The following is a 576,716-nucleotide window of genomic DNA, read 5'->3' as shown; positions in this document are numbered from 1 at the left end:
ACAGAGCTAAATACAGCTGGTAATACATACCTGTAAGCTGTTTCTAAGTCATTGATTTTGCCCAAGGCTGAAATCTTTACAGAATAAGATTGCCAGGTCTTTTCTCCTGCAGAGCTGCTGGTGGGTTCAAAGTAATGCCCAAACCAAATATTGTTATATATTAAACCAACAGGAGTGCTCAGTTAGACAGCTGAGAGGAAAGGTGTATTTGACAAGGTTTCTCTTTAAGAATATTTTAAACTTCTCAAGTAAACATGACACTCTTACTATAAATAAATGTGCTGAGAATTAACTCTAGCTCAATGGTTCTCAACCTTCCTAATGCCATGACCCTTTAATATTTTCTCATGTTGTAGTGACCCAACCATAAAATTTTCATTGCTACTTCATAACTAATTTTGCTGGTTATGAAGTAGACAACCCTGTGAAAGGGTCCCGAAGGGGTCACAACCCACAGGTTGAGAACCGCTGCTCTAGCTAGTCTGAAGACTAGCTAGGAATTCATTTTGTAAAACCATTTTTCCCTTAGCCTGATATACCTCATGTTCTCTAGGCAGGAGTATAAGACTTAGGAATTCCAATTCCAATATAAATGATAGAAAGCAGGTATATGATCTGGCCACCAAATTCTTAGCTCAATGATCATTCATAAGCTATTTCAGTTTGAGTCCCAGATGAGAACCTAATTTTCCTTTCACACTGACCTTAAGATACAAAAGCTCCCCTCTCCTCACTGCATCCAGCTTCCCTTCCAGAGGAGCTGCCAGGTCTCTGGGTGGCACTTGGGTTTCTCCTCTCCAGCTGACTAAACCTTTTTTCTGTACCATTATTTTTTTCCTACTAATAAAGGCAGTTTTCTAAAAAAAAAAAAAAGACAGAAAAGCTATTTAAGTTGTATAGCATTTTGAAAGGAGCCCTGGTGACCGGGATAAGCATTGGACTACAAGTTTGGATTTTCAAACCCACCCGATTAGTAGTTTCAACTGAACACAAATTTCATGATGTGAAATATAAATCCCACCTAATTTACAATTTAAAAAATCTAAAAATATATAAAGTACACTCTATTATATGACCCTGCCCACGCCCCAAAAAGACTGTTTTAGAAACTCTAAGGCAGGGGTCCTCAAACTTTTTAAACAGGGGACTAGTCCACTGTTCCTCAGACCCGTTGGAGGGCCGGACTATAGTTAAAAAAAACTGAGCAAATTCCTATGCACACTGCACATCTCTTATTTTGAAGTAAAAAAACAAAGGCAGCAAAAAACACCCGGCAGGCCAGATGAATGTCCTCGGCGGGCCGTATGTGGCCTGCAGGCCATAGTTTGAGGACGCCTGCTCGAAGGAGTTCTATTCTGCCTGATAGAGTTGGTGAGTCAGGACTAGATGGTAGTGGGGTTCTGATAGCATTTTGACTTTAATATTAACACAAAAGTAAAAAAAAAAAGGTGATCATGCTTGGTTTTATTTATAGGAAACAAAGAAAACATACATTAGTAGTTTCAAATGTATTTTATTTCTTCAATAATGCCATATGTTAATGCATGTGGTGCTTTTACTTGAATCACTTTAAAAGTTGATTTTGAAACAATTATTACACCACCAGCTGATTTAATTTCTATTCTCTCCATTCCTTTGGGGTAACTCTGCCAACAGGGGACAGGTTCCATTCAATTCCAATTTGTGTTGCTGTCTGTAAGAATGAAAATGCTGTCAGTTATGCATGCTTAAAACATAATCTACTGTCCCTGTAAGTGTACTTATTACATGACAATGGTATTCTACTCTACAGACTGATAACATACAAACTCACCTGGAATATAGTGCCTTCCATGTAGTCCAAACTTAATAGCGATCCTGATTTATTTAACAGAGCAGTACTGCTCAAAACAAGGTTTCACAAAGTTTATGGGGAAAAAATGGAACATTCCCACAAACTTTCTAACTTCCAAAAATAATGAAAAAGTTTTTGTACATCTACTGTCCAGTATAGTAACCACCAGCCACAGAACACTTGAAATATGGCTAATACGACTGAGGAACCGAGTTAATTTTATTTAACCTAATTCTAATTTATATCACACATTTCTACACCACTTCCTCAAAACATTGATTCCGTCAGCAACAACTATGAAAAGAATTGTCAGAGACCCTATTGTAATATCCCTTCACTATTAAGAAGCACTTCTTCCAAAAGCCCTTTAAAGACAACACCTGTTTATAATTATGTACATTTCATTTCAGAAAGATGTAAACAAAGATGGGAAAGACCTATCAAAGTTTATTTAGTCGAATTTATATATTTACTATAAGTAACTTGAGAATTCCTACGTCTAACAAGTACAGCGACTAGCAATTTGTGTGGTATATGAATTGTAGATAAAACTCTAAATTTTTTTTAAAAAACGAAAACATCAAAAGCAAATTATATCTCATTTATCCAGAATACTGTATTCAGTTTCTCAGTGTAAAATTTTAGGCAGAAATATTGCCTACATGAAGTGTGTCCAATAAGGGTGGCCAAGAGAGTAAAAACCCCGAAAGTCATAAAACAATCAATTTCCTAACACCAAGCAGCTGTTATATGGAAATGGAATCAGAATTTTTGTGATTCAATGGAATGGTGAGTAGAATATAAAGAGACAGATTTTAAGAAAACACAAGATCCTATTTATAGCTACATTATATGGAAAGGGCTGCTTTGTGATCCAGTGAGAAACTTGTTATTGGAAATGTTACGAAATGAACGATGAATTTTCCGGAAGAAATTGGTGCATTTAGGCAGGTAATTAGAGAATCTCTAACAATTTCTCTGAAATATAAATGCATGGTGCTATATTAAAATATTAATGAATGGTCCAAACAACTAAAAACATGCAAAATAAAAATTACCGGCGAAAATTACTTACGTATGTCCATACAGCAATACAGAAAGTGGCTCCACCAGCTAAAATAGCATTGCCATATTTGTCATGGAAATCAGGTGCCCGTTTCTGGTGGCTATGCCTTGCCATTGCTTGCTGAATGCTTCGCACTTAAAACAAAATACAGAAGCACATCTATTATCAGAATCAAGAAAGCAGAGCTAAAAGCGAAGTAGTATACTTTGAAACACATAAAAAAATAAGATGAAAGTGATAAACCAAATATAAAATGTGCTAACTCTACCATCTAGGTGGTAAATAAATGGGTGTTCACCATGTATTTCTTTCATGTTTCTATATTGGGGGAAAACAAAGCAATAGTGATATAACATTTACTTTAAATTAGTATTTGTACAGCCTTTGTAACTTTCATTAACTTGAATAGTTATGTCTTAAATTTTCACTAGTTTACTCAAAAGTGCTCAACAACTCTATTCTTATGAGAAAAAATAAACCCAAAATGAACTTCAAACTTAAGCACACTAAATATTTATGATCTTAAAAAAATTTTAAAGGCAGTATTTACTTAAATTACAAATGAATAAAGCATCATGCTTTAAAAAAAGAGTATAAAGAAGTATGCAAGATGTAGATATAAGAGGCAGGCCACGTTCCTCAGGAAACTTCTCGTGTAAATGAATTAGATAATGTAGATGCAAATCACTCTTACACAAAAAATTTTATCTAGCAACACTGAATGGCAGGCAGGTATGATTTAGTTGTGCAGATATCAGAAAGAGGTATCTGAATAAAGGCAGAGACACCCAGTGCCACCAATTAAGTTCGGTAGATGAATAAGATGTATAAACATGTCAAGCGGATTTAAACTAAAAAGAATTGTGATGGGTTCTCAATACTGGGCCCCTCTTTCTGGTAGACAAGGGGTAAAGGTATTGAGCAGAATGACAAGATTACAACTTTATTTGTACTGTTATTCTAGTGAAAAGATAAAGGATTATGCTCAGTCTCTTGTGAAATACATATGAAAGCATGCTAGAGGTACAGTGAGGCGGTCCACTCTCTACTAGTCCTTTAAGAACAATGGCCTCTATAGACTACAGAAGCAGCAGGAGCCCAAAATCCACCTGCAGAGTCCCTATTTGGATCACGCCTCTGGCAGATCCCTTCTGGCCAGTCAAGGGACATGGGAAGCTTTAATACCAGACAAGCTATGATTGTAAACTTGATTATGGTGGATGGAACTACAGTATAAAATGATACCTCGTTTGTTGAATTCCCTCTTGACCCATCCTGAATTTGCTCTAGGTTTAAATATTCCTCATTTGTTCCAAGATAGAAATTTTCTCTCTGACTTATCTTAATATAGTTGGTGGTCTTTTCTTTATCCGCACCCCACCCCCCGTTTTGTTTTTTGTTTCTTCTGTTTCCCAGTTTATGGAGCACAGTAAGAGCGGATGCACAGACAATGACTAATGTAATAGCTCATGGGGATTGGGTGTGGGGAAGGGATGAATACAGGAGGGGAGGGTGCACTAGAACAGATTGTGATGATGTATACACAACTCTTTAAAAGCAACTTAACTGTGGATGTATATGGGCATTTCAAATCAATAAAACTATTGGGGAAACTATGTGACACAAAGGGTTGAGGGTTATGGTTTCTTCTCATGAAGGCTTTATACTGCTTTTTGTTTTCAATTTCAGTGATACCCAGGAAGAGCATCAACCTTGGGAGAAAAATGAGTCTTTCTACTCCCATAAAGATCAGTTTCGGAAACCCACAGCTGCAGTCCTACCCTGTCCTACAGGGTCATCTTAAATCAAAATAGACTCCACGGCAAGTGAATTTGAGAGAAGATAAGCAACTCTGCAAACATTTCGCAATAAATTCTATACTAAAATGGTTTAAACGCCCGTGCTGAATTTTACCTTTAAAAAGACATTCTAAACAACAGAATCCTTTCCTCAGGTATGCTAAAGGAGCTCTTGTGAGCGCTGATTGAAACCTAGGAAGCACCCGGAAGGAGCAAGATGTTTGCTCCCTTAAAAGCCCTTTGGGCCAGTTATCCTCGGAATAACCGGGGTGGGGTCACTACGAGTTGGAATCCACTTGCAAGGTGTGTTGTTTGTTGTTCACAAAAAAGTCAGTTTCGGAGCCGTTTGCTCAAAATGAAAGCAATAATAAAAATGCAGCGTTTGGAACACGAGAAACAAGCCAGTGACTATTGGGTCTTTTCAAAGGCACTTAAATGTGAAGAACACATTCTGGTAATACCCTTAAGGTTTTTAAGAGGGAGGCGGGGCGGAAGACTAAAGTCATTAACTGCTCAATGTGTCACCTTGACTACTAAAAAGGACCACTCACGTGGTAAGAATTGCTCAAGGTCACCTTCGGTGCAAATCATAAATATTAACGGATTTCTCTCTCTCTCTCTCTCTCTCTAATCCAGTACATTCTCAATGAACAATGCTGATCCCAAGTATTCCTGGACTTGCCTATATGACGATTTCTTTAAATGGCCGTGACTGCTCTCTGGGCATCTATTATTCGGTTAATCACCCACAAATAACCTTAAAAGCTGCAGCACTACCAATCACGTTGTCTGCAAGAAATCAGGTGAAAAGCTTTATTTCATTTCCATGTGTGATGGCTACAAAATTTGGAGAGGCAGTTCTATGTGGGGTTAGGAGGAGTAAATGCACCGCTATCGCTGAAGTTCCGGGGATCTCTAAGGAACCAGAAATATGCACCAAGAATATCCTCTTCGATCGTACGTAGGGCTAAGCTCTGCCTCACTCTGGTAACTGAGAGCTGAGAACCTAAGGGGAAACGGCGTTCGGCGGCCAATGCCTGTGTTGGGTCCTCACGAGCATCGAGTCCAGGCCGACTCACAGCGACCCTGTAGGCCCTAGCGGTGGGTTCGGGGTGGAAATTCAGGCTGAAGGACTTCGTATTTTAGAATTAGAAAGCTAGAATGCTGGGGGAGGCAAAGGGCACAATTCCAAGGGCGAATGGATATAAGGCTCCTGGAAAGCATTCGTTTACTCACTTTGAAGACGGCTTAGTGCGTTTTTGGCCAAGGGAAACATCGCGAAGAAGTTCACAGAACTGCGGCAACTGCAGCGGCTGGCTCTGGAGAACCCGCGTCCGGTACCCTTGCAGAGAGGTCAGAAAAACAAAATGGCCGCGAAAAGGCGTCATCAATGAGATTTGACAAGATCTCGCGATAACTTAAAAAACCCTGAACTTGTCCTTCTCTTTGCGGCAAGGAGACAACGAACAGGCTTCTGGGAAATGTAGTTTCCGACTTTGTAACTGCCACGTGGTGGTGTTTAATAAATAGTGAGAGAACCTCTTGAAGATGGATTTGGAACAGGGTGGCGCTGTGGGTTTGGCATTAGGGCGCCAACTTCAAGGTTCGCAGTTCAAACCCACCAGCAGCTCATGGAAAATGACTATCCTCCAGTAAAGATTTAGTCTCAGAAACCCTTTGTGAGTTGGAATCTACTTGGTGGCAGAAATGAGCTGCAACACCTTAACTTCAATTCAGCGGAGTAGTCTAAAGCACCAATTTCAAGATAGTGTTAAAGTTCCAGAGGTTTGGTTATTTTTGTTTGTTTTTTTTTGCTCCACATGTAAAACTGTCTTTAGGTTTTATATACTAACCGTGGGTGGCAGTGGGCGATGCTTTGGGCTGCTTACAATTTGAAACCACCAGCTGCTCTGAGGGAGAAAGATGAGGCTTTCTGCTTAATTGCAGTCTTGGAAACCCATAGCGGCAATTCTACTCTGTCCTGTAGGATCGCTATGATAAGGTTTATTTGGACGCGAAAACAGAATGAAAGACCCAATTAACGGAGTTTTAGAAGCAGGCTTTATTGAGAAGCTTGCAGGCGGGTTCAGCAACTCAAGGTATTGAGCTCTTGAAGCTGCGCCTGGGAAAAAAAATCCTGGCGGTGTTTTTATGCCCACTGCAGGGAGGATCAAAGCTGGGGAGGATCTGCGCACACAGGTGCTTCAGCAGGGAAGAGGTCGTTAATCTTAGCTATATGTCAGGGACGGTGGAGTGACCATATCTTCAGAAAACATTCTAGCTTTGGGGCGAACTGGTTCCCAGATTTTGGGGTTGAGCAGGGGAGAGGAAGTCCGTTAGGGGTCAGTCTTGAGAGCTAAGATGGAGGTGCAGGTGGAGTCTGTTGTGCCAAGACCGGTCAGCTATCAGTCAGAATCAATATGAGGGCTGTGAGTTTTGAGTTCAGGTGTCTTTTTCTAGCGATGTGTCTTTCCTGATAATAGGTCCAAAGTAAGCTAGCAGAAGTTTCACAGCCTTCACTTCTAAGTCAATCAACTCAAGGGCAGCGAGTGTGGATTTTTGGTTTAAAGAGCAGTTAAAACCCAGCAGCCCCTCTGGAGGAAAACGCGGAGGCTGTCTGAGCCCTTAAAGACATTCTTGGAAGGCCTGTAGAGGGCCACTCATAATGAACTCCATGGAAGAGGGTCTGGGGCTTTTGCAATGATTGGCAGTGAACCCACCTGGAGGATCCTTTAAAGCGAGGCCTAGAGATCTGGACACAAAAGGTCACAACCTTGAAAATTCTATGGCGCACAGCCCTACTCTGACTCATACAAGGTCACCATTAGTTAGAATCCCTCAATGGTGCAAATGGTTAGCATGCTTGGCTACTATCTGAAGGAATGGAGGTCTAGAGGCTCCTTGAAAGAAAGGCCTACAAACTTCAGGCACTGAAAAGCCTAGGAGCACAGTTCCATCCATGGTGGTGTCTCCATACGCTGAAATGGACTCAATGGCATCTTTTTTTTTCAGTTTTACTGAATGCTAATGGCTTAAATTTGTATTTTGAAATAATTTTTAATTTACTGAAAAGCTGCAAGAGTAGTAAAAAGAACTCCACTAATATGTCGATAAATATGTGGTACAGTGAACATAGCAAATTGTTGATTGCACCATCTTGTGGATTGGTGTTCACAATACAATTCTTTCCATTTTTCTATATGTTTTAATGTTTCCATAAATAGTAAAATATTGAGAGGGAAGAATCCCTGTATATTCTTTACCCAGGAACACTAATTGGAACTATTTAGTTACATTTGTTCCCCTCTCTCTCTAAGTCAGAAAGTATTACTACTAGGATTCCAGTCATACATGTCTCAGCTCATTCCAAACAAGATACATGGAAACATGCCTCTGCAATCAATGGTTGACTACAGGCATGTTTCTCTCAGAAATATTTACACTCATGCACTTAGTCTCTTTAGGGGGCCGCAAAAAAAGATACTCTTGGGTGTGGTGGAAAAAGTGATATGAGGTCAGGGCTAATACAAAATCTTCAACAAAACTCAAGTGGACATCCTCCAAAATCACTGAAACTTTGCAACAAATTTCCAGGAATGCTGTACCACAGTTTGGGTGTTTTTTTTTTAAACAAACAAATATTGTGCACTGGCTAAAGGTTGGCAAAGCACATCAGTCTCACATTCAACAAATCATACACCCTTGATTCTTACTGATTGCGATCTCATAACAAATTTTAGATGTACCAGGTATTTTAAGGAGACCTTGTTGGGAAGACCTCAGCAATGAACTTATGGCAGAGACATAAGCTACGAGGGTTATGGTGATTTTTTTTAATTCCAAAAGTATAATCTATTTTTAAAAATTCATTTTATTGGGCACTTACAACTCTTATCACATTCCCTAAATTAATTGTATCAGGCATATTTGTACATACATTGCCAGTATCATGTTCTAAATATTTACTTTCTATTTCAGCCCTTGGTATCAGCTCTTTTCCCTCCCTCCACCCTCCTACACTTGTGACCCCTTGATAAGTTATATTTTCATATATGACAGCTATCTCCCTTCACCCATGTGTCTTTTGTTCATTCCTGTGGGGGGGGGTGTTATGCATCAATCATTGTAATTAGTTCCCCCTTCTTCCCCTCCTCCACCCACCCTCCCCCTACCCTTCTGGTATCGCTACTCCAATTTCTGTTCTTGAGGGGTTTATATGGAATCCATGTGTCCTGAGCTCTTATCTGTACCAGTGTACATGCTCTGGTCTAGCCAGAACTGAAAGGCAGGACTGGGCTCATGACAGTGGTGGGTGAGGAAGCCTCAAAGAGCCAGAGGAACAGTGTATGTTTCATCAGAGCTATACTGCGCCCAGGTTAACTCATCCCTTCCTTGTGACCCTTCTGTGAGGGGATGTTAAATTGTCTACAGATGGGTTTTGGGTCTCTGCTCCAATCCTCCCTTGTTCTCAACAATATGCTTTGTTTGGGGTCTTCTGATGCCTGTTATCTGATTCCATCGACACCTCATGATTGCACAGGCTGGTGTGCTTCTTCCATGTGGGTTTGTTACTTCTTGTGTCTACTTGTTTAATTTCAAGCCTTTAAGACCCCAAACCCTATATCTTTTGGTAGCTGGGCACCATCTGCTTTCTTCACCACTTTTGCTTATGCACCCATTTGTTTTCAGCAATCATACTGGGAGGGTGAGCATCACAGAATGTCAAGGTGTTAGAACAAAGTGTTCTTGCACTGAGGGAGGGCTTGAGCTGAGTTCCAAACTGTCCACTTCCTCAATGTATTGCTATATAAATATATTTACATGGCCAATACCCATATTTTTATGAATTAATGTATTTATATATGTACACACCTATGCTTATAACTCTATTCATAGCTTTGCTACCTAGCTCTTTCCTGTTTCCTTTCCCTTTCTCCTGCCCACCCATCACGCTTGCCCTCTTCTGCCTTTAGTAATTCCTTCTCAGTTAGATTGCTGTTGCTCCAACAATTCCCTGGTTGTTCCCGGCTATGGCATTGTTTGCTTACCGCTCCTTTCCCCTGCTTCCTCCTCCCCACAATTCCCTCCAGAACCGTTGGTCCTATTGCTTTCTCCTCTGGCTTGCTTCCTATGCTTATCTTATATAGGTAGGCAAAACAACAATAACAGAGACAAAACAAAAGATTGAATTAAAAGCTAAAAAAACAAAAGAAAAAACTAGCAACACCCCCCTCCTCCCAAAAAAGCATACATAATTCCAGTTCTGTTGCGCTGACCTTTATGACTATCTCCCCACCAGTCCTAGGGGCTTACAGTAATTACCCCTCCTGGCCTGAAGTCTGTTTTGTGGGTTCCTCAGGGGCTTTGTGGCTTTCCTTTGCTCCAGTTGATGATCTGTTATGTTCCATTCTGGTTCGCCCTGCTGTGGGGGTGGTCAGACCAGATTCACTCCCTACAAAAATATAATCTTGATAGATTTTCTTGAAAGACACAGTGAGATCACCAGATCTTATTGGAAAAAAGTTTTAAAACTTCATTGATAAGAAATAGGCCAGGACATTTATGGAGGTCTAGACAAAGACATGTACATGCAAATATATATAGGAGGATGGGGAAATAGATCTATGTGTCTATATTTATAGGTCAAGTATTAAGGTGGCGGAAGGATCTTGGGCCTCTACTCAAATACTCCCTCAAAGCATGAATACTTTCTTTTATTAAATTGGAACTCTATGATGCTCACTCTCCCGACACAATGGCTGGAGCCAAAGTGGGTGAACAAGTAAATGTGGTGAAGAAAGCTGATGGTGCCCGGCTATCAAAAGAGATAGTGACTGGGGTCTTAAAGGCTTGAAGGTAAACAAGCGGCCATCTAGCTCAGAAGCAACAAAGTCCACATGGAAGAACACACCAGCCTGTGTGACGAGTGGTCTCGAAGGAATCAGGCATCAAAGAACAAAAAAATCATATCATTGACTGCATACCTCCATGATAGGATCACTGAAGACAAATGGGTGCATAAGCAAATGTGGTGAAGAAAGCTGATGGTGCCCGGCTATCAAAAGAGATAGTGTCTGGGGTCTTAAAAGCTTGAAGGTGAACAAGCAGCCATCTAGCTCAGAAGCAAAAAAACCCACATGGAAGAAGCACACCGGCCAGTGCGATCACGAGGTGCCAAAGGGACCAGGTAAAAGGCATCATGCAAAAAAAAAGATATATGTGTGTATATGTATATATGTGTGTGTGTGTATATATATATATATATATATATATACCATATTGAATAAAGGGGGAAGTGCAGAGTGGAGACCCAAGGCCCAAGTGTCGGCCAATGGAGTTCCCCTCATAGAGGGGTTTAGGAGAGGAGATGGGTTAATTAGGGAGTGAGGTAGTACCGATGAAGAACACAGCTTTCCCCCAGATCCTAGATGCTTCCTCCCCCCAACTACCATGATCCGAATTCTACCTTGCAGGGCTGGATAGGGCAGAGGTTACACACTGGTACATATGAGGGTTGGAGGCACAGGGAATCCAGGGTGGATGATACCTTCAGGACCAAGGGTGTGAGGGAAGATGCTGGGAGAGTCTAGGGTGAGTGGCTTGGAAAGGGGGAACTGATTACAAGGATCCACATGTGACCTCCTCCCTGGGGGAGGGACGGCGGAGAAGGGGGGGGAAGGGAGACTCCGGATAGGGCAAGATATGACAAAATAACGATGTATAAATTACAAAGGGCACATGAGGGAGGAGGGAGCAGGGAGGAAGGGGGAAAAAAAAAGAGGACCTGATGCAAAGGGCTTAAGTGGAGAGCAAATGCTTTGAGAATGATTGGGGCAGGGAATGTATGGATGTGCTTTATACAATTGATGTATGTATATGTATGGATTGTGATAAGAGTTGTATGAGTCCCTAATAAAATGTAAAAAAAGAAAAGAGGAGAAAAAAAAAGAAAATGATTAGGGCAAAGAATGTACAGATGTGCTTTATACAATTGATGTATGTATATGTATGGACTGTGATAAGAGTTGTATGAGCCCCTAATAAATTGTTTAAAAAAAAAAAGAAATAGGCCAGGAAAGCTGTACAGAGGGTTGAGGATCTTCCCCCTTCCCCCATCAGCACAGTATACCTGCATACTCTTCCAGGATAAGAATTTTGTTGAGAAACCTTACCCCATTCATCCTACCTACAGCCTTGTCCTTGCTCTTTCAGACTTCTTTTTGCTCATAAAAATCAAAGAGCATTTCAAAGGGCATAATCCCTCAAGAGCATTTCAAAGGAGCACGATCCTTCAAGAATGCCAACATTATTGTTCTCAAAGAGCGCAAACATCTTTGAGGAAGGGTTAGAGATGGAAACAATGCCTTCAGAAGTCTATAGACCTCGGTGGATGCTGAGAAACAAAATATACACATTTTGATATTTTTGTTTAATAAAGGTTTCTCGGGGAGGGAGAGAGGGGGGGGAAAGGAAAATGAGCTGATTCCAGGAACCCAAGTGGAAGGCGATTTTGAAAATGATGAGGGCAACGAATGTATAAGGGTGCTTTACTCAACTGGTGTATGTATGTATTGTGATAAGAGTTGTATGAGCCCCAAAATGATTTATGAAATAAAAAATAAAAGGTTTCTATGATTTTTGTAACATTTTAAATTTACTTTTGTATATGTGTGTGTGAGTGTGTGTGTGTGCAGCTGTTTCTTCAAATTTTTTGAGGCATGCTCCATCAACAGGTGAACGTCCCTAAAGTGTTGCCCCATCCACCTCATTCCGATTTACTCTTTAGAGGCGACAGCTCATCATCCTTCGTCATATTTTGAGTGCCTACCAACCTGAGGGGCTCTTCTAGCATTATAACGATGTTCCATCACTATTCAGAAAGTTTTCCATGGCCAATCCCTCAAAAGTGAACCACTTATTCCTTCTTAGTCTGGAAGCTCTGCTGAAGCACATTCACCATGGGTGAGCCTGCTGGTATTTGAAATGCCAGTGGCATTATAGCAATAGGCAAGCCACCACTGTACAACAAGCTGACAGATGCATGTGCAGAGTTCATGGGATATAGATATGTATTTCAAAGAAATTGTGTGGGCTAGGCAGTCCCAGATCCATGGGTCATGTAGCAGGCTGCTGGTTCATGGGGTTGTGGGAGCTGACAAATCCAAAATTTGCAGGGAAGGAGCAGGTTACAGGCTTTTCACATCCCAAGAACTGGGCATCAGATGGAATGAGTGCAGGAGAGAATAAGAGAAAGAGCGAGAGCGAGAGAGAGAGACTTTTTGAGAATATATTTCATTGTACACGACTGCCCATTGTTTATGACCTGCCACTTTTGTCATGAGACCAGAAGTACTGGATAATGCCCACCTACCATTACTGAATATTTTGATCGAGAATTCTGTAGAAGAAACCTGACCTTAAGGGGAAAAATGAAAAATAAAATTTCAAATTCATAGTTTCTTGACTCTGGAGCCATGAAGGTTAGATAGGCACCTGAAACTATTGTTAGATTAATTTTAAACTTTAAACTACAAATATCCCCTGAAGTCTTTGTAAAACCAAACAATAGCTTAGTTTAACCAGCAAAGACTACCTGCCTTAGGCATTGTTCTCTTTTAAGCTCTAGCTACATTTTATTTATATAACAAAGTATCTTTTTATCTCTTGAATATATTATCTGGTAAAGTCATCCCAATGAGTTCCAGAGATGCTAGTTAAGGGATCCGTTGCTGACCAGACGCTCAGCAATTGGAACCCGCTAGCAGTTCCATTTCGAACTGCATGGTCAGCAGTTCGAAACTACCAGCAGCTATTGGGAGAAAGACTGGGCTTTCTATTCCTGTGGACAGATTCCGAAATCCACAGCGGGTCGCCATGAGTCAGCAATAACTGGATGGCAGTGAGATCTGGGTAGTTCCACTATGTAAAGCTCACAGCCATGGGAACTCTATGGGTGCTTCTACTCTGTCCTACAACACTGCTGAGTCAGAACTAGCAAACATCCCTGGGGGTAGCTGTCACGTCATCAATTTTGTGAACCAAGTTGGTTGGGGCCGTTTAAGCATGTCCGATTATTTCCACCTGTGGAACCTCAACATTGTCAATTTTGAACACGTCATCAAGTGGAGTGGTAGAAAAGGTATGGTGAAGGGTCCAACGTGCTAGGATCAGGCTCTTGATATCTTCGGGCTGGGTAGGGGTGGGTGATCCAATGCTCCACGAGGACTGTGTGTAGCCATTAGGAGGAGCTGCTTTAAAATCCATTCTTCCACTGGACAGGGGCGCGACTCGCCCCAGCCCGCCCCCCTCCCACCCCGGCCTCCTTGCAGGACACCATAGGGCCCCATTGGTGCCACACAGCTTAATCTACTTCTCGCTGGCCTTTTAAAATAATTTTTGGAGTTTTCTTTTGTTCAGTCCACCTGGCATTTCTGGGATACACAAGAAATTCGAGCTCTAAAAATTCTCCGAGTTATACTTAGTTTTGTTTTCCTACTTTTGCATTATTTTTCATTGTTAAGTATGTTAGCAGCAAAATGAGCTATCACTTATCAATAACTTAGCTCACATTCACTCACTGCCACACAGTCGATTCCGACTCACAACGACCCTACAGAACAGAACAAAATCGCCCCTGTGAGTTTCTAAGACTGAAACTCTTTGCAGGCGTAAAAAGCCTCATTTGTTTTCCCCATTGACCGGCTGGCGGTTTCGAACTGCTTTCGACCAAGCGTAACCCACTACGCCCGAGGGCTCCTCGCACAACTTAGCTAGGTCCCATTTTTTCTAGAATCTTCATCGAAACGGGGCTTTCGAGGACTTTTGAAGGCGTCTGGGCGGAGGGGATGGAACAGTGGGGGAACACTTTTTTTACTAACCTCAAGCAAAATCGCCCGCCGCAAACGCGCGCCACCTCACAGCGACGCAAGCGCGTTGGACGAGCTCATAAGGTCCACGTAACGGAGAGGGTGGGCCACTAGTCTAAGCCGCCAATGAAAAACCTCCAGATTTGCCTATTTCTATTGGCTAAGCGCGACCAATGAGCAGGGCGCCGTCTTTGAGCGGGCGGCGCGGCCGGCGCGCTCTGACGTCATCGAGGGGCAGCGAGGCCGGCTGCTTGGACCAATGGGGACCGGCGGGGGCAGGCTCGCCGCTCCCACGCCCCGGCCTCGCCTCAGCTCGGGGAAAGTTTCGCTTCTCGGTGGGAGAGCTGCAAACATGGCAGCGCGTTGGTGGTGCGGGTCTCTCCTGGCGACCGCGGCCTTGGCGCTGGTGCTCCTTTCCGTGCTTCCCTCGGCTGCGGCCCAGAGAAAGAAGGAGGTGAGGACGCTGTTGGCTGCAACGCGGGCTTTCGCCGCGAGCGAGGAGTTTGAGGGGCGCGCTCTCGCCTTCCGGTTTCCGAATGCGCCGGCTGCGTGCCTCGCATGACTTCAGTTCCGCCGTTTTCGGAGTTGGGTTCGCGGGGGGAGAAGCTCCTTGTGTTGTGGGGACGTAGAGTCTGAGACTGGTGATGGATAGTTGACAGCTGGCTTCTATCGGCCCTATGAGTTGGTGGAGCTACGAGTTTTGACACGTCTTTGGATGTCTGGTGCATGGTGTGGGTTGAGTTCGCCTTTAAGCCCTGAGTGTGCAATAGCTTGCTGAGCATTGACGTCCACGAGCTATTGTTTTTTGTAGCATCTTTACTTGAAGAGTGTAAGAATTAGACTGAAAACTGAAACTGGGCCAGGTTTATTACATTTCCCAAATAATTGTTTAAAAGTAACTTATCGGGCTTTTAACCCATCAGAAGTCTCACTAGAAGTAGCAGGCTTGTCACAAGTGAACAAAACGATGATCCCTCCTCGTGGAATCTTAAAGGCTTTACTCACCCTTAAGCAATCCAAGAAGAGGCATTTTCACATTATGGTTTGAAACATTTGTTATTTAGAGCCATCTTAAAACTTTAACAGAGTATTAGTATTGCCACTTTTCTAATTTTATAGATTAAGAAAACAGTCTTAAACTTGCAAAATTACCCACTGGAGAACAAATACTAAGATCCTACTTTTGCCAGTCTAATGCTGCTTTTGGCACACAACACAAGTGCATGCAGTTTTAAAAATAAATACTAGTTAAAAAATCTCAGATTGGCAAAAAGTAAGTTGTAAAAATAGACAATGATCAAAGGTATGGTGGAGCAGGCTCATCATGCACTGTGAAACTCGAAATTGATGTGCTCTTTGAGGACGTTCAAAGCCACTGAAGCATCTCTGGTGGTGCAGCAGTAAAGTGTTCCACTGTAGGAAGATCGACGTTTGATTCTGCAGAGCCTACAACCTTGAAAGCACGATGGGATATATCTACTTACTTGGCCTTAAAGGGTTATTGAGAGTGCAATAGATGCTATGGCATCAGATTTGGTTAGTTTGCCAAGCATTCTTACATGGAAAGCAAGATAGAGAACTACGGTACATAATTTTATTTTCTAGTCCTGTTTTACGGGAACCCTAGTGGTGTGGATATGTGTTGGGCTGCTAACCAAAAGGTCAGCAGTTTGAAAGTACCAGCTGTTCTATGGGAGAAATACCAGGCTTTCTACTCCGGTGAAGAGTTAAACTCTGGGAAACCCTAAAGGGACTGTCAGAATCGATGGCAGTGAGGTGAGTGCCTTGTATGTTTGTGTTTTTTTTAAGACAGTATAAATGCAGATATATGTTTAAGGAAAGATCCTAGTTGTACAGTGGTTAAGTGTTCAGATGCTAGCCAAAAGGTTTACTCCCCCCAGCCACTTTTCAAGTAGAAAGATTTGACAGTCAGCTTTCATAAAGATAACAACCTTAGAAATTCTATGGAGCACTTATACGTTGCCCTATAGGATCACTGAGTCAGAATTGACTCCAAAGCAGTGGTTCTCAACCTTCCTAATGCTGCGACCCTTTAATACACTTGCTCATGTTTTGGTGACCCCCCAACCATAAAATTATTTTCGTTGCTACTTCATAATTGTCATTTTGCTACTGGTATGAATCTGGTGATCTCTGTGAAAGGGTTGATTGACCCACAAAGGGGTCTCGACCCACAGGTTGAGAACCACTGAATTACCCACAGGCTGAGGTAGCTATGAGTCATCACTGACTCCACAGCAGTGAGTGGGAATCTGCAACGGGTGTGTTTAAGGTGAAGTCCAGTTCACTTAGTGAGTTTTCCACTTAAGATCATTTTGATGTGGCCAGTATGCTGTATTTACTTGAGAGAAAAAGATCTGTAAAGTCCAGGTAGCCTATAGGACCTAGCTCACCCAAGGGCTGGCAAGAAACTCAGTTAAACATGCATGACTAGCCATATAGTACCAGGTAGGTTCTCTCCCTTGGGGGAACCATAAAAGCGATATCAAGTGTTTTCTCCAAGGGCTAGCTGCCCTCCCTGCAACCCCAACAGGGGCCCTACTGATTTACCTACCTTTTTTTATATGTATAATCTCTTGCTTTCAAGCCTCCCTATGCGCAGGATCTTCTGCTGTGTCTTCTTTCTGTGAACGTTCTCACTCTTCAATTTTTAGTTCATACATTACCTTGTTCCTCTGTTCAGCCTTTCCTGACCCTCTACTCTACCTGCATGAATTGAGTTGATTTCCACACCTCATATTGCATAATTTTTGTGCTTCCAGTCTTCTCCCATAAACTACGAGCATCTTGACTGCAGAAATGGATTTTTATTAAAATTTCCTCTCCACTCAATAGTGCTGTTTAAAAAAGTCCTCAATAAACATCTGTTCTGTCTCACACAACAATCTACTTTTCCAGCTACGTTCTGTAATTCATTGCAGTGCCACAAAGAACTCACAGACAGTGCTCATGATTAATGGAGTTCACTGTGGCGATTAACAGGCTACAGTTCAGGTAAGAAATGCTCAGGGTTTAGTTGCTCAATGTGGACATGTGAAAAAGTTCTTTTAAAACGACTAAAGAATGCCTAGTGGGCATGCCATTCCATTGTCAGTCTCAACCCCAGAGCACTCCGCTCCAGTTCAAGTGGGTCAGCAAACCCAGCGTCCTGAATTAAGTGCCCAGTGGTACTCTACTTCACAAGCCAGACTCCTGCCCCAAAGCAATCAGCTTTATTTGCTCTGTGGGCGAGGAAGTAGTTCTGTTGCTGCTCTTCTGTCACTTTTCAGGTGTCCAAGTTGTCTAGATCAAGAAAGTTCAATGTGTAGGAATCTCAGGGTCCAGAAGACATGCTCCACTCCTAGCTTTTGCTGGTGGTAATGAGATCCCCCCTCTTCCATCTTTTTAGATTGCTCGTTTTATACCCAACAGTTTGGCAAGCCCAGTGAATCCTGTTAAGAACCACTCACAACTGAATTCTAGCAGTACCTTCTTTCCACCTTCTCTTGTCCAGATTCACCAGGAAAAGATCTTTTGATAGGAATTACAAAGATTATGACTAGAAGAGCCACATCAAATACTTCGCAAACTTGCTCAGGTTTTACACGCTAAAATTGGCTTTTATTATCAGTAAACGGGATTAATATAGGGCACTACATTTTTTTGTTTGTTTTCCACACACCTTTCCTGATTTTAAACCATGCAATATTCCCTTGATCTATTCACGCAACCGCCTTTTGATTCACATACAAGTTCTGCATGAGCACAATCAAATGTTCTGGAATTCCCATTCCTCTCCAGGTCATCTATCATAGATGAGTGAGTGCTTCCAAGTTTTCCTCAGCTTGTTGAGACATTTTAGTTGGTATTTGTGGTAGTTACATAATTTCATGTCAACTTGATAAGTATAAGGGTGGAGTCTAGCCTGTTAATCCGGTCACAGCCTGATGATACCTCAGTGTGGGCCCAGCATTCTCATGAGGACTCTGGATACTTTCTCTTTCGACCGGGAACAGGACACACTCTCTATCCAGTCAACCTGGACTAACACAGTATTCCATCAATTCCTGAAGCCAGTGTTTTCAGTGCAACTTGCACTTTTTCCTTCAGTATCATCGGTTCTTGCTCATATGCTACCTCCTGCAATGATGGAATGCCCACCAGTTCTTTTGGTACAGTGACTATATTTTCAATCATCTTTAGATACTTCCTGCATCATTCAATATTTTCTCCATAAAATCTTTCAGTATTGAAACTCGAGGCTGGATTTAAAAAAAATTATTAATTTTATTGGCGGGGTCCCTTACAAATCTATTTTATCCTGCTATTTTTAAAATTCTTTTTGAAAAACAGTTTTATTGGCTATTCATATACATTTCATATAATTCAGTAGTTTAACCACATCAAGAAGACTTGTACATTGAGTACCACAATCAAGAACATTTTCTTCTTCCTGGTACTCATTGTTATTAGTGTTTCTTTTTTAAAAAAATCGTTTTATTGGGAGCGCTTTCACTTCGTATAACAATCCATGCATCAATTATATCAGTCACATTTATACATATGTTGCCATCATCATTTCCAAAGCATTTTTGTTCTACTTGAGCCCGTGGTATCAGCTCCTCTTTTTTTCCCCATCCTCAACAACCATCGTGAACTCTTGATAATTTATGAATTATTTTTATATCTTATGTGATATTTTATTTTCATATTTCTCACTTCACCCATGTTTCTGTTGTTCGTCCCCCCTGGAGGACGGGGTGTACTTTGATCATTGTGATGGGTTCCCCCTTTCCCCCCACCTTCCCCCTACCCTCATGGTATTACGCCTGTCAATATTGGTCCTGAGGGTTTCACCTATCCTGGATTCTGTGTGTCGAGAGAGCTCTTATCTGTAGCAGTGTACGTACTCCGGTCTAGCCAGATTTGTAAGGTAGAACTGGGGTCATGATTGTCTGGGGTTGGGGGTGGGAGGGGGGAGTATTAAAGAACTAGAGGAATGTGTGTGTTGTTGGTGCTATACCGCACTCTGGTTAGCTCGTACAAATCTTATAACAATCCATCATTCAATTGTTTCAAGCACACTATACCTGTGTTGCTATCAATATTTCCAAAACGTTTTCTTTCTACTTGAGCCCTTGGTATAAGCTCCTCTGAGGCCTGAGTTTTTTCTTGATTTCTTCCCGTTAAAGACATGCTGAGAATGTCCTTCCCTTTTGGTTTTCTAATTCTAGGTCTTTGCACATTTCATTATAATATTTGACTTTGTCTTCTCGAGCTGCGCTTTGAAAGTTTCTATTAAGCTCTTTGACCTTATGATTTCTTCCATTTTCTTTAGCTATTTTAAGATTAGGAGCAAGTTTCATAGTCTCTTCTGACATCCACTTTGATCTTTTACTTCCTGTCTTTTTAGCGACCTTTTGCTTTCTGCATGCATGATGTTCTTCATGTCCTCCCTCAGCTCATAAGGTCTTCTGTTATTAGTTTCAGCGCATCAAATCTGTCCTTGAGATGTTTTCAAGATTCAGGTGGGATAGACTCACGATAGTATTTTGGCTCTTTTGGACTTGGTTTCATTTTCTTCAGCTTCACCCTGAAATTACAAACATATAGTTGGTTATCTGTTTCACAGTCAGCCCCTGGACTGGTATTAGCTGCTGATATTGATGTGCTGATATTGTCCTCTCTTCTCACAGATGTAATCAATTTGATTTCTTTGAATTCCATCTGGAGAAGTCCATGGGCATCGTCACCTTTTTGTATTGTTGAAAAATGGTAACTAGGCATTGGATTTGCAAAATTCTGCCATAAGATCTCCAGCTTAATTTCTATCATCAAGTCCATGTTTTCTAATTACTGTTCCTTCCTCTTTGTTTCCAACCTTTTTTCCAATGGGAAATAATTATAAATACATCTTGATTGCATATTTGACCAATTTCCAACTGAAGATGTAGGTAGGCTTCTTCGAAGTCTCCATCAGTAGCTTTTTGCGGTTGGTGCGTAAATTTGTATAATAGTTGTAAGCCATTCATATATATTTTTAAACCTGGTTTATAATCTAAAGTAGATTTGACTTTAAATGATAAAATAATGTCTTTACACAAAATCTGAATATTTTTAAAAGATACCGCTCCTAAATGAATCTGATTAAAAGCCACTACAGTTTCTCATAGGCGTTTCGTGTTGAATGGAGGATTACCCTGCTTATTTGATTATACTTGTGACCACGCTTTCACTAGAACGTGGACTTATTTACTGAACTTATTGAATCCTCTTGTCAGGCACTTTGGTCTACAGGCATGACCAATAACCACTATCATAATCTTGCAGAGTTAGGTAGGAACCTCATTTGAAAGATGAGAAACTGACACAGGAAGAAGGAAGTTTGGGCTTAGTCAAAACATGGTAACTAAGAAACTGAGCTGAGAATCCAGCCCTAGTCTGATGCTAAAGCCTGTACTCTGCACGAAACCACAAAGGTCGGTTTTACACTAGCTGTTTTGTGTGTTTTTTTTTCCAATCCAATGCTTGATGCTTTGGGGTTTTTTTTAAGGTACTGTTTTTTGTGTGTTGCTGTTTGTTGTTGAAGTGTGCATAGCAATATATACATCAGTGCTACAATTTCTACATGTATAATTCAGTGACATGGATCACATTATGCAATTTGTACAATTCTCACTCTCTTTGTATGAGTTATTCCTCCACTATTAACATAAACCCACTGATCCTAAGTTTCGTCTCTAAACTTGCAGGAGTTTCTGCCATGAATGGTGAGTTTTCTCTTCCTCCTTATCACGCACTGCCATTGAGTGAGTCCCTGCTGACTCATACGTAGCCCCCGTGGATTTCTGAGGCTGTAGCTGTGGATGGGAGCACAAAGCCCACTCTCTTCTGTGGAGCTGCTGATGATAGTGAACTGCTGATTATGCGGATCACGGCCCAACTTGTAACCACTACACCATAGTAGAAGGGAAGTTACTTGTCCTTTGGTGAGACTTTGTCTCACACACGTTGGCCATGCTGTCAGGAGAGAACCAGTCCCCAGAGAAGGACATCATGCTTGGTAATGCACAGGGTTAGTTAGTGAAAAAGAAGACCCACGACAAGATGGATTGATCCGATGGCTGTAACAATGGGCTCAAGCAAAAGAATGGCGCAGGACTGGGCATGTGCTTCAATCCAACCCCCCGACCGTTAGCAGTTCCTCAAAGTCTCATTTTCCGTATCAGTAGAATGTGGGAAACATACCCATTTCTTTGGCTTTTGTGGCAATCACACGAGATGGAGGTCTGTAGAAGACAGTAGGTGAGTATTAGAAAATCAGATCATGCTCCTCTGCAAAGTTGACAAGTTTTTGAACTTTCTGGTAACTAAAAAAAAATTCAACTTTTTTCATTGTTCCTTAGAATATATACCAATTGCTGTTCTTTGTTGAGAATATACACAGGAACACACACACCAGATCACGTTTGTACATGTACAATTGAGCAAAATTGATCGCATTACTCAGCTTGTACAACCTTTCTCATCCTTAGCTGAGCTGTTCCTTTGCCATTAACATAAACTCACTGGTCCCTAATGTTCTAGTTAATCTTTTGAGTTACTGTTATAATTTTAATCCCATGTTCATTTTAAAAGAGCATAATCCTCAAGGTTGTCATTTGGTTTTAAGAAGACTTCAAGGTATGCTTTTGGTTTGAGGTTTAAAGATGATCTCAGGGCAAAAGTTTCAGGAATTCATCCATTCTTCATGGCTCTAGAAACACTAGAGTCCATAAGAATTTGAAATTCTGTCATACATTTTCTTCCTTTTATTCAAGATTCTGTAGAGTCCTTGATCAAAATGTTCAGTAATGGTAGTAAGGCAACATCGAGTTCTTCTAGTACCTTGGCAAAGGAGCCACGTAAACCATTTCCTCCTAACTCCTGACTCTCTGCAATGCGTTGAATTATTTAATGCATTTTTTTTCTATTTATAACCTTTGTTACCCCCACCAAAGCGACCTTTGTTTTCCTGACGGGTCTGGGTGAAAATGTAGGGTAAGCTACTGATTGGGATAAACAAGCTGAAGGAGTAAACAACGGTTCCAGGGGGACATGGGAGGCGGGTGGTGGTGGAAAGGAAGTGGGTGTTAACAAACCCAGGGATAAGGGAACAAAAGTGATCCAAAATCAGTGGCAAGGAAGGTGTAGGAGGCCTGGTAGAGCTTGTTCAAGGGCAATGTAACCGAGAGGAATTACTGAAACCCAAATGAAGGCTGAATATGACAGTGGGACAAGAGGAAAGTAAAAGAACATAGAGGGAAGAACTAGGCAAAGGGCATTTATAGAGGTATAAATACAGGCATGTGCGTCTGTAAATATATTTATATAGGACTATGGGGAAATAGATCTATGTGCATATATTCACAGGTTTAGTACTAAGGTAGCAGATGGACATTGGACCTCCACTCAAGCACTCCCTCAATGCAAGAACACTTTCTTCTATTAAACTTGCATTCCATGATGCTCACCTTCCCGACACGATCGCTGAAGACAAATGGGTGCGTAAGGTAATGTAGTGAAGAAAGCTGATGATGCCCAGTTATCAAAAGATATAGCATCTGGGGTCTTAAAGGCTTGAAGATAAACAAGCAGCCATGTAGCTGAGAAGCAACAATGCTCACATGTAAGAAACACACCAGCCTGTGTGATCACGAAATGTCAAAGGGATCAGGTATCAGGCATCAAAGAACAAAAAAATCATATTGTGAATGAGGGGAAGTGCAGAGTGGTGACCTAAAGCCCATCTGTAGGCAAGTGGACATCCCCTTACGGAAGGGTCGCATGGAGGAGACGAGCCAGTCAGGGTGCAGTGTAGCAAGGATGAAACATACAGCTTTCCTCTAGTTCCTAAATGCTCCCTCTGCCTGTTCCCTCCTCCACCCCCATCCCACCTCACCCCCACTATCATGATCCCAATTCTACCTTGCAAATCTGGCTAGACCAGAGGATGTACATGGTACAGATAGCAACTGGAAACATAGGGAATCCAGGGCGGATGATCGCTTCAGGACCAGTGGTGAGAGTGGCGATGTCTGGAGGATGGAGGGAAGGTGGGCGAGAAAGGGGGAACCGATCACAAGGATCTACATATAACACCCTTCCGGGGGGATGGACAGCAGAAAAGTCGGTCAAGGGAGATGTCTGACAGTGTAAGACATGACAAAATAATAATTTATAAATTATCAAGGGGTGGGGAGGGAAGGGAAAATGAGCTGATACTAACGGCTGAAGTAGAAAGCAAATGTTTTCAGAATGATAATGGCAACAAATGTAAAAATGGGCTTGACACAATTGATGGATGTATGGATTGTGATAGAGTTGTACGAGCCCTAATAAAATGATTACAAGAATAAAATAAAGATCTTGGTGATAAAAAGCAATAATTCTGGGGAAAAAAACACGACACCGATTGGATTATGTGATTTACCTATCAGTTATTGCTAACAGAGTTAATTGTTATTGACATTCTGCTGGATAGAAAAGAAGCCATCTCAGGAGAGGATGTTTTGCTAACAGCAAGAGAGAAAAGCCAGAAGTAGAACACTTCCTATGACCCCCACGATTTCTGCACATTGAACCTCCTTGATCCAGGAGACAGCTTTAACCCTAGAGGAGTGGCAGAAGAGCCAGTAGCAGAAACAGCTGAACCAAGAGAGAGTGGTGGACTTCCTAACCCATAGAGCAGATACAGTGCAGTTCTTGGGACAGGAGCCTGGCCTTTGGAGTGTGATGCCTCTGGACACTTAATTGGGGAAACTGAGTTTGCTGGCCCACAAAGCTAGAACTGAGCCTTCAGGTTGAGAGTTATGATGGAGTGGCATGCCCTCAAAGAGCTTTGTAATATTGTTCAAGTCAGGCAGAGGCCAGGCTAAGTGTTTGAGAGTCAGAGAGAAGCCTGTATGGTAAAGAGATTATCCTGTCTGAACAACTGTATCCTGAGCATTTGTCACCTCAATTGTAACCTGTTCGCTTCCTTAATAAACTTCTTAATAGTGAGCATCATCTGTAAGGTTTGTGTAGCCAGAATTTTTGCTTAATAGGTATAGTTTTTCGGGTGATTAAAAATTTTTAAATAGTTGTAATAGTTGTGCAACATTATGAATATTATTATCCCTGAATTATAAGTTTGAAATAGTTAAAATTGTCAAATTTACATTATATTCCTCCCCAAAAAAACCCTCAAAATGAATTAAGTGTAGACTAATAGTTCTGAAACTTTAGTGTTTATGAAGAATCACTTGGGGTTGCATGCTCAAATCCATATTCTTGGGCTACCCAAGACTTACTGAATCTTATTTATTTGGGGGTGAAACCTAGAAGTCTGCATTTTACAACATGTTTTTATAAATCATTTTTTGGGGCTCTTGTAGCTCTTATAACATTCCATACATCAACTGTATGAAGCACATGTGTACATATGTTACCATCAGAAGTCTGCATTTGTAACGACCTACTTTAGATCACAGTCTGAGGACAGATCTAGAAAATTTACTTTCCATCACACCAAGAGTTGCTGTAGAAACTTTTGGTTTAATTTCTTTACTACTAAATCTTTATTTTGTATTGTGTCCTGATCTGTAATGCTTTAAAATGCATGATAAACGTATAAAAACTTAAATCATGCTTTGAAAAATGTATTCTCAAGTAGGGGCACAGGTGCTACTCGGCAGAAGCCACAGATGCTGCTCGACATCCTACACTGCATAAGACAGCTCCCCACCACTAAGAATGACCTGGCCCAACATATAAGTAAAGGTCACTGTTTATCAACTCGAGTTCACAAGGACCATGAATTATTGGAATCCCAGCACGATGTCTTACTAACTTGGAGAATTTGAGCAAGTGACTTAACATTCCCGATGCTGCTTACTCAGCCATGAAAGGGAATCGTGTCTGAGGGTTGAACTAAATCACCGTGCTTCGTGAAGAGAGAAGTTGCTGCCTTGCGTGGGCTGGGCGTTTTCAGTACCGGTATTATGTCTGTGAGTATTGCTGCTATTTTTCTATAAAACCATTCTGTATGAGGGGCAGCAAGACAGAAGGCCCTCAAGGAGATGGATTGCCATTGTGGCTGCAACATTCGGCTCAAGCACAGGAACAATTGCGAGGATGGTGCTTGACTGGGCAGTGTTTTGTTCTGTTGCGTATAAGGTCACTCTGCGTGTCACAAATGACTCAATGGCACCTAACAACAACAGCAACATTCTACATCGGCTTCCTTTAAAATAGATGGCAGGAATAGCCTACCCCCCCCCCAAACCCCGTTGGCACTGATTGATTTTGACTCATAGCACCCTCTATAGGACTTCCTAACTGTAAATCCTTACCGGGGCAGACAGTCTCCTCCCTCTCCCATGATGTGGCTGGTAGGTCTGACTCCATTGCCTAACCCACCATACCACCAGGACTCCGCTGAAAGAGTGAATCCTTATCAATGAGGATTATAACATCCTGGCAACGATCGTGTACAGTTTTTCAAATTGTGGTTAGGGTCAAAGTTTACAGAGCAAAGTAATTTTCCATTGCGCAATCCCCACCCCACCCCACCCCCAATTTTGTTTTGTGGCATTAGTTGTAATGTATTCTGTTGTACCGCAGTCTTCCTACTTCCTCCCTGGGTTCCCTGTATCCATTTGTCCTTCTGCCCTGCCCCCTTGCAGACTTCTAGGCTTTGTTTGGGGGCAAATGCTGTCCTTTTGGTCTCCTGGTTAAATACCCTGAGGACCTCCCCCCTCCGGAGTATTACTGCTCACTTCAAAGCCTTTCTGTTTCAGCAGTTCCAAACCCTTGGGTGCTCCACTGGAGGAAGATGGGCTTTCTACTGCCGCCCGTTTCAGAAACTCCAGGGAAGTTGTTTGGAAGAAGGGTGGTTCCCAGGAGCGGTCCCAGTTCCATGTTTGAAGGGGACTAAGGGTCACAGCCTCTGGCAGACCAGTAAATGTGGGCTTTTATGATCCTGAATTTTGTTTTGTGTTTTTCTTTCATTCTGCCCAGGACCTTCTGTGCTCCATTTCAGCGTGGTAATCAAGCACCATCTAATTCTTAAGGTCTCTGGGTAGTGAAAGCCATGATTGATATGGTCTGTAACTACTATTAATGCTTTCTTTGAGTCTTGGATTTTGTTCATTCTCCTTTATTCTAAGGGGGAGACACCAACAAGTTGCATTTTAGTAGCTGCTGACCAGCTTTTGCGATCCTCCTTGGGACTCACTCACCACAGTAGACTGTGGGACATGTTTGTGGTGAACTATAGTTTCCAGTTGGCTTAGATGTCGCCTGAGACTGTGTTCCTAAGCCACCAAACCCAGATATTCATTCCATCAAGGTGTTTGCTTATTGCTGAGAAGTTTGCATAACTTTTCACTTGTATGCCCTACCATGTACATGGACATAAGCACACAAATTTGTATGTGCTATAAATACCATGGTGAGTTTACAAAGTATTGCTACAAAACACAGAAACCTTATTAAGCAGAAGTATCAAAACACAAAGCTGTTGTTTCTCAACATACCTTCCATGTAGGTCTCTAGACTTCTAAGGGAGGTGTTTCTCTCTCACCAACCTTTCCCCGAAGCATTATGGGCTCTTAGATTGACACCACATCCAAATGGCCGCGTTGGCATCTGTGGTAGTTTGATAATCTCCTTTCAGCTTACAAAGGGGTAGAGTCTCACTTGTCAATCAGGCCACAGCCAGTGAGACCTCCATGCGGGGATGGCCTTCTCCTGAGGGTCCTGGGAACTACTGCCTTTCCCCCTGGAGGCAGGAGACCACTCTCTGCTTGCCTTCCTGCTGACAAGCTACAGGAAGACCCTTGATGGAACCAGAGCCCTGGAGCTGGAGGAGCCACGTGGAGAGATGCTTCCACCGCCACTGGATCCCCCAAACTCTCTACCCACTGGCCTGTGATCTTCCTGCACTCAGTGTCATTGCATGTGTTGCATGAGTCTGAAGAGGAACTTACAGATTGTATTGGACATAGGGGCTAATCATCGGACTTAGGGACTTGATCGGTACTGGGCTGGGGTGTTTTCTTAATATATAATTGTTCTGTTATATAAAGCTCTTTTTTACCCTTGAATTTATTTTATCATTTTTTAATCATTTACCATTCCATACATCAACTTATCAAGCATATTTGTACACATGTTGCCATTATCATTTTCTAAACATTTACTTTCTATTTGAGCCCTTGGTATCTGCTCCTTTTTGCCTCCCTCCCCCCTCCCCCCATGACCCCTTGATAAATTATAAATGCTTGACTTGCTGTCATGACAACCGTTTCCCGACCCTGCTTGGTCACAGTGGGGAAGGTGTTGGCTGCCTGAGCAACGTTTGTGAGTCAGCGCTGGCTGCGCTAGAGGTGGGTGCTCAGCCGGGGACTCCCGGGAGGCAGGCTTCAGAACAGCTGCCGGGGAGGCGCCAGGAACCGCGGCGGCGCGGAACCCAGTTGGATCCTAATGTTGAAATCAAGGTAGACGCGTAAAGCAAATTTAAAATCCAGTTTCTTGTATTTCAGTACTATGTCATAACAGTCAGATAATTTTCCACTTGTTCAACAAGATGGAGCATTGGGATTCCAACGATGAAAGAAACGGTGACCAGGCTTCAGCACAGCACAGAAGTCATGTGGAGAGGCTAGATCGCGAAGAAGCCTTCTATCAATTTGTAAATAACCTGAGCCACGACAATTACAGACTCATGAGGGATCACAACTTGCTGGGCATCCCAGGCGAAAGCTCAGCAGAAGAGCTGCTGCGAAGACTACAACTGCTTGAGGAGGGACCGCCGCCGCCCGACTCAGTTGGAAGTAGGGGTGGAGACTCTTCCGATGACGAATCCATCAGTGCCTCTACCATAGAATGGCTGAACTCCATCAGCCTACCTGGAAACCGAGCACGAAGTGGGCAAAGAGGAAACCAGGCCCGGAGAGCAGTGCGCAGGACCAGTCCCAACAGGGATCACTTTGGATACTGGTTAGAGCGCAATGTTCACCGTAATAACGGGAGCCGGAATCCAGAAAATGCAAACGAGCCATCTTCCAGACGCACTCGTCGGGGAAACATGGAAAACAACAGCCAGCGGCAAGTGGAAGATCCACGGCCTGCATCGACATCTGCAGGGCCGTCCAGAATGGCACGACGTGCAGCTGAAGCATTCGCCGGAGAGGGCCCACCTGCTAGAAGTCACACAAGAGCCAGGCGCAGAAGCCCTCGTCACCGGACACCCAGCTCAAGAGCGGAAAGGAGTCGGTCCCCTCTGCACCCAATGGGAGTAAGTCCACCGAGATCATCTCATCGTCGTATGTCATCTCAAACTGCTGAACATCCTTTAGTAAATGAGACTCAAGGACAGTCTAGGGCGCGTCATCACATGACATTGAGACATCAAATAGCTGGGCCTGAGTTGCTGAGCAGGGGTCTTTTTGACGGCTCTGGGACACGAAATGCACCTCAAGGACCAGCTCCGGCCACCACTGTCCATCGTGCATCTACAGGACCGGGACAGAGACCACCTACTGTTGTCCTAGATCGTCAAGTAAGAAATGTTCGTCCAGGCGAGGACCTCCAAACAGACAGCATAGCTAGCAGAACCCGATCGAGGTCACGGACTCTAAACGACACTGTCCCTTCCGAAAGGGAAAGAGGAGGGCTTAGGCGCATGTTTTCTCGTTCTCAACGAGCGGATGGGAGAACCATCAGAATTCATGTTCATAGAAGTTTAAATCCTGGCTTAGGTGAAACTCCGTCTCTTGCCATCGACGCCGTTTTAATACAGGTACTAACAGCTTTGGGTGAGCAAAGCTACTTTATTGTGTCCAATGATTCCGAGCCTGGGGGCGCAATCCTAATAGGAACTTTGGAAAGAGCAGACTCTCGGGTTGGGAGAGAGCTATCCGGTGGTCGTGGTCATTCTGACTTACCTGCCAATTTAAGTCCTGCTTTCAGTTTTCCTGGCGAACTTTCAGAAACGAGCTCGGAGGTGTTTGAGGGCAACAGCGAAGGAAGCTCGACATCAGGTGCCAGGCGAGAGGGCCGATGGCGGGCCCCCATAACATTTGATGAAAGTGCCTCCCTGACCTTGCCTGAGCTGGCACAGATTTTCTTTTTAAACGAGCTGGATGAAGATGAGCAGCCTAGAGGTCTCTCCAGGGAGCAAATTGACGACCTTGAGATGAGAACTTTTCAAGAAAGCGATGCGTTAAAGACCTGCAGTATTTGCATGGCAGAGTACGCACAAGGCAACAAGCTACGTAAACTACCTTGCTCCCATGAGTACCACGTTCACTGCATCGACCGCTGGTTAACTGAGAATTCCACCTGCCCTGTGTGCCGGAGTGCCATCTTAACTTATGGTAACAGAGAAAGTGCAGTGTAATTAAGACCCGAACTCAGCTGTATACCTGGTGTAGCGATGGGCAGACAAATCATCTATTTTATGTCCACGTTTTCAGTGACGCGTAAATATAAAGGACCAACCAGAATTGACTCATTCCTCGCTGAATGGATTATTGTCTTCAACTTGTCTTGCAAAATAAAATAAAAATATTTGAAAAGCAAAAAATTCTTTTTATATATATTTTGCACATACCCTGCCATCATCATTTTCAAAGCATTCTCTTCTCACTTTAGCCCCTGATATCAGCTCCCCATTTCTTCCCCCTCCCTCCCCCACCCGCCCTCCCTCAAGAACCCTTGAGAAGTTATAGATTGTTTTCCTTATCTTACATCATCCTCTGTCGCCCCTTACCCACTTTTCCATTATTCGTCCCCCTGGGATGGGGTTTTAGATTGATCCTTGTGATCGATTCCCCCCTTCTCCCTACACCCTCCTCTAATCCTCCTGGTATCTCTACTCTCCTTGTTGGCCCTGAGGGGTTTAACTATCCTGGATTCCGTGTGTTGCGGGCTCTTTTCTGTAGCAGTGTGCATGCTCTGGGCTAATCGGATTTGCAAGGTAGAATTGAGGGCATGTTAGTGGGATGAAGGAAGCACCAACGGGCTTGAGGAAAGTTATATGTTTCAAAGGTGCTTTGCTGTACCTGACTGACTCATCTCTTCTCTGGGACCCCTCTGTGAGGGGATGTCCAATTGTCTACAGATGAGCTCTTTCTTATACACATATGAGTGTCTATGAATTTGTTTCTCTAGTCAACCCAGACTAACAGCATCTCTCAGGAACACAATTGTTGTTCCTCTTGAATGTTCTTCAGGTTTGGGGAACAGGAATAAGTCTGAAGGGGACAAGGAGATGATTGTTTGGTGGATAGGGTAAGATTTCCCAACAAAATTCTCATGAAAGAGCCCTTGCTGCCATGGAAGAATGCGCAGGTTCATTGGCGCAGCTGTCCTAGTCTGTATCTCATTAGTGCACTTTTCAGTTTTCTGAAATCTAATAAGCCCCTGTGATTATTAAGAAAATCTGTTGATTACCCATTGGAATCTCCAAAATGGTTGCCATATACCCTTCAGAGTGGACAGTTCTGCCTTGAATTTAACTGACATAGACCCAACAAATCCTTGGGGAGCCACTATTTTAAATAGACCCTTTTTCTTTAAGGGATCCTAAATGAGATTAAGACTGTTGTATTCCTGAGAGCACTTTCCCGCAGCCATCTATCTATGGCGTTCAGAGACCTGTTTAAACATGTTTTGTTTGGAATAAACCCATATACGAGTCTGTATTAACTAGAACCCTAGTAGTGATGTTTATTCTCTGTGCTCTGTGGAATCTCCGTGTCCTTGTGGGTGTGGTCACGATGTTCCATAGCAGACATGTTTGCTTCTATATCCATGTGTAGAGTATTGTTTGTCATTTGTTCATGTAATTTTATTGTCAAAGTAAAAAACTAGCCTTACTGTAATCTGTTTTCAGTTCCTTTTCACGAAAATAAATTTGCGAAGGAACCTAAGTGACTTTGCATAAAACAGTCTTTTGAGGTGATAATCTCATTTTATAACCGCTTTAAAAAATGTAGAGTTCCTTTGAATTACTTTCTTCTTGATAAATTCTTTGGGTATGGAAAAGTAAAAAAATATAGTCTTTTTTATCCATTAATGAATGAGAATATTATTATCTTGCATTGACCTTTTTGTAAACATCTATTGAAGACTTTGATTATCATTATTTTAATAGTAGAACTATTTTTTTCTTTTTAAAATCATTTTATTGAGGGCTCGTACAACTCTTTTCACAGTCCAGACATACATCCATTGTGTCAAGCACATTTGTACATTTGTTGCCATCATCATTCTCAAAACGTTTTCTTTCTACTTGAGCCCTTGGAATCAGCTCCTCATTTTTTCCCTCCCACTCCTCCCTCCCTCATGAGTCCTTGATAATTTATAAATTGTTTTTTTCTTTTGTGCCTTACACTGACCAATGTCTCCCTTGGTTTTCTAAGTCTAGGTCCCTGCACAATTTGTTTGTTGATCTATCTATCTATTTATTTATTTATACAATATTTTCACATGGGAAGGATTCCAGAAGAACTGCTATGCCGACCGTGAGGTTAACTGCCCAATGCTTAACCACTATGTCACCAAGGCGCGGACATATCAAACCACATCAACCTCGTTGTCTTTGAGTTTATTCCAGTCCATAGCAGCCTTCCTAGGACCTTACACTCAAAACCCTCACGGCCATCAAGGTGATGCCAACTCCTAGTCACCTGATGTCCTGTGTCGTCTCTAGGACTATCATCTTTACGGAAGCCAACGGCCATGTTTTTCTCCCTTGGGACAGCTTGTGGGTTTCAACCACGGACCTTTACACCACTAGAGCTTTGGTAGAGTAAAAACACTATGTAAATGCCTGCTATAGCTTTACTTTTTTTCTTTCTCTCAAATAGTCCCCAAATAGAATGTATAGGCCTAGTAAGTAAACTAGGCAAATCATTCTTAATTTTGCTAGTATTAGTATCTGTCAAATGTAATGAAAACTTAATGAAATGTTTGCTTCAAACATATAATGACTGTTTTAAAAATGGAGCCAATATTATTCTTTCCTGAGACAATTAAGACTGTATCAAATAGTACAGATTCGTTGTTCAAATAAAATGAATATGAGTGATCTGCCTATCTTTGACTTAAATCCAATAACCCCTGCTTTTGATGGTTGTTAGGTATCACGGAACCTGTTCCAACTCATAGGTAACCCCATGTGGAAGAGAACATAATCCGCTCCGGTCCCGTGCCATCCTCACCACTGTTATGTTTGAGCCCACTGTTGCAGCTACTGTGTCATCTTGAGTGCCTGCCAATTTGGGAGGATCATCTCTGGCACTATATCAGACACTGTTCTGCTGCTGTTCATAATGTGTTCAGTGGCTAATCCCTCAGAATTGGACCACCTCTTCCTTCTTCGTAGTTCTTTGAAAGTTCTCCTGGGACCTGTTGTGTTAGACAGGTTTCTTTAGAGAAATAAACCAGAATGCTAATGACCTTTATGTATTTGTACAGATGGATGTATAACATAAGAAATAAACATTAAATTATAAAGTACTACAAATGGCTCAATGCAACTCACTGAGACAGTTGTGAGACACTGGCAGTCCCTCAAGTCTTGATGGCTGCCAGGTAGTCCTCGGTAGGCTATCTTCACACAGGCAGTAAAGAGCAAGTTAGGTCACCAACAGTCAGCCAGATGACAGGATCTGACAGTCCCCAGCTGAAGAGATGTAAATTCCAATGGTGTGGCAAAACCGGTTTTGAAGGAACCTTAAGTTACAGCGGGTTAGGTGTCCCATAGGTAGTGTAGCTTGCAAATTGAAGCAAAGAACAAGCAAGGGAGCCACACACTGATCTGATGATCAAAGAGCAAGACACAGAAAAGGCGAGGCTCAGAGCCATTTATCTCTCCGCCTTTCAATTAATCCCACATGTGTTTATCAGCCAGGTTGGCACAATATACTAACTATCTCAATCCACCCCATGCCAATTTGGCACGTGTACACAATTCTTTAGCCATATATAATTTCCAGACATTAATGAAATCACACTTATACTTATCAAACATCTATCATACATATAAATGAAAACACACTGAGTCCAATTGCATGTGATATACAGGAGCAAAGGAAAGATATGCAATAAGCACATATAAAGAAAATACACTGACAGTTAACAAACCTCACTTTTTCAATTGATCATGTGATCGTAACTGATAGGTAGAACCACCTTCTACTACACATTCTGTATTACCTTTGCCCTCAGCAAGCATCTCAGCTGGCTGTGGTTTTTTGCCTGTTGGGGTGACTCAGACCTCTATCCTGAGGGGTCTGGGTCATTATAAGTCCTGTCAGGATTGGGCTACTATAATTTACCATTTACTTTAATCACAGTGCATCCTAGCACGAAGGGTCTGCCTATGGGATCTCCTGGATTCCAGAAATACTCTTCTTTACCTCCATTTTGTAGCACCAGTCCAATTTCTCCTTGGTAACGGGGATCAGTCACACCACTCAGTATAGTGACACTCTTCCTGACCTGTTGATCCAAAGGCATGAGAAGCCCAAAGTGGCCAGGGGAAATTCTCAGCTGCCAGTTCAGTGGAATCTATGCTGTGTTTCTGGGTGGGAGAGTTCCTTTCTTCGGGACCAGGATCTTCAGGCCTGAGGAGCACATGGTTGCTGGGACTGGAAGCAAAAATACTGCAAGTAGATCACTAGAAGTAATAGTGAGTGGTGCCACTCCAGCTTCTACCCTTGGTTCTTGGACCCATGAATTCTGGCTATTGGAGACACAGCACCATATATTGGCCGCTGGTTTAGAGCGTATACAGCTTCCTGGAGAACATTGCCCCAGCCCCGCAAGTTGTTACCACCTAGTTGGCGCCATAATTGTGTCTTTAGGAGCCCATTCTATCGTTCTATCAAGCCGGCAGCTTCAGGATGATGAGGAACATGATACGACCAGTGGATTCCATGGGCATGGGCCCATTGCCGCACTGCATTTGCTGTGAAGTGAGTTCCTTGATCGGAAGCAATGCTATGTGGGATGCCATGCCGGTGGATGAGGTATTCTGCAAGTCCACGAATAGTAGTTTTGGCAGAAGCATTGCATGCAGGGAAGGCAAAACCATATCCAGAGTAGGTGTCTATTCCAGTAAGAACAAAACGCGGTCCCCTCCATGATGGAAGTGGTCCTATGTAATCAACCTGCCACCAAGTTGCTGGTTAGTCTCCCCAAGGAATAGTCCCATATCTTGGACTTAATGTTGGTTTCTGCTGCTGACGGATGGGGCACTCAGCAGTGGCAGTGGCCAAGTCAGTCTTGGTGAGTGGAAGCCCATGTTGATTTGCCCATGCATAACCTCCATCCCTGCCACCGTGTCCACTTGGTTCATGTGCCCATTGGGTGATAACAGGAGTGGCAGGGGAAAGAGGAGGACCAGTCTCCACAGTGTGTGTTATCTTATCCACTTGATTGTTAAAGTCGTCCTCTCCAGAGACAACCCTTTGGTGAGCATTTGTGTGAGATACATTTACCTTTACTTTCTTGGCCCATTCACAGAAGTCTATCAACATCCCTCTTCCCCACACCTCCTTGTCACCAATTTTCCAATCATGTTCCTTCCAATTCCCTGACCAAGCCATTAGCCACAGCCCTTAAATCAGTATATAGTCTCACATCTGGCCATTTTTCTTGATAGACAAAAGGAACGGCCAGGTGCACTGCTCGAAATTCTGCTAATCGGGAAGATTTTCCTCGACCACTGTCCTTTAGGGAGATCCCAGAAAGGGGCTGTAGTGCTGCTGCTGCTGTCCACTTACGAGTGGCACCTGCATATTGTGCAGAGCCATCTGTAAACCAAGCAAACAGCAAGGCAGTTCACCAGCAGTCAGCCAGATTACAGGGTCCAACAGTCCCCAGTTCAAGAGATGTAAATTCCAACTGTGTGGTGAAGCAGGTCTTGAAGGAACCTCAATTACAGCGACACAGTCCATGGGTTAGGTGTCCCACAGGTAGTGTAGCTGGTAAATTGAGGCACAGAACAAGCAAGGCAGCCTCACACTGGTCCAATGATCAAAGAGCAAGAGACAGAAAAGGCGAGGCTCGCAGAGCCATTTATCTCTCTGCCCTTCAATTAATCCCACATGTATTTATCGGCCAGGTTGGCCCAATAAACTAACTACCTCACCTGTTTAGTTAACCTTGCTAGTATTTTATTTTATTAAAAATATTTAATAAATCATTTTATTGGGGAGTTCTTATAACTCATATCAATACATACATCAATTGTATCAATCACATTTGTACATATGTTACCATCATCTTTTCCAAAACTTTCTTTCTACTTGAGCTCTTGGTATCAGCTCCTCTTTTTTCCCCATCCCTCCCCCACTCCCACCCACGTGAACCCTTGATTAATTTATAAATTATTTTCATATTTTACACTGTCTGCTGTCTCCCTTACGTTTTAGATGTTCATCCTCCACTCGTCCGTATTCATCTACTGCTGCCGGCACTCCTGTTTTGGAGCTTTGGGATGGTTTCAATGTATAGAATTATGTTGTCTGCAAATAGCAATAGTTTCACCTTTTCCTCCCCTAGACAAATGCCTCTATATTGTTAGTTAGGATCTTCAATACAATGTTGAGTATAAGTGCGGACAAGGGACATCCTTGTCCGCTTTCAGTGGGATTGTTTTCATCTTTTATTGACTATGACGTTGGCTATTTGTTTTTCATAGTTTGTAGTAACTTGAGGAATTCCCCTCCCATTCCTATTTTCTTGAGTGTCTTAATTAGTAATGGGTGTTGGATGTTGTCACGTGCTTTTTCTACATCTATTGATATTATCATGTGGTTCTTTTCCATTTTCTCCATGTGATGGATGATGTTAGTGGACTTTCAGATGTTGAACCAGCCCTGCATCCCTGGAATGAATCCTGTCTGGTCATGATGGATGATTTGTTTAATATACTTTTGTATTCCATTGGCCAAAATTTTGTTAAGGATTTTTGCATCAATGTTCTGTAGAGATATAGGTCTGTAGTTTCCTATCCTTGTGGGATCCTTGCCCAATTTGGGTATCAGTGTTATATTAGGGTCATAGAATGAATTTGGGAGTTTGCTGCCTTTTTCTACATTCTGGAATAGTTTGTGTAGGATCGTTGTCAGCTCTTCCCTTAATGCTTGGTAGAATTCTCCTGTGAAGCCGTCTGGCCCAGATGTTGGTTTTTTTGTGTGTGTGTGTGGGTAGCTTCTTGATAACCACATTTATTTCTTCTATTGCTATGGGTCTGTTGAGGTTCTTGACTTCTATTTGGGATACTCTATGGAGGGATTGTTTTTTGTTTTTTTTTTTCGTAGTTGCTGCTGCCGCCTGCCGGTCCTGTAGCTTCGACCAGAGGGATTGTTTTTACAAGTATTTGTCCATGTCTTCCAGGTTGTTGAATTCATTGGAATACAGGTTTTCATAGTAGTTTATAATTTTTTATAGTAGTTTATAATTATTCTTTTAATCTCATTAGGGTCCATTGTCATTTTCCCTGATTCCTCCCGCAGCCTGACTATTGATGTTTAATCCTTCCTATCCTTGGTTAGGTTTGCCAGTGGTCTAGCAATTCTGCTAATCTTTTCCATGAACCAACTTTTTGTTGCACTGATTTTGTTGTATTGTTCTCTTTTCTTTTCACTCCTTTATCTCCACCCTGATTTTTTATGATTTCTTTTCTTTTGCTATTGGGGGGGGGTTGTTCTGTTGACTCTGCTCTAGTTGCTGAAATTTTTGTGGTAGCATGACAGTCATGAGTCTCTTGTGACTGATAGCATTAAGCGCTATCAACTAACCTCTGATAACTGTTTTTGCTGGGTCCCATAAGTTTTGGTATGTTGTATTCTATTCTTATTAGTTTCTAAAAACTTATCAATATTCTCTCAAATTCTAAACACTAATATTCTCTCAAATTTGGGCCAGCACCCACTCATTCCATAGAAGATCGTTATTTATCTTCCAATTGTTTGTCCTTATTTTTTTAATCGTCCTTTTGTTTATCTCCAGCTTTATGGCATGGTGGTCTGAGAGCTACATGTGAGTGATCTCTATGTGTGTGAATTTACTCAGGCTCAACTTGTGCCCCAGCATGTGGTCTATTTTTGAATAAGAGCCATTTGCAGTTGAAAAGAAGGTAAATTTTGGGGGGGTATTTGGGTGGAGAGCTCTATAAATGTCTATCAGGTCAAGTTGCCTAATTGTGATGTTTAGTTCTGTAGCTTCCTTGTTGAGCTTCTTGCCAGATCACCTATCTTTTCCTGATAGTGGTGTGTTAAAGTCACCTACTATGATTGTTGAGTCTGATTTCTGTTTTCATTTTTTTGAAGAATGTGTTTGACAAACTTCACAGGTCTCTCAGTAGGCATGTGTATATTATGCTCACTGGGTCCTTATCTACTGATCCTTTTAGCATTATATAGTGACCATCTTTATCTCTCTTGTTATGATTTGCACCTTGAGATCGATTTTGTCCTAGATTAGGATGGCAACCCCTGCTTTTTTGTTTGGTTGCCCTTTGCTTGGTATATTTTTCACCAGACTTTTATTCTTAGCCTATTTTCGTCTCTTGCAGGCAGCAGATTGCTGGCTTGTTTTCTGAACCCATTTGCAAGCCTTTGTCTTTTAATGGGCTGTTGGCATTCAGAGTTATTCCCACCAACTGTGGATCGTTGTCATCCTGTACCTTTTGTGTTATGTTCCTATCTTCCCACATAGCATTGTGCTGAGTGTATATGGGGGGGCTTCATTCTTGCTTTCTTTTTGCGGTTGAAGCAGTGTTATCTTGGTGGTTGTTTTCAGAACGTTGACTTCCAGGTGGGGTTGTGCTATGTGGTAGTCTCCTGTACTTGGCTAATGTTGATCTTCTGGCCACAGTGAGTCAGCAAGGATTTTTTGCAGGGTTGGGTATCTTATAACGTATTCTTAGAGTTTTTTCCTTGTCAGATGTTTCAGTCTGGGTATACTAGAGAAACGAATTCATGGACAAACATGTGTTTAAGAAAGAGATTTATATACAAAAGTAATTAAACACTGAGAAAACATCCCAGCCCAGTCCAGATTACATCCATAAGTCCGATATTAGCCCATATGTCACAAAACATATGCAATGATGCCGAATGTAGAAGATCACAGGCCAGTGGGTGGAAAGTCTTTGGATCCAGTGGCATTGCAAACATCTCAGTGCTGGCAGGGGTCTCTGCAATAGGGTGGGTCCATGTGTCTTGTCAGCTGCTATGTCTCCCAGGGAGTGTCTGAAAAATAATTGTCTCCCACCTCCAAGGAGGAAGTACCAGATTTCCCAGAATCCTCAAAAGAAGGCCATGCCCACACAGAGGTCTCATTGGCTATCGCCAGATTGACAGGCTATACTCCACCCTTACACTCTTAATCCTCAAATTGACACCACATTAGGTGACCACCACATCAGGGAAGACTCTTACCTCTCCATCTATTTTGATAGACAGTTGGGGCGGGGGTGTTGGTGGATTCTTGGATTGGTATTGGTCTCGTTCAAGTTTTGGAAGATGTTAACTCCACTCTCTCCTCCTCTTCATGGTGTCCGTGTCCACTGATAGGTCTGAGCATATTCTTACCTGAGTACCATTGTATGTGGTTGCCTTTTTTTTCTCTAGCTGCTCTTATAAGTTTTTGCCTTTCCTCAAAGTCTTTTGCTTTCTGTGTTTTGCTTTTATTACCTTGCCCCTTAACTCTTGTATTTCCCTTTAGTGTGTGGATTTCATCTCCTCAATTGTTGTATCCTCATTCTGTATTGCTTCCCTAATATCCTGTATGACTCTAAGAAGCATTCTGTGGATATCTTTTAAAAATCATTTTATTGAGAGCTCATGCAATGCTTATTATAATCCATACATCGATTGCATCAGGCATATTTGTACAGATGTTACTATCATTCTTTTCTAGACCATTACTTTCTATTGAGCCCTTGGGATCAGCCCCTCTTTTTTTCCCCTTGTGGATATCTTTTTGTGGCAGATCAACTTCTGCGTCTTCTAAGTGTAATTACATTTAGGACTACCTCCAATGTTGCATTTTGTTTCCCTTGTTTTCTTGTCTAGGGTGTTGAGGTAGGTTGCAGTTTGCATATCGTTTTCTGGCACTTGGTGCCATATTCCCAAAAGACATGGGGACCCTGAGCTTTTTCTCTGTGGGCTTAGTCAGAGTATTTGGGGGCCTGTCTGTGGCCTACTACTATGTTTGGGTATTGGACTGCTGTATAAGGGAGGTGCCGTGGCACTTTGGTGGCTGGCAGCAGCGGGAGTGCTCAGAAGATGGCCTATGTCCAGGGACTGTGGGTATGACTCTGGACCAGGCTAGGGCATGCCTACCATGTGTCTGCGTTACAGGTCTGGACTGGATGGACACTACTGGACAGGGTTGCGCTGCGGAGGGGCCACGAATCTGGACCAGAAGCAGTGGGTTTTCAGAGATACCAGGGGTAATCCGTGGGGTCAGTCACTGCCCGCAAGAAAGTCTCAGAGTTGGGAGTGGGCAGAGAAGCTGTGCAGTTGTGGCGTTACCACATGTAGGGCCTGGGAGGCAGAAGGGACCTGGTGGAGAAGCTGTAGGGCCAACTTTGGGACTGGAGGTGGCCCAGCAGAAAAGCTAGTCTAGGACAGACTCACCAGAGGACCATGGTATCCGGGTCAGCCCTACGGAACAATCTGCAGAGGACGTTGATGGGTTCTGACTGCGACTAAAGGGCCGTGGTTGGACTCCGTGTATTTATTGTGCAGATACCTGATGGGCTCTGGCCACAGTGGCATGGGCCATGGTTGGTAGGTAAGTCAAACCCCGGTGCAGGCGCATGAGCTACGTGTGGGCAATGGGTAGGGGTGGGGGTTCCAACTGCTGCGGGCACAGCCACAGGCTGGCAGTGTGTGTGGGAGCTGTTCCATGTGGGGCTTACCTTGGGCAGGCTGGTGGCGGGGCACCACGGGGGGAGGGGCGGGGAAGGGTGCTGCTTGCAGCGGTGAGTGTTATGGGTAGACTTTGGGCAGAGCCTACGGTCTCCAGAGTGTAGCTAACTGTGAGGGAGGGTCACCTCCCTGGCTTAAGGAGCTCCCTGGATTGCTACAGGAGTTAGTTCACGCACCTAAATCCCCCACTCAGTCTCCTAATGGGTGAATTTACTGATCACCACAGAGCTCTCCATGCAGGCTGCTTACCTGGGCGCATTCTTGCCTAAAGTGCGACCCTGCTAGTATTTTAAATATTCCAGCATAATAGCAACATGCAAGTGGACACAATATGAAAAGCTGGCACAGAAGTGGTGGAATCTTGATGATTAATCATAACTAATGCTGTTAAAGATGAATTAGTCCTTTGAAGTTATCTTGTTCACCAGTTGCCCCTTATTCTATATGTACCTGCTCATTTACATTCTTCTATTGACCCTTTACCTATTTCCTTAATACTTTTTTACTGTTCCATAATTCTTGATATTTGTTATACACGTCTTTTGAGAGTGCATTATTTTGTCACAGCCTCAAAGCTAATTGGTATGATTTCTTTTAGTTTGAAGTTACTGAGATTTGAGTGAAAGTTTATGAAACAAATTAATTTCTATTCAACAATGTATACACCTTCTGTCTCATGATATTGTTTACAATCCCCACAATGTAGCAGTCATTCCCCCTCCCCCCACTTTCTGTGTTCTATTTCTATTTGTTCTCCTTTCCCAACTCTTCCCACGGGCTGAGCTTTGTTTCTGGACAAACACTATCTTTCTTCACTGTTCATAGGCATGTACTCTTAAATTGAAGTGTTTTCATAATTCAGGCATATTTTAAAAGCAAATCACAGAAATGTACATTTCACTTTAAGAACCTGTGTAACTCTCCCCTTGAAGGAAAGAAATTTTATTTCTGAATTATATATTTACAGACTTTACTTGCATATAAGTATTTATATGTGCAATCATATCTTCCTTATATTGCTAGAATGTTTAAGTGAATCTATTTCTGACTGCATCCATTAAATCAGAATTCAGTGTACTGTATAATCCATATTGTGTCCGTCTTCTCTCTAGTAGCTAATACTAAGGAGAAGGAAAGAGAAGTCAATGTGTTCTAGACTAATATATATGTGCTAGAATACAAGTAAAAAGTACGATCAACACCCAGGAAATGGTGACTTTTTTTCCTTCATCCTTTTAGTTTGTAAGAAAACCATTTAGGGTTGCTCATTTATAACCTATTAGAATATATTCTTTGAGAATTTTGCTGAAATGTCTAAAGATAGAAGGTATTTGTAACAGCTTTTTTATGAGTTTTTTTTAGTTAGATATTTTAAAAAGCATTTTATTTGGACATAATTCAGACATCATGCGATTCAGTAGCTTAGTCACACCAAGAAGTATTGTACAATCTCTACCACACTCGGTTTTGAAACATTTTCTTCCTTCTTGTATTCCTTGCTATTAGCTCCCCATTGCCTCCCAACATCCACTGTCCAAATCCTCCCCCCCCAACCGAAACCCTTAACTGAGTTATTATTTCTATAGACTCATCCATCCTGGGTTTCATATGCCAAAAACCAGAAAAATACATAACAGAGTCAAGAAGGCTACCAACAATAACAAAATACAACAGAGATAAACTCCACTTTGAAAGGAGACAGAAAATATTAAAAACTAGAACAAACTCAAAGTGTGTCAAAGGGAGACCAAATGATAAGCTTTTAACCATTTAAATAATTTTTCATTTTAATCTATAATCTTCTCTATAATACTCTGTCTAATCACTGGGTTATTCCCATCCCTCCTTAATTATGGTCAGAGGAAAATCACCGGAGGCCTGTTCTAAGTGGAGAGCCTGCAAATGTATTTTGGGTTTCCACTGTCATCTGTGGCCTTCTGCAAACCAGAGTTGCACAACTTAAGCTCGGATACTATTCCCCCCTTCAGATTTGGTTGGTATAACTTGTAATCCTTGGGTCATAGATGTTGGTGTGCTTTTTCCACATGGGCTTAGTTGACATCACATTTAGATGGCTGTTTGTTTGAAAACAAACCTTAACGACCCTAGATACTATTTGTTCTGATAGCTGACACCATCTAGTTTCTTCACTTTCTGTAGCACCCATATCTTCTATGTTTCCTTTATGAGGGTATGTGTCAAGCAGGGATATGTCATAAGAACTAATTGTTTTTAGATTGGCACTAGGATTAAGTGCAAGCCCCAAATCCATTCCTACATCTACTCACATAAACAGTTACAGTCTCAGAAATTCACAGGGGCAGGTCTACTCTGGCCTATAGGGTCTCTATGAGTCAGTGCTAACTCAATGACAGTGTTTTTTAATTTTCATTTCTACTTATGGACAAATAATATTTCACTGTACTATCTTTTTATACTATCTTTTATTTATTCATATGTTGAAGAACACTTGGGTTGTGTTTACCATTTTAGCATTTGTGAATAATGCTGTAGTTTATATACGCTGGTTTATAAGTATCTGTGTTCTTGCTTTCAATTCCTTTATGATTATGAAGAGACTTCAAAAAGTTCATGGGAAAATGGAGTTTAAAGGTAAAGGAATTTTTCCACAAAAATTTTAAAGTTCCCCCCTGCAAAAAAAAAATTTTTTTAAGCCCCTTGGTCTCCTAGGTCTAGAAATGTTGAATCATATGGTATCTTTTTTGTTTAACCCAGGATTGATGAAGATACAGAGACAGCAAGAAGAATACAGATTTTTTTTGTTGTTGGGAGACAGGTAAAAGGGAGAAAGAAGAGAATGTTTTGAAACTGGCAGAAATTGTACAGTACTGCTTGATGTGATTGAACTATAAATTTGAGAAAAAAGTAATGAAATATTATATAAGAAATATTATATAAAACTAATGTATTAGATTAACTCAGGATACTTTGGAATCATTGTCAAATGAAAGGCCTTATGATATTATTTTACTTATTAGTAAAAAGTCACATCAAAAGTATAATAGCTGATAAAATCTCATTTTGGCAAAATAAAATTTTAATAACAATTATCAGCCTAATTAGTAAATTTTAATTTTAAGTATCTGATATATCCAATGTATCTCCGGTTGTTAATCTTGTTTTTAAGTTACCTATTTAAAAGGACTGTTAAATGCTAAGGAAATATATTAACAGCATGTTCCCTCATGTCTTTTCTTTTTAGATGGTTTTATCGGAAAAGGTTAGTCAGCTAATGGAATGGACCAATAAGAGACCAGTAATAAGAATGAATGGAGACAAGTTCCGTCGCCTTGTTAAAGCCCCACCAAGAAACTACTCCGTTATTGTCATGTTCACTGCTCTCCAACTTCATAGACAGTGTGTTGTATGCAAGTATGAACTTTTAAGTACTCTTTATAATTTAACAACTCATAAGATCTTAACCATTTCTAAATCACATATGCACCAAATCAGTTCAGCTGGGTAAATAAATAATTACCGTATATACTCGTGTAGAAGCTGAGGTTTTCAGCCCCCCCCCCCTTTTTTGCAGTTTTTGTGGTAAAATTAGGTGCCTTGGCTGATATTCGGGTTGACTTGTACTCAAGTATATGTGGTATTATGCGTACTTTATTCAGGACATCCATAGTAACACATAAATACTGGTTCTCTTTTTTAAACTTCCAAATTTTAATTATTTATTTTTTAAGTCATTTTATTGGGGGCTTTTATATCTCTTATAACATTCCATACATCAATTTTATCAAGCATATTTGTGCATATGTTGCCATCATCATTTCCAAAACATTTTCTACTTGATCTCTTGGTATAAGCTCCTCAATACTGGTTCTCTTTTATGGTTAATTTTGATTGTCTATTTGTTGTATTCTGTTAAGTTAATTACCACTGAAAATGATCCTATATGACACACTGAAATGTCTCAAATGATTTCCTATGCTGCAAATCTCAGGGCTTTGAACTGATTCAAACCAGTTCAGCCATGGCCAATGAAGTGAAAGTGGAACTGATTCAAATTTTAAAAATTGGAGTGAAGCAGAATCAATACTACAGTAGAAAACATTATAGGTTGAAGCCCTAGAAGAGGCATAATGAGTGATCCCCCTCAAGAAGCTTGGATTATTGGAAGATAAGAATATTGCTAGAACTGTGGAGAGTGTCACGCAGTCAAAGCACACTATTAAAGCTGTCATTTTGAGTGGCTCACAGTAGTTTCTGACTACTGATCAGGAGATTTGGTTGCTAAGCAATATGAACATTACCCTTGTTTTCTAAGGAGTTTCTGTCAGAGCATTAACCTGTCATTTTTGTCCTTCTGGATGTTATTCCAGTTCACGCAGATTTTTAAAATTCCAGTTTCTTTCAATTTCACTTTGTCAGACGTGACTGAATGAGGAAGACCAGTCTGAAGCCCTGATAAATCTTTACAGGAGCAGGTTGCCATGTATGTTCTCCCATGGGGCTACAGGTGGGTTTGAATTGCCCACTTTTAGTGAGGGTAACAAAAAGTGTGGATGATGTATGGTGATGCTCACCATCTTATAAATTCATAACCAATTGCATTGAAGTAGTATTTTATTTTTTCTAAATGTTGTTCAACTTCATACTCTTGTTTTATTACAACATTCCAGAAGTTAGGTAAAGCAAACAGTCCCCAATTTTTATGAAGACACCGACTCCAAAAATTCAACTGGTATACAAGCAAGTAGCCATCTAAGTGAGATGTCAAGTAAGTCCACAGGGAAGAAGCACACCAACATCTGTCACCAAAGGATTATAAATCATACAATCCAAAGCTGAAGGAGGGAATAGTATCAGAACCTAAACTGTGAGAATCTGGTTTGCAGAAGGCTAGGAATGACAGTGAGAGCCCAAGAAAGATTTGTGGGATCGACATAGGAAATTAGTTTCTTATGATTCCACTCTATCCATAATAGTGGATGAGAAGAAACTGGTTAGCAAACAGTGCATTGGACGGGTGACTTTGGAAGATCAAAAGGATAAACCTGACTTGAACGGTTAAAACCTTGTCAGTTATTCTCCCTTCTGATGCACATTGGGCCTGATCTGGTTTCAACATTTTCTGTATTTTGGGGTTTTTTTTTGTTTGTTCATATTAAGGTTTATTTCAGATGTATTTTGTCATTGGGGTGAACTTCTTGAATTATTGTTGTTTTTCAGTGTATGAAAACCAGGATTGGTGAACCTATAGAGATAGCAAGTACAATAGGATTTCTTGGGTATATAGGGTGAGGGGTTGGAGGGTAAAAGGAATCTGATACAAAGGAATTCAAGAAGGAAGATAATGTTTTGAAATGGATTGTGGTAGCAATTGTACAATAATGTTTAATGTGATTGAACTATGGAACAATTTATCTACATTAGCTCCCAATAAAGTGGTATACTTATAACTAAAACTACTAATGGGAAAATGGTGACTCATCTAAATTTAGTTTATAAGAGAACTGGGTTTACTTGGGGCTTTTTTACTAAAAGGTGTGTAACTTAGAGATCTTCCTTATTATAAATCATTTTAGAGTGAGTGTAACCTTAGAAATACAGAATAATCTCACAAATTTTAATAAAGCTATAGTATATTGGCTTTATATTATTGTTTCTGAATGGTCTTAGGAATAAAGATGGGTCCTTCAGCAAAGATACCATGGATAATTCAAAATTAGAGTTATTCAAAATATTTTTTCCTTTTAAAATATGTTTTACGTGTTTTTAGATCGGTATATATGATCTGAGATTTCATTTTAAATGAAATAACAAAGCTATCAAAGCTATCCTGTAAAGAATTACATTAACAAGAACTTAGAGACGCCAAATTCTGACAGCCTGCTCCATATGAAAGAACACATTTTCCTTTCAAAATAGATTGTGTGCTATCCTAAGCCTTGGTAACTTTTCGTAATGGATTTTCTCCTTGGAGGCAGGGGATGATAGCTAAATTAAGGTGTTTGGTTCTAAAGTGTTTGTTTGTGGGGGAGGGAATCTAAGGAAAATGATAATTAACTGTGAACAAACTAAAAATCTAGAATTACTCCCCATTTGGGCAATTAACTAGCAATCATGAGTGTATCACAATGTTAAGGGATATGCACAAAGTCCTTAACAATTTCATCTTAAATGCAAAGGGTGCCCAGCTATCAGAAAAAATAAAGTCTGGTATCTTAAAGGCTTATCTTAAAACAAGCAGCTATCTAAGTGAGTTGTCAGTTGAATCCACAAGATACAGCACACCAGCCTGTGTTATATAAGGATTATAAGTAATAAAATCCAAGACTGAAGGAGGGAACTGTATTAGAGGTTACATCTTGAGCACCTAGTTTGCAGAAGGCTATTCGATGACAGTGGAAGTCTAAAATCCATTTGCAGGGTGTGGATTAAGCCTCTGCTGAATCCCCTCTGACCATTGACCCGAGTTGTGAATTGCCTTGCTATCAAGAGTGCAGTGTAAGGTGGATGAATGCAGATGTAGTTAGGTTAAAATTTAATACCTTATCATTTTCTCTCCCTTTTGACTCATTTTAAATTTTGGTTTTTAATAGTTTCTGCTTTCTTTTCAATTGAGGTTTTGCTATTTTATTTTGTTGGGTTTTTTTATGTTTTCCTTTGTATGAAATCCAGGAACGGTAAAACTGTAGAGACAAACTGGGATTACCCTTACAGACGGGCTGCGGGGAGGAGATGAGCCAGTCAAGGTGCAGTGTAGCAATGATGAAACATACAGTTTTCCTCTAGTTCTTGAAAGCTTCCTCCCCCCCCGCCACTGTCATGATCCCAATTCTACCTTACAAATCCGGTAGAACCAGAGGATGTACACTGGTACAGAGAGGAACTGGAAACACAGGGAAGCCAGGACAGATGAACCCTTCAGGACCAGTGGTAAGAGTGGCACTAGCAGGAGGGTAGAGGGAAGAGGAGTAGAAAGGGCGAACAGATTTCAAGGATCTACATATAACCTCCTCCCTGGGGGACAGACAGCAGATAAGTGAGTGAAGGGAGATATCAGACGGTGTGAGATATGACAAAATAATAATAATGTATAAATTATCAAGGGCTCATGGAGGAGGGAGTGAGAAGGGAGGGGAAAAATGAGCTGATACCAAGGGCTCAGGTAGAAAGTAAATGTTTTGGGAATGATGCGGGAAACAAATGTACAAAGGTGCTTGACACAATGGATGGATGTATGAATTGTGATAAGAGTTGTACGAGCCTCCAATAAAATGATTTTAAAAAAGAGTTGTATGAGCCCCCAATAAAATGATTTAAAAAAGAAAGAAACTGGGATTAATAGTTTCTTAGGGTTAAGGCAGGGAAGTTCGGTGGGGCAGGGAATCTGGAACTAAATATAATGAGTACAAAAAAGAAGAAAATATTCTAAAATTAATTGTGGTGATGATTGCATAATTGTTACTATGATTAAGCCATGATTTGTATGATATGTAAATTATACTTGTACAAAGTGGTTAAATGCAAATGCATATCATTCTCTTTTTTGGAATATCATTCTTACTAACCTGATACCCTCATGGCATCTTATTCTACAAGAAAAAAATTTTTAAAAGATAAGATTTTCTAAATGCATTCAACAACTGAAAATTAAGTAAAATTAATGTGTATAATACAGTATACAAGGGAGCTTCAAAAACTTTGTGGAAATATTGAATTAAAAAATGTATAACTTATCAAAGGTTCATGAGAAGGGCAGGCTGGGAAGGAGCGAGAAGAAATGGGGAGCTGATATCAGGGCTCAAGTGGGAAGAGAATGCTTTTTAAATGATGATGGTGGCATATGTGCAAATGTGCTTGACACACTGGAGGAATGTATGGATTATGATAAGAGATGTAAGAGCCTCTAATAAAGGTATTTTTTTAAATTACAGAATGTTTTTCTGTAGTTTTGGGGCCTTCTCGTATTTAGTCTTGTTGATATGAAAAGTATAAGAGGGAGGTCCTTTATCATCTGGGAAGGGAAATTAGTTGTGTACATGAAAATTTATCTAGCACTATATGGGAATTTATGCATAATAAATTCTATAAAATTGCTGGAAGGCCATATACCAGGAATGGTTAAGATTGGCTTAATGGAAGAGATAAGACGTGTGCTAAGCCTACGCAAGCTACATCAGATTTACACTGAAGCAAGTTATTCGGGTTTGAAGCAATGTGGAATGAATGTAAGGGTACAGAGACAGTAGTAAACAAAGTGCTGGAATTAAGATATCCTGTGTGAGATTAACTGGTGGTACTGCTAAATAAAAGGAGCCAGCCCTGGTGGTGTATTGGTTACCAGTTGGCTGCAATATGCTTGGTCGGAAGTTCAAAACTACCAGCAAATCCACAGGAGAAAGGCTGAGTTTTCTGCTCCCATAAACAGTCTCCAAACCCACAGGAGTACTCTCTGTGAGTTAGCATTGACTCGATGGCAGTGAGTCTGGTTTTTTGGGTTGCTAGATAAAAGCTAGATGTGTTATTTAGAGCTAGATGGGTTTTTTTTTTCTAGATGGTTTTTAAAAACTAGAACTTAATAGCTATTGAAAAGATTTGGAGATTTTATTCTGAAGGTAATAGTAAAGCAACAATGATTTCTGAGATAAAGATTTTGGGGAAAGTATTCCTTATGAAAACTGATACTCAAGATAAGCCCTCTACTAATCTTGCCTTATTAAGAAAACAAAGATAGCCCATTCCCAAATGGGATTTCTCACTACGGAAATAGAAGTTAGGATTTACAACTCACAGTTTAAGGGTGACATAATTCAATCCATAACAATGGACAACAGACATGAAATATGAAGTGGTGTCAGGTAATTACAGTTGACCATTAACAACACAGGTTTGAGCTGCACAGACCCACTGATATGCCGGCTGGTTTTTTTCTGTTTCTGTTTTTATGAGCTCAGACTTTACACATTTCCATGTAAATGTTGATAGGTCAGCTGTAGTACTATGTAGTGAAATCCCCAACACTTGAACTAGGATTTCTCTTATGACAAAAAATGGCAGAATTTTCCAAGTTTATCTTAACCCTTTCAGGAGAACCTGATATGCTTGTCAATTTTAAAAATACATTTTCCTCTATTGGAAAAACTCTGCTCTTCTTAGCTTGCATCTGTTAGCTTGTTTTTAAATTTTATTAACTTCACAAATCTGATTGTTTCCAGGCAAGCTGATGAAGAATTCCAGATTCTAGCAAACTCGTGGCGATACTCCAGTGCATTTACCAACAAGATATTTTTTGCTATGGTGGATTTTGATGAAGGTTCTGATGTATTTCAGATGGTAAGAGCTTTGGTTCATTTTATTAGTAGGAACAGGTAAAATTTGGACAAAGTGGGATGAATTTTATGTTAAATGATCACAAAATGTCATTTGTAAGGCTAAACAGTCTCTAACCATGAAATGTAGTAATTAATGATGGTGTACTGGAATATGAAAATTGGGTAATATCTAGCTATCTAGTAGTTTTTGAAATCACAGCATGACTCCTACAATTATGCCACCTGTGTTAGTATGGGTAGACTATGAAAACAAATCCATAGAAACTCATGTGTATAGAGAGAGTTTTATATAAAGGGTACTTTAAGAAAGCATCCCAACCTAGCCCAGTCCAAGCCCATAAATCCGATAATAGTCCATATGTCCGATACCAATCTATAAAGTCCTCTTCAGACTCACGAAACACGTGCAATGACACCAAATGTAGGATGATCACAGGCCAGTGGGTAGAAAGTTGTTGGATCCAGTGGCATTGTAAGCATCTCAGCGCTGGCAGGGGTCTTTATGTAGCTTCTCTGGCTTCAGCGGTCTGGTTATATCAGGATAGGCCCATGTGACTTCTCCAGCTCCCAGGGCACTACAGTGGTTCCATGTGTCTTGTCAGCTGCAATGTCTCCCAGAGAGTGAGCAGAGAGGGTGTGTCTCCCATCTCCACAGAGGAAAAATCAGCAGTTCCCAGAATTCTAAGGAGAAGGTCATGCTTACACAGAGGTCCCATTGGCTATCTCCGGATTGACAGATTTAGACTCCACCTCTACATTCTTAATCCTCAAATTGACACCAGATTAGGTAACTACCACACCACCCTTCTGTGGTTACTTTGAAATACTTAACAGAATTGGGTACCCTTGCCTCTTGTCTTAATGGAAAAACTTCTGGTTCAAAAACAGATCCTTTTACTATGACTTAGATCCCATACTTACCTGCTTTATTGTTTATGATATCTCTCGCTATATGTAGATATATAAATTGGGTGAAAGAGTATAGAGCAAATCAGTTTTACATTCAACAATTTATACACATTTTGTTTCATGTCATTGATTGCAATCCCTTAAATATAACATCACTTATCCCACTTCTTGTATTTCCTGTTTCCCATCTTCCTTCTTTCTGAACTTTTCCTTGGGCTAATATTGCCCTTTTGATCTCAAGTGGCTGCTTATTTTGAGATGCAGTTGTTCCACATATAGACCTGTCTATTGTTTGGCTGAAAATTAAGCCACAGGGATGTGTTCAATTACAGACCTTAAGGGTCATAATCTCGGGGTTCCAACAATTTCACTCCATAAGCCTGATCTCTTTTATGGTTTTCAGTTTTGTTCCACATTTTCTCCCACTCTATCCAGGACATTCTAATGTCCCTTTTAGGCACCATCTAGTTCTGCTAATTTCAGAGTGGGGGAAACTGAGGTTCTCGTGGTCCATTAGACTGGCTGTTTCCCTATGTCTTTGATATTTATCTCTCTTTGCTCAAGAGAGGCAGAAACCAATACTTTCAACTTATCTCAAAGTTCACAGGTTTTAAGACGCCAGTTGTAACTCATCAAAGTAGAGTGTAGAACATTGACTTTGTGGACATGTTTTGCCTATTGACTTTGCTGCCCCTTGAGACTCTAATCCTGAACTGTCAAGCCTAGCAACTCATTCTCTCAAGGTATTTGGTTATGTCTAAGAAGTTTCCATAACTTTGTTCCTATATGCGCTACTATATTCATGGCTAGACTTGCAGCATGTTGTCAGGTGCCGAGTTGGCTCTGATCCTGTGTACACCAGAGTGAAGCACTGCCTGGTGCTGTGCCCTTCTCACTAATATTGTCGGTCTTACATCGAAGGTTGTAGTCACAAGGCTGCTCTTTGGAGCATTGTTAATTGAAAAAAAGAGGAGAGAAACCGTTCAAAGTCTACCAATAGCATAACTTCTTAAATTATGAGAGTGAGGTTGATCTGCATCTACTAAATAGATCTCTCAAACATGGTTGAATGTTAGAAAGCAAAGTGCAAACTAATATAGGTAATATGCAATTCACATTTTTAAAAAGACTCAAAGCAATTTTACATGTTTTTTCCTTGGTGCATAAACATATATATGGCTACAGTCTGGAAATGACTACCAGAATGGAATAAGATTGGTTTCTATAAGTCTATAATGCATTTTTTGAAATTTTACAAAGATTGTGTTAGTCTGGGTTGACTCGAGAAACAAATTCATAGACACTCTGGTGTACAAGAAAGAGTTTTATATAAAGAGTAATTGTATCTTAAGAAAATATCTCAGCCCACTGCTTGTCACTGAAGCATACCATGGGTGTCGTGATGGATAGAGAAATGTGATGTCTATCAGAAAACACTTATAAATCCTTTTAAATTGATGCTTTCTACATAGGGCTGCCATTTTGTGTTGGCTTTTGCTATGATTTTAGAGCAGTATCATCCTCATAGTCCCCTAGATCAGTGGTTCTCAACCTATGGGCCGCGACCCCTTTGGTGGAGAGGTCAAACGACCCATTCACAGGGGTCACCCAGTTCATAACAGTAGCAAAATTACAGTTTATGAAGTAACTACGAAAATAACTTTATGGTTGTGGGGGTCACCACAACATGAGGAACTGTATGAAAGGGTCACGTCATTAAGAAGGTTGAGAACCACTGCCCTAGATGGAGGATGTTCTCAATTTGGAGTGTGTGTTAATTACATGAAAAATTCTTATAAACTTATCCTTTTATGTAATCTCTGAACATCTGAAAATATTTCCACATTGGGGACACGGATTAAAATGCAGGTCTCTTAGCTAGGAGCTAATATTTAGGCAATAAAGGTAGTGGTACCGATCACAGGTACAGTGGGTTTGAACTCCACCTCAAACTCTGCCATCGAGTAGACTTTGATTTATAGCCCCTGTGGATTTCTATGTATCTAACTCTTTGGGGGACTAGAAAGTCTCACCTTTCTCCCGCATACTTAATCTTAAGAACTCCACAAATAGGAGAACTGAAAGAGCCCATGAGAAAGTAGAAACCTCCTGTGTCTCCTGAAGAGTAGCTAACTGGCGCTTTCAAGCTGCGGGCCTTGCAGTTTGCAGCGCAGTGTGGGACTACCACGGCACCAGGACTCCTGCCACTGAGGCAAGTCACTTAACCTGTTCTACTTCATCTGTGAAATGCCAAAATGCCAAATCGTGTTTGCAGTTCGGATTATTCTTTAGATAATTTACATTTTCATGAACTGTTCTTTATTCAGCTAAACATGAATTCAGCTCCCACTTTCATCAACTTTCCTGCAAAAGGGAAACCCAAACGAGGTGATACATATGAGTTGCAGGTGCGGGGTTTTTCAGCTGAGCAGATTGCCCGGTGGATAGCTGACAGAACTGATGTCAATGTAAGTCTCCTTATTTTGTTAAGAGGTATTTTGCCAATATACCTTTTGGAGGGCCTAATATTGTCCTCATTTCCCTGTGGTGGTAATAATTTGGCTATCCCTACACAAGAAGCATTTAACAGAATTATCCTGATGAAAGAATGAGACATCCTGCAGCATTACCCTATTGGATGTAGCACTAAAATCACCTTTTTAAGCCCATTGATTATCTAGTTGAACTTGACAAAGCCTTCCTAATCTAAAAAGTCACATGATTTATATGTTGTGGCTGAATATTACACCCATTACATTCCATTTTAGAATAAAATACAAACTTTTTTTATTAAGATGGGATTGAAATATACAATTTTTCCTCAAATTAACTGTACCAAGTTACACTGCTTTCATTTCAAATTATTTTGGCCCATATAATTAATGGATACATTTTATATTTTTAAAAGTTTTTCTCTTCTTAATACTTAGATCAGAGTAATTCGACCCCCAAATTATGCTGGTCCCCTAATGTTGGGATTGCTTTTGGCTGTTATTGGTGGACTTGTGTATCTGCGAAGAAGCAATATGGAATTTCTCTTTAACAAAACTGGATGGGCTTTTGCAGCTTTGGTGAGTGAATTTCGGAAGAAGAATTTAGTTAAACCCTTAATGTTGTATTTGCTCATAGGTTTTCATTTATATGACAAGTTGCATTACCTGAGGGAATGGAGTTTACGGTATATATTTTCATTTTCTGCCATGAAGTCAGCTTATTCTCCTTATTATGTCATTACAGTGGCTAGAACTGAGAAGAACTGATTTATACCATCTTGTTCTGTCTACATTTCATGGCTGTCAGCTCCCTGGAAACCTGTAGTTCTTTTGAAAATATTCTTCTAAAATGTCTTTTCAGTGTTCAATTTTAAAATTTGTGTTACCTTTTTGATAATTTTAAAGTAATGTTTTCTTTCTGAAGTAAATAGTATTGAATTGTGATCCTTGTGGGAAAACATACGCCTTAAAAAAGGCGGCCCTAAAAATACAGAAAAAAGAAAAGCATAACTTATCTTAAAATAATTTTCCGGGAAAAAATAATAACTTTCAGGGGGGCAAGGACCAAAAAAGAGGAGCTGATACCAAGGCTCAATAGAAAGTAAATGTTTAGAAAATAATGATGGCAACATATGTATAAATATGCTTGATACAATTGATGTATGGATTGTTTTAAGAGCTCCAAGCGGCCCCAATAAAATGGTCTTCTAATTAAAAACAATAATTTTCTTCATCATATATTCCCAGAACAAATATATTTTTCATACCAAGTAATCTACCAGGCAGTAACGTCTAAAGTAACTGTGTTATATGAATATTTTATTATTTTTGTTTCCTAGTGTTTCGTGCTTGCTATGACATCTGGTCAAATGTGGAATCATATAAGAGGACCACCATATGCTCATAAAAATCCACACACTGGACACGTGGTAAGGAAAGGCCGGGGTTTCCTCCTAGTATAGACTGAGGGTAACTGTAATTATCGTTACCCTTTGAGTAAAGTGCCAGCCGAGAGAGGAATTAGATGTGTCTTTGACTTTTTAATCTTTCAGTTGTTAACAAACTTCAATTGCTGGAAACACCATGGTGTGCTCTTAAAAATGGGAAGTTTCTGATCCCCTTTGGTGAGTCCTTTTGACTAAGCTGGCTAAGAATGAAAGTCAGCATTCATCTACTAGAATAATTAAGTACTTGAGCATCCACTACTCTTGCAGATACTGTGCTAGGTATTAGACGTGGTCCATGTCTTCTACGGAGTCTACGTTATATACGTCATGCTCTTGTACACTTAAATAGTTGTTTTCAGTTACTGTGTTGGTATACATAGTATAGCTATAGTGAAAATTAAATAATACACAAATAGCTTTTATACTAACTAAAATTATTTACTGATGAAAACCAGAGACCTAAAACATGTTGCATGCATCAGGTGAATTAGTAGTTGTATAGATTTTAAAATAGCTCATTTTAGTGTTAGAATGCCAAAATTTTATATATTGAAATATTCCATTTTACTTAAAGATTCCATTTTGTCTTTTTTTTCCTCCCAGAATTATATCCATGGAAGCAGCCAAGCCCAGTTTGTAGCTGAAACACATATTGTTCTTCTGTTTAGTATCCTCTTTATAATCCTTGGGTTGCATTATAATTTGTCTTTTTTCTCACATTCTAGTATTCTCGGTAAAGTATTTGTTTGGAGTTCCTGTCTTCTTAAGGCAGGTCATAATAACCTTTGGAAATCATTTTATTGTGTCATCTGTCTTAGTGCAATCAGTAAAGGCCACCAGGAATAACCCTGCCATCTGGTAAAGTCAGGTGTATTGTTCTAAGGGAGAGTGCACATAAAGGAATTTGCAGGAGTTGTGGTGTAAAGGAAGAGATAGGTAGAGGAATTTGAGCAAGGGTGGAGTTTAGGTAAAGCCTAAATGAAGTAATGTTTACATAGACCAAAATGCAAAGCTTGGCTGAGTATAAAGGGATCAATATTAGGTCTGGACTCTACATTGGAGCTGGGGTTTCTTTTCTTTGGAAACCACAAAGTCAAGATAAATATTTAGTCTTCTGAAACTGTTCCTTGGTTGTAAATTGCAGTTATACTTGTTTCTAAGTGAATTCACTGCTCTAGGCAAGAATGGAATATCTCATATTCCTAGTGGCATAATTTCAAACAGTCTTTTGATTGGAGAAAACAGTGTTACTCAGTGAGTATAAAAGCAGTAGCTACTAAAAAAAATGTGGCTCATTGTAACATTTTACAGTTACAGCTGGCTTCATACCAGGGGGCTTCAAAAGAAGTTTGTGGGAAATGGAATTAAAAGATAATGAGACTTCCCATCAACTTTTAAGGGCCCCTGATATGTGTGTTACTCTATCCTTTTCCATGGCAGCGCAGCTTTTTACTTTCATAAACCAAGCTACTGTTTACTTTCTCACATCTTGCTCTTTCTGTAAGCTGCCAGGATCAATTAGAGTGACATCAGATAGGTAAGAGTCTAAATTTCATAGTATTGCTGATCATAGTTTACCTACCTGAATATACTAGGATAAGAAAAAACATCGCTTCTAGAGTACCAGTTCAAATATGTACAGGTTTCTTCAAAACATGTTTAAACATGTCTTTGCAACCAGGGAGTGGCTGCAGACAAGTTCTCTCTGTCATTCAGTTGTCATGAGTCTTCTTACAGTGCCTGCAAAAACAAGGTCCAATCAAATCAGTGACTTCTGCTGGGATCTTTTTAGCCAGTTAAATTCAAGGGAACAAGGGTTCAGATCAGACGGTTCTGGTGATTGTTTTACAGAATTCCAAAGAGAGTATACTTCATAGATTTTCTTGAAGGATGCAGGACAATAACCAGCAGACTTACTTGCAAGAAAAATGAAAAGTGTGTTGTTAGTAAAGAAAAAGGCCAGGAAAAACAAAAAAAGAAAAAGAAAGAAAAGGCCAGGAAAATCGCACTAAAGAATTTTTTTTAATGCACCTGCTTATTCCCTGAGGGTAACAAGAGCTGTCTTATAAGAATTTTGTCAGATAGCTTCGCCTCATCTACCTTATAGCCATAATCTTTCCCCTTTGGGCTTACTTCCCCTTCACCCCCAAACCGGAAAGGGTTCAAATGAAACAAAATGTGTAGCCTATTTTGACCTGCTGTACATAGACGAGTACAGAATTCTTTGAGGAAACATTAGAAAGATGGAAACACTGCCTTCAGGATGTACAGACCAAAATAGAAGAAATGTCAAGAAATAGAAGCTTCACATTGCTATTGCTATTGCTATTGCACTAAGCCAGGGGGATAGCTTCCTTACCAAATTCAGGAACCCAGTCCAGCCCTCACTTTCCCACTATTCCCACTGCACCATTCTTGTTGCCAGCTGTTCATGCAACACATATTCTTTCTGACCCATAGCTGCCACTCAGCACATAAGGGGCATGGGTGTCATCTTTCAGACCAGCCACCCATGTAACCAGACCCTCATCACTCAGAAGGACACTTTCAGACTCCAACACATGCTGGCTCTCACTGCCTCTGTGAAAGTTTCACAGTCTCGCAGAGAATATACTCTTGTGGCTTCAGCTTTATTACAACCAAAAACGATACAAATCAAGGGACACAGAGGGTAAGGTTTGAAGGAGGGTTTAGCATAGAGATGCCATGTCCCAAAGAGGGATGGGCTACTCTCTCCCGTGCATGGTCCCAAATCAGAAATTTCCCCTGAGCCTGTGGATTCAGAATTCTTATCAGCTCCCTTACATGGCCATGATAGATTACATACTTTGTGGGACTTAATGTAATTTGTGGATTACATCCAATGTGTCAGCATTGGATCCCCAGGTGCTAGCTCTTGGTTTGATCAGCCAGCATTAGGTGCTGACATAGCTTAGAAAGAACTGAGAACAAAGGCTGCAATGCTTTTTGCCAGGTGTTTTCACACTGTGCAGTTAAGAGGGAGGCTTCCAAAAGTCATGGAAAAATTCAATCAAAAGATAATGGAATTTGTCTACAAACTATTTGAAGCCCCCTATTGTATTGGAAACGATTGTAGTACCAGCTAATAGCTTGGGGTGAATTGATTTGCTCTGCTTTCTGACCTCATCAACTAGGTGATTGGGATATCTGATTCTATTATATTGAAAATGGATTGTACTAATTCAAATAAGCCAAGAATTTTGAAAGTGATTGCAATTGTTACGTAAATTCGTTTAGGAAACTGATAACAGCAGTATATATTCATTAAATAAAATTTAGAAAATATTCCGTTTTGTTGTTAGATGCTTCCAACTCATTGTGGCCTTACGTACAACAGAGTGACACCCCGCCTGGTTCTACGTCATCCTCACAATTGGTCTTATGTTGTAACCCAGTAATCCATCTTGTCGGAGGCCTTCCTTTTTTTCACTGCTCTTCCATTCCACCAAGTGCAATGTTCTCCAGGAACTTGTCTCTCTTGACAACGTGTCCAAAGTACATGCAATGAAGTCCCTAACCTTGCCGAGCATTTTGGCTTCTTCCAAAACAACTGTTTGTTCTTTTGGCAGTCTGTGGTACTTTTCAATATTCTTCACCAGCATCACAATTCAGATGCATCATTTCTTAGTTGGTCTTCCTTATTCAATGTTCTACCTTCATATGCACATGAAAATACCAAAGCTTAGGTCGAGTGTACCCTAATCCTCAAAGTAACATTCTTACCCTCCAGCACTTTCCCACATCCTCTTTTGAATCTAGCCTGATGTTTTTGGGAGATATGCATCAAATTTTTTCTTGCATGTGATACCAATGATATTGTTCTATAATTTGTGCATTGTAGCTTGTTACCTTTCTTTGGAGTGGGCACAAATACGAATCTCTTCCAGTCAGTTCGCCAAGTAGCTGTCTACCTGTTTCTTGGCATAGAGGAGTGAGTGCTTCCAGTGCTTCATTGGCTTGTGGAAACATTTCAAGTGATATCCCAGCAATTCCTGGAGCCTTGTTTTTGGCTAATGTTTTCAATGCAGGTTGAACTTCTTCCTTCAGTACCATTGATTCTTGCTTATGTGCTACCTCTTGAAGTGGTTGAGTGTCAACTCGTTCTTTTGTACAGGGAATCCTGTGTAGCCTTTCCATTTTCTTTGGATGCTTCCTACATTGTTCAATATTTTGCTCATAGAATCTTTCAATATTATAACTCAGGGCTTAAATTTTTTCTTGAGTTCTTTCAGTTTAAGATATGCTTAGCGTGTTCTCCCGGTTTGTGTTTCTTTCTTTTTAAAATCATTTTATTGGAGGTTTGTACGGCTCTTATCACATCCATGCATTGTGTCAAGCACATTTGTACATATGTTGCCATCATCATTTTCAAAACATTCTCTTTCTACTTAAGCCCTTGGTATCAGCTCCTCATTTTTCCCTCCCATCCTTCCCTCATGAACCCTTGATAATTTATAAATTGTTTTTTTTTTATGTCTTACACTGACCAATGTCTCCCATGGTTTTCTAAGTCTAGGTCTCTGCATGCTTTTTTTTACAATATTTCACTTTGGAAAGATTCCAGAACTGCTACACCGTGCAGCTCCAGGCTGTCCAAGTGCCTGTTTACTGCCCCCTAATCCCATGATCCAGCCACCATGATAAGTGCCAGCCATTCTAGGTCACTCATCTGGTCGGAACCATACCCTTCCAGGCCTTTCCGGTCACCCGCCCCCCGTGTAACTAGAAAGGCCTTAGTCACGCAGTTTGGAGAACTGGTTCAGAGCAGAACTATGCATCAGAAACCATCAGGGTAGCAGTTGTTGGTATTGATTTGGGTACCACCAACTCTCGCGTGGTCATTATGGAAGATAAACAAGCAAAGAAAATGCTGATGGGGCCAGAACCACACCTTCAGTCGTGTCCTTCACAGCAGAGAGTGGCAGGCCCGCCAAGTGTCAAGCTATCACCAACTCAAACAACACATTCTATCCCACCAAGCATCTCATTGCTTGCTGATAGGATGACTCAGAAGTACAGAAAGATATTAAAAATCTTCCCTTCAAAATTGTCTTTGCCTCCAGTGGTGATGTCTGGGTTGAAGCCCGTGGAGAAACCTGTTCTCCAAGTCTGATTGGAGCATTTGGGTTGATGAAGATAAAGGAACTGCAGAACGTTACTTGGGGCATGGAGCCAAGAATCCTGCGATCATAGTCCCAGCTTCATAAAGTGACTCTCAGAGACAGTCCACTAAGGATGTTGGCCAAATATCTGTATTAAATGTACTTTGGACAATTAATGAACCCACAGCTGCCTACAGCTAGACAGTCTAGATTAAAGTCAGAAGAGAAAATCATTACTGTGTATAATTTTGGTGCTAGAACTTTGGACATCTCTATCTTGGAAATTCAGAAAGGAGGATGTGAGGTAAAATCTGCCAGTGGAGAAACTTTCTTAGGTGGAAAAGACTTTGACCAGGCCTTCCTACAACACATTGTAAAGGAATTCAAGAGACAGGAATTGATATCACCAAAGACAACATGGTCCTTCAGAGTGTGAGATGCTGCCAGGAGGGTTAAGCGTGAGCTGCCCTCATCTACACAGAATGACATCAAGTTGCCATATTTGACAATGGATACTTCTGGACCCAAGCATTTGAACAGGAAGCTAATTCAGGCTCAACTTGAGGGAATTGTCACCGACCTAATCAGGAAGACTATCACACCATGCCAAAAGACCATGCAAGATGCAGAAGTCAGCAAGAGCGATATGGAAGTGTTTCTTGTTGGTGGCATGAGGAGGACGCCCAGGATTCAACAAACCACACAGAATCATTTTGGCCAAGCCCAAAGTAAAGCTGTTAATCCTGAAGAGGCCATTGGACCTGCCACTCAGGGTGCTGTGTTGGCTGGTGATGTCACAGATGTGCTGCTACTAGATGTGAATCCCCTGTCTCTGGATCTTGAGACTCTTGGAGGTATCTACCAAACTTATTAACAGGAACACTATATTCAAACCAAAAAGAGCCATGTGTTGTCTACAGCTACTTAGGCAGGCTCAGATGGAGATTAAAGGGCCAGAGTGAGAGAGGTGACTGGAGGTAACAGATTTCTTGGACAGTTCACTTTGATTGGAATTCCCCAGTTCCTCGCATAGTCCCTCAGATTGAAGTTATATTTGACATTGATGTCAATGGGATTGTACATATTTCTGCAAAAGATAAGAGCAGAGGACATGAGCAAAAGATCATGACCCAATCTTCTGGTAGATTAATTAAAGATGATGTTGAAAATATGATTAAAAGTCCAGAGAAGTATTTTGAGGAAGACTGACAAAAGACTAAATGATTTGAAGCAATTACTAGGGCAGAAGGAATCATTCATGACACAGAAATAAATTAAAATAGAAGAATTCAAAGACCAATTGCATGCTAATGAGTACAACAAGCTAAAAGCCGAGATTTCCTAAATGAGGCAGTTCCTGTCTCCAAAAGACCGGGAAACGGCACAAACCACAAGGCAGGCAGCATCCTCTCTTCAGCAGGTGTCTTTGAAATGACATACAAGAAGATGGCATCTGAGCAAGAAGGCTCTGGAAGTTCTGACAATGGGGAACCAAAGGAAGACCAGAAGGAGGAGAAACAGTGAACATAGTAAACTTTGGAGCAGAAAAGAAAACATCATGAGTGGGAGTGAAGGGCAAACTTCTGTCTTACTTTGTTTTTGCCGTCTTCTAGGTAGCATTTCCTTGATAAGTAAATTTAGTGTTCATTAGCTTATGATTATTTAATGAGTGATAGATTCCATCAGTACACAGTTCGCAATGTTCTATCCCTAGCCTATCATTTTTCAGTTGCACGTAAAAATGGAGAAGCGTATAAAGACTTAAACATTGAAAAAAAAGTTTTCATTTTGTCTTCTCGAAAATGTCTGTTCAGCTCTTTGACTTCATCATTTCTTCCATAGCTATTAAACACTTAAAAGCAAGTTTCAGCGTCTCTCTGACATCCACTTTACTGCTTTCTTTTTCTCTGTCTTTTTAATGGTCTTTGCTTTCTTGATATGCAATGTTCTTGATGTATTCATACAGCATATTAGGTAATTGGTGTTCAGTGCATTAAATCTGTTTTTGAGATATTCTTTAAACTTAAGTAGAAAGTGTTACAGCTCTTTTACAATTTGTCTAGCAGGTTTTCTGGTTTTCCCGGACCCCCCCCCCCAAAAAAAAAAGACTTAAGTAGAATAGACTCAGGGTTGTACTTTGTCTCTCCTGGACTTATTTTCATTTTTTTCAACTTTAACCTGAACTCACATGTGAGCAATTGATGGTCTATTTCACAGTTGTTCCCTGGCCTGGTTTTAACTGCTGATCTTGAGCTTCTCCATTGTCTCTTCATATTGATAGATGCTGTCCATTTTATTTCTGTGTATTCCATCTGGACTAGTCCACATAAATAAGCCTCCCTTTGTGTTAATAAAAAAGGTATTTGTGAAGAAGTCATTGGTCATGCAAAATTCTATCATGTAATCTCCAGTTTCATTTCTGTTAGCAAGTCTATGTTTTCCAACTACTGTTCCTTCTTTTTTGTTTCCAACTTTTGCATTCCAATAGGCAATAATTATCCATGAATGTTGATTGCATTTTTGTTCAATTTCAGACTGAATACATTGTTTAAATTCTTCAATTTCTTCATCGCTAGCTTTAATGATTGATGCATAAATGTGAATAATAGTTATAGTGACTGGATTTCCTTATATGTGAGTAGATATTATCCTTTCACAGACAGTATTGTATTTCAAGATAAATCTTGAAATGCCCTTTTTAGTGGTGAATGCAACAATATTCTTCTTATATCTGTCATTCCTGGCAAATTAAACCATTAGATTTTCTGATTCAAAATGGCCAATACGGAGAAGTTACATTAATGGAAATGGAACTAGAATGGAAGTAATGAGAACATTGACCCAGTGTAGAAAATGGAACCAATGTCATTGAACGATATGTATAGATATTGTTAAATGGGAACTTAATTTTCTCTGTGAACTCTTACCACAAGGAAATGGAAACAATATCCTTTTTTTCAAAGTCATTTTATTGGAATCAAATACAGATATATCATTCCATAGTTCAGTCACGTCAGTATTGTACAATTGCTAACATCAGTTTCTGAACATCTTCCTTCTTGAGCTCCTTGATATCAGCTCCACTTTATCCCTCCCTTCCCCCACTGTAACTCCCCCCAGAACCCTTATCCCTCCCCTCCCCCATAGTAATCCCCACCACCACCAAACCTTTATTCTACTTGCAATCTCTATAAGTTCATCAATCTTGGGTTTCTGATACTGAAAAACATGAAAACACATAACAAAAGTTCAAGAGGTCTACCCATAATGTCAGAATACCTCAGATATCACAACACACAGAATCCAGGAGTAGGAATGGTAATGCCATAAGGGTAGGGGGAAGCAGGGGAGAGGAAAGGAGAAAGGGGTAACCGATCACAATGATCGACACATAACCACAAACCCGTCTACAGGGGAAGAACAACAGAAAATATGGGGGAAAGGAGACAGCACTTGGTGTGAGATGAAAATAATAACAATGTACAATCTACCGGGGTGTTATGAGAGTGGGGGGGAACTAAGAAGAAAGAGCTGGTACCGAGTGCTCAATAGAAAGTAAATGTTAGAAGAGAATGAGGGCAACATGTACATATGTACAAATATGCCTGATTCAATTGATGTATGGATTGTGATATGAGTTGTATAAGCCTCCAATAAAATGATTTCTTAAGAAAAATACGTCAGATAAACCCCAATATGAAAAGACACTCCACACACACACACAGAAAATATTGAAAACCAGATCAGGCCCAATGTGTGTCAGAGGGGGAGATCAAGTGACAAGGTTTTAACTGTTCAAGCCAGGTTTATCATTTTGATCTCCTATACTCATCTCTCCAATAACCTACACTGGTCCAATATCCCTCTCTCAACAGTGTTTTAAAAATTAGTACCTGGAACTGATCAATTACAATATTAACAGAAGATCCTTATGTTCCAGGGAACTTATCAAAAAGACGCTGTATCATAAATTAACAGGGACGTCTCTAAAGGGAGCCAAAGGCAAATAAAAATCATACTCCTCCCCTCACAGAAGGGTCACAAGGAAAAGACGAGCCAGTCAGGTTATAGTATAGCACTGATGAAACATACAACTTTCCTCTAGTTCTTTAATGTTTCCTCCCCCACTATCATGACCCCAATTCTACCTTACAAATCTGGCTAGACCAGAGCATGTACTCTGGAACAGATAAGAGCTCACAACACAGGGACTCCAGGACAGATAAACTCCTCATGACCAATAATGAGAGTAGCAATACCAGGGGTGTAAAGAGAAGGTAGGGGGAGAAAAGGGGAGCCGATCACAATGATCAACATATAAACCCCTCTTAGGGGGGAGGACAACAGAAAAGTAGGTGATGGGAGACAGTGACTGATATAAGACACGAAAAAATAGTAAGAATTTATACATTATCACGGGTTCATGAGGGAGGAGGGGAGGGGGGAATTAACAGATATGAAGGGCTCAAGTAGAAAGAAAATGTTTTGAAAATGATGGTAACATATATACAGATGTGCTCGACACAATGCATGGATTGTGATAAGAGCTATTTTTAAAGTAACAGCTGTAAAAGCCCCCAATAAAGTGATTAAAAGAAAAAAATCATAGATCCAACAATGGATAATTGGCTCACAGTAAACCTTAGCTCCAAACTAAGAACATTTAATTTTTACAACATGACCATGCTCAATACTCGCCCTCATGAAGGAAACACAGAAGATACTGGTATTATAGCAAAGTGTGAGGAAGGAATTAGATGGTGCCCAGCCATCAGTTAGAATAGCATCTGAGATCTTAAAGGCTTGTTTCCAAAACAAACAGCCATCTAAGTGAGATTTCAATTAAGTCCACATGGAAGAAGCACACCACCATCCATAACCCAAGGATTGTAAATTATATAACCCCAAATGAATAATGGAATCATAGCAGAGCCTAAATTGTGAAATTCTGGTTTGCAGATGGCTCAGGATGACAGTGGAAGTTCAAGATAATGTTTGCCAAATTTACACCAGAAATTTAATTTTTATATAATGTATATCACAATTCTATTCTCATATTTCTCAATATTACAAGGAATGTCTTCTAGGAAATAGAATTAATTTGCTTCCAAATTTCCAAGATTAAAATTGTAAACAAAGGGTCTTTCTGTTATTCGTAGTGTATGTCACATTTTTTTCCAACAGGGTTTTTCTGTTGGGAATATATGAGAAGGGCTTCCAGTAGTTTAGGAAAACTGGGATTGTAATGTAATTTTCCATGAGCTCTGTGATTTCCTTGCATAAATGCACTGTTCTCTGTGATAAGTCTCAGTCCTTATTTATCTTTTTTTAATGGTGGAAATAGGAAAAAATTATATATTTTACAACAATAAAATAAAAACTTAAGTAATTTAAACATTTGTCATTGAAATTCAATTTAAATACTCAACTCTCCATTTCACTGGCGAGCATAATATAACATGTCTTCTAATGTGTATCACTTCTAATCCAATTGAAAATTTTTTTTATAAAATTTAAAATATTTTATTTTGAAGTTTTCTATTAATATTTAGCAACTTTTCTGCTTTTTTTCTTATTTATATTTTCCTATTAATATTTTTCAACAGTTTTATTAGCATATAATTCACATATCATACAATTCAATAGTTCAATCACATTCTTAGTCTTTTTATTGCTAAATCAGTAGTTAAGGAAATTATGCCTCATTGTTTGAATCTTCTTTGGATAATAAAGTAATTTGTATACTTTTTTCTCCTTTTTATAATTGTAAAGTGTTACCCTTTTCATGTTTAATTTATTTCTACTAGCTCTCTTAATAGCCTGGATTTTTATGTTCATGTCTCAGGAAACATTTAATCATGATAATAGAATCACATTTTTATTTCATTGTTTGTATCTCCTACTAGAGTATAAACTTGTTCAAAGAATTTCTACAGTATTCAATTTTGTAATCGAACATATGATAGTCCTTGACATAGTATGCGGTATTAGTCAATGTTAATGAGTCTATCAGGTACACAAGGAAATATCTCATTGCTCTCAACAGCTGAGACCTTGGTCGTATATATCGAGATAGAAAGCTCCGTCAAAGCAAAAGCCTATGTAAGCTGTAACATACCAGCTGTTCGTTTCCAAAGCAGACTTCCTTTAGAAGTGATCAGTCTTTCCATGTATGTGAATATAAAGAATCTCAGTAAACTGGGGGGTGGGGGGAAAGAACTACCACATCAATTGCTAGAGAAGACAACTTGGCTGAGCAAGTAAAGTAAAAACATGGAATGGATATCACCTCTAAAAGGGTTTTGAAGAGGACAATGAAGGAATGAATAGTCAGTCAAAATTACAGAACTAGTTATAAATTCAGCCCCTGCTAGAACAATGATTTTTTTTTCCCTTCTGCTTGATTATACCCACATATGGTTGAATACCTGTGGAGCCCTGGTGGTGTGGTAATCAGACATTGGGCTGCTAACTGCAAGGTCCACAGTTAGAAACCATGAGTTTCTCAGAGAGACAAAGTTCTGGAATGTTAAAGTTTCTGAACCTAACAAGGGACAGTTCTACACTGTCCTACAGGGTTGCTATGAGTTGGCATTGGCTCGATAGCCATGAGTTTGAGTTTTTTGTAATTGTTGAATACAATATATGTGTGTGTGTGCATATTAATTGGAAAATTTTTAACTGTTGGTAATATTCACCAATCTGTAGGGTGAATCTTCTGCAACAAAGTCTTTTTGTTTTCTTACTTCAATTGAATAATTTTAGTATTCAGTCATGACACATGTTCCCTATTTGTACTTATGGACCTGTTAAGCTAGAGTCTGTAGGTGGTTAAAAGAGTTAAGGTATTCCATTACTAACTGAAAAGTTGATGGTTTGAAGTACTTTGGAAGAAAGGCCTGGCTATCAACTTCTGAAAAATAAGCTATTAAAACCCCTCTGGAACATAGTTAACCTCTTAATATGAGTTAGAATCAATGGACACAAATGTAATTGTATTATTAAGCTAGATAAAAGGGGGGTTATGACACAGGCCTTTCTTTATTAAAATACAACAATGGAATAAAATACAACAAAATTATTTTCCTAATGAAAGTAATTTACTAGTGGAGGTAGTGAGGAATTTCAGGGTGCAATTGGCATTTTACTACTTGGGTATGGATACAAAGATATTTCTAATAATTTGTTAAACTATGTTTATATTTGATGTGCTTTCTGTGTTATACTTTACTATTATAATATTTTAATAAGATTAGTTGCTCAAGAAAAAAATTAGTTGCTAATAGCTAAATGTGTATATTTCAAATATTTTAATAAAGGGATGGTTGAAATACTATTTAAAGCATATACTTAATGTTTTTTATTGAGGATTCTTACAGTTCTTATCACAATTCGTACATATATCCATTGTGTCAAGCACATTTGTGCATATGTTGTCATTTTCAAAACATTTTCCTTCTACTTGAACCCTTGGTATCAGCTCATTTTCCCTTCCTCACCCACCCTCCCTCCCTCATGAACCCTTGATAATTTATCATTTTTTTCATGTCTTACACTGACCACCATCTCCATCCACCCACTTTTCTGTTGTCCATTCCTCGGGGAGGGGATTATATGTCGATCATTATGATTGGTTGCCCCCTCTCTCCCGCCACTTTCCCCTTACCCTCCTGGTATCACTACTCTCATTATTGGTCCTGAGGGGTTTATCTCTCCTGGATTCCCTGTGTTTCCAGCTCCTATCTGTTTCATGTACATGCTCTGGTCTAGCCAGATTTGTAAGATAGAATTGGGGTCATGATAATGGGGGGTGGGGAACATTAAAGAACTAGAGGGAAGTTATGTGTTTCATTAGTGCTATACTGCACCCTGGCTGGCTCATCTCTTCCTTGTGACCCTTCTGAAAGGAGATGTCCAATTGACTGCAGATGGGCTTTGAGTCTCTACTCCAGCCTTCCCCTCATTCACAATTGATATGACTCTTTGTTCTGGGTCTTTAATGCCTCCTGGTCCATCGATACCTCATGATCACACAGGCTGGTGTGCTGCTTCCATGTGGGCTTTGTTGCTTCTCAGCTAGATGGCCACTGGTTTATCTTCTAGCCTTTAAGACCCCAGACGCTGTATCTTTTGATAGCCGGGCACCATCAGCTTTCTTCACCACATTTGCTTATGGACTCATTTGTCTTCAGCGATCATGTCGGGAAGGTGAGCATCACAGAATGCTAGGTTATTAAAACTAAATGTTATTGTGTTGAAGGAGTACTTGAGTGGAGGCCCAATGTCTGTCTGCTGCCTTAATACTTAACAAATATATGTACACAGATCTATTTCCCCATTATATATAAATGTATTTACATATGTATATGCCTGTATTTAGACCTCTATAAATGTCCTTTGCCTCCTAGTTCTTTGCTCTATTTCCTTTTACTCTCTTCTTGTTCTGCTATCTTGTTCAGCCTTGTTCGGTAAATCCTCTCAGCTACATTGCCCACAGGCATCCTATGCCCTCACATCATCAGTTTTAGACCACTTGTTCCCTTGTCCCTGAGTTTGTTGGCCAACCCCCTTCCCTTCCCCACCTCTTCCTCTCATGTCCCCCCCAAGCCATCCAGCCTGTTGTTTTCGCCTCCGGATTATTTATCCTGCCTATCTAGATAGACAAGAAGAGACAATAATAAGCACAAAAACAAGGCAAAGCAAAATATAACAACAAAAGAAAACAAAAAGCAAAACAGCAACCAAAAAAAAAAAACCAACAGCAAGAAAAGTCTATAAATAGTTCCAGATCAAAAAAAAAATAGTTCCAGATCTTTCTGTTGACCTTTCCAGTTGAGTCTGATGGGGTGCCTCATCCTGGCCCCAAAGTCTATTTTTAGTATTACTTTGCTCCCCTTACTGTCCTGTTGCACATCCTTAGTGTTTCGCCCCAGTGTGGTGGGGGCAGATCAGGCACAATTCCCACACTGTGTCTCCAGTGTTGTCCCCCATAGCGCTATGGGTCAGTGAGGGATGCCATGTCTCGTGGTGGGGCCAGCCCTATGGTCCTCTGTGCATTCGCTGCTCGGAGCAAGAATATTGTCCTCGGGGCTTGGTGGGCCATGATGTGTTCTACTCTCTCTCCTTCCCCCTTGATTTACTCCTCTGTGACTTAGTGTTTTTAAATATGTATAGTGTCAGAGTGATAGTTAAGAGAATGTCTAGGAAAGTTATTCCAAAATCAAATTTCAGGAAATGCTTCTATTTTGCCTGTAAATTAAATAGGACATTTGTTTCAAAATATCAATTTTTATTTGTAAAAATAAAATAACTTTTCATTCTTTTGTTATTTTACTTTTGTAGTTAAAAATATTATACTGTATAGATATAAGATTGCTTATAGAGTACGTTATGCTTTCTTAAATTAAGAGCTAAAGGTTTATTTTCTTCCTATAAGACTAGGGCTATGGTATGTCTTTTGTGCCTGTATGAATTTCTCCTTAAGCAATTATCTAAGATGGTGGAGTCACCTTAGGGATGGTGCTTTTATGTGAAGCAGCTACTTCTGACATGGATATTGGGAAGCGAAAGAGTAAGTCACATCATTTTTTAAAATTTAACAATTCCATCGTCTTAATTATTTTCTCCACCCTTATGTTACTTTAATTCTTTACTACTTAGAAGTAATATATGCTCACTTTAGAAAATCTGGAAAAAGCAGGAATATGGAACAATTTAGAAGGGAGATTCCCTCCTTACTTGGCTACTGAAAATCATAATTTTAGCAGTATATTTTCTTCTATTGAACTATATACATAAAATGTTGAACATTATCCACCCATTTTATAATGGGAACATTTTCCTAAGATAATATTATTTTCTTGTACTTAATTTTAAAATGATACTATAGTTATATTGTAATTTACTTAACCATTATGATTTTTACGCATGTTGTTTTTGTGATTTTCATTCTAATCAGTGCTGCTCAAGTGACTACATGGTACAGAAAACTTTGTCAGCAGTTTGTATTTCCTTGGAATAGATACGTAGAAGTAAAATGCTGTACCTGTGTCCTGGGCATGAGTATTTTCAGTTCTCAGTTTTTTAAACTAGATGTCAAATTCATTCTACCATAATTATTAAAAAGTTTTACTTTTACCAGTGGAACTTAAGAAAGATTGTTTCATTTTAACTTTGTCAGCATTAGATAAATTCATTTATATACATATGCATGTGTGTTATGAATTAAATAAACAGGAAGTGTATATGTGGTGTACTGCTACTTTTATTTTTAATATTTAATAACCATTTTATTGGCACTTCTTACACATATCATACAATTCAATAGTTCAATCATCTCAAGAAGAGTTGTACAATCTTACCACAGTCAATTTTAGAACTACTTCTTCTTCCCTGTACTCATTGCTTTTAGTGTAATTATTTTTTAATTAAAAAATAATAATTTTGGGAGAGGGGCATGAGAAGAAAAAAAAATAATTTTGTTGGGGGCTTGTACAGCTCTTATCACAATCCATACATACATCCATTGTGTCAAGTACTTTTGTACATTTGTTTCCCTCATCATTCTCAAAACATTTGCTTTCTGCTTGAGCCCTTGATATCAGCTCCTCATTTTGCCCCTCCCTCCCCACTCCCCTGTCCCTCATCAACCCTTGATATTTTATAAATTATTATTATTTTGTCATATCGTACACTGTCCAACATTTCCCTTCACCCACTTTTCTGTTGTCCATCCTCCAGGGAGGAGATTATATGTAGATCTTTGTAATCTGTTCCCCCTTTCTTCCCCACCTTCCCTCCAACCTCCCGGTGTTGCCATTCTCACCACTGGTCCTGAAGGGATCATCTATCCTGGATTCCCTGTGTTTCCGGTTCCTATCTGTACCAGTGGTTGTACTACTTTTTATTAGTAGTAAAACAATATTTTCCTAAATACCTGTTAGGTATTTATGTTTTTCCTTCTGTCGATGATCTTTTTCTATATGTCTGTGAAAATCCTATCCTATTCCTATTGTTTTGCATGAGCCAATGAATGCTATCAAAATTAATCTACTTAAATAAAGGGTGAGATTTACTTTATCTTCTAGGACATAGATGTAAGACAATTTAGGAGATACTTATTTTACTGGATTGAAATAAATTTTTACTGATTAGAAAAAAGTTAAAATTTCAATTTTTAAACCAGTCAATATATATCTTTTCATTGCTTGATTAAAAAACAGCAACAAAAAATAAAATAGAAAACAAAACAAAAAATCTAGCAACAACAGCAAAAAAAACTTCAACAACAAATTGCATTTGTGTAGTATTATTGAGAGAAGGCCATATTAAGTGAAAGTGTGAGAGTCAGACCTCAATAGGACTGTCTTGTTTTTAGCTGGTCTCTTAAGTTCTCTGGCTTGAACATGATACAGTCTTACTACTATTTTATCATTTGTTTTCGTGGAAAATATTTTAATTTTCCTCTCTGACAGGTTTCTGCCTTAACAGTTTTCTGCTTTTTGTCTGTTTTACCATTGGTATACTACTGGCATGAATTTAAACAGAAAATGGTTTACAATCTGTATTAAGAGCCTGGGAAGTAAGTACAATTTGATTCTCTTCCAAGGCTCTAGCTTAATGAAATAATCACTAATAATAATAATAGACATTTCTTTAGGACATATGTGCCCCAAACTGCTTAAAGTACTTTTAGATATACTGTTATATATAAAAAGTAGGATATAACTACACAAGGGGTCTTCAGAAAATTCATGGAAAAATGGGATTAAAAGATAATAGAATTTCTTCACAACATTTGAAGCCCCCCTATGTATATGAAGATATTTTTAAAAATATTGTTACTGAAGTTCCAGTTCAGACATGTACAGGTTTGTAATACATGATGTATTTAAACATGTCTCTGCAATCAGGGAATGGTCACAGGTAAGTTCTGTAAATAATGTCTTAGTCTCTTTAGGGTATCATGAAAATAACGATTCCTAGGTCAAAATATCAAACTTTTATAAAAACTTGAGTGAACATCTTCCCAAATCATTGAAACTTTGCAACAAGTGTAAAGAAATGCTTCCCCCATAAAATATTTTCTGTACATTTTTACACTGACATTTTTGCACACATTTTGATCATGTGTTAATACTCAGAAAAAATATTATATTGGCCCTTGATTGCTAATTAAAAGTTGGTGGTTCAAACCTACCCAGTGTCTTAGAAGAAAGGCCTGCCATTCTGCTTCCAAAAAAATTACAGCCTTGAAAACACTATGGTGTTCTATTCTATAAGTACACACATGGTGTTATCATGATTCAGAACTGGCGACTGGTTTCCCTAAGTTTACCAAAATAAAAAGGTTCTAATGTAGACCCATGAGTATGTTTCATTGTAGCTCCCATTACTGTAGCACACCTGATATGTCATATCCCTACCTTGTAGGCACTCTGATGGCACAATGGTTAAGTGCCCGGCGGCTAACAGAAAGATTAGATATTCAGACCCACTAGTTACTCCTTAGAAGAAAGATAGCCCGTCTGCTTTCATAAACATTTCTAGATTCCACAAGTTAGGATCTATTCAGTTGTAATGAGTTTGGGGATTTTTAATGCTGCCTATGAGCCCTGGTGGTGTAGTGACTACACATTGGTCTGCTACCCACAAGGTCAGCAGCTTAAAACCATCAGCTGCTCTGCAGGAGAAAGATGCAGCTTTCTACTCCCCTAAAGAGTTATGGTCTAGAAATCCACGGGCATTTCTGCGCTGTCCCATAGGAGCTCTATGAGTCAAAATCTACTCCATAGCTGTGAGTGAGTGGATCTTAGTTCGTGGACTTGCACAGCTTCGGGTCAAGGGAATTCTTAGTGGAGTGTTGTAGGGTCAGCATCTGGAGCTCAGATTGTTAGAGGCTTATTTTCCATCATCTTGCTTGGATCCACAATCGGTGCTCATTGAATCAGCAGTTGCCATTGGACGATGCACTCATTGCATTGGACAAATCCGCATGAGTTTTGACGACTGGGGTGTACCTGACCCAAGTCGTGGTACTTTCAATCACCTCCTGTACACGTGACAGTTGGACTCTGAATAAGGAAGACTGAAAAAGAATTGATTCAGTTGAATTATGGTGCTGGTGAAGAATATTGAAAGTACCACGAACCGCCAAAAGAACAAACAGAATTTGCCTTCGACAAAATACAGCCAGAATGCTCCTTAGAGACTTTGCCTCGTGGACTTCGGACATGTTGTCAGGAGAGACCAGGCCCTGGAAAAGGACATTATGGAAGACCTCTGACAAGATGGAGTGACATAGTGGTTGCATCGATGGGCTCAAACATAAGAATAATTGTGAAGCTGGCATAGTACCAGGAAGTGTTTTTTTCTGTTGTAAATAGGGTCGCTGTGGGCTGGAAGTGATTGGATGGCACCTAACAACAGCAACATGTTCGACCAGATCATCTGGAATTAGTAGAGAGAGTTATGAATTTGAGGCTAGGAATCACTGTTCTTATTCCAATGCGAAGTTCATGTTGAATGAGCTTGTCATACAAGGAAATGTTACCTGTGCATGAATAAAGTGCTTTAAAATGAGGCTATCCAAATGATATCAGCTATCAATAATGAAATAAGCTACTAATAAAGATTTAAAAGAAATCAAATAGCTTAATATTTTGATTAGTCATTTTCTTGTCAGTAGTAAAAGGCATCTAACACTAAATTCTTGAGTGAGATGGCTTTAAAGAAATTTATTCTTTATACAATTTAATTGCATGTGGATTATGTAAATGGACCCACTCTTACTACATTGTGATGGAGAAAATTAAAGGGGAAGCCACCTTCTGAAGATTGAAGAATGTGGGCTGAGATGTTACGAAGTTGAGATTTATCCATAAATTAGATCTCTTGCTTTTCCCTCTTGAAATGTAGACTAAGATCTGTATTTTGGGACACATGCTCATTTTACTTTCCTTTTTGTTCTGCAGTAATGTGTGTGGCTGGCATTGGACTTGTTGTATTGTTCTTCAGTTGGATGCTCTCTATTTTCAGATCTAAATATCATGGATATCCATATAGGTATGAGTCTTGATTTTACTCTATATATTGATTACCTACATTGAAAATTATTGGAGTTGTTTTAGTATATTGTCAATTATGCTTTACCTCCAAGTTATCCTAGTTTCTGGAGCAGAAAATTATACCTTACTTTAAAGTAGATAAGTTACTTATATAAATTAACATGATTATAAAATTAAGGACAATAGTATGTGCTTTCTTTTTTTTAGTATGTGATTTCTTAGGAACATCTCTTGGAATTATTCTGACTATATAAATTAGTCTAGAATTCTATATAATGTGACTTAAACATTTTAAAGTAGTTTTATTGACATATATTTCTCATATCATAAAACTTAATCAGTCAACTATATTAAGAAGAGTTGTGTGATCATCCCACATTTTCAGGACCTGTTCTCATATTCATTGTGAGAACATTTTGTACCATATGTATTGATCAATGCACAACATAAATTAGTTTGTTTGCCTTGCAAATATGTACTTTTTTTTCCTTGTGTATGCGTGCTTTAAATAGTACTAACTGGAACAGGAAGATCATCTTCCCATTTCTTTTACTTATTTAATCATTAGGGTCCACCCAATTGTTAGTTGGTTTCTCTATTCCATAGAGTTTTAACTTGAAGTTATGTCTATTTTCATTTTTCCAAAGACTGCCTAGTCTTGGTGTTTCTTGCTTTCTGTAATTGATAATCAGAGATGCACCAAAGCACTCTTTGGTAAAATCAGCATACTACATACTACATACTTATTAGAAATATAGTCCACATTTCTTTCGCAGACTAATAGATTGATATATGTTTTTGTTTCAGCTTTCTGATGAATTAAAAAGGATTCCAGAGATATGTAGACACTGGAGTAACACCAGGAATTGGAACATGAAAAATGTGTGCTTATTTGAGAGGAATAACTTGCGCATTTTGTATTACTTTTTTCCCCCAAGTGATTTAAAATAGTTTATCATTTAACCAAAGATGTGTAGTGCCTTAATAAGCAATTTCCTTTCAAAATCATGAAGTATTTGGGATACAGTTCTCTTATTCTTAACCTTCCTAGTAAACTTTATGGAGTATTTAATTTAGGGAATTAAATATGAAAATTTTAAAACTACTTCATTTTAAATTAGAAGACTCAAAACTGCTTTAGCTAGCTTTTGATCATTTGATTTTATATTTTCTTATCTAAAGGCAACAGAAAAATACTGACCACGTGTTCCCCCATCTGTCTGTTGCAGATAACTGCAACAGGAATTCATTCTTAACTTTTCTATCTTTGCATGTATGTGTATACTTTGCACATATTTTCTTTGAAGCAGAAAAACGATGTGTGTTGTGTGGACTCCTGAAAATGGAATGCCATTCTTCAGAGTGTACTCTGAGCTTTTGAAAATACAGGAGGCTAGCAGTCCTCCTCTTAACTTCCCTACTTAAAATACAGGGCTAGCTCGGCTTCTTGGCAACTATAGACCTTAAAATATTTCTAAATATAAGATTACGATTTCTCATGAATGTGATGTTAACAACTACCCTGTGTTTGGAAAGATTCATTCCCCCTCTTTTACTTAAAGTGGCCCATCTCTTAATATACAGTTCAGTGATAAAATCAATGTGACTTGCACAAGGTGTAAAAATGTTTCTGAAAGTTGTCACTAATTTTATTTGTACCTAAGAGAAAAATGGGCTTCCATATAACTCAGCTAATGAAGTTGAATTCGGTATTACAAGTAACAGCAAATTTCATTAGCTTTGGGGTTTAAGAAGACTTAGCATGGGAAAAAATAATCATGAGATAATGAGTTTTGCCTGTGTATAGAAATTAAGTTTTTCCTGAAAGCTATTTCTGTTTTTGCTATTACTTTAGTCTTTATTCCCTTTCTTTATGTGGAGAAACAAATGAAGCAAATGAAGGGGTTTTTTTTCTGTCAGTAGAGTTAATATATGTGCTAACAAATTTCTGTGAAGAATGTAAGTTGATGGTTATCATTAGATATAACTATTAGCTCCCCCATAGTTATTAAAAGTAACATGAAATGCCACTATTACAGAAATATGAGAATTGTGATGGCTAAAAATAATTTGTAAAGAAATCAAACACGTGTCACATTTAAAAACACTGTCGTTGCTTTTGCTGATTCACCATCTAATAACCCTAGTGTGTTGTAATAGTCTTAATAGAGATTTGCAAAAACAGATGGGCAGATTTGTCTGTTTGTTGTTGTTAGTAGTTTTGGTAGCTGAGGGATATAATTGATCTTTTAATTTAAAGTAGCCACTCTTTGTTAATTACTGCTCTGTAAATTATATGATTCTGGATTTCTTTTATTGCTCTTTTTGTACTTGTCTCATGCCAAATAAATGTATGCTGAGATTCGTATGGTTGAGACTTGTATGAAATGCCCTTTTACAGATTGACCAGGGAACTATTACTGCCATTAGTCTATAGCTCCAGATAATTAGCCATGAACACTGAAAGAAGGAAATATATATATATATATATATATATATAAACTTTGGAAGGCAGCTGTGCCAACTACGATACCACCAATGCTTTGGCTATATATATATATATATATATATATGTGTGTGTGTGTATATATATATATTATTTAGGGAGGGGGCTTTTTTATCTTTTAGACGAGCAAGGTGCTTTGGTGGCACAGTGGTTAAATGCTTGGCTGCTGACCATGAAAAGTCTGCAGTTTGAAACCACCACCAATGGCTTCATGGTGATTTAATCCCATCAAGATTACAGCCTAGGAAACCCTATGGGGCATTTCTACTTTGTCCTATTGGATCTCTATAAATCATAATTGACTTGACGATACACAGCAACATCTTTAAGAGCACATTCTACTACAAGGATAAAAGTAGCGATCTGGCTAAAATTTACAGAAACAGATTTGCTGGACTGAAAATAGTGTTACTTTTATAGAAATCTTGAAATTCGCTTTCATCTGAAGTGCCTTAAGTAGACTTAATTTACTCTCCTAGTAATTATTTAAATGTCATTTGTTATACTATTCAAAATGGCACACTGTAGTGGCAAAGATAACCAAATGTCTGCCTGTTTGCTTTTCTTGACCATTTCAATAAACTTTTATAATCAGAATTCTGAGTTGTTGATTAATGCCTAGAGAGTGGGGATTTGCCTTTTCTTTTTTATTGTTATAAGAGCATATATAACAAGTATATGTCAATTCAACATTTCCCATATATAATTTAATTATATGAATTACATTATAATCGTGTTATAAAATCATCATCCTGAATACTGTCAAATTTTCCATCTGAAGTGATGAATTTAAAACACTAAACTAGAATAGTAAAATTTGAGTGTTCCACTTTCAAATTATAATTGAATTTTTGGCTTTTTTTTCAGCCAGTTTTCCTGTGTAGATTGAAATACATTATCCAGGACTCAACACATAGTTGTTCATTAATATTGTCTGTCATCCATTAGATTAGTCAAAAACAGCCAAGTAGGATGTTTTCAATGGTTGATCTAGTTGTGACCCAGTCACGGAATACTCCTTAGTTAAGTGAGCCCTATTGATCATTTCCTACTTAGATAATTCTCTTATGGTCCTAAGTAATTTATTTGAAATAATCACCCAGTTAGATTATCAAGTTAAATGAGACTGAACAACAGTACATATGCAAATATGAAGAAGAAACACTGGGAAGGAAGTAAAGAGATCTGACTTGTAGTCCTTGTTCTAGTACTGTCTAACTTTTTGACCAAGGACAAATCGCTCTAAGCTCTATGGACCTATTTCATTATCCTCAGGTGAGATCACGTTGTTAGATGCCATTAAGTTGGCTCCAACCTGTAACAACCCTGGGTACAACAGAACAAAACCTTGCACAGTCCTGCACCATCCTCACAACTGTTTATCTTTTTTGCCACTCTTCCACTTTACCAAACACAATGTCCTTTTCCAGGGACTGGTCTCTCCTGACAATATGTCCTAAGTGTGAAAGACAGTCTTTCCATCTGTGCCTCTAAGGCCTTACTCGGGTCTTCTTCCAATATAGATGTCCAATTAGCAGACGTGTCACCACGTCTACACAAACTTTTCCAGAATATAGAAAGAGACAGCAAACTCCCAAACTTATTGTACAAGGCCAGCATAACCCTGATGTTAAAACAAGACAAAGACCCCACAAAGATAGAAAACTACAAACCAATATCCCTCATGAACATAGATGTAAAAATTTTCAACAAAATCCTGGCCAATAGAACTCAACAACATATCAAAAATACATCAGAACCAAGTGGGATTTCTACCAAGCATGTAAGGATGGTTCAAAATTCAAAAAACAATTCATTGTAATCCACCTCATACCATATTGATGGATGCAGAAAAAGCATTTGACCATTGTCAAATCCAACATCCATTCCTAATAAAAGCACTCAATAAAATAGGAATAGGAAGGCAATTCTCCAACATAATAGAGCCCATATATGAAAAACCAACGGCTAATATTACATTCAGAGGGGAAAAGTTGAAAACATTTCCATTGAACACAGGAAACAGAGAAAGATGCCCCTTATTCAACATTGTGCTGGAAGTTCTGCCAGACAAGAAAATAAGGAAATATAATTGGGTAAAGAAGAAATGAAACTCATGCTACTTGCAGATGATAGGATTTTATAGAGAGCCCCAAGGTCTCCACAATAGAATTGTTGGAAACTGTTGAGGGATTCAGTAAAGTAGCAGGATACGCTATTTATAAGCAGAAATAAAACTAGTGATGAGAGATCTGAAAAAGACACCAAGAAAATTACCATTCACAATAGCCACATAAAAGAGGAAATACCTAGGAATAAACCTAACCAAAGAAACAAAAGACCTGTGCAAAGAAAAATACAGAACATTAATACAAGAAGCCTGAAGAGACCTATACAAATGGAAAAATATTCCATGTCCAAGGACGAGGACAATATTGTGAAAATGTCAATACTACCTAAAGCAATCTACAAATTCAACCCAATCCCAACATCATTCTTTAAAGAAATGGAAAGATGAATTACCAACTTCGTATGGAAAGGGAAGCCCAGAATAAGCAAAGAACTTCTCAAAAAGAAGAACAATGTAGGTGGCCCTGCATTTCCTGACCTCAAATCCTACACCAGCACAGTTTTTAAAATAGCCTGGTACTGGTATAATGATAGATACATAGACCATTGGAACAGAACAGGAAAACCCAGAAATAAAAGCATCTGCTTATAGACAATTGATTTTCAACAAAGGACCAAGAAACATTAAATGGGAAGGGGATGCCCTCTTCAACAAATGGTGCTGGAAAAACTGGACAGCCATCTGCAGAAGAATGAAAGAGGACCCATACCTCACTCCATGCACAGAATCATTAACCAAAATTGGGACAAATCAAAGGGCCCTAGTTCAGGGCATCCACAGGCTACCAGACATAACAAAGGAAGCACACGCAGTGGAAGACAAAATAGATAAATTGGTCCTATGAAAAATAAAATGATTGATGAACCTATAGAGACAGCAAGTAGAATGAAGGTTATTGTGAGGAGGGGCTTATAGTGGTGGTGATGGGGTGAATGGGAGATGATGTCAATGAGTCCATGTAGAAAAATGGAAACTGATAGCAATTGTACAATTCTGCTGGACATGTGTGTTAGTCCAGGTAGACTAGAGAAACAAATTCATGGACACTCATATGTATAAGAGCTTTATATGACCAATTGAATATTGAGAAAACATCCCAGTCCAGATTAAGTCCATAAATCCAATATTAGCCCTTATGTCAGATACTAATCTATAAATTCCTCTTCAGACTCACAAAACATGCAATGACTCCAAATGCTGGAAGATCACAGACCAGTGGGTGGGAAGTCTTGTGGATCCAGTAGTGTAAGCATTTCAGCACTGTGACTTCTCCCGGTCCAGGGCTCTCGCTGCCATCAGCATAGCCCCATGTGTCTTGTCAGAACAGTCAGTCTCAGGGAGTGGACCGTGTGTCCCACCCCCAACGAGCTATTTATCTCCTTAGTGCCTCCAAGTGATGTCATCAAGCTCCCACTAGATTGACAGGTTAAACTCCACCCCTTTACTCTTAATCGTCAAATTGACAACAGATTATGTATCTGCCACAACATGATTGAACTACGCAATGATCTGATATTTGTATCAAATCCCAATTAAAAGAAAACAAGGCTCTGGGAACTGGTAATATTAAAATGTTCCAACAATTTGGAAAATATTAATAAATAAAACATTGTGTACATCAAAAGAGTAAAATGAGAGCCCACAGATTGGGAAGAGATAGTTAGCAATGACATGATGGACTGATTACTAAGATCTACAAAATATTGCAACCCCACAACAAGAAAAAAAAAAACTTCTAAAAAGGTGGGCAAAGGACCTGAATAGATAATTCACAGAGATGACACCTGATTGGCTAACGAGCACATTCAAAATGCTCTCACCTTCCATCTGGGAAATGCATATCAAAAAAGCGATGAGATAACGTCTAACACCCAATTGTTTAAAAAAAATAACGTGCTGTAAAGGGTGTGGGAAACTGAAACTAAATGCTGATGGGTTTGTAAAATATGTACAACTATTGTGAAAAGTGGTATGGTCATTCCTAAAACAGCAGGCAATAGACCATGTGACCCAGCAATACCATTGCTGGGCATATACTTCAAATAATAGATCATGAACAGACTTATGGTCTCCCGTGTTCATTGCAGCACAGTTCATAATGGAAAGAAGTGGGAAACAGCCCAAATTCCCATCAGAAGAAAGGATTTTTTTTAAAAAAACTTTGGTATATACACACAATGGAATTCTATGCATCCCTATGAAAGAGTGATGAAACCATGAAACACCTCATGGTATGTTGAGATCTGGAAACCATTATGCTGAGTGAAGTTGGTTGGTCAAATACTGTATGAGTCCACTGATGTAGGAATGGACACCTGGATGGGAGCAGACAGGCTTTCAGGCCAGGGTGGCCAGCCAAATGAGTGGAGAGCCTGATTGGTGCCTATGAATCATGAGCCATCATCTATCTGTATATCTTGAAGGTCACTTTGTTGGAGAGGTCCTCGTGTCAGCTGAGATCAGATTTTTGAGAGAGGAAGAGGGGAGGATGGCTGTTTATGGCTGCCGTGCAAATATGTGACGAGGTCCCCTCGAACTGGTAGACATTCCTACCAGAGTGATGAAGGATACTGATGGAAAAATGCCATCAGGAAGGAGGAAAGGGATCACACACATCTTGGAGAAGACATGTGCATGTCTGTTGGTGGAAAAGCCTCCACAATCGAACAGGTCCAAGGGTCAGTTGTGTAAAATTAAAGAGACATCAGACAAGGTAAAGCATGTGAATGCTCACCTCTGGGACCACCGTGAGTTTAGGAGCCAGGTCCGCACAGGTGCATGTGTAACAGGAAGAGGTTGTACAATAGGCATACACGTGACAGGAAGGCATGCACATAACAAGATAGATGGGCTCTAGAGTAAAGATGGCAGCCTAATCTTGGTCATCCCTGATTTGGCTTGACCTTCGGTGGCTTTGGGCTATCCTTCAGGGGAACCACCATTAACATTAGAAGGGAGTGGGCACTACTTAGGATGGGACAGACAATAGGGTCTGATTGCTCTAGATGGCTGATAACCTTCAGGCAGATAACCTTTAAGCAGTTGACCTCCAAGTGTATAGTCAGCACCTTAGGTTTGGCATATATTGTGGGGAGACAACCTTGGGAATGACTTCTGTTTCCCACGAAGACCAACTTCTTAGGAGGAGGAAAAATTATTTAAGGACCCTAAGGGAGAGTATGCCTGGTACTATGCTCCGAATATGCCACATTGATCCAAGTTTCTGTACAACCCCTGGAGACCCAGGGCATGTACCATAGAATACTGGAACATTGAACCCTGGATCTTCAAGGCGCACAACTCGCTCCAAAGGCCATATCAGAGACATGCAATGTGGAAACCCCATTAGGTGAACTAGGCTCTACCTCAAACACACCTGTAACCCAAGGACTTAAGACCAAAATCACATGGTGTGTGAAGATACAGAAGACAGGCATACCAAGAGTATTTAACTGGGATGTGAGGGCGATCTGGCTGCGACATCTGTCACCCCATTGATCGCCAGGGTTGATTCGGCTGTTCTGGCTGGCTAGGCAGGTGTCCCCTTCCTCCCTCACCGCTCCATGTGCACCCATCCCGAAGCTGCATGTTCGGTTGAAGAGGACGACCTTCCCCGATAGAAGGAAGACCGTCCTTCGGTCAAGGGTATACTAGTAGCTGCACTCCCCTGCTAGAACCTCCAAACAAGTCTCAAGAGTATTTAACTGTCAGTAGGTGGACTAACATTTACGTACTGCTTCAATGCCCTACTTGCTGTATTAAGATACATATTTTTCTGGCAAACATGTGTGACATTGCCAGTGAATATTATTGTAAGTTTTGCCTGACCACTAACTCCAATTATTTGTGTAAATAATGTCCAGTCACGTAAGGATTTATTCTTTACTCGTCACTAATCCGTGTATTGAAATTTGTAGTTAGCCTACAGTCTCTTTTTCTCACCAGTGTTTTAAAATGATTAGCATAAGCTAAATTAATGACTCTATAAACAGTTTTTTATTTTTTATGCTTCATGGAGAGGATCAATAATATTCTCTACCATAAAGTAACTCTGTTACTGTAAGCTGTCTCTAAGGTGAACCAGAGGCATATAGAAAACATAGATTCAGGAATGGATTTGGGGCTTGCATTTAATCCTAGTTCCAATCTAAGATCAAGTAGTTCTTGCAACATGGCTTTTCTCATGGCCCTCATGGGTGCTATAGCAAAATATGGGGAAGAAACTCAAAGGTGCCTGACTATCAGAAAGAATAGCATCTGGGGTCTTAAAGGCTTGTTTTCAAATAAGCACCCAACTCTGTGAGGTCAACTAAACCCACACAAAACAAGCATGCTAACATCTGTGATCCAAGAATTGTAAATTATATAATCAAAATCTGAGGAGGGAATAGTATCAGAGCTTAAATTGTGAGAATCTGGTGTGCAGAAGGCTTTGCATGACAGTGGAAGCCCAAAATAAATTTACATTATCTACACAGGGAATACGCTTCTCGTGATTTCCCTCTAACTATAATTAAGGGATGGGAATAACCTGGTTATCATACAGAGAGTACTGAAGAGATGATTATAGTAGATAAAATGATATAAATCTGGCTTGAGTGGTTAAAATCTTGTTATTTGATTTCCCTTTTGACATACTTTGTGCTTGATCTGATTTTTTTATTTTTTTCATATTGGGGTTTCTGTTGAATTTTATCATTATTGGTAGCCTTATTGACTCTAATGTAATGTATTGTCCTTTGTTTTTTGGTATATGTAACCCAGGATGGATGGATCTACAGAGACAATAACTAGAATAAGGGTTCCTGGGGGGAGGTATGGCATGGGAACTGGGATGGTAGCGGCAAACTGTTATCAAGGAGTACAAAAAGGAAGAAAATGTTTTGAAACTAATTGTGGTATGGATTGTTCAACAATCCTTGATATGATTGAATTGTGGAATCCTACGATGTCTGGATTAGATACTAATAAAATGGTTTGAATGGACAAAATAAAAACAAACTTTATTTTTTTAAAAAATCAGGAACAAACTTTATCGTCGAGCAAATGCTAATTATCCAAACATGTTCAACATGATTGTGAAATGAGGTTATCAATGTCAAACACGGTATTTTCTTCACTTGCTTCTATTCATGTCTTCATGACCAATTCATTTTTTTCTTCATGACCAATTCATTTTTTTCTTCATGACCAATGCATTTTTTTCTTCATGACCAATGCATTTTTTTCTTCCAGAAAAGTTGAAGCAATGAAGAATTCTTAAATACCACGGTTAAAAGACTTGAAAGTTCATAGGATGTAATTTTTCGTTCTACCTGTAGTTGTAGTCCTAGTGGTTTTTTCATAACTGTTCTGTTGGGGAAATTTTTGATGACTTTTATTTTTAATTAAAAGATCATTTTCTTGGGGGTTCTTACAGCTCATATAACAAACCATACATGAATTGTACCAAGCCTATTTTTACATATGTTACCATCATTATTTTTGAAACATTTACTTTCTATTGAGCCCTTGGTATCAGCTCCTCTTTTTACCCTCCCCCTCCCCTTGTGACCCCTTAATAAATTATAAATTATTTTTATTTTCATATCTTACACCGACCTCTGTCTGCCTTCCCCCATGGTGGGCGGTGTTATGTGTCAATTATTGCGATTGGTTCCTTCTTCCTCCCCTCCTCTCCCCATCTTCCCCTTACCCTATTGGTATCACTACTCCCATTCCTGTTTCTGAATTCCATGTGTCCTAAGCTCTTAGCTCTTATCTGTACCTGTGCACATGCTCCCTCCCATCTAGCCCACAATGAAAGGCAGGACTGGGGTCATGATAGTAGGGGGTGAGGAAGCCTCAAAAAACTAGAGGAATATTGTGTGTTTCATTGGTGCTGTACTGGGCCTTAGATGACTCATCCCTTCCTTGTGACCATTCTGTGAGGGGATGTCCCATTGTCTACAGATGGACTTTGGGTCTCTGCTCTGACCCCACCATGTTCTCAACAATATGGTTTTGTTTGTTTATTTGGGTCTTCTGATGCCTGTTACCCAATCCTGTCAACACCTCATGATCATACAGGCTGGTGTGCTTCCTCCATGTGGGCTTGTTGCTTCCCAGCTACATGGCCGCTTGTTTGCCTTCAAGCTTTTAAGACCCCAGACACTATATCTTTTCATAGCCGGGCACCATCTGCTTTCTTCACCACATTTGCTTATGCATCCATTTTGTCTTCAGCAATTGTGCCAGGAGGGTAAGCATCACAGAATGCCAGGTTGTTAGAACAAGGTGTTCTTGCATTGGGAGAGGCATGAGCAGAGGCCCGAAATCCATCTCAGTGTATTGCCATATAAATATGTATACATAGGCCAATACCTCTATTTTTATGAATTAACATATTTACATATGTACTATGCTTATACCTCTATCCATAGCTTTCCCTCCTAAATCTTTTCTGTTTCCTTTCACCTTCCTCCTGCCCCACCATCATGCTCACCCTTCTTCCTCCTCTTAGTAATTCTCAGCTAGATTGCTGTTGCTCCAACACACCAGGATCTCTATGTCCTCCTTGTTGTTGATTTTAATTCCCTAGTTTTTCCCCTGTCTATTGCATTGCTTGCTCACCACTCTCTCCCTCCCCACAAGTCCCTGTGGAACCACTGGTCCTGTTGCTTTCTCCTAGAGTTTGCTTCCCATACCTATCTTAGATAAGTAGGCAAACCAACAGTAACAGAGACCAAACAAAAAGAAAAGAAAAGATGGAATAAAAGATGGGGAAAAGATAATAATAACTAGCAAAATAAAGAGCATGCATAATTCCAGGTCAGCCCGCAGACCTTTAAGTGTATTTGGGGGGCTCCTCAGGGGCTTCTGTTTCCATTGCCGATCTCTTATGTTCCCTTCTTGGTTCGCCCCACTGTGGGGGGTTCAGACCGGACTAACTCTCCGCCATGTGTCCCCAGTATTGTCCTCTGTCGTGGTCTGCTCCAGTGAGGGGACATCATGTCTTGAGCTGTTGTCCGCCCTACAGTCCCCTCTGTGCCTTAGCAGCTCCGTGCAGGTATCTTGTACTCCGGGTTCGGTGTGTAGATATGGGGTCTAGATCATCCCTCTCTTTTTTCATTTTGGTCTGCTTCTGTGTGGGTGTGGCATGCCCTCTCTCCAACCTGTCGGTTTAGTTTTGTCCTCTGTCACACATACTTCTAGGGATAGGGTCAGTTTGGCTCTGATTGGGGCTGGCCCTGTAGCCTAATCTTTTTATGCATTTCTTCACGTGGTTACGCTGCCCTCAAGGTTTGGTGCGCAGTGGGGTCTCCATGCACACTCCCTTCTGTGGAGACATAACCAATACTCTCCCCCTGTGTGGGTTAGCGCCCTGCTCCCCCAGTACCATTGTCTCCCCCTTTTCTTTTCCTTTTCCCCCTTTTCTCCCTCTTCCTTTCCCCCTTCCCCCTTCTTTATGTTGAAATAACATATACCTCCTTGGGTTTGGTCTGTCCCCCACCCGACTGCCTGTACCTCAACCCATATAGTGTAAGATAGCTGACTTTTCTTCTATACCTACTGTGCTGGTTATACTAACCTCGGGGGACTCAGGTTGTACTTGTCCTTTTGTGATTGGCTGACTTGGTATAATTTCCTCCAACTCTTCCCAAGAAACAATCTGCTTCATTTAATCATTTGATGATCTTTATACACCTTCAAAACTCAGACTTTGTTGTATCTTGGAAAGTCAGGCCAAGGTGCCCCAGGAACTCTGCAGCCGATGCTACTGTGCCCTCCTTGCACCATAGCCATGCTGAAAAGTGAAATAATAATTTTAGAAAGGATACACAAAATAAACCAATCAGTTCTTCATTTTTGCTGCTGAAGGAAGTCCAAAAGAAGTAGAAAATGTTACTGAAACTTATTGTGAGGAAAGGAATTCCTAGGTAGTGGAAGTGGTTAGCTTGCTTGACTGCTAATGAACCCAAAAGCTGAACTTTCGAGCCTTTCAAGTCTACCCAGAGGTATCTTGTTAAAAGACTTAGCAATCAACTTCTGAGAAATCACCCACTGAAGACCCAAATGGAACCCAGATTTACTCTGAAATGGACTTGATGGCAATGCTTCCGGGTTTGCTATTTACAGCAAATTCCCCCGTGGATTAGGTCACATTCAGAGATGCCAATTATTCCCTGAATGTGACTATACTCTGATTGCTTCCTGTCATATAGATCCCTGGAAAGAAGTTACTCATGAGAGAACCATTCCCTAAATGGCATGTTAAAGGAAATGGGAGGCATTTCAGTTGTCTCCCTTTTATCTGAGAAAATTTCATTTAGATAAAGAGGAGGAAAAGCTTTTCTTTAACTTTCAGAAAGGAGGCACGGTATGACCCTTCAGAACTTCATGTCCCTGTAGCTGAGTTCTCAGTTTTTCCTACCGACAGTGTTTGTGTTTGGTCTTTAGTATTGAGTTCTGAAAACATGACTACAGCTGGATAGAGTATGATTCGTGGTGGAAATTAGGAATTGTCTTCAGACTCCATTGGGTAACAATTTAAGGACATTCAGACAAACTTCCTGAAAAATCGGTGATGGTTAATATGTTCTAATGAGTGCTGCGTAAATAATGACTTCCAGCTGTAAAAAAGAAACAGAAAACTTAAGATGAGTTGGGGGGGGAAAGTTGCATATTCCCAATAGCCAGGCTTAGGGGGTCATCCATTCCTTTTGACCTTGCCAGTTTATAATGCCTGGCGATGACTCTGGGGATAACAGATGCAGATAAAGAATCTGGGTCTAACTTTATTTTTAGGATCTCAAATGTTGTGCATTCTCCCCCAAGAAACACCGCTTGAAAAGGGTAATGTCTTTTGAGATGTTTTTCTGACCTACTTTGGCTTTCGTCCATGGTGACCGCTGTCACTTTGTCTGGTAATTGGCCAGTCCTCCACTAAACAAACGGAGGGAAGATGGTGCAGTCGGCAAGCCCGTGGATGGCTATTAATTTGAGTGAAATGGTGGTCCCCAAAAGGGAGAAGAAAAATCAAGGAGCAGGTAAAGGGTAAACTATTGTGGGCTTTGATAGTAATTTAAACTGTTGAATACAAAATGGACCTGAAATGTAAACCCCCCTCTAATTAAAAAATTATTTAAAAAGAATGAGAGAAAATTCTCCTTAAAGACAGGGGTATTGTCTTACTAATCTTTGTTCATTTTCTAACACGCTTGTTTAGTAGATGCTCAGTGTATTTTCATTGATTGAATGGAGGGGGGGATTCTCCCTGTCAAGTTGCTTGTTGTCCGGTGGAGAGGATAAACGTGTAAACCCATACTAATGGAATAACACTATTATAGTGTGAGTATAGAGAAGAATCTAATCACATTTTTGGAACTGAATGAGAAAGAAGGGGAAAGATCTCTTGCAGGAATTGAATATTTGGAGGAAAGGGATTTCACTAGATAAGATAATTTTTAAAGTACTGAAAAAGTATTTTTTTTCTGGTATAGTATTGCCATTTAAGGACTTAACAAAATCAAGTCCAAGTCATTTACCCAAAGAATTCATGGTATTTGAACATTTCTTATTTATTTTTAATTTTGGGGGGAGTATTTGAAAATTTCCGTGAACAAAGCTGCGCGAGTTTAAAGATACTTTTACCACTCTTAGCCTCTCCTGTTGTTGTTTTTTAATTAATTTATTTTCAATCATTTTACTTGGGGCTCATACAACTCTTTTTTAAAATCATTGTATTAGGGGCTCATACAATTCTTATCACAATCCATACATACATCAATTGTGAAAAGCACATTTGTACATTCATTGCCCTCATCATTCTCAAAACATTTGCTCTCCATTTATGTCCCTGGCTTCAGCTCCTCATTTTCCCCCTCCCTCCCTGCTCTCCCCACCCTCCTGAACCCTTGATAATTTATAAATTATTATTTTGTCATATCTTGCATTGTCCGACATCATCTGCCTTAACCCACTTTCCTGTTGTCCGTCCCCCAGGGAGGAGGTTATATGTAGATGCTTGTAATCAGTTCCATTTTCCATGGAATGAAATATTTTAATCAAGTCACTGCTCTAAAGCCATCTCTCAAGGACGCTGCATTTTCTGTGGCAGCACAGTGCACAAGACTGAAGCTTATGGTCTCCAGAGTACCTGTCTACAGGCCCTGTGATTGCCTTCACCGTGGACTGAGGGCCCAAATCCAAGCAAGTGGCTCACTCTCTATTTTTCTGCTCTGGATTTTCTGAATTTTTTTTAATTTAATAAATCTTTTTATTGGGGCTCATACAACTCTTATCACAGTCCATACATACATCAATTGAGCAAAGCACCCTTATACATGCGTTGCCCTCGTCATTCTCAAAATTTGCCTTCCACTTGGGTTCCTGGAATCAGCTCGGTTTCCTTTTTTCCCTCCCCCTCCCTCTCTGCTCCTCCCTTCCCCCTGCACCCTTAATAGTTTATAAATAATTATTTTATCTTATCTTACACTTCCCGGCGTCTCCCCTCACCCACATTCCCATTGCCCATCTCCCAGAGAGGTTACACATAGATCCCCAAGATCGGATCTCCCTTTCTACACCCCCTTCCCTCCCGGTGTGGCCACTCCCACCGCTGGTCCTGAGGGGTTCATCGGTCCTAGATTCCCTGTGTTTCCAGATCCATACTGCACCACTGTGCATCCTCTGATCTAACCAGGTGCGCAGGGTAGAATTGGGATCATGATAATTGGGAGGGGAGGAAGCATTCAAGAACCAGAGGAAGGTTTTGAGTTTCATTGTTGCTACACTGAACCCTGAGTGACTCATCTCCTCCCCACTACCCCTCTACAAGGGATGTCCATCTGTCTACAGATGGGCATTGGGTCCCCATCACACACTCCCCCTCATTCACGGTGATGTGATTCTCCCCCACCCCCCGCCTTTGTTGTTTGAGACCTGGTCCCCTTTGCCCTTCACGATCACACATGTTGGTGTGCTGCTTCCATGTGGGCTTTGCTGCTTCTGGGCTAGATGGCCACTTGTTTACTTTCAAGCCTTTAAGTCCCCCGACGCTATATCTCTCAATAGCCAGGCACCATCAGCCTTCTTCACCACACTTGCTTATGCACACATTCATCTTCAGCGTTTATGTGAGGAAGGTGATCACACAATGATGGTTTTTGTTCCTTGGTGTCTGCTACCTGGTCCGTTCAACACCTTGTATTTGCTTAGGCTGTGTGTTTCTTCTCTGTGGGCTTTGTTGCTTCTGATCTAGATGGCCGCTTGTTTGCCTTCAAGCCTTTAAGACCCCAGACGCTATATCTTTTTGATAGCTGGGCACCATCAGCTTTCTTCACCACGTTTGCTTATACACACGTCTGTCTTCAGTGATCATGTCGGGAAGGTGGGTATCATGGAATGACCGTGTAGCTGGGCAAGGTGCTACTGTATTGAGGAAGTGTGCGTGAGGAGGCCCAATGTCCACCTGCTACCCTACTACTGAACCTACAAATATATGCACATAGGTCTATTTCCCCCATAATCATAAATATATTTACATATGTACATGTTGTATTTAGGCTTCTCTGTATGCCCTTTGCCTCCTACTCCTTTCCTCTATTTCCTTATGCTTTCCTCCTGTCCCACTACCATGTTCAGCCTTCATTCTGGTTTCAGTAATTCCTCTCAGTTACCTTGCTCTTGGTCACTCCCTACCAGTCCTCCTATCCCCTTCCTCCACTGGTTTGAACCACTCGTTGTTCCCTTGTCTCTGTGTTGGCCAACACCTCCCTTCCCCTACCTCTCACGCTCTCATATCCCTCCGGGACCATTGGTCCCGTTATTTTCTTCTCTCATTGTTTGTCCAGCCTATCTTATCTAGGTGGACCTGCTGATATAGTAATATGTGCATACAAATGCAGATGGCTTTGACAGCACCCAAGGGGCACATAAGAACATGGCTTTGACAGCAGCAACACCTACACGCTGATAGGCAAAAAAAACCACTAGCATGCAAAATTTACAAGGTAAAAAAAGAAAAGACAACTATTGTTAGTAGTTCAAGGTCTGTTGGCCTTTAGCAGTGTTTTCTGGATGAGTCTTGTGGGGTGCCACGTCCTGGCCCCAAAGTCCACCTTCAGCATTCCCTGGGAACCTGCCGCTCCATTCCCTTGCTGTTCCGCTGCACTCGCCCAGTGCTTTGCCTCTGTGTGGTGGGATCAGATCAGATTCAATTCCCACACTATGTCTCCGGTGCTGTCCCTTGCAGAGCCATGGATCAGTGAGGGGCGTCATGTCTCATAGTAGGCTGACCATGTGGACCTCTCTGTGGACTGGCTGCTCTAATTGGGGTCATCATCCTCAAGGCCTGGTGGACCAGGATGTGCTCCACTCTCTCCTCCTCCCCCTTCATCTGCTCTCGTGTGCTCTGATCAGATATGTCCCTCTCCCTGAGCTGCAGATTCAATGCCTTCCTTTGAAATAAATTCTTCTGGGGGGAGGCATTCACTTAGTATTTGGTACTGGGGTCAACCCCCCAGACCTTTCAGTATGAAAGTCTTTATCTCCCTTTCCCCATCCCGTTTATAACAGTGAGCTCATATATTTGCCTTTTTGTGATTGGCTAATTTCACTCAGCAGGCCCATCCATGTCATGATGTGCTTCATACTTTCATAGTTATTTTTTACTGTTGCATAGTATTGTTTGTGTTTGTGTGTACAAAAGTTTCTTTATCAATGCAAGAACATTTTGTTCTACTAACACAGCACTCTGTGGTGTTCACCTTCCCTGACATGATGACTGAAGACAAAATGGGTGCACAAGCAAACGTGGTGAAGAAAGCTGATGGTGCCTGGCTATCAAAAGATATACCATCTGGGTTTTTAAAGGCTTGAAGATAAGCAGGCTACCATCTAGCTCAGAAGCAACAAAGCCCACATGGAAGAAGCACACCAACCTCTGTGATCACGAGGTTTCGATGGGATCAGGTATCAGGCATCAAAGATCCAAAACAAAACAAACAAAAAGCATATCAATAGGAATGAGGGGGAAACGAAAGTGGAAACCCAGAGCAGAGTGGAGACCCAAAGTCAATCAGTTGTGTCAACTTGACACCCCCCTGTCAGGATGGCCACAAGGAAGAGAAGAGGCAGTCATGGTGCCAGTATAGCATCAATAAAACACACAACCCTCCTCTAGTTCTTTAATGCTTCCTCCCCCCTCCACTACCCTGACCCCAATTTTATCTTACCAATCTGACTAGACCAGAACATGTATACTGGTACAGATAAGAACATGGGGAATCCAGAACACATAAAACCCTCAGGACCAATAAGAGGAGCAGTAAAACTAGGAGGGTAAGTGTAGGGGGGTGCAGTAAGGGGGAAGCGATCACAATGATTGACATAGGGCCCCCATCCCAGAGGGACGGACAGCAGAAAAGTGGGTGAGACAGCAGTCAGTGTAAAACATGAAAAAAAGAATAATTTACCAATTATCAGGGGGAAATAGGGAGGGAGTGAGGGTGGAGGAGGGAAGGGGAAAAAGGAGGAGCTGATGCCAGGGGCTCAAGTAGAAAGAAAATATTTTGAAAAAGATGATGACAACATATGTAAAGATGTGTTTGACAAAATGGATATATGTATGGATTGTGATAATAGCTGTTAAGAGCCCCCAATAAAATAAAATAATTTTTAAGTTTCTTTTTCCATTCTTCTACTGATAAGCTTTTAGGTTGTTTCTATCTTCTTGCTATTATGAACAATGCTGAGATGAACATGGATGTGAATATATCTGTTTGTGTTGTGATTCTTACTTCTTTAGGTCATGTACCCCACAGAGGGATCGCTAGATCATGTGGAATTTTTATTCCCTGTTTGTCGAAGTAGTGCCACCTTGCTTCCCACGGTGGTTGTACGTATTACAAGGCCACTAGCAGTGTATGAGGGTTTCAATCTCTCTGATGCCTATCTAATGTTTGTTATATTCTATTTTCTTGAGGTTGACTGTCATTGTCTGTGTGGTATTTCCCAGATGGCTAGTGACTGTGACCATTTTTTCATATGTTTGTTGGCCATTTGGATGTTTTCTTTAGTGAATTGTCTGTCCTGTGCCCACTTCTTAATTGGATTATGCATCTTTTTCCTACTGAAATGCTGCAATTTGCAATCCAGTATAGATAAACCCTTCAGGACCAATATTGAGAGGCATGATACCAGGAGGTTAAGGGGAAGGTGACGGGGAGAAAGAGGGAACCGATCACAATGGTCTACATATAACCCCCTTCCTAGGGGAGAAATACCAGAAAAGTGGGTAAAGGTAAACATTGGTCAGTGTAGGACATGAAAAATAATAATTTATAAATTATCAACGGTTCATGCAGAAGGGAGGTTGGGGGAGGGAGGGGTAAAAAAAATGTGAAGCTGATACCAAAGGCTCAAATAGAAAGAAAACGTTTTGAAAATGCTAATGGCGACAAAATAATAATAATTTATAAATTATCAAGGGTTCATGAGGGAGGGGGGAGCAGGGAGGGAGGGGGGAAATGAGCTGATACCAAGGGCTCAAGTAGAAAGCAAATGTTTTGAGAAGGATGATGGCAACAAATGTACAAATGTGGTTGACACAATGGATGGATGTATGGATTGTGATAACTGTCGTACGAACCCCCAACAAAATGATTTTTAAAAATGTTACAATTTGCTATAGATTTTAGAAATTAACCACTTGTCCATAGTGTCACTTTCAAATATTTTTTCCCCACTCCATGGGTTCTATTTTTGCTCTTTTGATTATTTTTTTAATTACTGGGACATAATCCAGAAATAAAGTGATTCAATAGTTCAGTCATATCAAGAAGTGTTGTACAATCGCTACCAAAATCACTTTCAAAACATTTTCTTCCTTTTTATACTGCTTGCTAGATAGCTTACCCATTAACCCCACCTCCTCCACCATACACCCCCCCAGGAACCCTTAATCTTGTTATCTCTAAAGATTCATCCATCCTGTGTTTCATATACTGAAAAACAGAAAAAAAGATGAAGTATTTTGATGCATGTGTCTTATTTTTAATAAGTCATCTATTTTTTCATCTTTTGTGTGTTTCTGTCGTTATATTTGATAGTGTGTCTATGGCCTTTAATTGGGTGCTTAAGTTAGTCCTTATTTTTTTCTTTTTAAAAAATTTTTTTTTATTTTAACAATTTATTGGGGCTGATACAATTCTTTTCACAGTTCATACATATACATACATCAATTGTATAAAGCACATCTGTACAGTCTTTGCCCTAATCATTTTTTTTCCTCTTTTCTTCTTTTACATTTTATTAGGGACTCATACAACTCTTACCACAATCCATACATATACATACATCAATTGTATAAAGCACATCCATACATTCCCTGCCCCAATCATTCTCAAGGCATTTGCTCTCCACTTAAGCCCCTTGCATCAGGTCCTCTTTTTTTTCCCCCTCCCTCCCCATTCCCCCCTCCCTCATGTGCCCTTGGTAATTTATACATCGTTATTTTGTCATATCTTGCCCTATCCGGAGTCTCCCTTCCCCCCCAGTCCTTATTTTTTTCATTGATGATCTTTAGAAAAATGTTTTCTTGGGACATAAGCCATGTATCATACAATTCAACAGTTCATTCATATCAAGAAAAGTTATATAATCACTACCATAATCAATTTTAGAACATTTTCTTCTTACGTGTATTCTTTGTTAGTAACTCCCATTTCCCCCAACTTTCCCTGCCGTGCTTCCAAGAACCATTAATCCAGTAAATGTCTTTATAGATTCATCCATCTTGGATTTTATATACTGAAAAAATACAAAAACTCTGACAACAATAACAAATTAAAATAGAGAAAAACCTCATTAGAAAAAAAGCAGAAAATATTAACAACTAGAATAATTTAAAATGGGTAAAAAGGGAGAGCAAATAATAAGGTATTAAATTTTACCTAACTACAGCTATCATAATCCACTTTTCAATGCACTTTGCATGATAGCAAGACTATTCACATTCCTGGTCTTTACTTAGACGGGCTCCATTGGAGACTTTATCCCTTCACTTTTTTTAACTGTTAAAAACTTTTAAATTGATCAAAAGAAGGATTTTAGTCATTCTAACCTTGCATCATTTTAATCATTAATGATCTTTATAGCTCTGGGATTTACATTTAAGTCTTCGGTCCACCTTGTTTATTTATTTTTTTAATTTAATTTTTAAAAATCATTTTATTAGGGGCTCGTACAATTCTTATCACAATCCATACATCCATCCATTGTGTCAGGAACATATGTAAATTTGTTGCCATCATCATTCTCAAAACATTTGCCTTCTGCTTAAGCCCTTAATATCTGCTGCTCATTTTCCCCCTCCCTCCCGACCTTGTTTATTTTTAAGCAAGGGGTGAGGTATGCATCTTGTTTCATTCTTCTACGGATGGAAATCCTATATTGCCAGCACCATTTGTGGAAGAGACTATCCCTTTCCCATTTAGTGTTTTTTTAAATTTAAATCATTTTATTGTGGGCTCTTACAACTCTTATCACAATCTATATATACATCCGTTGCATCAAGCACATTTGTACATTTGTTGCCCGCATCATTCTCAAAACATTTGCTTTCCACTTGAGCCCTTGATATCAGCTCCTCATTTTTCCCTCTCACTCCCCTCTCCCTCCTCCCTCATGAACCCTTGATAATTTATAAATTATTATTATTTTCCCATTTAATGCTTTTTTGGGGGGGCCTTTGTTGAAGATCAGATATCTATATGTAGAGAGATTTATTTCTGGGCTTTCTCATTATAACTAACTTTTGAAAGATAAAGGAAAAAAAATAAACTTAAAAGCAACCAGAGAAAAAGTGAATTATCACACTCGGTGGAGCTTTTGTAGTATGCATTTTCTCTGCTATGTGAGCATCAACCAACTCACGCTGCTTGTGCACCCAATGGCATCACCTGGGAAGGTTCTCTGGTCACAGTGATTTTTTTTTTTTTTTGTAAAATCCGTTTCAGTTGAACCTCGTTTGTATTGGTGGCTGATTTAAGAGAACAGCATGCAGCTGTGAAATTTTGTTTCCTGCTCAGGAAAAATGCCACAGAAACTGTTGTGATGGAGAACACAGCTTACAAGTACAGTGCTATGAGGAAAACACAAGTGTATGATTGGTTTTCTCATTTCCAAAAAGGTGAAATGTTTATTGATGGCAAACCTCATTCAGGACATCCAACAATTTCCTTGGTGGATGAAAATGTCAACAAAATTCATATATTTGTGCTCAAAGACCAATGACAGACCACTGAAGAGATGGCGAAGTTATCTGGACTACCTTGGAGGTTGGTTCAGGGAATTTTAGCACAAGATTTGGGTTGCTGTGAAATTTGTGCCTTGGGTTCTGACTGACCAGCAAATAAGAACATAGAGTAGAGTGGAAACATGTTGTGCTTTGGGAGAACAGGTCTGAAGTGACCCAGGGTCATTCCTGGTGAGGAGATATGGTGCTATTCTTTAAAAAAAAATTTTATTGGGGGGCTCTTACATCTCTTATCACAATCCATACATTCATCCATTGTGTCAAGTACATTTGTACATATGTTGCCATCGACATGGTGTTATTCTTAAAACCCCAAAAGCCAAACATCAATCAAGCCAGTGGAAGACACCATCATCATCTCACCCCCAAAAAGGCTCATTAAGTGAAACTAGAGATCAAAATAATGTTCATTTTTTTTTTGAATGTGAGAGGAATAGTGCATCTGGAGTCTGACCACCATAGAGCAAAAAGAGAGGTTGGCGGGCCATGCAGAGCCATTTATCTCTTTGCCCTCCAATCAAACTGCGACCTGATTAATCCCACATGTTTTTCTATTGGCCAGGTTGGCACAATAAACATATCTATCACAGTGTGTCATATAGAAAACAAATTGCAAAACTGCAAAAATATTCCTTCATTATAACAATGCAAATTCACCAAATGCCAATTAAAAGGAAGAAATTGGTAGTGTGTGTACGTGTTACCCAACTATATGCTTTCTATAAGAGAATCACCTTATATTCAGAGAGAAATAAGTTGAAAGTGAAAGATGGAAAGAGATATTCCATGCAAATAACCCAAAAGGAGTTAAAGTGCTTATTTTAAAACCAAACAAAATGATATTTATGTTAAAATTTTTTACTATAAGAGACAAAGATGGACATGTATCTTGATAAAAGGTCAACCCATTCAGAAGATATAACAATTATAAACAAATATAAAACTAACAACAGGACTACAATTATATAAAACAATAATTGACTTAACTGTAGGAAGAAAGAGAAAGTTCTATAGTAATAGTTGCATACTTCAAAAACCTAAGTTTGATAATAGATATAACAACTAGATAGAAGACAAAGAAGGAAACAGAGAACTTAATGTTATAAATCAGCAGACATGTACAAAATATGCAACCCAACAGTATCAGACGAAATTCTTCTCAAATGCCTATGGTGCATTTCATTATAATAGGAATATATCTTTGATCACAAAACAAGTGGTAGCAAATTTCAAAAGATTTAAAGTATACTAAATGTCTTCTCTGACCACATAGAATGAAAATAAATATCAATAAGAGAAATATATGAAAATTAAACATAAGGTTCAATAGCAACCAGTGGGTCAAAGAAGAAACCTCAAAGGAATTTATAAAATACTTAGTAATGAAATGGAAACAAAGCAATAAGGTACCATATGGCAATGCTCAGTGAAATTATGACTGCAAATTCCTGTGCTAAAAAGATCTCAAATTAATAACCCAACTTTACATCTTAAAGAACTAGAAAAAGGAAATCCGCTTTCTGCCTGTGGACGCCGCGGAGGCAGCATCATTTGGGCTTTCTCTCCTCGCCGCCGTCATGTCCAAGTCCGAGTCTCCTAAAGAGCCCGAACAGCTGCGGAAACTCTTCATCGGAGGATTGAGCTTTGAAACCACAGATGAGAGTCTGCGGAGCCATTTTGAGCAATGGGGGGACCCTTACGGACTGTGTGGTGATGAGAGATCCAAACACCAAGCGCTCCAGGGGCTTTGGGTTTGTCACCTACTCCACTGTGGAGGAGGTGGACGCAGCCATGAATGCACGGCCACACAAGGTAGATGGCAGAGTCGTGGAACCAAAGAGGGCTGTCTCGCGAGAAGACTCGCAAAGACCAGGCGCCCATTTAACGGTGAAAAATATCTTTGTTGGAGGCATCAAGGAGGACACTGAAGAGCACCACCTACGAGATTATTTTGAGCAATATGGGAAAATTGAAGTGATAGAAATCATGACGGATCGAGGCAGTGGCAAGAAGAGAGGCTTTGCTTTTGTGACTTTTGAGGACCACGACTCTGTAGATAAGATTGTCATTCAGAAATACCACACTGTGAATGGCCACAACTGTGAAGTTCGAAAAGCCCTGTCGAAGCAAGAAATGGCCAGTGCCTCCTCCAGCCAACGAGGTCGAAGCGGTTCTGGAAACTTCGGTGGTGGCCGAGGTGGTGGTTTTGGTCGGAATGACAACTTTGGTCGGGGCGGAAACTTCAGTGGACGTGGTGGCTTTGGTGGCAGCCGCGGTGGTGGTGGATATGGCGGCAGTGGGGATGGTTATAATGGATTTGGTAATGATGGAAGCAACTTTGGAGGTGGCGGAAGCTACAATGATTTTGGCAACTACAACAATCAATCTTCCAATTTTGGACCAATGAAGGGAGGCAACTTTGGAGGCAGAAACTCTGGCCCTTACGGTGGTGGTGGAGGTCAATACTTTGCCAAACCACGAAACCAAGGTGGCTATGGTGGCTCAAACAGTAGCAGTAGTTATGGCAGTGGCAGAAGATTTTAAATGACTACCAGGAAACAAAGCTCAGCAGGAGAGGAGAGCCAGAGAAGTGACAGGGAAGCTACAGGTTACAGCAGATTTGTGAACTCAGCCAAGCACAGTGGTGGCAGGGCCTAGCTGCCACAAAGAAGACATGTTTTAGACAGTCCTCATGTGTATGGGCAAAAGAACTCGAGGACTGGATTTGTGACATTGTGTAACACGTTATTTTAGTTTCTGTTCTGTGGAAAGTGTAAAGCATTCCAACAAGGGGTTTTAATGTAGTTTTTCTTTCTTTTACACCCATGCTGTTGATTGCTAAATGTAATAGTCTGATCATGACGCTAAATAAATGTCTTTAAAAAAAAAAAAAGGAAATCCAACATAGCCCACAGCAACTAGGACAAAGGTGATAAAGAATTGACTGTAGTGTTATAGGTTAGAGCATCAGTTCCCAAACATATTTGGCCTATTGTTAGACACCACTGAATTGTGTCCGACTCATAGCAACCCTGTGCACAACAGAACAAAGTGCTATACACTCGTGTGCCATTCTCACAATTGTTATGTCTCAGTCCGCTGTTGCAGCCACTGTGTCAATTCTACTGCCCCCTTTACAGGAAAAAATTTTTTAATTAAAAACTTTTGTACTTAGCTTATAATCCAGAATAAAGTGTAGGCACTGCTTTTGCAGCCCCCTTTGATCATTACCACAACCCCAGGGAATGACATTGCCACTTTGGGAAACACTGAGATAAGGAATAAATAAACACAGAGAAAATTAACAAAACCAGATTTGTAAGGTAGAATTGGGATCATGATAGTAGAGGAGGAGGAAGCATTTAGGAACTAGAGGAAAGTTGTATGTTTCATTTTTGCTACATTGCTCCCTGACTGGCTTGTCTCCTCCCTGAGACCCTTCTGTAAGGGGATGTCCAGTAGCTTACAAATGGGCTTTGGGTCTTCACTCCACACATCCCCCTTCATTCACAATGATATGATTTTTTATTGTGATGATGTCTGATACCTGATTCCTTCGAAACCTTGTGATTGCACAGACTAGTGTGCTTCTGCCATGTGGGCTTTGTTGCTTCTGAGTTAGATGGCCGCTTGTTTACCTTCAAGCCTTTAAGACCCCGGACACTATATCTTTTGATAGCCGGGCACCATCAGTTTTCTTCGCCACATTTGCTTATGCACCCATTTGTCTTCTGCAATCATGTCAGGGAGGTGAGCACACAATGATATGATTTTTTTGTTCTTTGATGCCCGATGTGATCCCAATTCTACCTTACAAATCTGGCTAGGCCAGAGGATGTGCACTGGTACAGATAGGAACTAGAAACGCAGAAAATCGAGGCCAGATGATCCCTTCAGGACCAGTGGTGTGAGTGATGATACTGGGAGGGTGGAGGGAGGGTGGGTTGAAAAGGGGAAACTGATTACAAGGATCTACATGTGACCTCCTCCCTGGAGGACAGACAACAGAAAAGTGGGTGAAAGGAGATGTCAGACAGGGCAAGATATGACAAAATAATAATTTATAAATTATCAAGGGTTCATGAGGGAGTGGGGAGAGGGGAGGGAGAGGAAAAATGGGGAGCTGATGCCAGGGGCTTAGGTGGAGAGCAAATGTTTTGAGAATGATGAAAGCAATGAATGTACAAATGTGCTTTACATAATTGATGTATGTATGGATTGTGATAAGAGTTGTCTGAGCCCCTAATAAAACAATTAAAAATAAAAGGAGAGAAAAAAAGAAAGAAAATTAACAAAACCAAAAGATGTTGTTGTTAGGCGCCAGCGAGTTGATTCTGACCAATTGCAACCCTATGCACAACAGAACAAATCACTGCCCAGCAATACCAGGAGGGTGGAGGGAAGGTGGGGTGTAAAGGGGAACTGATTACAAGGATCTACATATAACCTCCTCCCTGGGGGACGAACAACAGAAAAGTGGGTGAAGGGAGACGTTGGACAGTGCAAGATATGACAAAATAATAATTTATAAATTATCAAGGGTTCATAAAATAGCAGGGAGGGAGGGGGGAAATGAGGAGGTGATGCCAGGGGCTTAGGTGGAAAGCAAATATTTTGAGAATGATGAGAGCACTGAATGTACAAATGTGCTTTACACAATTGATGTATGTATGGATTGTGATAAGAGTTGTGTGAGCCCCTAATAAAATGGTTTTTAAAAATTAAAAAAAACACTGCCCAGTACTGCACCATCCTCAAAATATTTCCTATGCTTCAGCCCATTGTTGCAGCTATTTGTCAATCCATCTATTGAGGGGGTCTTCTTCTTTTTCGCTGCCATTTTACTTTAAAAAAATTGAACAGTCATACTGGCACATAACCCCTTTACTTTACCACGTATGATGTCCTTCTCCAGGGACTGCTCTCTCCTCACTATGTGTCCAAAGTATGTAAGATGAAGTCTCACCATCCTTGCCTCTAAGGAACATTCTGGCCTCACTTTTATGAAGATAGATCAATTTTTTTCCTTTTAGCAGTCCATGGTCCTTTGAACATTATTCTATAGTACCACAGTTCAAATGCACCAATTCCTCTATGATCTTCCTTATTCAATGGCCAACTTTCACATGCATATGAGGCAATAGAAAATACCAGCAGAGAATACCATTTAATTTTCTTTTTAAAAAAAATCATGTTAAAAAAAATCATGTTATTGGGTGGGGGCTAGGATAGCTCTTATCACAATCCATACATCCATTCATTGTGTCAAGCACATTTGTACATATGTTGCCATCAACATTTTCAAAACATTTTCTTTCTACTTGAGCCCTTGGTATCAGTTCATTTCCCCCGTTCCTTACCCTCTCTCCCTCATGAATCCTTAATAATTTATATATGTTTTTTCATGTCTACACCGAGCGCTGTCTCCCTTCACCCACTTTTCTTTGTCCCCCTGGAAGGGGGTTACATGTCGATCATTGTGATCAATTTCCCCTTTCTCTCCCCACATTCCCCTTACCCTCCTGATATCACTACTCTTATTATTGGTCCTGAGGGTTCATCGGTCCTGAATTCCCTCATTGTGAGCTCTTATCTGTACCAGTGTACAAGCTCTGGTTTAGCCAAATTTGAAAGGTAGAATTGGGGTCATGATGGTGCGGGGGAGCAGGAGCATTAAAGAATTAGAGGAAAATTGTGTTTCATTGGTGCTATCCTGCACTCTGACTGGCTTGTCACTATTTCATTTTCTTATGCATAGTTTCAAAATATTTTCAATAGCCTCATATGCATGTGAAAATTGGACATTGAATATGGAAGATCATAGAAGAATTGATGCCTTTGAATTGTGGTGTTGGAGAAGAATATTGAATGTACCATGGACTGCCAAAAGGACAACCCAATCTGTATTCGAAGAAGTAAGAACAGAGTGCCCTTTAGAGGCAAGGATGGCAAGACCTTGTCTTAAATACTTTGGACATGTAATCAGGAGAGACCAGCACCTAGAGAAGGACATTGTGTTTTGTAAAATAGAGAAGCAGTGAAAAATGGAAAGGCCCTGAAAGAGATGGATTGACACAGTGGCTGCATCAATGGGCTCAGGCATAGGCACAATTGTGTAGATGACACAAGACCATGCAGTGTTTCATTTTTGTTGTTCATTGGGTTGCTATGGGTCAGAGCTGACTCAGTGACACAACAACAACAATATGAGGCTACTGAAAATATCATGGCTTGGATCGGGCACACCTTTGTCGCTATGGGTCAGAGCTGATTCAATGGCACCTAACAACAACAACATGAGGCGATTGAAAATATCATGGCTTGGATCAAGCACACCATAGTCCTCAAAGTAACATCCTTGCTTTTCAATACTGTAAAAAAGGTCTTGTGCATCAGATTTACCAATGCAATGTGTCTTTTGATCTCTTGATTTCTGCTTCCATGAGCACTGATTGTGGATCCAAACAAGACAAAAATCTTGAGAACTTCAATCTTTTCTCCATTTGTCACTGTTTCCTATTGGTCCTGTTGTGAGCATTTTGGTTTTCTTTACATTGGGTTGTAATTCATACTGAAGGTTACAATCCTTGATCTTCATCAGCAAGTGCTTCAATTTCTTCTCACTTTCTGCAAGAAAGATGGTGTCATCTGCAAATCATAGGTTATTAATAAGCCTTCCTCCTATCCTGATGCCACAGTCTTCTTCAGATAATCTAGCTTTTCTGATTATTAGCTCAGTTTGCAGATTGAATAAGTATGGTAAGAGGATACAACCCTGACACACACTTTCCTGATTTTAAATCATGCAGTATCTCTTTTTCTGTTTAAACAACTGCCTCTTGACCCATGTACAAGTTCTGCATCAACACAATAAAGAGTTCTGGAATTTTCATTCTTCTCAATGTTGTCCATAGTTTGTTATGGTCTATACAGGTGAAAATCTTGACATAGACAGTGAAACAGAAGTAAATATATTTCTGGTGTTCTCTGCTTTGAGCCAAGATCCAGCTGACTTCAGTAACAATATCCCTTGTTCCACATCTTCTTCAGAATTTGGCCTGAACCTCTGTCATTTCTCTGTCAATATACTGTTGCCACAGTGGTTGAATGATTGACAGCAAAATTTTACTGGCATGTGATATCAATGATATTGTTCTATAATTTGAGCTTTCTATTAGGTCACTGTTCTTTGGAATGGGTACAAATATGGATCTTTTCCAATCAGTTGGCCGAGTAGCTTATCTTCCACACTTCCCAAGTGCTTCCAGTGTTTCATCAGCTTCTTGAAACATTTGTATTCCATCAATTCATGGAGCCTTGTTTTTGACTAATGCTTTTAATGCAACTTTAACTTCTTCCTTTAGCACCATAGATTCTCTCATGTGCTACCTCCTCAACAGGTGAATGTGGACTAGATCCTTTTGTTAAGACTGTATTCTGCCCATCTTTTTGTTGTTGATTCCTGCATTTCCAATATTTTACACATTGAATCTTTCAAGATGGCAACTTTAGGCTTGAGTTTTTTCTTGAGTTCTTTCAGTTTAAAATATGATAACAGTGTTCTTCCCTGTTGGTTTTAACTCTAGGACTTTGCACATTTCATTCTAATACTTTTATTTCTCTTGGTGGGGTGCCCTTAGTGGGGTGCCTCAGCTCTTTAACTTCACCATCTCTTCCATTTGCCTTAGCTACCGTACGGTTAAGAGCAGGTTCCCGAGTCTCTTCTGACATCCATTTTGATCCTTTCTTTCTATCCTGTCTTTTTAATGACCTTTTGCTTTCTTCATGAATGATGTTCTGGTGTCCTCCCACAGCTCATCGGGTCTTCTGTCATTAGTGTTCAATGCAGAAAATCTGTTGTTGAGATGGTCTCAAAATTCAGGTGAGATAGACTTGAGATCATACTTTGGCTCTTGTGGACTTGTTTTAATTTTCCTCAGCTTCAACCTGAACTTACATATAAGCAATTAATGACGTATTCCACAATCAGCCCTGACCTGGTTTCAGCTGCTGATATTGAGCTTCTCCATAGTCTTTCCCCACAGATGTAGTTAATTTGATTTCCGTGTATTACATATGGGGAAGTCCAGGTGTATAGTCTCTGTGTTGTTCACAAAAGGTATTTGCTATAAACAAGTTATTGGTCTTGCAAAATTCTTTTTTTTTCTAATTGTTTTATAGTCTTGAAAAATTCTATCATGTGAGCTCCAGCTTCATTTCTATCACCAAGTTCATATTTACCAAATACTGTTTAGAAAATACTGTTTCCAAATACTGTCCTTCCTCTTTGTTTCATACTTTTGCTTTCCCATCACCCATAATTATCAATGCATCTTGATTGCACATCTGATTAATTTCTGACTGAAAATGTAGACTCTTCCATTTCTTCATCAATAGCTTTTGAGATTTAGGCATAATTTTGAATAATAGTTGCATTGACTGGATTTCCTTCAAGGCAAATAGAGATAATCATATCGCAGGCAGCATTGTACTTCAGAACAGATCTTGAAATGTCTTTTTTGATAATGACTACAATGCCGTTCGTCTTGACTGCGTCGTTCCCACTTTAGTAAACCAGATGATTTTCTGATTCAAAAGGATCAACACCAGTCCATTTCAGCACACTCTGCCTAAGATATAGATTTTTATTCATTTCTTTTTTTTTCCGAGTAAGAATGTAACTATATTTTCTTACAGATAATTCTAACATTGATTCAACACTTTTTCAAATTTACAAGATAAAACAAGGCTTAGAACTGGATCACTTGGCCCTTTCTCTTCTTATCACCTCCCAGTTCAAAATGCTTGCATCTTTTAATGGCCAGCATCCTCTTGGACCTGCAGTTAGGCTCCACGCATTCAAGCCTCAGCACGATCTTCTTTGTGGTTTTAGCCTTCTTCCGGAAAATTGGCTTTGTCTGCCCACTATAGCCACTCTGCTTCCGATCCTAGCGCCTCTTTCCTTGCACGTACAGGGAATCCTTGCCCTTCTTATACTGGGTCACTTTGTGAGGTTGATGCTTGCCGCGCTTCTTACTGAAAGTTCTTCGGGTTTTGGGTACATTGACCATCTTTGCAGAGATATGGTCTTAAGCCGTGTAAAAAGGAACCCGAGAGCCTGCGATGCTCGCCTCACGCCGCTGGTGCCTAACCGGAAAGGGGAGATTTTTATTCATTTCATTTCAGTTTTGAAACTTCCAGTTTTACCTAGATCCATACTTCACACATTCCAAGTTCCAATTTTTGTTAGGTTTTTGCCACCGTTTCTTCTTAACCTGTGTTGTGCCCCATCAGCAAGATCTGAAAGGCTCAGCTCCCACAGGCTTTACTCCGTGTCATTATGGTAGACTCTCCTTTGAGAAAGCAGCTCCTCATCAGTCACATTGCTAGTGCCGTCCAGCCCAAGGGGTCCATTCTGTGTCACTACATCTAACAATGTTCTGCTTCCATTCATTAGGCCCTCCGTATTTGACAACCTATGGATTCTATGCATAAGGCTTTCAGCAGCTCCTTCCTCCTAAATGTGTAGTTGATTCCTTCTTCGTAATCTGTTCTTAGTCTGGAAGCTCCGCTGAAATCTGTTCATTTTGGGTGACCCTGCTGGCATTTGAGATACCAGTGACAGAGCTTTGAGCATGCACACAAGCCACTATAGTAGGCAAACTGACAGACAAGTGGTGGAACCAAAAGGTACTTCTATAAAAACGTTAACAAAATGAATAATTCTCAATTGACGAAGGACAAGAGATAAGATTCACATTACTAAACTCAGAAATGAAAGTGGACACATTGTTACCCATGTGTAGTGATAATGCAACATACAACTTTCCTCTAGTTCTTTTTTTTTTTTTAGGTCCTCTAGTTCTTAAATGCTTCTTCTCCTCCACTATCATGATCCCAATTCGACCTTACAAATCGGGCTAGACCAGAGGATGTACACTGGTACAGATAGGAACTGGAAACACAGGGAATCCTTCAAGACCAGTGGTGAGAGTGGCGATACCAGGAGGGTGGAGGGAAGGAGGGGTAGAAAGGGAAAACTGATTACAAGGATCTATATATAGCCCCCTTCCTGGGAGATGGGCAACAGAAAAGTGGGTGAAGGGAGACATCAGACAGTGTAAGACATGACAAAATAATAATAATTTATAAATTATCAAGAGTTTGTGAGAGAGGGGGAGCGGGGAGGGAGGGGGAAATGAGGAGCTGATACCAAGGGCTCAAGTATAAAGCAAATGTTTTGAGAATGATATGATGATGGCAACAAATGTACAAATGTGCTTGACACAATGGAGATATGTATGGATTGTGATAAGAGTTGTACGAGCCCCCAGTAAAATGATTTTTTGTAAAGAAAGAAGATACTACGGGGAAGCTAGTAACAGGGAGAACAAGAAAGAAGAAAATGTTCTGAAAATTGTTTGTAATAATGATTGTATAACTCTTCTATTTGATATGAGTGAACTATTTAATTGTATACTTGGATTATTTCCCAATAAAACTGGCTCTGACCAATGGCAACCCTATGCACAACAAAGGAAATGTTATCTATACTTGTGCAATTTTCATGAGTGTTGGCATATTTGATTCCCTTGTTGCAACTCTTAATTCACCTGTGTTATACTGAGTTTTCTTGAGAAGCAAAAACATTAATGTGTGTATGTGTATGAAATTTATATCAAGAAAGTGACTCACACAGTTGTGGAAGCAGGTACATTCAAGTCAGTTCAAGTATGTGGGTCTGATGTTACACTGGCCATTTTTTTCTGACTCAAATATCTGTGGGAGGCTGGCGAACCCTGAAGCAGGAAGACGGCAGTCTGCTGGAGACAGAGGCATGGCGGAATGGTTGGAAGATAAAAAAGCATGGTTGATGGCGCTGATTCAGGATTTACAGCAGCGAGAAGAAACAAGCCTTCTCACAGAATCTGCTTGAATAGAAGTAGGTCACATCGCCAAGGAAACTACTTTCAATTCTATTGGGTCTGGGATCTGATTATGGGGTAGCACGCCACCCTAATCTTCCCACAACGGCTGGACTGCTCACAACAGATTTTATCATGGAGTTGATTGTATTAGATCACATCATGGAGAAGGCTTCAACTGCCAAACTACTGAGAATCCTGGTTCAGCCAAGCTTACACAAAATCTATCATGCCATCTCATTAAGAGTTTTCCCTTGTTCTCATTAGTTCTACTTCCGTAAACATGTTGTCTTTTTCTAGTATGTAATTTCTTTTTAATTATGATGTAATTTCTAAGGAACATTCTGTTTGTATATTTCCTACAACGGATTTATTCAGCACATTCAATATTCTTTTCAACACCATAGTTTGAATAAACCAATTCCTCTCTATCCTTCTTTTTCATTATCCAAATATTGAATGTATATATGGTGATTGAAACCATCAGCGCTTCTAAGAAGAAATAAAAATTATAAACAGACCCAACCATAACAAATAGAGATTAAGTAGTCATAAACCTCCTAGCAAAGAAATGTATAAACAAAATGACTTCTCTACTGAGTAATATTCAGTAGCAAAAAAGAACAGTGTTGTGATACATGCTACACTATACACGATACCATGCATAAACGGTGGAAACGTTATGCTAAGTGAAAAAGACTCAACCCAAAAGATCATATATTGTATGACTCAATTTCTATCGGCTATACCCTAGAGAGATACTGAAACCTAAGGCCATCAATCAATTCTGACTCATAGTGACCCTATGAAAAGTTTTCACGGCTGTATGCCATCACAGAAGCAGATAGCCTCATCTTTTTCCCATGGAGAAAGTGGTGGGTTTGAACCAACTACTTTGTGAATAGTATTCCAACACTTACTCATTAGCACCACCCAGGACTCCAGCGGAGACATACAAAATAGATAAATCCATATATAGAGAAAGCAGATTAGTGGGTACCAGAGTCTGGAACTAGGAGAAATGCAGAGTGGCTGTTTAAAGTATCTTGAGGTGATGAAAATGTTTTGTAATATGTAGAGGTGGTGGTTGAATAATATTGTGAATGTACTAAATGACACTGAAATGTATGCTTAAAACAGCTCATTGCATGTTCTACCTTTTCACCTCAATTTAAAAAAAATTACCAAGACAACTTTGCAGAAAAAGAACAAAGATGGAAGACTTATGTAGATCAAGGGCAATTATAAAGTGGTAATAATTAAAATTGTGGTATTGGCATAAATCAATTATCTGTATAATGGCCCAAGATTATAAGGAGTGGAAATAATTGGTCCACTATAGCGAGGTTAGACATATACTCTTCCTGACCCTGCAATTTTAAAGTTTCTGACAGAAATGGAGTATTATTGGTCTCCTATGGTCACTGTAAGTCGGCATCGACTTGATGGTAGAGAGTTTGGGGTTTATGTCTTCCTCTAAGTGGGCTAAGTATTGGGCTGCGAACTTCCAAGGCTGGTAGTTTAAACTCACCAGTCAGTTCACAAGAGAAAGATGAGACTGTCCACTTGATGCTTACAGCCTGGAAAACCCGAAAGAGCAGTTCTAGTCTTTTGTACAGGGTCATTACGAGTCTGCTCCAACTTGATAGCAGTGAGCTCATTTTTCGGTTTGATGTCTTCCTCTACTCAGTCAGCCCATTCTCCTTTTTCCATTTCTTATTATCTAAAGATAGGAGTAGGTTAATATCATTTTTGTGGTGGGTCTGCCATACTCCTTTTGACTTTCAGTTCTGTTAGCCTGGTTACTAACAATTTCCCCTATGTGCAGGGCTAGCAAATATACTGCAGTTACTTTTTACCTTTTTGTTTGGAGTGGATTAAAGAATAATGAGTCCGCTAAGTCATTATGAAATGATTTTAAGGCAAAAATACAGCAAGCTTAGCCAAGGAATTGGAATTGGGGGTGGGGGGGGGAGTACTCGTTAAAGTAATATCAATCGAAGGTGTATGTTGCAATAACTGCATCTTGGATCCATAATTACTGACAGAAAGTAAGCCTGTCGTTGCTACAGCAGAGAAAAACATATTTCTCCCATCATTGTGTTGTATTGTTATATTGTCATTGTAGAAAATTCTGAAAAAGAAACAAAACAAAAACAAAGGAAGATTAAAAAGCAAGACCATCCTCTCTAGGTGTGTATGTTGAAAGTCACTCAGGCAGCGGGCTCCTCTTATCAGCTGCGATCAAATTGTCAAGGGAGGGGCAGGTGATGCTAACCACTTAGTGGCTGCCATGCAAAGTTATGAAGAGGTCACCCCGGTCATCCCTAACAGAGGAATGAGGGATACTGATGGGAAAGCCAAGTCAGGAGAGGGGAAAGAGAGCAGACACGTCTGGGAAAAGATGAGTACATGTCTGTAGAAAAAAAGAGGAGTACCAACTTCCAAATGGGAATAAAAAAAATAATGACAAACAGTGCTTTTAAGGACCCTAAGGGGGATTGTGTCTGGTAGTATGCACCTAATAAACTACATTGGTCCAAGTTTCTGTGTACAAACTGGGGACCCAGGTCAATTGCCATAGACTGGGGCATTGAATCCTGTTAATATGCTCCAAAGTCCACACCAGAGGAATCTGATATGGAAACTCCACTAAGTGAACTGGACTCTACCTCAATCACACCTGTAACCAGAGGACTTAAGACTGAAATTACGTCGTGTGTGAAGAAGCAGCAGACGGCTAAACCAAAAGTATTGACTGGTATTGTCTGGCAGGCAGACCAGCATTGACTCAGTACATCAATGCCCTAATTGCTGGCAGACCTGTGATTGACATTGTCAGGGACTATTATTGTAAATTTTGCTTGATAATCAACTCCCATTGTTTGTGTAAATAGCATCCAGCCACATAAGGATTTATTCCGCACTAGTGAAAAATTTAGGTATTGTGACATGTAGTTAGCCTACACTTGTTCAGTTTCCCTCTTTCAACAGTGTTGTAAAAATTAGTACCTGGGCTAAACAATGACACCATTAACAGAAGGTCCTTATGCGCCTGGGAGATGATCTATATAAGATGCTCTACCATAAATTAGCAATAAGATGTCTAAGGGTAGCTGGAGGCAGATAAAAATCGTAGATGCAGGAACCGATTTTGGACTCGCACTAAGTCCTAGCTCCAATCTAAGGACAATTAGTTCCTATAACATGGTACTGCCTGATACTTGCCCTCACTTATGAAGGAAACACAGAAGATATGGGTGCCCCAGCAAAGTGTGGAGAAGAAATTAGATAGTACCTGGCTATCAGACAGAATAGCATCTGGAATCTAAACGGCTTATTTCCAAACAAGCAGCCATCTAATTGAGATTTCAACTAAGTCCACATGGAAGAAGCACACCAACATCCGTGACCCAAGAATTATAAATTATATAATCAAAAACTGAAGGACAGAATAGTATCAGAGCGAGTGGCCTTGTTCTCTGCCTTTCTCTGTGCAAGACGCCGCCGACACCTCCCGGTGCCTGCCAGCCTTGGGCCCGCTGCCTCCCGAAGAGAGATCACCATGCCTTCAATTAAGTTGCAGAGTTCTGATGGAGAGATATTTGATGTCGATGTGGAAATCGCCAAGCAATCTGTGACCATCAAAACCATGTTGGAAGATTTGGGAATGGATGATGAAGGAGATGATGATCCAGTTCCTTTACCAAATGTTAATGCCGCAATATTAAAAAAGGTCATTCAGAGGTGCACCCATCCTGAGGATGATGAGAACAAAGAGAAAAGAACAGATGATGTCCCAGTTTGGGACCAAGAATTCCTGAAAGTTGACCAGGGAACACTTTTGGAACTTATTCTGGCTGCAAACTACTTAGACATTAACGGTTTGCTTGACGTTACATGCAAGACCGTTGCCAATATGATCAAGGGGAAAACTGAGGAGATTCGCAAGACCTTCAATATCAAAAAACGACTTAACTGAAGAGGAGGAAGCCCAGGTGTGCAAAGAGAACTAGTGGTGTGAAGAGAAGTGCCTGACACTGTAACACTACTTCTTACAGTGCTACAGTAGAAGATGTGATCTTTGGACTCTTGAGAAGCCGATGGCTAAAGTGGGAACAAAAGCTTTTCTTGAAGGGTGTGTGTTGGGGAACATGGACAGCCCTTTTTCTTTGGATTCAGGCTATGTACAGTGAAGAAGTTGGAAAAAAAACAATAAAATTAAATAAAAATTGTAAAAAAAAAAAAAGAATAGTATCAGAGCTTAAACTGTGAGACTCTGGTGTGCAGAAGGCTATGAATGACAGTGAGAGCCCAAGACACATTTGTGAGATCTACACAGGAACTAAGCCTCTGGTGATTTCCTACTCATAATTGAGGGATGGGAATAAGCTGATTCTAACATATTATTGGAGAGATGACTATAGGAGATCAAAATGATAAACCTGATTTGAATGGTTAAAACCTTATCAATTGATCCCGCTCTGATACACTTTGGGCCTGATATGGCTTTCTTTTCTTTTTAAATCATTTTATTGGGGGCTCTTACAGCTCTTATCACAATCCATACATACATCCATTGTGTCAAGCACATATGTTGCCATCATCATTTTCAAAACATTTTCTTTCTACTGGAGCCATCCAGTTTTCAATATTTTCTATGTGATTTTTTTTTCATATTGGGATTTATCTCTGATGTATTTTGTCATCGTGGGTAGCCTCCTTGAATCCCTGTTAGGTTTTTGTCTGATCTTCAGTAATTGAAACCCAGGATTGATGAACTTATATAGAAAACAACCAAAATAAAGGTTCCTGGTGTGTATGGTGGGCAAGGTCGGTGGAGCAAAGGGGAGCTGATATCAAGGAGTTGAAGAAAGAAGAAAATGTTTTGAAACTGATTGTAGTAACAATTATATCGTATTGCTTGATGTGATTGAACTATGGAATGGTATAATATCTGTAAATGCTCCCAATAAGATGGTTTTAGGGAAAAATATTAAAAAGCAGGAAGAAAATCATTCACCTACTGACAACTAAATTATCATTTTGAAATGTATCCTTCAAGCCTTTTTAATAATAATATTATATTTTCTTTTAAATTCATTGAAAAACTAATACTTTATAACAGTGCTTTCCAAAGTAGGTGATACCACCCCTGTATCTGTACATCATGCCATATCTGTATACCTAGAGCTATCTAAAATATTTTATATTATGAAGCTATATAATATTCTGCTGTAATAGCACCGACAAAACACAACACTCATAATTCCCCTGTTTCCTGAATGCTTCCTCCCTCAACTACCAAGACCCAGCTCTACCTTGCAAATCCAGCTAGACCAGAGTACACACTTTGGTACAGATAAGAGTTCTCAACACATGGGATTCAGGACAGATAAACCCCCCAGGAACAGGAGTGGGAGTAGTGATATCATGGGCTAGGGTGGTGGTGGAGGGAAAGTGGGGAGAAAGAGGAACCCATCATAAGGTTGGATATATAGCACCCCCCCAGGGGGATGATAACAGAAATGTGGGTGAAGGTGTTAGGTCTCTCTCTCCGGGATAGATTTCAGCCTCAGTCCTTGGCTCCGCACAAGAAAAATTTCACGCCGAAGCCGGGCTCGTGATCCAAGTGAATTTAATGAGAGTTAAGAGAAGTTTCAGGTTTTACGCGGCACCTATAGGATTCCTTTGACCATGCAGCCTGGCAGAGACTGCCCCAGGTCACGCAAGGATCTCTCTCCTCCGACGAAGATGACCAGACCACCCCTCTCCCTTCCGGTCCCTGCCTTTTCAAGGGTTCCCGGGGGAGGCGTGGTGAACGACCCCAGGTCGATCCCATTGGCTGAATTGCAATCACCTGGCCCAGGTGGGCTGCTCCAGGTGTAATGCCCATCCGAGCCCACCGGCGGGAAAATCCAGCTTTGTCCTATGCGGGCTCTCCTGGGCATGCGTAAATGGACTTCCCAATTCCCTAGGCTAAGCTGCCTAACAAAGGGACAACAGACAGTGTAAGATATGAAATAACAATAATGGTATATAATTGATCAAGGATTCATGAGATGGGAGTGCAGGGGAGGGAGAGAGGGGAAACAAGGGAAGCTGATATCAAGGTGCTCAAGTAGAAAGAAAATGTTTTGGAAGTGTTGATGGCAGCATATGTACAAGTGTGCTCAATAAAGTTGAATGATGGATTGTTATAAGGTTTATAAGCGCCCCCCAATAAAATTATTAATTTTTTGTTTACATTTAAAATTATTTTATTGAAGGTTCATAAAACTCTTTTCACAATCGATACATACATCAATTGTGTAAAGCACATTTGTACATTCATTGCCCTCATCATTCTCAAAACATTTGCTCTCCACTTAAGCCCTTGGCATCAGCTCCTCATTTCTCTACCTCTCTCCCTGCTCCCCCCTCCCTCATGAACCCTTGATAATTTATAACTTATTATTTTTCTTATCTTACACTGTCTGACATCTCACTTCACCCACTTTTCTGTTGTCCATCTCCCAGGGAGGAGGTTATATGCAGATCCCTGTAATCGGTTCCCCCTTTCCACCCCACCCTCCCTCCACCCTCCTGGTATCGCCAGTCTCACCACTGGTCCTGAAGGGATCATCTGCCCTGGATTCCCTGTTTTCACTTTCTGTGTGTACCAGCGTATATCCTCTGGTCTAGTCAGATTTATAAGGTAGAATTGAGATCATGATAGTTGGGGGTGGGGTAAGCATTTAGGAACTAGCAGAAAGTTGTATGTTTCATCGTTGCTACACTGCACCCTGACTGGATCATCTCCTCCCCGAGACTCTTCTGTAAGGGGATGTCCAATTGACTACAGATAGGCTTTGTGTCCCCACTCCCCTTCATTCACAATGATATGATTTTTTGTTCTTCGATGCCTGATACCTGATCCTTTGACACCTCATGATCACACAGGCAGGTGTGCTTCTTCCACCTTCCACGTGGTCTTTGTTGCTTCTGAGCTAGATGACTGCTTGTTTACCTTCAATCCTTTAAGACCCCAGATGCTATATCTTTTGATAGCCGGGCTCCATCAAAATTCTTCACCACATTTGCTTATGCACCCATTTGTCTTCAGTGGTTTTATTGGGGGGGTGAGCACACAATGATATGATTTTTTCTTCTTTGATGCCTGATAACTGATCCCTTTGGCACCTTGTGATCACACAGGTTGGTGTGTTCTTCCATGTGGGCTTTGTTGCTTCTGAGTTAGATGGCTGCTTGTTTACCTTCAAGTCTTTAAGACCCTAGATGCTATATCTTTTGACAGCCAGGCTCCATCAGCTTTCTTCACCACATTTTTTATGCACCCGCTTTGTCTTCAGCGAAGGTAAGCATCATGTAATACTGGTTTAAGAGAAGAAAGTATTCTTGCATTGAGGGAGTACTTGAGTGGAAGCCCAATGTCCATCTGCTACCTTAATACTAAAGCTATAAATATATGCACATAGATCTATTTCCCCATCCTCACATATAAATATATTTACATATGTACATGCCTTTTTATAGACCTCTATAAATGCCCTTTGCCTCCTAGCTCTTTCCTATATTTCCTTTTACTTTCCTCTTGTCCCACTATCACACTCAGCCTTCATTTGGGTTTCAGTAATTCCTCTTGGTTACATTACCCTTGATCACGCCCTACCAGGCCTCTTACACACTCTTCACCATCGATTTGGATCACTTGTTGTTCCCTTGTCCCTGGGTTTGTTAACACCACTTCCTCTCCCCCACCTCCCCCTAGCCCATGTACCCCGGAACTGTCGGTCCCATTATTTTCTCCTCCAGATTGATCATCCAGCCTATTTTATTTAAACGTATCTGCAGAAATAATAACATGCACAAAAACAAGACAGAGCAAAGCCAAGCAACAAAACAACAACAACAAAGAAAAACCTGTAGTTAGTTCAATGACTGTTTGTTGGCCTTTAGGAGTGTTTTCCAGTCGAGTCTCATGGGGTGTCAAGCCCAGGCCCCAAAGTCTATTTTTGGTATTCCCTGGGGAGTTCATTGCTTCCTTCCCCTTGCTGTTCTATTGCATGCCCTTAGTGTTTTGCCTCAGTGTGGTGAGATCAGATCGGGTGCAATTCCCCCACTGTGTCTCCAGTGTTGTCCCCTGTAGGGCTATGGGTCAGTGAGGGATGTCATGTCTCATAGTGGGGCCGGCCATATGGTCTTCTTTGTGGATTGGAAGCTTTGAGTGGGAATATCGTCCTCAAGCCTTGATGGGCCAGGTTGTGCTCCATTCTCTCTTCCTCCCCTTTTATTTTCTCCCGTGTGCTCTGATCAGACATGTCCCTCTCCCTGAGCTGCAGCTTCAGTGCTGTCCTCTGAAATAAATTCTTCTGTGGGGAGGGGCAGTGGTCCACATAGTTAGGATTAGAGCTGGCCCTTCAGACCTCTCCACTGGTTCCCTACTTCATTCCAGCAGGTTGCATTCACATCTTGGAGCACCAGGTCTCTCTTTCCCTGTGGAGATATAAAGAGTACCCTCCCCTTGAGTGGGGTTAGTGCCCTGTTCCCCTGCTACCCTTTTTGTTTTCCTTTTCCCACCCTCCTTTTTAGTTGGCAACCATATGTATTCCTGGAGTTGGTCTGGCCCCTGCTATACTACCTGGTCCTCACCCCAGGAATGTTTGTAAACAGTAGCTTTTTCCCTATGTTATTAATTTTTTTAAAGACAAAAAATCTAATAATAATATTCTGCTGTAGGATGCAACATAATTTATTTAAATGGTGCCATATTTAAGACAATCACTTGGCCAACTTATTGGAAAGACTAATATTTGTACCCATTTCAAAGAAAGGTGACCCAAAAAATGCACAAACTATAGAACAAAATCATTAATATCACATGCAAGTAAAATTTTGCTGAAGATCATCAGAGGTTCAGGTCGGATTCAGAAGAGGATGTGGAACAAGCACTATCATTGCTGATGTCAGATGGATCTTGTCTGAAAACAGAGAATATCTGAAAGATATTTACTTCTATTTTATTCACTATGCCAAGGTACCTGACTCTATAGACCATAACAAACTCTGGATACCCTTTAGAAAAAGGGGAATCCACCATTATTTGTCAGCTGATGGCTACTAGGATGGACAGGAGAAACAGCATGAGATCCAGGAAACAGATGAAAGATCTAAGTCCAGTAGAAGGCAAAGAGCCAAAGAGAATTAGATTCGGCTTGGTCTCACTCTCATACAAAAGCCAAATCCCCAAGGAGATGCCACCAGGCTGCAACCCTATTGATAGGTTTGGCTCAGCTCCTACATTTACCCAGGAATGTCTAGGTGACATAATTCCTAACCATCACAGATCACCCCGTGCCAACACGACACCTTTACATAACTCGTTAGTCATATATAATCACCAAAGACAATAATAAAAATCACACTTGCTCCTAATGTGATACAACTAACATATATAACTGAAGACACACTAACCCCATTTCATCTTATATTTTTACAAGTGAACAAAACAAAAATATTTGGTGCATGCAGAACAAATGGGAATTACTCATAACACAGTTCCCATTTCTGCAGCTGGTCATAGCTGGTATTTAGAACTACCTTCTTCAACTCTCCATTGTATATATCCTTTGCCCTCATTAAATACCTTGGCTGGTTGTAGGATTTTTTTTCCTGGTGTGGTGATACATATCTTCATTCTTGAAGACTTTGGGCTATTAGTAATCATGTCAGAACTGAGGTGCTATAGTTTACCATAGACTTCAATCACAGTACATTGTAGTACTAAGGCACAACCTGAGGACTCCACAATCTAGACATATTCTTCTGTACCTCCATTATGTAACATTAATTCCATTTCCCCTGGGACAGGATCAATCACACCACTCAGTACAAGAATACCCTTCTTGGCCTGCTGATCTAGAGCGGTGGTTTTCAACCTTCCTAATGCTGCAACCCTTTAATACAGTTCCTCATGTTGTGGTGACCCCTCAACCATTAAATTATCTTTGTTGCTACTTCATAACTGTAATTTTGCTACTGTTATGAATCAGGTGACCTCTGTGAAAAGGTTGTTTGACACCCAAAGAGATCACGACCCACAGGTTGAGAACTGCTGGTCTAGAGGCTTGAGGAGTCTAAGCCTGGATTTAGTGCTTTGTCTCCATGTGGGAGTATTCCCTGCTTTGGAACTAAGATCTCCAGACAGAAGCGCAGAGACAGGAAGCAAAAATTGTAAAGAGTGGGTCATAGGAGTGAGTGGTGCCACTCCCATTTTCACTCTTTGGTTGCTATGAATCCTGGCTATTGGAGAAATAGCACCATATATATATATTTAAAAATCATTTATTGGGGGTTCATACAACACTTATCATAATCCATACATCCATCCATTTTGTCCAGCACATTTGCATATTTGTTGCCATCATCATTCTCAAAACATCTGCTTTCCACTTGAGCCCCTAGCATCAGTTCCTCATTTTTTCCCTTCCCTCCCCATTCCCCTCCTCCCTCATGAACTCTTGGTAATTTACAAGTCATAAATATTTTGTCATATTTTACACTGTCCAACGTCTTCCTTCACCCACTGGTGTATGACCTCCAGAGAGAAGGTTATATGTAGATCCTTGTAATCGGTCCCCCCTTTCTACCCCACCTTTGCTCCACCCTCCCAGTATCACCACTCTCACCACTGGTCCTGAGGGGTTCATCTGTCCTGTATTCCCTGTGTTTCCAGTTCCCATCTGTACCAGTGTACATCCTCTGGTCCAGGTTGATTTGTAAGGTAGAATTGGGATCAGGATAGTTGCAAGGGAGGAAGCATTTAAGAACTAGAGGAAAGTTGTATGTTTCATTGTTGCTACACTGCACCCAGACCAGCTCGTCTCCCCCCACGACCCTTCTGTAAGAGGATGTCCAGTTGCCCACAAATGGCCTTTGGGTCCTCACTCTGCACTCCCACTCATTCACAATGATGTGATTTTTGTTCCTTGATGCTTGATACCTGATCCCTTCCACACCTCATGATCACACAGGCAGGTGTGCTTCTTCTATGTGGGCTTTGATGCTTCTATGCTAGATGGCCATTTGTTTACCTTCATGCCTTTAAGACCCCAGATGCTATATCTTTTGATAGCCGAGTTCCATCTGCTTTCTTCACCACACTTGCTTATGCCCCCATTTGTCCTCAGCTATCATATCGGGAAGGAGAGCACACAATGATATGGTGTTTTTCCTTTGATGCCTGAAACCTGATCCCTTCAAGACCTTGTCATCACACAGGCTGGTGTCCTTCCTTGTGGGCTTGGTTGCTTCTCAGGTAAATGGTTGCTTGTTTATCTTCAAGCCTTTAAGACCCCAGACGCTCTATCTCTTAATAGCTGGTCTGCCAGCAGACTGCATGGGGAAAGCCAAGTCAGTGAAAGGGTAATCATCTCTTAATAGCTCTATCTCTTAATAGTTGGGCACCCTCAGGGCTGGCGGCTGTCTCCACCTGGCTACTCCAGCACCACATTTGCTTATGTACCCATTTGTCTTCAGTGATCGTATCAGGAAGGTGAACATCATGGAATGCCAATTTAATAGAACAAAGTGTTCTTGAATTAAGGGAGTACTTGAGTGGAGGTCCAATGTCCATCTGCTACCTGAGTACTACACCTACAAACATATGCACATAGATCTATTTCCCCATCGTCATAAATAACTATATTTACATATGTACATGCCTGTATTTAGACCTCTATAAATGGCCTTTACTTCCTAGTCTTTTCTCTATTTCCTTTTACTTTTCTCCTGTCCCACTATCAAGCTCAGCTTTCATTTGGGTTTCAGCATTTCCTCTCAATTTCATTACCCTTGCTCAAGCCCTACCTGGCCTCCTACACCCTCCTCGCCACCGATTTTGGACCACTTGTTATTCCCCTGTCCCTGAGTTTGTTAACACCACTTCCTACCTGCCCACTCCCCTCTCTTCCTTGTCCCCCCGGAACAGTCAGCCCAGTTGTTTTCTCCTCCGGATTGTTTATCCAGGTACGCTGCCTTCTTGATTTACCCCATTTTGGGGGGCTCAGATGATGCTGCTTCCCCACCATGTGGCCCTAGAAATGTCCCCTGTTGCAGTCTGCTCCAGTAAGGGGACAGCGTGATATGTGCTGTTGTCATTTGCCCAGTCCCCTCTGTGTCCCATTAGCTCCCGGCAGGGACATCATCCTCTGAGCATCTTGTGCCAGCGTGGGGCCCAGTCTGACTCTAGTTCTCTTCCTCCAGGCCTGACTCCATGCTGGTGTGGCATGCTGGTCCCTCTCCCCAACCTGCTCTCCGCCACACGAAGGGGTCAGTTTGCCTCTGGTTGGGACAATAGCGCCATATTCTGACGCTGGTTTAGAGAATATATAGCCTCCTCGAGAGCATTGGCCCAGCCATGTAAGTTGTGCTGCAACTATGTCTTTAGAACTCCTTCCCATAGTTCTTTCAAGCCAGTTCGTTCAGGATTATGGAGAACATGGTAAGTCCAGGGCCTCCATGAGCAAATGCCTATTGCCGCACTTCATTTGCCATAAAGTAAGTTCCTTGATCTGAGATGATGCTGTTTGAGATACCATGTTAGTGGATAAGACATTCTGCAAGTCCATGAATGGTCGTTTTGGCAGAAGCACTGCGAGCAGGGAAGTCTGTATCCAGAGTAAGTGCCTATATTCCAGTAAGAACAAAACACTGCCCTCTCTGTGAAGGAAGAGGTCCTTTGTAATCAACCTGCCATCAGGTTTCTGGTTGTTCCTCATGAGGAATGATCCCATATCTTGGAGTCAGTGTTGGTCTCTGCTGTTGGCAGATTGGGTACTGAGTAGTGGAGGAAGCCAAGTCAATCTTTGTGAGTGGAAGTCCACGTTGTTGAGTCTATGCATAACCTCTGTGTTAGACAGGGTTCTATAGAGAGAGACAAAACCAGGACACTTATGATTTTAGATAGATAGATAGAGCACGAAGGAATATAGCAGTTAATTAGTCCACCCAGCAGTACACAGGGCTCCATTCAACTCACTTCCATGAAACATTAATATACTGGAAGTCCTTCAACTCACAGGGCTCACAGGGCTGCTGAGTCCAAGGTTAAGGAAGCAGACAATAGAGTTATCAACAGTTCAAAACCACCAGCATCTCTGCGGGATAAACACTAGGCTTTCTATTCCTGTAAACAGTTACACTCTTGGAAACCAACAGGGGGTCACTATGAGTCAGCATTGACTCTATGGCAGCAAGAAAAAATTACAGGCTCTGAAACTCATAGGAGCAGTTCTACCCTGTCTTATAGGGTTGAGTTGGAATTGACTTGATGGGAATGAGTTTGATTTTGGGTCGGAAGCTCTCAGTTTCATCTGTTTCCTTTAATAGTTGGTCTATTGCAAGAAGTACCAACCAACCTGCTTTGCTATAGTTTTCATCCTCACAAAATTGTGAAAGCTATCAAACATATGATCACCCAGAATCTCACTTCTCACCAACACTTCATCTGTTGGTGGTGCTAGTTTGGGTATTAGCTTTACCACTTCATGCCAGGAATTAACAGTACCTACTTTACTAGTAGTGACAGACTTATTCATACTTGCAATAGAAATGGAGTTTTCAGTGCCTTTAGGCCTAAGAGACCTGAAAACCAATTTAGAACATGGATCGTTATGATTTTGTTTCTCTGGAACCACACCCAGTACCACATATGTTAGGTTAGGTTTTCTAGAGAAGGAAACCAGTGACATTTGTATGTGTTGTACATAGAAAAATATTTATTTCAAGAAATGGCTTACACAGTCATAGAAATTGGTAAGTCCAGTCCAGTTCAAGTTAGGCTCCTCCTAACTAGTAGAAGCTGACAAACAGGAAGCATATAATGAAACAGACAATAGAGGGTACAGGCTGCCATATGGATGCAGAAGTAATATGAATCCGAAGTTGGCCAAAGGCATCCACCATTAGTCGTCCACTGACAGCTCCCGGGACAGGAAGGTAACACAACAAGAAATCCAAGAATCAGACACAAGATCCAGCTCCAGCAGAAGGCAAGGGTTAAAGAGAATTTGACTCTGCTCATTCTCTTTTATACAAAAGACCACACCCCCAAGGAGGTGTCAATAGGCTGCAACCCTATTCATAAATTGGGCTCCACCCACTACCTTTACCCAGAAGGGTATAGTTCACATAATCCCTAAGCATCACAGATGTCAGACTTCATTTCAAATATTTTAGACATGTTTTCAAGAGAGAAGGGTTGCTGGAGAAGGATATCATGCTTCTTAAATCAGAGGGGCAGGAAAGAAGAAGACCCTTGACTATATGGATTGATACAGTGACTGAAAAAGTGGGCTCAGACATAAGAACAATTGTGGGGATGGCACAGGACAAGGTAGGTTCGCTATGAGTCAAAACTGATTTGACCACACCTATCAATAAGAACACTGAGTTACATCTATGCTTTTAAAACCATTTTTACAATGTGAATAGTCTGGTAGACATAACATTTCTGCACACGAAGAATGCAAAGACCTAGAGTTAGAAAACCAAAAAGGAAAAATATGCTCAGTGTACCTTAAATGAACAAAACTCAAGAAAAATTCAAGCCTTGAGTAACAATTCTGAAAGATTCTATTGGCAAAATATTGAATGATGCAGGAATTGTCGAAAGAAGATGGAAAGAATACACACAGAGTTACTGTACCGAAAAGAACTAATTGATATTCCAGCATTTCAGGAGTTACCCTATAAATAAGAACTAATGGTAATGGGGAGGGGGGAAATGAGGAGGAAAATGTTTTAAAAATGATAATGGCAACATATATACAAATGTGCTTGACACAATGGGTGGATGTATGGATTGTGGTAAGAGCTGTAAGAACCCGCAATAAAATGATTGAAAAAGAAGAAGAAGAACCAATGGTATTGAAGGCAGTAGTTCAAACCACATTGAATGCACTAGTCAAGAACAAGACTCCGGGAATTGGTGGATGTGTTATCCCAGGTTGACTAGAGAAACAAATTAATAGACACTCATATGTGTATAAGAAAGAGCTTTATATCACAGAGCAATTGTGTAGTAAGAAAACATCCCATCCAGTCCAGTTCAAGTCCATAAGTCCGATATTAAGCCCATATGTCCGATACCAGTCTATAAATTCCTCTTCAGACTCACGCAAGACATGCAAAGATGCCGAATGCAGGAAGATCACAGGCCAGTGGGTGGAAAGGCTTGTGGATCCAGTGGCGGTGGGAGTATCAGCACTGGCGTGGGGCTCTATGTGGCTCCTCCAGCTCCAGGGCTCTGGTTGCATCAAGGGTCTTCATGTGGCTTGTCAGTAGGAAGAAGAAGCAGAAAGTGTGTCCCGCCTCCAGGGAGGAAGACAGGAGCTCCCAGAATCCTCAGGAGAAGGCCAGGCTCACATAGAGGCCTCATTGTCCATGACCTGATTGATGGGCTAGACTCTACCTCTTCACAAGTTGACAGGAGAGTATGTAATTGCCACAGTGGAATATCATTTGAAATGTTTCAACCAACTGATGAAGCACTGGAAGCACTCACTCATGTAGGGCAGGAAATTTGGAAGACTGATACTTGTGCAACTGACTGGAAGAGATCCATATTTTTACCCATTCCAAACAAAGGTGACCCAACAGAACGCTCAAATTATATAACAGTATCATTAACGTCACATGCAAGTAAAATTGTGCTGAATATCATCAAACGATGGTTGCAGTAGTGCATTGACAGGGTTCAGGCTGAATTCAGAAGAAGATGTGGAACAAGAGATATCATTGCTGATATCCTATGGATGTTGACTGAAAGCAGAGAACACCAGAAAGATGTTTATTTGTTTTTTTAATTGACTATGCAAAACCATTGGATTGTATGGATTATAACAGTATTATGGAGCCTTGAGTAGAATGGTAATTCCAGAACATTTCATCATGCTTGTTATGGACCTGTACATGAATCAAGAGGAGATATTGCATGATTTAAAATCAGGAAAGGTGTGCATCAGGGTTCTATCCTGTCATCAAATTTATTCAATCTGTATGCTGAGCAAATCATCAGAGAGGCTGGATTATATAAAGAAAATGCAGCATCAGGATTGGAAGAAGGTTTCATAACAACCCGCAGTATGCAGATGACACACCTTGTTTGCTGAACATGAGGAAGCTTGAAGCACTTCCTGATGCGGAGCAGGGATTGCAGCCTTCAGTGTGGATTACAACTCAATGTGAATCAGACCAAAATCTTCACAACTAATCAATAGTTAACATCATGATAAATGAGGAAAAATTGAAGTTTTAAGGATTTTGTTTTGTGATTTGGATCCACATTTAATGTCCATGGAAACAGCAGTCAAGAGATCAAAAGACATGTTGCAATTGGAAAATCTGCTGCAAATGACCTTTTTTAGAGTATTGAAAAGCAAGGATGGTACTTTCAGGATTAAGGTGCATCTGATCCAAGCCATGGTATTTCCTTCCTTCCTTCCTTCCTTCCTTCCTTCCTTCCTTCCTTCCTTCCTTCCTTCCTTCCTTCCTTCCTTTCTTTCCTTTCTTTTTCTCTTAGCAGTTATCAGTTTATAGCAGAACTTTTATTACAAATGATTAAATCAGTCCATAATGCTCAAACTCTATCAAGCACCAATTCACATCTCTACCACAGAGCAGAGTTGGCATTCAGCAGTGAGTAGAAGCGTTATATTTCAATCTTCTGATCACATTACAATGGGACCAGGCAAAGCTAATATGTCATTTCCCACTTTGTCCAACTGTGCCTTTCATGTACCTCACTCACTCTTCTCAGTGGAGACAAAGGTTTCAGTTTCATATTGGAAATGCAGGAAGTTGAAAGAGATAAAATACAATGTAAATACATGTCTTAATTCAACTCTTAGGTATTTTTTTAAAGGGGGAAGTTTTATTAGTTGTTTGCAGGGAAGGAAGGTATAGGGTTAAGAGTCAAATTATTAACAAGACTAGTAGGTATGCACAGCATATTGTAGCTATGGGAAAACTCTTTCATATGATATTTTCAAATCAATCACAAGCCGTGGAATTTTCCACAGTCCTATATGCATGTGAACATTGGACATTTATTAAGAATGAGAGAAGAATAATCGATGTGTTTGCATTGTGGTGCCGGTGAAGAATATTGAAAGTACCATGGACTAACGACTTTGTCATACATCCTTTGGACACGTTGTCAGGAGACACCAGTCCCTGGAGAAAGACATCATGCTCGGTCAAGTAGTGGGGCAGTGAGAAAGAGGAAGGCTCTCTGTTGGATCGATGGAAGCAATGACTGAAACAATGAGCTCAAGCAAAGGAACACTTGTGAGGATTGCACAAGAGCGTACAGTGCTTTGTTCTGTTGTGATAGGGTCGCTGTGGGTCAGAACTGATTGGATGGCACCTAACACAACAACAGCAACACGCAGTCTCCCATTGCTCTCTAGTCTATTCTGACTCATAACAACCCTATAGGGCAAGGCAGAATTTCCCCATAGAGTTTCCAAGGCTGTACATCCTTAGGAACCCCGATTGCTACATCTATCTCCCACAAAAGCGAGACCACTGACTTTCCGGTTAGTTGCTGAGGGCTTAAACACTATGCCAGCAGGCCTCCTATGAAGTGCATATGTGGGATAAATTTCCAGAAGGTAAGTGAGTAGGTTAAAGGATATATACATTCACATTTTAGAGATAGGGCTAAATAATTAAGATTTTGATATGAAATAGTCAATAGTGGCAAAAATGTTTTTTTCCTCTGTTTATTTTCTCACCAGTTTTATTGGCACATAATTTACATATCATACAGTTCAATCGTCAGTCGTATCAAGGAGAATTGAACTGACCGTTCAATCATCAGTCATATCAAGGAGAATTGTACCATCCTCACCATATCAAGTTATTTATTTATTTTGCCATATCAGCTTTAGAGCATCCCCCCAGCCATGGCTAAATTGGCTTTAAAGTGAGTTGTGCACTCAAAATTGCACATTTTAGTGCAATTTTTAGGGCTCCCACCCCCCAGGGTTTTGCATTCTTTTTTTCAACCATTTTTGGCGAGTAATTTACATATCATATAATTCAATAGTTCCAACATTGAATTATATCATGGTGAATTGTACAATCACTCCCACACCAATTTTAGAGCTTCCTCCCTCTCCCATGATTATATTGCCTTTACGATGATTTATGCAATCATAATCCTTTCTAGTGCTCCCTGCCCCTCCTGTCTTCATTAGTTACTCCCCAAATCCCTTTTCCTTCCCGATCTCCACCCCCACCCCACCTTATCCCCTTGTACATGTAATTATCATTATGCATTCACTCTTCCTGTGTTTCACAGCTGGGAGACTCAACCGAAAGCAATAGAAAACAAAATTGTGCTTCGGTGGTAAGGGTGAAAACATAATAGTAGACAGACAAAAAAATACTAATAATGCATAAGAAGGGGTTAAAAAAAAGCCAACAACAATTTAAAAAAAGCCAGGGAAGAAATTTCTGTCATGGAGCCCGTAAGAGATACATGCTCCCAGAACAAGTTCAGGTTGCATCTATAGCATGGTCAACTGGCCAAGTGTTGAGTTCCATCCAGCATAATCAAGATTGCAATGGTCTCTGCCTAATAGTACGGCTGATTGAGATTCTTGCCTGAGACTACAGTGGATCTGCCAGTGGTTCAGTCTGACCAGACATTTTATAGATGGGTTTTGGGTTCTCACCGTCCCCCATAGGTGTTCATAATTTTTGTTTTGATGTTTTTCTCCTCACCATATTTGAGTTTTGTATTTGTCATCTTTGGATCGCACAAGTTGGTGTGCTTCTTCTATTGGCCTTAGTTGACTCCTCATTTAGATGGCTGCTTCTTTGCATATAAGCTTGTACTATTTCTGATCAATAGCCAGTCACCATCTCTTTCTTCACCACACTTTGCTGTAGCACCCTTATCTTCAGTGATCATTTCATGAAGGTGAGTATCGAGGGAGCCCATAATGCACGAACTAATCTTAAATTGGGGCTAGGATTAAAAATGATGAGAGTATCTATTTTCTTACTTGATTTGCTTTCTTAAATGTAATTTATCTTCTTTTTGTTACAAAGAGAATAATTAAATTCATAAATTGCACATTTGTAGTTAAGAGTCCTTAAAATGGTTCTGTGGAAAATTGAAGAAAAATGTGAATGACATGTGTACACCAGTGACTTTTTTTCCCTAAAATACAATGGAAGGACACTAAAAAAAATAATGTATTAAAAGTGATACTCTTTTAATAAAAGTGAGTGGATACTTGGATAGACACACAAGCTTACTGGTCAGATAGCAATTTCCAAAGACTGGCTCTTAGCTTAGGTCTGCAACTGAGCTGACCTCTATACCTTAATTTTCAACCCAAACCATAAGCATGTCTATAAGGGGAATAAAACCCTAAAGAGGTATCCACACCCTAGAATAATTAACCTTTTGAGAGCAAAAGGGCAGCATTTACATAAGTTCAAAGTTCCTGAAAAGTTAGTTAAGAAGCAAGAATGGAGGGGGAGCGGGAGGGAGGGGAAAAACAAAAGAGGAACTGATGCAAAGGGCTTAAGTGGAGAGCAAATGCTTTGAGAGTGATTAGGGCCAAGAATGTACAGATGTGCTTTATACAATTGATGTATGTATATGTATGGATTGTGATAAGAGTTGTATGAGCCCCTAATAAAATTTTTTTTAAAAGCAAGAATGGAAACAGGAAACACAGAAAAAAAAGTGGAATAAGTGATGTTACATTATGGAGATTGCAAAATGGGTATAAGTTGTTGAATGGAAAATCGATCAGCTCTATAAACCTTCACCCAATTCACAATAAAATGTTTTAAAAAAATAAAACAATACTATATATATATCATTATTTTGTATATACATGATCTATTCTCTAAACTCCCTGCCATTGAGTCAATACTGACTCATAGTGACCCCCTGAGACAGTAACTGTTTAAGGGAGTAGAAAGCTCAGTCTTTCTCCAGAATGGCTGTTGGTGCTTTTGAACCGATGACCACGCAGATCCCAGCCCAATGCAAAGCCACTGCATAACCAGGGTTCCTTAGTCAAGCACAAAAGGACAAATATAATATGAGAACCCTACTGTACAAAGTCAAGAAAAGGCTTTCAAACAAAAAGAAACGTTTCTTTGATAGTTACCAGGTGTAGGAGGTAAAGGAGGGTAACTTTTTGGCTAGAGGGTAGACAATTGGTTACTTAGGTGAAGGGGGGGGCAATATGCAATAATCAGGAGGTTAGGGGAAAATGCTGGAGGCTGGGGAGGCACTGGGAGGTTAGCAAGAGTTAAAGGCAACAGAGGTAAATACTTTTACATAAACAGTCTTTCAATAACAGTAATGGCGTAGATGCATGGATCGAACAGTTGTTGGAGAGTGGGGATATACTTATGAATATAGATTTGACAGTAGAAAAAATAGGTTGTATAAAAATAATGAAGATATATAAATTAGTAACCATTGGTGTTTTAGAAAGATGTTAATCCTAATTATTTCTATAATTAAAATTCTAATTTGTATTAATATAATGGACTGCTTCCCCCATAGTGAAGTCTGTTTGATAGTATGTGTATTTGTGTGCCAAACCTCCTCTGCAATGAGGTGGAAGCAGATCTACAACGGTAGGTTTGTAGAGCTATCCATTACTCCAGAATGGAGAAATGGCTGTGTGTGTGTACATAGGATCTAAAGGGCAGTTTTCTTTCAATACTGGAAGACTTGTACATAGATCTCAATTTAGTTTTGTCATGTGTGTATATATATATGTGTATGTGCATATATGATGATATATATATAAATAAAATGATGGGGTACTGAATAGTAGATGAAGCATGCAGAAAAAGAAAAGAATTGGATTAACTTGCTATATAAGAATACAGGAAGGAAAATATTTATATAGGATTTTCATATTGATTAGTGGTTAAGAGTAAGCTATCTGGAGTCATGATCCTCGTGTATATATACCCCACTTATGTGGGATTTTGTGCCTTGGTTTCTTCATCTAAAAAATGTTGGTAATAACAGTGGCTCAAATGGTGTAAAGATTGCATGAGATAATCTCGATAAGGATAGCTATAATGGTGGATTTACAGTAGACCGTCGATAAATGTAGGCTGTTTTGTCAATATGTCAACGAAAAGATGGACCAGAAGAGCCTTTTTGAATAAAGTCAAATTACGCCACTAGCACTTTCAGGTCATTAGGGATTGAATTAGACCCCCAGCCAAAAGGTGGAGGGGATCAAATGACGTCGACCGCCTTAGCAACAGGCCCCCAAAGTAGGTGAATTTCCGTAGCCAATCAGATTGTGCGCTGTGGCCGAGGGAGCCAATGGACGGCAGAAAAGGGAAGCGGTAGGACGCGCCAATTCTCTAGCCGGAGCCTCGGCCCAACAAAATGGCGGCGGCGGCGGCGTCGCTTTGTTTCCGCGGATCCTGCTGCGGTGGCAGTCGGGGTGGCCTTTAAGCCGTGCGGAGGCTCCATCACGAGCTGCAGTGACGAATCAGGCTGGTGCACTTCGACGGGACCCAGGCGCCCGGGAGCGCAGAGCGGCGCCCGACGGGGCTCCGAAGCCCACTAGGCACGGGAGCGAAAACATGACCGCTGAGCCCATGAGGTAAAACGCAGCCCCGTCGCACCCGCCCGCGGCAGCCTGGGCCGGGCGCTCTCGGACTCGGGCTTGTGAGGCTGCCCTGGCGGGCGGGTCGGCCCCGGTGCGGTGCAGCGGAAAGAGCGCTCCTGTTCGCTGTAGGTGTGAAGGTGCTCGGGCTTCTCCGGGAACGTTCCATCCCCGGGGGGCGGCGGTGCGGGTGCGGGTGCCGCGGGTGCGGGTGGGGGTGGGGCGCGGCGCGGCGCGGCCCGGGATGCGGTGCTTTTCCTCCGTCTCCTAACCGGGGCAGCTTGCCGGGCGTCCTCTGCTTGCTCTGAGACGGCTGTGGGATCGAGGCAGTCCTTGCTAACCTGTCATTCTTCTGAATCTTTGGGCCTACAGATTGCCTGGGAAGCATTAGGGTGGGAAGCGGGGGAGGGGCGGACGGGAAGGATGTGAGATCCTGGGACTTATTAGTGGCGATTGTACTATTGGGAGACGGGAAGGAACGGACGGAGCCTGGCGGGATCTCCCCCCACTCCCATTGCGACCTCTGGGGACGAGCCTTTGGGGGTGGGTGGGGTAGAGGTGGAGGTGAGTGGGTGTTGCCAGGTATTTACGTTTCTATTCTCCTGATCTTGAAAGAATCCTATGGATTTAAGTGTAGACTATGGAATTCTAATGCAAAGGTTTGCTTCCAGCGCACCCCTTGCTTATTACTTTTTGGGGAAGTCTACCTTTCATAGGTGCTAGGACAGATCTCAGATGGTTCCTTTATTAGGAAAGTTCCTAGTAGAAGTAACTAGACCCTATTTTTGTTTGCTTGTTTAGTCCCGAAGGAAGGGGTGGGGGCACGTTTCTCAGGATGTTTGGAAGTACGATTTATGGCCTGGAACATTTATGAGGCTGAGGATTTTTCTCATGCCTCTGATTTGCCTTTTGACAGTACCCAAAAATATGGGCACGTTATATGAATTGTAACTTACCCAGGTAGTTGGCCTGTTTCACAAGCAGTTTGGCGTTTGACTTTTCGACTAGTGAGGTGAATTAAGTGATTAAGCTACTCTTAAATGTATCTTTGGTGCCTAGCGGTGAAATAAAGTTGCAGGGAACCAGGATCAATTGTCAGACAAAATATGCCTTTGAGTAACTATTAGGATAGCATATGTTTTCAGAGTATTCTAGTTGGACTGTAGAATTTGGGAGCTAGCCAGTGATAACTTGTTTCCCACAGTAAGAAGTAGTAGGCGACAAATAGACGATGTTTCCATCCTTTTGAGAAAAATATACTTTATAATTTTTAGATTATAGATTTCTGGCTGGGTAAAAATTGTGACCTTGATTTCAGGATTTATGTTAATTGGCTCAAGTACAGCAAACCTTTCTTTATGGGACTTTGGGGACCATAGGGGCTACTCAGTGAAAGTTGTTGGCCGGATATTGTCAGGCTCATGTTCGTAACCTTTCAGTTAAATGGCATCTCTAGATATTATGCAGCTTTGCTCTGTCTTAGGAAATGTACATTTAAAACTGTAGGTTAAACATTGATTTGCTCTCTTTCTGTAAGGTGAACAAATGATGGATGCACAGAGTTTCAGAATAGAGTTATTCATTTTATTCCACGGGCAATTTTTCTTCCTGGTCTTGGATTTTTGTAGAGCTTGTGATGATTATCATGTTAGCTGACCCCACGTGTACAGAGAGTGGCATTGCTTCACAGTGTTCCGTGCTGTGGGAGACCTTTGAAAAGCGGGTTGCAGGCCTGCCTTTTGAGGTATTGTCAAGTGGGTTCAAGCCTCCCAACCTCTTGAGGGCTTAATTGCTTGGGCCACCTGGGGCTGCCTGTAATAATCATAGTAACTGAAACTGAGTGCTTATTCTCCTTTGTTCATGTAATCGTGATTAATTTTCACAATTATGTGGGTTCCTTAAAACCCACACGCACTGCTTTTAACTCCATTCCTACTCATGGCGACCCTGTGTATAGGGTTTCCGAAGCTCTGCAAATCTTTATGGGAGCAGATAGCCTCGTCCTCTTGCAGAGCAGCTGGTAGGTTTGAATCACCGATTTTGTCGTTGGCAACCCATCATTTACTTGACAGTGCCATCAGGGCTCTTACCCTTTTGGATAGATACTTGTCATTCCCCCCCCCCCATTTTATTGAGGAGGAAACAGATCAAAGAGTATGACCAAAGTTAGCTGGAATTGAACTTAAAGTCTTTGCCTCAGAGCTTGTTCTCAATCACAAGGCTTTGATGCCTCCTTAAACAGCTGGGTCTAGGCTGATTGTGATCATTTTAATTTAGCTCAAGTGTTAATGTGGAAGAAATACATACTAGTTGCTATGGACATTATTATTATATAATTTTAGTTTACTTAGTGGTACCAGATTTCCCCCATATTAGATCTTTCCTTAGAACTATTGAAAGTAGGAATGAAGATTCGTTCTAATTTTTACTGGCACTTAGGAAAAAGAAATAATCTAGGATTCTTTGGTGGAAAAATGGCTAAGCGACTAGAAGGAGGAAAATACCAATGATCTGCCTAAATATTTTAAATAATTGAGAGTTGATTATTCAGTATCTTAATCTTCATATGTTATTGTTTTTTTTAACATTTGTTGTTGCTTTTAAATAAGATTGGTTGGTTTCTTTAGATCTTTGGTATTAGAAAAGATGAGGCTCTGACAATTGGTAAACTTAGCTTTATTTTCATATAAAGAGCTTAGTATTGGGAAATTTGATGGGACTTGTTATTCTAACTCAGATGACATCTTGATATGACAACAGTATAACCTTTAAAGAGGCAGTTGTTTAAATTCTAAGGAAAGATTATTTTCCTGAAAAAAGAAACTAAACCCACTGCCAGAGTTGATTCTAACTCATAGTGACCCTAAAGGAAAAATAGAATGAAAAGATACTGGGATTTTTTTCTGAGTACCCAGTTTGCAGAATGCTATGGATGACTGAAAATTTAACATCCTTTTAGCCCATTTTAAATTTCTTCTAGTTTTTATTATTCTTTCTTTTGGTTTGAGGTTGGTCCTGTTTTATTATTGTTCTTGGGCTTTTCTTTTTGTATGATTTTCTTTATATGAAAACAGTATAGGTAAATCTGTAGAGACAGTAATTAGATTAATAGTTTCTTAGAGGAGGTTGTGGGAAAATGAGGAGTTAATGAGTACAAAAATAAAGCAAATGTTCGCTTTTATTTGAATGTAACTTAGGATAGCTAGAGTAGAAGTGCTCCCGAGGGTCTCCGAGGCTGTAAATCTTTTTTTATTCATTTTATTAGGGGCTCATACAACTCTTATCACAATCCATGCGTAGATCAATTGTGTAAAGCACATTTGTACATTCATTGCCCTTATCATTAAAAAATCAGTTATGATGCAGTCCTGCTCATGAAGAGACCACTGTAGATGTGGGTTCTATAGCAAAGTGGGTGAAGAAAGTGGGTGGTGCCTGGCTATAAGGCAGAATAGTGCCTGGGTCTTCAAAGCTTGTCTTGAAACAAATAGTCATCTAAGTGAAGTGACAGCCAAAGTCTACATGGAAACAAGCACACCAGCTTGTGTGATTCAAAGTCTGTAAACAATAGAATCTACTATCAGAAGAGGGAATTGATTAGTGTCTAAGCACAGTTTGCAGAAGGGTATGATGACAGTTTAAGCCTGAAATCCATGTTCAGAGTCCCTACTCGGATTAAGCCTCCATTGAATTCTCTCGGACCAGTGACTAGCAATGTGTATAGTGTGCTTTCAGACAGAATGCATCAGAAAGGGAATTGATGCAGATATATTTAGGTTAATTTTAACATTATCATTTGTTTTCCCTTCTGATCTATTTTTCATTTTCTGCTTTCTTCTGGAATGAGGTTTTTCTGTATTTTATGGTGCTATTTCTGTTGGGTTGTTTTTGCTTTTCATATGATTTTCTTTATATGAAATCCAGAATAGGTAAATCTACAGGCTGTAACTATTTTCTTAGGGTTATGGCAGCAAAAATTGGGGGCAAATGGGAAGCTAATAATGAGTACAAAAATTAAAATGTTCTAAAATTGTTTGTGGCGATAACTGCACAACTCTTTAATAAATTCAAACCAGGGAAAATCCATGAGAAGCAAATTGAAAAACTATGCACGAAACCAAGAGACCTACATCTTAAAAATAAACCATACTCATACATAGGAAGACTTGTGTGAAAATGTCAATACTACCCAATAGGTAGATATAGATATCTATGTAATCGCATTTCAAATTCCTACAGCATTGGTAGATGGGAGATTTTACATAGAGAAAGGCCCTGGATAAGTAAAGCATTATTGAAGAAAAACAACAAAATAAAAGGCTTCACACTACCTGATCTCAGAACCTACTGCACAGCCACAGTAGCCGAAGCAGCCTGGTTCAATGACAGACATTGTGGAACAGAATTGTGAATCCAGGTGTAAATACACCCACCTACAGAGAGCTGATTTTCAACAAAGGGTCAAAGTTCATTAAATAGAGAAGAGACAGTCTTTTTAACGAATTGAGCTAGCAATATTGGTTATCTATCTGTAGAAAAGTGAAATAGGACCCATACCTCACACAGTACATAAAAACAAGAGATTTTAAAAAAAACAACTCACTGTCATCAAGACAATGCCTCCTCATTGCAGTGATCCAAGGAAATGACATATACTTCCGTTTTTTTCCCAGAGGTCATTAGACCACTATCCCCTGAAGCTACTTGTACCCTTGCTGGGATGCTGCTGTGTTTGGCTTTAAAACTACTTAATTGCCTTACTTACCACATTCCAGAGTTGGAACATACTGATTGAGCTTAAAAGGAATTTTTACTGCAGGGGAAAGGGCTCTTAAATTTTCTTCTGTAAATATATATTTTAAAAATATTTTAAGTATATATTCATAATTTTATTGGCATATGCTTCATATATCTATAATTTAATCATTCAGCCATATTCAGAAGAGTTATAAAAATCATTACCACAATTTCAGAACATTTTTTTCCTCCTCTGTCATGTCCCTAGGTAATTCTTAATTGAGTTAGTCTATAGATTTACTTAACCCTGGATTTCATATAGAGAAAATTATACAAAACGGAACAGGAATCATGCAAACAAAGTACCTGACCACAATGACTAGACAAAACATAGAAAACCTTCAATAAAAAGAAAGCAGAAAATAGTCAAAATGGAAACAACTTTAAAATGGGTCAAAAGGGAGATCAGATGATAAGGTGTCATATTGTGACCTAACCACAGCTGCCATAATATCAAGGCTGTTCACATGTTTGAACTGGGCTCAGAAGGGGTTCACCAGAACCTTAATCCACCCGGGGCTGTGTTGGCTTCTTTCTTGATTTCTTTGTCACATATGTACTGTGCCTGATTGCTGCTTCTGTTGCCTTGTGGTCGTTATTAGTGGTGTGTGTGACCTGCAGTGTGTGACCTGTGGGGTAGTTGTGTCTGTCAGTGGGTGTGAGACCATTAATAGGGGGCTGAAAAGCTGTTCAGAGAGGGCAAAAAAAGGGAAAACGAAAATAGGGCTGTATGAAAGGACAGAGAGTTAGTAAAACAAGGAAAACTGGAGAGAGAAGAGAAAAAGGAACAAAAATGGAAAAGGAAGGAAAGAAAAGAGAAAGACAAAGCGGGCATGGGGGGGGGTCTGCTGGGGCGGGGTTGTGTGTGATGGGAAGTACATAAGGGGAACAAAGCTGGAAGTAGCGCTGCCTGTGTTGAGATGTGCTGGACTGGCAAGTACAGGTGGAGAGAGGGGTGGGGCAAGGGGCACGCTGAGGACGAAAGGGAAACCCCCCCCAGTGCTGCTTAAAAAGGGAGGTGCCGTCAGCAATCCCAGTGAAGGGCGAGAGTGGGTGCAGGGCCTGTGGCAGCAGTGGGGGTGGTGTAGGGGGATTTCTCAGAGCGCAGTGGGTGGTCGGTGACCTCATGCTGAATAGCCAGGGAGAGCGCTATCCACATAGGTCCACTAGTGGCTGTAGAGGTCGAAACTGTAGCCTGGGAGGGTGGAGGGATTAGGAGTGGGAAAGAGTTGTTCTATGATGGTGGACAGTGGGAGGTGAAGTGCTCCATGGTGGCTTCTTTATGGGAGTAGAAGTTTTCTACTATGGAGCATCTGGTGGTTTCAAACTTCTGACCTTGTTCAACTCAGCCCAGTGTGCAAGTAACCACTACACCACCAGAGTTCCCTTGGCACTGGGTGAAGGAAATGGAACAAAATGTGACTTGGATGGGGCATGCATGCATGCTATCTGTGGCTGGTCTTGTGGCAAGGCTTATGGGAGAAGGTAGGAAGTAGGAGGACAAAAACCAAGGAGGGCTTCTTCACTGAGCAGCCTGCTTGGTCTGTTATCTCTGCAGGGCCTTCCACGGCTGTAGAGAAGAGGGGAGGGAGTGCCTTTTCTGAAATGCCCTTTGTTGGTGTAGACTAAGAATCTGATTTCTGGATCTTGATCTGTATCCTATTAGTTCCCAGTAGCTTTCTTGTGAAATCTTAGGGATTTTACTTATACAGGATCATACAATTTGTGACTAGGGATAGTTGTACTTCTTTACTAATTTGAATGCCCCCTATTTCCATTTCTAACCTTATTGTTTTAACTAGGACTTCCAATACAATGTTGAACAAGTGTGGTGAAATAGGGCATTTAAGTCTGATACTTGGTCTCTAGGGGATACTTTCATGCTCTTTCTCTTGAGAATTATATTGGCTGTTTTGTCTAAAAGCCCTTCTCATGTTGAGAAAGTTCCTTTCTGTACCTATTTTGCTGAGATTTAAAAAATCTGGAATGGGCATTGGATTTTATCTAATGCGTTTTCTGTACCAATTGAGATTATCATGTAATTATTTTGTTTAAATTTTGTATTGGATAAGGTATATTGATTTTCTACTGTTGAATTATTCTTATATATCTGGTATGAATTCTTTTGTGTTGTATAGTTTTTTGATATGCTGGGTATAGCTATAGACTAGGATTTTGTTGAGATGTTGCATTTATATTCTTCAGGGATATTGGTTTGTAATTTCCTTTCTTGTAACTTTGCTTGAATTTGTTAATCAGGGTTTTGCTAGCTTCATAGAATGAATTAGAGTATTTCTTGCATTTATGTATTCTGAAATAGTTTGAGTAGTAATTGTCTTCTCTGAATGTTTGGTGGGATTCTTCAGAGAAGTCATCTGGGCCAGGACTCTTTTTCCTATTGGAAGCTTTTATGGTTTTTAACCTCTTAACATTTCTTTTGCTATGGATCTATTAAAATTTTCGAATTTGATGGACTATGATGTTTTGTTTTTGGTTAGTTTGGTCAGTCTATCGTCAATTGTATTGATATTTTCTCTTTTATATATTGATCTTTTCAAAGAACCTACTTCTGGTCTTGTTGATCTCTATTTTGTTGTGTTTCATTTTATTTATTGTGTAATCTCTATTAACATTCTTCCGGTGAATGTGACTTTTGCTCAAAATCTCTATTTGTTCAAGTTGTAGGGTAAATGGTTTGACTTTGCTCTTTTTTGGTTGTTGTTGAGTGAATTGCTGTAAAATGCCCTCGGAGTATTGCTTTTGCTGTGTCACAAAAGTTTTGGTGTGTCATGTTTTTATTTTCATTGAATTGTATGAATTTAAAACACACAACTTGGATTCATTCTGTTAGTACTTTTTAAACAAGCTGTCACTCAGTTTCCATGTATTTAATTTTTCCCTTGTGCTTCCTCTTACTGATTTCTATGATTAGAGAGTTGTGATCAAAGCAGATGCTTTGTATTATTTCTATGTTCTGCCTTTTCTTGAGGCTTGTTTTGTGACCTAAAATGTGGTGTGTTTTGGAGAATGAACCATGTATGTTAGAAAATAGTATATACTTTGCTGCTGTTGGGTCGAATGTTTTGTATATGAGATCAAGTTGATTGATTTTATCATTACCTACTCTTGTTTCTTGTTGACTTTGCTGAAAGTGGTCTGATATGGGGGAGGGTGTTCTGCTAGATGTTAGACCTCAGGTGCCACCTGGCTGTAGGGAGTAAGAGGCCCTACTGATCTGCATGTCCTTGATGTAGGTACCTAAGTGTAGCTGATAGTGCCTATGGTTCATGAACACGTGGTACTGGTGACTGCAATGAGGAATAGGTACTGTTGTTCTATGGATCAGTGGGTCCCTGGCACAAGTCGCTAAGGGGCAAGTGTCATAGATGCCCGTGCCCCTGGCTTGGGGGCTTGGAGTGGGGCGGTGATGGGTGCTTTTGGACTCCGATAATGTGCAGAGGAGGGATATATTAAGGAATCCAGAGGGGGCCACTGTTGGTCTGCGGGTCATGAGCATGGGATTTGGGTGGGTGAGGTAAGTGCAATAAACTTTCAAAGGGTGGGAAGGGAAGCACTCTTTCCTGGCTCTGTAGGTGCTTACAGACTTGGTCTTGCTTGGTGCACCAGTTATGGGGGCTCTGGAGGGGAATGTTTTGTCTTTATATGGCTGCACAGTTGGCACCTTGGGGGTCTGTAATTCTCCATGTCCATCATTTTTGTATAGTCTGTTGTTAATACTTGGCCCTTATTATGATTCTGTAGTCTTCCTTTGAATGCTCAGTGTTCCAACTTCAAAATCCGATACTGCTAGGAACTACCTACATTCTATGGGTGAGGAGACAGCGATTGTGACCTCCCGATGTGTCAGTGGGCACTCAGTAAAGGCTGGGCACAGGGCAAATAGTGGCTTGGGCTTTAGGTAACCATACAGGCCAACTTCAGCTACCTCCAGACCAGTGACAGCACCCCTTCTCCAGCTGACTGGGTGTCTGCCTGTACAAACTCTGGGCCTTCCTACTTCCTGGAAACAGAGGTCCTGTGGATACCTCTGCATTTCTTTTTTTTACCTCTGCATTTCTAAGGAGCCTAACACCCACCATGTGAAGAAGTATCCAGGGTGGGGAGCAAGATGGACAAGCCAGGCCAGCTGTTTTGTCTCCTACCCTGGTCCAATCCACTTGCTTTGTGTTTGGGCGTTTGTTTTGAGAGGCTTATAGTACCATCTGGTAGCAAAAAACACATCTGGTGTGTTTTTTAAAGTGAGATTGAAATGATATCTCTTCTTGTGATTGATTTCAGTCAACATAATGTCTTTAAGCTTTATTCACATTGAAGCATGTATCAAGACTTGAATTTTCATTCTTTTACTCTCCCCGGTCTTGAATTTTCTTATTGAGTAGTATTTCATTGTTTGTAAAGGTAGTCCTAGACTTTGACCTATTTAAATTATAAGGAACTGCTCTTAGTCCATAAGAGTATCTGGTACATTGCATCATTCTGGGAGAAAGTTATAGAAAAACCCATTAAGGGAATTTCTAAGTTATGAACACCCTCCTATCTTATCAGAATATTTTGATGGAAAATCATTCATATAGAAAGAATTAAAAATTTAGAAATTGATATTGGCTATCTAGAGGATCTCATAGATCACAAACATAAGGAATTTGCATATTAGAATTTAATGGATTTTGAGGAGGAAAGAAAGGCTGAGAAAAATATGAGGAAGGGGAGATGGTATAAAAAATTTACAGGGAAAGGATTAGCTGAAGCTTAGTTGCTTGAAAACATGAAAAGTCGATCATTTTCCTCAAGTTGATAGGCACATTTAGGATGCAATGAAATAAATGGGAAAAATGGACCAAGCAGACTTTTTATTAGAAATACCATTCCTTAAGAATATGCCAGTATCTTCACAAGTTACCATAACTGACAAGATACAGATGTTGTCTAACTCTTCAACATCAGAGTAAATTTTTATGATTCCTGTATTTTATGCATGTATATATGTATTAAAATATATCTGTAAACCTATATGTGATGTTTCCAAGTCCCCAAACTCAAACCAGTCCAAACTTACTGCCATGGAGTCAGAGCTGACTCATAGGGACCCTGTGGATTTCTGAGATTGTAACTGTTTAGGGAAGTAGAAAGGTCAGTCTAAGCTCTGAGGAGCTGCTGATGGTTTTGAACTGCTGAGCATGCGGATCACAGCCCACTGATTAATCACTACATGGCCAGGGTTCCAAATATAACTAAAGATAGTAATAATAAAAAGCAATATTATAAACACTTCAAAAGAAGGAAATTAGGTGTTCAATTTATGACACAACTGACAACAGCCATCAGAAAAGGACAACATTGTAAATTGGGCACTACCTTAATATACCATATTTTGTTTATCTGATGATCAATATTTAGATTATTTCCACTTTTGGTTGTGAATAGTGCTATAATGACTCTCTGACTCTGCATTTAAATCTTTTGGCTATATATCTAGGAGTGAAATTTCATGGCTATACAGTATTTTTATTTTTATTTTAAAAATTATTTTACTGGGGGCTCTTAACAGCTCTTACCACAATTCATAATCCATCCATTGTATCAAGCACATTTGTACATTTGTTGCCACCATCATTCTCAAAAAATATTCTTTCTACTCGAGCCTTTGATATCAGCTCATACTCCCCTCCCTCCCTCACGAACCCTTGATAATTTATAAATTATTATTCTTTAATGTGTTACACTGACTAATGTCTCCCTTAATCCACTTTTCTGTTGGCAGTCCTCCAGGGAGGGAGCTATATGTAGATCATTGTGATCAGTTCCCCCACCTTTCCCCTTACCTGTGTTTCCAGCTCTTATCTGGACCAGTGTACATGTTCTGGTCTAGCCGGATATGTAAGGTAAAATTGGGATCATGATAGTGGGGGTAGGGGGAGGAGGCATTAAAGAACTAGAGGAAAGTTGTATGTTTCATGGGTGCTCTATTACACCCTCACTGACTTATCTCCTCCCCATGACCCTTCTGTAAGGGGATGTCCAGTTGTCTACAGATGGGCTTTGAGTCTCCACTCCACACTCCCCCTCATTCAAAATATGATTTTTTGTTCTTTGATGCCTGATACCTAATCCTATCAACACCTTGGGATCACAAAAGCTGGTGTGCTTCTCCATGTGGTCTTTGCTGCTTCTCAGCTAGATGGCCACTTGCTTATCTTCAAGCCTAAAACCCCAGACGCTATATCTTTTGATATCCAGGCACCATCAGCTTTCTTCACCACATTTGCTTATGCACCCGCTTTGTCTTCAGCGATTGTGTCAGGAGGTGAGCATCGTGGAATGCCAGGTTAACAGAATTAAGTGTTCTTGCATTGAGGGAGTACTTCAGTAGAGGTCCCAATGTGCATCTGCAACCTTAATATGAAATATGTTTTTACGTACAAAGATCTGTTTCCCCATCATATATAAGTATATTTACATATATACATGCCTGTATTTAGACCTCTATAAATGCCCTTTGCCTCCTAGGTCTTTCCTCTATTTCCTTTTACTTTCCTCTACTCCCACTATTATGCTCAGCCTTCATTTGGGTTTCAGTAATTCTTCTCGGTTACATTGCCCTTGATCAAGCCCTACCAGGCCTCCTACACACTCCTCACCATCATGGATTCCCCTTGTTCATGGATTCCCCTCTTATGTATCTCTTTATATTCTTAAGTTTTGGGATAAATGTTTTATTATTTATTTTGGTAAGTGCTTTTTAAAGCCTACTGTGAGCCAAGACATTATTTGTAGAAGAATTTCCTAGCTTTTACACTTGATATTTTAGGTTGGATATTTCTTTGTGGCAGGCTGTCCTCTACTCATTGGATGTCAGTACCATCTCCAAACTCAAATTTTAACAATCTAAAATGTCTCCAGGCATTGCCAGATGTTCTAAAATGGTGGGGTGGAGCATTATAGCCTTTCAAAAAATATTGTAAATTGTATGACAGTTTACAGAACAAATCAGTTTCCCATTCAACAATTCATACACATTTTGTTTCATACTGTTGATTGTAATTCACACAATGTAGCCACTCTTATCCCACTCCCTTCTTGTGATTCCTACTTATCCCACGTCTTTCTGTCTCCATGCTTCCCTCTTCCTAACTGTTGTTCTGCCTTTTGGACTTTGTCCTTAGGCAAATGCAATCTATCTGATCTCAAATAGTTAATTATTTTAAAGAATGTATACATTATCTAGAGTTATTGTTCACATTATCAAACCAAATTCATTGCCATGGAGCCATACCAACTCATATCTACTGTATAGGACAGGGTAGAATTACCCCTGGAGTTTCTGAGACTAATTATTTAAAAAAAATTTAATTTCTTTTTTATTTATCATTTTATTGGGAGCTGTTACAAATATCATAACATTTCACATCAAGCAGTATTGTACGATTACTACCACAATCAGTTTGAAAACATTTTCTTCTTGAACCTCCTTGATATCAGCTCCCCTTTACCCTACCCCTTAGGGCATCTATCTATCTATCTATCTATCTATCTATCTATCTATCTATCTATCTATCTTAGTTTAATTTGCCATATCTTACATAATCCAATATATCCATTCACATACAATTCTGTTGTTCAATTCCATCGAGTGGGGTTATACAGTCATCAATGCTATCAGCTCCCTATTGCCCTCCTCCCTCCCTTTCTATACCCTCAGGGAACTATTTCTGTTACTATTCCTGAAATGTTATCTGTCTTGATTTTAATGTACCAAAGGATCTTAAATATATAAATTAACATACAGAAATCTAACATGATTAATGAGGTAAAACAAAAAGCATAGTAGTAAGTGGAGGAAATATTGAACAACCAGATGATGGTTATGTGGTTCATCAGTATTATGCCATCCTCTGTAATTATCATCCCTTGTGTATGGCCCTTCTGAGAGGAGCTGTCCAATTTTCTTACCAGTGGGTTTTGGGTGTCTACTACATCCACGCCCCTTCCCCTCGATTTAGTTGCTTGTTTTGAACTTCTGATACTTGTTCCCATTGACACCTCATGATCACACTAGCTGGTATGATTTTCCATGTGGGCTTTCTTCCTTCCTTGCTAGATGGCCGCTTGTTTGACTAAAAGTCTATAAGACTCCAGATGCTATATCTTTTAGTAGCCGGGCACCATCAGCTTTCTTCACCACATTTGCTTATGTACCGATTTTGCCTTCAGTGATCATGTCACGGAGCTGAGTATCATACAATGCCACATTGATAACAAACTGTTCTTGTATTCAGGTACAATTTAAGTAGAGGTTCAAAGTCCATATGCTTCCTTGTTGCATTTGCTCATATATACATTTCTAAACAAAGACATATATTTATTTATATACATACATACATTTTTCCTTCTTTCCTCTTTTTCCCCCTCCTGCCCTGCCTACTATTATGTTCCCCTAACATTGACCTCTCATTGATTCTTCTTTCATACAATTTGATTGATGAAGCACAACCAGAAAGGCTTCCCACTCCTCACCATCAATTTTTGAACACTTACTATTTCTTGTAACCGTTATTGTTGGCTCACCGCTCACCTCTCCCTGCCGCATCCCCCCTCCCTAGGAATTATCTGTCCAGTCGTTGTCTCTGTAAGATTGCCTATCTTGCCTCTCTTGTATAGATAAACACACAGGCAACATACAGATAGTCACAAATCTAACAGGGATCCTGACATTGAGCAGATGGTTATCTCCCTGTTAAATAGAGAGAAGTTCATCTTGTAAACCATCAGTCCAGTTCACATTTCTTTCAGGGTTACATGTCCTGGGTCCTGCTTACCTAACAGCACATACCCCTTTTAGTCTTCAGCATGTGTCTGAAAGGCGTGTATCTTAAAAGTCCTCATTGTTATTCCTGCAGTCATGAGATGGAGTGGTCTAGTGGCCCCCTTCCCCATTACACCTTTAGACTTTCAGTGTGGCCCCCTTGTGAGTAACCCCCAACCAGTTCAGATTGGGTGCCAAGTGCTGCCCCCCAAGTCAGATGTCTACAATTGGGATTCCTCGGGGACTTCGTGGCTTCGCTCCAGTCACTGGTCTGTTGCACTCCCCTCTTGGTTTGCCCCCATTTGGGCAGGTCAGACCGGCTGCTCTCTGAACTGTATCTTCAGGGCTGTCCTCTTTAGTGCTATCATTTAGGGGTAGGACTGCATGTCCCGAGCTGAGGCTGGCCCTGGGAGACTGCAGCTCTTTAAAGGAGTAGAAAACCTTTCTCCCGAGGTGTGCCTGATGGCTTTGAGCTGCTGATCTTGTGGATCCCTGCACAACATGTAAGGACTGTGTTAACAGGGCTCCTTGTTCATTTTATAAATCTAGCTATTGTTTGGCTGAAAATTGAGCCACAGAGTAGAACCATTCCTTAGTGTTTCTGAGAGACTGTAAATCTTTATCTGTGTAGTCATCCTTCTCTGTAGGACCAGCTAGTGGGTTTGAACTACTAACCTTGCTGCTAACAGCCTAATGCTTATCCTGCAATGCCACAAGGTCCCCCTGCCCCTCTTGACAGCCATTTTTGGAGCACCACTGTTCTTTTTTAAAAATCATTTTATTGGGGGCTCTTACAGCTCATAACATTTCATACATCAATTGTTTCAAGCATATTTGTACAGCACCACTGTTCTACATGGTACACAGTCACCCATAAGCATAAAAGACTGAGTGTAGTCGTAGAGTAACTGTTTAGCTATAGTTACAGAGATACAAGTTAAGAGATGAGGGAGAACAGCAAAATTGTCATAGAGAATTCACAGAAAGGATTTAGTGAAGTAGGAGATGATGGATTTTAGTTTGGTGTGATAATAACAATGTAATACATTGGTGATTAAAGAGGGGAAATGTTCTATGGTGGAAAGGCAATGTCTAGAGACATTCATTGGTAGAAGCGCTCTCAAGTACCATAGGAACAGAAAGACGTTAAGTAGATAGGAAAGGTTGCAGAGTTCGTAAGGAGGCTAAAACGGTGAGTTAAGGGCTGATTTCACTATAGGATTTAAAAAATTCATTTTTTGTTCATATTTAAATTTAGGTTTACCTCTGTCTGTCTGAATGATCCAGACATAGACTGAAATACAAAAAGCAAACAAATTCTCACCTTCCTCTGTGCTATGATTTTTCAGAAACTGTGGTAATATCATACCTAGCAAAATGTTTACTATTTCACCAGTAGTGAAAGGAGTGCATCGGTGTCTTGTTTATCAATCTTTTAAAAAATCATTTTATTGGGGGCTCATACAGCTCTTATCACCATCCATCCACCCACCCACCCATCCATCCATCCATCCATCCAGCACATTTGTACATTTGTTGCCATCATTGTCAAAACATTTTCTTTTTATTTGAGCCCTTGGTATCAGCCCCTCATTTTTTATTTCCTGTTTTCATTCCACTTTTTCTTCTAGTCCTTGTGAACTTTGTCCTTGGGCAAGTTTTAAGCTGTGTTTATCTCATTAGTGTTATTGTTCCACGTATAGACCTGTGTGTTGTTTCACTGAAAAGTCAGCCGTGGGGTGAGTACTTTTCCAGACCTAAAGAGTGATTAAGGGCCACATTCTCAAGGGTTCCAATAATCTCTGATGCCAGTTTCTGATCTTCTTTGTGACTTTGAGTTTTGTTTCATATTTTTTACCCACTCTCTCCACGACCATCTAACGTGATCCTTTTCAGAGCAGTTGGTAGTGGTAGCAGGGCATCCTCTATTTTTTGTGGTCTCAGGGTCATAGAGACTGATATATGTGTGGTCCATTAGTCCATTGGACGAATTCGATGGTTCAGGAGTTTTTTTTTTTTGGGAGGTTTTGAGTACTGGTAAGTTACTTTTCACTTCTTATGAGTCTACAAAAACTTTCTATTTTCTCTTGAATTAATTGTGAAAGTTATGTGCATTCAAGAATTTGTCTATTCTAGTTTGTCCAGTGTGTTGCCATATAATTGTTCACTATATTCTGTTGTTATGGATTAATTTAATGTTCTTCCAAAGTAGGTGTTATAAATCCTAACCTTTATGCCTATAGTTATAATCCCATTGGGAACCGGTTGCTTTGGTTGTGTTACTAAAACCCGATTTAGCATAGGGTTATCTTCTGAGATATAAAAGAGATTCAGTAAGGGAGCTGAGAAGTGATATGGTTAACATAAATGTGGAGGTACATGGAGCCTTTTAAACAACCAGGAAGCAGAACTTAAGGAGAAATGGACCTTCCTCCAGAGCCTACAGAGAGAAAGTCTTCTCTTAGAGCTAGCATTCTGAATTTGAACATCTGGTCTTCTGAACTGTGAGAAAATTTATGTTTGTAAAAGCTATCCATTTTTGATTGTTTCTATTTGAACAGTATTGGCTAACTGTGGCATCTTTAATAGTTATCTTTATTTCTCTTGGGTTAATTATGTTGCTTTTGTGATATTAAGTGCCGTTGAGCTGATTTTTGACTCAGGATGGCCCTATGGATGCGGAATGGGAGAGTGCCGTGGCTTGCACAGTCCTCACGGTCCTTTGCTGTTTTTGACCTTGTTGTTACAGTCATTGTGTCAGTCCATCTTAAGGACCTTCCTCTTTTTCGCTGACCGTTTACACTACCAAGCATGATGTCATTCCTGATAATATGCCTAACACATGTGAAATGAAGTCTTGTCATCGTTGCTTTTAAGGAGGATTCTGGCTGTAATTTTCCAAAACAGATTTGCTTGTCTATTAGTCCAGAGTACACTCAATTTTCTTCACCATCATCATGATTGAAAGGCATTACTTCTTAAATTTTCCTTATTTTCATTGTTTAGCTTTCACATACACATGGGGTGAATAAAAATAGCATGCCTATGTCAGGCACACACACCCTAGTCCTCAAAGTCACGTCTTTGCTTTTTAATATATCTTATGCAGCGAATTTGGTCAATATCACATGTCATTTGATTTCTCTACTGCTGATTTCACAAGTGTTAATTGTGAATCAAATTAAAATGAAGTCCTGAAAAACTTCAATCTTTTCTCTTTTTATCATGATGTGCCTTTTTTATGTTGTTTATTGATCCAGTTGTGAGAATTTTGTTAATGGCTAGTTGTAATATCCCATTTTTCACATAATTTGGTTATTTGCATCTGTTTTATTTTTATTTAGTTCAGCGAAAAGGTTGTCAAATTTATATGTGTATTAAAAACAGAAGAAATCCCCCCCTCTGTTTTTCTGTTTTTAATTTTATTTATTTCTATTCTGCTGCTTATTACCTCCTTTTCTTTTGGTAAGTTTAAGCTTTATTTGTTCTTCTAGTTCTGAGAGTTGTTGAGTTAGGCTGTTAATTTGTGATCTTTCTTTTTTTTGTTTTATGTAGGTAATTATTGCTATAAGTGTCCCTCTGAGTACTGCCTTCGCTGCATCCCACAAGTTTTGGTATGTTGTGCTTTCATTTTCATTTGAATCTTTGCAATTTGTAATTTCTCTTTTAATTTCTTCCTTGATCACTTTTAGTAGTTAACAGTATGTTTTAAAATTTCCATATGTTTGGATATTTTCTGTTTTTTTAATGTTACTGATTTAGCTTCACGTTGTTGTGGTTAGAGAAAAACTTTGTATGATTTCAGTATTTTAAAATTTATCAAGACTTTGCTTTGTGACCTGACATGTGGTCTATCCTAGAGAATAAACCGTAAGCACTATTTTAGAATGTGTATTGTGTTGTTGCTAGCTGCAAGGTCAACTGTCTGTTCTCATAAAGATTTTCAAGCCTTGGAAACCCAATATCAGTCAATAAGAGTCAGAATCGACTTGATGATTGCAGTTATATAGTAACTGCCAAACTGTTTCCACAGTGGATACATTATTTTATGATTTCACCAGTAATGGATTCACATTACATTTTCTTCAGACCTTCTCAACGTTCTATTTTAAAAAATCATAACTATCCTTTTTGTTTTTATTGTTATCAAGTTGCCAAACAGATCAGTGTTACCCATAAGGTTTTTATTGGTTGGTTTTCAGAAGTAGATTGCCAGTAATTTCTTCGAAGTCTGTCTTATGATAGGAGTCAAATACAATTTCATTATTCTTTTGATTTGTGTTTTCTTAAAGACAAATGATGCTGTATGTCTTTTATTGTTGGCCATTTGTGAATCTTTTTTGCCCATTGTTTTCCACTGGATTTATTTTCCTTTTGTTTTAGGAGTTTTTTGCTTTTAAGTTAAAGTCTTTATCACATGCGTAGGTGTACTAATTTTTTCTCCCAATCTACAGGTTTTGCTTCACTTTGTAATTAGAAGGCCTTCCATGGTCAAATATTTTAACTTTAAGTCCAACTTGATTTTTCTTTAGTGCTCATGGTTTGGTGTCATATATAAGAATAGTTATTAGACTAGGTTCTAGAGTATTACTTGCTTTCCCCTCAGCGTTTTATGATTCTACCATCATGAAAAAATTCAAGTCTTAAGTTGCAATATTGAGAGATACTATGGACAAAATATTGAACAATGCAGGAAATAACAAAAGAAGATGGAAAGAATACACAAGAGTCACTGTACCCAAAATAACTAGTTGATATTCCACCATTTCAGGAGATAGTATGTGAGCAAGAACCAAAGGTGCTAAAGGAAAAAGTTCAAGCTGTGCTGAAGGCATTAATCAAAAACAAGGCTCTAGGAATTGATGGAATACTAACTGAAATGTTTCAACAAGCAGATGAATCACTTGTCTATGCTAGGAAATTTGGAAGACAGCTACTTGACCAGCTTACTGGAAGAGACCCATATTTGTACTCATTTCAAAGAAAGTGACCCAATAGAAAGCTCAAATTGTAGAACAATATCATTAATATTACATGCAAGTAAAATTTTGCTGAAGATCCTCCAACTACAGTTGCAACAGTGTATTGATTGGTAGCTACCAGAGTTTCAGGCTGGATTCAGAAGAGGACGTAAAACAAAAGATATCGTTGCTGATGTCAGATGAATCTTGACTAAAAGCAGAGAATACCAGAAATATGTTTACTTTTGTTTGATGGAATGTGCAGAAAAGATTGTGTGGATAACCTTGACTATGAATAACTGAGAAGTAGGGAAATTTCAGAATACTTCATCATGCTCGTAATGAACTAGTAGATGAATCAAGAGGTAGTTGTGTGAACAGAACAAGGGAATAATAGTGTATGGTTTAACATCAGGGAAGGTGTGCACCAGGGTTGTATCGTCTCACCATACTTAGTCTGTATGCTGAGCAAATTATCTGCGAAGCTGGCTTATATGAAAAAGAATGTGGCATCAGGATTGGAGGAAGACTTATTAACAACCTGTGATACGCAGATGGCACAACCTTACTTGTTCAAAGTGAAGCATTTGCTGGTGAAGATCAAGGATTATAACCTTCAGTATAGATTACAACTCAATGTGAAGAAGACCAAAATCCTCACAACTGGACCATCAGGATAAATGAAAAGATTGAAGTTGCGATGAATTTTGTCTTACTTGAATTAGCAATCAGTATTCATGGCAGTAGCAGTCAAGAGATCAAAAGTGGGTTTCATTAGGCAAATATGCTGCATGAGACCTTTAAGAGTCTTGAAAAGCAAGGAGGTACGTTGAGGACTAAGATGCGCCTGACCCAAGCCATGGTGTTTTCAGTTGTCTCATGCACGTGAAAGTTGTACATTGAATAAGGAAGACCAAAGAAGAATTGATGAATTTGAATTGTGGTGCTGGCATAGAATATGCAAAGTACCATGGACTGCTAGAAGGACAATCTATCTTGGAAAAGTATGGCCAGAGCGCTCCTTAGAGGCAAGGATGGCAAGACTCTATCTTACGTACTTTAGACCATTTTATCAGGAGAGATCAATCCTTAGAGAAGGATGTCATGCTTGGTAAACTAGAAGATCCGCGAAAGAGGGAAGGCTCTCAATAAGATTGATTAGCATAGTGGCTGGTAGTACTGAGCTCAGACATAGAAAAAAATTGTGAGCATGGCACAGGACCATACAGTGTTTTGTTCTGTTGTGCATTGGATTACTATGGGTCGGAACCTACTTGATGCAACTTAACAAAAGCTTAATATTTAAGCCATTGATCCATTTTGAGTTTAATAAATATATTGTATGAAATATGGGTCTGCCTTCATAATTTTACATGTGGAAATCCAACATGTGGTTCATTTAAGAACCTATTCTTTATTGAATGGACTTAGCACCCTTGTCAAAATCAGTGGACTATTATTTTTGAGTCCTCAGTTTTGTTTCACATATACCAGTAGTACCAGACTGTTTTAATTATTGTTAACTTTTTAAAATTAAAAGATTGCTTTATTGGGGGTTCTTACAGCTCTTTTAACAATCTGCACATCTATTATATCAAGCATATTTGTACATATGTTGCCATCATTATTTTTAAACATTTGCTTTCTATTTGAGCCCTTGTTATCCTTCCTCCCTCCTTGTTAACTTTAGTTATGTTTTAAATTGAAAAATGTAGCTCCTCTTTCTTTGCTACTACTTTTTCAAGATTTTTGGCTTTTTAGAGCCTTATTGAATTCATATCTATTTAATGTTTTTCTTTTCCATTTCAGCACAAAAACGTCCATTATAATTTTGATTGGGATTATATTGGATTTATAGATAGTTTTGAGTAACACTAGTAACATTTTAGTAATGTTAAATCTTCCAGTTTATGAACATGAGATGCCTTTCTGTTTATTTAAATCATTTTGAAATTTGTTACACATATATATTTTTAAAACTTTATTTTGCATTAGGTGGGGGCTTACATTTTAGATCATTTTGGGTTTTGTTTGCTTTTTAAAGTTTTTTTTTCTTTTTAAAGTTTTATTAGCACTTCATCTATGTCATACAATTCAATAATCCAATCATATCAAGAAAGTTGAACAATTCTCACCACAATCAATTCTAGAACATTTCTTCTTATATGTACTCATGTAATCATTTTTTAAAATTGTGGCAAAAATATACACAACAAAACAGTTCTCCAATTCCACAACTTCTACATGTTTAATTCAGTACTATTGATTATACTTTTTTGCTGTACAACCATTATTGATATCCTTTTCTAAATTAGCTCATCACCGCTAACAAAAACTCAACGCCCTCTAAGCAACCATTCTTCCTCCTTCTCCCATGGTAACCATTGGTCAAGTTTGGTTTCTTTTTTTTTTTTTAGTAGTTTCCTTGATATACAAGGGGTAACACCCCCATCCCCAAATGGTTAAAAAAAATGGTACACATTTTTTCCCACTAGGCAAGTGTCAAGCAACTCACTCTGATTGAGTGCACCCAGTGGTGCCACCTGGGAGGTTTCTCTGGTCACAGTGAATTTTTTTGTAACAGCAGTTTCGCTTGAACCTTGTTTTTTGTGATGGCCGATTTAAGAGAACAGCATGCAGCTGTGAAATTTTGGTTCCTGCTTGGAAAAATTGTCATGGAAACTGTTGTGATATTGAACACAGCTTACAAGGACAGTGCTATGGGGAAAAACTAGTGTTACGAGTGGTTTTCTCATTTCAAATAGATGAAATGTCAGTTAATGACAAACCTTGTTCTGGATGTCTGTCAACTTCCCATATGAATCAAAGTGTCATACTGTTACTCAAACTTTCTATTTAGAGGTTCTGAAAAGATTGTGTAACAGTGTGCGACAAAAAAGTGCAGATGGGGAATAGGCTTTGCCACCCCGACAATGCACATGACTAAGCAGCCATCTCAGTGCGCCAGCTTTTGGCGAAAGCAGCATGCTTCTCTTGCTCCACACACTTAGGCGTCTAACCTCACTCTGGGTGACTTCTTTTTGTTCCCTGGAATGAAGAGAGATAGGAAAAGACAGTGACTTGGTAACATAGAAGAGGTGAAGAAAAAAACGAGGGAGGTGCTGTAAGTCATCTAAACAGATGAGTTTGAAAAATATTTCCAAGACTGGAATCGCAGATTTGACACATGTATTACCTTTTGAGTAGCAGCTGAGTGCTTAAGCATTGCATTGGAATTAGTTTTAAATTTCCTTTTTGAGACTTTTTTCATTCTTGGCGTTTAGTAATAAAATGGATTTATATATATTGGTGCTATAGCATGCAACTGTGCTGAATTTGGTTTTTATCTCCAGTAACTTCTGTGTGGAAGTTTTGGTAAGTTTCTCTATACTGAATCATGTCATCTGTTAACTAGAGAAGTTTAAACATTCCTCATTTAGATTATAGATATGTAAGTGTGTGTGTGTGTATATATATATATATAATTTTTTTTCTTTTTCCTTAGTTCACTGGCTTGAACTTCCCTGACCCTGTTGAATAGCACTTTTGAAAGTTGGTTTATTCATCTTGTTCCTGAAAGATAATCTTTCACCATTGAGTTTGATGTTAGCTATTGCTTTTTTATAAATGCTCTTTATCATGTTCAATATTTTATTTTTTATTCCTTATTTATTAGATATTTAAAAATTGTTTAAAAATATAGCACAATATTTGGCAAATTAATATTTTCACTTACACAATTTAATGGCATCATTACATTTTTCATGTTTTGCAACCATCACCAGTATCTTACAAAAATTTTCCATAACTACTGCAAGCTTCAGTGTTATTATCATGAAAGTGTATTGGGTTTCGTGAAATGCTTTTTCAAAATCAAGTGAGATGATTATCTCTCTTTTTTCCTTTCTACTAATGATGTGTATTATATTGAGTGCTTATGTTTAGCTGTCCTTTCACTTCTGTTTATAATCCTAATACTATTATGGCTTCTAGTATTTTGTTCAGCAATTTTTGCATTTATATTTATAAAGGATATTGAGCTGTAATTTTTTCTCTTAAAATTTATTGAACTTTCAATGAAAGTTTTCATAGCAAATTAGTCTCATTTAATAATTTCTGCACATATACATCATTACAATTGGTTACATCTTCCACATTGCATCAATAATTTCAATCAATCACAATATTCTGATTGTTCCATTTCTATTATTGCTTTCCTGGCCTTGACCTTGTGAACTTTGTTTAAAAGTAAATTTTGATTGGTTTCAAAGAGATTATTGTATTTGTTTGTTTTTTAATATAATACAGCTGGTTTTATTAGTTAACCTATTATATAGTTGAAAGATTACCAAGGGGAGTAGTTTTAGTTCAAAGTTCTAAGAATATGTTAAACTTAAAAGCTATTAAAAGCATTAAAATATTGGTTTCTCAGGGTTTTGGTGGGTTCTGTAAGGCTTTTTCTAAAACAGATTTAAAAGTTTGTTCTATATTTTTTGCCCAACTATCCCGGAGCATCTATTATTGACCTTGATCAGGTTTATCTGTCATGATAGCGAGACAGCCTCTAGCTCAGCTATTCTCAACCTTCCTAATGTTGCAACCATTTAATGTGGTTGTTCCTCATGCTGTGGTGACCCCCAACCATAACATTATTTTCATTGCTACTTCATCACTGTCATTTTGCTACTTTTATGAATCAGGCGACCCCTGTGAAAGGGGTTATGATCCTCAGGTTGAGAACCGCTGATCTAGTTCTTCTGTTCATTGTATATGTGAGGCCATAGTTCTTTTAGGCTATCTGGCCCTGTAAATGGGTTTCTTCTTTCAGTCTTTTTATTTTCTTTTCTCATTAGCTCCAGGTGAGACAAAAAGTTTTTGTACCTTAGCTGGCTGGCTGGCCACAAGCTTTTAAAACCACAGATGGTACTTAACCAAACTAGGATATAGATATATGGCACTTAGTACCAGTTGAATGAAATCCCATGAACCTATGGTCCTAAGCCTTCAGATCCTGTGAGGTATCTGTGATTTATGTTCCCATGTGATATATATATATATACACACACATACACACATATACATATATATAAACACATATATACATATATATAAGAACTTACGTGCAGTAGTCTCAAACATGTAGATCGATATGCCTACAGATACACTCGTAAATGCTGGTGTATGTGCACGTTTATCAAAATGTAGCATGAGGACTAGAGGAAGCCTTATTAACAACTTGGGATAAGCAGATGACACATCCTTTGCTTGCTGAAAGTGAGGATGACTTACAGCCCTTGCTGATGAAGATCCAGGATTGCAGCTTTCAATATGGATTAAACTCAATGTATAGGAAACCAAAATCCTCATAACTGGACCAATAGGTACTATCATGTTAAAAGGAGACAAGATTGAAATTATCGAGGATTTTATCTCCTTGGGACCACAATCAGTGCTTATGGGATCAGCCATCAAGAAATTAAACGATGTATTGCATTGGGTGATCTGCATAAGACCTGCAGAAGTGTTGAAGTTGCCTTTGAGATGTTATTTTGAGGATTGAGGTGTACCTGACCCAAGCCATGGTATTTGCAATTTCCTCTTATTCGTGTGAAAGATGCAGATTTAATAAAGGAAACTGAAAAGGATTGATGCAATTGAACCATGGTACTAGTGAAGAGTATTGAAAGTACCATTGAATGCCAAAAGAACAAATATGTCTTGTACTTATTGGTATAAGTGTAGCCAGAATGCCCTTTAGAAGTGAGGGTGGTGAGACGAAGTCTAGTTTGAATATGTTATCAGGAGAGATCGGTTCCTGGAAAAGGACATCATATCATGCTTGGTAAAGTAGAAGGTGAATAAGATCTCTTGTTTCTTCTTGAGTCAATTTTTGGCAGTTTGTTTCATTTTATATAGCTACATAATATTTTGGCATAACATTGCTATAGTATTTTCTTATACTTTATTTCATTTTTGTATTACTGGTTGTCAAGTTCCACATTCATCCCCATTTTCACTTAGGTTGCCTGCTCTCTAATTTTCTTTGTCAGTGTAACTAAATATTTGTCAGTTTTATGAATTCTTTCAAGGAATCTATTTTTTTTCTTTGATTCTCTTTGTGGCTTTTGTTTTCTCTATTTGATTATATTTGGTGTAATCTATTAAATATTCTTTCTTTTACCTTTGGAGATTGTAGATTTTCAGGAGTTAAAAAGGTAGGTTGTTGATTTGAGATAACTGCTATTATTTTAATTGTTTTACTATATGAATTATCTTCTGAGTTCTGACTTAATTATGTTCCATAAATTTTGTGATGTTGTGCTTTAGTTTTCATTGACTTTACTAATATTTTGTTTTCGCTCTTCATTTTCTTTGTTCTAATAGTTATTGTTTAATTTCCACATAACAGCATACTTTTTCTTTTTTTAGTTTGATTCACTTGTAGTAAAAGATAATTAGTGTAAGTTCTCCTTTTATAAAGAGCAAATCCAAAAAAAGAGCAAATCCAGACATCATATCATTCCATAGTCCAATCACATCAAGCATTATTGTGCAATTTCTACCACAATCAGTTCCAAAACATTTGCTTCCTTCTTAAACTCCTTGATATCAATTCTACCTCCCCCCATCCCCCAAGAACCCTTATTCTAGTTGTTTTCTCTCTAGGTTTATTAAGGGGGTATGGGGGAGGGAGGGAGGGAGGGGAAATGAGCTGATGCTAGGGGCTCTAGTAGAAAGAAAATGTTTTGTAAAAGATGATGACAACATATGTACAGACGTGTTTGACAAAATGGATATATGTATGGATTGTGATAAGAGCTGTAAGAGCTCTTATCACAAAGTAAAAAAAAAAATCTTGGTTGATACTTCTTTTCTTTCAGCATTTTATATGTATCATCCCAATGTCTTCTCTCCTAAGTGGTGTCTGAGGAGAAAGATTTACTGATGTTTAATCTGTAAACTAAAAATTTCATTTGCATGTATAATTTATTGACCGAGTAAATGCATAGAATTGTGCAACCATCAGCACAATCTATTCTTAGAGTCTCTTGTCACTGCAAAAACATCTCTCATGCCCATTAACCATCACATTTAAAATCTGAACCCTAGGCCCAAACAACCATTAGTCCCATTTTATGAATCCATGGCTTTGCCTTTTCTGGATATTTCATTTAATAGTAATCATATACTTTTTGCCCTTTATTTCCAACTTCTTTCACTTAGCCTACTATTTTGAAGGTTCATCCATCTATGCATGCATTAGGACTTCATTCTTATTTCCAAATAATAGTCTCTCTCTCTCTCTCTCTCTCTCTCTCTCTCTTTAAATATATATATATCACATTTGCTTATCTACTTATCTATTCATTGTTTGATAGAAATTTGCTTTGTTTTTGCTTTTATGAGTAATATAGTTCTAAAAATTCAGTCTTTGTGTTTACTATTTATCAGTTTGTTGTGTTTTGATGGCTTGTGTTTTGCTGTGACTTTCGAAACTATGTTACTGGTATTTACAGTATCAGCAGGCGAACAGGTTTGAGCAGAGCTTCCAGAGCAGACTATAAATAAGGAATAGGCTTTCTACATCAGAGCTCTGAAAACTTTATGGATAGTAGAACATTATCAGATACTGGAAAACCTCATGAATAGCAGTGGAACAATGTCAGATCTAGTGCCAGAAGATGAATCCATCTGGTCAGAAGGCATTCAAAATATGACTGAGGAAGAGCTGCCCTCAAAGTAGAGCTGACAAAAAAAAAGTAGAGCTGACCATTTCAGGAGGGTGGCATATGATCAAGAAGCGATGCTACTATAGGAAGAAATCCAAGCTGCATTGAAGATATTAGCAAAAAACAAGTCTCCAGATAATGGAAGAACATTAATTAAAATATTTAAACTGATGAAGTACTCACCTACGCCAAGAAATATGGAGGAAAGCTATGTGGTCAGCCTACTGAAAGAGATCCATATTTGTACTCATGTAAAGAAAGGTGACCCAACTGAATGGGGAAATTATTGAATAATATCACTCATATTACATTTCAAGTAAACTTTTGTCACTGATCATCTACCAGTGACTGTAGCAGTAAATTGACAGGGAGCTGCCACAAATTCAGGCCAGATATAGAAGGGGATGTGGAATAAAGGGTATCATTGTTTATGCCAAATGGTTCTTGGCTCAAAGCAGAGAATACCAGAAAGATGTTTACTTGTGTGTGTGGGGGTGGGGTGGGGTGGGGGTGCATACATGTGTGTGCGTGTGTGTGCTTTACTATGCAAAGGCATTCGATTGTGTCGATCATTAACAGACTATGGAAATCCTTGAGAAGAATGGGAATTCCAGAGCAATTATTTGTGGTTATGTGGACCTTGTATGTGGAACCAAGAGGCAGTTGTGTGATGCGAACAAGGACATACTGCGTGGTTAAAATCAAGAAAGACGTGCATCAGGGTTGTATCTCCTCGTCATACTTACTCACTCTGTATGAATAGCAAATTATCAGAGAAGATAAACAGTGTGAAGAAGATTGTGGCATCAGGATTGGAGAAAGGATTATTAACCCAGGATATGTAGATGGCACAATCTTGTTTGCTGAAGGTGAGAAGGATTTCAAGTACTTACTGATGAAGATAAAAAATTGCAGCCCTCAGTATGGATTATAACAATATAAAGAAAACCAAAATCCTTACAGCAGGTTACATGATAACTGGAGAAACGATTGAAGTTGTCAAGGATTTCATCTTGCTTGAGTCCACAGTCAGTGCTCATGAAAGCAGCAGTCACGAGATCATTGCATTGGTAAATCTGCACAAGACCTCTTTAAAGTGTTGAAGAGCAAAATGCTACTCTGAGGACTGATGTGCTCCTATCCAAGCCATGATATTTTCAGATGCATCATACGAGTGTGAAAGTTGGATATTGACTAAGGAAACCCGAAGAGGGATTGATTCATTTGAACTATGGTATTGGCGAAGAATATTGAAAGTATCCTGGGCTACCAGAGGAACAAACAAATCTGTCATCATTTTCAAAGCATTCTCTTCCCACTTGAATCCCTGATATCAGCTTCCCATTTCTTCCCCTGCCCTCTACCACAAACCCTTGGTAAATTATAGATTACTTTTTCCATATCTTGACATTATCCTCCGCTGCTCCTCACCCACTTTTCTGTTATTCATCCCCCTGGGAGGGGGTTCTGGTTGATCCTTGTGATAGATTCTCCCCCACCCCAGCTCTCCCCTAATCCTCCTGATATCTCTACTCTCCTTGTTGGCCCTGAGGGGTTTATTCTGGTTTCCCTGTGTTTTGGGCTCTTATCTGTAGCAGTGTGCATGCTCTTTTCTAATCCGATGTGTAAGGTAGAGTTGAGGTCATGATAATGGGGTGAAGGAAGCACCAAAGAGCTAGAGGAAAGTTGTGTGTTTTATTGGTGCTATACTGCACCCTGACTGATTCATCTCTTCCCTGTGACCTCTTTGTGAGGGGATGTCCAATCAAATGGTGTTTCTTATAAATTATTCAGAGCTTGTAGTTTAAATTCAAGAAATAGATCCATTTGCACTTGTTATTTTCTACTTTGGGGGAGAGGGAATTGTAGAAAATAGATTTGTTGCCAATTCTGTAGAACACAATTGCAACAGTTTGAGCTCTAGTCTCATGTGGAATATGGGAGTGCATTATATAATTGACAGGTTTGAGTTCAAAGACAATTCTCGGGTTTTGATCTTTGGTAAGTTACCCAACAGCCAAGTTCATTTCATCATCAATGCAATGGAAACATTAATACCTAAACGAAAATCTTTATGAGAATACTTAGCATGGTATAAATCCTTAACAAAAATCAAATTGTCCTTTCCTCTTTTAAAAATAATTATGGATACATTTCATGAAAAGAGCTATGCATAGCTGTGATGCCCACTTCAAGAGGTCTAGAAGTTTCTGTATAAATATTTCCCCTTTTTTCACACTTCTTCCCCAGGCTATCTTAGCACCTGTACCATTGAGTTTACTATATTCTAAGTTAATTACTATAAGCTAAGTAAATTATATATTTCTAAAGATAGTTTAATTGATTAATGTATCCTTTATCCCTGGCATAGTTAAGTTTATTGTCCGTGTAAAAGTAATAAGGACCATTTTACACCTTTATTAGCACTTGTCAAAATTCCATTTTGTCACTTTGTTTTAAAATTTTTGTTGAGCTACATACAATTAAACAGTTCAGTCATATTAAGAAGGGTCTATACAGTCATCAGCACAATCAAGTCTGGACCATTTTCTTCCTTCTTGTACCTATTGGCGTTGAATTCAATTCCCATTTCCTATACGCTTCCCTTGTGTGCCCCCCAGGTACAGTTACTGTCTTCATAAATTCTGACTTCCCTGTTCAGAAAAATATATGAAACAAGGGCAAAGAACAGGGGAAAACAAGAGGACCCAGAAACAATGGTCATATAAAAGATTGAAAGACCTCAATCTAAGACCAAGCAAATTATATTAAAAATTTAGGGTAAATTGAAAGTGAGAAAAAAAAAGAAAGTGAGTCCAAGGGGAGATCTAATGGCAAGCTGTTGCATTCCAGTTTCATTGTGGTTGCTGAGAACCTCGTTACAATGCTTTTTGTCTGATTTAGGGCTGTCCGTATTCCTAGTCTGTGGTCAGTGGGGATTCACTGGGGACTAACCCACGTAGGGACCCTGCATATGGATTTTAGGCTTCATCTATCAACCTTATTCCATAAAACATATTTATAATTTAGGCACTGATAACAATTTTTTCCACCAGGTTTGGCTCTTATAATCATTGAATAGTTTATAATCATTGAATCACACATGCTAGTCTGCTTCTTCTGTGTTGACTTAACTGACTGCTTGTTTTGAAACAGTTTGCTGCTTTTGTTTCAGATTTTATCTAATTCAGTTTTTATTGATTAAAGAAATATTTAATTTTTATCTGTGAGGTTTGCTTTTCAAAGTTCCCTGAAAATTGAGTAGTGGGCTCAAAGTACGTAATTTCTCTAATGGCTAGTGTTCACTCATTGCCATTGAATCTACTCCAATTCATAGTGACCGTATCGGACCAGGGTAGAATTGTCCCTGTGAGTTTCCGAGACTATAACTTTTTACAGGAGTAGAAAGTCTCATCTTACTCCTAAGGAGCAGGGGCTGGTGGTTTGGAACTGCTGACCTTGTAGTTATCAGCTCAGGACATAAACATTGTGAATCAAGTACTCTCAAGTCCTTCCCTATGCATAGCAACCCCATATGGTAGAGTATAACTGCACTATATATAGAGTTTTTCTTGGCTATAATCTTTATGCATGTAGATCACTAGGTCTTTTAGTGCATATCAACTGAACGGATTCAATAAAGTTGTGCTGAAGAATATGTTCTGACAAGAACAGTGCACCTGCTCATATTTTGAGGGTAACAAGGGTTGCCTAAAAGAATTTCCTTGAGAGGCTACCCCACCCACCCTACATCTCTAATCTTGTTTCTTTATACGTTTTACAACCTTAACACACAGCTTTCCTGACTTTAAACCAGGAAGTATTCCTTTGTTCTGTTAACACAACTACCTCTTGATCATGTTCTAGGTCATTATGACTATGATAAAGTTTCCTTGAATTCACATTCTTCTCAAGGTTATCCATAGTTTGTTATGATCCACACAATCAGATGCCTTTGTGTAGTCAATAAAACATAAGTCAACAGTTTTCTGATATTCTCTACTTTCAGCCAAGATCAGTCTGAAAGCAGCAATGGCATCCCTTGTATTAAATCTTCTTCTGAATTCAGTTGAACCTCTGGCAGCTCCCTGTCAGTGTACTGCTGTACCCATGTTCGGACGATCTTCAGCAAAATTTTAATTCCATATGATATCAGTGACAATGTCTTGCTTATATTCATGGGTTTTTCATGAGCTGACATTGTTTTGAAGCTATCGCTAGGGCTTTCAGTGAGTAATCCTCAAGGGTATAGTCTTTTCCTACGTGTCTATTCTTAGTTGGGAAAGTTTGCTGAAACCTGTTCACCTTGGGTGAACCTACTGGTATTGAAATACTAGTGACATAGCTTCCAGCACCACAGCAGACAAGTGTTAGAGACACACAAGTTCAAATACCACTTCTGGAAGGATATTAGACTAGAGGGAGGATATGTTAAGATGCAATAGCTACTGTAATACTGTATAACCTTTTGCATAGCTTTTTGCCACTGTACATTTAATTGTTTGCAGGTTTTCTGTTGGAAGTAATTCATAGATCCATATGTCTTGCGACTATTTAGAATTTTTTTGGTAGATGCAAAGAAAGAGACTTGAGATTAAATACTCTTGAAGTTTTTGTCAAATTGTTTTTTTAAAACCTTGTAGTGTACCTGATTATATGCAAGGGTGTCCATTTCATGATGACTTGGTCTACCATGAATAATCATTTCCCTAACATACTTGATTAGATTAAGAAATGGTTTTTGACAGCTTTTAATAATTTGTTGTAGTTTCTTACTTATTTTACTTGCTTTTTAAGTGAAAGTGTTCCTAATTTTTTCTAAAGTTTCTGTAACGGTTCCAGAACAAAGTAATTTATTTGTTGTGGTCAGCATAAATAGATTTATTTGCTAACCAAAATCTAATTAAACCAACCTTTTAAAAGTTTCATGTAAAATGTTTCTTTGTGGTAGAGATAATTGAAAAGAGTAATAAAAATAGAAGTAAGATGATTTGTTGATTGAACTGAGCTTGATCATTCCTCTTTATATATAAATCATTTTATTGGGGGCTTTTACAGTCCTTACAACAATCCATGCATCAATTGTATCAAGCACATTTATACACAATGCTGCCTTCATCATTTTCAAAACATCTTTCTACTTGATCCCTTGGTATCAGTTCTTTTTTTCCCTCCTTCATCTTCCCACCCCTGTGAAGCCTTGATAACTTATAAATTATTTTCATATCTTACACCATCAGATGACTCTCTTCACCCACATTTCTGTTGTTCATCCTCCTGGGGGGGTGGTATAGGTCGATTATTGTGATCGGTTCCCCCATTCTCCTCCTTCTCCCCCACTGTCCTCTTGCCATCATGGTATCGCTTCTCACATTATTGTCCCTGAAGGGTTTATCTGTCTTGGATTCCGTGTGTCGAGAGCTCTTATGTGTATTTGTGTACATGCTCTGGTCTAGCCATATTTGTTAGGTAGAACTGGGGTCATGATAGGGGGTGGGGTTGGGGAGGAAGCATTAAAGAACTAGAGGATTATTGTATATTTTGTCAGTGCTACACTGCACAATGGTCGACTCGTCCCTTCTGTGAGGGGATGTCTAATTGTTTACAGATTGGCTTGTGTCTCCACTTTGACGCCCCCCCCCCTTGTTCGCATCAATATGATTGTTTTCAGTCTCCTGATGTCTGATACCTGATCCTGTTGACACCTCGTGATCACAGAGGCTGGTGTGCTTCTTCCATGTGGGCTTTGTGGCTTCCCTGCTAGAGGGCCACTTGTCTAACTTCAAACCTTTAAAACCCCAGATGCTATATCTTTTTAATAGATTTCTTCACCACATTTGTTTATGCTTCCATTTTGGCTTCAGCTATCATGTAGGGAAGGTGAGTATCACAGAATGCCAGGTTATTAGAACAAAGTATTCTTGTATTTAAGGAGACTTGAGTAGAGACCCAATGTCCATGCGCTACCTTGATTCTTAACATATGTACATAGGCCTATATCCTTAATGTTGTTTATTAGTATATAATATTTTTATATTATGATATTTACATATATACATGCCTATATTTATATCTCTATAAATGTCTTTTGCATCCTAGTTATTTCCTCTATTTCCTTTTACTTTCGTCCTGTCCCATTATCATGTTCAGCCTTCATTCAGCTCTCAGTAACTCCTATTGGATACATTGCACTTGATCAACCCCTTCCCCCCAGGTGTTTTTTTTTAAACATTTTATTAGGGGCTCATTCAACTCTTATCACAATCCATACATATACATACATCAATTGTATAAAGCACATCTGTACATTCTTTTCCCTAATCATTTTCTTTTTTTTTCTTTTTAAAATATTTTATTAGGGGCTCCCCAGGTGTTCTATACCTTCTCGCCATCAATTTTAGATCTCTTGTTGTTCCCTTATCCCAGGGTTTGTTGGCTACCCCCTCCCTTTCCCCCACCTTTTACTCTCCCCTGTCTACCCCCTAACCCCCAGAAACCATTGGTCCTGTTGTTTTCTCATTGAGATTGTTTATCTTGCTTATCTTAAATAGACATGAGAAGGGGGGGGCTATAAATAGATCCAGGTCTGCCTGTTGACCCTTATGTATGTTTTCCAATCGAGTTTGATGCGGTGCCAAGCCTTACCCTCTGAGTCCGAAGTCAATTTTCTGGATTCCTGGGGGACTTCAATGCTTTACTCTCCTTGCTGCTCTGTTGTGCTCCCTTTGTATTTCACCCTGATGTGGGGGGATCAGACCGGGCACAGTTCCCACACTGTGCCTCTAGTGCTGTACCCTGAAGCTCTGTGGGTCAGTGAGGGGATGGTGTGTTGGCCCTATGGTCCTTTCTCTCAGCCTTTATTGCTCTGAGTAGGAGTGTAGTCCTTGGGGCTTGATGGGCCAGGATTCAGTTTCTCTCTCCCTCTCCTATCTCAACTCTCCACTCTCCTCCCTCTCTTAGTTTGCTCCTATGTGGGCTGGGCAGACCCACCACTCTTCCTGGGATGTATATTCAATGCTGTCTTCCGTAGTGCAATCTTCTGGGGAGGGGGTTGATGTAGCTGGGATTGGGGCGGGCCCCACAGACTTCTCTGTTCACTGCTTCGTGCTGGTATGTTGCCCTCAAGGTTTGGTGTACCAGGTTGAGGTCTGGTCCCTCTCTCCCTTTCCTGTTAAGACATTAACAGAACCCTCCCCATGGGTGTGTCAGTGCCCTTTCCCTGCATTATTTCCATGTCCTCTTTTTTTTTGTGAGTTTGATCATTTTAATGCTAATTCATTCCAAAGTGATAAGGGTCTTTTAATTTTCTTATTCATAGTTCCAAGTTCAGGTGAAATGTATTCTACCACTAATTTCCCATCTTCCTTCCACTTGTTGATCCAGTACACTGTTTTTTAAAGATCCTTATTATAAATTTGCTGATAAGTCTGAGAATTTTATAATTAAAAATTTCTTCATACTTCTCTGTCAGGTTACCGGAAAACTGCTGTTTTCAAAGTGTTTTCAGTTTTTATGGTAAGGGATTTGCTGTCAGAAGTGATGACACAGACTAGTATGTTTAATATTCTCCACCCTATTCTTACCCCTCCTTTCATGTACTCCTAAAAACGATTTCTTTGTACCAGGTGCCATCGTCCTATCAGGTGGATGCAATCGGTCTGGATGCAGTTGGAGGTAGTGTGGAGTTGTCAGGGCTGTAATATGAAACTCCACTGACAGGCCCCTTTCCACTTTCCACGGGTTCCTTGGTCTTCACTTGACATCCAAAACAAAGCAAAACTCGACTGCATTGAGTTGATGCCAACTCATAGTGACTCGTAATGATCCTATAGGACAGCGTATAACTGCCCTTATGTGTGCCCTAGGATACAAGGGCTCCTTGGGTATTTGCTGCCAATCAAGTCACCTTAAAAAATTAAGTTATATTTTTAAAATAATATACTATTTTAAACTATCAAGAGGTGAATGCAAATAGTCATTATTGTGGATTTTTGTATGATGAAACCATTTTGTCTTTTGTCTGTCATATACCCAAATCTCAGGTACTATATGATTTTATCTGTAAACCCAGCAGCAGCCCATCAGTGTGAACATGGTGGTTAATGGGTGAGAATAAAATGTAATTTTGCAACATGTGATTGTTGGGAGAACTAAGTCAAGGGCATAAGGGATTATTTATTTATTGAAAAGCTAGTTTTTCTATGCAAATATTCTCCAAGAATAGAATGTATGTATACAGGGATTCCCTAGGTGATATAATTAATATCTTCCATTGCTAACTGAATGGTTGGAAGTGTGAATTTACCCAGAGGTACCTCAGAGGAAAGGATCTACTTTAAAAAATCAGCCAATTAAAGCCCTACTGAACACATTTCTATTGTGACACACATGGGGTTGACTTGACCACAACTCGATGGTTTTTATATATGTGTGAAAGTGCTAAAATAGTAATTTTTTGTTTTCATGCTTTGAGAAAAACTATAAATTCAAGAGTAGAGACTGGTCCATAACACAACACTGGCATTTGGACTGTACTCTTGTTTGTTGTTGTTCAATAGATTACACATATGGTATCCCTGTATGTGCAGAGTAGAATTGCTCCATGGGGTATTCAAGGCTATTACTTTTTAGACGCAGTTTACCCAGCTTGTTTTCTGAGGAAGCCTTTAGGTAGATTTGAACCACCAACCTTTTGTAAGTTTAGTTGTTGAGTGCTTAAACCTCATCTGAGGCCCAGTTATTCATTATTTGGCTAGCTTACCTTTAGGAATTTAGAATTGTTTTGAGGGGTGGGAAGACTGGGTAGGCATTGGACTGCTAACTGCAAGTCTGATCATTCAAATCTGCCAATTGCTCTGCGTGGAACAGTTGAAGCTATCTGTTCCTATAGAGGTTTATAGCCTTGGAAACTCTATGTAAGGTTGCTATGAATTGGAATGATCTCAATAGCATTGGATTTGGTTTAGTTGTATATATGGAGGCTAAATCTCATAGGATGTCAGCTGTATCAAGCCAATATTTTAATTGTGCAATTACGAGTATGAAGATTGACCATCCTCTTTTCTCATGGAGAAAAGTTCCTAATTTGTAGGATCTTTTTAAAGACTTTTACTTGGTACCCATAACTAAGTAATATATTGTACTAGTTAAGGAGCCCTAATGGTACCATGGATTAATTGTTGGGCTGATAACAAAAAAAGGTTGGCAGGTGATCACTTTCCCTTGCTCCGGATGGGAAGCGACCAGTAGTTGTGTATTAGAGGGCTACGCGCGAGTGTTTTAGATCTTGGATACAACTCACCAAACTAGGATGTAGAACATTATTTTTATGATGAGCTATGTTATGCTTCTTGACCTAGATGTCCCTCAAGACTATGGTTCTTACCTGCAAGCCCTGTAATTTAGCCCTGTGTTTAGATATAGCTAAGAATTTTCCATAACTGTGTTCCTTATTAGTTGTATTACTTATGAATGTATAGTCAGGTTAGATGTAGTCAGCCACTTAATAAGGACTTTCTAATCATAATCTCTGTGGCTGGCATCCTTTTTATGATGTTTGTAGATTCCAGCTTTGAATCCTGTGGTTATAATTCCATTTTGGAGGTAGTTCTCTGTTATAGGATTATGGTAAGAAAAATTCTTAGTCTCCACCTTGAGACCCCTTGTTTCCTTGGTGCTATTATTTGCTAAAAGACAAAAACTATACCTCTATTGAAGCTATTTCTCTGAGTATAAAGAGCCATCTCAGAAACAAGAACAGAATGAAATCCTAGGACCACTGGGAGGAGAGCTACCAGTGGAGCATATTTGAAATCGCTCTCTGTAGTGGTGAGGCCTAGACCAGACATACTGGAGGCTGTGGCACATAGGCCATGGGCCAATTCAAAGGAGGCAGGCCAAGACCAGAGGGAAGGTAACCATGATACTGAACAGAGCAGCAACACCAAGACTGAGCTTGTGAGGCAGAGCAGCTGCTGGGCCCACAGAGGTAGAAGCCAAGGGACCATGTGCCTGGAGCGTGAGAATTGGAGAGAGACGTGGCTACTGCCTGAGAGTTGTTATGGACTAATGACTGTATCCTTACAGTTTACTGATTCTGACTTGTTTTGCTGTTAACTTCCCTAATAACCCCCTCCCCCATTATTGTGAGTTTTATCTGTGAGTTTTGTGTGGCCATTGCAATAAGTTATCGACCCAGCAGGAAAGTAGAATGTCAGGAGAGGAATGGTTGATGTCAGTATAGGGTAAAAAAGATGGGAGGTGTGGCATTTCTGATCCCTGCCTTGTGGTAATAGGGAAGCCAGAGGAGATCCGACATGGCCCCTGAACTGTTATTCAGCAGGATATACATATATGTATATACAAAGGCCTATAACTATACCTCTGTATGCCTGGGCATACACTCCTATATATTCTCCAACATCTGTTTAACATACCTATCTATCTACCTGTGTAGGCATTTGCAGATTTTTATTTTACTGTTGTTACAGGATTATATATGGTACAACATTTACCCTAGTTGTCCTTTATTCATGAGTACCTATCACTGTCTTCAGTTACATTGGTAGTAATGTACTGACTTTTCATGCATTATGAATTGCTTTTTCTTTCATCAGAATCAAATTGATCTACTACCTAGTAAGTGAGTCTCCCTCTCTCCCCTCCCATCCTGGGTACCACTAAAGAATCTTGCTTTTTATGTGCAAACCTATTCTTGACTTTTTATAAAAGTGGTATCATATATTAGTTGTCCTTTAAAAGATAATTTATTTCCCTTAGCATAATGTACTTGAGATTTATCCATTTTATAAGCTGTTCCATGTACTCATCATTATTCTTTAGTATTGTATATTTTATTCCATCTTTTGCCTCTCAGTTTATTTGTTGATGGACTCTTAGACTGTTTCCATTCTTTTCCTATTGTTTGTAATGTTGCCATGAAATAATACTTCTTCGTGGTTTCAATGTGAGTTTCTCTAATGACTAAAAGGGTTGGGGTACCTGGGTGATATAAATGGAGATTGGAGGTTTAGGTCAACTAGAAGCACCTTGGAAGAAAGACCTAACAATCTTTTTCTAAAAAAATCAGCCTTTGAAAATCCTGTGGAGAGCTATTTTACTCTGATACATAATGTCAACATCAGTCGGAAGTGACTCAATAGCAACTGGTAATAACCAAGGATGCTGAAGGATCCATTTACCATAGGCCATATCTTCTATGAATAAGTCACATTCACATTCTTTGCCCATTTTTTAGTTGATTTGTTTTTTTTTTTTAGTTTGAATTTTAAGAGTTCTTTACATGAGACCTTTTCAAAAAGTTTATAGAAAATGGGATGAGAAGATAAAAATAAAAAATATATAAGCTTTATTTCTCAACATAAACCCCATCAAGGTCCAGATACTTTTGTAAGTGGTGTTACCAGTCATTTAGTCCATCCCTAAAGAACTGACTGTACTGGGAACATAACTATGGCATTTTAGTCTTTTTATATTTTTCTAAAGTTAATAATGTTAAAAAAGAGTACCATCATGGTGGAGAAGTTTTCCTGGGTGCCTTTCTGCTAAAGCTTTGGCTAGCTTTCTTAAAACCCACTCATCATAAGTAGATGGTATCAATTTTTGACCCTGCAGATAACAAGTAAAATAAATAAATGCCTTAACCACCCCGCCAAAACTATTGCCATGACTTTTGTTCTTGACAGTTGCTTTCATTGGTCCATTTCCATCTTTAGGTAGTCATTGCTTTGATTGTGCTTTATTTTAGCATCACATTAGTATAAAACCATATTTCATCTCTTGTTGACAAATTCTTCTAAAAATGCTTAGGATCTTGGTTCCACATGTTTAAAATTTCCATCGAAATTTCTTCTGGCCTGCAACTAATCTGAGTGCAACAGTTTTGTCACCTGTTGAATAGAAAGTATGTTCAAATTTAATTTAGCCAGAATTGTGTAAACTGAAACATCGGAGATGTCTGTTAGGTTATCTATTGTTTCTGTTGTTAATCATCAGACCTTTTCAATTAGGGCATCTCACTGCCATGGAGTAGATTCTGACTCATAGTGATCCTATAGGACAGGGTATACCTGCCTCTGTGGGATTACGGGAGAGGAAAGCCTCATCTTTCTTCCTCAGACTATCTGGTGGTCTTGAATTGCTGACCTTGCCGTCAGCAGCCCAAAGCATAACCCATTATGCTACAAGGGCTCCTTCAATTAAAGCAAGTTATCTCTTTGTACATTGATGATTTCTATGGAGCATTGTACAATCTCCATAAACTTTGCATAACGCATAAAGGATTTCACCACTCTCCCACCCAAGCTTCACCATCAATTTAGTTTTACTTCAATTTTAGCAGAATTTATGTTACTCTGATAAGAGGTCTTTTCAAACTGATGTCTTAATCTTAGTGCCTGTTCATACATGTTATAGAAAATTAATAAAAGTTTATTTTGGAGATGAACCCCCTCAGGACCAATAGTGAGAGTGGCGATACTGGGAGGGAAGGAGGGGTAGAAATGGGGGACCGATCACAAGGCTCTACATATAACCTCCTCCCTGGGGGATGAGCAACAGAGAAGTGGGTGAAGGGAGATGCCGGGCAGTGTAAGATAAAATAATTATTTATAAATTATCAAGGGTTCATGAGGAAGGGGGAAGCGGGGAGAGGGGAGGGGAAAAAGGAAAATGAGCTGATTCCAGGAACCCAAGCGGAAAGTGAGTTTGGAGATTGATGAGGGCATCGAATATATAAGTGTGCTTTACACAATCGATGTATGTGTGGATTGTGATAAGAGTTGTATGAGCCCCAATAAAATGATTAAAAATTTTTATTTTGGTGCAGCAAAAGGAAATCCATGCATAGTTTCTCCATACTTTACATTTTCCATGAATTTTAAAAAGCCTTTCATGTTTTGGCTATTAAATTCTTTTTTTTTTCTTTTCATACAAAAAAATTTTAATAAATATTTTTTCAAAATTTATTGCCAGGAACACATCAGAGATGCATTTTTCTGTTCATTTAACACTAATAGGACAATACAAAGTTATCTTCATGGTCTCAACGGGGAACCAGAGATTACTCTGTTTTATAGGCTATTAAATTCTTAGGAGTTATAAGGGTCACTGTGAGTTGGAATTGACTCTATATGACAGTGGATTTGTTTTCCTAGTCTGCATGTTGTCTTTGCAGTTTCTTGAAAATGCCCTTTGCTACAAATGCTGTTCATTTTAATGAATTCTTTCTTGCTTTCACATTTAGAGAATCTTAGTATCATTGGAAACAGAGATTTTGACTTTCAATTTTAACTTTTTATTATTTATTTGGTTTACAGATGCACATATTGGATAATTTACATTTGAACCATAATAATTTAGTTACACAAATATTTTCTTGGGTATTATATGTTTTAATCATCTTTGTGTCAATCATTTCAACAATATTCTGTTTCAAGCAGAAACTAAGGTAACAAATACTCAACAAGTTTATCCCAGTGAAAATGCTCAGGAGATAATCATATTTGGCACATTTATTTTTCAAAATGATGCAAAGCAAATATCTCATCCTCATTTTAGGAGGGTGCTGGTGGTGGTGGTAAACTTAAATCTTTCTTAAATACCCTTGTCTTTTCATCACTGTGGCTATTTGAGTTAGAGTGTATGTATCTAAACGGAAGTAATGACTAAAGTACACAATGTTAATATGACAAATTATGTACAAAAGTTAGTTATTGGTTCCAATGATGTGCAGAAGGCTATAGATGACAGTGGAAGTCCAAAATACATGTGCAGGATCCACACAGGGAATAAACCTCTAGTGATTTCTTTCTAACCATAATTGAGGGATGGGAATAATCTGGTAATCACACAAGAGTATTGGAGAGATGAGTATAGTAGATTAAAATGATAAATCTAACTTGAATGGTTAAGACCTTGTCATTTGATAAATTGTGACATTTTAGGCTTGATCTGGTTTTTAATAACTTCTGTGGGTTTTTTGTCTTTAAAAATTTTTTGTTTTGTTTCATAGTGGAGCTTATCTCTGTTGTATTTTTTCATGTTTTTCAGTATATGAATCTGTTTTTCAGTATATGAAACCCAGGATAGGTGATGCTATAGAGACAACAACTAGAGTAAGGGTTTCTGGGGGATTTGGTGGGGGAGGTGGGAGTAAAAGGGGGAGCTGATGTCAGGGAGTTTAAGAAGGAAGAAAATGTTTTGAAACTGATTTTGTTATCAATTGTACACTACTGCTTGATGTGATTGAGCTATGGAATGGTATGATGTCTGAATTAGCTCCTAATAAAATGGTGTATGTGTGGTGGTGGTGGTGGTGGTTGGGATTGGTATAATTAAAGTCTGAATACTCTTTTGCTTTTAATCCCACTAAAATTTCTGGTGGTTGTATTTTTACACATGTTTTGTAAGTATGTTTCATTTTGTTTTGTTTCTTTAAGATTAGGTTAAGGGTAATATTTTGTGACACATTTACATAATTAATGTAAAGTGAATTTTTGTATATGTATAAACATACCATATAACTATATTGAAAAATCTCAGTATTTGATTGTTTAGTGATTAATGCAAAGTTTTCTTCTTTATTGTATTTTGTTCTTAGGTAAGTATACAGGTAGGTTATGGTCATTTTTAATCTTCTTAGGGAAATAAAACATTTCCTTTAATTTTTTCCTTGCAGTATGAATATTTTAAAAACAGTATTTCTATTTTTAGTTAAAATGAAACATTAAATTATACATGGCAGTCTTATTAAGGAAGTTCTTTGAATTTGTATTTTATTAGTGAAAGCAAATTGAATACATTGGTGCAGAAGCTTCATGACTTCCTGGCACACTCATCAGAAGAATCTGAAGAAACAAGTTCTCCTCCAAGATCTGCAATGAACCAAAGCACAGGTAAGTAAAAAAAGAATTTGCTTTATCTTTTCTTTTTTTCAAGGCTATCTGAAAATACATGCACACACCCCACACAGTATGTACAAAAAAGTGAATATAGATAAAGCGGTGTAAAGTTCTACCACATATGTAATTAGAATTTAGAAAGAAAGAAGAGAATATGTCAGAAAACATTTTTGATGAAATATTAGATGAGCATTTTCTAAAATTGATAGAATAAATCTGTGAACCCTAAGCAAAAATAAATGTAAAGAAATTGATAATTAGTCATATCAGAATCAATCTTTCAAGGACAAAAGACAAAGAATAAATCTGAAAAAGTATCTTGACTTGACCAGAGAAATTATGGAAGCCAGTTAGCAATGAAATAATTTAAAATGCCAAATGAAAATAATTACCAACTTAGAGCTTTATATTTAGTGAAAGCATTCTTCAAAAATGGAAGGGAAATGAAGACATACCCAGACAGACAAAAAAACAAGAACCTGATGTTAGCAGACTCACGCTGCACATACCATATATACTTGTGTAAGCCGACTCGAATATCAGCCAAGGCATCTAATTTTACCACAAAAGCTGCATGAAAAATGTGCTGGAAAACTCGGCTTATACACGAGTACATACGGCAAATAAAAACTCAGTATCAAATTCACTGCCATTCAGCAACTCCCCTGTTGGTTTCAGAGATTGTAACTTCGTATGGGAATAGAAAGTCCAGTCTTTCTCCCATGGAGGCACTGGTGGTTTCCAATGGCCGACTATGCTGGTTGCTGTCTAACATATGACCACTACACTATCAGGGATCCTTTTACAAGGAAATACTAAGGTGTTTTTTTTTTAAATAACAGAACGAAAATAGCATATATACTCATGTGTAAGCCGAGTTTTACAGCACATTTTTAATGCAGTTTTTGTGGTAAAATTAGGTGCCTTGGCTGTTGTTTGGGTTGGCATGCACTCAAGTATATATGGTAATTTGATATGGCAACACAGAAATATAAGAAGTGAACATAAACAATGCAAACCAATCCTAACCCATTACTGTGGAGTAGATTCTGAATCATAGCAACCCTGTTGGACAGATAGAACTTCTCCATAGAGTTTGCAAAGTTGTAATCTTTTAAAAGCAGACCACCACAAATTTCTCCCATGGGGCTGCTGGCTCAAATAGTCGACCTTATGATCAGTAGCCAAGTACTAAACTACTGCACCACCAGAACTTGTGATTAACAACGTATAGGGTATAAATAGACGAGTAAACAAAATACTTATATCTCATCTAGTTCATATGCATATTTCAATGATTGAATACTTTTTTCTCCCCAAAATCTAGGAGTCAATATAAGATCACATTATTGTATATAGTTGTGAAGTCTCTGGTGCTTTTGACTTATGGTAGAAATATGTATAAGAAAACATTTTTCCAATCCAATAATTTTTAAATGTATTATAAATGATATTGATTATATATTATTTTGTGCATTTATCACCACCATTATTTAATAAGTTACTCCCTGTGTTAGACAGGGTTCTCTAGAGAAACAAAACCAGGACACATGATTTTATATCTCTTTCTATCTACCTGTAGATATAGATATATATATAGATAGATAGATAGATGTAGCATGAAGGAATATAACCGCTTATTAGTCCACACAGCAGTACAGAGGGCTCAGTTGAATTCTTTTCCGTGGAACAGTTAATATACAGGAAGTCCTTCAACTCTTGAGGGCTGCTGGGTCCAAAGCCAAGGAAGCAGACAGCTGCATCTGCTGTAGAGCAATGCTGGCAGTCCTGCCACAGGCAGCAAACAGCAGGGCGTGTCACCAAAAGTTAGCCAGACAATAGGATCCGACAGCCCCCAGCTCAAGGGATGTATGCACTGGCAGTGTGTTGAAGCAGGTTTGAAGGAACCCCAAGCTCTAATGACATGATCCACGGGTTGGGTGTCCCATGGGTAGTGGAGCTCACAAGTTGAGGGAGAGAACTAGCTGAGGTAGCCTCATACTGGTCTGATCACAGAGAGCAAGAGAGAGAGGGGCGGTGCTTGCCGAGCCATTTATCTCTTTTCCTTCCAATCAAACTGCGACCTTATTACTCCCACATGTTCTTATTGGCCAGGTTGGCACAATACACCTCTCTATCACACTCCCATCACAACAGAAACTGAGTGCCTGCTAGACAATGACTCCTCTTTCTATCTTCCACTTAGGGTTGGCAACCACTTACAAACTTTGATCTTTATACGTTAGCCTGTTTTAATATTCTACAGTTTTTGTCCTTTGTTACTGACAACATAATAGCTCATTCATGATATAGTGTGTATCAGTACTTCACTTCTATTTTTGGTTTAGTAATATTCTGATATATATGTTTATATTTTACTTATCCATTATCTGTTGATGTATATTTAAACTGTTCCCACGTTTTAACTATCTTTTTAAGTTGTGTTGTAGTGAACATTGTTGTATAACTATCTGTTAGTGCTCCTGTTTTCAGCTCTTTTGGATTTGTAAACTAAGAATAGTATTGTTGAATCTTAAACTTTTATGTTTACCATTTGATAATTCCATCATTAATGTAGGAAGGTTCTGATTACTCCACACACTCCTGTTGGTTTCCCATTTTTTAACTTAATTTTTTATAATAGTCATTATAGTGGGTGTGAATTTCCGTTTCTCTGTGGTTTTGATTTGTATTTCCCTAATTACCAATGAAGGACTCCTGGTGATACAATGATTAAGGGTGCTTTTACTTTTGCTACCTGAATGTTCGGTGTTCAAATCCATCACGTGCTCTGTGGGAGAAATGAGTAGAAAACTCTATGGAGTAGTTTTACTCTGTCAATGGGGTTACTGTGTCAAAATAAATTTAATGTCATACAGTAATAACAATGACCAGCGAGTGACATTCAGCACTTTGTCCGTGTGCTCATTGACAACTTCATTCTTTTTCTGAAAAGGGAAATGGCTATTCAAAATTTTCTTGCCTATTTTTTAGTGGGTTTCTCCCTCTCTGTCCCTCCCCTCCCCTTTTTTGTTGTTAAGTTGCAGGAGTTCTTTTAATTTATTAGATATGGTTCCCAAAAGTTTTCTCCTGATGTGAGATTGACTCTTCACTTTGATAATAAAACCCTTTGAAGAAGAAACGTTTTTGTTTTAATCAGGTCTAATATATCTATTTTGTATTTAAAATATCATTTGTTATTTGTGTTGTTGAGACTGTATAATGGGAGACATAAACCAATTGAACACTTTCTATGTGTACAATTCAAAGACATTGATTACATTCTTCTAGTTGTGCAACTACTCTCCTTTTCTGAGTTGTTCCTCCATTAAAATAAACTCCTCAGGTGTCCTGTCAAATCTTTTGCGTTGTTGTTACTCTGACTCGTATGTTTATTGTTCTTAGGTGCCCTTGAGTCAGTTCCTGCGCATGGTGCCCCTATGCAAAATAGAATGACACATCTGTCCTGCACGCCCTCCTCACAGTGGTTCCTATGCCTGAGCCCATAGTCGCAGCTTTTGTGTCAATCGCTTTATTAAACACGATGTCCTTCTCCAGGACCTTGTTTCGCCTAACAACATGTCCCAAATACGAAGTCTTGCTATCCTTGTCTCGAAGGCAGTGGTTGTCAACCTTCCTAATGCCGCCACCCTTGAATACAGTTCCTCGTGGTGTGGTGACCTCCTAACCATAAAAGTATTTTTGTTGCTACTTCATCACTGTCATGTTGCTGCTGTTCTGAATCAGGCGACCCTGTGAAAGGGCTGTTCGAACCCCAAAGGGGTTGCGCGACCCACGGGTAGAGAACCGCTGCTCTAGGGTCTTACTCTGGCTTTACTTCTTCCAGTACAGATCGGTTTGGCCTTTTAGCACTCCAGGGTACTTTGCCGATTCTTTTCCAGCACCACAAATCAAATGCATGGATTCTTCTACAGGCGTCCTTATTCGGTGTCTAACTTCCACATGCATATGATGCAATAGAAAATATCAGATGCACCTTTACTCTCAAAGCCACATCTTCGCTCTTCGATACTCTAAAGAGGTCCCGTGTAGCAGCTTTACCCAATGCACTGTGTATTGATCTCTCGACAGCTGCTTCCATGAGCATTGATTGTACATCCAAGTAAGACAAAATGTTTGACAACTTCAACCTTTTCTCCATTCATCACGATGGTCCAGTAGTGAACGTTGGGCTTCCTTATATTGGGTGGTAATCCATACCACGACCACCAATTCTGCAGCCTTGGCGAAGCAGCCCTCTGTTTCTTCTCACACCAGGGAGTTTCAGTCTAATTCCCCAGGACTATCGGTAAGTTTCAGGTAAAGCCTAGTCCATTCAGTGGAACTTCTACATTGAGCCCTTCTGGTGTGGCCTATGAAGGATGCCATGTTCTCTGAAAGGACAGAGTCTAAGATCACCTTAGTTTATAGTACACAGATCGTGTCACCAAGGGCTGAATAGAAATTAAGTTGAAAGTGTCTAACCATGTACACAGTACCAGGCTTACTTCACTTGAGTTCTATATGATTTTTGTTGAGGGTGCTTTCACGATGTAAAGTTGCACCTCCCCATTTACTCACTGACAGAACTGTAATTGTGTCCTTCGAAATATAGATGCTCCCTTCGCCCCCATCTTGATGCCACTCTCCAGTAAGTTTCCCTCACCACTCCTGTAGTAGTGTCTGTTCCTTTGGTATGATCTTAACACAATGTTGAATGGCCCCAAATGGATGATCATCTTTCCACATTTCTTGAAGGAGAGAGACCCCAGTTGAGGTGAGGTCATCTTTAATATGTGCATCCAAGAGAGATAGTGCATGATTCATGATGCTAGGCAGGGGCTGTCTGCCCCACCCTTTGGGAGACTTGATCAGAAGCCCACATGACCTGAGGTCAGAAGCCCACCTACGTGTTGGTGTTTATCCAGTTAGTAGAGGGCCCAAGCAGTATTTGTCCTTTTGTGATTGACTAATGTTACTCAGCATAATGGTTTCCACATTCGCCCATGTCATTAGGTATTTCATGCTTTTGGTATTTTCAAGGATGTGTAGTATTCTGTGGTTTCTTTATCCATTCTATTTTTGGACATTTGGGCTGTTTCCAGTTTCTTGATATTGTGAACTGTGCTGTGATAAATATGTGACAGCATCCATCCATTCATGTTCTTATTTCTTTGGGGTATATGCCTAATGTGGTTTTGCTGGATTTCATGGGTTTTCCATTCCTGGTTAAGGTGTGCCATATCCCTTTCTGTAGTGGTTATATGTGGTTACAAGTCCACCAACCATTTATTCAGGTTCCATTTCCTCTCCAATATTTGTCATTTACCTTTTTTTAAAAAAAAGTGGCCTGTCATTGTGGTGTAAGTAGCATTTCATCATAGTTTTTAGTTTGCATCTCCTGGATGGTTAGTTATCATGAGCATATTTTCATGTGTTTGTTAGCCTTTTTAATGTTCTTTATTATGAAAGAGTGTTGTCTTTTTAAATGCCTTTCTGCATCAATTGGTACAATAATGTAGATCTTTTTTATATATATTGTGGTATATTGACTGATTTTAATAAAATAAAAATGTCAACTCATCCCTTACTTAAATCCCACTTGATCATGCTTTTTAACCTGGCTTTGCTAGTATTTTGGTGAGAACTTTCAAAATATATTCATAAGAGGGATATAGGTCTGTAGTTTTTGGCATCCGTCTCTAGAAATAATTTGGTAAACTGTTCTACCTCTTTTATTTTTAGGAGGAGTCTAAGAAGGTTCTGAGTTACTTTTGTAAATATTTGGTAGAATTCTCCAGTGAGGCTGTCCTGCTCCAAACTTTCCTATTTTGGTGGGAGGGTCGAAGGCTGATTTTTAACACAATTTTATTGATATCATACACATATCAGAATTCAGTGGTTTAATCCTGCTTTTAAAAATTGTGCGATCATCAATCACCACAATCAATTTCACAACATTTTCTTCTTGTACTCATTATTATTTGCTCCCCATTTCTCCCTAGCCTCTGCTGCTGTAACACTTGAGGCTTCAATTGTTTTTGTGTTCTTTCAGTTGAAGACTTGCCGAGTGTTTTCTTCCCTTTTGGTGTTCTAATTTTAGGTCTCTGCACATTTTACAATAATATTTGGCTTTCTTTTCTTGGGCTGTTCTTTGAATATTTCTGTATAGCTTTATGACTTCATCCTTTCTTCCACTTGATTTAACCACTCTACGATTTAGAGGAAATGCCAGAGTCTCTTCTGACATCCACTTTGATATTTTATTTCTTGTCTTTGAGTGCTGTTCATTATGTCTTCCCACAATTCTTCAGGTCTTCTGTTGTGGGAAATCAGTGTGTCACATCTTGTATTTAGTTGTTCTCAAAATTCTGGTGGGTGAGACTCTAGGTTGTCTTTTAGCTCTGGTGGATTTAGTTTGATTTTCTTTAGCTTTGTCTTGAACTTAAACATGAGAAATTGATGGTCTATTCCACAGTCAGCCCATTAGTCTTATTTTAGTTCCTGATATTAAACTTCTCCATCCTCTCTTCCCACAGATGGAAGTCAATTTGAGTTCTGTAGATTCCATCTGGAGAAGTACATGTGTATAGTCTCATTTTGTGCTGTTACAAAATGTTACTTGCTATGAACAAGTCGTTGCTTTTGCAAATTCTATCACATGATATCCAGCATCATTTCTATCACCAAACCCATATACTCCAAATGCAGTTCCAATCAATGTATCTTGATTGCATATTTAATCAATTTCCAACTGAAGTTGTTGGTAAAATTCTTCAATTTCTTCATCACTAGCTTTTTGTGCTTGATGTATAAATTTGGATCATAGTTGTATTGATGCGAATGCCTTGGAGGCGGATAGATAAAATCCTGTCACAGACCACATTGTTCTTCATGATTGATTTTGTGCTGCCTTTTGTTTCTCTTTAAATTCTATTATTTTTTTCTTTCAAAAATCATTTTATTGGGGGCTGGTACAACTCTTATCACAATCCACACATCCATCCATTGTGTCAAGCACATTTGCACATTTGTTACCATTATCATTCTCAAAACATCTTCTTTCTACTTGAGCCCTTGGTATCAGTTCCTCATTTCCCCACTCCCTCCTGAACCCTTGATAATTTATAAATTATTGCTATTTCATGTCTTACACTGTTTGATGCCTCCCGTCACCCACTTTTCTGTTGTCCATCTCCCAGGGAGAGGGTTATAGGTAGATCATTGTGATTAGTTCCCTTTATCTCCCCCAACATTCCCCTTCCCCTCCTGGTATCACTATTCTCAGTATTGTTCCTGAGGGGTTTATCTGTCCTGGATTACCCGTGTTTCCAGCTCTATCTGTACCAGTGTACACACTCTGGTCTAGCTAGATTTGTAAGGTAGAATTGGGCTAAGGATAGTGGGGGTGGGGGTGGAGGGGGGAGGGAGGAAGCATTTAAGTAAGAATTTTGAATCCAACCCAATGATTTCAAATCCATAACTTTGGGATAGTAAACATTTACTTGTTCTCACACTAGGGTATTTCAGCCTTAAGTTCAAGGGTGTGTTTCAGTTCCCTTAATTGGTTTACAGATATGTTTAAGGTAAAGTCCGGTTCATTTTGTGTGGTTTCCAAAATAGATAATTCTGGCGTGGCCTATGGCAGCTGTTGTGCACCTTGAAAGGTCAGCAAGGTGCCAATTAGGTCAAAAGTATCCAATCAGAGAGAGGTCTTAAGTAATTTTAAGCCGTTTTTCCAAAGGCATGTTGCCCAACCTGGTTTACCTACTCACAGAAGTGAGACGGACATGTTCCCCTTTTTCATTGCCCCTGACCTCTGGACTTAAATTTCCATTACAGTTCACTAAGCTACCCTTATAGGAGTGTCTGTTGATTCAGGGTGACTGTAGAACAGTGTTATATTGGTAGGGAATGATTGATTTTCTTCCTATCCCTTCAGCATGAGAAACTGACCCAGCTGAGGGGACATACGCCTCTGCCAGAGTGGTTGTTAAGATGTACAAATAAGAGAGTAATAAATGATTCATTGGTATTAGGCAGGCACAGCACCTTGTTGTCTTGGAGACCAGATTAGAAGATTACATGACCTGAAAATGAATGCCAGCTGCTGTCTGGATGTTTATCTTTTTAGTAGTGCTCTCATATAATATCTGTCCTTTAGGGGATTATTTTTGTTTATCTGTATTTGTTAAGTGTTTGTCGAGATTTTCTATTTATTCTTGAGCCAATTTAAGAAATATGTATGTTTCTTGAAATTTGTTCCTTTCATGTAGGATTTCTAATACTGGCATAAAATTTTTCATTGCAGTATTTTCTATTTTTATATCTATAGGGTAAGTTATAATGTTCCTACTTATATTTCTGATTTTAGATGTTTTCATTTTGCCTCAATTCTTTGGCAGTCTAGTTTACACTTTGCTGATTTTATTGGTCTTTTAAAAAAATCCACTTTTGGTTTTGTTGATTCTGTTTTTGTATTTTCTCGTATTCTCTTTTATCTGTATTATTATTTTTTGCATTGTTCATTTTTTAGACTATTTCCTCTAGTTGCAAGGTGAGGCTATTAGTTTATGATTTTTGTCCTTAATAGAAGTGATTACACAGCTATAACTTTTTCTTTGAATACTGTGTTCTTTTCTTTCAGTAAGTTTTGATATGTTGTAATTTGCCTCATTTACCTTTTTACGATATTCTGATTTCTGTTTTGATTTTTTTCTTATTCATTGTTTGTTACTCACATTTTGTATACTATTAATTTCTAATTTAGTTTTTGCTTGAAGAAGATACATTGTATGATTTCATTAAAAAATTTTATTGAGTATTGCTTTGTTACCTAATGTGTTGTTCATACTGTGGAATAATCTAGATATTTTTGAGAAGACTATATGTTGCTCTGTTTTTGTGAGACATGTCATATTAATCAGGTAATTGATTATAATACAATCAATATAATATAATCAATATAATATTATAATATATACAATATCACATTACTATTTAGGTCTTCTATTTTCTTACATATTTTAAAATATGTTCTAACAGTTATCACAAATGTTTATTGACACTTGCATCTATTCTTACAGAGGGGTTTATTTCTTCATTCAGTTTTGCAAGTACTTATGTAATTTGAGCCCTATACGTTAGATGTATATAGGTAATGTCTTTTAAAATCACTTGAGTTATTGTTGATTTTATACAAAGTAGAATGAACAAATTCAACATTATCTGCATGTACAATTAAGTAATATTGATTATTGGCATTGAGTTGTGCAACTATTCCCACCCTTCTTTTTTGAGTTGTTCTTTTATTAACTTAAACTCACTGCCCTATGTCTCCTAGCTAATCATTTGAGTTGCTTATACCAATTTTATCTCAGAAGACCACAGTATTCAAGGTAGACATTCTTCTTCTGATCATTCTATTGGTGGGCTCTTAGAAATCTTAAAACAATCTGTCATTCTATTGGAATAAGCACACTTGTGCACATGTTACCATCAACCTCTCTAAAACATTTTCTTTCTACTTGAACCCTTAGTGATCAGCTCTTTTCCCCCTCATTCCCTCTCCCATCCTTGTGATTCCTTGATCAATTATATATTATTATTGTTATTTCGTGTCTTGTATCATCCGTTGAAGGCATACATTTTTTACTAGTTAAGCTGAACAATTATTTGGATGTAAGACTTTAAGGTGTGTTTTTTTTAACAATTTATTGGGGCTCATACAATTCTTTTTTTTCTCATACATTGTTTAATTTTTTAAATTTTAACAATTTATTAGGGGCTCATACAATTCTTATCACAGTTCATACATATACATACATCAATTGTATAAAGCACATCTGTACAGTCTTTGCCCTAATCATTTTTTTCTCCTCTTTTCTTTTTTTACATTTTATTAGGGACTCATACAACTCTTATAACCATCCATACATATACATACATCAATTGTATAAAGCACATCCATATATTCCCTGCCCCAATCATTCTCAAAGCATTTGCTCTCCACTTAAGCCCTTTGCATCAGGTCCTCTTTTTTTATTTTTTCCCCCTCCCTCCCCTTTCCCCCCTCCCTCATGTGCCCTTGGTAATTTATACATCGTTATTTTGTCTTATCTTGCCCTATCCGGAGTCTCCCTTCCCCCCCTTTTCTGCTGTCCCTCTCCCAGGGAAGAGGTCACATGTGGATCCTTGTAATCAGTTCCCCCTTTCCAACCCACTCACCCTCCACTCTCCTAGCATCGTCCCCTCACACCCTTGGTCCTGAAGGTATCATCCACCCTGGATTCCCTGTACCTCCAGCCCTCATATGTACCAGTGTACAGCCTCTGCCCTATCCAGCCCTGCAAGGTAGAATTCGGATCATGGTAGTTGGGGGGAGGAAGCATCCAGGATCTGGGGGAAAGCTGTGTTCTTCATCTGTACTACCTCGCACCCTAATTAGCCCATCTCCTCTCTTAAACCCCTCTATGAGCGGATCTCCATTGGCCGACACTTGGGTCTTGGGTCTCCACTCTGCACTTCCCCCTTCATTTAATATGGTGTGTGTATATATATATATATATATATATATATATATATATATATATATAATGATGCCTTATACCTGGTCCCTTGGCACCTCGTGATCGCACTGGCTGGTGTGCTTCTTCCATGTGGGCTTCTTTGCTTCTGAGCTAGATGGCCGCTTGTTCACCTTCAAGCCTTTAAGACCCCAGACACTATCTAAGGTGTGTTTTTGTCACACAATTTAAAGCTTATATCAGATTATTTAGTTTCTATGGTTCCAGGAATTGCTGGGTCATGTGCTGTTTCTCTTTTCAGTTATTTTAGCAATTGATACACTTTCCTACAGCAGCCATACCTTTTTGAATTCATACCAGTAGTGGGTATGGGTAAGGGTTCCAGTGTCCTCACAAATCAAGCTAACTTTTGTAAACACACACACACACACACACACACACACACACACACACACACACACACACACACACTACCCCTTTTAAGTTCATCTGAGCAGTTGTGGGTATAAATGATACTTCATTGTGGTTTTAATTCTCATTTCTCTGATGGCTAATGACTGAGCATTTTTTAATGGGTTTTGTAGCTAGTTGAATGTCTTCTTTGGTGAAATGTCTATTCTTATCTTTTGCCCATTTTACAATTGGCTGTTTGTGTATTTGTTTTTAGCTTGTTGATCTTTTATATATACTTTTGTTAATGCTTTGTTTTTGAGTATATGTTTCTGTGAATTTTGTCGTTTTAGTTTACAGATTTAGGTCCTGATTCTGTTTTGAATCTATTTTTGTGTATGGTGTGAAGCATGAATCATAGTTGAGTTTTCTGGTATATTTTAGCTGAGTAATTTATCACCAATATTTTCATACTTCTTAGGTTGGAAAATGGATTTGTGGAGTTGGTTGCGTTTGTCTTCTGTTTGATAACACACTGTTGTTATTGTTAGGTACTTTGGCGTTGGCTCCTATTCATCTACTCTCTGCAAAGAAGAATGAATCAGTGTCTTGTGCCACAGTACTTTCATTATAATTTGCTAGCACCATAATCCAGTTGCATCAGTTCTTTTTCAGGTTTCCTTATTTATTGTCTCATGTTCAACTTGATTGAAAAGTCTTTGTCAGGTGTACCTTAGTCCTCAAAGTGATGTCCTTGCTATTCATAACTTTAAATAGATCTTGTGCAGCCGGGTGACCAAATGCAGCATGTCATTTGATTTCTTGACTGCTTTTTCCATGAGCCTTGACTGTGGAGCCAAATAAAATGAAATCCTTGACGATTTCAATCTATTCTCCATTTATGGTGATGTTTATTGGTTTAGTTGTAAGGATTTAGGTTCTGTACATTGAGTTGTAATCCATACTGAAGATTGCATGCAGCGAGTGATCTTCATCAGCATGTTCTAAGTCCTCCTGACTCTCTGCAAGCAAGGTTGTATGTCATCTGCAAATGGGGTCCTAATAAGCTTTCCTCCAATCCTGGCTTAACGTTCTTCATATAATCTAGTTTTCCTGATTATTTGCCTATCACGCATATTGAAAACTTAGGATGGGAAGATACAGCCCGACACACACCTTCCCTGATTTCAAACCGCGCAGTATTCCCTTGGTGTGTTTGCACAGCTGCCTAGTAGTGGTCCCTGTACAGATTTTGCCTGGGCATAATGCAGGGTTCTGGAAGTCCCACTCTCCTCATGGCCACTTATCTTTCGTTACAATCTACACATTCAAATGTCTTTGTATATTTAATAAATACACACGTGTACATGTTTCTGATGTTCTCTGCTTTCAGCTAAGATTTGACATCAGCAATGAAGTGCATTAATGCCGTGTCCTATTTGAATCCTGCCTAAATCTCTGGCAGCTCCCTGTAGATGTACTGTCACAATAGCCATTGTTGAATGATCTTTAGTAAAATTTTATTTTTTTCTTTAAATCATTTAGTAAAATTTTATTTTCATTGTTCATAAATTTCTGAAATCTGTTCAGTCACCTTTTTTGGGAATGTTACAAATATGGATTTCTTCCAGTTGATTGACCAGGTCAATGTCTTCTAACTATTATGGCACGCATCTGCAAGTACTTTTCAGCTTCTTAAAACATTTCAATTGACAAATCCTGTCACATCCGGGAACCATGTTTTTTGTGTTAGTGTTTTCTTGAGCACAATGCTACCTCTTAAAATGGTTGAATATTCACTAGTTCTTTTTAGTACAGTGAATCTGTTTTCCTTCCACTGTCACTTACATCATTCAATTTTTGTTCATAGAATCTTTCCATATTAGACCTCCAGGTTTGAGTTTTTCTTTAATTTTTTCAGTTTAAGATAAGCTGAGCTTGTTCTTTCTTTGGCTGTCTAATGTGAAGTCTTTACACATTTTGTTATAATACTTGTACTTTGTTTTTGATTTTTGAGCCGTCCCTTGAAAATTGATATGCAGCTCTTTTATTTCTTTGCTGTAGTTACTGTATGTTCAAAAGGAAGCTTCAGTGTCTCACCTGATATCCACGTTGATCTTTTCCTCTTTTTGTCTGTTTAAGGACCTTTTGCTTTCTCATGTGTAACGCTCTTGATGTCATCACACTGCTCATCAGGTCTTATGTCATTAGTTTTCAGTGTGTCAAGTCTATTCTTTTTCCCCCAACAGTTTTATTGGCATGTAATTTTCATATATAATTCTGTTCAGATCTGTACTCTCTAAATTCAGGTGGGATACACTCACAGTCATATTTTGGCTCACATAAATTTGTTTTAATTTTCTTTAACTTCAACCAGAACATGCTTATATGCACTTGATCCTCTGTTCCACAGTCAGCCTCCGGCCTCATTTTGGCCACTAATAGTGAGTTTCACTATCATCTCTTCCCATAGATATAGTAAGTTATATTCTTGTATATTCCTTCTGGTGAGGTCCGTGTACACACTTGCCTGTATGTTGTTAAGATGAGGTGTTTGTGATGAAGAAATTGTTGGTATTAGAAAATTCTTTCATGTGATCTCTATACTAATTTCTGTCACAAGGCTATGTTTTCCGACAAATGTCCCTTTTGTTATCAACTTTGTATTCCTTTTGCCAATTATTATCAATGCATCTTGATTACATGTTTGAACTATTTTAGATTGAAGAAAATGGTACAATTCGTTAATTTCCTTATCACTAGCTTTAGTGGTTGATGCGTACATTTTAATAACAGTTTTTATTTGACTTCGTTGCCTGGGTGTTTAGATATTTTCCTATAAAGACAGCAGATAGACCTTGAAAAGTTGTTTTTAATGATGTATGTCATTCCAACATAGGAAACCATGTGATTTTCTGATGTAACATGGCTAAAATACGTTCATTTCAGCTCACTAAGATATGTTGTCCATTTCAATTTTTATCACCAATTTTCCTAGATTCATATTTCATACATTCCATGTTTTGTTTAATAATTGATGTTTGTTGCTGTTTATTCTCGTTTTGAGTTATGCCCCATCAGCAAATGAAAGTCTCGAAAGCTTTACTGGGTCCATGTCATTTTAGCCTTCCCTGTTTATATTTTGAGTACCTTCCATCTTGAAGGATGCATATTCTGGCCCTCTTATCTGACAACGTGCCACCGTAAGTCTTTCAATGCCTAACCCCTCAAAAGTGGACAACCTGCTAATCCGTTTTCATAGTTTTTAGTGTGAAAACTTCCTTAAGATATACAAACCTTTGGTGACCCTGCTGGTATTTAAAATACTGATGACATAGCTTCCAGCATCACAGCAAGATGCAAGCCTCCACAGTGTGACAAATTGACAAACATGATGGGATAACGCATGTACAACATAATTATATTACTAATTTACTTTTTTTCTTTTTAGATAAAACCAGTGGATCTAATACTAATTCTGATGTGATGGAAAACAACAAGGAAGAGGTAGGAATACATTGGAGTATATTAAAAAAATTAATATTCAACCAGTTCTATTATGTATGATTGTACTGTGTTTTCTTAGTATGTGCTCTTTGTGTTTATGCCACTTGTTGCAACGTTCCACAGACATAATACATTATATGGTATTATCACATTCTCCTCCTGTGAGATACCTTCCAAAAAATCTTATGCAAAGATTTTATAGCGGCATGTAAAAAATGTTACTATAGTACAGTTCAGAAAATATACCAGGGCAGAAAGGGCATGGTTGGGAAATACACTTTTTTAACAAACATGTTTCTAAAAGTGTCATTAAGGAAGTGTCATGAGTATACTTCTCTTTGGGTACTTAGCTGTGTTGAGGAAATATTGATGTTTTTCTTTTGGTGTTCACTCAGCAGTTGCCCTAAACTCAGCAAACTGAATGCTTGTTTATAGATAGTTACTGGTACTGTTTACATTGGTGTGTGAGTGAGAGGACATGACTGATTTTGAGATCGCTTTAAAGTGGACATCCACAATTTCATTATAGCATAATTACTGAAGCTCAAGTTAGGATGCTGGTACCCAGGAATACATTATGGTTTGGGGATGTTTATTTTCTATCTACTGTAAAAAAGAAAACAAAAGCAGACACTGGCATAACAAGGTTACATTTAGCATCATATGGAATGCATTCCATGTCATGTGCTATGATAGAGAAAAATGACATATTTTAAGGTTGTGTTAGACTGGGTTGACTAGAGAACAAATCCAGAGACACTTGTGTGTAAGAGAGAAATTCATAATCAAGAAGTAATTATGCTTCAATAAAACATCACAGTGCAATCCAGGTCAAGTCCATAAGTCATATCTTAGCTCATTTGCCCGATACTAATCTATAAATTCCTCTTCAGACTCACGCAACACATGAAATGATGCCCAACGCAGGAAGATCACAGACTTGTGGGTGGAAGGTCTTGTGGATCCAGTGGCGGCGGAAGGATCTCAAATGCTCTGGCTGCCATCAGCATGGGCTCCATGTTACTTGTCATTAGGAAGGCGAAGCATAAAGAGTGTGTCCCTTTCCAGGGAGGAAGAGAGCAAACTCCCAGAATCCTCATGAGAAGGCCACGCTCACAAAGAGGCGTCAATCAGGCTGTGACCTGATTGACTTGCTATACTCCACTCCTATAGCCTATTTATCAAGTTGACATGAAATTATGTAACTACCACAAACCAACCCTTGTCAACTTGACACTTTTATACAACTATTTAGCCACGCATCATTTTTAAACAAACAATATTAAAATCATATTTGTACCTGTCAAGATAAAACTAAAATGCATACAACTCAAAATGTGCCAGCCTCATTTAAACATAAAAGTCTATAAGTGAATAAAACAACAATATTCTTTGCCTAAAATTGCAGTTAAGTGAACACTACACCATAATTCTTTGAACATAATCCCCCATGTATGAGTTTGTAACCATGTCTTTTATCTGTCCCATTTGTGGTAACCAATTTCTATACTGCCTACTTACATCAACCTAGTGCTCTAAGGAGACAATCATATTCTTTGATGTGAAGGATCTTCATTCCACTTGTGAGTCCGCATCCTTAAGTAAAGTCAAATTAGGACAGGCCGTCCATAATGTCAGTAGCAATATGCACCAGTTCACAGGCTTAAAAATCTTTTCTTCATCTGGTCAGATTTTGGTCAACTCAGTATGGGCCGCCTATCTTAGCTTCACCAGGGTGCCCTTTGGCTGCCTTGCCTTTAGACCATGGGCCCCTCACAAACTTGAAACAACCCTAGTCCCCTTGTGCTAGGTCATGAACTTCAGATCAGTCAACCTCTCTTCTCCTCCAGTCCTTGTGATCACTGGTGTCAGTGGCCAGATCCAACTCCTTGCTCTATTGGTTATTTTCTCCAACTTCCACGCAAATAGACCTAGGCGGTCACCTAGCAAGCCTTTCTGGCTGCCGACAGACTTCCTTTAACAGTCAGCCCTAGAAAGGCTAGTTCCTTCTTGGTACAAGTTTTTCCAGCCTCAGGAACAAACCACTAGTTCAGAATTCAAAAACCAAAGGGTTCCTTTTCTTTCCCCTTCACTCTGTCAACCCCCTAGGCAAGTCTCCGTGAATGCAAATGTGCTGAGGACTCCAAAGCACTGGGTGGGGCATATCTTTTCAGAGGCTTCCCTGCAGACCTGTCCTAACTCCTTTGAAAGCTCAAATTCAAATGAAACAGTGAGCTTACAAACTTTCATAATTACCAATAATCATTGCTATGAATGTATAAGTAACAATAAGCAGAAAACAGTATAAATCTAGTACAGCCAGATCCTAAACTCAATTCCTTTATTAAAAAAATCATTTTATTGGGGGCTCTTATCACAATCCATCCATTCATTGTGTCAAGCACATTTGTACATATGTTGCCATCATCATTTTCAAAAAATTTTCTCCTTGAGCCCTTGGTATCAGCTGATTTGCCCCCCCCCTCCATCACCGTCCCTCCCTCATGAGCTCTTGATAATTTATAATTTTTTTCTATTTCTTATACCTACAGCTGTCTCTCTTCACCCACTTTTCTAATGTGTGTCCGCCTGGGACGGGGTTATATGTAGATCATAGTGATCAGTCCTCCCTCCCCCTCCTGTTATAGCTATTCTCATTTTTGGTTGAGTGGTTTATCTTTCCTGGATTCCCTGTGCTTTCAGCTCTTATATATACCAGTGTGTAAGGCAGAATTTGGGTCATAATAGTGGGGGGCCGAGATGAAGCATTAAAGAACCAGAGGAAAGTTGTATGTTTCATTCGTGCTATACTGCACCCTGACTAGCTCTTCTCTTCCTTGTGACTCTTCTGTAAGGGGATGTCCTATTGTCTACAGATCAGCTTTGGAGGTCCACCCTGCACCCCCCTCATTCACATTGATAGGATTTTTTGTTCTGTGTCTTTGATGCCTGATATTGATCCTATTGACACCTCATGATCACAGGGGCCTGGTGTACTGTTCCATGTGGGCTTCATTGTGTCTCAGGTAGATGGCCTCATGTTATCTTCAAGCCTTTAAGACTTCAGATGCTATATATTTTGATAGCTGGGCCCCATCAACTTTCTTCACTACGTTTGCTTATGCACCCATTTGTCTTCAGCAATCGTGTAGGGAAGGTGAACCTCACATTTTACAGGGTTATTAGAACAAAGTGTTCTTGAGTTGAGGGAGTACTTGAGTAGAGGTCCAGTGCACATCTGCTGCCTGAATACCTAACATGTATGTACACAGATCTGTTTCCATATTGTTACATATAACTATATTTACATGTGTACATGCCGGTATTTTGACCTATATAAATGTCCTTTGCCTCCTAGTTCTTTCCTCTATTTCCTTTTATAGCAAAACAAAACAACAACAATAAAAAATCAACAACAAAAAGAAGAAAAGCTTATAAATAGTTCCAGGTCTGTTTTTGACCTTTAAGAGTGTTTTCTGGATGAGTCTAGTGTGGTGCCAAGCTCTGGCCCCAAAATCTACTTTTGGTATTACCCAGGGATTTCATTGCTTTGTTCTTCCTTCTGCTGTGTTCTCATTTCAATTTTTAAAACACTTAAATTAAATCCTTATCTATCTTATCTTAATCCTTATCTTAACTATTTCATTGACCTGAAATATGGCCTTAGGCATCTGACTGTATCAAGCCAGGCTAGGCCTTCTGTCTGCCATTTTGACCTGTCAACCAATTTCACTAAGCAGCATGATCTCAGAAATGTTCAAAGGTGATTTCACCCACTTAGCTCAAAATTTACATTTATCACATTTATTTTCGTCATTTTAGACAGGATTAGCCAAACACAAGTTATAGGAATCAAAACTTTCACTTCCTCTGTCCTTTTCATAAAACAAGTTGCATAAACATTGTGGCCATATCTTACCTTCAGCTAGCCAAAGAAAAGCTATCATGAGGCAGAAGTCAAATAAGCATTCACTCTTGCTTTTCATGAATGGTTTCTGTAGTACCACACTCCCAAGGTATCATAATGAATTAGTCTGGGTTGATTAAGAGGAAAAAATCCAGAGATACTCATATATGTGTAAGAGAGAACTTCATATTCAGAAGTAATTATGTAACAATAAAGTATCCCATCTCAGACCAGAACAAGTCCTTAAGTTCAGTATTAGCCTATGAATTCCTCTTCAGACTCATGCAGGGCAATGTGGCTGAATGTAGGAAGATCACATGCTTGTGGTTGGAAAGCCTTGTGGATCCAATGGCAGTGGACATATCTCCAGTGCTCTGCCTTCCATCAGCGTTACTCCTGTGGCTTGTCAAAAGGAATATGAAGCAGAGAGTGTGGGTCCCAACCCTAAGGGAGTAAGAGAAAATTCCCATAATCCTCATGAAAAGGCCACACCCACAAGGAGGTATCACAAGGATGTGATCTAAATGGCAGGCTAGACTCCACCCCTTCATTCTTATTTATCAAGTTGACACAAAATTGTGTAACCTACCACAAAGGTCCTTAGAACTTGGTACATTTATTTCGACATAATTACTTCTACACCTTTGTTTTGTCATCTTTGCTTGAACTTGGATCATGATACAGAACTCTTATTTTTTTCTGCCATTAAAATACAACAGTACCAAAAAAGTACCACAAAGATATTTAATAATGAATTATATTTCAAATTTGTGTTTGAGCTTTATAAATAATAGTATTTATTTAATTTTAGGCATGTTCCTCTGAGGATTTCACCTTTGTATTTATTTCATACTTTAGGCATCTAGTTCTTCAGAGAAATCTAAATCTTCAGGATCCTCACGATCAAAGAGGTTGGTTAATTTTGAAGAATGTAATTTTCTTTTTATGTGTTTTGTATTCTGTTTCTAAAAATAATAACACCCACCCAAATAAAACCCCTCATGTCTAATACTTATTTTAAGGAAATTATTGTATACAGGCATTCATATTAAACAGATTGACAAATACAGTATGAGGTTAGGTCAAGAAATAATGCCATAAACTCATAGATACCTGTATTAAGCAAAAATATCAACTCCTTTATGTATATATTTATGAAGGCAGTGATTTTTTTTATCCACAGCCCTCATGCACTGTTCTATTTACTTCACGTCCTAAGAGAGGCATGGGTATACTCCATGGACTCATATTGTGGTTCTTTTAAGAATTTGTTTCGTTTGGTGAAATAAAAGTCTGGAGGAGCAAAAACATGCCTGTAGGCTGGGTGGGCAGGGTTAGATTTCCCAACAAGGTTCTTAAATACAACTTTTACTCACCTTGAAGAACAATAAGCAAGTGTATTGTTCTGATGGGACATTTTTCTCAGTATAACTTTTTTGACTTTCTCGCCAATGCAGTTTCCAATTTTTTTACAATTTCTCTCTAACTAACCCCCTTGGTTATCATGTGTCTTTTGAGAAACTCTCTTAAGATTACCTATTTGGAATACTAAAAATTAGTATAAGCTTTTTTAGCTAACCTATATACCTTGAAATTAATTGGCCCAGAAAATTCCCTTGGGAGTCACTGTTTTAATTAGATCTCTATTGGTGTAACCTTCAGGAGATCAAGACAATGGTTTTTCTCAGAGAACTTGTCTATAGTGATCCCCACTGGTTGTAGAAACCTGCTTAAATGTGTTTTGTTTGGAAATTCCCATGCAGTATATGAATTAGATTTCTAGTAGGAACATTTTTTGACTTATTCTCCTCTAAAGAACTCCTCTTTATCTTTCACCTGACTATGGTTTTTATAGGAATTTATTATGCATTAATAGTCCTTTTATAGACCTCATTTTTAAAGTTAATAATTTTATTTTTAAAAGGGGTAAATGAAATGTTAAATGCCTCAAATATGGCAATATGAGAATTTCAAGAGTTATAAGAAATTCTTTAGGTTATGGAAGTGGATAGCTATTATAGTAATAATGAAATTATGAGGGGTTAAAGAGTGGTAAGAATGCATTTCCCTGCTAAGTTTTCAACTAAAAGTGTAAATAATGAATAAAACTATTGCTAAGTATATTTTTATGCCAATATATTGTATATGATAGCTTTCTTTAGAAATGTTCAGGTTAATTCTTGGGACAACTCTTAGTACTAATTAGTTGTAATTCCTTTTAATAAACAGGCTTTCCTGTTAAAATTACTCTCTTAAATGTAATTATTTTGAAAGGAGTGACCTTCAACATATCTCTAGTATCATTTTCAAATTGCATTTGCTCTGATCCTACCCTGACCTAGTAAGTCATGTTTAATTCTGTGATATTAGAGATGGATATTCTATTAAGTAATTGCGATGTGCATCTCTAGTTTGCAGCCAGTGCTCAATCTGCTAGTCTTATATGTCAATTTTCATAAGTTTCAATTTCCGACTTTATCTTTATTCTATGAATTTAATTCTTTACAGGAAACCCTCAGTTGTAACAAAGTATGTCGAATCCGATGATGAAAAACCTTTGGATGAAACTATAAATGAAGATACTTCTAATGAACATTCAGAAAATGATATTACTATGCAAAGCTTGCCAAAAGGTAATGTGTATTAATCTTTTTCTCAAGTTAATATAAAAATACAGCTTTTCAAAATAATATCATAAAATTAAAATTTAAGCAAATCAATTTTGTGTCAAGAACCAAACTTAGCATTTTATTCATGATAGTCTAGGGAATGTATTATTATGGTAATATCTATCAAACCTATTTTGTCCTTTTATTGGCTTTTAGATAAGGAGTTTTAGTTTTGAAATTATTCTGAAATTTTAAAGTTAAAATGTTTAAGTTTATGATTAGTAAATGTTAAAAAAAGATTAGTAAATGTTAACATGCTTGCTATATTAAAAATTATGACTACCCTTAAAAAATTTTAAAGAACATTTGAATTCTTACTCAGTTTTATTGTATTTTTAATTCCTTAAGGTTGCCAAATAAAGTTAGCTGTTTATTATTGATTTAGTTGTAGTTCCTGTAAATATCAAAAATATTTTGTCTTATATTTCTCGACTGTTGACAGTTGTCCTAAAACCTCATTAATGAGATTGGTGGTAAAAGGCAAAATAAAATTGTTGGGCTCTTCATAGCCCAAATCTGAGATCAGTATCATTGAATGATGCAAGAATAACAGGAAACTTTATACTATAATGATGTTTCAGATAAAGAGTCAGGGATTTTTTCTTTTTTAAATAATATGTTTGAACTCTTAAATTTTTCTTATTTATTCTTAATTTCATATGTATATTAGTTTTTATTAAACATTGTTCCCAGTGTATAGTTGGTTTTTTTGTAATAAACATTTTTGATTCATTTTTGGCTTCTCAAACATGTGTGGGAGTAATAGGACTGTGCTTGATTAGGATCAACAGGCAGTTACTTAAGATGAGTAATTAAATGAGGAAAGGGAATTAGTAAGAGAGGAGGTATAGAAGGAAAATGGGTTAGTCTACCATTTACTTGCCTTTATCAAATCATCTATGACAATGTTTTATGTTTTATGGTGGGTTTGGTTGCCTAGGGCAGAAACAAGTAACATGGTAATCTGTGTCTTGTAGGCAGTGACTAACTTTGGATTGTTTTATTCTCATTGATTCTCACTGCACACGGTGTATGATGGCCAGTGGGGGATCTCAGAGTAGTATGTTTAAACATTTCACTTAATGGTGTATTGGAAGAAAGTTAATGATGAGATATTCCTAACCTAACCTAAACTTCTCTCCTGATCAAACAAAAATAGACAAGTTTTGTAAGGTTGACTTTGATGGCTGTTATTATTGTTATAAAGTATAAAGGAATACCAAACTCTTGAAAAATTTGCTCATTTAATTCGCAAAGCAGCTATTTATACTTGTAAAGATGAAGGGACAATTTCAGAGCTTAGGGACTTTTTCTGCTTTAAGTTGGTAATATTTAAACCCAGATCTTCCAGTTCCAAACCAGGGTGCACTCTTTGCACTGTGCTGCTTTGCTTCTTTTCAGGGAAGACTCTTCAGAAAAATATCCACCCCCTTTGTTAATTATAATTCTTTGCCCCACTTCCATCAAGTCAATTCTGACTCATAACAACCCTATAGGACAGGCTAGAATTACCCTCGTGGGTTTCTGAGACGGTCTTTCTCCCACTGAGTGGCTGGTGGTTTCCAACTGTTCACCTTGTAGATGGCAGCCCAGGGCTTAACCACCAGGGCTCCCTCGAAACTTAAACGCACTGACACGGAGTCGATGCTGACTCAAAGTGACCTTACCAGGACAAGGGTATGGGTGCCCCTGTGAGTAGTTGCCCCAGATTAACTCTTGACCGGAGTAGAAAACCCTGTGATTCTCCCAAGCTTCAGAGCGGATGGTAGTTTGGATTGCTGACCTTATGGGTTGCAGCACAATGAGTAACCACTAGGCCGTTAATCTTCAGCACCTCTCCAATGCTGTGCTGCTCTTGAGGGACATACAAGAAATGATTTTTGGTAATAGATATTTTTGGTTGATGTTATTTAAATTTGTAATTTGAAGAAATTCAGTATTCGCTACCCCCGTAACATAAAAACACATTTAACAAGTACATGCAATAACTTGCTCTAATCTCTTTTATTGAATAACATTTGCCCATGCTTCAAAAAGAGCCCTTGATAACTACCTGCTTTTACTTTTTTAGCTGTTGCCAGTAATGTCCAGTAAACTAGACTTAAGTAATATAGAGAAATTTGACATCTGGACCCTTTTCATAAACCCCACTTTTATTTATTTAAGGGAATGTAATAATTTGAATTAACAACCTCCCATCTCACCTCACACAGTTTGTAGCTAAAAAGACAACTTATTTTAAATTATTTCTATGGGACCAAACCTTGATATCACTGTTAGAGTATCTTAAAACATTCTTCTCTATAAATTCTTAAAGCACTTTGCAGGATGCTGAAGCTTTGATATATTGGTTGGGAAACGATACAGAAAAAGAAATAGCTGTAATAGAACATTCTTTTATTAGCCTTCCACCCACTTCTCCCAGAGCAATACAAAACCACCTGTAATGTTTACCTTTTGTTTTTCCTTCTGGTTCACTTATGTTATTAAGTTGTTATATAACTTAAGATGAGTGTTCATATTCATAACAGCATTTGTGGTAAGCACTATTAAACAATTCAGAACTGGGCCGTGGCTTGCTACTTGAGTCACATATTACTATTATAATCAGTTATTAAACCCACCACTGTTTTTATGAATTATAGTCCAACTCATAATCGAATTATTGACATCTGGCTATTTCCTTTTTTAGGGGTTTATTTTTGAATCTTGAGAGGTCCTTTTACAAACGTTGACAACTTGAAGGAAAACAAACTATGTACCACTAGTATTGGCTTTATCTGAACTGAGTTCTTGTACTTCACTTGCACACTTATTATGTATAATGGTTGTTTAAATGAAATCATTCTAGGTACAGTGATTGTGCAACCAGAGCCAGTGCTGAATGAAGACAAAGATGATTTTAAAGGGCCTGAATTTAGAAGCAGAAGTAAAATGAAAACTGAAAATCTCAAAAAACGCGGAGGTAAATACAAGTGAAAATGAAAACATAAGCTTAAAATGCTGTTTATGTCCATATTGGAAAGCCTGATATGCTTACTGAAAATACCTCCATTTTTCTGCCCATTGTTTATTAAAAGCACTACTTAAAAATAACTTCTGTTTGTGAGTTCTGAAACAGAAAAGGTTAAACACCATTTATCAAAACATCTTTACCTTCAGTGGCTATTAGGTTACAGCAAGAAGGTCGGCACTTCCTTCTTCCACATGTTCTATACTAAGTACATGTCAGAGTACCATATCCCCCCCCCCCGACCCCTTGAGAATGTCATATTTGTACAAAATCATGGCTGTGATTTTCAGGTTACTTTACACATATGGAGAAGAACATTATTCATGAGTGATGGGCATATGTTAGTATTGCAATACTTTTTAAAAATGAAATCTCTTGACTTTACTCTTAACACTAACAATTTGGGGGAATGAGGTAAAGAATATGCCCCATTGTTTACTTACGTATACTCAGGTTTGAGATCCATTGATCTAAAGATAGCAACGAAGAGCTGAGTAGGAAGAAGGGCGCGTTAGCAACCCTCCCTTCATCTGCCCGAGTTACATCTCTCTCTGTCTCTCTCTCTCTCTCTGTCTCTCCCCCCTCCACTTATAACCATACGAGCTGACTATCTGCAGAAAATTAAGCATAAAGATTAATTTAGAAATGGGTTTACAAAAAAAAGAAACGTGTTTACAATAGAGTGTATGGCTCTACTTGTATGTTTGTGATTTGAAAATAGTTCACATATGTACTTTTGGGCACAAAGTGTTTATGACTGAAAGGACTGACTCTTCAAAAGCAAGGATGTTACACTAAATTTCTAAATTGAAGTATAAGGTTGACACTTCATTTAATACTCATGTTATATGATTGTGAAGTAGTGGAGTTCTATATTGGTGAAAAATTGTGTGAATTTTAATTTTAGACCTATAATCTTGATGAAACTAGTAATATATTTGTACTAAAAATGTACGTATATTTCACAATAAAAATTTGTTAGATTATTAGAAAAATCAAGGAAATGTTATAGTGTTTTTGGTCTAGAAAGGAGGTGGTCTGTCTTTTCCTTTCTGGCAGAAGGTAGAGTTTTTGAGGAGGGAAAGACTTCTCTTGTCTCAGCAGAGCTCCTTAAGCTCTAATTAGTATTTTAAAATTTGAGAGAAACAACATGTAGCCAATGATGGTTAAGAACCAGTAGCAAAAATGTCTTTGTTATGGAGGATACAGACAACTTAGTATGGTACAATTTGCTAAAATGAATAGCTAAAGAGTATTTTTTGTAGAGGGAGAGACTCTAGGGCAGCGGTTCTCAACCTGTGGGTCGCAACACCTTTTGGATTGAACAACCCTTTCACGGGTGGCCTGATTCATAACAGTAGCAACATTACAATTATGAAGTAGCAACAAAAATAATTTTAAGGTTGGGGGGTCACCACAACGTGAGCAACTGTATTAAAGGGTTGCAGCATTAGGAAGGTTGAGAACCACTGCTCTAGAGCAGTCATGTCTGGATACAGACCAAAAGGAGAATTAAAAAGTGAAACACAATTGTTGGGCATGTATTTCTAGTGATACTTGGTTTTGGTGCTGGTATTTGGTCTTCGCTAATAGATCTCTGAAATATTTTTTTTATGTATAAACATACTTACATCATCATAAACAAATATTACTTCAGTCATCATTGGTATTTATTGGTGCCTTACAAGTGTGACACATCTGTAAGCTGTCAGAAATCACACAGGAAATTAAATATTATGTTTACTTATATTCACATATATGAATAGTCAAGTCATATCTGAGTTACTATAGTTACTATTCAAACTTTGTTTTAAAAAAACATTAGTTCCAAATTTGGGGCCATGCTGTCAATAAGGTAAACTTTGCACATGTAAATAAATAATCTTATTTTGATTTGGACCAAAATTAAAGCACAAAGACATATTGACCATTTTAAGAGTTACTATTTATTAAATACCATATTCTGTTGGGCACAAGCTCATCAGTTTGTTACAGAATATATTTTATATGTTCCTTTAAAATATATTCCACAAAAATTTGTTCTCTTTAAATTCATTAAAATTTATAAGCTCAGAAATGAAAACTGCTCTTTCTATATATAAACTAGATTGTGGTATTATCTTTAAGATAATTTAATAAATAAAAACTATAAAATTTTACAAGTATAGAAATGTTTATATAAAAGAAGAGGGGACTAAAAATTTGTGAGAAATTGGTATTAAAAGATAATGGAATTTTCAAAAACTTTTTGAAATCCTCATTGCATTTTACCATGTTTGCTTCAACTTTCACTTAAAATATTGGATCGGTTCTTTCATCTTTTAATCATTGTATTGGGGGCTCGTACAACTCTTTTCACAATTCATACATCCATTGTGTCAAGCACATTTGGACGTTTGTTGCCATCATCATTCTCAAAACATTTTCTTTCTACTTGAGCCCTTGGTATCAGCTCCTCATTTTTTCACCTTCCCAGTTCTACTTTTAATCCATTTCTCCTTTCCCGCCACTCCTTGTATCTCTGTTGTGTGTGTGCCATTTCTATGCATGCTTTTCCCTGGAGATATACTTATTATTAAACACTTATTTTTCATTTAAAAAGATGTAAAATAGTATACAGTGTATATATCCTACTGTAACATTTCTCAGTAATTTCTCATTTTACTTAACCATATTAGTAAGTATTTATTCAGTTTGTTTTTCACTATATATAGAATAAACCATAGTCCTGATTGTGAACATGTTTTCAGTATTTTCATTTTTTAAATTTATAATTAGTGAGTACCCTGCATGCAAATCCTTGTGCATGTGTGGAGGAAATTCTTCAAGAGATCACTTATAGCTTTATTTCATTCTTGTAAAGTTTGAAAGAGCCATGTGGTGTAGTGGGTTACCTGTAGGCTAGTAACTGCAGGACCAGCACTTTGAAACCACCGGGTTCTCTGAGAGAGAAAGATGAGGCTTTTAAATCTTCTCAAAAACCCACAGGGACAGTTCTGTTCTGCCCCTTAGGGTTGCAAGGAGTCAGAATTGACTCTTTAGGATGAGTTTGGAGTGGTAGATGTGCAAAGCACGTAGAAGGTGCTTAATAAAATTAGATTAATATTTAAATTCTAGTTTTCATTTATAGATCTTGTTAGTTTATTTGAGTGAAATCTTTAATTTGTAGTGAAAAATGCAACTGTATATTCTGTTTGGCACAAATAGAGAATATATGACTATCCAAGATCAAACATTAATATAGAACACTGATTTAATATAAAACATTAGACACTAATATGCATTTTAAAGTTTTCTGTATTATTCATAAAGAATGTATTCATACATAATAAAACCTTTTAGCTCAGTGAATATTGGCAGTAGTATTCAAGGGCATTGTCTTTTGCATCTAAAACCTGACATGAATTAGCAAACATTAAGTCATTAGAAAAGTATGTGGTTGTTTACCTCTTGCTTGGAGGTAGAGCAGCTTTTTTTAAATGTGTTTTATTTTGAGTGTGTCTCTTTTGTAATTGTCAATGTGATCACTTAAGTGCCCTCTTTTGAATCATAATCTCCTATTTGGATAAAAGTCCTGGTTTCACATCATAATCGCCTGTAAAACTTAAAAAAAATCGGAAACGGAGATTACTGTTACTTTCAGGGTGTGAAAGACTATCTTTAGATTCTTCTTATGATTCAAATTCCCCAACTGTAAAGCACTGCCCTAACAATCCTAGGAATAAAGAGAGTGAGGCAGCACAGATTTTGTCTTTAGTTTTTTCCCTCTTGCTTTTACTATCTTCTGTACTCACTGAAGATTAGTGCTCTGCCTGTTCATTTATTCATTCTGTGGTTTATGTGGCCAAGGTAGACATACCTACAATACTTTATACTTATTTGGAAATAATAGTCAATGCTGATGTATAATGGACAAGGGAATAGACCTAAAACGAAGACCAGTTTATTGGACCTTTTTGACGTAATTTCTAAGAAGGAGATTGGTAATACTATAAAATTATCAGGCTTTTGTGTGCCATTTTGATAGGATCTTTGCAGTCTGTGTTAGTCTGGGTAGACTAGAGAACCATCCGTGGACACAAATAATGTGTATAAGAAAGATTTATATACAAGAGCATTTGAACTTTGAGACAGCATCCCCGTCCAGTCCAGATCAAGTCCATAAGTCTGATATTGGCCCATGTGTCCGATACCAGTCTACAATGTCCTCTCCAGACTCACGAAACACATGCAGTGACACCGAATGTAGACGATCATAGGCCAGTGCGTAGAAAATCTTTGGATCCAGTGGTGTTGAAAACATCTTGGCATGGCTTCCCAGGGCTGCATCAGGCTGAGTCCATGTGTCTTGTCAGATGCTATATCTCCCAGGGTGTGCCAGAGAGAGACTCTTGCCTTTAAGGAGGAAAGTACCAGATTTCCCAGAATTCTCAGGAGAAGGCCATGCCCACACAGATGTCTCATTGGCCATCTCCAGATTAACAGCCTAGATTCCACCCCTACACTCTTAATCCTTCAATTAACACCAGATTAGGTGACTACCACACGGACATTTCTGTTTTATGGTATAGCTAAGTATCCAGTTGAAAAAGAATATTTTCCTTATAGATTACTTAATTTTCAATTCTTTAAGCACCGATAGTGAATTTATTTAATAAAAGGGGGGTAAGTTCATGGTTTCTAGTTTTAAAACTTGTTATTTTAAATGGGAAGTTACATTAAGTAACATTAAGTTGTGAGAACTAGGCTTTGCTCTGTGTGAAAGAGCCAGTTAAGATTTGTAGCCCTGGAGTTTGCCAAAATAATTAGGAGTTTAGATCATTAGTAAAATTATTAACCTATTTGATGTGCACAAATGTCTTTTTTCCAAGGACTCTTGAGCCATTTAGTTTTCAATACAGAAGATAAAAAGTGCTGACTAAATTTTGTATGTGTATATGTAAATAATGGTAACTACTTTCTCTCAGAAGATGGGCTTCATGGGATTGTGAGCTGCACAGCTTGTGGACAACAGGTCAATCATTTTCAAAAAGATTCCATTTATAGACATCCTTCACTACAAGTTCTCATTTGTAAGGTAGGCAATGTTTTGCTGATGGATTCATTCTACAAATATTTGATTCCTTACCATGTGCCATACCTTTGGGCTACAGTGATGTGTAAAAGCTGGAAATGGTTTCTTTGCTTGGTGGGTTTATATTGTAGTGGGGAAGACAAACATTGTCTGATAAATGCCCTCGTAGGTGAAATACATCTTAGTTTTGAGAACACACAAGAAGCCTGTGAAATTTGTATTTGGGTTTGAGGGTTTTTTTTCCCAGCGGGGGTGATAAAGTGAAATATGAATCTGAATTAGCTTGGTAAAGTAGGGTTGGTTCGATATTCTAGGAAGAGACAATGTATTTAATAGGTAGTAGGTGAGAGAGCCTCGTGTTTGAAAACTCTCAAGAGTTTGTATTTGTGTATGCATGCATTTTATAACCCAAACTTCTCATTTATATACCCTACATATCCACATTTTAGCTCTCCACGTGGGCCAGGGCGCTTGGTTGGTATGAATGGTTTGTGATTGGTTGACTGCCAAATCAAAGGTTGGCAGTTCAATGCTATCAAATGGTTCTATGGAAGGCAGACCTGAGAACTATTTCCATAGAATTATAGTAGCTAAGAAAGCCATATGGAGCAATTCTACTCTGTAGTACATTTGTCACCATAACAGGGGCTGACTTGACAATTGTTATTCATAGCAACACTTGAAGCAGAGTTTTTAAGATGTTTTGAAGGTTATCAAATTGAAAATATTTCCTATGTATTATGTTTTTCACAGTTCTAAATACTTTTTAATTGATAATACTTTGGACGTCATTTAAAATATTTATGATACAAAACTTATGGTCTTCTCCAAATTATATTTTTGTTAGTTTGTTTTTCAATAAAAGCCTTTTTAAATGAAGGGACAAGGCAGCCTTTTGTAAAGAATTTCAGCATTTTTATACACACATTTTATATATATATATATATATATATATATATATATATATAATCTGCTTAAATTCACTACAGTTTACTACCTCCCTGTAGCAATTTCTGTCCATCTTTTCCTTGAATTTAAGGTTTCATTTAATTTGAGGCCTTTCATCTAGTGAACATATTATTTAAGGCTTCCAGTTTTAAATTATGACATTTGAATTTAGTATTGCAGGATTCATAATATGTGTTCCTTTTCCCTATGTTTCTATACACTTACACACCTAGACCCCTTTTACAAATTAATATTTTCAGCAGAATTGTACATTTGCTACCACAATCATTTTCCAAACATTCTCTTCCTATACGGACCCCTTTCACCCTGCCACCCCATGTGTGTCCTCTTCCCTATCAAAACCCATATTCTACTTGCTGATTCTGTAAATTCATCAGTCCTGGTTTTCATTCCCACAAAATGAGAAAACATATACTGCAACTTAAAGAGGGTGACCTGACCCTGAGATACCCCATAATATGTACAATCAGAACCTAAACAAAACAGTACAGACCCAAAATACATAAGTTTTTGCTACAGTTAAAAAATAGTAATTACACTAATAATTAATATAAGGAAGAAGATGATGTTCTAAAGTTGAATGTGGTAATTATTGTATAATTCTTGATATGATTGAACTATTGAATTATGATATGTGATGAAACGCCAATAAAAGTTTACAAATATATTAGCATTTTAATTGACATACCAATTCAGTGGTTTAAATATCTTAAAAAGAGTTATGCAATCATCACTACAAGCAATTTTAGAAAATTTTCCTCATTCTTGTACTCATTATTAGCTCCCCATTTTCCCCCAACCTCCTCTACCATAACCTGAAAAAGTCTACTGACTGTCTTTATAGATAAATCTATCCTGGATATCATATGGAGAAAATCATACCCCACCCAAAATAAAACAAAACCCCTGCCACTACCGACAAAATAAATCCATAGAAAAACCTCAATAGAAAAGAAAGCAGAAAATGATAAAAACTAGGACAAATTAAAAAATGGGTCAAAAGGGGAAGCTGATGAGAAGGTTAAATTTTAATCGAATTATAGCTGCATTAATCCTCTTTCCAGTGCACTCTGTTTGAGGGCATTGCTGTTCACATCCTTAACAATGGTCAGCGGGGATTCACCAGAGACTTCATCCATGTGGGGGCTCTGTAAATAGAGTGTGGGATTCCATTATCATCCATAGCCTTCTGTAAACTGGGTACTCAGAAGTTAAGCCCTAATATAGTCTTTCTTGTCTGTTCTTGCATTTTATTATCTTACAATCCTTGGATCACACAGACTAGTTGGTGTGCTTCCTCCATGTCTCACTTAGCTGATTATATGTTTTAAGACAAGCTTTTAAGACCCCCAGATGTTATTCTTTCTGGTTGCCATGCACCATCTAATTTCACTGCACTTTGCTCTATAGCAAACCTTAAACCTTAAACTATAGTAATCAATAGTTTACATCATTGGACATGGAACCTCCTATCTCTATTCTGAATGTGTTGGAATTTGAGATTAATCAGATTTGAATTTGAATACCGGTTTTGCTAGTTGTATTACTTTGTGAGATTTACTTACATATTAAAAGTCTTGGATTACCCCCCCCCCAAATTAGCCATAATATTCCTTACATTGCATCGTAAGCATTTTGAGATTTAAAAGTAATTAGTGCTAATTGCTTAGCTGTACACATAATATGTGATTACATATGGCAGCTATCAAAATTATTAAGTGGCAATGATGTCTAATACAATTTTATGTAGAGACTTAATGTAAAACTCAAATGCTTTATAAATTTTTACATGAGGAATTAGTGATGTTTGGTGACTTGGAAATCTATGTGGGGGCTTCAAAAATCCCATAGAAGACATTGATTTAAACGATCATGGAATTTTACCATGAACTTCTTGAAGCACCATCATATGAAAAGGAATAAATTCTCAAGATAATCCTATTTCTTTTTTTGTTGTTGGTAATTCTATTTCTTGAGAGTACAAGGTTTGAGTATTTTTTTTCCTCTCAGAAGACACATATAAAGAAGCTTTTGCTATTTGGATAACTTAGAAATAGATCCTTTATGAATACTATGAACTTTGGAAAAATCACTTCTTGCTTTTTTCTCTTAATAGAATTGTTTTAAATATTACATGAGTGACGATATTAGCCGTGACTCAGATGGAATGGATGAACAATGTAGGTAGGTAATAAATCAATATCACCTAAAATACAGTGTTGTTGTTTCATTTCTTTGAGGGAAATTCGTACAGTCTTACGTATGTGTTTTTGTCATAATATAATTTATATCTTTAATGGAAAGTTACTCTTTTTATAAGGCTTCAGTTTTTGCTTCGTTTAGATAACTATTATAAGTAGATGACCTAAATCACTTCAAAAATTGCTGGCAGGAAATTTAAAATAAAAGGTTAAAAATCTAATAAGCTTCTCTCAGAATAATATTTTAATCTTTAAAAAATTTCAGATGGTGTGCAGAAGGTGGGAACCTGATTTGTTGCGACTTTTGCCATAACGCCTTCTGCAAAAAATGCATTCTGCGCAACCTTGGTCGAAAGGAACTATCTGCAATAATGGATGAAAACAACCAATGGTATTGCTACATTTGTCACCCGGAGCCTTTGTTGGACTTGGTCACTGCATGTAACAGCGTATTTGAGAATCTAGAACAGTTGTTACAGCAAAACAAGAAGAAGATTAAAGTCGACAATGAAAAGGGTAATAAAGTATATGACCACACACCCAGATTTTCTCCAAAGAAGAATAGTCCCAATTGCAATGGAGAAGAAAAGAAATTTGATGGTCCATGTTCTGGTTCGATAACTTACTCTTATTCAGCCCTAATTGTGCCCAAAGAGATGCTGAAGAAGGCAAAAAAACTTATTGAGACAACAGCCAACATGAACTCCAGTTATGTTAAATTTTTGAAGCAGGCAACAGACATTGCCGAAATCAATTCTTCTGCAAAGTTACGTCAGTTTAAGGCTTTTAAATCTGTGTTAGCTGATATCAAGAAGTCTCATCTTGCATTGGAGGAAGATTTGAATTCAGAAATTCGAGCTTTGGACATTATAAACAAAGAGAAGAATACCAAAGAGCATAAAGTCATAGATGTTAAATCTGAATCGAAAGTCAGAAAAGGAGAAAAATTCTGTCTTTTGGAAAGGAAGGACATTTCAAAGTCTGAAGGTAAATTGTCCAGAAAGCAGGTAGATTGTGAGCAAATGGGTCCTAGTGTTCCCACAGAGGAACACAGAGCAAATCAAAGTACTAGTGGTGACCACCAGAACTGTGGTCGAAAGGAAGAGTCTCACTATGCACCGGCTAACGCCTCTGAAGACTTGGACATGGATATTGTGAGTGTGCCTTCCTCAGTTCCCGAAGACATTTTTGAGAATCTTGAGACCGCTATGGAAGTTCAGGGTTCGGCTGATCATAAGGGAGATGGCAACAGTGGAGCTGAACAAGAACTGGAGACTTCTTCTATAAAGTTAAATATTTCTTCAAAAGACAACCGAGGAGGTATTAAGTCAAAAACTTTAGCTAAAGTCACAAAAGAATTATATGTTAAACTCACGCCTGTTTCCCTTTCTAACCCCACAGTTAAAGGTGCTGATTGTCAGGAGGCTTCACAAGATAAAGATGTCTATAAAAGTCTTAGTCTCGACCCAAAGTCAGAGAACTGTGGACCTGTACAGGAAAGCAGAGATAAAGAGCACTTGGTTGAAAACGAAGGTCCATTACTTTCCGAAGACGCTGATCTTCGAAGATCTCCACGTGTAAAAACTACACCCTTGAGGCGACTGGCGGAAACCAACCCTGCAACATCTAATTCAGATGAAGAAAGCAGTGGAACTGTTAAAGAGAAACAAAACCTACCAGCTCCTCTGAGAAAAAAGGATAAGCGGAACTCCTCTGACAGTACTATAGAAAATCCTAAGCCTAATAAATTGCCTAAATCTAAGCAGTCAGTAGTGGATCAAAATTCAGACTCTGATGAAATGCTCGAAATCCTCAAAGAAGTAAACAGAATGCATCATGGGTCTTCTTCAGATACTGATATTAATGAAATGCATGCAAATGATGTGAAGACTTCATATAATCTAAAGACTCAAATGCAGAAAGATGATAAGGGGAAAAGGAAACGAAAAAGTTCTACTTCTGGTTCAGATTTTGATATTGAAAAAGGCAAATCAACCAAAAGCTCTATAATTTCTAAAAAGAAACGTCAAACCCAGTCTGACTCTTCCAATTATGACTCAGAGTTAGAAAAGGAGATTAAGAGCATGAGTAAAATTGGGACTGCCGGCACAACCAAAAGGAAAGTTCCAAATAAAGAAGACCGCGCTTCTTCTGAAGATGAACAACACAGGAAAAAAGGAATGGCTAATCCAAAGGAGAAAAGTTTGAAGCCCGTGCAAGAGAAATCTTGTCAGAATATTGAGCGGAAGCAGGAGAGAGAGCATTTCTCTTCAGAAGGCAAAGTTGATACAGCTGATAAAGACAAAACCATAATGGAATTACGAAACCGACTCTCAGAAAGGCAGCAGCCAAGTGCTTCTTCTGAGGGCCCAGATGATAAGCCTCTTCTTGGGAAAGATGAAAGTTTATATTCTCCTGAAGACAAAAGGATTGTTGAAACTAAAGAAAAGAGCAAACAGTTGAAAGCAAAAATGTGTAAGAAAGTACAGGGTAGTTTACCTGAAGTTGCTGAGAATTCCTCAAAGAAAGAACAGAGCGATTATTCCTCTGGAGATGATAAAAAGCAGGGAAAAAAGGGAACTGAAGGAAAAGAAAAAATTGTAGAAGTGGAGAAAAAACTAGTTAAGATGGAACCATATGATTCATCATCTGATGGCAATGAGAAAGTACATGAGAGAGAAGAAATCTGTTGTTTTCCTAAAGGTACAAAACAAAATAAGAATGACCTAACCGGTGGAGGCAAAAAATGTAAGAAAACAAAAGAAAAATCTTCTAAAAAGAAGAATGAATTATTTGAAAATGCTGAGAAGTCGCCAGGTAAAGGAGATAGCTGTGACTCTTCAGAAGACAAAAAGAGTAGGAATGGAGCATCTAGTAGAGAGGAAAACCGATGTAACTTGTCTGAAAAAAGTTCAAGAAAGAAGCGAGATTGTTCATCATCTGATACTGAGAAATACTCCATGAAAGAAGATGGTGGAGATTCTTCTGATAAGAGGCTAAAAAGAATCGGATTGAGGGAAAGAAGAAATGTAAATTCAAAGAGAAATACCAAGAAAATCCAAAGTGGTTCCTCATCCTCTGATGCCGAGGAAAGTTGTTCTGAAGATAATAATACAAAACAGCCAAAACAACGACCTTCAGCTAAAAAGAAGACAAACAATGTCAAGGAGAAAAAGCGCAATTCTCTGAGAAAAAGTACTAAAAGCAAGCAAGCAGAGATTACGTCCTCCTCCTCTTCTGATCTAGGAGACGATGATCAGAATTCTGTAGGCAATGGGAGCAGTGATGAGCAGAAAATTAAGCCTGTGACTGAAAATTTAGTGCTATCTTCACACACTGGATTTTGCCAATCTTCAGGTATGCAGAAATAAATAAAAATTTTTATGATTTGTCCCTTTTCCCATATATTCTTTAATTTTTTCTTGAGGCCAATTGATTTTAGAAAATGGTTAAAAATTCTTAGATATTTACTACCTCGAGGTTCTTCATGTATTTTTGCTGCCAGGATTGGAAGGTACTGCAAAGAATGTTTATTTATATTAGGGATACCAAGTGGTTCAGCTTACTCCCCCCCCCCCCAATTCTTAATGCTTTTCTCTGGAGTAATTGTATAGTAATATAGTAATTTCTGCAGGAAAACAAGTGGTGCCAATAGTTTTGAGTAATTCATGTAATACAACTGAAAGTTGGTGATGGTAGTAACGTGGTCTGTGAAGGTTTAACAGCTTTGTCATGCTTGCGACTTTTTGTACCTGTAGGTTCACTTTGTGTTTCCTGAAATCCTCTGAAATAATTGAAATCTACTCCATTCTTTTGCTGATTCTCATTAACTAGTTTCTAGGAACTTGGCATGGTATTCTATCTAAGCAGTGAGGTAATCTATATACCGTATATACTCCGAGTATAAGTTGACCTGAATATCAGCCGAGGCACTTAATTTTACCACAAAAACAGCATTAAAAATGTGCTGGAAAACTCGGCTTATACACGAGTATATATGATACATTTTAGATTTTTCTGTCTTCATTTATTTTGTTTTAAAAAAATATGGAAACATCTAATTTTTTATTTCCTGCATTGAAAATTTAAATATATATTCCAATTAGTTTTAATATATTGAGTTGACTTTTATACAATTTTTTTAAAATTTTTTTATTTTAACAATTTATTGGGGCTGATACAATTCTTTTCACAGTTCATACATATACATACATCAATTGTATAAAGCACATCTGTACAGTCTTTGCCCTAATCATTTTTTTCTCTTTTCTTCTTTTACATTTTATTAGGGACTCAAACAACTCTTACCACAATCCATACATATACATACATCAATTGTATAAAGCACATCCATACATTCCCTGCCCCAATCATTCTCAAGGCATTTGCTCTCCACTTAAGCCCCTTGCATCAGGTCCTCTTTCCCCCGCCCCCCTCCCCATTCCCCCCTCCCTCATATGCCCTTGGTAATTTATACCTCGTTATTTTGTCATATCTTGCCCTATCCGGAGTCTCCCTTCCCCCCCTTCTCTGCTGTCCCTCTCCCAGGGAAGAGGTCACATGTGGATCCTTGTAATCAGTTCCCCCTTTCCAACCCACTCACCCTCCACTCTCCCAGCATCGTCCCTCACACCCTTGGTCCTGAAGGTATCATCCACCCTGGATTCCCTGTACCTCCAGCCCTCATATGTACCAGTGTACAGCCTCTGTCCTATCCAGCCCTGCAAGGTAGAATTCGGATCATGGTAGTTGGGGGGAGGAAGCATCCAGGATCTGGGGGAAAGCTGTGTTCTTCATCGATACTACCTCACACCCTAATTAACCCATCTCCTCTCCTAAACCCCTCTATGAGGGGATCTCCATTGGCCGACACTTGGGCCTTGGGTCTCCACTCTGCACTTCCCCCTTCATTTAATATGATATATATATACATATATACACATACATATATACATATACACATATATACACATACATACACACACTTATATCTTTTTTTTTTTTCATGATGCCTTATACCTGGTCCCTTGGGCACCTCGTGATCTCACTGGCCGGTGTGCTTCTTCCATGTGGGCTTATTTGCTTCTGAGCTAGATGGCCGCTGACTTTTATACAATTTTTAATGAAGATTTAAATTCCTTTTAAGAATAACTTATCTTACATAGGGGATTGATTTGAAAACAAATGTGGCATATAAGTTGTGTTCTACAATTTTATGCTCCTCTCTAGCAGATGCCTACATGGAACTCTACCGGTATAGCTGTTGTACCAATGGGTTTGTAGTACCTTGCTCGAAAATTCTTGGAGCAAATGTGTTTCATAATTTAGGGTTCTCTATTTAGAGTTCTCAGGAAGATTAATTTTGGGCAAGTACTATATATTATCTAATAGCCCCAGTTGGAGATGAGGAACAATCCTTTAATCAGACTCATTAATATTTTTTTGTGGCAAAACATCTGAATGTTTATACACAGAAGAATAGAGCTCACATCAGGTTTGGTGCTAAATGAGCTTTGTCAGCACTTACAAACAACCTTACATTTTAAGAGCTTTATAGATTTCAGATCTGTGTATATGTAAGAGAATATATTTCCTTGCTTAGTAAAGCAGGGTTTTAGTAATGGATTAGTTGGAAAACCTTTATTGAAGAATTAGAATAGACTATAAAAATAATAAACAGATTGACTCCATGGAATAGTCCCATTATCAAACTGTAGGCTATTGGACTAATCTTAAATTTTTGACAATCGCGTTCCATGATTAAATAGCTTTCCTAGTGAAATCAGTATGAAGATCTTGTTAGGCGCTATAGTCTGTTCTGACTCCTAGCAATCTTCTAAACAACAGATAGAAATACAGCCCTGTCCTGCCCTATCCTTACACCTGTCATGTTTGAGCCCATTGTTGTAGCCACTGTTTCACTCCATCTTGTTGAGGGGCTTCCTCCTCTTTGATGCCCCTCTATTAAGCATGTTGGCCTTTTCCATGGAGTGGTTTCTCCTAGAATAGATCCAAAATACATGAGGAGTCGCTCCACGTCTAAGGCATTCCGACTACTTCTTCCAAGGCAAATTTGCTTGTTCTTCATATGAACTGGTAGCACCAGTTCTTCTGTAGCACCACAATTCACATGCATCGATTCTTCAGTCTTCTTTATTCAGTGTATAACTTTCATATGCATGTAATGCAATTGAAAATACCATGTCTTGGGTCAAGTGCATTTTAGTGTTCAAAGTATCATCTTCACTTTTCAACACTTTAAAGAGGTCTTCTGCAGCAGACTTACCCTTTGTAATGTGCCGTTTGATTTCTTGAGTACCTTCCATGAGCATTGGTTGTAGAGATCCCAGAAAGATGGATTTTGGTTATCGCTGTAACTTATACCTAAGATTTCAATCCTTGATCTTCATCAGCAAATGTTTCAAGTCCTACTCACTTTTAGCAAGCAAGCTTGTGTCATCTGCACATCACAGGTTGTTAATAAGCTTTCCCCCAATCCTGATGCCACGTTTTTCATATAAGAAAGATTCTCTGATGATTTGCTCGGTATACAGATTGAGTACGTATTCTTAGATTAATGATTTCCAGCCAAATTTAATTACATGATATTAATTATACTTTTTGATAATTTTGGGATCTTGCTAGGTCCCTCCTTGGATTTACAAAAATCAGGATTTCTTTTAATTGGCTGGCTAGGAAGCTGACTTCCAAATATCTTGTCGTAGATATATGAGCTTTTCTACTATTGTCTGTTTTGTGAAACATTTCAGCATTTTGTCAATTTTGGGAGCTTTGTGTGTGGCCACTTCCTTCAGTGCGGCTCTATTTTGCTTCCTTTAGCCCTATTGGTACTTGATCTTATGCTACCGCCTGAAAGGTTGAACGCTGACCACTTATGTTTGGTGTCGTGATTCTGTGTGTTTCTTCCTTTTGTTGCTGTGTCTTTCGATGTTTAATATTTTATCTGTAGAATCTTCCCATATTGAAACTGAATGCTTGAACTTTCGCTTCAGTTCTTTCCACTTGACAAGTGCTGCGTTTATTCTACCATGATTTTTTAGCTCCAGATCATTACATATTTCAGCAGTATGCTTTTTTTTTCTTGAGCAGCCCTTCAAACATTTTATTGAGCGTATTTTTGGTGATTTCTTCCCTTTGCTTTATTTTTTCCATTTGCTAGCAAGTTCCAGAGTTTCTTCTCAAATCAATTTTTATCTTCACTTTCAATCCTGTCTTTTCAATGCTTTATAATTTATGCTATCCTTGATCACATGCCACAACTCATCTCATTTGATCTGTGGTTATTAGTGTTCATTGGATCAAATCTCTTTTTGATGTGGCCTCTAAATTCATGTGGGAGATGCTCAAATTTGTGTTTTGATTTTCAGGGATTATTTTAAATTTCTTCAACTTCAGCTTAGACGCATCACAGCAATCGATGATCTGTTCTGCTTTTGGCTTTGGCCTCGTTCTGACTGGATGATTCTGAGCTTCTCTGTTGTTTCTGTATTTTGTCTGATTCTTTTGGATTTCATCCTTGGAGAATCCCATGAGTAGTGTATTGAATCGTGTTCCCCAAAACTATTTTTCAATTTGTTGGCTCTGAATCTCAGTGGTTTGATATTTATACAATGAATGTAATTTGATAGTTATGTAATAATCTCCTCAAGGTGTTATTTGGGGTGATCTACCAATTAAGGGTTGGATACAACAACATCTTTAATACCATCAAAACTATGATCTGTTGTGGGTGTTTCCCTGGGCTGTGGCTTACAGCACTTTTGATATGAAAAGGGCTAAAGGATGAGAGAATTTGTCAACTAGAGTTTGCCATCAAGAAAGGAGAGAGCCAAAAACAACCGTTGGGCCCAAGTTCCTGGGCTTCACACCACCTAGATTTAGGGGAAGATTAATGCTAAAACAAATGATGATCTTCAAGCAATGCTGGGCCCATATATGCTGAAAAGAGAGTCTAGGACTTTCCTCAAGGACCAACAGAGAGCAAGCCTTAACCTAGAGTTGGCTCCCAAAAGTTGGACTTTGAATCTTCTAAAGTATGAAAGAATAAAATTCTGTTTGTTAAAGTCACCTACTCTGGTACTTTTGTTGTAGCAGTACTAGATAACGAATACACCATGTATAGTTACTGTTTATGTCATTAAAGATGGTATTTACAATGAATAATTTGGTGGTCTTGAAAGATTCTATCATGAGATTCCAACTTTGTTTCTGTTACCGGGGTCATTTTCCAGCTAGTGTTCCCTCTTTCTTTTGAACTTTTGAATTCCAGTCACTAGTATTGATCAATGCATTTTGATCACTTGTTTGATCAATTTGACACTGCAGAAGTTTGTAAAAATCTTCAGTTTATTAATCTTTGGCATTAGTGTTTGATGCCTCAATTTGAATAATGATTTTGCTAATCTGATCATCCTAGTAAGGGTTTTTGCCAATATCTTATCAATGACAGCATTGGTTACGATTCATTATAGATCTTGAAATGTTGTTTTTGATGATGAATATGCCATTGTTTTTTATTTGTCTTCCCAGGCATATGTTTATACAATTAAAAATGGCGAGTTCCAGCCCATTTTAACCTCACTAATGGCTAGTGTATAGATCTTTGTGTGCTTCATTTTTTTAAATCATTAATGGGAGCTCATACAAATCTTATCACAATCCATACATACATCAGTTGTGTCAAGCACATTTGTACATTCGTTGTCCTCATCATTCTCAAAATATTTGCTCTCCACTTAAGCCCTTGGTATCAGCTCATTTTTTGCCCCCTCCTTGGCCCCCTCTCTCATGAACCCTTCTTGATAATTAATAAATTATTATTTTGTCATGTCTTAACACTGTCCAATATCTCCCTTTACCCACTTTTCTGTGGTCCGCCCCCCCCAGAGAGGGGGTTATATGTAGATCCTTATAATCGGTTCCCCCTTTCTACCCCACTTCCTCTCCACCCTTGGTATCGCCACTCTCACCACTGGTCCTGAAGGGATCATTTGTCCTGGATTCTCTGTGTTTCCAGTTCCTATCTGTACCAGTGGCCATCTTCTGGTCAAGCCAGATTTGTAAGGTAGAATTGGGATCATGATATAGTGAGAAGGAAGCATTTAAGAATTAGAGGAAAGTTTAGTATGTTACATTGTTGCTACACTGCAGGCTTACTGGCTCATTTCCTCCCTTTGACCTATCTGTAAGGGGGTGTCCTATTAATTACAGATGGCCTTTGGATTTCCACTCTGTTCCTTCTCATTTACAATGATATGTTTTCCCCCTGTCTTTGATGCCTGATACCCGATCCCTTGGACACCTAGTGGTCACACAGGCTGGTGTGCTTCGTCCACGTGGGCTTTGATGCTTCTCAGCTAGATGGCCGCATGTTTATCTTCAAGCCTTTTTGATGACTTTCAGTGGCTTTGAGATACATGAATGTTTTTGTTTTGTACCTTTCATGTTTAGAACTATTTATACGAGGCAACACATAGAAAATACTCAAAGGGTGACGTTCCCATTAATTTCTTAATTTACTAGTTTACTCAAAGGAGAGGAGCCCTTGTGACTCAGTGGTAAAATGATTGCTTGCTAACTGATGTGCTGTGCTTGCTTCTGTTTAAATTACACTCCGGTGCAATTTTCTTCTTGCACATTGGGTGGGTCGCTGTGAGTCAAAAATTGACTTGACAGGATGTAATCACAACATTCTGGATTACTATGTTCCAGTTAGTCATATTTGATCTGAAAGAATAGTGGACTGAATAGGAGGTGAACTTTTGAATATATTTCTAGTGAAACCTTGAGAAAATTCAGCATTTTAGCATTTGAAAAATCCCCAATATATGGTTGAACAAGACTTGTGTAGGATTTTCATCAATATTTCGTGATTATTTCTTTTTTTAAGAAAACTAATTCATTTTATTGGGGATTCCTATAGTTCTTATAACAATCTGTACATCAGTTGTATCACACACATTTGTATATATGTTGCCACCACTATTTTCAAAACTTTTCCTTTCTGCTTTAGCCCTTGTTATCGGTTCTTCTCTGCGCTGCCCCCATGACCCCTTAATAAACTATAAATGATTATTATTTTCATATCATACTCCATCTGCTGTTTGCCTTCCTCCACGTTTCTGCTGTTTGTCGCCCTTGGGTATGTGTGTGCGTGTGAGAGAGACAGAGATAACATCAATCATTGTGATCAGTTCCTCCTTTCAATTTCTCACATTTCCCCTATCCTCATGGTATTGCTATTCCTATTATTGTACCTGAGGGGTTTATCTATCCTGGCTTCTCTGTGTTGAGAGCTTTTATGTATTCCAGTGCAAATGCTCCAGTCTAGCCGGATTTGTAAGGTAGAACTGGGGTCATGATCGGGTTAGGGGTGCGGTGGGGGGAAGCATTAAAGAGCTAGAGGAATATGGTGTGTTTCATTGGTGCTATGATGAACCCTGGCTAACTCATCCCTTGTGACCCTTCTGTGTCCAATTGTCTATAGATGGGCTTTGGGGCTACACTCCCATCTCCCTCATTCACATCATAAAATTGGACTTTTTCAATGTAAATATTTAAACAAAAAAGTATATGAAGGGCCTTGAACAGGGGTCCTCAAACTTTTTTACCAGGGGGCCAGCTCACTGTCCCTCAGACCCGTTGGAGTGCCAGACTATAATTACAAAAAAAAACTACGAACAAATTCCTGTGCACACTGCACATATTTTATTTTGAAGTAAAAAAAACAAAATGGATGCCTGGCCTTGAAGATAAACACTATAGAAAAAGTAGTTTTCAAGATAAATTTGATGTGAGCTGATGACAAATGATATTCTTTATTAATTTACTTGCATAAGTAAATCCACTGCCATCAAGTCAATTCTGGCTGGTAACAAGCAACCCTTATGAGAGACACAGTAGCTCTACTACTTAGGGGTTCTGAGACTAAATCTTTATAGGAGCAGACAACCTCATTCTGTGGATCACCTGGAGATCACCTGGAGATACCAGTGCTGCTTCATACTTATGAAAATGTTTTAAGTTTATTTCCCCAATATTTCCAAAGGAGCCCTTGTCACACAGTGGTTAAATACTCTCCTATTAATTGGTAGGCTAGCTGTCTAACCCACCCAGCCAATTCAGGTGAGAAAGACATGCTGGTCTGTAAAGATTCCAAGCTAGAAAACCCTGGTTATATTTTATGGTGTTGATTCAATTTTACTTGATAACATTACTATGTCCAACTTAACCTTAGTAGTCAGTTTTAGAAGATCTTTAAATTCCCCTTCTGTCCCATGAATTTGAGGATTACAAATTATTCAGCAATTTGTGTGCTCTGTATGGGTAAAGGAGCCTTGATTTTTATGATGGTTAAAACAGCTGCCAGCCTAAAGTTTGGGGGGTATATTCTGTCACTTGCTCCACAGAAGAAAGGTGCGACACTTTTTTTTTTGCGACACTCTTTTCATAATAATTTGCCACCTTCGAAATCATGGGATTGGTATCAGAATGGAGTCTTACTAATGGTCTTTTTGCATATTGGTACACAATTTTGTAGAAATTTCTTGTGAGTAGTGTCAGCTACAAAAATGACAAACTATCTTAGAATGCTGTAATTAAGTGAACCCAATTTATCTAGAAAGTTATTTTAAAAGTATCACCATTAAAAACTACAATTTAAATAGACTTACACAAGTAAGCATGTAAAGTAGATGTTCAAATGTGAGTTAAATTTTGGAATGTATATTGAACAAATGGATGGCAGTACTATATCATGTTTTATTTGGAAATTGGTCTGTTTGATGTACTTGTGAGTTTGCTGTAATGCTTTGTGAATTAGTTTTGCTTTCTTATATTTAGCATATTTTTAACTTGAACCTGTCTGTTCGTATGTGTTCTAGAGTTTTACGCTTAACATTTTATTTTAAAATAAGTAAATATTCACAAAAATGAGCATTATAATTATTATACTTGCTGTATCATGCATCCTATCTATTCATTACAGTTCCTAATTTATTTAGGCTCTTTAAGTTTTTATTTTGAAATAGTTGTAAATTCATAGACATTTGAAAAAAAAGTGTAGAGGACATCCTGTATACCCTTAGCAATTTTCCCATAATTGTAATATCTTCAAGTTACAATGTCAAAACTAGGAAACTGAATATCTATTCCTATTTCACTAGCTTTACATGCATTCTGTGTGTGCATGCGCGTGTGTGTTGTGTAAAATATGCATTGCAGTTAAGTAACATGAATAGTTACATCAGGTTCTTAAAAAACTAAACTCCCTTGTGCTACTACTTATTTATTGATACCCCTTTCCCACTCTTTTTTTCTAACCCCTTGGCAAGCCCTGTAATCTGTTCTTCATCTCTCTAGTTCTGTTAGTTTGAGAATGATATCATTCTTTAAAAGCAGAACCCTCAAAAAGTTTGTGGAAAAGGGAATTAAAAAATAATATAGCTTTTTCCATGAGCTTCTTAAAGTTTCCTTGTATGTATCTTTTTGAGATTTCCCCCCCTTAGTTTTATATCCATGAGATTTGCCTAATAATTGTGATACGTATCAGTGTATCACTAGTATACTTCTCTTTCTAAATATTTCAGCATGCATCGTAGTGGTGTTCAATTTTAGAGTTTTTCTTGTGTAATAAAATTTACATACAATGAAATGCACAGATCTTAAATCTAGATGTTACAGTAGAAACTTAAGTTTTTTCATAACTCATGCTCTGAGAATGAACTTTGAAATATATAAGATGTAACTATAAACCATTTTATTACTGATTTTTCATACCCATTGTTATTTTTTGTTAATTCTTTTTATTTATGTTTTGATTGCAGAGTAGAGTTTTAAACCCAGTAGTTTGAATTAAGGTTTTGGGCTCTTAGTTTTGTTTTATATGATTTTCTTACATAGATTTTTCAAAACTAATTTTAAAAAACCTTTTTTTCCGCTCAAGGTGATGAAGCCTTATCTAAATCAGTGCCCCTCACAGTGGATGATGACGATGACGACAATGATCCTGAGAATAGGTATGATACTATCCATAAGGACTTTAAAAAGAGTTTAACACACACTAGGTGTGGGCACAAACAGCAGCTACTCAATAGCAAGCAGACTGTAGAAAGCAAGAGTACTTGCCTTAGAAAGTCCCCCAGTCCTGCAAGTTTGATAAGAGGTTAGAAAATTATTTTATCAATTAAAAATGAATCATAGCTCAATAAGTCAATGACAACAAACATTTCTCCTATACCTAATTATTTTTCTCATCATACAATATGGTGGTCTTACCAGCTTAAGTCAAGAAGTATTATCATTAGAGTTCCATTTAATACATGCATGGGTTTATTACAACCCAAATATGTATAAATATCTTTCTGTGATCAGTGGATGGCTACAGATAAAGTTTTCCACATTGTTTCAGTAGGTGTTTTTAAAGGCCAAATCAAATCTAAGCAATGGCTTTCTAAGTGATCTGGGCTACATTGAAAACATGGGGCGGGGGGGTCCAACTGGAAGGTTATGGCAACTTTGTTTTGGAATTCCAAAGTAGTAATTTTGATAGCTTTATGTAGAAGGACAAGGGAGAATAATGTAGGCTTGTTATGAAGGTTTAAGAAAATTAGAAGGTGTATTGATGAGGAAAAGATCGAGAGTGTTGTGCCAAGGAAATTTTTTGCATTATGACAATGTACCTACTCAGTCTGAAAGGGTAGCCCAGGCTCTCCAATTAGAATTCGTTTGGGAAACTTTACCTTATTTACTTTGCAGCTGTGATCTTGCCCTTTCACACACCTTTTTGTTACCCCCAACTCTTACGAACATTTGAAAGGAATTCAGCTTACCCAAACTGCAAGGAGTAGTTTACTGCAGTGAAAAAGAAAGATATTGAAGAGTGTAACTAATGTTTCTGCATTTTTTAACTCTTCTGTGCAGTATAGTATATACCACATTCACAAAACATTAACAATACCATCTGTTGACAGTGGATAGAAATTTGGCATAATGGGAGTGAGATATCTGGCATTATAATTCTACCTTAAAAATTTTTTTTACAACTATCTGTCTGATCTTGAATAAGCAACCATTAATCAAATGAATGGGTTAGATGAACTATTTAAAAATATGAAAATATATATTTAATTTGAAAGTACCTTCTATCCTGTATAATTAAAACAAACTATTGAATATTTTTTGTAAGAATTGATTTGATCTTGACCATAATTTTCTTAAAACTTATAATTTAGCACTTTTCTGTATTTTTAAAAATTACTTTTATTGGGGGTTCCTACATCTCTTATCACCATCCATACATTCATCGAGAGTTTTCTATATTTTATATACCTGTTTAATATCCACTACATCAAAGATGCAATTAATATCTGTGGGTAATTAATCATTACAGGGATGAGCTATAACTCATGTCTTGCACCATATCAATATAGACCAGGGTCTGGCAAACTGCCCCTCACTACAATTTAAAAATTTTTTGAGGAGCTATAAATACATTTTTTTATTTGATCGTTTTATTGGTGGCTTGTACAATTAAAACAATCATTTTATTGGGGGCTCATACAACTCATCACCATACATACATACATCCATTGTGTCAAGCACATTAGTACATTTGTTTCCATCCTCATTCTCAAAACATTTTCTATTTGAGCCCTGGGCATCAGCTCGTCAATTTTTTCCCCTCTCTCGAGAACCCTTGATAATTTGCATATTATTTTTTGATGTCTTACACTGTCCAATGTCTCCACCCAATTTACTGTTGTCTGTCCCCCAGGGGGAGGGGGTTATACGTAGATCATTGTGATCAGTTCCCCTTATCTCCCTTTCCCCTCCTGGTATCACTATTCTCAGTATTGTTCCTGAGGGGTTTATCTATCCTGGATTCCCCGTGTTTCCAGCTCTTAATCTGTACCAGTGTACACACTCTGGACTAGCCGGATTTGTAAGGTAGAATTGAGATCATGATAGCGGGACAGAGGGGTGATTTAAAGAACTAGAGGAAAGTTGTATGTTTCATTGGTGCTGTACTATACCCTGGCTGGCTTATCACCTCCCTGTGACCCTTCTGTTAGGGGATGTCCAGTTGCCTATAAATGGGCTTTGGGTCTCCACTCTGCATCCCCCTCACTCACAATGATAAGATTTTTTGTTCTTTGATGCCTGATAACTGATCCCATTGACACCTCCTGATCACACATGCTGGTGTGCTTCTTCCATATGGGCTTTGTTGCTTCTCAGCTAGGTGGCTGCTTGTTTATCTTCAAGGTTTTAAGACCCCAGGTGCTGTATCTTTTGATAGCCGGGCACCATTAGCTTTCTTCACCACATTTGATTATGAACCCGCTTTGTTTTTAGCAAGCGTGTACGGAAGGTGAGCATCTTGGAATGCCTGCTTAATTAGAACAAAGTGTTCTTGCATTGAGGGAGTACTTGAGTAGAGGCCAAATGTCCATCTGCTACCTTAATATTAAACCTATAAATATGTGCACATTGGTCTATTTCCCCACCGTCATCTATAAATATATTTACATATATACACGCCTGTATTTACACCTCTATAAATGCTCTTTTCCTCCTAGTTCTTTCCTCTATTTCGTTTTACTTTCCTCTTGTCCCACCATCATGTTCATCCTTCATTTGGGTTTCAGTAATTCCTCTCGGTTACATGGCCTTTGATCACGTCCTATCAGGCCTCCTACACTCTCCTTGCCATCGACCTTTGATTATATGTTGTTCCCTTGTCTCTGGGTTTGTTAACCTCCACTTGCTTTCCCCTGCCTTCTCCTCTCCCATGTCCTCCCAGAACCGTCTGTCATGTTGTTTTATCCTCTGGATTATTTATCCTGCCTATCTTATCTAGATAGACTTGCAGAGTTAATAATATGCACAAAAATCAAGACAGAGCAAAACAAAGCAACAACAGAAAACAAAACAACAACAACCATAAAAGAAAAGCCTGCAAATAGTTCAATGTCTGTGTGTTAACCTTTAGGACTGTTTTCTTTTCTAGTCTGATGGGGCACCACGCCCTGGCCACACAGTCAATTTTTGGTATTTCCGGTTACTTCATTGCTCTGCAAACCTTGCTGTTCTGTTACATGCTCTTAGTGCTTTGCCCTAGTGTGGTGGCGTCAGATCGGGCACAATTTCCACACTGTGACTTCAGTGTTGTTCCCCGTAGCACTGAGTCAGCGAGGGACATCACGTCTGGTAGTGAGGCTGGCCCTATGGTCCTCTCTGTGCATTGGCTGCTCTGAGCGGGGATATCATCCTCAGGGCTTCGTGGACCAGGATGTGTTCCACTCTCTTTTCCTCCCCCCTTTATTTGCTCCTGTGTGCTCTGATCAGACTTGTCCCTCTCCCTGAGCTGTAGCTTCTGTCTTGTCCTCTGAAATTCATACTTTTTCAGGGGAGGAGCGCTGTCCACATAGTTGGGGTTGGGGCCGGCCCCTCAGACTTGTCTATTGGTTCCCTGATTCATGCCGGTATGTTGCATTTACTTTTTGGAGTACTGGGTGGAGGTCTGGTCCCTCTTTCCTTGTGAATATATAAACAGTACCCTCTCCTTGGGTGGGTCAATGCCCCGGGTGTCCCAATAAAAAAAAAAACCATGTCTCTTTTTTTTCTCCTCTCCTCCTCCTGGATTTTATCCCTGGATTTGATCTGGCCCCTGCCATACTACCTGGGTTTCACCCCCAGAATGGTTGTTTAGAGTAGCTTTTTCCCTATGCTCCTTTTGCAGATTCATGTTCTACTTGTCCTTTTGTGCTTGGCATACTTTCCTCCAGTTTTTCCTGAAGTTCTTCCCATGCAGCGATGTGCTTCATGAGTTCATCCCTATTTTTTAGGGATGCGTAGTTCTGTATTGTATGTATGTACCACCGTTTTTTTATCCATTTGTCTGTTGATGGACTTTTGGGGTGTTTCGAACTCCTTTCAATTGTGAATTGTGCCGCGATGAACATTGGAGTACAGATGTCTGCCTGTGGTTTGTTTCTTGCCTCATCTGGATATATGCTCAGTAGGGGTGTTCCTGAGCCATATGGTAGCTCATATGTTTTATATATTGTCAAATCGATTTCCATAATCGCTGCATGTACCTACAGGTCCACCAGCAATGGATGAGAGTTCCTATCTCACCACAGCCCCTCAAACACTTGTTGGTCTTTGATTTTTTGAATTGGGCTATCTTTGAGGGTGTTAGTTGTTATCTCATAGTTGTTTAAATTTGCATTTCCCATATGGCTGATACGTAACAATTTCTGCTCTGTTTTTTGACCGTTCTGATTTCTGCCCTTATGAAACTTCTGTTCAGGTCCTATGCCCACCTCCTCAGAGGGCAATTAGTTCTTTTGCTTTTTGGAGGCTAGCAGAGTATTGTACATTTTAGTTATAAGGCCTTTTTCCAATGTGTCATTTCTAAAGATGTTTTCCCACCCTGTGGGCTCTCTTATTTCTCTCTTGGTGAATTCTTTAATTGTTCATAGGTGTTTATCTTCTCTATATCCCACTTGTGCCTCCTCTGTGCTTGTGTCCTTCCTTATATGTGATAGCCTATGCATTCATTCCCTGAGTCAAAGTTCTCAGGTTGTCCCAATTCCGTCTTTGATGGCCCTAAGAGTTTGGGAGTTTTACCTGAAGGTCTGTAATTCGGCTTGAGTTTATTCTTTTTTTTGAGTTTATTCTTGTGTATGGAGTGAGATAAGGGTTTTGCTTCAGTTTTCTGTAGTTAGATATCTGTTTTTTCCAGCTCCACTTGTTCAAGAGGGCATCCACTTCCCATTTGATATTTTTTGGGCCCTTATCAAAGATCAGTTGTCCGTATGCTGACGATTTTATTTTGGAGTCTTTTATTTTTTATTGGTCTGAGTATCTGTCATTATACCAATACCATGCTGTTTTGATCACCGTGGCTTTATAATATTTGCTAAAGTCAGGAGAGCAAGCCTTCTTCCTGAGGAGTTCTCTGCTAATTCTGGACTTCTCCCCTCTCCATACGAAGTTGGTCATCAGCTTTTCTATTCCTTTGAGGAAAGATGAGGGCAATTGCATTGGGATTGCAGTAAACTTATATAGTGCCTTGGGCAGAACTGAAATTTATACTATATTGAGTCTTCCTATCCACAAGCATGAGATGCTCTTCCATTTGTTGAGGTCACACTTGGTTTCTTATAATAGTGTTCTGGTAGTTTCTTCAAACATTTTTTTTAAATTTAAGTCAGGTATATCCCTAAATATTTCAATTTGTGCTTGGTTATTGTGAAGGGTACCACTTTTTTGATATCCTCTTCTCTGGGTTTGTCCAGTGTTTATAGCAGTCTGATGGACTTCTGTTTTTTTGTCTTATATCCTGCCACTCTGCCAAACACCTCTATTGCTTCCAGTGCTCCCCTTGTGGACCTGTTGGTATTTTCTGTATATAAAATCATATCATCTGCAACGAAACGATAGTTTCACCTTTCCTTCCTCAGGGGAATTCTATGATGTCTTTTCTTTGCCTTATGCTGTTTGCTAAGTTCTCCCGTACGATGTTAACAAAGATGGTACAAGGGGCATCCTTGTCTGGTCCTCGTTTTCACTGGGATTGTTTTCATCTTTTGTCCATTGACTACCACGTTGTTTGTTGGTTTTTCATATATAGCTTGTATTAGATTGAGGCATCTCCTGTCCGTTTCTATCGTCTTGAGTGTGTGACGCAGGTATTGGTATTGAATGTTGTTAAATGCTTTTTCCGGATCTTTCAATATTATGTGATTCTTACAGTTTTTTATGTCAACATGGCAAATGATACTAACGGTGTTTCATATGTTGAACCCACCCTATATCCCTGGTGTGAATCCCACTTGGTCATGGTTAATTATTTATTTGATATACTTTTCTATTCTATTGGCCAGTATTTTGTTAAAGAGTTTTGCATCGATGTTAATTAGGGACATTGGTCTGTATTTCTCCATTCTTATGGGATTCTTGTCCGGTTTACGTATCGTAGTTATACTAGCTTCATAGAAGGAATTTGGGAGTTTGCCATCTTTTTCAATGTTTTGGAAGAGTTTGTGTAGGATTGGTGTCAGTTCTTCCCTGAATGCTTGGTAGAATTCTCCTGTGAAGCCATCTGGTCCAGCGGATTTTTTTTCGTTGGTAATCCCTTGATAACCTTGTCTATTTCTTCTATTGTTATGTGTTTGTTAATATTCTTGACGTCTATTGGAGATAGTCTAGGGAGGAACTGTTTCCATTTCTTACAAGTTGTTAAATTTATTGGAGAACAGGCCTTTGTAGTCCTTGTAATTATCCTCTTGATTTCAGTAGTGTCTATTGTAATTTCCCATTTCATGCCTTACCCTTGCTAATGAAATTTGTTCCTTTCTACGTTTAGGTTTGCCAGTGGTCTATCATTTCTGTTTATTCTTTCAAAGAACCAACTTTTCTTATTTTCCCTCTCCTGAATCTCAGCCATGATTTTTATTATTTCTTTTCTTTTTCTATTAGTAGGATTGTCCTGTTTACTGTGCTCTAGTTGCTGTAAATTTTTTACAGCATATTCTTAAGTCTTGCTTCCTTTTTCCTGTGTCCATGTAATGGTATGAAACTTCTGATTATTGTCTTCGCTGTGCCCCATAACTTTTGGTATTTTGTGTTTTCCTTTTCCATGGTTTCTGGAAATTTCCTTATTTTATCTCTGATCTGGAACAGTACACAGTCCTTTTGCAATAGACCGTTATTCATCTTCCAATTGTTTTCTCTTGTTTCTAAATCTTCCATTTGTTCATTTCCTGTTTTATTGCACAGTGGTCAGAGACAGAGGTCTGTATATTGTCAATGTGCTTAAATTGATGTAGATTCACCTTGTGCCCCAGCATGTGATCTATCTTCAAATATGTGCCATGTGGGTTTGAAAAGAATGTGAAATTTTTTTTGTATTTGGGTGAGGAGTTGTGTAAATATCTATTAAGTCAGGTTTTCTAATTGAAGTGTTTAGATCTGTATCCTTCTTGTGCAGTTTCTTCCCCTGTGATCTGTTCTTTTCAGAGAGCAGTGTATTGAAGTAATGTACTATAATTATTGAGCTTGTGATTTCTTTTTTAATCTTTTGGAGCTTTTGATTGTATTCAGCAGGTCTGTTGTTCGGGGAATGCTTCGTGGTTCTTCTTCTACCATTCCCTTGAGCATTGTATAATGTCCCTGGATATCTTTTTAAGGTTTGTATTTTGAGGTCAATTTTACCCCAGATTAGGATTGGATCCCTTGCTTTTTTTGAATTGCTGTTTGCTTGGTATATTTTTCTCTAGCCTTTGATTCTCATTCTATTTTTGTCTGTAGACTTGAGATGTGTCTCTTGTAGGAATCTGATTCATGGGTTGTGTTTTTCTAAGCCTGTCTGCCCGAGTTCAGTCCATTGATATTCAGGGTTAGCACATCCATCTGTCGACTCTGTGATGTCATCTTATACTTTTTATCTTAGGTCTTTTCCTACCTCCCTTTCTTAACTCTGTGTGTGTGTGTGTTTGTGTTTCATTCTTGACATCTGTCCACCCGCAAGCCAATGCTGTTTTTGGTGCTATTTTCTCCTTGTTGCTCTCTAGGTGGGGTTGTTCTATGTGGCAATCCCTTATTTGTGCTCGGTGAGTGCTGTTCTTCTGCCCATACTTGGTCTGCAGGGATCTTTCGTAGGGCTGGGTTTCTTTTAAGATATTTGAATTTTTCCTTGTCTGGGAAGATGTTTACTTTTCCATCTATCTTGATAGAAAATTTGGCTGGATAGAGTATTGTTGGGTTTGCGTTATTTTCCTTCAATTTTTGGAATATGTTACTCCACTCTCTCCTATTCTTCATCATGTGTCTGCTGATAGGTCTGAGCATTTTCTTATTGGGAACCTTTGTATGTTTATTGCTTGTTTTTCCTTAGCTGTTCTCATGAGTTTCTCCTTTTCCTCAACGTTGGATAGTTTCACTATTATGACCCTTGTTGACCTCTTGGGATTCAGTCTAGCTGGTGTTTTTTAATGGTTGTCTGGTTTTCATTCATTAAGCTCGAGAAGTTTTCTTCCAAGAATTCTCTCATTTTTTCAGTTGACTTCTTTGTTGTGTTTTCCTCTGGTAATCTAATTATTCTGATCTTGTTTTCTTCATAGCATCACACATCGCTCTAAGGTTTTCTTCAGCTTCTCTGATGATATTCTTAGACTTTTGTTCATGTTTGTTGAAGTCTGTTTCATTGTCTTCTAGTTCACTGGTGCACTTTTCTGCCTCCTCCAGTTGTTTGGGGACATTTATGAGTGAGTCTGCTACTGATTTTTGTTATCTTGTCCCTGAGCTCTTGTATTTCCCATTGGTCCATCATCTCTATCGTTTCATCCTTTTTCTGTGTTGTTTCCCTCATATCCTGTATGATTACAAGCATCATTCTGAACATTTTTTTTTCTGTGGCAGATCAATGTTTGCTTCTGCTATGCACTTTGATAAGTTCAGGACATCTTTTGCCATTGCCTTTTGTTTCTCCTGTATTTTCGTTGTTTTATGGTGGTTGCTGTTTGCGTTGTTTTAGAGGAGACAGGTGCCATTTTACAGAGCCGAGAAGCACTGGGGTGACTCTTGGAGACTTGTAGGAAAGCTTTTTCGAACGGTCTGCAGCTAATTTCACTATGGGATTAACCTACCGCTTTATACTGCTGTGGCTTGACTCTTTCCCTAGTCAACCAGGATTCTGTTATTTGGAGGGCAAGTTGAAGGGTCCTCTCGGGACGCTTCTTGGGTGGTTGTGGATATATGAGGAAGGTGCTTCAGCAGGTGTTTCTTGCATGAAGCTGTGACGGTGAGGCCCATGGCAACTTGGAGCACAGCAGAGGGCATGCGGTGGTTCTTGCTGCAACGGGAGTGCCATATAAGGTAGATAGGTGTGCCCACATTGGTGTAGAGCACTGTGAATGGTGGCCAGTATTGCCCTAGCCTGTGAGATTGCCGCAGGGGTTGTCCGGCTAGAATGCCGCAGCAGCACAGCGCATTGGTGAGTGTTTTCCGAGCTGCCTTGGGTTGTGTGAGGCACTAAGGCAGACGGGAAGAATTACCCTCAGTCATGTGGGAGACAGGAATTCTGCCAGCCAAGCAGGCAGGATTTCCCTGGGAAGAAGGTCTGTGGAATTTCCCCCTGAAGGATTGGGCGGGTTTTTCTCTTGAAGAAGGTGGGCATCTTATCCCCAGCCTCAGGATGGAATTCCTCCCTCTCCCCCCGCCCTTGGTTGGAGGGTAGGCATAAATGCCCTAGTTTAAGGGGAATGGCCTGGAGGTAGGTAGTGTCATGTTAGAGAAAAGGGAAGCGGAAAAAGAAAAAGAAACCAGTTCAGTGAGACTGGTGGGGGAGGGGGGTAAAGAGAGAAGAGAGGGAAACAAAGTTAACAATATAGTTGAGCCTAGAACCCTGCCTGTGGGGCTGCAGGGCTTTAAATCCTGCCCCGAGGCAGCTTAGACTATGGTGGACAAGAGAGCAAAGAGAAAAAAGTAACAATATAGCTGAGTCCTGATCCCTGAAGGTGGGGCTGGAGGGGTTTAACCCTGCCCCAGGCAGTGGGAGGGGCTAAGGTAGGACCTGAGCTGGCCTTCACTGTGGTATGCCAAAAACTTCCTGCTCCTCAAAACATAGTGGATCTGTGCTTACTTACCTTTATGATGTTCCTGCTGTGACGCGGCAGTTTCGAATGTCCTCCTTAGTGACTTTCCTGCGCTGATGTCCTTTGAGTCCCTCTGCTATGTTACTCAGTCGCCATCTTGCTGAAAGTCCCCACTAGGAATACATTTTTTAAAACGTTTTATTAGGGGCTCATACAACTCTTATCACAATCCATACATATACATACATCAATTGTATAAAGCACATCTGTACATTCTTTGCCCTAATCATTTTCTTTTTTTTTCCCTTTCTTTTTTTACATTTTATTAGGGACTCATACAACTCTTATCACAATCCATACATATACATACATCAATTGTGTAAAGCACATCCATACATTCCCTGCCCCAATCATTCTCAAAGCATTTGCTCTCCACTTAAGCCCTTTGCATCAGGTCCTCTTTTTTTTCCCCCTCCCTCCCCGCTCCCCCTTCCCTCATGTGCCCTTGGTAATTTATACATCGTTATTTTGTCCTTTCTTGCCCTATCCAGAGTCTCCCTTCCCCCCCTTCTCTGCCGTCCCTCTCCCAGGGAGGAGGTCACATGTGGATCCTTGTAATCAGTTCCCACTTTCCAACCCACTCACCCTCCACTCTCCCAGCATCGCCCCTCACACCCTTGGTCCTGAAGGTATCATCCACCCTGGATTCCCTGTGCCTCCAGCCCTCATATGTACCAGTGTACAACCTCTGCCCTATCCAGCCCTGCAAGGTAGAATTCGGATCATGGTAGTTGGGGGGAGGAAGCATCCAGGATCTGGGGGAAAGCTGTGTTCTTCATCGGTACTACCTCGCACCCTGACTGACCCATCTCCTCTCTTAAACCCCTCTATGAGGGGATATCCAGTGGCCGACACTTGGGCCTTGGGTCTCCACTCTGCACTTCCCCCTTTATTCAATAAGGTATATATATGAATACATTTTTAAAAACAAATGAAAGCACCATTATCTGACTATATTATTTTAAAATTTTCAGTTTTACTTCAGAGCCACGTGTATATCCTAAAAGAGCTGCAGCTTGGAACCACAGGATAAATAATAGGGTTCTAAACGTATTTGGTCTCCTCCCTTTTCAGAAAATAAAAATTAGACTATGTCACCCTACCCAAGACTAATTAAAAACATTTGTACTTTTGTACTGTAGCCCTCAATCCAGGACAGAGTGCAGGATCTTTACACCTAGGAGGGTGGTAATGCCCCACTTTGTGAAATATTGTTATAGATAATATATTTGATTATTTTTGTAATGTATATTAAATAACGTTAAAGTTTTCAGGTCATGTTTAAACCTTGGAATTATTTTGACCTGTTTCACATTTTTAAATGGGAGTATTATAGTAGATAGTATATTGACATTGTGTATGCGTTTGCATACAATTATTTACCAGTAAAATAAATAACTAACAAAAATACAGTTGCTAATCTACTGACTTTAAAGATTAGTTCAATAGCTTTGTTTAAATTATTTAAAAAAAATCCCTTATTATCTGTAAAGAATTGGTTGTGAAGTGTAAGAAAGTATACTTTGACTTTTTTCACACCTAGGAATCCTATGAGTGAGACTACTAAGTGAGAAGTCAAAATATGTAACCTATACCTACTTCATATCTAATTTCTCTATTATCAGGAAGACACTTACATATCCCCTTAAACATCATATAATATAGAAAATTTTATTAGTACCACATAATAAAAAAATTACAACATATTTTAAATTATACCTTGGGCACCTCGTGATCACACAGGCTGGTGTGCTTCTTCCATGTGGGCTTTATTGCTTCTGAGCTAGATGGCTGCTTGTTCACCTTCAAGCCTTTAAGACCCCAGACGCTATCTCTTTTGATAGCCGGGCACCATTAGCTTTCTTTGCCACATTTGCTTAAACACCCGTTTGCCCTCTGCAATTGTATCATGGAGGTGTGCAGCCAGTGATATGATTTTTTTGTTCTTTGATGCCTGATAACTGATTCCTTCGGGACCACATGATCACACAGACTGGTGTGTTCTTCCATGTGGGCTTTGTTGCTTCTGAGCTAGATGGCCGCTTGTTTATCTTCAAGCCTTTAAGACCCAAGACACTATCTCTGTTGATAGCCGGGCACCATCAGTTTTCTTCACCACATTTACTTGTTCACCCGCTTTGGCTTCAGCAGTTGTGTTGGGAGGGTGAGCATCGTAGAATGCCAATTTAATAGAAGAAAGTACCCATGCATCGAGGGAGTGCTTGAGTAGAGGCCCAAGGTCCTTCTGCCACCTTAATACTAAACCTATAAATATAGACCCATAGATCCATTTTTCCATCCATATATATATATATATATATATATTTGCATGTACATGTCTTTGTCTAGACCTCTATAAATGCCCTTTGACTCCTAGCTCTTTCCTCCATCTCCCTTGACTTTCCTCCTGCCCTACTTCCATGCTTCGTCGCCACCTGGGTTACAGCTATACCTCTTCTTTGCGTAACCTTACCCTTGATCATTCCCTACCATAGCCTTTTTTGATTTTTCATCTGCATATGAATTCTCTATCCCCTTTCGAGCATGTACAGAAATTCTGGTAAAGGATTACTCTAGCAATATTTTTAGAAGAGATTAATGTTTTAAAAAATTTAATGACTGCTTTTAGCAAAGACTAATGGCATGAGTATATCTCAAGTTTCTTAAATATATTATATTCACTGTCTTCCATTTTAAGTACCTTTCTGAAAGCCTTCTTTTGTGTACGTATATATTTGTAAATTATAAAAATTTGCTAAATCTTGAATAATTTATCTTCTGTGAATTTTCTTGCTTGGTCTTCCCAGTTCTTAGGTTCTCTTTGGTTGTACTTGACAAACCAAATGTATATTAAATGAAATATTTCCTTTGTTTTTATATTTAAATAAGGGGTTTAAATGTGTCATAATTGAAAAAAAAATCATTTTATTGGGGCTTGCACATTTCTTATCACAATCCATGCATCCATCCATTGTGTGAGGCACATTTGTATATTTGTTGCTATCATTATTTTTGAAATATTTTCTTTCTACGTGAGCCCTAGGTTGTTTCATAATTTTTAAAGTAACTATTTCCATTTTATTTTTTCACTTATCAAATATAAAAAGTATTGAAATTTAAAAATGTTATATTGGTTATAATATGATCCAATTTCCTAAAATTATGTCAGTGTTTAATTTTGTTAAAAATTTTTCACAATCTCCCCTAATAAAATATTTTAAAAAATACCATCTAATGAAAGCAGGTTGAAAACCAAAAAAAAAAAATTTCTCACAATCTGACATAGGTTTATGCATAATATTAATATTCATGTTGAGGTTTAAGCTTATTTATATATCAGATTTGTAAATTGTTAATAACTGGGTTCTTACCTTTTGTTGCTGTTTTTCTGCTACTATGAATTTTAAAAACATCATTTGCTAATAAATTCCCTGTAACCTTTGCCAAAACGAAACAATGTTAATTTTCTTTTATTTTTCACAATGCTAATTTTCATTAACTATATAAGTTGTAGAAAAAATAACTTAAAGATGTTTCAATCAATATCTTGCTGTTTGATCATTTAATGATCACATGGATTTCTTTACATTTTGATATTAATAGTAATGTTGAAGTTAAAATAGAGATTTTTAATCTCAGTGTTAAGAATATATATTTTTTAGAGAAGAAGGTTTTAATAATTCTATGAAATGTCTTATTTAAAATTCTCAATAATAAAATTAAAGTTTTTCATTGAAAAAATAAGAATTTAGTGACATTTAAAATACCAGTTGAATTTTGATACACCTGAAAATTGGATCCACCCTCCAATCCAAACTGCTTTTTTGTCAGATAAATACATTGAATTGTTATGCATAGTAAGTGTTGTCAGTTTTGAGCTGCTTACCTCATTGGACAGATTGTGGTCGGCTGTAGCAGATTTATTCTCGAGCATATTGCCGTTGTTGTTAGGCTCCCTCAAGTTAGTTCCAACTGATAAGTGACTCTACGCACAAAGATCGAAACACTGCCCTATTTTGCGCTATCCTCACAATGGTTCCTGTGCTTGAGCCAATTCTTGCAGCCACGGTGTCAATCTCCTCTTTTTCACTGACCAAACACGCTCTCTTTTTCAAGAGACTGAGTTTCATCATCCTTGTTTCTAATGAGTGTTTTAGACAGATTTGTGTGGAGTACAGTGTTGTTTAATACTATTTGATCAAGTGAATGCACAATAAGTAAGTACACTTTTCCTTGTAATAAATAATAGCAGTTGCATAATTGACTTTAACGTTACAAGCTGTATTTCTGAGAAAAAGTGTAGTTCCTCATTTTCTTCATGGTGTGGAATAATTAATAATAAAATTTAAGGTATACCTTACATTTGGTAGTTATTTTTGTTTGTATACATTGGAGTTTCCAAATTTTTGTGGAAAAATGGAATTAAAACATTGTTTTTACACTTACTTAAAGAAATCTTTCATATGACTCATTTTGATTTCCCCATGTCCTACTCCAAGGATATGTATTTTCTACCCTGTTTTTACAGAAAATATTTAACATTTTTTACTGCAGTCCTTGCCATTTTCTCTTACATCATCCTTTAAAATACAGTGATATATGTATTTAAATTAATAAATCATTTTGTTGGGGGCTCTTAAAACTCTTGTAACATCCATTGAATCAAACACATTTGTATATATGTTGTCATCATTATTTTCAATACGTTTTCTTTCTACCTGAGCCCTCGGTATCACCCCTGTATTTTTACAGCGTGATACTTTATTACTAAGTATACTATGACAGTTCTGCATCATCTCTAAGGAGCATGTAATATAATTTTATTCAGGATTGTTTTAACTAAGTATTCTTTTGTTGTATTGTGTATAAAATATGTATAAAACATTTTAAAAATTCAGCTTTATGTATGGATGCTCTGTAGTTTGGTCCCCTAAAATATAATTCAATTTTGTCTTTTTTTAAGACAACAGGTGTTTTCTCATAAATTTAGGATGCCAAAGATAAATTTTTAAAGTATTCTAATCTAACAGAATTTAACAAGATATAATTAAGTATTCAGATATGGGCAATTCCATTTTAGACCAATCATGTTACCAGATAAATGTTATTAGATACATTTCTGAGTAATATACGATGATTTGTCTTTTATTTTAAACCTGAACTTAGAGCATCTTATAAAAGATCATTAGATTATAGGATCTCTGTGAGCTGGCCTTTCTGTGATTTTTAGAGATGGGACATGTACTGGACTAAAAGTGTTTATTTATCTTCCTAGAATTTTTAAACAAAGCTTGAATATATATATATTTAAACAAGTGAAAGAGATGTCTTTATTAGTGTGATTATAATGTATTTACCCAAGTACACCTTAACACTGAAATAGTTAATGGGTAGGGAGAATGGCTTTGCCACTAACAAGCTTTGCTTTGACCAAGTCATTTCTGCCTCTGAGCTTTTTTCTTTTTTGTAAAACAACAGGTTGGATTCTAAGGTTTCTTTCTGGCTCTAACTTTTTTGTGTGCCACATGTTGCTTTTATTGTGGCTGTTTCTCTAAAGCAAGTAAATTTTCTTTCAATGGTTCCTTTTTTAAGCAACTCAACAGTTTGACATTCTGATACACCCATTGGGAAGACATGTTTCCTTGTTTTAGTGGTTAAAGCAAGACATTTCCTTTCATAATAGGCTTTTATGATTCCTCCCACCCCTCTCCAATTCTTCTGGTATTTGCATTGTTGAGCTCATTTGCTTTTTCTTAGTAGATGAACTTGAAATAAGGTATTATGTTGGTGTCTGTTAAATGATTTAGAAGAATTAGCTTGTGTGGGTTTTGCGGTCCTGTTATTATCTCATGTACCAGTTCCGGTTGTATATTTGTGGGTTTTACCCTCCCTTCCATATTTGTTTATTTCTCCTCCTTTCCCTTTCCTCCCTTATAGGAAAATGGAGGAGTGTGGCTTCATTATTACCTTGACTTTACCCAGGCTCCCTGCCCCTTGCATAGCACAGCCTGTGCCTTTAATACATCCAATAGTCATGGCTGCTTTGAATGCCACACCTGCCCCAAGTTGTGATATTGAGGATTGAGATTACAGGGACAGTACCTTATTGCCTGGATGATTTCCTCAGAAATGTCCTGGAAAGCCTCAAGAAAGGAAACTTCAGAGCAAACAAAATCAACTAGAGATCCTGCCTATTACATGTATACCAGCATAGGTTTAGTTGAGGCTTTCAAAATGATGCTTTATCAGCCTCAGCTTTTGAACCCTTACAGTCTCTGTGGTATGTACTCCAGAGTTAGGTAGTGCAGTTTCCTTTGAAGCATCTCACAGAAAACTCTGTAGATGGGTACATCTTAATGCTGCTTGCTTGCTATGGCTTTGGTTGGTAGTCAGCTTTACCCCTTAGGTTCTTCAAGTTAAGTTTTTACTTTGAGGTACAGATTTTGTTATGGGTCAAATTTATCTTACAGTGGTCTTTGTTACATTGACCTTAAGGCATGACTCATAATGTATGCAAATTAATGTTATTCACTATTGTTGGACTTCATTTGCATTTTTATAAACTAGGACTTAACTTTGGTGAAAAGTTGTTAGAGGGCAAATCCAAAACCTCTTAGCCACGTAAAGCTTCTCTAGGTGGCATGTGTATATAGGGGTGGAGAAGTCTTACCATTACTTTGCATGTAACTTGTGATTTGGGAAAAATTTACCTTTCTGAAGTTTTATTCCTCTAAAATAATGGTTTGACTGAAGTTTTTAAAATATGTTGTAATTTTTTATTATGTGGTGCTAATAAAATTTTCTATATAATATATGATGTTTTAGGTGATATGTAAGTATCTTCCTGATAATAGAGAAATTAGATATGAAGTAGGTATAGGTTACATATTTTGACTTCTCGTTTAGTAGTCTTACTCATAGGATTCCTAGGTGTGAAAAAAGTCAAAGTATACTTTCTTACACTTCACAACCAATTCTTTACAGATATAAGAGATTAAAAAAATAATTTAAACAAAGCTATTGAACTAATCTTTAAAGTCAGTAGATTAGCAATTGTATTTTTGTTGGTTATTTATTGTACTGCTAAAGTAGTCTTAAAAATCCCCTTGTGACTGCAAGTATATGTTTTTCTATTTCAAATCTAGTACCTAGTATTTCATATATTTTAAACATAAACAAGGGTAAGTGACAAAGTATTACTATAAAATCAGAGACACCTTTATTAAACAAAAACCCTTACTGTTATGTTAATGCATTTAGATATGCCTCCCATCTGGGTCTATATACTTCAGAAAGTGTTTTTTTTCCATCCCTAACCTTTACTCCAAAGAATTCTCTACTCTTCAATTTGCATCATGTCAAAATGGCATTTGAGCATCTTTGAGGGACACAAATCATGTTTCTTTAAAATGTTTTTTAAGTTGGGTGCAAAAAATAGAATTCTGAAGGGGAAGCATAGGTGATTGGGGTAAAATTTCCAAATTGGATTCTATTGGGACATCCCTGGCTCAAAGAACAAAGAGGTGCATTGCTCTGATGGAATAAAAATTCCTCAGTACAATTCTCCTGGTCTTTTGTTCAATAATACAGTTTTCAGTTTGCTTTTTAACATCTTCTTAATAACCTCACATGATTGCTGTGTCTTTTGAGAAAATTCATCAGGATTACCCCTTCAGAATTAACAAAACAACCACCATCACCTTCTTAGATGAGCTATCTGCTTTGCATTTAACTCTAGCAGAGCCTCTGGAAACCTACTGTTTTTATTGGACCTTTCTTTTGAAAACAACCTTAATGAAACTAGGACAGAGGCATTTTTAATCACATTTTGTTTGGCATAAACCCATGCTTTTTTGACTTAGACCCCTTGCAGCAACACTTTTTATCTTACCCTTGTATATATTTCTAAACAGTATTTTCCTCAAATTGGTTCAAGAAAATTTTTCCTGGTCCATAAAAAGTGATAATGTGCATCAAAGATAATTTTTATAAAAACATGCTTTTATTTGATTTAAAAATTTATCTCTACCACTCTTAAGTGGTAACAAAATGTTTTGAAAATTATGACGACGGCAACATATATAGAAATTTACTCGACACAATGGGTTGATAGATGGATTGTGATAAAAGTTATAAGAGCCCCCCAGAAAATGATTTAGAAAAACAAACAAACAGAGGAAGCTCTTCAGTGGGCTTTTTTAACCCAGTGACTTCAACAGTGGGCTTAACGAAACTATAGTTAGTAGGATGGTGCAGGACCGGGCACTATTCTTTTTTATATAGGTAGGGTTACAGGGAGTCAGATCCAACTCGATGGTACCTAAGGACAACACCAAACACATACAAACACTCGTATGTATATAACATTTGTTCAAATAAATACATGAAGCATATATTCCTTTAATGCGGTCAAATACCATATTTCCTTATTATTTTGTTTGTAGTGTCATTAAACTATTCCTAAGATGCAAAAGAATTAAATGATTTTGAGTACTTTTATGTTGTTAAAATATATACATAAGTGATTAATTAAATTTAACTTATATGACATGTAAAAATATCCTCTATTATGCAGTGATCCCCTAATTTGGGGGATAGGAGTTAAAATGTGTTTTATCTTTTTAAATGATGGTAAGTAGTAACGGGGTTTAGTTCTTTTTCCTTTGTTCAATGAAAAGTTTGCAACTCTTAAAAAAAGGGAAAAGTTGTCAACTCTATTTTAGTCCCCATTTTTAAACAGTCTATTAGGCGCAATGCAGTTTCACATGCCATTGATCTATAAGTACAGCAGCAAAGCTCATCTCCATTAACAATTAAAATTGGAGTTTTCTAGTTTTCAGTGTTTTAAAATCCAAGCTAGTGCCCCAGTCCTCAGCAAAGCAAACCCAACTTTTGATCCAAGGACTTCTTTTAGCAATTGGTAACTCTGTCATGAAATATATATAATTGATCTATTTTTAGGAGAGATCATTAAAAAGGTAAATAATAAACATTTTCAGATGTGGTTATCTATTTTGTTTCACTCTGTAGATTACCCTGGTATGTATGCTTCAGTCTAACTAGCAATGAGATGCCATTTTTGAGCAACCTTGTCCAACAAAAATTGAAAATAAAAAGTTTCCCTGTAACTGCAACCTAAAGGTTGGTGGTTTGAACCCACCAGGTGGTTATGTGACAGAAGGAAGAGAGATCTGCTCCCATAATGATCCCAGCCTTGACCATCCCATTGGGCTGTGAGTGAAAATACAATTCAGGGCATACAATACCGACAACCACTGAACGAATCCTTAATTGAAATGTGGGTGTATGGTCAAAAGGAGGTTTATAAAGGGGGGTTTCCAATCCAGAAATAAAGGTTCCATAATTCCAACTTCTAGATTTTTTCTGATTCAGAGAATCCATTTTGATTGTAGAATGAATGTTTATTCCATATCAGTCAGTTCATGGCAAACTGCAAGAATCATGCAAATTTAATTTTGAACCTTTTTATGTTTTTGTTTGCACATATATCAAGCACAGACTTAACAAAAACCTGTTTTTCACAAAAGCCACATGATTCCATTTATCTTATAATTTGAAATCTTCACTGAAAACCCTGACATTTTCTAGGGGTATATAGTAAGTTCTCGTTATTGATGGTACTTATCGACTATAACTTATTGTAAACATCCAATTATCCAATAGTAAATTGTTATTCCTAGTGAAAATCTGAAGTAGGTTGCTGTGAGCCTCTGGTCACATTTTCAACAGTGAATTAATGCATATTCTTGTTTTATATGTGTTTCTATTTGAAGTCACCTCGTTTAATATATACTAGGGAGCCCCCAAAAGTTCATGGAAAACTGGAATGGAAACTTACTGTCACTCATTAGCAATTGGTTTCATGCCCAGCAACACTATTTTTCATGGTTGAATGAAGCTTATTTATATATACCTATTTTCTCCACAAGGCACCAGATAAACGTCTTGTACTTAGGAACATTAGGCAGAACTTCAACACTGATTGAAGGTCATTTTAAACAGTGAAATCATAAACAGCATGAAAATATGAAAAACTTGGCAGTAAGTAAAAGACAAAAACACTTAAGGTGATATATGAAGCAAGGCAGAGCATTGTTTTGTTTGACTACAACTGGGAACTTGCACTTTGTGTGACTCCATGTTTTGACTGATTTGCAAATACCCACAAAACACTCTGGATTTGTGAGGTTACAAATAAGTTTGAGCAAGTAGGTAGATTTATGTTTGAGAATGATCATGGCAACAAATGTATAAATGTGCTTGACAGACTCGATGGCTGGCTGTGTGGCAAGAGTTGTACAAACCCCCAATAAAATGATTTTTAAGAAAATGATTGTTTTGGTAGTTACTAATATGCTTTCTTCCGTTGTAACAATATATGAAATAACTTGAAATACAAAGACTAAAATGGATTTTCTCCAGTTTGAAGTACTTTTTTATATTACAGTAATTTATTGTGACCTTATTTTCTAAGAATATGTTTTGTCATTGAGTAAATTCTCGTATGTGAATTGTTAAAGATGACTAAAAGTTTCTATTGGTAACTTAGGTTGAAACATGGTTTTGGTAGTCTTTTATTTCCAATTCAATAGCGATATATTTCAATTTTGATAAAGGAAATTGTCTGTTTTTGTTTTAATTAAATATACTTCACCCCCAAATAGAAGGTTTATTTTATTGTCGTTTCACTTTCCAGAATTGCTAAGAAGATGCTTTTAGAAGAAATTAAAGCCAATCTTTCTTCTGATGAAGATGGATCTTCAGATGAAGAATCAGAAGAAGGGAAAAAAAGAACTGGAAAGCAAAGTGAAGAAAATCCAGGAGATCATGGTGAGCTTCCCAAAGAGGCTGTGATGATTTGCTTCCTCGTCCATTTCCTTCTTTAAAGACTACTTGAACAGAGATCTGTTAATATATACACCTGTTAATATCTACACAAAAACTTTATTTAAGTAATAAAAGCATTACTATGTGTACTCTTGAGTATTTTTAATAATTATTAGACATACTCTTAATTTTAAGAGTTACTTGCAATAAATAGATGATTTCTTAAGTAAAATATTTTATACCTTTTATAAGATCCTGCAAATTAGTAATGGTGGCATTTAATCAATATTCTTAACTAGTGACACCAAGGTATGTGACAACTCCATTCTTTTTGACAAACAAGCATAATTGCCCATCATGTAAAAAGTTTATAGAGAACTTTTATCTGAAAAAGGCTTAAGAATGCTTAATTGATTTATTTACTCTATTTAGAAGCAAAAATTCAACTGAATTCTGAATCAGATTCAGATTCTGAGGAATCGAAGAAGCCAAGATACAGACATAGGCTTTTGAGGCATAAACTGACTCTGAGTGATGGGGAATCTGGAGAAGAAAAAAAAATAAAGCCCAAAGAGCATAAAGAGACCAAAGCCAGAAGTAGGAGGAAGGGTAAGTCATTTTTATTCCGAATGTAAGGATAAATCTTGTTTGATAATATAATTTTAGTAATAAAATTTTATTCTACTGAAACAATTGAATAGCTGATGTGATTGTCATTAATTTTACAATAATGTCATTAGGTGGTTTTATGCGAATGAAATAAAGACTATAGAATGTGAAAATGTCCAGAAACATGACATGGCACAAAGAATATTTCAACTTTCAGATTCAGATTTTGATTATAAAGATAAATAAACATGTAATACAATAAATTTAAAGGATATGTACAATATAGAAATTTTTTAAAGAGAAATAGTGGTTTCTTAAGGAAATGTGGAAGATGCAATTGATTAGGTAGATTCACACAGACTAAATTTTCATTATGCTAAAAGTCTGTATTTTTTCTGTTAACTCCCTATATGTTAACTGCATCATGGTAAATATATAGGGTGCACAGATTAGAGATCATTGTTTTGTATGACCGTTTTCAGTGTAGCTACATCTAAGAATTACTTGAGAAGTCTTAAAATATGCTTTTGATTTGCCTTCATCACTAGCTTATTATAAAAACATTTCAATGATTTCTGAGTAGTAGTTTTGGAAGTCACTCTTGGTTAAGAATTTCTGACATTGTAAAAATTTTGCAGCACCATAAGGGACATTATTGGTAGGAGAGATATCTTGTAATATTGCACAAAAGATAATTTGTTTAGCTTCTTCAGGCAGAGTGGGGATTATCATTAGGCATGACTTTATAAGGAATCTTGAAAGAACTGAATATCACTCAGCCAATAGTAGCAAATGCGTTGTTTAATGTAGTGCAACCTGCGTGGCACATGATGGGGAAAGTTCTTGTAGTATAGCTGAACCATTGAAGGGACTAGGCAAAGGAACAATGGGAGGTAGAGGCTGGATGTGGGGTATAAGACAGAGATGAGAATTCTTACACCTTCTAAGCAAGCCTGGTGGCCTAGTGGTTAAGAGTTGGGCTGCGATCCACAAGGTTTGTAGCTCCAAACTACCAGCTACTCTGGGAGAAAGACTTGACTTTCTACTCCTGTTAACGTCTTGGAAACTCACAGGGACAGTTCTACCCTGCCCTATAAGATCGCATTGAGTCAGCATCGACTCTATGACAGTGAATTGGGTTTTGGTACGGAAGCAAGCCTGTGTTTCTCAAACTACAGTGTTTGATGTCGGGTCCAGTGGTACACAGTATAATCGGGTAAACATCTCTCTTGTGTGCTGTACTTGAAACTTGGGGTAACAGAATTTTTATATTAAGCATCAAGTGTTTATTGAACATTTAGATGGGAAATTTCCTTGAGAATTTTGGTTAGGAAAAAAATATAAAACTATTACTTGGTAGAGGTAGATTCTTAGGATTATGCTATCTCCCTCTTGGAGAGTGATTAATTTTCCTTTGCCCCTGGCAATATATAGTAGGTCCGAGGGGTGATGAACCCTAGAGAGTCACTATTTTTTGTTAGCATACTTGTTATATAATTCATATACCATAGTATTTTTGCATACTGTTATTTAGTGGTTTTAGTATAAATTCCCAGGGGACACACATCCCTTTTTATTTTTTCCTCTTCGATTCTGTTGTCATGGGGTCAGGTTGGACTCGTAATGACCCTCCCCGCCCCCAATGTACAACAGAACTAAACAGTGCCCAGTCATGTGCCATCCTCAAAATCATTGCGATATTTGAGCCTATTACAGCTACCGTGTCAATTTCATTTCATTGAGGTTCTTTCCCTTTTCATTCATTTTCTACTTCTCCAGACATGTGAGGTCCTTCTTCAGGGACTGGTCCTTTCTGATGACCTATCTAAAGTACATACTCTTGCTGTTCTTCCTTCTGAAAAACAGCCTATCTGTACTTCCTCAAATATAGATGTGTTTGTTTTCTGGCAATCAATAGTATGTTTAATATTCTTTGCACCAATACTATAATTGAAAGGCATCAACTCTGCCATGGATTTTCTTACTCGTTGTCTAGCATTTGTGTGCATATGTGGCCCTTAAGGATTCCAAGACTTGAGTCAGGAGTACTTTAAACACCATAGTGTTTTCTTTGCTTTTTAACTTGAAATAAAGAGATCTAATTTATTGACACGTAAATTATCCTCATTTTACCAACCCATTTGCAATTGAATACCTGAATATATGTGTAGAGTCATAATCGTATAGACATACATGGACATTTAAATTTTATTAATAAGTAAAAATCACTGTTGTATATATATGCAGTATTCTTCAATGTACATACTACAGAAATTCTTCACAATGCTTTTAGTGTTAAAGGGAAGTTACTGATAGATTCAATGAATTGCATTTCTGTTGAAATGTTCTGATAACTTAATTTTTTGTTTTCTAAATTCAAGTGAGCAGTGATGATTCAGAAGATTCTGATTTCCAGGAATCGGGCGTTAGTGAAGCAATCAGTGAATCTGAAGATGAACAACGACCCAGAACAAGGTAAGTATTATAATGATTTTTCAAAACAATTTTGAATAACTGTGCTGTCAAGTTATCTCTAGAATGGCAGATGAGTATATCTACATATATTTTATCTTTAGTCGAATTATGTATTCTAATCTAGGAGGTGTTTCAGTGTGGAAAAAGTACCCATAATGACAAATTTTGGTGACCATGTGGGAAAGGTCTAGTGTAGTCTGTAAGAGCACAGGCTCAACAACTAAGTGCTCGACACAATGGTAAATTTTGTATTTAGTAGTATTTATAATAGAGATATGTGTGCTCTTTCAGTAAACAATTGTTTTGTGTGCCGTATAGTTGACTGCAACTCATAGGGACCACAAAAGATAGAGTACCAATCTCCTATAGGATTTCCAAAACTAATCTTTATGGAAGGAGACTGCCACAGATTTTTCCAGCAATGGGTTTGGACTGCAACCCCTTAAATCAGTTACCGAATACTGCACAGAAAGTGCTTCTTCGAGCAGAGTTACCTGTTATTTACAATTGAGCTTTCTTTTTAGCTCACAATTTATGATACGACTAAATCATTTTAAGATTCTGAATTTCTCCTAGAATTATATGGTTGTTCTGCATCTTGCAAATGTGTATGCATATCTGCATGTATCTGCACTTATATATTTTAAAACATTGAGATGTATTTCATATTAACATAAAATTCACCAATTGACTGTATAATACAGCTCTTAGTATTTTCACAAAGTTGTTGTGTAGCCTTCACTGCTAATTTCAGAACATTTTCATCACCACAGAATGAAATCCTATATGCCTTAACAGCGGCTCTGCACTGATCCTAGCCCCAGCTCCTGAAAACCATGAAATCAAATTTTACATTCGGGACATTTTATGTAAACAAATGATATAGCATGTGATATTTTATTCAGTATAATCTTTTTAAGCTTTTTCATGTTGTAGCTTATATCAGTACTTCATTTTGGGGGTAAGATATGTATAGTAGAGAATCTTTCATGATTTAAGTATAAGATTTAATGGCAAAAAGTATATTCACAACGATGAACTTAATTTACAAATCTTTTTCATCACCCTTAATACAATCTCATTACCCTCCATGTAATATATCTCCATTTCTTCCTACCCTGGCCCTTTGCAAGCAGCTATACATTTTTTTCTCTCTACGTTTTGCCTACTCCAGATAGTTCATGTAAATAGGGCCCTCCAATATTAGTCCTTTTGTGTCATGAGGACAAGAGAAAAATTATTGCTACTGTGGTTCTACTTCATATACTCATGTGCTTATTCCAGACAAAATGTATTTAAATGTATTTCCATCAGTGGATGGCTGCAGACAAGTTCTCTCTTTCATACCCATATTCAAAATAAAAGTTCCAAATAGAATAGTGATTTTTGAGTGGATCTGGTGGGCCAGATAAACTCAGCATAGCATTCAGCTCAAAAGGTGATGACAGCTGTCTGCTGGGATTTCAAAAGAACAATCTAGATAGATTTGTCTTAAGTGATACAAGACAGTCACAGGGGCTTATAAAGAAGTTATAAGGAAATAAAAACTGCATAAAGGACTGGAACGTTGTACTGAGGACATTCTTGTCCATCATGACAGATCATCTGCTTAAGTTTTGAGGATAGCAAGACTTACTACCATAAGGAGTTCTGGTGTCATAGTGGGTTATTAATCGTGCTACCAAGCACAAGTTTGAACCTGCAATCCAGCTGCTCATCTGGAGAAAGATGAGACTTCTTTCTCTCATCAAGATTTCCAGTATCAGAAACCCACAGGGGTCATTCTATTCTGTGCATCAGGGTTGCTATCAGTCAGAACTGACTGCATGCAGTGAGAAGGGCTATCCTATCAAAATTTCACTGGGAAACTTTTCCTCCATCCACTTACAGCCCTGATGATCTTGCCCAATTAGACTTGTATTTCTTCCTCAAACTCAAAGAACATGTAAAAGGCACATAGTTTGAGTTCCTTGAGGATGCCTTAGCTGCTGTTTGGACACCATACTAATCAGAGAGCACAGGATTCTTCAGGAAATGGTTAGCTAGATGGATTCAGAAATGAACAGACTTTGATGGAGGATATGTCAAGAAGCAGAGACCTCACGTTTTCACATTTTTGTTTAATAAAGATTTCTATGATTGTGTAACAATACTTTTTTACTTACTCTGATTTTTTCTTATCTGTTAGACTGATGGACTTTTTTCCCTTATGTATATAGTGAATGTGGCTAGATTAAAAATTAGTGTACAATTGTCTATCCCAGTTCCTGCATTAAAGTCTTTTGTGTATATTCTTATACTTAGGAGTGGAATTAGTTGAGCATATGGCAATTCTATGTTCAAATATTTGAACAACTGCTACATTGTTTTTCATAGTGAGCACATCATTTTACATCCCTGCCAGCAATGCATGTGGTTTCTAATTTCTCCACATTCTTGCCATTAGTTATTATTTTTCATATTTCTTATAATAGCCATCCTAGTGGTTGTGAACGAGAGAAAGACGAGACTTTCTAGTCCTATAAAAAGTTAGTCTTAGCAACCAACAGGGGCAGTTCCACCCTGTACTGTCGGGTTGAGATAAGTCCGAATTAACTTACAATGGCAATGAATTTGGTTTTTTGCTCAGAGTGGATGTGAAACTGTTTCTTACTCTGATTTGAATTTGAATTTTACTAATGATAGAGATGTTCAGCATCTTTTGTGTGCTACTTGTGTATCTTCTTTGGTACAATGTCTGCTCAAGTCCTTTTCCCACTTTCTAATTGGGATCTATGCTTTTTTTTCAATTATAGGAGTTCTGTCTATATTCCAGATATTAAAACACTTGTCATTTATATTATTCCCAAGAAGTTTCTCGCATTATGTATGCTACCTCTTAACTTTCTTCAGAAAATCCTATATTGATACAATGAAATGTTTTTAATTTTGATGAAATCCGATGCATCTATGTTTTTTGTTCAAGAATAAGGAGCAGAAGCCTTGGTGGCATAGGGTGTTTAGCATAAGCTGCTTCCAGGGAAAAAGATGTAGGTCTTGGCTTATTATGTCAGCGCTTCTCAACCTGTGGCCCGCAACCTTCTTGGGGGAAGGGTGTCGAATGACCCTTTCGCAGGGGTTGCCCAATTCATAACAGCAAAATTACAGTTTTGAAGTAGCAATGAAAGTAATTTTATGGTTGAGGGGTCACCACAACATGAGAAACTGTATTAAAAGGTCTTGGCATTAGGAAGGGTGAGAACCACTGGCTTATGTGATCATTTACAGTCCTGGAAACAGTAAGGAGCAGTCTACTCTGTCCTCTAAGGTTGCTGTGAGTTGGAAATTGACTTGCTGGTAATAGGTTTATTGTTAACTTATCTAAGAGTCTATTATGTAGGATTTTGTAGCTGTTTTAACATGTGAATTTTATCATTTTAATTACTATGTTTAGGTCAGTGATCCATTTTGAGTCAATTTTTCTATGTCCTATGAAGTAGGGGCACAACTTCATTCTGCTCCCCACATAATTAAGGAGGTATATTAGGGAAGTCAGGATCAGCAAACAATAAGTATACAATCATTGGTCTCCTCAACCAGCAGCCAAGTAAGTCTCTTACTGATTCTCAGACTCTCAGGCATATGGTAGCCAAGTCCCTTTCCAGGTCTCAGTCTCTTAGCCATGTGGTCCCTTGGCCTTGACCTCCATTGGCCAGGAAGCAATCCTACCTGTCACTCTGTTGCACTTCAATCTTTAACCTGTGGGGGTTCCATGTCCCTGCACTATTTGTTGAGGGGACTGTTCTTTTCCAGTTAGATGTGTTGTGTAACTTTTTCGACAGTCCGTTAGCCATAGATGCTTAAGTATTTCCAAACTCTCGGATCTATTGCATTGTTTTTGTTCTTATACTGCTACTAGATTATTATAAATGTTTTATATGTTATACTAAATTTTCCAATAGTATCATTAGTACATTATATAATCAGAAAGTATGAGCCCTACTGTGCTCGTCTTTTTCAGGGTGGTGGCGCTGTGGGTTAGATCTTGGGCTGCTAACTGCAAGGTTGGAGGTTCAAAATTCCCAGCCACTGTGCATTAAACAGATAAGGCTTTCTGTTCCCATAAAAATTTACAATCCTGGACATTTTATATAGGGTCACTATGAGTGGAATTGATTTCACGACAGTTGGTTTGCTTTGGATATTTGAGATCTTTTGTGATTTCAGATTAATTCAAAACTTGGCTTTTCCCTCTCAACAAAAAGGCTTTTGGAATTTTTATAGGGGTTATGTTGAAGTTGTTGCTCACTTTCCATAGTTAGTGATACCTTAACAATAGTAAGTCTTTCAATACACATTTATGAACTTTATTTATTTACGTAGGTATTTTAATAATTTATTTAGCAGACATATTTTACAGACATATTTTACATATTCATTCTTATATGGGTATTGTAAATAGGATTATCTTTTAAGATGGTTCATTATTTCAGATTTTTAATCATTTATTGGGGGCTTATACAACTCTTAGCACAATCCATACATACATCAATTGTGTAAAGCACATTTGTACATTTGTTGCTCTCATAATTCTCAAAATTTTGCTCTCCTCATTTTTCCCCTTCCCTCCCTGCTTCCCCCTTCCTCATGAACCCTTGATAATTCATAAAGTATTATTTTGTCATATCTTACATCGACTGACATCTCCCTTCACTCACATTTCTGTTGTCTGTCTCCCAGGAAGGAAGTTATATGTAGATCTTTGTAATTGGTTCCCCTGATAGGCTTTTGGTCTCCACTCTGCCCTCCTCTTCATTCCCATTGATATGATTTTGTTTGTTTGTTTTGTTTTGGGGCTTTGTTGCATCTCAGCTAGATGGCCGCCTGTTATCTTCAAGCCTTTAAGCCCTCAGATGCTATATCTTTTGCTAACTAGACACCATCATCTTTCTTCACCACATTTGCTTATGCACCCATTTTGTCTTCAGCCATTGTGTGTAACTTTTTGTGTTGTTTTCCATAGCTGGACAATACTGGCTTCATAGCATGAGTTAGAAAGTTTGAGAAGGATTGGTGGTATTTATTCTTCTTTATAGTACAGTTTTTTTAAAAAACTTATTATGATTTAAAATTTTACAGAGTAAATTGGTTTTCCATTCAACAATTCATATTTCGATTGCAGTCTCCAAGATGTAACAGCACTTCTCCCACTTCCATCCTCCCTATGTTTATTATTATTCATCTTTCATTCCTGATCTTTCTTGCTTTCAAGGGTGTTTATCCCTAGGCAAATACTATTCCTTGATTTTTGCATGGTTTTTCTAAGGAGCGTATACCTCTCAGATGTTATTCTTCTATAATACATACATTTCTTTATAATATTCCCTTGTGAAGTCATCTGGCCTCCAATTTTCCTTTTTAAAATTTTCCTTTAAGTCCGTATAAACATTTCTTACCCAATAGTCATTATTCTTTCAAAATATTTTGTCCTGATATAAATGCCATTTGAGCATTTATATGACCTACTTCTCTTTTTTATTAGCGCTTTATATGTACATTACACCTTTGCGTTTCTCACGGAATTATATTTTGATTAGTTCTAAAGGTCCTGTATCCATTTTCCTACTTTTATGCTGAACATATCTTGAATAACATAAAATATTGCATTAGAATCAAGGGCTAGAATATTGCTGGACTAATCCCTTTGAAGCTACATGAAATTTTTTGCCTTTTCTCTTCTTTTTTAAATAATGGACATTAAAGTTAAGCAGCTTGGAAATAGTGAATGATTTACTTCAGACAGCTTAACCTGAAGACTTTATTTTGTGTTAATTTTTTTCCAGGTCTGCAAAGAAAGCAGAATTGGAAGAAAATCAGCGGAGTTATAAACAGAAAAAGAAGAGACGACGCATTAAGGTTCAGGAAGATTCGTCCAGTGAAAACAAGGTCATAAAACATTTACTGTGAGCCCTAAGTAAAACAGGTCCTGGAGATCATCGTGAAAATGCCCTTATGCCACCTGTTGCCTTCATGAAGTACATCCTGCTGGTTTTTTCTGCATGGTCACTTGTAATATATTGATTTATTAGATGTACAAATATACAGAACTATTAATGTGACATCTTTTTTCTGTCTACATAGTGACTGGAAAGTGATCATCCTATTTTTTGAAAAGATAAAGCAATTAATTTTGACCAATGAGTAAAATTACTCTGGCAATGAAGTTAGGCAATTTGAGTTTTTCCTTTAGAGACAGAATTTTATGGAATACAGATTTCTTGTAATAGGTTTGATTCCTTCAACACCATTCATGACCACTAAATATTCTAAAGTTTTTCCTATGTTTTCTTCCACCTTGCTTAAATACATTAATTAGTGAATTATTTTAAATGACAAACAGGAATTTTTGTAATCTTTACTTCTAATTTAAACGACAGAGTAATTCTGGAGAAGACAATGAGGAAGAAGAAGAGGAAGAGGAAGATGATGACGAAAATGATGATTCCAAGTCTCCTGGTAAAGGCAGAAAGAAAATTAGAAAGATTCTTAAAGATGATAAGCTAAGAACAGAAACACAAAATGCTCTCAAGGAAGAGGAAGAGAGGCGAAGACGTATTGCTGAGAGGGAGCGTGAGAGGGAGAAATTGAGAGAGGTAAGGTAACCTGTTTCTTTGCATTTAGTTTCATTTGTATGATACATAACTTTTCCATGTTCTTCGATATATTTTATTTTTTAAAAATTAGATTGTGTTCTAATAACTGGCATTCTGCGATGCTCACCTTCCCGACAAAATCGCTGAAGACAAAATGGGTGCATAAGCAAATATGAAGAAAGCTGATGGTGCCTGACTATCCAAATATATAGCGTCTGGGGTCTTAAAGGCTTCAAGTTAAAAAAGCACCATCTAGCTGAGACGCAATTAAGCCCACATAGAAGAATCACACTACCTGTGTGATCATGAGGGGTTGATGGGATCCGGTATCAGGCATAAAAGACCCAGAACAAAAAATCATATTGATGTGAATGACGGGGAGAGCAGAGTAGAGACTGAAAGCCCATCTGTAGACAATTGGACATCTCATTACGGAGGGGTCATAAGGGAGAGTCGAGCCAGTCAGGGTGCAGAATAGCAAGGATGAAACATACAAGTTTCTTCTAGTTCTTTAATGCTTCCTCCCCTAACTATCACGACCCCAATTCTGCCTTAAAAATCTGGTTAGATCGGAGCACGTACATTGGTACAGATAAGAGCTGGAAACACGGGAATCCAGGACAGATAAACCTTACCATTAGTATTTTTCTTAACATTAGTATTTTATGCACCTGAAAATAAATCTTTTTGAGGCTGTATTAAAGAGGAGCCCTTTTAATGCAGAGATTTTGCGCTTTGCTCCTGTCGTTAAGGTCGTCAGTGCTACAGGAGCTAGACCATCTGCTGCTCTAAAGATTTGCACTCTTGGAACTCTATGGGACAGTTTTACTCTCCCCTATAGGGTAGCTATGAGTTGAAATCAACTGGATGGTACTCGGTTTGCTTTTTAGGCAACATTATATAATTAATATTATATAATATGATAAGTATCAATATTCTTGAATAAACACCAAAGTGACACTATAACTAATCCCTGTAGAACAGAAGATTAGTTATAAATTATTGCTTTAAAGTGATATAGGATTTTAATTTATTTTTAAGCTTTTATGTTAAACCTAGTCTATATGCATATAGTAACTAGAGAGAATAGTACAATGTCTAGAGAATAGACTAAGAAATGAATTTGCCCATTTTCAATTTTGTTACCAACATTTAAAAAATTATTTTAGAATAGTGTATCTTTATTAAAAACCAATTGTTTTCTATAATATCTCCAGCTACCAATTATTACTATTGAAAAAGTGTCTCACTCACTGCCATTGAGTCAATTCCGACTCATATCCAGAATAGGGTATAACTAGGTCTTGTGGGTTTCTAAGACTGTAACTCTTTTTCTATTTTCCCCCCTGTCCCTTCTTTTTCTTTTTTTAACAGATAGAACAACCAACATTTTCCCTGCTCCTTTATATTCAGATTATTTTTGAGCAAATCCTAGACATAGCATTCTCTCCATAATTAGTTTAGAATATATAGCTTAAAGGTAAGGGCATTTTAAGCATTATTCCAGTTAAAGTTACAAATAATTCATACAATGTATCAAATATGTAGATAATATTAAAATTTTCTTCACAAGTTAAATAGTTTTGGCAAAAGGCAGGAGTCTAATAAGATTGGTCTGTTGTTATGGTACAGTTGTTCCCTATGCTTCCAGTCTCTTATCAATCTATAGTTTTCTCTACAGCTAGGGTGTAGTATTTCTTTTATTCTGAATTTCACTGGTTTCATCCCTGTGCTGTAGCTCTAAATTTTACTTATAAATTGCTAGTATCTTGTTCAGAGTTACTTCTTTGGCAGGGCAAAACATATTTTATGGGTGTTTCACTCTTCAACCACTAAAAGGTCATTCAAAGCTCTTTTTGTGATGTTAATCAATTTTACTTAGAGATTTTTAACATCATATTTATTAGTAAATGTATTATATAAAAATGTCATCTATGCCTGGATACCAAAGAAGGACACATGAAAATGTTGACCCCAGGGAAGAAGTAACAGGAATGCTCTTGTATTGAGGGATTTGTAACTAGCGTGAAGAAACAAAATGTGTATAAACTTTTGAAAATTTTTATAATTTATCAGATTACATAGGGTGGGAAGGTGGGGGAGGGAGGGGGAAAAAGAGCTGATGCCAAGGACTCAAGTAGAAAGAACATGTTTTGAAAAGGATGATGGCAGCACATGTACAAATGTGCTTGACACAATGGATGTGTGGATTGTTATAAGATCTGTAAGAGTTGGAAGAATCACCAATAAAATGATTTATTAAAATAAGAAAAATGTTGAATACGAATTTACTCTGTAAACTTTCATCCTAATTTTAGGTACACAGCCATTAAAACCCAATTTTATCATTAATTTCTTATTTTGGCCCTTCTCAGTGCACACATGTTTCATGTAACTAATTCTATTTCTTACGCTCACAATTCTGTTAATTTTTCAGTTTTAAACATTACGCTTTATTCGACATAAAGAAGGATTTAGCTCTCGTATTTCAAAACCAAACCCATTGGTCTAGTCTTTGTGACTCATAGATACCCTGTAGGACAGAAGAGCAGTCTCCCATAATGGTTCCCAATGGTGTAGATCCTTCTTGAATCACGTGGCCACATTTGTCCAGTATAGTGGGCTGGGGAGTTTGAATCACCAATATTTTTGTTAACAACTGAGTGCTTAACCACTGTGCCACCTGGACTCCTTAACATTGGTATAATATATGCAAGTCTCACTTTCCTTCTCCCATCCTTCCAGTGCAAACATTGTAGTTTCTTTTGAAATTATTTTTCAGCGTGTACATATAACTATATGTGAATGTTCACAGCAAAACTACATAGTTTATGATACACTTGCATAAGTTGTGTGTACATGGACACGTACACATATCATTTACTGATTCCATTCCTTCTCGTGTAATCCTTTTTTCATTAACGCATCTACTCATAGATCACAGTTAATGGAGAATTTTGCACATAACGGTGTTTTTGTAACCATTATCTCTTGTACACAACCCAATGTCTTCCATCGTGTTTGTAGCTTACAGCCCAGTGAGTAACTACTACACCACCATGGTTCCTTGCTTCCATCATTTTTGCTAGATTTCCCTGTTATTGTATATTTTCTTATCTGTTTGCCTAAGTTAACGTGTCTATCTTCTTTTCTCCCTTACTCTTATTAAACATGAAAGTCTTCTCCTTTTAGTGTCAAAACCTGTTCTTGGTTTTTCCAATACAGTGTTTTCATACAATATTTGTAGTTTTATGATTGTCTAATTTTACTTATTAAAATGTCCTCCAAGTTCATGTAAATTTTGAGTTATTTTGAAACTGTACTATTCCATGGTGTTTATGTGTCACAGATTGTTCATCTATTTTTCCACTGGTGAGCATTAGGGTTGTTTCCATATATTTGCTATTGTGTTGCAATGAACATGAGTGTGCATTTATCTATTGGTGTTACAGCATTTATTCATGTAGGATACATACCAAGTAGAAGAACTGCTGGGTCATCTGGTATTTCTGTTTCCACTTTTTTGAGGAAGTGCTATGCTGCTTTCCAAAGTAGTTGCACCTTTATACCGTCCAAACAATGGAGGATGATTATCTCTTGGTATCTTCATCAGCATATTTTTATTCATTCGTTTGTTTTTTTAAATCAGCATATTTTAAAAGATGGATTATTTATCTTTTTCTTTTTTTGTTTTAAATGTTTTATTAGGGGCTCATATAACTCTTATCACAATCCATACATATACATACATCAATTGTATAAAGCACATCCATACATTCCCCGCCCCAATCATTCTCAAAGCATTTGATCTCCAACTAAGCCCTTTGCATCAGGTCCTCTTTTTTTTCCCCCTCTCTCCCCGTTCCCCCTTCCCTCATGTGCCCTTTGTAATTTATACATCGTTATTTTGTCATATCTTGTTCTATCCGGAGTCTCCCTTCCCCCCCTTCTCTGCCGTCCCTCTCCCAGGGCGGAGGTCACATGTGGATCCCTGTAATCAGTTCCCCCTTTCCAACCCACTCACCCTCCACTCTCCCAGCATCGCCCCTCACACCCTTGGTCCTGAAGGAATCATCCACGCTGTGCTTCCCTGTGCCTCCAGCCCTCATATGTACCAGTGTACAACCTCTGCCCTATCCAGCCCTGCAAGGTAGAATTCGGATCATGGTAGTTGGGGGGAGGAAGCATCCAGGATCTGGGGGAAAGCTGTGTTCTTCATCGGTACTACCTCGCACCCTGACTGACTCATCTCCTCTCCTAAACTCCTCTATGAGGGGATCTCCAGTGGCTGACACTTGGGCCTTGGGTCTCCACTCTGCACTTCCCCCTTCATTCAATGTGGTGTGTGTGTGTGTGTGTGTGTGTATATATATATATATATATATATATATATATATATATATATATACATACATATATACACACACACACACACACACACACTCTTTTTTTTTTTTTTTTGCATGATGCCTTATACCTGGTCCCTTTGGCACCTCGTGATCGCACTGGCTGGTGTGCTTCTTCCATGTGGGCTTTTTTGCTTCTGAGCTAGATGGCCGCTTGTTTATCTTCAAGCCTTTAAGACCCCAGACACTATCTCTTTTGATAGCCGGGCACCATCAGCTTTCTTTGCCACATTTGCTTATGCACCCATTTGTCTTCAGCGATCCTATCATGGAGGTGTGCAGCCAATGATATGATGATTTTTTTGTTCTTTGATGCCTGATAACTGATCCCTTTGGGATCACTCGCTCACACAGGCTGGTGTGTTCTTCCATGTGGGCTTATTTGCTTCTGAGCTAGATGGCCGCTTGTTTATCTTCAAGCCTTTAAGACCCCAGTCACTATCTCTTTTGATAGCCGGGCACCATCAGCTTTCTTATTGAGGTGTTATAATTTTCTACTACCTAGAGATTAATCCCTAATCTGATATGTTGTGGCACTAATCAGAAAGTTTTTTTATAATATTCCTTTGTATGTATTTACCACTTTTTAGTTATCTATTCATCTCTTTATAGGAATTGGGTTTTTTTTTTTACCTGTGGTGAATAATGCCTTATTTATCCCTGTTTTCAAATATTTTAGGTCTATACATAGAAATATCATTGCTGGATCATATGATAATTCTAGGTTTAGAGTTTTGATAAATCACCAAACTCTTTTCTATAGTAGGTGAAATATTTTACATCTCACCAGCAGGGAGTGAGGGTTCCAATTTCTTCACACCCTTGTCAACATTGCTATTTTTTATTTTCTTTCAATAGCCATCCGAGTTGGGTGTATCTTGGGGTTATGATTTGCATTTCTCTACTGACTAAAGGAGGGAGCCCTGCCGTTGTTGGTTAAACATTTGGGAGCTTACATCAAGGTCTGGTTCAAACTCACCAACCACTTTGTGCAAAAAAGAAGAGGCTTTTAGGATTTACAGTCTGAGAAACCCTTAAGTGCACTTCTGTTTTATAATGTCATTTTGAGTTCTAATTGATTTGATGGCAGTAGGTTTAATGATTGATGATGTTGAACATCTTTTTTTTGTACTTATTGAGAATTTGCATTTCTTCTTTGGTGAAATGTTTATTCACGTCCTTTTCCTCTGTTTTTTTGTTGTTGAGTTATAGGAGTTCTATATATATTCTCATTTAAAAATTCTTATCATATATGCAGAAGCATCAAAAGGTTTGATGGAAAATGGAACTACAAGACAATAGAATTTTTAAATGAAGTTTTGAAGTTCCCTCCATGATTCACAAATATTTTCTTCTATCCTATACATTGTCTCTTCAGTTTCTTAATAAAGAGAGTCATCTTTGATGAATTCCAATGTATGTAACTTTCCGTGCTCATAATTTTGATATCAAAAACAACATTGAAATTTTATCTATTTTCTTTTGAGGATTTTATTTTAGTTCTTACATTTGGTCAGTGGTCCATTTTGAGTCCAACTTCATTATTTTGGATTTATAATATAGTTGTGTACGTATCAGTTGGTGAAGAGACTATTCTTTTTTTGTTGAATGGCTTCGCTCCACTTTAGATCATTGAGTGACTATATATGTTTTCATTGTGTATGCTCAGTAACATTTCATTGGTCTTTAAATTTATTCGTGTGGATAGTTCAATGGTATGGTACATTATAAAATCAGTAGGTGTGCATATTGTCAAGAATGTTTTGTTTTTTTTCAGGGGCCTTGTAATTCCATCTGAATATCAACATGGACTTTATTAGATTGAGCTTATATGAATTTAATTTAGGGGGAATTTGAAGTTTGCAGAAAATATTTTTGAAATGTTGATGTGGAGTACACTATACGTAGATTGTGGTATTGAGTCTTCTAAAATAGCTATTTTATTCATCTTAGTTTATTTCAGCAATGGGTTATAGTTTTCATTATGCAGGTTTTTCATGTTTCCTGGCTGTTGACTTTATTCATAGTGTTTCTGGCTTAAAATGTTGTATATGAAATAGCTTTCCATAGTGCCTGAAGTATTTGTGAATGGAACTGTTTTCTTGATTTCCTCTTCACTCTTTGTATTGCTGGTGTATAGAGCTATTAGTAATAAATTAATTTATTTTATTTAAAGACTATCATTTATCTTAACATCTCTGTGTCTTCTATTTATTATTAGTTACATACATTTTCCTTATATTACAGATTTACTGCATAAACTCATCTACTTAATTACTTATAAATGTCTAAATTATCTCTTATGTTCAGGGACTGACTAATTCCCCAAACCTGATTGCAGCGCATTAAACAAAAGTATCATCCAAATCACTAAGCATGTGATTTCAAAATCCTCATTTCAGGTCTGTGTATTTGCTTTGCTTTACTACAAACCTCTTTAGCAGGCCAAAGAATACAACTATACTATCTCACAGTTCTGTAAGAATTAAAACTTAAGAGTGGGTTAGCTGAGCATAGCTCTGTAGGGTCCTTTGATCAGTCTCCTACCAAGTGGAAATTAGGGTATTAATCAAGATTGCTATTTCATCTAGAACCTTTTGTTCGTTTATCCACCTATTTGTTAATAGAATTTGGTTCCTTACAGTTGTAGTGTGGAGATATTTAGCTACTAGAGGCTGTTCTTCACACGCCAGTTGACGTCATCTTTCAGACCAGTCGGAAAACATCTCCTTTTTGCTTCAACTTCTTTTAAAGAACTCATGTTGATTAGGCCACATTCACATAGGCTAATCTCCCATTTGGTGAATGCCAAGTCAACTACCGTATATACTTGAATATGAGCCCACCCAAGTATAAGCCGAGGTACCTAATTATTACCTAGGAAACCAGAAAAACTGATTGACTCGAGTATAAGCCTAGGGTGGAAAATGCAGAAGCTATTGGTGAGTTTCAATAATAAAAAAATGAAAATAAAATTACTAAAAATTGAGACATCAGTGGGGTAATTTATTTTAAATAAAAAACATAAGTAAAAGGACAAGTCATGTAACATTAGTACACCAGCACAGTAAGTGGAAAATAGGTTCAACAAAAACAATAAGATATCAACAATGATACCTTAAGATTACTATTCCCTGAGCTCAATCAGCAACCAAGCTAAAATGTAAAGAGTTAAAATCCTTCAAAACTGGATTCCTCATCATCATCTGTATCCCAATGTAGAGCTTCAGCTGGTGTGAGGTCATCATAGACGCTGTCCTCACTGACATCGCTGTCATCACCATCACTGCTGTCATTTTCATACAAAGCGCAGTCTTCACTGCCATCCATAGCGTTACTAATACTAAATTTCTGGAAGGCACATCACGCCATGTCTTCTGGAATGTCTTCCCATGCATCTCGAACCCACTTTGCTATTAACTCTATGTCAGGCTTCATGAGATTTCCTCCTTTTGTTAGTCGGGCTTGACCAGATAACATCCATTTGTACCACATCCTTCACACATGGTCTTTAAAAGGTTTATTCAAAGATACATGTCATAGGGTGGCTCTGATTGGTTAGATGTGAGTAAACAAACATTCCAAGCGCTGCAGTGTCAATGGGGCTTTGAATGAACAGTGGAGGAACGGCAGTCTCCCGCGAGATGTTACACCTTGCTGGGGTACCGCTGACCCGTGTATGAGCCAAACACCAGTTTGTCAGCACATTTTTTGTGCTGAAAAACTCGGCTTATACACGTTTATATACTCTAATTAATAACCAAACTGTGGGAGTGATACCTCATCATATCCGCAGATATTGTCTATACTTGAGAGTATATTACACAGACTGTTTATATCAGAGGGTGGTAATCTTAGGGACCATGGTAGCATTCTGTCTGCTACACCTTGTAAGTAAGTCAAGACATATGGGGAATTTTCAATTTCGAATAATAGCCTTTGTTCAAGCAATCTGAAGTCAATGTACTTCGAGGCTAGGGACACAATGGCAATTTAGTAAATAAATACTTCGTGTGTGCCAGATATTTTACAACTGTTGTCTTACTTAACACACTAAAGACTGGATATTTTTTTACCATCTTATCCAAGTGGCTGGGTATTTTCTCAGCTGTTAGGTTGTTTTTTTTTTGCGTTGAACCATAAATGGGTTTACATCCCATCAACTTTTTTATCATTTATTTATAATGTTCAGTTTTTGAATATAAAATGTCTCACATCATGAAACAATATTTTGCAATGTGTGCGGAACATTATTACTTTTATGAACTATAATCTTCATGAAATTATAAATTTGTAAAAATAATCAGCATATGTGATAAGAACTGTATGAGCCCCAATAAATTGTTTTAAAAAATCAGCATAATCCATATTACTTTGAAAAATTAGAAGAATTAGGGCTAAGAATTTCTTCATGTCTTTTTGTGTAACGGGAGACCACTTGAGCGATTGAGGTGATGTTTTACATTTCATTGAGGTTTGATCATAATAAGTGCACAGTTCTTTGCAAAACAATTCAAACAAATAGTAACTTTGATTTAACCAAAATGCACTAAAATGTGAAATAATCAAAAAGGACATGAAAACAATCGAGTTTGATACATTCACTACTGATGTAAACACCTAAATAGACGAAGTAGTTAAAAATATATCCAAGCAGATGACATCTGAAGACAGCGTGTAAAAATCACGAGTTATCTCGTGATGCTCTGTAACAGATGGCGCACGAAACACGAGTAAACTTGGGATCCGTCCGCAATGTGTTAATATCTACCTCTATTGGGACTCCTTAGACATTTTTTTCAGTTTCCACATGACAAAATTAAAGCCAACAGAGTTTAAGTAACACGTAGATATAGACTTTGCATATGAAATGGCTTGTGCTATTAATATTAATCTTGATGTAAATACCACTAATGATTTATATATAATTATAGTGTCTGTGTAGGTAATTTATAAAAATAAATGACTTCCTGTTATTTTATCTGTTATTATGATATTGTGATATTAGAAAGTAATAGTCCTTTTAAAGAGCAATTCTGAAACACATACAGGTAAAATTGTATGCTTTTCTACGTTTGCTTCAAAATAATTTGTGAGAAGTAATGAGTTAGAGAATGAGTTAAAGGGCATTGGTGAAATAAAACTGGCTGTAACTTGATATTTTGTGAAGCTAAGTGACAGTAATAGTGTTCTTTATATTGTTCTTCCACTCGTAGGTAATTGAAAGTTATTATAGTAAATATTTAAAAATCCATTTGTTCTTGTAATTCTAAATAGGAAAAATTCAATGGCTAAAATTTTATTAAACTTCTTAATGTGTGTAATACTTAAATGATGAAACTGTTACTTTTCATGGACCACAAAACTACACATGAATTTTTTTGTTACATAGATCTATGTCTTGGTTATGAGCATGGCATTACGCTCTGACTGAGTCCCAGTGTTACCATACTTAACAGTTCTATTTTGCAGGTTAAGTAACTTCTTTGACCCTCGGTTTTTATTTTATGTGAAATCGGAATACCTGTACCTCTCATCCAGTTAAAGTGTGCAATGGCTGGAGATTATAATAAAAATAGGAAAGTTGTGGGTGTGTACACATACTCACATGTTTAATTAACCTTTCTTTTAATTGAGAGGAGCCCTGGTAGTGTAATGCGGTACATGTAGGGGTGCTAAACTACAGGTCAGCAGTTCAAACCCAAGAGCTGCTCTGAGGTATAGAGATGAGGTTTTCTGCTCCAGCAAAGATTAATACCCTTGGAAATCCACAGACACTTTTCTACTGTCCTATAGAGTAGCAATGAGTTTGAATTGACTCCGTGGTGGTGCTTTTTTTATAAGAGATATTTTTCTATACTTGTTTTCTCTTTGTAACTAGAAGACATTACATATTCTTGACATGCTTTTGTGCATGTGGGTCTTAACACAATATTTCTACATTTCTTCCTTTTATTATTTTTTTCTGCCCGCCCCCCATTTCTCCCTTTTATAACAGTATTTACAGTGCTTTTCAGTGGGGTCCTGCTGATATCTTAAGCTGGACACTTCATGTAAACTGTCTGTCATATTGTAGAATATTTATATTTATGTTACCCTTTCCTTCCCTTTTTATTAAACACCAATCCCGTCCCACCTTTACAACAACCCGAACACCCTTATATATATTTTTAAATGTTTCCTAGAGAAATAGAAACATTCCTGGAATTTTGCTACCCCATTATCCAAATTTTCATGTTGATGCCATAGATTAGTTTGGGGCACTGGTTACCTCTTTCTCTCAACTCTACCTGATATATTTCTATTTAGAGATCTCATGTAAGAAGCATTGAGCAAACCACTGCCATTTCCACAATGATTCAAAATCCTATAGAGCACTTCTACTTTGGAAAACATAGACTTGGGTTCTTTTGTTGCCTTACTAAACCAAAATACTGTGTGAATTGTATGAGAGTCACCACCTTGTCTATATTTTGGTAAAACTCCATAGGTAAGATTATATTTCACTATTGCTTATAAGATTTATGTGAGTCTCTCAACAACTTGCTTTCTTATAGGTGATAGAAATTGAAGATGCTTCGCCCACCAAGTGTCCAATAACAACTAAATTGGTTTTAGATGAAGATGAAGAAACCAAAGAACCTTTAGTGCAGGTTCATCGAAATATGGTTATCAAGTTGAAACCCCATCAAGTAGATGGTAAGGAACTCTTAGATGTAATAAATCATGTTTAGTTAAATGTTAACAGTATTTCACTCTCTCATATGTGTCTCATATTCTGCTAAACACTAGTGATATGTTTGTGGGCAAAACAAACACAGGGCTTTCCCTTACGGAGCTCTTGCTGCATGAGGAAAAATAAATGTCTATACCTGATATATATTGTGTGCTTCATGGCTCTTTTGTAAGATGAAGACAGTGCTAGTTTGAAAGTGGGTGTATATAGCAAGTGGATGTTACTTATTCACCTGGTCTGCAATGGTAAGCTAAGGGCAGTGTGAGGGGCTGGGGGTGGGTGTAGGAGTAGAGATATGTATTCTGAATTCATGGAGTCAATCCTGATTAATAGATATCCTACAAGACAAAGTGTAGCTGCTTCTTGGGGATACCAAGTTTATTTGATAGGAAACTCTTTGGGGAAATTTTCCGTTTTAGATTATTCATCTGTATCTTTTGACCAACCCACGTAATTGTGATCTTTTAGAAAAATACTGTTGTTTTGTGTGTCTATATTAAATGCATTATGTCTTATCTACTACTTATTTAGGAAATTCTTTAGCTCTGAATATTTTCTTTTACTCTGTTTCTCAGAAGATGTAATGTGATTATGAGGGAAGGTTTTAATCTTGGACCTTTCACTTGACTGTAACGAAGCTGTCATTTTTAGGTGTGCAGTTTATGTGGGATTGCTGCTGTGAGTCTGTCAAGAAAACAAAGAAATCTCCAGGTTCAGGATGCATTCTTGCCCACTGCATGGGCCTCGGCAAGACTTTACAGGTAAGAACGGAAGAATGTTGACGGTGTTCTGGTTTTGTGCATTTATTTATTTATTGTGCATTTATTAAGTCAAGAAAAATATGTTATATTCTTTTACACCCCAGGCACAGTTATAAGGGCTAGAGAAAATACAAATGAGAAGAATAACCAGAGCCCTATTCTCAAGTAGCTTACAATTTAGTGGGAAAGAGTTTTAAGCAAACCAAATGGAAATATATATACATTCAGATAATGAGCACTAAGAGGGAATAGAGTTGAGGAAGGCTTGTTTTTTTTTTTTAATGCTTCTTCCATGTGGGCTTTATTGCTTCCCTGCTAGATGGCCGCTTGTTGTTTTTATTATTATTATTTTACATTTTATTCGGGGCTCATACAACTCTTATCACAATCCACACATATACATACATCAATTGTATAAAGCACATCCATACATTCCCTGCCCCAATCATTCTCAAAGCATTTGCTCTCCACTTAAGCCCTTTGCATCAGGTCCTCTTTTTTTTTTTCCCTCCCTCTGAGGAAGGCTTGTTTTATGAGGTGATGCTTGAGCACAGAAGTAAGGGAGTGCCATTATAGGCATGCATAGATGACAACTACTGCAAAGACTTAAGTGAAAGGAGTTTCTTGTAGAAGTTTTAAAAGTTTATGATGCGATAACAATGAGAATGCATTTTCACTCTAAAATCCTTGTATTTCTGAATGGCAGGACTTAAAACAAATCTGAGATTAGTATATACGTATTCATAAGCTATAAGGTTATTATTACAGTGATCTAGAATACTTTTAAAATGGAAAAACAAAACCACACCCAAATTTACTGCCATTAAGTTGATTCTGACTCACAGCAACCTTACAGGATAGGGTAGAACTCCCTGTTAGTTTCTGAGACTGTAACTCTTTAAGGGAGTAGAAAGCCTCATGTTTTTCCCTTAAAATAAAAAGATTTAAATAATATTCTCTAATTGGACATTTGTATTTGCTACAAGACACTAAGAATTAGGGACTAAAAAAGAAGCAGTCGATATAGCAAAATCTTATATTTACAATTTTCATGTTGATTATAGTTGATGGAAGTTCAGAGTTGACAGAACCTTACATACATCTAATTGAGCACCTTTACTTCTCATGTGTACTGTATATGGTTAGGAAATTATGACCTCTTGATTGATTGCTATATTTTTTTCAGATGCTTAAATCAAATGGTAACATAATATATATTTTTAATTTTAGGTGGTCAGTTTTCTTCATACAGTACTTTTGTGTGAGAAACTGGATTTCAGCACAGCTTTAGTGGTTTGTCCTCTTAACACGGCTCTGAATTGGATGAATGAATTTGAGAAGTGGCAGGAGGGATTAAAAGACGATGAGAAGCTTGAGGTAGGTAGCAGATTTATAATATTTTCTATTATGAAAATAACTGTGAATTACATGCTTAGAGAGAGAAAAAATATGTATAATTACCAGTAATGCATATGTCAGTGGAGGGACTTAGTATTCATATATTCGTAATAGGTACGTTAAAAAATGTTTACTTTCTTATAAAAGGTCTCTGAATTAGCCACTGTGAAACGTCCTCAAGAGAGAAGCTACATGCTCCAGCGGTGGCAAGAAGCTGGCGGTGTTATGATTATAGGCTATGAGATGTACAGAAATCTTGCTCAAGGAAGAAATGTGAAAAGTAGGAAACTTAAAGAAATTTTTAACAAAGCTTTGGTTGATCCAGGTAAGTTGAAGCATTGAGATAAAAAAATGAAGTTGAATAAAAATATATATATGTATGTTTTATTTAACAAATTCTTATTGTATAAAACTTAAGTTGCTGTACTTTATTTTCTTTTCTTTCAAGTTTATGTCTTAAAAACATCCTAGTGCCATTTCATGAAGGCAAGACTTTATTGTTGCCAGTTCAGAATTTAATTGTGTAGTCTGGAAGTATTTGCGGCTTTTAAGAGAGAACTTATAAACAGTTAAACATAATATCAGGTGACTGCATCACATTTGCACAGTCTTCTAATTCTGAGAAAAACAAGACCTTTCTTCATACTTTTAAAATAAGTATTACGTCTTTTTCCATATTCGAAGAATTTCTGCATGCTCATCTTTACCTTGTAAAGAGCTATTACTGTGGACAGTTAATATTTTCAAAGTTGTCTCATACTGACAGTAACCTGACGTGAGAGCCACATATTTAGCTGGTCAGTTTTCTTCATACACTTTTGTGTTGGCCACATAGAAAAAGCAGCAAAGTTGTACTCCTTGCCAACTAAAATCAACTTTTATGTAAGAGTACTAATTTATGTATAAATTTTTTTCTTTTACAAATTTCTCTCGTTTCTTTTTAGTTCAAGATATTACTTAGTCTTTAGGTGTTTCCTAAGAAATATAATTATCGCTTTCTAAGTAACTGTTTTCTTTGGAATCCACATTTTTACATCATTTAAAAATGCTGACATAATTGATACATGCCAAAGTAATGTTGCCATTATAATCTCTAGCCTAAGTATTTTACCTTTTCCCATGATTAAAATAGCTATCAAATATTTTATGGTTATTTCTTATAGAAATAAAAACTGGTGAACTAGTATCATTTTAGCAGATTTTCTCCCAAGATTTCCTGTGAACAGCTTAGAATGGTAATTTAAGTGCTTAATTGTCTTTTCTTTTAAACCACCGTATATGCTCGTGGATAAGCCAAGTTTTTCAGCATAAAAATGTGCCGAAAAACTGGGGTTCGGCTTATACATGGGTCAGTGGTACCCCAGCGAGGTGTAACATCTCACAGGTGACTGCCATTCCTCCACTGTTCATTCAAAGCCCCGCTGACACTGCAGGGCTTTGAATGTTTGTTTATTCACATCTAACCAATCAGAGACGTCCTATGATGTGGACGGCTCCAATCCACAGAAGCACCCATAGTGATTCACTTACACACATCACACCGGCAGCTGAACCAGTAAGGATGTGTCTGTGGATGCGCTCCATCTCTCCCCTTTGGTCTCTGTGTTAATTCACATCCAGCATTTCCCACCGTAGACTTATACTCGAGTCAATCAGTTTTTCTCGTTTCCCAGGTAATAATTAGGTACCTCGGCTTATACTCGGTTCAACTTATATTCGAGTATATACGGTAATTCTAACAAAGCCTTTCCCTCCCACAGCACTTTATTTGATTCTGAGTCTCAACAGTTGTTTAGAATGGATTCTTTTCTAGTGTTCTATGTATAAGATCCTGTCATTTGTGAATAGAGAAAGCTTTATCTCTTTCCAATCTGGATAACTTTTTGATTTTTACATAATTGCTCTGCTCAAATATAACATTGAATATAGGTGATGAGAATGGTCATCTTGTCTAGTAGTAAAGCTTTCAATCTTTTACCAGTACATGTCATGTTAGCTTGTGTTTCTAAAAGATAAGATATATCAGTTTGAAGAAGCTCTCCAATGGGTTTTCCTTTATAAATATATTTTTGATTTTAAAAAAATAAATCTTGGATTACCCTTAGCTTATCTGTCATATTTGGAAAATGAATCTGCCTTTCCATAGGAATCACACGAAACTGAAAACCAAACCCATTGTCATCAAGTTTAATCCACCTCTTCAAGGCTAGTTATATAACTTATAATAAAAGGAAAACATTAAATCTCTACTAAGTTTTACAATTTAGTAAGAATATTTATATGTAATATTTCTCAGCTAATTTTGAAGTATCAGGCCAATAGAGGAATTACCTGGCCTTAAAATTATTAATTTTATTTTTCCAATGTATGTTTTCTTTCCTAAAGTTGTTTTCTCTGATTTAAGGCAATTGATGATAGTGAATTATTGCATTAATGACATATAATTGGGATCAAATAATATTTGCCCTATGTCTATACCTTTCTTTATTCAACATTATAATTCCTAACTTCATCTATATTGTAGAATGTGTCAGAATTTCAACCTAGAGCAAGGAAGGAGGAGACGGGAACCATTGTTTAGGAAGCAGTGAATTTTTGTTTATGGTGATGAGAAATTTAACAATTCTTTGTTCAATTTTTCTTTTTGTATGTCACCGAAGACTCGTAAGTTCATTTCAGTTCTATGCGCTCCACCCCTTACCTAGTCAGATCAATATTTAGATCTGAAGGATAAGGAATCTGGAAGTTGTTTTTTATTAATGGAGCGATTTTCATTTCATTTCTCTGTCTATCCCGTTAAACCCTGTCTTTTTTGAGTCTCGCTTACACGCCTATCCATCCTGTTTCCCTTTCCCCACCCCGGTCCCTGGCCTCTTCATATGTATCAAAGTCTTATTTTTTGGTGTATATGTTCAACTTTTTGAGGAACAGACAAATTGTTTTATTTTTTAATGTTTTTTTATTGTGATTTGGGTGAAGGTTTACACAACAGTTCATTTTTCTTAAATAGTTCCTACACATTTTGTTGCATCTTCTTTTTAACCACAGTCGTTACAATAAAGCATATCTTATCCCACCTCCTCCCAGTCTTTCCTATTTCCATTATCCTTTCTTTGTAAACCCTTTTGAACTTTGTGTAAAGATCTCAGATGATTAATTATTTTAAGGTGTATATACCTTTTAGTATTGGTGCTCCCGTACCCCCATAACTTTGTCTATATTTCAGGTGGAAACTGAGCAATGAGTATGAATTAGTTTTCAGACATGATGGATAAATAATTGCCATTCATCTTGGGAAGTCCCCCAGTCTCTACCCACTTTCAAGTGATAGACATGATTACTTTTGTCATAGAGAGTACCATTGTATCATAGTTTTCTGTCAACGAGGTTTTAGGCTGTTTACTGTTTTCCATTACAACAAGGAGTTCTCTGAAATATATTATTTCATGTAATTGTAGGCACTTATGAAATATTTCTTTACAATGAATTTCTAGAAATGTGAATAATAATTTAAAGGGCCTACACAGTTTAGATCTTGAAAAGATATTAATAAATTGACCTCCAAAAAATCAGATGCCCATTTAGGCTACATGAACAATAAGTAGGTAATAGAAATCATTTAGATCTCTTGTATAAAAGGGAATTTTTCCTTGTTGAAGACTTTAGCATTCAAAATAAATATGTATGGGTAAAGGGGAAAATCGGACAGTGTAAGATATGGAAAAATAATAATTTATAAATTACTTAATTTATAAATTATGAGATGAGGGAGGGGGTTAGGGAGGGAAGGGAAAAATGAGCAGATGATACCAAGGGCTCAAGTAGAAAGCAAATGTTTTGAGAATGATGATGGCAACAAATGTACATATGTTCTTGACACGATGTATGGTATGGATGGATTGTGAAAAGAGTTGAGTGAACCCCCAATAAAATGATTAACAAGAAAAAGGGGAAAAAAAGAAATATATAGCTTGTTAACAAATCGACATTTTGTTATTGAAACATTTTATTTGGTGTTCCATTAAGTTCTGGAGATTCGTTTTTTGCTAATGCCATCTTTGGAGTTTGGACTTCACTTCTATTGATTCTTGCTCATATACTATCACTTTTTTTCATTAAAAGATCATTTTCTTGGTGTTCTTACAACATTTGTAACAATCCATGCATCAATTGTATCATTTGTACATATGTTGCCATCATTATTTTCTAGACATTTACTTTCTGTTGAGCCTTTGGTGTCAGCTCTGTTCCCAGCCCCCTTGACCCCTTGATAAATTCTAAATTATTATTATATTCATATCTTAGACCCCCGTCTCCCTTCGCTCATAGTTTCTCTTGTCCATCCTTCTGGAGGGTGGGGTGGGTTATGTGTCGAGCATTGCTATCAGTTCCCTCTTCTTTCCCTCCTCTCCCCACTTGCCCCCTACCCATCTGATACTGCTAGTCCCATTCCTGTTCCTGAAGTCTGTGTGCTGTGAGCTCTTATTAGTTATCTGTACCTGTGTACATGCTCCGGTCTAGTCTGAAGTGAGAGGCAGCACTGCGATGATAATTGGGGCTGAGGAAGCCTTAAGGAACCAGAGGAATATTGGGTGTTTCACTGGTGCTTTACTGTGCCCTGGTTGACTCATCCCTTCCCTGTAACCTTGTGCGGCGGGGATGTCCCATTGTCTACAAAGGGGCTTTGGGTCTCTGCTCTGGCTCCCCCTGGTTCTCAACAATATGATTTCTTTTGTTTGTTTGTTATGGGTCTTCTGATGCCTGTTTCTGGGCCCGATGACACCTCATGATTGCACGCGGCTGGTGTGCTTCTTCCATGTGGGTTTGTTGTTTATCTGCTAGATGGCTGCTTGTTTAACTTTAAGCCTTTAAGACCTCAGACACTATATCTTTTAATAGCTGGGCACCATCTGCTTTCTTCACTACATTTGCTTGTGCATCCATTTTGTATTTAGCCATTGTGCCAGGAGGGTAAGCATCACAGAATGCCAGGTTGTTAGAACAAAGAGTACTTGTATTGAGGGAGGGAATGAGTAGAGGCCTGAGGTCTGTCCACTACCTCTGTGTATTGCTATATAAACGTATGTAGGTAGGCCAATACCTCTATTTTTATGAATCAGTGTATTTGTATATGTACACACCTATGCTTGTACCTCTATTCATAGCTTCCTAGCTCGTTCCTCTGTTTCCTTTTACCTTCCTCCTGCCCTAACATGTTGTGGTGTGCTCCAGTTAGGGGGCAACATGTCTTGAGCTGTTGTTGGCCCTACAGTCCTCTCTCTGCCTTAGCATTGCTGTGCAGGGATGTCATCTTCTGGGCTTGGTGTGTTGAGACCGTCCCTTTCATTATTCCCTCTTGGTTTGCTTTCATGTGGTTATGGTATGCCGGCCTCTCTCCCCAACCTGTAAGTTTACTGTTGCTCTCTGTCATACCGTATACTATCTCTTGAAGTGGTTGAATGCCTACTAGTTCTTTTTGGTTTGGTGGCCCTGTGTATTCTTTTCATCTTCTTTGAGTATGTCATGCATCATTCATTGTTTGCCAATCACATCTGTGGAGGTGCTATGCCCTACCCCTGAAGTCTGTTACTGGGATTCTTCTGGGAGCAACCGGAGTTTTAAAGGCTTGTCTTCAAACAAGCTGCCATCAGCTATCTAAGTTATGTGTCAGCTTACTCCACATAGAAGCACAGCAGTTTGTGTGATCCAAGGATTAGAAATAAATAAAACCCAATTCTGGAGTAAGGATTATTGGTAGAGCGTAAATTGTGAACATCTGATTTGAAGCAGGCTGAGAATGACTGTGGTAGCCCCAAATCCACTCACAGGTTCCCCACATGGATTAAGTGCCCCGTGAATCCCTTCTGACCATAGTCCAGAAATATAAATATCCCTGTTTTCAGACAGAGCACTATAAAATTGATTATCACAGATGTATTTAGATTAAAATGTAACACCTTCTCATTCAATTTCCCTTTTGAGTTATTTTAAAGTAGTTTTAGTTCCTAGTAGTTTCTGATTTCTATTTGAGCTTACTCTGTTTTGTTGTTGTTTGATTTTTTTTTTGGTTGTCTTTTTTAGGACTTTCTGTAGAAATCCAAGATAGCTAAATATATAGAGCTAGAAACTGGATTAATTATTACCTAGGGGTATGGCAGAAACCCTGGTGGTGTAGTGGGTATGCATTTGACTGCTAACTGCAAGGTTAGCACTTCGAAACTACCAGGTTCTCCATGGGAGTATGACAGGTCTTTCTACTCTTATAAACAGTTATAATAATGGAAACCCACAGGGGCAGTTTTACCCTGCTTATAGGGTCACTGTGATTTGAGCATTGGCTCCATGACAGTGAGGTTTTTTTGGAGGGGTGTAGCAGGAAAGATCAGAGGACATGGGGTCCTAGCAACACTGAGTACAAGAAAGAAGGAAATGTTCTGAAATTGATTGTGGTGATGATTGCACAACTTTTCTTCATGTAATTGAAGAATTAAGTTCTATGATATTTGAATTACTTGCCAATAAATATGTAAAATTTTAAGTAATGTATATTATACCACAAGCAAGTGGTATATTTTGACTTTTTCATTAAACAATTTTTAAAGAGGCTTACCATTTTGTGGACAAATGGAATGAATTGATTCTGAAATATTTCTGTGAACTTTTTGAAACTACTGTGCTTGTAATGTTTTCAAAATTAGTGTATGTATTTATTTGCAAAGAACTCTAGGTGGAAGATCTCTTAGAGCTTTAAAAATGTTCTCACCACACTTCATACCCATTTATCAGTTAATTTGTCCTTTAGTACTTAAAATTTTCTCCAGTAATAATAATTATGTACAGTAAGTTACATTGGGAAAACTGCCAGGCATATTGTATCTTTTATATTTTTTCTTACAATGTAATGTAAAAATTATCTTTTCATGGAGCTATAAATTGTTGTTCTTACTGCCTTGTAGTCAATTCCAACTACAGCAACTATGTAGGACAGAGTTAGAACTGCTTATTTTGACGTTCTGAGGCTGTAATTCATAAAATAGATGGCCTCATTTTTCATCCACAGACTGGGTGGTGGGTTGGAACCACTGAACTCGTAATTAGCAGCCTTTGATACTTGGTGCAGGATAATAATTAATACATGATAGCCTAATGTTTAAGTATATCTTCAGATATGGTTTGTCATTTATTAAAGGGGTTTTATTAAATTCTCCAAATCTGTTGGGAGTGATCTTTTATACCTTTAAGAGTATTTTTACTCTTGTATATTATTGTATACACAGAGGACCTTAGATATAATTTTTAAAACCAAAAAACAAACAAACATTGTCATTCATACTTCACTTTTGAGATACAATTATTGCTTGTTAGTGCAATTTTAACCAAATAGACCTATAAATAAAAGATTATTCTTACTATGGTATTGTCTTATTTTCCCACAAGTCCACCATTATAAACGAGTTTATTTACTCAAAACCATAACATTTTGTTTCATTATATAATGCTAAATGTTGTTTTCTTAACATTTTTTATAGGCCCTGACTTTGTTGTTTGCGATGAAGGTCATATACTAAAGAATGAAGCATCTGCTGTTTCAAAAGCTATGAATTCTATACGATCCAGGAGGAGGATTATTTTAACAGGAACGCCCCTTCAAAATAACCTAATTGAGTGTAAGTTACATATTTGTACCTCTACTGGAACATTGGCTTTGTTTTAGATACATTTTGATCACTTTACAATTCACCTTTTGCTAGTTCTTGGGTAGTCTGTAATTAAGATATACTTAATTAAGTCTGTTAGTCTTTTATGAAAAAAATAATTTTTAAGTGGGATAGGTTATAAATGTTAATGGTAAACCTCAGCCTAGATATTGCTATTGTGAATGTTCAAATATAAATATAGAATGCAAAATGTTTTAAAATTGTTTTACAAGTCTAACAATTGCTTTTTGAAAGTTCAAATACATATCATATTGCTACTCAGATGATATTATAAGAAATAAAAAGATATACATAAATATTTCAGGAAATAAGCATTGGGAGGAGATCTGTGTTTCCAAGGAATGATGAGTATGCTGAGGAGGAGTGATTTGTCTGTAATTAGTAATTTTATTCATTTCTGTATACATATGGTGACACTTAAGTAGGAACGCAAAAGCATTCAACCAATAAATAACACATAAAAATATTTCACTAAATCTTCCATTTGTTCTTTAGTAATAGCATTTTCTTAATTTGATGTCCTTTTTTTGGAATTCCTGTTATGTAAGCTTTTTTTATCACAACTTTATTTCATATTATCTGTTCCTGTTTTCTCCTATTTGGTTCTGTGGTTACACTTGTGAAAGTGTTATTTTACATTTTTATCCTATTTAACATAGGGAAATAGCACTTTTAAGGACTTCTAGAATTGAGTTAGGATTACTTTAGGATAGTAGTTTATTAACTAATGTATTATTTTAGGATAGTAGCTTATTAACTAATTTTATTGTGTTGATTCCTCATCTAAGTTCATTTCATATGTTATCTTCACTGACCTTTACAGTATGGTTATAATTAATGTACGCTTGCCTTTTAGTTAATATTTGCTATGAATAATAATATACAATGCATTTAGTGTTTTTATAGTGATGATTTTTCTTGTTTCTTACCTGGTTTAGGCAATTCACTTACTTTGTAGCATAGTCATTTCTTTTAAGGCAGGTTTTTAAAAGGAGCAATCCATCCGAAAAAATATTTCTGAGCCATTTTGAATATTGGCATTAATGAATTAATGTCTTCTCTTTTAGATCATTGCATGGTTAATTTTATCAAGGAAAATTTGCTTGGATCCATTAAGGAGTTCAGGAACAGATTTATAAATCCAATCCAAAATGGTCAATGTGCCGATTCTACCATGGTAGATGTCAGAGTGATGAAAAAACGTGCTCATATTCTGTATGAGATGTTAGCTGGATGTGTTCAGGTATAAATATGTTCAATTGTCGTAAAACACTGTTAGTTTCTAATATTGTGATACTGAAATACTTCTGAATTTAAACTTGAAATGGTTTATATTTTCTTTCCCTTATTTTTGGTTTTATACTTAAATCCCTTATATTGTGGTTAAAATTACTCTGCATTGAACTTAAAAATTTTAAAATAACATTCTGAAATTAGAGCATGATTGATTAATTCATTTGCCAGATATATGGATTCACATTTTAATTAATGTTTTGGTTTTCTTCACACTTAAGAGATTATGTTTGAGGAAAAGCCAGCTATTATGTTTAAGAATGCCCCATGGTCACTACTCTAGTCTAGTGTTAAGAACCTTATTTATTTTAAATGTTGGTAGAAAAGGCCAGGATGAATTAGCAAATATCCATTTTTTAGGAAATCCTAAAGAATTAGTTTGTTAAGTAGGAATCTTCAGTGAATGTACATTAATTCACAGATCAGTATGTAAAGCAGTGAATACATTTGAAAATCTGTATGTCTTCTGATACTAGACTACTAATTGTAGACACAAACATGTATCAAATAAAGTAGGCTGTTTTTTATGCTGTATAAAATGATATCATATAAAACAAAGTCATCCTATTTTATCAAAATGCCCACAAATACTAATAAAATCTGTGCCTCGAGTACTGCTGCACTTTAAAGAGTGTCTGTTTAATGCAATTATTTGTGCTCGTTATTTTTTCTGTAGGGTAGAATTATTTTACGAGTGCTTACACGTGGTTTAGGGAGCCTTGGGAGCGTAGTGGTTACAGGTTGGGCTATCATCAGCAAGGTCAGCTGATTGAAGCCATCAGCCACTCCTGGGGAGAAAGGGGCTAACTACTCCCATAAAGTTACAGCCTTGGAAACTTACAGGGACAGTTCTACCTTGTCTCATAGGTTCATTTTGAATTGGCATTGACTCGATGGCAATGAGTTTAGTTTTTTATACACTTTTTTTGGGGGGTCACAATTGGAGCTGTATTCATGTTGATCATATCTATTATCCATGTGCATATTGGCATATTTTATAGAAAGGGCAACCAGATTTTACAATATGTTTCACTATATGGTTAAAGCCAGTCTTTGCCTGGCTTTACTGACTGCATTCTCTTAAATGTCTCCATTATTTATTCATTTACAAGGGCTTCAGGAAGTTCGTGGAATTAAGAGATAATGGAATATTCCCACAAACTTTTTTCATGTTCCTTTATATATCTTTTAGTTATAAGCCATGAGAATTCTTAGAGCAGATGATTACTGTCATTTACTAATTTTTATTATCTTTCTTGTTAATTATAGAGGAAAGATTATACAGCATTAACAAAGTTCTTGCCCCCCAAACATGAATATGTGTTAGCTGTGAGAATGACTTCTATTCAATGCAAGCTCTATCAGTACTACTTAGATCACCTAACAGGTAACAAATATACACAGTTTTATATAGCTTTATCTATAAGTAATATTTTCCCCTAAAGAATGTTGTCTAGTTAATTTCATTTATCATGTTCCTTTATCATTTTCATGTTAACAACATAGATATGCTGATTTCTGTAAAAGCACAAGGTATTTTCAATTAAAAAAATCTCATGCTGTTAAAAGAAAATTTAAAATCAAGGAATGTTGTCAGCAGTTTTCAAGTTGCTCCCAACTCATGAAGACTCATACACAATTAAATACCTTCCAGTCTTGCATTATTCTCTTAAGTATGTTGCTGATGGAATGGTTTTCATAGCTTATTTTTGGCACATGATTGACAGACCTTTCATATTAGTTTTCCTTAGTCTGGAAACTCCACTGAAACCTGTTCAGCACCATACATAACGATACATAAGCCACTACTGAAAAGCAGATGGTGACTGTGCAGGAGTTGTATTGGCCGTGAATCAAACTTGTTTTAAGTCAGGGAATTAACTGGTTTAATGATTTAATGACCTTAATATGCTGACCTTTTATTTGAGAAAAATTGTAACTGTGAATATATCACTAAAATAAATTTATACAAACTTGCTGTGTGTTTAAAAACAACAAGCAACAACTTCAGCCACATTATTAATAGAAGACATGTAAATTAAGTCCTTGAGCTCATTTCTCAATAAATCAGCAAATATTATGTAAATAGGATAAAAGCAGGGTACAAGACAGGGCCTATTAAATATTCCCTATTTTATTGTGAAAATACACAGAAATGATCGGAAATTTAACCCTCCTCCACACACACACACCTCATTTACACTTGAAAATTCATTTTTAAAAACTGATGATCTGAGATGCAAATCCCCATTAAATTTACAATTAAATATTATTTTTAAAGTGAAAACGAAAACATGGTTTGATGAGCCATAAAATTAATTTCTCTTCAACACAGAAGGTTTCTTTGATTTTGTAGCAGTACTATTTATTTTACTCAATGTATTATGTACTTATTTTTGTTTTAATAACTTGGTCATACAGTGGTTGTTCATTTGTGATCGTCTCATTTCAGTTAATGTAATATCTCGCAGATTCATCCGCTTTATATTTCGAGTAATCATCTGTTTTCCTTAGGGCTGCATAGCATTCCATTGTGTTTATATACTTCAATTTATTTCCATTCATCAATTGATAGGCATCTCGTTTTCTTTTTTTCATCTTTTATAGTTATTGTGAATAATGCTGCAATGAACATAAGTGTGCATATGCTTTTTTTCCTCCGCTACTTTTACATCTCTAGGAAAGGGTTGTATGTTAATTCTACATTTAACTTTTTGAAGAATCACAAAATTATTTTCCATAGCTCTTGTACCATTTTACAATTCCATCAAGAATGGATGATGGTTCGGATTGTATACTTCCTCTTTAGCACCTTTTGCTCTGTGTGTGTGTGTGTGTGTGTGTGTGTGTGTGTGTGTGTGTGTGTGTGTAATCCATCTCAGTGGTTCTGAAGTGATAACTCGGTGATATTTTATTTGGATTTCTCTGATTTCCCCCCTCAATCACTAGTAATAATGGAAAGGTCTCTGTGGGCGCAATGCATATGCTCTACTGCTAACTGAAAGATGGCTGTTTAAGCCCATCAGTGTCTCTGAGGGGGAAACATGGCGATACACTGCTGTAGAGTTCACAGCCTAGGTAAAACTGACGAGGCTCTTCTACTCTGTTATGTAACATTACTATTAGAGTCAACTCATCAGCATAAACAAACAAAAATGATGTTGAACATCTTTTCATGTGCTTTTTTGGCCATTTATAGTTCTTTTTGGAAAAATGACTACTCAAAGTTCTTTATTGGGAGATGTGCCTTTTTTGTTAGTTAATTGTAGTAAATCTTTATATATACTGTATAATTAACCTTTTATCTATATGCTTCTAAAATATTTTTCCCATTCTGTAGTTTATTTCTTAATATCCTTAATAAAATCTTTTGGTGCATCGACTTTTATTATTTTGATGAAGTCAGTGTATCTTTTTTTCTTTTTTACTTAGGCTTTTAGTGTTGTATCTGAGAATTGATTGATTAATTTCAAGTCTATGAGTATTTACCCTTGTGTTTTTTTGTAAGTCAGTGGTTCTCAACCTTCCGAATGCTGCGACCCTTTAATACAGTTTCTCATGGTGTGGTGACCCAACCATAACATTATTTTCATTGCTACTCCATAACTGTAATTTTGCTACTGTTAGGACCCGCAGACCCCTGTGAAAGGGTCATTTGACCCCCAAAGGGGTCGCAACTCACAAGTTGAGAACTGCTGTTCTTATTGGTTAATGGTGTTCTCCCTTATAGTTTGGTTGCTTATCTATTTTAAGTTAATTTTGCATGTGTTGGGAGCTGTGGCTCCAACTACAGTCTTTTGAATAGGAATTTTTAGTTGCCCCAATACTATTAGTTGAAGAGGCCATTCTTTCCCTTGAAATGAACTTGGCATCTTTGTCAAAAACTCATTGTTTCTAGATGAATACATTTAGTTCTGGACTCAGAATTTTGATCAGTTTGTCTATATTTTTGTATTTGTATGCTGTTGTGTGACTGTTTTGATTACTATACATTTATGATTTATTTTGACATTGAGAAATAAGTCTTAATTTTTCTTATTCAACATCTCTTGGCTATTCAGGAAGCCATGCAGTTTCACATGAACTTAAAAATTGTCATTTTCATTTAGGGGGAAGAAAAGTCATGGGAATTCTCACAGAATTGTGTTGAATCTATAGATTGCTTTTGCAGTATTGGCATTTTAATAATATTGTTTTGTGATCCATTTACACAGTACTTCTTTTGTACAATTTTGTTTTTTATAGCATAAATTACAGATCTAATTAGGTAACCAAATGTATCCATTCAATGAAAGGTACCTTGTAGTTTTATTTTATTGGGGGCTCTTACAACTCTTGTTACAAACCATACATCAATTGTATCTGACATAGTTGTACATATATTCCATTGTTCTTTTCTAGACATTTACTCTCCATTGAGCTCTTGTAATCATCTCCTCATTTTTTTCCTCCTTCCCACCCCCACCCCTCGTGGCCCCCTGATAGACTGTAGATTGTTATTTTCAAATCTCAGTCTGACTGCCATCTCCCTTCCCCTCTGGTTTCTGTTTTTCTTCCCCCTGGCTGGGTGTGGTTATATGCCATTCATTGTGATCGGTGCTCCCCTCACTTAATACCTCTCTCCCCCCCGCCCCCTTTTGGTGTCGCTATTCCCATTCCTGTTCCTGGGTTGCATGTGTTGAGTTTTATCTCTTGCCTATATCTATGTACATGCTTCCGTCTAGTCTAGATTGGGAGGTGGCATTGAGCTTGTGATAGCTGTGGGGGCGGTGTGTGTGTGTGTGTGTGTGTGTGTGTGTGTAGGCCTCCAGGAAACAGGTGTACTGTGTGACCCATTAGTGCTCTACTGTACCCTGATTGACTTACCCCTGTGACCCCTTTGTGGGCGATGCTCCATTGTCCAAAAATGGACTTTGGGTCTCTACTCCAACCCCCCTCCATTGTCATCAATGCATTTTTGTTTGTTTGTTTACTGTTTGTTGTGAATCTTCTGATGCCTATTGCCCAGTCTCGACACCTCACGATCACACAGACTGGTGCGCTTCCTCCATGTAGGTTTGTTGCTTTACTGTTGGATGGCCACTTGTTTAACTTAGCCGGGCACCATCCGCTGTCTTCACACCTTGTAGTTTTAAAATAGGACCTTCTGGATCTATTTTTAAATACTTTCTAAGTAGTCAAAGATACTAGATATAGTAATTTAATAATTTTTATTAAAGTTTTATATAACAGAAAATACTAGTGTTTTCAAATATAAGAGAATCAGTTGTTTTTAGGCTGTAGAAAATATTAATTACTGATACATATTTTTAAATGTTTCTTTTAGAAATTTACTTACTTTCCCCTAATAGTTTTATTGTGATATACTTCACATATCATATACGTTATAGTTCATTTTTATTTTATTTAAAAAATATTTTATTTTCCACTTTAAGAGTTGTATATATTACCATAATCAGTTATAGTGTATCTTCCCCTGTCCTGTATTCATTATTTGCTCCCTATTTCCCCACAGCCCCTCCCCCCCATGTCCCCAATATATTACATCAATGATTGTCTCTATACATCCCTCATTAACAAGGTGACATTTGAAAAAGCAACAAAAGCAACAAAAACTCGTGTGTGTGTGTGTGTGTGTGTGTGTGTGTAGAAAGAGAGAGAAGAAAAAGACCACTGGCAGTATTAAACTAAACCAGAAAGAAAACCTCTGTTGAGAAACAAGCAATACGTACTTAAACCTAGAACAGATTTAAAATGGGTCAGGAGGGACATACATTGAACAGGTATCATATTGTACTATAGTTTCATCTACCATGATCAAGTTTGCAATAATATTTGTCTGAGAGAAAGGCTAACTAAATCCAATGACTGCTAATTCCACAGTTTTTGAGTGGCCATCATTTGTTTATTCTCACACGAGGGCATTTTGGTCTTAAGTCCAAGGGTTATAAGTAATTTTCAGATAAAGTTCAATTCCTTCAGTGGGGTTTCCACATCATGTCCTTTTTGTATGGTGTTTGCGGAATAAATATGTTCCCCCAAAAGGACAATCTGAGATCACCGTAGTACATAGCCCATGGTGTGGTTCACCGAGGTTTGCCCAGAAAGTAGTCAAAAGTGTCTAGCCAGTATCAGAGCACCGGCATTATTCTCCCATTGGGTTCTCTATAATTATTGTTGAGGATCCCTTCCTGGTATGAGGTTGCACCTCCTCATTTACTCACTGTCAGGAGTATGAATGCCTCCTCTAACATCTAGTTGGTCCCTTCCCTTCATTGACTTGACTTTCCAGTAAGGTCCTTTTCTCATTTCTGTGGAGTAAATGTTGATTTGGATTTTATCTCACTATTGAATGACATCAAGTGGATAGTCTTCTCCCTTTTACCACTTCTTGAAGGAGTGACCCCCAACTGAAGTGAGGTCATCTCTTTTGAGGTGGTTCTTAAGCTGTGTATATAAGAGGGATGATGCATGTAGTTTAAGGATGGTAGGCCGACTCTATCCATTTGTTTGGGAATTCGTCTCTAAAATTTATATATTTGGTGTTTTTCCTTATAGTAATGGGCTCGTACAGTATTTGTCCTTGTGTTATTAACTAACTTCAGTCAGCACAGTGGCTTCTCTGTTCTTCTGTGGTATAGGATGTTCTGTGCTTTCATCGCCTTTTTAGGCACACCCAGTATTCAGCTGTGTGTATGTATTGTTCTTCTATGGCCATTGTTGGACATTTGCTCTTCTAGTTTTGTGCTACTATGAACTGTGCTGTAATAGACATGGAAAAGCATACATCCACTTTTGTTTTGTCTGTAATTTCTTTTGTATTTTTAAAAATTACTTTATTTGTAATGTAGCAGGGACTACATCGGATATTTTTCTCAAGTGGCAAATGAGGCAAAAGATAACATTTCTCTATAATTCCTAATGAGAATCTCGAAATCACCTGTCTTTTGGAGGATTCAATTTCCTTTTTTTTTGCATGTATAGAGGGACATTTATGTCAAGAAAATGGCTCTCAGTGTTGAGGAAGAGGGCAAGTCCAATTCAGGGCAGCTTCCAAGTCTGTAACTAGGGATGTTAGGCTGGAGGCATCTGCTAATTTGAAGCTGGGAGCTAATGAACTCAAGTCCGAAGACCACAGGCTGCCGGTTGCAGAGATGTATAAGTCCAAGGTTAGCAGGCCAGGCTTCTGGCTGCAGAGGCTAATGAATCCAATATTGGCAGGTCAGGTGGCAGGCTGCTGCTAACTCCCAGGATCAGCAGGTGATAGGGCAGGCTGCTGGCTCAAATCCAAAGAGCCAGAGGTCAATGGCCCAGATGCAGGATCCAGACCCAGCAAAAAGCTCAGGATTCACTTTCTTATGACGTCTGTGATACTGCCCATGAGGATACCAATGGTGCTTTGTAGTAAAGAACATTTTGCTAAGTTGTTCTATCATAGGTCCTTGTTCAAGGGGCTGATCTTTCACTTCCAATCTACTTTTAAGCACATGTGTTTCTTCACTGTTATGTACAGGATCTAGCTGAGGAATAGGTTTTGCATGTTCATATGGAATGTCCACAGAACGGTGGTAGCATTCTGTTGTCCTGCCATCTGATGTCAAATCAAGCTCTACCTTGCAATTATAGTCATTTGGGAGAGGTGGTGTAGATTGATGATAAACACTGTATAAAACTCCATTTCGAATTGATAAGAAATGTTTCGGGGCAGTTCTGTTTGACAGTGCCCATGTTGCTTTTGCTACTGCCATGGTGGACCAAGATGTGTGTATTAGATGGTATGGCAAACGATGTTAGCAGAGAAACTGTTTGAAACACCTGCTTCCAGGCACATCTATTTTCTTCCCTTGACGGGTCCTCACGGGGAAACCACCATGTTGTCTCCCATCAGCCTTGTCTCTAATTTTTCTGTGGTACATGCCCATTAGTGGTATTAATGGATCCGATAACTAACGGGACTCTGTTGACAGGCATTGGTGCTCTTTCACTTTAAGAAACTAGTGTCTGCTTTTCTTTATGTTGGGAATTTCACTGTCAAGGAAGTGTAGGATAGCCCTTCTCAGATGGTTTGTGTGGAGCCCTTCTCATGCTTGTTTTTTTCATGCCCATCTTCTCCCTGTCTTCTAAGATAGTTTTTTGAAGAGTTGCAAACTCCAACCAAACCCACTGCCATTGAGTCAATGCTGACTCATAGCGACCCCTTGTGAGTTTCTGAGACCACAACTGTTTACAGAAGTAGAAAGCGCCGTCTTTCATCTGTGGAGCTTCTGGTGGTGGTTTCAAAGTGCTGACCATGAGCATCACAGTCCAACGCAAAACCGCTCTACCACCAGGGCTCCTTTTACGAGAGCTATATATTAGCAAATATGTTGACGGTACTATGGTGTTCGATGTTCGTTGATGGGAATAAAATTTCTGAGGGACTATGTGTCAAGCTTCTCATGTATAAAAATTATAATTCCTAAATCATTAATGGTGCCATGAATCACCCAGTTTTGCAGTTTGAGGTTTTCTGCCCTAAATGAGGTAAACATTGAAAAGGAGGGGTGGGAATACAATACCCTCACTTAAACTACCTCTCTGAAAAAAAACTTCCTAGAAGCCAAATGTGTTATAATAAAGGCCACACTCTTAATTTTTAGTACAAACCATCACAATATTTCTCCTGTATTTGACCTACGTATTAGAATCTTCTTCAAGGAGACATCCTTGGTTTTTAGCACTTTAAAGACATTGATTGTAGCAGATTTTCCCACTCTAATATGTGTTTGATTTATCTGTCACTTTCATAAGTGTTGTGCATCTAAGAACATCTCCTCTTCAATCAACTATTTTGTCATTGAACAATTCACATTTATGGCAATAGTAAAAAACATTTTTCTGAGTATTTGGCACATTATCATTTTTCTCCGGTTGTTATAAAATGCGAAGTGAGAGCCATGCAGGCTATGATTGTTATGTTGATGTGTCAACATGGCTGGGCCATCATTCTCAATGGTTTGGCAGTTAGACCATTATATAATTTGACAACTATCCCATTATGTAGTTACTTTCCATTTTAAAATCTGATATGGTCATCCTTCATTTTGGAATGCTAACGATTTTTGCATAATGTTCTATTACTTGGAACATAACCATGTCCTTACGTTACATGTGGGTATAAATTACATAATTGGCAGTTTCAATATTTTCTTCATTTAGTATGATATTACTTCTTGGTCCAGATGTATGAGTATTTTTGTTTGTTGAAGTATAATTTATACTGAAGGTTCTAGTCTTTAATCTTCATCAGTAAGTCTTTTAATGTCTCTTTGAACACCTTATATTCTTTTAAAAGCTGCACATTTTGTAAAGAATATGGAAGATGTACTGATGCACTTGAATTATGTGTAGGTGAAGAATATGGATTATGCCATGAATTGAAAGAAGGATGAACTAGTCTGTCTTGGAAGCAGTGCCGTAAGAATGCCCTTATAAGAGAAGATGGCAAAGACTTCTTACACCTACTTTGGACAGCCTATCTAGAGGGGAACAGTCCATAGAGAAAGGTCTTGTTAAAGCAGAGGGCTATTGAAAAAGCAGAAGACCCTTAATAAGATGAATTAACAGTCAGGGGCTTCAAGAATAGTGTCAAAGATAGCCACAATTATGAGGATGATGAATAAAGGGCAGTGTTTTGTTCTGTATGGCTGCTTTTAGTCAGAACTGACTGGACAGCACATAATATTACAACAACATTAGAATCACAGAGAGTTTATGTGCTACAATATCTCGTTTGTAGTTTTTTTTTACTTTATTTTTTAACATTTTATTAGGGACTCATACAACTCTTATCACAATCCATGCATAAATCAATTGTATAAAGCACATCTGTACATTCTTTGCCCTAATCACTTTCAAAGCATTTGCTCTCTACTTAAGCCCTTTGCATCAAGTCCTGTTTTCCCCCTCGCTCCCCGCTCCCCGTTCCCTCATGAGCCCTTGATAATTTGTACATTATTATTTTGTCATATTGTGCGTTTGTCGTTTTTTTAAGGAGAAAGTTTTTTGTATTTCCTGAACTTTTTTCTATAAGTGCCATTAGCTTACTATTTTTTCAAGGTACCAAAATTTAATATTTACTTTAAACTCTTTATTAACTACAATATACTCTCAAATTATTCATCCCAAAATGAATTTCTCTCTTGGTTAAGAAATTCCCATCTAGTAGTTGTGCCTTTATTCATAATTCTGGTATTGTTTTTTGAGATTATACATAGCTCTACACATAACAATTTAGCAGTTTGTAGGTGTACCATTTAGGGAGTGAATATATTCTTCACGTTGTATAAAGAATTTCACCCTTCTTCATTGTTCCTCCTAAGGTACTTATCTTTTGAGTTTCTCTTGTCAATTTGATTCCCAAAGAATTTTTTAAAAGTACATACTGCACAAGGCACAAACTTTACTAGTTAACCTATTGCTTGATTTTAAAAAGGGTTCAGGGGATATTTTTGCTTTAAGGTTTAATGATATCTTAGGTCAAGAGGTTCAGGTGTTCATCTAGAAAGTCTGAAATCCATGAGAATTTGAAATACTGTTCTTCATTTTCCCCCTTGTGATGAGGATTCTTCTATAGGTCTTTGTTCAGAATGTTCAGTAATAAATATGAGTATCTTGGTACCGTCCAATTCTTGTGTTCTCATGCTACTGGAAGGGAGTTGCGCAGGGTGGCTAGTAGCCATACATTTGCTCTCCTTTTGTTCCTTACTCTCCGTATTTCTTTGTTGTGCCATGTTAACAAAGGTCAATTATTGTGCCTTAGATGACTGTGTGTGAAATTTTACGAACCAAGGCACAATGCAGTGAAGTAGAGGTTAGGACAAGAGTACTAAGCTTATTTATTAGGCCATTCAACTGGGATGTTCCATGAAAACATGACCCTAAACTTCCAAAGAAACAGCAGATCAATATTAACTTTATTAGTGCCCATTTATAATAGGCTTCATATTTGTAGAATGGAATATAGGGAATTGACCTTTTATTTATATTCTGTGTGACAAGGAGCTCTAAATAGCTAAAAACAATCATGAGGAAGAATAAATAGAGTCATATTTCCTTATTTCAAAACAGTGTGAAGTGTAAACCATAGTAATCATATCAATCTGGTATGTAACTATAGATGTATATTAGCCGACCCGAGTATAAGCCGAGGTACCCAATTCTTACCTGGGAAACCAGAAAAACTGATTGACTTGAGTATATACCTAGGGTGGGAAATGCTGGATGTGAATTAACACAGAGACCAGTGGTGAGAGACGGAGCGCAGCCCCAGATGCATCCTTACCAGGTCAGCTGCCGGCGTAAGTGAATCACTACGGGTCCTTCTGCGAATTGGAACCGTCCACGCCATAGGACGACTCTGATTGGTTAGATGTGAGTAAACAAACATTCAAAGCCCTGCAGTGTCAGCGGGGCTTTGAATGAACAGTGGAGGAACGGCCATCACCCGCGAGATGTTACACCTCGTTGGGGTACCGCTGACCCATGTATAAGCCGAACCCCAGTTTTTCAGCACATTTTTAATGCTGAAAAACTCGGCTTATACATGAGTATCTATGGTACTTTTTGATTAGCGAGCCAAGTGCATCCATTGGGGGGAAGACAAACACCGTATAATTGATGCCTGAACAACAAAATGCTCACTTTCAAAGACATGAAACTTATATTTCGTACTATATATATGTGTGTTCTTAATCAGAGAGTAACCAAGGCAAATGTAAAAAAGGATGAAGTCAAAAAGCAAATAGAACTTCAAAGGACAATTGGAGAAGTTCAAGTAAAATATTATAATGAACTGTCCATAGACCTAGAGTTAGAAAGCCAAAAGTGACGAACACACTCAGCATATCTTAAACTGGAAGAACCAAAGGAAAAAATTAATTTTTGAGTTGTAATATTGAAAGGATATGGATAAGATATTGAATGCTACAGGAAGCATCAAAAGAAGACAAAAAGAATGCACAGCCACTGTACCACAGAGCACTGGTATATTCCACTGTTTCAGGAGGTTATATTATTACCATATCAGCATATTACCATGAACAAATGGTGCTAAAGGAAGACGTTCAAGCTGTCCAGAAAGCATTAGCCAAAAGCAAGGGTCCAGGAATTGATGGATTATCAATTGAACTGTTTCAACAAGCTGATGACGCCCTGGAAGCACTCACTCAGCAATGCCAGGAAATAAGGAAGAATGAAGAAGCATTGATGTGCTTGAATTATGGTGCTGGGAAGACTATTGAATACCCCATGGACTGCTTAAAGGATAAATAAATATGTCTTGGAAGAATGGCTGGAGAGCTCCTCAGACTCAAGGATGGGCAGACTTTGTCTCGCACATTTTTGACATGTTGCGAGGAGAGACCAGTTCCTGGAGGAGGACATCATGTGTATAAAATAGAGGGGCAGTAAAAGAGAAGAAGGCCCACTATGAGATGCATTGACATAGTGGCCCCAACAATGGGCATAGCATAGGAACAATTGTGAGAATGGGACAGGACTGGGCAGTGTTTCATTCTGTTAAGCATAGGGTAGTTATGGGTCAGAACCAACTTGATTGGCACCTGACAACAATGTATATAAACATGAAATCAAAATTGATTGAGGATTTAAGAACAAAACTTTAAAAATATCTAGAAGAAAATACACAGGCATTGGATTGGCACCTAGTTTTTAACAAGGAATTTCTAGATAAGGCACCCAAGGCATGAACTGGAAAAGAAAATATATAACAAAATCCAGCACTTTGGTTCACCAAGAACTTTTAATAGCAAAGATGAAGACACAACCTATAGACTGGTAGATAATGTTGGGGAACCTTGTAATTGAAAAGGAATTAACATCTCACATGTATAAATAAATAATATAACATAGAAGGAGAACTAATGGCGCTGAGTTAGGTGTTAGGTTGCTAACCTTGGCAATTAGAATTTATCAGTTACTGTAATGGAAAGATGAAACTGTCTTCTCATAAAGATTTATAGTCTTGGAAACCCTACAACGAACTCAGTGTCAATGGCATACAACATAGCAAAATAAAGAAACCAGTAAGAATAAAATAGGTTAATGGTTTAAATATATATATTACCCGGAAAAATTACATATGATTAAGATGTAGTCAATAAATGTGGCCCTTCTAGCCATAACCCCTTATGCGATATTTTATAAATTGTAGCTTCTATGTCTGGTCATTATCTCATTTTGGCAAGCAAAGAATTCTTGCCCAAATGGTTTTATGACAGAATTAAGGTAGGATAAAGTCTCCATTTTAGTAGAGGATGTAAACCACCAAGTTAGCACCCTTTGTTTCATTGACGGCATGGCCTACAGAAAGACAGAAATCATGCCTTCATATAAGAATGAGCCATTGTAGAAACAGGAACACACAGCGAAATTCCAGGATCATTGCAAGGAAAGCCAGAGGCAGCAGAGGCTGGCTCGGAGACCTTCAGACAGCAATAGAATCAGACCAAGACCAGATGCCGAGGGAAAGCTACCATGAGAACAGCAGCGCCATGGAAATTATGATACTGTACAGTAGCGGCACGGGGATGGGGCAGGGGTGGGAAGGTGGCCCGTGGAGGCAGACACCAACTGACCATGTGGTTGAGAACCAGAGAGAGAAATTTGGCTGTTGACTGAGGAGAGGACTTGCAGTGTACCGATGACCATGGTGTTCTTACTGTGTGTTGATCCTGACTTGAGGTAAAATGTAAACTTCCCTACTAAACTCTCTTTATCACGATTGTCCCTGAGTTCTAAGGCCTTTGCAACAAATAATTGAACTGAGCCGGAAAAGTAGTGTTATAGGAAATATGGTCAGTATCCGAGTAGATAGAGAAAGATGGAGGCAGCTATGTGTGACCGCTGACTTGTGGCATTTGAGAAGCCAGAGGCCCCCATGCTGTTTACACAATGACTAACGAGTCCAGGAAAGATGCTCAGTATCATTAGTTATTCCTGTTCAGAACGCTTGAGTTGGTTTTCATTCCCCATGAACCTGTGTGACAGAAGGCTTTCTATGCTACAATTTACAGGAGCAGAGGTGGAGCTTCTAGTTGATTTCCAGTTAGCAACTGAGTACATAACTGGTGAGCCACAAAGGCTCTTGCAAGAAGCTGGTGCCGTCAAGTTAGTTCTGACTCAGCGATGAAACCCTGACCAATGATGTAGCATCTTCACTTTTGTTATAGTTCTAGCCCATTGTTGCAGCCATGTTGTCAGTCCATCTCCTTAAGGTTCATGCTTTGCTTTGCTGACCCTCTGCTTTACCAAGCATGATATCTTTTTCCAGGGATTGGTTGCTTCTGATAATATGTCCATGGTGTATGAGACAAAGTAACACAATCCTTTCAAAGAATACTTTTCAAGACACATTTGTTTATTCATCTTACACTCCATGCCACTTTTAAGATTCTTTACCAATACAGTAATTCAAATGCAATAGTACTTTAGTTTTCCATACTCATTGTACAACTTGCACATGCATATTAGGTGATTGAAAATGCTGTGGCTTGGATCATTTGTACCTTGGTTCTCTAAGTTGTCTTGATCGTTGATCATGGATCCAAGTAAAACAAATCCATGACAAATTCACTCTTTTCTCCATTTATCATGATCCCTGTGAGTCCAGTGAGGGCTTTTGTTTTCCTTACAGTGAGTTGCGATCCATACTGAAGGCGGCTGTCTCTGACTTTCATCGGCAAGTGCTTCAAAGTCCTCCTTGCTTTTTGCAAAGAAGGCTGCCTCATCTAGATACGAAAGGTTGTTAATAAGCTTTCTTCCCATCTTGATATCACATTCTTCGTCATATAATCCAGCTTCTTTGATTATTTGCTCTGTATACAGATTGAATAAGTATGGTGTGGCTATGACTCTGAAACCTATTTTTCTTGATTTTAAACCATGCAGTCAAACCTTGTTCTGTTTGAATGACTGCCTCTTGGTCCATGTACAGATTTTGCATGAGCACAATTAAGTGTTCTGGAATTTCCCAGCTTTTCAAGGCTATCCGTAAATTGGTATGATCAACACAGTCAAATACCTTTGCATACTCAATAAAACAAAAGTAAATATTTTTCTGGTATTCTCTGCTTTCAGCCAAGATGCATCTGCCTTTAGAATTGGTAGCCCTTGTTCCATGTAAAACCTGCACCTGCGAAGCAGATGCAGCTCCATGAACACTGTGCAGGCTCTCTCCTTCCTTCCTTGGAAGGTCGGATCAGAAGATTACATGCTCTTGCCTGTTGGCTATTTTACCTATTAGAGCTCTTCAGTATTGTAGCGGAAGGTTTGAATTTCCTCATTTCTTTAAGCTTGATCAAATGCTAAATGCTTCCTTTTTTGACTTTCCAATTCCAAGTCTTTACACATTTCATTCTAATACTCTACTTTTGTCTTCTTGAGCTACCTTTGAGAATTACTGTTCACTTTGAGGTCATCATTTCTTTGCTGATCTTATTTACCATATGTGCAAGAACACGTAGTATCTTTTCTGGTATCCACTTTGGTCTGTTCTTTCTTACCCTTTTAATGAACTTTTGTTTTCTTCTTATATGATGTTCTTGATGTTATCCCATTTCTGTACTTCTTTAGATCCATAGGCAATTTATACCCAAATTAGTGACAGGCTGAAGTTGTAAGTATGTAAAAAGATATTTTATGTATTTAGTTACTCTGACAGAGCACTACTGGGATATATCAATATTAGATGAGAAGACATTATATAATGATGAAAGGGTCATTTTATCAAGAAGAATTAGCATGCGTAATGTTTATATCTATGAACAGTTCCCCCAGATACATGAAACAGTGACAAAATTACAGGATGAAATAGACATTTCAACATTTATAGGAATATAATAATCTACAAATATCAAATTTTGTAATGTATGCCACATATAGGCAGAGGGCCAATAGTGAATAGAAGACATTAATAACATTGTAAAGCAACACACAGGAACAAACATATCAGCAATAATCCACCCAACAATTACATAGAAACATTTTTTTCTTCAGTGTACATTGATTATCCTCCAAGTTGGAATATGTCAGTTCACAAAACATAACAATAAATTTTAATTGCTTGAGACTACAGTAGAATAACATTAGAAATCGGTACCCAAGGGAAAATTGTGAATTTCAAAAATATGGTGAAATGAAACAAAACTTTATTAAAGAGACAGTGGCTCAAAGCAAAGTTCACGATGATAATTTGAAAATGAAACCTGAGGGAGGATGTACAGTGGAACGCTCCCAAAGAAGTTTATCAGTGTAAATACCAAGATTTAAAAAGGAGGTAAAACTTCAGATTAATCACCTAACCTACCTTAACAAACATAAACATTTTAATTTGATTCTTGAAGTAAGGAACCAGTAACACAATAAACGCTACAGCCAAATGTGGGCACTTATCCTCATTTGGGAGACAGCAAAACTAATAAGAACAACAAGACAATAGAACACTTGGATTATGTTGACTTGGAAAATAATTTGAAGAAGGAAATCACGAGGGGGTACCCAAAAAACCCAGAAATCCCCTCCCCCAAAAAAGCTATGTATTAAATTTTTTTTAACAAAACAACCGTATCTCCATCAAAGTACTCTCCATTTTGCTTAATACATTTGTCAAATCCAGGATTCCATTCTTGGAAACATTTTTCAAACTCATCTCTTTGGATGGCTGACAGCACCTCATCTCTGCATTGGCAAATTGCTGTCTTTTCATGTCCCTCTTCATTCGTAGAAAAAAGTCACACACAGTAAGTGGGTGAATTAGGTGCGTGGGGCAGGAGAAGCATGCTTTTTTGCGGGGGGGGGTCAAAAACTGGCACACTGAGATGGCTGCATGAGCAGATGCATTGTGCTGGTTGCAAAACCAGTCCCCCCATCAGCCACACATCAGGCCTTTTTTGTCATACACTGTTACGCGGTCTTTTCAGAACTCCTAAATAGCAAGCTTGATTGACCTGGTGGAACGAACTCCAAATGTACTATGACTTGACATTTTTATCTGTGTGGGAAGTTGACAGACGTCCACAATGAGGTTTGGCACGAATCGACATTTCACCTTTTATGAACCGAGAAAACCTCGTGCACTTGAATTTTTCCTATAGCGCTGTCCTTGTAAGCCGTGTTCAACATCACAACAGTTTCTGCAGCATCTTTCCCCAGCAGGAACCAAAATTTCACAGCTGCCCACTGTGTAATCAGCCATCATAAAAAACGAGGTAACAAAAATGTTTTTACAAAAATATAGTGTGACCAGAAAGAACATTCCCAGGCTACGTCACTGGGGGCACTACATGAGTTGCTTGATGTTCACCTAGCAGGAAAAATTCCTGAGATAAAAGCTTAACCCAGCGGAGAATTTCCCCCTTTTTTGGGGTGTGTGTTTTTTAGGCACCCCCCCCTCTTATTTTATAAATGGTTGAAAAGAAAATCTATAGAATTAGAGAAAATGTTCAGACCATATATCTGATAAGGCTTTAATATTAAAAGTATATTATTAACTCTTACAACTCTACAAAAAAAGACAGCCCAACTTAAAAATAGGGAAAGGAATGGAATATACATTTCCCGAAGGCTTATTGTTGCCAATAAGCACATAAAAAGTTGCTCAGAGGCATTGGTTATTTTAGGAAAATTCCAGTCCATACAAATGATTTTGAGGGCATCTAGGAATTGGAATTGGTGAGAATAGTTTGGCAGTTCCTCAAACAAAGAATTATCATATAACTCATATCCATTCCTAAATATGTGATTATACTCATGAAGCTTAAATGCAGGTTCAAAACAGATAGGTGATTTAAATGAATAATAAACCAGATATGTGTACACCATTGTATTATTATTCATAATATTAAAAATTTGGAGACAGTAACTTATAAAGAGAAATTAATTTCTTGTTTAGAGATTCATGAGTGCACCTTAAAAACATACTAAATAAAAGAAGGTATTTAACGAAGGACAAATACTATTATTTTACCACTTACATGATCAAAGTGATTACCAGATATTAATTGTCAGAGAGGATGGAAGTTATTTATTTCAAATGACTAATTTTCTATCTGGAAGGTCATAAAAATTTTGTGGTGGTAGCACAGCATGATAAAAGAATGATCATTAATAGATTATGTTGCAATGGCAAGCATTTTGTTCCATCCTCATACACCTCATAGTAGCCATTCACACAGCGTCCAACCACTTACGCACCTGTGGTCCTGGCAGGATGTAATAAGAGGGCAGAAATCCTGGGATATAGCAAATGGAAGAGCGGTTACACAACACATGCATTTCATGTCTTTTAAATACAGATTGCACTGCAGCTCATATAATGGTACAGTACATATTCAGTCTTTAGTACACGTATCTTTATAGTCATAATAAATGATTATGTTTCTGGTTGGTTCATTTTATGTACTGTACTTTCTATTTTAAAAGGTTGCTTTGTAACCTATGTTTTGAGATACAGGTATCAACATCCACCCTCATGTTTACTGCTTCTCTTCAGTGCTGTAGCATTATCTTTGTATTTAATTTTCTCTTGAAAGAACGTTTATTTTAGAGAACATTTGAAGGGAACATGATTTCAATTCTTTACTGTGTAGATGCTGATGAAAATAGTTTAGCAGATTCTCAGAAAGTTAAAGATACAATTAATCATATGACCTAGCAATTATAGTCCTAGGCATTTTGGCAAATGTAATGAAAGTGTGTATCTACGTAACATCTTTATACAAATGATAGAATAGACTATATGCCCATCATTGAATGAATGAATAAGTAAATAAAATGTGATACATACATATAATGGAATACTATTTAGCTTGAAGTGCTGATGGTGGTTACAACGTGGATGAATTGTGAGACTAATATGGTGAATGAACAAAGGCCGTTAAAAATGTCCACACATTATAGGATTGTATTTTATGACTGGAATAGAAAAATGTATATATTAGAGGGAAAACATCTTGCTACAAAATAACATGAACTTTTATTAAACAAATATGTGAAGCTGTTTCTTTCATGATGTATTTTCTATCTAGGTCTGTACATTTCTCAATGTAGTTTTGCTGCCTACTTAACCCTTCCCCAAAGTTTTTTTTGGCTCTTGGATGCATACGGTGACAGAACTGTTTTGGCATCTTTGAGGAACTCAAATCGTGTTTATTTTGAAAGTTTTTTGAGTTCGGGGGAACAAAGTCTGTGGTTTCCTAATGAAATTCTAGCGCAGCTCTTGTTATCCTCCAAGAGAGCAAGTACATTCCTCCTCACAACTTTGCTGACCTTTTTCTTTGCAATGCAGTGTTCAGTCTTCTTAGAATTTCCTCACAATAAGCCCCATGATTATCCAGTGTCCCTTGAGAAAATCTATCAAGGTTACTCCTTTGGTATCCTCCTAAACCAGTGGTTCTTAACGTTCCTAATGCTGTGACCCTTTAATAAAGTTTCTCATGTTGTGATGATACCCCCAACATAAAATTATATCCGGTGCTACTTATAACTGTAATTTTGTTACTGTTATGAATCTGGCAACCCCTGTGAAAGTGTCATTCGACACCCCCCACACCGAAGGAGTCACGACCCACAGGTTGAGAACCACTGCCCAAAAACAGTTACCACATAACCGTTAGAGATGACCTCTCAGCTTTGAATTCATCTTTGCCTCTTCCAACCCTTCTTTAAAATGCTTGATACATTTAAAAATTGTTTTAAGTGGGGCACCATTTCTTGAACTTTGTTGCAAAGTTTTGATAATTTTGTAAAATGTTTCTGTTAAACGTGATTTTACTCATGGCACAAAAAGTATTCTTTCAAAAAAATGGTACTCGGAGGAGATGAGCCAGTCAGGGTACAGTGTAGCAATGATGAAACATACAACTTTCCTCTAGTTCTTAAATGCTCCCCCCCCCACATCATGATCCCAATTCTACCTTACAAATCCAGCTAGACCAGAGGTTGTATACTGGTACAGATAGGAACTGGAAACACAGGGAATCCAGGACAGATGAACCCCTCAAGAACAGTGGTGAGAGTGGCTATACTGGCAGGGTGGAGGGGAGGTGGAATAGAAATGGGGAACCAATTACAAGAATTTACATATAACCCCCTCTCTAGGGGACAGACAACAGAAAAGTCGGTGACGGGAGATGTCAGACAGTGTAAGACATGAGAAAATAATAATAATTTATAAATTATCAAGGGTTCCTGAGGGGGGCGTGGTAGGGGAAAATGTGGAGCTAATACCAAGGACTCAAGTAGAAAGCAAATGTTGTTTTCTTGTTTTATCATTTTATTGGGGGCTCATACAACTCTTCTCACAATCCGTACATACATCAGTTGTGTCAAGCACATTCTTACATTTGTTGCCCTTATCATTCTCAAAATCTTTGCTCTCCACTTAAGCCCTTGGTATCAGCTCCTCATTTTCCCCCTCCCTCCCCGCTCCCCTCTCCCTTGTGAACCCTTGATAATTTATAAAGTATTTTGTCATGTCTTACACTGTCCAATGTCCCCCTTTACCCACTTTTCTGTTGTCCCTCCTCCAGAGAGACGGTTATATGTAGATCCTTATCATCGGTTCCCCTTTTCCAACCTACCTTTCCTCCATCCTCCAGTACTGTTGCTTCCACCACTAGTCTTGAAGGGATCATCTGTCCTGGATTCTCTGTGTTTCTGGTTCCTATCTGTACCAGTGTACATCCTCTGGTCTAGCCAAATTTGTAAGGTAGAAATGGGATCATAATAGTGTGTGGGGGGAAGCATTAATAATTAGAGGGGGAAAAAGAATTAGAGGAAAGTTGTATGTTTCATTGTTGCTACCTTGCACACTGACTGTCTAGTCTCCTTCCCGCGATCCGATCCTTCTGTAAGGGGATGTCCAGTTGCCTACAGATGGGCTTTGGTTCTCTAGTCTGCACTCCCCCCTCATTCACAATGATATGATTTTTTGTTCCCTGATGCCTGATCTCTTTGACACCTCGTGGTTACACAGGCTGGTGCGCTTCTTCCATGTGGGCTTTGGTGCTCCTGAGCTAGATGACTGCTTGTTTAACTGCAAGCCTTTAAGACCCCAGACACTATATCTTTTGATAGCCGGGCACCATCAGCGTTCTCCACCACATTTACTTATGCTCACATTTGTCTAGAAGGTGTGTATCATGGAATGCCAATTTAGTAGAACAAAGTGTTCTTGGATTGAGTAAGTACTTGAGTGAAGGTCCAATGTCAATCTGCTGCCTCAATACTAAACCTATAAATGTATGCACGAAGATATATTTCTCCATCCTCATATGTAAATATATTTACATATGTACATGCCTGTATTTGAACCTCTATAAATGCTCTTTGCCTCCTAGATCTTTCCTCTATTTCTTTTTACTTTCCTCTTGTCCCACTATCATGCTCAGCCTTCATTTGGGTTTCGGTACTCTTTCGATTACGTTGCCCTTCCTGCATCCCTACCAGGCCTCTCATACCCTCCTTGCCACTAATTTTGGATCACTCCTTGCTCCCTTGTCCCTGGGTTGGTCAATACCACCTCCTTTCTCCCATGTCCCCCCCCCCGGAGTCATAGGTCCCATTGTTTTCTCCTCCACACTGTTCATCTAGCCTATCTTATCTAGCTAGACCTGCAGAGATAATAATATGCACAAAACAAACAAGTCATAGCAAGACAAAGCAGTAAAAGAGAACACAACTATGACAACAAGGAAAACCAATGACCAAGAAAAATAAATAAATTAAAAAAAATTTTTAAGATAAAAATCTGTAAATAGTTGAAAGTCTGTTTTTGACCCCTAGGCTTGTCTTCCAGTCGATCTTATGGGGTGCCACGCTTTGGCCCCAAAGTCCATCCTTTGCACCCCCTCTTTAGCTCCCTGTTGATCTGCCGCATGCCTTTAGTGGTTTTCCTTGGTGTGGTTGGGTCAGACTGGGCCAATCCCGACACTGAGTCTCCAGTCGAGGGACAGTGTGTCTCATAGTGGGACCATTTGGTCCACTCTGTGCTTGTCTGTTTGGAGCGGGGATGTCGTCCTGCATTCATTTGCTCCCGTGTGATCTGATTAGACATGTCCCTCTCCCTGAGCTACAACTTCAGTGCTGTTGTCTAACGTAAATTATTTTGGGAGGAGGGGAAGTTGTTCATGTAGCTGGGATTGGGGTGGAGCCCTCAGGCCTCTCTTCTGGCTCCCCTCTCCATGCAGACATGCTGCATTCACAACCCAGAACACCAGATATACATCTGGTTCCTCTTTCCCTATAGAGACATAAACAATACACACACCCCTTGGGTGGGTTAGTGCCCTCTACGTATTTCTATCCAACCACCCCCCAATTTTAGTTGGCTACCATATGGACCCCAGGATTTGGTCTGGCCCCTGCCATACTACCTGGGCCTCACCCTTGGAATGTTGTATACAGTAGCTTTTTCCCAGTGCCCCTTTTGCATTTCTTTTTTATTTTTGAAATCTTACCTAGAGGACTCATGTTGTACTTGTCCTTTTGTACTTGGCTTGCTTCACTTAGCATAATTTCCTTCAATTCTTCGTATGCAGCAATGTGCTTCATGTGTTCACTGATTTTTAGGGATGTGTTGTACTCCATTGTATGTATGTACTACAGATTTTAAATTCATTCATCCACTGCAGAAATTTGGGTTGTTTCCGACTCCTTGTGATTGTGAACTGCACCATGACGAACATTGGAGAGTCGTATAGTAGCTCAATTTCCATCTGTTTTAGAAATCGCCAAATCGATTTCCATAGTGGCTGTACATACCTACAAGTCCACTAGCAGTGGATGAGAAAGCAAATGTTTTGAGAATGATGATGGCAACAAATGTACGAATGTGCTTCACACAATGGATACATGTATGGGTTGTCATGAGTTGTATGAGCCCCCAATAAAATGATTTAAAAGTAAATAAATAATAAATTTAAAAAGCGGTACCGTAACAACACTGACAAATGTATTACTCAGATAACTTACTGATCTGCAGTTGATTACACACATGCCTCAAAGAAGTGTTATTCGGAATCAGCTTGTGTCTACAAAATGGAACCCAAGTGGCAGTTTTCTTCTACCAACTCTTGTGTACAGAAAAATATATTAGTGCTTACCTACGACTGAGGTGTGTCGGAGTGCAATGAGGAAACTGAGGGACGGACTCAGTTATATTTTTCTTTTCATTCTTTAAACAGCTACAGTGTTGTCTGATTATCTCCGAATCTGAAGCCCGTATGCATCTCTTGGTGTTGTCATGGCATCTTCCTTCCCCATGTATTTAAGTACTTTGTCTAAAAGTTTCTAATATTCTGTGGAATATTACATGTGGTATTTTTTTTTAGCCTGGGATAAAGTTTTGGTTACTCCAGACCGAATTTGCTGTTGCTTCTGCTGATGGCTTAATGATATTTTAAATCTGGAATCTCTTTATATTCAATTTTTACTTGCACTTCAAAAAAAACTTTAGTTAGGACTAATTTGGGATGGTGGTGGTAAGAGCTAGGATATCTGCAGTATTGATATTCTATGCTCATATATTACATTTTCTTCTCAGAATTTTATAATTTTCCTTTTCACATTTCACTTCTTGATTTATTTCACATTGGTTTTTCTGTAAGGTGTGGCCTCTTATTTGTTTAAAAAAAACCCAATAACTAACAAACAGCTATAAAATTCTCCATCCAACAATGATGGATTATACTTTATTCCCAAGCCACATGGAACATTCAAGATAAACCACACACATGTTAGACCAGAAGAAAAACAACCCTTATTTAAAAAACAAAATTATACAAAGCCTGTTCTTTTTTACATTAGTTTTATTGACACTTCTTCCACATATCATACAATTGAATAGTTCAGTCACATCGTGGATAGCTGTACAGTCATTACCACAATCAATTTTAACACATTTTCTTCTCCGTTGTAGTGATAATTAATGTAGTTATTAATTTATTTTAAATTTTGTCAAAAATATACACAACAAAATATCCTCCAATTCACCACCTTCTACATGTATATTTTAGTGGCATTGATTACTCTCTGTTGTACAACTATTGTTGATAGCCTTTTCTAGATTATCCCTGCACCATTAACATAAATTCAATGTCCCCTAATCAGATACCTCCTCCTCCATCCATGGTAGGCATTGGTCAACTTTTGATTTTTTTTAGTAGTTGTCTTGATAAGAAAATACTCGTCCATTGTTAATTCACTTTTAGATAGTTGTATATATATATCATCCACAATCAGTTCTAGTGCTCTCTCCTCCTGCTTGCATTCATTGTTTGCTCTCCCACCCCCTGTCCCTCCACAAACCCTAATAAACGATTGCATCAGTTATTGTCTCTATTCTTCCTTTCCTTCTGTGTTTTGTAGAGTGGGAAACCTAACATAAATAATTAAAAATAAAATGAATGTAATAATAGTAATAATATGAAGATTAAAATAAAATGTAAGAAAGAAAGAAAAGATCACAACAATACTTTAAAAGACATAGAAGAAATTTTCTAATGGAACAAATAAATATGTAAGCCTAGAACAAATTTAGGTTGGGTCCCGAGGTAGGTTGACTGGCCAGTTATCATGTTACACCATAATTCGATCCACCATAATCAAGTTTACAATAACCTGTCTGATAGTACAATTGTTGAAGCCCTACTCCTATGGGCAGAGAGGATCTGGCATACATAGGGTGTTGACAACTTAAGCTCCGATAACTTTCTGCTTCACCACATTTGGATTTCATTTTCGAATTACTTAGGCTGGTGTGTTTCTTCAGGACGCTTCATTTCGATTTTGCTTGTTTAAATAAAAGCCTTTAGGATCCCAGATACTATTTTAATTGCTTGGAAAAAGCCTGTTTTTCAACTACATTAAAATTAAATTAAAAAACCAATAAAGCGTAATTTTAGAAAACCAGAAATACTTGTAAATTTAACAAATTTTTTAAACATTTTGTCAAAAGATGAAATGAAAAGGGAATAGAAAATATTTATTGGAAGAGGAGAAAATTTTCAACTGCCTTGAGACACTTCAAAGATCAACGTTAACCCCTAGAAAGCAAAAGGAAGGAAATAATAAAAACTGGAGCAAAAATTTTTATAAGAAAGATCAAAAAGGAGAGGAAATCATTAAAACCCTCAAGTTGATTCAATGAAAAAAATCAATGAAATTGACAGACTTTTAGACTGACTGATTAAGGAAGTTTAAGATTACTATTGAATGAAAGACTACTGACCTTACAGAAACAAAAAGGATTAAAAAGGGAGCTGTGAGCTGTTGTATACCAAGAAATAAGATGGTTCCTTTTCATAACAGTATTTTTTCTGTTAATAATCAGTAGAATACCTGTATCAGGCAAAAGAATCACCATTAAATAATTACGTAATTTTAATTTGTGCTTCATGTCCTTACCGATTTCTTTATTGTCACTTATTTTATGACTTGCTAATTATTGCTTAACATGTATTTTTAAAATCTCGATAGGACACTGCTTAAATGCTGGTTTTGTTTCTTAAAATTACCTTTGTTCTTTCACATTTTATGCTGTCAAGGATTTTATAAAGCATCCATTTCCTTTTTATATTTTAATAAAAATGTTAGTTGAAATAATTCTGCACAGAAGAAAGTTGATATTTATGTTTTAAATTTAAAAAATCATTTTGTTTCTAAGAATAGTTGGTGAGAGTTGTGCTAAAATCGTTCATAAGTGGAGATGCTTAATATAAAATAAGAGCATAAATTTGGGGTCAATGGATAGAATTTATATGAAACTGGATAAGGAAGAATTAGATCTTAAATTTTACACACTCACTAAAATTTATCACCCCCCCCCCCACAGTATGACTACAGAAGCCAAACCATAGAACTAACTATTCATACTAACTGTATTTGTTAACAACAGAAATACAATATATTTACATATTACGGTTACTACCAATATCTCTAAATTATTTTTGTTATAAAAATGTATAGGTAATTATTGCTGCTACCTACCACTTTTATTACTATACTTTTGTCTTGCAGAGTTACTGTGAGTTGAAATAGAATTTTGTAGTTGTGGTTTACATTACTATATTGCAAATTTGTTTTCATTTTGGTAGCATTTTCTATAGAATTAATTTCATTTATAATCCCATTTCTTTTTTGTTTAAAAACATTAAGAAAGAAGCTTTATAAGTTTCTCTGTATTCTCAAAGACATCAATGGCAAATAGAAAATTTAGAACCCCAATTTAGCAATATTAAATGAGCATTCTCATATCTAACTTACCTTCTTAATTTTCATTAGGTGTTGGCAATAGCAATGAAGGTGGAAGAGGAAAGGCTGGTGCAAAACTTTTTCAAGATTTTCAGATGTTAAGTAGAATCTGGACTCATCCATGGTGTTTGCAGCTAGATTACATCAGCAAAGAGAATAAGGCAAGTCAAATAACTTAATACAAAAAGGATGTGAGGGCCATGTCTGGCCTTCTTCAGCTTCACAAGGCAGGTGGAGAACAATCAAATTCCGTATTAGCCCATTGCCAAACCCTTTGAGATAATGCTGACTCCACCCTCCAGCCTTCTTTATTTCAACACCAGCTCTCTCTCTAAGCCATTCTACTTCTCTGCTGGGTTTGATCATCTTTTGTAATGGCCACACCAGAATCACAGAAAATGTGCATGCTTATGGGGTTCATGTAAGGGAAGCTAACAGTTTACATCAGGATCAGAAGTGTTAGGATTACAGTTCTTTGTTCTGGAGTTCTCTGCTCAGCATACTCTATAGCAGGCCAGTTCACTGTCCCTCAAGACTGTTGGAGGGCCAGACTGTAGTTTAAAAAAAAACTATGAACGAATTCCTATGCACACTGCACATATCTTATTTTGAAGTAAGACAGGCAGCGGCGGCAAAAACACCCGGTAGGCCGGAAGAATGTCCTCAGTGGGCTGTATGTGGCCCATGGGCCATAGTTTGAGGACCCCTGCTCTACAGGCATGATCCTTAACCTCTCAAGCAAGCAGCTCCTTGCTCTCTTATTCTGCTTTGGTCACTGTTACAAAGTTCCTTTAGCACTGCTGTTAGATGCCAAAAAAGCACTATAGTAAAAAATCGAGCACTTCCCTGAAAGCACGCAGCTTTATTTATTCCATGGGCCAGAAATCTCACCACTCCTTGTGCTATGGCCATTGGTTCCATTTCCACACCTCGTCTGTTGCTTTGTTCTTTTTTGATGATAGTGAGATCCCCCATTTCTATTTCTCAGATGGTTCATTTTATATCTATGAAGATGGCAAAACTGTATTTGAGTGCCATACACCTTATTTGCACATTTTCACTTAGTCATTTGGTATAAGTTACAAAGACTAGGCCTAGAAAAGCCATAGCAAGTAATTTAGGGTACTGCACCTAAAATGGTCTAAAAGTTATCTTCTAGAAGCAGAATAACAATTGGATAAGCGTTTCAGTATATTCAAACTGTTTTGTGATACAATAACTCACTTTATTTGTAATTAGTTTTGTATATCTTTATTATGATTTTAAAAGAAGTACTACATTTAATCTTTTACTGGACCTATTAGGTTTTTTAAAATCCTTAAAAAATATTTTAGACTAATAGAAAGGTCTTAAAATAATTCGGAGGTCTCATGTAGTCATCACCTAGATAGTTTCTAGTGTTAATATTTTATAAAGCAATAATAATTATCAAATTAGGAAATTAACATTTGAAAATTACAAGTAACAGCAGACTATTAGAATTTCACTAATTTTCTTAATAGTGCCCATTTTCTGTTTAATAATTTAATATAGACTCTCACAGTAAGTTTCATTACCCTGTAGTGTGTTTTTTCTATGGTAGTCTATGTTATTCCTTTAGTCCTTCCTTATCTCATGTCAATTAACTTATTTTGTAAGTGAAATAAGCATAGCAGTATAATTTCTAATAAAAATTGTATATAAATTAAAATTTGACTATATATTAGGCTTCCAACATAAGTTGAAATAAACTATTAAAGCCTTCATTTTTTTCTCTCCTAGGGATATTTTGATGAAGACAGTATGGATGAATTCATAGCTTCAGATTCTGATGAAACTTCGATGAGCTTAAGCTCCGATGATTATACAAAGTAAATTGAATTGATTTGACACATTTAAAATCCTTACTTGCTGATTGACCCCCCTAGTAATTGGTGGTTGTATTTTTACTGTGCTTTCATAAAAGTCTCAATTTTTTTAGAAAAAAGAAAACAAAGGGGAAAAAAGGAAAAAAAGATAGTTCAAGTGGAAGTGGCAGTGATAATGATGTTGAAGTGATTAAAGTCTGGAATTCAAGATCTCGAGGTGGCGGTGAAGGAAATGTGGATGAAACAGGAACCAACCCCTCAGCTTCTTTAAAGTTGGATGAAAGTAAGTCTAATGAATGTTGCCTATATCATGGAATATTGGTTCAGACAGGATCATATTATTTGTGCTTTATGAGTCATTTATTATTAGTTAGCTTAAAGGAATTTCTTCCTCAGTGTCTGTAAGACTCTAGGATAGTCATGTACACATAATTTCAAAAATATGAGTATTCAATTATAAGTAAAAAAATTTATGCTTCCTGATATTTTAGGAGGAAAGGTAAATAGAAACGGTATTATTTATTTACATGCATATACTTTATGTATTATTTTTATTGCATATGTTATCTAAATTAATTCTTGGAACAGCTTTGCAATGTTAATGTCTTTATTTTTTTATAAGTGAAGGTTATGAAACTCTGCATTGCAGAATATTGAACTATACAGAAAGCATCAAAAGATGATCGAATGAATGTACAGAATAACTGTACCCCCTGCAAAAAAAACCCAAACTAATCGAAAGTTAACCATTTCAAAAGGTAGCATATGAACAAGAACCAATGGCACTGAAGGAAGATGTCCAAAATGCACTGAAGCCATTAGCTAAAAACAAGGCTCCAAGAATTGATGGAATACCAATTTAAATGTTTGAATGAGCCCAGGAAACACTCACTCACTCACTCATTTATGCCAGGAAATTTTCAGCTCAACCAGTTGGCCAACTGACTATAAGAGATTCATATTTATGCTAATTCCGAAAAAAATGGTGACCCAACAGAATGCTCGAAGTATAGAAATCATCAATATAACATGCCAGTAAAATTTTGTTGCATATCATCCAACAACAGTTGTCACACTACATTGACAGAGGCTCAGTCTGGATCCTGAAAAGGATGTAGAGCAAGGGATAGCATTGTGGATGTCAGATGGATGTTGGCTGAAATAGAGAATACCATATAGCTGTTCATTGACTATGCAAAGGCATTCAAGTGGATAGGCTGGAGAAGAATGGTAATTCCAGAACACTTCTTTATGCTGTTTCAAATCTTGTACATGAATCGAGGCTGCTGTGCAAACAGAACAACATAGGTATAAGAATCTGTGTTCAACCATGCCTTAGCATTGCCGAAAATAATGTTAGTATCAGAATTATTTTAAAGCCCATGGTGATAATTTATGATATCGTATAATAAAATGACAGTGATATCCCTAAAATTGAACCAGAGAACCAGTTTATTGTAGCCCCTGATACAAGAACAATTATTTCTTACTACATGGTACTCATCCTTATGAAGAAATACTGAAGACAGGGTGCCCCAAGAAATTACAGTGAAGAAACCAGATCATGAATAATAAGCATCTAGGATCTTGAAGGTTTGTCTCAAAACAAGTAACCCTCTGAATGAGTTAGCTAAGTCAACACAGAAGAATCACACCGGTCTATGCGGTCCAAATATAGCTAGTAATAAGATCCAAACCTGGAAAAGGGAAGGATACCAGTGTCGCAATTGTTAATACCCAGTTTGTGGAAAGTTATGGTTGATCGTGGTAGCCCAAAATCCATTTGCAGGGCTGCCGTGTATCATGAGCCTCAATGCACATAGGCTAGGAAAGCCAACAGCCTAAATATAAAAGAGTTTTGTAACGTGGATTTTAACAACTGTACTTAGATTAGAGGGTAACATCTTGTAGTTTGATCCTTTTATGGACCCATTCTTCTCAAAATATCTTGATGGCATAGTAGGGTGTGTGTTGGCCTACTAACTAGCTACAACACTTCAAGAAAAAGGCTGCTCCTCCCCCAGAGAAGGAGAAAACTGTGTTCTTGTAAAGATTTTTAGCCTTTGAAGCTCACAGGGAGAGTTCTACTCTTACAGGGTTGCTATATGTCAACTCAATGACGATTTGTTTTTTAAAAATACTTGACATAAATAATGGTTTCTCATGGTTGTGACAGGATCCCTGGTCGTGTAGTGGTTGTATGTTGGGCTGTGATCTGCATGGTTGGCAGTTTGAAACCATTAGCAGCTCCATGGGAGAAAGATTGGGCTTTCTATTCCCATTCACAGTTACCGTCTTGGGAACCCACAGAAGGGCCACTATGAGTTAGCATTCACTGATGGCAGTGATTTTGGAATTTGCAGGGTTATCATTGGGGAAGGGGGCAGGGGCAGCTGATACTGAATATAGGAAATGTTCTAAAATTGATTGTAGTGATGTACAACTCTTTAATATATTTAAACCATTGAATTGTATGATATATGTCAAAATGGTTTTTAAAAGAATGTATGACATAAATACACCATCAATCATAACTGAAAACATAGACAACAAATTAGATGACTGTAACATCCTTAAAGATTTCCTCATAAGAATAGATAATTGACTCGGGGTAGATTTTGGTGATGATATATTGGACTAGAGACTAATCGTTTCAGTTTACCAAAATCTCAACAAATATAAGTTTAGATTAGTCAAGAAAAATACAAGTATCCAATTATAAATGGGTACTGATAATCTTCACCAAAGACAATACAGGCAACCAACAAATATGAAAAAATGTTAACAATCTTTATCCAAACACTCCAAACCAAATTCGCTGCCATCAAGTCAATTACGACTCATTGTGGCCATGTAGGACACTGCCCCTTTGGATTTCTGAGGCTGTAAATCTTGATTTAAGCAGAAAACCTCATGTGTCAGTCTGGTTGACTAGAGAAACAAATCCAGGACACTAATACGTGTATAAGAAAGAGCTTTCTATACAAGAGGAACTGAATATTGAGAAAACATCTCAGCCCAATCTAGATCAAGTTCATAAGTCCGATATTAGCCCATATGTCCGATATCAATGTGTAAATTTCCTCTTCAGACTCACAAAACCTATGCAATGACGTCGAATGCAGGAAGATCACAGGCCAGTGGTTGGAAATTCTTTTGGATCCAGTGGCGGTATAAGCATCTCAGCGCTGGTAGGGTCTCTGTGGCTCCTCCAGCTCAGGGCACTAGCGTAGCTCCTTGTGTCTTGTCAGCCAGAATGTCTTCCAGGGAGTGAGCCAGGGTCCTGCCTCCAGTGAGCTATTTATCTCCTTAGCACCTCCAAATGAGGCCATCAAGCTGCGACCTGATTGATAGGCTAAACCCCTCCCCTTCACTCTGAATCCTCTTAAATTGACAACAGGTTATAAAATTACCACACCTCATCTTTCTCCCTTGGAGCTGCTAATACGTTGGACCTATTGACTACAGGGTTAGCAGTCCAACATGCAACCCACTTGGCAGGGAAGAAGTTGATAAATGCTTTTTGATGTTTGTAATCGATGACGTAAAATTATAGAAGGGAACATTGATTTGCTGTGTAAATCTTCACCAAATTTACAATGAAAAAAAATTTTAAGTGATACCTTAAATGTTAAGAGCATAACTTTATGCCAGAAAATGTACATATGCAATGAATTGTATAATGGTTTAGAAAAATATTATCTTAGCACAATTGAGTAGTGATTACTATTTGCAACAAATAATGTAGATGTCAATGAACCAGAGACCTAATTTATGATGTAATGGAATGCTGAATGGTTGTTTCAATGAATTAATTGGAGTTCGATGAAGCAACATAAATTTAAATCTTAGTTTGAGCCCCAAACTATGATGAATGAAAAAGTAAGTTGCAGAACCATATAAGCAATATGGTACCATGTATATTTAGTTTAAAATATGCAAAAATAACGTTCTATTTAGGGATACATGTATGAAAATGTGGAAAAAACGCAGAAATGGTAAATATATAATTTAGGGAGTTACCTCTTGTAGAGGAGGGAGGAAAAGAAGAGCATGGGACTAGATAGGAATGCATTAAGCTTCAGCTCCAGTAGAAACCTCTAACTGTGTTCAAATTTGTTGATGATGACTGGCAGCATGACTGCTCATTATATTCATTTTTCTGAATACTTAGATATTTTAAAGTACAAAATTCCTTACATCCATAAATATTTGAAACGGTATTTGAACTCTTTATATTTTCAGTATATTTAGTTTGTTATTTTGATTCTGTTTATATTTAGATCCTTTAGACTACTTTGTGTTCTTAAAATTTTTATGTTGACATTTTATGGGATAAAGGTAAAATTGATTTGATGTTGATAAGACAATTTCAAAATTAAAATTTTTGGGTTTTCCATAATGTAGCAAAGTTAGATGTTTCTTGCATCCCCATCCAGTTGATTATCTGTCAGCCAAGTTAATGTGGATCTCTCTTTGTCTCCCTGTCTTTACTCTCTACTCTCCCTCTTTTCCTTTCTTCCTTCTTTTCTGTTGCCCCTTCTTTCTTCCCTCCCTCATTTTTCTTCCCAGGGCCGCTTTCCTTTCTATTATGTGTTTGTCCATGTATGCACATAAATGCACACTACCACCCCTCCCTGTCCCCATGATTTTGTTTTCCCTTGGTTGGTCTATTTCTGTCTCTTTTGGTCCACCTTTTAGTCTTGCATTCTTGGAGTCTTTCAGTTTCTTTCCCTACTTACCTACTTAATTATGTTTCATTTATTTTTTTTAGGTAAAGCTGCTTCCTCTTCTAATCCAAGCAGCCCAGCCCCAGACTGGTATAAAGATTTTGTTACCGATGCTGATGCTGAGGTTTTAGAGCACTCTGGGAAAATGGTACTTCTCTTTGAAATTCTCCGAATGGCAGAGGAAATTGGAGATAAAGTGTAAGCTGCTTTCTATTTTTATTATATTAAGGAACCCTTGAATAACCCTTCTGTTACTTAAACAATTGTTTTTTTAACTTTTAAAAGATGCAATTACTTGGCTAGTATAGGGATAGGTGATACAAGCAGCTGTCTTTTAAGCCACCTAGTATTGACTAACTATTTAGGGTATTTTTTCAATGATGTTTTTTCCCTTTCCAGTTATTGTACCTTAAACTTATTTCCTTGACTCAAGCTTCTAAGGAATATCTATATGTTAACTTTAAAAGGCTTGTTGAAAATTGGAATTGAAAGATACTGAAAAGTTTCCACAAACTTTTTAACCCCTCTCATACTTCTCCATCTTCCTGATCATTTTTAGACCATTCCGTGTGTATTCTATCCAGCCACTTGATTGAAATTCCTTTCCTTAAGTGATTGTCGAATTCCTAAATCCAGTGGATACCTCTCAGTCTTTACCTGTTTGATTAATCTCTGTGTCAAACATATTTCCTTGTTTTTCTTCATATTTATTTTGATTCTAGCAGTTGTGTCCCTATTCCCTTCCATATGTCCCTGTCCCTAAGTCTTTAATTTCAAATTACTATTCACACTTATCCCAAAACATTCCTATAAAGATACAAACACAAACCCCCTTTTGTAATCCCATATGACCTTTTATTATACCATGACTCTTGTTGTTAGCTACTTTCAAGTTGGCTCCTCACTCACCTAATGGCATGAAACGCTGCCCAGTCAATTTCAGAATAGAAAGTATATTGGAATGTTATGATCCCATAGGGTTTTGTTTAATTTTCTGAAGTTGATCACTAGGTCTTTCTTCATAATTTTTGTACCTGATTTAAATACCAAGTTGAAAAGAGAAAATAGCCATTTATTCTCCTGCGTTAGGCAGTTAGAGTTAAACCACCACAACGCGAGTTTCAGTCTATCCTTCTGATTTATATTATTTAAATACTAATCTTCTTGTATCTTCCCTCCTAGGTTTTTTTATTAATCATTGTATTAGAGGCTCATACACCTAGTTTTTAATTTAAATTTGATACATATTGCTTTGATAATTTTATCTGTATCATTAATAAATTATATAAAGCCAAAATAATGTTCCATAAGCATCAAATGGTAGTTTCCATGGTATCTATAACTATAATAGGTTGTCAGAAAAAATTAATATATACAATATACCCAATACACTTGAGTATAGGCCCACCTGAATACCCACCAAGGCACCTAATTTTACCACAAAATCTGCATTTAAAATGTGCTGAAAAACTTGACTTATACTTGAGTATATAGGTAGTGGTACTAATAATCCCTTTTTCATAGTGAGACCCATATAAACTCTGTGGTTCCATTAATCTTAATTGTTAGCTGACTCCAGCTAACCTTTCTTCAAAATAGTAGCTAGAATGTAGATTAATTCTACTGAAGTAATTAGTAATACTAAGCGTTTGTGTTTTCCAAGTTCAAAACCTGCTAAAATCTTAATTTTTTGTGCGTGTGTTATTGTTTGAAGTGAACTTGTTTGTCACAAGACTCCAAGTCCACATCAGTTTCACTTTCCTCCTTTTTTCTTTAAGCCCCTCAGATAAAATCTTAATTTTTATGTAGTATTAGTTGAGTGAGATTTTTTTTCCTTTGTTCTGTTTTAGCTTTTCTTTTTTTAAACATTTTATTAGGGGCGCATACAACTCTTATCACAATCCATACATATACATACATCAATTGTATAAAGAACATCTGTATATTCTTTGCCCTAATAATTTTCAAAGCATTTGCTCTCCACTTAAGCCCTTGGCATCAAGCTCTCTTTTTTCCCCTCCCTCCCTGCTCCCCCCTCCCTCAGGAGCCCTTGATAATTTATAAATTATTATTTTGTCATATCTTTCCCTATCTGGCGTCTCCCTTCACCCCCTTTTCTGTCTAGTTTTCATGGCTAAAAAAGTCATTAAAATACTACTGGTATAGAGAAGCAGGGACTTGCTTGAAATAATAAAATCAGTTGTAAAATTTGTCTGAGAATACTGAAATACTTTTTATAAGAAGTTTTGTTTTTTACATTCTCTAAAGAACGTTTTTAAGGACTCCGGCTGCTATAGTGGGTTATGCATTGGGCTGCTAATCTCAAGGTCAGTAGTTTAAAACCATTAGCTACTGTATAAGAGAAGATGAAGCTTTCTATTCTTGTAAAAATTTACAGTCCTGGAAACCCACAGGTGGTCAATTCTACTCTGTCTGTAGGGTCGCTATGAGTAGTATTCAGTTCAGTGGCAGTGAGTTAGTGGGTTTTTTTGGTTTTGAGGGGGAAAGAATATTTTGGCATCAGAAGTTTTAATTTCAAAAAAGTGTAATCTGTCATATTATTATTTTACTAATTGTACTTTTGATACCATATATAAGAAATGTTTAACCTCAGAATCCGTGAATTTTCTTCTGTATCTTAAAGGTTCTCTAGTGTTACATTTAAATGTAGATCTGTGATCCAGTTTGAGTTTATTTCTTTACTAAGTCTGGTTTAGCTCCAAGTTCATTTTTTGGTACATGGATGTCCAACTTTGCCAAAACTATTTGTCAAAAATAACTTGTTGCTAGGTTTAGGGTTAGGAATAAAAACAAATAAATAAAATAAAATTTAAAAAGGAAAACAAAACAAAAATAAGTTGTTGCTCTAATGAATTGCCTTGCACTTTTTCCAGAAATTGATTATCTACAATGTGTAAATCTATATTTGGATTCTTTTCTGTTTCTTTCGTGTGTGTGTGTCTATCTCTTTGTCCGTACCACACTGTGTGATGACTCTGACTTTATGTTGAAATCATGTAGTTTTAGTCTTCCAACTTAGTTTTTCAAAATTGTTTTGACTGATTCTAGGTGATTTGCATCCCATATGAATTTTCAAATTGGCAAAAATCAAACAAATCAGCAAAATATCTTACTAGGATTTTTACTAAAATTGTGTTAAATTTGTAGATCAGTTTGAGAAATAGTGGGTTTCTCATCTGAATCTTACAATCCATGAACACTCATATGTGTTTTCAGTCTTGTTTTCAGCCAGTCTCTCATATCTCTGGACTTGATTGAAGATTTTCTTGAATTGGCTAGTAGAGAGAAGACAGAGGATAAAGACAAACCTCTTATATATAAAGGTGAGTCATAGCATTTAAATACATTGGACAAGCATTTTAGCAATAAAGTAAACAGAACTACCTAGAATCCCACCGTCTCCACTAGAAATCAACAGAGGGGTTGCTGTATTTTTCCTGCTCTTGGACTCGAATGAAGTCTTTCCACTTTGCTTTTGATTTGGTGGAAAATATTTGGGTTTTCTTTGCCTTGACAGGGTTTTACCTTGCACAAGTCATAACTTTTGCTTGCAGATTTTGCTCTTCATTTAGCCTGAACATATATGTGTGTTAATTGTGGCAACTATAGTATAATATTTTTCTTGTTTTTAAAACAGCTTTTTAAGATATAATTCACACACCATGCATATCTCACACTTAAAGTACACAGTTCAGTGAGTATTATTACATCTATAATTTAAGAACTTTTAACTAACACAGACACACAAAACATAACTGTACACGTTAGCTACAACCTTCTTACTCCCACACATCCATGCCTCCTGACCCTAATCTACTACAAATAGATTTTCTGTTCCTGTAGATTGTTCTATTTTGTATACTTCAAATGAATCCTATGTGGTCTTTTGTAACTGGCTTCATATGTTTCAAAGTTTCATACATGTTGTAACATATCTATAGTCATATTCCATCCCATTTTACAGTTATACTCCACTGTATGTTGTTGTAATTTAGTTGCTATTAAGCCAATTCCAACTCTTGACGAATCGTTGTGCTAACAGAGTAAAACTTCCCCATAGGGTTTTTTTGGCCATAGTCTTAATGGAAGCACATCTCCAGGTACTGCTAGCTTGATTCAAGCCAACACCTTTTGTTTAGTAGTTGAACACACCTTAGAAAGAAGCTTTAGTAATGCAATGGTGCAGTGCTTGGCTTTTAACTAAAAAGATCGGTAGTTGGAATCCACCAGCTACTCCATGGGAGAAAGATGTGATGGTCTGTTTCCATAAAAATTCCATCCAAGTGGGACAGCTGTACTCTGCCCTGCAGTGTTACTATACCCTTTAATTGATTTAATGGCAACAGATTTAATTTTCTTTTTATGGTATGAATACATTTCGTGTATTCAATTCATTGATGGACACATTTGGATTATTTCCACTTTCAGCTATTTTGAATAGTAGTATAACATTATATACAGATTTTTATTTAAACATCTGTTTTTGTTTCCTTTAGAGATATACCTAGGAATGGGATTTCTGAATCATGTAACAATTCTGTGTTTTAATTTGTTGAAGAATTGCCAAACTGTACTATTTTAAATGCCTATCAGCAGTGTATGAGAGTTCCAGTTTCTCCACATTCTTACTTACACTTTTTATTTTTTTGTTTTATTTTTATTGTAACCATCTTAGTAGGTGTTCATTTCTCTAATGACTAATGATGATGAGCACCTTTTCATGTGATTTTTTGACCATTTATATATCATCTTCAAAGAAATAATTATTTAGGTCCTTTGTTTATTTCTTGTAGGGTTGTCTTTTTGTTGTTGAATGGAATTTCATTTTATCTACTTGGAGTACTAGTCTGTTATAAGCTACATGATTTTCAAGTATTCCCTTCCACTCCTTCAGTTATCTTTTCACTTCTTATTAAGGTCATTTGATGCATAATAGTATTTAATTTTGATTAAGTACAATTTACCTATTTTTTCTTTGTAGAATATGATTTTCATGTCTGAGAAACCATTGCCAAATCCAAGGCCTTCAAGATTTACACGTAAATTTTCTTAAGTTTTATAGTGATAGCTCTTATATTTAGCTCTTATATTTAGATTTCATTTCTATATGTGTACGAGGAATATTGTTCATTCCCTATTGAATGTACTTGGCACCCTTATCAAATCAGTGGCCATACAGATATGGCATTGTTTCTGGCATTCACATATATTCTGTTGTTCTATATATCTGTTTCAATGCCAATATTACCCAGTTTTGTTTAATTGGCTGTATAGTAACTTTTGAATGCAATATCTCTTGAAATTCAGTAGTTCTTTAAATTCCATATGCTTTTCTAAAAATTGCTTTACTGTAAAATAAATAAAACAATTTAGTTTTCACTTTTTTCACTTGGCTTAATATTTTAAGATTCATTGGTATATAAAAACTTTATTTCCCTTTATGGCTAAGTATTATTGCCTTGTATGGAACACCACGTTTTTCTTAATTCACTCATTTGCTCACTTTGATGGTTTTCGTCCTTAGGCTATTATGAATAGTGCTGCCTTGAACATTGCCATGCATCCAGCTTTGAGATAATTTATGCACGTACCTACCAGTGGAATTGCTGGGTCAGATGATAAATCTATATGTAGCTCCAAACTGTTCTCTAAAGGAATTGTACCATTTGAGCAGATCACATTCCCACCTGTAATGCATGAAATTTCCAAACTCTCCATGTACTTTTCTAATTTTCCTTTTTTCATGCAAAAGTATGCTTTCTTCTTAATACATTTATGGACACATTTCACTTATCACACAATTCAGTGGTTTAATCATATGGAAAACAATTGTACATTCATCACCATAACCAATTTTAGCACATTTTCTTCTTTTTTGTACTCATCGTAATTAGCTCCCTATTTACCCCCAACCTCTCCTGCCTTACCCCTAAGTCACCATTAATCCATTTACTGTCCCTATAGCTTTACCTATAAAGACGTATATCATCCATATCTTCAATGATCTCTTCATTAGGGTGAGCAACCACCAAGGTTGTGTCACAAGAGCTAATTGTTCTTAGATTTGGACTAGAATTAAGTGCACGTTTAAAATCCATTCATATTTCTATGGTTTATATGTCTCTGGTTTACTTTGGAGACATCATTATCATTTTATGATAGAGAACATTATAATCCATCCCCATGGGGCGTCCAGTAATTTTTTAAAACCTTTTAAAATCTACATTTCTTGACATATAATTCACATATCATACAAGTCAATACTCCTGTCATATGAAGAAGAGGTGTGCAATCATCACCAGAGTCAATTTAGAACATTTTCTTCTTTCTTGTACTCATTGTTATTCATTCCCCATTTCCCTTCAAGTTCCTCTACCATATCCTTTAGAAATCAGTTACTGTCCAGGTACTGTCTCTCTAAATTTACCTATCCTCATTTGCATATATAGAAAAGCAATCCAGAATAAATCAGTAACAGAACAGTGATAAACCTCGATCGAAAAGAAAGTTGAAAATATTAAAAAGTAGAACAAATTTAAAATGGGTCAAAAGATGAGATAATTACATTTTACCCTAACAACATCTTCCATAGTTGACTTTACACTGCACCTGTCTGAAAAGAAAACTATTCCCATCCCTTGACTGCAGTCAGAGGGATTCACTGGAGACGTATTGTGTGTGTGGACCCTGCCAATAGAGTTTCGGCTTCCATTTTCATCCATAGTAAGATAATTCTATTCATAGCATCATTGATTTAGCCAATTATATATAACTTAAAACACTGTTGAGAAAAGGACATTTTACAAGTATAGGCTGTCTACAAGCCACAATACATGAATTGTTGATTTATACAAATTAAACTCTTAAGTGACTGGACACTTTACAAAAACAGTGGTGTTGGGGATAGGGCAACATTTTCAGTAACATTCCATCACAAAGGAAAAAATGCTCACTAGATTAATACATGTCATAAGAAAACAAGGAGCGTGTTGAAATGGTAAATATATGGTAAGCCCAGGCCACCATTCCAGACAAGAGAACAAAAGTCCAATGACTTCACCCTGGCATAGTGGTCACACTCACAGGAGGCGGTTTCAGCCTAAGTCCAAGAGATACAGGTGAGTTTGAGGTAAAGTCCAGTTCACTTAGTGGGGTTTTCACATTGAGTCTTTGTGGTTTGGCCTATGAAGGCTATTGTGCACCTTGAAAGCAAGGTCTGAAGTCCCAGAAGTCTGTAATATGCAGCCTGGGTCACTAAGGGCTTCATAGAAACTGGGTCAAAAATGCCCAATTGAGAATATAGCACTGAGCATATTTCCCCCTTGGTATTCTATATAAGTATTGTTAAGTGTTTGTTTGTTTGTTTGTTTGTTTTTCTTGATGAGAGGTTGCTCCTCACTGTGTACGCATCAACAGAAATGTAATCACCTTCTCCAAGACATACATGCTCCCCTCCCAACATCATGGCTTGATGTATATTCTGTATATTTTCTTAGCTTGTATTTTTACTGGCTTTGGTATTGATATAATAGTAACTTCGTAAAATATAATATGACATGCTTTGTCTTTTGGGAGGGGTTCTCTCTTTAAATATCAGGAGACTTCGCTTCAGCCTGAACTTTTCTTTGAGAGAAGTTTGCTTAATGATCAGTTCAATGTCTTTATTTGTTATAGATCCATTCAGAATGTCTATTTCATCATTATTCAGGCTAGATTATTTGTGGCTTTCTAGAAATTCTAACTGATTAAATTTTTTGGTATAGTGTTATTTATAGTATTTATCATCCCTTTTACATTTATAAGATTGGTAGTAGTATATACCCTCTTTCATTTCTGAAGAGTACTCTAAGCATATAGAAATCAGAAGAAAATAACATTCGCTGTGGGAATTAATACAAGAACAGTTTGTCTATATCCTTGAATCTCATGTATACATAATAACAGTGCTTTATATTTTCTTATCTATTGTGATCACATCTGCCTTTTGTTTGATGTATTCTATTCTATTCACATTTAATGGTATTCGTAAAGTTGGATTTGTATCTGCCATTTTACTTTTTAATCTCTAAATCTCATGGTTTTTTTTTACTCTTTTACACTTTTTTTAAACGTTTTATTAGGGGCTCATACAACTCTTATCACAATCCATACATATACATACATCAATTGTATAAAGCACATCTGTACATTCTTTGCCCTAATCATTTTCTTTTCTTTTTTTACATTTTATTAGGGACTCATACAACTCTTATCACAATCCATACATATACATACATCAATTGTATAAAGCACATCCATACATTCCCTGCCCCAATCATTCTCAAAGCATTTGATCTCCACTTAAGCCCTTTGCATCAGGTCCTCTTTTTTTTTTCCCTCCCTCCCCGCTCCCCCCTCCCTCATGTGCCCTTGGTAATTTATACATCGTTATTTTGTCCTTTCTTGCCCTATCCGGAGTCTCCCTTCCCCCCCTTCTCTGCCGTCCATCTCCCAGGGAGGAGGTCACATGTGGATCCTTGTAATCAGTTCCCCCTTTCCAACCCACTCGCCCTCCACTCTCCCAGCATCGCCCCTCACACCCTTGGTCCTGAAGGTATCATCCACCCTGGATTCCCTGTGCCTCCAGCCCTCATATGTACCAGTGTACAACCTCTGCCCTATCCAGCCCTGCAAGGTAGAATTCGGATCATGGTAGTTGGGGGGGAGGAAGCATCCAGGATCTGGGGGAAAGCTGTGTTCTTCATCGGTACTACCTTGCACCCTGACTGACCCATCTCCTCTCCTAAACCCCTCTATGAGGGGATCTCCAGTGGCCTTGGGCCTTGGGTCTCCACTCTGCACTTCCCCCTTCATTCAATATTATTTATTTATATATATATATATATATATATATATATATATATATATATATACACACACACACATACACATATATATATATATATACACATACATATAATCTTTTTTTTTGCATGATACCTTACACCTGGTCCCTTGGGCACCTCGTGATCGCACTGGCTGGTATGCTTCTTCCATGTGGGCTTTTTTGCTTCTGAGCTAGATGGCTGCTTGTTCACCTTCAAGCCTTTAGGACCCCAGACACTATCTCTTTTGATAGCCAGGCACCATCAGCTTTCTTCGCCACATTTGCTTATGCACCCATTTGTCTTCAGCAGTTGTGTCGGGAGAGTGAGAATCATAGAGTGTCAATTTAATAAACGAAAGTATTCATGCATTGAGGGAGTGCTTGAGTAGAGGCCCAAGGTCCTTCAGCCACCTTAATATTAAACCTATAAATGTAGACAATTCGATGTATTTCCCCGTCCTCATATATATGTTTGCATGTACATGTCTTTGTCTAGACCTCCATAAATGCCCCTTGACTCCCAACGCCTTTCTCCATCTCCCTTGACTTTCCTCCTGCCCCACTACCATGCTCCGTCCCCACCTGGGCTACAGCTATACCTCTTCTCTACGCAACCTTACCCTTGATCGTTCCCCATCAGGCCTGCCACTCCCCCCTCACTACCATTTTGGGTCCCATGTTGTTCCTTTGTCCCTGTGTTTATTAACACCACTTCCTTACCCTCCTCCCCCTCCCCCACCCAGATCTGCCTGTCCCCCCCCCCCCCCCCGAACTGTCTGTCCTATTGTTTTTCCTCCAGATAGTTCATCCAGCCTGTCCTATTCAGACAGACCTGTGGAGACACTAACATGCACGAAAACTAGACAGAGGAAAACAAAGCAACAGTATACAACCAGACAACAAAACAACAAAAACAAACCACTGACAAAGAACAAAACACTTCACAAAAGAACGGCTTGTAGTTCGTTGAAGGATCGTTTGCTGGCTCTTAGGAGCGTTTTCCAGTCCAGTCTGTTGGGGCACCATGCCTAACATTTTGAATTTATGACAGTAGTAAAAAACATAATTTTGATCATTGATGACAGACAGCTGGCAGCAAGAAATGCTTAGGTGCAAACTGAGACTAATACTGGTTGAGGTTATGTGTCAACTTGGCTAAGTCATGATTCCTTGTTTAACAGCTATACAGTGATAGAATTTGATAGAAATATAATAATGAAATTTGGAATTATGCTATGATGTAGTCTTCTTCCATTTTCTGATCTGATGTGGTCATCGTTCATATTTTCATCTTTGGAACCAACGCATGCCAATAATGTAGTATTTTCATTCCTTAATGATTTTTTTACTATAATTTTAAAATATTATTAAAATCAATTTCAGTAAGGCTTATCGGAGATATTTTAACTTACCTGACTCTGGTTTAGATTTATGTTAAACTTAATTTCTGTGAAATATAGAATTTTCCTCTTTTCCTTTTATATTGTTATACATATATCTATAAATATTAACTCAACAGTAAACAATATAATTATTTTTATCTAATTTTATCTTTTTGAAACGCTGAGAATACAGGAGACCATGCATATATTTACAGAGGAGAGCACATATATACTTGTTATGTTAATTTCATCATTGCTGGTTTCCTAAGTTGTTGCTTTGAATTTGAGTTACTACCTTGATGCATTTCCACAGGCCAGTCAATCTTTAGTCTCACTTACCAGTTTGTACTATTATTATCAAAATGGTTATAGTTGCTTGTGTTATAAGCCTAAGAATATGTAGTAATGTTTTATGCAATTTCTTTTTATATTAATGAGAAGATAGAAAAATAAGCATTTAAACCACCTCTAGTAATTACTTTTACCAATGTTCCTTTTCTTTTTGTTGTGGAATTTCTTTATTGAGAGGCTGGGAGGACCAGGGGATGTCCATTGGAATCTTTCTGGGCTGGTTCTATCATTGCTTCCGTTTTCTGAGTGCTGTTGCTCTTGCTGCTAGCAACCGCCTCCTCGGGTCCACTGCTGGCGGGCTCCCCCTTCGCAGGGAGTTTCTTCTTTGACAACAGATTATCTAACTACCTATAAGGACAGAGTATGTTTGAGCAGTTCCCTAGGCTTTATGAGCCTATAAATCTTTAGTGAAACAACCCACTTCACCTTTCTCTTGTGGATCGTCTGGTGGGTTCAAACTGCTAACCTTTTGACTAGCAGCCAGTGCTTAACTTAATGCTCCATGAGAGCTCCTTCACAAAAATCAAAGGCATTGAAAAGTCTCTGGAACACAGTTCTACGCTGAGACACATGGAGTCACCATGAGCTGACTGAATAGCAACTGGTTTATTCTCCCTGTATTCCTACAGAAGGACCTTGTGTTAGATACATTGGGTTGCTAATTACAATGCCAGCAATTTGAAGTCACCAGCCACTCTTTAGGAGAAAGATAGGGATTTCTTCTTCTGTGAAGATTTGCAGTCTCAGAAACCCAAAGGGAGGCATCTCTACTTTATCTTAGATCATCTCTACATGGGATGCTTGAAGGATTTTCTTCTAATTCTCTGCCTTTAACCATACCTAGCTGTTAAATTCTAATTGTGCACTCTTTGTTCAATGTCTTTAATAGTGTCTTGGAGCATAAAGTGCAGCAGAGTCTGAAATAATCAAATTTGGACTCCTTTGAAGGGAAAGTTTCCCTGGTTTATCTTTGAAATTTGTTTTGTCTTCATGTGTGCTCCTCCCAGCTAGTTCTCAGCTTCTTCCCACAGGCAAAATCTCTGAGTTTGGACTTTAGAGTTGGCATGGGAACAATGGTGTGCTTCTCTGGGTGTTAGATCTCCTCTTTAGGGGGTAGGGTAGTCATTAGCCCCAAGTCATCTGGGCTTGCCTTCCAATAGATCTGTGTTTTCAGCAGTGACGAGCCCAAGGTAGAGGCGCTTATACGGGATTGTGGTCTGACTATAGAAAGGGGGTCCTCACTTCTCAGGTACCGGTAATTCGCTAGGAACTTACCTCAGCGTCAGATAGTTGATGACAGGACGATAGCCCTTCAACTGGTGTTTAGGGGAGGAGAGTAGCTGTTCTTGGCTGTACCATTGTGGAGTGATGTTTCCTTTAATTTGGGAGCAGGAAAGGAAGTTTAACTATATAAACTCTTTTCTTTATTATTGAGATTTTCTTAAATAATGATTTCTTCATTTGCTGTATATCGTTGGAAACACTTCGTAAGGCTTTAAATTTGTGTTTTAAAATAATTTTTGCTGGTTCTTTTGGGGAGCAGATCCATAGAACTTCTCACAGTATCATGCCGGAAGTCCCTTGCTCCATAAATTAAACATCATTCACTTAATATCATTTCATATTGTACCTGTTACTGCATAGTCTATATGTAGCACTTTTAATACTCCAAACCAAACTCACTGCTCTCAGGTCCATTCTGACTCACAGCAACCCTATAGGACAGGATAGAACTGCCCCAGGGAGTTTCCAAGATTCTAACTCTTGACAGGAGTAGAACGCCTCATCTTTCTCTAGTGGAGTTGCTGGTGATTTCAAACAGCCGACTCTGCGGTTAGCAACCCAATGCCACCAGGGCTCCATAGTAATTTAAGTACTATGTAAATTATTGATATGTAGTGCTCATCTGAGTATTAAATAAATTGTGTCCTGTTAACAGTATGAAAAGAATTTACTGTATATACTCGAGTATAAGCCATGTTTTTCAGCACATTTTTTTCCAGCAGATTTTTAATGCCATTTTTTTGGTAAAATTAGGTGCCTTAGCTGATACTCTGGTTGGCTTATACTGCAATATATATAGTATTTAGATTTTTATTGAAATTAAAGGCAACTACTTTTATGCAAATGATAGTTTAAGTTATTATAGTCATCAAACTTATACTTTTCTATTAACAACTCTTGGGATATATTCTTGCCGAAATTTTTTTTGGTAAAGAACCTATATTGTGATGTGTGTGTGTGTGTGTGTGTGTGTCTGTGTGTCAGATGGTACCCTAAGTACTATCGGAATGCACTATTTGGCTCTTAAATTTCTGACCCATCATACTTTGTACTATTGTGCTCACTGTGTAGACATAGTTTTTCTATTCTAGACAAAATAAAGCAAAATAACAGTCTTTATAAGTTCAATATAGTTCAGATGGTCTCTGAACTATATTAGCTTCTAGACACTGCTATAGTAAATGAAAAGGAACAATATATGTTTATTGGATACCATACCACATGCTATTTATTGGTTTTCCATTGTATTTACCTGTAAGTCTCTGTTTTCCCCAAGCCGATTTTACATAGAATCTTACTACCTTGGACCTTGATTACTAAAGGAGAAGGGAGTTGTTTTTCTTTTCCAAGTGGACTAAGAATTACCAATAAGGTACTGCTTCATTAGCAAGCCTCAAATTAAATGTTTACAAACCCATTCTAGAGATTATTTAACCGATGTCCAGGGCACAATTCTAGGTGCTGAATATATAGTAGTGAATAAAACAGAAAATGTCCTTGAGCCTTCTAGAGCAGTGGTTCTCAACCTTCCTACTGCCACGACCCTTTACTACAGTTCCTCCTGTTGTGGTCACCCCCCAACCATAAAATTATTTTTGTTGCTACTTTTTTTTTCATTGCTACTTCATAACTGTAATTTTGCTACCATTATGAATTGGGCGACCCATGGGAAAGGGTTGTTCGACTCCAAAAGCGCTCACAACCCACAGGTCGAGAACTGCTGTTCTAGAGGTTACATTCTTATCAGGAAATAACCATCAGAAACAATAGAAAATAATTATTTCTTTTAGAAAAAATACTACAAGGAGGTTAAGTATGCCCCAAATGTCCCACTTTTCAAAAATGCTATACTGCTCCTGTTTTCCTAATAACACCTACCACTACTCCTCACAGTCCACACCTCAGGGTTCTGCAGTTTCCTGTAATGTCCAAACAGAACTTAACAGTGACAAAGAACAATGGCGCTTGTGGTTGTGGGTGCTGGTAAGTTCCAAATCAAAAGTTCTGACATCTATCTGGAGGATTTCCTTCATCTAAAAGGCTACAGAAGCTGATGATATTAGGTCAGAAGTCCCAACAATCAGAGGTCAGGCAGCGAGATACATAAACCAGATGTAGAGTCTGAATGACACTTTGCTCTCCTTTCTTGCTGGTAGGAAGATCCCACTGTGTTTCTTAGTTGGCTTACTTTATGCACAGCAGAATGTCAACCACTTACAGCTGAATCATGTAATACAATAAGTGTCTATTTCTCCACATTCTTACGCACACCCATCAGGGAAAAGTCATTCTGTGGGAGTAACAAAGGCTATTGACTAGCTGAGCTATATTAAATATTTCATATATATATATATATATATATATATATATATATATATATATATATATATATATATATATATATATATAGTGAAAGTGTTATGGAGAAACAACAAAGGTTATAAGGCAGTTTGAGGGTAAGGTCTATAGAATTGTCAGTTAAAGCTTCACTGATGGGCTAACATTTAAGAGATCAGAATTGTTCGATTGATGTATGTTCTGCAGTATATATTCTCAACAAAGGAAACTATGTATTTCTATAGAGAGAGAGAGACTAGGCGTGCTGAAGGAAACTTGGGGCATACATATATCCTGAGGAAGAACATTTTATGACAAATGAAAAAGCCCTTTGATGTCAACTTGCCTAACATGTTTGAAGAACAGCAGTTACTCCTGTGTGGGTAGAGAAGTTCGGGAAAGAATGGAGGAAAGAGAAGAACTTAGATGGGATAAATTTAGAGAGCTTTGAGGAGCCCTGGTGGTGTAATGGTTTACACACTGATCTGCTAACTAGGAGGTCAGCAGTTCGTAACTACCAGCCACTTTCTCCATGGGAGAAAGATAAAGCTTTTTTTATTTATAGACTTACAGTTTTAGAAACCCCCAGGGGCAGTTCTACCCTGCCCTTTTAGTTTGCTGGGAGTCAGAATTCACTCATGGCAGTGAGTTTTGTCTTTGGTTTGGTGAGTTATCTTAAGGACCTTTTTTTTTCTGGGATGAGTTTCTTTTGAGTTTTTATCTACTTCGTTAAAATCTGTGTTTAGTAAGGATTAGCAACTATTATCCATGGTATAATATTCTTTGCCTAGGTCTATAGTAAATACTTTTCTAAATGATAAGTTGATAAATTACAATATTTTTGCAAACATATAAATAACACATGTAACTGCAGAAAGGCTTAAATTATGTTAGGTTTGGGGTAGCTCAACTACATATAGCATATGTGTATCTTATGACATTTTCCAAACGTGAATTTTGGTCTCATTCACCCTCCTATAATAGTCAGAAAATGGTACCATTGATTATATTTGTATAATAAAGGCCTATGATACAATCAAGAAGTCATGGATTAAGCTTGTTTAGTACCCCGATCAACGACAAATACACAATTGAAATGGCATTTGTTTCTAGTAAAATATATGTTGATAATTATGTCCCTGTCACTTTTGAATCGTCAATCAGAAAGCTTTAAACGCCCTGGTCTGTACATAAATCAGTTGACAGCATTCCAATGTGAAGCCTGCCCTGGCATAAATAGCATCCAGGATCTGTACCTCTCAATAAACATCGTAATTCGGTCTGAATTGACATAACTGTCTTCCAAATTTGGCTTTTAATTAGAGGAGTAAACAACGCAAAACTAATACACAGTTGCCCTTGACTCAACAGCTGAATGTAAAAATCTTGTGAAATCATCTTCAGTAAAACCATTAAGTTATGTCTGTTTACGCCTCACTTTGCCAAGGCCCTTGACCAATGATCATTAGTTAACCTTTATCACATGCTTAGTCCTGTCATATAAAAAGACCCTTGCTTCTGATACAACTCTCATTTGAAGTTTTTAAAATCCCCTTTCTAAAAGTAGCCTGTTATTGATTTTATTGTGTATGTTTTTCAGTTTACAGATCTCTTCCTTGGAACCCTTTTAGAATCACATTAGGAATTAAATGCAAGTCCTTCCTTGCCAACTTCAAACTGAATAACCACTCACCAATAGAGTGTTCAATGTAATAAGTAGGAACAGATGGACTGTGAGGTGAAAATATGGGAAGATAAGTATTATAGGGCAGGATTCTTTAAAAATCTTTACTAATTTCCAATGCCTTGAGTGCTCGTAAGAAAAACATGTTCAATATTCTACCGGTGTCTATATGGCAGTCACACGGAACCTTGACCACTAGCTACACCTTCTAGATATAGTGGCCAACCACCTTGTTCAAGAGCTTAATGCGGTGAATGGCTGCAATCTAGGATTCGTGGCTTCATAACTTTAGGATAACCGAAGATGTTTATAGAAATTTGCAAGGGAGTGGCTTCTGCTTGAGAGAAAACAACCACAGAAACGAACTGCAAAGGCTTCGGAAAGGCTTGGTTGTGTGTGAACGGTGAAGACACTGAAGGCAATGATGGTAATGACATTAATTCAAAAGTCACAAGAGGAGCATGTACCAGTCAGCTGTGAGATAAGTGATGATGATGACGATGAGGGATCAGTCTTTAAATGCTTCCTAGAGTCAAATGATAAGGAGGACGATGAATGAACTAAAATGCCCTATTTTAAGAAGAAAATAATTTCTTTGGTTACTTTTATTTGCTTATTTCAAAGACAATGATTATTAAAAATATGCTTCAGTTTATGATTTATGAAAACAATAAAATACGTAACATCTTGTTTTTTGAGTTGTCGGCTTAGGATAATTTTCTACAAATTTTTAACTCTTTGTACATTCACAATCTTAGGTTTCAACATGGTGTCCGATTTCCATCATAAGCCCATTTAGCTCATTATTGGTTGCACTTGGCTTAGGAAAATACCAACCTGAAATGAAATTAATTTTATCTGGATAACATTAAGTCCGTCGAGACAAGGGGGTGGTGGTGGTTGAAGATGACAACGTTTAAAAAATTGGTATAATGAACATAATATATAGGGGGTTGCTCTGCTTGTAAAACAGCATGTACATATTATTTGTGTAAAAAACAGCACTATGATCTGTATTATTTCTCATTTTCCATAAAGAATAATGCCCTAATAATAGATTTTCTTATGTGTCCGTGACATTTATTTCAGTGCTAGGTGTACACTGACAATTTATATTCCCTTTTTCCCTTTGTTTATAAACCCTTTCTTACTGATATATCTTTTACACATATATTTGTAGTGCTTATGTATATTCCTTGGTTTGAATATAATTAAGTATAATGTTGGCTTAAATATATATTTTTCTGTTATGATGCATAATTTTATTAGTCTGTGTTCCGACTATGCTTTGTTATCTGAAAATGACATTACAAAAGCTATATAAATTTATTCTGCAACCATCAATACGTGGAAAATATTGATTTTACTAGTCTAACAGGATATTTTTACATATATAGTTATACAAGGAGACTCCAAAAATTCTGTGGGAGAATAAATTTAAAAGGTAATGGAATTTTTCCATGAACCTTTTGAGGACCTCTTTTATGTACTACAAATATAGCCACAACTCCACATTAGGTCATTCAGAGTGTGAAGTTACGGAAACATTTTCACCATTACCACACACCTTGAAAAAGTGAGTTGCTGGGCATGATGTCTCCAGATGATAGCTTCAAAGACAGTTTTCTGTGCACTTCTTTGGTGAGTAGCAAAGGAAGTCCTAAAAGCTTTGAGGGGTCATATGTATGTAAACTCATGAACCTCAGTCTCCGTGATCCTGACAGAAACCTGAAGGTGAAGATAGTGCTGGGCTGACGCAATAATTCTTCACATAATTATTGTATATTGTATAACATAATAAGAATAATGCTGGTTCTTCAAAAGGAATCCCAATAGAAAGTCCTGGATAGAGTAGGAGGACATTTTGGGACAAAATTCAAAATACTAAGAAAAGACTAAGCCTACTTACTGGTCTAGTTACCGATGGAATCCCTGAGGCTATTGTATTTAATTGCTCTTCAACCTTGGAACTGGCTTGAACTCACTCAGCTTTCTACCAAACAAAGACTGTAGGGTGAACAATAACACCAAGGAAGTACATACATACTCCTGAGAATAGTCAACCAGAGGCCAAAAGGGCGGGATTGCCCCAGGGAGAAATCTTGTAAGGCAGGAAGAGATAGGGAAGGAGGACAAATGGAAATGGGAAACACACAGAGAAGGGGATGTATGCGATTATACTGTAGGGATTGTAGTCAGTGTCATCAAATGAACAGCTGAAGGAAAAGCAATTTGCTTTTGTGAACTTACACCCAAATGACAAATGTTTTTTTAAAAAGGAAAATGTTTGAAAATTGGTGATTAGACTATAGGATAGTTTCTGATACATAGTATTCAGTGTATATTAGTTCTGTGAATGAATGTAAGCATTTTTTCCTAGTTTTTAGTTGTTCTCTATTAGGTTAATTAGGAGGGAGGAAAAACTGGTTGTTTACAGATTTAATTGTTAATATATATTTGAAGGAATTCTGTGCTATAAAATAAAGTGATGCGCAAGGAGGTAAATCTTTCAAAGAACAATAGATCAAATATCTTATTTTTACATTTTCAGGGGAAGGAAAGTGGCTCCGGAACATTGACTATTACCGTTTAGATGGTTCTACTACTGCACAGTCAAGGAAGAAGTGGGCTGAAGAATTTAATGATGAAACTAATGTGAGGTAGGAACCTTTTTCTGTACATACAGAGAGTTTTAAAAAATGATTTAAAATTTGCATACAGTAAAGTTCACTGTTTTGGGTGTATACTACAAGTTTTGACAATTGTCAAATATACAAAGTGCAATCTGGTCTGATCACTCCTTTCCAAAAGGAATTACCCATGTCCCTTGGTAGTTAACATCCTTTTCCCACTCCTCATGCCTCGAAACTAGTTAGTTATATGTTCTCTATTCCGATAGCCATGCCTTTACTAGAATGTCATGTAAGTGGAATCACATTCATTTGTCTTGGGATGTTGCATATATCAATAGCGTATGGATTTTAATTTCTTAGTCCATTGTGTGTGTGTATTACAGCATTTTGTACCCTCTTTCCCAGCTGAGGGGCATTTGAGTTTTGGTGCTTAGAACTGAAGCAACCGGAAATATAACTTCATGAATAAGAAACAACATAAATTCAATCCATCAAATGTGAAATCTAATCACGTCTTTCCCATTTCTCAATCATTTCTACACCAGTGCCCATGTGGCACTCCATTTCAGCCTCTAGCTCCAAAGTTAAAAGGGCACACTGTCCTTCAGACTGCCACCAACAGACTCAGGAATTCACACAGCAGTCTCACATCTGACCTATTGGTCACAAATTCAGGGTTTTCCCACTTCCCCTTCAGGATGCCAGCCATAAACTTAAGGCTTCCCCTGAAGTTCCTCTAGTTCACCTGCTGGGTTCAGTTTACTGGACTATCTCGCAGAAAGTACTACATTTTATGTTTGTAGATTTGATGTAGCAAAAATGGATTTTCCCCTCTGTGTTGATGTGTAATCCACACTGAAGGCTGTAGTGTGTATATACCCTTCCTCCTTAAATCCTTCACGTCCTCTTTGCTTTCAGCCAGCAAGGTCATGAGATCTGCATGTTGCATGTTGTTAATGAGTCTTTCCCCAATCCTCATGTTGCCTCCTTCTTCGTGTAGTACAGCTTCTTGCCTTATTTATCTAGCTTACAGATTGATTAAGTGTGATGAAAAGATACAACCCTGGCACACACCTTTCTTAGTTTTAAAGCATTTTTAACTACAAAATGAATCTCATCTAATATACACATGCCGAAAAGTATCTCTGATTCAAATTAACCCTTGAGGCATACATAATTTAAGGATATGGGGTGTTACTTTGGTGTGACTAAATTTGTCTAGCTTGAATTCACAAATGTTACAGATTACACCTGTATTATATACAAGAATCAATAAATTCCAGAGTCGAATATAGATTATAATACACTAAACCAGTCTGGAAAACACACAAGAAAAACTTTATATATATAAATTTTCTTGTGGTTTGGCTAAAAAGGATTGTAATATTCAGTAGCATCAGGTTCCCCAGTTAGCTTGGTACTATTTGTGCTTTTACAATTTTTATTTAGAAATAAAATAGACTACAAGAACTTAGAAAGACAGTATGGAACTGTGGTCTCTTCACCTAGTTTCCTATTGCAGTTATACCTTATATTAACTACAGTATGATACCAAACAAAAAAAAGTACATTGGTTCTATTTGCATATGTAGTTATCTGCCATTTTATCATAGCCTTGTGTAATTATCAGTGTGATCATGATACAAAATTACAAAGACATCTCATAATACACTTCAATAGTTATTTACTAACTTTATCATTATCTTGACCCCTAACAACTAAATTGGTCTCTATCTTAGAATTGTGTACTATTTTTGCCATGGTTGTTGTTCAGCTCTTTCAGACTCAAAGAAGTCTTATGTATTACAGAGTAGAACTCCCTAATAGAGTTTTTCATCACTATAATCTTAATGAAAGCGGCTTGCCAGAATGATCTGCTGTATTGATAGATGAGTTTAAATCACTAACCTTTGTCTTAGCAGTTGAACCTAAATTATCTGTCCCACCTTGGAACCTAAATTTCTCATAGAAAGACTTTTATGTAAGTGTTCTGCCCTTTTACCGTATTGTTCAGACTCTATACTGAGCAAATACTCCAAGAAGGTGGAGCACATGGAGAAAAGAGCAGCATCAGGACAGGCAGGTGGCTTTTTAACAACTTGCAATATGCAGATGACACAACCTTGCTTGCTGAAAGTAAGGAGGACTTGAAGGACTTCCTAAAGAAAATCAAACTGCAGCCTTCACCCTTCACTATGGATTATACTTTAACATAAAGAACAAAAATCCCCACAATTGGACCAATAAAAGCCACATTAGAATAAACAGAAAAAAGACTTATAAAGGATTTCATTTCACTTGGATCCATAATAGGTGCCAATGGAAGCAGCAGTCAACAAAAAATCAAACACTATCTTACATTGGGAAAACCTGCTGCAAAAGAACTCTTTCAAGTGTTGAAAAGCAAAGGTCTCAATCACGTTGAGGGCTGTGATGTGTCTGACCCTAGCCATAATCACCTCATGTGCATTCAAATGCTTAGTAAGGAAAACAAAAAATATTGAATATAACGAGATGCCAGAAGGAAAGGAAGTTCATTATTGAGATTTTCTTAAATAATGATTTCTTCATTTGCTATATATCTTTGGAAACACTTCGTAAGACTTTAAATGTGTGTTTTTAAATAATTTTTGCTAGTTTTGTTGGGGAGCAGATCCATAGAACTTCTCACAGTATCGTGCTGGAAATCCCTTGCTTCATAAATTAAACATCATTCACTTAATATCATTTCACATTGTACCTGTTACTACATAATCTTTATATGTAGCACTTTCATTTGTTTCACAGTATTTTTTTTAATTTTAACAATTTATTAGGGGCTCATACAATTCTTATTGTTTCACAGTATTCTATCAAGAAAATGACATATATTAACTGTTTCACTGTCACTATGCATTTAAATTATTTTCCATGTTTCAGATGGTATCTTAATGTAATGTTTTTTAATAATTTCTTTGACATAGCTTCCTATGTAACTTCAGTGATTTTCAAGGATATGCTGTTTTCCTGTTCTGAATTAGACACTTAATACTCCAAACCAAACTCACTGCTCTCAAGTCCATTCTGACTCATAGCAACCCTATAGGACAGGATAGAACTGCCCCAGGGAGTTTCCAAGATTCTAACTCTTGACAGGAGTAGAACGCCTCATCTTTCTCTAGTGGAGTTGCTGGTGATTTCAAACAGCCGACTCTGCGGTTAGCAACCCAATGCCACCAGGGCTCCATAGTAATTAGAAACAAGTTTGGCAAGACCTTACCTCAATTATTTTGGACATAGTCTCAAGACTCCTTGGAGAAGGATTGGTAAAGTAGACAACTAGCATGAAAGAGGAAGATCTTCAGATGGATCAGTACAGTGGTGGGAGCACTCAACTCAGACACAGCAACGATTGTGCGATCGCACAAGAGCAGCGTTTCACTCTGTTGTATATAATATCACCGAGTCAGAACTGACTCATTGTTACCTAACAACACTGTATATGGTAAGTTTTGCGGTGGGGGGCAGTTTAAAATACAGAGAACCACCGAAAAATACTTTCAATGTGTGCAATCCTCTGGCATTGGTTTAATTCTTCAAGTTGTACTACTTTTCTCAACGATGCGTTCTTAATTATTTTTATGATTAACAAAAGCACTGCTCTATTGTTTTGAGATTCTATTGTCAATCATATTTTATTCCTTTCTGTTGTAGAATAACACCTCCTGGTATGAATATAAATGATATTTTTATTTGGCTTCTTTTTTTCCCTTTTTATCATGCATTTGATGGAGGTTTACAGATCAGGTTTTTTTTCCCAACAATTTTGTTTCAGGGCATCAATTGCAGTCCCAATAATATGATAGCACTTATCCCATTTCCTTCCTGGTTTTTTTTCCCTATTGCCCTTTTCCTAATCTTTCTACACTCTCCTTTTGATCTCAAAATGGTTGACTGTTTTAAAATGGGTGTATCTCCCTAATGCTATTGCTCCCTTTAGAGACCTACCTATTGTTTGGCTGCTAACAGAGCTAAGGCAGTGAATTCCATCCAGACCTGGTGTGTGACTAGGTCAAGTAATTGTCTTGGCAGTTCCAGCATTATCTACCTGACTGTAAGCCTAGGGTTTGTTTGTGGATGTGTGTTGTTTTATGATTTTGAGTTTGTACCTTCATTTTTCTCCCATTCTGTTTAGGATTTCTAATGTGGTAACTTTGAGAGCTCTTGGCATTGGTCACTGGGCATCATTTAGTTCTTTCAGGGTCAGGGAGACTGAATTTCCTGTGGTCAGTTTAGCTATTTAGAGTAATTGTTTTCATGTACCTTTGATTTTCCTCACTTATTCTTTTCTCTGAATAGGGAGAAATCAGTAGTTACGCTTAGCTGGCTATTCACACGTTTTTAAAATCCCAGTCACTACTCATCAAAGTAGGATGTGTAGAGCATATCTTTTGGGCTATGCTATGCCAATTGACCTTGGTGTCACAGGAGACCATGGTCTTGAGCCCATAAGCCCCATGTCTCAGTTCCTTAGATGTTTCTTATTTCATAGAAGTTTTCATAACTTTGCCCACTATATGCTCCAACACATTCAAATATATATATGTAGCATTAGTAAATACATGTGTGGGAATATCCTCTATTAAATCTATATATTTGGAAGTACGATCCCGTTCTTCTTCCCACACTAGTTCAGCCTATGTGTTTATACATGAATTTACTCATAGATCACTGTTATTGCAGGATTCTATATTTAAACAGTTTTTATATCTGTTGCCTTTAATTTTATACTCCTCCAAGTGTCTTCCCCTATGTTCACCATTTTTTGTAGTCCCTCTTACTCTACTTTGCCTGTGTTAACAGATGTCCATTGTCTACCCTAATATGCCCTTGCTTCTCCCACACTATTAAATTACTAAATAATTATTTTAGTGTGAATGCCTTTTTATAATAGAGGTCTCATATAAATAACATTTGTCCTTTTGTGATTAATTCCATCCAGTATTATATCCTACAGTTTTAACTCTTGAAAATGCTCACAAACTGTTTCTATTGCTTTTTCTCCTAAAATTTTTTTTTCATAATACTTGCCTGAATCAGTTTGGATATTTGTTCTGTTGTAACTATGTACATATTCATACTGTATAAAATACCATGATGTTTGAGGTATTGTATCATTTGCTTAGTTGTCTATGTACATATCACTAACCATTATCAAATTTTCTTACAGAAATAGAAATTCTTCCTTTTGTTCCCAACACTTAAATGAGATAACTTATTAGTTTCATTTTGTTTCTTAGTTTTTTTCTTGGACGCATTTTCCCTAGTGGAATATTCTGTATACTTGTTCTAACTCTTACTATTGCATTTTTTAGCAATAGGATTCTTCATAGGCATATAAATTCACAAATCTTACTACTTAGATATGCCTCATGCCTTTGTTTGTTTTTGCCCAATAAAAACTTAATTTTCTATTCTCCTGATTATTCAAAAGACTGCCTTAGTGTTAAAAATTCATATTATATTCAAAACATATGTGAAGCACGCCACTACTTCTATTGCTAGAGGATTTATTCTTTATGTTTTTTATTTTCAGAGGGAGATTGTTTATCATTTCCACCAAAGCAGGATCTCTTGGAATTAATCTGGTAGCTGCTAACCGAGTGATTATATTTGATGCCTCTTGGAATCCATCTTATGACATCCAGAGTATATTCAGAGTTTATCGCTTTGGACAAACTAAGCCTGTATATGTATATAGGTTCTTAGCTCAGGTAGGTGTATAATTTTAGTCTTTATTTCAAATTGAATGGTTGGGTTAAACTGATATTTTAAGGTTATACACATGTTTATTACAGAGAGACAAAGAAAAAAAATTTTAAATGTCAGTTTAGAATATAAAGCAATACAATTTAATTTTGGCCTCTTTAAGTTTTTTTTTGCTTTATATTTGGTTCATTTCCTCGTAGTCCATCTGAAGTGGTAAACCTAAACCCGCAAACCAGGCAGAGCTAGTTCTTCTGCTCCTTGGCCAGCTCCACCCCTTCATCTGCAGTGAGCAGCCCCACAATGTGGAACCAAGTTGGTAAAGACCTAATTCACTGAAACTTAGGCTGTGACTCTACTCTTTGAGATCCAGAAATCTCTTAGACTCATATTACTCTCTTAGACCCAAAGGACTCTGCTTCCCATACTCTTTCCAGTAGTTGTGATGTTCTCTGAGTTGCTCCAGGAATGGTCCTTTTCTTTTCTTGGAGCACAACAGATACAGCTCATTTGACCTCTTACTGCCTGTAGAATTCTAAGAGGCAACAGTTTTCTTTCCTCCTCCTACCTGGCCCATTCAGTCAAGTTGATAGGTTTTCTGCTATGGTAGTTGGCTGGGTTCATAGTAAATCTATCTCTTCAAAAAGTGGGTAGGTATTCCCTTGGATGAAAATTCTAAGGCACATGTTCTCAGTTTGTACAACAGAATTTTTCAAATCTTTAAGTTGTTTTATTTTGCACATTTCATTTTTAAACCATCTCTTTACTCTTGTATTTTACTATAAGTCACAGGGAGAAACCATACATCCCCTTTAGATCTAGCTTTAAAATCCCATCAAGTTCATCACATATAAGTTCTACCTTCTGCCTAATATTTGAATATAATCAGACAGGTTCTTTACCACTGCATAAATATATTGCTCTTCCTCCATTGTTCATTTCTTTTAAAAACTTTACCAGAAGCACATTTAGTATCCACAATTCTAGCACCATTTTCTTGCTGACACCATATGTAGTCTGCGTAGCTCTTTTATACAGACTTTCTCCATAGCTCTTCTCACTTCCTTCTGAATCAGGTCCAGAATTGCCTTTGATATCCGAATTCTACCGAAAGTCTCTTCAAGGCAACAGAGACTTTTTCTCTTGGCATCTTAAAACTTTTCATTACCTATTTCCAAAACAGTTTCCACATTTTAGGTTACTGTTAGAGCAGCACTTTCCCTCTTCCAATACCAAATTGCCTTACTTATCTACTATGACTACAGCAGAAATACTCCAAATGGTTAGCTTTAACCACCCTAAATGAATTTCCTCACCGTTTAAGAGACTGGAAGTCTGAATTCAGGCTTCTGGGCAAAGGGAATGTCTCTTTCTCTGTGTCATCTGTGGAGGAAGTGCTTTTTCTCTTTAAGTTGTTGCTCCTACATTATCTTCATCTCCCAACCCCTATCTCTCTACTTGATTATTTTATCTCATATCTGAGAGTGACTAAAGATATACCATACATTAGTCCTACCCCATTAATATAACAAAGAACCCATTTCCAAATAGTGTTAAATTATAGATATGGAAGATAAGGCTTTACAACTTGTGTTTTGGGAGGACATAATTCTACCCATAACTCACTGCCCATTGGGTCAATTCTTAACTCAGAGCAGTCCCATAGGTTAGGGTGGAACTTGCCCTTTGGGTTTCTAAGACTACTCTTTTTGTGAGTAAAAAGTCTCCTCTTTCTCCCAGGGCTCCTAATTCAATCCATAACACTCTGGTACAACTTTCCTCCCCTCATCCCTCACCCTCCAAAAAAACCAACTCACCACTCTGCCATGAAGTTGGTTCCAACTTACAGCATCTCTATATAGGACTTCTTGGCCTAGTGTTTACATGTTGGGCTGCTTACTAACCATAAGCTCAGTAGTTCAAAATCACTAGTGACACCTCAGGAGAATGATGAGGTTCTCTACTCCTCTAGAATTGCAGTTACAGAAACCCAGAGGGGCAGTTCTATTCTGTCCTATAGGGTCGCTAGGACTCAGTATCCATTCGATGGCAGTGAGTGGATGAGTCTCAATCTGCAAGGAATCAGACAGCCTCACCTTTCTCACTCAAAGTGCTGGGTGAGTTTGAACCAGTAACTTTGCAGTTAGCAGCCCAACACCTAACCCACAGTGGTACCAAGACTCCTTTCCACTAAGTACAAGAATATATAATAATATGTTATTGTAATTTGGTTACATAATACAGAATGATTATCAGTTATACCGTTTTTCTAATTTGTCATTGTAAACTATGAACAGATGGAGTTTTTCATGTGTTAATATTGCCAATAAAATTTCTTATGTGACACTACAATCCTATGAAGTATACTATTTAATATTCACCAATAACAACATGATTAATTTTCAGGCTTAGAAAATTATACTTATTTGTGCATTATTCTTTTTTATAAAGGGAACCATGGAAGATAAGATTTATGATCGGCAAGTAACTAAGCAGTCACTGTCTTTTCGAGTTGTTGATCAGCAGCAGGTTGAACGTCATTTCACAATGAATGAGCTTACTGAACTTTATACCTTTGAGCCAGATTTATTAGATGACCCTAATTCAGAGAAGAAGAAGAAGAGAGATACTCCCATGCTTCCAAAGGTAACCATTTTTAGATTATTGGCTTTAACAATATACATGGACCAGGGACATTTTACTACTACTATGGAAGTTAATCACCTGATTAGAGTTTTTCAGAGACTAAAATTGTATTTAACAAATTTTGCCTAGAGAATTATAAATTAAAAGGATATTTGATTAGTCATTCAGGTATTTCCATGAAGAAATGTATAATCTGAAATAATTTTTTATGCCAAATAACAAGTTCAGTCTTCTGAGCCACTGGTGGATCCACTCTGGTCACAGGCAAGAGTCGCATTCAGACTTAGTATCAGGCAGAAAGCATTGTGATTTTGATTATACTAGATCAAACTCAGCACTGGACTAGTTGACCACCCTAAAGATGTGACCTGAATTTGTTCTGGGTGCAAGTATCTCTTACTGGTTCCATGACAGAAATTTCTCCCCTTTTTAAAATTATTATTGGGGGTCTTTTCCTTACACATTATTAGTATTTTTGTCTGTGTATCATTAAGTTTTACCCTTACCACCTTAGTATGATTTTGTTTTCTATTTGGTCCTATGGCTGTGAAGCACAGGAGTGGAGGCATAATGATAATGATGGATACCAAGGATATAGGGATTACAGGGGTTGAGGGTGGGTAAGGAGGGAAAGGGGATTTCGAGAGTAACTAATGAAGACAGGAGGGGGAATGCAGTATTGAACGGATTATGATTGCATTAATCATCTTAAACCATGGGGGAAGGAGGAATGTTCTAAAATTGATGGGGTTGTTGTACAATTCTCCATATGATTGAGTGAATGACCTATCAAATTAAATGATATGTGAATTACTTGCAAATAAAACTGCTGGAAAATAAAATAAAACCAAACACCTGATATTCTCGGTATTCTCGGGGGGGGGAGGGGGGATCATTCAGTGTTCTAGCAAAAGATCTCTGAGTAGAAAGCTGAAAGTAATGTTTCTTTTTTAGTAAACTTCCAGTAGAGGGCATACAGTATTTTAATAATGCTGTGAAACTGTCTTTTTGTCTTTTCCTTAACATTCTTTATAATAATAAATCAGCAAAGAAAGCCCTGTCTTGAAATTATTTCATTATTGTAAAGCAAATAAACCTTCCACATTTGGAAAAGAATCCTTAGGAGTAATCTGCTCAAGCCTACTCATTTTTTCTTTTTTAAAAAATAAATATTTTTATCTTACCACAATCTATACATTCATCCATTGTGTCAAGCACATTTGTACATATGCTGCCATCATCATTCTCAAAACATTGTCTTTCTACTTGAGCCCCTGTCAGCTCCTCATTTTCCCCCTCCTTCACCTGCCTGCCCTCCCTCAAAAACCTTTGATAAGTTATAGATTATTATTTTCATATCTTACATCATCCTCTGTCGCCCTTTACCCACTTTTCTGTTATTCGTCCCCCTGGGGGGGAGTTATATGTTGATCCTTGTGATTGATTCCCCTTTTCTACCCCTACCTTCCCCTAATCATCCTGGTATCTCTATTCTTGTTGTTGGTCCTGGGGGGTTTATCTAGCCTGTATTACCTGTGTTTCGGCTCTTAGCTGTAGCAGTGTGCATGTTCTGGTCTGATCCGATTTGTAAGGCAGAATTGAGGTCATGATAGTGGGTGGAAGGAAGCACCACAGAACTAGAGAAAGTTGTGTGTTTCATTGATACTATACTGCACCCTGACTGGCTCATCTCTTCCCTGTGACTCCTCTATGAGGGGATGTCCAATTGTCTACAGATGGGCTTTGGGTCTCCACTGCATACCGCTCCCCGCCCCATTCACATTGGGAATGATTTTGTTCTGGGTCTTTGATGCCTGATACCTGATCCCATTGACACCTCTTGATCACAGGTTGATGTACTTCTTCCATGTGGGCTTTGTTGCTTCTCTGCTAGAGAACCGCTTGTTTATCTTCAAACCTTTTAAGACCCCAGACACTGTATCTTCTGATAGCCAGCACCATCAGCTTTCTTCACCACATTTGCTTATGCGCATTTTGTCTTCAGGTAAAACACTAAGGGGATGCAACAGAGTAGCAAGGGGGGGATCAAAGTGATGAAATATCCGGGGAATACCAAAAATAGACTATGGGGACATAGTGTGGCACCCCATCAGACTCAACTGGAAAACACTCGTAAAGGCCAACAAACAGACCTTGAACTTTTCCCTTTTTGTCAGTGCCTTTCTTTTCTTTCTTTTTTTGTTTTTCATCTTGTTTTTGGTTATTGTTTTGTTGGTTTTGACTTCCTTTGTTTGTTGTTTTGTTTTGCTTTGCCTGGTTGTTGCACTTATGTCTGCATGTCTAGGTAAGATAGGTGGGATAAACAATTTGGAGATGAAAAGAATGGGACCAGTGGTTCATGGGGATCTGGGAGAAGGGGAGGTGGGAGAAAGGAAGTGTCAGGGTGGTGGGGAACCAACCCAGGGACAAGGGAAAAACAAGTGAACTAAAATAAATGAAGAGAAGAGCATAGGATGCCTAGTGGAGTTTAATCAAGGGCAAGGTAGCAGTGAGGAATTGGCCAAACCTGATGGTGGGGCAAGAAGAAAGTAAAAGGAAGTAGAAGAAAGAAGCAGGAGGCAAAGGACATTTATAGAGGTCTAAATACAGGCTTGTACATATGTATATATATGTAGAGAGAGAGAAAAAAGAGGATAGAGCTATGTACTTATATCTATATGTTAAGAATTAAGATTGCAGATGGACATTGGGCTCAAGTACTCCTTCCAACACAAGAACACTTTGTTCTAATAACCTGGCACTCTGTGATGCTCACCTTCCCGAAGCCTACTCATTTTGTAGATGAGGAAACGGTGCTCAGAGTCATTAGGTGACTTTTCCACAGTCTTCCCGTGATGATTGATAGGATATTATTTTTGGATAAGAAAATGCCTTTTAATATTAATGTAGCAAGTAAAGACTGTTCCAGGTAATATGGTGGCTATGCATTTATTCTTGTTATCTAAAAATATTTTGACTAATAAAAAACACTTATGGGGCTTGCCTTTCCTGATATCTTTCAACTTTACACATCTACCACATTTTGTCAATATAATTTTTTTAAGAGCCAAATACTGATTAATTCGGTATTAAAATATGGAAATTCAAATGGTGTAAATATAACAAAATCACTTAATACACTTGTAAAAAACACAGAAAGTAATTTAGTTAGTTTTTCATATAGTGGGGCATTCTTAATTAAAGCAAAAGTAACAGGAACAAAATGTTTCTGGTGTTAATCATTTCTCTAGTTAAATTTTTAATGTACATATAAATTAAAATGCTATGTACATTAAGCATTTAAAAATATTTTTAAAACATCTTTTGTACATATAAACATTTTGTTTATTCTAATCAATAAATTTCTTAAATTTAAAGTTCAATGATAGAGCATGTAGAGTTTTTTGTGTGATAACCTTTATTTAAATCACTTGGATAATGCCTTAGGGGCATAAAGGTGTATAAAACTACCATTTTTAATGACTTCTAAAGCACTTCAGAAAGTCATTTGAATTTCCATGTTTTATTATTAAATTAATTATTATATGGCTCTTTTAAAATTTTTATGTACAGGATGTAGTTAAGATTCTTGTGTTGTTGCTGTGAAGTGCCATTGAGTCCATTCTGACTCCTAGTGACCCTGTGCACAGCAGAATGAAACTCTGCCAATCCTGCGCCGGCCTCACGATTGTTCCTGTCTGAGCCATTTGCTGCAGTCACTGGGTCAATCCATCTTGTTGAAGGCCTTCCTCTTTTTTGCTGCCCCTTTACCAAGCGTGATGTTGTCCAGGGAATTGTCTCTCTTGAAAACATGTCCAAAAGTACATGAGACAAAGTCTCGTCATCCTTGCCAGTAAGGAGCATTCTGCGTGTACTACTTCCAAGACAGATTTATTTGTTCTTTTGGCAGTGCATGGTGCATTCAATAATCTCTACCAGACCATAATTCAAATGAATAGATTCTTCTTCAGTCATCCGTATTCAATGTCTACCCTTCGCATACATAGCTGAAGAATGAAAATACCTTGACTTAAGTCAGACCCAGTGTAGCCCTCAAAGTCACAACTGTGCTTTTCAACACTTTATAGAGATCTTGTGCAGCAGATTTATCTAATGCAGCGGTTCTCAATCTGTGGGCCTTGACCCCTTTGGGAGTTGAACGACCCTTTCACTGGGGTCGCCTGATTCATAACAGTAGCAAAATTATTGTTGATGAAGTAGCAATGAAAATAATGTCATGCTTGGGGGCCACCACAACATGAGGAACTGTATTAAAGGGTCACAGCATTAGGAAGGTTGAGAATCTCTGAATTCTAATGCATTGCGTTTTCGATCCCTTGACTGCTGTTTCCATGGGCACTGAGTGTGGATCCAAGCATTAGGAAATTCTTGACAACCTCAATCCGTTCTCAGTGTATCATGTTGTTTCCCACTATTCCAGTTGTGAGGATTGCGATTTTCTTTACATTAAGTTGTAATTTCTACCTCCGGCTGCAATCCTTGATCTTTATCAGCGAGTACTTCAAGTCCTCACTTTCAGCATGCAAGTTATGAATGGTTAATGGTTGCATGTTAATGTAACCAGCATATTGCAGGTTGTTAATAAGCCTTCCTCCCATCGTGATGCCATATTCTTCTCCATATAATCCAGCTGCTCTGATGATTTGCTCAGCACACAGATTGAATAAGTATGATGAGAGGATACACCCCTGACATAGACACACTTCTTGATTTTATATCCTGCTAGCGGTCCTTTATTCTGCCTCCTCATCCATTTACAGGTTCCACATGAGGAAAATTAATATTTGGGATTCCAGTTCTTCTCAAGGTCCACAACAGTTTATTATGGTCCACACTATGGACTGCCATTTCATAGTCAATAAAACACAAGTAAACATCTTTCTAGTATTCTCTGCTTTCTGACATCAGCAATGTTATCCCTTGTTCCATGTCCTCTGCTAAATCCAGCCTGAACCTCTGGTAGCTTCCTATCCATTGTTGGATGATCTTCAGCAACACTTTATTGGCATATGATATTAATGGTATTGTTGGGTAGTAAAGATAGGTGGGAATCGGATATTGGGAGTTAGAGAGTTTTGACATTATGTTTCAGAGTATTGGGTCTATTTTATGCAAAAAAGTATTGTCAATTTTTAATCTAGATGAATCAATTTAGGTATCGGTATAGAGGGTTAATTGGAGAAGAGCGAATGAAAAGATTCCTGTTAAACTCAACAAAACCAAATTAAGTGCCATCGAGTTGATTCCTACTCTTATAGATATTAACAAAGTAGAATTGCTCCTGTGGGTTTATAAGGCTGTCACTCTACGTGAGCATAAAGCTTCATCTTTTTACCCTGGGGTAGATGGTGGATTTGAACTACTGACCTTAGCAGCCCGGCATGTAATATACTTAGGACTCTTTTAAAATTATCTAGATGAGAGAGGTAATGTAGGCTAAAGTAGTGATAGCAATAGGTGTGCAGAGGTGCCTGGCACAAGAGTGGTAGTGTTATGTCAGTAAATGTTAACATCGTTCTCTAGAGTTACATGTAGAATTTCTTTTACTTTGTCCTTTAATGTTTGACATGATTGCTTTTAACAGCATTGGATTGAGCCTCTCTGAAATGGGTACTAGAAGGTGTTTTGATATTCATGGTGAATTTTTCATTGATATTTGAACCTGCTCTTAATTAAAATATCTATGAAAGTTATTTTACTATTATTATAATAAGATTGTAAATATCTTCCTTTTGATCCATAATCTTAAAGATTAAGAAGTACATTTTCATTTGCCCATTAAATTATTATCTAAAGATTATACTACATATTTCTTAATTTTTCCCTGTTCTTTGATAGTCCTAAAAGCCTTTATTTTCAACCTAGTTGATACGTGATTATAACTTTAACTTGTCACTTCCTCTGTACATCATATTACATAATTACAGTTCTTGTTTAGTCTTTTTACTTCTTTTTTGTTTCATAATGAAGAAGGTTGTGTTTTCAAAAGAAGTAAACAAGAACAAAAACCATTCTCCACTTTCTAATTAGGTTTAATGTCTCAGGCTTAATATAATGACTACTATTTTTCTTGTCTTTATAACTCTTTTAAGGAAAAACTATAATCTTTATTCCTTTCATATAATCCGTAGCAAACAATACTGTGCTGGAACCCTCTATAGATCCTTCGGTGGCATAATGATTAAGCACTGGGCTTCTAACTGAAAGGTTGGTGATTTGAACCCCCCACCCATTTGTACCTTGAGGGGAAAAAGACCTGGCACTATGCTCCAAACGGTCATAGTCATGTAACCATAAAGAACAGTGCGGCTCTGAAATACAGGGGGTCACCATTGATAGCGAGTTGGCTTGGTTTGGTTTCATTGAGCAGTTTCACATGGCCTTTTTTGAAATTGTGGTCATCTTTATCCTGTTTGGTGGTAGTGGTGGTGTTAGGTGCCATGGAGTCGAACGAAACCCTGCCCAGGCCTGCGCCATCCCCACAATTCCTGTGCTTGAGCTCCTTGTTGCAGTCACTGTGTCAGTCCTTCTCCTTGAGGGCCTTTCTCTCGCTGCCCCTCTACTTTACCAAGTACGATGTCTTTCTCCAGGGACTGGTCTCTCCGTACAATATGTCCGTATGATCTTTTTTAATAGTATGTAGTTATCGTTCTTTACTGATCCATATGTCACTAACAGTGGTGGTAGAACTAGACTTAATTTTGCAAGCAGTAAAATGGAAATAAAGTGTGATTTGTCTTTCATTGTGGATTTGTTAAAGTAAAAGTATTGGAACTTTAATGCATATCTTCATGCCTATGATGAATATTAAGCTTTGTTTACACCATTACCTTTTTAAAGTAAATTAAAGTAAATTATTGGAGCCTCTTACAGCTTATAACAATCTATACATCAGTTGTATCAAGCATATTTGTACATAAGTTGCCATTATTTTCTAAACATTTACTTCCTGTTGAACCCTTGATATCAGTTCCACCCCTCACCCTCCTGATAAATTTTAAATTATTATTTTCATATCTTATACCGTCTACCATCTCCCTGCCCCCACAGTTTCTGTTGTTCATCCCCCTGAGGGGTGGTGGTGGTTATGTTTTTTTCATTGCCATCTGTTCCTCCTTGCTCCCCTCCTCTCCCCACCTTCCCCCTACTCTCCTGGTTTCGCCACTCCAATTCCTGTTCCTGGATTCCATGTGTCATGAGCTCTTATATGTACCTGTGCACATGCTCCGTCTAGCCTGAAGTGAACTTAAAGCCTTTAAGACCCCAGACGCTATAACTTTGATAGCCAGGCACCATCCACTTTCTTCACCCCATTTGCTTATGCACCTATTTTCTCTTCAGCAATTGTGCTGGGAGAATGAGCATCACAGAATGCCAGGTTGTTAGAACAAAGTGTTCTTGCTTAAGGAAGGGCTTGAACAGAGACCCAAAGTCCATCCACTACCTCACTGTATTGCCAAATAAATATATGTCCATAGGCCAATACCTCTATTTTTATGGACTGATGCATTTACATGTGTATGTACCTATATTTATACCTCTATCCATAACTTTGCTTTCTAGGTCTTTCCTTGGTTTTCTTTTATCCTTCCTCCTTCCCTACCATTATGCTCACCCTTCTTCCGCCTCCCAGCTAGATTGCTGTTACTCCAACACCCCCAGGATTTCTACCCACTCCTTGTTGATTTAATCCCTTGGATGGTACCCTGTCTATGTCCTTTGCTCACTGCTCTCTTCCCCCGCCTCCTCCTCCCCACAAGTCCCTATGGGACCATTGGCCCCATTGCTTTTTCCTTGAGCTTGCTTCCCATGCCTATTGTATATACCGTATATACTCGTGTATAAACTGAGTTTTTCAGCACAAAAAACTGGGGTTAAGTTTATACACGGGTCAGTGATACCCCAGCAAGGTGTAACATCTCGTGTGTGATTGCCGTTCCTCCACTGTTCATTCAAAGTCCCCCTGACACTGCAGGGCTTTGACTGTTTGGTTACTCACATCTAACCAATCTGGGCTGTCCTATGACGTGGACGGTTCCAATTTGCAGAAGCACCCGTAGTGATTCACTTACACCCACAGCTGAACTGGTAAGGATGTGTCTGTGGCTGCGCTCCGTCTCTCCCCTCTGGTCTCTGTGTTAATTCACATCCTGCATTTCCCACCCTAGGCTTATACTCAAATCAGTCCGTTTTTCTGGTTTCCCAGGTAAGAATTAGGTACCTCGGCTTATACTCGGGTTGGCTTATATTCGAGTATATATGGTAAGTAGGCAAACCAACAATAACAGAGACCAAACAAAAAGAAAACAAAAGATTGAATAAAAAGAGAGGGGGGAAAGGTAATAATAATTAGCCCCCCCAAACCCATAATTCCAGATCTGTCCACTGACATTTATGATTATCTCCCCACTGGTCCTGGGGGGATTCCGGGAATTGCCCCCTCTAGCCTGATGTCTATTTAGGGGGTTCCACAGAGGCTTTGTGGTTTGCTCTACTGTGGGGTGTTCCGATATGACTAACTCCCCACCATGTGTTGTCCTCTGTCGCGGTGTGCTCCAGTGAGGGGACATCACCTCTTGAGCTGTTGTCAGCCCTACAGTCCTCTCTGTGCTTTAGCAAATTTGTGCAGGGACATCATCTTCCCACCCCATTTCTTTCTCTTTTTTTAAACATTTTATTAGGGGCTCATTTTTTTTAATCCACCCCATTTCTTTTATAGCTTTAAAAATCCTCTCAATAATAGCTTCTTGCTGCTTCAGGTGGTCCCCCTTTTAAAAAAATATAATGCTTTTATAGTCTTGTAAGATTGTGCTTTAATATGCTGTGCTTTAGGGCTTCCTAAGTTAGATCCACCAAGAGATATCTGTACATCTTTTTAATTGTTCTTGATAATATTCCTAAGTCATTTTGAAAGTTAATCATGGTACTAACTGAAATTTCTAGTGATACAGATTTATTGACTGTTTAAGTATGTGTTTTAAAAGTGTAATATTTTAACCTCTATTATGTTTGTACAAATCATGTTAGGAAAATTACATTTCTGGTAATAAACAAGAACTTCACAGGTATTAGAGGTGAAATTCTTGTTCAAGGTCATGATTTTTTAATACGAGTTAGTGGGTGTGTTGTTCCTTTTAAGTACAATGTGTACAACCTATGCTTTGTACCCCTTAGTAAGAAAACAAAGGCAGTAAAACTGGTATATAAAATATTTTATGTTTCACTTTTCCACCTATGTCTTTTAGACTGCAGGCTGTTTGTTGGTAATTATAGAGCGAGAGCAAACGGGGTTTAAAATAAAGTACCCAAAGTAAGGCTTTAGGGCTTTCTTCCTCCTCCCTGGTTTTGTGTGCAATTTTCTCCACTTCTTTATTTAGACTTTAATGCCTCAAAGCATAGTTACTGAACAAAGATGTTATTGTGCCATTCTATTAGCCTGCAGATGGTAAAACAAGATTTTGCCTTGGTTTTTCTTTACAGTGGAGTGAAAAGTACTCCATTCAAATAATTTGATGTGAAGTTTAAAATGGCTAATAAGTCAACCTATTTCGGGAAGTTGCTCTGGAATTCCATTGGTTTATGTTTGAGAGTAAAGTTCAAAATCTACTGCAGTCAAGTTAATCCTAACTCATAGTAACCCTATAGGGCAGAATAAACTTGCTTCATGTGGTTTCTGAGGCTATAAATTGTTTCAGAAGCAGATACCTCATCTTTCTCCCATGGATCAGCTGGTGGGCCCAAACTCCCAACTTTCTGGATAGCAGCCAAATATTTAACTCACTGAGCAAACTAGGGTTCTTTAATGGTTGACAATGATCCATTTATTTGGAGGACAACTTTTAACTCAATATTTGTTGACATGGACTTTTGAGGTACTATGGTCATAATTGAGATTTAATGTCTTCTACTTCTATACCTCTTTTATCACAAGCTTATCATTTAATAAAGTAATGTCTAATAGTTTTCTATATTTTCAATCACTGGTACAAAAATAATTATTCATCTGAATAAGAACTAAATTAATTAATACTAAACCCATTGCCATCAATTGATTCTTACTCATAAGGACCCTGTGGCACAAAGTAGATGCCTTAGACTTTCTGAGGCTTTAGATCTTTATGAAAATAGGCTCCCTAATTTATCTCTCATAGATCGGCTGGTGAGTTCAAACCCACCAACTTTTCAGTTAGCCATCTGTTGCTTAACCCATCATGCTACAGAGCTCGTCTGAATAACAAAAGTTTACCAAAAAACACAAGCTTTAGAGAAATCGTTTTAATTCTTCTATTTACTTATAGATTATAAATGCTTCCTATTCAATATTTGCTGGTTCATGCCAGATAAAAAGAATAAATTATTTAAGCCTTTTTCTCTCTCAAATAAACTACCAACTACCCTTTTTGGGATGCAATCTTAGTCAAGTTACTTGAAATGTCCAAGTTTCGCATCCCTCAAGAAATTAAGACGGTGACGATAACTACCTCACAGAAGGGATAATCCATGAAAACCACACCTGTCTGTTACATAGTAAATGCTCACATGTCAGCTGCTATGCTTGTTTCCATAATTTTTTCTTATTGTCATTATATTTTAAAAGCAAATATACTCACTCAAAAAAAAAAAAAACAACAATAAAAACCCAACCAAACAAAACTCTCACTGCCAATGAGTTGATTTTGACTCATAGGAAGGCTTCATCTTTCTCCCAGGGAACTCTTGATAGGTGGTTTTAAACTGGTGGCCTTGCAGTTCAGTCCAGTTAGCAGCAGCTCAATGCACAACCCAGCATGCCACCAGGGTTCATAAAGCAAGTATAGACTTTTCTGGAATTTGAGATGAGTTTCCATAGACCTCATATGAAGTCCTGATTTTTTAGAACACTTATCTTTACATGGATAGATCATCAGAAGACTATAAATATTACGAAGCCCGAAGAAATTATCTCACCAAGACTGGAAATATAGGGAATCCAGGGCGGATGATACCTTCAGGGCCAGCGGTGTGAGTGGCGATTCTGGGAGGGTGGGTTGGAAAGAAGGAACCGATTACAAGGATCTACATGTGACCTGGGGGACGGACAACAGAAAAGTGGGTGAAAGGAGACATTAGACAGGGCAAGATATGACAAAATATTAATTTATAGATTATTGAGGGCTCATGAGGGAGGGTATAGCGGGGAGGGAGGGGAAAAATGAGGACCTGATGCCAAAGGCTTTAATGGAGAGCAAATGTTTTGAGAATGATGAGGACAATGAATGTACAGATGTGCTTTACACATTGATGTATGTATAGATTGTGATAAGAGTTGTATGAGCCCCTAATAAAACAATTTTTTTAAAAGGCAGAACTCTCTAGAATTATCTATCCTTATTGCTAGCTGATACCTCTGTAGTAATTTTTAAAAGATGAACAGGTATTTTCACAGTGTGCCCTACAAACTACACAGTCAATAAATACTTGTTAGTAGGCTGGCTGTGTTTTATTTATGGTACTGCTCGGTGTCTTTCGAATTTAATTTGACTTCTTTTACTGTTGATGTTGACAAGATGTACAGCAAAGTATACACCGATTCAACAGTTTCTGCATATCATTTAGTGACATTGAGTACATTCTTCAAGTTGTGCAACCATCCTCACTCTCCGTTGAGTATTCTGCCTCCATTAATATCCAAATGCGCCTTAAAGTTTTTATCTAATTTTTCAAGTTGCTGTTGTCACTTTGATTCCATATTGATACCAAGGGGGCTCCAAAAGTTAGAAGAAAAGTGGAAAGGTAATGGAACTTTTAAAAAAATTTCTTGAAGGCCTCCCCCCATTGTAGTTGATTGGTTCACTAGGTCTTAGATGAAGTCAGGATTCTACATTTTTATCAAGCTCCAGGTAATTCATATCAAGTTAGTCCAAGGACTACGCACAAGGAAAAACCATTTTAAAGGCTTGCCACCCATTGCTTTACAAAGTTTAACTTGTACATTTAGGAGAAAAACTCATTACCTCATCAACTTTTTTTTTAAGTATTTTCTTGGAGCCCTGGTGCCACTATCAAGTAAGTGTTGGATTGCTAATCTATTTTAAAAATCATTTTATTGGGGCTCATACAGCTCTTGTCACAGTCCACACATACATCAGTTGTGTAAAGCACGCTTATACATTCGTTACCCTCATCATTCTCAAAACTTACTTTTTGCTTGGCTTCCTGGAATCAGTTCCTTATTTTCCATGCCCCGCCCCATCCTCCCTCCCCGGTTCCACCTCCCTCCCCAGGTCCACCTCCCTCATGAACCCTTGATAATTTATAAATTATTATTTTATCTTATCTTATACTGCCTGGCGTCTCCCTTCACCCACTTTTCTGTTGCCCATCCCCCAGGGAGGAGGTTATATGTCTGCTATCGCCACTTTCACCACTGGTCCTGAGGGGATCATCTGTCCTGGATTCCCTGTGTTTCCAGTTCCCATCTGTACTGCTGTGCATCCTCTGGTCTAACCAGGTTTGCAAGGTAGAATTGGGATCATGATAGTTGGAGGGAGGAAGCATTTAAGAACTACAGGAAAGTTGTGAATTTCATTATTGCTACACTGAACCCTGAGTGACATATCTCCTCCCCACTACCCCTTTGCAAGGGATGTCCAGTTGTCTATAGGTGTGCATTGGGTCCCCATCATGCGCTCCCCTCATTCACAATGAAATGACCCTCCCCCCCCCCACCTATGGTGCTTGAAACATGATCCCCCTCGGCCCTTCGTGATCACACTTGTTGGTGTGCTGCTTCCATGTGGGCTTTGTTGCTTCTGGGCTGGATGGCTGCTTGTTTACTTTCAAGCCTTTAAGACCCCAGACGCTATTATCTCTCGATTGTCGGGAACCATCAGCCATCTTCACCACACTTACTTATGCACACATTCGTCTTCAGCATTCATATGGGGAAGGTGAACACACAATGATGGTTTTTGTTCTTTGGCGTCTGCTACCTGATCCCTTCAAGACCTTTTGATAACCTAGACTTGTGTGCTTCTTCTCTGTGTGCTTTGTTGCTTCCGAGCTAGATGGCCGCTTTTTTACCTTCAAGCCTTTAAAACCCCAGGCGCTATAACTTTTGATAGCCGGGCACCATCAGTTTTCTTGACCACGTTTGCTTATGTACACGTCTGTCTTCAGTGATCATGTCGGGAAGGTGGGTATCATGGAATGACTGTTTAACTGAGCAAGGTGCTCTTGTATTAAGGGATTGCGCACGAGGAGGCCCAATGCCCACCTGCTACCCTACTACTAAACCTATAAATATATGCACCTAGGTTTATTTCCTCCATAATCGTAAATATATTTACTTATGTACATGTCTGTATTTAGGCTTATATGTATTCCCTGTGCCTTCTACTCCTTTCCTCTATTTCTCCCGTCCCACTACCATGTTCAGCCTTCATTCTGGTTTCAGTAATTCCTCAGTTACCTTGCCCTTGGTCACTCCCTACCAGTCCTCCCATCCCTTCCCTCCTCTGGTTTTGAACCACTCGTTGTTCCCTTGTCGCTGGGTTAGCCAACACCTCCTCCCTTCCCCTACCTCCCACACTCTCGTGTTCCTCTGGGACCATTGGTCCCATTATTTTCTTCTCACGTTTGTCCCGCCTATCTTATCTAGGCGGACGTGCAGATATAATAATATGTGCATAAAATTGCGGATGGCTTTGGCAGCATCAAATAAAGTGGCACATCAGAACCTGGCAATGACAGCAGCAACACCAACAAGCTAACAAACAAAAAAGCCACTGACATACAAAATTTAAAAGAAGAGATAAAAACAAAACCGAAAAAGAGAAAGCAAAAGCCTGTAAATAGTTCAAGGTCTGTTTAATGACCTTTAGGAGTGTTTTTCCAGACGAATCTGATGGGGTGCCACGTCCTGACCCAAAGTCCATCCTTTATACTCCCTCAGGACCTCCTTGCTCTGCTTCCTCCGCCGCTCCATTGCATGCCCCCAGTGTTTTGCCTCAGTGTGCTGGAGTCAGCTCAGTTACACATCCTGCCCTGTGTCTCTGGTGCTGTCCCGTGTAGGGCCATGGGTCAGTGCAGGATGTTGCAACTCGCAGTGGGGCCAGCTATATGGTCCTCTCTGTACATTGGGCCCTCTGAGCTGGGCTATCATCCTCTGAACTTGGCGGGCCCAGGTGTGCTCTTCTCCATTCCTCCTACCTTTGCTTCAGCTTCCTTCTGGTTACAGTAGGTCAGTTCCTTTCCCGTACCAGATGATCTATTTTCATTGTCTGTGGCACTCCCTTCCATGGTGGGGTCGGGTTGATTCTGGTTAGGGCCGGCGTATGGTCCAGCTATGTTGCCCTTCTGGTTTGGCGCGTCATAGTGGGATTTTTATGCACATACCAGTTCTGTGAGGACCTATCCAATACTCTCCCCCTGGTTGGGTAAGTGCCCTGTTCTCCCCGTGCCATCAACTCAGTTTCTCCCCACCCTGCTTCTCCCTCCACCTGCCCCCTTCCCCTTCTCTATGTTGGACTCTCATGTACCTCCCTAAGTGTGGTCTCCCCTCCCCCAACTATCTATGCTTCCACCCGTTTATTGCTAGATAGGTGTTTATTCTTCTGTTCCTAGCATGCTGATTATACTTACCTCAGGGGACTCATACCTGTCCTTTTGAGTTTGGCTTACCTCACTTAACATGATTCCGTCTAGCTCTTCCCACGAAACGACGTGTTTCATGTGATTGTCTGCACTTTTCAGAGCTGCATAGTAATCCATTGTGTGTGAGTTTACTAATCCACTCATCTATCGGTGAAACTTAGGCTGTTTCCAAGTCTTTACAATGGTGAATTGTGCCGCAGTAAACATTGGAGTGCAGATGGTCATGTTCTATTTGTTGCTTCCACCAGGTATATGCCCAGTAGAAGGGTGTCTGGGTCATAAGGTAGTTCAATTTCCATTTTCTTTAAATATCTCCAGATTGCTTTCCACCAGCAGTGGAGGAGGATTCCTACTTCACCACAGCCCCTCCAACACTTGTTGCTCTCTGATTTGCTGATCCTGGCTAGCCTCAGGGGTGTTAGGTGGTATCTCATGGTTGTTTTGATTTGCATTGCTCTTAGGCTAAGGACCTGGAACTCTTTCTCATGTGGTTATTGGCCATATGGGTCTCCTCCCTAGTTAAAGTTTTTTTTCAGTTCTTTTGCCTACTTCCTTAGGGGGTTAACAGTTTTCCTCTTTTTGCAGGTCATGATAGTGTTGTAGATTTTAGTACTGAACCCTTTGTCTGATGTGCCATTACTAAAAATTCTCTCCCAATCTTTGGGTTATCTTGTCACCCTCTTGGTGAAGTCTTTCGAGGTGCACAGGTGCTTATTCTTATTAGATCTCATTTGTCGATTTCCAGTTCACCTGTGTGTGTACCCTTCCCTGTTGCAGTGAGCCTGTGAGTTCCCTGGGCCAGTGCTCTGAGGTTAGTCACAGCTCCCTCCTTGATGGTCCCGATGGTTTGGGGTTTAACTTCTAGGTGATTCACCGTGAGTTTGTTCTTGTGCATGGGGTGAGGTAAACATTTTGTTTCATCTTTCTACATGTGGATATCCATTGTTTCCAGCACCACTTGTTAAAAAGGGCCTCTGCTTCCCACTTGATGGTTTTGGGACCCTTGTCGAAGACCAGTTGTGTATATGCTGATGGTTTTATTCCTGGGCTTTCTATTCTTTTCCACTGGTCTCAGTGTCTGTCGTTGTGCCAGTACCATGCTGTTTTGACCACTGTAGCTGTATAAAAGGCATCAAAATCGGGTAGGGCGAGTCCTCCAACTGTGTTCTTCTTCTTGACGAGTTCTCTGCTAATTCTGGGTTTCTGCCCTCGCCATATGAAATTCAGTGGTTCAAACCTACCAGCCGCTCAGAAACAGAAAGTAAGGCTATTCACTCCCATCAAGATTTACAGCCTCTGAAACCCTGTGGAGCAGTTTCACTCTGTCTTACACAGTAGCCATGAATCGGAATTGACTGTTAGTTGGGTTGGTTGGTATGTGCTAAATATTATGCCAGGTGCTGGGGATTTTTATAAGGGGGCTTAAAAATGTTCGTGGAAAGATAGAATCAAAAGATAATGAAATTTCTCCATGAACTTTTTCAACGTCCCTTGTATCTTTGTATCCTATCTTCATAGCCTATTAAACTAGTAGAAAACTTATAACTGAAAAGTTAATAGGTTATTTCTTTTATCTATAAAGTAAAAATAGTTCCTAACATTCCGTTTATTCAATGAGTGTTTACTAAGTATAAGTCTACTGTTTTAAATTTCCCAATTCCCATGATCTCATGTAGCAATTATTTCCAGTGCTTCAATGCTCCATCAGAAGACATTTTCTGCAGTCTAAATCAAATGTTCACCAATGGAATGTTGCATACTACATCTTGTTTGCATACCACATTCTTAAAAGAACCTAATACTCAAGGCAGACTTATTTTATATTATTTGGTTTTAAGAAGATTTTAACAGTTTTGGGGGTTTAAGGTTTAAGGATTAACTCGGGCCAATAATTTCAAGGGTTCATTTATTATTTAGGACTATAGGACATTTGTAATCCTTGTGAATTTGAAATTCTGTTCTCCATTTTCCCCAGTCTGGTCAGGACCCTTCTATAGAATCCTTGATCAAAATGTTCAGTAGGCAGTTACTGTCAAATTATTCTGACCTCATGGAACAGGCAGGAGTAGGAGTCGTCCTTGGAGGCAATTAGCCACACATTCCTTAACCTCCTATTTTTGATGCTCCTTCTTCCTCTGATGTCTCTTCCTGCCCCACTATCACTTTCCTCCTTCTTTTACCTCGTAGTGCTTCATCTCTACTAGTTTGGTGTTGCTCTAGTACTCATGGGATCTCTACCCTCTCCTAGATGCTGGTTCCACTTCTGTAGTTGTTCCCCTGTCTATGTATTATCTTATTTAATCCTTATGACCTTTTCCAAAGGCAAGTATTATTTATTTCTATTATGCCAATAATAAAATATTATATCATAATATTGTTTTAATTTCCATTTATTATGATATATACTGATCCAGGTATGCAGATTTTTGGTTTCTTTACATTGAGATTTAATCCATATTGACGATTCCGGCCTTTGCTCTTAACCAGTAAGTTCTTAGTCCTCTGTTTTCAGCAACCAAGGTGTGTCAACTACATATCACAGATTGAAAATGATTCTTCCTCCAAACTTGATGCCACACTGTTCTTCATATAACCCAACATCTCACATTATTTGGTAGGAATTCAGACTGAATGAATAGGGTGCAAGGATACAACCCTGATACACACCCTTCCTGATTCTAAATCATGCAATTTCTTCTTATTCTATTCCCATGAATGTCCCATATTTGTTCTCTCTTTTTAAAAATCATTTTATTGGGGGCTCATGCAGCTCTTTTCACAATCCATCCATCCATCCATCCATCCATCCATCCACTGTGTCAAGCCCTTTTGTACATTTGTTTCCCTCATCATTCTCAAACATTTGCTTTCTACTTGAGCCCTTGTTATCAGCTCCTCATCTCCCCTTCTCTCCCCGCTCCCCCTCCCCATGAACCCTTGATAATTTATAAATTATTATTTTGTCATATCTTACACCATCTGATGTCGCCCTTCACCCATATCTCTGCTGTCTGACCCCCCAGTGAGGAGGTTATATGTAGATTCTTGTAATCTGTTCCCCCTATCTGTACTTATCAGTTCCTATTTGTACCAGTGTACCTCCTCCGGTCCAGCCCGATTTGTAAGGTAGAATTGGGATCATGATAGTGGAGGAGAGGAAGCATTGAAGAACTAGAGGAAAATTATATGTTTCATCTTTGTTACATTGCACCCTGACTGACTTGTCTCCTCCCTGCAGCCCTGGATGTCCAGTTTCCCACAGAGGGGCCCTGGATCCCCACTCTGCATTCCCCCTCATTCACAATGATATGATATTTTTTGTTATTTAATGCTTGATACCTGATCCTTTTGACACCTTTTGATCTCACAGACTGGTGTGCTTCTTCCATGTGGGTTTTGTTGTTTCTCAGCTAGATGGTTGCTTGTTTATCTTCAGGCCTTTAAAACCTCAGATGCTATATCTTTTTATAACAGGGCACCATCAGCTTTCTTCACTACATTTGCTTGTGCACCCGTTGTCTTCAGCGATCTTGCCAGGAAGGTGAGCATCTGAGGACTGCTGAATTGTTAGAACAAAGTGTTCTTGTGTTGAGGGAGTACTTGAGTAGGGGCCCACTGTCCCATCTGTTTCCTTAATACTAAACCTATAAATATATGTACATAGATCTATTTCCCCCTATCGTATATAAATATTTTTCATCTGTATATGCTTGTATTTAGATCTCTATAACTGCCCCTTACATTGTCCTTGATCCAGCCCTGCCAGACCTCCTTGCCACTGATTTTGGATCGCTTGTTGTTCCCTTGTCCCTGGATGTGTTAACACCCACTTCCTTTCCCCCACTTCCCCCTCTACTATGTCCCCCCAGGATGAGGAGCTGTCATCCTGTTGTTCTCTCTTCCGGCTTGTTTATCCTGCTTATTATCCCTTCCAGGTAGACATGCAGCAACAACAATATGCACCATCACAAGACCAAGTACAATGAAGAAACAATAGAAAATAAAACAATAGCTACAACAACAACAAAAACCTATAAATAGTTCAATGTCTACTTGTTGTCCTTTACGAGTGCTTTCCAGTCGAGTCTCGTAGGGTGCCATGCCCTGGCCCCACATCTATCCCTGGGCACTCTATTGTTCAGCTCCCCCCGCTGCACTCCTGCACGCCCCCTGTGGCTGGCTTCGATGTAGTGGGCTCATGGCAGGTGTCTCTAGTGTTGTTCCCAATGGTTCCATGGATCAATGAGGAACGCTGTGTCCCAAGGTGGGACCAGTCCTGTGATCATTTCTGCGCATTGCTGCTTTGAACAGAAACATTGTCCTCAGAGTTTGGTGAGCCAGGTTCTGCTTCACTCTCTTTTTTGTTCTCCTCCCTCCCCCGTCCTTGCCTCCTGTGTGCTCTGATCAGACAAGTCCTTCTCCTTGAGCTGTAGCTTCAGTGTTGTCCTCTGAAGTAAATTCTTCTTGTGGGGGGGAGGGGGCGGACAGGGTTTGCTGTCCACTTAGTTGGTAATGGGGCCGGCCCCTCAGGTCTCTATCGGTTCTCTGCTTCATGTCAGTGTGTTGCGTTTTTGTCATGGAGCACCGGCTTGAATTCGGGTCCCTCTTTACCTGTGGAGACATAATCAACTCCCTCCCCCTGTTTGGATTAGTGCCCTGTTCCCCCGGCTACCCATGTCTTTATTTTTTTTTGACACCCCCCTCCCATCTTTTTAGTTGGCTACCATATGTATCCCTGAGTTTAGTCTGGCCCCTGCCATATTAAAGTAGCAACTCTGTTCTTCAAAAAACCAAACAGACTACCATCAAGTCAATTCTGACTCATAGCAACCCTATAAGACAGAGTCAATAGGACTGCCCCGGTGGGTGGTTTCGAACTGTTGTCCTTTTGGTTAGCAACCCAGTGCATAACCACTGAACCACTTAGTCTTCTTTACTTATGTTTGGCACTGAATTTATTAAGCTTCAAGCCATAAGTGTGTATAGTATAGTGGTTAAGAGGTGGAGGTCTGGAGTAAGACCAAGACTACCTAGGTTTGATTTTTTTTTTACTTTAACTACTTCTCTGTGCCTCAGTTTTTCCATCTATAATTCTGAGAATCTTATTTCCATTATTTTTAAAAATCTCATCCTCTATTTGATGTTTGTCTCTTTTGAGATGTTTACTATCTGAATGCTGTCTCTTCTCCTTCTATCCTTCTTCTAGGTTTTCTTTTGTATTTCTTTTCCTTTCCTACTAGCTCCTGGAAGAGTGCTTTTTTCTTATCTTATAACTCACTACTTTATTCTTCAACTATATCTATCCCTCTTGCTATTTGTACTAGCCACTGGGTTATTTATTGGAATTATTACCTACATCTCCAATATTTTATTTTTTTCCTTTAAAATAAATAATTAAAAAAATGAAAAATGTTAATTATTTTGTTCTAATTTCATATTGCTAAAGTCTTTGCTTGTTTGATCTCTTTTAGAAACTCTACTTTGAATGTAATATACCAATTTGCTGTCTTCCTACGCATGTTTTGTGCATGGATGTTTATTTAAATTCCTAGACTCCTACTTCCCTTTTCCTTGTATAGTTTCAGCTAGGTTGATTTGAGAGGAGAGAGCCATGAGCCCATACTGGTTTACCATCTCAGAAATTTCCGTAGTAGTGGGATTATACTAATACCTACTTCCTAGGGCTATTATATAAAAATTAAATTTTATTTTTCTATGTGAATTTTTTATAACCTCCATGAGTCAGACAGAATGAACTTCACTATATCTGATTTAGTTTGTTGGGTTTGGGATTTTGTTTGTTTTGTCGTGGGGGAGTGGCAAGTAATATGCATTCAATTTTGCTTTTAAAAAATCTATCGAGAACTGATTTAGTAATTATGGAGCAAAAATTAGAATGCTAAAAGAGGAGCAAGAGAAAAAGGAAGTCCCTTTATCGTTATATAAATATTAAGATCAGTAGCAAATCTGTTAGCCCCAGATATGCCTGTACAGACCATGGAATAGGGTGAGGGCAGCAATAGGTATCCAGCCTGGCTCGAACTTGGGCACCGTGACCTACCCTATCATCTTTTTTAATTGGAAGTGCCCCTAGCTTGAGGATGGAAACAGGACCAGATGGTAGATGGAATCGTCTGTGCTGAAACATCAAAGTTCCAAAGTTTCTTCTAGTTCTAACATAAGTTGGTCCTACTGGCTCATTGTGCTTTGCATTGTGGGTAATGAGAGGTATGGTTTAAGTATCAACTAAAGACATTTTAACATGCATACATTCTCAGAATAGGTAATAACTTAATGTGTCTTACGGTCATGGCAGCTATATCTCTAGGATTGTTTAAGATAGTTCTGATATCAGATACTCTTTCCTGTCAAACATAGAACATCGTTTTAAGGTAACCCTTCACTTTGTTTGGAAATATCTTGTGGGGTTTTTTTTAGTGTATTGCTTTGTAATTTTTTAAATGTCCTTTAAAAATTTTTTTTTTAAGTCTCTACCTTTTGGGAGTTGAAACTGCCACTTTGGACTAGTAGTCCAGGGCTTAACTGGTTGCACTATCCAAGGGCTCTTGTGTAGGTAAACTAATTACAATGAAATAAAATGTTAAATTCAGTTCCTCCGTCACAGTTGCCACATTTCCAATGTTCACTAGCCACACATGATAGTAGCTACCATATCAGACACACAACCACTGACTGCTTCCATCATTGCAGAGAATTCTATTGGACGGCAATATATTAGAGCCTACATTTTAAGAGTAATATCAAGTAATTCTATTACAAAGTTATTACTTTTGTACATATAAAATTCATTTAAATTTAATTCTCTCATTACATTTTATCTGAAATTCAGAAGTCTAGCACAGTTATTTTTTGTTCAGTTGATTACCTCCAGTAGGCATCTATATTTCTAGCAATCTGGTCATGAAATTGTCTAATTAATTATAGAATAAAACCTGGAAGAAAGGCCTCCCACTTTTCTCCTATTTTATTTTAGGGAAGTTTGCAATGAACTCCCATATTGGAATGATCAATGTAGATGATTGAATTAATTTAGATACTTGATTACCATAAACAAACAAACAACATCCAATCCACTGTCATTGAGTCAATTCTGACTCATGGCAACCCTGTAGGACTGCTCCCAAGGTTTTGAAGGCTGTGAATCATTACTAGTAGAGAAAGCCTTGTACATTAATGTCCTAAAGTATGTTACTCAATTGACGAACTGATTCAAATGTAAGTCTTTTGTTTTTTAACACTTTTAGAACTAGGACCAGCAAAAAATTAAAACTGTGATTCTTAGAGGAAAATCCTTTTTTTAATTGTTTTATTAGGGGCTCATACAACTCATCACAATCCATACATATATCAATTGTGCAAAGCACACTTGTACATTCATTGCCCTCATCATCCTCAGAACACTTGCTCTCCACTTAAGCCCCGGCATCAGCTCCTCATTTTCCCTCCTCCCTGCCCCCTCTCCCCCATGAACCCTTGATAGTTTATAAATTATTATTTTGTCATATCTTACACTGTCCTACGTCTCCCTTCACCCACGTTTCTGTTGTCCGTCCCCCAGGGAGGAGGTTATATGTAGATCCTTGTAATCGGTTCCCTTGGTTCCCCCTTTCCAACCCACCCACCCTCCACCCTTCCGTTATCGCCACTCTCACCACTGGTACTGAAAGGATCATCTGTCTTGAATTCTCTGTGTTTCCAGTTCTTATCTGTACCAGTGTACATCCTCTGGTCTAGCCGGATTTGTAAGGTAGCATTGGGATCTTGATAGTTGGGAGTGAAGGGGGAGCATTTATGAACTAGAGGAAAGTTGTATGTTACATCATTGCTACACTGCACCCTGACTAGCTTGTCTCCTCCCTGAGACAAGATTTGCCTACAGATGGGCTTTGGGTCCCTACTCCACACTCCCCCTCATTCACAATGATAGGATTTTTTTGTTCTGATGATGCCTCATACCTAATCCCTTCGACACCTCGTGATTGCACAGGCTGGTGTGCTTCTTCCATGTGGGCTTTGTTGCTTCTGAGCTAGATGGCCGCTTTTTACCTTCAAGCCTTTGATACCCCAGTTGCTGTATCCTTTGATAGCAAGGCACCATCAGCTTTATTCACCACATTTGCTTATGCACTCATTTGTCTTGAGCGAGCCTATCAGGGAGGTGAGCACACAATGATATAGTTTTTTTGTTCTTTGATGCCTCATAATGGATCCCTTCAGCACCTCGTAATCATGCAGGCTGGTGTCCTTCTTCCATGTGGGCTTTCTTGCTTATGATCTAGATAGCCTCTTGTTTACCTTCATTTTTGTCTTTTCAGTTACTAATGTCTGCATTATTATTATTTTGAGCCCTTAAAGAAATACAGATTATGGGAGAGATTTTGGCCAATATAAGACATACTCAACCGTATTTATATCATTTAATTCTCATTTTTTATAGTGTGCATTTTTAAATCATTTTATTAGGGGCTCATACAACTCATCACAATCCATACGTACATCAGTTGTGTAAAGCACATCTGTCCATTCTTTGCCCTCATCATTCTCAAAACATTTGCTCTCCACTTAAGCCCTTGGCATCAGCTCTTCATTTTCCCCGCCCACCCCACTCCCCCCTTGTCATATCATGTCATGTTTTTGTCATATTTTACACTGTCCGACATCTCCCTTCACCCATTTTTCTATTGTCCATCTCCCAGGGAGGAGGTTATATGTAGATCCCCCCCCTTTCCACCCCACCACCCTGGTATCTCCACTCTCAGCACTGGTCCTGAAGGGTTCATCTGCCCTGGATTCCCTGTGTTTCCAGTTTCTATCTGTACCAGTGTACATCCTCCGGTCTAGTCAGATTTGTAAGGTAGAATTGGGATCATGATAGTGCGGGAGGAGGAAGGATTTAGGAACTAGAGGAAAGTTGTATGCTTCATCATTGCTACATTGCACCCTGACCGGCTCATAGATTAATACTCATTTGTAATACTCACTTTGAGCTTTATACTATGTGAAAATAAAATGTCACTAGAATACTTAAGTGCCATGTAACCCACTAAAATTATGAAAATGCCCATTACTTATATTTGCAAAGTAGCTATAGAGAACTGAATGAAGTTCAGTAGCTTATTTCTTAATGCTTTATTTCTTTTAGATATAATTTGTACTAGATATTTGCTTTTATTCCTATTTTGTATCACTTGTATTTCCTTTATAGCACACCTATAGTTGAATTGGATATAACACTGTTTTTGAAACAAGGAGGTAATGTGAACTCTATTGTATACAATATGAAATATTCTAAAATTGATTGTGGTTGTGATTGTACAACTCTTCTTAAGATGATTGAACTATTGGATTCTATGACTTATTATATTTCCAATAAAACTGTAAATTAAAAAAATGATTTAGTTCCAAATCAGGCAATACTTGCAAAACTAACATATAGAAAGTAACTACCTCCACCACTCACTGCCACTGAGTAAATTCTTACTCAGTAGTTTGAGGTTCTAAATCTTTATAGGAGCAGAAAACATCACCATTTTCCCTCAGAGCTGCTTGTGGTTTGGAACAGCTAACTTGATAACCAAGGGTTATTCAACACTGCCCCCAGGGTCCTTTAAAAACTACGCAGCCCCAAATCTGACATCGAGTCAATTCTGACTCATAGCTACCCTGCACCAGGTTTTCAAGGCTGCGAATCTTTATAAGGAGCAGATATAGCCTCATCTTTCTCTCAAGTAGCAACTGGTGTGTTTGAACCACTGACTGTGGCGTTAGCAATCCAACATTTACAGACTACCACCAGGGCTTTTTGGGAAAACAAAAACAATGCTCAACTCACTGCCATCGAGTCAGTGCACTCATAGAGACCCGACCGGCCTGTAGGTTTCTGAGACTAGAAAGCCCAGTCTTTCTCTTGTGAAAAGAACAAGTCATGTAAAATCTAGAATCACAGCCCTCTCCTTCGCAGTGGCATGTATAAAAATGATAATAAATAGCCAATTGTTTACGATTATATAACATCTAGTTTTTTAAATGTTTACATGAAGAGAAAACACTCATATTATGGGAGCCTGGCTTTTACCCTTCAGTAAAGTCAGTTTAAAAAGTATGCCTTTTCTTTCTTTGAAAGTGTCAAATTTATAAAGATGTTGTGTACTCTAGACCCCAAAATCTGATATATAGTAATATCTGAACTTCATTCAGTAGTTCTCTATAGTAACTTAGCAAATATAAGTAATAAACATTTTCAGAATTTATATGGCACTTAAATATTCCAGTGACATTTTATTTCCACATATTATAAAATGCAAAATCAAAATGATGATCAGCAAAGTATTTTTGAGTTATGGCAAGTCCTGCTTTCCAGGCAAAGCCTTGATTGTTTTGTTCGGGATAATGTTATAATGTGTTTATGGTTAAAATCTACACAGTAAATGTTCCCAATTAACAATTTCTACATAAATTATTAAACTGGCTACATTTTCCACAGTGTGTCATTGTAATTCATTCCATTCTTGTTGTACCATTTCCAGTATTCTGATTTGTCTTGTTTGTTTTATTTTCAAGCTGAATTTCAGAATTAACAAGTTGGCAATTTTTGTCAGGTTGCAAATACTTTAAACTTCTAAATAAATGAACAAAGTTTATTATTAATTATTGAATGCTTTTTTAAAAAAATGAACTTTTAAAGTTTGCTTCTCCCAGCTGGTAAGCTTTTTCGCTCATTGAAGGAAAAAAGAAGTGTAGACAAATAAAAATGAAGGTAGACATTTGGATGTAATCTAAACCTCATTTTCATGACTATTGGCCTAGTGATTATATGAGTCAATTATGTTCCAGGAAAGTTTTAAATAATAGTGCTACTATAGCAACTAGTTTGTGTGTGTGTGTGTGTGTGTGTGTGTTAAAGAGGAAAAAAAGCCTCTGCTGATTGATGTATTGAATATTAGAATGAAAAATTTCTTTATTAACATTTATAACTTATTCTGGACTTTCCATACTTTTCTGCAAAGAAATGTTCTGTTGTACATATTCTTTTGCCCTTTTTGTTGTATCATGTTTCTTAATGGTGGTGGTGTTAGGTGCAGTTGAGTTGGCTCCAACTCCTGGTAACATTAAGTACACAGCAGAACAAAATATCACTTGGTTCTCTGTTGCCCTCATAATTGTTCTTAGATTTGATTCCATTGTTGCAGCCACTGTGTCAATCAGTTTTGTCAAGGACCTTCCCCTTTTTTTGTGGCCCCTCTATTTTACCAACTATGATGTCCTTCTCTAGGGACTGGTTTCTCCTGACAACACGTCCAAACTATGTAAGACAAAGTCTCGCCATCCTTGCCTCTAAGGAGCACTCTGGCCTTACTTCTTCCAAGACAGATGTATTTGTTATTTTAGCAGTCCGAGGTATTTTCCGTATTCTCCATCAGCACCATAATTCAAACGCATTGATTATTCTTCAGTCTTCCTTATTTAATGTCCCACTGTCACATGTATGAGTTCTTAATTTTATGTTGCAGTTAATCTAAAGGGGGGAAATCAGAAAACAGTTTGTGTTAGAAATGCAATATCATCTTCCTTGTAGAAAGGAGAGATTTTTGCTTTTCTACTTCTGAACTGTATAAATCAATTTTATCCCTATAAAAATTAACTTATTTTGTTAAAATGAAGAGCATGGCAACCATACTTATCTGAGTCCTTGAGTATTATTGGCATAATCATTGTGTGAACAAGTGGTTTAATTACTATATTAGAATTTAATCCATTAACCCATTTCATTGTAGATTTGGTAATAATGAAAAAACTAGAAGTGGTATACCTAACTTAATAAACTCTTGAGTGAGATAATTGTTAAATAAATGATAAAATGTATCTATGTGATGTAAGTACTCTAGTCACTACAAGTAATGGGTTATATTTAATTTCAAATGATGTCCACAGAAAGATTTGAGAGGGAAAAAGAACTATATAACTCACAATCCCACTTTTTGGTAAAAGTATATATAAATGTAATCATGTTTAGAGAAATATATAGTTTATCCCTAGGTTTTTAAAAATAAGATGTGCTGTTTAATTGTAAATTTTATTTTTAATTCTTTGAAAATGTGTAGTAACTAATAGAAACAGTATGAATTTGGGTTTGATAGGAGAGAGGCTATGTTTTGAGTAAATTAGCTAAAACCTTTTTAATAATAGGAAACGCTTACATGTGATTGGTTCACAGTTTAGTAGTTTGGCAGCCCTCTCAGAGTTGTTGTTGGGCAGAAGCTGAAGCTCTCCATACACGGACTTTAGTCACTTGAACATATTTTATTTGATAGGACAGATCTCGAATCTAGACTTAGTAGGGAGGAGCCCAATCAAAGGTTTTTAAAAATGGGGCATCCTGAAGTTGGAAATGGTAAAATCATGCTTATGAAGTTGAGAGGAAATATACTGGCCTTTTACAAGTTTATCTTTGAGAAATTCCTTTGATTCAATTTATATAATTTTTAAAAACATTTTATTAGGGTCTCATACAACTCTTATCACAATCCTTCCATATACATACATCAGTTGTATAAAGCACATCTATACATTCTTTGCCCTAATCATTTTCAGAGCATTTGCTCTCCACTTAAGCCCTTTGCATCAGGTCCTCTTTTTTCACCCTCCCTCCCCGCCCCCCTCCCTCATGAGCCCTTGATAATTTATAGCTTATTATTTTGTCATATCTTGCCCTATCCGGCGTCTCCCTTCACCCCCTTTTCTGTTGTCCGTCCCCCAGGGAGGAGGTCACATGTAGATCCTTATAATCGGTTCCCCTTTCCAACCCACTCACCCTCTGCTCTCCAAGTATCGCCCCTCACACCCCTGGTCCTCAAGGCATTATCCACCCTGGATTCCCTGTGCCTCCAGGTCCTATATGCACCAGTGTACAACCTCTGGTCTAGCCAGACTTGCAAGGTAGAATTCGGATCATGATAGTTGGGGGGAGGAAGCATCCAGGATCTGGGGGAAAGCTGAATTCTTCATCGGTGGTACATCACACCCTGACTGACTCATCTCCTCCCCTAGACCCCTCTATGAGGGGATCTCCAGTGGCCGACAAATGGGCTTTGGGTCTCCACTCTGCACTTCCCCCTTCATTCACTGTGGTATATATTTTTTGGATATTGCCTTATACCTGAGCCCTTTGGCACGTCGTGATCGCACAGGCTGGTGTGCTTCTTCCATGTGGGCTTTGTTGCTTCTGAGCTAGATGGCCGCTTGTTCACCTTCAAGCCTTTAAGACCCCAGACACTATCTCTTTTGATAGCCGGGCACCATCAGCTTTCTTCGCCACATTGGCTTATGCATCCGTTTGTCTTCGGCAATCGTGTCATGTAGGTGTGCAACCAATGATATGATTTCTTGTTCTTTGATGCCTGATAACTGATCCCTCCGGTACCATGTAATCACACAGACTATGTATAATTTATTTTACTAAAGAAAATTAGCGTGCTTTTTTTAAACTTCAAAAGCTATGAAAGTGTTAAAAGTGAAAAACAATAGACTTTCTTAGACACCCTCCTCATCCCTTTTTAAGATTTCCATTTTTATGTAAGAACATAAACCTGGGAACTAGAACCATGCTTCAAGAAAACAAGCATGCTCCATAGAGTGACAGAATGACCACTGAATGAAGGTTAGACATCTCATCCCAGCCAGTCGTTAGGTGTGTGACTTGGAAAAGTGATTGCATCTCTGTATCTCAATTTACACTGATTCTAAGATGATAAGCTTAGATTTGAAATTACAAGGTGCTAAGGACTTAATAAAGACCCCTGGTAGCATAGTGGTTATGCTGACTGTGCAAGGTCAGCAGTTCAAAACCACCAGCCATTCCACAGGAGAAAGATGAGGTTTTCTACTCCCATGCATAGTTAAAATCTTGGAAATCCACAGGGCAGTTCTACCCTATAGGGTTGTTATGAGTTCAAAGGGACTCGAAGGCAGTGAATTGGTTTTGGTTTTTGGTTTAAGGACTTAATTGACGAAGCTCCCTGATAACTCGGAAATTTTGTTTAAAAATTGAGCAAACCGTGTGTGCATGTATTTCTAGAAAGGCTTTCCCTAGTGACAGAAAATACTAATAGATGTGTGACTCGTGATATTTACAATTGAAGAATAAACACTACCTTGGCATAATATTTACTTTCCAAGAATTAAATGTGTCAATTATTCCTGCTATTCTCCTATCACCCTGGTACCCATTTGGGCAGAGAATAGTTCTTCCATGCTTAATTTACAGTCATAGATGAAGTTATTGCCCACCATTATTAAGAGAACCTGTGGATTCAGTTCCTAGTACGCTGGTCTCTTTTATTGCTTTCTTATACAAATGTAGTAATTTTGATTCTGGTTGATTAAGAACCTCACTTATCAGACAAATTGGCTACTAATCGTAAAACATGTTTACCTTATTTAATTGGTGACTTATAGAACCAGAGGACTTTTCTAATTATATTTGGCATGGCTGTTTGCTAAAAATATTATTCTGTGTCATCTGATTTTATTACATACCATTCTTTTGAGTCGTGCTTGAGGCAGGAGAACATGAGAGGCACACATTCAAGGAAGCATTCTACAAAGAGGCTTCAAAAAATTCATGGATAAATTCCATTCTTTCCATTCTATTGTGCCATGGTATTTGGTAAAACCCTCACACGTTTAAATTTTAGTAAAATATATTTAACCTAAAATTGGACATTTTAATTATTTTAAGTGTACCATCCAGTAGTGTTGGTTACACTGACAATGTTAAACAAACATCATTACTAGTTGGCTCTAAAGCTTTTCTTCACACTAAAGTCTGTGCCCGTGATCTTTAGCTCTGCATTCTTCCCTCTTCCAGCGCTTGACAACCACGGGTCTGTTTTCTGTCTTTGGATCCTTCATGAGTGGTATGTAAGATTTGTCCTTTTCTTACTGACCTCATTCCGTTCGCTATGAGCACAGTGTTTGCAAGGTGCATCCCATAGCATGTATCAGTCTCTTTATGACTGACTAATAGCCCATTTTATAGATGTACCACATTAATAAAAAGCCTGTAAGTTAGGTGAAGGTTTATAGATCAGATCACTATTTTTCAGTTAAACAGTTTATCAAACACCCTCCCCACCCCCACCCCATGACTCGCCTGTTTCCCTAACTTTATTTTTGCCCATCTCCCTCTTATGTTAACTAACACTTGCCTACCCTCTTCCCTTCCCTTTCACCTCCCACCTCTGGCAACCACAAAAGTCTTTTTTGTTTTGACTTTAAAACATTGTTAGTTTTTATAACAATGGTCTCATGGAATATTTGTCCTTTTGTGATTGACTAATTCACTCAGCATCATGCCCTCTACTAACATCCATATTGTGACCTTTTCCACAAATACATCAACATTCTTTAATGTTGCTTAGTAATGTGCCACTGTATGCACATCCAAAGTTTAGTCATTCTTTTACTGCTGGTGTCTTCTTGGCATTGTGGATCGTGGTGTGACTCACATGGGTGTGCATTCAACTGTTCATGCTAGGCTTCTTATTTCCTTAGGGTATATACTAAGTAAAGGGATAGCTGGGTTGTGTGGTCTTTCTATTTCCAATTGTATCAGGAAACACCATACGATTTTCCACAGTGGCGGTATTTTTTACAGCCCCACCAGTGGTATATAAGGATTCCAGTTTGTCCATATACTCTCTAGTGTTTGTTATTTTCTCTCCTTTTGTTTTTCACTTTGCTATCAATGCTGATATAATGTAGTATCTCATCATTAGTTTTGACTTCCATCTGTCGGATGGCTAGTGATTGCAAGCATTTTTCTTTTTTTAAAAATAAGGAATGTTTTTTATGTAACATCTGCTTAGTTGGGACTGGAATAAATATTATCCTATAAAAATCTTTCCACTTACACATTAGAGAAAGCTATTAGAAGTTTTAAGCGTACCCATAAACTGTATAAGGGGGGAAATCACAAATCCCTTGATATAGTATATCTAATTTCTTTCTTATAATATTTGTCTTATAAAGGTCAGTGTCAACTTTTTCGTCTCTCCTTTGCACATTTTTATTGAGAACATATACTTGTTCTTTTCATTTTTTGTATTTATAGACACATAAGGATAGTTGGTTCCTGATAGCTTTCATTACTTTCCCCCAAAATGTGTACTCTAAAATATAATATATTGGTCCCCCAGCCCCCTTATTTTCAGTTCTGATGTTTTCTTTAGGGAAGACAAACGATGTGCATATTATTACTGATTTTTCTCCAGTGCAAAGTATATGTTGGCTGTCTCCTCTCAGGTTGGTTCATATGCAAAATTTTGAGTGGCTTTTTCAAATTAACATCATAGTCTTATATCATTAGGAGAAGTTCTCAACCAGGATAATTGACAGAATTTTGTTTTCCTCCAGGATTCAGTAAGACAATAGCTGTCAAAAACCATATCTTTCAAATAACTTATTTTTATTTGTTTGTTTGATAACCAGTTTATTCCCATCCCTCAATTATGGTGAGAAGGAAATCACCAGGCTTATTTCCTGTATAGATCTCAATGTATTTGGGGCTTCTGCTCTCATCCATAGACTTCTGCCAACCGGAATCTCACAATTTAAGCTCTGATACTGTTCTCTCCTTTAGCTTTGGATTATATCATTTACAATCCTTGCCTCTCAGATGTTGGTATGCTTCTTCCATTGGACTTAGTTGTCATCTTACTTAAACGACTGTCTGGTGAGGTAGTTAGTTTATTGTACCAACCTGGCTGATAAACACATGTGGGGTTAATTGAAGAGTGGAGGGATAAATGGCTCCATGAGTCTTGCCTTTCTAGTTCTCGGGTCTCTTGCTTTCTGATGGTCGGACCAGGGTGCTGCTGCCTTAGCCAGTTCCCTGCTTCACCTGGCAAGGTTCACTTCCTGCAAGACATCCCCGAAGAGAAGCTGCATGGACCTACCCTGATGCAGCCCTGGGTGCTGGAGCACCGTGTGGAGACGCCTGCCAGCACTGAGATGCTTACACGCTCACTGACTCAGCTTTCCTCCTGCAGTCGGCATCATTGCGTGTGTTTAGTGAGATGGAGTAGGACTTTGTGGATTGGTGTCAGACATATGGGTTACTGTTGGACTTGTGGGCTTGGGCAGCACTGGGTTGGGATGCTTTCTTGATACGCACTTAACCTTTATGTAAAACTCTCTTATACATGAGTTTCTGTGGATTTGTTTCTCAAAAATACCCAGACTAACACATCTGGAAACAAGCCTTTAAGACTCCAGACACTATTCTTTCTGATAGCCATCTAATTTCTTCACCACACTTTTCTATAGCTCTTATGTCTTCTGTGTTTCCTTCATGAGGGCAAGTGTCATGCAGGGCCACGTGTATAGAACTAATTGTTCTTAGATTGGAGATTGTGCAAGATCAAAATCCGTTCCTCAGTCTAGCTGCCTCTGGTTTACCTTAGAGATATGTTTGTTCATTTATTGTACAGAAGCTTATGGATCATTCCTCAAGCATAAGGAACTTCTGTTTATAGTGTTATTGATTGAGCCCATGGTACTAATTCTTAAAATACTGTTGAGAGAGGGAGAATGAACCAGTGCAGGCTAACTACTTACTGCAATACCTAGGTTATTCACTTGTACAAGATAGATCTTTACATGGATGGATGCTATTTGTTACAAACAATGAAGTTGGTTGTCAGGCAAAATGTACAATAATATTCGCTGACAATGTCAGTTACGGGTCTGCCAGAATAATACATCTTAATATAGCAAGTAGGGAATTGATGTACTAAGGCAGTGTTGGTCGGCCCACTGACAGTTCAACACTCTTGGTATAGCTATCATCTGCTTCTTCACACACCATGTAATTTCAGTCTTAAATCCTCAGGTTATAGGAGTGGTTGAGGTAGAGGCTAAGTCACCTAGCGGAGTTTCCACAATTAATCCCTCTGGTATGGACTTGCAAGCATGTTTTGTGCCTTGAAGAACCAAGTTTCAATGCCCAGTGCTCTATGGCATTTGGCTTAGGTCCCCAGGGGGTGTGCAGCAACTCAGGCCAATGTGGCTTATTAGGTGCATATTTTCAGGCATACTTTCCCATTAGGGCTCTTAAAAGTATTGTTAGTCTTTTCTTTCTCATATTTATTGGCCACCTGAATGTCTTATTTCATGTCCTCTGCCCATTTTAAAAATTAGGTTATTCACTTTTTTCTTATTGAGATGTTAGAGTTTTCTATAGAGTTTAGAGGTTGGTCCCTGGTGAAATCTTGTGAGGTACATAAGAGTTTCCAGTTTATCCCAGTGTGTTTTTCACTGATAATCTTCAGAGTTCTAGGGTTACATTTAGGTCTTTAATCCATCTTAAATGCATTTTGTTCATGGAGTGAAGTTTGGATCTTGTTTCATTCTACTACAAATAGAAATATAATTTTTCCAGCACCACTTGTTGAAGAGATTATTTCTTTCGCATTTAATGTGTTTTTGCACCTTTTCAAAAATCAGTTGTCTGTGGATGGATTTATTTTTAGGGTTTTATATTCTGTTCCATTGATCTCTCTTTGTACAAGTACCTGACAATTTTGACTACCATGGCTGTGTGGTAAGTTTTGAGATTGGGAAGTGAGAGGCCTACTGCTTTATTTATCTTTAATAGTCCTTTGTTTATCCTGGGTTTCTTTCATTTCCATATGTAATTGGTGATTCGTAGTTTGTCAGTCCCTTTAAAGAATAATGCTGGGATCTGGTATCATATTTATAGGTTGCTTTGGGTAATAACATTTTAACAATGTGTTAAGTCTTTTTATCCATTAATATAATATATTCTTCTATGGTTACTTGTAATAGTATCTTGCAGGGGTTTTTGATTTGTTTGTTTGGGGTTTTTTTTTTTTTGGTTATATGTACCACGTTTTGTTTATTCATCTGTTGGTGGATATTTGACTTGTTGTTTGTGCCTTTTGGTTGTAGTGAATAATGCTGCTGTGTACAAGTGTCTGCTTGAATCTCTACTTTCATCTCTTTTGGATATATTGCCAGGAGTGGAATTGCTGGGTCCTATGTTGTATTTAAATTTATGAGGAAACCCCAAATTATTTTCCACATTGATTGTTTTATCATTTTCACCAACAATGGGTAGGGTTCCAATTTCTCTACATCATTGCCCGTATTTGTTATTTCTCACCCCCTTTTAAAAATGCCTTCTTAATGAGGTTTTAATTTGCATTTCCCTAATGCCTAGTGCTCGGAGTCCCTAAGTGGTACAAACAGTTACTCCTGCAGCTACTAACTGAAGAAAAGCCTGGCAATGTCTGGATCTCACCTCTACTGTACCCACATTCAAGCTGCCCTGAGTCAGAATCAATTCATTGACAACTGGTTTTGTTTTGTGTGCATAGTGACTAATAACATTAAGCTTCTTTCCATGTAGGTTGCATATATTATTTTTTTAATAGTTTATCGATATAATTTACATATCGTGCAATTCAATCATAGTAAGAGTTGTGCAATCGTCACCCTAGTCAACTTTAGAGCATTTCTTCTTTCTTGTACTCATTGTTGGTAAGACCCCCTAAACTCCTTTGCCATGTCCCTAGGACATTATTCATTCATTTAGTTTGAATGAATTTACCTATCCTGGATTTCATACACAGAAAACCAAAACACCCATCAGCAATGACAAAGTGAAAGAGAAAAACCTCAATCAAAAAGAAAGCTGATGATGCTTGACCTCATTAAGAGATCACTGAAGATGTGGGTGCTATTAGCAAAGTGTGATGAAGAAACTAGAATGGAGCTAAGCGATCAGAAATAGCATCTTGGGTCTTAAAGGTTTGTCTGAAAACAAGCAGCCATGTAAATGAGGTGTCAACTAAGTCTACAGACTGGCCTCTGTGATTCAAAGGTTATAAATATTAAAATCCAAATCAGAAGGAGGGAATGGTATCAGAACTTAAATTGTAAATACTTGATATGCAGAAGGGTCCGCATATGTATTGAGTGTCTGATGAATCTCCTCTGACCATAGTCCAGGGATGTGAATAGCCGTGTTATCAGACAGAGAGCATTGTCACATTGATTATGGCAGATGGACTTAGGTGAAGCTGTAACGTGTTATGTATTGTGGTATAAATACATAGATTGCTGACTTACACAGATTAAAAAGTCAACTGGCTTTTATGTCAACAGTGAGGGTTGAAGATAGGGCAAAACTTGCAATAACATTCATTCACAAAGGTAGAACCATGCCTACTAGACTAACGCCATTAAAAAAGCGAAGAAAGGATGAAAGTAGTAAATACATGGTAGCTGCCATTCTTTGGAGAAGGTATCTTAAACCAAAGGCCATTGGCCTCCAATTCTATAACCCTGTGATAGCATTCATCTTCTGCTTCTCAGACTAGGGTGTTTCAGATTTCGGTCTAAAGGACTATTTCAGTTCCTTAAATCTACAGGTGAGTTTAAGGCCAAGTCCACTTCATTTAGTAGGGTTTCCAAATCAGACCTTTCTGGTGTTGTCTGTGGAGGATGTTGTGCACCCCAAAAGGACAAAGTCTTAAGTCCCAGTTGTCTATAGCACTCAGCCTGTGTCACCAAGGGCTGGATACAAAACTAGTCAAAAGTGCCCACTTAGGAACATAATATGAGGCATAGTCTCCCTTTGCAGGGGGTGGCAATTATAAGTAATACTAAATATTATTCCTAATGGCCGGTTTTCAAGGTGTATAAATAAGGGGATACTACATAGTTCCTGGGTACTAGGCAGGCATATTATGTTGTTGGGAAACATTATCTTCTTAATGAATGAGTGAATATAGGCAAACTACCTATGAAGTTTGTCAAATGTTTCATTTTTAAATCGAACAGTTGATCATAGAATTACAGAGATATGTTGTGGAGAGAAAATAATTTTCTATTATTTCAACCTCTGAACAGGATACCATACTTGCAGAACTTCTTCAGATACATAAAGAACACATAGTGGGATATCATGAACATGATTCTCTTTTGGATCACAAAGAAGAAGAAGAACTGACTGAAGAGGAAAGAAAAGCAGCGTGGGCTGAGTATGAAGCCGAGAAGAAGGTAGTTTATTCAAAATACCTTTTAATTTTTTCATTTATATTAGTTATTGGAAAGAGCACTGAGCAATCTTTGGAAATAGTCCCCAGATAAGAAACTTTTCAGGCTTTGGCCCCATTTCTCCTGAGCACTTAGGAAATTGAGACATTGCATGACAGTGAAGCCACATCATCACCCTTGTTGAACATAACATGTAACAAACAGAAGAGCTTTTTGGAGGTAGGAGTAAATATTACTTTAGCCACATATACTATAAAAGCGAAATTTAGACTGCGTATCAGAACCCCCAAATATTCCATTATTGGACATTAATGTCAATTTCCAGCAGCAACTTTATTTTAAATAATAATCATGTCTGTTTTAGCTACAAATCCACTTAAACCAAAGTAAGCCTAAGCATGGGAAACATTATCTTCTTAACACCTGAATCCTTTTTAAACTCTTAACTCATTATGCCAGATTTCTTTAACATTAATGTGGTGTTAGAATTCTTAGCCACTTTCTGTGAGAATTTTTAGAAAAAAGAGTAAACCTTCAGGGGTTAAATCCTTCTGTGTAATAAGATCTTGGTTTCAGGTCACGAAAAGTGTGTTTTGTTTGTGTGTAGAAGAGTGTTAATAATTTCCTAGATCTGAGACTGTGGATTCTTTTCTAAATTAGTAGGTGATGTAGAATTTCTAGTTTGAAATCACAATGTGGAAAGTACTTTTTTTTTTTTTTTTTTTAGGGCCTGACCATGCGTTTCAACATACCAACTGGGACCAATTTACCCCCTGTCGGTTTCAGCTCTCAGACTCCTTATATTCCTTTCAATTTGGGAGCCCTGTCAGCCATGAGTAATCAACAGCTGGAGGTAAGTGTTGAAGTACAAAAGTAGTTTAACGTAAACTAAAGGCAATTTCAAGTGCTCTGTTCTTGGTTCTCTCTGCAAGAATATCACATTCTCCCAAAAAATCACTTCTGCATAGACCAAGAAACCTTTATTAGCTGACCTTTTTGAACCAACATAACCAAAAAGGATCAGGCCTTGAATTATTATAATTTGAATTGTTTTAATTAGCCGGAAGTAGGACAGCTGACCAAGTGAATAGGAAAAGAGCATATTCTTTGGTAAAATATTTTGATTAAACAGATTGTTTGCTTAATGTTTGAAGGAGTATAAATACATCAGTCTATATTCTTATGGAATGTAGATGTACCATCAAGTATATGATAGTGCCAAGTATTATGAAACAAGTGGTTTCAAAGTAGAGTTAATCATGAATTTAATACTTAGGATTAGATTTTATCATATTAACCATTTAATAATGTAATTGAATCTTTGATTTTCTTTTTAAAATGTGATTATGGATTCTGGAGCATTATTGGTAAAATAAAACCCAAACTTTTGTCTTCCTAAAAAGCCCCTTTTGGCCTTCCATGACTTTTATTCTGTTTATGGAATCTGAATTTTGTTGTCCTTCTGGATTAAAGTTTTAAAATAGACTTCTGTAAGCTAACAAAAGGAAGGGTCCCTGGACTTTAAAACTGTACTGTCTTGTGCGTGCCATGTCTAACTTGCTTCTTGCATTCTTCTAGGATCTCATTAATCAAGGGCGAGAAAAAGTTGTGGAAGCAACGAACAGTGTGACAGCAGTCAGGATTCAGCCTCTGGAAGATATCATTTCAGCTGTTGTAAGTTAGTTGTCAGTTGTCCTTCTCCCGCCTCCAATTTGTGCGGCTCCTTTTATTTGTCCTCAGTTACTTTCTGATTTAGTTCCCTATGTCTGTGGGCAAAACATGATTCTTGTAACTTGATTTATAATAGTAAAATACTGACTAACTTAATGCCAAATAATTACTTTTATAGAGATGTTGGCACAAAAGAGTTAATTCTAAAAATTGAGGAATCAGTCACCTGTAGACATGTGTACAGTATATATAAGCGTTTTAATTATCATTTACAAACAGTAGACAACTTAGTGTCTTATTTTTTGTCATTATGTTCTTTTAAAAAGGAAACGTTTTTAAAAATTTAGAAATCCTGAATTTCTTTTAGTCCCTGAATTATTTTTCTCCAAACCTACTGCAATAAGGAATAAGTGGAAGTTTTCATTTTCTTTTTTTCAAAGGAAAATATAATTTTTATTATATAAAAATGTAAAGAATATACATTTTCTTTCTTTGTGTTCAACTCCCATGTTCATAAATAAATGCATAATTTTTTTAGTGGAAGGAAAACATGAATCTCTCAGAGACCCAAGTTCAAGCATTAGCATTAAGTAGACAAGCCAGCCAGGAGCTTGATGTGAAACGAAGAGAAGCCATCTATAATGACGTATTGACAAAACAACAGATGGTAAGAATTTTCTTGAATTTATAATAAGGGTCTTTTTGTGTTGTCTGTGTCAGTGACCAGCCCCTCTCTGGTTATTGGATTTTCTTAGATGAACTTTTGTCAAGAAACCTGTAATGTCAAATAAAGATAATGTATTTGGTTATAAAGTAGCAACTTACAAAATGGGTTTCCTTGAATCTTATATATGCTATGTTTCTTTTTTTATACATATGGTACATATCTAAATAGTGATCTTTGCTAGTATTGTACTACATTTACCATTTTTAACAGGTTATTTTCAAATGTAGTTTGCGAGTAAAAGGTAAACTATGGGTAATATGACCATATATCACAAGTTCCTGCCAAGTTATATAATTCTTTAAAAAGACTAGCTCTCGCATGTTCTAGGATTTTGACTCATCTTTTCCAGCATTCTCCTTTGTCAGCCATCTGTCTTCCATGGGGAAATTTCAACTCTTGACACCACAAAATCAATTTCTGTGATGTGAATTATACTTCGAAAGCACCACAGAGTTGGTGTAGTTTTAAATTATCTTGGGAAATTTGAGACATTACGGGTAGTAATCATTCCCACTGCAAGTATGCTTTTCTATTGGGTATTTGTCACTTTAAATGTGTATAGGTCTGTCATCATGTGAAATATTCAAATGAATGGTAAAGAAAGGAGACCTCATTAAAAAGTGTCATAAATATTATTTGAGATTAATCCAGTGTAGGACAGCCTACTATGACAACTAACCTGAAAGCTGCTTGCAAAACAGTAGTGCGATCACTAAATGAAGTTAGTCCTAAATGGTGTTACTAACTGGTTTGTTCAATATTGGTCCTGTGAATACCACCGAATTAGTAATGGTGATGAAAATAATCATGTGCTTTACTCTTGGTACAGTACCCCCTTAACAAATGGATTTTAACTCAGATATAGTACTTACTGCTTTGGGACAGGTCATGCACTTTTAACATCTCCCTTTCCTCTCTATAGTTAATCAGTTGTGTTCAACGGATACTGATGAACAGAAGGCTCCAACAGCAGTACAATCAGCAGCAGCAGCAACAATTGACTTACCAGCAAGCAGCATTGGGCCACCTCATGATGCCAAAACCTCCAAACTTAATCATGAACCCTTCTAACTACCAGCAGATTGATATGAGAGGGATGTATCAGTCAGTGGCTGGTGGTATGCAGCCCCCACCATTACAGCGAGCACCACCCCCAATGAGAAGCAAAAATCCAGGGCCTTCCCAAGGGAAATCAATGTGATTTTGCACTGGAAGTTTAAAGGATTGTTAAAATCATGAAAAGATCTTTTATTTTTTTAGGAATCAATGACTTAACAGAACTCAACTGTATAAATAGTTTGGTCCCCTTAAATGCCAATTTTCCATATTAGTTTTTAAAAGTTTTTTTTAATAGGGCATACCATTTCTCCCTGACATTTGTCAGTGATGTTGCCTAGAATCTTCTTACACACATTGAGTACAGAAGATAATACAAATTGTTTTCAGTGAAAACAAGTTTTTCCCTACAGTAACAGCTCCACAGGTTTCCTCTCTCAACTTTTATGCCTGCTTTTAGCAACCATGAAATTACAGATTTTAGGAAAGAATACAGATTTATATATTCATTCTTTACAGATAAAAACACAGCTGAGTTCTAGAGTTGATTCCTCAAGCTATTAGATACTTTTGTACTTAATCCATTTCTTGACTAAAGTAATTGAAATGGTCTTGATTTTCGTTTGATTGAAATCCGAAACTGGGCTCCTGCTATATATCATCTCTGTGATTGAAATGTTAGAAACTAAAGGTTATCTTTGACACAGAATTGTGTGCAATATTCTTAAATACTACTGCTATACAACGGGGAGGAGTCTTGCATTTATCTTAGCATTGTATAAACAGCCTTAAGTACAGCCTGAGAAGAGAATTCTTTTTTCTTCTCTAGTCTTTCTGCCATTTTAAAAAATTTTCAGTTCTATGTGCTGAAATAATTACTGGTAAAATTTCAGGGTTGTGGATTATCTTCCACACGCGAATTTTTCTCTCCTGGCACTAATATAAAGCACATCTCTTAACTGCTTGGTGCCGGTGCTAGTACTTCATCCTGTTGCTGGCAGTGGGATGTGGACTACGAAAATCAAATTCTAGCATTTTTTAAGGAGGTTAATGCTAAAATGTGGTTAAGTTCACACCCTGTTTTATAAAACAACATCAAAATGGCAGAACCATTGCTGACTTTAAGTTCACGTGAGGAATGTGATTCAACAGTTCCCAGTGGTGTCAGTATTGTGAAATAATTCCTCTTAGATAAGGATCACTGGTTTCCATTCTCTTCTCCTTTGCCCTCATAATGGTGTTCTTTTCTCCTGATGACCCTACATTTTCTTAAATAAATGATGTTTCAAAGTTTGGGGGTTGGGTGGGTTACTTTTAGTTTAGATTAGGGAGGCATTTTTCTGATTGGTGTTTCCTTATCTGATATACAAAGTTTTACTAGAAAATCATGACATTGTCTTTTTTTTCTCAAGCTAGGTTTATAAAAATGAACCATAACTTATTCATATATAATTTGGTTACTTGAATTTCTAAATTGAAAGGCGATTAGACAGAGGGAGTCAACTCAACATGGCAAAACCATTTTTGAGATGGTGATATAACAGGTAGTGAGTAAGTAGAAACAGCGAAGGAATCCCAGAACAAAAATAGAAAGCTGGGTGGAGGATTTGCTCTAGGTAGCACTGGGTTTGAATAAGCATTCTTGAAAATGGTTGTGAGTTGTTTGGATGATAAGAGAGTTCCATTTGTACCTTAAAAGAACTAGTGAAAAAACATCTATAAAGCACTAGGTTTGTGATAAAGAATTTATAAGATTTGGTCGTGTAAAATGGCTGAAAACACCCTCAGCCCATTTCTTACTACCACTCCAACTTCCTCTCCCCCTCGCCCCCACCCTCATGGTGAGATGTTAACAAATATCATATATTTGGATATTATGCTAGCCATATAATAAGATTTATTTAATTGGGGGGGGTTCAGATGTGCATTTACTTTTGATGAAACGAGAAAGCAAGATTTATAAATATTTGAAGGCAGTAAACCGACCATCTGTTATCAGTTGGTATTTCTATAGATCCAGAATACTTTAAACCTGATTTACGAGACCTGGGGGTTTTCAACATGGTCTAATTATTTGCTCAAAGACATAGATGGGAAATTTGAGGCAGCCTTCTATATTTTTTTTCAACATAGTTGAAACTATGGCTTAAATAATAACACGTAGAAGGATTCATTGGATATGAGGGTTTGAAGAAAATTGGACCACTTTGCATATTCTTCTCACTTGACATTTTAGCTACATAATATGTACTTTGAGTATAACATCAAGCTTTAACAAATGTTTAAAGACAGAAAATCACAGTAAAATACTAAAAAGGCTCATTTTTATATTTGTTTTAGATGTTTTAAATAGTTGCGATGGCTTAAAAATAACCATTTAAAATGTTGCTTGTAATACAGTTTTGCCTGCTAAATTCTCCACATTTTGTAACCTGTTTTATTTCTTTGGGTGTAAAGCGTTTTTGCTTAGTATATTGTGGTATTGTATATGTTTTGTCCCAGTTGTATAGTAATGTTTCAGTCCATCATCCAGCTTTGGCTGCTGAAATCATACAGCTGTGAAGACTTGCCTTTGTTTCTGTTAGACTGCTTTTCGATTCTGTATTGAGCATCTTAAGTACTGTAGAAAAGATGTCACTTCTTCCTTTAAGGCTGTTTTGTAATATATATAAGGACTGGAATTGTGTTTTTAAAGAAAAGCATTCAAGTATGACAATATACTATCTGTGTTTTCACCATTCAAAGTGCTGTTTAGTAGTTGAAACTTAAACTATTTAATGTCATTTAATAAAGTGACCAAAATGTGTTGTGCTCTTTATTGCATTTCCACAGCTTTCAACGTCTGTACATATATTGTCTCATAGAGAATGTACGTATAGCTATTGATGTCCTATTTAATGGTGGTTCTTTTACGCGTGTCGTTATGCTACAAAGTTTGCTTTTTTAATGTTACATACTAAATTCTGTAAAAGGAAATCTCTAACTTCAAAAAGAATTTACATCCACTAAGCCTAGTTGTCTTTGTGTTAGTTTGGATTGTGTTTGTAATCCAGCACCATTGTCTGCATCTTCATGTAAACCAAGGGAGAGCTACCAGTCCCCATGGAAATAGAACCGTCTGAAGTCAGAGCAGGTTGATGGAAGCTTGGCCTCCACACACATCCAAAGAAGTTGAATATCTTGTCATTTTCTTCTCCTTTGATTACTATAGAATCTTTAGAAAAAAAATTAGAAAAAAAAACATTAGAAAAAAATTACCTCGCCTAGTAACCACTGTTTCATTTGAATATGGCATGTTAAGAGGTGATAGGTAGTAATTCTAACAGTAAAATAGGCTATCCTTTTACACATTTCACAAAAAATTATGTTCAAGGAATTACTTTATTTCACCAGACTTGGTTTTCCCTAAATCAAATCTACTTTTCCTTTGATAATAAAAAATTTCCACCACCTTTTTGTAAAAGGCTTTGGGCTACTAACTGCCAGGTGGGCGGTTCAAATCCACCAACCACTCCACAGGAAAATGATGAAGTTGTCCTATCTGGATACACAGTCTCAGAAATAAAAGGTTGCTATGAGCCAGAAGTGACTCAATGGTGATAGATTTGATTTTCACTTATAATCTGGTCCAACCCAAAGGAATGGCAAATTTTGGAAATGCTTTTGTTTGTGCAACGTTATATACATACCATGGGGATATATTAAACCCAAAATATATAATGTGTCTAAGTTTAATACCTTCCAGGTAACCAAACTGCCCACATCACTAGTGTTACATATAATAACAGGGAGATGGCCTCCATGCCAAAGAATTTTGCCTGCAACATACAATTCCAATATAAAATAAACCACCACCTCTGAGAGAATTTCTCAGTAACTTTTTTTTGCCTACCTACCCTCACTAAGGAGCCCTGGTGACCTAATGGATTTTGAATTGGGTTACTTAACCACAAGACCAGCCATTTGAAAACAGCTGCTCCATGGGAGGAAGATGAGGGTTGGTTTTTTTTTACACCCTGAGAAACCCAAAGGGGCAGTTCTCTGTCTTATAGGGTCGCTGTGAATTGGGATTGACTTCAGTGTCAATGAGTTTGGTTTGGGGTGTTTTGAGCCTCACTCTATGAATGTCTTTTTGAGGTCCACAGATCCCATCCAGGGAAAGAGCACATAAATTGAGGCCCTTATTAAAGGTAGTAAGGATACAATTTTGAACAAATGATGAGGTGAGGCTGATCCTAAAATAACTGCAATCTTTCTGTACTACTAAGAGCTTCCATATATCACAAGTAATACCTACCCAGCAGAACACTAGTTTCACCTCCCCTCCCTGATGGAAACGTAAGGGAAAAGGAAGTTGAATCCTTCCCTACAGTCTTGAAATCATAATTGTCTTTCAAGAGAAGAGCTGGCTTATCAGATGGCAAGATGGGGTTTGTTTCCGGTTGAAAGAGTGAGCAAAGGTGAAGCCTGGGAAAGGAAAGGCTAGGTGGGAGTTGACTGCTAAGTCTTAAAAGGCTCCATGAGTAATTCAGTGCACAGGGTAACTGATTTGTGAGGTTGAAGGAAAGGTAGGTGAGAATGTTTAGAATGTAAAGTTTAGAAGAAAGATTGAAGACAGCAGGTTAGCTCATAAGTGCCGGTATTCAGTGGCAAGACTCCCAGAGAATTTTACAAATAAAAGGAAAAACATCAGGTTGTGTAAGATAATCACTTAAATTGTAAGGAAAACATGCAAATTGGCCTTTACCTATTACCACGGAGCTTGCTTAATATAGAATTTCAAATTTTGTACACAGATTTTCACTTATCTCAAGCCTAACAATATGTTGATTAGTAACATTCTTTTTCTTAATTTTTATTATTGTTACTCATAATTATACCTTTACACATATTTCCAGAAAGTGAGATTGGTAAATTGACTGTAATTGTATTTCTTTCCTCAAGCCATTTCTTCAAAGAGCTAAATCCATTCCTGTTACTTTTCCTTGAGAAGCTAGTTTCTCTGTTGGTAATGTTATATTTATAAGCTTCTCGGTATTTGGAAAGTGCTTTGTGGTTATATGTTAAACCTGTATACAACATAGCTGTGAGAGAAGCTAAGAGGACAACCTTCCCTTCGCATGGACAATTAAGCTAAAAGCGAGACCAAAATCAAACCCATTGTACTTAGCAGGCAGGAGACATTCTAGTTCAAAGTTTCTGGGTCTTGTCTCAGTTGGAAAATGGGCCTATAATAATGCCTTACTTGCTTGAAGGCAAGAATGATTAGTGATGTCCTGAGGTTCCTTTCGGCTTCAAGAGAGGGTTTAAGTTCCATTTGTAGCCAAAAGGCAATGTGTTTGTCTAAGGTTTCATGATAAGTTTTTAAATAGAACTAGAAATCCCTTCCCTTTGTTATCTCTTCCCCCACTAAGCTTCACCTTTTCTTTCCCTCTGTTTAGAAAATGAAAGCCCTGGCAGGTATTTTAATGACACAGCAGATAAGTCAAGTTGTACTTTGCTCTAATTGCCACTTCCACAAGCTATTGCCTTTATCTTATGCCCAGAGGCGTTCCCAGAGCAGCAGTGCTGCTGCTGCTGCTGCTGCTGCTGCTGCTGCTGCTGCTGCTGCTGCTGCTGCTGCTAGGAAGTCATTGCAGAAAAGAAACCGAGTTTAAGAATTGATTTGCATAACTGATTGGGTTATGAACTTGACAAAACTGCAAGAGGGTTAAATGGTTAACTGCTACCTGAAAGGGTGGTTTGAACTCGCCCAAAACCTCCCGAGGAAGAAAGACCTGTCAATCTTCCTATAAAGATTTCAGCCAAGCAGTTCTATTTTGTCCCGTAGGGTTACTATGAGTTGGCTTTGATGCTAGCCAACAGCAAGACATTTCTGTAAAGTCAGTTTTAAGGCAAATAATTAGTAACTTAATTAGTATAACTAGCGAGGCCTAATTAGGCCACTATTTAAATTTTCTAGAAGCAGTTTATAGGGAAAGGTGGTATTTGTTTATGTTCACTTTGTGTAACAATATGGAATGCCTTTTAAGATCTAGGGTTTTTTGTTTTGTTTTTTAAGAATCATATCTTGTGAACAAAATTGAGCACTAATAGAACAGCCAACTAGTCGTATTCCCAGCCCTACCCCTAGCTGCTTGTCCCCACATGCCAAAAGCAAAGCAGAAAGCAGTGTCTGGGCTGCTAAATAATTTCAATAAAAAATGCAACCAAACGTTACAAAGGAAAAATTAAAAACAAGCAGAAACATGGATACTACTATTACTATCTGCGTTCCTATTAGCTCGTCCCAATCCTTGGTAGGTTTTCAACAATAAAGCTTCAAAGGCTTTAGTTAGTAAAGCAGCACTATTTGGATAAAAAACCTTTTAATCCATCAGAAAAAAGATGTTCACCCTTTCTCCCCACATTGTGCACATCTTGCACACGCTCCTGGATATGTCAAGGTCAAATGAAATAAATGCCTGCTGGTGGTTGTCATTGGGCTGCCAACCCCAAGGTCAATTCAAAACTAACTGCTTCTTGGGAGAAAGATGAGGCTCACTCCCCCCAGAAAGTTCCAGTCTCAGAAACCCATAGGGACAGTTCTTCCCTGTCCTGTGGGGTTGCTATGTAGCGGAATCCACTCCACAGCAGTGAGTTTGGTTTCTCTCACACACATGTCAGAGGTGGTAGGAGTCTTAGGGCCATCTAGCCGCCTTATTTTACAGGAGAGGGTAAGGGAATTGCCTAAGGACACTCCATTTTATTCCACTCTATTCTCATGCCTTACTATTAGATCTAAATTCCTATTTTTAAAATCTTTTCGACCACATACAAGCACAGTTTCTGAATACTGGAACTGGTACTGAACTAAACGAGAGTATTTTATGAAAACCGAAGGAACACTTGAGCCAGAATAAAAAGTAAGTTTCTATGTGAGTGACAGTTATGAAGACCCCGGTATATCTCTTAAGCCTTTAGTTTGGCATACACGACGTTGGATCTTAGTGCCAAAGGTGGAATCGTTCAGTGTTGGCCAGAGCGGGCAGATGCATGTGCCAAGTTCTTCAAAATCGTCTTTTTCAAGTGAGAAATGCTAGCGTAATTCATAAGAAAGCAAAATAGCTCCGTGTTCATATAGTTAAAATTGCCCTCTGAAAGTAAAGGCAACTGTTCTTGAGTTAGGGAAGTGAAACACGTAGCTCATGAGTAGCTTACATGTTGTTAAAGAGTTAAAAATTGTGTATATATATATCATCCCACTTTTTAAAAAGATAATAAAAAATGGACAAATGACTTGAATAGACATCTCACCAAAGAGGACATTCAAGCAGAATATAAGCACATGAAATGATGTTCAAAATCAGCCATTAAAAGGCAAAAGACCACTGCCATCGAGTGTATGCCGACTCCCAGAAGCCTAATATAGGGGTCTCCAAGGCTGGACGTTGTTATGGAAGCAGAGAGCCTTATCTCTCTGCTCTGCCTTGGAACAGCTGATGGATTCAAGGGCTACCTGGCAGCCATTCAAACCTCCAACTGTCATTGTGTCAATTCCGATTCATAGTGATCCCACAGGACAAGGTAGAGCTTCCCCTGTGGCTTTCCAAGACTAATTCTTTCCTGGAATGTAACACCTCATCTTTTGAACAGCTGACCTGGCTGTTAGCAGCCCGGTGCAAAGCCCACTACTCCACCAGCCATTAGGGAGATCCAAAGCAAGGTCACAAGAAGATACTGCTTCACTCCCAGTAGAATGGCCAAGTTTAAGAAAAAGAAAATCACAGATGTTGCTAGGATGTGAAGATTAGAACCCTTATCCAACTGGTGGGAATTCAAAATGCATTGTGGAAAGCAGGAAGCTTTTCAAAAAGTTACTACAAAGAACTATCATATAAGCCAGCAATTCCACTGGCTTAAAAGTAGTAACAGAAGCAGACACCCATGTACACCCATGTTTATTGCAGCACTGGTTTACAAATCGGGCTGCTAACAGCAAGGTCATCAGTTCAAACCCACCAGCCATAGGGAGAAAAGATGCTCCCCCCTTGTAAATATTTACAGCCTCAGAACATTTGGGGAGTGGTTCTACTGTCCCCTACGGGGCAGCTATGAGTCAATCAGCTGGATGGCAGTGAGATTCACAATAGCCAAGTAATGGAAACAGCCTAAGAGTTTTTTAATGAATCTTGGATAAATAAAATGTGTTACATGCATATAATGGAATATTATGTGACCATTAAGAGCAATTAATGATACATGCACCATTACTTGTCAAGTGGACAAATACAATGTGGTTTCAACTACTGACCTGTTTGTTAGCAGTCCAACCCTACCTGACAGCCATTCAGGTGGTTTAAAACCACTTATTAAAACAATTTTTTTAAAGACAAGAAAAGGCAAATGTATACAAACCAAAACCTATTAGTAGCTACCAGGAGTGGGAAGTAGAGAAAAAGTGGGATGGTAGAAAGCAGGGGCTCAAACAGATATTGGGATAAAATGTTCATTGCCGCATTACTCATAATAACCCAAAAGTAGAAACAATCAAAGTGTCTCTCACAGGTGAAAATCAGTAAAATGCGGTACATACATACAATGGAATACTACCCAGCCATTTGAAAGTCTTAAACGCGGTGACCTAAATAAATCCTAAAAGGAGAAATACTGTGTGATCTCGCGGATATGAAATAACAAGGACTAGTATGTAGACCAAGGTGTGTTAGTGGTTACAGGGGTGGGAGGAAGAGGCGGAGGAGGAACCACCGTATAGGATGCAGTGAGTTTTTGTATATGGTGATGTGAAATTTGGCAATGATTATGTGTGATGTATGCACATTATTAGTGTAATTGATATTACTAAATTGTATGCCCCAAAATGTTGAATTAGCAAATTTGTTTTATAGGTGAATGTGTATGTATTTACAACAATAAACATTGAATAAGAAAGCAAGAGTGATTTTAATATGCTAAAATCGGGGGAGCTTGGCTCTATCTGTGTAAATTTGGACAAATCAATTTATTTCTCTGAATCTTCTCTCACACAGCAATAAATATTTACCCAGTGTCAGGAAGTATGGCCAGTCCTTTTATTATTCCTGCTTTACATATGAGGAAATGGACTTAAAGGAATCTCATTATATTAAATGGCAGGTGTGTGTAGGTTAGCATCAATTTGACTCTCCGTACTTAGGAAAATAGATCTGATCTGTCCTGTTCTCCCACTGGGATTTTTAAATATTATTATAACTTTCAGGAAGCCTGGTGGCACCACCAGGTTAACTGTTGGACTGCTAAACCCAAGGTCTCAGTTCTGAACTCCCTAGCCACCCTGTGGGAGAAAGAGGAAGCTGTCTGTCCCCGGAAAGATTCAGGGCCTCAGACACCTTGTGCCGGGTTACTGTGAGTGGGACTCTAGACGAGAGTGACCTCAGTGTTTTCAAAGCACTTTTTTCTGTCTCTCTTTAGTAACTCTTAAAGAGTTTGGCCCTATCCTTTCTTTCCTTCCATAGTCCAAAGAGAAGGGCCTGAAAGGACCAGTCTGAGTGCTTTGAAATACGATTTAAGATCTCGGTTTTTAATACAATGGATTCCTCAGCTGTTCAGCTGGATACCAACTGAGCCTTCTAACGAGAGTGGACGTATTCAGAACTAGGTTTATGGTTCATTGTTCCGTCTGAGGGAGTCTCGGAAGTATCGCAGCAAGTCCTTGAAAGGAGAGCTAGACTGGTGGGCATGTGGACATTAAGGAGGGCTTCATGCAGAGAAGAGTGCGCAAGCACAAACGCGGCAAAGGACAGAACTGTGAATAGGATCGGTCCAGGGCGTACCATCCTTTTGCATTTGTGCATAAACGCATAGTTCCATTCAAGCCAATAATTTTTGCAATGCAAAATTTGTAATTAAATGATAGGGTATGCAGAATAACAGCCTGGGTTCGGCTGGGTTGTCTAGACAGACAAAACCAGTGACACTTACATATGTGTAAGAAAGAGCTTTATATAAACAACCTTCTATCAAGAAGGCATCTTAGCCCAGCCCATGGGTCTGATGCCTAGCCACAACCCTCTTCAAACTGATGTCGATGCAGGTCAATGATGCAGAAAGGTGAAGCAGGAGGCAGGAAGATCACAGGCCAGTGGTGCAGAGTGGCGTGGCGCCAGGGTCAATGGAGACGTGGCAGGGCAGCTACAGCTCTCAGGTGTGGGTAGCCCACAGGGGGATGCTCCTGGTGGAAGGTACAGTCTTGGCAAGCAGGAAGACACAGGGGCCGCTTTGTCAGAGAGAAGTTCCCAGCATCTCTGGTAAAAAAGACTGCACTTTTCAGGAGACATGATCACGCTGTGACCTGACTGACAGCAAGTCGACATTAGTCAAGGGATTTCTTGTGGTCCAGTGCTCAGAAGCTACCTAAAGGCCCGAGGTTCAAACCAACTACTCACTCAACAGGGAAAAAATATGTGGCAATCTGTTTCTGTCACTATTTATAGCCTTGGAAACCCAATAGGGCAGTTCTACTCTGTCCTATAAAGTCACTAAGAATTTGAATTGACCTGGGGGGGAGGGGGACAGTGGACTTATTTTTTGGATAGATCTCCCTATCCTAATCCTGGAAACCTGTGAATATGTTACTTCACTTGAGAAAGGAGAATTAGGGTTGCAGGTGGAATTAATTTTGCTAATTAGCTGACCTGGAGATAAGAAGTATGCTCTGGATTATCCAGTGGGACTCATGGAACCACTAATTACATCAGCAGTTCCAACACATAGCAGCCCGATGTACAACCGAACGAAACACGGCCCAGTCTGGCACCCACCCCCGCTCCCCGCCCCCGCACATGGTTGTTTTGTTCGAGCCCGTCATTGCAGCCACGTGTCAATCATCTCCTTGAGGGCCTCCTCTTTGATGTCTTTTTCTAGGGACTGATCGCTCCTGACAATCTGGGTAGAAGTAGGCATGCTCTCAGTCCCAATCCAAACTGGGAGGACTTTGGGACATTCTTTTTTCTTTTAGATCATTTTATTGGGGGCTCTTACAACCCTTGTTACAATCCACACATCAATTGTATCCGACATATTCGTACATGTATTCCATTGCTCTTTTCTAAACATTTACTTTCCATTGAGCCCTTGGGATCAGCTTCTCCCCACACCCTCGTGGCCCCTTGATAGATTGTAGATTGTTAATTATTTTCAAATCTCACACCGACCACGGTCTCCCTTCCCCTCTGGTTTCTGTTGTTCTTCCCCTTGGATGGGGGTGTGTGGTTATGTGCCATTCATTGTGATCGGTACCCCCTCCCTCCCCTCCTATCCTCCCTTACCTCCTACCCTTTTGGTATCGATATTCCCATTCCTGTTCCTGGGTTCCATGTGTCATGAGTTTTATCTCTTGCCTATACCTATGTACATACGCCCATCGAGCCCAGTGTGGGGAGCAGCACTGGGTCATGATAGTGGGGGATGAGTAGGCCTCAAGGGATCAGAGGTATACTGTGTGATCCATCGGTGCTCTACTGCACCCTGATTGACTCATCCCCTTCCTGCAACCCCTCTGCAGGGTGGTGTCCCATTGTCCACAGATGGACTCTGGGTCTCCACTCCGACCCCCCTTATTCTCACCAACGCATTTTTGTTTGTTGTTTGTCGTGAATTTTCTGATTCCCTTTGCCCGTTTAACTCTGGGGCATTCTTAACAAAAGAGTATTGGGACAGAATTCAGCACAAGATGGAAGATTTAGATAAGAGAAGGGCGGATCACAGAGTATCAAATTGGAGGGAGAGTCAAAGAAAAGGGGATATTGGTCTCAGGGTTCCAATCCCTCCTCTAAATTCTGGTTTCTTTTATTCTTAAAAGGGAGAAGGGACCAGAGTCTCATCTTCTGAAGCTTCCGCAAGCTGAAAGGGCAGGATGGTAGGGACTTTCTTTCCAGTTTCTTCCTGGAGGACGGGTTGAAACTCTTGGCTGTTGTCATGGACTGCCATGAACATCAACAGAATGCTCCCTCTTCTCTACCCTCTCACTCCTGGTAACCACCAGTAAGCTTTCGTTCCTATGCTTGCCTTCCTCCATCGAAAATACTGTCTTGACAGGAATCAACGATATTTAAGCCACCAAACCCAATGAGAATTTCCCAGAAAGAAAACCCCACAACCCTATGGACTGGAGCCACAACGGTCAGATAGTCTTTAAACTCAGTGACCTGAAAATCCTTCTATGTGTCCCCAAATCAGCTCTCTACTACTTCTCTTTCCGTGCTCAAAAGACCTTGAAAACATTATACTAGGTGGAAGAAGCCAGTCCAAAATGTCATTTATGCAAAATGATAGACTAGGCAAACGCACGGAAACATGAAGGAGGTCAGTGGCTGCCAGTGGCAGGAGCAGTTCTATGTCCTGCAGGGCGGCTCAAGCAAGGCAGGGAGCTGAGGGGGCTGGACAAAGGAAGAACGGCGAGTGATGGGCAATGGGTAGAGTGTTTCTTTAAGAGTTGGTGGACATTTTCTTCAACTTTGTGACCTTACTAAAAATAACTTAATGTTACACTTTTAAAAAGATGTTTATTGTATGCAAATTATATTTCAATAGAAAAGTATGCATTTATTGAGGTTGACCCCCCAAAATCCTCAATCATCTTTTCACTCAATCTCTTTCACAAATTTCCTTTTATTTGCCACTAGGAGCCCTGGTGGCATAGTGGTTACACATTGAGCTGCAAACTGCAAGGTCAGCAGTTGGAAACCTCCAGACATTCTGTGGCAGAGAGACTGGACCTTCTACTTCCTTAAAAAGTTACAATCTTAGAAACTCCCAGTCCTGGAGGATAGTTCTTATGATGACAGCGAGTTTGGGTTTTTGTTTTCTCATGTTCCTTTGTGATTCAACCTTGCTGTTGCTAGGAGCTGTTGAGTTGGTTCCAACTCATCAGAGCCCCATGAGAACAGAGCAAAACCTCGCCCAGTCCCACACCATTCTCACGATTGTTCAATTGTTGCAGTCACTGCATCAAGCCATCTTTGTCGGGGGTCATCCTCTTTTCTGTTGCTCCCTTACTTTTGTAAGCATGATGTACTTCTTCAGGGACTGGTCTCTACTGAGGACATGTCCAAAATATGTAAGGGAAAATCTCCCCATCTTTGCCTCTGAGGAGCACTCTGGCTGTGCTTCTTCCAAAATAAGGTTTGTTTGTCCTTTTAGCAGTCTGCGCTAGTTATATAATCATTTGTCAATTTGAGAGGATTATGAGTGAAGGGATGGAGTCTAGCCTGTCAATCAGGCGATAGCCAATGAGGCCTCTGTGTGGGCATGGTCTCTTCCTGGGACTCTGGGAACTCCGGAATTCCTCATTGGAGGCGGGAGACGCACACACTCTCCCTGCTCACTCCCTGTGAGACATTTCTGATGAGAAGCCATATGAAGCTACCCCAATGCATCCCTGGGAGCTGGAGAAGCCACGTGGAGACCCCTGCCAGCGCTGAGATGCTTACAACACCACTGGATCCATAAGACTTCCCACCCACAGGTCTGTGGTCTTCCTGTATTCAGTTGTCATTATGAGTCTGAAGAGGACTTTATAGATTGGTATCAACCGTATGGGCTAACCTCCGGTTTATGGACTTGATCTGGACTGAGCTGGGATGTTTTCTCAATATTCAACTGCTCTTGTATATAAATTTCTTTCTTATACCCATATGAATCTCTCTGAATTTGTTTCTCTAGTTGACCCGGACTAACACACAGTCTATGGTACTTTGAATATTCTTTACCACAATTAAAATGCATAGATTCTTTTTCAGTCTTCCTTATTCAATGTCCAACTTTCTTATACATAGGAGGCAATTGAAAATACCATGACTTGGTCAGGCACATCCCAGTCCCCAAAGTAACATCCTTGTTTTTCCATACTTTAAAGAGGTTTTGTACAGCAGATTTACCTAATGCAGTGTGTCATTTGACCTCTTGACTGCTACTTCTGCGAGCATTGATTGTGGATCCAAGCAAGACGAAATCCTACAACTTCAGTCTTTTCTCTGTTTATCATGATGCTGCCTATTGGTCCAGTTGTGAGGATTTGGGTTTTCTTTACATTGAGTTGTAATCTATACTGAAGGCGGCAGTCCATAATACTCATCAGCAAATGCTTCAAATCCTCCTCACTTTCATCAAGCTAGGTTGTGTCATTTACATTTGACAGTTTGTTAACAAGCCTTCATCCAAGACTGATGCTACATTTCTCTTCATTAAATCCAGCTTCTCTTATGATTTGCCCATCATGCAGATTGAAAAAGTATGGCGAGAGGCTATGACTCTGAATCACACCTTTCCTGATTTTAAGCCAAGCAGAATTCCCTTGTTCTGTTCACACAATGACTCTTGATTCATGTACAAATTCCTCGTGAGTAAAATGAAGTGTTCTGGAATACCCATTCTTCTCAAGGCCATTCATAGATTCGTAGAATCCACACAGCGGAATGCCTTGGCATAGTCAATAAAACACAAGTTAAACGTATTTCTGATATTCTCTACTTTCAGTCAGGATTCATCTGATATCAGGAATGATCTCCCTTGTTCCACTCCTCTTCTACATCTGGCCTGAACCTCTGACAGCTCCTTGTCAATATACTGTTGCAACCATTGTTGGGTGATGTTCAGCAAAGTTTTACTTGCAGGTGATATCAATGCTATTGTTCTACAATTTGAGCGAGCATCCTGTTGGGTCACCTTTCTTAGGAATTAGAACAAATATGGATCTCCACCAGTCAGTTGGCCAAGTTTTTTCACTCCAGATCTTTGCACATTTCATTATAATATTCTACTTTATCTTCTAGAAATGCCCTTTGAAATGTTTTGTTCAGCTCTTTGACTTCATCATTTCTTCCACGTGCTTTAGCTACCCTGCAATTAAGAGCAATTTTCAGAGTCTCCTTTGACATCTACTTTTCTTTTCTTTCTTTCATATCTTTTTATGATCCTTTGCTTTCTTCATGAATGATGTCCTTGAAATCTTCCCACAGCACCTCAAGTCTTGTGTCATTAGTGCTTAACGCAGAAAATTTGTTCTTGAAATGTTTTAGAAATTCAGGTGGTGTATATTTAAGATCATAATTTGGCTTTACTTTCATTTACTTCAACTTCAATCTGAACTTACGTACGAGCAATTGGTGTTCCGTTTCATAGTCAGCCCCAGGTTTGGTTTTGACTGCTGCTATCGAGCAACTTCATGATTGTTTCATACAGATGTAGTAACTTTGATTTCTGAGTATTCCATAAGAAGAAATCCACATCTATAGTCATGTTTTGTGTTGTCGGAATAAAGTATTTGTGATGAGAAAGTCATTGATCTTGCAAAATTCTGTTATGTGTCTCCAGCTTCATTTCTATTACCAAGAATATATTTTCCAACTACTCTTCCTACCTTTGTTTCCATTTTTGCATTCCAATCACCAATAATTATCAATGCATCATTTGATCATTTTTTGATCAATTTCCAACTGAAGACATTCATAGAATTCTTCAACGTATTCATCAGTAGCTTTTGTGGTTGGTGCCCAAATTTGAATAATCGTTCTATTGATTTGAGGTCCTTATCTGACGCTAGATATGCTCCAATCACAGGCAGCATTGTACTTCAAGATAGATCTTTGATTGTCTTTTTTGAGGGTGAATGCAAAGGCAATCCTCTTGATTCTGTTATTCCTGGCATAGTCGACCACAGGATTTTCTGATTTCAAATGATAATCCTAGTCCATGTCAGCTCACTAACACCAAGAACATGGATCTTTAGGCCTTGGCATTCCATTTCATTTGTAAAAACTTCCAATGTTTCTAGATTCATACTTTGTACATCTCAAATTCCAATTATTAATTGATGTTTGCAGCTGTTTCTTCTCATTTTGAGTCATGCCCCACCAACAAATGAAGGTCCAGAAGGCTCCACTCCGACAGGCTGTATGAGGCTTTATAGTCGATTTTACTTTTAGAGGGCAGCTCTTCCTCAGTCATATTTTGAGTACCTTCTGGCCTAAGGGGCTCACCTTCCTGAGTATGTCTCACTGCCATTACAACCTGTTAGCTTCCTTAGTGTAAGAAAGATAAAATATGACAAAATAATAATCTATAAATTATCAAGGGCTCATGAGGGAGGGGGGAGCGGGAGGGAGGGGAAAAGAAGAGGACCTGATGCAAAGGGCTTAAGTGGAGAGCAATTGATTTGAAAATGATTAGGGCAAAGAACGTACAGATGTGCTTTATACAATTGATATATATATATATATATATATATATATATATATGGATTGTGATAAGAGTTGTATGAGCCCCTAATAAAATGTTTTTTAAAAGATAAAATAATAATTAATAAACTATTAAGGGTTCAGGGGGAAGGGGAAGGGGGGAAGGGGGAGGGTGAAAAAGGAAAACGAGCTGATTCCAGGAACCCAAGTGGAAGGCGAATTTTGAGAATGACGAGGGCAATGAATGTGTAAGGGTACTTTACTCAATTGATGTATGTATGGATTGTGATAAGAGTTGTATGAGCCTTAATAAAAAGATTTATTAAAAAAACTCTTTAATCATAAATTTTGTCTGTGGGTTCTATGTAACAATTGCAATAGATATTAGATCCTAGGGAGGTAAAATAGAGAATACTAATGAAGAAAACTCAGTGAGTTGGCTTGGTTCCCCCTCCCCCATTATGCTGCCGTTGTCTCTAAATATATTATTATAATTATTATATTTCAGGTGTCCTCAAATATAGTTTAATGCTTTGTTACACATTATCATTAAAATAAGTGAGGGTCAAACCGATTAGAATTATCAAGCATGAACACTTTATTATTAGCCCTTATATCTGCCCACGTAATTCATTTTATTAGAGATATTGAATTTTATGTATGGCTCTGATTTACTTTCTTGTGTCTCTTCTTTTCTGCCTGTAGAACTCCCATTTGTACTTTTGTAGAGCCAGTTTGGTGGATATGAACTTTCTCAGTTTCTATTAGTTTGAGAATGTTTTAATTTCACTGTCATTCTTGAAGTACAATTTCAGTGGGTATAATATTTTTTTGGTCAACAGCTTTTATTTTCTTTCAGTCCTTCAAATATATCATTCCATTGTCTTCTGGCTTTCAAAGTTTCAGAGGTGAAGTTGACCCTTAATCTTATTGGGAATAATTTCTGTTTTCTTCTCTCTCACTACTTTCAGGATTTTCTTTTCATCCTTAATTTTTTAGAACATGTCTATGAGGTGTCTTGGTGTAGATCTCCTAACATTTTGTCCTGCTTTAGGGTCTTTGTGTTTCTAAGAGCTATAGATTCCTATCCATCATCAAATTGGAGAATATTTCTGTCACTATTTCTTTACATATTATTTCGGTCCCTCTCCCTCTGTGATTATCTTCTGGAATTCTCATGATTTGTATAATAGGTATTTTGATGTTGTTCCATAATTCCATTAACCTGAACTGAGTCTTCCTGAGGCTCTGTTTTTGTTACTCTTAAGCTATTATAATTTTGACTCTCATTTTGTAATTTACAGCCTTTCTTCTGTCTAATTAAATGTGGTATTAAATCATTCCATTGTGTTTCTCACTTCAGCTATTGTCCATTTCAGAGTTTTAACAATACCTGTTTTTTTTCAGATACTAATTTTGCTCTTGCGTTGCTTTGTTTCTTTTAGAACTTTGTCTATTTCCCTTAACTCTTCAATTATGTTTAACATTGTAGAATATTCTTCTATTCTTTTCCCCCATCCAGACTTCAATAATTGCAGTTTTCTCCCTTCATCATGTTTAGTTGTATGGCCTATCATTTTCCCTTGTGTGTCTTATGAGTTTTTGCTTCAGCACTTTTACTTTTGAAGGTATTAATTTTCTCAGTTCTCCCCAGTATTTGGTGGTTTTGCTCATACTACTTTCTACCAAAATTCTTGGGTGAATAGAGCCTTTAGCCTTTGATAAGCATTTTCTCTCTCTCTCTCTCTCTCTCTCTCTCTCTCTGATACATCCTTCTTCCTCCCTGCTTTGATTAGGATTCAAAAGTTCCAGTTCTCAATGTTCAACTTTCATTTTCTCTCACCAGCAGTCACCACCTCTCAGATGAATTCTTATGCATGAATCCAGCTGTCCACCCAGCCCTCTCTCTCTGGATATTACTCCCTCCCCCCTCTGTATTTCGGTCATCATGTTTTCAGTTGGAAAACCCTTACTCTTTCCAGCTACCTTTGGGACTGGATGTTGCTCCCAGCTTTCCCTAAGGCTTCCTTCCCAACCCTGTGTTGGTTGCTTGAACAGACATTCAAGGAAGGCACACAGTGGTTGTCTTCCCTTTCAGAAGGAGGAGAGTCGGCCTCTCCCCCAGAAGGCTCTCCAAGAGATTTGTCTTGGGCTGAGAGACCCAGTGTCCTTCCAGTCCTTGGAGGACCAATCTCCACTTGTTTGACCTGCTCCCTAGTGCCACTGTATGAAACCTTCTGTGGGAGTTTTTGTCCTGCCAGCAGCTGACAGTAAGAAGGCTGAAAAGGGCTCTAAATGGGCTCCCAGGGAGGTATGCTTTTTTGCTATCAGAGCTTGCCTATTATATTTTGGCTGTGGGTGTATCCTTCATGCAAGCAAATGGTAGTGTTATCAGCAGTCCTCAATGCTGATTGGGGAAGTGGGTGTCATATAAATCTTAACTGGCCTCCAGGGAGGTCATCCTGTTGGTTTCAAAGCCTGTACTTACTGGGTACACAAGGAGGCTGGTAGAGTACAGACAGTGGGAGCAGACTCCACTCTACAACCCCTTTGGTAACAACCCACGACAACCTGGAAGCCGCCCTGGATTGAGTGGTGGAGGAGTTCTCATGGTTTTTAAAAAAATCATTTTATTGAGGGCTTGTACAATTCTTATTACAATCCATACATACATCCATTGTGTCGAGAACATATGTACATTTGTTGCCATCATTCTCAAACATTTGCCTTCTATTTGACCCCTTAATATCTGCTGCTGATTTTCCCCCTCCCTCCCCTACCTCATGAACCTTTCATCATTCATATATTATTATTATTTTGTCATATATTACACTGTCTGACATCTCCTCCTGCTCTCTTCTTTGCTGTCCACCCCCCAGGGAGGAGGCTATACGTAAATTCTTATAATCAGTTCCCCCTTTCTACCCCATATTCTCTCCACCCTCCAGGCATCGCCACTGGTCCTAAAGGAGTCATCTGTCCTGGGTTCCCTATGTTTCCAGTTCCTCTCTGTACCTATGTACATCCTCTGGTCTAGCCAGATTTGTAAGGTAGAATTTGGATCATGATAGTGGGGGGTGGGAGGGGGAGGAAGCATTTAGGAACTAAAGGAAAGTTGTATGTTTCATCGTTGCTACCCTGCACCCTGACTGGTTCATCTCCTCCCCACAACCCTTCAGTAAGGGGGTGTCCGGTTGCCTACCAATGAGCTTTGAGTCTCCACTCTGCACTCCCCCACATTTGCAATGGTATCATTCTCATGCTTCTATTGAACTCTTATGGAGGTTTGCCTTGTTGCTAACAGAGACTCCTATGTAGATGATTGCTTGTATGCGGGTCATCCACTCAAAATGCCTGCTTCCTACCACACAACAGGCTCCCGCCAGTGTACCTCAGAGCCAATGAAAATTAGGAACATACAGACCTGAACTAACTCCCAGGGATGTCTGTTCTGTTGGGTCTGAGCCCTGAGTTTGGGTATGGAGGGAGGCATGTATAGTGTTGCCAAATGGGAGATTACACTGTAAGGGACCTTCTATAGCAAGTCTGGAAATCATCAGCTGCTTCATGAAAGAAAACTAGGCTGTCTACTTCCTTGAAGAGTTACAGTTTTGGAAAAGCCACAGGGGCAGTATTACCCTGTTCTATAGGGTTGCTACTATCACTCCTCTGTCAGTTTGTTGTACTGTACTGGCTTGTGTGTTGCTGTGATGGTGCAAGCTATGTCAGTGATATTTCATTTGCCAGAAGGGTCACCCAAAGTGAACCAGTTTCAGCAGAGTTTCCACACTAAGAACAGTTACTAAGAAGGACTTGGCTGCCCACTTTGGAGGAAGGAGCCACTGAAAACCTTATGTACAGCATGGAAACACTTTCAGATAATGAAGGCCTACATTGTAAGAGATAGTGCCAGAAAATGGGCCCCTTGGGGTGGAAAACACTCAAAATGTGACTGAGGAGGAGCTGTTGTCTGAAAGTAGAGTCGACCATGGTGACATGAATGGAGTAAAGCCTGTGGGAGTAGAGCCTTTGGGATCTTCATTTTCTGATGGGGCACAACCCAAGGCAAGAAAAAAATAGCTACAAAACTCTACTAAAAATCAGAACTTGGAATGTATGAAATCTGAATCTAGGAAAATTGGAAGTCATCGAAAATGAAATGGAATGTATAAAGACCAAGAAACATCCTATGGGTTAGTTAGCTGAAATAAGACCAGTATTGGTCATTTTGAACCAGAAAATTTGTATTGTTTGCTACACCACGGATGACACAACAAAGAGAAATGGTGTTGCATTCATGGTCAAAAAGGACATTTCCAGATTTATCTTGAAGCACAATGCTGTCTGTGATGGGATTATATCTATCTGCCTTCAAGAAAATCCAACGAATGCAAGTATTCAAATTTAGGAACAAACCACAAAAGCTACTGATGAAGACATTGAAGAATTCTATAAATATCCTCAGTTGGAAATTTATCAAAGGTACGTTGGTAATTATTGATGATTGCTATACAAAAGTTGGAAGCAAAGAGGAAGGAAGAGTAGTTGGAAAATATGATTTGGTGATAGAAATGAAGCTGGAAATCACATGATAGTATTTTGCAAGACTGTGGTAGTCACCTAATCTGGTGTCAATGTAAGGATTAAGAGTGTAGGAGTGGAGTCTAGACTGTCCATCTGGAGGTAGCCAATGAGACTTCTGTGTGGGCATGACCTTCTGGGAAATCTGGTACTTCCTTCTTGGAGGCGGAAAACACCTCTCTCTCTCTCTCTGCTACTTCTTGGGAGACATTGCAGAAAATCAGCAACATGGATGCAACCAGACCTCTGAAGCCAGAGAAGCCACAGAGAGACCCCTGACAGCACTGAAATGCTTACAGCACCACTGGACCCAAAGACTTTCTACTGACTGGCTTGTGATCATCCTGCATTTGGCTTCATTGCATGTGTTTCATGAGTCTGAAGAGGGCTTTATTGATTGGTATCAGACATATGGGCTTATAGCAGACTTATGGCCTTGGACTGGACTGGGTTGTGATGTTTTCTCAATGTTCAATTCCTCTTGTATATAAACCTCTCCCTTATATACATATGTGTGTTTATGAATTTGTTTTGCTAGTCTACCGAGACTAACACAAAGACCAACAACTTATTCACAGCAAACACATTCTTTTAATTACAAAAACAGCAACTATACACATGGACTTCTCTAGATGGAATATACAGAATATACATTTATGGAGAGAGCAGATGGAGAAGCTCAGTATCAGAACCTAAAACCAGGCCAGGGGCTGATTGTGGAACAGTCCATCAATTGCTCATATGTAAGTTCAAGTTGAAATTGAAGAAAATAAAAATAAGTCCATGAGAGCCAAAATATGACCTTGAGTCTATCCTGCCTGAATTTTAGAAACATCTTAAGAAAAGATTTGATGCATTGAACACTAATGACAAAAGACCTGGTGGGATATGGGGGGATGCCAAGGACATTATTCATGAAGAAAGCTAAGGGTCATTAAAAAGACAGGAAAAAACGAAAAGATCAATGAGGATGGCAGAAGAGAGTAGCTCTTAATCGTACAGCAATTAAGTCAAATGGAAGAAATGATGAAGTCCAAGAGCTGAACAAAACAGTTCAAGGAGCAGCACGAGAAGACAAAGACATTTTATGATGAAATATGCAAAAACCTAGAGTTAGAAAACCTAAAAAGGAGGAAAATGCTCAAAATCTTAACTAAAAGAACTCAAGAAAAAAATCAAGCCTCGCATTACAATATGGAAAGATTCTATGGGCAAAATATTGAATGATGCAGGAAACATAAAAGAAGATGGAAAGAATACACAGGCACTGTACCAAAAAGAACTGGTTGACATTGAATCATTTCAGGGGGTACCATATGAGCAAGAACCAATGGTGCTGAAGGAAGAAGTTCAAGCTGCACTGAAAGCTTTAATTAAAAACAAGGCTCCAGGAAGTAATGGAATACCAAGGGAACGAGTAGATGAAGCACTGGAAGCACTTATTCATCTATGCAAGGAAATTTGAAAGATAGCTACTTAGCCAACTGACTGGAAGAGATCCATATTTAAACCCATTCCACAGAAAAGAGACTCAGCAGAATGCTCAAGTTATAGAGCATTTTCATTGAGACCACATGCAAGCAAGATTTGACGGAAGACCACCGAACAACCATTGAAGTATTGACTGGAAGCTTCCAGAGGTTCAGGCCAAATTCAGAAGAAGTGGAACAAGGGATATCACTGCTGATGTCAGATGGATCTTGACTGAAAGCACAGAATACCAGAAAAATTTACTTGTGTTTTATTGACTATACCAAGGCACTATGCTGTGTGGATCATAACAAAATATGGATAGCCTTGAGAAGAACAGGCATTCCAGAACACTTCATTGTGCTGATTCAGAACTTGTACATAGGACACGAGGCAGTTTTTTCTAATGGAATACTGATTGGTTTAAAATTGTGAAAAGTGTGAGTCAGGGTCGTATCCTCTGCCCAATACTTATTCAATCTGTATAATGTACAAATCATCAAAGAAACTGGACTATATGAAGAAGAATGTGGCATCAGGTTTGTAGGAAGGCTTATTAACAACCTGTGATATGCAAGATGATACAACCTTGCTTGCTGAAAGTGAGGAGGACATGAAGCTCTTGGTGATGAAGATCAAGGATTTCAGCCTTCAGCATGGATTTCAATTTAATGTAAAGGAGACCAAAACTTGAACTGGGCCAATAGGTAACATAAATGGAGGAAAGGTTGAAGCTGTTAAGAATTTTGTCTTGCTTGGACCCACAATTATTGTTCATGGAAGCAGCAGTCAAGAGATCAAAGGACATGTTGCACTGGGTAAATCTGCTGTACAAGACCTCTTTAGAATGTTGAAAAGCAAGGCAGTTACTTTGAGGTCTGGAATGAGCCTGATTTAAGCCATGGTATTTTCAATTGCCTCATATGCATGTGAAACTTGGACATTGAATAAAGAAGATAGACGAAGAATTGATGCATTTGAATTGTGGTTCTGGAGAAGAATCTTGAAAGTACCAGGGACTGCCAAAAGCACAAACAAATCTGTTTGGGGGAAATGTGGTAAGAGTAGGGTGATGAGACTTTGTTTTACATACTTTGGACATGTCAGGAGAGATCAGTCCCTGGAAAAGGACACCATGCTTGGTATAGTAGAGGGGCAGTGAAAAGAGGAATGTCTTCAATGAGATGGACAGACACAGTGGCTGTAATAATGGGCTCAAGCCTCAGAAGTAACAAAACCCACATGGAAGCAGCACACCAACATGTGTGATTATGAAGGGCCGAGGGGACCAGATTTCAAACAACAAAGGCAGGTGGGGGGGGAATCACATCACCATGAATGAGGGGTGTGTGTGATGGGGACCCAATGTCCATCTGTAAACAGCTGGACATCCCTTGCAGAGGGGTAGTGGGGAGGAGATGGGTCACTCAGGGTTCAGTGTAGCAACAATGAAACTCAAATCTTTCTTTAGTTCTTGAATGCTTCCCCCCCCCAATTTTCATGATCCCAATTCTGCCTTGTGGACCTGGTTAGACCAGAGGATTCACAGCGGTCCAGTAGGGATTTGGAAACACAGGGAATGTAGGACGGATGAACCCCTCAGGACCAGGGGTGAGAGTGGTGACACTGGGAGAGAAGGAGGTGTAGAAAGGGAGAACCGATCTTGGGGATCTATGTGTAACCTCCTCTCTGGGGGATGGACAATGGGAAGGTGGGTGAGGGGAGACGCCGGGTACTGTAAGATACGATAAAATAATAATCTATAAACTATTAAGAGTTCAGGGGGGAGGGGGAGGGAGGGGGAAGGAGGAAAAAAGGAAACCGAGCTGATTCCAGGAACCCAAGTGAAAGGTGAATTTTGAGAGTAAAGAGGGCAAGGAATGTATAAGGGTGGGTGCTTTACTCAATTGATGTATGTATGGACTGTGATAAGAGTTGTATGAGTCCCAATAAAATGATTTATTATAAAAAAACAATGGGCTCAAGCATAGAAACAATCATGAGGGTGGCACAGGAAAGGGCAGTATTTTGTTCTGTTATGCATAGGGTCACTATTGGGAAAACTGACTTGATGGCAACTGAAAACAACGTCGGATTGCTGTGAGTTGGAACCAATTCAATTGTGGTGAGTTGGGTTTTTGGAAAGCAAAGGTGTCACTTTGAGGACGAATGTGCACTGGAGCCATGGTAATTTCAGTCACTTCATAAGCACGTGAGAGCTTGAAGAGAACAAAGACCAGAGAATTGTTGCATTTAAATTATGGTGTTGGCCTTCCTGACACAATTGCTAAAGAAAAATGTGTGCATAAGCAAATGTGGTGAAGAAAGCTCACGGTGCCCGGCTATCAAAAGATATAGCCTCTGTTGTCTTAAAGGCTTGAAGGTGAACAAGCAGCCATCTAGCTGAGAAGCATCAAAGCCCACATGGAAGAACTACACCAGCTTGGCTGATCATGAGGTGTAGGAGGGACCAGTTACCAGACATCAAAGAGCTAAATACCTATGAGTGGGTGCCCACCTTCCTGACACAACCACTGAAGACAAACGTGTGCATAAGCAAATGTGGCGAAGAAAGCTGATGGTGCCCAGCTATCAAAAGATATAGCATCTAGGGTCTTAAAGACTTGAAGATAAATACATGGTCATCTAGCTGAGAAGCACCAAAGCCCACATGGAAGAAGCAAATCAGCCTGTCTGGCCACAAGGTGCAGAAGGGAACAGTTACCAGACATCAAAGATCTAAAAACCATATCAGTGGGTGCCCACCTCCCTGATACAATCAATGAAGACAAATGTGTGCATAAGCAAATGTGGTGAAGAAAGCTGATGGTGCCCGGCTATCAAAAGATATAGCGTATGGGTTCTTAAAGGCTCGAAGATAAACAAGTGGCCATCTAGCTCAGAAGCAGCAAAGCCCACATTGAAGAAACACACCAGCCTGTGCGACCATGAGCTGTCGAAGGGATCAGGTATCAAGCATCAAGGAACAAAAAATCATATCATTGAAAATGTGGGTGAGTGCAGAGTGAAGACTCAAAGCCCAATGGTAGCCAACTGGACACCCCCTTACTGAAGGGTTGTGGGGAGGAGATGAACCAGTCAGGGTGCAGGGTAGCAACAATGAAACATATAACTTTCCTCTCATTTTAAATACTTCCTCCACCCCCACCCCCCACTATCATGATCCCAATTCTACCTTACAAATCTGGCTAGACCAGAGGATGTACACTGGTACAGAGAGCAAGTGGAAACACAGGGAATCCAGGACAGATGACTCCTTCAGGGCTAGTGGTGAGAGTGGCGATGCCTGGAGGGTGGAGAGAAAGTGGGGTGGAAAGAGGGAACTGATTACAAGAATCTAAGTATAGCCTCCTCCCTGGGGAAGGGACAGCAGAGAAGAAGGTGGGGGGAGACGTCGGACAGTGTAATATATGACAAAAAATTTTATGAATGATGAAGGGTTTGTGAGGTAGGGGAGAGTGGGGAGGGAAGGGGAAAATGAGCAGCAGACATTAAGGGGTCAAGTAGAAGGAAAATGTTTTGAGAATGATGATGGCAACAAATATACATATGTTCTTGACACAATGGATGTATGTATGGATTGTGATAAGAATTGTACAAGCCCCCAAAAATGATTTTTAAAAATTATGGTGCTGGTGATGAATATTCAATGTACTGTGGACTTCCAGAAGAATGAACAAATCTATCCTGGGAGAATTATAGCCAGAATGCTTCTTAAGCATGGATGGCAAGATTTTGATTCATGTATTTTTTACATGTTAGCAAGAGTGTCCAATTCCAGGAGAAGGACATTATTATCATTAAAGTATGAGTCAGGGTTAGTAAAAAAAAAAGAAATATTCTCAACAAGATAGATTGACACAGTGGCTGCTACAATGAACTCAAACATAGCAATTATGAGAATATGGGGATGGCTCAGGACCAGGGAATTTTTCATTCTATTTTACAAAGTGTCCTATAAGTCAGCATATGAGCCAATATGGACCAACTAGCCCATTTTCATGGAATTGATTTCCATTCCTGTAAGACGAGTAAATGAACCCATAGCATTTCCAGACCTGTGACCTTTACAGAATTAGATTGTCACATCTTTTCTTGTGCAGTGGCTAGTAGATTTGTGTTGCCAACCTTCAGGTAGTAGGCAAGTACTTAACCACTGAACAACCAGGACTCAACTTATAAAGGTTAGGGTTTACAACAAATATCACAAAATGGAGGCTAATTAAATCTGATCCCAAAATGAAGGACTACTTTACAATACTAGGAATCATGACCTAGAGAAGTTGACACATTTTGGGAGGCCACCATTCAGTCAATGATGGCTCTTAACAACATAACTATTACACCACACGCCATAATGTAATGAGCCTTTATTTATGTATTTGATAAATTTGATTGCATTGCATTCTTTTAAAAAAATTTATTGGAGGCTAGTACAACTCTTAACACAATGCATACATACATCTATTGTGTCAAACACTTTTGTACATTTGTTGCCCTCATCATTCTCAAAACATTTGCTTTCTTCTGGAGCCTTTGGTATCAGCTCCTCATTTTCCCCTCCCTTCCTGCTTCCCCCTCCCCCATGAACCCTCAAGAATTTATAAGTTATTATTATTTTGTCATACCTTACACAGTCCAATGTCTCCCTTCACCCACTTCTCCACTGTCCATCCCCAGGAAGGAGGTTATATGTAAATCCTTGTAATCTGTTCCTCCTTTCTCCCTCATCTTCCCTCCACCCTCCCAGTATCACCACTCTCACCACTGGTCCTGAGGGGTTCATCTGTCCTGGATTCCCTGTGTTTCCAGTTCCTATCTGTACTAGTGTACATCCTCTGCTCCAGCCAGATTTGTAAGGTAGAATTGGGATCATGATGGGGGGGGGTATTCAAGAACTAGAGGAAAGTTGTATGTTTCATCATTGCTACATTGCACCCTGACTGGCTCATCTCCTCCCCGCAGTCCTTCTGTAAGGGGATGTCCAATTTCCCACAGATGGGCCCTAGGTCCTCACTCTGCACTCCCCCTCATTCACCACATTTGCTTGTGCACCCATTGTCTTCAGCGATCTTGCCAGGAAGGTGAGCATCTCAGACTGCCGAATTGTTAGAACAAAGTGTTCTTGTGTTAAGGGAGTACTAAAGTAGGGGCCCACTGTCCATCTGTTTCCTTCATACTAAACCTATAAATATATGTACATAGATCTATTTCTCCCTCGTTGTAAATAAATATATTTACATCTGTATATGCCTATATTTAGATCTCTATACCTTCCCTTTGCCTCCTAGTTCTTTCTTCTATTTCTTTGTACTTTCCTCTTGTCCCACTATCATGTTCAACCTCCATTTGGGTTTCAGGAATTCCTCTCAGTTACACTGTCCTTTATCCAGCACTGCCAGACCTCCTACACCCTCCTTGCCACTGATTTTGGATCACTTGTTCCCTTGTCCCTGCAGTGTTAACACCCACTTCCTTCCCCCCACTTCCCCCTCTCCCCTGTTCCCCCATGATGAGGAGATGAGGAGCTGTCATCCTGTTATTCTCTCTTCCGGCTTGTTTATCCTGCCTATCCCTTCCAGGTAGACATGCAGCAACAACAATATGCACCATCACAAGACCAAGTACAAAAGAAGAAACAATAGAAAATAAAACAACAGCTACACCACCACCAACAACAAAAAACCCCTATTTGTTGTTCTTTATGAGTGCTTTCCAGTCGAGTCTGGTGGGGTGCCATGCCCTGGCCTCACATCTATCCCTGGGGACGTCATTGCTCTGCTCCCCTGCTGCTCTGCTGCATGCCCCCAGTGGCTGGCTTCAGCATAGTGGGCTCAGGGTGGGCACAATTTCTGCCATTTGCTAGAGTGTTGTCCCCAATGGTGCTATGGGTCAATGAGGAATGCTGTCCTGTGGTGGGGCTGGCCCTGTGATCTTCTCTGTGCATTGCTACTCTAAGCAGAAACATTGTCCTAAGAACTTGGTGAACCAGGATGTGCTTCACTCTTTTTTTTCCCCTTTCCCCCTCGTTGGCTCCTGTGTGCTCGGATGAGACAAGTCCTTCTCCTTGAGCTGTATCTTCAGTGCTGTCCTCTGAAGTGAATTCTTCTTTGGGGGGGAAGGGGGCTATCCACTTACTTGGTAATGGGGCTGGCCTCTCAGGCCTCTCTATTAGTTCCTTGTTTCATGTCAGTGTGTTGTGTTCTTGGCATGGAGCACTGGGTTGAAGTCTGGTTCCTCTTTCCCTGTGGAGACATAATCAACACCCTTCCCCTGTGTGGATTAGTACCCTGTTCCCCCAGCTACCCATGTCTTTTATTTACCCCCTCATTTTAAGTGGTCTACCATATGTATCCCTGAGTTTAGTCTGGTCCCTGCTATATTAAGATTATCATAATCTTAAAGTAGCAACTCTTCTTAAAAAAACCAAACAGACTGCCATCAAGTTGATTTTGACTCATAGCGACCCTATAAGACAGAGTCAATAGGACTGCCCCGGTGAGTGGTTTCTAACTGCTGGCCTTATGGTTAGCAGTGCATTCTTATACGGGGATTTTCTGGGCCAAAATGGGTGAATATTTTAAAGGTTCTGGATTTATATTATCAAATATCAGTAGTCTTGCAATAGCAGTCTACAGTTGGGCTTAATTCTCTGTACTCCTATAGTTTCTAGTATTAGCATTTTAAAAAGAGGAGAAAAAACTTTGTTAATTTTATAGGAAAATGTATTTCATTGTTTGGATTTCATTAATTACTTGGCAATTGAAACATTTCCTTTATATGTATTAACAAAAACAATAACAAGCTGTATATCTTCTGTGGATATTTTTTTGCCCAATTTCAATCAGAATCTTGGTGTTTGGGTTATAAGTTCATATGGGTTACACATTCAGTATATTGAGAATAATAATATCCTTATTTTGTGACCAATAATTCCCCATTTTGCTAGCCTTTTAATGTTATTCATTATTATTTTTCATTAGGAGTTTACAAAAGTCTTGAAATTTTCCTTATTAGTTTCATCCTTTACCTGTATGTTTAGGAAGTCCTGCAAGAACTAGGGAAACTTAAGTATGTTGAAAGGACAAGAGTGTTTTAATGTAATTTAGGTGGGGGTTTAAATTTCAGATTGCTGGGGAGAAGGAAGAAAATGTGGTCCAGGTAGATTTATCCAACTGGAGCTCCTGCTGCCAGACCAGAAAATAATTAAGAGATAAGGTGAAAGAGACTTGGAGACTGAGTCATAAAATTAGAATCAGGGTACTAGGGTCTGTCCTGACTCCTGCTTTTATTGATTTTCACTCACAAAGCAAACAGAGAACACACTGAAACGCTCTAGATTCATTGTGCTGGGCTCATGGGTTCTAACTGAGGCTCTATCAGCACACTAGTCCGGCAGCGAGTAGTGATTACCCCAAACTGACATCCCAAAGGGGTCATAATCCCAGACAAAGAGAACGCCTGAGAGCTAATTACAAGACCCCACACTAGAGCTCCCTGCGCTGTTAGCTACCTTGTGCTCATAGCCTAGGAGTGGGAGCATCTGTGGTCATAGCCATAGATTTGGAGCAATTGAAAAGACATCAGGAACTTCACCTGAGTCAGATCACAGTGTGGCAGACCATAAGCAGGTAACCATAGGCAGGGGTGGGGAGTAATTCAGTTCCAGTTGGCCAAGAAGAAAACAACCTCTCTGATAAGTTAGATCTCTTCCCTTGGTGGTCAGAGTGACATCCCTGAAATCAGGGAACCTTGGTAAAACTGCAAACCCCAGGCTCATTGTTTAACTCCAAGACAAACTGGCAGAACAGATCTTTTAACATACATTAGCATAATAAGGGGGCCAGTGCTAAGGAATACAGAGCCTGGAGGCTATCAACATAACAAAGAGCCTCTGGAACAAGCTTCAGTTTCAGAATATTGCACTGAGCACAAATGCAGAGCCCATAGCCAGGAGGCCAATTTAATTTAATTGACCAGTTGACCAGGGGGAAAAAACACACAAAAAAATCTCTGAGCTATTGGGGCACCAGCAGTCTTGGTACAAGCTAGGGAAACGCCACAAGCCCAATGAGGGGAGTTACTGTCCACCCTCAGTGATCCTACATGTAGCTGGGGAGGTCCTACCTGTCCTTGTGTGGCTGGGGGAGCCCCTTCCTGTCCTGGGGCCCTACATGTGGCTGAGGGAACTTTCACCTGCTGCAATACTGCATATAGCACAAGGCAGCTATACCAGTGATCTCCAGCGCTCAACACCACTGTGGGAACCGCTCCTGACCTCTGCTGTGATCTTGCCTATGAGGGGACTCTATACCAAGTGGGCACAAAACCCTGCTACCTTGAGGCAGGGTTGGAACTCCTCCAGACCCATGGTCAGGTGATCAAGCCTCAGCTATCGTCTTACTTATGATGCTATTTCTTCTCTCTTTATTCTCCCTGGGAACACTGTGGGCCCAGGTTTGTTTTGTTTTTTTCCTCTTTTCCTTTCTTTTTTCTTCTTTGCTTTCTTTTTCCTCTTCTCTCCCTCTCTTTCCTTTCACACGCCACTGCTGGTGCTCTGGCCACTTCCTCCGCTTAGGGAAATGCTGCCCAAATAGCAGGGGGAACTCCAGCCTGCTTTCTGTGGGAATGCTGCACACCACACAAGGCAGCTTCGACAGCCCTCTACAGCCCTCTACAGTGCTACATGCTACTGAGGAAACCTCTGTTGGCCTCTTCAGTGATGTTGCCCACTAAGGCAATTATGCCCTAGTGGGACCCTACACCAAAAGGGCATACAAACCTGCCACCTTGGGGCAGGGTTTAACCCCCTTGGGTCCCATGTTCAGGCAATCAGGGATCTGCTATTTCTTTACTCTTTATTTTTTCTTCTCTATTTCTTCTCTCTTACCCACCACAGTCAGTCTAAGCAAGCACGATTGTGGTTTTTCCCCAATTCTTTCTCATTGTTTTCTTTATACCATCTCTCCCTTCTTTTCTGTCTCTATCCTCTCCCTCTCTTTCCTTCCACAGCCACAGCTGGCTTCCAGCCCCCTGCCTTCTGCCTAGGTCAACTCCACCCATGCAGCAGGGAGAGCTCCAATCTGCCCCTGTGGCAGTGCTGCACACGACATGAAGCACTGCTGTACATGGCACAGCACGTGACTCAGCTATCTCTTTATCCATCTATTTATTTGTTTGTTTCCTTTCTTCTTCTTTCACTTTTTCTTCTTCTAACTCTTCTCTCATTGCCACCACAGTCTCAATACATTCAGTTTTTCTTTTTTTGACTTTTTATTTTTTCTTTGCTTTTGTGTGTGTTTTTTAGTTTGTTTTTAATTTTTGCTTTTGTCTTTATTTTCTCCTGTCTCTATTTTTCCTCTATTCATCATATCTTTCCTTTCACAAGACACTACTGGCCTCCAGGCCACTCCCCTCCACCTAGGGCAATTCTGACGGCCCAGTTGTGGGAGCTATCACCCGCATTTGTTGGCTTTACATGCAACTGGGGAAATCATACCCACCTTCCCACACCCCAAGTGGCTGGGGGATCTCCCATTCAAATAGCTGGGGGAATACCCCAAGGCCCTACAAGTGACTGGGGGAACTCCTGCCTGCTGTTTGTGGTGTTCCACACTGCTTCAGGAAGATCTACTCAACCTCCATGGCGATCTCTCCAACTAGGGTAATTCTGCTGGCCAGGCAGTGCTATATATCAAGAAGGGTACATCCACCCACCCTCCATGGCAGTCCAGTTGCAGAGGGAAACAGCATGCCATCTGAGGTGTTCCAAGCCCCATGGGACTCACCACTGCGGCTTCCTGGGAGATCAGCCAATGAAGCACCATTCTCGTGGGCCCACAAACAACAAACCAGTGTCCCATGAGAGGACTATCCAACTCACATTCGAAATAAGAGAATACTAGCTGGCTAGAGTAAGGGTAAAACCACAGGAAGATACAGTGGTAACCTGAACCCCCAATGCAGCTACCTGCAGATAGTTTGAAGAAGCACTCATATGAGTGCCCCAAGAGAGAGCTCAATGTTCTTCAACTCAGGAAGATCAAGCTGGGCTTCTCTAAAACAGCACATAAACAGCAACCAGCCCCAATGAAAAAGCAAGAGAAACAGAAGAAATGCCAGAAGAATTCATGGACCTAAGGATGTGCATAGAAGGAGCAGACATTGACCTGCAACAGAAATAAATCTTCAGAATGCTGCTTGGAGTCATACAGGATATGAGGGAAACAATACAGAAAAAGGATGAAATGAGAGAGGATATAAAGGCCATGCACCTAAGGGAAACAGAAGGCCTAAGGAATGAAATAACAAAATCCAGTAGCAAATTAACAGACTTTGCCAACAGACTTGAGGAGGCAGAGAATCACAGCAGTCCTAGAGGATAACCACACAGACTTCGACAAATAGGAAATGCAGTCAAATAAGACAATCAGAGAAGCTGAAGAAAACCTGAGAGTCGTGTCTGATACTAGAATAATTTTACGACTGGAAAAGACACAACAAAGAAGTCAACCATGAATATAACAAGGGAGTTCTTAGAGGAAAACTTCCCCAGCTTAATAAATGAAAATCAGGCAACCATTCAGAAGGCCAAAAGAACACCAGCCATACTAAATCCCAAGAAGAAGTCATCAAGACACATAATAGTTAAATTATCCAACTATGTGGAAAAGGAGAAAAATCATAAGAGCAGCTAGGGAAAAACAAAGAGTCACTTACAAAAGTACCTAGATAATAATATATTCAGACCTATCAGCAGGCATGATCAAGAAGAGGAGGGGGGTGGAATGACATACTCCAAAAATTGAAGGAAAATAACCTAACGACATGCATAGAAGAAGCAGACATTGACCTGCCACAGAAGAAATCTTCAGAATGCAGGATATGAGGGAAGCAATACAGAAAAAGGATGAAATGATAGAGGAGATAAAGGCAAAACCAAGAACACTATATCTGGCCAAATTATCTATTCAGCTAGATGAAGACGTAAAAGTCTTCCAAGACAAGGAAAAACTCAAAGAATATGTAAATAGTAACCCAGCCTTACAAAATATCATACCCAACCCAGTATAAGTAGAAGATAAACCCTCACTGAGCACAAATAAGAGACCATCACATTGAACAACTTGACCCAGAGGGCGACAAAGAGAAAACAGCCCCCAAGACAGTATTAGTTCAATGGTGGAACTAAGGCAAGAATGAAACACACACACACAACACAAACTGATAAGATAGGTAGGTAGGAAAACACCCAATACAAACGGTACCAGATGACATCACAGATGGATGTAATAACACGAAATATCCATGAACTGAACTCAGGCATTAAAAGGCAAAGGTTAGCAGACTGGCTTTGAAAATATAACCCATCAATCTGCTGCCTACAGGAAACACATCTGATGTTCACAGACAAAAGTAGGTTGAGAATTAAAGGCTGGAGAAAAATATACCAAGCAATTGGCAATTCAAAAAATGTTATAGCAATCATAATATCTTAAAAAATTGATCTCATGGTATAAGCCATAACAAGAGACAAGGAGCGGCACTATAGAATGCTCAAGGGAACAGTAGACCAAGAACCAGTGAGCATAATGAATATATATGCGCCCAAAGAGAGACCCACGAAATTCATAGATGCTCCAAAAGATGAAAAAATTAATCACAGGCTCAATAATTATTGTTGGTGACTTTAATACACCACTCTCTGAAAAAGATCACAGGGGGGAAAAACCTAACAAGAAGGCTCCAGATTTATACAGAACAATTGGACATGACCTGGCATATATTTTCAGAGCTTTCCACCCAAATGCAAAATAAAATTCACATTCTTTTCAACTCCACATGGCACATACTCGAAGATAGAACACATGCTGGAACACAAGACGAACCTGACCAAATTGAAGCAATAGAGAATATATAGATTTCTTTTCTGAAATCAACAAAAGGATGATGAAGACAACCAGGGCAAAGGAATTGGAGGATGAATAGCTCCCTATTTCAAAAAGAGTGGGTACTGTCCTAGGTCAGAGATGAAATCAGGAAGTTTCTAGAAACCAATGAAAATAAAAACGCAACATACCAAAACCTTTGTGACACAGCAGAGGCATTAATCAGAGGAAGTTTGATAGCAATACATGTACACATGAAAAAGGAAGAGAAAATTATGGTTGATATGCTGGCACAAAACTTACACCAATTAGATCAGAGTTAACAGGACAATCCTACTAATAGCAACAGGAAAGAAATAATAAAAATCAGGGCTGAGATAGAGAGGGAAAAAGAAAAAACTAAGGAAAAAATTAATGCAGCTCAAAGTTGGTTCTTTGAAAAGATTAACAGAATTGATAGATCACTGGCAAACCTAACCAAAGAAAGGAAGAAACAAATTTCAATAGCAAGGATGAAGTATGAAACAGAGGACATCCCAACAGACCCTAGTGAAATCAAAAGAATAATTACACAGTACTATGAAGGCCTTTGCTCTAATGAATTCAACAACGTGGAATACAGGGACAAATACTTGGGAAAACAACCCCTCCCTAGATTATCCCAGATGGACAAGAATCTCAACAGGCCCATAGCAATAGAAGAAACAAAAAGGTTATCAAGGGATTACCAACAAAAAATTCCCTGGGACAGATCGCTTCACAGGAGAATTCTACCAAGCATTCAGGGAAGAACTGACACCTATCCTATACAAACTCTTCCAGAACATAGAAAAAGAAGGAAAATTCACAAACTCTTTCTTTGAAGCTAGTATAACTCTGATATCTAAAGCAGGCAAGAATCCCACAATATTGAGAACTACAAATCAATATCCCTAATGAACATTGATGCAAAAATCCTTAACAAAATACTGGTCAATAGAATACAAAAGTATATAAAACTGGCCAATAGAATACAAAAGCATATAAAACAAATCCCACCATGATCAAGTGGGATTCATACCAGGGATGCTAGGATGGTTCAAAATACAGAAGATCATTAATATTGTTCACCACATTAACATGAAACATTATAAGAACCACATAATATCGATAGATGTGGGAATAGCATTCGACAAGATCCAATACTCGTTTCTGGGTAAGAGACTCAAGAAGATAGGAATGGAAGGAAAATTCCTCAATATTATACAAGCTATATCTGAAAAACCAAAGTCAACGTGGTAATCAATGGAGAAAAGATGAAACCAATTCCACTGAAAAAGGGAACCAGACAAGGATGCCCCTTGTCCCCACTCCAATTTAACATTGTACTGGAGGTCCTGGCCAATAACATAAGATAAAGAAAAGACATCAGAGGTATTTGTCTGGGGAAGGAAGGGATGAAACTAGTTATTTGCAGATGATATGATTTTATATATTGAAAATCCCCAAAACTCCACACGTGGCATATTGGAAGACATAGAGGAATTTTACACAGTGGCAGGATACAAGATCAACAAACAGAAGTCTATCAGATTGCTATACACATCAGACAAGATCACAGAAGAGCCAAATGAAAAGGTAGTACCCTTTATAATAGCCAAACACAAATTGAACTATCGATGGATTTACCTGACTAAAAACATGAAAGATTTGCATGAGGAAAACTACAGAACACTATTACAAGAAACCAAGAGTAACCTCAACAAATGGAAAAATATCTCATGCTCGTGTATTGGAAGACTCACTACAGTAAAAATGTCAGTTCTGCCCAGGGCACTATATAAGTTTAATGCTATCCTGATACGAATATCATCATCCTTCTTCCAAGAATTGGAAAAACTGATTACCAACTTCATATGGAGAGGAAAGAAGCCCAGAATTAGTAGAGAACTCCTGAAGAAGAAAGACAAAGTGGGAGGGCTTGCTCTACCTGACTTTAGCACATATTTTATGGCCCCAGTGGTGAAAACAGTGTGGTACTGGTATAAGAACAGATAATCAGATTAGTGGAAAAGAGCTGAAAACCCAGAAATAAAAACATCAGCATACAGACAACTGATTTTTGATAAGGGCCCCCAAGGATATAAAATAGGAAGCGGATGCACTTTTCAATAAATGGTGCTGGAAAAATGCATATTTACCTACAGAAAAATGAAGCAAGACCCTTATCTCACTCCATGCACAAGAATAAATTCAAGGTGGATCACAGACCTTGAAGTAAAACCCCAAAATATTAGGGCCAGCAATGAGGGCATTGGGACAAACCTGAGAACCTTGGCACATGGAATACATATACTATTGGAAGTAGGGAGGGATTCAAATACAGAGGAGTCACAAATTGACAAGTGGGATATACTGAAGATAAAACAACTGTGTACATTGAAAGAATTCACCAAAAGAGTAAGTAATAAGAGAGCCCACAGAATGGAAAAACATCTTTAGCAATGACACATCAGACAAAGGCCTTATTACTAAAATCTACAACACTTTGTAAGCTTACAATAACAAAAATAATAACTTCCCACTAAGGAGGTGGGCAAAGGATCTGAAGAGAAGTTTCATAAGGGCAGAAATCTGAATGGCCAATAAACATATGAGTAAAATTTCCCGATCATTAGCCATAAGAGAAATGGAAATTAAAACAACTCTGAGATACTACCAAACACCCCCAAAGACAGCCCAATTCAAAAAAATCAGAAAGTAACAAGTGTTGGAGGGGCTGTGGTGAGATAGGAACTCTCATCCACTGCTGGTGGATCTGTAGGTATGTAGAGCCACTATGGAAATCGATTTGGTAATATCTAAAACAGATGGAAATCAAGCTATCATACAAATGACCTAGCACTCCCCCTACTCGGCATATACTCAGAAGAGGCAAGACAAAAACCACAGCCAGGCATCTGTGCTCCAATATTCATCGCATCACAGTTCAAAATCGCAAGAAGTGGGAAAAAACCCAAATTTCCATCAACGGACGAATGGATCAAGAAACTGTTGTACATACATACAATGGAGTTCTACGCATCACTGAAAAGCAGAAATGCACTCATGAAGTACATTGCCAAGCGAAGTAAGTCAAGCACAAAAGGACAAGTACAACTTGAGTCCACTGAGGTAAGCTTTAAAAAAAATGGGACATAAGGGAAAAACTACTGTGTTAGTCTGGGTACTTTAGAGAAACAAATCCACAGAAACTCATGGAGAAGAGAGAGTTTTATATAAAGGTTAAGTGTGCATCAAGAAAACATCCCAACCCAGTGCTGCCCAAGCCCACAAGTCCAACATTAACCCATATTTCCGACACCAATCCACAAAGTCCTTCTCCATCTCACAAAACAGACGGAATGATGGTGACTGCAGGAGGAAAGCCGTGTCAGTGAATGTGTAAACATCTCAGCACTGTCAGGGGTCTCCACATGGGTGCTCCAGCACTCAGGGCTGCATCAGGGTAGGTCCATGTGGCTTCTCTTTGGGAATGTCTCGCAGGAAGTGAGCCTTGCCAGCTAAAGCAGGGAACTGGCTAAGGCAGCTGCCCCCTGGTCCTACCATCAGAGCGCAAGAGATCCAAGAACTAGAAAGGTGAGGTTCACTGAGCCATTTATCCCTCCGCCCTTCAATTAACCCCCACATGTGTTTATCAGCCACTTTGGCCCCAAAAAACTAACTACCTCACCTACATACCATTGTTTGGGTCTCCAACATAATCTTTCCATAATCTTTTGCAGATCTGCTTCTTAAGAAAACTTCAAGTCATGCTTTAGTAAGAAGAGAAATGACCTGGTGCTCCAGCACCCAGGGCTGCATTGGGGTACGTCCATGTGGCTTCTCTTTGGGGATGTATGTCTCCCAGGAAGTGAGCTTTGCCAGCTGAAGTAGGGAACTGGCTCAGGCAACAGCACCCTGGTCTGACCATCAGAAAGCAAAAGACCTGAGAACTAGAAAGGCGAGACTCACCGAGCCATTTATCCCTCTGCCATTCAATTAACTCCATGTTGGCACAATAAACTACCTCAGCTACTGTATACATCCATCCCTGGGGTGAGGTCCAGGTATTATGGCAGGGGCCAAAGCCAATCCAGGGGTACATTTGGCAGCCAAAAAAAAATAGGAGGGGAAAGAAAGAGAAAAAATATATATGGGGGTGGGGGTGGGGGTGGGGCAGGGCACTAACGCACCCAAGGGAAGATATTTATTTTTTATCTCCACAGGAGAGGGAGAAAGAGATCAGGCTTCAACCCAATGTGCTAAGATGTGAACACAACATACCGACATGTACCAGGGAATAAATAGAGAGGTCTGTGGGGCTGGCCCCAATCCCAACTATGTGGACACCCTCCTACCTCCAGAAGAATGCACCTCAGAGGACAGCAATGAAGCTACAACTTGGGGAGAGGGGCACGTCTGATTAGAGCAAACAGGAGAAATGAAGAGGGATGGAGAGGGAGGGGAACATATCCTGGCCCATCAAGCACCAAGAATGGTATTCCTGCTTAGAGCAGACGATGCACAGAGAGCAACATAGGGTCGGCCCCACCATGAGACACGACGTCCCTCACTGAATCATAGAACTAAAGGGGACAACACTGGAGCCACAGTGCGGGATTTTTGCCCAATCTGACCCTTTCATGCTGGGGTGAAACACTAAAGGCATGCAACAGAGCAGCACTAAGTGGAGCAAAGTGATGAAATCCCCGGGGGATACCAAAAATAGACTTTGGAGGCAGAGTGTGGCACCCCATCAGACTTGCCTGGAAAATACTTGTAAAAGCCAACAAACAGATCTTGACCTATTTATAGGCTTTTCCGTTTTTGTCAGAGGCCTTCTTTTTGTTATTTTGTTTTTGGCTTTTTAAGTTGTTATTGTTTTGTTCGTTTTGAATTCCTTTGTTGTTGTCTTTTGGCTTTGCCTGGTTTGGGGGCTTATTATTGTTTCTGCATGTCTATCCGGATAAGAGAGGTGGGATAAACAATTCAGAGATGAAAAGAATGGGAGCGATGGTTCTGGGGGGATACAGGAGAAGGGGAGGTGGGAGAAAGGAAATGGGGGGGGGCAACCAATCCAGGGACAAGGGAACAAATTAATTAAAATCAATGGAGAGAAGGGTGTAGGAAGTGGGGCTTAATCAAGGGCAGCAGCGAGAAATTATTAAACCCGAAAAAAGCCCAAACATGATGTTGGGACATGAAGAATGGAAAGGAAAGAGTCAGGAGGCAAAGGACATTTATAGTGGTCTAAACACAGGCATGTACATATGCAAATATATTTATATATGATAATGGAAAATAGATCTTTGTGCATATATTTATAGTTTTAGTATTAAGGTAGCAGATGGACATTGGGCCTCTACTCAATTATTCCCTCAACACAAGAACAGATTGTTTTTATAATCCAGCATTCCATGATGCTAATCTTCCAAACATGATCTCTGAAGACAAAGCTGTGGTGAAGAAAGCGGATGCTGCCCGGCTATCAAAAGATATAGCATCTGGGGTCTTAAAGGCTTGAAGATAAACAAGTGGCCATCTAGCTGAGAAGCAACAAAGTCTACATGGAGGAAGCACACCAGTCTGCGTGATCATGAAGTGTAGACTGGATCCGGTATAAAAAAAAACCCAGAACAAAATCATACCCAATGTGAATTGGGAGGTGGTGGCATGGAGTGGAGACGCAATGACCATCTTTAGACAATTGGACATCCCCTCACAGAGGGATCAAAAGGAATAGATGATCCAGTCAGGGTGCAGTATAGCACCAATGAAATGCACAACTTTCCTCTAGTTTTTTGGTGCTTCCTTACTCCCACTATCATGAACTCAATTCTACTTCACAAATCCCGTTAGACAGGAACATGCACACTGTTACAGATAAGAGCCTGCACCACAGGGAATACAGGATAGATAAACCCCTCAGTGCCAATGAGAATGGAGATACCAGGAGGATTAGGGGAAAGTGGGGGCAGAAAGGGGGAATCGATTACAAGGATCAACCTAGAGCCCCGTCCCCAGGGAATGAACAATGGAAAAGTGTGTGACGAGATGGAGGATGATGTAAGATATGAAAATAATAATCTATAACTTATCAAGGGTTCCTGAAGGAGGGTGGACAGGGGAGGGTGGAGGAAAATAAGGAGCTGATATCAAGGGCTCAAGTAGACCGAAAATCCATTGAAAATGATGATGGCAGCATATGTGAAAATGTGTTTGAAACAATGGATTAATGTATGGATTGTGATAAGAGATATAAGAGCCCCCAATAAAAGTATTTAATTTTTAAAAACAATAAGTTTAAAATGGTTCAAAAAGGAGAACAAATGATAAGGTGTTAAAATTTAACCTAACTACATCTATTCATTTTGAGTTTTTTAATTAATCATTTTATTGGGGTGTTCTTAAAAATCTTATAACAATACATTATTCAGTTGTATTAAGCACAACTGTACGTTACCATCAACATTTCCAAAACAGTTTCTTTCTACTTGAGCGCTTGGTATGAGCTCCTCTTTGTTCCTCTCCCTCTCCCACCTTTCTATCCAACTACATATGTATTAATCCACTTCCCAGTGCACTGTCTGATAGCAAGTCTGTTCAGAAGCATCAGCAGGGAGTCCCTTCAGGCTTAATCCACATGGGGCCCCTGCAAATTGATTTGGGGATTTCACTGTTGTTCACAGGGTTCTGCAAACTGGGTGCTCAGAATTTTTTTCTTTTGTCTTTTAAATAATTTTATTGGGTGTTCATACAATTTTAATTACATTCCATCCATCCATCCATTGTGTCAAGCACATTTGTACATTTGTTGCCATTGTCATTTTCAAAACATTTTCTTTCTATTTGAGCTCTTGGTATCAGCTCCTCATTTTTTCCATCTCTCCTCCACCATCCCTTTTTCACGACCTCTTGATAATTTATAAATTTTTAGTCATGCCTTATACTGTCCAATAACTCTGTTCACCCCCTTTTCTGTTGTCCGTCCCCCAGGGAGGGGGTTATATATAGATCATTGTGATTGGTTCCCCTCTCTCCTTCACCTTTCCCTTCCCCTCATGCTATAGCTACTCTCATTTTTGGTGCAGAGGGGTTTATCTGTCCTGGATTCCCTGTGTTTCCAGCTCTTCGCTGTACCAATGTACATCCTCTGGTAGCTGGATTTGCAAGGTAGTATTTGGATCATGATAGTTGGGGGGAGGAGGAAGCATTAAAGAACTAGAGGAAAGGTGTATGTTTCATCGGTATTTTACTGCACACCAACTGGCTCGTCTCCTCCCCGTGACCCTTTACAATAGCCAAACACAAATTGAAATATCTATGGATTTACCTGACTAAAAACACAAAAGATTTGTATGAGGAAAATTATAAAATACCACTACAAGAAACCAAGAGTGACCTCAACAAATTGAAGAACTTGCCATGCTTGTGGTTTGGAAGACTCAATATAGTATAGATGTCAGTTCTGCCCAAGGCACTATATAAGTTTAATGCTACTCCAATATGAATACCACCATCCTTCTTCAAAAAATTGGAAAAACTGATTACCAACTTCATATGGAGGGGGAAGAAGCCCAGAATTAGCAGAGAACTCCTCAAGAAGAAGGACACAGTGGGAGGGCTTGCTCTACCTGACTTTAGCACATACTATACAGCCACAGTATCCAAAACAGTGTGGTATTTGTATAACAACAGATATTCAGACCAATGGAAAAGAGACAGGAACTCTCATCCACTGCTGGTGGGACTGTAAGTACGTACAGCCACTATGGAAATCAATCTGGCGATACCTAAAACAGATGGAAATAGAGTTACCATATGACCCAGCAATCCCCCTACTGGGCATATACCCAGAAGAGGCAAGAAACAAACCAAGACCAGACATCTGTGCTCCAATGTTCATTGCGGCACAGTTCACAATTGCAAGGAGCTGGAAGCAACCCAAATTTCCATCAACTGACGATTGGATTAAAAAACTGTGGTATATACATACAATGGAATACTACGCATCACTAAAAAGCAGTGATGAACGTATGAGGCACATAGCGGCATGGGAAGAACTGGAGGAAATCATGCTAAGCGAAGTAAGTCAGGCACAAAAGGACAAGTACAACATGAGTCCGCTGAGGTAATAATTAAAAAAAATTTTTTTTTAAAGCAAAAGTGGCATAGGGAAAAAAGCTACTGTATACAAACATTTTAGGGGTGAAGACGGTGTAGTATGGAAGAGACCAGACCAAAACCAGGGATGTACATGGTAGACAATGGTGGAGGAGGTGGGGAAAGGAAAACAAAAGGATGAATACAAGGAAGAAAAGGGTAGTGGGGTCATGGGGCATTAATCCACCCAAGGGGAGGGTATTGTTTATATCTCCACAGGGAAAGTGGGACCAGACTTCAACCCAGTGTCGCAAGGTGTGAATGCAATATCCCGGCGTGGAGGAGGGAACCGGTGGAGAGGTCTGGGAGGCTGGCCCCAGCACCATAAATTAAGTGGATTCCTGCCCCTCCCCCGAAAAGAATTTGTTCCAAAGGACGACATTGACTCTGCAGCTATGGGAGATGGACATATTTGATCAGAGCACACGGGAGCAGATGAAGGGGCAGGAGGAGAGAGTGGAGCACAGCCTGGCCCACCAGGCCGTGATGATGATGTTCCTGAGTAGAGCAGCCAGTCCACAGAGAGAACAACATGGCTGGCCCTACTATGAGACATGATGCCCCTCAGTGACTAAGGGCGATACAGGGGACAGCACCGGAGACACAGTGTGGGAATTGCACCTGACCTGATCCCACCACACCGAGGCAAATCACTGGGGGAGTGCAGCGGAACAGCAAGGGAATGGAGTGGCAAGGTCCCCAGGGAATGCTGCAAGTGGACTTTGGGGCCAGGGCGTGGTGCCCCAACAGACTGGACTGGAAAACGCTCCTAAGGGCCAGCAAAGATCCCTGAACTAACTACAAGCTTTTCTCTTGTGAACTGTTTTGTTCTGTTCTTTTTCAGTGGTTTGTTTTGGTTGTTTTGTTGTCTGGTTGTATACTGTTGCTTTGTTTTCCTCTGTCTAGTTTTCGTGCATGTTAGTGACTCCACAGGTCTGTCTGAATAGGACAGGCTGGATGAACTATCTGGATGAAAAACAACGGGACCGACAGTTCCGGGGGGACTTGGGGTGGGGGGTTAGGGGGGGTAAGGAAGTGGTGTTAACAAACCCAGGGACAAGGGAAAAACATGGGACCCCAAATGGTAGAGAAGGGGGAGTGGCAGGCCTGGTGGGAAATGATCAAGGGTAAGGTTGCTTAGAGAAGAGGTATACTCTAGCCCAGGTGGCGATGAAGCATGGTAGTAGGGCAGGAGGAAGGTCAAGGGAGATGGAGGAAAGAGCTAGGAGTCAAAGGGCATTCATGGAGGTCTAGACAAAGACATGTACATGCAAATATATATAGGAGGATGGGGAACTAGATCTAAGTGTCTATATTTATAGGTCAAGTATTAAGGTGGCGGAAGGACCTTGGGCCTCTACTCAAACACTCCCTCAATGCATGAATACCTTCTTTTATTAAATTGGAACTCTATGATGCTCACTCTCCCAACACAACGGCTGGAGCCAAAGTGGGTGAACAAGTAAATGTGGTGAAGAAAGCTGATGGTGCCCGGCTATCAAAAGAGATAGTGACTGGGGTGTTAAAGGCTTGAAGATAAACAAGCGGCCATCTAGCTCAGAAGCAACAAAGTCCACATGGAAGAACACACCAGCCTGTGTGATTGAGTGGTCCCAAAGGGATCAGTTATCAGGCATCAAAGAACAAAAAAGCATATCATTGACTGCACACCTCCATGATAGGATCGCTGAAGACAAATGGGTGCATAAGCAAATGTGGTGAAGAAAGCTGATGGTGCCCGGCTATCAAAAGAGATAGTGTCTGGGGTCTTAAAGGCTTGAAGGTGAACAAGCGGCCATCTAGCTCAGAAGCAAATAAGCCCACATGGAAGAAGCACACCGGCCAGTGCGATCACGAGGTGCCCAAGGGACCAGGTATAAGGCATCATGCAAAAAAAAAAAGATATAAGTGTGTGTATGTATGTGTAGATATGTGTATAGGTATATATGTATATATATATCATATTAAATGAAGGGGGAAGTGCAGAGTGGAGACCCAAGGCCCAAGTGTTGGCCAATGGAGATCCCCTCATAGAGGGGTTTAGGAGAGGAGATGGGTTAATTAGGGTGTGAGGTAGTATCGATGAAGAACACAGCTTTCCCCCAGATCCTGGATGCTTCCTCCCCCCAACTACCATGATCCGAATTCTACCTTGCAGGGCTGGATAGGACAGAGGCTGTACACTGGTACATATGAGGGTTGGAGGTACAGGGAATCCAGGGTGAATGATACCTTCAGGACCAAGGGTGTGAGGGACGATGCTGGGAGAGTGGAGGGTGAGTGGGTTGGAAAGGGGGAACTGATTACAAGGATCCACATGTGACCTCTTCCCTGGGAGAGGGACAGCAGAGAAGGGGGCAAGGGAGACTCCAGATAGGGCAAGATATGACAAAATAACGATGTATAAATTACCAAGGGCATATGAGGGAGGGGGGAATGGGGAGGGAGGGGGGGGGGAAAGAGGACCTGATGCAAGGGGCTTAAGTGGAGAGCAAATGCCTTGAGAATGATTGGGGCAGGGAATGTATGGATGTGCTTTATACAATTGATGTATGTATATGTATGGATTGTGGTAAGAGTTGTTTGAGTCCCTAATAAAATGTAAAATAAGAAAGGAGAAAAAAATGATTAGGGCAAAGACTGTACAGATGTGCTTTATACAACTGATGTATGTATATGTATGAACTGTGAAAAGAATTGTATCAGCCCCAATAAATTGTTAAAATAAAAAAAAAATCAGCATACAGGCAACTGATATTTGATAATGCCCCCCAAAGATAGCAAATGGGAAGCAGATGCCCTCTTCAATAAATGGTGTTGGAAAAAAATGCATGTCTACCTGTAGAAAAATGAATCAAGACCCTTACCTCACTCCATGCATAAGAATAAACTCAATGTGGATCACAGACCTGAGATAAAACTCCAAACAATTAAAGAGGGAATTAGGACCAACCTGAGAACCTTGGCACAGGGATTACATAGACTATCAGAAATAGGGAAGGACACAAATACAGAGGAGTCACAAATTGACAAGTGGAATATACTGAAGATAAAACACCTGTGCACATTGAAATAATTCACTGAGAGTAATGAGAAAGCCCACCGACTGGGAAAACATCTTTAGCAATGACACATCAGACAAAGGTCTTATTACTAAAATCTACAATACTTTGCAAGCTTACAATAAGAGAAAAACTAACTGCCCACTGAGGAGGTGGGCAAAGGACCTGAACAGAAGTTTCACAGGGGCAGAAATCTGAATGGCCAATAAACATATGAGGAAATGTTCCTGATCATTAGCCATAAAATGCAAATTAAAACAACTATGAGATACCACCAAACACCCTCAAAGACAGCCCAGTTCAAAAAAATCAGAAAGTAACAAGTGTTGGAGGGGCTGTGGCGAGATAGGCACTCTCATCCACTGCTGGTGGACCTGTAGGTATGTGCAGCCACTATGGAAATTGATTTGGCGATTTCTCAAACAGATGGAAATTGAGCTACCATACCACCCAGCAATCCCCTGACTGGGCACATACCCAGAAGAGGCAAGAAACAAATGAAGGCCAGACATCTGTGCTCCAATGTTCATTGCAGCACAGTTCAAAATTGCAAGGAAATGGAAACAACCCAAATTTCCATCAACAGACGAATGGATTAAAAACTGTGATATATACATTCGATGGAGTACTATGCATCGCTAAAAAGCAGTGATGAACACATGAAGCATAGTGCCACATGGGAAGAACTGGAGGAAATTTTGCTAAGTGAAGTAAGCCACATACAAAAGGACAAGTACAACATGAATCCACTGAGGTAAGTATATAAAATATATATATAAAAAGAAAGAAATGCAAAAAGGGCACAGGGAAAAAGCTACTGTATCCAAAAATCTAGGGCTGTGGTCCAGGTAGTATGGCAGGGGCCAGACCAAATCCAGGGGTTCATATGGTAGCCAACTAAAAAGGAGGAGGGTGGGGTGGGGGAAGGAACAACAAAAAAAGATAGACATGCGTGGTGGGAGAATAGGGCACTAACCCACCCAAGGGGATGGTATTGTTTATATCTCCACAGGAAAGAGAGATCAGACTTAAATCCGGTGTTCCAGGATACGAATGCAGTGTTCCGGCATGGAGAGGGGAGCCAGTGGAGGGGCCTGGGGGCTTGGCCCCAATCCCAGTTACGTGGACAACTGCCCCTCCTCCCAGAATAATTTAGTTTAGACGACAGTTCTGAAGCTACAGCTTATGGAGAGGGTCATATCTGATAAGAGCACACGGGAGCAAATGAATCAGGAGGAAGAAAGAGTGGAACACATCTTGGCCCACCAAGCCTGGAGGATGATATCCCCGCTCCAAACAGACAATGCACAGAGTAGACCATATGGCTGATCCCACTATGAGACACGATGTCCCTGACTGACCCATGGCCCTATGAGGGACAACACTGCAGACTCAGTGTAAGGATTGGCCCGGTCTGATCCTACCACACAGAGGCAAAACACTAAAGGGCATGCAGCAGAGCAATGGGGGGAGATCAGGGAGCTCCTGAGAGAGTGCAAAGGAGAGACTTTGGGGACAGGGCATGGCACCCCATTGGACATGACTGGAGGACATGCCTAGAGGTCAGAAAATAGACCTTAATCTATTTTCAGGTTTTATTAATTTTTTTAATTTTCTTTTTTATTTAATTTTTTTCTTGGTCATTGGTTTTCTTTGTTGTTGTCATCATTATGTTCTCTTTTGTCACTTTGTCTTGCTATGCCTTGTTTTTTTGTGTATATTATTATCTCTGCAGGTCTACTAGATAAGATAGGCTGGATGAACAGTCTGGAGGAGAAAACAATGGGACCAATGGTTCCGGGGGGACATGGGAGAGGGGGAGGGGGTGGAAAGGAGGTGGTTTTGATCACCCCGGGAACAAGGGAACAACAAGTGGTTCAAAATTAGTGGCACGGAGAGTGGGAGAGGCTTGGAAGGGATTCAGCAAGGGCAATGTAACCGAGAGAAATTACTGAAACCCAAATGAAGGCTGAGTATGATAGTGGCACAAAAGGAATGTAAAAGGAAATAGAGGAAAGAACTAGGAGGAAAGGGAATTTATAGAGGTCTAAATACAGGCATGTACATGTGTAAATATATTTATATAGGATGATGGGGGAAAAGATGTACATGCATATATTTATAGGTTTAGTATTAAGGTAGCAGATGGACATTGGACCTCTAATCAAGTACTCCCTCAATGCAAGAACACTTTGTTCCATTAAATTGACATTCCATGATGCACACTTTCCTGACATGATTGCTGAAGAGAAATGTGTACATAAGTGTACATAAATGTGGTGACGAAAGCTGATGGTGCTGGGCTAGCAAAAGCTATAGCATCTGGGATCTTAAAGGCTTTCAGGTAAACAAGCAGCCATCTAGCTCATAAGCAACAAAGCCCACATGGAAGAAACACACCAGCCTGTGTGACCATGAGGTGTCAAAGGGCCCAGGGCAGGTCTCAGGCACCAAGGAACAAAAAAAACCCATCATATCATAGTGTGCCCACCTTCCCGATATGATCACTGAAGACAAATGTGTGCATAAGTGAATGTGGTGAAGAAAGCTGATGGTACCTGGCTATCAAAAGATATAGCATCTGTGATCTTAAAGGCTTGAAGATAAACAAGTGGCCATCTAGCTCAGAAGCAACAAAGGCCATATGGAAGAAGCATACCAGCCTGTGTGACCACAAGGTGTCGAAGGGATCAGGTATCAGGCATCAAAGAACCAAAATTATATCAATGAAAATGAGGGGTAGTGCAGAGTGGATATCCAAAGCCAACTGTAGGCAACTGTACATCCCCTTACAGAGGGTCTCAGGGAGGAGACAAGGCAGTTCGGGTGCAGGGTAGCAATGAAGAAACATACAACTTTCCTCTAGTTCTTAAATGCTCCCCTCCCCCCCACCCCATCATGATCCCAATTCTACCTTAAAAATCCAGCTAGACCAGAGGATGTACACTGGTATAGATAGGAACTGGAAACACAGTGAATCCAGGACAGATGGTCTCTTCAGGACCAATGGTGACAGTGGTGATACCAGGAAGGTGGGGTAGAAAGAGGGAACTGATTACAAGGATCTACATATAACATCCTCCCTGGGGGACGGACAACAGAAAAGGGGGCGAAGGGAGACATCGGACAGTGTAAGATATGACTAATAATAATTTATAAATTATTAAGGGTTCATGAGGGAAGGGGGAGCAGGGAAGGAGGGGAAAATGAGGAGCTGACATCAAGGCCTTAAGTAGAAAGCAAATGTTTTGAGAATGATGAGGGCAAAAATATACACATGTTCTTGACACAATGGATTTATGTATGGATTGTGATAAGAGTTGTACGAGTCCCCAATAAAATGATTTAAAAGACGCTTTCATATATCTGTGGTTTTTATATGTCCTTCATCAACTTTAGAAACATCATTATACTGTTATTGGGAAATATAAGTAATTACCCTGGGGGCATGCTATTGATAGTTTCATCAATTTAGCCAATGATACAAAATTTAAAATACTGTTGAGAACATAAGAACACTTTGTTCTAACAATTTGGCATTCTGTGATGCTCATCCTCCCGGCACGGTTGCTGAAATGGGTGCAGAACCTAATGTGGTGAAGAAGTGGATGGTCCCTGCTATCAAAATATATAGCGGCTGGGGTCTTAGAGGTTTGAAGTTAAACAAGCGGCATTTAGCAGAGAAGCAACAAGCTCACATGGGAGAAGCATGCCAGCCTGTGCGATCATGAGGTGTCAATAGGATCAGGTAAGAGGCACCAGAAGACCCAAATCAACAACAAAAAATATTGCTGAGAACAACGGGGGTGGTGTTGGAACAGAGCCCCAAACCCATCTGCAGACAATGGGACATCCCCTCACAGAATGGTCACAAGGAAGGACTGAGTCAACCAGGGCGCAGTATATCACCAATAAAGCACACAATATTCCTCTGGTCCCTTAAGGCTTCCATACTCCCCATTATCATGACCCTAGTCCTGCCTTTCACTTAAGGGTAGACTGGAGCATGTAAAATGCCACAGATAAGAGCTCATAACACATGGAATTCTGTTCCATCAGGAACAGAAATGGCAGGGCATGGGGAAGGTGGAGAGAGGAAGGGGGAACCAATCACAATGATTGACACAATGATTGAACAACAGAAACTATGCAGGAAGGGAGACAGAGGTTGGTGTAACATAAGAAAATAATAATAATTTGTAATTTATCAAGGGGTCATGAGTGTGGGGGTGGGGGAGGGAGGGGAAAAAAGAGGAGCTGACACTAAGGGCTCAAACTGAAAGCAAATGTTTAGAAAAGAATGATGGCAACATATGTCCAAATATGCTTGATATAACTGATGTATGCAATGCTATAAGAGCTGTAAAAGTCCCCAATAAAATGATTTTTAAAACATAATAGATAAATAAATAAAATACTGTCGAGAAAAAGAAAGTAAACATGTAAATTTAGATGAAAATGCATGAATTAAAATAGATTAAGAACTTAAGTGACTGTACATAAACAATGAGGGTTTGAGATTGGGGCAAAAAATTAATAATGCTCATCCATGAATGTAGAATTATGTCTATTGGACAAATCCATGTCATAAAAAGGCAAAGAGAGTATGAAAAGAGAAAATAGATTTAAGCCCATTATTTGGTAGCCTCAAAGTAAGAGATTTTATTCTTCATGAAAGTAGAAAGTCTTGTCTTTTTCTCATGGACTGCTGGTGGTTTCAAACTGCTGACCTTGTGGTTAGCAGCCCAGCACGTAGCCATTATGCCACCAGGGTACCTCAAAGTAAGAGATTTTAACCAAAGTCCAATGACTTCTAAATCCACAACCTTGGGATAGCAGTCATCTACTTATCATGCTCAAGCATTTCAACCTTAAGTTCAGTTCCTTTAATCTGCTACAGGTGTGTTTAAGGAGATGGGTTAATTAGGGTGTGAGGTAGTATCGATGAAGAACACAGCTTTCCCCCGGATCCTGGATGCTTCCTCCCCCCAACTACCATGATCCGAATTCTACCTTGCAGGGCTGGATAGGACAGAGGCTGTACACTGGTGCATATGAGGGTTGGAGGTACAGGGAATCCAGGGTGGATGATACCTTCAGGACCAAGGGTGTGAGGGACGATGCTGGGAGAGTGGAGGGTGAGTGGGTTGGAAAGGGGGAACTGATTACAAGGATCCACATGTGACCTCTTCCCTGGGAGAGGGACAGCAGAGAAGGGGGGAAGGGAGACTCCGGATAGGGCAAGATATAACAAAACAACGATGTATAAATTACCAAGGGCATATGAGGGAGGGGGGAAGGGGGAGGGAGGAGGAAAAGAAAAGAGGACCTGATGCAAGGGGCTTAAGTGGAGAGCAAATGCCTTGAGAATGATTGGGGCAGGGAATGTATGGATGTGCTTTATACAATTGATGTATGTATATGTATGGATTGTGGTATGAGTTGTATGAGTCCCTAATAAAATGTAAAAGAAGAAAAGAGAAAAAATGATTAGGGCAAAGACTGTACAGATGTGCTTTATACAATTGATGTATGTATATATATGAACTGTGAAAAGAATTGTATGAGCCCCAATAAATTGTTAAAATTAAAAAAAAAAAAGATAAAGTTTGTTCACTTTACGGGACTTCCAGATTGACTCGTGGTGTGACTGTTGAAGTATGTTGTGCATCTTGCAAGGACAGAGTCTGAAGTCCCAGTTGTCTATAGTACATGACCTGGATCACCAAGGGTTAGATAGAAACTTGGTCAAAGTGCATGATTATGAACATGATACAGGTCATATTCTCCCTTTTTTTGGTGGGGGTGTATATATAAAGAGTGTTAAGTATTTTTCCCAATGACAGGTTGCCCTTCCTGGTTTACCCACCAACAGAATTGAAGTTGCCTTCTCTAAAACAGACATGTACTCCCCCTCCACCACTGGCCTTAAATTTCCTTTAAGGTACACTGAGCACGCTTGTAGGGGTGTCTGTTGATTTGGGGTGACCATGAAACAATGCTATCTGTCAGGAACTGATTGGTTTTATCTCTCTCCCCTCAACATGAGAAACTGACTCCAGCTGAGGTGAAGCCTCCTCGGAAGAAGTGGTTTTGAAGATGTACAAGAAGGGAGTGATGCATGCATCATGCACATTATGAAGGCATGTCACTTTGTTGCTTGGGAGACCAGATTAGAAGATTACATAAGAACAGATGCCTTCCTTTGTCTTGGCGTTTATGCTTATAGTAGTGGTCCTTTTGTCCTTGACTAACTTCACTCAGCACAATAGTTTCCAGGTGCATTCATGCAAGCTCTTAGTGTTCTGTTTTTCTACTTCATATTTCTCTATCTGATCTCTCTGGGTCCTAATATCTATTTTGATGGCTACACAAAAAGAGACAAAATTCATGATGGAAGAGTTTATTAAGGATGTGAATAAGTTGTCATGCCAGTGAGAAATGCTCAGGTAGTTGTTTATCAGGACATGCTACAAAGTTTCAGGTCGAATAGTAAATGCCCAAAGGCCTCAACCCGAATGAATTCAGGTCAAGCTCTGTGGGTCAGCTAACCCAGTTTCCTAAATTAAATGACCCGAGGTACCCCACTGTATTAAGCCTGAGCCCGAAGCCACTTGGCTGCATTTCTGTGGGTCAGCAAGTCCAACTTCCTCAATAAAGTGCCCAGAGATTCCCCACTCTGCAAGCCTACACAAAAATACTCAACTTGCTCCATGGCTTGGGAAGTCCATCACTCTGTTCCATGTTCTGGGTCCTGGTTCTACTGCTGCTGTTGCTCCTCTGATGGATCCATCAGGGTGCCTGCACAGGGATTGCGGCAGATCCAGAAGACGCATTCCACTACTAGTTCTGCTTCTTAAAGGGCTCATTTTATACACACAAGATGCCACTCAGGGAAATCCTCTTAGCAATCACTCCACGTGATTCCTATCACTATCTTCTTCCCAGATCCACACATGGAAAGATAGTTTGCTGGAGTTAGAGACTTAGGCTGAAAGAGCCAAATTAAATAAGTCACTGCCCCTGCAATCCAAGTTAGGAGGTGCTCTGTGGTTTCATTACTTTGTGTGTGTGTGTGGTTTGCATCTGCTTTTTTGTTTTTTTTTTCTATCGTTTTATTAGGGGCTCATACAACTCTTATCACAATCCATACTTGCATCAATTGTGTTCATTGCCCTCATCATTCTCAACACATTTGCTCTCCACCTAAGCCCCTGGAATCAGTTCCTCATTTTCCCCTCCCTCTCCGCTCTCCACTCCCTCATGAATCCTTGATAATTTATAAATTATTATTTTGTCATATCTTGCCATGTCTGACATCTCCCCTCACCCACTCTTCTGTTGTCCACCCCCAGGGAGGAGGTCACATGTAGATCCTTGTAATCGGTTGCCCCTTTCCAACCCACCCTCCTACCACCCTCCCAGTATCGCAATTCACACCACTGGTCCTGAAGGGATCATCTGCCCTGGATTCCCTGTGTTTCCAGTTCCTATCTGTACCAGTGTACATCCTATGGTCTAGCCAGATTTGTAAGGCAGAATTGGGATCATGATAGTGGGGGAGGAGGAAGCATTTAGGAACTAGCGGAAAGTTGTATTCATCGTTGCTTTTTCGCACCCTGACTGGATCGTCTCCTCCCCATGACCATTCTGTAAGGGGATGTCCAGTGGCCTACAAATGGGCTTTGGGTCTCCACTCTGCACTCCCCCACCCTCATTCACTATGATATAATTTTTTGTTCTGATGATGCCTGATACCTGATCCCCTTGACACCTTGTGATCGCACAGGCTGGTGTGCTTCTTCCATGTGGACCCTGTTGCTTTTGAGCTAGATGACCGCTTGATTACCTTCAAGCCTTTAAGACTCCAGACGCTATATATTTTGATAGCCGGGCACCATCAGCTTTCTTTGCCACATTCGCCCATGTACCCATTTGTCTTCAGTGATCATATCATGGAGGTGAGTACACAATGATAAAATTTTTTTGTTCTTTGATGCCCGATAATGGATCCCTTCGGCAACTCGTGATCACACAGGCTGGTGTGCTTCCTCCATGTGGCCTTTGTTGCTTCTGAGCTAGATGGCCGCTTGTTTACCTTCAAGCCTTTAAGACCCCAGATGCTATATCTTTTGATAGCCGGGCACCATCAGCTTTCTTCACCACATTTGCTTATGAACGCACTTTGTTTTCAACAAGCATGTAAGGACAGTGAGCATCTTGGAATGCTAGTTTAATAGAACAAAATGTTCTTGAATTGAGGGAGTACTTGAGTGGAGGTGCAATATCCATCTGCTACCTTAATACTAAACCTATACATATATACACATGGATTTATTTCCCCATCCTCATATAGAAATATATTTGCATATGTACATGCCTTTATTTATACCTCCATAAATGCCCCTTGCCTCCTAGCTCTTTCCTCTATTTCCTTTGACTTTCCTCTTGTCCCACTATCATGCTCAGTCTTCATTTGGGTTTCAGTAATTTCTCTTGGTTACATTACCCTTGATCACGTCCTATCAGGCCTCCTACACCCACCTCACCACTGATTTGGATCACTTGTTATTCCCTTGTCCATGGGTTTGTTAACACCACCACCTTTCGCTCCACCTACCCCTCTCCCATGTTTCCACGGAACTGTCAGTCCCATTGCTGTCTTCTCCAGATTGTTCATCCAGCCTATCTTATTTAGACCGACCTGCGGAGATAATAACATCCACAAAAACAAGAGAGCAAAACCAAGCAACAATATACAACAAAACAACAACAACAAACCAATGACAAAAAAAAAAACAAGAAAGAAAAGCTTGTAGTTAGTTCAAGGACTGTTTGTTGGCCTTTAGGAGTGTTTTCCAGTCCAGTCTGTTGGGGCACCATGCCCTGGCCCCAAAGTCCACCTTCAGCATTTCCTGGGGATCTCGCCACTCTGTTCCCTTGCTGTTCTGTTAAACCCCTTAATGTTTTGCCTCGGTGTGGTGGGATCAGATCCGGTGCAATTCTTACACTGTCTCTGGTGTTGTCCCCTATAGGGTTATGGAGGTCAGTGAGGGATGTCATGTCTCATCGTGGCGCCGGCCATGTGGTCCTCTCTGTGGACTGGCTGCTCTAATGGGAAACATCATCCTCATGGCCTGGTGGGTCAGTATGTACTCCACTCTCTCCTCCTCCCCCTTCATCTGCTTCCGTGTGCTCCAATCAAATATATCCCTCTCCCAGAGCTGCAGATTCAATGCCATCTTTTGAAGTAAATTCTTCTGGGGGGAGAGGCAGGTGTCCATGTAGTAGTTGGGATTGGGGCTGGCCCCTCAGACCTCTCCACTGGTTCCCTACTCCATGCCAGCATGTTGCATTCACATATTGGAGCACTGGGTTGAAATCTGTTCCCTCTTTCCCTGTGGCGATATAAACAATACCCTCCCCTTGGGTGGGTCAGTGCCCCTGCTACCCATTTCATTTTTATTTTTTTCCTTTCCTCACCTCCTTTTTAGTTGTCTACCATATGTATCCCTGTATTAGGTCTGGTCCCTGCCATACTACCTGGTCCTCATCCCAGGAATGTTTGTATACAGTAGCTTTTCCCCTATGCTCCTTTTGCATTTTTTTAAAGCTTACCTCAGCGGACTCATGTTGTACTTGTCCTTTTGTGCTTGACTTACTTCGCCTAGCATGATTTCCTCCAGTTCTTCCCATGCAGCGATGTGCTTCATACGTTCATCACTGCTTTTTAGTGATGCGTAATACTCCATTGCATGTACGTACCACCGCTTTTTAAGCCACTCATCAGTTGATGGAAATTTGGGTTGTGTCCAACTCCTTGCAATTGTGAACTGTGCCACAATGAACATTGGAGCACAGATGTCTGATCTTGGTTTGTTTCTTGCCCATTAGGGGGGTTGCTGGGTCATATGGTAACTCGATTTCCATCTGTTTTAGATATCACCAGATTGATTTCCATAGTGGCTGTACACCAGCAGTCGATGAGAGTTCCTATCTCCCCTCAGCCCCTCCAACACTTGTTGCTTTCTGATTTTTTGAATTGGGCTGTCTTTGAGGGTGTTAGGTGGTATCTCTTAATTGCTTTAATTTGCATTTCTCTTACTGCTAAAGATCAGGAACACTTTCTCATACGTTTGTTGGCTATTCAGATTTCAGATTCTCTGAAACTTCTGTTCAGGTCTTTTACCCACCTCCTCATTGGGCAATTAGTTTTTTTCTTTTTCTTTTTGGGATCTAGCAGAGTATTGTAGATTTTAGTAAGAAGGACTTTGTCTGATGTGTCATTGCAAAAGATGTTTTCCCAGTCAGTGGGCTCTCTTATTACTCTCTCGGTGAATTCTTTCAATGTACACAGGTGTTTTATCTTCAGTATATCCCAGTTGTCAGTTTGTGCCTCCTCTGTGTTTGTGTCCTTCCCTATTTCTAATAGCCTATGTATTCCCTATGCCAAAGTTCTCAAGTTGGTCCCAATTCCCTCATTGATGGCCCTAATAGTTTGAGGTTTAACTTCAATGTCTGTGAGCCACTTTGAGTTTATTCTTGCGCATGGAGTGAGATAAGGGTCTTGCTTCATTTTACTGCATGTAAATATCCATTTTTTCAAGCACCACTTTTAAAGAGGGCATCTGCTTCCCATTGGATATTTTGGGGGCCCTTATCAATGGTCAGTTGTCTGTAAGCTCATGATTTATTTCCAGGTTTTCAGTTCTTTTCCATTGGTCTGAGTGTCTGTCATTGTACCAATACCATGTGGTTATGACAATTGTGGCTGTATAGGATGTGTTAAAGTCAGGTAAAGCAAGCCCGCCCACTGTGTCCTTCTTCTTGAGGAGTTCTCTGCTAATTATGGGCTTCTTTCCTCTCCATATGAAGTTGGTAATCAGTTTTTCCATTTCTTTGAAGAAAGATGAGGGTAATTGTATCAGGATTGCATTAAACGTATATAATGCCTTTGGCAGAACTGACATCTTGACATCTTCCAATCCATGAGCATGGGATATTCTTCCATTTGTTGAGGTCGCTTTTGGTTTCTTGTAATAGTGTTCTGTAGTTTTCCCCATATAGATCTTTCGTTCTTTTAGTGAGGTATATCCCTAGATATTTCAATTTGTGTTTGGCTATTGTGGAGGGTATCGCCTTTTGGATCTCCTCTTCTGTGGTCTCATCCGATGTGTATAACAGTCCGATGGACTTCTGTTTGTTGATCTTGTATCCTGCCACTCTGCCAGTACTTCCAGTACTCCCTTTGTGGAGTTTTGGGATTTTCCATATATAAAATCTTACCATCTGCAAACAACAATAGTTTCACCTCTTCCTTCCCCAGATGAATACTTTTGATGTCTTTTCTTTGCCGTATGCTGTTAGCTAAAACCCCCAGCACGATATTAAATAAGAGGGGGGACAAGGGGCATCCCTATCTGGTCCCCTTTTTCAGTGGAATTGTGTTAGTCTTTTCTCCATTGACTACCACGTTGACTGTTAGATTTTCATATATAGCTTGTATTGTCTTGAGGGATTTTCCTTCCATTCCTATCTTCTCAAGTGTCTTAAATAGGAATTGGTGTTGGATGTTGTCGAATGATTTTTCTGCATCTCTCAATATTATCATGTGGTTCTTATACTTTTTCTGTCAATGTGATGAATAACACTAATGGGCTTTCGTATGTTGAACCATCCCTGTATCCCTGGTATGAATCCCACTTGGTCATAGTGGATTATTTGTTTTATATACTTTTGTATTGTTGGCTAATATTTTGTTAAGGATTTTTGCATCAGTGTTCATTAGGGATATTGGTGTGTAGTTCTCAGTTCTTGTTGGATCCTTGCCTGGTTTGGGTATCAGAATTATACTATCTTCATAGAAGGAGTTTGCCTTCTTTTTCTATGTTCTGGAAGAGTTTGCGTAGGATTGGTGTTATTTTTTCCCTAAATGCTGGGTAGAATTCTCCAGTGAAGCCATCTGATCCAGGGGATTTTTTTGTTGGTAACCCCTTGATAACCTTGCCTATTTCTTCTATTGGTATGAGTCTGTTGAGATTCTTGACGTCCATCGAGGATAATCTAGGGAGGGATTGTTTTTCCAAAAATTTGTCCACATCTTCCAAGTTATTGAATTCATTGTGTACAATCCTTCATAGTACTGTGTACTTGTCCTTTTGATTTCATTAGGGTCTTTTGTAATGTCCCCTCTTTCATCCCTTATTCTTTCTATTGAAATTTGTTCCCTCCTTCCTTTGGTTAGGTTTGCCAGTGGTTTGTCGAATCTCTTTATCCTTTCAAAGATTGAACTTTTAGCAGCACTAATTTTTCCATAGTTTTCTTATATTCCCTCTTCTGAATCTCAGTCCTGATTTTTATTATTCCTTTTCTTTTGCTATTATTAGAATTGTCCTGCTGACTCTGCTCTAGTTGTAAATTTTGTGCCAGCATATCAATCATGAGTCTCTCTTCCTTTCTCAGATCTGTATGTATTGCTATGAAACATCCTCTGATAACTGCCTTTTCTGCGTCCCATACGTTTTGGCACATCGTGTGCTCATTCTCTTGGTTTCTAGAAATTTCATAATTTCATTTCTGATCTGTGCCAGTGCGCACTCCTTTTGCAGTTGAGAGTTATTCATCCTCCAATTGTTTTCCCTTGTTTTCTTTGTCTTCCTTCTTTTGATTTCCAGTCTTATGGCACAGTGGACAGAGAGAGAGGTCTGTATGTTATGTGCTTAAATTTATATCTTCGAATATGTGCTATGCAGGCTTGAAAAAGAATGTGATTTTTTTGGTATTTGGATGAAAAGCTCTCTAAATATCTATCAGGTCAAATTGTCTAATTGTAGTCTTTAGATCTGTAGCCTCCTTGTTGAGTTTCTTTTCCTGTGATCTATCTTTCTCAGGTAGTGGTGTATTGAAGTCACCCACTATAATTGTTGAGGCTGTGATATCGTTTTTCAACCTTTGGTGTGTTTGGTTGACGTATTGAGTGGTTCTCTCATTCGGGGAATATATGTTTACAATGCTTAGTGCTTCTTTGTCTACCATTCCCTTGAGCATTATACAGTGTTCCTCCTTATCTCTTTTTATGGTTTGCACTTTGAGATCAATTTTATCTCAGTTTAGGATTGTAACCCCTGCTTTTTTTGAATTGCTGTTTGCTTGGTATAACTTTCTCCAGCCTTTGATTTTCAGCCTACTTTTGTCTGTGTCCTTGAGATCTGTCTCCTGTAGGCAGCTGACTGATGGGTTGTGTTTTCTAAGCCTGTCTGCTAGTCTCAGTCTTTGAATGCCTGAGTTCAGGCCATTGATATTCAGGGTTATTATCTCCATCTGCAGACTCTGTGATGTCATCTTATACCTTTTGTGTTGGGTGTTTTCCTACCTTCCTTTCTCATTAGTGTGTTGTGAATGCGTGTCCACGTTTGTGTCATTCTTGAGTCCTTTCTATCCTTAATCAATGATATCTTGGGGTCTGTTTTCTCTTTGTTTCCCTCTGGATGAGGTTGTTCTATGTGGCGGTCTCTTATTTATGCTTGGTGAGTGTTGTTCTGCCTATACTGGGTCAGCAAGGATCTTTTGTAGGGCTGGATTTCTTCTAACGTATTCTTTGAGTTTTTCCTTGTCTGAGAAGACTCTTATTTCTCCATCTATCTTGATGTCTTTTGCCCACGTTTGATTTGTACTATTTTCTTCTTCTTTTTTGTTTGAAATCATTTTATTTGGGGTTTGCACAACTCTTATCACAATCCATACATGTATCCATTGTGTCAAGCACATTTGTACATTTGCTGCCATCATCATTCTCAAAACATTTGTTTTCTACTTGAGCCCTTGGTATCAGCTCCTCATTTTCCCACCTCCCTCCCTGCTCCCCCCTACCTCATGAACCCTTGATAATTTATAAATTGTTATTGTTTTGTCATATCTTACACGGTCTGACATCTCCCTTCACCCCCTCTTCTGTTGTCTTTCCCCCAGGCAGGAGGTTACATGTAGATCCTTGTAATCAGTTCCTCCTTTCTACCCACCTTCTCTCCACCCTCCTGTTATTGCCATTCCCACCATTGGTCCTGAAGGGATCATCTGCCCTGGATTCCCTGTGTTTCTGGTTCCTATCTGTACCAGTGTACATCCTGTGGTCTAGCCGGATTGTAAGGCAGAATTGGGATCATGATAGTGGGGGGAGGAAGCATTTAAGAGCTAGAGGAAAATGGTATGTTTCATCGTTGTTACACTGCACCCTGACTGGCTCATCTTCTCCCTGTGACCCTTGTGTAAGGGGATGTCCGGTTGCCTACAGATGGACTTTGGGACCCCAATCTGTAGTGCACTCATTCACAATGATATGATTTTTTGTTATTTGATGCCTGATACCTGAACCGTTCAACACCTCGTGGTCGCACAGGTTGGTGTGCTTCTTTTTGTATATGGGGTTTGTTGTTTCTGAGCTAGATGGTTGCTTGTTTACCTTCAAGCCTTTAAGATCCCAGATGTTATATATTTTGATAGCCTGGCACCATCAATTTTTTTCATTATAGTTGCTTATGAAAACATTTGTCTTCAGTGGTCATATCGGGGAGGTGGGCACACAACAATCTGATTTTTTGTTCTTTGGTGCCTGAAACCTGATCCCTTCGACACCTCGACACCTTGTGGTCACACAGGCTGGTGTGCTTCTTCCATGTGGGCATTGTTGGTTCTGGGCTACACTTTTTTTTTCTTTTTGAGATGTTGCAGAATTCTATAGATTTTAGTAATTATTCCTTTGTTCATTGTGCCATTTCCAAAGATATTTTTACCAGTCCCCGGGACTTCTTTTTTACAATTTTGATGAAGGCTTTTGATGTGTGTGTCTTATTTTTAGTAGATCCTGTCATCTATTTTGTCTTCTACTGTGTGCGCTTCCTTTATAATATGTAGTAGGTTTATGCCCTGCACAAAAGCATTTAAATCTGTCCCCATTTTCTCATTGATGATCCTTATAGCTCTGAGCGTTACAATCAAGTCTCTAATTCTTCTTAAGTTCGTGTTTTTGGTTTTTTTTTTTTTTACATTGGATGAAGTATGGGTCCTATTTCATTCTTCTGTTAATGGAGATCCAATTTTACCAGGATTATTTGTTGAAGAGACTGTCCCTTTCCCAAGTAATGTTTTTTGGCCCTTTGTCAAAGATCAGTTGCCTATAGGTGTATGGATCCTACTCACTCTTAAAGGCTCAATGTATGTATAAATTTTCAGGAAGCTTTCCCTGTTCTCTTAATTAGGGTATATCCTCCCCTATATGCTCTCATAGAGCCTTGAGTGTTTTTCTTTGTAACATTTATAGAATGGAATTATGTTTGTCATGATTTACTATGTCATATTTATGGGAATTATGTCTTACTCATCTTTGTGTTTTTTGAGCTGAGAGCTGTAATAAAACAAAAACCAAACTAATTGCCATTGAGTCAATTCTGAGTCATAGCAATCCTATAAGATGGGGTAGATCTGCCCCTGTGGATTTCTGAGATTAACTCTTTATGGGAGTATATGCCTAATCTTTTCCCATGGAGTGGCTGATAGTTTCAAACTCCTTTTCTTGCAATCAGCACCCCAACCTGTAGCCCACTACTGCTATCAGGGGTCCTAGAGCTGTAATAAATGCTTAGTTAAATTATTTATTAAATGAATGAATTAATTGCCTGTTTTTTTCCCCAGGGTCACAGATTCTGCAAGTAAAGAAATCAGAATCCAAACAAGGTTGATCTGATGTCAGGGCTTGAAGTACATGTTAATCAGCATTTCTTTTGCTCCACTGCAATTGATAAAGAACAGGTTTGGTTCCATACCTTTTTTGGGAACTGAACAAAGCTACAGAGGGAAAAACACAGCTCTTTTGAAATGGAGGAGTGGAGAGAGGCTATTGAGGATAAAGGAGCAAGCTGAATATCTATACAAATACCCTGATATGGAGACCTATGACAAAGCCCTTTTATATTATCTGTTGCGAACAGAGAAAATTCTATGTTCTAATTCTCCTGCGGAGTAATGGAGTAAGATAACTTTCCAAAAGAAAGTCTCTCTGCTCTCTGTTCCTCTTCTTTGTATCTTCCATGTTCCTCCCTGACAGGTCTGCTCTCTGTTCCTCTTCTTTCTATCTTCCACGTTCCTCCCTGACAGGTCTCTGATCCAAAAATGCTGAGAAAGGTAGCCACTCCAGAGAGGAGTAAGACCATTCTCAAGAGCCAGCTTCTGAGGTGGCTCAAAGAAGAAGGTTGAGTGTGTATCCCAGGCAGTCAGGGACCCAACCTGTCTAATCAGAGGCCCCACGAGAACCCTGGGCCTGATGAAGTTCTGACTAAACAGTCAGCAATTAGGTGACTGAGCAGTGTAATGACTGAGAGGTTAAATCAACTCAGGTTCTTTTATTATTTAAAACCTTTGATTACATTTTTTTTTTTGAGAGAACACCTGTCCTGATGGATCTTATAAGCTCTTTGTGTTCTCATAAGCCTGGTGAGTTCAGCCTCTTGAGGTTTTTTTCTTTGAGTAAAAGTAACATTTGGCAATGATAACCCAAATACACTAGATTTACTACCACTGATTGTATGCCAACTCACAGTGACCCTGTAGGACAGGTAGACCTGCCCTTGTGAGTTTCTGAGACTGCAATTCCCATCTTTCTCCTGGAGAGCGACTGCTGGTTGTCAATCGTGGACTTTGCAGTTAGCTGCCCAATACATACCCACTATGCCACCAGAGCTCCTTGGCAATGAGAATGAGAGTAAAAAGAGGAGCTTGTAAGGAGGGGTAGGGGTCAGGAGAGCCATCCCCTAACAAAGCATTCCAGGCCCGGCAGGCGCAATTATACAGTGATAATATGTAAAGATTACAGTAAAGTTATAGAGAATAAAAGAGACAGAAGAGAGAGTAAGATAAAGGAGTCAGACACATTTCATGGTAGCATGCTTACCTCAACCCCGCTTGGTGGTCCATGTGGGGATGTGGAAGGTGGGAATGGCAGGGGAGAGGGAGCAGGGAAGAAGGACAGGGGGAGAGGGAGACCCGACTGGAGGGGAAGGGACCTGAGGAGAAAGCATCTTTTTAAAGGTAGCCATTAGTCATTCATATTCAGGAGTTACATCCGGTCACAAGGTGAGTGGGAATCACAATCAAGTTGCAGAGCCCACAGGTGAGGAAACCTAATACCTGCATTGGGAGAAGACAGGAGGGGGGATGGATGCCTTGGTGAGAGGAGATAATCGGGGAATGTCTGCCTCTACAGGGAGACGGAATCAACCATGTGCTCATTTTAAGGCAGCATAGCTGTCGGGGGGAGAATCTGCGGGAATGCCATGTGTTAGTTTCCCACAGGGAGGAGAGTCTTGCAGCTATCAGTGCTGTTGTCAATACTGGCCCTGAGCTGATCGTCGTCCGGAATAAGTGAACAGTGAAGCAATTCTAGCTTCTCCTTCCCAAACCTCCTACCTCCTTGTTCCACAAAGTGAAGCTGTCTCTTAAAGCTGGGCTTCTCAGACTTTTTCTATTCTCAACCCTGGGTATATAGGTATATAAAATAAGCATACAACTACAACAAAGCTGTTAATGAAATTAATTATTTTTGATAGTTTTGCGAAGCAAGATGTCTAACTCTAGTGATATTTTCTTTGGCTATGAGTGCATGTTGTGCGTTCAGAACCAAAGCTGAAGTGAAGTCGAGGGATGCAAGCCCTGCCAGCAACCGCTCAGATTCATTATGCATTTGATTTTGAATTTCTTTTTGGCTGTTGCTGTGTTGAGAAAACGTTTACTGTTGCCAAAATTTTCACCACCCTCATGTTCAATTATCCTACCCCATTTAGTTTAAGTAGCTTAGGAGGCAAAGGTTTCCTCTAAAATCTACATCTTAAAAAAAATCATTTTATTAGGGGCACATACAAGTATTATCACAATCCATATATATATCAACAAAATCTACATCCCTTAAAATTAAAAAAACCCTGAAGATTCTGACAAAATTACCAGATAGGTTCATAATAGCCACCAGTTTTTTATGCCTGTGATTTTTCTGATGCTTTGAGGCTGTAAACATCTCATATTTGGGGGGATCATTTGTGAATTGACCAAATATACATAAAAATATGCATACTATTTTAGAGTTCAGGCTCAGAGAACCTTTTACAGACCTCGTGAATTTACTTGGCAGTTGGGATAGCAGGTGGGCAGTACTCTTTAAGTCTCATATGCTCTTATTTGGGGCACTACTGATGCTCAGGAGAATTCCCACATCATATATTGTTAGCAGACTAATGACACGTTTTGTCATTTTAGATGCTCTCAGGATGGAAAGGCCCTTTAGTGGCTATCTGATATTCACTCGATCACTCTTAAAGGATCCCTGTGAAATGGTTGTCTGTTCTCTGCATCAACACGTTCAGTGACAAGTCCACCATATTGAGTTGATTCGATCTCATGGCAACTCTATCTCATTGCCATCCCCTTGATGCCAACTCCCAGCAACCCGGAGACAGAGCAGAACTGCCTCTGGATTTTTGAGACTGCTAATCTTTATGGGAGTGGAAAACCTCATATTTGCCCTACAAGAAACCCGATAGAACACTCCTTAGGGTTTCCAAGGATGTGTAAATTATCATGGGAGCACACAGTCTCTTCCCCCCGCCCCCTGTAGAGCTGCTGGTGGATTTCAATGCTTAATCCATTAAACCATCAGGGCTCCTTCCCAGTGATAGGGTCTTCACTGTTTCTCCCTAGATACAGTCTAGTTGTGTCATCGTGTCTATTTAAATATAGTCAGAACTTAATATAATACTTACGATGATATTGTTATATAACACACCAGCATTTGTTTAGTCTTATATATGCCAGATAAGGTTCTTCTGCTTTTGTCCATTCATTTATTTAGTCATTAATTCTTTCAATAAGCCATTTATCCATCCAGCAAACCTTTCCTAAATGTCATTTTTTTTTCAAGGAATGCCCTAAAGATGGGAGGGATGTAAGGATGAATAAGAAATAATCTCTATGCATGTTTTCATCCAAAACCAGATTTCCAGCTCTTACTATTCTACCATTTCTCTAGATCAACACAAACTCCACGACTTAGTACTTTGAGGATAGAATTGTCAATCATCTGTAGGTTAATCTAGTGGTACTAAAAACCCTGGTAATGTAGTGGCTAACCTTTGGGCTGCTAACTACAAGGTTAGCTGTTCGAAACCATCAGCCACTCTATGGGAGAAAGACGGGACTTTCTGCTCCCTTAAAGGTATGGTATCTCAGAAACTCACAGGGGGAAGTTCTATAGGGTCACTGTGAGTCTGCATCGACTCCATGGCAGTGAGGTTTTTGTTTTGGTAAAAGATCATACGTCTTATATATTCATGATTTATCTTCTCCCTTCTTTTTACAAAGGAGTGTATCTGTCCATTGACATTTTTTGTCTAGGTGCTCCATTCATAAGGAGACCTTAGGGCACTGTGGGTTAGGCATGTTGTTGCTAGGTGCCATTGAGTCAGTTCTGGGTCTTGTGCCATCCTCACAATTGTTCCTATGCTTGAGTCCATTGTTGCAGCCACTGTGTCAATGTACTTCATGGAGCTCCTTCCTCTTTCTCACTGCCTCTCTACCAAGTATGATGTCCTTCTCCAGGAGCTGGTCTCCACTGACAACACGTCTAAAGTTTGTAAGGGAAAACCTCACCATCCTTGCCTTTAAGGAGCACTTTTGGCTGCACTTCTTCCAAGACAGATTGGCTTGTCCTCTTGGCAATCCACGGCACCTTCAATATTCTTCATCAGCAGCATGATTCAAAAGCATTGATTCTTCTTCAATGTCCAATCTTCACATGAATATGTGGTAATTGAAAATAGCATGGCTTGGGTCAAGCGCCTTTTCTCTACACTCACTGCCATGGCGTTGATGCTGACTCATAGTTACCTCGTAGGACAGTGTAGCACTGCCCCTATAAGTTTCTGAGACTGTAGCTCTTTGAGGAGTAGAAAGCCTAGACTTTCTCCCAGAGAGTGACTAATGGTTTTGAACTGCTGACCTTGCAGTTAGCAGTGTGTAACCACTACACCACCAGGGTTCCTAAGCACACCTTAGTCCTCAAATGTCAGCATAGACCAGCCCCTAACACATCATCTTGGGTCCAGTAGGTGCAATTTCACAGTGATAATAAGTAAAGATTATAGTAAGGTCATAGAGAGCATGAGAGATAGAAGAGATTAAAATAATGGAATCAGACACATTTCATAGTAGCATGCTCACCCCAACCTCACTTGGTGGTCCAAGTGCTAACCAAGGCTTTTATATTCTCTGGGGATGTGCAAGCTCCCTCATTATAGGTGAAGACATACATCACAGGAAAGGATTGTGCTATAGGTGATACAGTAATGGGTGGGGTGATCTAGAGGTATCCACGCAATAGGAAGGGGAGGTATTGGGGTTACACATGTGATAAGATGGGCAGATTCTAGATTCAGGGAGGCATCTTAATTTCAGATATCACTGAGCCAGTTTGACCTGTTCTCTGGCTCACTACAGAAACCATTAACAGTAGGGTGTAAACCCCACCTACAGGAACCAAACCTGATGACTACAAGCCTTTAGGGAGAAGTAGCCCATTGTCCTTAACAGCAGGGAGTGGGTCCTACTTGTGGTGGGACCAGACAGTAGTCGGGCAGCTGACTGCCTTCAGGGAGGTACCTTGACAATCATTTACCATTAGCTGAAAGCAGTGTCCTAAGTCTAACATATATTTGGGGGAGCCGACTTGGGAGAAATCTTGCTGTTTCCCACACTCAAAATAACCTCCCTGCTTTTCAACACTCTAAGGAGGCCTTGTGCAGCAGATATACCCATAAGCAATGTAAGGTTTGATTCCTGACTGCGGCTTGCATGAACATTGATTGTGGAGCCAAGCATTGGATTACTAGTTGCAATATCAGTGTTTTGAACCCACCTGTCACTCTGCAGGAGAAAGACAAAGTTGACTGCTCCTTCAAAGGCTTGGTGTCTGGGGAATCTTACATAGGGTCATTAGGAGTTGGAACTGCTGCTGTTCAGGTCTTGGCCGTATTCACTGTTGCGCCTCAACATTCAACAAAAGTTCTCTTGTGAGCTCCTCCTGCATCCTTCAGCCTTACACTATTCTTCTTGTCTTTTTTCTCTGCAGAGGAAAAAGATAAGGCCGGATCCTAGGAGTTGGGGTCTTTCTCTTTTTCACTACAGTGGCAAGTCCTTGTAAATCCTGCCCGGCAGTATGATGCTTGTGGTCTTGCCTAGTGCTTCAATAGAATACCGTTGGCCCAACTCACAGGGACGTGCCAGCTTCCCACTGCTTACAGTAGATCACGTTTGTCTCAGAAACCTTCGGCAATTGTGACGGAGTATAAAGAGTTGCAGAACAAATATTAGTAATACTGTATATGAAACTTTGGTTTTAAAATAAATGTGTGCTGCTTATTTTAAATTCCATTAAAAAATGTCATTAAACAGATTTTTACTCTTCTCCTGGAGACCACTACAGGTAATCTCTATATCCTGTAGCCTGCCGTTCCAAATACTATTGGTTCTTCAAAGTCAGGTATTGTCCTTTTCAGGAAACGTAATTACTTAATCAAGGAGCCCTGTTGGCATGTTGGGCTGCTAGCTACAAGCTCAGCAGTTTGAATCTACCAGCCACTCAGGGAAAGAGGAGGCTTTCTATTCTTGTAAAACGCAGTCTCAGAAATCCACAGAGGCAGTTCTATTATGTCTTATAGGGTCTCTATGAATCAGAATCGATTGCCACTCTAGTCCAAGATTACACAAACCCTGCAATTTGGCTCTTTTTATTATACAGTTTTATTTGTTATCTCATGTGTGTATTATCATGCATGTGGCTTGTCTGTTGGGTAGATTAGGATGAATTTGTATAGGTTTTGTGTTTTAAGCGTGCTGTTGCTTAAGTTATTTGTTCTATTTATACAACTAGTTGGAAAAGCCACGAATGACTACTTGATGTGATTGAGGAGTTTCAGGAAGAACTGTACCAAACCTGACATCATTCTCCAGTCTTTCATGGTCCCTGGGTTCTCAATGAAAGGTTTATTCCTTTGATTTGGGGCTCTACACAATATTTGCTATAAAAATGCAAATAGACCTGTGTGCTTGCCCCAGAAAATTTCATAAAGAGGCCAGGAATTTTAAACCAAGAAACCTTAGGGACTACTCAGAGGAACAGTGTTCCATGATTGCCACCCTCACTTCACAGCGAGCCGTTCTACTTCTGCTGAAAGGATTGAAGCTACCCTGAATCTTTATTTAGATTTCTTTCAGCTTAAAAAAATACAATTTTTGAAAACAATTATTTTAGGGCAATAAGCCAAAACTAAATTCCATCAATCCCATCAATTTGATGTCAATGCATAGCGATCCTATAGGACAGGGTAGACTTGTCCTTGTGGGTTTCCAAGATTATAACTCTTTACACGAGTAGAAAGCCTTGTCTTTCTCACAAGTGAGGGGAATAGTTCTCCAAAATAATTGTGCATCAGAACCCAAGGGAAGGCTTGTTAATATTCTGCTTGCTTGGCCCACCCCAGAGTTTCCCATTCTTTACTCACAAACTGCTATTGAGTTATTTCGTACCCATAGCAACCCTATCGAGTGTTCTAGGGTAGGGCCCAATAATTTGCTTATATGACAAGTTCCCATGTCATGCTGCTGGTCATGTGATCATGTACTGTGAAAGCTACTGCTTTAGGGGAATGTGTTGCCAGGTCCCCAGAGTTCCCGAGGGGAAGCACTGGCAGTGGATGGAGGGAAGAAGGGAGTGGTAGAATGTCTCCCATTGGGCAATTGGGTTTTAAAAAGCAGTCTCATCTGTCTATATAAAGTAAGAAGTTAGGTTTTATGGTCTTAGGATTTTAAACCCTAAGTTCCAAAGGAAGGTTTTCCTATACCTAGTCCTAACTGAAGGGAGGCTTGTGGCACAGTGGTTAAGCACTCTATTGCTAACTGGAAGCTAAGCAGTTCAAGTCCAACAGCTACTCTGCAGGAGAAAGAAGTGGCTGTTTGCTTTTGTAAAGGGATTTGATGTGGAAACCGCACTACATGCAATGGTCTTTAAACTCGCCAGCAGTAGACTTAAGGAGCAGACATACTCTTTTGGACTTAAGGTTGAAATGCCCTAATATCAGAAGTAGATGACTGCTACCCAAAGGCTTTGGAATTGGTTGGACTTTGGTTTAGATCCCTTGCCTTGAGGGTTCCCATGATTGGTGGTCTGGGACTACCATATATTTACTATTTAATGCCTTATTTACTTTCTTATAACATTAATCTGGTAAGCATGGTTCTGCCTTTCTGAATGTTCTTGAAAGTTTTTCCCTATCACCAACCCCCATTGTTTTTGTAAATAGTATCCAGCCACTTAAGTGTTTAATCTGTGCAGGTCAACAATTCATGTATTGCAGGTTGAAACCAGCCTATACTTGAATAACTTCCCTTTCCCAACAGTGTTTTAAAGTCTAAATTAATGACACTATCAGTAGAATTACCTTAAGTTCCAGGGAGATGGTTTATAATATTCTCTAACAGAAAATGACAATGTTTCTAAGATGAACCAGTAAAAATGTTTCTAAGATGAATGGATTTGAGGCTCACACTTAATTCTAGTCCCAACCTATGAACCATTAGTTCTTATGATGTGATCCTGCTTGATACTCACCTTCATTAAGAGGTCACTGAAGATATGAGTGCTATAGAAAAGTGCAGTGAAGAAATATGATGGTGCCCAACTGTCAGAAAGAATAGCATCTGGTGTCTTAAAGGCTTGTTTTAAAACAATCAGTCATCTAAGTGAGGTGCTAACTAAATCCACATGGAAGAAGCACAGCAACCTGTGTGATCCAAGGATCATAATTGATAAGATCCAAATATGAAGGAGGGTTTGGTATCAGAGCTTAAATTCTGAACGCCCTGTTTGCAGAGGTATATAGATGACAGTGGAAGACTAAAATCCACTTTCAGGGTCATAATATGGATTAAACCTCTGGTGAATCCCCTCTGATCATGGGTAAGGGATGTGAAGAGCCCTGTTGTCAGACAGAGAGCAATGTGAAGTCGGTTATGGCAGATGTAGTTTGGTTAGAATGCAACACCTTATCATTTGATCTCTCTTTTGACCCATTTTAAAGTTGTTTCAGTTTTGAATGTTTTCTGATTTATTTTCGATTGAGGGTTTTCTATGTTTTGTATACTTGTTGCTGCTGTTGTTTGCTTCTTGTTTGTGATTTGTATGATTTTCTGAAATTCAGGATAGGTCAAGCCATAGTTAGTAACTGGATCAATAATTACCTAGGGAAGATAGGAGGCGATAGAGAGTAAAGGAAGAAAATGTTCTGAAATTGATTGTGGTGATGATTTCACACTCTTCTTAATATGTTTCAATGATTAAATTGTATGATATGTGAAGTATATGCCAATAAAATGATTTAAAAGAATTACAGCCTAGGTAAACCTATGTTGGCAGTGTTACTCTGTCCTATGAGGTTACTCAGTCAGAATTGACGCGACAGCAATGGGTTATATATGAGGGAAAGTAAAAAGCATCGCTATAAAATCATAGAAACCTTTATTACACAAAAAATATAAAAATGTGAAGCACATGGCCAGCCCCACTATGAGACATGATGTCCCTCACTGACCCATGGCCCTGCAGGGGAAAGCACCGGAGACACAGTGTGGGAATTGCGCCTGACCTGATCCCACCACACCGAGGCAAAGCACTGGTGGAGTGCAGTGGAACAGCAAGGGAATGGAGCGGCAAGGTCCCCAGGGAATGCTGAAGGTGGACTTTGGGGCCAGGGCGTGGTGCCTCAACAGACTGGACTGGAAAACATTCCTAAAGGCCAACAAATGATCCTTGAAATAACTACAAGGTTTTCTTTCTTGTGTTTTGTTTTGTTCTTTGTCAGTGTTTTGTTGTTGTTGTTTTGTTGTATATTATTGCTTGGTTTTGCTCTGTCTTGTTTTTGTGCATGTTATTATCTCCGCAGGTCTGTCTAAATAAGATAGGCTGGATGAACAATCTGGAGGGAAAACAACGAGACCGACAGTTCCGGGGGGAAATGGGATATGGGAGGTGGTGGGTAAGGAAGTGGTGTTAACAAACCAAGGGACAAGGGAACAACAAGTGATCCAAATTGGTGGTGAGGTGGGGGTGGGAGGCTTGGTAGGGCATGATCAAGGGTGATGTAACGAAGAGGTATTGCTGAAACCTAAGTGGGGATTGAGCATGATAGTGGGACAGGAGGAAAGTCAAGGGAAATAGATGAGAGAGCTGGGAGACAAAGGGCATTTATAGAGGTCTAGACAAAGACATGCACATATGCAAATATATATATATGGAAATAGACCTATGTGCCTATATTTATAGGTTTAGTATTAAGGTGGTGGGAGGACATTGGGACTCCACTCAAGTACTCCCTCAATGCAAGAATACTTTCTTCTATTAAATTTGCATTCTATGATGCTCACCCTCCTGACACAACCGCTGAAGACAAAGTGGGTGAATAAGCAAATGTGGTGAAGAAAGCTGATGGTGCCCGGCTATCAAAGATATAGCGTTTGGGATCTTAAAGGCTTGAAGATAAACAAGTGGCCACCTAGGTCAGAAGCAACAAAGCGCACATAGAAGAACACACCAACCTGTGTGATCACGAGGTTCCGAAGGGATCAGTTATCAGGCATCAAAGAACAAAAAATCATATCAGTGGGTGCACACCTCCATGATATGATCGCTGAGGACAAACAGGTGCATAAGCAAATGTGGCGAAGAAAGCTGATGGTGCCTGGCTATTGAAAGGTATAGCATCTAGGGTCTTAAAGGCTTGAAGGTAAACAAGTGGCCATCTAGCTCAGAAGCAATAAAGCACACATGGAAGAATCACACTAGCCTGTGCAATCATGAGGTGTTGAAGGGATCAGGTATAAGGCATCATCAGAACAAAAACATCTTACCCTAGTGAATGAAGGGGGAAGTGCAGAGTGGAGACCCAAAGCCCATTTGTCTGCCACTGGAGATCCCCTTGCAGAGGGGTCTAGGGGAGGAGATGAGTCAGTCAGGGTGCGATGTAGCACTGATGAAGAATACAGCTTTCCTCTAGTTCCTAAATGCTTCCTCCCCCCCCCCCCCCACTATCATGATCCGAATTCTACCTTGTAAGTCTGGCTAGACCAGAGGATGTACACTGGTGCAGATAAGAGCTGGAGGCAGGGAATCCAGGGCGGATGATACCTCCAGGACCAGGAGTGTGAGTGGCGATACTGGGAGAGTAGAGGGAGAATGGGTTGGAAAGAGGGAACCGATTACAAAGATCTAAATGTGACCTCCTCCCTGGGGGATGGACAACAGAAAAGGGGGTGGAGGGAGACGTCGGACAGAGCAAGATATGACAAAATAGTAATTTATAAATTATCAAGGGATCATGAGGGAGGGGGAGCAGGGAGGGAGGGGAAAAGGGGGACCTGATGCCAAGGGCTTAAGTGGAGAGCAAATGCTTTGCAAACGATGAGGGCAATGAATGTACAGATGTGATTTACACAATTGATGTATGTATGGATTGTGATAAGAGGTGTATGAGCCCCTAATAAAATGTTTTTTTTAAAAAAAGAAAAGAAAACAAAAAAATGTGAAGCAATTGTTTCTTGACATATCTTCCATGTAGGTCTATACACTGCTGAAGGCAGTGCTTATATTTCTATAATCATTAATCAAAGGCCTTGGTAGCACTGTTAGGTGTTGGATTGCTACTTACAAGGACAATGGTTCAAACCCACCAGCTGCTCTGTGGAAGAAAGATTAGGCTGTCTGCTCTCATAAAGTTTTTTGTTTTTAAAAAAAAAATATGATTTGTGGTCATGATGTGTTCTTTTTTATATCATTTTATTGGGGGCTCATACAACTCTTCTCACAATCCATACATCCATCAGTTGTATAAAGCACATTTGCACATTCGTTACCCTCATCATTCTCAGAACATTTGCTCTCCATGTAAGCCCATCCTATAAAATTTTACAGACTCAGAAATCCTATAAAGGATTGCTCTAAGTTAGAACTGACTTTATGGCAGTGGGTGGGTAACCCTTTCCCAAAGAATTGTGTGCTCTTAGATTGAAACCGCATCAAAATAGCAGTTTTGACATCCTTGGAGGATGTCAAAATGATGTTCCTTTTCAATATTCTTTGAATTTGGGCATATCATAGCTGTAGGGTGGACAGGGTAAGATTTCTCAACAAATTTTTCCTATAAAACCCTTACTACCCTTGAAGAACGAGTGGATGCGGTGTGGTGATGGGGAAGAATCCATCAATGCAATCTTTCTGGCCTCTTTCTCACCAGTGCAGCCATCGGTTTGCTTAAAACTTCTTTTTAATTAGCCCTCGCCATCATCCTGTGTCCTTTGATTAAAAACTACTAAGATTGCCCCGTTGGAACTTCCACAGAACTGTCATCATAACTTTCTGGAACCTATTTGGAAGGCACTCTACCAAGACCCAACTGAGAGACCTTGTCTGTAGAGACATATTTGAACACCCTTGGAACTCTAGTAACAATGGTTTTTAACGCTGTAGACCTAGATGATAATGTTGAGAAGCAATATCTTTACATTTTTATATTTTCATTTAAGAAAGGTTTTTATGATGTTATAGCAATATTTTACTTAACATTGTGTTAGTGTATCTAAATATAAACATATTCATATTTAGATAGAGGTATAAATGTATTTAAATAAAATAAAATATTAAAATAAAATATATTTATATTCTCTCTATATATATGTATATATATGTATGTATATATTCTTTGTTTAATCCTAAGCACAAATGGGAGGTTCAGTCATTCAATAATAGCTGTTGGTACAGGCCTTCCTGAAACTTTGATTTGCCACTAAATTTAAAGTCATGGAACTGGAAAGGATCACTGGAACTTCATATCAGGCTCCTATACAAGGCAAATATACTGGATAATAGCATTATCATTATCTAGCAAAGGCATCAGAACATTCTAGTGTGTTGGAGAGAAAGAAGTTGTTCTTACAAAATTTTCAAATCAATAGACTTAGACAAAAGGCTATAATATAAAGATAATTTTATTGACAATAAAATCCTTAATAACTCATTTTATCATGTTTCAGTAGGACCTTATTCTTTCTGATGAAAATCCAGTCATAGCATCTCTAATTAAAAATAAAATTATTTTGAAATAAATAAATATATAAAATAAATAGCACATACATTTCATAAATAGTTTGTCCTTATGCACAGTATCCATGCTTACATTTTCATATCATTTTAAAAAAACGCACCCATGTCCTACTTCCAATGGCAGGAAAACTGCATGTCAGAACAGAAGAGAAATCTGTCACGTCAATGCAGGGATAGCTTGCAGCAGGGCTATAGCCCTAAGAATTTTCTCAATGAGATTTTTTCCAAAGCTCTGCAGGTAGCCTCCGTGGCAGATTCCTTGGTCTTTTATTTACCTACTGTTGAGGTATTTGGGTACATCCTGGAGCAAGAGACCCCTGGCCCTTGGCAGGGGCTCCTATTCTCTCTCATGCCACATCAGGGGAAAGAAGATGAATACAGAAAAAGATATATACAAGATTCCTTCTAGCCCATCCCCTCTCTACATATCCCTCCCCCAAATAACTCAACCTTGATATACACTTTGAACAACAAGGGAACAGCTAGGTTGAAGTTGAACAGTGGGTGCTTCTCTGGTATCTAACTTGGTAGCAAGAAAGGATTTAAACGCTATGAGTATAGTGCCTGCAGAGACAGCAGTGGTCCCACAATCTCTGGGTCATAGTGGTCACACTCGGGATTGGTTACCTATAATGGAAGAGGTCTCTGGATATGGAGGGCAACTTAGAAGGATCTACTGGCCTAGGTAAAAAGTGAGTGAATTTCTGGTGTCGTTTAGTCCTGTATCCCTCCCTGGGTGAACCATCTTTATTCAGAGCAACATAATACTGTCTCTCCGAGTCCGAGTGTTTGTACAAGGTGGAGGCATAGGTGTTGTACCAGTTTTCTTCAAACTGTTCCCGGAAAACACATTCACGTGTGAGTTTCTTCTGTGAGGGTGAGAAAATAAAGTAGAGCCCATTATACAATTATTTCTCCCATCCCACATTGCTGGTACAGAAATCCTGAAATAGCAATAGCACATTAATATTAGAAAATTTTGGCCAGTATCTTCCCGTATGCTTGTTCCAAAGATACTCCTAAATGTATCTCCTTCATCCTGGTTTTTGAGCCACACAAGACTATTTTATGTGAGATCTTTCCTGAAAGTAGGGAATTGGAGGAGATGGCCTCCCTACTGAGCTGTCTCTTCATTTAGGGCTGTTGATGCGCAAATTCACTGAGATTATAGGCAACTATGTCAAGGGACAGGCAATGCCCTTGGATCTATATAAAGCCCCATAGGAGGTGAGCTGTGATCTCTCCCAATGAACAGTCTCAAGCATGTCAGTTAGAAAGCTCAGAAAAGATCTCTATAAAAACTCCTCCAATCTCCCTACTTCAAGCTGGCAACTCCCTGGTCTCTTGCCTCTGTCTTTTCTTCTCACACTTGATCCAGCTGCCATACTGCTCGCTGGGGTTGCCAATACCAAGTGCTGGGGACAGGTCTATCTCTTACGTGTCAGGGAAAAATGTGTTTTGATTTCACGGGGTTGAGGCAGCCAGAAAGCATGATATGTGACTCAAAAGTCAAAGCAAGAAGTTGGGATCCCCTGAAAAGGTTGAGGTCAGCAAAGTCACTCCCTGGTTCTCACCACTGGGGTAGCTTCCAAAATAGAAAAAAAATGTAATGCAGCTAGCCCAGCCCAAGCTTGGGGCTAAGGCTGTTCACCAGATTCTGAAGCCCTCACTTTCATTTGGCCTTTGGGATTCAGCTGAAGCAATCTAGAAACCAGGGACTGAGTTGTTATTCTAAGAACCTTCAGTATGAAGGCCAGCTCTTCCATTGCTTTTTTAAAAGAATTATTTTATTGGAAGCTCGTACAATTCTTATCACAATCCATACATGTATCCACTGTGTCAAGCACATTTGTACATTTGCTGCCATCATCATTCTCAAAACATTTGTTTTCTACGTGAGCCCTTGATATCAGCTCCTCATTTCCCCCCTCCCTCCTGCTCCCCCCTCACTCATGAACCCTTGATAATTTATAAATTATTATTATTTTGTCATTTCTTACACTGTCTGATGTCTCACTTCATCCAATTTTCTGTTGTCCATCACCCAGGGAGGAGGTTATATGTAAGTCCTTGCAATCTATTTCCCCTTTCTATCCCACCTTCCGTCCACTCACCAGGTATCGCCACTGGTGCTGAAGGGCTCATCTGTCCTGGATTCCCTGTGTTTCCAGTTCCTATCTGTACCAGTGTCCATCCTTTGGTTTAGCCAGATTTGTAAGGTAGAATTGGGATCATGACAGTGGGGGGAAGAAGCATTTAAGAACTAGAGGAAAGTTGTATGCTTCATCCTTGCTACCCTGCACCCTGACTGGCTCGTCTCTTCCCTGAGACCCTTCTGTAAGGGGGTGTACAGTTGCCTATAGATGGGCTTTGGGTCTCCACTCTGCGCTCACCCTCACTTACAATGATATGATTTTTTGTTCTTTGATGCCTGATACCTGGTCCCTTCGACACCTTGTGGTCACATAGGCTGGTGTGCTTCTTCCATGTGGGCTTTGTTGCTTCTGAGCTAGATGGCTGCTTGTTTACCTGCAAGCCTTTAAAACCCCAGACGCTATATTTTGTGATAGCTGGGCACCATTGGCTTTCTTCACCATATTGGCTTATGCATACTTTTCTCTTCAGTGATCGTGTTGGGAAACTGTGCATCATGGAATGTCAATTTAATAGAACAAAGTATTCTTGCATTGAGTAAGTACTTGAGTGGAGGTCCAATGTGCATCTGCTGCCTTAACACTAAACCTATAAATATGTGCATGTAGATCTATTTCCCCACCATCCTATATAAATATATTTACAAATGTACATGCCTGTATTTAGACCTCTATAAATACCCTTTGCCTCCTAGTTCTTTCCTCTATTTCCTTTCACTTTCCTCTCATCCCACTGTCATGCTCAGCCTTCACTTGGGTTTCAGTATTTTCTCTCTGTTACATTGCCCTTGCTGAATCCCTACCAGACCTCTCACACCCTCCTTGCCACTAAGTTTGGATCACTTGTTGCTCCTTGTCCCTGGATTGGTCAACATCACCTCCTTATCCCTGCTTTCCCCTCTCCCATGTCCACCTGGAACCATTGGTCTCCTTGCTTTCTCCTCCAGACTGTTCATCCAGCCTATCTTATCTAGATAGATCTGCAGAGGTAATAATATGCACCAAAAACCAAGGCAGAGCAAGACAAAGTGACAAAAGAGAACACACGGTGACAACAAAAAAGAAAACCAACGACCCAGAAAAGAATAAATAAATTTTAAAAAGAAAAAATTTTTAAAAGAAAACCTGTAAATAGATCAAGGTCTGATTTTTTACCTCTAGGTGTGTCTTGTAAGTCTTACGGGGTGCCACGCTCTGGCCCCAAAGTCTATCCTTTGCACTCCATCAGGGCCGCCCTGCTCTGCTCCCCATTGCTTATTTTCATATTTACTACTGTGCTATTCCTCTCCCCAAACCAAACTCACTATCATCCAGTCAACTTCAACTCATAGCAACCTTATAGGACAGTGGGTTTCCCTGTGGGTGTCTGAGACTATAAATCTTCCTGAGAGTAGAAGCCTCATTTTTCTTCCAAGGAATGGCCAGTGGTTTCATATTGCTGTCCTTGTGGCTCGCAGTCCAATACATAACCACTATGCCACCTGAGCTTCTCTAGGTACGTATTAAAATTCACATGTGTTCCCTGGGACAGTTAATGTTTGAAATGAGTGTCTCCCAAAGTGAGCAATACAACTTCCTGGGGAGTGCTGGAACTATTCAGGAGGCTGCAAAAGCAAATGTCTACACTTTATCCTGGATTGTTGTCTATAATACAAAAGTTGTTAATTACCAGAGGCGGGGGGAGGGGGAAGTAATTTCTTTTCCTGAAAAGACGGGTAATATGGCAAATATGTTTGGGAACCTATGCTGTAAACCCTGGCCATCTACTGATGAACTAACAGAGGAACTTACTGTTGCTATCAAACTAGCTAGCTAGTCCTCTCATTGGAAAGGCAAGGGCCAATGGATCATAGATAAGCTTATGCTTTGCTGGCAGAAAATTTAGTCAAGGTGTTAATGTAGCAAGACCCTGGCAATCAGGAAATTACTAAAAGACACCAATCTTCAGATTGGCTAGAATGCTTTCAAGTGTTAGATAAATGCTTTTATACGTTTGCCTTACATTGTCCAAACACCGGTAGTTATAGCCTCCGAAGAAAAGAAAACTTTAAACTTACCGAACCATATAATTCTCCTCGATCATTCATTCCTAAGTACAGTCCAGAGTCCACTCCTCGGATGCTGATCAGTCCCACAGCCAGGCTGATAAACTCCAGGATTCCTTGAAAAAAAAAAGGAAATGCAATTCCCATTACTAACAACGAGCTAAAAGGAAGTTGTTCAGGTGACATGGGCTACCAGTTATTTTTATCCAACTAGAGGCTAGCCCTGTGTATACTTGGTGAATTACCCCATGAAACCATATTTCGAAGTAAGAATGGAAACTCAGAGAAGACACACAGTCTCTCTGGACCTTGTTTTCCATATGTAATGGGAAGAAACCCTCTCTGCTTCTACTTAACACTCTTAGGCAATTACGAGGAAGAAACTGAGGGAATGCTTTGGTTATTAAAGTTTCATAATTGTAAGATACATTGCTGTCGAGTATATTTACTCATTAATTGACTATTTCATTAACCAACAATTGCATTTATGACAATAAAAAAGGGACTATCCAATTATTTGGAGCATTAATAATGCAAGCCTGACAGTAACAATTGCCGAAGTGTGAGGTGAGAATAACACTGGCTGTGATGGTTAAAATTATGTGTCAACTTGATTGGGCCATGATTCTTAGTGGTTTGACAGTTATGTTATGATGTAATATGACAGCTATAGAATGATGAAGTTTGACAGTTATATAGCGATGTAGTCATCTCCCATTTTTAATCTGATGATGTCATCTGCCACTTTTTCATAACACTGATTTTTGCAGAATGACTTGGTTTTTAGAATCTAAGCATGTTGATAAGTAAGGAATCAATGCACCACCATTTTAATAAATGAGAGAGCAGCTATCTAAGTAGAAAAATGAGATTAAATTTCTGTATCATTTCCAAAGTCACTTCCCCTTTTCCCAAGAGACACCTGGCTATCTTGTAGACTAAGGATGTTTTTCATTCTCTCAGCTCCCACGTCTTTAAAGTCAATTATTCTATTTCCAACTGCCTTAGTTAACACCAACGTAGGCCACAGAGGATACTAAGTTTGTTCACAGTGCTTATGGACGGAGGCAAAATGTGGATCAGTGAGGGCTTTCTCCTAGTGCATGTTTTCAGCCAGTTCAGCACATGGCTGACAACCCAGCCATGTCTATTTTCTCTCTTGAGAATTTTAAGTTTATCTAGGATAAAGAATTGGACTGGATACTGATTTGAGATATCGTAACTTTTAGGGGAAAGGGAAGAAGTTAAGAAAAATCCCGTAGCTGAGGTTAGAGCTGAGGATTTGAAAACATTTTTATTTACTCAGGAACGGAAGAAAAATGAAAAGGAAACAAAGAATTTAACTACTAACAGGGGGGAAAGGACTCATAACTGAAAGCCTAAGGATACTTAAACTCTTGAAATTCTGTTCAAAGATAGTACATCTAGTATATAGATGCAGACATACCAATCAACTAGAATTGTCTTTGATATCATTGTATAGATCCATGTTTTTCAGTACACATGCCAACATTTGGTATAATTGATTCACGGAGGCACTCAAAGGTCTAAAATGAACTCACATTTGGTGGTTCTTCATATCAAACCTATGAAGTTCTTAAGGGTTTTATTCTATGCAATTGGAACAGGACTAATTTTTTAAATATAAAAAATGTAAGCGGTTAATTTTGAAGTAAGGTACAGGCATGGAAACGAAAAGTCAATGGGATGTCTCCAGGGGAAGTATCCCAGTGACTTAAACTGGTGTATGGATATTTACTCAGGCATGGCAGCTTTTACTCAATCAGGTGTCTTTAAGACAATTCCAACTTATCTAACCCTATGTGTGTCAGAGCACAACTGTGCTCCATGGAGTTTTCTTCTTCTTTTCTTTTTTTAACTTTTACTGGGGGCTCTTACAACTCATCACAATCCATACATTCATCCAGTGTGTCAAGCACATTTGCACATATGCTGCCCTCATCATTTTCAAAGCATTCTCTTCCCACTTGAGTCACTGTTATCAGCTCCTCATTTCTTCCCCCTTCCTCCCCTGCCTGCCCTCCCTCACAAACCCTTGAGAAGTTATAGATTACTATTTTCATATCTTACATCATCCTCCGTCACCCCTCACCCACTTTTCCGTTGTTCATTCCCCTGGGAGGGGGTTCTAGATCGATTCTTGTGATCAATTTCCCCTTCCTCCCCCCACCCTCCCCCAATCCTCCTGGTATCTCTACTCTCATTCTTGGCCCTGAGGGGTTTATCTATCCTGGATTCCCTGTGTTGCAGGCTCTTATCTGTAGTGCATGCTCTGGTCTAATCCAATTTGTAAGGTAGAATTGAAGTCATAATAGTGGGGGGAAGGAAGCACCAAAGAACTAGAGGAAAGTTGTGCGCTTCATCGGTGCTATACAGCACCCTGTTACCCCTCTTTGAGGGGATGTCCAATTGTCTACAGATGGGCATTGGATCACCATTCCATGCCATCCCCACCCCCCATTCACATCAGGTATGATTTTGTTCTGGGTCATCTGAGATGCCTGATACCTGATCCCATCGACACCTCATGATCACACAGGCTGGTGTGCTTCTTCCATGTGGACTGTGTTGCTTCTTAGTTACATGGCTGCTTGTTTATCTTCAAGCTTTTAAGACCCCAGATGCTATATCTTTTGCTAGCTGGGAACCATCAGCTTTCTTCACCACATTTGCTTATGTACCCATTTGTCTTCAGCGATCGTGTCAGGAAGGTGAGCATCATGGAATGCTGTATTATTAAAACAATGAGTTCTTGTGTTGAGGGAATACTTGAATTGAGGCCCAATGTTCATCTGTTACATTAATACTAAACCTATAAATATATGCACATAAATATTTCCCCATCATATATAAACACATTTACATATGTACATGCCTCTATTTAGACCTCTATAAATGTTTTTTGCCTCCTGGTTCTTTCCTCTATTTCTTTTTACTTTCCTCTTGTCCCACCATCATGTTTGGCCTTCATTTGGGTTTAGTAATTCCTTGCTGCTACATTGCCCTTGAGTAAGCCCCACTAGACATCCTACACCTTTCTCTCCATTGATTTTAGTTCACTTGTTGTTCCCTTGACCCTGGGTTGGTCCCCTCCCCACCCTTTTCCCACCTTCTATCTAGTTTTCTATGGCTAGACCTTTTTGATTGCTAGATCTTTTTTTCTGAGATGCCACTTGTTGAATTTGAATCTCCAACCTTTTGGTTAATAAGTAAGCATGCTAACCATTTGCACTGCTCAAGAACTCCATGGCAGTTTTATGAAGACCTCGTTCCACAGCCCATTTTGAACTATTTCAAGAATGTAAGGGTCTTCTGCTGCCGTTATATAGAACAGTAAGATGCCTTAGCATCTAGGACTGAAATTCTCCTCCAAGTTTTCTTCTCATTTTGGTTTTTGCTAACTCATAGCCAAACTAAACTCATTGCTTTTGCCTCTATTTAGGATTTCTGAGGTTTTTTAAATCTTTACGGGAGCAAGTAGCCTCATCTCCTGTAGAGCAGCTGGTGGACTTGAACTTGCAGTTAGCAGTCCAGCACTTACTGGACAGTGCCACCAGGGCTCCTTAGAGTACACAGAAAAAGCAGCTTTTGCAAAAGAGCTTCACATATGATGGCAGGAGGGGACAGAAAAGTAACTAGTGCCAAGTAGGGGCTAATGAAATCCAGATTTAATAGACCAAAATATTTAGTTGTACCCAAGGTTCTGATTTTGGTTCTGGCCATCTTAACATAAATGACTTCTATGAAGAAGTTGTATTTTAAGATGTACAACTGAGAGGGATTGCACGATCAAGATCTAAAGAGAATCTAAGATGTAAAAATGGGCTGACACTAACAAAATATGCACCATAATATTTATCAACTCCATAAATGTAATTGGAACTAATTTTTTATCATGCCACTCCTCTCAGCTGTATGCCTTTAGAACAAATGTAAAGTCCTAAACTTGCGTCCCTAAACCCTCAGTGGAGGCGAGGAAAGGGTAACCTCAAGCGTAGATGGTTGAATCCATCGTACTTCTTAGTTCATAATCCATTGCCATCATTGGCTTGGGCAAGGGTTTTTATTTATCCATTTATTTTATTTCCATCTCCTGCTCCCATCTGCCTCCCCACTTCAGGCAACCATGTAAATTATCTGAAAACATACACTGTTATTTTGTGTTTCTGTACATTTTTATGATATATTTTATTTTGTTTGACCGTCTTTGAAATGGGGAGATATGACTTATCAAGGCATAGACCACAAAAACCCTATATTGAGTGACGTAAGCTCAGTATGTGTGATTAGTGGGATGCAAAAATAAAATAATTATTTTATTATTAAAAATAAAAAGGGATTGCTGCTCCCCTTACTGGTCCCCAGGGGTTTATCTGTTCTGGATTCCTGTAGCAGTGATACTAGGAGGGCAAGGGTAAGGGGGCGGGGGTTTAAGAGGGAACTGATCACAATGATTGATGTACGGCCCTCATCCCAGGGGGACGGAGAGCAGAAAGGTGGGTGAAATGAGGCAGCAGTCGGTGTGTAAGACATGAAAAAAAAAGAGAATAATTTATAAATTATCAAGGGGGCATGGGGAAAGAGGGGGGAATGAACTGATGCCAGGAGCTCAAGTAGAAAGAAAATATTTTGAAAAACTGATGGCAACATATGTAAAGATGTGTTTGACAAAATGGATATATGTATGGATTGTGATAAGAGCTGTAAGAGCCCCCAATAAAATAAAATACAATAAAAAATTTTAAGGGAAAAAGCTAATATGCACAGAGTCCATTCTGATTCATAACAACCCTATAAAACATGGGAGAACTGCTCCTGTGGGTTTCTAAGACTGTAACTGTTTACGGGAGTGCAAAGCCTCATCTTTCTTCCACAGAGCAGCTGGGAGCTTTGCACTGCTAGCCTTGGGGTTAGCAGTCAAACGTGTGACCACTATGCTGCTAGGGCTCTTTAATATGCTACAGACTGCATGAATAGAGGACTAGCAGTTAGCATAAGAAAGGGAATGATCCCACAGAGTAATGTGTTTACTTCTGGCAACGTCCTATAAGAGATGGATATGGGAAAACAGAAGACTCAACAGAGAATGTCCAGTATGGCTTAACCTAAAAACCTAACAAAAAGTAGAAAGCAGGTTACATTCACTTCTGGGGGCTAAACTTTGAAAGATACCAGCCTGGAGTCTTCAGTTATTGCTTTTCCTCAGCAAATTACTACCAAGCTTCAAGTCTTCATTCTTTCCTTGTCTGAGTATCTGGTGCCTCTCAGCACTGTGGGCTCATTAAGCAGTGGGGGTCAGTTTGTCATCTCCCTGTCCAAGACCTGGTGTGAGAACAAACCACGAAACCCCAGAGGTGTGGCCATTTGAGTCACCACAGTTTTCTCCAATTCTCATTTAACCCTATGCCAAAGGACAGATCATACCGGAAGTCGCTTGAGTTGTGTCCAGTATCGGGGTCTCCAGCAGCTGGAGTCATCCCCGCCCAGCTGTCTTTGGGCATCATTTCCTTTTGCCAATTTTTGTCTTCACTGGATTTAAACTGTGGGAACACGGTGGCACATGCTGATGGAACAGCTATTCCTAAACCTTCTCCTGAATCGCAGCCAGCATGAAGGGGAAGAGAAAACAAGCCATTTCCACATGTTCCCAGCTACAGCTGGAGAGGGGTGTTAGCAGTAAAATCTCAAGGCAAAATATTAAGTAGACAAAATTTGTCCTCAGGACTTTCACCCCTTCAAGGCCCAGGAGCCCTCTGTACCCTGCCTCATCTCGACTTATTCACATCACACTATACAATTTCTTCTCTTCTTACACCTATCTCCCCATGGCTTCATTCAAAACTGGTCTGTCCTGGGGCCCATCGCTTCAGACTTTAGATAGATGACTGGCTATTGTGTCATTTAATCTGAGTCCGTAATTCTTTTGAGCAACCTTAGCCATGCTGTCAGGCCTTCAGGGCCAAGATAGTGCTGCTTTGGCATCTTGCCAAATGAGAACCAGCTCACTCAAACCCCAGAGCAGCTGCACGAGCTTGCTCTATCCCACCTGGCGAGAAAGGTCTCTACTCCAATCTGGCTCCCAGTCTCTGTTCTGCCAGTTCACAGTGCCCTCAGGAATGTCAGTATCCCTGTGAACCTCATGTAAACTCCCAGCCAGGCAACGATTGAAATCCTCCTGGCTACTGCCTGCAGATGGGGGTGGGGGAGCATATGCAGTGCCAACAGGTTATTATTTGGAGTAGGGGTTGCTCTTGGGCTCATTCTGAACATTTGGATTCCAGGGTAATCCTTGGGGGCCCTGCTCTCCAATTACAACAAATAGCTATTTACTTTACACGGCCTTTGGAGCCTATCCCCTCCCCCCCAGCAGAAATCTATAATATTTTATATCTTAAGTCTGGCCTACTTTACCCTGCTGGAATGTTGACTGCTAAAGCACTTATGGAATGTTAAAGTTTCGATTTATTGAAGACCCTGCATGATTAACTCAAATGTGGAGGAAGGAGAGCGTTAGTAAATGCAAATGCCACCTCTTTCTTTGCCAAAAGCTAAACTGAGACAGAGTGCGTGTGTGTGTGTGTGCGTGCGTGTGTTTGTAGGTTGGCAAGGGCAGTTACAAAGAAACCGCTTTGACCAGTGATCATTTCCTTTGTAGGAAATACAGGGACTGTTCAGGAAGTTAGAGGAGGAAAGAGAAAGGTGATGAAGAAGTGGTCTCGGGAAATGTTTTTTTTTTTTTTAAACAAAACAAAACTGAGGCAGTCAGTTAAACAGCAGTGAAAACATCCTTTTCTCCTGCCTGTTTTATTTCCTTTGGTTTCTCCTTAAATTTAACACTCTTAACAGGTTTGGGAGATGAAAAGAAATCAAGATGTGTCTTTAGGGAGTTAATTAAAGACCACTTATCCCAAGAGCCTATTACTGATTTATGTTGACCTTGTAGGTTATTTGGCTCAGTTTAGGTATGCAGCCAGACAAACACTTGTAGCCTCTGGGAACTGTGTTCATAGTTTCTCCACCTTCACTGCCCCACCCCCACACTTCTCCATTCTTCCATGACTTTATATAAATACATACATATATATACATATATATATAAAATGAGCTACCCCAGCATCTTTGGGGCATATTTTGGCAGCCTCCAGGAGGCTCTGAAGCCAGGGTGGGAATCCTTCTGAAGAGGAACAAAAAGGGACTGCAAAGTCACAAGTAATCAAAGGGAAAGGAGCCAAGTTCACACTCCCAACACCTCATCACCCTTTGAGGACCTGCTGCAAGTTTATACAAACACCTGCACCCCTCTGTTGCTCCCCCACCCTACTGTATTCCAGTTCTGAGTGCATTTTTCCAAGATGACATAGACCTCATTAGGGTTCCTGTCTGCTCCCAGCAAGGAAGGCCAATCCTGGCCCTAAGTTGTTTGCTATGCTTGGTCTTGCCCAGCAACTGGCCCCTACACCTTAAAAAAAATTGTTTTAACTCAGCACGCCAGTTGCAGCTCTAGCTAGGAATAGAGGACAGGAGGAAAGATTGGTTTGTGGGGAGAAGGGAGAGAGATTGAAACAAGAAAGGAAAGGTGTCGGGTTTGAGGGTAAGCAGAGCCTAGGGGTGGAAGGTGCCCTTCTTGGGTTATAGAGTCCTTGGGAGGAAGTAGCGAGGATTAGGAGATTGGGGGTGGGGTCAAGGAGAGGGAGCTCTCACTATACCTGCACAAAGCTTAGTAGAGAGAAAATAGGAAATTGAAAGTAAAAATGGCCAAGTTACGGAGGAACGATCAAAACATCTGCTTAAAAGTGGAATGCTCTCCGTTTGTATGATCCAGGTTCCTATTATTGTGTAGTTCCTTCTGTGTGCGGAACAAGCAGCTATGCCTTTGAATAAGCAGCGAACAGGTAGGCAGAGACAATGCTGAATGGAGATAGAATGGTTCCTGTCCGGGACCCAGGAGACACCTATTTCTGGGGTAGGGTAGAACCAGGATCAACCAGGATTTGTGCAGTTCCTTCTCTGGAAGCAGGCATCCCGAAGTCGGTCAGGGTAAACTGCCTTTTTACAGGGAACCCGGTAGAGTTTCCTAGATGCCTGGTACCCACCCAGCTCACGCCTTGATGTCTAGATTGACTCCTACCCTGGGCAAAGCAGCCCGAGCCATACAGGTGCTGTGGCTGCCCAGTCACCTCAGGCCCAAAGCGATCCAGGCGCAGGTCACCAGTCCACCACACCGAGCATGGCCGAGGCTCTTGCTCTGGGCAGTTGGCTCAAGGGCCTTGCTGCCCTCGAGGATCGCTGACCGTCCCCCCCCTCCGCCCTGCCCCGTAGCCACAGCCCATTCCACTCCCACCTTCCCACCCCCATCCCCAGAATTGAAACCATCTCCTAGCTCGACCTGCTTTCTTCAGGGAGCTGTTTCCAGTTCTCCGAAGCACCCCCAGCTCCGGGGGGGGGAGGGGGAGGGGGAGGATGGGAAAAGGAGAGGCTAAATCTCAAGATGCCCCGGCGCCTGCTCCTCTTCCGTCGACGAGTTCGAGGCTGCAGGGCGCCCCGATGCGGAGCGGCGCGGCCCTCGCCTTGACGTCGGGTCCACTGGGAGTCCCCAGCTGCCTCCCATGCCGACCAGCCCGGACGGCCCTGTGCGAAGCCCCGCGCCTGAGCCCCGGGCTGCGGCCTCCTCGCTGTCCGCTCCGGCTCGCCCCCCGCCCCCGCCCCCGCCCGCCGCGTCCTCACCGAAGCGACTGTGGTCGTGGCGGGTGCCGTGCACCGTGCCGTTGGGAAAGATCTCCAGGTGGAAGCCCGTGCGGCAGTAGAGCTGCCGCCGCCGCAGGATCCCCTTCAGGTGCGCGAAGTCGCTGGGCGAGCCGCGCTGCAGCTTGCCCTCGATCTGGCCCAGGCGCTCGGTCAGGACGCCCGGGGAGTCCGCGAAGGGCACGCTCCCCAGCGAGGAGGACAAGCCGTGGAGATCCCAGTCCAGAGAGGTGAAGACCGCTCCCACCTCTGCCATGGCGGGACCGGCCGAGGCGGGACCGGGGCGGGGTGGGGGGCAGGGGGTGGGAGGGATGGGGGTCCCTCTAGGACCAAAGCGGGGTGGCAGGGCGCGAACTTCCTTCTCCAGCGGCTAGCACCAGAATGGGCGATTCCGTGGCGCTTGCAAGCTCTTTTCTTCGGCTCGGCTCAGCTCGGCTCTGCTCTCTCCCAAACGCCGGGCGACGTCTGTGGTCTGTTCGCGTCCAAGGAACTTGTCCGAGGTTGGGAGTGGAGGGCAGCGCACTCCTGACCTTGCTCTCAGGCAGAGTGCAGCTTCCCCGCCACGTCCCTCGCCCCCGGCCCGTCTCTCATAGCTTGTTTCTTGGGCTATCAGATGCCAAACGGCACTTTATATACATACTCACTCCCCTTACATTGACATATTGGCGATTTAAATACAAGCCACACCTCACTGGCATTCACTCAGAGATTGGTGTGTGGGTTGGTTTTTTTTCCTTTCTCCCTTTCTCCTTCTCATTTGGCTCTTTTTGGGAGAAGGAGGGGGAGACAGCGAGCGAGTTTCACTCCCTTTTATTTTGGAAAAAAAGGCAGGAAAAAGCTACACATTGCAGTGAGGCATAACGGCTTTTGGCACTTTTTTTCGAAAACTGCTGATGAAATAACGGAGCTTGGAAGTCGTTGGCCCCCCGCGGCCACTCGGGCCTGCTCGGTGGGGTTCTGTTGGTTTGTCTGCTGTGAAGGATCATCCCTATGTCCCACGAGTCCCCGGCCTTTGGGAAGCGGTGGGAAATCAGGGCTCTGCAATTCTCACACTTCTGAGTGCCTTGTGTTCCCCAGTCAGAGGCAGGAGAAGGGAAGAAGCTTCTAGCCTGGATGGGCCATCTGGTTCTTTGTTCTGCTGCCCCTTAGCCCCAGCTTTTACCTGTAGCTCTGCTGGAAGTTGAGGAAATGAAACATTCGGAAGTGAATTTAGTTGCAAACTTTGCAAGTTCGAATGGTGGTGAGCCCTGAGAAATGGGAAACTCCACAAATGAAAGCAACCATTGTTTTAAGAAGAACATTACAACTTGGGAAAAGGAGGGGGGATTTAGAAAATAGAGATCTTTGGGGAACAAACAAACACGATTTCCACTGATTTTCGGGGTACACTCTTACAAAGCACAATGAGAGGCTTTTGAAAACCTGATGGGGGAGGAGTTCTGCTACTTCTTTTCTTGTTGGAAACAGGTGTTTCCTGGTTCTGTCTTGTGCCCCGCTTGGAGATACTCTCTATTAGGAATAGCCGTAGGTGGGGCGGGGACTGGGGATAGCCGGGGCGACAAGCAATGGAGACAAAACCCGGGAGCAGGTGCTAGGCTAGTCCAGCAGAAGGACTATGCCCGCCACCCCCACCCCTCTCCGAGTCTCTGCCTTGTACCTGAACCTCCCAGTCCCTTTCGGATCCTGACGCTCAACGTCCTGCTCACTTGCAGATTACACAGCACTGGCTTTCCTGCTCAGCTTCCGCAGGAGAAGCTGAGTCCAGCAGTCCCCACCCTTTGCAGCTCCTTCTGCTGGAGGCCTACACCACGTTCAAACCAGGGTCACCATGAGGCAAGAAAGTGGACTCAGCTAAAATCAGTTGGTGCAATTCGAAGTCTGCTCATGGACTCCCACGTGCACTCTGTGCTCACCCCCCAGGACCTTTACAGTTCTAGGTTAGGAACGTCATGACTTGGTACCAGTGTGCCTCCCTAGCTCAAATGGCGTCTTAACTCATTCATGGAACCCCCAGAGCAAAGCACCAAGTCTGACACATGGCAAGCAGTCAGAAATGATCTGATGTTGCTCTGAGTCACAGGAAACACAGGTGTAAATGATCTGATTGAAGGAGACACAGAAATGTAAACGATGATGCTCATATTGGAATATTTATGGATAAAATGATAGGTAATAATCCAGAGTGAGTGGAGGGGGAAAGTGGGGAAAGAATGTAGGGTTAGATACAGTAAAATGGTTCATTTGTTGCCAATTGTTGAACCTGAATGATGGGTACACAGGGGTTCATTACACTATTTGCCCTACTTCTTTTTTTCCTTCTTTTTAAAATATCATTTTATTAGGGGATCATACAATTATTATCACAATCCATACATACATCAATTGTGTAAAGCACATTTGTACATTCATTGCCCTCATCATTCTCAAAGCATTTGCTCTCCATCTAAACCCCTGGCATCAGCTCCTCATTTTTCCCTTCCCTCCCCGCTCCCTCCTCCCTCATGAACCCTTGATAATTTATAAATTATTATTTTGTCATATCTTGCCCTGTCCGACGTCTCCCTTCACCCCCTTTTTTGTTGGCCCGTCCCCCAGGGAGCCCTTACTTCTTTTGCATATTTTAAAGTGTCTTAAATATTGTACAGTTTCTAAAATAAAGAGCTTTAAAAATGGGAGACAGAAAACTGCAACAAACAACTGATCCCTCCCTTTCCTTCAGACAGTTGGTGAATTTAGGGAGAAGATTGGGGGAAAGGGTGGAGGTTGAGACACGTACATAAACGACTAGAATGCACGACACCATAAGGTACATAGTGCTGGGTGGATTCCGAAAACGGGAAGAAGGCTGATCTGGGGGGTTATGACCAGGTTCTCGGCCAAAGTAGCCATTGCAATGGGACTAACAAGGGAAGCTGGGAAGGATTTGGCCACTTCCCAGAAGAGGAAAATAGTAACAAAGCAAGTGGGAAGATTTTCATTGATAAAGACTAATTCTTGGGGGTTTGGGTGGGTGTCAAATAGAATAATGTAGATGAAACTGCTTTAAGAAGCATCTGATAAGAAGTTTCAGATGTGTTTATGATTATGTAAATTCCATATTGCCACAGTGGCAGTTCTGGGTCTCTACCTACTTGAAGGCCAGACATAGATCTATAATCTTCCTGGAGTTCTTTGGAAATGGAGACAACGGATGATCCTGCTTTTTAAATGAAATATCCCAATTGACAGAGCACTTTCCTGTAAGTTATATTATTTCCACAATGTTGTAGAGCAGGAGGTGTTATTACCGATTGTTGCTCTAGGGTGCCAACAACTGGGTTCTTACACACAGTAACCCTGTCTATCACAGAAGGAAGCACTGCTCAGTCAGTGCCATCCTCGTCATTGCAGGTATGTTTGAGCTTGTTGGAGCCACTGGGTGGACCATCTTGTTGAGGGGCTTTCTTGGTTTTGCCAACCCTGTTTGTCACTAAACAAGGAGCAGCACCATGGCTGTGGGGTATCGTCTCCTGATCTGGCATGAGACTACGGAACTGTGGAACAGAGTGACACACAATGGCTTCCTGGTTCATGGAGGCAAAGGCCAAAGGACCACATGGCTGAGAGACTGAGAACTGAGGGGAGACTTGGCTGCTGGCTGAGAAGACCAATGACAGTTTCCTTACTGTCTGTTGATCTTGACTTGTGGTAATCTATTAACTTCCCTTATAAACTCCCTTAATTGTGAGTAGCATCTGAGAGTTCTGTGTGGCCATTCAAACCAACTCTCAAATGCAGCATAGATGTACAGTGTCTTGGGAGGAATATTTGGTATCAGAATAGGTAAAGAAGGATGGGCCATGGAGTCTTGTCTGGTCCCTGCCTCGTGACAATAGGAAAGTCAGAAGAGGTCAGGTATGGCCCTCCATTGATGTTTACTGCACACTGATACTGTTAGGACCTAACTGAGTTATAGTTAATTATTATTGCCCTTCTAGCCATAATTCCTTATGTGATATAATTCTGGAGGGAAAGAAATGAGCTGGGTCATATCATAAGAACTAAAATTTCTCTGATTAGTAAGTGCCTTGCATTTAAACATCCCCATGCTATTATTAGCCTTAATTTTAACAAAAGGTGAAATTGTAGTTTAGAGAGGTTAAATAGCTTGCTCAAGGTCATCTAGTTAGATATGGCTGAAATTTAGACCTGGAGCCTGACTCCAGAGACTATACTGTGGATTATAACATACTGGACACCACCCAATCCTATTCTGGAATAGTAAAACCCAGGTGAAAGAAACATTCAAAAACGTTAGTTTTAGTCCTTGGTGATTTGTAATTAGAGTTTAAAAATGATGCCCCCAAATCAAACTACCTTTCAATCTCCCCACTTTCTATGGCCTAGAAAGGAAAGGGTAGCTTTTGGCTGGGATGAGCCCATTTTACCAGTGTGGTCAGCATCCTGCAGTGACATTGAGCCACAAGTGTCCTTTGTCTCTGCTGTCATTCTCTTTGGCCTTGCCAATAATGCATGGGAGGGGGTAAATGGACCATTTATTTTAGCTACAATGTGGCAGTGTCTAAAATCTGTAGGGAAGTATGGCAGGCTGGAAACTCTACAGGAGTTGACATTGCAGTCTCGAGGCAGGATTATTCCTACCCTAGAACACTTCCGTTTTTACTCAAGGCTCTCAACTGATTGGATGAGGTCCAACCCACATTAGAACCAATTGCCATTGTCTTCGACTGGGCTTTCTAGAGAACAAGACAAGTGACACTCGTAGGTATCACAAAGAACTTTATATCAAGAAAATGGTCCACACAATTGCAAAGTAGGCTAGTCCAGTCCAACGTAAATGTGTGTATCTGACTTGTACAGCTGCTGGCTGATGAACCGGGAAGCAGGAGGAAGCACAAGGAGGCAGGCTGGTGGAGGTTGAGTTGAATGAATCCACGGTTGGCAGTGTTCATGCAGATTGCTGACAGCTTACAGAGTCAGCAGGCCACATGTTGGAACACAAGCTCAAGTCCCTAGAAACCAGACCAAGGATCCAGGACAGCAGGAAAGAGAAGAGAGAGAACAAGTTCTCTAAAATGTCTATTTATAGACATGAAATAGGCCACACTCCTAAAGAGATATCACCAACCTGTGACCTGTACCTTATGGGGCAGACCTTACTGCTAAACCAGTGAGGTTCCTGGCCCAGCCAAGTTGACACAAAACATAGCTATCACAGTCACCAAGTGGATTTAGAATAACAACTCAATAGGACAGAGTACATACAACTTCCCCCATAAGGTTTCCAATGCTACAATCGTTAGAGTAATGGATTGCTACATTTTTCTCCCTCTCCTACAGAACAACTGGCTGGTTGAACCACTGATCTTACAGTTAGCAAGCAACCTAACACATTTTTTGCTAAAGGATTTCCATTTTAATGATAATGTAAGAGATGACATACTGGTGGCTATTGCATTTCACCTTAGACAAATGAATGTGGAACTTGATTTAAAATTCGGGAAGTACATACTTGGTTTATTTATTTATTTAACACCGTTAACAGTGTTCTTGACATGTAATTCACATCTGCAATAGTTTGAACACGTTAAAAAGGGCTGTGCCGCAATCACCACAATTTTAGAATATTTCTCTCTTTTTTATACTCATTATTATTATTATTAGCTACCCATTTATCCCAACCTCACCTGCCATAACCCTAAAAGCTATTAATCCATGTACTGCCTCTATAGTTCACTGGATTTCATATATAGATAAACATACAAAAAGAAACCAAAACCCAACACTAATAACAAAATAAAACTGAGAAAGCCCTCAACTGAAATGAAAATAGAAAATATAATATTTACTCATAATCCTCTCAAATTGACAACAGATTATATAACTACCACAAAATTCAAGGGCTTTTTTTACTCTTTTGACAGTCTTTTGATGCATGTAGATCTATTATTTTTATTAGGTCACAGTCATCTACTTTGTCTTCTACGTTGTGTGCTTCCTTTATTATATTTGATCTAAACTGGATCACAAGACTACATCTGCGTGAGTCCACTTTCCAATGCACTTTGTCTGACAACAAGGCTGTTCACATCCCTGGTCAATGGTCAGAGGGAATTCACCGGAGGCTTCATCACTATGGGAACCCTGCAAATGGATTTTGGACATTCATTGTCAACCATAACCTTCTGCAAACTTGCAAACTGGGTGCTCAGAATTTAACCTTTAATAATGCTCCCTCCTCTGTTTTGCATTTACTTCTTTGCAATCCTTGAATCACACAGGCTGATATGCTGTTTCCGTGAGGACTTGGCTTACACCACTTAGATGGCTGCTTGTCTGAATACAAGCCTTTAAGACCCCAGACACTATTCTTTCTGTGGCCCTAGCCAGGCATCATCTATTTTCTTCACCACACTTTGATATAGCACCCATATTTTCAGTGATCTTTTCATGAGAGTAGGTATTGAGTAGGACTACGTTGAAACAACTTATATTAAGGCTATGATTAAGTGTGAGCTAAAAATCCATTCAAATATCTATGGTTTATATATGTTCGTGGTCCACTTTAGAGATATGTACAAATAAAGGGATGATATGTGGATCACGAGCATTAGGCAGGCATACTACCTTGTTGCTTGGAAGAGTGGATTAGGAAGTTACATGACCTGGGAACAGATGCCTGCTTTATCTTAGTGTTTATCCTTGTAGTTGCGGTCTCATACACCATTTGTCCTAACTTCACTCAGCATAATGATTTTCAAGTCCATCCATATTATGAGGTGTTTTGTGCTTTAATCACTGTTTTTTAGGGATGCAGAATATTCCATTGTGTATACATAACAATGTTTCTTTATTCATTCTTCTACTGTTGGGCATTTGGTGTATTTCCAGCTTATTACTGTGCACTGAGCTATGATGATAATGGAAGAACATACCTGTGTTTGTGTTGTGTCCTTTACATCTTTGGAGTATATGCCCTGCAGAGGGATTAATGAGTAGTATGGTGTTTCTATTCCAAGTTGTTTTATGTAGTGCCATATGGCTTTCTACAATATTTGTAAGCCCACTAGCAATGTATAAGAGTTCCAATCTTTCCATACACCTCTCCAGCATTTGCTGTTTCTATTCTCTCTCTCTCTCTCTCTCTCTCTCTCTCTCTCTCTCTCTCTCTCTCTCTCTCTCTCTCTCTCTTTCTCTCTCTCTCTCTGCTTGGGCTAGGCAATATCTCATCATTGTTTTGATTTTCACATCCCAGATGACTAGTGGTCATGAGCATACTACCATGTGTTTGTTAGCAATCTGAGTATTATTTTTGATGAACTGATTATTCATGTTTTGCCCACTTTTGGATTGGATATTTTTTTCTTATTGAGGGGTTGTAGAATTCTATAGAATTTCATAATTAGATCCATGTCCATTGTGTTGTTGCTAATTTTTCCCCCCCAATCTGTGTTAGTCTGGGTAGACTAGAGAAACAAATTCATAGACGCTCATATGTGTTTACAAAAGAGGTTTATATAAGAGCAGTTGAATATTGAGAAAACATCCCAGCCCAGTCCAGATCATGTCTATAAGTCCGATATTAGCCCATATGTCCAATACCAATCTATAAAGTCCTCTTCAGACTCACAAAACACCCGATGCGGAATGCGGGAAGATCACAGGCCAGTGGGTGGGAAGTCTTGTGGATCCAGTGGTGTTGTAAGCATCTCAGTGCTGGCAGGGGTCTGTCTCCATGTGACTTCTCCAGCTTAGGGAACTAGTGTAGTTCCATGTGTCTGGTTAGCTGCTATGTCTCCCAGGGTGTGAGCAGAGGGAGAGTGTGTGTCTCTCACCTCCAAGGAGGAAATACAGGAATTTCCAGAATCCTCAGGGGGAAGGCCATGCCCACGCAGAGGACTCATTGGCTATACAGTGATTGACAGTCTAGACTCCAATCCTTTACTCATAATCCTCTCAACTTGACAACAGATTATATAACTACCACAAAATCCAAGGGCTCTCTTTTTACTCTTTTGATTGTCTTTTGATGCATGTAGATGTATTATTTTTATTAGGTCACAGTCATCTACTTTGTCTTCTACTTTGTGTGCTTCCTTTATTATATTTGGTAATATGTGTATGCCCATGCAGTAGGTCCCTTAAATTTGTACCAATTTTCTCATTGATGACCTTTATAGCTCTGGAGTTTATATTTAGGTCTCTGATTCATCTTGAGTTTGTTTTTGTGCATAGGGTGAGGTATGGGTTTCTGTTTCATTCGTCTACAGATGGAAATCCAATTTTTCCAGCACTATTTGTTAAAGGGGTGTCACTTTTCCCATTTAGTGTTTTTTGGCCCTTTGTCAGAAATCAGCTGCATGTAAGTGGATGCATTTATTTCTAGGCTTTCTATTATGTTCCATTGATCCATATATCTATCATTGTGTCAGGCTGTTTTGACTACTCTGACTGTGTAATAGGTTTTGAGGTCGGGTAGTATGAGGGCTCCTACTTAGTTCTTCTTCTTTTTGTTTAAATAATCTTATTGGGGGCTCTTATAGCTCTTATGACAGTCCATGCATCAATTGTATTGTACTTCTTTTTAAGGAGTTCTTTGCTTATTCTAGGTCTCTTTCATCTCCATATGGAGTTGGTAATTAGTTTTTCTATTTCTTTAAAAAACAAAGCTAGGATTTGCATTTGAATTGCATTGTATTTATAGATTGCTTTGGGTAGTATTGACATTTTCATAATATCGTCTTCCTACTCATGAACACAGGCTATTCTTCCATTTATGTAAGTCCTTTTTGGTTTCTTGTAATAGTGTTCTGTAGTTTGTTTGCACAGGTCTTTTGTTTCTTTGGTTAGATTTATTCCTAGGTATTTCATCTTTTGTGTGGCTACTGTAAGTGGTATTGTTTTTATATTTTTAAAAACAGTCATTTTGGCACATAATTCACATATATAATTTGATAGTTCAATCATAATAAGAAGAGTTGTGCAATCTTCACCACAATTAATTTCAGAACATTTTTTTCTCATTTCATTGTTAACTTTCCATTTGTCTCCCAGCTTCCCCTATCAGACCCTTAGATAATTATTAATTTACTGTATTTATAGATTTATCTAGCCTGGATTTCTTATACAGAAAATAAAACAAAACAACACCAAATGACAAAATGAAACAGAAAAATCTCAATTGAAAAGAAAGCAGAAAATATTATAAACTGAGACAACTTTAAAATGGGTCAAAAGAGATCAAATGATAAGGTATCACTTTAAATTAATTACATCTCCCATAATCGACTTTATAATATTCTCTGTCTGATAGCAAGGCTATTCACATCCTTGGACTATAGTCAGAAGGAACTCATCTGAGGCTTAATTTATGTGTGTACTCTACAATTAGATTTCGGGCTTCCACTGTCATACTGTCATCCAGTTTCTTTTGCTAACCAGGTGTTCAAAATTTAAGCTCTGATACCATTCCCTCATCTGAACTTCAATTTTATTTTTTATAATCTTTGGATCACACAGGTTGGTGTGCCTCTTCTGTGTGGACTTAGCTGACACCTCACTTAGATGGCTGCTTGTTTGGAGATAAGGCTTTAAGACTCCAGATACTATTCTTTCTGATAGCTGGCCACCATCTGATAGCTTCACCACACTTTAATATAACAACCTGTATCTTTAGTGATCTCTTCAAGAGGGTAAATATCAAGTAGAACCACGCCATATGAACTAATTGCCCATAAATTGGTATTGTTCATGTCTTTTTCAGTTTTCTTCATTGTTGTACGGAAATTCAATTGATTTCTGCTTCCTAATCTTGTATCCTGCCACTGTACCAAATCCCTCAATTGTTTCCAACAATTGGAGTTTTGGAAACTTTAACAATTAGAGTCTTTGCGATTTTCTTTTCTTTAAAAAAATAATTAATTAATCAAATCGTTTTATTGCGGGCTCTTACAGCTCTTATAACAATCCATACATCAATTGCGTGAAGCACATTTGTACATATGTTGCCATCATCATTTTCAAAACTTTTTCTTTTTACTTGATCCCTTGGAATTAGCTCCTCTTTTGATTCTCCCTCCCCGACCCTTTGATAAATTAGAAATTGTTATTATTTTCATATCTTACATCATCCGCTGTCTCACTTTGCCTATGTTTCTGTTTTTCATCCCCCTGGGTGTGTATGTATTATGTGTCAATCATTGTGATTGGTTCCCCCTTTCTCACCCTTCTTCCCCCACCTTCTCCCTATCCTCATTGTATCACTTCTCTCAAAATTGGTCTTGAGGGGTTTGTATGTTTGGGATTCCATGTGTCCAGAGCTCTTATTTGTACTGGGGTACGTGTTCTGGTCTAGCCAGATTTTTAAGGCAGAACTGGGGTCATGATAGTTGGAGGGGGTGGGGGAGGCAACACTAAAGAAATAAAGGAATGTTGTGTGTTTCATCAGTGCTATACTGAACTCTGGTTGTCTCGTCCCTTCCTTGTGACCCTTCTGTGAGGGGATGTCCAATTGTCTACAGGTGGGCTTTGGGTCTCCATTCTGATTCCCCTCTTTCGTATTGAAATGGTTTTTTTGTTTTGGGTCTTCTACCTAAATACCTGATACCTGATCCCCTCAAAACCTTGTGATCACATGGGTTAGTGTGCTTCTTCTATGTAGGCTTTGTTGCTTCCCTGCTAGATGGCTGCTTGTTTAACTTCAAGCCAAGATGCTATATCTTGTGATAGCTGGGCACCATCAGCTTTCTTCACCACACATGCTTATGCGCCCAGTTTGTCTTCAGTGATTGTGTCAGGAAGGTGAGCATCACAGAATGCCAGGTTCTTAGAACAAAACGTTCTTGCGTTAAGGGAAGACTTGAGCAGAGGTCCAATGCCTGTCTGCTACTTTAATACTTACCCTATAAATATATGTACCTAGACCTATGTCCCTATTGTAATATATTAATCTCCTTACACATGCACATGCCTATATTTATAGCTCTATACATGTCTTTTGCCTCCTCGTTCTTTCCTCTATTTCCTTTTACTTTCCTCCTGTCCCACTATCATGTTTGACCTTCATTGGGCTCTCAGTAATTCATCTTGTCTACATTGCATTTGATTGACCCCCCACCAGGTGTTCTACACCCTTCTCACCATCAATTTTAGATCTCTTGTTGTTCCCTTGTCCCTAGGTTTGTTGGCTCCACCCTCCCTTTCCCCCAACTCTCCCTTTCCCCGGTCCTGTTGGAATTGTTAGTCCCCGGTCCTTTTGGAACTGTTAGTCCCATTGTTTTTGCCTCAGGATTGTTTATCTTGCCTATCTCATAAAGGAGAAGGAGAAGGAGAAGGAAAATGAGGAGGATGAGGAGAAGGAGGAGGGGGAGAGGGGAGAAGGAGAAAGAGAGGGGGTGCTATAAATAGTTCCAAGTCTATCTGCAGACCCTTATGTTTTCTGATCGAGTCTGATGAGGTGCCAAGCCCTGCCCTCTGAGTCTGAAGTCTATTTTTGGGATTCCTCTGGGACTTCCTTGCTTTGCTCCCCTTGCTGCTCTGTTGCACTCCCTTTGTTTTTCACCTGGGTGTGTGTGCGTGGAGGGAGGGGTGTCAGACTGGGCACAATTCCCGCACAGTGTTTCCAGTGCTGGCTCCTGCAATGCTATGGGTCAGTGAAGCAATGCAGTGTCTTGTGGTGAGGACAGCCCTATGGTCCTCTGTGACTTGGCTGTTTTGAGCAGGAGTATCATCCTTGGGGCTTGGTGAACAGGATGCTATTCTCTCTCTCTCTCTCTCTCTCTCTCTCTCTCTCTCTCTCTCTCTCTCTCTCCCTCCCTCCCTCCCTCCCTCCCTCCCTCTTAGTTTGCTTTCCTGTGGTCTGGGAGGACCCGCTACTCTCCCAGGGCTGTATCTTCAGTACAATCCTTTGGGGAAGGCATCCACATAACTGGGGTTGGGACCTGCTCCATTTTTGTGTGTGTGGTTTTCTATAATGAAAATCATATCATTTGAAAATAGTGAGAGCTTTAATTCTTTGCACAGTTGTATTCACTTCATTTCTTTTTGTTATCTTATGGTCATTATGCTGTTTAATAAGAGTAGTGATGGGGGAATCCTTGTCTGGTTCCTATTCTCAGGGAAAATATTTTCAGTTGTTCTCTGTTGAGTGTGGTATGGGGCTATTGTTTTTTTTATTATTTTTTAAACAAAAATGAATGTTGGAAATAGGCTTCTTCATACCTATTGATTGTATGGTTCTTATCTTTTGTTTTCTTTATGTGGTAGATTACCTTGTTTTCATCTTTAATTGTCTTATTAAGATAAAGTTAATATATCCTACACTTCCATAGTTCAGTTGTTTAAAAAATATTTGTATAATCATCACTAAATTAGTTCTAGAACATTTTCTTCCTTCTTGTATTCATTATTAGCTCTCCATTTATCTCTAACCTCCACTTCTGTATGCCCAATAAGCCAATACACCAGTGACTGTTTCTATAGATTTGCCTATCCTGGATTTCATATACTAGAAAACCATACAAAACTTCAAATATAAGGAGGTGTCGCCCAACACAGGGACAAGAGAACAGCGAGTGGTTCAAAACCAGACTAGAGAGGGGAGGGGAGCACTGGAAGGGAGTGACCAAGAGCAAGGTAACTGAGAGGAATTACTGAATCCAGAATGAAGGCTAAACATGGTAATGGGTCGGGAGGAAAGCGAAAGGAAATAGAGGAAAGGAGTAGGAGGCAAAGTGCATACAGAGAAGCCTAAATACAGACATGTACATATGTAAATATATTTATGATTATGGGGGCAATAGACTTATTTGCATATATTTATAGGTTCAGTAGTAGGGTAGCAGATGGACATTGGGCCTCCTCATGCATAATCCCCCATTACAATAGCACCTCACCCTGCTAAACGGTCATTGCAGGATACCCACCTTCCCAACATGATCACTGAAGACAGACATGTGTGCAAGCAAATGTGGTGAAGAAAGCTGATGGTGCCCGGCTATCAAAAAGATATAGCATCTGGGGTCTTAAAGGCTTGAAGGCAAATAAGCGGCCATCTAGCTCAGAAGCAACAAAGCCCACAGAGAAGAAGCACACGGCCTAAGCGAATACAAGTTGTTGAATGGACCATGTAGCAGATACAAAGGAACAAAAACAATCATTGTGTGATCACCTTCCTCACATAATTGCTGAAGATGAAAGTGTGCATAAGCAAGTGTGGTGAAGAAGGCTGATGGTGCCCGGCTACTGAGAGATATAGCGTCTGGGGACTTAAAGGCTTGAAAGCAAACAAGCGGCCATCTAGCCCAGAAGCAACTGAGCCCACACGGAAGCAGCACACCAACATAGGTGACCATGAAGGACAGAGGAGACCAGGTCTCCAACAACAAAGGTGGGGTGGTGGTGAGAATCACATCACCGTGAAAGAGGGGGAGTGCTTGATGGGGACCCAATGCCCATCTGTAGACAGCTGGACACCCCTTCCAGAGGAGTAGTGTGGAGGAGATGGGCCACTCAGGGTTCAGTGTAGCAACAATGAAACTCAAAACCTTCCTCTAGTTCCTGAACGCTTCCTCCCCTCCCAATCATCATGACCCCAATTCTACCTAGCCTTGCGGACCTGGTTATACCAGAGGATGTACAGCGTTGCAGTGGGGATCTGGAGGCACAGGGAATCTAGGACAGACGAACCCCTCAACACCAGCAGCGGGAGTGGTGACACCAGGAGGGAAGGGTGTGTAGAAAGGGAGAACCGATCTCGGAGATCTATGTGTAACCTCCTCTCTGGGAGATGGGCAATGGGGAGGCGGGTGAGGGGAGATGCCGGGGAGTGTAAGATAAGATATAATAATTATTTATAAACTATCAAGGGACCAGGGGTGGGATCGGGCAGGGAGAGGGATGGGGGAAAAAAAGGGAAACCGAGATGATTCCAGGAACCCAAGTGGAAGGTGAATTATGAGAGTGACGAGTGCAATGAATGTATAAGGGTGCTTTGCTCAATTGATGTATGTACAGATTGTGATAAGAGCCTTATGAGCCCCAATAAAAAGATTTTTTAAAAACTTCAAATATAATATTTTTATTTTATTTATATTAATTCATAACTTAGATTAATTTATATTTTTGTTATATACAAATTATTATATATTATAATACAATATATGATAATATAATATAAAAAGACAAATATATGCATCAAAACAACAAATATATAAAGAACCAACAACATATCTATTTATATGTTAAAGTATTAAGGTAGCTGATGGACTTTGGACCTCTACTCAAGTTTTCCCTCAACAGATCACTGTTCTAATAACCTGGCACTGTGTCATACTCACCTTTTCAACATGATCGATGAAGAGAAAATGAGTGCATAAGCAAATATGATGAGGAAAACTGATGGTGCCTAGCTATTAACAGATATAGCAGCTGGGGTCTTAAAGACTTGAAGATAAACAATCAGCCATCTAGCTGGGAAGCAACATAGTCCACATGGATGAAGCACATCAGTCTATGTGATCATGACATATATATGGGATCAGGTATCAGAAGATCAAAAACAAACAGTTACACCGATGTGAAGAAGGGTCAGAATGGAGACCCAAAGTCCATCTGTAGATAATTGGACATTCCTCACAGAAGGGATGATACACCCAGTGTGCAATATAGCAATGATGAAACACATAACACTCCTCTAGTTCTTTGATGCTTCCTCCCCACCCTACTATCATGACCCAAGTTCTGCCTCACAAGTCCAGCTAGACCGGGATATGTACATTGGTACTGATAAGAGCTTTCAACACATGGAATCCAGGAAAGATAACTCCCTCAGAAACAGTAATGGGAGTAGTGATACCATGAGTGTATGGGGTGAGGTGGGTAACTAATAGCAATGATGAATGTATAGCCACCAACGCCCCACCAGGAGGATGAATAACAGAAATGTGGGTGGAGGGACACAGTGGATGGTGTAAGATATTAAATATATATATATATATATATATAATTCATTAAAGGTTCATGAGGGTGGGGAAGGTAGGGAAAATGAGCTGATATCAAAGGGCTCAAATAGAAAGATAATGTTTTGAAAATGATGATGGCAACATATGTACAAATTCGCTTGATAGAATTGATTTATGGCTCTTTATAATACCTGTAAGAACCCACAATAAAATGTTTTTTAAATGAAAGACCAACAACAATATCAAAATAAACCAGAGAAAAAAACCTCAATCAAGAAAAAAGCAGGAAATATTATAAATGCAAACAAATTTTAAATGGGTCAAAAAGGAGATCAAATGATCAGGTATTGCATTTTAACCTAACTACATCTGCCATAATCAAGTTTAAAATAGACCCTGTCTAACAAGATTATTTACATCCTTTGAGTATGGTCAGAGGGCATTCATCAGAGGCTTAATTCATTTAGGAAGCCTGCAAATGAATTCTCTCCTTCGGATTTGGATTTTATTATTTATCATCATTGGATCATACAGGCTGATGTGCTTTTTCCATGTGAACTTAGTTGGTTGCTTACTTGGAGACAAGGCTTTAAGACTCCCAGACACTATTGTTTTTGATAATCAAGTAACCTCTGCCTTCTTCCTCACACTGTGCTATAGCACTCATATCTCCAGTGATATCTTTATGAGGGTGAGCGTTGAGGAGGGCCAAGTTATAAGAACTAAAAATTGTTTGTAGATTGGGGCTAATATTAAGTGCAAGCCCCATATCCATTCAGTTATCTATGGCAGTGGTTCTCAACCTTCCTAATGCTTCATCCCTTTAATATAGTTCCTCATGTTGTGATGCCCCCTCCAACCATAACATTATTTTCATTGCTACTTCATAACTATAATTTTGCTACTGTTATGAATTGAGCGACCCCTGTGAAAGGGTTTTTTGTTTTTAAAACCTGATGTGGATGTCTACTGGTCAAAAAGGAAAACACAGTCACCAGAATGTGTTGAAGGGGCATCTCAAGATGTTCATTTCCCCAAAGCCCATCTGTAGACAATGGGCCATGCCCTCACCGGATGGTCACAAGGAAGAGAGGAGCCAGTCAGGGTGCGGTATAGCACCAGCGAAACACACCGTGTTCCTCTAGTTCTGTGGTTCTCAATCTTCCTCATGCCACGTTCAACCCCCAAAGGGTCATGACCCACAGGTTGAGAACTGCTGCTCTAGTTCTTTAATGCTTCCTCCCACCCACTATCATGACACTAGTTCTATCTTACAAATCCGGCTAGACTGGAGTATGTACACTGGTACAGATAAGAGCTGTCGACACACCAAATCCAGGTCAGATAGGCCCCTCAGGAACAGTAATGGGAATAGTGATAGCATGAGGGGGGGGTAAGTGAGGGAAGGAGGCAGAGAAATGGGCAACTGATCGACATATAACACAAACACCCCGTCCAAGGGGATCAAAAAACAGAAACGTGGGTGAAGGGAGATAGTGGACAGTATAAAATATGAAAATAATAATAATTTTTCAAGGGGCCCCAAGGGTGGGAGGGTGGGGAGGGATGGATAAAAGAGGAACTGCTATCAAGGGCTCAAATAGAAAGAAAGTATTTTGAAAAGGATGATGGCAACTTTTCTACAATAGTGCTTGATACAATGGATGTATGAATTGTTATAAGAACTGTAAGAACCCCCAATAAAATGATTTATTTTAAAAAAGCACAACAATCTGATGTGGGTGGGTATACCAAGATCTACAGGTGTGCCAGAGTTTGCCTGTGATGCACATGTATCTGCAGGGGGGTGGTGCCACATTGAAAGAGGAAGTAGGAGGGAAAAAGAAGAAAAGATAGATAAAAATTAGAAAAACGAAAACAAAATAATATCACGGTTTGAGTAGGATTCCTGGTCCTTTGTCCTCGTGCACCACCAGTGAGGATGTCTGCATGAAGCTGACCATGTGGTTGCTTTTCACACAGAGTTCTCAGAGGCAATAGAAGCAAGAGATTTGGTTGAGTGGGATGAATCAGGGGCAGAGAAGGATCGGCTTGTGCTGGGGAGAGGGGAGTGCTTTGAAGGGGCTTGGTACTACTGGTCAATCGTGAAGGGGTGTGAGTAATAGTCAGCAGGCATTGCTGAACTCTAGCATTAAGAAGCTTTGATGTACTAAGCTTTTACTAACACTGCAACTGTCAATAATGTGTGTATGTGCGAATGATTGGCACATATATAGTTGTTATTGAATCATTCACATACACACGTTATTGACAGTAGTGGTGTTAGTCTGCATTGACTAGAGAAACAGATCCAGAGACATTCATGTGTGTGTAAGAGAGAGCTTTATATCAAAGAGTAATTGTATATTGAGAAAATATCCCAGTCCAGATCAAGTCCATAAGTCCAATATTAGCCCATATTTTCATTACTAGACCATAAATTCCTCTCGGACTCATGCAGCACATGCAGTGATATTGAATGCAGGAAGATCACAGGCTGGTGGGTGGAAGGTCTTGTGGATCCAGTGGTGACGGAAGCATCTCAGTGCTGGCATGGGTCTCCACGTGGGTCCTCCAATTCTCTGAGTGTCTCAACAGCAGGAAAGGAGAGAAAGTGGGTTTATTCTCCAGTGAGCTAGTTATCTCCGTTGCACCTCCAAAGAGGTCATCAAGCTTCGACCTGATTGACAGGCTAAACTCCACCCCTTTACTCTTAATACCTTCAAGTTGACGAGAGATTATGTAACTACCACAGTTGTCAAATCACAACAACCCTAAGCATGCAGAGTAAAGTGTCATCTTAATTCTCTGATTGTGATGGTAGATGGGTGCTCTTGGGTCTAATTTCCTTCTGGGACCCTGCTTTACATATCAAACCAACTTCAGATCTTCACATGTTCTTTACCTGGGTAAATTTTCCTATTGCACTCCTTCCTCTTCTTGGACCAGCCTAAATGATCAGAGGTGTGAATCTTAGCCCTTGTCCTAAATAAGACTAAAGTATTTCTCATTCTGTATTGCATATCTCAAACCCACTTAAGTGATAGCAAAGATGACAGTATTATTATTTGATCTTTCTACAAAGAGCACATCCATAATTACCAACACTAGCCGAGCCTGGTGGCCCTGGATGGAATTCTGATGATAAGGTCAACATTGACAAAGAAGTGTAGAGCAGATCAAATTGCTTGTTTCAGCTTTTCAAAGACATCTGCCTTTCCAAAGGAAGTGCCTTGGTCAAGAATACACAGTGATTTGGCAGAACACATTCAGAAAAGAGACTTTTGACTATGGTAATTCTTTCCCCAGAAAGACCCTAGTCCTCTGGATTTCATACCAAACATCTGCCAGTGCAATCACAACCCTGTCATTTCTAACAATACAGCTGTTTTTACCTTAGTTAGACTTAAAGAGTTTTTTTAAGAGCCTTGGGTGAGCTTTCATTATCGTACCCCATGACCTTCAAGATTCAAACTGTGAGGAGAGTCTACAGAAAATCAGTAATGCACTAAAGCAGATACTGCAGTTGTTATGAGTCAGCAAATTTTGCTGTATGGATAGTAACATTTATTTTGATTTTGTGAAAGCACTTTTGTCTTCCTCATGTCTTATGCTTATTTTTATTGCAGCATACAAGTAATTTTCAACTTATGACATAGTTGAGTTATGGTAAAGTACATTTACAACTGTCTTTTTAAAATCACTTATCTCTAGTAATATGTACTACATACAATGTTTCAGCATGCAAATTTTGATGTTATACTTCTCTTATGTTCACTTGCAATGTATCTGAAACAAACATTGCATCTTCCTGTAAGTAGGTTTTGGAAAAATGCATACAGGTGATATGGAAAAAATTGCTGAGTTATATGAACATGTTCCAAACATTTGATCAGGGTAATATAGTGGAAGATATTGGTGGGAGAGTGGTCCATTTGGCAAAATGCTGAATTTAGAAATTTATATCTTTGGTATCGAACATCTTATAGATCATTGTGTTAGGCTGGGTTGACTAGAGAAACAAATCCAATGGTACTCATATATGTGTAAGAAAGAGCTTTATATCAAGAAGTAGTTACATATCAGGAAAACATCCCAGTCAATCCAAATCAAATCTGATCCTAGTCCCTAAGCCCAACACTAGTCCATAAATCCCTCTTCAGAATCACACAACTACAAGCAATGATGCAAAACACAAGAAGATCACTGACCAGTGGGTGCAAAGTCTTGTGGATTCACTGGTGGTAGAGGCATCTCAAGGGCTTTGGCAGGTCTCTGAGTGACCCAATGGCAGGAAGATGAGGCAGAGAAAGAGAGCAAGTTCCCCACAAGGAGTCATCATCAGGTTATGACATGATTGACAGGTTAAACTCCACCCCTTCACTCTTATATTTTCAAGTTGACATGAAATTATGAAACTACCAGAATCATGAAGAAGGGAAATTGATAGATCAATACTTAATGAATTTTGAAGAGGAAAGAAATGCAGAAGACAGAAATAGTGAGGAAGATGAAGGAGAGAAGTTAAAAAATGTTAAAATGGAAGAATTATATGGCAATACACTGAAGTTGTGGATGGACTTGGGCCTCTTCTCATGACTGCCCTCAATACAAGAACATTTTGTTCTAACAACCTGGTATTCTGTGATGCTCACCCTCCCAGCACAATTGTTGAAGACAGAATGGGTGCCTCAGCAAATGTGGTGAAGAAAGTGGATGGTGCCAGGCTATCAAAAGATATAGCATTCGGGGTCTTAAAGGCTTGAAGATAAAAGAGCAGCTATCTAGCAGAGAAGCAAGAAGCCCACATGGAAGAAGCAGATCAACCTGTGTGATCATGAGGTGTTGCTGGGACCAGGTAACAGGCATCAGAAGGCCCTAAACAAACAAACAAACAAACCATGTTGTTGAGAATGAGGGGGGTTGCTCAGAGCAGAGACCCAAAGCCCATCTGTAGCCAATGGGACATCCCCTCACGGAGGGTTCACAGGGAATGGATGAGCCAATCAGGGGGCAGTAAAGCACCAAGGAAACACACAATACTCCTCTGGTCACTTGAGACTTTCTCACCCCTCACTATTATGACCCTAGTATTGCCTTTCACTGATAGATATACCAGAGCATGTGCACAGGTGAAGATAAGACATAAGCGCTCGTGACACACAGAATTCAGGAGATCAGGTGGAAGGTGGGGAGAGGAGGGAAGGAAGAGGGTACTGATTGTGATGATGGACACATAACTGCACCCCACTCCCAGGGGAGGAACAACAGAAACCATGGGGGAAGAGAGACAACCATTGGTGTAAGACATGAAAATAATAATAATTTATAATTTATCAAGGGGCCACGGGGGTGGGGGTGGGAGGGAGAAAAAGAGGACCTGACATCAAGGGCTCAATAGAAAATTAATGTCTAGAAAATAATGGTGACAACATATGTACAAATGTGCTTGATACAATTAATGTATGGAATATTACAAGAGCTGTAAGAGCCCTTAATAAAATGTTTTTTAAAATGCGTCAGACGGTGTAACATATGACAAAATGATAATAATTTATGAATGATGACGGGTCATGAGGGAGGGGGAGTGGGGAGGGAGGGGGAAAATGAACTGCATATATTAAGGGCTCAAGTAGAAGCCAGATATTTTGAGAATGATGATGGCAACAAATGTACAAATGTGCTTGGCACAATGGATGTATGTATGGATTGTGATAAGAATTGTATGAGCCCCCAATAAAATGACTTAAAAAAAACCCCAAAATCAGGAGCTTCAGTTTTTGAAAACATGGAGCCAGATGCTGATATCATCATTGCTGTTAGGGCTGTGAATTAGGCTCCGACTCACCATGACCCTGTGCACACAGGATGAACCAGTGCCTGGTTTTGCATCATCCTAGTAATTGTTATGTTTGAGGCCATTATTGAAGCCCCTATGTCAGTACTTCTAGATGATCTTCCTCTTTTTCACAAGTCTTATGTTCCTTTTCAAGGACTGATCTCTTCTGATAACATGTCCAAAGTATGTGAGAAGTCTTGCCATCCTCCTTTTAAAGGAACATGTGGTTATACTTTCTCTAAAACAAATTTGTTTGTTTGTCCCGGTACTTTCAATATTCTTCACTGATACTTTAAATAAAATACCTCAACTATTCCATGGCCTTCTTTATTCAGTGTCCAGGTTTCACACACACATGAGGTGATTGAAAATACCATGGCTTGGGTCAGGTACATCTTAGTCCTCAATGGAATATCCTTGCTCCTCAACATTCTAAAGAGATTTTGTGTAGCAGATTTGTCTAATTCAATACATCATTTGAGTTCTTAACTGCTGCTTCTATGAGCACTGATTGTGGATTCAGGTAAATAAAATCCTTGACAATTTTGATACTTTCTCCATTTATCATGATGTTGTCTATTGGTCCAATTGTGAGTATTTTGGCTTTCTTTACATTGAGTTGTAATCTATATTGAAGGCTTAAAAATTTGGAAGACAACTGTATTGTCAATCAACTGTAAAAGATCCATCTTTGTGTCCATTACAAAGAAAGGTGACCCAACAGATATGGAAATTATTGAACAATATCATTAATAATCACATACAAGTAAGTTTTTGCTGCAGATTATTCAAAAATGGTTACAGCAACACATTGATAAAGAGCTGCCAAAAGTTCAGATTGGATTCAGAAGAGGTCATGGAACAAGCGATATCATTGCAACATCAGATGGATCTTAGCTGAAGGCAGAGAATACCAAAACAAGGTTTACTTGTGTTTTATTGATTATGTAAAGACATCCAACTGTGTGAGTCATTCCAAATAATGGATCACATTTTGAAGAATGAGAATTCCAGAACACTTCATTGTATTTATGTATAAACTGCACAAGGACCAACAGGCAGTCATAGAAACAGAACAAGGGAAAACTGCATGGTGTAAAACCAGGGTTGTATCATTTCACCATACTAATTCAACCTGCATGCTGATAATATAATCAGGAAGTTGGATAATATGAAGAAGAATGTGGCATCAGGATGGGAGGAAAGCTCATTAACAACCTGTGATATGCAGATGACACAACTTCACTTGCTGATAAAAAGGACTTGAAGAACTTGCTGATGAAGATCAAGGACTGCAGACTTCAATATGGATTACAACCCAATGAAAAGAAAACCGATGAGATCAGGTCGATCTAAACTGATGACTGTGGAACTGGAAACCACTCCTACTCAAGAAAGGAAAACAATCTAATCAGGACGTTGCTAATCCAGACAGAATACTATATTAAACATCTACTACTGAACAGACACTCTGGTTTTTTTAAGGTGATAAAAAGCAAAATTTGGCAAGCAAACCTTCAGTTTATCTCTAAGTGTAATACTATTGAAGATATTTGGACTCTGTACAGCCATATCCAGTTGTCTAGTAATTTAATGTCTGGCTGTGACTACTCACTTTTTAAGAATGATATTGAGCCCATGTGGGAAGATGAGAAAAACAAATGAGGAGGCTGATGGCTAATTACATTGAACAAACAGCAGAGATGAAGTGACCTCAATCGCTTTTGACTAGAGACCTTTCTGTGCCTTATTGGAAAATCTTTTGATGACTACAGTGATGATGTTTGTGGAGCTGCTGTTGATGTTAGAGGTAACAGCGATAAAATAGCATTATGGACTACTGAGTATGAAAACAGAGATGCTGTTACACATGTAGGGAGAATATGCAAGAAAAGGTAAGGACTTCCTTCAAAGATGGAGATTGGTTATTAGTCTCATGCAGTCACAGCTACTAAGATTGGTTCCACCACTAAAAATAGGTTTGTTGTTTAAGAAGACACCTTCTGAGTATTCTCATAGGGGACTGCATTAAGCAATTGAGATTTGGGAGCTGAACCAATGCCTCTTCAAAAACAGAGGGGACTGCATTTCAATTTGATTTCCATCAAAATCAGTGGTTCTCAACCTTCCTAATGTCGTGACCCTTTAATACAGTTTCTCATGTTGTGGTGAACCCCCCCCACACACACACACACCATACAATTATTTTCGTTGCTACTTCATAACTGTAATTTTGCTACTGTTATGAATTGAGCAACCCCTGTGAAAGGGTCATTTGACCCCTAAGAGGTCACAACCCACAGGTAGAGAACCGCTGATCTAAATGTTACTAAAGTATAAGAGGAGTCTCATTCACCTTTGTCTTGTTCTGTGTTAATTTTTTAAAATTTTGGCTGGAGTATCCACTTTTCCAATCAAAGTAATACAGTATACATCCTCCCCAGAATCCATAAATGTGTTCATGGCCCACTCTGTAATAGCTAGGTAGAATTCACATTACATACATTTACCTATCCATAATATCCAATTTTTAAAAAAACCTTACATTTCTATACCTTATAAGGGGGAAAAAGATTTATGTACCATTGTTTGCATGAGCATATTTTACTTGTTTGAAAGAGTAGGCTGCATACAGTTTTCTACCAAATGTCTCTGTTTCTTTTCTTTTTAATACTTTTATTGGGGGTTCTTTCATCTCTTATCATAATTCATACATCCCACCAGTGTGTCAAGCACATTTGCACATATGCCGTCATCATCATTTTCAAAGCAGTATCTTCCCACTTGAGCCCCTAATATCTGCTCCCCATTTCTTCTCCCTCCCTCCCTCCCTGGCCTGTCCTCCCTCCCTCACAAACCCGTGATAAGTTATAGATTTTTTTTTCTATATCTCACATCATCCTCCATTACCCCTCACCCACTTTTCCGTTATTCATTCCCCTGGGATGGGGTTCTAGGTTGATCTTGTGATCAATTCCCCCTTTCTTGCCCCACCCTCCCCTAATCCTCCTGGTATTTATTCTCCTTGTTGGCCCTGAGGGGTTTATCTATCCTGGGTTCCCTGTGTTGCAGGCTCTTATCTGTAGCAACGTGCATACTCTGATCTAACCTGATTTGTAGGGTAGAATAGAGGTCATGATAGCGGGGGGAAGGAAGCACCAAAGAACTTGAAGAAAGTTGTGTATTTCATCGGTGCTATACTACACCCTGACTGGCTCATCTCTTCCCTGTGACCCTTCTGTGAGAGGACTTCGTTTCTTTTTACAGCAGTTTTGTTTGTTTGTTATGCTATTCTCTTGCTGATGGCTGTAGATTTTAATTTATCTTTTTCCCTACTTGATAACAATAGTGATTCTTATTTCAGGTTTTCATTTGCTTTGCTTTGCTTCTTTTTCTCATATAATATTGGTGAAGGATCCAGGAAAATGCACAAAGATGGAATAAACATTAATTTGTGGGGGGGAAAGAAAGAAAAGAAAAAGCAAAATGCTCAGAACTGGACCAATTGACAGTTGCTGATTGCTTTACTAAATTCAGTAAGCAGATTCAGGAAGGAATGAGGTATTACCACAAAATATATGAAGCAAAAAAGAAAAAGAATCCATAGACAGCTCTCACTAATCTTCTGATGAGTAACTCCATCCCCATTCTCAGGGATATTCCAGATGATCCAAAACCTTCCACAAGTTATTATTGCAAAGGACAGAATACCAGTTTATAACTCTTCTTTATTGTTGGAGTGATGTTTTATAATTTGTATATTTTTAGGTATGCATTTATGTATCAGAATATATGTAAGTTTACATACAATGCTTCCAACCCTTCAAGAAAAATCAAGACCAGATTTATAAAGATACTGATAATAAGACAATAAAAATGAAATCTAAAAATAAAATATACATTCCACTTACATCAGAACAAATAATACAATTGTTAGAATGAAACCCCATCCTAAATTGGGGACTACTTATATGAGTGAGGTTGTGGTAGTTATATAATTGTTTGTCAATTTGAGAGAAGAGTGAAGGGGTAGAGTCTAACCTGTCAATCAGGTTAGCCAATGATAGCCAATGAGACCTCTGTGTGGGCATGGCCTTCTCCTGAGCATTCTGGGAACTCCGGTACTTCCTCCTTGGAGGCAGGAGACACTCTTTCTCTAGGCTTACTCCTTGGTCAGACATCCCTGTGGAGAAGACACATGGAGAGAGGCTGATGGATCCAGACTCCTGGAGCTGGAAGAGCCATGCGGAGACCCCTGCCAGTGCTGAGATGCTTACAATGCCACTAGATCCACAAGACTCCCACCCACTGGCCTGTGATCTTCCTGCATTCGGCATCATTGCATATGTTTTGTGAGTCTGAAGGGGACTTTACAGATTAGTATCGGACATATGGGCTAATGTCGGACTTATGGACTTGATCTGGACTGGGCTGGGATGTTTTCTCAATATTCAATTGCTCTTGTATATAAAACTCTTCCCTATACACATATGTCAATGGATTTGTTTCTCTAGTCTATGCAGACTGACACAAAGGTGATACCTAATTGTGTTCTGTAGATGTTTCAGGTCTCCATTCTTCAGATAAGTGATTATGGGTCAAAGACTGGGTCAAAGACTGGGTGTCAGGTTGTAAAGGTGTAGATATAATCTTGGCCCAACTGACCTGGTGGACCTTCTCTAGGGAATAGTCTCTAGGACAAGTGGCCTTTTCCCTTGAAAGGGTAGATCTGGAAGTACAGGCAAATGTGACATTTTACCTTTTGAATATATAGTGGAATGAATATTTTCTTTTCAAACTATTTAGTCTCAGGTTCCTTGGAAAATGGCGTAGGGAACATGTAACATCTTAGAAATATGTAGATCAAGCAGCATATAGACGACTGATTCAGCAAGTCCTTCAAAATAGTTGATGGCCAGGGACTCCAGAACCTGGAGTAGCGCCTCTGTGGAAAAAAGGCAGACGAATGAGGATATATGTGTTTGGATGTGTGTATGCATGCCTTATTGTGTCAGTAGACAGAACAGGGGAAAATGGGAGGAAGAAGAGAAGAAGTCAAACTATAACTGTAATTCAGGCCTCCAAAGCATTGTGTGATAGCATGTTGTTTTTCAAATATTCTTTTACTTTCAAATGTTTCCTCCTATTTCTTTCCTCCCCCTTTGCCTTCTCCTTCACTTTCTCTTCCCCCAATTCCTTTCCTTTCTCCAGGAAGGGCATCTGGGCAGTTGGAGTGGCGTAATGATCAAGCATCATTTTGAAAACAGTAGTCCCTCCTTCTCTACAATTCAGGATTCTTAATTTATCCATTCAGGACCTGTTCATTTCTCTATTTTCTGTTAGTTTTAGGTGGCCGAATAGAAGCAAACAAACTACAACTTTCTCCTCTGATAACCCTGTTTCTGTCTATTTTTCTCTGACTCACTGGAGAAAATCACACATGTTTTTGGATGGAGGACTGGGCTAGAGGCCAAGGACCTGACTCCTGTTCCTTGGCTCTAGCTTATACTTTTGGTGTGACCTTGGTCAAGTTCATGCCCTCTTTAAGGCCTTAATTTATTTCCCTTTCAATTACATGTATGAACGGAGTATGATAAAAGGAAGTGACATCCTTTGAACCAGACACTCAAAAGTGACACTAATTAGAATACTCGATCTTCCAGAATCTTCTTAGCCCCTGACTGCCTACCTCCTCCCTAACCCTTTTCCTCCAAAGGAGTAGTCAGTTAATTGGAAGCCACACCCAAGAGTATGAAAAGAGCAGAGGGAGTTGTTTTCCAAATTTGACTATAAAGGATATAATGACAAACGTTCTCCAAGGAAGACGAGAACAGACACAGGGTTCTGGATATGTAGGGATATTGTGAATAAAGGCAACTAGTTAATCACAATGATTTTTTGGGATCCCTTCCATTTCTAGGTCCAAGATGAACTATCTGGACCCATGTCAAGCAGGAATTTGGCCCTGAAGCAGCTCATTTCAGGGTAGTAGTTGTGGGTGGGGATTATTGATTGGAACAGGATATACAGTTGACTTTACTATATGGGCATTTATAGGTGCAGTATTCCTGGCTTTATAACTGGTTACCTAGCATCAGGCTTGTGGGTCAACTTTGGCTTGTCCCCAACTTTAATAAAAAAAAATAGAGAATTGGAACCTCAGCAAAGGCCTGCCATTGTCTTCCAAGGAATTTCGGTGATATCTGGGAGCACAGAGATTGAGTCATATTTTGGGAGCAGATTGTGTTTTTATACCCACAATTCAGGGTGTTGCCATAATATTAATCATTGTTATAGTTAAAAACAAATAAAGTCATCCTGCAGTTATGACAAATCTTTCTTGGCTTTTTCTTGATTCTGCATGATCTTTCTTTTAGCTTCTGCTTTAGGAACCAGAGCTTAACCCCATGTTGCCAGAATGGGCAACTGACTTGTAATATCATTTTAGAGATGCATGTAATGTATCTAATTAAAATAAATTTTATATCTGTTCGCTAAGACCTACAATTCCACCAGTGGTGACTCCCATGTCAAAATGTAAGTTATCCCTAAGCCTCATTAATTATTTCCATATTAATATTAAGTATGCTATTGATTAACTGTCCCAAAATATCTGTTGTAAATCTAAACCTCTATGCCTGTGGTTATAATCTCATTTGGGAATGGGTTGTCTTTGTCTTTGTTATGTTAACAAAGCAGGATTAGTACAGACTCAGCCTCTTGGCCATCGAGTCAATTCTAACTCATAGAGAACCTATAGCACAGGGTAGCACTGCTCCTGTGGGTTTCTGAAACTGTAACTCTTTACAGGAGTAGAACCCCAAGTCTTTCTCCTGCAGAGCTGCTGGTAGATTCAAATTGCTGACTTTAAGGTTAGAGTGTGTCTTAAATGAATCTCTTTTGAAATGTAAAAGAAATTAACTAATCAAACAAAAGAAACAGAGATGGAGGAAGAATGATGTAGTGGCATGTGAAGTGTAGACTATGTACATACACATACCTCTGACACACTTAGAGGAGTGACACCAGGGCAGTGCCTGCAGTAACTTATCAGCACCACCACCTTATCCTTCTGTTCACCTATGTGGTAGCTAGATAATCTGTTGTCAATTTGAGACTTAAGAGTGAAGGGGTGGAGCTTAGCCTGTCAATCAAGTCACCACTTGATGATCTCATTTGGAGGCACTAGGTAGATAAATAGCTCATTGGAGGGGAGACACATGCTCATTCCCTGTGAGACATTACTGATAACAAGCCTGATGGAGCTATGCTGATGCAGCCAGATTCTGGAACTGGAAGAACCACGTGGAGGCCCCTGCCAGCGCAGAGATGCTTATATCGCTCCTATATCCACAAGACTTTCCACCCACTGGCCTGTGATCTTCCTGCATTCAGCATCATTGCATGCATTTTATGAGTCTGAAGAAGACTTTATAGATTGGTATCAGACATACGGGCTAATATCAGACTTATGTACTTGATCTGGACTGGGCTGGGATGTTTTCTCAATATACAATTACTCTTTTATATAAAACTTTTGTTTTTTCTCTCTCTTTCTTTCTTTAATTTAAAAAATCATTTTATTGGGGGTTCATACAACTCTTATCACAATCCATACATGCATCCGTTGTGTCAACCCCATTTGTACATTTGTTGCCTTCATTATTTTCAAAACATTTTCTTTCTACTTGAGCCCTTGGTATCAGCTTCTCATTTTTCCCCTCCCTCATGAACTCTTGATAATTTATCAAAGATCACTTTTTCATGTTTTATACTAACTGATGTCTTCCTTCACCCACTTTTCTGTTGCCCATCCCTTGGGAGGGGGTTCTAGATAGATCCTTGTGACCAATTCCCCCTATCTCCTCCCACCTACCCTTTCCACTCCTGGTATGGCTACTCTCAATATTGTTCCTGAGGGGTTTATCTGTCCTGAATTCCCTGTGTTTCTGGCTCTTATCTGTACCCAAGTACATGCTCTAGCTAGATTTGTAAGTCAGAATTGGGGTCATGATAGTGGGGCAGGGAGAGGAAGCATTAAAGAACCAGAGGAAAGTTGTATGCTTCATCAGTGCTGTAGTGCACCCTGACTGGGTCGTCTCCTCCCCGTAACTCTTCTGTAATGGGATGTCCAGTTGCCTACAGATGGGCTATGGGTCCCCACTCTGAAATCCTCCTCATTCACAATGATCTGATTTTTTGTTCTGGGTCTTTCATGGCTGATACCTGATCCTATCAACACCTCATGGTCACAGGCTGGTGTGCTTTTTCCATGTGGGCTTTGTTATTTATCAACTACATGGCCGACTGTTTATCTTCAAGCCTTTAAGATCCCCAATGCTATGTCTTTTGATAGCCGGCACCATCAGCTTTCTTCACCACATTTGTTTATGCACCTGCTTTGTCTTCAGTGATCGTGTTGGGAAGGTGAGCATCATGGAATGCCAGTTTAATAGAACAAAGTGTTCTTGAATTGAGGGAGTACTTGAGAAGAGGCCCCATGTCCATCTGCTACCTTAATACAAAACCTATAAATATATGTACATAGATCTATTTCTGTATAGTCATATATAAATATATTTAAATATGCGCATGCCTGTATTTAGACCTCTATAAATGTCTTATGCCTCCTAGTTCTTTCCCCTATCTCCTTTTACTTTCTTTCTTCTTGTCCCACTATCATGCTCAGTCTTCTTTTGGATTTCAGTAATTCCTCTAATTTACATTGCCCTTTATCAAGCCATACCAGGCCTCCTACACCCTCCTCACCATTGATTTTAGATAATTTGTTGTTCCCTTGTCCCTGGGTTTGTTAACATCCACTTCTTATCCCCCCAACCCCTTTCCCATGTCCCTCGGGAACCATCAGTCCTGTTGCTTTTTCCTCCAGATTATTTATTTGGCCTAGCTTATCTAGTTAGACTTGCAGAGATAATATGTATGCGCAAAACAAGGCAGAGCAAAACAAAGCGACAAAACAACAAAAACAAAACCAATGACAACAAAAAGAGAAAAGCCTATAAATAGTTCAAGATCTGTTTGTTGATCTTTAGCAGTGCTTTCCAGTTGAGTCTGATGGGGTGCCATGCCCTGGCCCCAAAGTCTATTTTGGTACGCCCCTGGGACTTCGTTGCTCTGTTCCCCTTGCTGTTCTGTTGCATACCTTTAGTGTTTTGCCTCTGTGTGGTGGGGTCAGATCAGGCACAATTCCCCCACTGTGTCTCCAGCATTGTCCCCTGCAGTGCTATGAGTTATTGAGGGATATCATGTCTTGTAGTGGTGCCGGCTCTATGGTCCTCTCTGTGCATTGGCTCCTCTGAGCAGGAATATTGTCCTCAGGGCTTGGTGGGCCAGGATATGTTCCACTCTCTCTCCCTCCTCCTTCATTTGCTTCTGTGTGCTCTGATCAGACATACACCTCTCCCTGAGCTGTAACTTCAGTACTGTCCTGTGAAGTGAATTCTTCTGGGGGGTGAGGAGGCTGTCCACATTGTTGGGATTGGGGTGGGCCCCTCAAAAACTCTCTCTTAAAAACATATGAGTGTCTCTGGATTGGTTTTTCTAGTCTACCCGGGCTAACACAACCTACCCCTTGTGTTAGTTGGTAGACCAAGATTAGTACTATTGAGTGGAGCTGAGAGTTTCTGCCTTGGCCAATGGGAGAGGGGAGGAGCTGCAAGGATTTATGGGGCTACAGCAGAAGGGGTGTGTGGAGCCACTCCACCATGAGAGGGTGGGTTGCCATGAGTTACTGCATTGAGTGATACTAAGCCCAGTGATGCCACTGAATAGAGTCCAAGACATGGGAAGATTTCCAATAAACCAGATGACACGTTGAGACAAAAACCTTCCCTCAGAACTGACAGAGAAAGATTTCACATAGAACTGGTCTCCTGAGTTTGAATTTCTCGTCTCCTAAACAGTGAGAAAATAAATTTCTATTTGTTAAACCACCTGCTTTTGGTATTTCTGTTATAGTAACACTAGATAATTAGGCCAGAATCTAGTACCAGGAAAGTGGGGTGCTGCACTAACAGATGCCTAAAATGTGGAAGCAGTTTTGGAATAAGATAATGTGGGAGACTGGACAATGCATTGTGGCATCATGGATTACATGTTGAAGGTCACCTCAAGGTCAACAGTTTGACTCCACCAACTGCTATGTAGGAAAAAGCTGAAGCATTCTATCTAGTAGGCCCATAAAGTACCAATGTAACAACCTCAAAAACCCAAAGGAGTTATTCTTTGTCCTATAGCATCATTTTGAGTTGGAATTGACTCTATGGCAGTGGGTTGTAATAAAACCCCAAGTTGCTAGGCAGGGAAAAGACTGCTCTTTCTACTCCCCATAAACAATTACAGTCTCAGCAACACCTGGGCAGCTCTACCCCATCCTACAGGGTCGCTGAGTTGGTAGGGTAGTGAAGGCTCAAAAGGAAGTGAGAACTACAGAAAAAGTCTTTATAATCTTAGAGAATATTTATGGCACCAGAACATTGCTAAAAATGTGGACCTAAAATATACTTCTGTTGAGTTTTCAAAAAAAATGATAAACGTGTGATTGGACAATGGCAGAAGAGCAATGTGTTTTATTAGTAGCAAAGAACTTATCTGATTGTTTTCAAATGTTAGGTGGAAAGTGGAATTGTAAGTGATGAATTTGGATATATGGCTGAGGAGTTTTCTAAGTGAGATCTTAAAAGGGCTGTGTGGTTTCTGCTTGCTGCTTATAAAATGTGAACAGGAACCATATATAAACCATATGGATTTTGTGCTTGTACTTAATAGTAGCCCTAATCTAAGAACAATTAGTTCTTATACTTGTCCTCAAGAAGGGATCACTGAAGATATGCGCACCACAGCAAAGTGTAGTGAAGAAGAGGTAAAAGGATACAGAGTAAAGATCTAGAAGGCAAAGCTATGGATAGAGGTATAAACATAGGTGTGTACATATGTAAACATATTAATTCATAAAAATAGAGGTATTAGCCTATGTACATATATTCATACAGCAATACACTGAGGTAGTGGATGAACTTCAGGCCTCTGCTCATGCCCTCCCCTCAATGCAAGACCACTTTGTTTTAACAACCTGGCATTTTGTGATGCTCACCCTCCAGCATAATCTTTGAAGACAAAATGGATGCATAAGCAAATGTGAAGAAAGTAGACGGTGTCCAGCTATGAAAAGATATAGTATCTAGAGTTTTAAAGGCTTGAGGTTAAACAAGCAAATATCTAGCAGAGAAGCAAGAAGCCCATGGAAGAAGCACATCAGCCTGTGTGATCATGAGGTGTCAACAGGATTGGGTAACAGGCATCAGAATACCAAAAACAACAAACCATATTGTTGAGAACAAGGTGAGTTGGAGCAGAGACCCAAAAACCATCTGTAGACACTGGGACGTCCCTTCACAGAAGGGGCAAAAGGAAGGGATGAGTTAACCAGGGTTCAGTATAGCACTGTTGAAACACACAATATTCCTCTGGTTCCTTGAGGCTTCCTCACCCCCCACTATCATGACCCCAGTTTTGCATTTCACTGCAGAATAGACTGAAGCATGTGCACAGGTACAGTTAAGAGAACAAAGCTCCCAACACATGGAATTCAGGCACAGGAATGGGAGTAGCGATGCTAGAAGTGTAGAGGGAAGGTGGGGAGAGGAGAGGAAGGGGGAAGTGATTGCAATGATCAACACAAAACCACCCCCACCCCACCCCCCAGGGGGAGGAACAACAAAAACCGTGGGGAAAGGAGATAGCAGTTGGTGTAAAATATGAAAATAATAGTAGTTTAACATTTATCAAAGCGTCACAAGGGTGAGAGAGGAGGGAGGAAAAAAGGAGAACCTGATACCAAGGGCTCAAATAAAAAGTAAATGTTTAGAAAATAATGATGGCAACATAAGTACAATTATGCTTGATATAATTTATGTATGGATTATTATAAGATCCCCAAATTGATCTTTTAATAATAATAATAAATGTAGGGAAGAAACTAGATGGTGTCTAGTTATCAGATAGAATAGTGTCTGGGGTCTTAAAGGCTTGTCTCCAAACAAACAGCCATCTAAGTGAGGTGTCAACTAAGTCCATTTGGAAGAAGCACACTAGTCCATGTGCTCTGATGATTGTAAATAATATAATCCAAAGGAGGGAATAGTATCACAACTTAAATTTTGACTACCTGGTTTACAGAAATCTATGGATGCTAGTGGAAGTCCAAAATCCACGTGCAGGATTCACACATAGATGAAACCTCTGATGAATCTCCTCTGAATATAGTTGAGGGATGTGATAGCTTTGCAACCAGACAGAGAATATGAGTAAAAAAAAAGTGAAAGGAAAGTACAGGTGAATGAAGCCTCTGATGAATCCCCTTTGAACAGAGACCAGAGATGTGGATGCCCTTCCTATCAGACAGCGTGTATTGGAAAGTGAATCATGGAAGACGTAGCTAGGTAAAAATCTAACACCTTATCATTTTTTCTCCCCTTTGATCCATTTAAAAGTGGTTCTGGTTTTTAATACTTTCTATTTTCTTTTCAATTTGGTTTATTTCTCTATTTTATTTTGTTAGTATTAGCTCTTTTTGATTCTTTGTTTTTTGTTCTTGTATGTTTTTCAATATATGAAATCCAGGATCGATTTATAGAGACAGTAACTAGATTAATGGTTTCTTGGGGGTATGGCAAGGGCAGTTGGGAGAAAATTGGGAGCAAATAACAAGGAGTACAAGAAAGAAGCAAATGTTATAAAATTGACTGTTATAATGATAATATAATTCCTCTTGATATTTTATGATATTGAATTTTATGATACATGGATTATATCCCAATAAAACTGTTTATAAAAATAAAAGCTTAAAAAAACCTGTGTAATGTGAAAACAAAACAAGTTTTTCTTAAATAAACTGAGGATATGTATCCCAGAATGTTTACTAAGAATGGGGCTATGCAATCTTACTAGAAAGACTAAGCCTGTAATTTATGGGGCTAACCAACCACCAAATACATCAATTTTGATGGAAAAGCTCAGAGATAGGAGGAAAGGAAAGAAAGCTGTCTGCCTCATTTAATTCTATAGGCAGAAAACACCCCAGAGAAGCAACATGTGCTGTCCTCCAAGAAAAGATTAGGACCATCACTGGAGCAGCTCAGAGATCAGCAGAATGTGGGAAGGAACATGGGAATGAGGCCTTCCCAGTTTCAAAGGCTGGGAACCCATGGTCTTTGGGATCTCAAAAGGTGGGACCACAGACTTCTAGCTATACAAAATTTAGAACTTTGACAACTTAGTTCTGGAGTGTGAGGCCTCTGTGCAAAGGTTGGGGAGTGTGGCTAACATGCCCAAGGGCAAGAAGAATGGAGTCTGCTGAAGCTGAGGAGGTGGGGTTGCCCTCAGAAGGACTAGGAGAATGGGGCTGGAAGGTGAAGCTGAAACCCAGATCTTCTACCAGAATCCAGAGAGAATGGCCAACACTAAGAGCATTGGGAGTGAGCCCATTGTTTAGATGGTCTCGGAGAACAGAGGATTGTTGTCAGACTTTGAGCATTAATGTCAATTGTTCTGTTGATATTTAGACTTGTTTGGTGCCCTCTAAATTCTCCCATTTGTAATGAAAATGTCTATCTACTTTATGCCTGATCCACAATTGTATTCAGGAGGCAGATAATCTGTATTCTAGATTTCACAGGTTCACAGATAAAGAAGAATTTTGCCTCAGAATCTTACCTATATTTGCTTTATATGACTCAGAAGATGAGATATGTACTTGGAGTTAATGTAAGACTTTTGGGATAATGAGATGGGGGTGAATGTGTTTTGCATGTGGCAAGGACATGAAGTTTGAGGGGCCAAAGGGTGGACTGTTATGGATTGAATTGTGCAACCCCACCCCACCAAATAGGTATTGTAAACCCTAACCTCTGTTAGGCTGTATATAGCCTCTGTTATATCTATGGCTGTAATCCCATTTGGGAATGAGTTGTCTTTGCGCCAGGATTTATAAGAGTCGCATGTTCTTCAATCAATCTCTTTTGAAATATAAAGGAGATTAAATAACAATAGAAAGAAATGGAAATGAGGCAAGTTTGATGCCAAGCCCCATAGAAATCTTGAAGGAACCAGTAAACAAGTTGAAGAGACAAGAACTTTCCCCCAGAGCTGATACAGAGCAAAAGGCTTTCCCTGGAACTGGTGTACTGAATTCAGATTCTAGCTTCCTAAACTGTGAGAATCAATTCCTGTCTCTTAAAATCACCCAGTTGTGCTATTTTTGTTTTAGCATCACTAGTTAGCTCTAAGACAATGGACTTTTATTATTGTTTAATAAGAAAAGGAGATACGGGTAAAAGGAGACACCATAAAGGAAGAGATCTCCCATCTAAAGAAAACACATATTGAAAATAAAAATTTTTAGTTCTCTATGTTGAGAATAAGGTACGAGGCTCCCCTCTGCCCCTGTTCTTTCAGAATTCATTCTAGATAGCTTGTAAGTGTAAATCATTTCTTCGTCTCTCTGAAAATTATGTAAATCTAAGAGGTGTTCTCAATGATTTTAGATGTAAGTTTAGGTAATTCTCAATTTTAAAAATATTTGTTTTTGTGGAGAATATACACAACAAAACAAATATCAGTTTCTACATGTGCAAATTAGTGGTATTGCTTGCATTCTTTAAATTGTTTCTCCTTTAACATAAACTCACTGCTTCCCGGGTTTCTTATTTTTGAATTGTTGTCAATTTGATTCCCTATAGATAGATTTTAATGTTCAAGGCAGATATTCTTACCTGTTAAACTAAACTATCTTTGATTTTTAAGAAAATTCCATTGACTAATTTTTATTTAAAGTTTAAAGACCATCTAAGCCAATAGTTTCAAGGGTTAATCAAGCATCTTTGGCTCCAGAAAATCTGTAGTCCATGAGAATTTGAAATTGTGTTATGTGTTTCCCTCTCTGACCAGGATTCCCTTATAGGCTATTTGATCACATTGTTCATTAATGGTAGGCTGGCACCAGTTCTTCTGCTCTCAAAGGAAAGTGGTTGTTCCTTGAGGCAGTTAGCCACACATGCCTTTTTTCCTTCCTATTCTTGCCTATTCATCTTCTGTTGTTCTAGTTGAATAGAGACCACTGTTGTGCCTTGGATGGCTACTTGAAGTTTTTAAGATCTCAGGAGCTAAGCAATGAACTAGGAGGTAGAACAGAAGTACTAAACACAAAATCAGACAAATTAACTGGGATAGCCAATTGAGACTATCCTCCTAAACCTCCAAACCAAAGAACCAATTACCATGCAGTATTGGCTTGAACATGAGCAACCTCATAAGTTACTCTTTTTTGGTCACTGCTGAAAACATATCTATAATACAATGCAAAAGTTGGAAAATATCATTTTGGTGATAGAAATATCAGAGATTGCATAATAGAAGTTTGCAAGACCAATTATTTATTATAAATAGGTTTTTCCTTCTTTTTAAAAATATCATTTTATTGGGGGCTCATACAACTCTTACCACAATCCATACATATATCCATTGTATGTCAAGCACATTTGTATATTTGTTGCCCTCATCATTCTCAAAACATTTGCTTTCTACATGAGCCCTTGATATCAGCTCCTCATTTCCCCCCTCCCTCCTAGCTCCCCTCTCCCTCATGTACACTTGATAATTTATAAATTATTATTTTGTCATATCTTACACTGTTTGATGTCTCCCTTCACACATTTTTCTGTTGTCCATCCCCCAGGGAGGAGGTTATATGTAGATCCTTATAATTAGCTCCCCCTTTCTATTCCACCTTCCCTTCACCCTCCCAGCATTTCCACTTTCACCACTGGTCCTGAAGGGATCATCTGTCCTGGATTCTCTGTGTTTCCGGTTCCTATCTATACCACTATACATTCTCTGGTCTAGCCAGATTTGTAAGGTAGAATTGGGATTATGATAGAGGGGAGGGGGGAGGGCTGGGAGGAAGCATTTAAGAACTAGAGGAAAGTTTATGTTTCATTGTTGCTACACTGCACTCTGACTGACTCATCTCCTCCCTGTGACCCTTCTGTAAGGGTATTTCCAATTGCCTGCATATGGGCTTTGGGTCCCCAATCTGCACTTCCCGTCTTCCACAATGATATGATTTTTTGTTGTTGTTCTTTGATGCTTGATAACTGATCCCTTCAACACCTAGTGGTCACACAGGTTGGCGTGCTTCGTCCATGTGGGCTTTGTTGCCTCTGAGCTAGATGGTCGCTTGTTTATCTTCAAGCCTTTAAGACCCCAGATGCTATATCTTTAGTTAGCCAGGCACCATCAGCTTTCTTCACCACATTTGCTTATGTACCCATTTGTCTTCAGCGATCGTGTCAGGAAGGGGAGCATCATGGAGTGCCAATTTAATAGAACAAAGTGTTCTTGCATTGAGGGAGTACTTGAATGGAGGCCCAATGTCCATCTGCTACCTTAATACTAAACCTATAAATATATGCACATAGATCTATTTCCCCATCATCATATATAAATGTATTTACATATGTACTTGCCTATATTTAGACTTCTATAGATGCTCTTAGCCTCCTAGTTCTTTCTGCTGTTCCCTTTCACTTTCTTCTTGCCCCACTATCATGCTCACCCCTCATTTGGGTTTCAGTGATTTCTCTTGGCTACATTGCCCTTGATCAAGCCCTACCAGGCCTCCTACAACCTCCTCACACTCATCTTTGGATCACTTGTTGTTACCCCATCCTTGGGTTGGTCAAAACCACCTCCTTTCCCCCATGTCCTCCTGGAACCATCAGTCCTATTGTCTTCTCCTCCAGACTGTTCATCCAGCCTATCTTATCTTGATAGACCTGCAGATATAATAATATGCACAAAAGACATAGCAAAACAAAGTGGCAAAAGAAACCAAAAGGACGACGACAACAAGAAGACAAAGACAAAAAAAGGGAAAAATCTGTAAATAGTTCAAGGTCTGTTTGTCCTCCAAGTCCAATGGGGTGCCACGCCCTGTCCCCAAAGTCTATACTTGGCACTGCCTTGGGACTTCCCTGCACTACTCCCCCTATTGCTATGCCGCATTCCCTTAGTGTTTTGCCTCAGTGTGGTGGGATCAGACTGGGCCAATCCCGACAATGAGTCTGCAGTGTTGTCCCCCATAGGGCAATGGGTCAGTGAGGGACATCATGTCTCACAGTGGGACCAGCCATATGGTCCTCTCTTTGCATTGGCCTTTCTGAGCAGGGATATCATTCTCAAACTTTGGTGGGTCAGGTTGTGCTCTACTCTCACTTCCTCCCCTTCATTTGCTCCCGTGTGCTCTGATCAGACATGTACTTCTCCCTGAGCTGTAGCCTCAGTGCTGTCATCTAAAGTAAATTCATCTGGGGAAGGGGCAGCTGTCCACTTAGTTGAGACTGGGGCCAGGCCCTCAGACCCCTCCACTGACTCCCAGCTCCATACCAGCATACTGCATTCACATCCGGGTTGAAGTCTGGTACCTCTTTTTCTGTGGAGCTATAAACAATACACTCCCCCTGGGTGGGTTAGTGCCCTGTGCCCCTGCTACATATTTCTATCTCCTGCCTCTTTTAATTGGCTACCATATGTACCCCTGGATTTGGTCTGGACCCTGTCACACGACCTGGACCTCACTCCTGGAATGTTTGTATACGGTAGCTTTTTCCCTGTACCCCTTTTGCAATAAAAAAAAAATAAGCTTACCTCAGCTGACTCATGTTGCGCTTGTCCTTTTGTGCTTGGCTGACTTCACTTAGCATAATTTCCTCCAGTTCTTCCAATGCAGTGATATGCTTCATGCGTTCATCACTGCTTTTTAGTGATGCATAGTACTCCATTATATGTACGTACCACAGTTTTTTAATTCATTCGTCTGTTGATAGAAATTTGGGTTGTTTCCAACTCCTTGCAATTGTGAACTGTGCTGCGATGAACATTGGAGCACAGATATCTGGCTGTGGTTTGTTTCTTGCCTCTTCTGGGTATGTGCCCAGTAGAGGGATTGCTGGGTCATATGGTAGCTCAGTTTCCATCTGTTTGAGAAATCACCAAATCGATTTCCTTAGTGGCTCTATATACCTACAGGTCCACCAGCAGTGGATGAGAGTTCCTATCTCACCACAGTCCCCTCCAACACTTGTTGCTTTCTGATTTTTTGAATTGGGCTATTTTTGAGGGTGTTAGATGGTATCTCATAGTTGTTTAAATTTGCATTTCTCTTATGGCTAAAGATCAGGAACATTTCCTCATATGTTTACTGGCTATTCGGATTTCTGCCCCTGTGAAACTTCTGTTCAGGTCCTTTGCCCATCTCCTTAGTGGGCAGTTAGTTTTTCTCTTATTGTAAGCTTGCAAAGTATTGTAGATTTTAGTAATAAGGCCTTTGTCTGATGTGTCATTGCTAAAGATGTTTTTCCAGTCGGTGGGCTCTCTTATTACTCTCGGTGAATTCTTTCAATGTACACAGGTGTTTTATCTTCAGTATATTCCACTTGTCAATTTGTGACTCCTCTGTATTTGTGTCCTTCCCTATTTCTGATAGCCTATGTATTCCCTGTGCCAAGGTTCTTAGGTTTGTCCCAATTCCCTCATTGCTGGCCCTAATAGTTTGGGGTTTTACCTCAAGGTCTGTGACCCACCTTGAGTTTATTTTTGTGCATGGAGTGAGGTAAGGGTCTTGCTTCATTTTCTGCAGGTAGATATCCATTATTTCTAGCACCATTTATTGAAGAGGGCATCTATTTCCTATTTGATAAATACCCCTTTTCAATAACACAAATATCAACTATACATATGGACTTTACCAGTTGTATTTTATAGGTATCAAATCAACTACATTTGTAGAATGTGTTACCATGATCTTTCAGACTTTGATTGCTATGGGTATAACGAGACAAATGGATTGGGAATGAGAAAAGCAGCTATATTTAGTTGGTCAAGCAAAGGAGCCCAGTGGAACACATATTGGGAAGGTAGTTCCCCAAGTCCTGGGCCAGGGATCTTTTATTAGTGTCTCCTAAGTTCGTAACTGGTATATACATGGTGACTGAATTTTACTGATAGAAGTGTGTTTTCAGTTTTGTGAAGTTAAAATATCAGGTTGAGGACACACTGTTTGTTACTGTACATGTTAAGTGAGCCAGAATTGGTTCTGAGACCCCAGCCTATTGATTTTATTAATTGAGCAGGAAGCTGGTGAAATGCCTAATAGGGAAACAGCTTAAGATATGAAGTTAGTCCTTGTTGGGTCTCAAAAGATACTATGGAGAAGGTCTATATCATTAGTCTGAGCAAGGTCATAACTAAGTTCAAGTTATAGCTGAAGAAAATTAGAACAAGTGCACTAGAGCTGAAGTACTACCTTGAATGCATCATACCTAAATCTTGAGAGCATCTTAATAATAGATTTTACTCATTGAGTGCTAATGATTGAAGACTTCAATGTCAGAAGAGACTCTAAATCTTTCTCTAAGGCAAATGGGAGAAATATGAAGTAAAAGAGGTGAATAGATGATTTCAAAGGGCAGCTCAAGAATACAAAGTAGAAGGAAGTTGGAAAATGGTGACTAGTTAAGACTCACCTGCCTGGAGCTCCTGCTGCCAGACCAAAATTTTGAGAGGTAAGGTAAAGGAAACTGGGAAGTGGAGTCCTGAAATTAGAATTAGGATACTAGGGTCTCCCTTGAACCCCCTTTTTGTGTGATTTCCACTCACAAAGTGAACCAAGAATGCTCTAAATCACTCTAGGTTTGGCAAGCTGGGTTCGCGGGCTCTAGCTGAAAAATCTCCTCCTGCCCTTTCACCTGAAGTAGCGATTTCTCCAGGCTGATACCCTAAGCAGACATAATCCCAAACATGAAGAGAACCCAACACCAGAACTTTCCATGCTGTTAGTTGCCTTGAGCTCATAGCCTGGGGAGTGGGGGTGGCAGGTAGCCATAATTTGAAGTAGAAGAAAAAGCAGAATTTTACCTGAGGCAGATCATGGTGTGGGAGAAAATAGGCAGATAGTCAGAGTCCAGGGGGTGAATTCAGTTGCAATTGGCCAAGAAGTTAACAACCACCCTGATAAGCTGGATCTCCCCCTCTGGGGGTCACCATGACAGCCCCCAAATCAGAGCACCTTGCAATCATAATATCAAAAAGAGTGAAATATTTATTATTGGTAAAAACCCCAGTATTGTTGCTCAACTCCACATAGAAAGGGACCCTTAACATAAATCAGCATAAGAAGAAGCCCACACTAAGGAATGCCAGAATTTAGCTACAGGGCCTGGAGGCTTTTTGCATAACAAAGACCCAGTGAAGCAAGTCTAAGCTTCTAACAGAGCACAGAGCTAGAGTCCAGAGCCAAGGAGACAATTTAATTTGATTCTTTTCTAACTGGCAGGGGGGTAGGATCCTCTGATCTAGTAGAACACCAGTAGTCTAGATAGGACAATAAGCCCAGCTTCCCTCTTAGTGATTCTACACACAGGTAGGGAGGAACTACCTGTTCTGGGGCCCTACACAGGGCTGTGGGAACACCCTGGCCCCTGCCCCTGTTGTAGTATTACTTATAGCACAAGGCAGGTATACCAGTGAACTCCAATGCTCAATACCATGGTGGGAACTGACACATGGCCGCTAGTGTGATCTTGCCTTCAAGAACAATACCACCCTGCATCTGTGGAACCCTACATCAAGTGGGCACACCACCCCACTACTTTGAGGAAGAGTTGGAACGCATCCAGTACCACGGACAGGTGATCAGGTCTCAGTTATCGCCTTACTTACCACTCTGTTTCTTCTTTCTTTATTCGCTTGTCTTTCTTTCCTACTGCAGTCAGTCTCAACGGGTTCAGGTTTGTTTCTTCTATTTTTTCTTTTTCCCTGCTTTTCTCTCTTTTTCCTCTTCTCTCTTCTCTTTCCTATCATATGCCACTACTGGAATACCACATGAGGAAGCTGAGACATGTGAGCATGTGTGCCATGCTGCTGAGGAAACCTCTGTCAGACCTCTAAGGTGATCACTCCAACTAGGCAATTATGCCAAGCACCACTGTGTTCCTGCATTAAAAAGACACACCAACCAGCCATCATGGGGCAGGGTTTAAACCCCTTTGACCCCACATTCAGCAATCAGGGATCAGCTATCTCTTTATTCTTTATTTTTTTTCCTTTTCTCTTTCTTTCCTCTTTACGATCATAGTCAATCTTAGTGAACACAGTTGAGTTTTTCCTTCATTCTCTTTCTTCTCTTTTTCTTTCTTTATTTCTATCTCTTTGTTATCTTGTCTCACTCTGCTTTTATGATTCTCTCCTTTCCTCTCCATCTCTTTCCTTCCACATGCTACTGCTGGTTTCCAGACACCTACCCTCTGCCTAGGGAAACTCTGCCCACCCAGTGGTGGAGAGATAAAGTCTGCCCCCTAAGACAGTGCATCACACAGCAGGAGACAGTGCTATATACGGCACAACACGGGGTTCAGCTATCTCCTTATCTATTTTTAAAAATTTTTCTCCTTCACTTTCTTTTTTCTTTTTGTTTTTCTTTTACTTTGTCTTCTGTTCTCTTCTTCTATCTCTTCTCTCTGTCCAGCCAAAGTCTCAGCAGATTTGTGTTCTTTTTTACTGTTTTCACTTTTGTTTAGTCTGTGTATTTTGTGTGTGTGTGTGTGTGTGTGTGTGTGTGTGTGAGAGAGAGAGAGAGAGAGAGAGAGAGAGAGAGAGAGAGAGAGAGAGTTAGTTCACTTGTCATTGTTGCTCCAGTCTTTGTTTTCTTTTTTCTTCTCCTCTCCCTCTCTTTCCTTTCACAAGCTATTAGCAGCCTACAGGCCACTCCCCTCCACCTAGATCAACTCTGAAGGCCCGACTGAGGAAGGTCCTGCCCATATTTGTTGGCTTTACACACAGCTGGAGAAATCTCGCTGGTCCTCTTCCATACACCAAGCATGAGGGGGTTGATACCTTTAAACAGTGTGGGTTTGAATGCCAGCCTAAAATCCAAAGCCCTACAGGTGACTGGGAAAACTCCTGCCCACCAATGGTCGGGCTCCACGCTGCTGCAGGAACATCCACCCAACCTCAAAGGCGATCTCTCTGACTAGGGTAATTCCCCCTGCCAGCTACAGTGGTCCACACCAAGAAGGGTACACTGACACACCCTCCTTGGCACTTGTTGCAGAGGGAAACACCATATTATACCCGAGGTGCTCCCAGCACCAGAGGCTTACTTAGAGATCAGCCAGTGCAGTGACATCCTCATGGGCCTACAACAACCTGAGCAGCGTCACATAAGAGGACTATCCAACTCACATTCAAAATAATGGAACACTGGTTGCGTAGGGTAAGAGAAAAACCACAGGAAGATATAACGGTAGCCCAAACCCTCAGTACAGCTACCAGCAGGTAGTTCATAGCAGCATTCATACGAGTCCCCCAAGAGAGAGCCCAGTGCTCCTCGACTCTGTAAAACAACATGTAATGAGAAACCAGTCCTAACAACCTCAACAAAAGCGCAGGAGAAACAGAAGACAAAGCTAGAAGAAGTCATGAACCTAATGATATGCAAGGAAAAGCAGATATTGACCTACCACAGAAAGACATTTTCAGAATGCTGTTTGGAATCATACAGGATATGAGGGAAGTAATACACAAAAAGATGAAATGATAGAGAAGATAAAGGCAACACACCAAAGGGAAAAACAAGACTTAAGAGATGAGATGAAATAACAAAATCCACTGGCAAATTGACAGATTTGGCAACAGACTTGAGGAGGCAGAAAATCACACCAGTGACCTAGAGGATAATGAAGCAGACCTCATCAAATGGGAAAATCAGTCAAATAAGATAATCAGAGAAGCTGAAGAAAACTTGAGAGCCATATCTGATGCTATGAAAAGAAATAAATATTGGAATAATTGGACTACCGGAAGAAGACACAACAAAGAAATCAACAGCAAAAATAGCGAGGGAATATTTAAAGGAAATTTCCCCAGATTAATAAATGAAAATCAGGCAACCATTCAGGAGGCTGAAAGAACATCAGCCTGACTAAATCCAAGATGAAATCACCAAGACACATACTAGTCAAATTATCCACCTATGAGGGAAAGTAGATCATAAAAGCAGCTAGGGAAAAGCAAATAGTCACATATGAAGATACCCCAGTAAGAGTTTGTTCAGACCTATCAGCGGACACAATGAAGAAGAGGGAATGGAGTAACATATTCCAAAAATTAAAGGACAACAACACAAACCCAAGAATACTTTACCCGGCCACATTATCTATTAAGTTAGATGGAGAAAAAGAGTCTTCCCAGACAAGGAAAAACTCAAAGAATACATTAAAAGAAACCCAGCCCTACAAAAGAGCCTTGCCGATCCAGTATGGGCACATCAACACTCACTGGGGGCAAATAAATAAGAGACCATCACATAGAATAAGGCTACCCATAAGCGAAAAAGAGAAAACAGTTTCTAGGATAGCATTGGATTAATAGTGCAAACAAGGCAAAAATAAACGACACACACAACACAAGTGGATAAGATAGGTAGGTAGGAAAATACCCAACACAAAAGGTACAAGATGACAACACAGATTCTAGATGGATGTAATAACACTGAATATCAATGGACCTAACTCAGGCATTAAAAGGGAGAGGCTAACAGACTGGATCAGAAAACATAACCCATTGATATGCTGCCTTCAGGAAACACATCTCAAGCTTGCAGACAAAAACAGGTTGAGAATTAAAGGTTGAAGAAAAATATACCAAGCAAGGAGCAATAAAAAAAAGCAGGGATAGCAATCTTCATCTCTGACAAAATTGAGCTCAAGAAACAGGCCATAACAAGAGACAAGGAGGGGAACTATATAATGCTCAAGAGAACAGTAGACCAATATGCACCCAATGAGAGAACCGCAAAATTTGTAAATCAAACACTCCAAAAGATAAAAAAAGAAATCACAGGCTCAATAATTATAGTTGGTGACTTTAATACACCACCCTCTGCAAAAGAGAGATCACTGGGAAAGAAACTCAACAAAGAGGCTATAGATCTAAACAGCACAATTTGACGACATGACTTGATATATATTTTCAGAGCTTTCCACCCAAATGCAAATAATTCACTTTCTTTTCAAACCCACATGGCATATATTTGAAAATACACCACATGATGGGACACAAGTCCAAGTTGAGTAAATTCAAGCACATAGAGTTTATACAGATGTCTCTTTCCAATCACTGTGCCATAAGGCTGGAAACTCACAAATGGACGGTGAAGAAAACAAGGGCAAAAAAATTGAAGGATGGACAATTCTTTATTGCAAAAGGAGAGGGCATTTACTCAGATCAGAAATGAAATCAGGAAATTTCTAGAAACCAATGCGAATGAAAATATGACGTACCAATACTTTTAGCTGCAGCAAAGGCATTTACCAGAGGAAGGCTAATAGCAATAAATTCACACATGAAAAAAGAAGACATGCTCGTGGATGATATGTTGGCACAATACTTACATCAATTAGAGCAGAGTCAACAGAACAATCCGAGTAATAGCAAGAGGATAGATATAATAAAAATCAGCTCTGAGATACAGGAGAGGTAAATCAAGAAAACTATGGAAAAAATTAATGGAGCTAAAAGTTGGTTCTTTGAAAGAATTGACAGAATTGATAGACTGCTGTCAAACCTAACCAAAGAAAGGAAGGGCAATTACAACGATGATGGTTGAAACGGGGGACATTTCACCAGACCTCAATGAAATCAAAAGGATAATTACATAGTACTATGAAGGCCTATACCGAATTCAACAACTTGGAAGATATGGACAAATATTTGGAAACACAATCCCTCCCTAGGTTGGATGTCATCCCTATGCAGGTTGAATGTCAAGAACCTCAAAAGACCCATAGCAATGGAAGAAATAGACAAGGTTATTAAGGGATTACCAACCAAAAAGCCCCCTGGGCCGGATGGCTTCACATGAGAATTCTACCACGCATTCAGGGAAGAACTGACACCAATTCTACACAAACTCTTCCAGAACATAGAAAAAGATGGCAAACTCCCAAACTCTTTCTATGAAGCTAGGATAACTCTGATATCTAAAGTGGGCAAAGATCCCACAAGAATTGAGAACTACAGAACAATATCCCTAATGAATATCACTGTAAAAATCCTTAATAAAATACTGGCCAATAGAATACAAAAGCATATACAAAATTAATTTACTGTGACCAAGTGGGATTCATACCAGAGATGCAGGGATGGTTCAACATATGAAAGACCATCAGTATTATTTGCTACATTGGCAGGAGAATAAGAAGAACCACAAGATAATATCGATAGATGCAGAAAAACCATTCGCCAACATCAAACACACATACCTGTTTAAGGCACCTAAGAAGATAGGAATAGAAGGAAAATTCTTCAATGTCATACAAGCTATATATGAAAAACCAACATCCAATGTGGTAATTAATAGAGAAGAGACGAAAACAATAGCACTGAAAAAGGGGACCAAACAAGTATGCCCCTTGTCCCCACTCCTATTTAATATCGCACTGGAGGTCCTGTCTAACAATATAAGACAAAGAAAAGACATCAAAGGTCTGGGGAAGGAAGAGATGAAATTATCATTATTCGCAGACGGTATGATTCTATACATCAAAAATCCCCTAAACTCCTCAAGTGGAGTGTTGGAAGCAATAGAAGAATATGGCAGAGTGGCAGGATACAAGATCAACAAGAAGAAGTCTATCGGACTGCTTTACACATGAGACAAGATCACAGAAGAGATGATTAAAAAGGTAGCACCCTTTACAATAGCCAAGCACAAATTGAAATATCTAGGGATATACCTGACTAAAAAATAAAAGATTTATATGAGGAAAATTATAAAACACCACTACAAGAAACCAAGAGTGACCTCAACAAATGGAAAACCATTCATGCTCATGGATAGGAAGACTCAATATAGGAAAGGTGTCATTTCTGCTCAAGGCACTATATAAGTTCAATGAAATTCCAATACAAATCACACCATCGTTCTTCAAAGAATTCGAGAAACTGATTATCAATTTCATATGGAGGGGGAAGACACCCAGAATTAGCAGAGAACTCCTCAAGAAGAAGGACAAAGTGGGAGGGCTTGCTCTACCAGACATTAGCACGTATTACATGGCCACAGTAGTCAAAAAAGTGTGGTACTGGTATAATGACAGATATTCAGACCAATGGAAAAGAGCTGAAGACCCAGAAACAAAAACATCAGCATATAGACAAGTGATATTTGATAATGCCCCCCCAAAATATCAAATGGGAAGCAGATGCCCTCTTCAATAAATGGTGCTGGAAAAAATATCTACCTGCAGAAAATGGTTATCTACCTGCAGAAAATGAAGCAAGACCCTTACCTCACTCCATGCACAAGAATAAACTCAAGGTGGGCCAGAGACCTTGAGGTAAAACCCCAAACTATTAGGGCCAGCAATGAGGGAATTGGGACAAACCTGAGAACCTTGGCACAGGGAATACATAGGCTATGGGAACCAGGGAAGGGCACAAATACAGAGGAGTCACAAATTGACAAGTGGGATATACTGAAGATAAATCACCTGTGTACATCCAAAGAATTCTCTAAGAGAGCCCATCAACTGGGAAAACATCTTTAGCAATGACATGTCAAAGGCCTTATTACTAAAATCTACAATACTTTGCAAGCTTACAATAAGAGAAAAACTAACTGCCCACTGAGGAGGTGGGCAAAGGACCTGAAGAGAATTCTTAGAGTCTGAAATCCGAATGGACAATAAACATATGAGGAAATGTTCCTGATCTTTAGCCATAAGAGAAATGCAAAACAAAACAACTATGAGATACCACCTAACACCCTCAAAGATAGCCCATTTCAAAAAATCAGAAAGCAACAAGTGTTGGGGGGGCTGTGGTGAGATAGGAACTCTCATCCACTGCTGGTGGACTTGTAGGTATGTACAGCCCTATGGAAATCAATTTGGTGATTTCTGAAACAGATGGAAATTGAGTTACCATATGACCCAGCAATCCCTCTACTGGGCAGATACACAGAAGAGGAAAGAAACAAACCACAGCTAGACATCTGTGCTCCAATGTTCATCGCAGCACAGTTCACAATTGAAAGGAGTTGGAAACAACCCAAATTTCCATCAACAGACGAATGGATTAAAAACTGTGGTACACACATTCAATGGAGTACTATGCATCACTAAAAAGCAGTGATGGAAGCATGAAGCATATCGCTGCATGGGAAGAACCAGAGGAAATTTTACTAAGTGAAGTAAGCTAAGCCCAAAAAACAAGTACAACATGAATCCGCTCAGGCAAGTTTATAAAAAAGAAAAGAAAAATGCAAGGCGGGTACAGGGAAAAAGCTACTGTATACAAATAATCTAGGGCTGAGGTCCAGGTAGTATGGCAGGGGCCAGACCAAATCCAGGGGTACATATGGTAGCCAACTAAAAAGCAAGGGGGGAAAAGGGAAAAAAAGAGACATGTGGTGGGGGAATAGGGCAGTGACCTACCCAAAGGGTGGGTATTGTTTGTGTCTCTACAAGGAAAGAGGGACCAGACTTAAATCCAGTGTTCCAGGATGTGAATGTAATGTGCCGGCATGGAGAGGGGACCCATTGGAGGAGCCTGAGGGCTTGGCCCCAATCCCAGATATGTGGACAACTACCCCTCCCCTGAGAAGAATTTACTTTGGAGGACAGCACTGAAGCTGCAGCAATGTGAGAGGGATATGTCTGGTCTGAGCACATGGGAGAAAATGAATGGGGAGGAAGAGTGAGTGGAGCACATCCTGGTCCTCAAGGGGACAATAGCCCCGCTAGGAACAGCCAATGCACAAAGTGGACCATATGGCTGATCCCACTATGAGACACGACATCCCTTGCTGACCCATGGTCCAACAGGAGACAACACTGGAGACTCAGTGTCGGGATTGGCCCTGTCTGACCCCACCACACTGAGGCAAAACACTAAAGGGGTGTGGTAGAGCAATGGTGGGAGCAGAGCAGGGAGCTCCTGAGGGAGTGCAAAGGATAGACTTTGGGGACAGGGTATGACACCCCATCAGACTTGACTGGAGGAGACACCTAGAGGGCAAAAATCAGACCTTGAACTATTTACAGGTTTTTCTTTTTTTTTAAATTTTTCTTTTCCTTTTAAAAAATTAATTTATTCTTTTCTTGGTATTGGTTTTCTTTTTCGTTGTCATCATTGTGTTCTCTTTTGTCGTTTTGTCTTGCTATGCCTGGTTTTTTGGTGCATATTATTATTTATGCAGAACTATCTAGATAAGATAGGCTGGACGAGCAGTCTGGAGGAGAAAACAATGGGACCAATGGTTCCGGGGAGACATGGGAGAGGGGGAGGTGGTGGAAAGTAGGTAGTGTTGACCAACCCAGGACAGGGGAACAACAAGTGATCCAAAATTCTTGGCAAGGAGGGTGTGAGACGCCTGGTAGGGATTCAGCAAGGGCAATGTAACCGAGAGAAATTACTGAAACCCAAATGAAGCCTGAGCATGATAGTTGGGACAAGAGGAATGTGAAAGGAAATAGAGGAAAGAACTAGGAGGAAAGGATGTTTATACAAGTTTAAATACAGGCATGTACAAATGTAAATATATTTATATAAGATGGTGGGGAAATAGATCTATGTGCATATATTTATAAGTTTAGTATTAAGGCAGCAGATGGGCATTGGACCTCCACTAAAGTACTTCGTCAATTCAAGAACACTTTGTTCTATTAAATTGGCATTCCATGATGCACACCTTCACAACACAATTGTGAAGACAAATGTGTTCATAAGTAAATGTCATGAATCTAATGCACCTCCAGATAAGTCAAATTAAATATAAAAGTTATCGTGAGATTAGAATGAGAAAAAGCAACCTTCTCTTTGTAAAGGTCTCAGAAAAGTTTTGTTAATATTTGAAATAAGATTTAGATTTTCTGCGTAAAATCCTGTGAAGGTAGAGTAGGAAATGATTATTAAGCTTGTTTTCTAGATGAGTAAACTTAGAATCTAATAGGAAGAGTGATTTGAAGTAGAAGTAGGCCTAGTCTTAGACTTCTCATTTCTAGTTCAGAACACTCTACTGTCCCCCACAGCTAAGCCGAGAATCCATTCCTGGGCAAGTCTGGTTCTGTTCCTAATGCAGGTAAATATGTTGGCAGTTATAGGAGACCCTGTTATGAACTGCCTACACTGAGAGTCTACTTTCTTTTCTAAGGAGATGAAGGCGCAAGCAAAGAGTGAGGGGGGGTGGGTGTCCCTGTGTGCTGCTATAGGAATGAAAGAAGGAACTTGGAATTTAGGTCTAGGAATTTCTTCTAGATATGAAATACTTTCCACTTGCTGCACCCACCTCTGACATGGAGTTTGCATGCAGACAGTTAAAAGAGATTTTGGAAACAGTGGATGAAAAAGTAGTTTCCTTCTTTCTGTTCACAGAGGTCATCCTGAGCCAGAGCCAAACTCCTGGTTGTAAACTAAACCGTAGAACTAGTTATGAGATTCGAGTCTGAAGGCCTCTTTCTGTGAGGATTTTGGAACCTGGAGAGTTTCCTTTACCTTCTATAAACGGGCAGAAGGTTAGAAATGTGGTTGTCAAGACCACTGAAGGGATGGTAGATCTACCCGAAGGTAGACTGGAAAGCTGAAATTCCTTCCTGGAATGTATTTAGTAATATTATTATGTTAGTTCTCTAATTATGTCTATGAAAATTCCGCTGGGAAAGGTCTGATATGGTAAGTGGGGTGGCAGTTAGGTAGGTACCTAGTAATTGAGGGCTGGGCATTTAAAGAAGAAATTTCAGAGCCCACGTACACACCACAGTTAACATCACAAGAGTACCCCAGAGACTACCCCTTCTAGTAAAGTCTTGTCTACATGGTATTTGCAAGGCACCTGCCATTTGACTCTTGACTCTACTACCTATTAATGTGGGGGAAAAGGTACAGCTGCTCTCCCCTGTGGATCTCAATTGCCTTCTCTGTTAAATGGGGTTAATGCTAATCTACCTCTCAGGACTATTAAGAGGATTAAATAACAATAATAAATGTAAAAACAGCTTTATAAACCAATAGTCTTAGGGAAGATATGAGAGGTCAATATAATTATTACCATATGATCTTCTGAATTCCTAATTAGCACCTCTAGAAGGGAATAAGGAAATCCCAGGATCAAGGACAAATCCATATGGGCCTATTACAGTCTGGGTTTTAGGCCCCCAGATATATTTGTTCTACTGCCTGTTTTCAGAAAAAAATTTACTCAATGTCCCTGTCAATTAAAACCTTTTGTACTAGAACTCACAAGATAGGATAAAGTGTAGGTATCAGCTTTTGCAACCCCTTTGGGTCATTCCAGCACTCCCTCCAGGGTGCAGTACCACCACCATAGGGAATCATTAGTCTGGGAAACCTCTTCAAAACCAAATTCACTGCCATCAAGTTAATGCTGACTCAAAGCTACCCTCCTGTGTGTTTCTGAGACTGTAACCGTTTATGGGAGTAGAAAGTCCAACCTTTCTCCCGCAGAGTGGCTGGTGATTTCAAACCGCCGACCATGTGGATCACAGCCCAACACGTAACCACTACACCTCCAGGGCTTCATTGGGAGACCTCTAGAGCAGAAAAAATGCATGGTTAGGGTAGGTTGGTGCTCTTCCAGTGAATGGCTCTTTTCCTGGATGTTTTTCCCTTTGTCATCAGGATGGGGTACCAAATTGAACCTTCAGCAAGAGCTATGCCATAAACTTTCTCATGGATTTCATTTTCAGTTATACATCTGCTGGGTTGAAATTTTAGCAGACAAATAAAACTAAGTTCAAGGTTAGCATCAGAGTCCAATTAAAGGCCGCTTAACTTTATTTCAAAATAAAGATTGACTTCATAAACACTGTCTGGGCCAACAATCATCCCAACCAGAAAGGCAGTATGGAGTCAGAGAAGAGCACCTGATGAGGAGTCAAGCCAGAGATTCTGGTCCTGACTCTGCTCCTAACCTATTGTGAGACCTTTCATGAGTCTTAAAGTTGTGGGTTTGTTATTATATGAGATAGAATGTGTGAGAAGTCCTGGTAAGCACTAAGGAAGTATATATATGGAAGCAATTATTATTTCTATTATGTAATGCATTTAGATGTAGAAAACTATTATTTTTGCTTTCTGTCCTCATATGTCATGTCTTTGGTTGTTAAGAGGATCAGACATGTTGGATTGGTATATCCCATTCATGTATTAGATGAACAATTACAAATGAAGACTAATTATCTCCTAATTATTACATTTGAAGAATAGGTTTATTCAGTAGTGGAGCGGGATCATCTTCTAAATCTCTATGGGTAGATTTTATGGTATAGAAATATTTTGTAATTATGTTTGCATAACATTGTAAATATTAAACAAAACAAAATAACTCACTGGATTACATACTTTAAAACGGTTAATTTCATGTTATGGGAATTTTATCTCAATAAAATAAATAGAAAAAAAACATAACAAAATCCTTTGCCCACACGTTATAGGGACAGTGAGGCCTGAGTCTGAAGCACTGAGAAGAGACCCAGAGCTGGTAAGTCAAACATCTCTTCTTACTAGTGGATTATGTACTTGTGAAAAAGAAAGAGGAAAATTATTATTTGGAGAGAGAGAGAATATAAAAACAGTACATCCAAGAATTTGTGATGGATTAGCATTGAAAACAGGTGTAGAAAAGAGGGCAGTTGGTTTCCAGAACACAAGAGGTTTTGGGAATTTCAACAAGAGGCTGCACTCAACAGGAAGCTTCTCCAGGGATCAGTAGTCCACTTTTCTTAAACCAGAAGGTTGGAGAAAACCAAGTTCGTCTTATAAATATGAACTTGAATTGATTGTTTTGATTTGTCTAGAAATGAGGATTTCCTGGGATATGGGACTTTCACTGTTAAAAGTGTGAAAGTCCTAGGCAAACTTGATTGCTCTCAAACTGTGGCTCTTGCTGGTAGAGGATGAAGAGTTTGAGGAATGCTTCAAAGCCTCTGGTTCAGGAACTGAGATAGTTAAAGTTTATTGTGCCATCCTGGCTGATAACACATGTAGGGTTAATTGAAGGGCAGAGAAATAAATGGCTTAGTGAGCATTGCCTTTCCAGTTCTCAGGTCGCTCACTTTCTGATGGTTAGACCAGGGTGCAGGTGCCTTAGCCAGTTCCCTGCTTCAGCTGGCAACGCTCACTTCCTGCAAGACATCCCTGAGGAGAAGCCACATGGACTTACACCGATGTAGCCCCGGGTGCTGGAGCAGCTGTGTGGAGACCCCTGCTAGCACTGAGATGCTTACTCATTCACTGACTCGGCTTTCCTCCTGCAGTTGGCGTCATAGTGTGTGTTTTGTGAGATGGAGGAAGACTTTGTGGATTGGTGTCAGACATATAGGCTAATGTTGGATTTGTGGGCTTGGATGGCACTGGGTTGGGATATTTTCTTGATGTGCACTTACCCTTTACATAAAACTCTCTCTTATACATATGAGTTTCTGTGGATTTGTTTCTCTAATGTACCCAGACTAACACAGGAACCATTGAAATGTTGACCGTGGTTAGGAGAGGAAAAAATCATTCAAAAAAGAGGTCTGAAAGAAGGAAGTGAAGGAGGAAGGATAGGAGGAGGAAGGTGCCAGTAAGGACAAGGCAAAAAGAATATATATATTTCTGAGGGATACTAGACAATGAAAACTATTGTAAATATGCTGGTGAATGGAAAATCATGTTGGGAATGACAAAGAAGGCACAATGGCATACTTCTGGGACCTTATAATTAATATATGGTTTCATACTCAGTGATACTTTTCTTTAATTTTTTTCTCATTTGAAGAGAATATTTATTAAAGTCTTAAATGAGACAAGGACAAGACACAGACATATCAAAATGAGGGAGACGATTAGCACAAAGACATAATGATGTCCAAGGGTTTGCTGATATACAGAACTTTAAAGAGGACATAGGAGGTCAAGGAAAACTATCACAAATGCCTGCTTGGAGGCAGGTCAATACATCACAGTTAAAAGTCCTATCACAGGAGTGGAAATGGTGCCCTAATTGAGATACATGTGTTGTGTTGTGGTAAACAGAGGAGCTTACAGAATTGGTCCAAGAGCCTCCTCAAAGCAGTCATGACATAACTCTTGACTATAAACCCTGGACTGGCCAGGGAGGCCAGTCTGAGGGCAAGGCTCGGTTTGAAGGCGAGGCTATTCACAGTGTTCAGAGAGAATTCAGTGGAGGCTTAATCTAGCTCGAACCTCTGCAAATGGATTTTGGGTTTTCACTGTCATCATAGCTTTCTGCAAACCAAGTGCTCAGCTCAGAATTTAAGCTTTAATATAATCCCCCTCCTCTGATCATGGATTTTATTATTTAAAATCCGTGAATCACTCAAGTTGCTGTGCTCCTTTCATGTAGACTTAGGTGACTTCTTAATTAGATGACTGCTTGTTTCAATACAAGCTTTTAAGACATTGTAACCCATTTAGGGCACACTGGTTGGGAAGCTTTGCTGTTGGTCATGAGTATGAATTTATTCAGTAGGCAATGAGGATCCACTGATTTTAGGCAGAAAATAACTTGAACTGCTTTATTCTTAGGGAAATAATTCAGTTTACCGAAGGAGACTATAGAGTGGTAAGATTGGAGATAAGAAGGCTAGTAAAGAGTGTACTGATATAGTCAAATTCTTCAACTTATTAAAAAAATAAGAAAACAAACAAAGAAACTCCACTTGTATCTAATCAATTCCAACTCATAACAATTCTAAATAGGGATTCTGAGCAGTACATTTTTATGGGATGAGGCAGCTTCCTCTTTCTCCCTTAGAGCAGTTGGTGGGTTTGAACTGCTCAATTTGTGGTTAGAAACCCAATGTGTTACTAGGACTTCTTGTTTCCAACCCATATGGTTCAATAAACAAATACATAGAATTTTCTTCAATGATCAAAAATTAACAAAACACTACTTAGACTCTTGGGTTTTTCTTAATCCTGTTATAATCAGGCACGGCCATGAGGGTCAAGAGCTGCAATGAGAAAATGTCAGCTCATGTTTGAATTGAACAGATTGTTATGGGAAAGATTCATCTTCAAAGTTGGATATTTTTTACTTGGAAATCTGAAAAACTGAAGGTAATGTAGCTCTTCCCTTATCTACCTGACTGTGGAGTTGGCCCATGGTATCTGCCTCACTGAATGAAAAAGGTGAAATTCAATCCCTGAGATAGAGTGAAAGATCAGAGGCAGAAAAATGCTATTTGGTTCATCAAGCTGAAGAAATAGTATGAGAAAGCTGAACAAGGGCAAAGAAATAGTATGAGAAAGCTGAACAAGGGCTGGGGAACAAGGTGCCCAAGGAAAATGGGGCAGGGGGGGTGGAAATCTGGCTGACGCATGTTCCACTTGGCCAGTTTCCTTCATATTCATGGATACCATAGATATCCATGGCCTTCCTTGTCTTCCATAATGGCAACCCAGAGTAAGATAGTATCCTTAAGGGCATAAAAGAATCTCCAGAATTATGAACCTGGGGATGCGGAATGCTAATTACCCACGAAGCATTTCTTGTTTGAGGAAAAACCCATTCATTTGAAATTAAAAAACACCAGGTTTCTACCTTGCTCCTGCACAAATGTGGTGTGGTCTGATTTCTTGAGGTCAGTATAGATTGATCAGGATCCACCTTTCCATCCCGAGAGTTTTATTGCAGGTAAAAGAAACAGTTGCTGTTGTCCATTGTAAATTAGTCACTAAGAAACCTGCTCCTCATTTTGTCTCCTGGCTTCCCATAAATGGCTTAAGTCCAGTCCTGGAGCTGGAATGTAGTTTTAATTATTTCAAGAACTGGCATCACTTGCCTCATAGTAAAAGTGTCATGAAATTACTGTAAGGTTGTGTGAGCTTGGACCATAAATCTTATTCACCTCAGCTACATCTCATACCTTAATTCACTAGAGTATAAAGTGCCATTTACATTGGTTCTTAGTTCATTTAATCATAATTAAATGACCTCAGAGGGCAGTAATTTGTTGAAGCCCTGGCTTTGATGCGACACAAATAACAAAGTGGTTTTCCATGTGGACAGGTTCTTTCATAGTTTTACACTGACCATAGACCTCGTGGAGCATATAACGTTGACTTTTTGGTGTGGGCATGTACTCTGGTTATGTGGAACATCTGGGTCACAGATGTTGATGAGTTGAGCTACATGGTCCTATTTGTAATGCTATTACACCATCTTTAGGACTTTCTGGGCCCTCTCTTGGTTCCTTTCGGATTCTCCAAAGAATTACTGTTTCTTCCTTTGTGGAGCCTAGATAAGCAGTAACTAGGCCACTTCCCGTGTTAGCTCGCGTCGTCGTTGCTACTCTCTTTCTGGAGTGATTCTCTCTGAAAAATCATTGCCCAAGGGCATTCAGACTTCAGTTTTAGGCAGAATACTCACTAAGTTCATGTCCGTAATCAGGATGTGTTCTTTTTGACATAGACCTTCAAGCCCAACCTCTCTGGGGGCTATGCCATTGGGGCACACCTTATCTTTCTAGCCAAAGGGATTCTTCTCATCTTCCCTAATATCATTAGTGACGCTACCATCATCTTGAGTTCCCAAGTTCTACCTTTTTAAGTTTGTGTAGGGTAAATAGTGCTCCCTCAAAAAAAGTTCTAATTTTCCGAAGCTGTATGCATGTTAGGGTATTTGGAAAAGGTAAATTAAGGATGCAGATAGAACTAGGTTTGCTAATCAGCTGGCTTTGGGATGGGAAGATTATCCTAGATCATCTATTATCCAAATGTAATCACAAGCATCATTACAAGTGGAAGAAGGGAGCAGAAAAGGAATTCGAATCAGAGGAAACTATGACTACAGAAGAAAGGCTCAGAGAGACGAAAGGTTGTTGATTTTGATGGTGGAAGAAGGGGACCATGAACCAAGGAATGTGTGAAACTTTAAAAAGCTGGAAAAGTAAAGGAAATGATTATTATATTTGAGCCTTCAGGAAAAAGATGCAGCCTGATATTTTGATTTTAGTCCAATGAGATCTATGTCAGATTTCTAAGCTACAGAACTATTTTGTGTTGTTTTAAGTCACTTTTGCAAAACTTTTTGTTGTGAATTATGTGGAGGTTTAAAGATCATAGTATAGTTTTACATTAAATAATTCATACACATTTTGATTTAGCTCATCCACTGCAACCTCCTCAGTGTTCCCTCCGTGTGCCATCACTTACCCCACTCCTTCCCTCTTCTTCCTTTTTCCTTTCCTCCTTCTTTTCTAACCCTCTGAACATTGTTCTTGGGTAAATGTTGCCCTTTTGATCTTGGTTGATTATTCAAATATGGAGATGAGTTTAATTCTAGACCTGAAGGGTAAGGGCCATAGTCTTTGGGGTGCAATCTTGGTGATCAGATCAATCTCTCTTTGACCAGTAAGCCAGATTTCTTTTATGATTTTGAGTTCTGTTCTACATTTTTCTCCCACTCTATCCAGGGTCTAATCTAAGGCAATACTTTTCAGTGCAATTGGTAGTGGTGGCTGGGCATCATCTAGTTCTTCTGATCTCAGGGTTGTAGAGACTGATGTTTGTGTGGTCCAACAGTTCATTGGACTAATTATTTCCAAGTGTCTTTTGATTTTCTTTTTTTTTCCTTTGGAATAAAATATCATTTTTATTAGCACTTCCTCTACATGTCCTACAACTCAATAATTCAATCATATCAAGAAGAGTTACACAACTGTCACCACATTTAATTCTAGAACACTTTCTTCTTCCTTATATGCAGTTATTCATGTAACTTTTTAAATTGTGGCCAAAATGTGCACAGCAAAACATTCTCCCATTCCACAACTTCTACATGTATGATTCAATGTTATTGATTATACTCTTCATATTGTACAACCATAATGAATATCCTTTTCCAAATTATTCCACCATCATTAACATAAACTCCATGCCCTATAAACAGCAACTCTTTTCTTTTATCCATGGTAACTATTGCCAAATTTTGGGTTTTTTAGTAGTTTTCTTGATATAGTAGTCACATATCATACACTTTCATAGTTAAATCACTTTTTTTAAAACAATTTATTAGGGGGTCATACAACTCTTATCACAGTCCATACATATACATACATCAATTGTATAAAGCACATCTGTACATTCTTTGCCCTAATCATTTTCTTTTTTTCTCTCCTCTTTTCTTTTTTTACATTTTATTAGGGACTCATAAAATTCTTATCACAATCCATACATATACATACATCAATTGTATAAAGCACATCCATACATTCCCCGCCCCAATCATTCTCAAAGCATTTGCTCTCCACTTAAGCCCTTTGCATCGGGTTCTTTTTTTTCCCCCCTCCCTCCCAGCTACCCACTCCCTCATGTGCCCTTGGTAATTTATACATCGTTATTTTGTCATGTCTTTTGATCTTCATCACTCATTTTACCTCTGGATTCGGAGAGACCAATAGCAGCACCTTCGATGTCTGCTCAAGAAGATTTAAGACCCCAGTCAATACTCACCAAATTATGATAGAGAATGTTGTCTTTGTGAACTCAACTCATCTCAACTCAACTCAACTCAACTCACTGCCATCAAGTTGATATAACTGCCTCTGTGCGTTTCCAAGACTGTAATTCTTTATGGAAATAGAAAGCCCCATCTTTCTCCTTCAGAGCTTCTGGTGGTTTTGAATGGTGGACCTTGATGTTAGCAGCCCAGTGCGTAACCACTACACCACCAGAATTCCTTTGTGTGAACTATATTATGCCAATTGGCCTTGGTGTCCCTAGGGACCACAATCCTGATCCTTCAGGCCCAGTGACACATTATCTCAGGGTATTCTCAAATTCATATTCAAGCTTCCAAATGATCACTCTTAGAATGTAGGCTTTATAGAAAGTAAATTATTTTATAAAAGAAAAAGGTTTTAAAAAAGTATAACTTTGGTGGGGGTTTACATTTCAGATTGTCAACTTTTTCCCCACATTACCAAAGGTCCTCAAATTTTTAAACAGAGGGCCAGTTCACTGTCCCTCAGACCCATTGGAGGGCCAGAGTATAGTTTAAAAAAAACTATGAACAAATTCCTATGCACACTGCACATACCTTATTTTGAAGTAAAAAAAACAAATGGGTTGAAAACACCCAGCGGGCCAGATAAATGTCCTAGGCAGGCCACGTGTGGCCCGCAGGCTGTAGTTTGAGGACCCCTGTTTGAAAATAAGGGACTTACAATCTATTATTAATTAGTCAATATAAATTTTTTTGTTTGTTTGAAACTAGCTTGTGTGCCACAAAAGAATTTAAGTCACTTTAAATTTAACTTTTCCTTCTTTTATAACCACTCAGGCTTTTAAGGCTGTGACCCCTTCCTCTGTTTAAAAATAAAATTTTAATAATTATTTCCCCCTTTATTTGTGAGTTATGACACATACAAAGAAAATCATACTGTACATGGTTGCGCAACCCATCTCATCAAAACCATGACAGTATCTCAGTAAACACCCCCATATGTGGTTCTTTCTTCTTTTTCTTTTCTCACCTACCCTCCCTCCTTACCTTCTTATCCCTTTCCTCCCCCCCCCCCCCTGCCCCCACTCCCTGGCCTTGGATTCATTATAATCTGCAAAGCCTTTTCCTTTGATGTGAAAACCATTCGTTTTTCCTTTTATAATATGGTGTCAAGAAATATTTATTTTTATGTGATTGACTAATGTTGCTGAGCATAATGTCCTCGTTAATTAATTAGATCTATTACTTTCTTCTCTTTCCAGACACACAAATTTCACATATGGTTGCATGTTCACATCCCACACTATTAATTTGCAAATACTCTCAGTAGCTCCGTTTTCAGGAAGTTTACTATTTAACACCTCATGATTGCACAAACTGGTGTGCTTCTTCCATGTGGGCGTGTTGCTTCTCAACTAGATGACTGCTTGTTTACCTTCAAGCCTTTAGGACTCCAGACGCTTTATCTTTTGATAGCCCGACACCATCAGCTTTCTTCACCACATTTTCTTATGCACCCACTTTGTCTTCAGTGATTGTGCCGGAAGGGTGGGCATCACAGAATGCCAGTTTGTTAGAAGAAAGTGTCCTTGCATTGAGAGAGGGCATGAGCAGAGGCCCGAAGGCTGTCCACTACCTCAGTATTGCCATATAAATATATGTACAAAGGCCAATACCTCTATTTTTATGAATTGATGTATTTACATTTATATGCACCTGTGCTTATACCTCTATCCATAGCTTTGCTTCCTAGACTTTCCCTCTATTTCCTTTTACTTTCCTCCTGCCCCACCATCACGCTCACCCTTCTTCTGCCTCTTAGTAATTCCTCTCAGCTAGATTGCTGTTTCTCCAAACCCCCAGGATCTCTACATCCTCTTCATTGTTGATTTTAATTACCTAGTTGTTCCCCTGTCTATGGATTGTTTGCTCATGGCTTCCTTCCACCTGCCTCCTTCTCCTCCCAAGTTCCTCTGGAACTGTCTCTCCTGTTGCTTTCTCCTCGGGTTTTCTTCCCATGCCTATCTTATATAAGTAGGCAAACCAACAATAATGGAGACCAAACAAAAAGAAGACGAAATATTGAATAAAAGAGGTGGGCAGTGGGGGTGAAGATAATAATAACTAGCTTAAAAACATACATAATTCAAAGTCTGTCCACTGACCTTTATGACTATCTCCCCACTCGTCCTTGGGGATTCCGGGAACTGCCCCTCCTAGCCTGATGTCTTTTTTGGGGGGCTCTTTGGGGGCTTTGTGGCTTGGCTTTGCTCCCATTGCTGATCTGTTATGTTCCCTTCTTGGTTTGCCCCACTGTGGGGTGTTCAGACCGGACTCACTCCCTGCTGTGGGTCTCCAGTATTGTCCTCTGTCACATGCAGTATGCTCCAGTGAGGGGACATCATGTCTTGAGCTGTTGTTGGCCATACAGTCTTCTCTGTACCTTAGCAGCTCTGTGCAGGGATGTCAGCCTCCGGGCTTGGTGTGCCGATACGGGGTCTAGACCATCTCTCTCTCTCTCTCCTTTGCTCTCTTGGCTTGCTTCCATGTGGGCATGGCATGCTGTCCCCTCTCCCCAACCTGTAGGGTTAGTGTTGTCCTCTGTAGCACATACTTCTAGGGAGGATGCCAGTTTGGCTTGTATTTGGGGCCAGCCCTGTAGATCTCTCTGTTCTTGAGTTGCTCTATGTGGCTATGTTGCCCTCAAGGTTTGGTGCGCCATGGTGGGGTCTGCATGCACACTCCCAATTCTGTGGAGATATAACCAATACTCTCCCCCTGGGTGGGTTAGTGCCCTGCTCCCCCTGTGCCATCATCTCCCTCCCCACCTTTTCTCCCTCCCCTTTCTTCCCTTTACCCTTCTTTGTATTTGAATAACATGCACCTTGTGGGGTTTTGTCTGAAACCACCTGACTGTCTGTACCTCAACCCATATAGCGTAAAATAAGTGCGGATTATACTTATCTCAGAGGACTAGTGTTGCACTTGTTCTTTTGTGATCGGCTAACTTTGTTTAGCATGTCGATGGTATCAGGTAACAGGCATCAGAAGACCCAAAACAAACTAACAACACAACCATATTGTTGAGAATGAGGAGTGTCGGAGCAGAGACCCAAAACCTATCTGTAGACAATGGGACATACCCTCACAGAAGGGTCACAAGGAGGGATGAGTCAACCAGGGTGGAGAACAGCCCCGATGAAACACACAAGTTCCTCTGGCTCCTTGAGGCTTACACACACACACACACCCCCACTATCATGACCCCAGTCCTGCCTTTCACTTTGGGCTAGACCAGAGTACATGGAATCCAGGAACAGAAATGGAAGTAGCTATACCAAGAGAGTAGGGGGAAAGTAGAGAGAGGAGGGGAGGAAGGGGGAACCTACTACAATGATTGACACATAACACCCCCCCCATGGGGATGAGCAACAGAAACTGTGGGGGAAGGGAGACAGTGGTCAGTGTAAGATATGAAAATAATAATAACTTATAATTTATCAAGCAGTCACAACAGGGGGTGGAGCTGTTACCAAGGGCTCAATAGAAAGTAAATGTTTAGAAAATAATGATGTCAATAGATGTACAAATAATGCTTGACATAATTGATGTATGGATTATTATCAGAACTGTAAGATCGCCCAATAAAATGATCTTTTAATTAAAAGTAAAACATTTACTTTTTAAAAGAAAAGCTTCTGTTTTGGTTATTTATTGTTGCATAGTAAACCATGCCAAAATTTAGTGGCTTGAAATATTAGCAATTTAATATTTCTCGTTACATTGGCCAAGTGATTCTTCTGTTTCAGTTATATTTGTTGTTGTTCACCCTCAAGTCAGCTCTGACTCACAGTGACCCGATGCACAACAGAACAAAACACTGTCTGGTCCTGGGCTGCTCTCACAGTTGTTTCTATACTTGCACCAATTGTTAGGGCCTCTGTGTCAACCCATCTCACTGAGGTATATCTCGTTTTGGATCTTCCACTTTACCAAGCATATTGCCCTTCTCCAGGGATTGGTTACTTCTGATAACATGTCTTAAGTAGATGAGACCATGTTTTGCCGTCCTCTCTCTAAAGAGCACTCTGGCTGCACTTCTAAGACAGATCTGTTTGCTCTTCTGGCAATTCATAATTCAAACTACATCAATATTTTCCAGTCTACCTTATTGCTTGTTCACCTTTCACATGTATGTGAGGTAATTGAAAATGCAATAGTTTGACATCTTTTCTCTTTAACACTTTAGCTGCAGATTTGTCTAATGCATTTTTAAATTTTTCTTGACTCCTGCTTCCACCTGCATTGATTGTGGAGCCAAGTAAAATGAAATCTTGACAACTTCAATTTTTCCTCATGTATCTCCATTTGTTGGGATCATTATTTTTGTCCCCAAACTATTTTGTTAGGAGCTAATCCAGACATGATACCATTCCATAATTCAATCACATCAAGCAGTATTGTATAATTGCTATCACTATTGGTTTCAAAACATTTTCTTCCTTCTTGAACTCCCGTATATCAACCTCCACTACCATATCCCCCACCACCCCCCCAGGAACCTTTGTTATAATTGTTGTTCTATAGGTTCATCCATCCTGGATTTCATATACTGAAAACCAGAAGAACATAACAAAGATTCAAGAAGTCTACCAACAATGCAAAATACATCATAGATAAACCCAAATATGAAGAAAAACACAGAAAATATTAAAAACCAGAGAAAGCTCAAAGTGTATCAGAGGGGAGATCAAGTGAAAAGATTTTAACTGTTCAAGTCAGGTTTGTCCTTTTGTGTTAGTCTGGGTACTTTAGAGAAACAAATCCACAGAAACTCATATGTGTAAAAAAGAGTTTTATATAAAGGTTAAGTGCATATCAAGAAAACATCCCAACCCAGTGCTGCCCAATCCCACAAGTTCAACATTAGCCCATATGTCCAATACCAATCCACAAAGTCCTCCTCCATTTCACAAAACACACACTATGATGCCTACTGCAGGAGGAAAGTCAAATCAGTGAATATGTAAGCCTTTCGGTGCTGGCAGGGGTCTCCAAAACAGGGCAGCATCAGGGTAAGTACATGTGGCTTCTCCTTGGGGATGTCTTGCAGGAAGTGGGCCTTGCCAGCTGAAGCAGGGAACTGGTTAAGGCAGCTGCATCCTGGTCCCACCATCAAAAAGCAAGAGACCTGAGAACTATAAAAGTGATGCTCACCGAGCCATTTATCTCTCTGCCCTTCAATTAACCCCACATGTGTTTATCGGCCAGGTTGGCACAATAAACATTAATTATCTCACCTTTTTATCTACCATAATCATCTTTCCAATACTCTCTGTTTGGTAACCAGTTTATTCCCATCCCTCAATTAAGAGGAAAGGGAAATCACCAGAGGCTTATTTCCTGTGTAGATCTTGTAAATGTATTTTGGGATTCCATTGTCATCCATAGCCTTCTGCAAACCTGAATCTCACAATTTAAGTTCTGATACTATTTCCCTCCTGTAGCTTTGGGTAATATGATTCATAATCATTGGATTACAGATGGTGATGTGCTTCTTCCATGTGGACTTAGTTGACATCTCCCTTAGATGGTTACTTGCCTGGAAACAAGCTTTTAAGAAGCCATTGGCTAGTCTATGTCATATCAGACACCATCTAATTTCTTCACCACACTTTGCTATAGCACCCATATTTTCTGTGTTTCTCTAATGAGGGCAAGTATCGTGAAGAGCCATGTAGTATAGAAGTAATTGTTCTTAGATTGGAGCTAGGATTAAGTGAGAGCCCCAAATCCATTCCTTGAGCTATGTTTCCTATCGGGCTTTGGTTCACTTTAAAGGTGTCATTGTTAATGTATGGTACAAAATCTTATGGATCATCTCCCTGAACATAAAAACATTCACTTTATAATGCCACTGATTGAGCCCATGATACTAATGCTTAAAATACTGCCGAGAGAGGGAGAATGAACCAGTGTAGGCTAACTACATACTGCGATATCTCAATTATTCACTTGTACAGAATAAATCCTTCCGTGGCTGGATGCAATTTACACAAACAATGGGAATTGGTTGTCTGACAAAATTTACACTGACAATATCAATCACTGGTCTGCCAGAATAATACATATCTTAACATTGATTCACTAAGTAAATGTTGGTCCTCCTACCGACAGTTCAACACTCTTGGTACAGCTATCTTCTGCTTCTTCACACACCATGTAATTTCAGTCTTGAGTCCTCAGTTTGAAGGTGTGTTTGACGTAGAGCCTAATTCACATAGTGGAGTTTCCACAATGGATCCCTCTGGTATGGCCTTTGTATCATGATTTTTTTTTCCTTTAAGATCCAGGGTTTAATGCCCCAGTGTTCTATGGCACTTGTTCTGGATTCCCAGGGTATGTACAGAAACTGACCAATATGGATATTTAGGTGCATATTACCAGGTATAATCCCCCCCTTAGGGTCCTTAAAAGTATTGTTAGTCATTTTAAAAAATCATTTTATTGGGGGCTCTTACAGCTCTTATAACATTCTATACATCAGTTCTATCAAGCATATTTGTACAAATGTAGCCGTCATCATTTTCTAAACATTTGCTTTCTATTTGAGCCCTTGGTAATAGCTCCTTTTTCCCCTCCCCCTTGATAAATTATAAATTATTATTATTTTCATATCTTACACTGACCACTTTCTCCCTTCACCCATGTCTCTGTTGTTCATACCCCTGGGTGAGTGGGGCCGGAGGGGAGTGTTATTCACTGATCATTGTGATTGGGGTTCCTTCTTGCTCCCCTCCTTGCCACACCTTCCCCCTACCCTCCTGGTATCATTACTCCCATTCCTGTTCCTGAGGGGTTTATCTAACCAGGATGCCGTGTGTCCTGAGCTCATATCTATACCTGTGCACATGTACCGGTCTAGTCAGAACTGAAAAGCAGGACGAAAGACATCATAGCTGGGGTGGCGTGCGGGGTGTGGGGAAGCCTCAAAGAACCAGAGGAATATTGTGTTTCATTGGTGCTATATTGCACCCATGTTGACTCATCCCTTCCTTGTGACCTTTCTGTGAAGGTATGTCCTATTATTGACAGGTGGGTTTCAGGTCTTTGCTCTTACCACCTTCATTATCAACAGTAAGTTTGTTGTTGTTTTGAGTCTTCTGGTACCTGTTACCTGAGTCTGATTTGTTTCCATGTGAGCGTGCCATGCTGGCCCCTCTCCCAAACCTGTAGCTTTAGTGTAGCACATATTTCTGGGCAGTGGGGGAGGAGGAAAGGGAGGTCAGTTTGGTTCTGATTGGGGCCAGCCCTGTAGACCTCTATGTTCATGAGTTGCTCCATGTGGTTACGTTGTCCTCCAGGTTTGGCATGCTGTGGTGGGGTCTGCACTTTCACCCAATTTCTATGGAGTCATAAGCAATACCCTCCCCCTGGGTGGATTAGTGCTGTACTTTCCCAGGGCTATTGTGTCCCTCTTTTTACCCCTTTTTCTTCCCATTCCCTTTTTCCCCTTCTTTGTGTTGGAATGACATGTACATCCTTGGGTTTGTTCTGTTTCCCACCCGATTTTCTATAACTCAAGTAAAGTGTGAGATAAGGGACTTTTCTGCTATATCTACTGTGGTGATTATTCTTACCTCAGGGGACTTATATTTTCTTCTAGCACTTCCCTTGAGACAATATCCTCCATGTGATCATGAATGCTCTTTAGGGATGCATACTACTCCATTGTGTGTATGTGCCAGAGTTTTCTAATCTGCTCATCTATTGATGGAAATTTAGGTTGTTTCCAATTCTTTGTGATTGTGAATTGTGTAACAATAAACATTGGAGTGTAGAAGACTGGTTGTGGTCTATTTCTTACCTCTTTGGGGTATATGCCCCTTAGAGGGATTGCTGGGCCATAAGGTAACTCAATTTCCATTTGCTTTAAATATTGCCAGATCACTTTCCACAGTGGCTGCACGTATCTACACAACCACCAGCAGTGGAGGAGAGTTCCTCTCTTGATACATCCCCCCCAACATTTGTTGCTCTCTAATTTTGTGATTTGGGCTATCGTTAAGGGTGTTAGGTGGTGTCTCATAGTTGTTTTAACATGCATTTCTCTGATGGTCAATGATTGGGAGCATTTTTTCATATGTTTATTGACCAGGTCGCTTCCATATTGAAACTTCTTTTCAGGTATTTTGCCCACTTCCTCAGAGGGTTAACTGTTTTTTTTCTTTTTGCTGGCTAGGAGGGTATTGTAGATTTTAGTAATAATCTCTTTGCCTGTTGTGTCATTGATAAAAATCCCCTACCAGTCTGTGAGTTCTCTTGTTAGTCTCTTAGTGAAGTCTTTTGATGCACACAGGGGTTTTATACTTAGTATATCCAAATTGTCAATTTTGGCTTCATCTCTGTGTGTACACTTCCCTATTACAGTTAGCATTTGTATGCCCTATGCCAAGGTTCTTAGATTTGTCCCGATTCATTCTTTGATAGTCCTGATAGTTTGGGGTTTTGGTTTGACTTCTAGGTATGTGATCCATCTTGAGTTTGTTCTTGTGCATGGGATGAGGTAAGGGTCTTGTTTCAATTTTCTTCAGGTAGATATCCATTGTTTTCAGCACCACGTGTTAAACAAGGCATCCATCTCCCATTTGATGCTTTGGGGGTTCTTGTTGAAGACCAGTTGCCTATATGGTGATTGTTTTGTTTCTGGGCTTTTTGTTCTTTTTCATTGGTCTGAGAATCTGTCATCATTCCAGTACCACACTGTTTTGACCACTGTGGCTATATAGTATGTGTTAAAGTCAAATAAGATGAGTCCTCTGATTTTGTCCTTCTTATTGAGGAGTTCTCTGCTAATTCTGGGCTTCTTCCCTTTCCATATGAAATTGGTGGTCAGTTTTTCCAACTCTTTGAAGAAGGTTGTTGGTATTTGAATTTGGATAGCATTAAACTTATATAGTGCCTTGGGTGAGATTTACATCTTTACTATACCGAGTCTTCTGATCCACTAGCATGGGATATTCTTCCATTTGTGTAGGTTGTGTTTGGTTTCCTGTAGTAGGGTTCTGTAGTTTTCCTTGCAGAAGTCTTGTTTTTTTAGTTAGATATATCCCCAAATTTTTTGTTTGTTCTTGGCTCTTGATTTCCCCTTCTGTGGCCTTGTCTGATGTACATAGTAAAGTATTAGACTTCTTTGTTCATCTTGTATCCCCGCACTCTTCCATATTCCTTTATCACTACCAGTACTCCTGTTGTGGAGCTTCTGGGGGTTTCATCGTATAGAATCATGAAGTCTGAAAATAGCGATCGATAGTTTCACCTCATCCTCCTCTCCCAGATGGATAACTTTAATGTCCTTCCGCTGACTTATGTTGTTACCTAGGACCTCCAGTATGATGTTGAAAAGAAGTGGGGACAAGAGACAACCTTTTCTGGTCCCCCTTTTTAATGGGATTTTGGGGGGTCTTTTTCCATTGGCTATGTTGTTGGCTATTGGCTTTTCTTAATAGCTTATATTAACTTGAGGAATTTTCCTTCCATGCCTATCTTATTGAGTGTCTTACTTAGGAATGGGTGTTGGATGTTGTCAAATGCTTTTTCTGCATCTATTGATATTATAGTGCGATTCTTATCCTTTTTCTTATCAGTGCAGCAAATAATATTGATGGAATTTTGAATATTAAACCTTCCCTGGAATGAATCCCACCTAATCATGAAGGATGATGTTTTATATACATTTGTATTCTATTGGCCAATATTTTGTTAAGAATTTTTGCATCTATGTTCATTTGAGATAGCTGTCTGTAGTTCTCTATTCCTGTGGGAGCCTTGCCATGTTTGGTTATCAAAGTTACACTGGGTTCGTAGAATGAGTTTGGAAGTTTTCCTTCTTTTTCTATGCTCTGGAATAATTAGTGGAGGATCTTCTCTGAATGCTTCGTAGAATTCTCCCGTGGAACCATCTGATCTGGGAGTTTTTTTCCTTGGTAGTTTCTTTTTTTTTTTTCACAAGAGAAAAGCTTGTAGTTAGTTCAGGGATCCTTTGCTGGCCCTTAGGAGCGTTTTCCAGTCCAGTCTGTTGGGGCACCATGCCCTGGCCCCAAAGTCCACTTGCAGCATTCCCTGGGGACCTTGCCACTCCATTCCCTTGCTGTTCCGCTGCACTCCCCCAGTGATTTGCCTCGGTGTGGTGGGATCAGGTCAGGTGCAATTCCCACACTGTGTCTCCGGTGCTGTCCCCTGTATCACCCTTAGTCACTGAGGGGCATCATGTCTCATAGTAGGGCCAGCCATGTTGTTCTCTCTGTGGACTGGCTGCTCTACTCAGGAATATCATCATCACGGCCTGGTGGGCCAGGCTTGGTAGTTTCTTGATAACTATATCTATTTCTTCTTTTACTATGGGTCTGTTGAAGTTCTTGACCTCTATTTGGGATAGTCTAAGGAGGGTTTGTTTTTCCAAGTATTTCATGTCTTCTACATTGTTTAATTCATCAGAATATAGACTTTCACAGTACTTTGTGATTATCCTTTCAATCTTGTTAGAGTCTGTAGTGATTTCCCTGGTTTTACCCCTCGTCCAGGCTATTGATGCTTGCTCCTTCCTTTCCTTGGTTAGGTTTGCCAGTGATCTGTTGATCCTTTCAAAGAAGCAGCTTTTTGCTGCCTTGATTTTTTTCCCCATTATTCTCTTATCTTCTCATTTGTTTAACTCTTTCCTGATTTTTATTATTTCTTTTCTTTAGCTATTGGAGGGATTGTTCTATTGATCCTGCCCTAGTTGCTGAAGGTTTTGTGAGGGTATATCAATCACAAGTCTCTCTTCCTTTTTCATATAAGCATTAAATGCTATCAAACTTACTCTGGTAACTTCTTTTGCTGTATCCCATAGGATTTGGTACATTGTATTCTCATTCTCAGTTTCTAGAAACTTCCTAGTTTTCTCTCTAATTTGGGTAAGTACCTATATGTGTTGCAGAAGATTGTTATCGCTCCTCCAGTTGTTTGCCTTTGTTTTTCTGGTTGTCCTTATGTTGATCTCCAACATTATGGCATGGTGGTCTGAGAGGGACATCTGAGTAATCTTTGTGCATTTGAATTTACTCAGGTTTGATTTTTGTCCCTGCATGTGGTTTATTTTCAAAAATGAATGTGAATTTTTTTTGCATTTGGTTAGAGATTTCTATAAATATCTATCAGGTGCAGTTGCCTAACAGTAGTGTTTAGCTTTGTAACCTCCTGGTTGAGCTTCTTTCGCAGTATTCTATATTTCCCTGTTAGCAGTGTATTAAAATCACCCACTGTGATTGTTGAGTCTGTGATTTCTTTTTTCATCTTTTGAATAGTTTAACAAATTTAGTGAGTTTCTCAAAAGTATGTATATATTTATTATGCTTACTGGTTTGTGGCCTACTGATCCTTTGAGCAGTATACAGTGCCCCCCTTCTCTCTTTTTATGGTTTGTACTTTGAAGTCAATTTTATTGGAGATTAGGATTGCAACCCCTGTTATTAAATGCTGCCATTTGCCAGGTCTATTTTCCTCCAGCCTTTTATTTTTGGTCTATTTTTGTCTGAGAACCTAAGATGTAACTTTTGCAGGCAACAGATTGATGGCTTGTTTCGGAGCCAGTATGATAACCTTTGTCTTTTAATGGGCAAGGCTGTTGATATTCAGAGTTATTACCACCATCTATGGATTCATTGTTGTAATCTCATACTTTTTGTCTTGGGTGTTTTCCCTTCATATCAGTGTGTTGTGTTTATATGGGGGGGTTTCATTCTTGCCTTATTTTCACTCTGAGGCAATGTTATCTTGGTCATTGATTTTGGTGCGCTTACTTCTGGATGTAGTTGCGCTATCTGGCGGGCTCCTGGTTGTGCTTGGTGGATGTTGGATTTCTGACCACAGTGATCTGGCAAGGATTTTCCGCAGGGTTGGGTGTCTTATGTAGTATTCTTTGAGTTTTTCCTTTTCCAGGAAGACTCTTACCTCACCATCTATCTTAATAGATAGTTTGGCAGGGTAGAGGATTCTCTGGTTGGCTTTTTTCTTTCCACTTTCAGAAGATGTTATTCCACTCTCTCCTCCTTTTCATGGCATCTGCTGATAGGTCTGAACATATTCTTACCTGAGCGCTATTGTATGTGAACACCTTTTTTTCTCTTGCTGCTTTTAAAATTTTCTCTTTTTCCTTGAAGTTTTATAATTTAATTATTGTGTGCCTCAGTGAGTTCTTCCTGGGGTTTAGTCTAATTGGTGTCCTCTCTGATTCCTGTATGAATGTCTGATTCTCATTCATTAAGGTGGGGAAGTTTGCTTCCAGGAATTCCATTGATAATTTAGCTGTTGACTTCATTGTGTCTAGTTCTTCAAATAGTGTTCCTATTTATAGCATCTGTCATTATTCTCATGTTTTCTTCTGCCTCTTTGATTATCTTGTTTGACCAACTTTCCTGTTTATTGAAGTCTGCCTGATTTTCTTCAAGATAGCTGGTACTATTCCCTGCCTCTTCTAGTCTGTTGGTGAGGTCTGCAAAAAATCTTGTGTTTTGCATTTGTTACTCCATCCATTCGTTCTTATATTTCCTTTTGGCTTCATCTCCTCTATCATTGCATCCTTATTCTGTGTTGCTTCCCTCATATCCTGTGTAACTCCCAGCAACCGTCTGAAGATTTAGCTTTGTTGTAGATCAATGTCCATTTTTTCTATGAGTGTCATTAGGTTTACGACTTCTGCTGTTGCATTTTGTGTTTTCTTGTTGAGAGTGTTGAGGTATGTTGCTGTCTGTGTGTCGTTTGGAAGAATTGGACATCATATTCCTGGAAGACCAAGGGACCCTGAGTTCTTTATCTGTGCAAATCTTAAGAGTGGATCTGGGGACTACCTTTGACCTACTATGGTTGTGGGCCAGGCTGCTGTGTAGGCAAAATGCCACAGCAATTCAGTGGTTGGAGGCAGAGGGAGGCTTTACAGGGTGGGCTGAGGCTGGTGCCAGGGTGGGGCGGGACTGCAGCATGGGCACGGGCCTCATCTCATCTCTCTGGCCACAATTTGCAATCTTTTAAAGACTCTCTATGGAGCCCAAAAGCAGTAGAGCCAGTTTTTGGCTTGGGCTGTGGCCTTTCAGCCCCTGGCTTTTCCTGTTTTGTTATGTTAAATCTTAGGTTGTACCCCAGAGATTAGAGTTCTACCTATCTTGTTGTATTATGTTATGCTAATAGACCAGGGCCAGGTTTCTGATGGCTTACATTCAAAGTTACACAAGAGAACACAGCCTGGAATTGGAAGCATTAAAAAATATTTTTTCTTCTTATAATGGACCTTTGGGGTTCCCTGGTATCAGGGCTATGCAGCACTGTCTCCCAGGGAAGGGGACTCAATTACCTGAGTGGGTTTGTGACTGACTGGATCTGAATTCTCCCATGGCTGCACTCCTGTGTCACTCCCAGCTATCTCCTTCACAACTGTCACGGGTAAATATCCTAGGGGCTCTTCGGTTGCTGTAAATTAGTGACTAATTATCTATTGTTACCCAAGCTGGCAGGCATGAAGTTGGGGAGAGGATACATGAGGATGGCTGATGGAGTCACCCCATTCCTGGCTGGGGTGAGAGGATGAAAAGCCTGAGAATACACAAGCGGGGTGGAGAGCAGAGAGGGGAACTCCAGTGTGATTTTTTATGGCTAGTTCTTGGAGGCCTTCTGCGGGCCTGGAATTAAGACCACTTTTAGATAGCAGTATGGGGAAATTACTGCATGTTGCGAATCTCAGATCATGGGCATAGGAAATGGTGGTGGATGATGTCTCACTGGTTCTGGTGGGGGATTGCTGGAGTCCTCAGACAAACACAATGAATTTAGAGCAAGTCTTAGCCTGAGCCCATCCTGTTGCTTGTCCATCCAGCTGTGGTGTCATATAGTATTTATCCTTTTGTGATTGATTGACTTCACTCAGGATAATTTTTTCTAAATTACTTCATGTCATGAAGTGTTTCTTGGTTTCATCACTGTTTTTAGGGATGTGTAATATGTGTATATATACACTTAAAACTTCTACTGATGGAGATTAGGCTGTTTCTAACTGTTTGCAATTGTGAACGAACATGGGAGAGCATCCGTCTGCTCGTGATCTGTCTCTTAGTTCTTTGGGGTATATGCCCAGCAAAGGTATTGCTGGGTATATGGAATTTCGATTGCCATCTGTTTTAGGAGTCACCATATCACTTTCCACAGTCGTTGTACATATTCAGAAACCCATCAGCAGTGTTCTTACCTCTCCACACTCTCTCCAGCCTTTCTTGTTCTCTGTTTTATTTTTTCTTTTCAAATCGGGCTACAGTTATGGGTGCTAGATGGTATCTCATCATTGTTTTGACTTGTATTTCCCAGTGGCTAGAGAAAGAGAGCATTTCCTCATGTGTTTGCTATCCATTCAGGTGTTATCCTTTGTAAACTGTGTATTTAGATCTTTTCCCCACCTTTAAAAGAGGTATTTGTTTTTCTTGTTGTAGGCTTGTGATATTCTGTAGGTTTTAGTAATTTGTCCTTTGTCCCTTATGTCATTGCTAAATAACTTTTCCCATTCGGTGTGCTCTCATTTCACTCTTTTGATTAAAAGCTTTTGATGTACACCAGTGTTTTATTTTTAATAGGTCCTGTTCATCTATTTTGTCTTCCACTGTGGGTACTTCCATTGTTATGCCTGGTAGCCCATATATACCCTAAACTAGGGCCCTTAGATTTTTCCCAATATTCTAATTGATGATCTTGATAGCATTGGGTTTTATATTTAGGTCTTTGATCCACCTTGAGTTTGTTTTTGTGCATGGGGTGAGATATAGGTCTTGTTTCATTCTTGTGCAGATGGAGATCCAGTTTTCCAGCACCATTTATTGAAGAGGACACCAACTTTCCATTTAATATTTATAAGGTCATTGTAAAAAAAATCAGTTGTCTCTATGTGAATGCTGTTTGTTTCTTCCTACATATTTAAACTTTTGTGAGACTATTGTGAATGGTATTGTTTTCTTGATGCCTTTTCCAAAATTATGACCAATAGTATATGGAAACACAATTGATTTCTGCTTGTTAATCTTTTATCTTGCTACTTTACTAAATTCCTCAATTGTTTCCAACAATCCAATTGTGGAAAGCTTGGGGTTCTCTCTATATAAAATCATATTGACTGCAAATAGCAAAAATTTCACTTCTTTTTTCATTTTTAATTTATTTTTAATCATTTTATTGGGGCTCATACAACTCTTATCACAATCCATACATACATCAATTGTGTAAAGCACACTTATACATTCGTTGCCCTCATCGTTCTCAAAATTCGCTTTCTACTTGGGTTCCTGGAATCAGCTCCTCATTTTCCTTTTTCACTTCCCCCTCCCTCCCCGCCCCCTCTCCCTCATGAACCCTTAATAATTTTAAAATTATTATTTTATCTTATCTTACACTGCCTGGCGTCTCCCTTCACCCTCTTTTCTGTTGCCCAACCCCCCCCCCCCCGCCCAGAGAGGAGGTTATATGTAGATCCTTGTGATTGGTTCCCCCTTTCTACCCCCCCTTCCCTCTTGGTATCGCCACTCTCACCACTGGTCCTGAGGGGTTCATCTATCCTTTGGTTCCCTGTGATTCCAGTTCCCATCTGTTCGACTGTGCATCCTCTGGTCTAACCAAGTTTGTGAGGTAGAATTGATATCATGATAGTTAGGGGGAGGAAGCATTTAAGAACTAGAGGAAGGTTGTGAGTTTCATTATTGCTACACTGAACCCTGAGTGACTCATCTCCTCCCTACTACCCCTCTGCAAGGGATGTCCAGTTGTCTACAGATGGGAATTCAGTCCCCATAATGTGCTCCCCTCATTCACAATGATATTATTTTCCCCCTAGCCCCCCTGGCTTTGATGCTTGAAACCTGGTCCCCTCGGCCCTTCATGATCACACATGTTGGTGTGCTGCTTCCATGTGGGCTTTGTTGCTTCTAGGCTAGATGGCCACTTGTTTACTTTCAAGCCTTTAAGACCCGAGACGCTATATCTCTAGATAGCCGGGCACCATCTGCCTTCTTCACCACACTTATTTATGCACACATTCGTCTTTAGCGTTTATGTGGGGAAGGGATCACACAATGATGGTTTTTGTCCTTTGGTGTCTGCTACCTGATCCCTTCAACACCTCATGTTCACACAGCCTTGTGTGCTTCTTCTCTGTGGGCTTTGTTACTTCCGAGCTAGATGGCCATTTGTTTGCCTTCAAGCCTTTAAGACCCCGGATGTTATATATTTTAATAGCCGGACACCATCAGCTTTCTTCACCACGTTTGCTTATGCACACGTCTGTCTTCAGCGATTATGTCGAGAAGGTGGGTATCATGAAATCACCATTTAGCTGAGCAAGGTGCTCTTGTATTAAGGGAATGCTCATGAGGAGGCCCAATGTCCACCTGCTACCCTACTACTAAACTTATAAATATATACACATAGGTCTATTTCTCCCATAATCATAAATATATTTACATAAGTACCTGTCTGTATTTAGGCTTCTATGGATGCCCTTTGCCTCCTACTCCTTTCCTCTATTTCCTTACGCTTTCCTCCCATCCCACTACCATGTTCAGCCTTCATTCTGGTTTCAGTAATTCCTCTCAGTTACCTTGCCCTTTGTCACTTCCTACAAGTCCTCCCATGCCCTCCCTGCCACTGGTTTTGAACCACTCGTTGTTCCCTTGTCCCTGGGTTGGCCAACACCTCCTCCCTTCCCCTACCTCCCACACTCTCATGTCCCTCCAGGACCGTTGGTCCTGTTATTTTCTTCTCACATTGTTTGTCCAGCCTATCTTATCTAGGTGGACCTGCAGATATATTAATATGTACATAAAATTGTGGATGGCTTTGACAGCACCAAAGTGGCACGTAAGAACATGGCGACGATGGCAGCAACACCAACAAGCTAACCAAAAAAAATCCACTGACATACAAAATTTAAAAAGAAGAGAGAAAAAAGGACAGGAAAAAAGAAGGGGAAAAAGCCTGTTAGTAGTTCAAGAACTGTTTGTTGACCTCTAGGAGTGTTTTCCGGACGAGTGTGATGGGGTGCCACGTCCTGGTCCCAAAGTCCATCCTTTATACTCCCTTGGGACCTCCTTGCTCTACTTCCCCCGCTGCTCCATTGCACGCCCCCAGTGTTTTGTTTCAGTGTGTTGAGGTCAGTTCGGTTGCACATCCCACACTGTGTCTCCAGTGCTGTCCCTTGCAGGCCCACGGGTCAGTGCAGGATGTTGCATCTCGCAGTGGGGCCAGCTATATGGTCCTCTCTGTACGTTGGGCCCTCTGAGCTGGGCTATCATCCTCTGAGCTTGGTGGGCCCAGGTGTGTTCTGCTGCTCTGTTCTTCCTCCTTCCTTTGCTTCAGCTTCCTTCTGGGTGTGGTGTGGTAGGTCAGTTCCTCTCCCACACCAGACAATCTATTTTTATTTTCTGTTATACTCCCTTCCATGGTGGGGGTCAGGATAATTCTGGTTAGGGCCGGAGTACGGTCCAATCTCTTTGTGGATTCCTCTGCGCATTATGTTGCCCTCCTGGTTTGGCGTGTCATGGTGGGGTCTGGATGCACGTTTCAGTTCTGTGGGGACACAGGCAATACTCTCCCCATGGGTGGGTTAGTGCCCTGTTCCCTCCGTGCCATCAACTCAGTTTATCCCCATCCCGCTTCTCCCTCCACTTGCCCCCACTTCCCCTTTTTTATGCTGGGCTCTCATGTACCTCCCTAGGTGTGGCCTGCCCTCCCTCCAACTATCTATGCTTCCACCCGTTTATTGCGAGAAAGGTGTTTATTCTTTTATTCCTGGCGTGCTGATTGTACTTACCTCAGGGGACTCATGTTATACCTGTCCTTTTGAGTTTGGTTTACCTCGCTTAACATGATTCCTTCTAGCTCTTCCCATGAAACGACATGTTTCATATGATTGTCCGTGCTTTGCAGTGTTGCATAGTACTCCATTGTGTGCTATGTGCCAGACATTACTAATCCACTCATCTATTGATGGAAAGTTTGACTGTTCCCAAGTCTTTGCGATTGTGAATTGTGCCACAATAAATATTGGAGCGCAAATGACTGGTGGTGTTTTATTTGTTGCTTCCACCGGGTATATGCCCAGTAGAGGGATGACTGGGTCATAAGGTAGATCAATTGCCATTTCTTTAAGCATCTCCAGATTGCTTTCCACAGTGACTGTTCAAATCTACACAAACACCAGCAGTGGAGGCAGGTTCCCACTTCACCACAGCCCCTCCAACACGTGTTGCTCTCTGATTTGCTGATTTGGGCTAGCCTCAGGGGTGTTAGGTGGTATCTCATGGTTGTTTTGATTTGCATTGCTCTTACGGCTAAGGACCAGGAACACTTTCTCATATGCTTATTGGTCATAGGGGTCTTCTCCATAGTGAAAGTTCTTTTCAGTTCTTTTTCCCACTTCCTAAAGGGTTTAACTGTTTTTCTCTTTTTTGCAAGTCATGATGGTGTTGTAGATTTTAGTACTGAGCCCTTTGTTCGATGTGCCAGTACTAAAAATCCTCTCCCAATCTGTGGGTTGTCTTGTCACCCTCTTAGTGAAGTCTTTTGAGGTGCACAGGTGCTTTATTCTTATTAAATCTCATTTGTCGATTTCCAGTTCACCTGTGTGTGTACCCTTCCCTTTTGCAGTGAGCCTGTGAGTTCCCTGGGCCAGTGCTCTGAGGTTAGTCCCAATTCCCTCCTTGATGGCCCTGGTGGTTTGGGGTTTAACTTGTAGGTCTGTGATCCACCTTGAGTTTGTTCTTGTGCATGGGGTGAGGTAAACGTCTTGTTTCATCTTTCTACATGTGGATACATATTGTTTCCAGCACCACTTGTTAAAAAGGGCATCCACTTCCCACTTGATGGTTTGGGGACCCTTTTTCGAAGATCAGATGTCTATATGCTGATGGTTTTATTCCTGGGCTTTCTGTTCTTTCCTACTGGTCTGAGTGTCTGTCATTGTGCCTGTACCATGCTGTTTTGACCACTGTGGCTGTGTAATAGGCATTAAAATCGGGTAAGGAGAGTCCTCCAACTGTGTCCTTCTTGAGGAGTTCTCTGCTAATTCTGGGTTTCTTCCCTTTCCAAATGAAATTGGTGGTCAGTTTTTCCAATTGTTTGAAGAAGGTTGATGGTATTTGAATTGGTATAGCATTGAACTTGTAAAGTGCTTTACGTAGGATTGTCACCTTTACTATGTTAAACCTTCCAATCCACAAGCAAGGGATGTTCTCCCATTTGTGGAGGTCGCTTTTGGTTTCCTGTAGTAGGGACTTATAATTTTCTTTGTATAGGTCTTTAGTATTTTTTGTTAAATAGATTCCTAGATATTTCAGTTTGTTCTTAGCTACTGTGAAGGGTACTTCCTTCTTAATCCCCTCTTCCATGGCCCTGTCCGATGTGTATAGAAAACCTACCGACTTCTGTTTATTGATCTTGTATCCTGCTACTCTTCCATATTCCTCTATTACTGTAAGTATTCCAGCTGTGGGGCTTTTGGGGTTTTCAATGTACAGGATCATGTTGTCTGCAAATAGCGATAGTTTCACCTCCTCCTCTCCCATTTGGATCCCTTTGATGTCCTTCCACTGTCTTATGTTGTTAGCCAGAACCTCCAAAACAATATTGAATAGAAGTGGGGACAGGGGGCATCCTTGTCTTGTACCCTCTTTCAGTGGGATTGTTCTTGTCTTTTCTCCATTGACTATGATGTTGGCTGTTGGTCTTTCATAGATAGCTTGTATGAGCTTGAGGAACTTACCTTCCAATCTTATCGTCCTGAGTGTCTTGATTAGGAATGGGTGCTGGATGTTGTCAAATGCTTTCTCTGCATCTATGGATATTATCACATGGTTTTTATCCTTTTTCTTCTCGATGTGGTGTATAATATTGATGGAATTTTGGATGGTAAACCATCCCTGCATCCCTGGGATGAATCCTACCTGGTTGTGGTGGATGATATGTTTTATATACTTTTGTATTCTATTGGCCAATATTTTGTTAAGGATTTTTGCATCTGTGTTCATTAGAGATATTGGTCTGTAATTCTCCGTACCTGTGGGGTCTTTACCCTGTTTGGGTATCAAAGTAATGCTGGTTTCGTAAAATGAGTTTGGGACTTTGCCATCCTCTTCTATGTTATGGAATATTTTATGGAGGATCGATTTCAACTCTTCCCTGAATGCTTGGTAGAATTCTGCTGTGAAGCCATCTGGCCCTGGGGCTTTTTTGTTGGTAGGTTCTTGATGACCCTCTCTATGTTGAGGTTCTTGATCTATGTCTGAGATAATCTAGGGAGAGATTTTTCCAAATATTTATCCATGTCTTTCATGTTTCTGAATTCATTAGAATACAGACTTTCATAGTACTTTGAGATTATCCTTTTAATCTCATTGGGGTCTGTTGTTATTGCCCCTGATTCATCCCTCATCCTGGCTATTGATGTTTGCTCCTCTCTATCCTAGGTAAGCTTTGCCAGAGGACTGTCAATTTTGTTAATTCTTTCATAGAACCAGCTTTTAAATGCATTTATCTTTTGCATTGTTCTCTTGACTTCCCACTGTTTTAACTCGCCATGATTTTTATTATGTCTTTTCTCTTGCTATTGGAGGGGTTGTTCTGCTGAATGTTTTAGTTGTTGGAGGCTTTGTGTTAACGTATGTGTCGTATGCCTCTTCTTTTTTCATATATGCATTTAATGATATCAAGCTACCTCTGATAACTGCCTTTGCAGTATCCCATTATTTCTCTTCTTCCCCTTTTCTATAGGTTTTCATTCTATCTCTTTTTTTCTCCTTCCACTTTCACTGTTATCACTTCTTTTCTCTCTTTTTTATAGAGAAAGAAAGAAGAAAGAGAAGAAAACACAGAAAGTAAAATAAAAAAGGAGAAAATCAGCATGATATATATATATATATATATATATATATATATATATATATATATATATATATATATTCCCCCCCCCTTTCTTTTCCCTCCAAGTTTTAGCAATGCCTAATAGAGGGTGGAGGTGGGCGAGCCTCGCAGCCACAGGATGTGGTGCTGATCTGGGCTCCAGAGCTGGACTAGGGGAAAATGTTCTTCAGATCAGCAAACCCTCCCAGGTCCCTGCAGGCCTGTAGAGTTGAGTCTGTGGGCAGAGGCTACACAGGCTGGAGACGTCCCACAGGGGCAAGCCTCCTGCACTGGCTGGAAAAGGCTGGGGCCTCAAGGGGTGCTGAGGGAGCCCCAGGCCACAGTGCCTGCCTCCTTTGTCAGCTGGGAAGGGCTGGGGCAGGCTTAGAAGTTGGCACTGGGGACCCCGTATGGCACCGCAGTGGTGAGAGCCAGCCAGAGTGCACAGACGGCTCTGGCAGGAGCAGCAAAGTCACGTCCTAGGCTTCCTAGCAAGTGGGTGCTTATCGCTTGAGCCGCTGGCCCCGTGAGTGGCGCAGGCTCCTCAGTGACGTGGTCCAACCTGGTTCGGACTGCGGCGGTTCTGGCAGGAAACAGCAGGCAATGGCACCTGCCCTCCACCCTTGGAGGAATAGTCACGGCAGCCTCAGATCTCAGAGCCACCGGCTGCTGGAATCTCTACAGCAAAGCCGCTCTGGCAAGAGTGCAAAGCACTGTCGCTCATGCTCCCAGTAGGCAGGAGCGCCCACTCTTATGCATGGCACTGTCAGCACTGGAAGGAGTATTCCACGGCAGACAGACTTAGCGCTCCAGGTCACGGGCACGGGTCTCCATATGGCTCTGTTAGAAATGCACTGTCAGGGATAGAAGCGTGATGGGCTCGGCTGCAGGCTCACGCCAGCGGGAACAGCGCAGCGCAAGTTCCGGTGCTGGGAATGGAGCGGGAGCTAAGCTGACAGGGGTGGGTGGCCATGCAAGCGGGGTGCCTGTGGAGAGGTCCCAGGCAGCAAAAGGGGTTGATGGTGCCTCGTGGGGGGTAGTCCAGGCAGCCCCCAGTAGATTGCAGGTCAGTTACCTGGGCCTTGGATGAATGGAGGGAGGGACGCGGGTCCAAGGGCAGATCGCTGCCCCGTGGGGAGAGGGGAACCGTGGGAAAGGGAAGCTTCTCTCCCAGTGGGGTCTGGTGAGTGGGCAGCTGCTGTAGGGAGTCCCGCCACCTCTGTGCGTGTCTCCGCAGAGCAGGCAAGCGACTACAGGTGCAGAGTCCAGGTCTAGGGATGGAGTGGGGCTACAGCTAGTCACGGCCATGGTGGCGGCAGCCTAATGACCCGAGATGTTCCACAAATCAGGTCCTGGATCATTGAGACCCCGGCTCAGGAAAAATACGTGGGGGTGCTGTCCCCGGGGGATATTTCACTCACCAGACTCCTACCGCTAGGCTACCTGGACACCAAACCCGCCTAATTCGAAAGAACTCTCAGAGTATTCGTGTCTCCTGGTCCACCATCTTCCCAGAAGTCAGAAGTTTCACTTCTTTGCTCAGTTGTACTCCCTTAATTTCTTGTTGTTGTCTATGGTTCTGGGTAGGACTTCCAGCACAATGTTGAATAAAGTGGGGATAAGGGACATCCTTGTTGGGTTCCCTTAATCAGTGGGAATTTTTTCAGCTTTTCCTCATTGAATGTGATATTGACTGTCGGTTTTTCATATATGGCCTCTTTTGTGTTGAGGAATTTTCCTTCTATTCCTAGTTGTTATGTGTTTTTATTAGAAATTGGTGTTGGTTATTGTCATATGCTTTTTCTGCAATAATTGATATGATTATATAGTTCTTATCCTTTATCTTGTTTATGTAATGGATTACATTAATTATTTTTCTAATGTTGAACCATACTTTAATCCCTGGTATGAATCCTACATGGTCATGATGTATTTTTTATATTGTTGGATTTTATTGGCCATTATTTTGTTGAGAAATTTTGTATCTACGTTCATGAGGGATATCAGTGTGTAGTTTTCTATCTTTCTGGGTTTTTTGCCTGGTTTTGGTATTAGGGTTATGCTGGCTTTGTAGAATGAGTTTGGGAGTTTTCTGTTCCTGTCTATATTTTGGAATAGTTTGTGTAGAATTGGCGTCAACTTTTCTCTGACTACTTGGTAGAATTCTCCTGTGAAGCTGTTTGGTTCTAGTCTTTTTTTGGTTAGGAGTTTCTTGATGACTTTGTCTATTTCTTCTCTTGCTATGGTTCTGTTCAGTTTCTTAATGACCATCTGCATTAATTTGGGAATAGGGTATATTTTTAGGTATTCCATATCATCTAGATTTATTGGAATACCGTCTTTCATAATACTGTGTTGCTGTTCTTTTTATTTCATTTGGATCTATTGTGATGCCACCAGATCATCTCTAATTTTAGATATTGCCATCATCTCTTTCTCCTCCTTTACTAAGTTTGCTACTGGTTTGTCAATTTTGTTGATCCCTTCAAAGAACCGACTTCTTGCTTTATTGATTTTTCCCATTGTTTTCTGATTTCTAGCTCATTTATTTCTGCTCTAATTTTAAAAATGGAGCTAATACACCTAGGATATCATTCTATAGTTCAATCACATCAAGCAGTATTGTACAATTGCCACCACAATCAGTTTGCAAACATTCTATCCCTTACTGAACTCCTTGATACCGTGCCCATTTACCCCCACTCCCACCACTGTGCCCCCCCCACAGACCCCTATTCTACTTGTCAACCCTATAGGTTCATCAGTCCTGAGTTTCATATACTGAAAAACAGAAAAAACATATAACAAAACAACCCAGACTTTTTTGAGTAGTCTTTTATTGAGTCTCTATGTCAGTGGTTCTCAACTTTCCAAGTGCCACGACTCTTTAATACAATTCCTCATGTTGTGGTGTCCCCCTAACCATAAATTTATTTTCATTGCTACCCCATAACTGTAATTTTCCTACTGTTATGAATCAGGCAACTCCTGTGAAAGGGTCGTTTGACCTCCAAAGGGGTTGTGACTCACAAGTTGAGAACTGCTGCTCTATGTGCTTGTCTTTATTTTACTATTCTTTCTATTGTTGGTTTCAAGTTTTATGGCACTGTGGTTTGAGAAGATGATTTGAATGATCTTTATGAGTTTGAATTTGTTAAGGCTTGCTTTATGGCATAGCATGCGATTTATTTTAGATATGATCTATGTGCCTTGGAGAAGAAGTACATGTATGTGTTTTATATTGCTGTTGGTTGGGGAACTCTGTGAATGTGTAGGAGGTCAAGTTGTTTGATTGTGTTGTTCATTTCTTCAATTTATTTATTGAATTTCTCTCCTGTTGATTTCTCTTTTCTAGAGAGTGATGTATTGAAGTCTCCTATTATTGTTTGTCTGGTAATTTCTTTTTCATCTCTTTGAGACTTTGGTTGATATATTTGTAGTCTTTTGTTGGATGCATATATGCTTATTATGGTTATGTGTTCTTGGTCTATTGATTCTTTCATCAGTATCTAATGCCCATTGTTGTCTCTAATTTCCTTGAAGTCTGTTGGGAAAAAGGAGAAATAGCAGATAGGCATTGGAAATAAGGAAATGTGAAGGTGAAGAAAGAGTGATAGAGTTGAATGGGTAGCACAATTAGGAGATAGGGACTCCAGAGTAAGGTTTAAAACATGGTATTAATTATAGATCGTATTCTGGTTAATGATAGTGATTTTTGATAAATCAGAAGAGGGAATTTTAAGAAGTGTGTTAGTACTTGTTAGATTATGTCAAAGTGTATCTCACAACAGAGGGGGGAGCAGGATCTTGAGGTAGTGTTGACTGGGGTAGGTAGGGGATATATTTTGTAATATATTAGAGTTACTTATTGACCCAGTATATAATATAGGGAGTGCAGCCAATCTATGTTGTTGTCTTTATAGCAGAGGGCCCTTATTTTGGTGGTACAACTCAACTCTGTTCTCAGGGAGGGAATGCCCAGTGGTATAAATTCCAGTAGTATTGGGATTCTGCACTATGCTGTACTATCTGCCCTCCATGCTGGTGTCCTAGAGTAGAAATTGGATATAGAAATGGAGGCCCAAGGTGAATGGGACCTTCTAATCAGGTGGAGGTCTTGAGTAAGTAATTAAGTCCCAGCACCAGTGAGTAGCTATGGGAAGGGTAGCTCTTGAGACATGCTGGAATACTGACTGAAAAAGAATTGTGTTTTCTTTTTCTTTTTGCCTTACAAAAGAAAGAAAGAAAAAATTAAAAATACCCTTAAAGAACCCAGAGTTCAAGTTATGCATTTGGATCACTGGGACAGGATCCTTACATTTAAACTGCTGTGTGAGAATGGCTGAGTTATCTAGGAGCTTCTATATTACCACCATTAGAGCTGAACTCTTGCATGGAGGCGGTAGGTGGATCAGGTGATAGCATAGAACTATGGACGTTCTACTCAGCCAAAAGCTCCACACACAATGCAGGTCTCTAAAGGGGTTAGAGGGATGGGGACTCTAGGTGAAAAGGGGTTTCTAATTTGGAGGCAGTCATGAGGGAAGATACCGTTGCACTGGAGGGCCTCCATGCTGGGGGAGAAGGGCCAGCAGGCATTCACGGCTATGCAGCGCTCTTCTGTTTTCCCCAGGGGTGAAAAAATGGTAAGGCAAATCCAAAATATTCCTGGAGTGCCAAGAATTCAGGTTGTACATCTGAATTCCAGAATTTTAGTCCCTACCTGATCGTCTCTGGCTTGGGCAGGGAGAGTTCTAGGCAGCAGAGTCTATCTAGGCACTATCTTTCCAGGGTCTTGGGATCATTCATTTTCTTTTAATCATTTTATTGGGGGTGCATACAACTCTCATCACAATCCATACATACATCAATTGTATAAAGCATATTTGTATATTCATTACCCTCATCATTCTCAAAACATTTGCTCTCCATGTAAGCCCCTGGCATCATCTCCTCGTTTCCCCCCTTCCTCCTGCTCCCCCTCCCTCATGAACCCTTTATAATTTATAAATTATTATTTTTCATATCTTACACTGTCCAACAACTCCCTTCACCCACTTTTCTGTTGTCCATGGCCGGCCCCACTGTGAGACACGACATCCCTCACTGACCCATAGTCCTACAGGGATCATTATTCTTATGGCTTCATTTAGCTGGTGTTTAAGCTGAGGTGCCTTGGTTCTCCTCCATGTTTTTCTCTCTCTAGATTGTGTGTCATCTTCTAGGTGTTTTTTAAAATTACCTTTCTTTCTCTAGCAGAATAATCCATGTTTTCTTATAACATGACAACTAGACTTTTAGGAGAAGCATTTCCAAAAGACAAGCCACTGTTTTCATCATGCTTGCTATTTCTATTCCCAACCTTTGGGGGAAACTTCACACTACTTCCCACACTGTTTGCACCATTTTACAGTCTGACCAGAGGTGTATGAGAATTCCAGTCACTCCAAAACTTTTCAAACATTTGTTGTCTTTTATTGTTTTTTGTTAACTTTGTTGTAAATAGTGATGAGGTAATATCTTATTATTGTTTTTTCTTTCAATTTTTATTGTCAATTAAATGAGATTTATATTTCAGATAATTAACTTTGCATTCAACACTTTACTAATCAAACTCCCCAGTAGTTTACCATTTGCTTGCTCTTTGATTTCTCTTCTCCCTCTCATGGCCTACTGTCTTCCATTACACCCAGGTTAACTATCATCAACATTCTTTTCTACTCTGCAAATGAATTCTGTGCTTTTCACTATCATACATAATCTTCTCAAAACCAAGTGCTCAGAATTTAAGCCATAGTACAATTCATTGAGATCTTGGATTTAATTATTTACAATCCTTAGATCACATGGGCTAGTGTGAACTTTCCATGTGGACTAATCTGATATCTCACTTAGATGGCTGTTTGTTTTAAGACAAACCTTAGGACCCTAGGTGTTATTCTTTTTGATATCTGGGCACGGTCTGATTTCTTCACCACACTTGGCTATAGCACCCATATCTTTGGTGGTCACTTTATGAGATCAAGTATTGAGCAGGACCACATTGTAAGAACTGATTGTTCTTAGATTAAAGTTATGATCATGTCCATTCATATATATAAAGTTTATATATATCCCTGGTCCACTTGAGAGGTAGTGTTAGTACTCAACTTTCTGAGAGATAATTTAAGTAACTTCTATGAGACATTTAGTAATTCTAATAACAGTATTACCAATATAGGAAATGTTATAGAATTTAAAGTATTACTGATAAAGGAAATACATATATATAGAAAAGCTTTTTAAACTATACTTCATGGGATGCTCACTTACATCAGTTAAAAACATAAGTAACTGAACACTGTTTAAGAAAGCAATGAGGATTAGACACTAGTCAAAAATTTCAATCACGCTCATTCAGTAAGGCAAAGCTTTGTCTGCATAGGACTAAAGCATGTCACAAAAAGCAAAGAAGGTACGAAAATAGCAAGTATATGGTAGCCTTAAGTTGCCAATTATTGAGCAACCTCAGAAGCAAGATGTTTGAACCAAAGTCCACTGATTTCCAAATCCATGAATTTTGGATAGCATTCATCTGCTTATTCTCACATTAGGTGTTTCAGCTTTAAGTTAAAAGGAATATTTCAACTCCTTAAATCTGCAACAGGTGTGTTTAAGGTAAAATCCTGTTCCCCCTGTAGGCTTTCCAAATTACTTTATTCTGATGTGGTCTTAAGAAGAATGGGGTACACATAAAAATGACAGAACCTAGATTCTGGGTAGTCTATAGCACAAAGCCAGTGTCACTTAGGGCTGAATAGAAACTCAGTAAAAAATGCATGATTAGCAAAATGATATTGGGCATATTCTCCCCTTAGAGTCTATGTAAGTAATGTTAAGCACTTTACCCAAAGGCAGACTATCCCTTCTTGGTTTACCCACCAAACCGAAGTGAAATCATCTTCTCAGAGCCAAACATTCCCTCCTCCTCTGGTTATGAATTCTCAGTGAGATTCACTGTTCATTATTATAGGAGTATTTAGTAACTTTGGGTGACCATGGCACAATGATGTAGGGCAGGAACTATTTGACACTGTCCTTCTATCTACTAAATTAAAAAAGTGATCCCAGCCAAGTAAGGCCTCCATTCAAGAAGTGTTTTTTAAGATGTACAAAAAAGGGAATGATAAAAAGATTGTAAGCATTAGACAGACACACCGTGATGATAGACTGTTTTATTACATATTAGGAACGCTAAATTTGTCTTCAGTTTTTCATTGATGATCTTTATAGTTCTAAGGTTTACATGTAAGCCTTTGATACATCTTGAGTTTGGGCGGTGGTGGTATATGGTGTGAGATATGGGCCTTGTTTTATTCTTCTACACATGTATATCTAGTTTTTCCAGCCTCAAATTTTGAAACTACTGTCTCTTCCCATTTAAAAAATTTTGGCCATTTGTCAAAGATCATCTGTCTGTGGGTGAATGAGTTTACTTCTGGGATCTCAATTCAGTTCCATTATACTAGTACCAGGGTGTTTTGACTATAGTGGTTGTTAGTAGGTTTTGAGATCGGGAAGTGAATGGTCTCTTACTTTGTACTTCATTAGTAATGCTTTGCTTATCCAGGGTCACTTTTCTTTTCAAATAAAGTTGGTGATTATTTTTCTATCTCTTTGAAGAATGATGCCAGAATCTGGATTGAGATCTCATTATTCAAAAGCAGAAGCCACAGCCTTTGAGATATGGATTTAACCACAGAAGATCTAGGTTAGTAGTGCTTAAGTGGGGATGATTTTGTTCTCTGGGGATCATTTGTTGATGTCTGGAGACATGTTTGGTTGTCACAGCTGTGGTGGAAAGTGCTACTGGCATCTAATGGGTATAGACCAGGGATGTTGCTAAACATTTTATAATGCACAGGAAAGTCTCCTACAATTTCAAGAGTACTAAAGTTTAGAAACTGTAGTCGAACCCCCAAACTAAAATGACTAAGAAAAGGAAGTCTTTCTGGTGATAATTTTAATATTTTATTTTGTTGTTAGTTGTTGCTAGGTTCTGTTGAGTCAGTTCTGACATATAGGAACCCATGTAAAACAGAATGAAAAATCCTGGCACATCTCAGAATTGGTATGTTTCAGCCCATTGTTGGAAGCTATCATGTAAATTCATCTCATTAAAGCTATTCTTTTATCTGCCCCTCTACTTTACCAAGCATGATGTCCTTTTCAGGGACCGGTCTCTCCTGGTAACATGTCCAAAGAACATGAGACAACGTCTGCCCATCATTGCTTCTCAGGAGCATTCTGAGTGTACTTCTTCCAAGACAGATGTGTTTGCTCTTTTTTAGTCCATGGTACTTTCAGTATTCTAAGCCAGCACTATAATTGAAATGCATAATTCTTCTTCTGTCTTCCTTATTCAGTGTCCAAATTTCACATACATATGAGGACATCAAAAATACCCTGGCTTGAGTCAGGCGCACCTTAATCCTCGAAGTGACATCCTTGCTTTAACACTTCATTTCTTTATTTTTTGCTTTAAACACTCTAAAGAAGTCTTGTTCAGCAGGTTTACCCAATGCAATGTGTCATTTGATCTCTTGACTGCTGCTTCCATGAGCCTTGATTGTGGATCCAAGAAAGATAAAATCCTTGACAGAGTAAATATTTTCTATGCTTATCATGATGTTGATTTTCTTTACATTGAGTTGTAATCCACACTGAAGGCTGCACTCCTTGATCCTCAACAATGTGACAGTTACATAATATTCTGTCGACTTGCAGGGGTGGAGTCTAGCCTTTCAATCAGATCGCAGCTTGATGATCTCATTTGGAGGCATGACTGAGATAAATTCCTCCCTGGAGGTGAGAGATACTCCCTACTTCATCTTCCTTACAAACCACATGGATCTACACTGATGCAGCTAGATTCCTGGACTGGAAGAACCACGTGGAGACCCACGCCAGTGCTGAGATGCTTGTACCACCACTGGATCCACAAGATTTTCTACCCATTGGCCTGTGATCTTCCTGCATTTGCCATCATTGCATATGTTGCGTCAGTCTGAAGAGGAATTTATAGACTGGTATTGGGTATATGGAATAATATTGGACTTGAGGACTTGATCTGGACTGCTGGGATGTTTTATTAATATGCAATTACTCTTTGATATAAAGTTCTTGTGGTATGAGTTGAGGGTGCCAGCCCCCCACCACTAATCATGGGTTCAATAAGCACAATTGTATGGTATATAAGATTAAAGTCATCGAGAGCATGAGAGATAAAAGAGATATTGAAATAATAGAGTCAGATGAATTTCATGGTAGCATGTTCACCTCAACCCTGCTTGATGGTCTACGCGGAGAGAGGGGGAAGGGAAGGAAGGCCAGGGAACAAGGGAGCGAGTATGGGAGAGGAGAGGAAGAGCCAAGAGAGTGACGGTGAGAGAGAGGAGAGCCTCTCTCCTGCTATTCCAGGCCTATATGCCTTTGGGGGCATGCAAGTCCACTGATTACAGGTAAAGACATATGTCACAGGAAGGGGTTGTACTATATGTTATACAGCAATGAGAGGGGGTAGTCTAGGGACATACACGCAATAGGAAGAGGCTGGATTGGGGGTATACATGTGACAAGATGGGTGGATCCTACATTTAGGATGGCAGCTTAGCTTTGACCTGTTCTCTCTATCTCTATATGAACCATTATCAGTAGGGTATAAACCCCACCTGCAGGAACCAAATAGATGACTGCAGGCCTGTCCATTGTTCCCAGCAACAGGGAGCAGGCCCACCCCTTGGTCTGGTGACTGTCTGTCTTCAGGGAGGATGTCTGTAAGCACCTGACCTCCACCCCACCCAGAAGTCCCCCTTTAGTTTTATATATAAAATTCAAAAGCCACATGAGCAACATGGTTATTTTCTATACATTAAAAGCTGTCAAGGCAAAACTTCATGATCCAATTAATATAGCCCAAAATTCAGGCTTACAGCAAAAATTTTGAATTCAGGCATGGGGGCTAAAGTCTCCCTATTCCCATCTGCTATTTGGAGGAATGTATGAGAGAGATGGGATACCGTGGCAGAAGAAATCGGGCCAAATAGGACTGTCTGCTTCTATAGTTAAAGCTGCTGGCCACACAGCAACCAGCTATGTGCTTGTAAGAGACAACCTCAGGCAGCACCATACAGGAGGGTAAAGTAAGAACAATATCATGAGAATGTGATTAGGATTTACCTGAAACTCACAAGGGTGGAGGTCCCCCTCTACTACTAGAAATCTAGCCTTCAAGGTCCTTTGCGAAAGAATAAAGGATTTGTCCTTAAACACTCTCTTCTCGTTCTCTGCTCCTCATGGTGTTTGCCTTATGCACGGACTTCAAAAGTGTCATAGAGGCCGTATGATTCTCCTTCACATGCCTTCTCTTTCTATAGAAGCAACACGTAATAGCCAGGGCAAAAATTGTAACCCAGGCTATGAGAAATATTTTTAGGCCAAGCTTGAGGATCCAACCCTTCCATGCCACTCACCAACTGCTTAATTATATCAGAGCCAGGAGATGCCTCAAGCTTGTCTTTGAATGTATAGAAAATATCCTTCTTATGCTGATCAACATCTAATGAAATGTTTCCCTTAAATCCTTGCAAATGTTTCCTAATCAAGTCCCAATCATGCAATGTTACATTATATAGGTAAAGAGTTACATAGAAATCAGTTACATTCCAATCACATTATAGCACTGACATGTCCAAAATCTTGATCTTTCAGCAAAACAACAGTTTGTAGTAATAGTCCAGTCACTATTGTATAAAACGTTGAGCTCTGATAGAGTCCCAGAGTTTCTCTTAGACAGTGTCAGCAATGGAAGAAATATCTCAGCAGTCAGCAATCACCATTCTCAGGAATCTGCGAGGTCTTCTTGACGTCTTGAATAAGTTCAGTAACAGGACAGGGTCAGCCTCCCTCCTTTCTTCTGGGCCTTGCTGGCTGAAGAGAAATCCACCTAGCTCCTTTGCCTGTAGAAACATAAACAAATAGCCCCTCTCTTCGGGGTGTTATTAACCTGAAAAAGGAAATATGATTAAGCTTTTGTGGTTCCATCGTGTCCTTCATGTTCATCTTTCTCCGAAAGTGGTTGCGTCCTTCTAAGGGGAGTCTATCAGCTTTATTCTGCAAAAATATAGATGCATAGGCCTTTCTCCAGGTGGCAGATGAACCTGGATCCCAAACATGATTTCCATCATCTTGGGATTTCTTAGGATTAATTTTCTCTGTAGAAGTGAAAACGTGTTAACTGCCCTAATTTTGTTACAAGCTTTTAGTAAGGAGAAAAAAATTTTGGTTAAAATGACTAAATGAAATTTGTCACACATAAGAGTCTTCTTCTCCCCCTTCTGTTTTAACAATTCAGATTTGAAAGCCCTCCTAGCAATCTTGGTTAACTTGCTAGGTCTTGAACCAGTAAAACTGCTAGTTAGCTTTCACTTTATGTAAATTTAGGCTTCCAGCTCTCAGAGAATCTTGAGAGCTAACATGTAAATTTTGGCTCCCAGCTCTCACAGATTTAAGAGAGCTAACTAATTGGGAGAACTTCTTACCATACTTTGAAAGAGTGAAAAAATTCTTAATAAATTTGTTCAGCTGTTCTTGAAGTAACTTACCAAACAGACATTTTTCCTCCAAGCTTACCAATAAGGTTACAGGCTCTTTACACTGTATAATTTTACCTTCTTGCAATATTCAGTCTTGGTTAACTTCTCTTATTCTCTCCATGTTGGATTTAGAGGAAGTTAATGGGCGGGTCTTAAACCCTCCTGATTGCCCTAAAGAAAAGACCCCACATTCAGAGTTTAAAAATCTTTTCCTTTCAATTTCTAGTTCCATGTGGGGGCGCTGTTGTTTCCCCACAACAGCATTCTAGAAGACCCTTCATTTAAAGGGTGCTCATATTTCTCAAGTACTCTTTCTTGATAGACATACATTTTTACTCTAGGGATACAAGGAAGCAAAAATTGGCTTAAGCGATCTTCCTTTACATATCAGATTTTATCACTGCCTTGATTTCTTGTTCATAATTCAGACCAATAACTCCAGCAACACCTTGAGAATTTAGGGTGGATTTTTCTAATAAACACCCTATAGTTCTTTCAGGTAGCAGACCCCAATTACCGTTCTTAATGATTTCTGATTTCAATCACAGCTTTTGGCTTTTCCTCACAACTCTGATCAACTCCAGTATCAATTTGAATTTCTTGAGTACTTAGGTTAAATCTTCTTGATAAAAACTGTATTACTCTTTCAATAAGAATATCCTGCCTTTTAGAATCAGCAAACTGCTGTGAGAGTTCCTGAGCCTTCTCTTGGTTAGTCAAACCAACTGCAGTGAGAACAGAGACTGGGGTTTTGCGGGTTTGGCTAGGTCTCGTCTCCTGCTGTAACTGGGAGATACCTGTGATTTCTGCCATTCAAAGATTCTCTTGCTGGGTTAAGCAGAGGCCTTGCCTTCTGAGCTCTGTTAGTTGGGACTTGGATCAAGCTCCTTCCTCTGTTTTGCGACGGGGAAGCCTTTTCTGATGGCAACCCTTCACTGTTCTACTTTGAGCAACATTGACTCAACCAATGAGTTCCCTTCCTGCAGTGTGGGCAAAGTTCAGGGTCTTTTAAACCCAATCTCGATGGCCCTGGATCATGTTCAAACACAGGCTGAAACTTGATTTCGGTGGCTCGGCTGACTGTCCTGCACTGCCTAAAATCTCTTTGCAGATGACCTGTCTTCTACAACCATAGCATTTTCTTCTAGGTCTGATATAATTTGCCAGTGCAGCTGTGAGGAGGTCTGCCTTGGTTTCCTCTATCTCTACATTCCTGCATATCCTGAGATAATCTAGGGACACAAGGCATTTTTGCAGTGTTTATTGGAGAAATCATAAGATAGCTTATGCACTAAGTCTCTTACTGCCTGGATATTCTTTACACATTTGGAAATAGCATTTTCCAAATGGGACACAAAGTCAGCATAGCATTCGTCATTCTGCTGTCTTATAGCCGGGTAACTTGACTTTCTCTTCTGATGGAATTATCTTTTCCCAGGCCCTTAGGCAAATGTCACATATCTGTCCTATTGTCTGTTCAGTAAACTGTAGTTGAGTCTCAACTATGATATAATTCTCATCCCCTAGCAATTGATGAATCCCTATATCTATGCCCTCTTCTGCATTTTTGCATGCTTGTGCAAGGGCTGCTTCCTTCCACAACATTTGATATTTCAAGGATTCTGAAGGGTAAAGAAAAATTTTCGATAAAGCTCTCCAATCTATAGGGGTCCATTTCTCAGACTCTGCTAAAACCCTTATCATGCTAATTACAAAATGTGAGTCTGGGCCATAATCATTGACTGCCTGCTTGAGATCTTTTAGCAACTTAAAGGGAAAGGCACTGTGAATTCCTTGTGGGTGTTTCCCCGTATTGCTGTCTGCTAACAACTCTAACGGGATAAGACATTCTAAATCTCCTGCAATCCCACTTTCTACTCTTGAAAGTAAAGGTGCCTTCCTATACTTGGCCTCATTGCTTCTGTTCTCTGAGCTGGTCTTCTCAACCTGTATACCTAGAAGCTGCACTTCCCAAACGTCATCTTCTGTGTTAGCTCTTTAATTTTGCATTTCTTTATTTTATTCTTAATAATAATTTGATTTAGGGCTCATACAATTCTTATCACAATCCATACATACATACATCCATTGTGTCAAGAACATATGTACATTTGTTGCCATCATCATTCTCAAAACATTTGCCTTCTACTTGAGCCCTTAATGTCTGCTGCTCATTTTCCCCCTCCCTCTCCACCCCCCTACCTCATGCACCCTTCATCATTCATAAATTATTATTATTTTCTCTCCACCCTCCAGGCATGCCACTGTCACCACTGGTCCTGGAGGAGTCATCTGTCCTGGATTCCCTGTGTTTCCAGTTGCTATCTGTACCTATGTACATCCTCTGGTGTAGCCAGATTTGTAAGGTAGAATTGGTATCATAATAGTGGGTGGGGGAGTAAGCATTTAAGAACTAGAGGAAAGTTATGTGATTCATCGTTGCTACCCTGCACCCTGACTGGCTCATCTCCTTCCCACAGCCCTTCAGTCAGGGGTGTCTGGTTGGCTACCATTGGGCTTTGAGTCTCCACTCTGCCCTCACCCACATTTTCAATGATGTGATTTTTTTGTTCCTTGATGCTTGATACCTGATCCCTTCGACAGCTCGTGGTCACACAGGCTGGTGTGTTTCTTCCATGTGGGCTTTGTTGCTTCTGAGCTAGATGGCTACTTGTTTATCTTTGAGCCTTTAAGACCCCAAACGCTATATCTTTTAATAGTTGGGCACCATCAACTTTCTTCACCACATTTTCTTATGCACACGTTTGTCTTCATTGATCATATGGAAGAAGCACACCAGCCTGTCTGAACACAAGGTGCAGAAGGGACCATTCATCAGACATCAAAGAACTATAAATCATTTCAATGGGTGCCCACCTCCCTGATACTTTGCATTTTTATGGAGCTAATCTCTCTACCTCCAGCACTGATTTGCTTCATTGTTTTATAATCTCTCATCTTTCTTACACTAAATTCCAGCAGGGGAGCAGGTGCTTTTACTATGTCCCCTTCTGACTCTGGCTTAGTTTTTTCAGCTCTGCCTAATATCTTCACATCTGCCTGAAACATGTTCTGACTGCCTCTCACCAGATTTAAGTTTGTGTATCTTAGATGTTCCTCACTACTTTGCTGGTTCTGTTTCTTTGCTTTCCCTACCTTTGAAAGCAAGGGAGCTTCCTTGGATTGTTTAATAGCCTTGCTTTGGGTCTTGCAATCTGATGCTTCTAGTACTTTATCACCTTTAAACCTTTGGAGGCTGCAATTCCCCCGAGGGCATATAGGCTTTGGCCATGAGATTTCCTTTAGAATCAGAGACCTTAGATAACAAATCAATCTCTGATTCAGTTTTTTCTAAAATTTCATCACCTAATTCATGCTCATTCACAGATACTTTAGCTTGCTTTTCTAAATTTGAATATGTTAGGTAGTTCTAGCATAGGGATAGGGAATGTCCATTAAGGCATGCCCGAGAGCCAAACATGGGAATAAGGAGTGGTGCACTGCACATGCTCAGAGGTTCAGGTTTCCCACCAGTAGGCATAGGTGGGCTCTGCACCTGGATTGGCCCACCTAGGGCAGGTGAATTCAATTCAGCCAATGGGGTCGATCAGGGGTCGTCCACCACACCTCCCTGTGGAATCCTTGAAAAGGCAGGAGCCTAGAAGGGGGGGTAGAGAGAGAGAGAGAGAGAGAGAGAGAGAGAGAGAGAGAGAGAGAGAGAACGAGAACTTAGTCTGCGTGATGCTAAGCAGCTTCTGCCAGGCTGCATGGTCGGAGGGAGTCCTATGGGTGCCATGTAAACTTGAAATTTCCTCTAACTCTCATAAAACTTACTTGGATCACGAAGCAGGCTTCGGCGTGAATTCTTTCTCGCGCGGAGCCAAGGACCAAGGTATAACTCTATCTCCAGAGAGATCTAATAAATAGACACAAGATTTCTCACTAGACTGATCATCCTCATTCTCTTCCTCCTGCAAAATTTTAAAACCATCTTAACTTGAACCCACAGTGACCATGTCTCCATAGGGATACTCTCTCCATCTCTGTGTGCTTTCCTCAAGTTTACAATGACCTCCTCCCTGGTCTCTAGATCAAAAGTTCCTTCCTCTGGGAACCACGTATTATACCTTTTAACTACTTTTAGAAAGCATTGCATCTTTTGCTTTGTTACTTTTACACGCTGCCTTTTCAGTAAGTAGATAAGCATAGTACCACAAGTTTCAGGTTTACTTTTACCTTGCCCCATTGTTCTTTTTAAAATACTCATTCACTATTTCCACTACTTATCTGCCAATCCCCACACCGGATCCTCACTTCACACAATTTTCCGATTCACTCTACTTTCTGGTGGGGTTGTACAATTGTTACACGGGGTAGAACACATACCGCCACGCAATGGACGCCATTTGTGGTATGAGTTGGGGGTGCCAGCCCCCCACCACTAATCATGGGTTCAATAAGCACAATTGTATGGTTGATATATATATATATACACACACACACACATATATATATTAGATTAAAGTCATCGAGAGCATGAGAGATAAAAGAGATATTGCAATAATGGAGTCAGGCACATTCCATAATAGCATGCTCACCTCAACCCCACTTGATGGTCCATGTGGAGAGAGGGAGAAGGGAAGGAGAGCCAGGGAACAAGGGAGCGAGTATGGGAGAGGAGAGGAGGAGCCAAGAGAGTGAGGATGTGAGAGAGGAGAGCCTCTCTCCTGCTAACCCAGCCCTATATGCCTTTGGGGGCATGCAAGCCCACTAATTACAGGTAAAGACATACATCACAGCAAGGGGTTGCACCATATGTTATACAGCAGTGAGAGGGGGTGGTCTAGGGACATACAAGCAGTAGGAAGAGGCTGGATTGGGGGTATACATGTGACAAGATGGGCAGATCCTAGATTTAGGATGACAGTTTAGCTTTGACCTGTTCTCTGGATCTCCATAGGAACCATTATCAGTAGGGTGTAAACCCCACCTACAGGAGCCAAATAGATGACTGCAGGCCTGTCCATTGTTCCCAGCAACAGGGAGCAGGCCCACCCCTTGGTCTGGTGACTGTCTATCTTCAGGGAGGATGTCTGTAAGCACCTGACCTCCCCCATAAGTTCTCTCTTATACACATATGAGTTTCTATTAATTTGTTTCTCTAGTGAACTCAGACTTACACAAACAACAAGCGCTTTGAATCCTTTAATATGCTGCCCTGCTACGTTTACCTTCAATAGTCTCATTTCTTAGGGAAGGATAAAAGTTTGAATTAATTCAGTAATATATTATAGATGTTAAGAATAGTAGTTTAAGAAATCTTACTCTTTGCTATAGCCTTCTCATTTATGAAACTGTTAGTAATGAGTGATTAGCTAGTGTTTACAATTTTCACATTAACCAATATTATCCACCTATCCCCCCAAAATGATCATAATACAAGCAGCAAGGAACGTAATCCACTTAGTGGTAGTTTAATGAATTGCAGGCATAGTGCCTAGAAAGAAATAATTAACCCCTGAAGTGTTGGGCGTGGTAAACCAAAATGTGTCATTCAACTACAGAATTTATTTCCCAAGTTGGAAAATGTTTGAGAGTAAATGGAAATTCTATTAATAACCACACCAGGACAACAGGTATAAAATGAGACTGTCCAGAGGAAATAATACAACCCTGTTGAAGGTGACTACCAATGGGTGTCTAAATAACCTCCAAGTGAAATAAAAGCTGCTGATGGCTTAGGATAAGTCTCTTTGTAGAGGGAGTTTTGCTTTCATATGGGTCTTTAGGAGACCAAAGAGCTCTTACGATCTAAAATAATACTTGTGAGGATGGGATGCAAGATACTAGGACAGACTAGCAGTAGGGAAATTTGGAACAGGTAATATTGTTCTAGAATTCCACTAGACAGTTGACTACGTCCTTTGTCATTCTTTTGGGCAGGTTAATGTCTCCAGGCTCCCATGGATGCCTTTTTTGATGATGGCTCTTCTTTACAAGTGAGCCATTCATTCATTAGTGTCAGAATATGCCCAGCCTGTAAACCAGGGAGTTAGTTGGTGTCTAGTGTCCAGAATTAATTTAACACCAGTAGGTGGTGCTAAAACATAGTTTCTCTCTCTTGAAATAACTATATGATGTTTCTTTAAAATCATAAACTATGTAAATGTATACACATTAACTAATTGCTCTGGAAAATTTAGATGGAGATGATGTTCAGTACCATTTAGCTTCCTTGAACAGAACTCCATCTGGAGCCTAGGGGGCCTTTCCACCATGCCTCTAGGCTCTTTAAGCTAAATTAGTTTTCTTCCTGATGGAATCTCTCCTATAGAAAGGTAACTATAACAGAAGATTTTCACCTCATTCTCTAACTGAGAGTTTATTAAAAGATGCTTGCTTTTGTGTTTTTTAAAACTTCTTGGAGTTTTATTACATTTTCTTCCCAGTAGAGAACCAGTCCCCTGACCCTCCCTTTACCTCAATTAGCTTTTCTCAATTACGGACCCTCTTCATATACATATAGAAAATTAGTGCTTGTAGGTCACTTATCAAGCATATAGACCAAATATTTTTCCGACTAATTTTTTTAGTATTGGAAAATTTTCTTCTAATGCAATATATAATGGAAGCCTAATATATAAATCAAATAGGAACTTTACTTGAAGTGTGTGCTGGCAGTCTGGACCTATGCCCATAGAAGAAATTTTAAGTTATGATTTTAATCCAGCGCCCTCATTTAGATATTGAGAAACTAAACTCATGGAGGCAGAATTGTCAAGATGCTTTTTTAAATGACTGGAGAATCTGTTTAGTCTAGTTAGCAGCACCAGACTCCATGTATAGAGAGTATATATGTATAGTGGAATTCTAGATATCTGGGCTTTCTTATAGATATATACACCTATTCAGTAGCACTCATTCATATTATTCCCCTGGGATAAGAATAACTTGTACCACTACTACCGAGGACACTCTTGGAAAATACCTCATGTGTTAGGTTACATTCACTAGAGAAGCAAAACAAGTGATCTTGAATGTGTTATCTATAGAAAAAGACTTATATCAATGGCTTACACAGAAGTACAAACAGGTAAGACCGGTTTGGTTCAAATCAGGCTTCTACTGATTCAAGGAAGCTGGTGAGCAGAAAGCAAGATGATGAAGCGGAGACAGCAGGCTGGTGGAGGCAGAAGTTCAAAGTTGGCTGAATGAAGCCACCATTGGTTGGAAACAAGCCTTTAAGATCCCAGACACTATGTTATCTATTAGCCGGGCACCATCTACATTCTTCGCCACATTTTGCTATAGCACCCATGTCTTCTGTGTTTTTTTCCTAAGGGCGAGTAGCAAACAGAGCCATGATGTAAAATCTAATTGTTCTTAAGTTGGCACTAGGATTTAGTGTAGGCCCAAAACCCATTTCTGGATCTAGGTTTTTTTCCCCTTTTAATCTGTTGTTACTTGGGGGTTAATACATATTTTATCTCATATTTTATAAGTGAACAAAGCAAAAATATTTGGTGCATACATACAAATAGGAATTATTCATAACAACGAAAGTCCTCGTTTCTGCAGCTTGTCCTATAGCCATAGCTGATATTTAGAAAAACCTTCTTCTACCATCCGTTCTGCATTTCCTTTACCCTCAGCAAGTGCCTTGGCTGGTTGTGGTTCTTTGTCTGGTGGGGTGACCCAAACTTTCTTTCCTGACGAGTCAAGGGTATTTGTAGTCATGTCACAATTGGGGTGTGTATCTTATAATCGACTTTAGAATATGGTAATACTAAGAGGTGACCTAAGGAATCCTCTGGATGCCCAACATATTCTTCTTTACCTCCATTATGTAACACCCATCCAATTTCTACTTGGTAATCAGGATTAATCACACTACTTAATATTATAGTGCCCTTCCATAAATGTTGATTCAGATGCATGAGGAACCCTGAATGGCCAGGGGACATTTTTAACTGCCAGTTCAATTGAATCCATGCTGTGTTTCCAGGTGGGAGTATCCCTCCATTTGGAACTAGGTAGTTTGGGCAGAAGCAGTGCATGCAAGAAAGACAAATCCATATCCAGAATAAGTGTCTATTCCAGTAAGAACAAAACACTGCCCTTCCCTATGTAATCAACCTGCCACCAGGTTGCTGGTTGATCCCCCCGAGGAATGGTCCCATACCTTGGACTCAGGGTGGGTCACTGCTTCTGGTAGATGGGGCACTCAGCAATGGCAGTAGCTAAGTCAGCCTTAGAGAATGTAAGTCCATGTTGCTGAGTCCACATATACCCTTTATCCCTGCCACCATGTCCACTTTGTTCATGTGTCCATTGGGAAATTACAGGAGTGACTGGGGGATGACTAGTTTCCATTGAACGTGCCATCCTATCCACTCGATTGTTAAACGCTTCCTCTTCAAGGGTAGCCATTTGGGGGAATATTCACATAAGACACACATCTCTTTACTTTTCTGGCCCATTCAGAGAGGTCTAGTTATATACCTCTTCCTCACAGTGCCTTTTCACCAAATTTCCAATCATGTTCCTTCCAAATCCCTGACTATCGAGCCAAACCATTGGCCACGGCCTATGAATACAGTCCCACATTTGGCCATTTCATCTTCCAGGCAAACTGGACAACCAGATAGATGTACTGCTCAAAATTATTCCACTTGTGAGGATTTCCCTTCACCACTGTCCTTCATGTGGGTTTCAGAAAGGGGAGTGCTGCTGCTGTCCAATTTTGAGTGGTACATGCATGTGATACAGAACCATCAGCAAAGCAGAGTGTACTGTTCCTCAGCCAACTGCTCATAAGGAACTCCTCAGGAGGCCATAGGTGCAGCCTGGCCAAAGGAAGGTACTGTTACAGGAGTGGATACCACAGGCATTTGGGCCATACAGGTCATGCCCTAGCCCAGTGGTTCTCAACCTCCTAATGCTGTGACTCTTTGATACAGTTCCTCATGTTGTGGTGACTTCCCAACCATGACATTATTTTCATTGCTACTTCTTAACTGTAATTTTGCTACTGTAAATATCTGATATGCAGGATGTGTTTTCATTGTTACAAATTGAACATAATTAAAGCATAGTGATTAATCACAAAAATAATATGCAATTATATATTGTAAAATATTTATTTCTAATGACAAATAAATGAATTTTGTCTTGAAGCATAGTGTAGCATGGGTATCAGTCTTCACGCTGGGTACTCATATGTGGGTGTATCTGCATGTGGATTGACCTACCTGGACATGGATAGAAGAATGGTGTCTCAGTTGACATTGGAAATATGTTTTCTGATGGTCTTAGGCGACCTCTGTGAAAGGGTCCTTTAACCTTCAAAGGGTTGTGACCCACAGGTTGAGAATTGCTGCTCTAGCCAGATCTTATATATATCATTTTCATTTAATAATGGAGTTCTGCTTTGCATGTCCAACTTTGAGACACTGTGGGTCAGACAACACCTAGTTCATGATGGGTAGTTAGGCTGCATCGTGACTTGGTAGCACTTAGTCTCCTTTAAGGCCCCTCAACAGGCCCCAAACTAAAGAGAATGTAAGAGCTTTGCTCAAAAATCCTAAGGGTCTGTGCCGTAATTCGCCTGCCCAGACTCCAAGCTATCTCGATCTGTCACTAACACTTCAAGCACCATTGGATTACCTGGATTGTACGGCCCTAGTGGCAGAGCTGCTTGCATGGTGGCCTGAACCTGTTGAAAATCCTTCTCTTGTTCTAGGCCTCACTCAAAACTGGCAGCTTTTTATCTCTTTCTTTCAACCCATTTTATTAGGAACAAATCCAGATATCATACCATTGTGTACTTCAATCACATCAAGCAACATTGTACAATTGCTACGACAATCGGCTTCAAAGCATTTTCTCCCCTCTTCTACTCCTTGATATCAGCTCCCCATTACCACCACCCCCACCTCTCCCATCATACCCCCAAGGAACCCTTATTCTAATGACTGTCTCCATAGATTCATTCATCCTGGGTTTCATATATTTAAAAACAAAGATAAACTCATACTAGAGTGTCAAGAAAGTTACCAACAATGTCAAAATACGAGAGCTAAACCCCAATGTAAAAAGGAAAACAGAAAATATTAAAAAACCAGATCAAGCACACAGTGTATCAAAAGGGAGCTCAGATGGCAAGGTTTTAACAATTTAAGTCAGATTTGTCATTTTAATCTATTATAATTCTATTTACAATACTCTCTGTCTTATCATCAGGTTATTCCCATCTCTCAATTTTGGTTAGAGGGAAATTACCAAAGGCTTATTCCCTGTGTAGATCCTGCAAGTATATGCTGGGCTTCCACTGTCACCCATAGCATTCTGCTCACCAGCATTTCACAACTTAAGCTCTGATACTATTTAATCATTTGGCTATGGATAATATAATTTACAATATGTGGATCACAAATTTTGGTGTGCTTTCTTCACCACACTTTGCGATAGCACCCATATCTTCTATGCTTCCCTCATGAGGGCTTGGATGAAGCAGGGCCATGTTGCAAGAAGTAATTGTTCTTAGATTGGAGCTCAAAATCTATTTCTGAATCTAAGGACTCTCTGTTAATAGTGTCATTGATTTAGCCCATTGTAAGAATTTTAAAACACTACTGAGAAAGGGAGCTCGAACAAGAATAAACTATAAATTGCAACATATGAATTATTCACTTGTGCAGAATAAATCCTTACATTACTGGACACTCTATACAAACAATGGGAGTTGGTGAAACTTCCGGTAATATTTACTGAAAATATGAGACACAAGTCTTCTGGCAGTTTTTTTTATTGACTTTTAAAAGTCGACTGTTTTCACAACTGCAATGAGTTGGAGTTGGATGCACCAAATAATGTTCTGTTATTTCACACTGAAGTGAGATGGTTGTTGAGAGGAAAAGATTTTTTTTAAGTCATTTTATTGGGGGCTCATACAATTCTTATAATAATCCATACATACATCCATTGTGTCAAGCACATTTGTACATTTGTTGCCATCATCATTCTCAAAACATTTGCTTTCTACTTGAGCCCTTGATATCAGCTCCTCATTTTCTCCTCCCTCCCCGCTCCCCACTCCCTCATGAATCCTTGATAATTTATAAATTATTATTATTTTGTCATATCTTACACTGTCTGACATCTCCCTTCACCCACTTTTCTGTTGTCCATCCCCCAGGGAGGAGGTTATATATAGATCTTTGTAATTGGTTCCCCCTTTCTACCCCGCCTTCCCTCCACCCTCCAGGTATCACCACTCCAGTTGACGAGATCACCTTAGAGGTCCAACGGAGGTTTCCTCAGCAGTGCAGTGTGGTGTAGATGCCAATCCCAGCTGCCTTATGTTGTGTACATCACCCCCATGGAGGGCAGGCTGGAGTAATGTTAGGCAGCTTAGCCTAGGGAATTGGGAAGTCCATTTACGCATGCCCAGGAGAGCCAGCGTAGGACAAAGCTGGATTTTCCCTCAGGTGGGCTCGGATGGGCGTTACACCTGGAACAGCCCACCTGGGCCAGGTGATTGCTTTTCAGTCAATGGGATCCACCTGGGGTCGTTCACCACACCTCCCCCGGGAACCCTTGAAAAGGCAGGGACCGGAAGGGAGAGGGGTTTGGTTTGTCTTGTTTTGTCTTGTCTGGTCGTCTTCGTGGGACGAAACTTGGGAGAGAGATCCTTGCATGACCCTGAGCAGCCTCTGCCAGGCTGCATGGTTAAAGGAATCCTATGGGTGCCGCGTAAAACCTGAAGCTTCTTTTAACTCTCATTAAATACACTTGGATCATGAGCCAGACTCCAGCGTGAAATCTTTCTTGTTTGGAGCCAAGGACCGAGGTTGGAATTTAGGTCGGAGAGAGAGACCTTACAGTTCCTCCTGCTATTTGGGTTGATTTGCCCTAAGCAAAGCTAGTAGTGGCATATGATAGGAGACAGTGGAAGAGAAAAGGAGAAAGACGAAAAAAAAGAAAGAAAAAAGAGCAAAAAATAAGAAAGGGAGAAAATAAAACCCCAACACAAACCTGAGCTCGTTGAAACTGAGTGCAGTGCGAAAGATGGAAGGGCTAGTGAATAAAGAGAGAAGAAATAGAGTAGTAGGCAAGGAGATAACTGAGACTTGATCACCTGTCCATGAGGCTGGAGGTGTTCCAACTCTTCCTCAAGGTAGCGGGGTGGTGTACCCGTTTGATGTAGGGTTCCACAGATGCTCTGTGGGATTACTTTCAAAGGCAAGATCACACCCTTCACCAGGTATGAGTTGAGTGCTGGAGTTCAGTGTTGTACCTGTCTTGTGCTCTATGTAGCATTGTAGCAGAGGTGGGAGCTGGGGTGTTCCTACAGCCCTGTCTAGGGCCCCAGGACAGGCAGTGCCTCCCTAGGTATGTGTAGAATCACTGAGAGGGAAGCTGGGTTCATTGTCCTATCTAGACTGATCTAGGTGTCCTACTAGATCAGAGGATTTTTTGTCCCCCTAATCAGCTAGAATAATAGCAAATTAAATTATCTCCCACAGACTCTGGGCTGCAGCTCAGTGCAATTTGAAGCTGAGACTTGCTACAGTGGGTCTTTGTTATGTAAAAAGCTGCCAGGTCCTGTAGCTGAGTTCTGGCATTCCTTAGCTAGGTTTCTTCTTATGCTGATTTATGTTAAGGGACCCCACCTATTTGCTCCTCCGAGCTGAGGGACAAGACTGAGGTTTGAGTTTTTAACCAATAATACATATTTCACGCTTTTTAAATATTATGCTTGTGATGCGCTCTGCTTTGGAGGGTGTCAGGCTGACCCCCAGAGGGCGAGATCCAACTTATCAGGGGGGTTGTTTCCTTCTCGGCCAATTGGAACTAAATTTGCTCCCTGGACTCCAACTATCCGCCTGTTTTCTCCCACACTGAGATGTACCTCAGGTAAGAATCTGCTTTTTCTTCTACTCTAAATTATGGCTACCCACCACCGCCCCACCCCAGGCTGTCAGCTCAAGGCAGCCAACAGCGTGGAGAGCTCCAGTGTGGCGTTTTCCTCGTGTTTGGGATTCTGTCTCCTTTAAGGCATCAGTCTGGAGAAATTGCTGCTCCCAGCAATGGCGCAGCTGTCACCCGTGAGTTCGCTAAAATTACAGCGCTTTAAAGCGTTCTTGGTTTGCTTTGTGAGTGGAAATCACACACAAAAAGGGGTTCCGGAGAGACCCTAGTAACCTACTTCTAATTTTAGGACTCCACCTCACTGTTTCCTTCACCTTACCTCCCAATTCTCTTGTCTGGCAATAGGAGCTCCAGACGGGTGAGTCCTATCGCGTTGCCATTTTTTCCAGGTCCCTGATGTCACTGAACAAGACAACACACTTTCCTGCTTCAATTCCTGCAATCCACAAAGGAGGTGGGGGCAGCAGCTTTCCCTGGTACAGATATTCGCACTCTTGAAAAGATAGGTCAGAATCCCATTTATTTTTAAGAGAGTTGGAAGACCTGATGGGGAAAGCCACCTTTGTTCCTTCCCTGTATCAAATCAGGAAGACCATGGCCCAGGTGAGTGCATGAGGCTTTGCTAGAAAAAAATATACTTGGAAATTGACTGCTTTTCTTATCATAATCAGATTTGACTGCTTTTCTTATCATAATCAGACTTGACTTACCACAGATAGAATATTATGCTAATATACTGAAATGACCCAGATTTCAAACTCATTCATTTTAACAAGTATAATTTGGGTGACATAATGAAAAACAATATTCTTCTTATGAGTGGCTGTAGAATATAATAATAATGATAAATCACATGGTTTAGCCTTGGCAAGCAGAAAAAAAGCTCTAAATTTGTCCCTTAAAATTGCATTTGGCTGAATACCCAGATATAAAAGCATCAGCATATGGACAACTGATCTTCAAAAATATCAAATGAGAAGCGGGTGCCCTCTTCAACAAGGAGTGCTGGAAAAATGGATATCTACCTGCAGAAAAATGAAGCAAGACCGTTACCTCACACCATGCACACACACAAAAAAAAAACTCAAGGTGGATCACAGACCTAGAGGTAAAACCCCAAACTATTAGGACCATCAAAGGGGGAATTTGGACAAACCTGAGAACTTTGGCACAGGGAATGCATAGGCTATTGGAAATAGGGAAGGGCGCAAATACAGATGAGCCACAAATTGACAAGTGGGATATACTGAAGATAAAACACCTGTGTACATTGAAAGAATTCAACAAGAGAGTAATAAGAGAGTCCATGGACTAGGAAAATATCTTTAGAAATGACACATCAGACAAAGGCCTTATTATACAATATCTGCTAGTTTCCAAAAAGAAAAAACTAATTGCCCACTGAGGAGGTAGGCAAAGGACCTGAACAGAAGTTTCACAGAGGCAGAAATCTGAATGGCCAATAAACATATGGGAAAACATTCCCGATCATTAGCCATGAAAAATTGCAAATTAAAACAACTATGAGATACCACCTAACACCCTCAAAGATAACCGAATTCAAAAAATCAGAAAGCAACAAGTGTTGGAGGGGCTGTGGTGAGATAGGAACTCTCATCCACTGCTGGTGGACCTGTAGGTATGTACAGCCAGTATGGAAATCGAGTTGGCAATATCTAAAACAGATGGAAATTGAGCTACTATATGACCCAGCAATCCCCCTACTGGGCATATACCCAGAAGAGGCAAGAAACAAACCACGGCCAGACATCTGTACTCCAATGTTCATCGCAGCACAGTTCACAATTGCAAAAGGTTGGAAACAACCCAAATTTCCAACAATAGACGAGTGGACTAAAAAGCTGTGGTAGATACATACAATGGAGTACTGTGCATCACTAAAAAGCAGTGATGAACTCATGAAGCACATTGCTGCATGGGAAGAACTGGAGGAAATTATGGTAAGTGAAGTAAGCCAAGCACAAAAGGATAAGTACAACACGAGTATGCTAAGGTGAGCTTAAAAATGCAAAAGAGGCATAGGGAAAAAACTACTGTATACAAATATTCCTGGGGTGGGGTCCAGGTAGTGTGGCAGGGGCCAGACCAAATCCAGGGATGCATATGGTAGCCAACTAAAAAGGAGGGGGGGGGAACAAAAAAAGACATGGGTAGTGAGGGACAGGGCACTAACCCACTCAAGGGGAGGGTATTGTTTATATCTCCACAGGGAAAGAGGGATTAGACTTTAGCCCAGTGCTTCAATATGTGAATGCAACATACCAGCATGAAGCAAGGAATCAATAGAGAGGTCTGAGGGGCCAACTCCAATCCCAACTACATGGACAGGCCCCCCTCGCTGCAGAAGAATTCACTTCAGAGGACATCACTGAAGCTACAGCTCAGGGAGAGGCACATACCTGATTAGAGCACACAGGAACAAGGGAGAGGAAGAGAGAGTGGAACAAATCCTGGCCCTCCAAGCCCTGAGGACGATATTCCTGCTCACAGCTGCCAAAGCACAGAAAGGACCACAGGGCCAGCTCCACTACAAGACATGACGTCCCGGACTGACCCATAGTGCTACCGGGAATAACACTGGAGATACAGTGCGGGAATTGCGCCTGATCTGACCCCACTACACTGAGGCGAAACACTAAGGGTGTGTAACAGAACAGCAAGGGGAAGAGAGCAACGATGTCCCCAGGGAATACCAAAATAACACTTGGGGGTCAGGGTGTGGTGCTCCATCAGACTGGACAGGAAAACACTCCTAAAGGTCAACAAACAGACCTTGAACTATTTATAGGTTTTTCTTTTTTGTTGTTGTTGGTTTCTTTTGGTTGTTGTTGTTTTGTTGCTTTGTTATGCTCTGTTTTATTTTTGTTGGTGTTTTTGCTTTGTTTTGCTCTGTCTTGTTTTGTGCATATTATTATCTCTGCAGGTCTATCTAGATAAGATAGGCTGGATAAACTATCTGGAGGAGAAAACAATGGGACCAAGGGTTCCAGGGTGACATGGGAGAGAGGGGGGTGGGGGAAAGGAAGTGGTGTTAACAAACCCAGGGACAAGGGGAAAACAAGTGAGCTAAAATCAATGGTGAGGTGGTTATAGGAGGCCTGGTAGGGCTTGATCAAGGGCAATGTAACTGAGAGGAATTACTGAAACCCAAATAAAGGATGAGTGTGATAGTGGGACAAGAGGAAAGTAAAAGGAAATAGAGGAAAGAACTAGGAGGTCTAAATACAGGTATGTACCTGTGTAAATATATTTATATATGACGATGGGGAAATAGATCTATGTGCTTGTATTTATAAATTTAGTATTAAGGTAGCAGATGGACATTGGGCCTCCACTCAAGAACTCTCTCAATGCAAGAACACTTTGTTCTATTAAACAGGCATTCCATGATGCTCACCTTCCCAACACGATCACTGAAGACAAAGCAGGTGCATAAGCAAATGTGGTGAAGAAAGGTGATGGTGCCCGGCTATCAAAAGATATAGCATCTGGGGTCTTAAACACTTGAAGATAAATAAGCAGTCATCTAGTTGAGAATCAACAAAGCCCACATGGAAGAAGCATGAGGTGTCAATAGGATCAGGTAGTAGGCATCAAAGAACAAAAACTCATATCATTGTAAATGAGGGTAGTGTGGAGTGAAGACCCAAAATCCATCTGTAGGCAACTGGAAATCCCCTTACAGAAGAGTCACGGGGGGAGACGAGCCAGTCAGGGTGGTATAGCACCAATGAAACATACATACAACACATATGATAAAGAGATTTCCACTTACAATGATTCTATGTGATTAGCTTTTATAAATAGAAATTTGTTTTCTCACACTTAGGAGGCTGGTAGTCTGAAATCGAGGCATCAGCTCAAGGGGAAGGCTTTCTCTCCCTGTTGATGCTGCAAGAAATTCCTAGACTCTATGCATCTCTGTTCCTGCGTAATGTGCCTGTGGTGTGTCATCTGCCATCCTCCACCTCTGCTTCTTTTGTTTTCTTATTCTATTTAACCTCTCATATAGCATTACCATGAATCAGAATTGACTTGATAGAAGCGAGTTTTTTTTCTTTGTGTTTTTTTGTTGTTGTTGTATCTGAAAAGAGTGATTTAAAAGAACCCCTACACTAATCTTGTCTAATTAACTCAGTAAAGAAAAGACAATATGGTATAACCACAAGTATAGGAGTTAGATTTTATAATACATATTTTCCAGCCATTTTATTGGAATATAATTCACATATCATGCAATTCAATAGTTCAATCACATCAAGAATATTTTTACAATCATCACCACCACAATCAGTTTTAAAACATTTTCTTCAATCTTGTACTCATTGCTTTTAGTTCCCCATTTCTTTCTAATCTCCCCTGGCATAATCCCAAGGGATCACTAAGTCAGTTACTATCGCAATAGATTTACCTATCTGGGTTTCATATATATATATATATATATATATATATATATATATATATATATATATATATATATATATATATATATATATATATATATATATATATATATATATATATATATATATATATATATATATATATATAACAGATAAATACCTCAATCAAAAAGAAATCAGAAAACACGAAAACCTAGAACAAATTTAAATGAATCATACAGAAGAAATAATAGAGTGCTAAATATTTGAACCTAAATGCACCTGCAACAATCCACTTTCCAACGCCTACTGCATGTTAGCAAGGATGGTCACATCCCTGGTCCATGATTCCCCAGAGCCTTAATCCACATGTATTTCGCCTTCACGTTATTAAAACTTGAAACAGATTTAAAATGGGCCTAAAGAGAGCTCAATTTTATTACATTTTGACCTAACTACATCTGCCATAATCAACTTTAAAATGCTCTCCATCTGATAACAGGACTCTTCGCATCCCTAAACTATGATTGGAGGGGGTTCACCGGAGGCTAAACCCATGTGTGGACTCTCAAAATGAATTTTGGGCTTCCACTGTCATCCAAAGATATTAAAGTTGGTATACTAGTAAGCCCTAAGGACTTCAAATATTTCTTTGGGTTCTCCTGTAATTTTTTAATAATCACCTTGCATTTCTTCAACATTGCTAATATCTTCACCAAAATATTACATACAATTTTACATCTTAAAGTTTCTTTTGAAGCCTAAGGTATATCCAGGAAACTGAAGAACTGGCTGCAACTTAGTTGTGTGTATGTGTGTGGTGTAACTAATTGGGTTTCAGCCCAGGTTCTTGGACCTGTTTTTGGCTATCAATCCTTGATGCAAACCCTTTGCGGGAGTTTCTGGGTTCTTTGCTGCTTAACTGCAGATCCATGTGTTCCTAAGTGAAAGTTTGCTCTGGCCATATACCACAAAGACCTCTCTTTTGACATCTTTATTGCAACCTCCTGAAAAGGACAACCTTCTCTTATCTAGGTGAATATCCGTAGCATCTGGAGGGCAAACTATTTTAGCAGGAGCATGAAATCTTAGCATAAATATGGACCAATAACTAACCCCTTTAGTTCTATAATTAATCAGAAAACTCCCTACACCTGATCAGATGGTAGCACTTGGGGGCAGTTGTTGTTGCCCATTGTTTAAATTCTTATTGTGTCAGTTACTATGGCCCTGTCAATGAGAGCTTTTTAAAGAACCAGAAAGGGATGTGGGAGATATTTCTTTTCAGACCTCCTAAACAACTTAAGCATTTTAATAATTGAACATTGCTATACTAAGGAAAACACACTCAATATTTAAATTAGGAAATTCTTGGAAATCATACTGGTTAGATAATATATTTTATTTCTGATTTTATCATAATGTAAAAATGTCAGCAAAATATTCTATAAATTTGACTTACGTTTACACAGAAAACCTAACTAGTTTGAGCAGTCTAACTTCCTACAATAGTTTTACTGGTCAGAGACACTAATGTTACTTTCATACCTATTTGTAAAAATGCAAATCTACACACCAGCCTGTGTGATCGAGTGGTCCCAAAGGGATCAGTTACCAGGCATCAAAGAACAAAAAATCATATCATTGACTGCACACCTCCATGATAGGATCGCTGAAGACAAATGGGTGCACAAGCAAATGTGGTGAAGAAAGCTGATGGTGCCCGGCTATCAAAAGAGATAGTGTCTGGGGTCTTAAAGGCTTGAAGGTGAACAAGCGGCCATCTCGCTCAGAAACAAATAAGCCCACATGGAAGAAGCACACCGGCCAGTGCGATCACGAGGTGCCCAAGGGACCAGATATAAGGCATCATGCAAAAAAAAAAAAGATATAAGTGTGTGTATGTATGTGTATTTATGTGTATATGTATATATGTATGTGTATATATATATTATATTAAATGAAGGGGGAAGTGCAGAGTGGAGACCCAAGGCCCAAGTGTCAGCCAATGGAGATCCCCTCATAGAGGGGCTTAGGAGAGGAGATGGGTTAATTAGGGTGTGAGGTAGTATCGATGAAGAACACAGCTTTCCCCCAGATCCTGGATGCTTCCTCCCCCCAACTACCATGATCCGAATTCTACCTTGCAGGGCTGGATAGGACAGAGGCTGTACACTGGTACATATGAGGGTTGGAGATACAGGGAATCCAGGGTGGATGATACCTTCAGGACCAAGGGCGTGAGGGACGATGCTGGGAGAGTGGAGGGTGAGTGGGTTGGAAAGAGGGAACTGATTACAAGGAGCCACATGTGACCTCTTCCCTGGGAGAGGGACAGCAGAGAAGGGGGGAAGGGAGACCCCGAATAGGGCAAGATATGACAAAATAACGAGGTATAAATTACCAAGGGCATATGAGGGAGGGGGGAAAGGGGAGGGAGGGGGGGAAAAAAAAGAGGACCTGATGCAAGGGGCTTAAGTGGAGAGCAAATGCCTTGAGAATGATTGGGGCAGGGAATGTATGGATGTGCTTTATACAATTGATGTATGTATATGTATGGATTGTGGTAAGAGTTGTTGGAGTCCCTAATAAAATGTAAAAGAAGAAAAGAGAAAAAAATGATTAGGGCAAAGACTGTACAGATGTGCTTTATACAATTGATGTATGTATATGTATGAACTGTGAAAAGAATTGTATCAGCCCCAATAAATTGTTAAAAAAAATGCAAATCTATCCATTTAACTAAATAGAATTATAATAATCAATGTTTTTATCAAAAGATTATTTTTGTAACTTCAGACATGACTGCAAATAATTTTAATTTGGACTCGAGCTATGTGCATACATTTTAAATATGTTTTCTCATTACTTAATTTTAATTTTTAAAATTTCTAATTGACATTGAGGTCTTGAAAGTCATTAATTATTCATTGTAAAACAACTTAAGGAAATTAGAACTCATAAAACAGGGAAAACATGAAGTAACATTTCGAGAACACATGGTCAGTTTCTTATTTTAATAATTTTTAGTAGCAAAGCCTGGAATTGCTTAAAATGTTCATATCTTGGGAACAATTGCCTGGCTCTTTTATTTATATATAAGAAAAAAGTTGGGTGTGGAGAGGAAACAGTCTGTTGCTGCAGAAATGTGAAAGTCACATTTTTGGCATTGTTACTTGGCTGATGTCATTCTGGGGAATGTGCTAAAGGCCATGATTTTCCAGAGGGAGTTTTGTTTCTTTTTTTCATGGCTGGCTGCTTTGGGGCACCTCTGAAGTCATACTAAAACCAAGCTGCCCCCTTTTCTGCCTCGTTTGGTAGTACCAGACCAAACCCATGTTGAAGCAAGAATCAAAAACTTTGCTGGTCACTATATCACAATCTGCTTCCTTGTATCTCCTGAATCTTCTCTTCAGAGACACCTGGGCTGCTTGGCATTGTACACAGGCTGTTGGAAATGGTAGCTTTATCTTGCTGTGTGGAAGCTGTAAGGGGTGGCGTGTGTGTGTGTGTGTGTGTGTGTGTGTGTAAAAGCTGTCCCTGAACTGATTCCTGAGGTAGACCACAATACAGTGGGGGTGTTACCCAGTTATCCTTGTTCTCTCATCTTCAAAATGGACTGTAGACTCCATTGTCATCTGGGAGTGTCCCTCCCAGTCCCACCTCGTCCTCATTTTTCTGGCCTTGACTCTATGATACTATATGGAGACTCCAAGAGACCCCCTAGGAAGCACTTGCCATGATCTTGAGGAATTTACTTAGGTTTATCTGGCATGAAAAACAAAAGACCTTTGCATTATGAAATTGGTTTGTAGTTAAGGCTGGGTCACACAAGCACAGGGCTGGATTCTTATTATCTCCCCACACCATGAACAGATAGGTAGAGGTATAAATTTCAGGCTCACTTCTACCTACACACCTTCAATTCACTTTAATAAGAACCTGTTTCACCTTACACAAAATTACTAAGTGACTCCTTATTGCACCCATCTGGTCCAGGCCTCTCTGATTGGCATTTACGACCCTCAAAGACTTGATAGGCCATTTGGATGTCAGTTTGTCATACTTAAGTGTTGCTGTGATACTGGATATTCTGGCACCAGTATTTCAAATACAAGCAGTGAGACTCCGGGTGAACAGGTTTCAGCAGTGTCCAAACTAAAAGCAGACTAGTAGGAATGAAGCATCACTCCAATTCTGAAAAAATTAGCATTGAAAGCCTTATAAATAACAGTGAAACAAGTACTAGAAGTTAGGCCACCCCATGAAGGCACTTAAAATAAAACTGTGGAAGAGTTGTCTCCTTAAAATAGAGTCAAACGTAATGATGTGAATGGAACAAAGCTTTCAGTACCTTCATTTGTTGATAGAGCATGACTCAAAATTAAACATCCACTAATAATCAGAATATGTAAGGTGTGAAGTATAAATCTAGAAAAATTGTATGTCTCCAAAAATGAAATGGAACACTTAAAGACTAGTATGACAGGCATAAGTGAATTTAACTGACCATTGCGAATGGTACAAGCATACGGTTTATAAAACTTAGGAATGACAAATTCAGGAGGAATGCCCTCACATTCATTCTCAATAAAGAGAAGAAATTAAACCATTCAAGATCTATCTTTGAATGGTAATGCTTTTTGATAGTATAATACCTATATGCCTAAAGGAAGACCAGCTAATATAACTATTATTTAAATTTACACTCCAACTACTGAACCAGTTGTGAAGAAATTAAAGAATTATACTAATTTCTTTAGCCTAAATTTCATCAAGCTCATAGTCAAACAGCATTGATCATTTTTGGTGATTTGAATTAGAAACTTTTAAAGCATCAAATGTTAGAAAATATGGTCTTGGTGATAGTCAGATGATAGGTCACATGATAGAATTTTGATTTGCATCTACAAGTGCTTCAAATCCTCCTCACTTTCAGGAAGCAAGGATGGGTTATTTGCATCTCTCAGGTTGTTAATATGCCTTCCTCCAACCCTGATGCTATAACCTTCGCCAGCGTCCAACTCTCCAGAATATTTGCTCATAATATGGATTGAATAAGTATGGTAAACGGATAAAACTCTGATGCACCTCTTCCTTGACTTTCAACCTTGCTGTATTCCCCTTTGTTGTTGTTCAAATGATTTCCTCTTAGTCTGTGTACAGGATCCACAAGATCACAATGACATGTTCTGGAAATCCCATTCTTCTCTATGTTATCCACACTTTGTTCAGATCTACACACTTTGCATTTTCAGTAAAAAAGAAAGTAAACATTGTTCTGATATTCTCTGCTTTCCGGCAGGATTCATCTGTCAGTATTGATATCCTTTATGCCATGCCCTCTTCTGAACTGGGTTTGAATTTCTGGCAGTTTTCGGTCAATGTACTGCTGCAACTGTTTTAAAATTATCTTCAGCAAAATTGTGCTTGCGTGTTATATTAATGGTATTGTTAGAAATTTCTGCGTTCTTTTGGGTCACCTTTCTTTGGAATAGGCAAAATCTGGATCTCTTTCACTCAGTTGCCTGGGAGGGGACAGGGCAGTGATGATCCCCGCTGAGATAGACCCAGGCAGTGCCTATCTGAGGCCTTTGGGGCTGGGCTCTCACTAGGTGGTCCTGCAAGGACCCAGTCCATGAAACCCCATGGACCCAGGCAAGGTGGCACACAGTGGGCCTGCAAAGACCATGTCTGCAACTCTCCATGGCTCAGGCTGAAGCAGTGCACAGCGGGCCCACAAGGCCGCAGTCTGTGACCCCAACTCCCTGTGGCTCTGGCCAAGGTAGGGCATGGCGCAGTGCACCAGGCTGGGAGGCATGGGGGCTGCCAGAAGCCACAGTGCTGGGGAAATGGTGGGCAAGAAATGCAGGCACCACTCTGTGTGGACAAGGGGAGGCCAGGGCTTCAATAACCTTAGGCATCTTGAAAGTGGCAGGGGCTGTGCCCTGTTGACATGGCAGACGCGACTGCATGGTGGGTGGAGGTGACCCAGGCATTGGTGTTGGGTACCCCCAGCTGCAGGCGATCAAAATTGCTGTGACTTAAGCCCTGGGGTCCTGGGTAGCTGCCGGGAGTTTCCAGAGCTTGCAGGCAGAATTACTGCCTAGCCTTGTGGAGGGAGGGGAACCATGGGAGATGGGTGCAGCTTCCCCAGATGCGAGCCGTGAGTTGACAGTTGCTATGTGGTGGTCAGGTCTGGCATTGGGGAGCTCTACACATTAGTTGTCCAGTTCCTGGGGTGGAAATCAGGCCAGGAGGTGGGGTTGGGGGCACTGACTGGTGGCAACTGAGGCCCACAGAGGTCACACAGCTGGTGGGAAATCCCTGGTATATGGTTACAGATCTCCAGGGCTTGGAACAAAGCAGATGCAGGCTAGGGCCACCTCCTGGACAGGGAGGCCACCTCCTGGGGATCTTTCCACTCACCAGAACACTTCCACTTGGACTCCTGGACACCAGACTCACTGGAGTGCCATTATAGACTGCTTACCTGGGTGGCATCTTGAGAAGTTCCCCACTACCACATATTTTAACCTAACTGTGGGTTCTCTTTGTACTCTTTTGATGAGGTCTTTTGATGTACATATATGTTGGCTTAAAATTAATTAGTTTATTATTAACAGTTTCACCAACATACAGTTCACATATCATACATTTCAATAGTTCAATCACATTCAGAAGAGTGGTGCAACCATCATTTCTATCAATTTTAGGGCATCTTTAATACCTTGCCCATGGTTATTTGTTCTACATTTCCACTAACTTCCCCTGCCATGTCCCTTTAAAACTAGTAGTTGTCTCTATAGGCTTACCTACGCTGGGTTTCACATACAGAAAAACATATAAAATCAAAACAAAACACAAACTGCTCAACCAGAATGACAGAATGAAACAGAAAAACCTTATTGAAAGTAAGGCAGAAAATATTAAAAACTGGAACAATTTTAAATTGGTTCAAAAGGGAGATAAAATGACAAGATATCACATTTTCACTGAACTACAGCTGCAGTAATCCATCCTACAATATACTCTTATCTGGTAACGGCCTTTCCCACCCCTGGTCCACAGTCCGAGGGAATTTACCAGACGCTTAATCCAAATGAGGAACCTTGTGAATAGGTTTTGGACTTTCACTGTCATCCATAGCCTTCTGCAAACGTGTTCAAAATGTAAGCTCTAATGTCATTCCCTCTTCAAGGTTTGGTTTTTATTACTTACAATTCTTAGATTACATAGGCTGGTGTGCTTTTTCAGTGTGGATTTGGTTGACTCGCTTAGATTGTTCTTTTATTTCAGAAAAGACTAAGATTCAGGATGCTATTCTTTATGCTAGTCAAGTACTATCTAATTTCTTCACCATACTTTGTTATGTATATAGCGTATCTTCAGTGATCACTTCATGGGGACAGATATTAATCAGGGCTATGTCATAAGAACCAATTGTTCTTAGATTAGAACAACAATTAAGTTAAACTCAAAATCCAGTCATATATCTAAACATATATGTCCCTGGTTCACTTTGAAGACATAATAATTTTGTTGAAGAACATTATAAACTACATCCCTGGGGCATATGGTGGCTCTATTGATATTACTGTTAATTTAGCCAATGGTCTAGAATTTAAAATACCGTCGAGAAAAAGAAAGTACGCATGTATAAGACAGTTTTTTTAGACCCAAATACATGGGTTGTTGATTTGTACAAATCAACAACTTAGGTGATTGGACACTATTTACACAAACAACGGAGGCTGGAAATGGAGCAAAACGAGGGCAAAATTTTCAATAATGCTCATTCACAAAGGCAGAACAGGACTAAACAAGCCATACTGTTTTCAATTGCCTCATATATGAGTGAAAGCTAGATAATGTGTAAAGCAGACTTTAGAACAGTGGTTCTCAGCCTTCCTAATTGCTGTGACCCTTTAATATGGTTGCTCATATTGTGGTGACCCCTCAACCATAACATTAGTTTTGTTGCTACTTCATAACTGTCATTTTGCTACTGTTATGAATCGGGTGACCCTTGTGAAAGGGTCTTTGACCTCCAAAGGGATCGCGGCCCACAGGTTGAGAACTGCTGCTTTACAAGAATCAGTGCCTTTGAATTATGGTGTTGGCAATAAAAATCGAAAGTACCCTACATTTCCGGAAGAACAAACAAATCTTCCCTGGAAGAAATATTGCTAGAATGCTCCTTAGGAGCAAGGATGCACATGCTATTAGGAGAGACCAATCCCTGAAAAATGATATCTTGCTTGGTAAAGTAGAGGGTCATCAAAAACAGAGGAAAAACCTCAATAAAATGGATTGACAACTAACGTTGGACTCAAACATAACCAACATTGTGGGTATGGTGCAGGAGTAGACATTGTTCCTAGGGTGGCTATGAGTTGGAGCAGACTCTACAGAACCTAACTGCAACAGGAACAAGACTTGACTCCAACTTTTATTTCCTATTGTTTTCCAGCACTCATTCTCTATCCTACTGCTCAGAATTTATTCATTTCAGAAATAAAATTCTAACTTTAAATTACTACTGTTCTCTTGGAGACCTTTATGCAAAGGATAAAAATTACCTGGGGGAAGATTCAAATATTTATGCTTTCGGGAGCCAGAGAAGGTTTTACATTTGCGATTATATGTAAAGCTGAATATTGAATGTTCCGAAGGAATACGCCTTGAAAAAATGCTTTAGTTCGGCAAAGATTGTATTTCAGGGCCCCAGAGGAGGACTAGTGTTCTAGTAGTTATAGTTGTTAAAATCACCAGCAGCTCCACAAATAGAAGACGTGGCAATCTGCTTCTGTAAGATTCACAGTTTTGAAAACCCTGTGTGATCATTTTACTGTCCTATAGAGCTGCTGCGAGTCAGAATCAACTAGACAGCAGTGGGTTTGATGTTTGGGTTTGGCAAGGCCCTAGCCTTTCTCTGGGGGGTAATGGCTAAAGATCTCATTTTCTTTGCATCTTTCTGTGCCCTTCCTCCTGGCCAACCACATTAGGAGTTCAAAATCAGAGAATAGGTACTAGCCCAGTAGATTTCATAGAGCACCATTAGTGGGGGTTAGGCACTTAAAGACTATCTAACTCATTCATTTATTTACAAATGAGGAACTTGAAACCCTGAAAAATGAAGAGACTGAATTAAGGCCATAGAGTTAACTAGTGGCAGACATAGAACTAGAGCTAAAATGACTCCTGTACTCTCATTCAAGTGCTTTTTCTACTAGGTTGCCTCTGTGGCCTTAATGTGGCCCAATCGCCCTTTTGATCTTCTCGTGTGGGAGCTTCCATTATTTATTTAAGTTCACTTAAATAAGTATGGTTTTCATTTTAGGTAGCAAAGTTTATTGCCACTAGTTTTCTTCGATTTTTAAGAGAATTGCATTATTTCACTGAGCTTTGGTTTCCCCATCTAAAAATGTGTTGAAAGTAATGGGTTTCTATATCTAGGTGTTAATGCGGGGGGGGGGGGGCACACAGTCTAGTTTGGGCAGGATTTTCAGCTGTAGTATTCTTTCTGGGGTAGAGTACAGGGATCTGAATGGGGCTGCCAGAAAGTGCTAACAATAGTGGAACTTGAAATCCTGAAGACTTCCTATTGTTGAGTGCCATCCAACGTGATTATTTGGGGTTTTCCAGGCCGGAATCTTAATGGAAGTAGATCCTCAATCTTTCTCCTGCAGAGTTCCTTGGTACGTTCAAACCTTAAGAATAGCAGCCTAACTGTGATGTCAGGTATCCTTAGAAGCTTCCTACTGGCTTGGAAACAGATATACATTCTTAAGTGTAGACCTCTTATTTTGAATGTGAGAAAACTGAGTTCCTTCAGCAAGTTGATGAGGATCTGGGACTGGGATTCAGGTGTCTGACTCCAAGCCTAATTCTTTCTACCACTTCATATTGCCTCTTTAATGTGGTTTTATCCTGTTGTGAAGCTCCAAAAAAACTGAGAGCCTAGGAGACTGTTACATATAGAATTGAGTTGTAATAAAGGTAGAAGCATTTGCAGATGACTATAATTGGGGGGGGGGTGGTCTAAGGTTTAAAATAAATGCAAGAATGCATTTTCCTTCTCAGATCTCCCATTCAGGAAGGAGTTTTAGAAATTTCCTTGGGCCTGAACCAAGAGATGTATGTATGTATGAATGTTCAGGAACTGGGTATCATCACTTTCCTCTATCTAATTTGTTGGTGTGAGTTTTTTTCTTCCTCCATTCCCTCTATTTTCCTTTCTTTGTCTGCCCTCTTCAAGTCATAAATAGAGATTATCATTCCCTGATGCAGTTTTTCTCCACTGTCTCACTATCCTTCACAATCACTTTAAAAGGAACAAAATAGCCTACAAACCACTTTTGCATTTTCTACTAATTTTATAGTAAGATTAATTGATAGTGTGCTCTACCAGAATGTTCTGGTAGAGAAAGGAGACCATTAAAGACCAGCTTTCTCATTTTTGGAAAACAATTTGGTTTATTTTATAGAGCCAACCACTCATTCTTCACTGTAATTAGCAAAAGCCTTGATTCTTTGGGTTGGTTCAAATTTTTTCCAAGTCATTGACATCTCATCCCTGTTTCTCTCGGCATTCTGGACAGTTGAATATATAGAAGACAGAGAACAGATTGTGCTGCCTTTTTATAATCTACTGTTTCACATGTCTTATAATTGGACTTTTCTAGACTCATTACTTGACTGCCCTTATCATCTCTTGAGTCTGAAATTGTGTTTCTTTCTGTCACATCTCTTCTGTTTGGGCTGGTTAAATTTTACTCGTGTTTTTGAGTTTCATCATATTTAGAAGTTCCTCACTGCGAATTTCTTTACTGCTCCAACAGAGGCATAATTTCATATCTCAACTTCTTGAATGCCTTCAAGTCTTGATCTTGACGTTGAACATCTGTTATTTTGGAAAATGCTCTAATTGCTTCCTGTTCAGGCTGTCTCTCTACAATACTATATATTCCTTGAAGGTGGGAACCGTGGAATACTTCTTTAATTCTCCGTAGTGCCATCTATAAAGCATGTAATGAATACTCAAAAAATTATTAGCAAATAATGGGGAGTTGCAATCTTGTAATTAGAAAAACCCTTGGGAATGATCTGTTTCAAGTGTCCTTAATGTGTATACATGTACAAGTTTCATAGACTTATTAAGAGTGCTCATGAGACCCTTTAAATAGTTTGCCAAATCATGTATGAGTGGGTTTTTAAAAGTTTGTGGGAAAATGGAATTGAAAGATAATGGATTTTTTTCTCATTAACTTTTTGAAGCCCCCTCGTATGTATCTGAATTTCACCCAGGAAGAGTGGCTATGGTGTTTATTAGATTCTTAAATAAAAATTCTAAAAGCATTTCCAGTTAGCCACGAGCTGAGTGAGGTGAGGATCACAACTCCCAAGTTCCCATTCACATTGTATAGAGCACATTGCTGCAGATGGTCAATGTACCAAAAACCTGATGGAGTTTCTGTAAGAAGTGTGGCAAGTATCAGCCTCACAAAGTGACCCAGTATAAAAAGGGAAAGGATTCCCTGTATGTGAATGGAAAGAGGCACTATTATCAGAAGCAGAGTGACTATGGTGGGCAGACCAAACCCCTTTTCCTGCAGAAGCTAAAACCACAAAGAAGATTGTGCTGAGGCTGGAGTGTGTTGAGCCTAACTGCAGGTCCAAGAGGATGCTGGCTAGTAAAAGACGCAAACATTTTGAACTGGGAGGTGATAAAAAGTGAAAGGGTCAAGTGATCCAGTTCTATGTTTTCATCTTTTTAATTTTAAAAAGTGTTGAATCAATAAAAGAATTACCTGTAATAAAATGCATTGAGGTTCTTACTAAAAAAAATTCTAGCAGTTCACTATCAAACCCATCATTGTTTGGATTGAAGATAAGGGAGATCTGGCAAAAAAAATCATTGAAGGAAATTATCAGCAGAACTGCCACTAATCTAAATCATCTGAGACTGGCCCAGTGATTTCAGTGCTTTCTCTCTCTTTCCCTGCTTGAGCCATGGTAGCATAGTGAGTGAAGCATTGGGCTCCTAATCTCAAATCCATCAGCTGCGATGTGGAAAAAGATGAAGTTTTCTGCTCCTGTAAAGATTTTACAAGATCAGAAACCCTAAGGAATGGTTCTCTTCTGGAACAAAGGGTCACTATGAGTCAGGATTCAACTTGGTAGTGATAGGTTAGTGGGTTTTTGTGTCAAATAGTTGATTAGCACATCTAAATCCAAATAGAGAGTCATATTGCCAAATATCTTCAGTTGTTTGCCTTGAGCCATGTGGAAGTTCTAAGGCCAGTTAGACAAGATTGACCATAGCTATTCCTAGAGAAAGACTGTCTAAAATATAATAATTCACTGAAAAATTCGTCCAATAAATAAACTTGTGCCACCTACTGCTTGGGATACATCAGAGCATTGCCTTTGTGAATTTAGCATCTTAGTAGAGGAGGCAGAAAATAAAGACTAAAATATTATAAATAATAAATTATATAAAATTTATATGATAAGGGCTATAAAAAAGAAAATGTAGAATAGACAAGAGAAAATTGAGACTTCTTAGAAATAGACTATAGTATTAAATAGAAATATCAGAGTAGGCTTCATTGTAAATGAGAGATCTGGATAAAAATTAAAGGAGTTTACTGCTTCTTATCTACCTCCCAATTTGTTTTCTAATGCCTGAGGTCTTAGAACTTTCAAGCAGCCATCCAAAATCCAGCAATTGGCCTGGAGCAACAGAAACAGGAGAGTCAGGAATAGGAGAACATATGAAATGTGTGACTTTTCCATGGAACCAGAAGAACTGAATGGTGCCTGGCTACCATTATTGAACATTTTGTTCAAAAACACTATAAAAGAATCCTTGATTTAAAGTGGGGGGTGGGGGTGGGAAATGCATAATAGAATTTCAAACTCTCATGAACTCCAGACTTTCTGGAGTCATGGAGGCTAGATGAACTACTGCACTATTGCCTTTCAATACTCTTTAAAACTTAACCCGGGAAGGAGTCAATCTGGCATCCAAGAAAGCATCACTTACTGAGAGCTCTTTTGTGGACACAGGTCTGGTGTCCAGGAGGACTAGTGGAAGGATTCTGGTGAGTCAGAGGACCCCTAGGACAATCCTCCCCCCACAAGCATCTGTCATGAGCTGGAGTTCCCAGTGATCTGAGATCTAAACCTAGGGACATCTCGGCTCATTTGACTGGTCTACCCCTGAGTGCCACTGCCCCCACCACTACCGTGGTCACTGAGTGCTCCACCCCACCCCCAGGTCTGGCCGCCACTCCAGGAGTTGCTTGGCTGCCCTGCCCTAACACACGCAGCTGCGGTGGGACCCCTTGAAGCAGCTGCCCACTGAAAGCACTCCCCCTGGATAGCAGCTTCCTTCTCCCATGGTTCCCCTCTTCATGCAGCAGAGATCCACCACCAAACTCAGGTCTCTCCTTCCATTTACCCAGGGCCCCAGCACCTGACATGCGGTCTACCTGTAGCAGCTTAGGTGACCTGAAGGCGAAGGCTTCCCCACATCACTGCCTGAGACCCCCCCTCCAACAGCGCCCCCTTCTGCCAGCCTGCTCCCGCAGTGCTGAGCTGCCCCAGCAAGTTACGCCTTCTGAACTTGTGTGCTCCTCTCTACTGCCAGCACCACTCCCGTTGCCCGCCTGAGCCCACACTGCTTCCTCTCGGTCTCTTCAGCAGCACTTCTGCCCACAACAGCTCAGCACTTCCCGAGCATCCCAAGCCCACGGGAAGCATGAAGAGCGCATCCTTGATCTGAAGAGCATACATTCCCCACACATAGCCTGGCTCCGGAGCCCAGAGGACAAGTGACCCAGGTCCGAGGCTTTCCGAGCCGATGCCCAGCCACACTACCTCAGATCATATCATGATTAACCCCTGCTGGTTGACCTGCTTCATACTTATGGTTGATCAGGAGGCTCCTCCAATCCTGCTACCCATAACAGCAGTGGCCTACCCCATGTCAGCACGGCGCTCCCCGCCCACGGGTGTTACAACTGCACCCACCAGTGCCTGGCTCCAACACCCTGAAAAGGATCTCCCTGGAACTGTGGGGCTGATTTTGCCCTTGATAAGCACCCCTCCCATGGTAGCAAGGCTTCCCCCACCTTTGACTCCTATTAGGCATCTTGAAAAAAATAAAATTAAAAAATTAAACAAGAGAAAAGGCTGCTAAGTGTGACCTAAGACCAGTTCAAAGCAGCCCAGAGGCATATAATCAGGCTCCAGCCCCACTCAAGTCACTGAAACACCTCACCACTGTTGGCCTCCGAACCACTGTGGAACCCTGCCTACATGGCAGTGTGACCCAACTCTACAATACCCTTATCAGTAACTCATAGAAAGACCTCAGGGACCCCTGGTCTCTCCAAAACACGGCACCTACCTCCACAAAAGGGTAGCGGAAGCATCAGCAAGCCACATCACTCTCAACAACAACACAAACAGACAAAACAATAGCAAAATTAAAGGTGCTCATAGAAGAATCAGACGCAGATCTACCACAAAAAGAATTCTTCAGAAGGCTACTTAGAGTAACACAGGAGTTGAGGGAAGCAACACAGAATAAAGATGCAATGATAGAGGAGATGAAGTCCACAATTGAAGGGATGAATTCCACGATAGAGCGGATAAAGTCCACGCACCAAAAGAAAATGCAGGCACTAATGGATGAGGTAGCAGAAGCAAAACACAAGTTTACAGAAGTTATGATTAGACTTGAGGAGTCAGAGAACAGTATCAGCAATCTCGAAGACCCTCTGGCAGACCTCAGCAAACAAGAAAGACAGTAAAATAGGAAAATAAAAGAAGTGGAATATAACCTGAGATCAATGACAGATGCTATGAAGAATAATATTTGAATACTTGGTCTACTGGAGCAAGACACAACAAACAAGTTGACAACTAAAATTGCAAAAGAATTTCTGGAAGCAAACTTTCCCACCTTAATGAATCAGAATCAGACACTCATACAGGAAGCAGAGAGGACATCAACTAGACTAAACCCCAAGAAGAACTCACCAAGACATAATAGTAAAAATATCCAACTTTGAGGAAAAAGAAAAATTTAAGAGCAGCAAAAGAAAGGAAGATGGTCATATACCAGGGAGCTCAGGTAAGAATATGCTCAGACCTATCAACAGAAACCATGAAGAGGAGGAGAGAGTGGAACAACATCTTCCAAAAGCTGAAA

At 39.3% G+C, this 576,716-nt stretch overlaps 5 protein-coding genes, 1 non-coding gene and 6 pseudogenes across 10 annotated transcripts; 8 read left to right on the top strand and 4 right to left on the bottom strand.

Moving 5' to 3' along the window:
- Positions 1-1,464: 1,464 nt before the first annotated feature.
- COX7B (cytochrome c oxidase subunit 7B) lies at positions 1,465-14,603 on the bottom strand. The gene is made up of 4 exons (XM_075539212.1): positions 14,578-14,603; positions 5,936-6,041; positions 2,910-3,034; positions 1,465-1,693 (listed from the first exon to the last, which is right to left on the bottom strand). The coding sequence occupies exons 2-4, from the start codon at positions 5,973-5,975 to the stop codon at positions 1,619-1,621; spliced, it is 240 nt and encodes a 79-aa protein (XP_075395327.1). The 5' UTR covers positions 5,976-6,041; positions 14,578-14,603; the 3' UTR covers positions 1,465-1,618.
- Positions 14,604-14,799: 196 nt separating this feature from the next.
- MAGT1 (magnesium transporter 1) lies at positions 14,800-76,996 on the top strand. The gene is made up of 10 exons (XM_075538224.1): positions 14,800-15,019; positions 43,771-43,940; positions 49,739-49,856; positions 53,092-53,232; positions 53,695-53,835; positions 54,597-54,686; positions 55,308-55,371; positions 69,324-69,398; positions 73,801-73,891; positions 74,701-76,996. The coding sequence occupies exons 1-10, from the start codon at positions 14,825-14,827 to the stop codon at positions 74,714-74,716; spliced, it is 1,101 nt and encodes a 366-aa protein (XP_075394339.1). The 5' UTR covers positions 14,800-14,824; the 3' UTR covers positions 74,717-76,996.
- Positions 28,134-30,157, top strand: LOC142434221 (E3 ubiquitin-protein ligase RLIM pseudogene; annotated as a pseudogene).
- Positions 61,860-61,917, top strand: LOC142435281 (U7 small nuclear RNA). The gene has a single exon (XR_012781370.1). It is a non-coding gene; the product is annotated as a U7 small nuclear RNA (small nuclear RNA).
- Positions 76,997-97,353: 20,357 nt separating the features above from the next.
- On the top strand, positions 97,354-98,576 carry LOC142434331 (heterogeneous nuclear ribonucleoprotein A1-like). Its single transcript, XM_075539048.1, is given in 2 exon segments — positions 97,354-97,517; positions 97,519-98,576. Coding segments are annotated over 2 exon segments (966 nt in total). The 5' UTR covers positions 97,354-97,406; the 3' UTR covers positions 98,374-98,576.
- A 5,967-nt stretch (positions 98,577-104,543) lies between these two features.
- On the bottom strand, positions 104,544-104,910 carry LOC142434093 (large ribosomal subunit protein eL42-like; annotated as a pseudogene).
- Positions 104,911-110,319: 5,409 nt separating this feature from the next.
- On the top strand, positions 110,320-110,736 carry LOC142433945 (S-phase kinase-associated protein 1 pseudogene; annotated as a pseudogene).
- Positions 110,737-128,164: 17,428 nt separating this feature from the next.
- On the top strand, positions 128,165-369,332 carry ATRX (ATRX chromatin remodeler). 5 transcript variants are annotated; one of them, XM_075539145.1, is made up of 37 exons: positions 128,183-128,428; positions 145,608-145,666; positions 169,546-169,658; positions 173,757-173,973; positions 184,032-184,087; positions 188,853-188,905; positions 190,503-190,627; positions 193,515-193,628; positions 198,644-198,753; positions 201,836-201,903; positions 202,186-205,277; positions 214,885-214,957; positions 235,323-235,456; positions 235,886-236,062; positions 238,444-238,537; positions 244,360-244,462; positions 244,954-245,169; positions 256,133-256,274; positions 256,963-257,072; positions 258,303-258,449; positions 258,618-258,795; positions 266,000-266,137; positions 267,256-267,431; positions 268,751-268,868; positions 293,822-293,952; positions 295,553-295,641; positions 295,752-295,921; positions 300,413-300,566; positions 303,606-303,712; positions 318,845-318,953; positions 324,502-324,679; positions 327,123-327,317; positions 362,928-363,077; positions 363,802-363,927; positions 364,653-364,748; positions 365,284-365,412; positions 366,395-369,332. In XM_075539145.1, exons 5-37 carry the CDS (start codon positions 184,067-184,069, stop codon positions 366,671-366,673), a joined length of 7,302 nt encoding a protein of 2,433 aa, XP_075395260.1. In that variant the 5' UTR covers positions 128,183-128,428; positions 145,608-145,666; positions 169,546-169,658; positions 173,757-173,973; positions 184,032-184,066; the 3' UTR covers positions 366,674-369,332. The 5 variants fall into 5 exon arrangements, with proteins under 5 accessions (XP_075395258.1, XP_075395257.1, XP_075395260.1 ...); XM_075539143.1 differs by lacking the exons at positions 145,608-145,666; positions 173,757-173,973 and having other exon boundaries at positions 128,165-128,428; positions 202,186-203,240; positions 203,322-205,277; XM_075539144.1 differs by lacking the exon at positions 173,757-173,973.
- On the bottom strand, positions 268,945-275,229 carry LOC142434702 (large ribosomal subunit protein mL42 pseudogene; annotated as a pseudogene).
- Positions 369,333-440,817: 71,485 nt separating the features above from the next.
- Positions 440,818-453,411, bottom strand: FGF16 (fibroblast growth factor 16). The gene is made up of 3 exons (XM_075539332.1): positions 453,138-453,411; positions 444,405-444,508; positions 440,818-441,063 (listed from the first exon to the last, which is right to left on the bottom strand). Exons 1-3 carry the CDS (start codon positions 453,409-453,411, stop codon positions 440,818-440,820), a joined length of 624 nt encoding a protein of 207 aa, XP_075395447.1.
- Positions 453,412-475,260: 21,849 nt separating this feature from the next.
- Positions 475,261-475,946, top strand: LOC142433472 (eukaryotic translation initiation factor 4E pseudogene; annotated as a pseudogene).
- A 96,988-nt stretch (positions 475,947-572,934) lies between these two features.
- On the top strand, positions 572,935-573,470 carry LOC142433471 (large ribosomal subunit protein eL42-like; annotated as a pseudogene).
- Positions 573,471-576,716: the final 3,246 nt, after the last annotated feature.

Source organism: Tenrec ecaudatus, chromosome X (genome assembly GCF_050624435.1).
Source record: "Tenrec ecaudatus isolate mTenEca1 chromosome X, mTenEca1.hap1, whole genome shotgun sequence".
NCBI lineage: Eukaryota > Metazoa > Chordata > Mammalia > Afrosoricida > Tenrecidae > Tenrec > Tenrec ecaudatus.
This window is presented reverse-complemented; position numbering and strand designations above follow the sequence as displayed.

Bases quoted from the DNA above. Each gene is read 5' to 3' on its own strand.
- COX7B (XM_075539212.1), bottom strand. From the start codon at position 5,975: ATGTTTCCCTTGGCCAAAAACGCACTAAGCCGTCTTCAAA. The intron at 3,035-5,935 runs GTGAGTAAACGA...TTTTGTTTTAAG, and splicing joins CGCACTAAGCCGTCTTCAAA to TGCGAAGCATTCAGCAAGCA. The intron at 1,694-2,909 runs GTAAGTAATTTT...TCATTCTTACAG, and splicing joins GTATTGCTGTATGGACATAC to ACAGCAACACAAATTGGAAT.
- MAGT1 (XM_075538224.1), top strand. From the start codon at position 14,825: ATGGGGACCGGCGGGGGCAGGCTCGCCGCTCCCACGCCCCGGCCTCGC. The intron at 43,941-49,738 runs GTATGAACTTTT...GATTGTTTCCAG, and splicing joins AGACAGTGTGTTGTATGCAA to GCAAGCTGATGAAGAATTCC. The intron at 49,857-53,091 runs GTAAGAGCTTTG...TTCTTTATTCAG, and splicing joins GTTCTGATGTATTTCAGATG to CTAAACATGAATTCAGCTCC.
- ATRX (XM_075539141.1), top strand. From the start codon at position 128,409: ATGACCGCTGAGCCCATGAG. The intron at 258,450-258,617 runs GTAGGTAGCAGA...TTCTTATAAAAG, and splicing joins AAGACGATGAGAAGCTTGAG to GTCTCTGAATTAGCCACTGT. The intron at 293,953-295,552 runs GCAAGTCAAATA...TTTCTCTCCTAG, and splicing joins ACATCAGCAAAGAGAATAAG to GGATATTTTGATGAAGACAG.
- FGF16 (XM_075539332.1), bottom strand. From the start codon at position 453,411: ATGGCAGAGGTGGGAGCGGTCTTCACCTCTCTGGACTGGGATCTCCAC. The intron at 444,509-453,137 runs GTGAGGACGCGG...TTTTTTTTCAAG, and splicing joins CCACGACCACAGTCGCTTCG to GAATCCTGGAGTTTATCAGC. The intron at 441,064-444,404 runs GTAAGTTTAAAG...TCACCCTCACAG, and splicing joins GAGGAGAATTATATGGTTCG to AAGAAACTCACACGTGAATG.